The sequence below is a fragment of the Peromyscus maniculatus genome, chromosome 12 (assembly GCF_049852395.1).
Source record: "Peromyscus maniculatus bairdii isolate BWxNUB_F1_BW_parent chromosome 12, HU_Pman_BW_mat_3.1, whole genome shotgun sequence".
Lineage (NCBI taxonomy): Eukaryota > Metazoa > Chordata > Mammalia > Rodentia > Cricetidae > Peromyscus > Peromyscus maniculatus.
The window spans coordinates 47,454,974-48,031,689 of NC_134863.1; the positions used below are offsets into that span (position 1 = coordinate 47,454,974).

Below are 576,716 nucleotides of genomic sequence, written 5' to 3' on the forward strand. Positions count from 1 at the left end.
ACTGGCAGAGGCAATGTTGAAGTTGCACTCTATGTGGAAAACCGGAGAACACTTACACCTGGTTCCGCGGGACCCTTCCTTACAACCGGGCTCCAGATGGTGTCGACCTACATCTTCTAACAGAGGCCGAAGACGGAAAGCTCTAGAAAGTCTACCACTCAGGATGCCTCTGAGTAAGGCTGACGGCTTTGAATCAAAGCAGCTGGCTGTAGGACTAATTTGATTACATGTGCAGCTGGTTTCAGGACAGTTGTCATAAACAGGAGCAGACACAATGCCTATGGGGACCCAGACAGATTCCCTTCTCTGTCACTCACGTGACTCCAAGACTTTAAGAGCGTACAAATATTATTTCAGTATGTTAAGGGATGGGGGGGATCCTGAGGCTCTGGGAGATTTCGGCTTTCTTTTTCTGCACAGCCCAGCTGTTAGGAACCCTGATTCCCAAAGTCTTGAACGGTTTACCAGTTGAGGAGGCTCTGGATCAGGACAACTGATCCCTAGGTCTAGGTTTGTGGCAAACCAGAATCAACAGGCCTTATTTAAATCGCCTCGGCTCCCAAAGCTTCAGTTTCCCCTACAGTTCTAACAAGTGACGCTAGGTGGCACTCGTGTAACTTCAGTGGGGAGCAGTTGGGGCGGACTTGGCTGCCAGACCCCTTCAGTTCCTTAAAAGACCCAGGGACAATTGGGAAATAATACAGATTCAGGGGGACTGTTCTTATTAAGAATTTTTGGGTCTCTGATAGCCTGTAGTATTTTTACAAGATTCTTTTATTAGTTATGCCCAGCTTTCATAGTCTTCTTTTCCCATCTGAAGGTTTTAAATGTTGAATAGAAACTATTTCTATGGCTGAGCCACATTTATTTTCTTGTTCTTTGTTTTTGGTGTTTGGTCAAAGTCTTAACTATGTAGCTTAGGCGGGCCTCAAATTTGAAATCTCCTTGTCTTAGCCACCAAAATACCCAGATAGCCCAACCAGTTGATGTGGATTTTTTGTTGTTGTTGGGTTGTTTTGTTTTGTTTTGTTTTGTTTTTTTGTTTGTGGCAGGGTTTCTCCGTGTAGCTTTGCGCCTTTCCTGGAACTCTCTTTGGAGACCAGGCTGGCCTCGAACTCACAGAGATCCTCCTGCCTCTGCCTCCCGAGGGCTGGGATTAAAGGCGTGTGCCACCACCGCCCGGCTTGTTTTTGTTTTTGTTTTGTTTGTTTGTTTTGTATCCCCATTCGTAGGTTTCTCCGCTGATGCAATAAACCAAATTGAGCCGAATTAAAAAGTAAAGAACCAGGTTTAATCCGAGCAAAGCGCTGAAAGGGAGCTGGAGAGAAATCACATGGCTGGTCTAAAGATGCGTGGTTTAAATACCCTGTAGGGGCACAGGGTCAAGATGTGCCGCAAGGTTGGTTCGGGCTATGGTAAGCTTTTGGGCGGGGTCTTGGGCCCCTGGAGGGTTTCTCTGAGAGGGTGGGGTTTGGAGGGGGTGGAGTGGGCAAGATGTAGGCGCAGGGCTATGATGCGCATCGTCCACAAACTAGGTGGAACTCGACTTTCGGCATTTCTCTGGGAGGACAGAGATTGGGGAGGCAGGAATGGGGTCTTCTCAGCTGGGGTGAGCTGTTCCGGCCGAACACTAGTTTACATTTGTAACTGTGTGTGTGACATAAAAGCATATCACTTTGGCAATTACCAAGCTCTCCCAGTTGCATGCCACTCGCCATGAACTTTTGAGAGAGACCCCCTGAACCAACAATATGCTTTAGACTCTCCCTCCCCCCTCTTTTTTAATAGAGAAATGCTTTTACTCTTTCACGTGATGAGTTGCCTGCCACAATGCAGGGTCAGCTTGACATGGCTCTTGGTCCAAGCCTCGCTCCTCAGTGTTTGTCCAGACATCTGAAGTTCCCAGTGGAGCTCTTCGCAACTCTGGTTCACCTCAGGAATTCAGTCCTGCTCAACTGAATCAGAACATCCGTTGCCCCAAAGATGACACTTCCTTCATTGACCAAAGTCATCCAAGTCACCTGTAGCACTTTCCTTCTGTCCAGGACCACAGAGGTAGCAGCTAAGGACCTAGAAACAAGAACAAGTATACAAGCACTGACTTGGGGGTATAACTGTGAGATCTGAGAAGACATTTATGAATTCCCATATTGCTGATTCATTTTGAGAGTCGGAGGAAAATTCTGGCTTTCACACCTTTGAGTTGAATGAATTTTCTGGGTTGAGGTATCATCAGAACTCCCCAATCCAGAGGTGGGGTGTGATGTGTGTTAGGTTCTCTGTAGAAGGCTCAGTGCCCACATGCCTGTTCACGGGGGAGAGGTTAGAGCTATCTGAAGTGCACATATGAACCAGTGGGGTGATTTCCCATTGCCATCTGTTTACTTTTCTATGTTTTTCAAGTTTAAATAGCACAATTTAAAAAAAAAAAAAAGATACTTTGAAAACGGGTGGAGTTGGTGCACACATTTAATCCTAGCACCCAGGAGGCAGAGGCAGGTGGGTCTCTTAAGTTCGAGGCCAGCTTGGTCTACAGAGCAAGTTCCAGGACAGCCAGGACTACACAGAGAAGCCCTGTCTTGAAAAACAAAACAACAAAACAAACAAACAAAAATTATTTCAAAAGAAAAATAGAAGAAAAAGAAAGAAGGTTCTAATAAAGAGCTGTTATTCATAAGTTACCTTGTTTATGGTTAAACAGCTAGTGTGATTTCAAAGGGGAGTTTGTATTTACTTTGGACATTGGGACACTGAGAAAACTTTGATGAACATTGTTAATATTCCTCAACCCATTAAAATAAGAGTCTTGAAATGAAAGGAGGATATACAATTTTAAAATAACTTATAATTCTCTTTAATGATTATTATTTATTGATTATCCATGTGTATGTGTGTTTGTGTGTGTGTGTGTGTGTGTGTGTGTGTGTGTGTGTGTGTGTGTGTGCTACCAGTGTGCCAGTGCCCACAGAAGCCAGAAGAGGGTATCAGATCACCTGGAACTGGAATTGCAGACAGTTGTGAGCTGCCAGATATGGGTGCTGGGAGATGAACTCAGGTCCTCTAGAAAGAACAGTAAGTTCTCTGAACTGCTGAGCCATCTCTCCATCGCCCCTACTTTTATGTTTAAATATGTGTATAAGTGTATGGGTTTGTTCATGTGACTACAGTGCCTTTGAAGGCCAGAAGAGGGTGTCAGATTTCCCGGAGCTGGAGTTACAGGTAGACGTGAGTGTCTTCTGGAGAGCAGTACTTGCTTTTAACTGCTGAGCCAGCTCTCCAGCTGTGATAATTTGTACCTATTTTCTTCCATCAAAGTGGAATGCTCTCTGCATGGGATTACATTTCTCTATTCTTTCAATGACCTGTTTTTAGTTTTCATCTTCATGTCAGTTCTACAAAGTCTGGCAGGTCCTCAGTTGTGGTTTGTTTTAGCCCTTTTTATTGTCATTCACTGTTTTTTCCATCCCAAGAGAAACAAGACTGGACTCTTTGGAAGGAAGTTTAATCGAGTTTGGACACAAACTAGTTATATGAGTACAGTGATGCTCTGAGTTCTGGTTTTCCGTTGGTAACAAGAAGAATAGGGACCTGGGGTGATATCTTAGTCAGTCATGAGGACCTGAGTTCAAATCCCAAGCACCCATCAGCAGCAGGACATAGTGGTGTGTATCTGTAATTCCAGCTGTGGTGACGGAGATTGACAGAAATCTGGAGCTTATTGGCTAGCCATCCCAGACATATTAATGAAAAGTACCAGGTTCACTGGGAGAACCTGTCTCAAAAACCAAATGTAGCTGAAATTTTCCTGTGCTCACCCGGGACCAAGATCCCACAGCCACTTATAAAATTCCCATGTCTTGCCTGGTCCTGTAACTGCTCTGACCCAAGTAAACACACAGAGGCTTATGTTATTTTTAAACGAAAGCCATGGCAGGCTTTTTGCTAGCTAACTCTTATATCTTAATTTAACCCATTTTTATAAATCTATACTTTGTCACATGGCTCATAACCTACTGGTACCTTTATATCTTGCTTCTCATGGAGGTGGCTGGCAGCATCTCTTCTCCTCTCTCCCTACTTGGAATGTACCACCTAACCTTATTCTGTCTCACTATTGGCCAAACAGTTGTATTTATCAACCAGTCAGAGAAACACATATTCACAGCATACGGAATGACATCACCCATTATTTCCCCTTTTCTTTCTATTCAAAAGGAAGGTTTTTAACTTCAATATAGTAAAATTACATATAACAAAACAGTTTTCAAGCAAGAATTATAGTTACAATATCTAGTCTATCTAATTAGAGAAGATATCCTATCTATCCTATATTTGTGAGTCTAAAGTTTTATATCTAATTTCTTTCATCGTGACTAAGGAAAACCATGATTATAACTAATCTTCATCTACATCAAAGACCTCAAAAAGGTACAACATTATCTAAGTAAACAAGAAGAGCATTGTAAGCAACTTCCAAAAATTTAGAATGACAGAGACAGCTGTCTGCCTGGACAGTCAGCTAAAGTTCCTCTGCAATGTTGGGGTATCTATCTTCAGCCCACAGGCCTAGAGTCTCTCAGTTGCTTCTTCCCGTGTCCTTTAGAATATCTGGAAGTTTCTTCTGCAAAGTAGGAACCTGAAGGACCATTTCGCCTTGCAAAGTTCAGTGGTCACCTTGCTATGGGTCCTACGTGTTCAGTTTATACAACGTATTACCAAGCAGTCGATGCAAGGGCACTGTTTTGCCCAGTAGCTAACTTTTGCCACAATGAAAGTAAACTCCATAATGAGTTTCTTCAATGCCCATCATCTTCTCTGAAGTAGGTTCCTTTCTCTAACTATAAACCTCTGTCCTTTGCTATTGTTCTCTCTCTCTCTCTCTCTCTCTCTCTCTCTCTCTCTCTCTCTCTCTCTCTCTCTCTCTCTCTCTCTCTCTCTCAGAATCAGACATAGCCCTCCTTTTAATTCCCCCCCCCTTTACTGTGGGTTGAACCTAGGGGCCCATACTGGGAAAGTACTGTACCGCTGCATTCTCTGTCCTTCCCCTGTTTTGTTTCAGGGACGCCACTCTTCTCCACAATGGCTGGGCTAATTCACATTCTCACCAGCAGAGGGCAAGTTTCACATTTCCCTGATGGTTAGCGATAGTGAGCATCTTTTCACATATTATCTGCCCTTTGTTTTCTTTTTCTAAAATTATTTTATTTTATTTGTGTGTATTAGTATTTTGCCTACACGTATGTCTGTGCACCACATGCATCGGATCCTCCGGAACTGGAGTTACAAAAGGTTTGTGAGTGTTAGGAATTAAACCTGAGTCCTCTGGAAGAGCAGCCAATGTGCACAACTGCTGGCTCCTCTCTCCAGCCTGTTATTTGTTGTTGAGATGGGCTGGCCTCACTATTTATCTGAGGTTGGCCTTGAACTCCTGATCCTCTTGGGATTGCAGATGTGTGCATGCACTGTCATGATCTCTCTCTCTCTCTCTCTCTCTCTCTCTCTCTCTCTCTCTCTCTCTCTCTCACACACACACACACACACACACACACACACACACACGTTTCACTAACTTGGACTCAATTGTCTGGCATTTCAATATTGCCTTCTTCTGCCCGTTTGATCTTTGTTTCACATGCCCGGCAGACTGATTTCTTTCTTTTTGTTGGGTTGTGGTTTGGGTTGGTTGGTTACTAGTTGGTTTTGAAACAGGCTTCCACTATAACCCAGGCAAGGATGAAACTGGCCATGACACTCAGGCTGCCTGAACTCATAACAATCTTCTCCCCTCAGCCTCCGGAGTGCTGGGATCACAGGCATGCATTCATGCTCCACCTCCCTCTGAAACGTACGTGTGCCTTACTGAGAAGTCCGCGTAAGTCTTCTGAATAGTAAATGTTGCCTGACAGCCTGTTTCATTAAAGCCTTTATTTACAATCTGCATGCCAGTTCTTATCATCTGTTTACATTGCAAGAGTTTTTAGAAGATCATTGACATTCACCAAGACTCACTTGGGTGGCAGAAACAGGCAGATCTCTGAGTCTGGGGCCAGCCTGATCTACAGAGTGAGTTCCAGGACAGCCAAGGCTACACAGAGAAACCCTGTCTAAAAAAAAAAAAAAAAAAAAAAAGGCCTTCATTTTCATCCTGTTACACTGCCATGTGCTGTGATTTCTGTGTTCTTCAAGCATTCCCTCCATTCTCCTTCCTCTAGCTGCTATGTAGTGACTCTTAAGGGCTGGGCTGTTGTTTAAACAAGTCAAACTCTTCTTGTTCAATACCGGAATGTGCTGATAACTTACATAATACTGAAAATGCAAAAACCTAAATGATCAACTAATCCAATGAAGAAAAAAATAAATCTGACGCATGTCTATTCAATAACCCCATCTAAAATACCTTTATCTCTTGCATATTGCTCGCCACTAAATATAACTACCTTGCAGGAAATCTATCTGATGAATTTCTGAGCTTCCTGTCTCTGCTTCTTGGGCAGTGTCTAACACAGATAGCATTATGAAAAGTTAGATAAGAGATCACATAGGCAACAGGACCAACAGTGGAGGGGCAATATCAAGCATACAGCATACAAAGTCATGCCCTTGGCTCTGTCTAAATCAGGTATTGTCAACCACCAAGGTAACAACTTAATGACCAAATCTGAGAGCGAAGAAGATGATCTTCAGTGCCACATTTCATTCATAATGGTGACAGAAATAATGCCACTTGATCTGTTTACTTCTAAAGAATGTGCTTACCATCATAAGTCTAATCAAATCATATGCCAGGAACAAATCATCCTGTTTTGTTTACATTTTCTGGTATCAGCACTGTACCAATTTTTTATCATCTGTCATCTTACCATTGTTCATTTCTATGCTGGAATTTTAAAAATTACATTATTTATTTATTGTATGTATGCACAGGCATGTAGAGGAGGAGGACCAGAGGATGACAACCTCCCCTACTATCATATGGGACCTGGGAATTGCACTCAGGCTTGGCAGTAACAGTCTTGACTCACTGACTTTTCTGCTAGAATTTTAAAAGCAAACTCCAGACATCATGATTTCACCCATCAATACACTGGTCTCAAGTAAAAAACAAACACATAACCATAACTTTTATTGCCCTAAACTTGCATAATCAGTACTCTCATCGCCTTTAGTCTATAATCTATTTTTTAAATTTTTATTTATTTCTTTTATGTGTATGGGTATCTTGCCTGGATGTGTGTCTGTGCACCACGTGAGTGCCTGGTGTCTACAGATACCAGAAAAGGGCATTGGATCCCCCAGCACTAGAGTTAAGACGGTTGTGAGCCATGCTGTGGGTGTTGTAAACTGAACCCCGGTCCTCTGGAAGAACAACCAAGTGCACTTAGTTGTTGAGCCATTGCTCCAGTCCCTAGTCTACAGTGTCTTTAAACATCTCCATTTTATACCAAAGGTGCTATTGTCTTGAGGCTGTCCCAGGTCCACATCTTGTCCCTTACATCCTATTTGTTCTTATACTCCATTTGCACCAGGAGTCAGGGCAGGAATTCCCAGTGTTCCCTGGAGTCTTGAACTTGGGCTACTGACAGGGAATTCTTATTGAATCCTTGAAAATGACATGATTAATGAGTCACACAAGGGAGACGAGTGATGAGAAGAGGGAGTGCCACTTTGAAAGGGTGGCCTCAGAACATTGGGTTTATCACAAAGTCCTTTCCTTGAGTCTGTTAATTTTTCAGTTTTAGTTGAGGGACTGTATTTGACCCCAGTGGAATTAGGAGTCCTTTCCTATATTTGCCAAATTGCTGAAGCCAGTAGATGTTCAAGCAAAAGCATGTCCAAATTTGGGGCCACAGAGGAGCCTCTGTGTGAATTATTGCTCCTGAAACCTCTCCACACAGCTGTCTGTGGAGAGGGAGAGAAGGGGGTCAGGATTCTTGGATGAGCTGCCGTCCATTTTCTGAGGATGTGGTTGATCCCAGAAAATACACAGCTAATTTATAAGAGGCTCAGAAGAAGGCAGCTGCCTTGAAGAGAACACATTGAGAGTTCTAGGGGTCAAAAACTGACCTCAATTCTTATGGGAAATTTTCACTGGTGTGTACCAAGGAAGGCTGTAGGAAGTTGTTAGCCATCTGAAGGCTCCTGACAACGCTACTTTACCTTCTAGACAAAAGGAGTTGCGAGACAACAATCTTTAAATACAGACTCGGCTCAGTACTGGCTGCAAGGAAGGCCTTCCTCTAGCACTCGCCCAGATCCTAGGACTTAACTGTTATTTTCAATTTAACAGAGTCCAACAGGGTAGATACATACATCAATAAATTCTTAGATGCGAATTATTTTTTATAGTCTTTGAGTCTTTAGAAGCTAATAAATCACATTAAACAGAGCCCCAGATTATCTGTCTTCCTTTTTAATGCCTCTGCAAGACCATGCATTATCTCACCAGATCGGAATGTGACAGATTCTATTTTGGATCTCCCAACGACTCTTTTCATTTAGCCTTTCTGAGAACCAGAGTTGAAAAGAATTCGTGCAAGCACAAGTCACCCCCAGTTCACTGGACCTTTCAGTTCTGCTTTCAAAGAGGTCAGTGTCTTCTTAAGAGCCATATGGACACTTGAGAGTGTTCTCAGGAGAATGAAATCCCTGTGCTGAGAAGTTATCTGCAGGGAATCCTTCACAGAGCTCTGTCTGGTGATACAGTGATACATGTGTGGCCAAAACAAATGTTCTGAGCACTTAAAAGAACAGGACTGTTTCAGTGAACCCAATAAACCCCAATTAACGAGACTCTCCGTTGGCATGGAGACTGTTCATTCCCAATGAAACTAGCAAGACAGGAGTCTCACAAAAACAAAACAAAACAACACAACAACAACAAAACCCAAAAGAGTCAAGAGCATGCTGCCCACGCATGTTACAAGGTACAGCTGAGAGCTACACTCGTCATTCTCTCTCTCTCTCTCTCTCTCTCTCTCTCTCTCTCTCTCTCTCTCTCTCTCTCTCTCTCTCTCTCCCTCCCTCCCTCCCTCTCTCCCTCATGTAAGTGTAAGTGTGTGGTATACGCATGCATCCCCATGTGTATAGAGATGCATTGGCCCATGGTTGTGCTTGTTGAAGTGTCTGCCTCTATTACTCTCTCCCTTATTGTTTTGAAGCAGAGTCTCTGTCACTGAACTCGGAGTTCATCATTTTGGCTAAGCAGGCCATTGGGTCCTTGGGGTTCTGCCTGTCTTTACACTGGGGTTACAAGAATGGGCTGCTTTTATGTAGGCGCTGTGGATTCTGGGGTCCTCATGCACAGCAAGCGCTTTACCCACTGATCCATCTCCCCAGCCCTGCCGCTGGGTCTCTCACTGATATTTGGCTTGGAAATATGCTTAGCACATGCACAGTTATCTACTCAGAAACGGCTTCTGGTATCTGCTCTTCCAAATTTGCAAGAACAGCATGTCAATCCTGAGTGTGTGTGTGTGTGTGTGTGTGTGTGTGTGTGTGTGTGTTTGCATTTGTCTTAATGCATGACTAGAAATTCAATTTGGGGGGCTGGAGAGTGGCTCAGGAAATAATAGTGATTGCCACCAAGCCGTATGCCCCATTCCTTGAACCTACATGTTGCAAGGAGTGAATCACCTCCTGCAAGTTATCTCCCACAGTTCTTCTGACCTCCACAAGTGTGCAATAGCATATGTGTGTTCCCCTTGCCTATTAATAATAACTCCCCATTCTTCTCTCTGCCAAGCCCCTGATAGGCACCGTCCTGTCTCAGTGAATTGGACTGTCCTAGCTATCTTGTGTTAGTGAAATCATATAGTGTTTTTCTTGTTTTTTTGTAAGTCACTTATTAAGGTTGTTACAGTGTCCTCAATGCTTATCCCTGTTTTGGAATGTCCATCTCTCAAAGGCTGGGTAGCATTCCATTATCTGTAGCCCTCATTCAGTTACCCACCCTCTGTCCATGGACACTTGGCTGCTCCTACTTTTTGGCTACTGCTACCAGTATGCACACACAAATAACATCTTCGAGATCTTGCTTTCTAATAGTTTTTTTTTTTAACTTATGTGTATAGATGTTTTGCCATCTATTTTCAAAATATCACAGAGAATTACCCAGGTGATAACTGATAGTACATGTTTGGCCCATTTTAGATGACATTTATCCTGACATTAAATACTCACTTCCCAGCCACAATTTCCCCCTCTCTCTTCTCTTCCCAGTACCTTCCTCAACCCCCATTTCTGTTCCCACCCTCCAATCCACTCCTCCTCCCTTTCTGTTTAGGAAGGACAGGTCTCTCATGAGTATCAACTAAACATGGCATATCAAGTTGCAGTGAGACTAAGCACCTCCCTGTGTATTAAGGCTGAACAAAGTGACCCAGTATGAGGGGTAGGTTCCCAAAAGCCAGTAAAAGAGTTGGAGACAGACCCTGTTCCCACTGTTACCAGTTCCACAAGAGGACCAAGCTACACAACTGTCACATATATGCAGAGTGAGGTCAGTCCCATGCAGACTCCCTGGTTGTTGGTTTAGTCTCTGTGAACCCCCATGAACCCAGGATAGTTGATTCTGTGAGTTACCTTGTGGTGTCCTTGACCCCTCTGGCTCCTACAATCCTTTCTTCCTCTCTTCTGCAGGATTCCCTGAACTCCACCTAACGTCTGACTGTGAGTCTGCATCTGCATGTGCATTTCCACCAGTTACTGGATGAAGCCTCCCTGATGACAATTGGGCTAGGTACCAATTGGGTCACGGGAGATGGTCAGTTCAGACTATGTATCCGCTATTGCTAGGAGTCTGAGCTGGGGTCATCCTTGTAGATTCCTGGGAGATTCCCTTGTGCCAGTTTTTTACCTGACGCCGAAATACGCCCCCCTTCCAGTAGTCTCTTCCCCCACAACCTCATCACTCATGTTCTCATCCCCATGTGCCCACAATCTACTCACAAAATCTCTTCTATTTTCCCTTCCCAGGGAGATCCAGGCATCCCTACCTGGATCCCAAATATTATTTATAAATGTTTATTTTTGTTTAAAGGGGTTTGATTATAAATACAATCTCATTCTAAAAAAGAAAAGTGGATATAGATATGATAGAATAAAAGGGTAGATTTTTAATCTACCTTTAAAGAGCAACAACTTATTTGAAATATTTTGTATTGCTATGGATTTTAGTTTATTGATAAAAATTTAAAGTTAATTTTGTTACACTGTTTATACATTTCTACTCTGGTTTAAGATATTATGTTTATGTAACTCTTTTAAATTGTAATAAATAATTAAAAGTACAGATTAATAATTAATCTCTTACAATTGTCAAACTTATAGTCATGTTAGTTAAGTTTTCTAGGTATACATAGATATAATTCAATTAGGTAGGTGATCTTTAAACACTTCAAAGACATACAGAACATGGCATTTAAAATGTTTTTTTTTTTTTTTTTTTTTTTTGGTTTTTCGAGACAGGGTTTCTCTGTGTAGCTTTGCGCCTTTCCTGGAACTCACTTGGTAGCCCAGGCTGGCCTCGAACTCACAGAGATCCGCCTGGCTCTGCCTCCCGAGTGCTGGGATTAAAGGCGTGAGCCACCACCGCCCGGCTGCATTTAAAATGTTTTAAACTTAGACTTTCTGGACAGTGAGATGTCTGCTTTTGGTAGTACCAATCTACTTTAGAGAGGAGGATGGGCATTGAAGACACTCCATATGGAGTTTATCTTCTTCCTGGCAGAACTGGCCATTTGGGCAAGAAACTGTTCTTGCCTGGACTGCTTGACAAAATGTTGTATAAACTGGACATGCAGAACCCATAGGAAAATGACCACTGAATTTGCCAAAATGGGGTGAAATGGTTCTTCAGGTCCCTGCTTCGCAGAGGAGACTGCCAAATATTCTACAGGACACAGGGAGAAGTGACTAAAAAACTCTAGGCCTATAGGCTGAAGATGGATGCCCCAATGTTACAGAGGAACTTTGGATGACTGTCCAGGCAGGCAGCTGTCTCTGTCATTTCCAGAATTTTGGAAGTTGCTTACAATGTATTTCCTGTTTACTTAGGTAATATATCCTTCTGAGGTCTTTGATGTAGTTGAAGACTAGATAGTTATATTACAATTTTCCTTAGTTATGATAAAAGACAAATTGGATATGAAACTTTAGACTCACAAATACAGTATAGATAGGATATCGTCTTTAATTAGATAGACTAGATATTTTAACTATAATTATTGCTTGCTAACTGTTTTGCTATATGTAATTTTACTATATTGAAGTTAAAACCTTCATTTTGAATAGAAAGAAAAGGGGATGTGCTATGGGATGTCTTTCTGTATGCTGTGAATATGTGTTTCTCTGATTGGCTGATAAATGAAGTTGCATTGGCCTATGGCAGGGCAGGATGGAGCCAGGTGGGAAAATCCAAGAGAGATAGTGGGAGGAGAAAGGAGGGAAAGAACACACTGCTAGCCACCAGCAGGAGAAGCAAGATGTGAAAATACTGGTAAGCCATGGCCACATGGCAAGTTATAGATTAATAGAAATGGGTTACATTTAAAATGTAAGAGCTAGCTAGCAAGAAGTTTGAGCCATAGGCCATGGCCACAGTTTGTAATTAATATAAGCCTCTGTGTGTTTATTTGGGTCTGAGCAGCTGTGGGACTGGGCAGGACACAGGAAACCTTCCAGCTACATTACACCAAGATATTTTATATTATTTGAGGCTATTGTAAAGGGTGTTGATTCTCTGATTTCTTTTTCAGCCTGTTTATTGTTTGTATATAAGGAGGTTACTGGTTTTTTTTTTTTTTAATCTTGTATCCAGCCACTTGACTAAAGGTGTTTATCATCTGCAGAAGTTCCCTGAGTTTTTGGGGTCAATTATGTATACTATCATATAATCTTTGAATAATGATACTTCTTCTTTTCCTTTGGTATCCCCTCGATTTCCTTCAGTTGTTTTATTTCTCTAGCTAGAACTTCAAATTCTATATTGAATAGTTATGGAGAGAGTGGACAACCCTGTCTTATTTGTCATTTTAGTGGAATCGCTTTGAGTTTCTCTCCATTTAATTTGATGTTGGCAATTGCCTTGCTGTATATTGCTTTTATTATGTTTAGGTATGTCTCTCATATCCCCGATCTCTCCAAGACTTTTGTCATGAAGGGGTGTTAGATTTTGTCAAAGGCTTTTTCAGCATTTAATGAGATGATCATGTGATTTTTTTCTTTCAGTTTGTTTATATGGTGGATGACATTGATAGATTTTCATATGTTGAACTATCCCTGCATCTCTGGGATGAAACCTACTTGGTCACAGTGGATTATCTTTTTGATGTATTCTTGGATGTGGTTTGCCAGTATTTTATTGAGTACTTTTGCATCAATGTTCATGAGTGAAATTGGTCTGTAATTCTCTTTCTTTGTTGAGTCTTTGTGTTGGTTTGGGTATCAGGATGACTGTGGCCTCATAGAAAGAACTTGACAGGGTCTCTCATTGAACCTGGAGCTCATTTCTACACGTGGCCAGTGAGCTCCCAGGGTCCTTCTGTTTCCCTCTCCCCACAACCCTGTGGTTCAGGCACACACAGCCATGCTTTTCCATAGGTGCTGGGGATTCAAATCCAGGTCCTTTGCTTACACAGTAAGCGCTCTTTCCCACTGAGCCATCTCCCCAGCCTCTACACGAGAGTTCCTTTATGCCTTTATTTGCTTCCTCCTTCTCCTCCTCCTCCTCCTTCTTCTCCTTCTCTCTCTCTCTCTCTCTCTCTCTCTCTCTCTCTCTCTCTCTCTCTCTCTCTCTCTCCTTCCCCTCCATCTTCCGCCTTAGAGAAAGGTGGTTGCCTGAAATGACCCAATGGACTTCACCTAGAACTGCACCACGTGGTCAAGTGTGTCCCGAGCATTTCAGTGTCTATTGTACTTCAAGGTGAGCTCTGGCGGGAGGGGAGAGGGTGCGGAGACAGTCCCCGAGTCAGTGGCTCCAAGGCGCCTCTACCCACATTGCACATAGAACGAGCTTGCTCCTTCTCAGCTTTCTGTGTCGTTTCTCCCTTTATCCCCTTCAGTGTCCCCTCATTTTTTCTTAACCTTTAGAGAAATCATAGAAATCCAATTGCTCACCCTCCACAAACTAAAGCCCTGCTGGTCCCTCAACCCCGACCTTCCTTGTGGGTTTTGGTAGCACCCATTTTCAAAGACCGCTTGGAGATTCCATGACTTCTCAAGAGAATGGCCGGCCTTAGATTGGAAAATACATTTCTAATGCCTCGTCCGCAGATGCCGACTATGAACAAGGACTGAGAATGTTTACCAAAAAAAAAAAAAAAAAAAAAAAAATCAAGAGTGATTTTCCAATGTTACCCTGCAGCGAAAAGCTTGAGAATTGAGAGGCCTGCCCACACTGCCCACATCTGTTCCTGCTGCTGCTGCTGCTGCTGCTGCTGGCCTTGAGCCCCACAAGATACTTCTTGGTCATCAGAGCAATGACTTCAGTTTTTCCATCCCAACTGTGGTGAGAATGAGTAAGAAAGCAGAACCTACCTCTGGAAGCAGGACCCAAGCTCCGCACTCATGGAAGGGAGATCCGTTGCTAGGCAGTATTTCACTCTCTAGATTTCGAAGACTTCCCACATTTGTCAGAATAGCTCTGAATCATCCGGTGGAGACCACAGGACAGAATGCTGATACTGGACAACTTTCCTCTGCGCAGCCAAGTTCCCTGCTTCTAAATGAACTGTCCCCATTGCCGTCTGGGTCACTGTAATCCAAATGTCTCTATTTCACCACTTTCTTTCCTAATCATTTTACCACATCATCATTTTTTAGGGGAGAAAAGATGAGGGTTTTTTTTTAAAGCCTCACCGAAGTCTCACTGAAGCACTGACCTGTTACTAGGTTAAAAAACAAACAAACAAACAAACAAACAAACAACATAGTTTTTAGGAATCTGCTTAGTAGAGACTTCAGAGAAACTTAAAAACATTTTTTTTTTTGAGACAAGGTTTTGCTGCAAAGCCTAGGCTGGCCTAATATTGGCCATCCTCCTGCCTCAGCCTCCCTCATACTAGGATTACAGGTATGCTCAACCATACTTGGCCTTCCAAGGGTAACTCTATTTGGCAAACAAAAGCCGAGTTAGCAATGGAATTGTGAGCCAGTCCTGGTGAAAGAGACTCTGGGTTGAATCTTTTAGTGGCTCCCTTGGCTCTCAGGACAGGAAATGGACTTTCCTGTGGAGAAGCCAGCAAAGAGCTGCTTTGTGGTACAACCACTTAGGGATATTCAGAGACAAAAAATGTTGATAACCACAGGCCACGGTGCTGGGGAATTGCTGGACACATTGTAAAGTAAAACCACCAGCAGCTGTTTGAAGCTTGTTCCCTCTTATGAATATTGCATTAATAAAGCCAGTACTAAGTAACACAGCAGAGGAAAACCCCAGCCTTCTTAGGCTGGTTTCATTGGGATGGCTGCAGCACTGGCTGGGGAATGCTGCTTTGTCAAAGTCAGTGGGTATTCTGGCTTAGGTGTTCTGGGCTTATGTGGAAGGAGTTGGAAGTCTGGTGCTGCTGGGAACATTTCCTTAATCCATAACATAAAGGAACGGAGAAAACCCTAGAAGAGCGGGGGGATCATGATCAACCATGGGGTGAATGTGTGCATTTGTTGGGGGGGGGGCTACCAAAGTTGATGCAATACTAATGGGGAATGAAGAAAATCTCACAAGGCCCCACCCTAGATAAAAAACTGCAGACGTCTAATGGTTGCTGAGAGACAGTGAGTTAGCCTTTCCTAGGGATGAACCCTCTAATTGGTTACCCAAATACAAAGCAATCAGCCATGAAACCATGTGCACACAAAAAATGGACACAGCAGGTTGTATTTATGTATTCCTCTCTCTCTGTGTGTGTGTGTGTGTGTGTGTGTTTGTGTGTGTGTGTGTGTGTGTGTGTGTGTGTGTGTAATAATAATAATCAAAGCAAAAGATGCTCTCATTTTGAAAGTGCCGGGGGTACTTGGGTGGAGTTGGATGGAAAAACAAAGGTTGATGTAAGATAAAACCCCTTCACAGCTGGGGCGCTGGCTACTCTGGCCACACTCAGCATTGTGAGCTTGCCACACAAGGCCATAGTCTAATAAGCAAATTTTGGATAAACATCAACTCTATTGGATAAACATCATCACTATTGCCATCATCGTCATCATTATCACAGGGTATCGTGTATCCCATACTGGCCTCACAGTGTGGCTGTTTAGAAGCTTGAACTCGGGATCCTCTGCCTTTACTTCTTGAGGGATTGCAGGCATACAGACACCATCACACATGGGACTTATGCGGTGCTTGGGAGTGAACCCAAGGCCTTGTGCATGCTGATACAGTATCCTAGTATACGGACAAAGGAAGTTGAGATCTAATGGCTGCATTTATGTCTTTCCTAATCAGCACTGTAGTGGAGGAATGTGGACTAAAGATATAAGGGCTGGGGGTCTGAAGTCAGCGGGCTTGATTTTAATCAGATCTTCCTATAACTCTGCCCTGGACAGGTCCCCAAAGCACCAGCAGGAACTCAGCAACAGCCTCAGGCCAGCTCTACATCGTTGTTCTCTCGTAACTCCATCCTATGCAGTCCTATTCCCAATGCCCCCGTCCCTGCATCTAAAATACACATCAAAATAGACGTGCCTTAAAGGTCTAGGTTTCCCAACAGTCCCAAGCTCCTCTTCTCATGCTTGTATGCACTCAAACACACCCAGACTCACACTCAGACAGACTCTCACTGATTTTCCATTTTGTTCTTTTTCTCTTGATCTCGAGTACATTCTTCCTCCTCTCTTGGCATTGTTGTCAGGGTTGGAGACAGATTAGACTAGCACCGTTTCTCCAAGCTTGCACCAAATGCTTCACAGTGGTATAAGGACAAGCCACACACTGTGGTATACACCTGTTGTTCTAACACTCAGGAGGCTGAGGCAGGAGGATCATTTGGGCATAAGACATCCAAGACCATGCAATGAGATCCTGACACACATACCTGGAGAATTTAGAAACGTGCAGAAAGAAGGGAGTTATGTGATAGGAGTGGGGGTTAGGGACATGGAATGGGAGACAATGAAAATCAGAGAATTCTAGTTTCCCACGACTGGGAGGTTGATGGTGAACAAGGAAGACTTCCAGACTATACCAGGGTTAGAGTCCTGTGAGGACAAATGGCTTTGGGTGTACCGGCTTTGGAGAAGCAAGAAAAAGGCACGAATCGCCATTTCTTTTTCTCAAATTGGTTTCTCGTGAACACAGCTTGTGTTTTTGTACAGGCTCTCCCCATAAGCCAACACTAGCTCCAAGTGAAATCAAGAGTGCTTTCTTTGGGAAGGTGCTTACCCACTTGTTGAACACAGGTGCCTTCCTGGCTTCTATATGGTTAATTTTATGCCAACTTGGCCAAGCTATGGAGTTCCAAGATACCTGGGTGGATTATTCTGGATGTTTCTGATGAGAATTACAACAGTGGACTCTTCATAAGCAGATTGTCCTACATAGTGTGTGGAACCCTGACTAGAAAAGGGTAGACTTTCTGATCAAGAGGGAACGTTCAGCAACCTCGGAGTCCACCCACAGCATTACAGTTCCTGGCAGAATACTTTTGAACTTATTAACTATAAGTCTTTTCTTGAGCAGGACTCATCTAGTAGAATGTAGAGTTCCCAACAATCACACAAGTCTCTCTCTCTCTCTCTCTCTCTCTCTCTCTCTCTCTCTCTCTCTCTCTCTCTCTCTCTCTCTCTCACACACACACACACACACACACACACACACAGAGATTTCTCTGTCTTACCAATACATCCCTGATACAGTATCTTTATACCTTATATCCTTATGAGTTTGAGATACAGCCGTTGTATTTGCTTCCTCTAATTAGCACTATAAAGGAGGGCTGTGGGACAAAGGGCCAGGAGTCTAGGGTCAGAGGTTAGTTTTGCTCTGTTCTGGAACACCCAAACCCCAGAAACAATTGCTGAGATGATTGCAGCCTTGACAGACAGTGGTGTAGTGACTTTCTGCTGCCGCTATAGCAGGGTGCCGCTTACCCTGTGCTTGAAACAAGTTCTTTTCCATGTGTGGATAGCATTCAAGTAGTCAACATCCCTGTCGATTCTGGTGTGATGGTTAATACTGACAGTTAACTTCACAGGACTTAGAATCACGCGAGAGACAAGCCTCGGGGAATACCTGGGAGGGACTGTCTAAGCTGAGGTCGGAGACCCAAGATACATGCGGGCAGCACCACTCCATGGCCTGGAGTCCCAGGCTACATAAAAAGCAAAGGCTAGCTGAGGACCAGCGGTCATCTCGTGCTCTGATTTCTGACTCCTGGTCCAATGTGGCCAGCTGCCTCCTGCTCTGAACAGCCATGCCTTCGGAAGCCAACATGGACTGTAGCCTCTGGAACTATAAACCCAAACACACCCCTCCTCTCTTAAGTTGCTGCTGCTTCTTCATCTTTTTCTTTTTCTTTCTTTGTAGACCAGGCTGGCCCTAAACTCACAGAGATCCACCTAACTCTGCCTCCCAACTGCTGGGATTAACGATGTGTACCACCACCGACAGGCTCAGGCCTGGCTTCAAAACTGCTTCAGGTATTTTATCACAGCAAGGCAGATAACTAATATAACTAGTATAATGGTACATGGTTATGATGCTAGCACTAGGGAAACTGAGGCAGGAGGCCAGTCTGCACAGACAGTGAGTTTGAGGCCAGCCATGGTTCATATTCTAGATAGTGTCATTTTAATATTAGGCATAGAATTGCTTTGTGTCCTCAACAGGCTCAAAATAGTTTAAAGAATTAGCAACTCTTAGTGCTATTGTCTTATACCGTTAAAGAAACGTTCTTTTTGATATATTTTGGATACTCAGGGCATAGGTAACCATTGCTTGGTCTATTCTTGGCATAAAACTTGGTTGCAACTCAGTTCTATTGCTCAGCTCAACAATTGTGCTTTGAAAAAAAAATCTATAAATTCATCCAGCCAGAAAACCGAGTCTAATTGGACAGCTAGAAGGACTCAGTTCTGGCTTGCTTGCTCTTATTGTAATGGCAGACCCCTGGGGAACTCACCCACTCTCAAGTACAAGAACTTCAAATTCTTAACACTTGGTCTAGAGTTCAAAAATCATTTATTGTCTTCATTCCAAGAACATCTTACTGCACATATTTTTCCTCCCCCTCCTCTTCCTCCCCCTCCCTCCTTCTCTTCACCCCACTCTGGGAATCTCATTATTTATCCACAGAGTTGGGATTATATTTGATTCAGTCAATCCAGTAACCCCTTGTTGAGAAAGCTCAGAAATATTTCCAGCCTTGCCAGAGATCTTTGGTTCTTTTACTTTGTTGTCCATTTCTGCCTTCTGCTATTCTTCTTTTCAAGCCTAGACTTCAGTCTTACAGGAAACTTTTTTTATTCCTTTTCAGCATCAAGTAAATCGCCAGGATGGCGAAAGAGGCCAACAATGTCAGTGCCCCTGTCACTGTGTAAGTAAGCCCCAAGAAAAGGCCACCTCCTCCGATCCATGTCAGGGTGGAAAGAACCACAGATTTTTCTCCCTGGAACACAGTAACTGGAAAATCTAGAAGATCTGTTAAGGATTCAGTATTTTTCATCGGTACCATGGCATATACAAATACACTACATTAAATGATATAAATTTGACATGAAATAGTTATTCATATGTTTCAACACAGTCAACTAGTACTCTATTTTGCTAGAACAAAATTAGTCAATACAAGGGTCCCCTCCACATAGCTATAGTGTACAAAGGAGATGCTGAAGTATATTGGTCAGAATGATTTGCCAGCAGCTAGATAAGGAGCAGATCTCGAACTGCCTTTGATGAATCTAAAGTAGCACAAAGAATATAAATAGTGTTCACAGCAAGCCAAAAGTTTTCTTCGTGAATCAGAAGACTCCAGAGAGGCTAAGTTCCTTAACAGGCCAAAGCACGAATCCACCCCACAGATAAAATTCTTTTAAGAAGAATAAGAATAATAAATAAAGCAGAATGGACAGTGTAACGTTTTTGGTGAGACCGCTAAAGGTGGCGGATTTGTTAGGGTTCTGCAAAGGCGATGTCCCTGTTGCTGGTGAGAAAGTGTTTGAAGTGGGTTCGCTATGCAGCATTTGAATGATGTCATCTTCATGATGCATGCGGCCTGAGGGTTTTCAACATCTGGTGCCTTTTGTAAATGAAACTAATAAACAAACAAAGCCTTCTCATAGCAACACAGAGGACAGAGGCATTTCCCAGCAAAGCTCTTAAAAGGCTTCCAATCTCTTGGCAACATGCTATTTAAAGACACAAGCAAACATGTTAGAGACACGAGCTCTGTTTCTTTTTTTAATCCTGGAATTCTTCATTGTCACCTGGTCCTTGGGTGCTGCCTTACCTCATCTTCCTGCCTGTCCTCTCCTGGTCCATTTGAAAGGGATCGTCCTATCTTCACCTAGAGGGCATCATTTTCCCCTTTAGTGGTAGGCACTGCTACAGTTCAGCCTTTAGCTACAGTCTAGGCTTCAGCCAGGCCACACAGGGGTAGTGTGAGCAGAGGGCTCACACTCAGGGTTGAATTTGTGCACGCAGCATCGAGAGATCAGCATTCGAGGGTGGCTGTTAGCAGTCACAGAGGAGAGCATGTCTGGAGAGGAAAAACTGTCTCCCTTGTAGGACGTGGCTTCCTTTCCTCACTCCCAACCCAAATTGTAGCAAGGGGTGAAGGCAGCATTTTGATCTTGTTTTTTCCTCTGCACTTTCCTGTGTAGTTTACTGTTATGATAGTCAGGAAGTCTCAAGAGATTGAACTTGAGAGACAACACTCACCGGGCAACATCCAATCTCTGTTTTAAAGCAACTGCCGCAAAAGAAAACTAAAGGCTGACGAGGCAGAGATGTGAGTCACGTCAGCAGGGACCTCATAGAGGAGCACCCCTACTCTCCTGTGGGAGAGTTCCACACACCTGCTCTAGGAGAAAGAAAAATATCCTGGGGTAGGGCACAGGACCACATGTGGACATATGCGTTTCACATTGTGTCAAGGCTTTTCTATCCCAGGACTAGCCATATAGTTCAGTGGAGGGCCATTTGCTTAGTGTGCCTACGGTTCTGGGTCTGATCCCTGGCATTGAAAAAGAAAACAAGAATTTCTCATTGAACCTCTCTGGGAGTTAGATTGTGGAAGTGGACAAGTCAGTGGAGAAGCTCTGGCCTGCTGGGTATCCTCTAGAACAATCCCAGCCAGTAACCCTGGTGTGGATGCCTAATTGGATGCTTAGTTGGGTGAGAACCTAGCTAAGGAATCTACTTCCTTCAGGGAAATGAACTCTGAAGACCACAGTTAGTATCAATTATATGAAAATATATAACTGCTTAAAGATAAGACTTGATTACATTTTATAGTTAAAACTTTATTTTTTTTAAATCCAGACTCACATTTGTATCTTTAAATTAGGAGGAAAAATCATAATCCATTATTAGAACACATGTCTCCTAACTCGGCCCATATGCCTGTTACTAAGACATGGACTCCCACTGGCAGGCTCTGTACCTAAGGGAGGAAGAGCACACATCTGCAGTGCAGAGCTCACAGCATTCCTGGCCTGGATTGTAACAAGCTGTCTACATCCACAATGACGTCTTCATTGAGGGAGCCATTGTTTGCTGGAGGTCTCTATCTAGCCCATAGGTAGGTTTGGTCAAGTACAGAGCTCCCCATTTCCCGGGGTGATGAGTCGGGGAGATGGGGGCTCCCTTGCTCTAACACACTTTTGTCTAAAGGTTCTATGGTCTGTGTCAGCATCTGCTATTCCAGTCTGCCTTCCAGATGTACTTCTTATTACCCCCCCTTTATTTTTTTGATTCTCCATCTCACCCTACTCAATATGGCATGCTTCACCTCACTGCTTTAGATTTCTAGATCTACTGTTCATTGGTTTTTCTTTTTCTTTTTCTTTCTTTCTTTCTTTCTTTTTTTTTTTTTTTTGGTTTTTCGAGACAGGGTTTCTCTGTGTAGCTTTGCGCCTTTCCTGGAACTCGTTTTGGAGACCAGGCTGGCCTCGAACTCACAGAGATCCGCCTGCCTCTGCCTCCCAAGTGCTGGGAATTCATTGGTTTTTCTTGGGGACAAAAATACTCCTTTCCTATTTCCATACCTGATATTGCTACTGCCTGTTGTTCCTTTAAAAAAAAAAGACATTAAATACATAATTCGGACACATTTATATGATGATGTTATAGGTGATGATGATACCTGAAGAAGACATATCAATCCCAAATGTGCCACATCAGCATATTATTTGGGCTTAAGGTACTTGAAAATCAGCAAGTGTAAAAAGGGCATGCTGACTTTCCATCTTCTTGGAGAGGGACATGGAGAGGGATGAAACATGCCCTCTGACACTAGAATTACTTTTTGCAAGGTGTGGGGACAAATGTCTTTAATCTCAGTGCTTGGGAGGCAGAAGTAGGAAGATCTCTGTGCATTTGAGGTTAGCCTGGTCTACATAATGAGTTCCAGGATAGCCAGAGCTACATAGTGAGACTCTAACACAGAAAGGAAGGAAGGAAGGAAGGAAGAAAGAAAGAAAGAAAGAAAGAAAGAAAGAAAGAAAGAAAGAAAGAAAGAAAGAAAGAAAGAAGGAAGGAAGGAAGGAAGGAAGGAAAAAGAAAGAAAAGAAGGAAGGAAGGGAGGAAGGAAGGAAGGAAGGAAGGAAGGAAGGAAGGAAGGAAGGAAGGAAGGAAGGAAGGAAAAAAAATATCTTTACCATCAGAAGTCAACCTGTGAAGACAAATTTGGTTAAACTAACCCTCAGCAGTTCTTCCATAATTGATACTTCTTTAAAACTAGTGTGTAAATACATGCAGTCACTTCTTTGGGTCTCTCTATTTCTTGGGAGGGTCCCAAACTACAAAATAAACAAAATTTGCATATTTTTCTCTTGACACATCAGTCCTGAGATAGAACCTCCCCTCCCCACCCCCGAATCAAGGAGGTAGCATTTTCCTCCTCTGTGTGTATTACTATAAAGTGGCTGTTGTTTTTTAGTAGTACACATATTTGGCTGGAGGACAGAAACAGAATGTAAGAACTCAACAATGAGCAGCCAGATTTTGCCTTCACTCTGAGAAACAGAAGCGGCATAAAGGATACTATAGGATATGTTGAAACTGTAGTTACCAGCAGGTAAACCCTCAACAAAATTGTGCACACGGTTGAGTCGGCGGTACAGTTTTTTGAAAGTGGGAAAGGCAGCTGTCCGCATCCATACAATGAGGTCCTCGTTGATGAAGCCATTGTTTCCTGGGTCATCTATATCTAGTTCATAGATAGGTTTGGCCCAATGCGGAGGTTTTGCACTTCCTGTGGGAGTGGGGGATGAAGAATATGGTAGAGAAAAGTCAGCTCTCCCTTAGCTTTCTTTAGAGAAAGAACTGCATCCACAACAAAGGAGAAATTTGACTTTAAAAAAAGAATGAGTGTGTAAGTTTAATATGCGATTATTAATTATATTGGTTATATTGGTTTAAAACATTCTAAGAAAGAGTGTATGATAATTTTGCAGGGTTTATAAGAGATGTCAGAGATACTGCAGATAGCTCCTGTGGTAAGGGTGAGTGCTGTCAAGACTGAAGACCCGAGTTCAATCCCTGGAACCCACACAGTGGGAGATGAGAACCAGCTCTCAAAAGTTGTCTTCTGACTTCTGGCACATGCACCATAGCATACTCATTTCCTGCCCCCTATACCCACCCACTCTCACCTCATGATAGTAGAAATAAATTCCAAAAAACAAAACAGGAAGAGAAAGTGGGAAGAAGTAGCCAGCACCGGAATCACAGGCTTGTATGAAGTCAGGAGACCATGCACTGACTTTGCCCCAACTCTCACGCTTTGATTTTCTGCTGACAGCATTGCTATCCCCACTCTACAAAGCACCCTTGAAAACAGAATCGCGCTCATCTGTTCCCTATCATTTATTCCAGCACCTGGAATGCAACAGGTATTCAATTATCAATTAATGCTTGATGAAGGGATCAGTCTTATTCAACCTGCCAAAAGTTGATAGAATCCATGTTGAATTTCAGATAGCTAATTAACAATAGTAAATTGTGTGAGGGACTTACTACTGTATGGCTAGTCCTTTTACCTATGGGGACTCAAAAGATAAATAAGAAGCCTCTTGGATGGGTCTAGTGTCACATGCTTTTAATCCCAGCACTGAGAGGTAGAGACAGGTGACTGTGAGTTCTTAGTCAGTCAAGGGTATACAGTGAGACCTTGTCTCAAAGATGGCAACAACAACAAATCCCATAACCAGAACACCATTCTTCTCCAACTGGGACCATTTGCTTCTAGTGGACCCCTCCCCCCAGGCACAGGCTAAGATGCTTATCAAAGCTATACTAAGTCTGGTATGATTAGTCGACGGGAGTAGTTTATACTATACATGTTCCTCTGGAAATAATCCTGTGCTGGAGAATCCTCCTCTGCAAATATCATGGAACCTGTCTATTTTGGCCTTTCCCAAGACATCAGTCACTGATTCTAATAAAAAAAAAATGTGTTTGGGGCCTGCATTGTAGAGCCCAGCTACTTACTAGTTTGTCGTGTAACCATGACCCGAGGTGATGTGTGCCAGGGACAGCTGGGGCCAGAACACTGCTTGTAGAAATGACCTCCCTATCACCTTCCAATCCTACCACTCCCCATATATCTGGATAGTATCAGATGCATGGTCTGGTCTGAGACATCAGCTTTCTTCATTTTTCAAGTTAATTTGGGTCATTTGTTTTCATTCATTCATTCATTTAATAATACCATTTCTTGAATGTTTACTTTGTATCAAAGGTCAAGGATAAAAAAAACTGCGTAAGATCTTTGAAGGAACCCACAGACTACTACACAGACTATAATGTGATAACACTTTGAGGCAGGAACACAGGATGGTAAAGGATAAGAGAAACTCAAGGACTCTACAGTATAGGCCTACAGATACTGTGGTAAGGCAAAGCAATAAAAATGTTGTCAAGTTCCTTGAAAAACTAGTGACTGAATTGTAGATGCAGGGACTAGGCAGCCAGGGCAGCCCCAGTTGACGCCTGCTGCCCACGAGTCCATGTGATTTGGTATTTATTGCAAACAGTCTGTATACATATAACTTCACTCTTTCAGCCTCTAGACATGGTCTTGCCTAGTGTGTGAGAGGTACATGTGCAGTGAATGGGGCAACCACTTGAACTTGTGGTTGTGTCTGAAAGATGAGCGGAGTCTTTTTCAGTCCAACTACGACGGAAGGTAGCTCTAAGGCCTTGCCAGCTGCTCAGCATTCCAGCTAGCAGGCATGCAGTTTCTGACTTTGCCGGTGAGATGTGTGAAGCTGCCGGGCTGTAACTCAGGGGCAGGGGGCATTCGGGGTTGGAGTTTAGGCAACAACAGATCTAGTTGTGTGCTCCTGATGCCTCTGTAGGAAAGGGATGCTGAGCAGTCCAGCTGAGAAGCGTGTGCACTCTCGATGGCCACTTTATGATATGGCCTGAACAGATCACTAGCTATGACTAGGTATCAGATTTTTATTTTTATAATAAATCCTTTTAGCTGTGAAGAGCTAAAAACTGGAATGCATGTTTAATGTAACATTAAGTGTATTTTCTTAAAGTTGCTTAAAATGACTCAGTTTGGTTGACATCATCCCACCACAGCAACCACAATGATGTTAATGACCATGTGAAAATAAAAAAAAAGTAAATCAGAAGAACATCTAAACTTATTTCAAAAGTTTGTGACTAAAGACTGTATCCAGACAATGGTTTAACTCCTACAGAAAGTCCATTTATATATCTTTCTGGGAGCATGGCTTCTTTAAGATTAAATGGAGCTGGGTGTGGTGGCATAAACCTTCAGACCCAGTGCTCAGTAGGCAGGGTCAGGAGGGTCTCCGTGAGTCCAAGGCCTGCCAGAGTGAGACTATAAGACCCTGTTTCCAGAAAATAAGAAATAAATAGATTTATTTTTATTTTCATTTTGTTGTTGTGGTTGTTTATATAGTTTTTTGATACAAAGTCCTTTCCCACATTCCTGAGTGCTGGGATGGGCAGTGTACATAGCCTACCTAGTTTCAGTGTGTGTGTGTGTGTGTGTGTGTGTGTGTGTGTGTGTGTGTGTGTGTGTGTGTATGTGTGTGTGAAGGTGTACCTGTGTGCACGCTCATAATAAACACTGGGTGTCAGTCAACGTGCATAGCTTTTTGAGATAGGGTCTCACCTAAACCTAGGGTAAGCCAATTGGTTAAACTGGCTGGCTAGGGGCTTCAGGGATCTACCTGTTTCTCCAGTTCCCTGCCCCAGGACTAGGGTCACAAGTGTGCATTGCCACATCCAGCTTTTTATGCAGATACCAGGGATCTGAACTCAGACCTGCATGCTGCAGCAAGCACTTTAAACTACTGAGCTCTCTCTCTCTCTCTCTCTCTCTCTCTCTCTCTCTCTCTCTCTCTCTCTCTCTCTCTCGCCCTAGGTTTTTACTTAATTTTTTTTTCATAGCCAAAGAAGAGATCTTAATGTGTTAACTTCATCAGCACAAAAGAACTGTGAACAGTTAAATGAAGCTAGTTTTATGTGAATGTCTTCAGACAGGAAAATTCAGGCAATAATAAACCCTTGGGTTTAATTCCTCATAGAATCAAAGCAGAGCTTTTAGAAAGTCAATCATGAAGATAAAAATCTGGCATTTATTATAGATGTTACTATAAACTCAGTTAAGAACTCCAACAATCAAGTTTAAATTGTTTGCTTTTGCAGTAATAAAAGAAGTGCAAATTTGGTTAAGCAGCACCCCAGAGTGAAGCTAATTCCCTGAGCAAGTAGAGAAAGCAACAGAGAGGCAATGCCCTTAAACTGGTGTGGTACACGGCTAAATCACAGTAGTGCCCATTAATGCTACAACACATTACTTACCAAGAGTTTCAGCTGCACACAGAAGTATTTTTTCTATATTGACAAAAAAGTTGCAAAACACTCAGACACATGTGACAAGCAGATACATATGTCAGCAGGCATATCGCTGAAGAGAATTTTTAGAATGCCTCAAACTTTAAGGAAGGCTATTGCCTATCAAGAACTCATGTTGTGGTCTACAGTGATCCCCAACTTGTTTGTTTTTTAATGAGCCCTTTAATTTAGGGTTGCATTTTGTGCCAGACAATTGAAAACTTTTTTTAAAGTATGCAACATAGGTAATGTCCGAAATGTTAGGTTGTGGAGACTTTGTGAGCAATACTTATGGAAAACTAAGCTTCCAAACAAAGAAACATTAAAAGTTACTCAGGTGACAGCAAAGGAATAACTGAGCATATTACATAATGATTGTTCAAAATAAGATTCAATTTTTCAATTTTATAATTATGCCTCGGGTTATTTTGACTTTTATATAAAGACTATTGGTAGCACTCTTACTTTTGGTTAAAAAAATTTCTGTGCCAGAATAAAGTGATATTGAGAAAGTCCAGGATTTATACTGTAGCGTCTAAACTTCATGATACATTAAAAAAAACCCAAAATAGAAAAAAACATGGAGTAAAAAATGCCTATGAAAATATATGGATTAAAATACTAGCATATTTCTCTACAATGAAATAAAAATTCACATTCTCTACTGTATTGCCTGGTTTTGTGTGCTAACTCCACACAAACCAGTCATCAGAGAGGAAGGAGCCTCAGCTGAGAAATGCCTCCATGAGATCCAGCTGTAAGGCATTTTCTCCTGCAGTGACCAATGAGGGAGGGCACAGCCCATTGTAGGTGGTGCCATCCCTGGGCTGTTAGTTCTGGGTTCCATATGAAGGTGGGCTGAGCAAGCCATGGGAAGCAGGCCGGTAAGAGCACCCCTCCATGGCCTCTGCATCAGCTCCTACCTCCGGGATCCTGCCCTGTGTGAGTTCCTGTGATGAACAGCAATGCTGAAGTGTAAGCCAAATAATCCCTTTCCTCCCCAACCTGCTTTCTGGTCATGGTGTTTTGGCCCAGCAATAGAAACCCTAACAAAGACACTACCCCATTTAACAAAATTGACTATGACTATGGAGATGATATTTACTCAGAATCAAAAGAGAAGACTCATTTAAAGGTGCTGAAAATCTCAAACTGATTAGCTACAGAATTCATCTTTTAAAGTTGCAGACAATTTTTGAAATAATTAAAAATAATAAGGCCATAACACATACGGCCAAGAAACCAATTAAGCATGTGAATGGGTATCCGGGAAAATTATTCTGCTGTATTATCTTTACTGTTTTGATAATAACTAAAGCAAATATTTCAAAAGATATTTAAACTGCATTATATATTTTAATTTTTGAAAACCAGCATTGTTGAAAGTAAATTTTAAAAATTTAAAGTAGATTTGAGTAGAATTGTTTTATAGGTCCATCAATACTATGTCAATTTATTAATCAATAAATGAAAATTTCAAATAATTAGATAGTCATTTTTGTTTTAAAAAATTTATCCAATTGAAGCTGGGCATGGTAGTGCATACCTTCAATCCAAGCACTCTGGAGGCAGAAAGGGACAGATAGTTTGAGGCCAGCCTGGTCTACAGAGCTAGTTCCAGGGCAGTCAGGGCTACACTGAGAAATCTTGTCTCAAAACCACTCAAAATGTGTCCAGTTTCATGATAAATTGTAGCTTAAACATGAGTTTCCTAAAACATTTACTTTTCTTTCTTTCTTCCTTCCTTCCTTCCTTCCTCCCTCCCTCCCTCCCTCCCTCCCTCCCTCCCTCCCTCCCTCCCTCTCTCTCTCTCTCTCTCTCTCTCTCTCTCTCTCTCTCTCGTTCTCTCTCTCTCTTTTGGTTTTTCGAGACAGGGTTTCTCTGTGTAGCTTTGTGCCTTTCCTGGATCTCTCTCTGTAGACCAGGCTGGCCTCGAACTCACAAAGATCTACCTGGCTCTGCCTCCCGAGTGCTGGGATTAAAGGCATGCGCCACCACTACCCAGCAACTTTTTCTTAATGGTTAATTTGAACAAAACACAGAACCAATTATTTCATATAAACCATGGAGGTGCCCAGGATGGGGAATGTGAGGGCAACAGGAATCAAAGAAATAAAAAAAAGAAGCCCTGTGGGATGATCTTACACACACACACACACACACACACACACACACACAGAGAGAGAGAGAGAGAGAGAGAGAGAGAGAGAGAGAGAGAGAGAGAGAGAGAGAGAGAGAGAGTTATAAAAATAGGGAACCAGGCATGCACCTTTAATCTAAGCACTCTGGAGGCAGAGGCAGGCAGATTTCTGAGTTCTGCAGTAGTCTGGTATACACAGTGAGTTCAGAACAGTCAGGGCTATATAGAGAGACCCTGTCTCCAAAAATAGGGGTGGGAGGAGCTCTATTGAGTAACTGTCTGGATCTTACCTGCAAATGCACTAGCAAGATCACTGGATGTTGGATTCCGAAATTTGACATACTTATCTGTCCACCACGTAAGCCCACTCTTTAGCATTGGGACTTCTATATTTATAGACGAATTGAGGTTGTATGAAAGAGTTATGGTATCTGAAAGGAAATTTAAAATTATAGTAGAGATGTTAGGTAGCCATTTTGCCACCTTTCAAAATGCAGACCCAGACCCAGACAAAAAACAAATTAGGTTTTTTTTTTGTTTGTTTGCAGACACTCAACACGCCTACATGCCATAGATGCTTAATCATGAGATCATTTTTTTCTTTAACCAACACTGAGCCAATTATTGAAAAATATTCTTTGGCTCCATTTAATTGTGTTCTCTGACTGTTCCTTCAGATTGCTGGCAAGAGAGAAGTTATTTACAAATGAAACACCATATATCAGTGTTCTGGCTTATTCTGGATAAAATACTTGGTGTTAAACAAGCAAATAAAACCAGCCACTCAGCTGCCCGGGTAATATCCTGGATGTGGAGGTGGTTACACACTTATGAAAGAGATAGGGAAAAAGTCACCTACCGTTGAATATGCTGTTGGCAATCGCACCACAAGGAATGATGGGAGTGCCGTTTTGGGACAATTGGAATGGAGAACAGTTCTTCACGTCCTGTGTGCAAGATGATGCATCAATGAGAAGTGCTTTTGGCAAACTCTCAGACTATTGAAAAAGAGAACACTGGCAATGTGTATCAACCCTTATTAGTGTGTTGGCATGGGCAAGGATTTTGGACTGCTACCTGTTTTCCTCAGGTTTTCTGGCTCACTTAGACTATAGAATATGTTCAGTCTTTGGAGATATATGTGCATACGGATGTCTAGGAATTTTATTTCCTTTTTAATAACACAGAGCATGCCAAAACTATTTGCAGGAAAATTTTTTTACCTTGTTAGGCTTAGTATCACATTAAGTCTACATGGGAACACTTCTAAAAATCTTTTTGTGAAAGTGTACCATATTCAGAAGAGTATTCAGAAGAGCTAGTAATCCATAGCTAGATGACTTCATAGGGAACTGCTTGCTAAACATGTTTAGGTTATCACTTCCATAGACTGTCAGGATGAAATAACAATCCAGCTAGCTTCTCTCGTTAACATATAGGAACTACTGAGGATAATCATACAATCCTAGGTTATACCTAGGCTTTTATACCCCGTTAAACCAAAGGCTTTTATTAAAGCAAATTTCCTTTAAGTAGGATGGATCAAGGACCTCAGTTATAAAAAGGCGAACATGGTTAGCAAGTGAATCAAGCGGACACCAAGGTCTCTCAGAACACAGGATAGCTACTCCGATGGCTAGCACCCACACTAACTGCTTTAAAGGGGGCCAGTGCTCGCTCCTGATAATATTTATCTAAAATGCTCAGCTCCTTCACTTTAAGAATGAAGCAAACATTTCTATCTTCAAAAACCTAGATTCTGAGCCCTGGCCAACTCCGGTCTTTTGGAATGAAGAACCCCCCTGGCTTAAACAGAAGAGAACGTTACGCCGATGGGACTGAGCCTCACCCAAATATCCTTCCCCACCAGCTGACTGTTGCTTCTTGATAAAATATATCGATAGAGGTTCTGATAGAAACCATACAATTTGTAGTACATGTAAACGTCACCCTGCATAGAAGAGAAATAAGAAGCAAATAAGATGAATTGACTGGGATATTAATAAACATCAACACCTCCTAAAAAGACAAACAAACAGGAAACAGTATACAAAACGACGATGGGAACTGAAAGTTTCTTTTTAGAAACTAGAAACTCAAAAATAAAAAAAAAAATGTTTGGAGACAGGGTCTCACTGTATAGTCCTGGTTGACATAGGACCAGGCCAGCCTTGAACTTAGGAGATCTGCCTGCCTCTACTTCTGGAGTGCTGGGATTAAAGATGTGTGCCGTCTCCATTCCCAGCTTTGGGCTGTGTATTTTCAATGCATAAATGCAGAGTTATGGATTTTGTCTCTTTGTGGCAATACCAGGAAAATACTTGGTATACCATGTTCTAAACTTTTAAAATAACTATTTACAAGATTGCAATATCTAGGTATTTTTTCTTGACGGAACACGTTTTTCTTTTTGGGGGTTCCCAAAATCTGAAACAGCTGGAACATCAGCAGCACTGGAATAAGCTTTCCTGGCAGCCTCTCCGGTGTGGCAGCTTCTGGTACAACACCATCCCTTTTATCAGCTTTAGAGTGGAGAGACAGGGACTGAAGCAGCTGAAGCAGTTTAAGTAATTAACATCCAACAACATTCTAGTGATTTTCCCAGTAAGAGTGGGGTGCACGGCTTGATTAAGAGGAGACTGCTGTTCATCCAGTATTTGCCGGTTGCTCTTGAGTGGGACAGCAGTCAAAAGCTAATGACCTTGTATGAGAAGAACAGGCCATGTATTAAGATGTTGCTAGAGACTATGCAGTAAATTTATACTGTGGCATATTGAGACGGCAGAATAGCCACAGCAGCCGCTGTAGGTTAGGGACCTCTTGTCTGTGGTGCTGTCTCATTGTACCAACTGGCAGTCTAGGAGCAGTTGGGTGGATGGTAGTACTGGGCATGTTTTGGCATGGATGAGGGCCGGCATGCTGAGGGTCTCAGTGAGGACTTGGTTTTAGATGAACAACCTTGCTAGGATAGGATGATTGTATGGAGCTTGATTCTGAGTTTGTGGGGGTAGTTGCCATGGGATGACCCGAAGGAGGTGCTGACTGGCAAGGTTGACTGGGGGTTTGTGTGTGTTGCTCAGTGGGATGGACCCAGGGCTTGTCTTTGCACTGAGCTGAAGCTGCACACAGCCATTTGGTGGTCACCGTTCTCTCTCTCATCTCGGAAGCTGTTTTAATGCTTCATTGGGGGAGGACAAACATACCACACCAAACATTTTGCGTGTTGCATTGCTGTAAGCACCCAGAGCCATGAATACGGTTTCAAATCCAGGGGATGGGACTTAGAACTGGAGTCACCAAGCATCTGCACGTGAATATGCAGGCTGGGCACATGGGAGGCAGGAGACTAGAAACTCCCCGTGCTCGGGCTCTGGTGAAGAATGTCATTAACTTAGCGGCAAGTTCTGTGCTTTCCCTAAGAGCGCAGATAGGTGGGAACTGATACTAGGCTTTCTCTTTGGGATTTTTCTTCCTTCAAAAATTTAAATATTCGGAGCCTTCAAGAGGGAAAGGAGGAGAGGGGGAATTCAGGAAGTATGGATGGACTCGAGGGCTAGAAGAAGGTCAAGAACGAGAGCAAGGAAGGTCGCGGGCCGCAGTATTTCTTAAGACCGTTCAGCAAGCTGACAGGAAGGCTTATGCGATGATGCCTCCCAGGACGCTTCTCTTCTGGGGAGAGCCTACCTTAGTTACTGCTGTGATCAGCCAGTGGCTCATAAGACCCCCTGGAAGCCTGGCCCTTGGGCACAGAGCTGGGACACCCCTCAGCTACACTCCCTGCATGAAGCGCTGAGAAGAGATTTTTATGCCTCCATGGTTTTACCTAACAGTCAAGACTCAAATGAAAAATGTATTTTATTCTACTTCTCAAAGATATTTCAAATGTCCATTCTGTGCTCTACATTCTACACCCCTTCCTCTCAGTGTCCCCCACAAAGACCTGGTTCCCTGCTTTCCTTCAGAATGTCACTATACATAGGAATCCAGGTACAGGCTAGTTTTCTCTCTGTCTCTCCACTGAGCACCCACCTTAGGGCTTACAGGTCATTTAGCTGGTTTCAAACCCAAGTCATCATCATCTCCTGAAAAACCCATTCACTTCTCCCTTCCCTTCCTCTTCCCTAAAGGTCAGGGTGGACAGCTCTCTTTGCCTCCTCCTGATCTGGGAAGTTTCTTTACGGAATCTCCCTAGAATCTGTAGTCACAGGAGATAATTTAATCAACCCAACAGCAGGGGTTTCTCTTTGTATTTCTTGGCATTCCTGACACTGCCAGTGAGCCATGCTGAGAGCCTCCGGATCCAGCAACTGCACTGGTAAGATGACTTGGGGTAGGAGAATCCACGGAGAAGTCCACCAGGCAAAACTCTTGACACTAACTTAACGTGTGACCTTAGCCAAACTGTGTAACTTCTCAGTCCATTAATGATTTCACTTAACACGAGGTGCTAAATGTAGTAAATTCTATAGCCCTGTCCACACACATATTTATAATACAACCTGTGTGACTGGTCATACAAATCATGTTGGAAAGTTAAGAATCTTGAGGTTGCGGGGCGGGGGGGGGGGCTTTTCAGAGACAGGTAGAAACCTGATGCAAGGGAAACTCCCACAAACCTACAAGGGTGACCCCAGCTAAGACACCTAGCAATAGTGAACTGAACTGGCCATCTCCATCTCCTATGATGAGATCGGTGACTACCCCAGTTGTCATCAGAGAGCTTTCATCCAGTAACTGATGGAGACAGACACAGAGACCCACAGCCAAACATTAGGATAAACTTGGGAAATCCTGCTGGAGAGAGGGAGGAAGGGTTATAGGAGCCAGAGGGTTCAAGGACATCACAAGAAAACCCACAGAATCAACTAACCTTGCTCATAAGAATTCATAGTCTGAACCAATAATCAGGGAGCCTGCATGGGACTGACCTGTCTACAAATATGTGACAGTTGTATAGCTTGGTCTATTTGTGGAACTTGTAACAATGAGAGCAGGTTCTGTCCCTAATGCTTTGGCTAGCTCTTGAGAACCTATTCCTTACACTGCATTGTCTTGCCTAGTTTAAATACAAGGGGAAGTGCTTAGTCTTATGGCAACTTGATATGCCATGCTTTGTTGATATCTATGGCCCGCCCCTTTCTGAATAGAAACAGGAAGAGTGGATTGGGGAGCGGGTATGGAGAGGGAATGGGAAGAAAGGAGAGAGGGGAAACTGTGGTCAGGATGTAAAATAAATAAATTAAATTAAAAATAGAATCTTGAGGCTTAGAAACAAAAAAAAAGCAACAGTATAACAACACAAAAGACATTCTGAGGTTGTAGGGTCATGGACTCAAGACTTATCATTTCTACCTTGCTTTATTTCTTATACCTTTCAGTTTTTTGGAAAGCCTTTGATGGAAAGTGCAAAAACAACACGCAGGAACATGCAGAGGTCCATCAGTACGGAGTGAATTGAACTCACCTCCATTTTCTCCGGAAGGTAAAAAGGAACAGAGCAAGTGCATTCTTTGTCAAAATTTGAGCTATCTTCCCGTAGCTGAGCACAATTGGCACATATATTTGTGTAATTAATCTGTCAGGCAGGGAAACACAATAATTCATGTAGAGGTTAGATGAGCCCATATCTGAAAATTCCATGTCCCAGCCTCTCCAAAGTCTTCAATTTTTTTGGAGATGGAGCCCGTGGCATGGCTAGGGGACAGCCTGCAGTGTGGGTGTTCTTTTCTGGGTTGCTTGGGAGGAGGCCTTCTTACAAGTCTTCCACTGAGTCGCCAGGAGGCACCTTGCCACTGGCTGGGAAACTCCATATCTCTGTTGCACACTTCTGTGATTGGTTGGGAGGAAGCCACTTTCCCTCAGTCCTGAGTAGGGGCTGCTAGGAAGGCATTAGCCGGTGATTCACGAAAACCGTGCTTCCAGCCCGAGCCTAATCACCTTTACAGGAAACTCACTCTCTAGTTTCCATTTTTTTCTATGGAAAATATTCGGCTTAATTACCTCACACGTCATCGGGAGGAAGTTACTGAAAGTGACAAAGCAGGAAAACAGTATTTCCAAAGAAGATTATTGATGTATGTGCAATAATTCTCAGCTTGAGAAAGTGATGTGTTCTGCCTTTTGAAAGTTAAATTCTGTGGAAAAATTATATAATAAACTCTTAAAAAAAAAAAAGAGTCAAGTGTCCCAAGTGAGTGACGCCTGTGTGCTCTGGCAAGGCGCTCCACACTCAGTTCTGGGAGGATGAAACTTGAAGACGGTGGGAGGCAAGGTTCAGAGACAGGGTAGGGGCTGGGGGGACCAGGAACCGCGTGCTTCCCAATCCTGTGGGCGGCTTCTGCTTCCCTGTCTATGATGAAGAAAGAGCAATCAGAGGATTCTGGGCGAGTGGTAGCTCATAGAAGCAAAGAAGTGGCCTTTTCTCTGATAAGGTGCCAGTAGGATGTAGGATTTTTTTTTGGAGAGAAGACTGACAGGAAAAAGGGAATACTGAGTCTTTGTGAAGTCCCTTCGAGTTAAAACAGAAAAGCGAAGGGGAATATTAAAGAGCTCTAAGTCACCATTCTCCACACCCACGGCGTGTGGAGAATTACTCTGAGAAAACGATTCCATTTCTGGTTGTGGAACCATACTTCAGCTTATAAAGAGCGTTGAAGAACAGGACAGTATGCCAGACAAGAGCAAGCACAGACAGCACACTGAACCACACCACGGGAACTGGGGCTCCAGTGTGGCCAAGGTTCCCTTTTGACTGGAGGATTATATTTGACCTCTAGGACCCTAATTTTTGATCATCAGCATATTTGGTAGAACAGTTTATCTACCAGAGATGTCATACTGGAATGCACTTTATTTCATAGATTCCATTCCTCGGTGTAGAAACATAGAATTAGAAGAAATGTTTCATGACCACACAGTTTTTGATTAGATGGTATCTCTGATGCTCTCTACCTTTAAGAATTTTAGTGAGAAACACATATCCCCAATATACTAGGTACACAATGACAGTATTTTGCAATTCAGTGTTCAGCTGAACTTGTAAACCTTTAGATAAAAACAGAGCAAAGACTGTAGTCTGCTATTCATAGAATTTGAGAGGCAGGTGTCATTCATACTTAAAGTGACTTGTAGAGAGTGATTCCTCTCATTGGGTATATAGCTAAAGACAATGCAATTTAGCACATTAAAAAGATACCCTGCGGGGCGGTGGTGGCGCACGCCTTTAATCCCAGCACTCAGGAGGCAGAGGCAGGTGGATCTCTGTGAGTTTGAGGCCAGCCTGGGCTACCAAGTGAGTTCCAGGAAAGGCGCAAAGCTACACAGAGAAACCCTGTCTCGAAAAACCAAAAAAAAAAAAAAAAAAAAAGATACCCATATTCCCACAATTGTTTGCAGTTCTATTCATAATATTATGGGATTGATCTCAATCTAATTGTCCAATGACAGATGAATACAGACAACGTAGTGTATCATATCTATAATGGAACATTATTTGGTCATAAAGACAAAACCTTGTCATTTGCAGCAAAATGAACAGCTATGGAGGCCATTAGAACAACTGATATTGCACGCTGTCATTTGTGTATGGAAGCTTAAACAGTTCGTGTACAGGAGAAGAGTAGCCAGAGCTGAGGAAGGGGGGCAGTGGGAGGAGGGATGAGGCTGACTGAGGTGACCCAAACACAGACAGAATAATCCTTGTGCTCCACAGGACAGTAGTGTATCTACGGCTCGTAGTAACTTCCTGTATGTTTCATAGCTATCTAGAAGAGAGGAGCTAGAATCTAATCATAAAGAAAGCAAGGAGAGGGAAATGGCAATTCCCTTGGTTTGCTCAGCATGCATTTGTAAACATGTACTAAAACAACTCACTGTGCCCAGTAAACTATTACAACCATGACACCTTAACTACACAAGAATAACATTTAAAAGCTCATATGCTTAAAAAAAAAAAAAAAAACCACCCCAGATCTTTATTTTTGGCTCTGGGCTCATTAACATACGGATTACTGGGGTCTGGTGGGCTTTTGAACTTGACCCTCCCCTTCTGCCTCTGTTTGTTGCTTGCTCACTTCTCCAAGATCACCTGACTTGGGCAGGCTTTTGTACGTAAATACGGCTGTAGGTGATCAGTGTGACAGCAAGAATGAATGATGTCAACACAAAGGGCTCTTTTCCCATCTGCATCCCCGCCAGCCCAAAGTTGGGTGGATCCAGTCATACCTAGTTTCCCATTGAGGGGCTATGTTCTTAAAGTGACTGCTCCCATTTATGGTCCCAAACTGAGCAACTTTGGAAATTAAAAGCGTAAACCACGACAAACCTCGATTTCCTTGGTGCTCTTTGCAGACAGTAGAAGGATGATGCCCATACAGAGGCAGAATCCTCCTGTGGCAAAAAAGATAGAGAGGACCACCGAGGCAGATAAATCTAGCTGGTGGGCAGGCAACGTTTGCTGCTTCAGGGCTGTGTTTTCTGGCATTCTGGACAGGTCATACTGGGGCATCATCTCCATTTTGGTCCTGTGGGTGACTCACATACTTTAGGGACATTTAGAACATTCATACTTGTAGTCCTATCACATGATGCTAATGCTACATGAAGAATGACATGAAGTTGTAAAGTTCTGTCTTGTTCTCTAGGCAGACCTGCTACCTGCAGTAAGCACAGCTCTCTCCAGTCACGGCTGGGTGCACCTGATTTCAGTTCAGTAAACCTGCTGTGTTAAATGCCATGCCTAAGAGAGTTGGCCTCAGTGTCGGTAAAAACCAACTGCTCACGCTCAGAAGCAGTTGTTATGAGAAGTTTCTGAGGTTTGTTGGTTAAGTCGAGGCAAAAGCTTCCTAAGTGTATCTTTATGAACTTGTGTAAATCTTTGGTGATTAATACAATTGAAGTTAGGGCTATCAGCTTTTCCCCAAATATGGCTATTGCCTAACACGAATATGAACTAAGTTGGGAAAATACTCTGAGACCACATACATCTAGCTCTGCCATTTGTGAGGGAGAAAGGAGAAACACAGGAATTTTCAGAATGTAGGTGCATGTATTTAATATCACTAGCTTTCTTTCTCTCTCTCTCTCTCTCTCTCTCTCTCTCTCTCTCTCTCTCTCTCTCTCTCTCTCTCTCTCCCCCCCCCTCTCTTCCATACATTAGAAAGAACCAGACAGAAAATGTAGATGACAACATTTCCTCTTGGGGCTGGAGAGATGGCTCAATGGTTAAAAGCACTGGCTACTCTTCCTGAGGACCCAAGCTCGATTCCCAGTACCCATAGTGTCACAAGTGTCTTTAATTCCAGACCCAAGGGATCCAATACCCTCTTCTGGCCTCCTCAGGCATTGCATGCACATAGTGCACAGACAAAATACTCATAATTCAGCCTCAGACAAAATACTCCTGCACATGATTTCAGACAATATACTCATACATATAAAATAAAAATAAAAACCTTGAAAGAAAAAGGCTCCCCTTAGCCTCTCTCAAATCTATCCTTTAGAGGTTAGTGAAGCGTCATCGGACGTTCAGCCTTGCAATATGGTTATTAGCTCTGGTTTGAGGGTTTTCTCCCTTGGCCGTTAACAACTTATAAATATTCCTTTACGCAGACTTTGAATTTTATAAAGTCAGCAGAGAAGCCATGGTGTGTCAATGACAAATGGACCTGATTTAAGAGAATATCAAGTAAATGCAAATATATACAGTAGGAGGTTTCCAGTTTAGAATCAGTCTTTATACTTGCGAAACAGACAAACGAAAAGAAAATCACCCATGGGAGATTTCAGCATGCCATTTGAATCTGATCTGCAAGTGGTGACTAGACGGACTGTTGCTGTCACCTACCAGACGGCGTGAGTGAGGTGTCAGCGGACACCGTTAGCATCCACTGGTTGTTTTGCTAAATGAACATGGCTAAGGGCTTGGGTTTAAAGAGCAGCCACAGACTACAAGGTTAATCTGTATACAACCGTCCCACAAGACACCAGGCACGTTTGTGACTTAAGGTCCTGCTCCAATGCTGGAGCAGATAATGCCCAACGAAAGGGTTATTTCTGTAACAGAGCATTAAGAACAGTATTTTTTAGCCTTCTAATAAAACAAGATGGCAAACTTAAAAAAGCTTCACGGGTAGTTGTTAATCATGCCTCTCCTGAAAATCAAATCCACAGACACCTAAGTATATATTATAAAGAATTGTCTCACACAATTTCAGAGGCTAAGTCCAAAACCTGCAGAGTCCAATCAGTGTCCCAGTTGAGTTCTGAAGACCAACAGACTGGCATAACCTTAGCAAGAGTCAGTTTTTCAGTTAGAATTCTGTTAGTTGGGGGTGGGGGAACTCAGCCTTCAGTTCTGGGCAGGTCTTAAATGGGGGGGGGCGGTGAATCCCACTCACATAATGGAGGGCAATCTGATTCAATTAAGTCTGATGATTTACATGTTACTCTTACCATAGACAACCTCACAGAATAATGCCTCACTATCTGGCACCATGTGGTTCAGCCAAGTAGTACTTGGTACCAGGTACACATTATATATTCACCCTCTTTTCTAAACTTTTTCTCTTTTATTTTTCATTAATTTTTGTCTTACAAACATATTTTGATCATATTCTTTCCTTTCCAACTCCTCCCCACCCACCCTACCTATTCAACCTCATATCCCCTCTTAAAAAATGGAAAATAAAAATCTAATAAGGCAGAAAATACCCAAACAAAACAAAATGAAAAGAAAAACCCCACAAAAACAATAACCACAAAACAAAACAACAATCTCCCAAACTCCAGACTCTGTTTTCTATTGGCCAACTATTCCTGTCCTGGCCTTGGGTGTGGTTGGTATACTCCTGAATATTCTGTAGTGTATTTCCTTTCCCAGCAGGTATCAGTTACAGATAGCTTCTTGGTTAGGGGTGGGATTTTGTGTTCACTGCCCTTCTCAGTGCTGGGATCATGTCTGGTTTGAACTTTCTCAGGTCTTATGCATGCTGTCACAGGCTCTGTGAATTTGTGTGTTTCACTCCTGTTGTGTATAAAAGACAATGTTTCCTCAGAGTCATCTATCACCTTGGCTCTTACAATCTTTGCCTCCTCTTCCACATAGATCCCTGAGCCTTGCAGGGAGGGATTTGATGACATCTCACGTAGGACTGAGTGCTCTGAAGTCTCACGCTCTGCACATTGTCCAGCTGTGGGTCTTTGTGTTAATTGCCATCTACTGCAAGAATAATCTCTGCTGAGGATCCAGTGAGGTACTTATCTATGGGCATAGCATTGTGTTATTAGGAGTGATTTTATTGCCATGCTCCTTAGCAGAATAATAGTAGTAGGTTTTTCCTAGGGCTCATGACCTACCCCAGTCTCAGGTTGTTTTTCCTAGGGCCCATGACCTACCTTAGGTTCTTGGCCAGTTCAGGAGTTTTGAGTATGGTTTCCATCTCGTGAAGTGGGCCTAAATCCGGTTCTAGATAACACAACTAACACTTGCAAATACATTTCATTTGTTTTGCTTATTAATAATCAATGTTCCTCAACACTTTTGACAACTGGATATGTTGTGTGTCATAGAATATTTAGCTGCATCCCTGACTTCAACCAGCTAAGTGTCAGTCACACCTCCCACTGGATGCCAGTAGCAGCCTCCTGCTCCAGTATGCAGCTAAACATAATTTTAGGCATTGCAAATGTACCCTAAAGCTGGGCAGTGGTGGTGTGTTGTGGAATATCATTTTAAGGTGTGTTACTTTTGTTTATGTTGTATTTATTTAACTCTGTGAAGCTGTGTTACTGGGCCTGTCTAAAATACCCGATGGTCTAATAAAGAACTGAACGGCCAATAGCAAGGCAGGAGAAAGGATATGTGGAGCTGTCAGGTAGAGAGGATATATAGAAGGAGAAATCTGGGAGGAGGTAGTGAGGATCCAGAGGAGAAGAACTCCAGGGACCAGCCACCCAGCTACACAGCCAGCAACAGAGTAAAAGTAAGATTTACAGAGTAAGAGAACAGGAAAAGTCCAGAGCCAAAAGGTAGTCAGGATAATTTAAGGGAAGCTGGCTAGAAAGTAAGCTGCTGGGCATTCGTAAGTAAGAATAAGCCTCCATGTGTGAATTATTTGGGAGCTAAGTGGCGGGCCCCCCAAAGAGTAAAATACGAAGAACAATAGTGACACATTCCTTTTATTGCAGTATTTGAGAGGCAGAGGTAGGAGGATCGTTGAGTTAAAGGCCAGCCTGGTCAACAGAGGAGTTCCAAGCTAGTCATGCTAGTGAGATCCTGTCGAGGAGGGGGAAAAAAAAAAAAAAAAAAAAGCAAATGCACCCTAAGGGGGAAGTTGCCTAAGAACCACTGTTCTGGACTGACACCCACTGGCTAGTAGCTTGTCATGTGGTGGTAACATTAAACAATTTGGGGAGGGGTTTTCTTAAATTGTAGCCTTTATTTTTCCTTAATCACAGTGTAACCTGGTATATACACTCTTTATGCTCACAGGAGACAGGGAACCAATGACAGACCAAAGCAATGATTCCAATGCAGTGTACTTACTGAGCTTCCTTACAGGGGGTGGAGGGTACTGACCCCCAAACAGCCACATGGCTTTAATCTCATGCCCGCATGGGTAACTCTGTCATCACGGCATAGGTGGAGTCTATTCTTCAGGGAATGGTCTACCTATATACTAAAACATACACTGTATGTTTAGTAACTCCTAAAACCACATGCAGTTGGGGCAGAACTACATAGGGATGGGAGCAGGGTGCAGAAAGGAGTGGCTGGAATCTAACGACTCTCCCAAGTTTCTATTCTATGCAGGAATGTCAACAGCAGTTGACATTCAGTTGTTCTGGTTTAGACAGTGATGGCAGCTAATGTTTGGAGGACAGCACGTCACAATACCTTTTAGGCAGTATCACACGCTTTACAAATTTGGACCGCCTTACATCTAATAGCCTTTCCCTATTACCTGCAGGGATGCGGATATTGCAAACATGTGTAGAGTCAGGACATGGTTATGTGTGCAGGGTGGATACTCCCAATATTCCCAATGGTCTCAGGGTTATGGACAACTTGGTGGATTGTTCTGAATTTTGCCAGGCTTAGACTGCCATGTCTTCATAGGAGCTTATGCCTGGTGTATGTTTTTCTAGATTGTCTAAGATGACAAACAGTTACATGCCTGGATTAGGGAGCTATGATGTGATCCATTTTATTTATCATTGGATAGGGAAATCTCACTTGTTAGGGTCGAAAGGATGAAAATAACAGGGTTTGGTCTGGCCATAACATTTCACTCCCCTAGCGGCCCTTCTTTCTCTTCGTTGGGCTCCAATCAGGATCTCTGAAGGTGAAGTGAGCTCCTGTCTTCTTTGTTCACTTGTGTGGCAGCCCTGAGGCCTGAGGAGGTGCACAGGCAGCGCTCACTGGAATGTAGCAGTGTGGGTTTGCTGGGCTGTGATTTGTCACCCTGTGAGCTAGAATAACTTCAATGTGAAACTTCATCAGCGATGGCATCCATTTCCTTTATTATCTGATGGCTGTATGCTCGAGTTTCCAAAAAGACAGCTTGATTTCCCGAATGGAATCTGAGTCCTGGGCCTGACTTCCATTTCTATTATTAGTACTGCGCGTGCTCTTGGTGAGGCTCAGTTTATTGACTATAAAACATGAACAAGAACTGGACATAGTGTTGCATGGTTTAATTCCAGCACTTGGGAAGCAGAGGCTGGCAGATCCAAGTTTTTAGGCCAGCCTGGTCAACACAGTGAGTGCCAGGATAGCCAAGGGAAATATGAGAGCTTGTCTCAACATAACAAAAAATGAATTAAAAGTGTGACAATACTGTTAGGAATGTTTCAGTGGTGAAGCAGACTATATAAGGAATTGTACACATGGTGCTTGGAACAGAGCAGATAATTATATGAGTAACAAAATGGAGTTTGATCAGTAGCCAGGTGTGGTGGTACATGCCTTTAAACCCAGCACTAGGGAGGGAGAAGCAGGTGGATCTCTGAGTTTGGGGCTAGCCTGGTCTACAGAGTAGCCAGGACTATGTAGGGAAATCCTGTCTTGAAACAAAACAAATGAAAAAAGGAATTTGATCAATAAAATAAAAATAGTAATATATTATAACCCATAGAATAAAACATTCATGTGTCCTCATTGGTGTAAGAAATAACTGAATGAAGAAACCAAGAAAAAGGAAAGCTTTTCACAGGGATTCCAATTAAGATCAAAAGAATGAAAGGAACAGAAAAGATACTGCAGTAGTAATCTGTGGCTGCTAAAAATGACTGGGTGGCTTGAAGAAAAAGATATTTACATGTCTTTAAAGTATCTCCTCCAACACAGATATGGACTACAACCGGAAAAATGGTACAGCCTTCTGCTATGGAGGAAAGTGGCAGATGGCACCTTTACCGGATGTTCAAGGCCAGTATCATGGGAACTAAGACACAGTGACATTCTGTATCCCCTGATAGGACACAGTGAGACATGCTACCACTGTGGTTCTGACTGAAAGCCACAGAACTTCACGATATGATACAATCAGAGTTTGGGACAGTTTACAAAAGGAGTGATGAGCGCTCATCCCGAGGGGTCAGGAGGGAAGGAAGCACAAGGCACTGTCGCCATAAGGAAGACTACCCAGTGCAGCAGGATCCTCCATGGGGCCTCGGCTGGGACAAGGCCATCAGAGGAGAAACTGGTGCCAGCAGAATGACATGCACAGCTGTTTAACTGCACTGTCCTGGTGCTGGTTTACCGTCAGTTTGGGCACCCGTGCACTGGGTGTATTAGTTGTTTAACTGTACTGTCCTGGTGCTGGTTTACCGTCAGTTTGGGCACCCGTGCACTGGGTGTATTAGTTGTTTAACTGCACTGTGCTGGTTTACCGTCAGTTTGGGCACCCGTGCACTGGGTGTATTAGTTGTTTAACCGCACTGTGCTGGTTTACCGTCAGTTTGGGCACCGTGCACTGGGTGTATTAGATGGTAAAATGGGGAGAACCTGGGAAAGGGGACATGGGAATTATCTACACTATTTCTGCAAAAACTGGGCATGTTGGAAACTGTTTCAAATTAAAAAGTCGAATCAAGTAAGTGGACAAGGCCGCTGTATTTATTATCTGCCCGTACCAGGCACACTTGCTCTCTCTAGTTTTGTGGGCCACACTGTGTGCCGAGACCATGTTTCACCGAGGGAATAGAGGCGTCAGACGGCACCTGACAGGCACAGAGATATGAAGAGACATAAATAACACACACTGTGCTTCCAGCTTCCCTTCAAGCTATGACAAAGACCCAGCAGGCATCTGTCTCCCCATGGCGGGATCCCTTCCAGCTGACCTGCCTGACAAGGGCTGTGAGCTGATAGCTCACTTTTCGCTGTCTGAGCTGACCAATCAGAAATGAGGGAAGGGGGGATGGACTTTTGGTTTCCAGATCCCCTAACCACTTGCGGGAAGTCTACTTCTGAGCTACACCTCAGCCGTCACGCTTAGTTTACCAACTTGCTCCGCAGGCACCATCTCGTGGTCTCCTTGACAGTTGTGTGAGGTAGCATTCCCATTTTGGAGCCTCTAAGAAAGACTGAAGCTCAGAGGAAGAAGTGGCTCCGGTTTATTTCCTGTCTCCTGAGTAGTCAAAGCAGAGAAGAAGAAAAACTCAGTCTGCTCAACAAAGACAACACGCACAAGGCAGAGCTTCTTTATTGTGTGAGGGCGTGAGCCGGAGGACAGCTGTCAAAGAATGCCCAGGACGCATTCTCAGTGATCCACCGGGTGACGGATGCAGTTCACATCATTACATCACGGTAGGTAGTTACTGAGCACTTGCAGGATGTTGGCAGCTGGACACTTCACCAGGACCCAGGCTTAGAAAAGGCCCAGCTTCAAGGACTCCGACTTGCATAGGCTAAATACTCCCATATCTAGAAGCTCAAAAACTTCTTTTCTTATCTAAATGAGAGGAAAAAAAGAACAATAGAAAGGTTATGATCACTTGAAAGTAGTCCTAGTGAACAAAGTCTACATGTGGGGCTCCAGGTGTTCATACAGCTGCCATGGCCAGAATCAGAGAGGGTAAAGTCCACACCTGGGGCTCCAGGTGTTCATACAGCTGTTATGGCCAGAATCAGAGAGGGCTAGGTCCACATCTGGGGCCCCAGATGTTCATACAGCTGTTATGGCCAGAATGAGAGTGGGCAAAAGTCCTGTGCATGTTGATTCAGAGTTGAGAGTCACATAAGTAAAGGAAGAGTACTATGTAAAAACATCAGTGCCATTAAAGGGCCTTTACGTTTGCATCCATACAAAAGAAAATGCCATAGCAATGTTCAAAGACTCCAAAGTGTTTTTTGTAACCCAGATTTTCATGCAAGGATCCAATAAAGGATTGATTGCCTTGTGATCATTGTTAATGGCATAAACATAACAAAGATATCTATGATGCAGAAGACAAATGTGTAGCTTGGTCTGTTTGAGGGGCCCCTGGCAGCAGGATCAGGATCTATACCTGGTGCATGAGCTGGCTTTTGGAGGCCATTACCTTGCACAGCCTTGATGCAGGGGGTGGGGATTGGGCCTGCCTCAACTGAATGTACCAGGCTTTGCTGACTCCCCATGGGAGGCCTTACCCTTTTGGTGGAGGGGATTGGGAGGGGAGGCTGCGGGGGGTGGGGGGGGGAGTGGGAGGAGGGATGAGAGGGGGATCTGTGGTTGATATATGTAAAATGAATACAAATGTTTTTTAAAATAAAAAAATGTAAAAACTGATGATAAATTTCTGACACTGTTATAGTGGATTACTCACATTTAACATTATAATAGAAACTATAAAACCTGGCTTTGTGTCTGACATATAACTAGTTAAAAAAAGGCTATTCACAGAGGCACAGTGTACCCCATTGTGTGTGTGTGTGTGTGTGTGTGCGCACATGTGTGCATGTGCCAATGGTTCTTAAACTTGATGCTTAATACAACTTGCCAATCAATTATAATGAACTTTGTTCAGTCTGGGAAAGTAGTTTTATGTGGTAAATTAACTCACAGCACGTTTTAGAGACATAATCCCAAGCCTCTCTGATAGTGACTGGCATGATTTATCCTGAGAGGTGATTGACAGCCTTATTTATTATTACATAACTCCCTCCCCACACATATCAGATTAGACTGAAAAATTGTTCCATGATAACAGGGTGGGTGGCAAAACCAAATTTCTATATCATGAGGGCAATGAGCTATTTTTCATAAATACACAGTGAGCTGTGCGGTGCCCACAAAGGCATCCAGTCATTCAGTTTGAATCCACTGAGACACAGAAACCCTCCACACAAAATGAAAACATCTTTGTAAATCATGTAAGTAGGTTTTGTGGGGATCTGAAGAAGCCAACCAGGAGGCGGCCTCTCTTCCCCCGATTTGGCCGAAAATGTACATGTAAGAATAAAGGGCCGAGATGGCCGTCTGTGAGGAGGGAGAGGCAGGGGAAAAAGGCAAATCCTCCAGATCATCGAGCTGCTTTGAAGTACAGACGTCCTAGTGGGGCAGGGGCCGTGGCCGTTTAGAGGGCAACCAAACGGACTGTATACTACACATGGAAAGGATACAGTTATGTGTAAGCGGATGAGATGGTTCTATAATGGTTACCTCAGTGTCGAAGACAGAAATTATTTCCAAAGCTAGAATGTGCTGGCTCCCCATGCCAAAGACTTTATTACTGTGTTTGAACTTAAGTTCAAATTGGAAAAAAAAAAGATGAAAGACAACAGCTGATTACACAGTACCTCGGGAATGTCCATCATTCTCCTTAGCTTCTGATCTCTCCAGTTCCAGTCGAAAACCAGAAACTTTAAGGGGTTCAAATTAAGGCCATCTGAAAGACACAGCGAGAGTCGTGGCAGTCAAGACCTCACGACGTAAGCCTATTAAAATGGTTTTCATCCTCCTGGTTGCCCCGCTCTCCGGCCTCTCCCCCAGCAATGAACCTCCGCACACTGACGCTTGCTTGATGGGAACCAAATGCAGCCCTCTGACACATGCAGCCGTACGGCTGCTTCTGAGGACAGAGAGGCGACCCTGCTCAAGTCTGTCAACACTCAGGTGTGAAAGCCGGAGGCTGGGGTCTCCTTCCTGACAGGGATTTGAGAAGCCGTCTCCTGTAGCCAGGGCAAGTGGGCCTTCGGAGGAGTTGAGAGCACCAGAGTCTGCATGAGTCTGAGGAGGTGGGGGGAAGGATGCTGATGAGGCTGGCAAATCACGTTAGCATTACACACACTCTGCTGCTTGCTTTACCTCGAATTACTGCACGTGAAGGCTGGAGGAGACCCAGGACCATGGTCCTCAGGTCCTGAAAGGTGGCACAAATCTGGCTCCTGCAGTTGTTGCACGCCATGCTTGGGAACGGTGTCTGAAGCTCCCCCCATGCAGCTGTTCCCCACAGCCTCCCCCTCTCCAGCACTTCCCTCTCCTCCCCAGGTAATTATAACACCTTGTGTCTACACCCCTCACTGGCACTATGCTAGCAAACCAGGGAAAGGAAACAAGTTGACAGTCCCCCTGTAAAGGAGAGCTGTAGAGTGCAAGCAGAGAAGCCTCCTCTTGAGAGGAACCCCCTTTACCCAGAGCTGTCAAGCACGCCCTGACAAGACAGCTTTCTTTCTGTGATGTCCCAGTTAAGAAAACTACCAGGAGCTTAAAGGTACTCCAACGATGACCACTGTGTTATGCATAATTTTAAAAAACTGGATAAAATCCAAGTATTCCATACTAAAAGTATTGCAGACGGACAATGTAATACATAGATATTGCAAATGAGAAGTAAATCAATTTCCTGAGAAGGAAAATCCCCTTAAGGTATAAATATACATATTACAAATGAGGTGTATATATTATATTATATTTATAATATAAAGTCTCTCTATATGTATACATACAAAACAAATACACTGTAACCATGTGGAATGTTACATGATCTCTGCTTCATAAAAATACATACTTGCATATAAAAAAGACAGAAAGGCAGTATACCCATTATAATTAACTAGAAATTATCTCTAAAGTAACTTATTTTTTATCCTCATCTTAAGTTAAGACATTTATTGAGTGTGTGCATGTGTGTATGTGAGCATGCCTGCATGCCAAGGTGAGCGTATGGAGGCCAGAGGACAACTCTGAGGAGTCAGCCCTCCCTCCCACCCGCTGTGGTCCAGGAATCCAAGTCGAGACCTCAGGCTGGTGGCAAGCACCCTGACCCCCTTGGCCAGCTCACCTGCCCCTTCTCTATCTTCTTGCAGTTCTCACAGGCCCAGAGCCAGAACATTTCCTTAATTGCTAAATTAAAACACCACCATTCTGAAGATAGTTTTACAGATCCCAGTGTCATGGGATGTCTTTCATGTCTGGACACTCTCCGTACATATTGAAAATATAAGCACTGTGTTGAGAATATAAAATGTGCTCATATGTGTTAAGAACATAGAAGCAGTTATGTGACTGCTCTAGCTTTGACAGAACCTCAAAGTGCTGGGGCTATCTTTACAAACACCTTCCATGCATCCTAACACTGTGGCTAATATGTTTTAAACTATCCAATCAGATTCAGAAGTAAAAGCTTTCATTAATACCACATAAAAAAATCAACAGCCCAACATTATTTTTCCACATAAAACAGGCTGTCAAACAGAGTTTTCCCAACTGTAGAAATCTACTCAACAGCTTGGGCGGCTTCTTTCTGTCTCCCTCCCTTCCTTCCTCTCTGCTTCTATTTGAAACCTAAAAAGGGCCTATTTGTAGGTGGTGGGGGGAATTGGGTAACATAGAAAAAGTCCTGGGTCCCAGAAGGGGTGAGCTGAATCTTGAGCTGAGTGCTGTTGGGGAGTCACGGACCAACCCGAGAATCTCTCCCTGGCCTCTCCCAGTGCCCATACAATCTCCTCAAATCTGCATCACTTAGAAAGAACAGACTTGGTACCTAACACCTGCTTCCTAATTCCAATGCCTTCCTATCTCCATAAGACAAACACCCGGTATCAAGAAACCCCCGGGGTGGCGGGGGGGGGGGGGGGGGGGGGAGCTCTGGAATGAAGAAGCCCTGGCCTGAGACCATGGGTGGAGTCAATCTTTTGAGGCTCTGTTTTCTTTTATAAAAATTAAGAGTCCTACCCAGCCAAGGATGCTGTGGGTACCAGTTAGAAAGTACACAAAAGGATGTCCAGCATAACACCAATTACAAGTAGAAATTTAAAAAATGTTGGGGACCCATCAGGGACCTTCAGTGTCTTAATTCTTTGCCATTTACACAGAACTCTGCAGTCAGTGGGTTTAATTAGCTGTAGGTTATTGTCACCTGAAGAAGAATGCCAGGCATTTTAGATGTTGTTTCCTGAGTTACAATATTGCTGAAGATGTTACTTTGACATATACAAAATAATTCAGGATTGGAGCCAGACAGAAGACAAAGTCACATTACTGTATTAAGCAATTTGAAAATGAAGAACGAAATCAATAAATCTGAATCAGCCTTTGGGCTCAGGTCTGTGACTTCAGCTGCTCTGGGGGCTTAGGGAAGACCCCAAGATCAAGGCCAGCCTTGGCAGCTTAATGAGACTGCATCTCAAAGTACAAAGTAAAAAGAGTGCTGGTGATCCAGTGCTAGAGACTTGTCTAGCATGGGTATGGTCCTAGATTCAATCTCCAGCACCTCAAAAACACCTCAGAACCTCAAACCTAAAGGTCTGGCCAAGATCAGGTAATTACGATTACCAGCAGGCTTTTAGGCTTCTGGCTTGAGGAAGTTGGCAAACTATTAAAACCCCCCAGGAATTCTGGAATACTTACTGTGTAAAGCATTAAAAGGGAAATGTGCTTGGGAGGAATATTCAGGAATATCTCTGTATCATCTATAGAAATGGTGTTTTCATTTCAGTACACTTATTATCCCATCATAACTAGGATGGGAGTCTCTGAGAACCAAGCCTCAATTTCCTGAGAAGGAAATATTCATCATAGCAGACTCTACCAATTCCAAGGACTGCTAATGGGTGGTAAAGGCTGCATGGATTCACTCAGCTGCTCAGAGCCACTGGAATTTGAATGTGTTTAGTTGGGCAAATGCATTTCAGTGGGCCACGGTCCTTGTCGTTCCCCATAGCACTGTTCAAACTGGCTGGCTTCTGAGATCAAAGGCTGAGTTGAGTTTCTCACTGGGTGATTTACAGAGGTCTGTTTTTCTTCTTGTAAAAAAGCACTCTAAATGTGCTTCCTAAACTCACACGGGGGCAAAGTAAACGGCTAGCTATGACCAGAATTCTCACCCTCCTCATTTCATACCTTGTTTAACAAGTTCTTTGATTCTCCCTGGAGTTCCCACACCCAGGTGTATCACACGCTTCTCCAGCAACTTCACCTGCTCCTGGACCTGGAGGAGAAGAAAGAAAAGGCAGAATCATTAAGAAAATATAATCACAGGCCACTTTAGAGCATTTTATCTCTATGTACAAAAATCAAAAAGCAAACAGGGCCACTTGTGTTTGGGACTAAGGACTGGGGACAAAAGAAGAACTTTTGTTTTTTAGAACACTGGTCAATGGCCAAGGAATTGGGAATCAGACCTCAGCGTCTATTCAGGAATAGAGCGAGGCAGCGGCAGTGGCTGCAGTGGCCAGGGTGGCAATGGAGAGGCACAGGATGCAGAGAAAACTGGTGTAGTTGTTAAATCTGTCCCATCAGGAGTGGATAAGAGAAAGCGATTTCTAGGGAGATTAGAAGAGGCTGAATGGGAGTGCTGAGGCCTTCCGATGCCATTATGGACCACTTACCTCTCTTATCAGAACTACGGGCCCTTGCTCACCTTTATATGCTTTGCAAATAATTTCATAACTTTGGCATCTCCTTTAAATGCTGTCAGTGACCTAATGAAAAGGAGTATTAATTCGTTGAGTAGATTATGATAATTTACTCATTTAAGAATTCACTATTTACAAGTTATAGTTTATTGTTCAAAAGACTGTTGTAAATGTGTACAGTTATGCTTGTATCTACACACAAAAAGATCATTAGGCAAGTCTCTCTGCTGTGAAGCTGGAGTGGGCTTTCAGGCTGACGTGTGTGAAATCACTCAAGAGGCTGAGGCAGGAGGACTGTGGTGAGTTCGAGACCAGTCTACACGGCATAGCAAGACACTATCTCAAAACAGAAAAAAAAAAAATCAGAAATGGGGAAAGGCTTTTGCACAGGTATGTAGCTACGTGTCCTTCTAAGTCAAACGCAAGGCCAGACACTTCGGTTTCTATGAAAATTCAAACACATGCGTCTGCAGTTCTCTAAACAGAATTTCTGTGTTTCAGGTATCTGGCAGAGAATTTTCCATGCAGTTTTGCATAATCTCAAAAAAAAAAACAAAACAAAAAAACAAAAAACCAAAAAACCAAAAAGCCCAGAAAGAAAAAAACAGAAACAACAAAACTGGTTACAAGGGGAAGTCTCAGAGCAGTGGGGTCCGCCTGTGATCTGGGGGAGCCCAGTCATCTGAAAGACTGTTGGGGTGTCCAGACAGAGAACCACGGGATGAGCGCACCAGGGAGGAGGGCAGAACATCCCCTCCCCCCACTTTTCCATATTGTAGACTGAACTTCTCTGTAAAATTTCATACATGAAAATATTGCAGCCTAAAGGAAAGAAGGAAGGGAGGGAAGGAGGAAGGAATGAAAAAAGACATGGGACAGTAGATCTTGATCCCTGAGAGGAGGTGCAAATCATGCATGAGTGAAGTGATTCTTTAGGTGGCAGCTGTGAGGACTGAGGGGCACTACAGACCTGAGAAGGTCAGTTATTACGCCAATTGCTAAGATGTGAGATTACAAATCCAGTATTGAGACTTTATTTTTGGAGAAGTCAAGCGTCTAGGTTTTTAGATATGCAATGTATTAAAAATCCATCCATCCATCCACCCACCCATCCATCCATCCATCCATCCATCCATCCATCCATCCATCCATCCATCCATCCACCCACCCACCCATCCATCCTTCATTCTAAATGGAGTCTTGCTATATACCCGAGACGGTCCTTGAACTTGTTATGCATGCTGTCCTCAAATTTGCAATCCTCCCCTTGCTGCCACTCCCAAGTGCTGGGATTGCATGCATGCAGCAATATGCTCAGTTTCATTTCAACATGTTAGGGCCAAAATGCTATTGGGTAGACTCATCCTTGGGTGGTTGACTTATAACATCTGTATGTAGGTGAGGTAGTCCATTCAGTTCTAGGTATTCAACAATTTGGATCCATCTACATCAATTCAGATGATCAGTTCTGAGAGTCAAGGCTGCTCTGTTTGGTACCTTAGAGGAAAGGTTTTATAAGGACTGTTTGTAGACAGTAGGACCCCAGAGTCTACTGTCTACTCTATGAATAGCCAGGTTACACCATCTCCCCATGATTTTATTTGATAGATGACATTAATGACAGTGCCAATATGTCACCCTGGGGTCATTTTTGATTTTTGAATTTAAACTCACAGAATGCCAGGGATCTGTGAACTGACCTTTCCAAACACATTCTGTCCTCAGAAGTTGGGACCATCTCTACAACCTAACAAGGCTTTATGGAAGAGATCATGAACACCACTTCCAGTTGGCTTCATCTGATTTTTTTGATGTTTATTGTTTTCTTTTTAACCATCTGTTTTTCATTTTGGTGTATTTCTGTGTATCACCTAAAATTCTGTTTTGAGTTAAAGTGGGTATAATGAACAAGTAAGTTTTTAGTTAAGATTTAGAGTTATACTTAAGATGGGGTATTACTTTCCTTTATGTCATTATATTTTGAGAAATAATGTTGACCAGGAGGAAGCTATTGATACACAAAATAGCAAAACATGCGATCCAATTTCTATTGCAAATGAGTTCTTAATTACACATGAGCATTCTCCATGGCAGGGTTAACAAGGGAAATAACAGGACTTATGGCTGTCAAGAGAACGGATGTCCTTACAGTAGGATTATTAAACACTGGTCCTTGGGCTGGCTCAGACCACACTTTGCAATTCATTTAACCTTGAAATGGATCATAATGTATCTGGGCACAGCTGGTAAATGAAGTGTGACGACACAGTGCTTTTATACCCCTTAGGAAGGAATTTATAAAAGCTCGAATCAACATGACAACTTGTTTTTAAGAGGTCACATGTAGGCCAACTTCTCTGCCATTAGCATCTCAGCTTCCAGTGAGTGGGTCTGTAGTCGTCCTGTCTCAAACTCAGAGAAGTTGGTGTGAAATGCTCTGATTTCAGGGCCAACAAGTACCCAGGTAAACAGGAGTACTGAAGATCAGTTATGTTCGGAGCAGACGAACTTGAAAGGAACATTTTGCTTTACTGGAGGGTGTGGGGTATGAGTTCATGTGTGTGCTGAGGTGGAGAAAGCAGAATGTGAAGGGATAGTCAAGTTTAACAACTACTTTTCTAAAGTCATGATTAGATTAGTTCATCTAGAAAAACAGATGTTAAATCGCCACGGAGTCTATATCCTTGCACCTCAGGGTACTTGACAAAGCTCCTGTTTCAGGACAGACTTCCTTTGTTTTGTCTGCTGTCAAAGCCTGGTTCCCAGACAGGGCTTTCCCTGTAAATGCCACCCTCCTCTGTCTGTTCTCTCAGTGTTACACAGACCCAGTGGAAGGGTTTTTTGTTTATTCTACAAAAGCAGCAAGTGGGCATGCCTGTGAAAGTGCTTAATAATGTGTCAACTTATCTTTACTATAGCATTTTTTCCCTTTAAGTTTTTGGTCCATTTGGAATTTATCTTGGTAGAAGGAGTGAGATGGGAATCGAACTTTATTTTTCTGGATGGCTACTCAGTTGTTCAGCACGACGGCTGAAAATCCATCTTCCTCTGCTGATTTCTTCTTTGTCATCTTTCCCGTGTACTGCGTTTTCACAGGCATCTGGGTCTGCTTCCTCCCTTTCACTTCTGGCCTGCTCATCCCTTCTGCCTGTCCTGCACGTGACAGACCCAGAGGCTTTGAACAGCTGAGACTGTAACACATGTATTCCAGTCTGAAAGGGACAGTGAGCGCCTCTCCTCAGTGGCCTTTAAAACCCTTTGTCGGTTGTTTTTAGTTGTATGTTTTCGTAAAAGTTTAAAACTAGTTTATCTGGTTAAAAAAAAAAAAACAAATTTTCTTGGAGTTTTACTCGGAAACCTGTGAAATTTGTAGATGACCCTAAGCAAAGCAGGCATATTTACAACACTGAGTCTCAAGAGTATGGTACTCACGTTAATGAAAGAGCTTTTCCAGCCCATGATGTTTTCTTTACATAGGTTTAGACAGTTTATTCCCTGGTATTCTGCTTTCCCTTGTTCCTTTTTTGAGTCAGAGCATCCCTCCCACTTGCTTGCTGCTGTTGGCTAGTGTGGCCTTGTTGCTCTTACCCCTGCCCTGCACAATGGGTTTCCCCACACAGCAGTGTAGGTGTGCCTTCCAAATGGCTCACAGCGCTCCTCTGCCCCACATCCTTCCATGGCTCCTGCTTCAGGGCTCTCTGCTGCACACTTGGAAGTCTACCTCTGACTTCAGGTCAAGAAAGCTATGCGGCTCTGTCCTTTATTTCATCTGAGTCTCTGCTCTCAAGTCATCCCTTAAAAAAAGAATCCTTCTCCGCATCCATCTCGTTTGCATGCCTTATTTTCTTTAGATAACGCATCACTATTTAGGATAGTGTCATGCATACTTACTCGGTTACTCTCAGCTTCTCCAACAGAACGTGAATCTCATGGGGTGGGGACTCTGTTTTACTTATTGCACAGAGAATACACAGGTTGGGACTCTGTTTTACTTATTGCACACAGAATACACAGGTTGGCATGTATTAGAAAACACTCAGGAGACCTTACTGCTGACACGGACCTGATGAGGTCCAGGGCTCGCACAGCAGAGCTGCAGAGGATCAGCATCAGAACCGACTTCTTCTCACCGTGGGTCTTCCGAAGTTTGACCCACTTAGGACAGACTGAAAGATAGATCACAAAAACTGTAGGGGAGACGGTAAAACAGTGCTGCGGACATTGGATACTCTCCAATTATTTATCTGTAAGTGCTTAAGAAAACAAACAAGCACGGATTGTTACTACATTTTCTGCTATTTTGGATACCAGATTAAACTTACGTTTAATGCTCAAAGACACTGTTGAGTAATAGGGTAATTCTGATTCGATCATGTTAGATTTTAGTTCGGCTTAGCCTTTTGTTTGTTTAAAGACAGGATCTCAGTGCAGAGCCCTAGCCGGCCTGGAACTCATAGACATCCACTAGTCTGGGGTTAGAGACATGGGTCACCATACCCGGCCCATGTTAAATTTTAAAGAGACATCCAGCATGATCTAAAATGGAACTGATGATAAATAATACTTCAAATTCATTATTATGTTTATTCAGTAGGCTTAGAATTCTAATATTTTCAAGTTTTTATGCCATGATAGTATTTGTATTATAATCCAGGTTTATATTTATGAAGTTAAATTCTGAGAAGTGTTTAATAAGCACAAATTGGGTATCATAACACAGAGAGGCTGACAGAAGAATGTCGAATCGCTCTATGTAAGTTATGGTATTGCTGAAAACAAGTAAATGATATTTTATTATGAATAATCTAGTTTTTTTCTGGTTATACACAATACAAACTAAAATATCAAATCAGATTGGGCTTAATAGCTAGGTCTGAATCTGAACATGCCAACAGAAGTTCTCCCAGCTATTAAAAATCACATGGCTCAGTTTCTTGATCTTTCAGGTAAAAGGGTCAAGTTCAAGGAGGACTGGAGGCTCTGGGCTAGGACATCACTTTCCAGATTCCCAGACTAACGCATCCAAACATTATAAAACCCAAATTCCCAAAGCTAGAGCAAAACGGGAATACATTTAAACATTAAAATGACATAAAATAATGAGCATCACAATAATGAGCCTATAATCTCAGCATGTGAGAAGCTGAGGCAGGGGAATAGACCACCTTGGCCTACAATAGTACAACTGAGAAAAAAAAAGATGCAACACTAAATCCCTCTCCACTTAAGCTAGAAGCTCAATTTTACATGTAGTGCATGCTATCTATCTATCTATCTATCTATCTATCTATCTATCTATCTATCTATCTATCTATCTATCTATCTATCTATCTACCTATCTACCTACCTACCTCCACATTAAATAAAATTGCAATATAGATGTATTTAATTTAGAGAGATTAACCTTATGTATTTGGGTCTTTTAGTCCCCCTCTGTAGCTCAGGTTAGTCTTGAATAAGTGTTGATCTTCCTGCTTCAGTCTCCTGAGCATGCCGGGATTATGGGTGTACCGACATACCTGACTTAAAGCCTGTTCTTTTGTGGAATAATGACCTGGTGAATAATTTTTTAAATATCAGACTTCACTTACTTTCTTTTAGGTATGAAGAGAGACTGTGAGTCAAATCGTTGGCCTTGAGGAAACAGGAGTCTAGAAATACGAGAAACATGCTTTGCTAAAAACTTTGCAAGCACACAGTCAAAACAGATTAAATGTGAATGATGAATTCTTGAATGAGTTATAAAGCGTGAGTGGCTTGGAGGCTCATTATTTAAAGTGTTATTTAAAAATAATAGCAGTAGCAATAACAGACTTTTTATTTTTTCACTTAAAATATTTTATTTCTAGTTTTACATTTTTACCTAAAATGTAATTACATCACTTCTCCCTCCTCCTCCTCTCCTTCTAGCTAAGCCCCAAATTCTCTCCGCCAACCCCTTCCATGCCCCCCACTCTCAAATTGGTAGAATCTTTTTCTATTGTTATCGTGGCACACACATATCCACACAAGTATAGAAATATAACCTGTTGAGTACATTTTGTTGTTTGTGTATACGTGAGGATGACCAGTGTGTATTGGATAACCTGGGCTCATCCCTGGGATAGGAACTTTTAACTCCAGAGCAGGGAAGTAGAAGCTCTGCATATCGTTTACAGATAGGTGAAGCATCTTTACATTTGAAATCTATGACTGAGGCAGTGTGCAGAGGCCTGGTGTAAGCAGCTGAGAAATTCATGAGAGAACCTCAAATCCATTAGTTACCTAGAAGAGCAAACCAAAAGAGCAATGGGGGAGCAGTCAGCAGGACGGCAAATGTTAGAAGCTGTGCAATAGTAATAAGAGTTACTACTAATAATAACAGTAAGAGTTACGGAGGATGTGGGGTGATGGTAACATTTACCAACGGAAGGCAGAATTGTCAACCGCTAAACTTATTTTGGAAAGTAATAATATTAAGATTATATACTCTGTGATTCCCTGGTTTATTTTCTGGGTGAACAATGGAAAGGAATTGTTGTGTGTCCTGTAAATGGGCACACAAAAAAGATTAATTTTGGCAAAATCTATGATCTTGAGATGTGGGAAGCCATACACGTGTCCACATCTGGGAGAAGGGGTGAGCGCTTTGTGGCAGATGAAAGAAGTGGAACACTATGTAGCATCTCTAAGAAATGACTCAGATGTACACAAAGCCACCTGTGGCATATCTGGAAAAAGTGTGAAGAAACAGAGGGAGAGGCTCTGCAAATGTAATTTCTAAAAATAAAAATACATACCCAAATGGCATATGAGAATGCACACATAAAAATGTGTAGTAACTATTTAAATACTTACGAGAAACGGAAATATAATATAGATTTGGAAAGAATGGGGATAATGTATCAAGATATAACAATTCAGCCTAGCTGTAAAATACAACACATCAAAATAAAACAGGTCCTCTGCTGACCACCGATTACGCAACAATATTAACTCTGAGTCGAATCATTCACTCTGAGCCTGAGATATATAAAAAAGTAACATTATGGTTATCAACTCAATTCCTTCTATAGGAAAAAGTTTCTGTGTAAACATAGGGTGTTAGGGAGTGAACTATTACCGAATGCAGTATGATTTAATTTAGTGATACATATAACACATAGAACTCGTATTACGTAATACTTTCAGAGTTGTTGCTTCAGTAGAGGCAGGGAGCCTTTGATGGCCTTTACAGTTACAATTCTCCCAGCTGAGACAGGGTCAGGCTCATCTGGAGCACTTTATACAAAACAGTGACAACAAGAATGGACTCTACTCAGCTAAGTCCCTGAGGGTGGCTTGTGTTTCTTTGGAGGAGACTCCTGGGTGAGTTGGTTGCAGCTGGACTGCAGGCACTTAGGGTCACTGATCTAAACCAAACCAGCCCTCAGGAGACGGTGGAGGTTAATTAGCTCCAGGTGCCTTTGGTCTGGAACTCTCTAATTAAGTTCCCATGTGTAACATGCTAGCAGTATACAGCAAAATTAATGGTAATTAAGAGGACATGTTCCTGCCCTTCAGACACAAACAGCCTCAGATTAAAATCTAGTCAGACACTCAGCCAACTGATTAGGAACAATACTTTATAACTGACATCCCTTCTTTAACTTATTCCAGATAACAAATGGCATCATCTATTTCTTTATCCAGCATGGTTACTACTCCTGGAGGCTGGTCTTGGTCTTGGTGAGGTGACTAGGGTCTTTTCTATGAAATCTTCTAATGATGCCTTAATTGACTATGTCTCAGAGAAGTCATCTATTAGCTAATAATAAAGCCTGTTCTTTCTGGCTGTTTTCAACACACTTCCTCCCCACAAAAGAAAAAAAAAAAACATGAGCCCATGATCTTACTCAGTTATGTTATGGGGCTTAAATATAACAATAATATAATACAAACTTATTATGGAACTTGGATGAATCCCAAGGGCTTCTTATAACCGTTAGCTCTCAACAATTCTACATAGAGTTAAGGTTTATGATGTTCTCTGAGATCACAGAATAGCAGAATGTCCTTCACAAATCCTTCCAGGGCTCAAGTTACATGCTCATGAGAAACTAGAAGAGGAAACTGAGTCACAGTAAAAACTGGCCTTCAGCCTCAGCTTGAGCAGAGGATTTGTGACACCACTCAGCTCCTGCCACAGAGCAGCCAGGATACAGCTCTCACACTGGAGGAGCAGCCCTCTGGGCTCAGTAAACTTTAGATTCCAGATCCTGTTCACATCCAAGTGCATGCCTCCAGTTCCCTCAAGGGCAACTGTCTTGGAAAAGAACAGACAGGGGGCACTCCTGCTGCTAATCCCAAAGAGCACTTCAAAAAATAGCACAGAAGAATTATAACTATGCAGGGAACAGGCTGTTCTTCAGCTTCTCAAGCTTCTAGAAAGCATAGAGCTGTAATGGAAAGTCAGCTACTGTTGACTTCTTCCCAAAGCAGCACTGGCCGTCTCCAGTAGTCTCTAAATAGCTTATCTGGAGCAGTGGTGCCAAAGCTCTCAGGATAACATCTGTTTTCTCCTGTCCTTGCCCAGGAACCTCACAGATGCGTCAGAATCTAAAAGCTCGGAGTAGGGACTGTATTTTTTGCAGTATCTTCTAGATTCTAAATAAGGTACTGGACCTCAAACTATAGTGGTATCCATGAAATGCAGAATTCTATGACTACATTTGGCTAGTTGGCTTGAAAGAGACTTGGGTACAACCCGAATACAACTCTAAAACTGAAACCATGCCACCACAAAAATACAACTAAAATGCTTATAAAAAAAAAACCTTGTTAATTTTTTGGAGATAGGGTGTTTATTCTATAGTTTAGGCTGGACTCACACTTGCTGTGATCCTTCTGCCTCAGGCTCCTGAGTTCTGGGATTCAGGACCTAGCTTAACAGGCTTCCTAAGCTAAAATTCTTATTTATAAAAGAAGGGTCAACAAAGTTTCACACTAATACTTTTCAATAGGTGAAGTGTCCTTATGTGAGTTTAATATCTATCTTCATTAGAGACATTTACTCTGTGAAGGGTCTGCTAAAATTGTGTACTGAACAGTTAATCTTCCCAGGAAAAGATAACATACATGCACAAATCTAGTATTCAATTCAGCAAATACCTTTTTTAGTATCCCAAATAAATCACTAAGAGTTACAAAGTATTAGGTGGCGGGAAGAGGATTACGAGCAGGGAAAATGTGTAAATTCTGCGAGTAGAGATACCGATAAAACAGTAGACAAGAATGGATCTTGTCCGTTCCCGGTCCTCAGGACAACCAAAGCCCAGCCGTACCTGGTAGGTTCAGCTCTTCTAACTCAATCACAGACCGACGGCCACTGTAATGGTCCTTGACAAGCTGCTGAAGGTCTCCAGGGCTCCCCGGTTTGGGTTCTGATTTTGCAAGAATATCAGAAATTTTCTTCTAAAACAAGAGAAGGAAAAAAAAAAAGTAGAACACTAGATTTTAGAATGGCGTGTGGCATAGGTTCATTTCTCTGGCATTTAAACAGCAAGTAGCTTTTGGTGATAGCTGAGTGGGAAACCTTCTTGCATACTTCTTAGACATAGTGAGTGCTTGAAAAATGAAGACATAATCTAAAGGGCTCCTTGTAATGTCTGGTCTGCGTCTTTCAGAAGTGAAAATTTTGCATTCAGCTCAGTAGGGTATTTTTCTGTTAAAGGTCATGCTGCTATGGAAAGTTCTCTTTTACTCCTAAATGATCTGTACTCTTGAAAGAGCAGAATTTTGAGAACTTCTTGTATAACCTGCCTTTTAGGTGGCAAGCCTCAGACTAACTTCTGCAGACTAAGCTGAGCACAGGTGCTCACTGGAAAGTGGACCCGACGCTACTGAGTCTCCTGGTTTAGGAGGCGATCCCAAGGCCCCAAGGGAATACAATAGGAGAGATGTCCCAGGAGATACTTTCTCTCATCTCTTTTGATGTGGGCACATTTGTATAGAACTTTTATTTAATGTATACAATTCGTGGGAGCACAATTGTCCATTTTTGTCATAAACTCCCCTACTTCCTTCTAATGTTTCTCCAAAGACCCAGAAAGAGTGATTTCTACCGACTCCCTGACTCCCAATGTCAGAACTACTCAAGGTTCCATCAAAGATATCAATCTAACATTGTCACCATGGGGAAATGTTAGCATGACCTCAGCCAAGCTTGAACCTCTGGAACCTAAGGCTCCTCAAGGCCCCGTGTGACTGAATTATCAAAGTGAAGTTAAAAAGGCACTTCTTTAAGGGCTTGCCAAACCTCAGCCAATTTGGCATGTCCTACCTTTCTATTTGGCCATTTTTGAGGAAAGAAAACATACGTATGCGCACTCCTTTCTGAATGCTTGCTGTTAAATAGCTAACTGGTTGGACCCTCTTTTCTCTCACCCCAATCATTTCCTCAGCCGACTTCAGCAGCAGACCTGGCTTGACCTGGAAAAAAGTACACTGCTGTTCTCACAGCGGCTGTAGAGGGGAAAGCTGAGTCTGCATAGGAGCAGCAGCGTCTCCTCTGTGCAAAGAGCCATTGCTTAAGAGGAAGGGGAGCATTTGCCTTGGATTATGGCCTGAATTAGAGTTAGAAATGCTCGACAGTGCCTTCCTCTGCTTGTTTTCTTTTTGCCATTACTTTTGTGTGCAAGGCTTAAAGCTGGAATGGCTAGGGAGAGGGTAATGGGTTTTCTTGGATAGAGTGGAGGAGTGAGTGTCAGAGAAGCTTTGGGCTCTGTCTAGATTAGAATCTATGTGTGATGCCACAGTGAAAACCCAGTGGGCAAGAAAGCAAGCACTTGGTGTTTCACGAGAGTGACATGGGAGTCAGGAAAGCGTAGTTTTCGTTCCCTAAAGAAAACTTATTCCTAGAAACCTTAGGGAAGTTAACAGATCTCACTGAATCTTACAACTTCTGAATCTCTTAGTTGGGGACCAAAATAACTTCACGTAAGTATGGTATATAAAAATGTCATGGAAGCCACATGTGTCCATACCCCTGTAACAAACTGTTCCTGGTACCTTTTTCCACTTCCTGGTCTTCCGGGCTTCCTCTTTTGTTTTCTTTGGTTGTGTCAAGAAACACTCTGTAGGCTGTAATGAAATATAAATGAGAAAAGGTTCATCTTTGCAGGGTGAAGTGTCAATGGACGTTATGAATCCCAAAGCATTTTCTGCCGGGCACAAACTCCTCGGAGTACCTTGGTAACGTTCCACAGAGATGCTGGAAGGCCCACTGGAGATCTGTTATGCGGCAGCTGAGCTGACAGAATTTGAGAAAGTCAGAAAGTACAGATGACGTAAGACTGGAAAAATCTTTGAACAGAGATCAAAATGTGTGAGTGAGTGTATACATGTGCTTGATGTGTGCAGATTATTAGAGATGGAAGCCAGTGGCGGGTTTGTAAAACGCAGGCAGAAATAGACGCGCTTCAAATGATGATGTGGCAAGGCGGTCCATGACCGACTGAAGTTTTCCATGAGCTGCCTGGGCTCAAGCCTGCACTTCCGAGCAGCGCTGTTTGTAGTACCCGCTCCCTCGCTCTTTTCAACATCAGAGAAAATCCAAAGCAGGATGTGTTTACTTACGCTTTACAAAACCAGCTGTGCCAGCCAGCTGTACCCATGGAGTCACTGCAACCTGACCACAGAATAAACGTGCTTGCTAACGGTCTGAAAACAGGCCCCCCCACTCTAGCACCCAGAGTGATTGATTTGCCAGTGGCCCCGAGCCCCCCAAGGACCCTACATAGCTTCGTGCTATTTTTAAGCTGAGTTTTGTTCTTCAAGGTAGAAAAGCAGGAAATTTGGACTACAACTTTGATTTATAAAATGGAATGTGCAGGTTCCACATGTATTAATCATAAGCAGCAAAATAAAATGTTTCCTGCGCTGGATCTTTATGCAACATTTCATGCAGGTTGCCAAGAAAGATGTAAAATGGAAGTAGAAAGTTAGATTCATTCCAAGTAGAGGATATCTGTTTAGCCAGCCAGTCACCAGCAGCAGCCTTGTATCTACGGCTCTGCTCAAAATGACTGTAGATGAATCTTTTTAAGAAGGCGAGCAGATTAAAGCCAGGCATGGTGGCACACACCTTTAATCCCAGCAGGAGAAGCAGAGGCAGGTGGATCTCTGTGAGTTTGAGACCAGCCTAGTCTATATAGTGGGTTCCAGGACAGCAAGAGCTATGCAGTGAGACCCTGTCAACAACAACAACAACAACAACAACAACAACAACAACAACAACAACAACAACAACAACAAGAAAACCTGAAGATTAGGAATGCCTACAGCCTCAAATCAAAGAAGGATACAATGGTCCTTAACTTCTTTAAGACACTGGGCCAACAACAACATTGTTTAGACATTGTTTCAGGCAGTAGGGTAGATTAAAATAACATGGAAATCTTTCATTCTTAGCTTCTTTACAGTTTAAACAAAAAACCTGTGAAGACCATTTGCCTTGCAGCTTAAGAAAATAAAGATACTGTCTTTCTTACTTAGAAAGTTAAGCTGCCTTGTGGATTTAGATTCATGTCCATTTAATGTTGGTACATGCCAGTAAGAAACTGGGCCAAGGCCGCTAATATGTCACAGGAGATGCCAGATGGCCATAAGCCTCTAATTACAGAACAAGGAAGCATTGAGCTCTTCCTTCTGAGGCAAAGGTCTGGATGCAATTAGCAGGGTCCCTAAAGCACATGTTGGAGCCAGGCCTATAACCAACGCTTGGGAGGCCGAGGCAGGAAGACTGCCATGAGGTAGTGAATGAAAGAAAGGAAGGAAAAAGGAGGCCATGACTACTCCTAAAGGATGGCGAGTTCAACTGTAGCGAGAGGGGAGAAAGCAGGCCAAGGGAAGAGTCCAGGCTGATCATTGCCAGCAGATTAAACTGGACCCTGAGGGGTGGGGGGAGCAAGAGAGGCAGCCTGGGCCAGGAGACCAAGAGACCAGTGCAGCCAAGACCACTGAGTTTCATATCTAGGGATCAGGCTAGGGGAAGGGAAGTCAAGTCCAGCCCCTGGGAGGGAGAGGTTTAGGGTAGGGGATGGAGTGAGGAGTGGGGGGAAGAGCCATAGGAGAAGAAGGGAGGGAGAAGGGGGGGAGGCAGGCAGACAGACAGACAGAGACAGAAAGACCTTATCTCAAAACAACAACAAAGACAACCAAACCAACCCCGCCCCCGCCCCCTCCTCCCCCAATTCTGGTATTAGTTTTGTTAACTAATGAAGGTTCTGGGGAAGCTGATGTAGACACCTATTTTGTTTTCTTACTTAGCATATGGAGCTATTCTCTACAAGAAGGTTTTGTTGTACCCAGAGTCCCCCAAAGACCACCAAGAGACTGAGTCCAATGCAAAAGCAAAGAGTCTTTTTACTATGAGTTAACTCAGGACTCTCTGTCCGTCTGATGCAGCAGCAGAGCATCTGAGTAGCAATGGGGCAGGGTTTTTAAAACAAGGAGGCCTGGGGTCTACAGACTACACAGGAACAGACTCACAATTGGTTTATGCTGGTGGCAACCATGTTAATAACTTTTAATTGGCTAGGGTTAGTTGGGAGTTATAGTTATCCATTTTCGGACAGGCCTGGACAAATCCTAGGCTTTGTCCTTGAGCTGCCATGGAGGCTGGCTGGCCTCACACATTCACATTGACCCATGCACATAGCTCTAAGTTGGTGAGGGGTCCCAGATAGTAAACAACTGGTTGAACCTTGAGCAGTCAGAGTATGTGCAGAAAGGGAGCTACTGCAAGGACTATGTCTTTTGTTCACAGCCCTCCCAGAAACTGCTTGCTCAAGTGCTGTGGATATCACTCTATATAAATAAAACACTGATGGCCAGTGACCAGACAGGAAGTATAGGCGGGACAAGGAGAGAGGAGAATTGGGGAAACAGGAAGAAGGGGGAGAGACACTGCAGCCACCGCCAGGACAAGCAGCATGTAAAGACGCTGGTAAGCCACCAGCCACGTGGCAAGGTATAGATTTATAAAAATGGGTTAATTTAACATATAAGAACAGTTAGCAAGAAGCCTGCCACGGCCATACAGTTTATAAGTGATATAAGTGTCTGAGTGATTATTTTATACGTGAATTGTGGGACTGCAGGGTTTGGTGGAACCTGGAGAGAAGCCCTCCAGCAACACTCAAGTCTCAGGAAAGTGAAATTGAGGCCTGATCTTTGAGAGAAGACTGAGCCTGTCTGGTCCTTTCAGGTTTAATGTGCTGATTACAGATTTTTAGGTTTAAAAGATGATTGATTCAAACATGACATGAGTTAAACCTAAACATGAACTCACTTATTAAGGGTACGGGCTCTTCAATTCTGGAGTTAAATATAGAAATGCAATTCTGAATTGCTAACTTTAGTCCGCTGTCTTCTAACAGTCGCTGTCTACCCTTGTAGACAGCACAGACAATATGGCAGACATAGACTAGCCACTCACCACTTCTAGAAGTTAGTCCCATAGGACGAGACCTAAACAACCCATAAATGATGTCCTGTCTTTGTAGTAGTCTTAAATATGTAGTCTGAAGAATCATGTGGATTCGGTATACACAAGAACAGAAATCTTTTAAAGACAGGGTCTTGCTATCCAGCCTTGGTAGGCCTGGGACTCACTCTATAGTCCAGGCTGTCCTCAATCTCACAGAGATCCTCCTGCCTCTGCCTCCTAGGTACTGGGAGTAAAGGCGTGCACTACCATACCCGGCTAAACACAGCTTTTAAGCATTTATGACACAATTAATTCTCAATTTCTTAAGTATTAAATACTACATGCTTGAAGACTGCTTCTCACAGCAAATCAATCTCAAAATGAAGAAGGTTGGAAAAGTATACACCTATAAAGTCCAAGACACCAGAAAAGACAACTTTGGTGCAAAAATTTCAACCCTATTTTGGAAAATGGAGAAAATGGAAAGTGGTTCAGGCTGGGTGGAGGTGGAAACTAACATTGAATGAGACTGACCTGCTGGGCTGTGAAGAAGCCCAGTCCTTGAAGGGGTCCAAGGAAGTTTACAGCTAGAACAAATTGTCTCCTGACCCCATTCTCATTCTGTTCTAATCTCCTACCCTGGAAGCCAGGCAAACATCCCATTACTGCTTCCTTTCCCTGGTCCTTCCTGCCAAGGGGCTATTCTCTGGGCAGATGAGGGTGTCTAGCAAGGGAAAGCACAGAGCTTGGGGCTTTCCACCTTTCCCACCGCCATGGCTTACTTATGCACTATTCCCTTTTTTCCTCTACGTGAGATAGGGTCCAGTGGTGTAGCTCAGGCTGGCCCAGAACACAAGGTTTTCCCTTTTCCACCTCCCAAGCACTGAGATTAGAGGCAAATATCACCACACTTGGCTCTAGATAGACTACTGAATCTTTACTTGGAAGAACATGAATGGGCGAAGGGAAATGCTGCAAGAAAGTGACATTTGGGGGTTTTGAAAATAAAGTTTGTGACTATCATCTTCTCAATAGTTACACTAATTAAAAAAATGCTCTAAATTGAGTGTTTTTTTTTTTAAAGAGGATTGTTCTTCAATACAAACAAAGCTAAGGTTAACTAGACATTTAAATAAAGTCCCTGATATGGGAGCCAAAGACATTACTGAAAAAGAAGTAATATCAAATAGTAAGGAAAGAACGTGCAAAAGAACAATAATTGGAGAATGCCCTTCCAGGACTAAAGGAAACCTTTTAGAACAAAAGCTCCTCAGAAAGTATGGTACAATGAATAAGAGGAGAACTTCACACTGTGGAGCATCATTGCGGAATTTAGGAAAATTGTGGATAAGAGATTCTAAGAATTTACAAAAGGAAAATTAAATGCAAAACACAAAGGATCAGCTCTGAGCGTGTGGTTTCAGCAAGGTTTCCTGGATTGTCTTATCACCTGCAACTCTCAGGGTGATACACAGCATTCTCTCCACTGATGCTAGCCAGGAGAGCTGGTCCAGCTGTGAGGAGAGGGGGGGGGATCAAGGGGTTACAAACGATTATGCATGGGAGCTGTGGAAAGTTGGGATCAGGGTGGGGAAGGTGAACGTCCACTGTAGTACAGATCACGGTAACCTCACAGGGCCTCCTTCACCTTTAACCAGAGCCCTAGGACCATCCAGCAGAAAGCTCATCCAGTTCTGTCCCGAGGTGCATGACTATTCACAGTAATCAGCTGGCTCTATCCACAAACCACAGATGACCACCACAGGGAAAAAGGCGGAGGGCAAACAGCATGGACTTTTCTCCCGACAGGTGGTACACGGATGAGGTGACCACTGAGAGATGAGGCAGTTGGCACAGACTGAGAATGCTTCCCACATGACTGATCGCCACTGAGGACTGGAAACATTTACGCTCTTTCTTTATGACTTCTCTTTCCTACTGGTGCTGTATCTTTTCTGTAAAGTCACCTCCTGTAAGTGTGTGGGGGAGTAGGTATCAAGCAGTATAGCCTGCTTGAGAGCTATGGCAAAATTACAGAAACAGAGGAGTTAGGAAGAGGAGATTATTCACCCAGCCCACAGCCTTTTCAACAGTTTGGTGTAATACGTGAAGAAGCCAGATGGTTCCTGGAGAATGGCCATGGATGACAGAGAGATAAATAAGGTAGCTCTCACATCCTGACACTGCTCACCTTTAATCTTTCTACTGAACAATAGACAGAAGTGATAAGAGTCTTTTCATGCTGAATCAGACTTTGCTAAAATATTTTTTATTTATTAGCTACTGGATTCCAAGACCAATTTCTAGTCACTTTCAGTGGTCAACACTGGACCTTCAGAGTATTCTCAAGGTTGCCTTCCCAGTCCCATGTCATGGTAGCCCTGGACTTTGTTACTTTGCCCATATCCTATAAAAATGTTTCATTATTTAGATGACTATAGTGGTTTGAATAAAATGCCCCCTGCAGGTTTGCCATTTGAACAACTGGTACCCAGTTGGTGTCACTGTTGGGAGAAGTGTAGGAGGTGTGGCTTTGATGGAGAAAGTGTGTCACTGTGGCGAGCCTTGGGGTTTAAAAGCCTCCTGACATTCCCAGTGCTCTTTCTCTATACTTTGTGCTGTGGTTATAGATGGGAACTCTTAGTATCTGACTCTAGATGCCATGCCTGCCTGCTGCTCTGCCCTGACGTCTGGATTCTAGCCCTCTGGAACCTTAAGCCAAAATAAACACGTTTTCTTATAAGTTGCCTTGTTCATAGTGTTTTATCACAGCAACAGAAAAGTAACTAATACAGTGACATAATGTGAACCTTTGAGTATTTCACAGGTTTAGAATAGTATTTAAAAGACGTGTGTGTACCTAAAAGAATAGGAGATGAATCCACACCAGTGCAAAGGCCGGGCACAGCTGTGAGAGTCTGGGGATTACTATTGTCTGATAACATGTGTATGATACCCGACAAAATTACTAGAAAAAGAGAATCTTACCACAGCCTGTGTGTGCCTGTAGATGTAAAAGAGCTGCAGCTATTCTTGGGGCTTCTGCAATTTTTCATACCCTCCTTGCCCAAATTTCCCATCCTCTGAAAACTCAATAACGAGAGGTACCCCGTGGGGCTGTGATAAAAATGCTCAAGAAGCTTTTGAGCAGGTTAAGGTCCTTCTAGGACAGGCACACATCTGTATGTCCTACTGCCAATGTCCATTCATGTGAGAGGTTACCAGACCCTCAGAAAGCTACATACGGGGCCGTGGAAAACAACCAGAGCAAATGGTTCCAATAGGCTTCTAATCTCAGGCATGGGCAGGGGCAGGCACTCTGGAGACAATGCTAGGGAAGCAACTGCTGCCTCTCTACAGAGCTTTACAACAGGAAGACTCCACCACTGGCCCCACCTTAGTGACAATAAGACCAGCTGATCCAGTAAGGTTTGGATTGAAGGCCCGTGGCAAAGGCTTTTTCTGAGATGGCACAGAATCAAATCCTACGATGGTGGCATGCATATATATATATATATATATATATATATATATATATATATATATGTATGTATATATCAACATGGTGTAGTATCTACAAGCTCTGTCACCAATGTCATGCAGGTTGTATTGGGGCCAGTGTCCTTTCAAGCCACTGAGCTCCCTCTGAGCTAAGCTACATGCAGTATTAGAGAGGAGATCACTCATTTCTGCAGATGCCTGTTACATGGATTGTATGAGTAGGAGCATAAAACAGGAATGGGTGGCTATAGCAATGCAAGTGATCACAGACACCACATGGATAGAAAAAGGAGAAGGCAAAAGTAGCCAGTGTGCTGATTATAGAGCAATATGGGTAGTAGTAATTGCTGAGAGTTGGCCTGGGATAGCACACACTAACAGGTGGACTGCACTTCGAGACTTCAATTTATGACTTACCTAACGGGAAAAGGAGATCTGTCAGGTTCTGAGTTGGCCATCATGAGAACAACAGATGTAAAAGGAAATACATACCAGAGTTCAGCAGGAATCAGACCCTCTGGCAGTTTTCCACATGGAAGCCAACAGCCCATTGATTTCTCCTGGAAACCAGGAAGTAGATGCCCTTGCCGAAGTATGAGCCAGTTGCCCTCAGGTGCTACTAGAGGCTGCTCACTGGGCTCATGTAAAGTCTGGTCACAAGAGGGACAACATGGGATGGTGTCTTACTTAGTGTCCCATTGCTGTGAAGAGACACCATGACCAAGGCAACTCTTATGAAAGAAAGCACTTAATTGGGGGCTTGCTCACAGTTTCAGAGGTTTAGTCCATGATCATCATGGCTGAGGACATGGTGGCAGGCAGGTGCTGGTGCTTTAACTGAAAACTACATCCTGATCCATAAGCTGTAGGTTGGGGAGGGAGAGAGGGAAGGAAAGAGAGGGGCGGAAGGTGGACAGACAGAGAGACAAGACAGAGAGACAGAGACTGGGACTGGTTGGGGCTTTTGAAACCTCGATGACCACCCCCAGGACACACTTCCTATAACAAGGCCACGTGCCCCCCAATCTCTCTCAAATATTGCCATCTGAGAGAGTCACCATCACAGTGACTGGGCATTCAAATGTATGAGCCTATTAAACCACCACACATGGAAAACAGCTAAAGCTTCCGGCACGACGCCCTGGGTACTGTCGTGAAGCCCGTTTTCGACTGCGGCCTTGTGGATGGATGCCATGATAGGACCCACACACGAGTCAACTTTCCCCACGAAAGACTGGCATCTAGCTCATATAGTACCTATAGCTGTTGTCAGCAAAGGATAAAAGTGATCCCCTAGCTGTGTGGATACTGTCACAGGCCCTTCCATAGAAGTGACGGACAGGTGAAGCCACATCTTTCCAGCCCCTGCAATACGTTAGAAGAAATACCCAGGAAGCCAGGCCTCACTGGTTTACAGTTAGGAAAACATGGCCTTTCGAGAGGCAAAGAGAGGAAAAGCTTCCCCCAACCCCAGCAACAGTTGATGTTAGCGTCGAGAAAATTCTGTAGCATGGCTACACATGCTCACAGTGACTGTCACCTGTTTGGTTTTGTTTGCTGGCTCAGGAGCTGGAGCGGTGTCCTGCTGCGTCATTTCTGGGTCTCCTCCTTCCTCACCATCCGATGGCTCTGAAAGGAGATATGAAGTTCAGAAGTTAAAGAACGCCTCTCCCATTCAGTGCAACCTTGGTAGTCCTGGCTTTCGTTAGAAGGTGACTTGAATGGAAATTATCGAAGTTGGAGACTGATTTAAGCACTCAGATGCTAGTCTTGAAAAACTAAAGATCACTAGAGAACATTTAATTACGTGTTACGGTTTGAGTCTGAAATGTCCCCTATGGTGTGATTAAGAAATGGTCCAACAAGGGGTGGGGTGGGGTTAGGATGTGCATGTATTTAGTCCCAGCATTCAGGAGGCAGAGGAAGAAGGATGTTTATGAGTTCAAGGCCAGCCTGGTCTACACTGCATAGTGAGTTCCAGGATAGCCAGGACTACATAGAGAGACCCTGTTTCCAAAGAAGACCCAAACCAACCAAACCAAAGCAAACCAAAACCAAATCAAAACAAAAGGATGTGGTAGTGCAACTTCTAGAAATTGGGGCTCAATCTTTGAAATTACCACATGATTTCTAGACTTCAACTTGTAGATTAGCACAGAATTTTATTCTGCTCATGGCTTGTGAGATGGCATCAAATACATACTAGGTTTCCTATCTACCTGAGCCATACACTTTCTGGGAATATGCTTAAGTGTCCAAAGTATTCAGCTCAGGGTTAGTTTGGAATTAAAAACATTAAAAACCATCCCTTATTTACATTTTTGAAGATTTATTTTATGTATAGGAGTGTGGTTTTTTTTTTTTGTCTGCATGTATATATGTGCACCATGTGCATGTCTGGTGTCCCAGGAGGTTAGAAAAAGGGCAGATATCCTGTAACTGGAGTTATGGATGGTATGAGCTGTCACGTGGGTGCTGAGAACTGAACCCATGTCATCTGCAAGAGCAGTAAATGACAGCTGAGCCATCTCTCTAGCCCCTAGTCCTTATGAAAATGTTAAATTTCCTTCTTTTTTTTTTTTCTTTCCTCGAGACAGGGTTTCTCTGTGTAACAACCTTGGCTGTCCTGGAACCCGCTTTGTAGACCAGGCTGGCCTTGAACTCACAGAAACCTACCTGCATCTGCCTCCCAACTGCTGGTATTAAAGACATACACCAGCATGCCTGCCTCTAAAAAGGTTAAATATGCAATACAACTATTTTCATATACTACTGTTAGCTTTAACAGTAACTTTAAGATAAAAAGAATGACCTACATATAAATAGAGAGAAGAAAAGCTTTGGCCTCTAGTTTCTCCATTCCCTAGAATTTGCTAGCTGCAAAATATAGTCTATATTTGGCTAATCTAGTTGAAAATAGGTAACATACTTAAAAGACTCTATGCCCATGAGAAACATTTAAAATATCTTATTAATCCAATACTCTGAATCCCAGTTACTTCTTATTCCAAAAATTATTTCATCTTTTGAAACTTTTCACATAAAATGAGATCATCTTGTCACTGTGGCTTGAACACATTAGCTGTTTCCTTAGCCTGACATTTTTTTGGTTCCCAAAGAGGAAACTGCTCCCCTGAAGTAAGGATGGTGGCTCTGTGATTTCCATTAAGAGAACAGTGCAAGAAAAGTACAGCAGTCCAAGCTAGCCAGTTCTCCAGGGCTGCTGGGATGTGAGGTGACGCCAGGCCTGTCCCACTCAGTCCCAGTGGGTCATTCAGCCTGTGAAGCAGAGGCACCAAGACAGGATTGCATTTCTTCAACTCCCCGAGGACTGTTTAAAAACCACACGGCCAGATGGGATTGGCTGAATTTTTCCGAAAGAGGAGGCAAGGACAACGTCCTTTTCCGACCCATGGCAACAGTATCAATTACAAACAGAAGGTTGCTCAGTTTTCTTTCAGCGTTTGCCTTTATCTCTATACAAATATCTAAAGTCCAATTTCCCAGCATCGAGGCTTTGAGAGGGATGCTGACAATGAAATCATTCAGTCAACTGCTCTTTAGAAGTTTGTGAATGAATGATATTTAAATCACCACCTATTCTTACTGTGATGGCTATCCTTGGTTGTCAACCTGACTACAGCTGGAATTAACTAAATCCCAAGCAGCTGGGTACACAGTGAGGGATTTTTCTTAATTAAAGCACTTGCAGAGGAAGACCCACTTTTAATCCAGGTCTTTTGAGAAGGGAAGATCCACCTTTAATCTGGGCCACACCTTCTGGTGGCAGATTACATAGAGGACAAGGAAGAAGGAAGCTTTTGCTCTTTGCCTGCTGTCTCTTGCTGCCAAGCTCATTCCTTCACTGGCACTAGAGCCTGCTTCTTTGGTATTCTGGCATATACTGAAGATCAGCTGGGACATATAGGCTCATGGGCTGAACTGGATTCTTGAGCTTTCTGTTGGTACACAGCCATTGTTAAAATAGTTGGACCACAGCCTGTAGGTCACTCTAATACATTCCATACATATTTATTACAACTTACTTTCCATATTGTCTTGCACAAGAATCCGCACACTTTAGGTAAACGATCATGCAGAGAGTGGGTGATTGGTGCAGAGCAGTTGTGCTAGTTATGGTTTCTTATCACTGTGATAAAAACACTATGAACAAAAGCAACTTGGGGAGAAAGGGATTTATTTCAGCTTATAGTCGTAGTTCCTCAAGTCAGGAACAGGAAGCCAGGGCAGGAACTCGCGGCAGGAACCTATGGCAGGAACTAAAGGAGAGGCCATGGAGGGACACTGCTCACTGGCTTGCTCCTATGGCTTAACCAGCTTGTTTTCTTACACAACTCAGGACCATACACCCAGAGTGGCACCACCCACAGTGAGATGGGCCTTCCTACATCAACCATTAATGTAGAAAACGTCCCCCCCCACCCGATTTCCCCACAGTGCAACCTGATGGAGGCATTTTCTCAATTGACCTAGTTTTTTTTCAAGTTGATATAAAAACTAGTTAGCACATCACTTAGGGCCACTGTTGGTTTCGCTCAAATCTGCTACTGTGCATAAGAAGTCTAAAGCAGAGTGAAAGCAAGAAATTGTGTCCTGATAAAGTTTACAGTGACATTTTTACTGTACATGAGCCTTAGTTTGCAAAACATTGACTTACTACATGGAAGTTCCATCCATCCATCCATCCATCCATCCATCCATCCATCCATCCATCCATCCATTCATTTATTGTGCATGATTTTTGCCTGCATATGAATGGGCACGATGTGCATGCCTGGTGCCCTTGGAGGTCAGAGGAGGGCATCAGGTCCCCTGGAACTGCAGTTACAGATGGTTGTGAGCTGCCATGTGGGTGCTAGAAAGAGAAGGAGGTCCTCTGCAAGAGCAACAAGTGCTCTTAACTACTGAAAACCTTGAAAGGCCCCTGCCTTAAGTCTCCAGAGGGTGGCAAATTTGTGTTTTTTAGAACTTTTCTACTTATGAACACTTATCTCTTAATCATTTATATATATATGAACATCTCCTCACTCTATTTTGAACTTGTCAGTTTTTAATAGCAATTCTAACAACTTTTTAACTTGCACACAACCTAAGTATACTGGCACACAACAGTTCAGGGACGTTTAATGGCTTCCTGTTCAATTGCTCCCATATAACTATGTTCTGACTCTCTTTTCACCTGGGGAGTGGTAAGGGTTCTTCTGTATTTCTAAAAGTGTTTGGCTGTTCTCTGGGAAAGCTACATCATATAAACTGAAAAGTCATGCTGCATATAGAGCCTTAAACGCTCTACAGAGTTTCGCTACAATTACTCATCCCTTGGAGCCAGATTGTTTGACTTGGCCAGGAGAACCAGGGCTCAGAACTCTCTTCAAGAACCTTGTTCCCAGCTCATTAAGAGACTCCCACCAGCATCACTAAGCAAGCACACGTTCCCACACTCCAGCCATGCAGGACACAGTGAGGGGCGGGGAGGATGAGGCAGCGAGGAGGAGTCATGTTACAGAAGCGGCAGTGAGAGGTAGTGCCATAAAGGAGGTGCCATGTTTTAATTGCTTCTGTACATCCATAGGACAGTTAATACAGATACACTGTGACTAAGAGTAGGCTTTGTGGCACGTAGGCCACCTCAACAAAGAATCATTTTATCTGTAAGTGTCTTTGAACTTTACTATCTCTTACCACCTCCTAGCCTCTTACCTCTTCCCTTAAGTTAGAAAGACCTGAAAGCAGAATTAAGGCTGTCCTAGGGTTTAGGGTCTATGTGTCAGGATATCGGAGCCCCCAAAGTCTTCTAAAGGTTCACACTAATTTATCAGGCTTCATACTGGAATAGCTTTTGCCATTCTGTGCTCCACCCCAATGGCTCTTACATTTTCTCTATTGTCTTGATATTCTCTTATATACAGCAAGGAACTGGGCTAGATTCTTCTTTATCTCTTAAGTTCCGGAGGGTCCCTTCTTCTTCCAAAAGACCTGACCGAAGAAATGTTTTAGGACAAAGCTCTGAGCCAGTACGCTGGAATGCAGTATCTGTTGGTCTTTTGAACTTGGGGCGATCCAGAATGGGGAGTGGGGGCCATTCCTTCCCCCCATTTATTTTGCCATTTCTAATGGCAACAGCCACAATTTCCTCCACGTTCCAATAACGGTTCTATTTTCAGTCTGGGGTGTCCCTAGCAACAGATTCAGAGTTTTGCTTACAAAATATGCTGCACGTTCCCACAGGAAACTTTAAAGCCAAGAATGAGGAGCAGGATGGCAACACATGAGATGAAGTTGCTTTCTGGGCCCTGACATATTCTGAGAGAGGTAGAGTGTTCACAGCAACAAGAGCACCTTGGAGAGAACTTGGCTGAAGAAAGTCTGAGTTGGGGAAATGCTCATGTTTCTCCTGCCACTTTTAAGTCAGTCGAGTTAAATCTTACTATTTAAAAGGGCTGACGGCTCTAGTTTAGTGATACCTATGTATTTCTTTAAAAAACAAAATTGAAGATGAACTCTAGGGTGGTAGCACATGCCTTTGGTCCAAGTACTTGGGAGGCAGAGGCAGATAGTATTGCTGTGAGTTCTAGGCCAGCCTGGTCTACACAGAGTTCTAGGACAGCCCGGGCTGCATAGAGGAACCCTTCCACAAACAAACAAACATACATACATACATACATATGTTTATTTTCTACGTCTGTGTGTGCTCGCTTATCTGTACACGCACCCCATGTGTGCAGAGGCCTGTGGAGCCCAGAAGAGCCAGGAGATGTGCCGTCTGTGAGCCAACACTTGGTGTGGGTGCTGGAACGGGAGCTCGGGTCCCTGCAAGAGCAGCATGTGCTCTAAGCCACGGAGCCGTCTCTGCTGCTCGCCCAGTGTCCGTATTTAAAATGCCCACAGACAAAGCTCCTGTGAATCACGAGCCTATGCCAGGGCCACAGCATCCTCACTTCACCTGTGAACTCTCCTGCTTCCACCCGGCCTCAGTGGCAGCGGGAAGAGCCTTCAGTGCCCCAAACCAGGGGCTCAGGACTCGGCTACCTTTGTGACAAACACTGGGAGTAGGTCATACAGGAATCAGGCAACGGTTTTCCAGGGAAAACTTCTTTCTGTCCTAAAATAAAGCATCCCCCACCTACTTTCTTTTTCGCTTAAGGAAAAAAAGATGAGTTGGCTTGTGACATGGATCCAACTTCAGCACCGCATGTTCATGTTCCTTTCTAGTCTGCTTTATCCTGAGATAACTGCACATTTAGTTCCAATTGCTGAACTGTGATCTAGGAGAACAGGCTGTGAATGACAGTGGTAGCATTCTGTGCCTCAGTGTTTTCGCAGAGTTTGCCCGATTAGTATATCTGGTGCATCTGGAAGACTGTAGAAACTCTCCATTCCTAGACGAGAAAGCAAGTAACAATGGCAATTCTTATATAATCCTTACTTTTATACAGGACGCTTCCAAATGCTCTAAGCAAATTAATTCAACCCTCGTTTGAATCTTAAGAGTAGGGGCTACTGTGATTACTGCCCACTTTACAGAGTTGGAAACTGAGGCAAGGTTGATGACAAGAGTGCCAGGCTTTAGAACCAGGCAGTATGGATTCAAAGCTCTACCCACGATGCAAAATTGCCCCATTAAGTTGGAATGTCAATTAAGCTCCTTTCTGGTGGTATGGTTGTCTATGGGATTTGAGCACAGCTTAGTATAACCATGTATGTTATTTTTAACGAGAACTCATCTAACCGAGGGAGAAGGTGCTGCATGTAGCAACCAGTTCCTCTCTTCCCTAAAGCCCCAAACCAACAAGTCAGTACCTTTTCCCTTATTCCCTGTTTTATCTGTGCAGGAAAACAGCTGCTTCATGTCGTCACCATATAGTTTAGTGTCTGTGTCCCACAGGGACTCATTTGCATGTTACTATGGGTTACTACTGCATAGGGGAAGGAACAGTGATGAGAACATCCTTGGGGCTATTTGATCCCTAATAAATATCTCTGAAGAATGCCTCATAAATTAATTATTGTGTTCACAGTTTCGTGCATGTGTGTGAGTGTGTGAGTATGAGTGTGTGTGTGTGTGCACTCGAGTGCACCAGAGATTGTTGGTGCACCTTGACTGTTGTTATCTGTCTGTTCTTTGGAGACAGGGTCTTCTGTCAAACCTGAGATCACCAAGGAGGCTATGCTAGGAAGCCCGTGAACTCCTGTCTCGGTCCACACCTCCGTGCTCTGAGGTTACAGACAGACGCCACCATCCCTGCTACGTCACCACACCCGGCTTTTTACACAGGCATGGGGGATCTAACTCAGGCTCCCCTTCTTGCATTGTGTGCACTTTACTGACTGGGCCGGTCTCCCCGGCCTCTGCAGGACACCTTCTAATGGCTCCCAGAACAGTACTCTGGGTGGCTGTTTTAAGAGGTGTCAGGACAGAGGAGTGAGGGAAGGACACTAGGAAGTCTAAGGTTTTTAGTTCCAACTTTTATGATTTGGGGCAAATCACTTACTTTATGCTACAGCTTTCTCATTTGTCGACTGGTGAAGTCATACTGCTGTGAGTTATGATTCTCTTTTGGTTTATGGTAAGTTCTCTTGGAAAGGTATACACCATGGCCATGTCAAAATTTCCACAGTGTGGTAGAATGCTGAAGCACCGAAGGAAAGGGTAACGTCTTAAAAAATACAGGTGACTATGGCTCTTTATGTGGGTCTGCAAGTTATGCAATTTTTCCTAAGAGAAATTTCATAAGGAAGACATGGGAGTCTGGAGTCAGCCTTGCAGCCCAGTGTCACAATGTTTAATCTCAGGGAAGAGACAGAATACCGTGGAAGGCACAATTCTGTTAGGATTGCCTTTGGCTCTCCCCAGAGACTCCACCGCCTGCTGATTACTGACTGACTGCACACCCTCATGTGTCTTGCAAATCCATAAATACTCATGCTCCCCATAGGAAAGGCCCTTTCTTAGGGCTCAGGACAATGTGCTTTTCTGTTTTGCCCTTAGAGTTTCCTGCTGCTAAACTGGCTTAAGGACATCAGGCTACCAGCTCACTGTCAAGTCCAGGCTAAGAGGGTTTATATTTAGAATGTTCCAGAACCTCAGTTCCTTGGTCTGATGATGGCGTGGGATAAAGCAACATGGAACAGCCTAACGGAATAGATAAGATGGTCTAAAATCTAACTCCATTTGTAAATCGAGTTAGATGGAGGGGTTCTTTGTTCAAAAATTAATTAAAATTTATAAAGAACATGTAAATAAAAAACATCACTTAGTGAAATTTTAAATAACATTGTTTACCACTTTTCCTAATACAACGTGAGGACATAATGTGAGGCTGGAGAGGCGGCTCTGCAGTTAAGAGCACTGGCTGCTCTTGCAGAGGTCATGAGTTCAATTCCCAGCACCTACACGGCAGCTCACACCTGTCTGTAACTCCAGTTCCCAGGGTTTCTGCCACCCTCACACAGACATACATGCAGATAAAACCTCAATGAACATAAAAGAAAAATATTTTATATATTTAAAGAACACAATGTATTAATTACAGATATTACAGAAAATATAGAAAATTTAAAAGAAACAAAAATTTGGTCCCACTATATAAAGATGGTTTATTATAAAACAAAATTTTAATTTTGATGCATTTGCTTCCACATTTTGTTCTTGCTCTGTGTACGTAAGCATGTGTGTATTCACATATACATACTCAATTTTACATGCCTAGAATTATGTACTATATATAAACACTTGACCCGTTAATATTGTATGTGAACATTTTCCTATGCCACTAAATAGTTTTTTGTTGTTTTGTAGAAAGGATCCTCTTTTGTTGTCAGGATGGCTTTGAACTCATGATCCTCCTACTTCAGTGTCACACATTCTGGGACCGATGAGATCAGACTATGTCCAGCTCTAAGTCACTTCACATTGTGTCACATGGTGTCTCTTTTGAAAGCTGTACACTGCCCTGAGACACTCCATTTTACATGCCATGTTTAATTTATGGTGAGTGAAAAACAGGTAGGGGACAGACAGTTGAAAGCTCTAGATGGTCCAAGAGGCTTCAGGCTCATTTTAAAGTCCCACTGCTGGAATGGTCTACTCAAATTGCTTGTGTCTACTGATTTGACTATTTGGTAGTGGTTCTGCCCTTGCCTCTAGGCCTCCACAGTTTTGCACTTTGCCTGGGCAGCTGAACTTGACTTGGAAGTTCAGCTCAACTCTGACCATAAGGCTTGACTTTGCAGACTGATGAAGGTTTGTTATGTAAGTCCATGGAAATGGAAATCCTCTTTGCATCTCTATCAGCTTTCTGCTGCCTTCAAGAAGGCCTTTGGGAAACCCCTTGAACTCTGCTGTGGCTGTGGCCTATTGTAGCCATTCTGTAATACACACACACACACACACACACACACACACACACACACACACACACACACGAGGAAGGAAGACAGAGAGAGAGAGGGAGGGAGGAAGGGAGAGAGAGTTGTGATCTAAGAGTTAAATATTAGTAGTTATAATCAAAACAAGGAACCTGCATTTTCCAAAGGCCAACTACCGAGGGAAATCAGGACTACCTACCAAATCATGGCTGAGAACACCAATACAGCTTATAAATTTATAGTTAGCCAATAAATTCTGACATTGTAGAAAGTTACAATCATGTCTGTTTCTGCTCATGATAGTGTGCCACTACATTTAGTTCCTTGAATATTATCTGTATTCTCATAAAAGATTTTTAGAAGGAAAAATACATTGTACAAGACATGAATTTTAAAAAATAATACCTTAATTTCTATTTCCTAGAAGATTTGAGTCAACGATTAACATTGCAAAGTATTAACCATCTTATCATAACCCAGCAAAAAGTGGGCATTATATTCTTTATACTACTAACCAGTAAAAATGACATATTTTAATTTGATTAGAAGCAAGGCTCAGCATTTTTCTTGTTTTAATAGTCATGTGCATTTTTACATGAGTAGAAATTCTTAACCTTTGCTCATTTGTCAAGGAGATTTCAATGTTTTCAGTACCTATTTGTTGAAGTCTTTTAATGTCAGTTAAATTTTAAATGTTTCATTTTTATTTTTAAATTATTTTCGATGTATAGATATTTAAACTATATTAAGATCAAATAATCATGTATTTTCATTGCAATTCTACGTGGAAAATTCCCTCATTCCAAAGCAGGTAACTTTATCTATTAGGGTGTGTGTGTGTTCTAACCTGAGGCCTTGGGCTATCTTCAGTCAAGGACAGCTATAAATGGGCCCAAGAAAAAGTCATAAACTTTCTTAAAATGCTATCGATCTTTTCTCAATTTTCTTTTTTAACTTGAACACACTAGGCATCCTCTACTAATGAACTACATTCTCAGACTTGTTTTCACTTTTAATTGTGAGACATGGTCTCACTAAATGCCCAGGCTGTCTCTGAACTCATTGCATGGCCCAGAAAGGCCTTGACTCTGTTATGCCCTTGCCTCAGTCTCCTGAGTATCTGGACTAAGTCTAAGCCCCCAGGTTTAGCTTTGCTTGAGAAATTTTATGTGGCTGCAGGTATATTAGTATATACAGGCATACAAATGAAACATTTACTGATAATAAGTCATAAACATTTTTATTTTAAAACAATTCTTTGGTGTATATATATATATATATATATATAATTCTCACCACTTATTAAAAACAAATTTTCATACTAGTTAGATGATGTGCTGGTTTACTTGTATATTAAGAATTAAATTTTGGGACTAGAGAGATGGCTCCAAGGTTAAGAGCACTTGTTGCTCTTGCAGAGGACCTGGGTTCAGTTCCCAGCACCCCCTTGGTGGCTCATGACCATCTGTGACTCCAGTTTCAGAGAATCCGATACCCTCTTCTGACCTTTGCAGGCACTAGACATGAACAGGGTGCACATATATACACACAGACAGGCAAAACACTCATTTTTCACAAAACAAGACAAATAAGTATTTTTAAATGAAGAATGAAAATTGTCTGAATATTTGATACTGCAAGACACACATCTTCAACATTTTCCAGAGTTGGTTGCTATTTTAACTTTGTAGTTATCAGTGGCTGAGAATTCTGCTCCATATAAATACATAGTATAAAATTATAAAAGTACGATTAGGGCCATTTTAGGAAGCTGGAATCCTGTCCTAATCCTAAGTCAAAATTCACTTAACAATTTTGTAAGAGCACAAAGTTAGCAAGTCAAGAAGGAATGTTAAAAATTCAGTATTTCAAAATAATTTGGTGCAAAGATACATCAACCTGATACTTCTGTGCTGAGAGAGCTGGTGGGAAAATGGTAAGTCTTTGTTCACTATATTTCTTTGAGGACAGAAAACTTGGTATTACAGTAGGAACACTACTTTGGAACATACAGTAGTGTCAAATATGAGCAGGAGTGTTTCAGGCAGCATTTATTTTGCAGCATGAAGGCATGAGCAGGGCAAACCAAGGCTGCAGTTAATTGTGAGGTGCAGCATGGGTGTACACCACCAGATGCACCTCATATTTACCGAGGCAGGGATACCTCAAATTCATCATGTGTTTGGTTCTGCGTTAACTTTTGGTCACTGCACATTCAAAAGCCTAGTGCCACTGACAATTCTTTTGAAATCCCTGGGTGGAGTTATACGTCCCTAGAGTGGGCTGCAACCCTCAGTTTAAGAAGCTGTGAATTAGAATACTCACCACACTGTAGCTGTCTTCCCTGAACTGGGGGCGGGGCAGAGCATCCTATCATCCTTGCATATTATACAAGTAACAGTATAGAATCTGGCAGGTATTTTCCTTCAACATTTGCTAAAACCCATCAAGAACTGACCCCATAATGTGAGTCAGTGGTTAAAGTTTGTGTGCTACATGGGAGCAGGCATTATGTCCGGTTGAGCTCTTCAGTAGCCACCAAAACAGACTATAGAGGAGACCTTATGGCCTGTACAGTACACTGAAACAGCTTGTAGAATTAATCACTATTTCCCAACTGTGAGGGGAATTCAAGTCCAGGAAATCCACAATTTCGGGACCAAGTAATATTGAAGACTTCAAAATAGAGCTGTCCAGTGTGATCTATAAAACAGAACACACTTTATAGGAACCAAGAAACAGCTGTTTCCCCATTTCTGCTTTAAAAGGGGAAACAGGCTATAGGGCTCAAGGGTATATCCTCAGCACATGGAGGAAATTTATTTGCTTAGAGAAATGTGACATGGAGCTGGCAAAGGGCTTGGTTTGCAGGAGATAATGTCCTGGTGGGTGAAATTAAGAGGATAAGAAGGCTATACAGACTCACTTCAGCACTGTGATTAATGAGAAAGGAAACACCAATAAACACAGGAGGAAGAAAAAGAAAAGAAAGTTGAAACTAAAGAGAATGTATGTACTCAAGGGAAGGCCCGTGCTGTAAGAACCCAGTATTGCTTACAGTAATAATGACTTTAGTTAAACAGATTTTAGGTGAAGATGACACTGATCTAGACAAAAGTAAAGAACTGAAGCCCGTCAACAGTAGCAGCATGAATATTGAATTTCTCCCTACAGTGGACAGGATTTTTACAACATTAACAATATCTGGAAAACACATTAAGACTCTAGGGGAGAATTTTAGAATGCTAGAATAGACTTAGAATCAGGTAACAGACAGAGAAGCATGTTTCAAATTTTCATTTAAAATTTCATGTTTAAAATTAACTAGCAGCAATACTTTTGATATAACTAAGCATTTGTTGAGTTGAAAAGATTACACATTTTGTATGATTTACTGTATTCTCTCAAGTGGCAGTTGTCAGCCAGCATTCTTTTGTGTTTCTTAAAAGCACACAATCATTATTATTTGGGGAAAATGACCTAATTCTTTATTTAACATAATAAAGTTAATGTTGGTTTCCTTCAACTCTGTATTTCTCTTCTCTCCTTCCTATGACTTATGACAAAAGTATTCACAGTGGCCATATGGGCATGAATTCATTCATCCCTCAGATACTGAATGGGCACCTGTTCCATACCCAGTATTCTGCTGTGTCTCAAGGTAGCAAGATAAATAAGGTTCGGTTCTTACTCTGAGAAACTGACAGCAGACTGGAAAAGGCAGGTATGTGTGAACAATTCAAATGTGATGTGAGACCATAGTGATGGAGAACGGATGTAAGACTGGCAGGAGTCTGGGGTTGGGTTGACTAAAAGGAAGTACCGAGAGTCATCTAAGTTGGGGGACTGTATGCATCCTGTTCATTGAAATCCAGAAGTCTATATACAAAAGGAAAGGTAAGGTATTGTGTGACGATTTGAAAGTTAAAGCATACGGTGTAGGAGATGCTTAGGAGCAGAGGGTTGGATGTCAACCTGAAGGGCATCTTCACACGATGATGGTAATGGAAGAACTACTGTCAGATGAAGCAACATGCCTGAACCTGAGTACACTGTCCAGTGAAAGCAGAGAAAATGAAGTGTGTCCTGTATGACGGCATCTGTAGGCACGTCTAGAGTAGGCAACATTAACTTCTGATGACAGTTGACTTTGGGGTGGGAGGACAGGGTAGGATTGACTGGGAAGGATCATAAGGAATTTTCAAGAATGATAGGGTGTGAAGAAATGTAGGCTTTGTTCAAATCTGTCTGGCTAGCAAACTTGTTAAATGTAAATGATATCTCAATCAAAATATGACCTCAGCTATCTTGGCTTATTTCTTACAGTACAGATTTCCTAATGGTGTTTAAGTGAAAAAGAAAGAAAGAAAGAAAGGAAGAAAGAAAGGAAGGAAGAAAGAAAGAAAGAAAGAAAGAAAGAAAGAAAGAAAGCCTCTCTACTATGCTTTTATGATAAACTGGAGTTTCTTTTGTGTTCTTAAAGAAATAAACATAATAACCAGTAATGAATTTCCTCAATGATAAGTCTTATGGAAACACAGCGTGTGAGTTTGCAGCAGCAGAGCTCGGCATCAGGTGGCCTTGGGATCCAGAAAGGCCTCCTGAGAGCACTAAGTCTCCTTTGGAAGAACTCCTGAGAAGATGTGCAGGCATGGTAGTGAGGGCTGGAAGTGTGCTGCGCGCTATGTGTGATCGGGTGACCACCTCACTGTTTGGAACTTAGACTTGGGAAGGCTGGGGTGTGGCCCAGACACTGCAGGCAGAGCAAGCATCCACAAAGAAACCTTGGGCTCTCATTGTTTTCTGTCATGGGCAGCAGTTGCTCTCACTCTGGGGAGCTCCAAGAAAAGCGACTTGTGAAGCAAGTCCCTCTGCTGGACAGAAAGAATGAGGATCAGGTCCAAGCCTTGGCGACAGAGGTGTGCTACTGGTAAGAGCTTGAAAATAATTACGACAGAGACAAACATGGTTCTAAAATTGATACAGTCATGTTCCTGCTTAAAAATGATTTTGAGCCCCATGAAAAAATCCAAAGGCCAGCATTTCACAGTGAGATGCCAAGGCTGTTAGTGAGTTTTACAGGTTTGATCACTATTTTCTTTTCGTAGTTCACTCCTCTCACCCTCTGCCCAACTTTTCTTTTTTTCATTTTCTGCCAAAGAGTTCACAGCAATGGCAAGGAAACAGTAGTGTCCTTAGAAGTGTATTGGCTTACCTAAGGATCTCAACCACGTCAGCTCAGGTCTCAATGCACAGTCCCTTCCTCTGACTAGCCGCTCTGAGGTCGGTGTGCACATGAGTTTGGTTTTTAGATCATTGTTTTAGTATACAAGAGAATTCACATTGTCACGTTTTAAAGAACACGAACTAGTCCACCATCTCTTTAAAGTCAGGTGGCAACTGCCATCTATGAGAAGCAAAGCAGGTTGGGACCTCAACGATGAACTTGCTAGCTTCTGAAGCGGTTCCCAGACTTGAGGTGTGTGCAATGTCTCTTTCCACAGACGGCAGCCCAGGCACAAATAAATCTTCCCAGGAACATTTTACCTTACTTTTCAGTTTTTTAACTTGGTGATTAGAACTTGGTGGAAAAGGTTAACATGACCTTTTACATCATAGGCTCCACATGGCGATTGCTTTAAACATAGAGAAGCATTCCCTAGCACCATTTTCTGAGCTGTACACCAAGCCCTAGGGCCAGAGTTTATTTATATTGGCTACTTTATACCTTCTCACTCACCCCTCCAGTTTCCCTTACCTTCATGCCAAAAAGCAGACACAGAGTTTTTCCTTTTTATAATTTACTATGTTGAACATACATCCAAGTCAGGATGCCCCTTTCATCCACAGGAAGAGTCTGGGGCCACCTGACTCATTGACAGGACAAGCACAAAAATAGAAAAGGCAGCTTGGCTAAAAAGGAGAGACCAGTGGAAACTCTGAAGGCAGCACACATCTAAGGAGCTATGTCATATGAAATTAATTCTGAAGTCAGCGATTAGAGTCAGGTTACAATCCAACTATAATTCTGCTGCTAATTACTCAACCCATTACAACACTTATTTCATTGAGAGACACTTCTAAGGGTGGACTGGGGGCAGAAGGAAGGAAGGAGACAGCCAGATAAATGGCAACTCTTTCCTTTTACAAACAGACATGCCTAACAGGCTCCTAACTGAAATGATTCCTTCTTGCTCGAGTGAGAGATCATATGTGAGTCTCCCCTTTGCAGCAAAACAAGACACGTCAGGCCGCAGCTCTTTAGCAAATCACAAAAGATCACTGAAGAAATCATTTGGTTTATGTGGCAGCATAAGAAGCACTGAGGAGAGATGTCTACAAAAGCCTTCTCCACACAGGAAAGAGGGAGGGGATCAACGGGGTGCTTTGAACAGTCCAGCTCTATGTATTCTGGACTTCTAAAGACTTCAAGGTTCAGAGAAACACTAAGAAGGAATGGCAATGGCCAGAGGGGAGCTGTCGAAAGAATGCCAAGTACTACGAACAGGGGCAGCTATAAATATAGGGAATGAGTTAAGACAACACGGAGCGAGTACCTGCCAGCTTGAGACTCGCACACATTCAACCATTCTAAACCATCACATCAGTGCACAAAAGACTACGGAGGACCACCACTTGATGGCCCCTCCAGGCAGGCGCTGTGCCACAGGCTGCTTGTCTGCTACCTCAGGGGTGTCATCCTCTCCCTTCCTGCACAGGTCCTAAGTGGCCCCTTGCCACCTGGAGGGGTATCCCCGATACTATCGCTCGCTATTGGTACTTGCACAACACCACTGAGTGGTGGGATCCGTGGGAAGAGACCCATTCTATGAACAGTTTGTTGCAGAGTTACATCACATGAGGCTGCTGAGGTCAAGGTCAGCAGTTGTGACCTGGGGAACACTGGAAAGGTCTGAGCTTCTCAGGTCTCGCTTTTTCTTACCATTTCTGTTCCCCACTTACTCTCCTCAAAAGAAAAGGAGGGGAGTAGTGACGCCTGAAGCTGAAGTGTACAACTCAATGGCCAGAAACCAGACCTGTCCCATGGAGTCAAATCATCACAGTGTTGGTGACAGAGTTAGGACAGTTGAGAAACCAGCTCCTAGTCCAATGTCTAATTTCAAGTTATTGTTGGGGCTGTGATTTCTCTCACCTTGCAGCTTTTATTTTGGAAAATCTCCAAAGCACACTTTTAGTCATACTTGTGTAATTGAAACATGAAAAAAAATGCAATGTTTCAGCCACATTAAATTCTAACCAGATGCTCTTAAAGTTTTTGCATGTACGCATCACCTTTTGCTCTAGCAGAGAGGGGTGGAAATGTGTCCATCAGAAACTAAATAACGTGCTCTTAAGAGGCACCATAGCCTACTGACATACTGCATCTCCAAAGAGGAAGTCAAGAGGATCGCATTGGCCTCTCTAATTCTCCCTTTCTCCTCAGAACATGAGGAATCCAAGTACCATCAAGTTAACACTTACTGAATGCCTCCTAAATGCCAGGGGCAGTCCTGAAGGGCAGTGGGGAGTTGGCAAGGATTTAATCAACCTGCAAACGGAAAATAACATCTGTCTAGGATTCTGGAAAGGAATGTTGGGACTAGGTTCCCATCTGAATGGCTAAGCACTAGTGGCAGTGTTTGCCCTTTCCTTCCATGAACAGGAAGCAGAGAGAGAGAGAAGTGGTTGGGGTGTTTAAAAGAAGAGCAGTGTCCCTGGGAAGAAAGCACTCTTCGCAAGGGAGATGCATCCCAAGCACACACATCCTCTCAGCACTTGGGGGCAGGGGTAGAGGAAGAGGCAGGAGAGCGGAGAGCGCAGGACATGTGCCCTGCTTAACTTGAGGCCCGTCTGGGATACGTGAGACACGGCCTCAAACAAACCAACCTCACAAATAGTAACAGGTTGTCTTTAGGCTGTTAATTCCAATGTCACCATCCCTGCAACAAATCCAACCTGTTTGGCCTTCTGTAACCCCCTCCACTCTTAACATGAGTATGCAAAGCATGTGTGTGTGGTGGGGGAGGTGGTATAAGTATGGCTGGAAAACACGGAGCGGCACACTAGGCAAGCACTCTACCACTGGACTACAATCCCAGCCCTAAACTCTTTAAAAATGTCAATAGGATCACAAGACTGTTCTGATTAAAACTCCACAACATTGTGCTCCTGCAAGCAAAGTAATACCTATGTAAGAACTATCAGCGATTAGTCTTGGCTGTCAAACACCACGCAACTTTTATGACAAGAGATTCAACTCTTATCTCCCCTATCGTGATGGCTCTTCTTGGTTGTCAACTTGACTTCATCTAGAATTAATGAAAACCCAAGTGGCTAAGCACACTTGTAAGGGATTTTTTTTTCTTTAATTAAATCATTTGAAGTGGGAAGACCCACTTTTAATCCGGACCTTTTGAGGTAGGAAAACAGACCTTTAATCTGGGCCACATCTTCTGGTGGCAGCCTATATAAAGGATGTGGGAGAAAGAAGATTTTGTTCCTTGCCTGCTTGCTCTCACTCTCCCTGGCAAGTTCATACCTTCACTGACACCACAGAGCTTACATCTTCAGGATTCTGCCTATATTGAAGACCAGCTGAGACATTCAGCCTTGTGGACTGGACAACTATTGTTGGACCTTCTGTTAGTAGACAGCCATTATTGGACTGTTAGCCATTCTAATAAATCCCCTTTATATATGTATGTATATACATATATACATTCATATACTACATACACATACACCCATCCACACATATATGTATATATACATACACACACACACACACACACACACACACACACACACACACACACACACACACATTCATTCTATAAGTTCTGTTCCTCTAGAGATCCCTGACTAATACAGATTTTGGTACCAGAGTGGTTCTAGAGCAACAGAAGTATATGCGTTATTTTTATTTATTTAATAAATTTATTTTACATCCTAACCATAGTTTCTCCTCCCTCCTCTCCTCCCATTCCCTATCCCCGCTTCTACCCCAGATGCAATCCACTCCTCCTCCTGTTTCGTTCAGAAAGGGGCAGGCCTCCTATGGGTATCAGTAAAGTATGGCATATAAAGTTTCGATAAGACTAAGCACCTCCCCTTGTATTAAGGCTGGGCAAGGCAATCCAGTATGAGAAATAGGTTCCCAAAAGCCAGCCAAAGCATCAGGGACAGCCCCACTCCCATTGTTAGGAGTCCCTCAAATAGACCAAGACTGTCACATATATGTAGAGGACTTAGGTCAATCCTATGCAAGCTCCCTGGTTATTGGTTCAGACTCTGTGAACTCCTATGAGCTCAGGTTGATTCTGTGGGTTTTCTTGTGATGTCCTTGACCCCTCTGGCTCCTATGACCCTTCCTCTCTCTCTTCAGTAGGATTCCATGAATTCAGCCTAATTTTGGCCGTGGGTCTTTGTTACAAGGAGTCTTAGTTGGGGTCATTCTTGTAGGGTTGTGGGAGTTTCCCTTGTATCAGGTTTCTACCTGTCCCTGAAAAGCGCTCCCCTCCTCAACCTCAAAATTCTTAAATTTCCAACATGACTTGTATGCTCACACAGGTTCTATCATAAATGTCTCTGTGTGACATTTACACAATGGAGTATTACTCAGCTGTCAAAAACAATGGCATCAGGAAATTTGAAGGCAAATGGATAGAACTAGTATAACAATACTGGATAGGTAGCCTGAACTGGCCATCCCCTGTGACTACAGCAATTGTCATCAGAGAGCCTTCATCTAGTAACTGATGGAAACAGATACAGAGGCCCACAGCCAAACATTAGGATGAGCTCAGGGAATCCTGCTAAAGAGTGATACTTTTTTTAAAGTATCTAGAATAGGCTTTCCTATTTGCCAACATCTATACTTACCAGAGCCTCTTCTAGAATCTCATAGGTTACGCCCATGGCGTGAACTATTTTATAAACTTAAGGAGTCCAGCAGTGTGAGACATGCAGAGATATTGCCTCTAAGGTGAATGATAAGTTATTGTACCTGGCCCCTCCTACCACTAAGAAAGGAGCACCATGTTTAGTGGGCCTACTTGGATTATGGACACAGCACATTCCTCATTTGGGTGTGTTACTCTGGGCTATATACCAATTGAATTGGAAAGCTGCTAGTTTTGAGTGGGGCCTGGAACAGGGGAAGACTCTTTAACAGCTCCAGGCTGCTGGGTAGGCTGCTCTAGCACTTAGACCATACAATCCATCCGACCTGACGGTACTTGAGATATCAGTGGCAGGTAGGGATGCTGTTTGTAGCCTTTGGCAGGCCTTTATAGGTGAATCAAAGAAGAGACCTTGGGGATTTTGTAGCAAGGCTCTATCAACATCTCTACAGAGAACTCTTGTTGAGAACAAACTCTTGATCTGATATCAGGCCTTAGTGGAAACAGAACATCTGACAATGGGTCACTAAGTTACATGTGATCTGAGCTGCCTATCACGAGCTGGGTGTTATCTGACCCATCAAGCCATAAAGTAGGATGTAACAGCAACAATCTATTATTAAATGGAAGTGGTAGGAACATGAATGGGCAAGACCTGAAGGCACAGGCAAGTTACATAAGAAGTTGCCCAAATGCCTATGGTTTCGACTCTTTTTACAATGCCATCTGCTGCCAAGCATGCATCTATAGCCTCATGGGTTGTTCCCTATGATCAGTTGACTGAGGAAGAGAAGACTAGAGAAGTGGGCGGCAGCAGATTACAACCACTTTCTGGGGCAGCCCCGAAAGACACTGGTAAAGGGAAATCTTCATAGTGGCAGAACTTCTGGCACTTCATAGTCATAAGTTTTCCTTGGAAGGAGAAATGGCCAGATGTACAATTGTTCACTGATTCATGGCCTCTAGCCAATGGATTGGCTGGCTAGTCAGGGGCTTGGAAAGAGCATGATTGGAAAATTGGTGAGAAAGACATGGAGAAGTATGTGGAGAGATCTCTCCAAGTGGGTGAAAGATGTGAAGATGCCTGTATCCCGTGTAAATGCTCATCTAAAGGTGACTTCAGCTGAGGAGGAGTTCAATCATCAAGTAGATAGGATGACCCATTATGTGGACAGTCAGTCTCTTTTCCCAGCCATCCCTGTCTTTACCCAATGGGCCTATGAACCAAGTGACCATGCTGGTAGAGATGAAGGTTAACATGGGTTCAACAACATGGACTTCCAGTCTCTAGAGCTGATCTGGCTGCAGCTGCTGCTGAATGCCAGATCTGCTAACAGCAGAGACCAACACTGAGCCCCAGATACGGCTCCCCAGTCAGCAACCTGGTGGCAGGCTGACAACATTTAACCAGTTCCTCTTTGGAAAGAACAATGGTTTGTCCTTATTGGAGTGGATACTTATTCTGGTTATGATTTTCTTTTTCTGCACATAATGCTTCTGTCAAAACTACCATAATATTTATAGACTGCCTTATCTATCATGATGGTATTCCACACAGTATTGCTTCTGTACAAGGAACTCACTTCACAGCCAAATAAGCGTGACGGTGGGCCCACAATCATGGAATCCACGAGTCTTACCAGGTTCCCCACCACCCTGAAGCAGTCTGCACGCTATAAAGACGGAACAGCCTTTTGAAGACACACTACAGTGCCAATTAGGTGGCAGCAGCATGGAGAGCTGAGGCAGGATTCTCCAGAAGACTGTATATGCTTTGAATCAACATCCAGTATACGGTACTGTTTCTCCCATAGCCAGGGTCCATGGGACCAGGAATCAAGGGTGTGGAGAGGGAATAGTTTCATTCACTATCAACCCTAGTGACCCACTAGGAACATCTTTGCTTCCTGCTCCTGTAACTTTAAGTTACAGGAATTTCTGCTGGCCTAGAAATTTTGGTTCCAGAGAGGGGAACACTTCTGTCAGGAGCCACAACAAACATTTCATTGAACTAGAGGCTCAGCCTTGGCCCTTTGGGCTTCTGATGCCCTATGTCAACAGGCTATAAGGCAGGAATAACAGTGTTAGGAGGGGTGACTGATCTGGATTGTGAAGAGGAAACTGGATGGCTTCTCCACAGTGGAGGTAAGAAGGATTATGTCTGTTGTGCAGGAGATACTTTAGGGCATCTCTTGGTGCCACCATGTCCTGTGCCACTAGATAATCTAATCCAGGCAGGATGACAGAGCCTGGACCCTTCAGGAATAAAGGTATGGGTCACTCCTCCAGGAAAAGATCCAAGACCTGTTGAAGTGCTTGCTGAAAGTGGAGGAAATACACAGTGGGTAGTAGAGGAAGGTAGTTGTAAATACCAGCTATGGTCACATGACCAGTTGTAGAACTGAGGATTAGAATTGACATGAATGTTTCTGCTATATTTAGTTAAGAATGTATTTGTAAAGATATTTGTGTTTTCATTCCTCAATTTCTTTATTATATAATATAACATCAATTAAGAGAATACCAGTGGTTATCATATTTAAGTTTTAAGATATCAAAAAAATGTGCTTGAAGGGACATTGCCACCTATTCTAAAACTTACAATGCATTTGCAATTGTACACAGAATAGTTACACTATGTGTATTTATGACCCAGTTAACTAACTTTGCAATTGTATGTGGGATAGTATTATCATGTTAGGTGTAACTTTTACCTGGGTATTGTTTTCAACTGGAAATTAAGTATTACATAAGGAGATATGATTGTGTGTCAAGTTGTCAAGGCGTGGACTTGTGATGGCTATTCTTGGCTGTCAACTTGACTACATCTGGAATTAACTAAAACCCAAACAACTGGGTATACCTATGAGGGATTTTTCTTAATTAAATCATCTGAAGTGGGAAGACTCACTTTTAGTCTGGATCTTTTGAGGTGTGAAATCCACCTTTAATCTGCCTTCTGGTAGTCTAGGACATGGGAGAAGGAAGTCTTTGCTCTTTGCCTGATTGCCCTCTCTCTGGCAAGTTCATTCCTTCACTGGCACTACAGCATACCTGTTTGGGAATCCGGTGTATACTCCAGACCAGCTGAGACATCTAGGTTCATGGACTCAACTACTACTGAGTTTTCTGACTTTCTGTTGATAGACAACCATCATTGGTCTAGCTGGACCACAGCCCATAAACCACTCTGAAAATTCTCTCTCTCTCTTCATTCTGTAAGTTCAGTCCCTTTAGGGAACTCTGACGAATACGCTCACCTTGTAAGACTTTTATTTCTCCTACCTTATAAAACCTTATTCAAATGGTCTAATCCTCTCACCCTGTATTGCTTTCCTCCTTTTCCTTTGTGCTGATTCTTTGAAAAACTAGCCCATGGCAAAAGACTGTGAGATAGGACCCTAGCCAGTGTGGGAAAGACTCAGTCATCACTACCTTAGACTAATTAGCAAGAGCACTTGCAGTCCCAGGGCTTGCCAGCTGGGTTGGGTCTTGCTGCACACTCTTTGAAAAAATCATTGCTTTGCTGATCTGCTTCCACTTTGTGTACTCCTTTGTACAACAGTGGGATCGTCATTCCTAGGAGGAGCTACACGTTTCCCATGACTTGGCTTGTTGCTGGGTAGTCTTTGGACTTTTTTGGGGGCTCACCAACCAACTCCCATATAAATCACGCATGGATTCTTATTCTTAATTATGAATGCCTGGCCTTAGCTTGGCTTAGTTTCTAGCCAGTTTTTCTTATCTTATCCTGTCTACCATTTGCCTCTGGGCTTTTCCTATTCTCTTACTTCTGTAAATCTTTCTCTTCCTCTGTGGCTTGCTGTATAGATTGGTGGCTGACCCCTGAAGTCCTCTTCCTTCTCTGGCTACTTTTCTTTCCTTCTCATCACTCCATCTTTTTTCTTCTTTCTCCTCCTAGATTTCTCCTTCTGCATATTCTCTCTGCCTGCCAGCCCCACCGATCTCTTTCTCCTGCCTTGCTATTGGCCGTTCAGTTCTTTATTGGCTTAAAACACTTATCAGGTGTTTTAGACAGGCAAAGTAACACAGGTTCATAGTGTTAAACAAATGCAACATTAACAAAAGTAACACACCTTAAAATAATATTCTACAACATTGGCTTCCACTTATCCCTTCATTTTCTACTCTCTGATCTGTGCCCTAAAGTGTTCCAGTCACATTAACCTCCTCTGTTACCTTAGGATCTTACAGTTCTGTCTGGAAGGATCTCTCTTCTTAGCTTTTATATAACACTAGTCTTATAAATGTTCCTTCTTCAGAAAGGTCCCAGGCAACTGAAGCAGGCATGTCTTTTCCTTGACTTTCTCTTTTATCATAGCACTATTATTAATTGTAATGATCTAATTCTGGTTACTTTTTATTTTTTGATATAGAGTCTCTGGTAGCACAGTCTGGTCTTGAACTTGCTATGCTGCTGAGGATGACCTTGAACTCCTCCTCCTGAATGCTGGGATTAGAGCACTTAACCACACCCAGTGTATATATTATTCACAGTTTACCCCAAGGCCTCTTGCAATGTTAAATAAGCACTCTACCAACTGAACTATAGTTCACAGCCCAGTTACTTTATTACAATTCTCTTACAGATTTCAAATTCCAAAATGGCAAGGATGGATACTGTCTACTTAAAACATATTTTTACTGTTTAGGACAATGTCTAAACACAATGAATAACCATTGAATAGATGATGAATATAATTGCAAATAATAAATTTAGCAGACAAAAGAGCATCTTTTTATTGTGTTTTGACTACCATAAATACTATTATACTACTGTAAACCTTGCATTTCTATGAGAGTTTGTTCATGGATTCATTTTAACTAGGACCACCCTGACTGACTTGTGAGCCTGAGAGAATGGAGACCTAACGTATGGCTACAATTAGAGCATTTCAAAAGGACTGCTTTAAAAGACCAGGTTTGGCACACAATACGTTTTGAATGGGGATGGGGCAGTGCTTTCTTATTTAAAGGCATTTGTGGTTGAAGGCAAAGTTGCTATTATGTGTGTGGCTTGGTGTGCCTGAACTGGGGGAAAATTATAAAGAACCTTAAAGTCCAGAACACCAAGAACGGCAGCACAATGGGCTCCTGGGAGTCCTGTGAGGTCGCTCTAAGGGAACACCCTTGTTGTTCTGCCATGTGGCTCGGCCGGGGGCTGCCCTCTCGTGCATGCCTGTAAGCTCTGTGGCACCCTGATGCCAGGTCTGCCTCTCAATCCTGCCCAGTGGCTAAAACGGAAGATTTTGGTTTGGGCCCAGTGAAACCAAACCTGGCAGGTTACCAGGAATCCAGCCACCAGGTCTAGAATCATGTGGGTGTTCACTGGAGGACTCGTGTTGATGAAAAACAGCCTGTCTCCAGCCACCTCATGTGCTCAGTCCCCTTGATTGCCTCAGTTGATGTACATCATTTATTAAGTTCCCCATTTTTCAGCTGCTTCTTGGAATCAGGCCACAGTTCAAACTACCTGGAGTAAAGCTACTGTCATCCCCAGCCAGAGTGTCCTTGTGGTGTTGAAATACCACACTTGTAAGGAATGTCACTGGTCTTGGGACAGTCTCACCCACTCCTTTGTCCCCACAGGGGGTTGGCCTCTAAGGCTTCAGCATCCTTCAGTAACTACAGATGGCTAATCAGGGGTTGCTGTGAAGAGGCTCTTACATTAAGTGTCTGTTTAAGGCCTCAAACACAGGTCACCCAGTGGTATTAAAGATGGTTATACAAATTTCATGAGTAAATCAAAAGGCTAGAATTAGATGAAGTCCAAGTTCCTTTTCAGGGGAAACAATTCTTAGGGTTTCAATCTTATGTGTAGCCCCATCCCAGACCCCTAACTTCCCGTGAAAATGCCTGTAGTGACTTTCCATTGTGTACACAGTACAGGAGACTTCACGCATCTGAAAGAGCCATCCAAGCCCAGACAGAGATCGACTTTACCTGCTCTGTGACCCTGTCCTTGAGGCAAAGGAGCAATGTGTTATTGCTGAAGCCATCTACGATTCCCTGCCGGGTGTCTCTTCTCATACCATGTCCTCTGCCTACTTCCCAGGCAGAAACCTGTCCCTCTTCTCAGGGTGTCCAGTTTAAATATTTACACTCCATTTCATGAAGCTCCCCAGACCTCCACCTCTAAGAGGCTCAACCAGCATTATTCAGCTCCCACACTGAAATGCACAGCCCCATTGAAACCTGGAACTGGCATGATTGCCCCTCTCACTAGATGGAATTCACAATGGATGGGATAAATTTTTGACTCTGTAGTACCAATAACCGGCACAATTCCCGACAATGTGTTGTGGGAAGTCAGTCAGTTTCAGGTAAGTGAATTTAACAGATGCTTACTGACATGCATAACTGTCTTTTCTGTCATCAGAATCAATAGGGGCTAAGGCAAGTGTCTTAGTTAGGGCTTCTATTGCTGTGAAGAGACACTATGACCATAGCATGTCTTACCTTAAAAACATAAGAGTTGAAAGACATTTAACTGGGTGGCTTACATTTTCAGAGGTTTAGTCCATTATCATCATGGTGCGGCACTGTGTGTAGGCCGACATGGTGCTGGAGGAGCTGAGAGTCCTACCTCTTGACCCACAGGCAACAAGAAGTAGTCTGAGGGTCACACTACAGCTGAGCAAAGCTTGAGCATAGGGCCTCAAAGCCTGCACCCACAGTGACACACTTCCTCCAATAAGGCCACACCTACTCCAACAAGGCCACACCTCCTAATAGTGCCACTTCTCATGAGCTTCTGGGAGCCAATCACATTCAAACTACAGCAAGGTTTGATCTGAAAAAGTTTCAGCTGGCTCAATTCTTTATAATATGTGTAATTAAGAAGGAAAATAAGATTAGCAAGAGATAACATTTTAAAAGGATGAGCGGAGAGAAAGACAATTCCCGTACTTTTGTATTGACATGCTGGTTCACTTTGCACTGCGGCTGGAATCGTCTCTCCCCCGCCCCTCTAATCTTCAAAGGACCAAGGCCCATGGAAGGGCATGGTGCAGACGTGACAGAACAGTGTGGTGACACAAACGAACGAGGCTGTGGAGGGAGGGCGGCTCTGCCCGTGGAGGAGCATTGTGTAAGACGCTGAGATAGGTCACCAGAGGAACGTGTCTCAGCGCTGACGCGGCTGCCACCTGCTACCTCGGCATTCTAGAAGCACATGGAGAAATTGCCCCTAGGAACCTGAGAGTGCAGATGACTGGCAACAACAATTTTCAGAGGTCAAGTACACATCTTGCTCAACACACACACACACACACACACACACACACACACACACACACACACACACACACCAAAAACAAAACAAAACAAAAAAAAAACAAAAAAAAACCCATCCCCCCCAAAGAAACCCCGAAACCAACCAACCAACCAACCAACCAACCAACCAACCAACCAACCAACCAACCAAAAAACAAACAAAAAAAAAACCCAAGAACTTAGCCTGCTACTATCATTTTTCACTTCAGAAAAATGTGAAGCCTAAAATATTTATCATTCCATAACACTGCCTCAGGTACATTTTGAAGGACCAGAGTCTTGCTTATTCTAGCAGTTTTTTTTTTTTTTTTCTTGGTAATACTTTCCTACTGTGTGGATTGCCCATACATTTATTTTTACATTTGTCTTTGATCCTACCCTTATAGAACAATAAGAAAAGGGTCATAAATGAAATTTAAACCTGTAATTTTTGCTGGTAATAAACTGTCTGCTAGAAATGTTTAAAATAGTATAGTTTTCTTACTCCTCATTTTATAGGTCACTGCGATGCAGTTCAACAACCACCTCTGATCAGTGCCAGGGATTGAACCCAGACCCTCGAACGTAGGGAACAAGCGCTACAACCCTGTGTCACATGCTCTGTCCTGACAAGTGACTCAAAGCTCTCCAGCCCCGGAGTTGCTACCTCATCGTCTGTTTACCCATAGAAGCATTCTGTGATGCTCCATCATTCTTCATGTGCACTGACTGCTGGGGGCCAGGAGGGGGCAATCTGTACTCCAGGACCTCCCGTCTTGGTCTGGCAAAGATAAGCATGCTGGCAAGTGCACTACCTTGGGATTGAGGGAAACATGATTAGGCTTTGGGAGAACAGCAGAGGACGCATAATTACCCTGGCATGCAGAGGGGCCAATGGGAAAGATGAGATCTAGGATAAGAATTAAGAAAAATTAGGCATTAGTGGGGGGTGTGCAAGAACTGTCTTTAGTGTCCTGTGATCAGAACCCACTTTTCACAATTCACTGAAAGAAAAAAGATGGAGAAAATACTAGTTTAAAGCTCATTGTACCAGAACCAGCTCTAGACCTTTGTAGTAGTGACCACTTGTACAAGTCTAGCAAAAAAAGCAGAGGGAGGCTTTCATGAGTCACTTTAAATCATTGAGTCACAGACCTGAAAAGTATCGGTACTAAATGGAACTATGGTAGCATCAGTTTCAGTGCCAAACTACCGCAGAAGAGGAGACAAGCACAGAGAGTTAATGAAGAAATCACTCGGAGACTAGAAATACTTTGTCCTGGACTCTTGCTTCCTGGGGCTGACTGGTCACTGTGAGTAGAGACTCTGTTCTGCTGTGTACATGGGAGTGCCCAGTCCCTTCGCATATCCATGTGCAAATGTTCATTTTGTTTTCAGCAGCTACCGTGACAAGGAGGCTACAGGAAGGTCTTGGAGTCCCTGTCATTAGTTCAGGTTTTGAAACAGAATTAACGGACACATACAATTTCATGTTTACGCGTGAGACAGGGATTTAGGATATCACATTTTAGAAGGTATACAAGAAGTGACAACTATTGGTACTTGGACAGAGGCTCAGATGATACTGTATAGGTGGGATGAGGAGCAATAAAACCATGAATGGTGACTGACTCACAAGTGACTTATACAGCTCGAGCCTGGTTATAATTTTAAGTAAAAAAGTGTCTTTCTTCAGCTCTCTATGCAGGGAGAATCACTACTGAACCTGTTCTGCATGCACCAGTGAGTGGCAATATGTATAATTCTACCTGTGTGCAACCGTCATCACGATGAGTCTCCAGGACTGTGATCATTTGGAGTGAGATTCTGTTCTAATGGGACAACTCTCCACACTTCTTGCTCCACTCCAGAGTCCTTAGTCACCCCATTTTACTTTGTTTCTGTCAATCTGACAATTCTAGATAACTCACGAAAGTACCAACAGCATTTGTGGATTTGAACCTAGCTTATTTCACTGGAGATAAAGTCTCCATGGCTCATCTGGGTTGTAGCCTGGCTTGAACTCTCTTTCATTAAGCTGGAGTAATTCTGTACTTACCTAGTCACTTCAGGAACACTTGGATTGTATCTGCCTTTTGGATAAAAAAATGTACTCTATTTAATATGTCGAAGTTTTGTAACTTCAACATATAATTAGTATAAAAATCATTGAGATATTTTATGTTTGCTAATTTGTTGAAGTTCACTAGACATTTCACAATTATAGACATTTCACAATTATAGTACACCTCAATTTGAACTAGACATGATAATTAAATGCATCCCATAACCACAGACTAAAAGGTATTTTAAAGAATATCAATAAGACTTTTGAGACGACTTGAATGGGATTAATGGATCAGAAATAAATCAGTGTTACTTTACTGATTTTGATTGTTGTGCCGTGATTATACAAATCAATGCAGGAAACAACACACACATGCAAACCCCACAGAGGTGGGAGGAGATGCAACATAAACTGTTAAAAAGTAGAGAATTACTGTATCTTATGCACGCGGCACATACTTCCTGTGAGTCTGAACTTACTTCAGTGCTAGTAATCAAAAGTAAAGAGGACAGAACTGGTGAGAGGGCTCGGGGGTAAAGCCATTTAATTTGTTTCTTCAGACCTACACGGCAGAAGGAGAAATGGTTTCTCACAAGTTGTCCTCTGACCTACAACCCACCCCCCCCTCCACACCCCTAAAAACAAAACGAAAGCAAGAATATGGTTTCTTTGGAGGGACTCACATCCAACTCTGAATTCCCAGTGGAATGTCCATCATGTGTAAGACACAGGCAGTCACTTAATGATTGCTGTCTTTGACCTTCTCATCTGAGCATTAGAAACGAGGCTCAATTAAAAGGAGGCCACGAGGATTAAATAAGATCACACACAAGCTGAATCTGAGGCAGCTGGCAGGCACGTGCGGTAGCGGATCTGGTATCTGAATGGTGCTGCAAAGAGTGTTTGCCAAATCAATGAACAAACCCCTCCATCTCACTCCCCCACCCGTATAAGTGATACCAAGAGAAAACTAAATTGAGCCTTTTAATTTTAGAACTCTAAAATACAAAGTTCCAGTAACCCCTGAATAATATATGACAATAAAAATCTATTATACATTTGGGTGTTGGGTGTTGCTGCAGCGCTTTCTTAGCAATTTGCCCTCCAGTCCTCTGTAACACTAAATGGAATGGGCAGGCATTCAAATTAAAGAGCAACACAGCGTTAATAATGTGAGTGTCTGCGTACAGTGCCTTGGGTTATGGCTGTCAAATAAGGGGTCATGGCTTCGTTACTCAAATCTCAAACGAAGCCTACATCAGTTCACAGCTGCAGGACACAAAATGAGGGGCAACCTACTGTCTGTCTGGGTATCTGCTCCTAGTAGGCCAGCACTGCTGGCTAGGGCTCACAGTAGGTTTCAGGCAGCAACATGGCAGAGAAGAGGACCTAGGCTGTGCCCAGCAGTTTCACCCCGCATCCAGGATGTGCACATGAATCTGAAATGACCCAGGAGGAGGTTTCAGAGATGCTTGCCAACGAGTGGTGTCTTCTAATCTGGAGAGCAGCTGTTGGTTACAGGCATGCAAATACACAAACACCGGAACACGCAGACACTCTCAGAGTGCCTATACCTGCCTCTCCTCGTGTGCTGTGGGCAGAGGAGTTCTGGCCTTAGGGTCGCCTAATCTTGCAGCCCAGTTTGGGTAGACCCTTTCTTCAGTGGAGACGGGCAAAGCTGCGGGGTGAGCGTTTCGGCAAGGTCGCCTGTCTTCGGAGTATGAAGGACGTTGCCCAGCAAGGAAAGAAGGTTATATTTAGTGTTTGGGCCCAGTTGGTGCTGGGCTCTCTGCTGCATCCCCTCTGCAGAACTGTCACTGGTCCCTCTTTGCCAACTCTCAGTGACTTTGAAGCCCCTAAAACGAGGACTGAGAGGGTTCCCAAAAAGAAAAGAAAACGCTGTTGGGTGCTCAGGTTCCACTACTGGATTCTGACAGGGATCAGAAGAGAGATCTGCCAGGAGTGACCCAACAAAGGCACCTGCATGGTAAGCTAAGTGTCCTTGTCCTGACTGAGCAGGGCACTGGGATGTTTCTGTGTTATCCAGCAGCTGGGAATGGTCATGCTCTCCAGAAGCAAGATCCCTGGGAAATTACGCAAGGGGGAGGGAGGAAGTCTCAGGTATGATTCAGAGTTTATGTAGGATGTCTTCCAGTCTAAAATAGGTAAGAGCCCGTTGCAAAATTGAGGTCCTATTCTGACAGTGAGCTTTGTCACATTGTAGGCAATGAGAGAAAATTAAAAGGAAATGTTAAATTATTATCCTCTTAAGAGTAAGAAAAATGGTCAAAAGTAAAAAGAGAGGTTTGAGTATGTGACTCTTCTTGTTAGTGGTCGGATTTTGTAAATACAAATGATCAACATACAGTTTCAGATCATCGTGTGATGAAAATGGAGGAGCATACTGGAGTTGCTGGGTCAGAGAATTCCCCTTTCATGAGAGATGGTAGAAGAGATCGGCATCTCCAGATGATGACTAGAATGTATTCTTTTTACTGTATTTATATTTATTTCTGTGATGTTAGGATTTGAATGGGGGGCTAGAGAACAGAGCAGGTTTTGGAAGTTACATTTTCAAAAGTCTCAAGCAATGCTAATTATGGACTTGTACTGCAGCTCACTATTCTGAGGCTGATTGGATATCCACAGGTACATCACACATCAGTATAAAGGAGAAGTGACTCCAGGCTGCTGGAGAGAATACTGTGGCAGCTCAGCTCCGTGTGCTCAACGGGAGCATAATCTAAGGTGTTGGATGGCTAGGAAATTTCGGATATGGAACAGAAGCTCATTTAACAGAGGCATGTGCGTACTTAAGAGGCTTGAGTCTTATTTATGCATTCTCTTTTCATAGTGTGACCAGTGATCATCTTTTAAAAAAGGGTCAGGCACCTTGCTCACCCTTGGCAGAGGGGAGGGGCTGGGTCCTACCTCAGCTGACTGTACCAGGCTTTGCTGTCCCCCCAGGGAAGAACTTACCCTTTTGGAGGAGGGGAGGAGGGATGGGGGGGCAGTTAAGCAGGGGTGGGGGTAGCAGGAGTAGGGATGAGAGGGGGATCTGTGGTGGTATGTAAAAATGAATAAAATTTTTTTTTAATTAAAAACAAGTGTCAGGAAATATTAGAACAGGCACAATGCAGATATTGCCAAACTACACTCACATGTTCCATGGCATGAGGGTTGCATTAAGGAGGATATGCACAGGGTGTTAATCATGGCGATGCTCCAATTGTGCAGATAAAATGCCTTTCTTACGATGACACAGTCCTATTTGTCAACTCCTTAAAAACAAATAGTCCAAGTAACTAGTTCTTTTTGTAGTTACCAGTTGTCACTTTTGAAACGCTCCTCCTGCTTAACTTTAAAACTCAGCATCAGCAACATGAGAGTTTTTTGTTACTGACATTTTCCAGAAGCATCGATAATTTTAACGTGCTATTTCCATTTTCTAAAAAACAAATAATAAAACAAATATGTAGCATAATTAACACAGATCTCCTCTGAGTAGACTTTCCTGTGTAATTTCCCAAAATGATGTGGGGTTTGGGTTCTGATTATAGCCAATGCAAAACCACTCAAAAATGCTGGGGCAAAGAGAAGCACTGGTTAGGAAGAAAAGGACAGTGATTTATTCTCAGAATTTAGCATCTACCAAAGTTCATGTATAATTGTCTCTTTTTAAACTTTACTCAACTAGAATTTCAGTCAAGTACTAGCCTCAGGCAGAAGCACTGTAACTAGATATATTCTATCGTGGCTTCAAAATGATGATGTATTTGGAGAGACTGAGAATGTAACTTGCCAAGAGTTAGGCAGGTCCAAGGATGGGAAAATCCCCAAATAAATGAGCCTTTTATTCTTTCTTTCAGAACAGAGTTCATATTATTCTTTATTTTAGTCTAAAACAAAATTTCATTACCAAGGAAATATGCTTTATGTAGCATGATGCATTAAAATATTTTAAAATGTTTATTTTTCTTTAGTCTAGAATTATTGATGATAAGCATTTAGTAACACTGAACAAAGATAATGCTGTTTCATTAATGTTAGGGATAACACTTTCATAGTAAAGAGCTTGTAACATCAGTGGTTCGTTTGTTCATTTATTCATTCATTCATTCACTAACCATTTCGAATGCTTCTGCCCTAGGCCCCATGTGGATTATTAAGGGTGCAAGAGTCAAGGAAGCAAATGCTTTGAACATCTTTGTAGAAGGAATTTGTAGTGATTTCAATACTAGTATACTGTGCATATTGTTTACCAGGATTAAGTATTTTTGACTTAATTTCTGATTAAAAGGACTAGAAATGTTTACCTATTCTGAAAGGGTTATTCAATATCTCTAACATATGGAAACAAGAGACCATCTCAGCATTAAATAAGCTGGAATACACATTTTGCACAAACTTGAGGATCATGAAGAGATGTTCACGTTTGGACCCTGCAACAGATGCTGGACAAAAGGCTCACTTACTGATAATGTCTGCTGTTTTCAGAACTGGGTCAGACAGGAAGTCCTTAAGGAACATTTTAGAGGCAAATCTGTACTACAACTTCTTAGACATCAGGACTTCCTAGGGAACGGATGCTCGCGATGTGTATGCCTGTGTGACGGTCAATCCCTGTGCCCGCACTGCAAGAGTGGAGCTGCTGTGCTGCCCACGCTGGCTATGGAAACGTTATCGTGTCACACTTACGGAATGCTCTGTCTTGTTCACAGAGCTGACATCTGAACCATTTGATCCCATGCAACAGGGGAGGGAGATATTATCACTTCTTGCTCAGCAGATCGCAAACTTGGATTTTGGTATTTAGGGGGCTAGTCACATCATTCCATCAGCCTGATTGATGTAGGTCCTCATAGTAAAGATTAGAAAATTCTGAATTTCCCACATGAGCGCATATACCCTGTAGGTACCTACTGGTGGAAGATGGTATTGGTAAGCTGGAAACAGTGCCAAACAGGGAGAGATTCAACACCTATCACACCATCGTCCTTTCCTGTCTCCGTTTTCTTTAGACCAGAGTTTCCCCTGGCTTTTGAAAAGCCAGCTTCCTTTCTAAGGAGGCTACTACTTTTTCTGTGTAGACCTTGGGTAACTAGGATGGTTAACTCTCAGCTCACCTCTTGTACTACTGTTTGGAATAAAACGTACTCTGATAAGAGTAAGAAATGAGCCGGGCGGTGGTGGCACACGCCTTTAATCCCAGCACTCGGGAGGCAGAGGCAGGCAGATCTCTGTGAGTTTGAGGCCAGCCTGGGCTACCAAGTGAGTTCCAGGAAAAGCACAAAGCTACACAGAGAAACCCTGTCTCGAATAAACCAAAAAAGAGTAAGAAATGTTACCACATCTTTCAGAATTGAAACAAAAATCTGACACTGCCTGGGACAGTGACAGCAGAGCGTAGTAGTTCCAGCCATGTGTGAAAGCAAATGGACTTTAAACAGGTGGTTAGCACCCCTCACCCAGCAGTATAAAACACTGACACAGTAGACCAGACTCCCCTATTCTAGGTACTGCTTCTGGGGAAAGACAGACAGGTCCTTGTGGAGAAGCAATGTATCAGGGATAAGAAAAAACACCACAAGAAACCCAAACCCAAACCAAACCAAACCAAACCAAAATCTGTACATGAATGAGAAAGTGCTAAGTGTACCAGACTGCATTGTGTGTAGCTGAACAAAGCAGTCTGTATGTGGTTGTGGGTTTTTCTGATGATATTAGGGGTAAGCTCACTTGCTGCTGTACTAGTTACTTTTCTTGTCACAAAATACCCAGCAGAAGAAATCTAAGGGCAGTATTTATTTTGGCTCACAGTTTAAGAAGGGATCAGTCCATCATGGTGAGAAGGCATGGGAATGGGTCCTGAGGTCAGGCAGCAGAGAGATAAATGCTCCTGGTCACCTGGCTCCCTCCTCTATTTTATGTTCAGTCTTGGAATCAAGTCCAGGAGACGGTGTGCTATCTGCATTCAGGGCTGATTTCCCTTCATACTGAAACCTCTACATTGCAGAAGGACATACCTTCAGACACACCACCACAGCTGCTAACTAACACAGACGAGAACTGAGTGTATGGCACCTCATACAGCCAGGACCATCTATTTGCTGTGACCAAGTAAAATCACAAGACTTCATCTCCCGCGTTTCCTTTCTTCCATCTTTCTTTTCTGTACTCTTATTTAAAGTTTGCTGTATTTTGGGGGATGTCTGGATGAATTTCTCTCATTTGTGGGTTGGAATGGAGATCCTGCATCATCAAGATGCATCTAGGGGTGTCCTGGCCACAAAACTGGAATCGGGAGATCATAGCAAAGTGGGTAAAGTGAAGCTGCTTCTGGGCTTCTCCTTCAAGCTGTTGCAGCTGGCCCAGGAAGGGAAAGAAACAGGGCAGCTGCCTGGGCGGCAGCGTCGGACTGCCAGGTTGTGCCTGGGGACACCAGTGACACCAGCTGCTCCTCATGTCACTAGCCACATGAGGCTATTTTAAGAAACTTTGCATTTGATCAGGGAGCACGTGGGGTTAAGCCTTATGTTTTTCACTTTGGTTTTAGATCCTAAGCAGGTGCAGTTAATAGTTCAAAATTAAAAAAAAACAACACCTTATTATCCTATTTTCTTACAACTAAGACATAAATAACTACATGTTGTGGGAGAGGCATGCAATAAAGATGCGACTTGTGGAGGCTTGGAGGGTCACGAGCTCCAAGCCGTCACGAGCAATGCAGGCAGACAATCTCAAGTTAAACAAACAAATGACTGAAACTGTTCTTTCAATGTAATTAACATCATTTAGGACTTGCTTTAAAGTATCTGTCATTTCTATCATAATTTTTATTGGGATGGGTTTTAGTTATAATATTATAGAATAGATAAAGTTCTATAAACTTTCTATAAAATATATAAAATTATAGTGTATACAGAATTTATATATAAAATTTGACTTGAATTAGCATAGTGTATAAGTATTTGTGCTAAAGCCCAATGAGATAATCCTCCATTCTATTTCTCATGCTTGGCATATGACTGTTGAGGACACCATAAGGACAAATGAGGCTGTGTGATAATACTGAGCTGTGATTCATCATTTGAACTTTTACTGATGGAGACAGTTTATCCTCTGTGAATCTCACCGCTCCCTAAAGGTGCGGAGTGTAAAGAAAAAGAGCAAGGCAAAGCAAAGCAAAACCTTTCAAAAATGTTTTAAGCCCAGTATCTGCAAATTCTTCTAAAATTCAGGTTTCCCCCGTCTGCTGCAAGTGTCCCACACATGCATGCACCCAAGTCAGAGTTGTCTATTCCATCAGTTCAAAAAAATACATTTGTGTTATTTAGGAGATTCAACAAAAAGGTGTGCTAGAATCTGATGCCTGGGTCTAACTCCAGAAAAGAAAGGAGGTAGGGTAATCAATGGGGTAGGCACATCCAGGATTGGAGAATTTTCTGGGAGGCAGAACTCTCTCAGGAAATCCCAAAATGAGATAGATATTTTAACAGAAAGCAAAAATATGACATGATGGAACTGCAGAGGTTTATTTCTGTAAAGGACTTATTCATAAGAAACCAGGCACGCTGTAACACTGTATACAAGCAGCCTTCTAGTTCAGGGAGACAAGTGGGTTGGGATTTGGTCAACCATTGATTTACTGAGCTTCCCTGTTCTTTTTTTTTTTTTTTTTTTTTTTTGGTTTTTCGAGACAGGGTTTCTCTGTAGAGCTTTGCGCCTTTCCTGGGACTCACTTGGTAGTCCAGGCTGGCCTCGAACTCACAGAGATCGGCCTGGCTCTGCCTCCCGAGTGCTGGGATTAAAGGCGTGCGCCACCACCGCCCCCAGCTTCCCTGTGACAATAACCCAAACCAAGGGTCAATGTTTATAGAGATGTTCCCTTGCTGCCTTTCATGTTAATGTTTACTAAAGGCTGGTATATGCTTAAACCAACAAAAGGAAGGCAATGTTTATGTAAAGTGTACAAATCCTCTGATTTTCCACTGTTCATATTTCTTGGCAGAGGAGGCGTGTAGGTATCACTCAACAGTTTGAAATGCAGAATCTCGGGCTCCACCCTAGAATCGAGTCTACATTTTGATACAACTTCTTTGTAAGTTAGCATTTGAAAAGCACATTACATCTGTGCTTTCCACCGATCTGTGGCATAGAAATTTTGTTGTGGTCCATTCATCATTGACTGTAATAAAAAATTATTCAGAATCAAGATCACAAGCCAAGATCCTGTACTAAATAAAACTGCTGTAAACGCTCCTATATGCTTACATCAATTTCTGGTCTATGTCATAGCAGATGAGCAAGTTTCCATACCAGCATAGGTTGATATGCAACACTCTGAATATCACTAAATGACATTAATTTTACTAAGTGATGCTCTCAGCCTAACTGACATCAATTACATTACATGATATTAATGGCCTGGGTGATGATGATGACCGCACTAAGTGATATTAGGGGCCTGAGTGATACACTGTGATAGTATATTAAGCCATGTCAACAGCCTCACAACTGCTGAAGAAAAAACTCAAGAGACCAATGGTAGTCTGTGTACTTGGCCAAAACGATCTGTGTGCACAGCAGAGCCCGTCTCTGTAAGATGAGCGTGTGAGTCCAAAGAAAAGCCACACTTTGTAGGGAGCCCTTCTCCATGATTACACTTTTTATAGTAGCAAAATTTCACTATTGCTAAGAGGCATTTTCTTTGGTGAGAGGTAGGGACATAAGATCGTCTATGGGTTGCAACAGTGAGGGAGGGTAAATGCTGTGGGTACAGCCCACTTGGGGCTGTTTATTTCTCTGAAGGGGGATAGGTGTGAAAGAAAAACTGGGTGTGACGGTTGTGTTATTTCGGGAACTAGTCTCCCACCAAGAAAACACATGGGTTATTAAGGACTCCCGTCATGGTTGTGTATGTGGCTGTGGCAAGGGAGTCAGAGGAAAGGTTTTTGAGGCAGAGACTTCCAGGCTGGCCCAGAACATACGATCCTCCTGCCTCAGCCACCCGAGTGCTGGGACTACAGTCATGTACCACCCTGCCTGCTAGAAGGAAGTAAGTGTGTTTGTTGGGGCAGAATAAGAATAGGGTAGCCATTTCCTTGCTCAATGGTACTTGAAGCTGATGTTTTCTAATCTAACAGTCAACCAGCATGTGACTGAGTAGCAATATTTATAACAGTTTTCTTTGTAATTGCCTCAAACTGGAAACAAACAGCCTTCCACAGGTGAATGAATAATCAAACCATAGAACAACTTCACAACAGTACAGCAGCATGGATGAACCTCAACTGCATTAGGCCAAGGGAAATAATTCAGACTCAGGAAGTCACATACTGAGTCAGCACAATTATAAGGCACTGCAGCAAATGAAAAGCTATAGGGACGGAGAGCAGATCAGTGATCTGCAGAGGAGTTTATGTAAAGGGGTGAGAGGGTAGGTTTGGGAGAACTCCTGTAGTCTTGATGGTGGCATCTGTGACCATATATTTTGGTCACAATTTGTAGAATTGTACATTATCCAAAGGGCCAATCCTGCTGGCAAAGTGTATCTTAAACACCTGTATGACTGAATACTGAGAGCTTTCTGCCTCAAACTTCAAACATATATTCTGTTTTGGTCTTGCTACATTGGAGCTTTTGAACAGGTTTATTTTCATCTGAAGAGAAGTCAGGGGGCTGGCGGGATGGTTTGGTGGTTTAGAATGCTCACTGCTCTTGCAGAAGATCAGGGCTCAATTCTCAGAACATACACGGCAGCTCACAATCAGCAGGAACTCTAATTCCATGGATCCAATACCCTTTTCTGACCTCCACAGGCACTGCATGCATGTGATATACAGACATACATGAAGGCAAAACACCCATACATATAAAATAAAAATTAAAAAATCTTAACTTTAAGAAGCCAGGATGCTAAAACAAAGGAAAAAGAATGTTTGAAAAATGACTGATATAGTTTACTCACTTGGTTTCCAGATGAAGAACTTAGACCAGAGGAAATGGTTGGCACAGAAATTTGCCTCTGTTTTTAAGATAATAAAATTTATCAACCTTTAGAATCCCTGGAAATTCAACTCTAAATACCTTTTGTATAATACTGACTATTAAGACAGTACTGTCCAATGAAAAAGTGCGGGGCAAAAATATCTACATAAAGATTTTCTTCACGTAGCTGCTTTCCTGTAAAAGAAAAATTGGCCAAAGCTGCTGGCTTCTAAAAATCAGTTACAGAGGAATTTGATCTGATTTTCCTAGACTACTGTATGTCTAATCTTTAAAGATCAGAGGTCACCAATATTGCTGCCACTAATACCACACACTGTCCCCAGTGTAGGGATATCACAAAAGAAGGTCCATGCCAAGCCTGGAAGGGGCATATGCTCGTTCCTTTGCTTACTTATTTGTGTCACCAACAAATCATGTGCCAAACACTATTCTGGATCCTACAATCTGATGTTGATCTTGGACTTGTAACATATTAGCATCTAGATGTGGAGCAATGCCCAATCATTAGAACAGAGAAAGGACTGTTTTCGTTGAATACATGAAATCCACATAAAATCAAAGTCAGAATGAAACCAGGAAATGGATGAGTTCATCACCACAGAGCATAATGCCCGGGAGCATGGATTCTCCCAGACAGCACTCTGGCTTCCCAGTTCAGTTCCATCTGATCTTCAACCTACTTAACCTCCAAGTGTTCAGTTTTCTGAACTACAGATTGGAGACAGTAACTAAACCTGCCTTTGTTGAGAGCAATAAGGGGAAGTAGAAAGCAGTGAGCACATTTAATGGCATAAAAGTACCTATCAGGAGCCGTCATCACCACCGTGGCTAACACAGAAAACTGTCGTGATGCTACAGGCTGCTAAGCAATCCAGTCTTGAAAATGTGGTATACTGGGCCCTTCTGAGAAGCTGGTAAATGTTATAAACCACAAAACATACGCAAACACAAAATGCAGATTTTCTGAACCAACTGAAGAAGCCCTGGGCGGTAAGTGAAGTGCAAGAGAGCGCTGCTGTCTTTGGACCGTGAGTGATGAACCACGGCTCCAGACTCGACACATGCGCCATGAGGTATGAATGTAGAAAGCCAAACTTCTTCATGTTTTGGGCACTAGGAAAATCCCCAGGAAGTCAACTATTAAAAACAAACCAGAAATTTCCTTGATTGATGTTAAAGAGTAGAAATACCATTTTCTTTCCTTTGAGAATCTCTGGCCTTATACTAGTAATTTTTTTTCAATATCATTCACTTGCTCGCTTCTGTCATAAAATTTAAAATGTATCATGGAGGATGTTCCAATACTCAAAAAAAAAAAAAAAAAAAAAAAAAGACAATTTACAGCCTCACAGCCCAGAGGATTCTGAGTAGACAATAAAAATTTCAAACGTGTTCAATTCACTCCAGAATGTGAGAGGACTTTTCATCCAGCAGTGGTTATTTATGTAATGCTACCTCAAAAGAATGTTAGTAGTGGAGCATTAAATTACTCCTTTTAAAACAAGGCACCTCCACGGGGTGTTATTTAGTTCTTTTCTAATTTGGAAAGACAGCATTTGTACACACAAGGTAGCAAGCTTTACTACCCCATCACTTAATAAGTGGATCAGGTGTCTGAAAAGCTGTACAGATGCATTAAACACCTGCCAAACACGTGGATGGACAGTACCAGTTCAAATCACGGTGATCTGTTGCTCTCAAAGGAAGCCAAGTGACCAGGAAATTTCACTACCAACCAAGTGTCAAAAGAGGCCAGAGTGCCTACTGAAAGGAGGAGAACTTCAGTTCAAATCCACATGCACTTAGTCATTTCCATTTCCCCAGATGGAATCACAAAGCTGCAGTTGTGACCTAAATAATCTAGATATTTCAGCACATAATTTGGTTATGTCCCCAACTACATCTGGATAGTTCACTTGTACAAGGCAATTTGTACTAGGTCCACTCCAGCTAACTACATATAAAATAAGATGTTTAAAACTTTCTTTTTATTTATTCTTTGTGTCTTTCACACCATGCATCTCCATCCCATTCATTTCCCCATCCATTCATATCCACTTTCTACCCACAAATAAAATAAAACTGAAGAGAAAAAAAAAAGGAAGGAAAAAAAAAGAAAAGAAAAATCAATCTCGTCTGGAAGTTGTAGTGTAACACAGTAAATCTTTTATCCATATGTCTTTACTTTCAAGTATTCATTACAAAGAGTCATGGGTCTGGTTGGAGGCCTCTGGTCTCTGCTGCACTATCGATGCTGAGCCCTCACTGTGACTCCTTGTGGTATCCCATTGTTGCCCTGTGTTGTGGAGATGCTGCAGCTTTGGTTTACAGAACTGGTCCCTTCATGTGCTCCAGCAGATCACGGATGGGGTGGATGATGGGATGGTCCAACTTGTAACCCTGGTTCTGGGCCGGAGTAGTTGCAGGGTTGGACAGCTCTACCTTGTCCTCACCACCAGGGTGAGCACTCTTGCATTGCCCTGGCTAGTTCACCCTTTGAAGCAATGAGCAAGGGGTGGGGCCAGTTCTCCCACTATGGAGTCTTCAGGGTCAGTTCTCCCACACCTCTACCTTCAGGGCCAGCACATCCATCAGTGGGGTTGGCTCTATGGTGCTGCCCAGGTAAGGTGCAGGGCCTGCTCTCCTGCTCTTATGACCTCAGGGCCAGCTCTCCCATATACCTCAGGCACTGATAGGCAGGGGTGAGGTGGAGGAGGGCATCTCTCCCATGCTCACAACTTTGGGGCTGGTTCACCCACAGCTCCGACAATGGGGTTGGCTCTATGGTGCTGCCCAGGTGAGGTTCAGGGCCTGCTCTGTCAAGTATTGCAGCTGGTGGTGGGCAGGGGCAGCTCTCCCACCTGCCTCGGTTGTTAATGGGCAGGGATGGGGGAGGGGGGGAGGAGAAAATAAGATTTTTTTTATAGTATGGAAGCATATAAAGATCTTCACCTGCCCTCGCAGTGCTAACACAGTAGCACTACCCATTTGAACAGGTAGACACAAATTTCTACCTCTCAGCTGTCTCCAATTCTGTGAGGATGAAAGCTTTCAGAGTTAGATCAGGTATGTTAGTGGCAAGGTATCAGTCACCATATTGTGTGTGTGTGTGTGTGTGTGTGTGTGTGTGTGTGTGTGTGTGCTCATGGAGGTCAGAAGAGGGTGCCAGATCCCCTGGAACTGGAGGTATAGGTGGTTGCGAGCTGGCATGTGGGTGCTGGGTATTGAACCTGGATCCTCTGCAAGAGCGGTGAGCATGTTTAACCTCTGACCCATCTTTCCCACTCCCCTCCAGTCACTATTTTAATGGAACTTTTGTATTTGTACTCTTCACTTAACTGACCAGAAAATATCTTTTTGTAGTTTCCCTTAGCACAGACCTATTGTCTTATTGTCAGCAGAGTTATTATTTTTTAAGCAGCAAAATAACTTTTGGCATCTTAATTGTTCCAAATAGATGAAAGCATACTGCAAGGATCAGAGTCCTAGGTCAGAACTAGCAGGACAACTTAATGCCCTGGACAGGGTTGGAGGCATCTTCAGGCTTCCGCAGGGAAGCTGACATGCAAAGTGGGAAGGTGCGTAAGCTTCTGGGTCCTGAAACCCTCACTGAGGACAGTCAGGAGCCACTGTCATGAGCTACTGTGGGCCAGGATGCAAGTACAGCTTAGAGCAATTGATAATTCAGAAGTCAACCCACCAGAGGAATGGTTCTCACATGGGGTGCCCTGTCAGGCAAGGCTTGCGGACCACTGACTGTGAATACTGTTGCTTCCTTTGTAATTTCACTTGTGCAATACCAGCTGTGATATCTCCCCAGTACCATAATTTTCATGAAATGTGTATATGTAATCCCACAATTGCAATCTCAATCTTATGAGCACACATATATCTGTGGATGGTCAGGAAGATGACTCTTCATTAGCAGTACAATTTCGATACACAGAAAATATACTAGGAGATGCTTCACAGCCAGATCTATTGCCCCACGTGGACTGTAGACACTTAGAGCCTGCTTTGTTCCTTTTGCTCAGACTAACACAAGAAAATAACAATCTCTCCTCAGTCTAGCACAAACTGCACACATTAAGCTCATTTTTACCCTCAGAGCAAGTTCAAACTAGACTTAAGGCCTTTGTAAATAGATCATAAGTTTAAAACTTTACAATTATGTACAAGGAATCACAGGTGTCTTACCAAGGTTACTACACAAAGCACCCTAAAAAAAAAAAGCCTGCCAATTCTTCCTTGCCAAGTCTGCTGACAATAGCCCTGTGTCTCAGGTTTGTCACTGGGCACTGTCCCCGCTCCGTCCCCCGCCCCTTTCTGGTAAGTCTTCTGTAACCTTGGAACCTTGTGTTGCCACGGTAAATGGCTCTGCCCTTATTGCTCAACCTAGAAATGTACGTTTGACCAATGAGATGAAAGTCTTGTAATTTCTTCTATTGCTTCGAGCTTTCTAAAAAAGAAGAGTTTTAGCCTGGAGGAGAAATGAGGAAGGATTTAGAATTAAGACAGAGAATTAGAATAGCAGCAGAGAAGAACGGTGTGAGCTTACTCATTCTTTTGCCCTCAGAGCATTAGGTTTCCCTCGCTTGTTGCAGCATCTTCTTCTGAACCCTGAAGGGGACCTTGAGGCTGGACCTCAAAGGACCCTGTTAAAGGACACATGCTTACAGATGAGGAGCATGCATGAAGGCAGATGTTTTTTAACTAAGAGAAAAGCTGCAACTTTCAACTGTTCTAAAGACCCAAGGGAGTTTTGTGATGAAACATCTGACACACACACACACACACACACACACACACACACACACACACACACACACACACACATTTCCAGTTTCAATGTCTTTCTGTCATCTAGGAGACTTTCTTGTTGGGAGGTAATACTATACCTTGCCTAATCCTGAGATTAATAAACCTGGCTAGATTAGTACATTCGAAATTAGTCAGGCCTAGACTGGTCTGGAGAAAGACTGGAGATTCAGCCTGACATTCTTTGTCTTCAATTGTGTAATTCGCTGTTTGGAAGCTTGCACTTTTTGCTTATAATAGTTCCTGATAGGACTGAGTTGTCATTGTATCCTTTTGATGGGCAAACTCTTATGATTTATTGATGTGGTGTCTGGGTTTGACTGCTCCATCAACTCCATCCAGGCATTTACATTTCCCATTTTCCTGTGTATCTTACACAAAGCACATACAACTCTTTTTTTATAATTCTGTTTGCCTTGGCTTCTTGACTCCTAAGCATGGCTTTATCCGCCATGTTTGTGATGGGCAAAGCTATGTGTGAAGAATGACTTCTAAGAGGATGACATTGCTGAGTTCTCAGCAGGAAGAAGCAGTTTACTGATTACAAAAAACGTTCTGTCTGATGAAAAGAAAGATTACAAACTACTTACAAAACACGGCTTGCCAGGATGGCCAAGCCCTGAGGCTGAGGTATCTACCCCTGTAGAGAAGGGGTAGAGAATGTAGCAAGGATGGCTTCTGAAGTAACTAATCTTCTAAGACATCTCCTGGGATCCAGTGCCCTTGACCTAGCAGTTGTTTTTCATTTCTACTTTCAAAACTACCTTTGTGCAGGGGATTAATGGCCCTCCTTCAGTCCATTAACTCAGACTGTCATTAATCTCCAGGAAATACCATGTCAGTGCTGCTTAAAGGCTACATGAGAAACGCTCTGCTTTAGGTTAAATCTGGTTAATCTCACAGCCCCTAAACTCCCCTGCTACACAATTATTAAGCCCGAATGTCCCCTTGCCCTAGAATTAGTCAACATTTTAGCCATAATCTTCCTTCGAAACTATGAAACTGCTAGATATGAAATCTATTTAATCCGAAAGAATGGATTTCTGGGAACATAACTGACTTTTCCAAAAAGACGTGTCAAAAAGCTATTAGTCTAAATTCCTTCACTCGTATGTGTTTCGTATGGTTGGGAACTGGATGTGTCACTTTACAGATGATTTCAACCACACTCCCTGGTGAGAACCATATTATCTACCAAACGACCTTTGCCAATAGTCTAGAAAATCAACAAGGGCATAAATGTCTGAACGCTTTCATAGGAATGTTTATGAAACTTTTTCTAGGCCACTGATAAGAGAATGCCACAGCTAACTACTGCAAGGAAAACAACTTGCAAACAGAGAGCCCTATATACGTCAATGTTATGGGGAAAAAGCAAAAAGGAAGGCTGATATTTTAGCATTTCGGCCAGACGGAAGCATTGGTGAGGTTCTGGCTGTTACAGAGGGATGAAGCAACACAGGTAGAAACATTGGTGCAAATCATGACCGCAACAGTGCCAAATTCACCAGCACTCCTGCAAAATGGGAAGAGGCCTCTACACTGACACTGAATTCCGGGCCCTGCAGAGCAGGATTCTTCTCTGCCTTGGTCACTGTCCTCTGGGTCTTGAGAACACAGGTCTGCGCTCCAAGCCCTTGTTCTTTAAACAAAGTTGTGAGCTGCTAACGGTTTCATTTAAAAGTTTATAAAATGGCAACCACATGGCTACATGTCTCTGGAGTATCTCAAACAAAATATGGTTCGAATTTCTTGTTAAAAAAAGCAGCTCGGAGTTCTTGAATAAACAAATAAAGACAACTGATGCAGTTAACAGGCTGTATGTGGCCAGAGCTATGTCATCTCGGCTCTGTTCCTTGCTTCAGGCAGTGGTCAGTGACAGCCGTCCAGTAAAGGAGCCTCCAGCCAGGCATCCCAGTGCTTTGCCTGAGGAAATGTTCTGTGGCACTCAGCTGCACCACGACTGTGGCAGGAACCCCGGAGAAAGAGCTGCGCACCCCAGTTTGGTGATATGGCCTCTGGTCCCACAGGGAAATTAGGGATATGAATAGATGCTTCAACTAATTGAAAAGCTCTTCGGGCTGATTAAGAATGGGGGCAGCATGGCAGAGGCAGGCTTGTGATTCTCGTTAGGAATACGGACTGCCTCGCGAAGATCAGCTGCTTCACCGCTAATGCTGCCAACACAAAGGGCAGAGACTTTTCTGTGGGGTCATCTTAATGCAACAAGTATGCTTAGTTAAGCAGGAAGCTAGTTACGCTAAATCCAAGTGTGTTGTCTGGATTTCCCAAGGGGTGGTTTGTGAAAGGTCCTGAAGTCACCATTTGAGGATTTCTAACCTAGACATGCATAAGTACATTTACCCATTCCAACTTCGGGCCTATCCTGTCCATTCCTTCCTGCTCAAAGCTAAGAATGGTTGGTGTTATCTATAAAATTGGCATATCCAACTTCACACACACACACACCCTGCACGCATGCACGCGCTCATGTTCGAGGAATAAACCTCCCAAGAATGTAAATCTTTAGCCATACATTCAGGCTTACACTTAACACTGGAACAGCTGTCATCGGTTTGTGTACATCAATCTCCAGAGGAGCAACAACAGTCTTTCGAACGGAGCGGCTTTGGCCAGCTCACTGCTCTGCCTCACACTTAGGGATCTAACTCCTGGCCATTCTGACCGTTCCCTAGCCCTACTGCCATTCTGAGCTGCTGCCCTCTTCAAGGTCAAAGAACCCGCACACAAGGGTCGGATGACTCTGTTCATGGGGTGAAACTTCAGATCACTAGCTTCCCTTTAAAGACACCTGGGTGACAGAGTGCACAGGAATATATAAAGTCGAAGGGAGGTGTTGCATGAAGTCTGCACCCACATCAGTCGGTCCACTTCTTTTCTCTACAGTGGTCAGCACCGCAAGCCTCCACCACACAGGCTTTCTTGCCCACTAGCACCTGGAGGCCATGAACAGAGAGAGGTATGACATTGCTTTCTCCTGTGAACTGCTCTTGCCAATGGGCTCTGCCCTGGTAGAACTTGGTTGGAGACAGAAAGACCAGTTTTTATAAGAAGACTTAACAACATTCTTTAAACAGAAGAATCTCCCCACCCTCCTACACACTTGAAACATTACAAAAACACTTAAAGCAATATATACCCCAGGGGCCAGGCAAATGGCTGGGGTAAAGGCTTCTGTCTTCAAACCTGATGACTTGAGTTTGATCCCTGCGACCCACGTGGTGGGAGGAGAGGATCAACTCCCTAGAGTTGTCCTCTGACCTTCACACACTTATTGTGGTGTGCACTCTTGCCCCCTGCCCCACATAAATGTAATAAAATACAAATATACTGAAAAAGTAATAGTCTGTGCTAGTCACCAAAGGAGGAAACTGGATTTGCAAATTGTATCTTTAGTAGCTAGGAAGAAATCTGAAGAATTAGTGTCCAGGGGTACATATGTTCATGCAAGCATTGAGTAACTGAATGCAAACCAAGACGGGAAATTATTTCTCATTAAAATGATAAAATAATATGTAATATTTAATCAGGCCACAGGAGAGTTATAGAAAAAAATCTGGGTTGATTCAAGAGAAAGAGAAGCAGGGCCTGGAAGTACATCCCTGCACTACCAGCCACCTTGGGGAGGCAGAGGCAGAGGACGACAGTCTGAGTCCTGTCTGGGTAACAGGTGACAGGTAGTGAGACCTTGTCACTGGGGGTAGAGCTAAGTGGTAGAATGTCAGCATAACACGTGAAAGCCCTGGGGTTCAATACAGTACCATCACACACACACACACACACACACACACACACACACCCCTGTAATAGGAATCTTAAAAGATCTTACTAATAAAAACAAACCTGTAGCCAGGTATTGGGGTGAATGCTGAAAGATCAGAGAAACAGAACCAGCCACAGCTAACCTCACCTTGCCAATTCCTCAGCTGATCTCGTTTCCTCAAACTGGAAGTCTCTTGTGTCCTCATCCAAATGGATCTCAGCTGAACTGCTGCTCAAAAGCCTAAAAGCTTAACAGACCCTAGTTCCTGGTTTTCATGCCTTATATACACCTTTCTGCTTCCTGCCATCACTTCCTGGGATTAAAGGCATGTGAGTCACCATGCCTGGCTGTTTCCAGTGTGGCTTTGAACTCACCGAGATCTGGATGGATCACTGCCTCCGGAATGCTAGGATTAAAGGTGTGTGTGCCACCATTTTCTGGCCTCTATGTCCATCTAGCGGCTGTTCTGTTCTCTGACCCCAGATAAGTTAATTAAGGTGCACAATATATTGGGGGACACAATATCACCACACACACCACACATAGACACACACACACACATACATACACACACACCACACACACAAATCAAATTTCTTCAGTGAGCATGTTATGTAAATGAGAGATTTGCTCATTGCTTCCTTGCTTGCTTCCTCCCTCCCTCCCTCCCCCCAACCCCTCCCTTTATGGTAAGGTCTCAAAAATGTAGCTCAGGCTGACTTTGATTTCACCGGTGTCCTGGTCCAGTGTCATGAAGGTTGGATTACAGGCATGACACCACACCCGGCTGTAAATGAAGGCTTTGAAAGCTTCTTTCATTTTTCTCTGCTTATTATGCTGTTTCCCAGCGCGTTTGTTTATCCTCCCGCCACTGTGGGCCTGTGACAGAATGGGTCAGACAGCACACGTGGTATCCTGAAGGATGTGTTTACTTCCTCCGTAATCATGAATCCCAGTGGACATACTCAGCGAAATGGAGGCTATGAAAACGAACTTCTCTTTCAGCTGCTCACCCTTTGGCGCTTCTGACCTGCTTCTCTTGACCCAAGGGCACTTTTACCTTGCTGTATAGTGCAACATCTCCTCTTGCCAAATAACAATGCTTCTTCCAGAGCAATGGGGTCTGCTTCCCCAGATGGAACATGGTAATGTTTTTGTGAAGGAAAGCAGGGCACCGTGGTTGGCTGGTAAGGAGGTAGGAAACAGACTGGAACCCAGGACCAGGAAAGGCTGATCCAGGTGTGTGCTTTTCATCCACCTCGCAAGGTCTCCTAGGCACTGCCTAGTCTGATGTGCTCTCAACCCTCCATGTGGGTTGGATGCCAGCGTCATCCATACTTCCTTCTCTTCTCTGTATTGGAGCTAACAGGCACTGGCGTGAGTGAGCCTCAGCTAATCGCTGTGCCAGGAACAAAGAGCCAGGGAAAACTGATCTCTGCTAACTGGGAGAAGTCTTTCAGACTGGCATCAGAATGCCCTCTCCACAGAGGCTACACTTGAGCCTACAACAAAACAATTATTAACCTTGAGAGGCTTTGGCCTCCACCACAGATCAACAACCTTGGTTTTTATAGCCTGGCCATTCTCAACCACACTTATGCCAATAGTCCCCCATCTCCTGCACGCTCCCTCTACCTAAACGCACTTGTCCCGGTTCTTCCTGTTCTCTCTTGCTTCCCTTCGAGTGCTCTCCGGATCTCTCTGGAAGCATATAGTACACTGCAAAGGCACAGCTCTGCAGCTAGGCTGATCTGGGCTTTAATACAGACTTCCTATGTGACCCAAAATAATGAGCATGGTCTCTAAAGTCCGGATGACAGTACTAACTCCATGCAGTTCTTTTGATCAAGTATATAAAGTGACTTTTATTGTTATTATCAAACCTTCACATGTTTACCCTTCTTAGATGTCCCATTTCCTGTCCACCCATCCCCAAGGACATACAACCTTTCAGTCTCTTAAAGAGGCTGCCCCCAGGGTCATGGGGCCCATGTTCAATCCTGAGTTGACAGAATTCTTCCAGAACCTTCCTTTCCATGATCATGTCACTATCTGTCCTCTCTCAAGGGTTGGGCCATCTCTCCACGCCCTGCTGGACTCCTCCTCAATTCTGACACCTATCTACCCCTATTCCTTACTTCAGGAGGACTTTGGCAACTGGTCACATTGTTTCTCTTCCTAACTCCTTTCCTGTGGAAGGGGTCTCAACCTGAACATGGATGGTCTTTATAAAACCTAGGCTTCAAAATTTCTTGACTCCAACTCTTTTGCACATTCTACGTCAACAACCTAGTCCTACAGCTAGCCATACTGGTGGGAAGGTTCTACCTTTGTGCTCTTAATTAAACACATTTTACTGTGTTTAAGTAGTTCACATGTCTGTCTCCTCTTGGCAAACTACGCCTCCACAGCCAGGAACAATCCTGTTTGACTTTTTATCCTATTACCAAGGTGGAGTCTTGTAAAATGTGGAAGTTTATATAAGATCTACGGAATGAAAACCAGGGTAGGTGTTCTGAGCTTAAGTGTTCTTCCCTGATGGTTATTTTACTTGACTGCCACCTTAGGCGGGTAGAAACATCATACATGTTTTTTTCTGTGATACAGAAATGAGCCTTAGAAAAGCTGAGTGACTCCCTGAAGGTGGCATAGTTGGGTCACGTTAAGAGGTCTGTTCACTATGACTGAGAGGCTCATTGGAACTTTCCTGTCATTCTAGGGGAGAACTGACTCCTGTGAGCTGTCCTCGGATGTCCACACATGTGTAGCAGCCAGCATGCGAGTTCCCTCTCCCAAATAAACACCTGAAAAACTCAGAAACCAAATCTTATGTTCTGCAAATAATTCAGTCTTAGACTGATAAAGTGCAAGACAGAATGACACTTTGAAAACTTTTAAATTTGTAACAGTTCTTTAACTTGTGAAGGTAAACAGTGCTTCCTGAATGAGTGACTCTTGCATTCTCTTTAAGAATCCAGCACAGCCTTAAGTGGAATTTGATTTACGATCTAAAACTAACTAACTGAAAGCAGTTTACAGTCTTTCTTATCATCTGTAACCTTTATAATGTTTTCCTAGTTTAAGGAAGCCTTTTTTTTTTTCCAAGACAGGGTTTCTCTGTGTAGTTTTGGTGCCTGTCCTGGATCTCGTTCTGTAGACCAGACTGGCCCCTGAACTCACAGAGATACACCTGGCTCTGCTTTCCGAGTGCCACCGCCGCCACCCTGGCCAAGGAAGCCATTTCTGAAAGAGACTCTACCCAGTGGTTCTCAACCTTCTTAATGCTGTGACCCCTTAACACCTGCCACGTGCTGTGGTGACCCCCAACCATAAAAGTATTTTCACTGCTACTTCATATTTGTAAGTTTGCTACTGTTACGAATCATAATGCAAATATCTGTGTTTTTCAATAGTCTTAGGTGACCCCTGTGAAAGGGTCATTTGGACCAACAACTTGAGAATTGCTACTTTAGCCAAAGGTTTGTTTTCATGGTAAGATTCCAAAATTATATATGCTAATGACTTCTAGGAAATTCTGATTTTTTTCAATTACTTTGTTTAATGGTTTTGTATTTCAACAACAGAGTTGAACTCACTTCTCTACCGTGAGAAAAGAAAAAAACTATGGTGGAGTTGCAACTGGAAAAGAAACAAAAGCTGTGTACCATCTGCTATGACTGCTTTCATCTACATTTGTTATTCCCTATCGCCTAGCACCCTTTCTTGGCTCCTTTCCTTCCTAAATGCTACATAAACACACATGGACACCTATTCTCATGGACTCACTATAGGCTAGAGTCTGTATATGAAGGAGAACAAGGCATTTTTTCTTTCTGAGATTGGGTCACCTCATTTAACATTATACTTTCCAAATTCACCCACTTTCCCATGTTTCATTTTCTTTAAGGCTGAGTGATATTCTGCTTTGCATATGTACCCCATTTTCATTACTAATTCATCTGCTGATGGGCATCTTTGTTGGTTCTAGTACTTTGCTGTCATAAGTCCAAGAGCAATAAACATGAACGTGCAAAAAAGAGGAAAGTCTCAGCAGTTATATCTGGAGTTATTCAGTCCCACGATGAAGCCATGGTTCCTCCTACAGAGCTAACAATTTTTTCCAATCCTTCACTGATTCTAAATGCAGACAGCTAGTAAGGACAAGATAGGAACTTGAAACCATATGCATAACTATTTTTGAATTGCAAAGCCACATAATAACATGTTTTTTGCTCACTGCTTTCTGTGTCTTGGGCATTGTCCTAAAGGAGTAATATATCTTGACACGTAATTTCCTCCCTATGACCTTTAAATTAGGGTATGTATGTCAGCATGCCAATGCTTTGTAAGACGAGCACATAAAGGATGTTTGTGAAATCATTCTTCAGACCTCAAGTTCTACCTGCCTAAGAATCTACCTACATTCACATTGCTTTTCCACCCCATTAAAAGGCAAATCTTATCTACTAAAATATTAAATTATTTGATAAAAATAAACATTAAAATGCATACCTTAACATGCATTGTACATCACTGTCCTGGGGTATGCAGATTTTCTGGAATTTAAAACATGTCTGAGTAGAAGTACTACTGGTTTCAGGATATGTGGAGACGGATCCCAAGATTTTTAAGCAATCAAGGGCTATTATGTGAAGTGATTTTAAAGCAAGCTATCTTTCCTTCTTAAACGTCATCTTTCTCCCTTTCCATCTCATTTTTAATCAGGACATCTGCCAGAATAGGAGGTATTTCAGCCACAACCTATTTTTACATGGACATGATACAGAACACTTCCTGTGTTCTACTTGCTATTAATGAAAATACATTTTAAAACCTATGATGAAAAGCTTTCAATCCAAATTTAAAATGTTCAAGAAAGTAGTCAGTTTTTCATTGTGCCTTTGGGAGTTCTTTTTTTTTTAAAACTACTAATCATTATAACTACGACAAAGATGTTAATATCTTCTTATTCATTTTTTTTTTGATGTGGAAAAAAATGATAAGGTCCAGAAAAGTCACTCAATACGGTCTAGAAAAAGAGTTGGAAAAAGTCATGATTCTAGCCTGGGGAACCTGGCCCAGAACCTGAGCTCTTCATCTCCACGCAGTTTTGCCTTAGCTCAAGTCCAACATGGAATGAGAAGAGAAGAATCCATATCACCCAAATGAAGAAGTCTCTCTTAAGGAAAATGTCTAGAAAAACAAGTTACTTTTGCCTAAGTACTAGTGAAATAATTAGTTTCCCAGTATTGTTTTCATTCTTTTCTAGAGATGGCAGAAGGAGGAATTCAGACGCTCTCTTCAGTTCAAACACAAGTTCCTGGGAAACTGAGGAGCTCGGGTGTTTTCTATGCATTTCTGTTAGATCATGGTTGTATTCTTAGTGGCAGAGTAACTTCCAATGCTTACTGTTTGGGAGGTAAAAATTATCTTTAAAACCGGATGCTCTTTCTTTGCTACACTGCTCTCCACACTGCTTCTCCCTTTACAGAACGAGAGAACCTACAGTCTGTCCAAAAAGCTCTTCTTTTAAAGCACCTGGCTTTGGAGGATGTGATGGTTAATCTTCCTTGTCAACGTGATGGGATTTAGAGACATTATGGAGAGAAATCTTCCAGACTAGGTTAATTGAGACTCACCCTAAATGTGGCTGGTACCGTTGGGATTGGGGGAGGTTTCCAACTGTATAAAAAGGAAAAGGCTAGCTCAGCACAAAGGTTGACTACTCTCTGCTTCCCGACTGACGATACTGCCTGTTTCCTGGTTCCATAACTCCCCTAAGATTGGCTGTGTCTTCAATTGTGAACCAAAATTAACCTGCCCAAAAGTTACATTTGTCAGACATTTTGTCAAAGTAACAAGACAGGTGACTAATACATGGGAGGAAGTAGACACAGACACACACAGTCATGTGCTCCTTAAAGACACAGTTCCAATAAGAATATTTTCCAAATGATCTTGACTTAAAATTACTTGTAAGCCCAAGTCACTTCACAAATGTTTAACCTCTGCACTAAGTTCAAGTTTTCCTAAAATATACCATAGCTCATATGGAATGGAAGGAAGCAAGGGAACTAGCTCTGGTGAATTTGGAGACAGCATGTCTTTTTGGGGGGAGGTACCTGTCACCACCGGCATACTCATAAAGACCTCCCAGGAGAGTGGCAGAGTGTGAGAAGAGCTGGCTGGGGTGGGCAAAGAATAACTTCGACTCCCTTCAAAGTTTGTTCAGAGCCGGAAGACACTTTGAAGATCACTTGAATACAGTTCCACTGACTAGCTTCCTTTAATGTTTGAGTAGGCTCCCTACCCATAGTATGGCTTCCCCTTTTGACAGAGCTCGTGTTCAGACTTTCCCTCAGGCCAAAGGGAAATAACGGAGAGAACATTTAACAGGATGGTCTGTGTGGCCTTGGAGAGCCGGAGACTGGTGTAGCAAAGAGTGAGCTTGTATGTGTGTTAGGAGTGGAGGCTGGGGGTGGGGAAATCAACCTACCATCAGGAGGTCCTAGGCAAGCCACACTTGTCCAGGGCCCTGTCATGCTTCCAAACTCTATGCCTCCAGAACTGCTTTGTGCAAATTTATTGGAAAATGTTACAAGGTAGATGAATAACTTCTTTGCTAAGAAACCCTGATCAGCCTGACTGAATTCGATGCTCACATCCCCAGCTGCCCTCTTCCACAAGGTGTTTTCAATTATTTCCAGTGAGCTAATGTTCCCTGGACTATCTTAAAGACTTCGAAGAGTAGGACAATTAAATTTGGTTCTGGGGAGGGAGAACCAATAGCAAACAGCTGCTTGTGGGCCCATGTGGACAAGAGGCCCGGGGCCTTCCTGGAAGCGGCACTCCTGGAGTAACTCACAGTCCAGGGAGCAGCATTGCACAGAAAGATGAGGCTCAAACAGGCAGCCACGGAGAGTGAGCACTGAACACCGAGAAACTGTAAGGGTAACTGTGGCTGTAAGCAGCCAGACCAGGAGAAGAGCTGGCTGGAGTAGGCAGAGAATAACTCCTACTCCCCTCAAAGTTTGTTCAGAGCTGGAAGACACTTTGAAGGTCACTTAAATACAATTCTACACTCCACAGTCCAGGACGCACAGTGCAGGGTGAGATGACTTGCTCCTCCATAGTCTGCTAACCAGCACTAAGTGGGAAAGTGAAGACTAAAACCCAGTTGTTTCTGTTATAACACGGTACTTTAAAAGCTTGTCACGGGGCCTGAGGTTGTGCTCAGTGTAGTAGAGTGGTTGGATGACCAGAATGTGCAAGGCCTTACTTAGGTTCCATTCCCAGCACTGACAGTACCAGTGTGTCTAGATCTTCCTGAGTCACTGGATGTCTTCTCTTCTAGTCACTCTGGAACAGTGAATTCATACACTACGCATGGACTTAAGGGAATTCATGCCTCCTACTTCCCTAGGCAGGCACCTTCCCCTCAAGTGCACCATCCAGTGCATTATCCAGTCACCAAATACCAAAGAAAGAGCTACAGCCGGGAATGCCCAATTCCAGTGTCAAACCTAAGCGGGAGGGATTAATTAGAAATGCTTCTATCTATTCTGTTTGACTTCATATGACGTAACAAAGAAAGAGCGTCCTGTCTTCATCTCCATGGATTCTTTTAAGGTTTATAATTAAGTCAACCATCTCCTCTACAAAGTTAGGGAAACCAAATATCAGCAAGTATTATTAAGTGAAAAAGAATGGAGAACTCTTTTGTTTGATATCATAGCTAAGCAACTGAATCTCCGTGGGTTGTTTAGTTTGTGGACATGCCAGTTGTAGTATTGGGAAAATGCAACTGATCTCTACTTAATAAAATCAGTCCTGTAGGACAAACAAAGTCTGAAAGTCAGTAAGCAAATCAATAAGGCATTCTCTAAGACAAAGGAAACAAAGGCCATTAGGATGTACTGAAAAGTATCTATGTCTAGACACCTTATGTTAACTGTAATAGATAGTGCTTTAATCAGGGATGCTTTATTTCCATGGGCATAGATAACAGGTTCCTCAATGATGTTGCTGATTAGTGCTGTATGAAGAAGAAATAATGTCTTTATCTCAAGACTACTTTCTTGGAGGGTATACAAATCATGATTGATTAATGCATAATAACAGTGACTTGGTTGGTGTTTTTAACCAAATGTCTAAATCTAAAGGCCCCAAAAGTTAACATTTACATCAGCGAAGGAAGACAAAAGATCTCACTTATAAATACAGTGTAGAAGAATCCATTCCCATATTTCAGTGAGCTAATGTAAAAACAGAGAGGCAGGCAGATGTGCTGAGGGCTGTGGGAGTATACAGCAGGTGACAACTAGTGTTTGACAAGTCGACCCACCAGACATATAACTCCCTGATGGGGAGCCCCACCTGGCAAAGCTGTGGGGTCACTGGCTGTGGAAACCGGCTGTTTTCTGTCTGTAACTTTCCCGGGTGTCACTGCTATGCCTCCCTTATAAGAACAGCTGTGGGGTTCCTTCCACAGCCCTTTGGTAGTGCGTTTTACATCTCTGGACACACATTAGCTGTGGATGATCAGGTTATGATCTCTGTTTAAGCTGTATAATTCTGATGAACAGAAATATTACCAGAATATTCTTTACCGACACAGGAAAGCAACAGTATTCTCAGTCTCAAAGACAGCCTTTTACATATTTTGCAAAGACCTTAGAACTAGTCCAAAACAGACTAAGCTGCCCCTACAGAATATACACAAAGGCTAATTCCCAGGTATTGTTTATTGATAAATCAAGGTCAAGTTGTTTACATCAAGACGTAGTCCTTGCAGTAGCTCTCTTCTGCACACACCCTGACTACTCAAGGTTCAGTCAATTGTTTATTGTCTGGGATCTCCTCACCAACTTAGAGTTACGTGCATGGATCAATGTGACATTACTAGTCTAAGAGAAATTATGTGACTTATCTTGTGTTTTGAGAATAGGTTGGAACTTGAAAATGTAACTTATAATTGTCCAGAGTTCAGCTGTGAGGAGGCAGCAGCAGCAGCGGTGGTGTGGAGAGAGATGGCTGTGTGGAACTATGTGAGATCTGCTGCAGAACGTGAGTGGTGTGTGTGTGTGTGTGTGTGTGTGTGTGTGTGTGTGTGTGTGTGTGTGCGCGTGCGCGCGCGCTGAGCAAGAGATGAAGAAGCATGAGAGAAGTGTGAGGAAGTGAGTGGGAGAAAGAGTGAGTGAATAATGTAAAAGAAAGTGTGTGTGTGAGAGAGAGATGTGTGAAAGAGCCGCTGCTACATAGAGGAGCTGTGCCTGGGAACTGTGTAAAGTGCTGTAAGATGAGAGAGCTGTGTGAATGAGATGTTTAGCTGTGGCCGTGTGGAGATGTAACCGTGTGGAGACAAGGAAGATGAAGCTGTACAGAAAAGAGATGTAGAGGAGAAATGTATGTAAAAGAAAGATGTGTAGCCATGTGAAAAGATGTATGTATGTAGATATGTAGCTGTATGCAGCAGTGTGGAGATACGTAGTTATGTGGAAACAGAAAGAGTCAGAGACCATTGTTAAGATGAAGTAAAAGAGAAATTAACATCAGAAAGCTTGTGTGTTTTCTTATTTTACCAGTCAGATAGAAACTTATTTCTAAATACCCTCAGACAGAAAAAGTCTAGCACTTGCTGCCTTTGTAGATTTTCTGTTATTACCCTAGAAGTGGCCAGGGAGCAGGCTCTGCATAAGGCCCTGATACAGATGGAAGGAGAAAGGAATTCCAGGGTAAAAGTCCTGAAGACAACCAGTCAGGAGAAGGAAATGGTGACTACCCGGAGTGACAGACAGGAAAGTGAGGGGAGTTTGGGAGCACAGATGAGGGGTCCGAGTCTGTACAACACCAAGGGACTGGTTAGGGCCCACGTTTTGATATCACTGCACAGACTATTTATCGTCCACAAAATGTGGGTACCTTCAAGGGAATGATTTGTATTTAGAAATGTATTTTACAACCAGAAACGTGAAGCTTAAAAGATGTCTCAGCGGTTAGGAGCACTGGCTGCTCTTCCCGAGGACCTGGGTTCTATCCTTAGCACCAGCATGGTGGGTCACAACCATCTGCAACTCTAGTTTTAGAAGAATTGGTGTCCTCTCATCTGGACACTAGATGACAACTAGGTGGTGCACAGATGTACATGGAGACAAAACACCCATAAACATAAAATAAAATCTTAAAAAATTGTCTATATATTAATTATGCTTTATCACATGCACTTTTGGAAATAAGACATTATTACATTGAATGATTTTTAGTTTGGGGAGGATAAAGCTGTCTTTATTCAATAATGTCTGAAGGTTAACTACATTAATTTCAGTCATGAAACTACCTGTGCATATCAAATCAAGCTCTGAATGCGTATCAAATCCTGCCCTTAACTTAAGTGATGACCAGAATGACAACACAGAATGAGGATCTCTCCTTTCTGTTTCCTCTTCCACCAACAAGCTCCCAAATTTCACTTCAGAACCCTGCATGAATACTAAAGGGAAACATTTCTACTTGAAAACGCAGGAGAAAGGCACAGTGACCTTGGAGGGTAGGCAACAATTTCTTAGAATGATGCCAAAGTACAATCTGTACAATCTTAAAAAAAATAAACCGGACTTCACCCAAATAAACAATTCCTATGCAAGCCATGAGATATCAGTGCTAAAAAGGCTAAGAAACAAGTCACAACTCAGTCAACCAGCGGCACAAAACAAGACATCCTCCTCCTCAGTCGAACACCATGGACATGCTAACTGTTGGTGAGGGTAAGAGCAACTGGAATTCTCACACCCTGTTGATAGGAATGTAGTAGAAAACAGAATTCCTCACAAAATGCTAGACATCCATTTACAATAAATCTCAATAATTCTGTCACAGAGGAACACGCAGAAAGTTATATTCTCTAAAATCCCGTACTTGAACAGCCAAAGTGCCTTTATTGCTAATGTCCTAAAATAGGTAGCAACCTAAGTATCGATCAAGTGGTTGAGCAGGGAAGCAAAATACAGTATATGTATATGATGGAATACTATATGGTCCCCTTAAGGAACAAACTGTTGGCGAACATAACGATTTGGAAGTATCTCTAGTACACTCTGGCAAGACTGAAATATGATTTTCTTCATATTACAACCAGGAAAAGTGACACAAAAGGAAGAAGTAGCTTAGTGGTTGCCAAGGTTTGGAAATAGTAAGATATAAGTTGACTAAAACAGGCATTATGAAAAATTTTCTTGGGACCATGAAAGTATTCTGTATTTCGGGTATAGCAGTAGTTATATCAAAGTTCTACTGCATCTAACGTTTTAAACAGCAAGGAAATGGATCAGTTGTGGCTTCCGGCTCTCCAGAGATATTTGCTAACAATTTTAAGAGGCTCCCCACTAAATGGTTGCGCTGCTCCACAGAAGTAGGCTTCCTATTCTGGACATCAGCCCACTGAGTCATCAATGTCGCCTGACCATAAGAAGTCCTGATGGTCTGTCTCAACTAGGGGTTATGCACTGTTTACAGGGCAGGTGTGAGGGGGACCTGTTTCTTGCTGCAGGCGGAACAAGAACAGGTGTACAAAGAGAGAAGCTGAGTCAAAGGTATGTCTCAGTAGTAACACTTGAAACAATATAACCCAGATTGCTGACACCCAGACAAACAGGACTAAATTCAGGACTCTTGTGTCTCTTTCGTTTGTGGCACTGATGAGTGGGTTGTTCTGCTAATTAGGTTGAGTAATAGTTGATAATTATCCAAGAATGATTAAAGAAGATGCAGCCCGTGACAGGTCAAGAGTGCCCTACCATTGCCAGGAACCAAATGTAACTGTGTGCTGTCCTTCATGCATGTTTGCTGTGGAAAGGCACACGTTTATTTCATTAAAAGCCATTTTATTACCTGCGGGCCCCTGTCAAGTTTAGCTTCCTAACGCGAATCGTATTTTATTCAAATGCAGATGTACTTTTGAACTAGAGCAGCTATTTGATTAACTCTCCTAGAGACATACTGGTGACCTGCTATATTAAAAATGGTGACCTTTGTGCCAAGGAATCTAACCTGGAACTATGTTATCCATTAGAATCCAACTTGGGAATCCATTCCTCTTCAGGACAACATAAACACCTTCTTTCCTCTTGCGGAAGTCTCCAGAGAAATAGCAGTGGATAGAATACACCTGTAACTTCTTTACTTGGCCACTAGGAAGGGGTCATTAACATGCACAGCTGATTCCCAGGAGACAGACAAACATGGCAGAATACCAAGGTGCCTGGGGAAGATTTCAGAAACATGGCAGGAAGGCACTTAACTTCCCTCACGAGAGTCAGAAAGCCTGTGTTTGAGTACACTGTCCCTCATCTCAGGGCTGTGTTCAGAGGACACATGAAAGGGAGCCACTGCAGAGCCCTGGTGACAAGAGAAGCAATGAGAACAATTTTGTTTCTCTTTCTCAAAAGAGAAAACAAACAAACAAACAAACAACAACCCTGAAGGTTGACATCCAGTCTGGGGAGATTTGAAGTACATATAAAAAGCTTATTCCTCAAATAGGTAACATGAATTACAAGACCACTATCATAACGGACCATTCCTCCCTAAATGAGGAGACAGTAAGAAATGAATTCCTCCAGGAGGAGGTAAGATGCCCAGGATATCAGCCATCTTGGTGTGACATATTTCCATTACTCTGTAATCAAGCTATGTCTTACAATACGCTGTTCTAAACTAGTAATGCTTTTTCCAGGCAAACTTCAGGTAATTACCTCTGGCCATGTGGGGAATCAACTTAAATACTTCCAAGACAATTCCCTCCCAAGTGACCCTTTCAGCTAGCATGTGCTTCCTCTGTGTGAGGCTATGGCTTCATTTGAGAACTTCACATATTTGAAAGTGTGCCACAATTCTACAATCTAGACAGACAATCTGAAGAGAAAGAGGCTGAAAGGGAATGCAGAGGCATTATGAAACGATTCTTGGGTTTACTTTTTAAAAGTGGGCTTGTAGGGGCAGGAGAGAGGGTTTGGCAGTTAAGGGCATGTCCCACTCTTGAGAGGCACAAGGTTGGTTTCCAGCTCTTACACTGTGTGGCTCACACTGCCTGTAACTCCAGCTCTAGGGAGTCTGACTCCATCTTCTGGTCTCTGTGGTCACTGTACTCAAGTGCACAAAACCCACACACAGACACATGCACACTTACCTAATTAAAAATAAAAATATTTAAAAATAGGTGGTCTTCTAAATAGTGGTCATATTATATCTCCTATTGTGTGAGTCCGTTTTCTATCACTAAAAAATATCTGTGGTGAATCACCTGTCACAACTCATAACGAGGAAAGGTTATGTTGCTCACAGTTTCAGGTTTCAGTCTACAGTAAATTGGACCCACTGCCTTAAGGCCCATGACAAGGCAGAACATTTCAGTGTGGAGTGTGAAGAAGCTGCTTGTCCCATGATGTCTAGGAAGCAGGCAGAATGTGTGTGTGTGTGTGTGTGTGTGTGTGTGTGTGTGTGTGTGTGTGTGTGTGTCTGTCTGTCTGTCTGTCTGTCTCCTGATTCCTTTAAAGGCACAGCTCCCATGACAACTTCCACCCACTGTTCCCTACATCTTAAGTACTCTATCACTTCCCAATACCACCATTGGCTTGTGATCAAAATTTCAGCATATGGGCTTTTGGGGAATATTTTAGATCCAAACTTTACGCTAGGCTGGGGCAGATTGCTGGCATTCTCAGACAACACTACTATGAACCAGCTGAAAACCATGACTTATAAATATTATTTTCATCTGATATTTTGGGGAAAAAGCAAGGTCCACTTGGAACATCCATATATGCTTGTGTTATATATAAATGGTAATTCTTCTAAGTTTTGACTTTATGACCAAATACCACACTAACACACACACACACACACACACACACACACACTTCCTGTTTATAAAGGTCCCCTGAAGAAACAGGGCCACTAAACGGTTCTTAACATAATGTCTTTCAGTATTTAGTAATTGTTCCTTTCAAACAAGTCTTTGAAAGGTTTTATTCATTCACTGTAATTGAACAAGCAGTCCTGATCAGAATTCATATTTAGGCACAGATTAACTATGATGCCTGACCTCAGATTATGAACATATACGTTCTCTTAAAGGGTAGTATGAAAAAAAACAAAACCAAACCAAACCAACACTATATCCTATAGCTAAGTTCTGAAATGACTCGTTCAGAAGGCTGGGGTTGAAACTAATACATGCCCAGGAAGTAACAACATGGTATTTCTATTAACCAGGCTACAGTTAACCAGTCAACCAGGCTAGAAGCCTATCCATGTAGTAGATGAGGTGAATCTAATGGGGCAGCAGTTTCTTTTAGAACTGAGCTCTTTTTGTTGGCCTGAGAGAAGCAGACACCCTGCAGTTTTGGTACAAACATTGCATTGTTGTATGGCAGGAAGAAGTCACACAAAAGAGCTCAGCCTTAACCAAGTCTCTGTAATTCGGTTCCAACTCAGCTAAGCTTGACTACTCCAGCGTTTTGTTTTGTTTTTTTTTTTAATGTCAGAAAATGTAGACTTATTCTGTGTGCTTGTAGTATGTGTTCATATACGTCTGCATGCATGTGCATACTTCTAAACACATGCATGTGGCAGCTAGAGGTCCATATTTGATGTCTTCCTTGACGTCTGACTGTCAGATACAGGGCTCTCAATGAACTCAGGGATCATCAACTTGGTCAGGGTGGCTAGCCAATGAGGTGCAGGATCCTCCAGTCCCCACCACTCTCTCCAGTGCTGGAATCAGACATGTGTCACAGAGGCTGGGTTTTCTTTGGATGCTGGGGATCTGAACTCAGGTCCTCATGCTTGTGTGGCAGGCACTTTAGCTAAAGACTCATCTCCCCAAAAGAGATAGAGTATGCTTCTAACTAAACAATCTTTACTTCTCAGAAAAACCAGGTCCTTCGGACAGAATTAGGGCCAACAGGAAGTTATATCCCAATGACTATGACAATATACACAAATGTCTCTCAAATCTTAGTGTGCATAGGATTAACCTGGTGAGTTTATTCGAGCATAGATTTCTGTGTTTGTTTGCCTCTCCTTCATCCATGGTTGGAACTGAATCTGGGACCCTGCACAAGTATTTTAATACTGAGCCATACCCTATACCTATACCTATACCTATACCTATACCACAGCAACAATGATTCAGTAGACTTGGGGTTGAGGCCTGGAATTATTTTTAACAAGCTCCCAGGAGGTGCTGAAGCTCTTTTCCAGGCAATATACTTTAAAAAAATATAAAGTAAGAACTGCTTATTTAAACTAGTTGGTCAAGGTTTAAGGGAGAAAAAGGTAGCTACAGATTCAATCACTTAAGCATGGCTGAGATAAAGAAAAACTACTTGGTTAATTCTTATGTCAACTATTCTGGGGAGTCTTATGTTAAATATCCTGAGGGGTTGTATAAAAATTCTTTCTTTGACACTGTCAGGTACTGACTGCCAACATGCCTGACCCTGAACAATAAAACCCACACATAACTTTTTAGAGTTTGAAACTGCTGCTAAAGAATTATAATTTCATAAATATAGCCAGTCAGTCAAATGTATACATTCCAAATTACCAGATTAAACTTGAACTTTTCCAAACATTAAATAAAACCACAAAAGCAGGAGTTCTCAATTTATTCTTTCAAAACCACAGGCAAGCTAATTCTACAGATTGTGGAATGTACAATAGGTCATTCTCACAAAATAAAGCCTGAGGGGTGAATTATATCTCTTCAACCATGGCGGTTCCTTAAATCAACAAGGGTAACACTGACTACCATGCTGACAAGCAGATTTTGTGACATTTATGGACCTCACAGAAACAGAAACTTGTAACAATAAATTTAAGTCAGGGTATAAAAATGGGTGGGTTTGTGTGGTGTCTATAAAGGTTCCTGAAAGAAAATTGATTGGACCTTGAGTCTGAGCCAATTCTGGCTGCCCTGTGCATGTCTTTCTCAGAGTAGCATTCTTTTCACCAGAATCAGGAATGCCAGCCTGCTGTTTATGGCCTGAAAGCTGGCTCATTCAGATGCCATGGGCCATCTTCTCTATGAGAGTCCTGGAAGCGAATCACTTCTCACTGATGGATGGAAAAGCCATCTACTAATCACCATCCTTAAACTTCAGAGTAGAATGAGAAAAAAATTTCTCATCCATAATAATAAAACACATGTCGTATAAAGAAGTTTGTGTCAGTTTTTGCTATACCCTATTTGTAAATTCTTGCCTCTGAGTTATGAGTCTGTAGTATTTACTTTTTCACATGCATATTTTAGGTCCATATGTTAAGGAGCAGATTCCATCCTGTGACTCCTATACAGCACACTTTATATGACTCTCCAGTTGAACAGTATTCTCGGTCTGTTTTAAATAACAGAATGGAGAGCCAAGAGGGGCTCACACTTTGTAATTCCAGTGCAAAGATTCTATGCTCCCAACAGCGTCTATGAGCACTTTCAGAACCGTAGAGCACTGACTGGATGGTAGGGAAGACCTGTCCTAGGAAACTGGTCTAGTTAGCCAGGCAGCCTAATGTTTAGTATGCTATTCCTCACACTCCCAACCAAGTGCTTCTCAGCAAGGGGTGACTCTGTTTCAGGTGACTCTGCATTTAGCAGTGTCTGGAGACACTTAGAGCCAGCAAAATGACCTTTACCAGACTAGGCTGGTATCTTGCTGAACATGCTACAACACAGGATAGCCCCGTAACTAAGTGTGATCTAGCACAAAAATGTCAACAGTGCATGCACATGTAGAGAAACTCTGTCTTAAAACAACTAAGAAAAGATTTAATTATAAAAATAATAGACACAATGTAATATAGTAAGACACATTAACTTTCTCTGTGAGCATTCTATGATTTACTTATATTAATGTACATAAAAGACTCACTTCCTGGAAAACTTTCTGGGATTGTCACTCTAATAAAATCAAAGCCCACAGCATACAGGCTTTAAGGAGGCTAAGCCACAAGATCTCAGATACAAACAAAGGAGGCTGTAACCCCCATGCTACCCAGTTCTGCTAAGAGTCTATTGCTGAGAAAGTAACATTATTAAAACCTTCCCAAGACTGTGATAGCATGTTTTTAAAGAATGCGGCTAGGCTTTCAAGGATAGGAACTCAACACTAGGTGGTCTTCGGAATAGCAGTAAACACGACATAGAGAATTCATTCTATATGAAAGCTGTTAATTAAATAATTCAATTGTATGTGATTTCTTGGCCACTAAGAGGGCTATGGTGGGTTTTCGTTGTTTTGTGGTGCTGGACCTGGAATTCGGGACCCACTTGTTAGGCAAGCATGCTGTCTCGGAGTCACATTAACTGCTATTGTCCTTCTGCACTGCTGACAGCAACAGGAAAAGAACCTTTATCTCTTGAAGTCACTAAGACTAGTGATGTTCTCAGGTAGCTGGGATGACGCTCCATCTGCAGAGAGGCTTATGAACCACAGCGGAATCTTTTCTAAAACTAAAGAGCAACAGCTGAGGCGTTGGCCACCAAGACTAATGGAGAAATAGTGTCCTAGAACAAGCCTTCCTCATTCAAAATCTTCAATAAATGTTACTTGAATAAATTAAGGAAGGCTGGCAAATAACTGGTTGGTGAAACATTCCAGATTAGAACAAGCCTTCCAGCTCCAATGCAAGTAGGGAAGTCCTGGAGGCTGAGGGGTGACAGAACGGGGGCAGCATGCTTGTCTAACAAGTGAGGTCCCGGATTCTGGCTCCAGCACCACAAAACAACACAAACACCATAACCTCTTATTGGCCAAGGAATTACATAAATTTGAATTCTTTAATTAACTTACCTACTGTTTCCTGCCACCTCAACTTCCCTATGCTAATAGGAGGCCAGGACAAAACCCCAACTCTATAGTTCTCCTCATTGCCAGTCTTTCTGGACTGTTTGGAGATCGAGGCTGCATTGCTCAGAATTCGGATCATAAATCGACTACGTCTCCATCACCCATTAAATTCTGATCTTGGGCTTCATCTCTGTGATAGTCACTTTTGTTGCTGTGACAAGACACTTAAGGAAAAAACAAAAACAAACAAACAAAAAAAACCACTTACAGGCAAAAAGGTTTCTTTTGGTGCACTGTTCCAGAGGTTTCAATTCAAAATCACTTGGCCATATTTCTGTGGCCTGAGTGAGGCAGAGCATCATGTCTGAAGAGCACAGTGGAGCTGCTTATTGAGAGACCGCCAGGAAGGAGGGAGGGAGGTAGGGAGGTAGGGAGGGAGAGAGAGAGAGAGAGAAAAGAAGGAGGAGGAGGAGGAGAGAGGTATCAGGGGCAAAAATTCCCTCTTCCAAGGCATGCCCCACTAGGACTTACTTCCTCTAAGAGGCCCTGCCTACTCATTTCTACACCCCCGGTAAGGTCATCAACTTATGAATCCAACTATGGACTAATGCCCTGAGGTCAGCACTCACGATCTGATCATTTCTCAAAAGCTAAGAAGCTGGCAACCTAGTCTTCGACCCAGTCAAGGTCCATTTCAGATCCAAACCATAAAAATCCCCCACTATGAAACTGGCAATGCCCATGATGACTAAGGCATCAGCACACTGCCATTCCTTGGGTGATTTTCATGGTTAGTAAAGTTTGAGAAACCCTCTATAAAAGGACTCAGGGAAAGTCAGAGCAACACTTTCCCACCCGTCCCTGCTCCCTGAGCCAGCATGTGTGAGCTTAAGAAACAATAGCTAGCATACTTCAGCAGGGGTAAGAGTTAAAGGGGCCCGTAAAGACTCAGAGTTGGGACAGCTAGTTACTTTTGTGGTGAGCTTAATTTCTCACATTGTAAATTCTTGATCTATCTCCCCCAAGCCACTCTTTTCTGAGGGAACCTTTGATACAGATTGCTTTGTCCATATGCCACGGTTTTAGGGCATGCATTGGAACTCTCATTCCTCAGCGTCTGGATGGGAATGAGGGAAGGGTATTTGGATTATGGGGGGGGGGGAAGCCTTTATAAATGGATTAAGGTCTTTCCTCACATGGATGGATTACTAACTAATGCGAGAGTCTTGCACGGTTCTCATTGTCTCTCTCCTGCTTGCCTGCACGAGCTGACGCAGCATGAGGTCCTCATCTGACCTGGCTGCACAGCCTTGGAATCTGCAGTCTGTACAGTCGGGAGCCAAAATGAACACCTGTTCCTTTTAAGTCTCAGGTATTCTGGAGTAACAATAGAAAATGGGCAATAAATGCCCCTCCCCCTTTCAGACAGAGTTTCTCTCTGTAGTCTTGGCTGTCCCACAACTCAGTATGTAGAAGACAAGGCTGTCCTTGAACTCACAGAGATCCTCCCGCCTCTGCCTCCCAAATGCCGGGATTAAAGGCGTGCGCCACCACGCCTGGTATCCCCTTCCCTTTTTGTTGACTACTGTTCTTTCTTTATTCCTCCTTCCTTTCCTTCTTTTCTTTCTTTCCACAGTGTGAGCCTCCACACTCTGTGAGTTGATGGTACTTTAATAAAAAGAAAGAACCCTCCACATCATCTACACAGATGGTATGGGTGTGTACATCCATGGCATACATGCAGAGGTCAAAGGGCAACTCTGTGGAGTCAGTTTTCTTCTTCTATCTTGTGGGTCCCAGGGATTGAACTCAGGCCAGGCTTGGCAACAAGCACCATTTCCTGCTGAGCCATGGGTTATGAGAATAATAATGCATAGTAATGATAAATTGGCAGTAACCCCCTACCTGAAAATTTAGGGTTCTTCATGGTCTTATTTTCATTAAAAAGTATTTCTAATGTTTTGGGAATTCAGATAATCTCATGTAAAACCATGGAAACTCACAGTAAAGAAAAAAAAAAAACCAGAAGGATCTTATTTCATAAATTTAGATGGAGTTTTCATTAGTAAAAGTGATATAGATCTAGCAATAATCCAAAGATCAAACATCTACTATTCTGCTAAAGTGATAAAATGTCTCTTGCTTGTCCATAAGGTACAAAGTAAATTGTTCTACAAAATGATAATAAATATCATTTCAATTTAACAAAGGACACAAAAAATTTCAAAAGCAATCTTCATATGACCACCCAGTAAAAATTTACTAAGTAACTATGATAAATTAAGATCTTTGTAAGTCATCATGAAGGGTGAAGGGATGAGAGACTATTTCTTCATGAATGTAGGGTGGATTTGTGATGGTTTTGACCAATGGATAGCAAACAACAACAACAACAACAACCAAACAACCCCCCCCCTTTTTTTTATAGCTTCTGGGTTTAAGCCTTGAAGGTCTGGGAACTTCTGATTCTGGCCTCTCTGAAGTCATCACCATGCTGTAAAAAAATCTGCCCTAGTCTGTGGATGAATAAAGGGGTAAGGAAGAGAGACCATAGATGATAGGGGTCATTCTGCATGCCTCAATTGAAAATCTCATCCCAATGCCATAGCTTGGCACACCATGTGGTGAGGAGCCATTTAGTTGATTCTAATCAGTAAATGATAACCTGTTGTTGTCTTTAAGTCATTACACTTTAGAATGGTCTGTTGTGTAGCAACAGAAGTTAAAACATCCACTGTGTACTATGTAGCAGGCTTTCTTTTGGCCACCAACCAGCTCCCAAAACATGACACGGAGAATTAATATTAGTTATGAATGCTTGGCCTCAGCTTATGCTTGTCCCACCAGCTCTCATTAATTAATTTAACCTGTTTCTCTTCATCTCTGTTTTGCCTTAGGGCTTTTAACTTTTCTTTCTATATGTCTTACTCCATGTCTGTCTGTCTGGCAGCTGCCTCGCTGGCTGGCCCTGGGCATCTTCCTCTCTTTGTCCCTTGATCTCTCCTCCTTCTTCTTGAGCCCAGAGTTCTATTTACTCCCTCTGCCCACTAGCCCCCCACCCCCATCCCTCTCCTGGCTAGCTATTGGCGGTTCAGCTTTTTATTAGACCAATCAGGTGCCTTAGGCAGCCAAAGTGAAACAAACACAACACATTCTTACTTTATTAAACAAATGCAGCCTAAACAAATACAACACACCCTTACACAGTTAAAGTAATATTCTGCATCATAAACAAATGTAACATATCTTTGTCTAGTTAAAGCAAGATTTCACAAGTGTTCTTTGTCTTAGACCCAAGCCAGAGAAAAATTTAGACAAAGTTGCTATATTTGCTCTGGATTAATCAACAGTTGTTTACACACAGGTTGATATTAAATATTATATCAAGATTACAGTGGGAATCACATTTCAATTAGACCTATTATTTTCCAATATATTTGGAGACTGAGAAGTAATATCCTTTCTTCTTTTTTTAGTTGGGGAGTGAGACTAAGTATTTACACCCCCAATATTATGTTTGTATCCTAAAATGTTGAGGTAAGATGGTTATTAAATCAGTATATAAAAATAGCATCTTAAAAAACACTCAATTCTATATTAGACAGAATAACTTAATACTGTTGGTAAAAGCAATATCCTTTTAGTAGGCCATCATACTATTGACATTCTATTTTAGAGTCTAAATAAAAGAAACTGGGTGTTCCTATCCCCAGTAGTAATTTTTCATGAATTAATCTTACTGTGTTATGTGTTATTCATATTATAAGGTATTGTCTTGGAAATAAAGCCTACCTTGCAATTCTGCTACCTTTTTTTTTTTTTTTTTTTTTTTTGGTTTTTCGAGACAAGGTTTCTCTGTGTAGTTTTGGTGCCTGTCCTGGATCTTGATCTGTAGACCAGGCTGGCCTCGAACTCACAGAGATTGGCCTGGTTCTGCCTCCCGAGTGCTGGGATTAAAGGTAAGCACCACCAGCTTTAATGTCATTTTTTTCTTCATTTGTGTAAACTCCCCATATCTCAAAAGCGATTTCCTTGAACTAGCTCTACGCCAGAGGCTCCTGGGAGGCTGCGTCCCGCCATGTACCATTAAACCCCTTCTTGTTGACAGCTTCCATTTTTGCATCTGGTTGTTGACCTAAGAGATTCAAGTGAGGAGGAAGCATTTCTGTTTCACAGATTACAAAGAAAAAAAAATAAGATAAAGTCTTTTTTCTCTAAAAATACCATGCATCATTGCTTGGGAACTCACTTAGGGTGTGTGCTGTGTACTCAGAACGCACCAACACATGTGAATTTCTTATTTTCCTAAGGTCTTGCTGCCAAGAAAGAGCTATCCAAGCACCTATTCTTTCAAAGGATACAAATTCAAAACACAGCTGTCTGCGACCTTGGGAGACCTAATGAGAATCTGCAAACAAGCTTATGTAAGTGTACCCTGACCAGTCTTGGACTCAGAGGCCCAACTAAATGAGTTTTTATTTCTCAGGTGGAACATTAAAGTATCTTCTGGGAAGAGGCATTCCTATGTAAATTCTAATTTGAAATGTAACCTTGGTTAGTGCTGTATCCTTAACCATACTGGATATTGTGATGGGCAAGGATCTGTAATAAGGTGTGAAACACTGACTAGCCTAGCTGTGCCCAGCAAGAATGAATGGTCTTACTAAATCGCTTTATTAATGGCATGGAAATGTGAGGAAACATCATATTAATAAGTACCTCAGATGACGCTAAATGTGGAGCTGGTAGGAGAGACAGACATGAGGCCAAACAGTATTAGCGGGTCCATGGAGATTATAAAAATGCATAGTGAAGTACATGGAGTTCAGTCTGGCAAAAATAGGATGAAGTACAAGTATCTAGGAAAAAATAACTCAGAAGACTGACAGTCAGTGGGTGGAAGAAACCTCGAAAGCATGTCAAAAGCAAGTGGATGACTACTGTAGCCCCACAAATTAGATAATGTTCTATAATGGAAGAGAAATACAGCAAAGCACAAAATTGACATTAGACTGCTTATCCGATGTCCTCAGTAGATGCTAATGTTGGCATGCATGTATTAAAAAGGGACAGGGGCACATGAATTTCTGTTTCGGTATTACATCTTTTTAAAGAAAGATACAAAGCACCCGAGAAATCGGTACAGGTAGAGAAACACATAGTGAGAGTCAGAGCAAACAGAACTCTACTCAGCAGTGATACAAGCAGGCATTTAACTCTGATCAAAATGACTGGTTACAGTTTTAGTGTTTTCCAGGCAGGATGACTAACAGATATTCTCCCTAGTTATTCACAAGGCTGATGAAACAGTGCACTTCCAGGACGCATTGGCTCTGCACAAAGCCGTGTGGTGGAAAGAAGCCTAGGATCATAGAGTTTTATACAGGAGGGATCTAAGAGGCGACATAGCACTCTGCCGTCAAAATGAGGTCTGAAGGCCTCCAACTCGGAAGTGCCTGGAGAGCTGATTAGAAATGAAGATTTCTGAGGTCCAGTTCAGCCCTCCACAATCCTCAGTCAAGAGCATCAGCATAAGAAGCTTAAGTTCAGACACTCTCCTTTATGGTATGCAGAGCTGATTAGACCAAGGTCAGGCACTAACAAGTCCCTGTTTCCGTTCCTACTAGTTTGAAATTCTCTAAATCTATAAATTATCTTTATAGACCAGTTACTATCACATTATGTGATTGTTTCCTAATAACATTTCATATTCTAGACATTGCTTCACTCAATTCATGTGTAATAAGGAGGTAAGACTAAAGAAAACAGAGAAGTGCAGGAGTAGGAAGTCAAAGAAAAAACTCAGATAAGCCAGGAGCAGGAGCACAGAATGAGTAAGTAGCCCCTGGACAGGATGACGTAATATCCGTGCACACTGCAAGGCCATTCAGTCCTCTCCATTCTCCCTGCCAACTACATATACTGAGAAGAAGAAAAAACACTCTCAAAGTAACTGGCTCTGCAAGTAAGCGCAGGTTAATGAGCAAGTCTGGCTTCATCCTATGTGCCTTGCCCACAGGAAAGCTATGCTTCTCTTAGGAATAAGTCAGAGTCTGCCATGTCGGGGAGTGGGGGGATGGGGAGGTGGGGGGGTGGGAGGTGGACAGGACACAGGTAGATGGAAATCTCTGGGTTATCATACAAGGAGAGCAGGACATGGACCCCCTCTTCAAATATTAAATCACACACACACACACACACACACACACACACACACACACACACACACACACACGAAGGTGCATGCATGTCATAGCACATGTGTGGAGGTCAGAGGAGTGGGTTCTCTTGGCCAACTGGTGGGGCCTGGAAATAGAATTCTGGTTCTCAGGCCTACTCCCAGGTGCCTCTATCCCTAAGTGCCACTCCCCTCTGAGCCAGTCCTAAACTATAGCTACATAGTTTATTAAACACAAAATAACTAGCAGGAGACAGAAGAACCAGTGCTATTCAGTATTCAAATGTATCTCTTTAAGTTTTCTCTCCCAGACTTATGGTTTTAACAACTCAAGAATTGCTGGCCAGCACTCTTAAAGATGTTGTCAAATCTTTTATCTTCCTATCCCTACAGTTGCCAGACAACTTTAGAATTCTGTCACCTTTCAGGTTTCTCAATTTATAAGGGGCTCTAACTTATGTCCTCTTTAGCACTTAACTATCAGGAAGAAGTATAATAAGGCTTATAAAGAAAGAAAACCTTTAAAAGTACTAAATACAACCCCAGAACTAAAAAGAAAGCCTTCGGTCCATGGGGCTGGTTCAGTCAGTAAAGGTCCTGCTGTCCAAGCATGAGGACCTGAGATGGGGGAAGTGGAGAAGGCATGGTGGCATCCTCTGTAATCCTAGTGAAGGGGAAAGGCAGGTGCATCCTCAGAGCTCCCTGGGCAGCAAGTCTAGCCAATCACTGAGTGCCAGGTTCAGTGAGAGACCCTGTCTCAAAAGACAAAGTGTGTAGAGGTCAAGGAAGACACCCGGCATGGACCTCTAGTTTCCACACATATGTATGTATATATGGTCATGGGAGACACACACACACACACACACACACACACACACACACACACACACACACACACACACACCAGTTTACTGGGAGTCTGCTATGTGTTAAGTAACCATGTCGCATTAATGTTGCCTCTTCTAGCAAAAGCTGGCTAGGGAGTGCTTCAGGCTGTCCATTTCTGGTTTCAATGGTTTCTATCAACTAATATCCCTGTTAGGGGAATCTGGGCTTGTCCCCAAGGCAAACTAAACAAAGAGAAACCAATAAAAAAACCAATGAAATAAATCATGAAAGATACAGAGGTTATAAACAAAGCTTTATAAAAAAGTCATTTTATAAAAGAAAAATAAAATTATTTGGCATAGAAAGCAAGATTAAAAAAACTAGAAACTAAACTTCAAAAAAACTATATAAATATACTTTTCAAAGTACAGTTTACACTTGTTTTAAAGGGAGAAAGTTTTTTTTTCCTTTTTTAAACAACTTGCCAAACATATTGGCTATAGAAAGACTTTTTGTAAAAGGATTTCTGGACTGTGATAAGAGATTCATAGAACAAATAGTGGAAGGTATACATACGCATTTAGTTTACATTTTAGAGTGGAAAAGTTCCCTGGAAAAGAGATTTTAAAGAATATTTAATGCAAAAAGAAGATGGTCTCAATTTTTAATAAAGGCACAGCTCAGATCTTGTCATCCCTAGAGTGCACTGAGGAGGCTCGGAAGCAACCTTTGCCAGTCTGGAGCAGCCGTGGGAAAGCTGCACAGGCCTCGGGTCTGCCTGCAGGGCCCAGGGGGGCGTTCAGATTTAGAGCTCTGCACTCTGCTGCTGGGGAAACAGCTCCGATTCTCTAATGACAACAGCGTATCAGCTACTTTGGAGGTTACACATACGTAAACAGGATCTGCCTCATATTTTCCAGTTGTGGAGGAGGGAAAGGAAGGGGAAAAAAGCCTCTACAAACCTTTACTGCAGTTAACTGTGGAAGATGCTTTGCTTTTATGCATGCAAGACTGAAAAAGTGGACGGAGCACCAGTGTGCAAATGTCCCCCAGAACGGAAACAGGAAAACCATTACGTCCTCCGTGTGTGAGAACACTGGTGTGCAATCACAGTGGGGAAAGCTAGTTAATGAATGTTGGACTCCAGGGTTTTAGTAGGAAAAGGACACAGGCTTTAGAGAGGAGGAAGGTTCTTAATAAAGTCTTCTTGTGCCAAGACCCACAGAAAAACAAATGGGAAGTCTTGAGGACCGTCATGCATCCTGTTCTTTGCTGGAACGTGAGCCCTGGCTATCACAGGAGCAAGACCACCAGTTAGGTACTTAGCATTGGAATTTTCTGGCCTTTGAGAAAGGCTGATAAAATGCCCCAAATGACGGTACTTACACAATTCCCTCTCTATACACAGGCCAGAATTCCTTATTCAGTTTTCAGTTGAAAATCTGAAGGAAAAAGTGCTCCCATTTCCCTTTTCTTAAATTAAACCCATAAGTGCCCCTCTACCCTTGCTCTCCAAATCTCCTTGACCCCAATATCAGGGAGCTACAGACAGAAGTTACCACATTTATAATGAAATGTACACACTGGCTTCATGTTGTTGTCCCAATCCAGCAAATGTTAACTGTAAGATACTTGATGGTGAATGGTTCAACCGCTGCAGTTCAACTTTGTTCTCACTGCACCAAAGTAGTCACAGGTCACATAGTATTCTGCCAGTGACCTATATCCCAAGCTTCACCCCAAGCTTCTCTTATTTTCTATCTAAAATGATGTAAGTTACCTTTTTGTTTATTTATGTGTGTGTGTGTGTGTGTGTGTGTGTGTGTGTGTGTGTGTGTGTGTCCCTCTGCATGCCACAGAAGGTGTGGAGATCAGAGAAAAACTGTCCTCTCTGTCTACTATGTGGGTTCACGTATCAGACTCAGGTCGGCAGGCTTGGTGGCAGGTGCCTTTACCTGATGAGCCTCCTTTTGATGTTGAGGCAGTGTCTCTCCAGTTGGCCAGGAGGCCTCACTGTCTTCCTGCGGAGACTTCTGAACAGCTGGACTGCACACCTGCAGCTCTAGGCCCAGCAGTTCTCTCTTGTTCCATGAAGGTTCTTAATGAGTAGTAGGCAGATAAAAGAAACATGGTAATTTCCAGTTCTGAACATAAACATTACCTATATTTTGCCTCTATTGTGACTTAAGATATATAAATTTAATGGACCTAAAAACCCTTTTGGAAGTGCTATTCAAACATGTTCTAGCATCATTGTTTCCCCTTAATGTTCACACATTATGGTTCAGTTTTCAGTGACTAGTTAGAGTAAGCAGCCTAGGGAGTTTCTTACAGTTTGAATCTAAAAATGTACCTTGAAAGCTTATATGTTCAGGTTGTCATCTGAGGGGATTTTTGAGAGGTCACTGGGTTATTAAAGGTGTAACTCCATTCATCAATTCATGAATGAACTACTGGCAGATGGGCCTGCTGAGGAAGTTGGTCACTGGGGGGTGCCATTTCTGTGATTTCTGGCTGCCAGGACATGAGCAGCTCTGACGTACCACATGCCTTCCGCCATGATGCTTCTGCCTCACGAAAGGCATAAAAGCAATGGAGCCAGCTTCCCCTGGGCTGAGGCCTCTGAAACCCTGGGACCAAATAGACATTTCCTCCTTTAGTTTGTTTTTCTGAAGAGATAGAAACAGTTACTTAGCAAAATGATCTTTTCTGTAACTGAACTGTCACAGGTTCCTTGACATGGAAGATCTTGTATTCTTTGGCAAGGATGGAAAATAAGGATACATTATTACAGGAGAACAGTGATACAAGTTCTTCCCATCCTGGGAAACAAAGAGAAGAAGGGACTATAGAGGAGTTGACAAAGGAAAACCATTCGGAGAGACACGATAGCCCTGAGATAAAGCCTCCATTCATATGCAGGCACTGATGGTGCTGAAGAGGAATGCAATTCCTGAAGTTAATGTCTAAGTTTATTTTGTGGTGTACGGGCCACAAGCTCAGCCTGACCAGGGAAGGAAGGCAGTGATATTTAAACTCTAGTCAAGAAAGAGCAGAGTGTGCAAACCCAGCACTGGCATGACAAAGGGTACCTTCAGCGAGAAGAGATCACAGCCACCGCTGCGGTTTCTATCCGTTTTATTCTGAAGTCTTCACTTTTGTAGTCTTATGGTGGTAGAGGGTCCCCAAACTTTCAAGGGAGAAACAACTGACTCCCTTCCCAAATGGAATCCCAGTGATTAGTCTACAGGCAACGGCCAATGTTTCTCACATTAATGAGATTCAGGATCATGCTCTGCGATAACCAAGGTGAGCCCGGAGGATTTAGTACTAGCCATTTGGTAATAATTAACCAAATCATGGCCTCTCATCCACAGACCTATGGTCAAGTGTGTACCCATACTGAATGGATAACCAATGGTGTTAATTTTAATGCATGAGTGTTCTGTTTGAGGGTCAAGAGTTAAGAAGTGGGCTTTAGTCGTGACAGGGGAGAGGAGAGAGTGTGTGAGAGCGGGAGAGAGCATGCTCACCCTTCCAGTGTAGAGCAGACACAATCTGCCTTATCAGTTTGTCAAAGCGAGCCGGGTGGCATGCTGTGTGCTCTCCCGGGTCCGGCGCAGTTGTTCCTGGCTCTCTTAGAGTGAACCTGCTATTTCTGATCAGGCTCTTCGAAGTGGGCCAGCTCTCCATGCTATCCCCCACCCCACAATTGGAAATCTCTAGCAGAAACAAGATCTGTCCAAACAGGTTAGATGTATTTTTATTGGTTCCTCCAGACCATGACGACATTTCCTGAGAGGCAGTGCCAGGAAACTATTAATGTCTGTGAAACAGCGGTGAACGTTCGTAGGAGTAGAAACTCGTCTGGTTCCCCAGGAGACCGCAGCCTGACGGAGCCACTAGCCTCCTGACTGCATGCCACTGTTCCGAGCACGCATGTACACACACACACACACACACACACACACACACACACACACACACACACACGCATGCACACAGAATCTTTCTAAACGGAAAGATCTGGTACAAACAATGGGCGACCCCCTTTCCTTCCTTTATCCACCTGCTTGTCCAGACCGGAGGAGGCAGCAAATGGCTGGCTTGGGCAAGAGCGCTGCACAAACAAGGTGATGCATTCAAGAAGTTAACAGGTTCTTTCCCAAGCAGAAGGGGTAAAGAGGCCTACACCTGGATCAGGAGAACTGTGGCTTTCTCCTCAGGTGGAAGAAAGGCTCCATTCTCCCAGCCAGGGGAAGAAACCCAGCTGCACTATTCTAAAGGACATCACTGATTCCGTGAATGCTAAGAGCACTCTGCTAATGGCTGTGTGTGAGTGCCTGACACCGACGATCTGAAAGGAAGCAGCCGCCCTACAGAAGACGAGAAACTAAACTGAACAGAACTGTGCAGGCACTGGCCTTTTAAGGAGACTTTCAAGTGAGCAACTAGTATATGGTCAAAACCATGCAGATACTTGCTAATGTGAGGACTGGGTTTGTGGAGCACAAACTGGTCCCTGATCCACCATATCCCTCTATTTCATAGCGCCACCTGCTGGATGAGGGTGAGAAAAAGTTGAACTTTGCTAGGACTGATACCTCTGAATTCATAAAAAAGTGTCTCTGTATTTTTAATCCACGAAACTCGATAGTGTTCTCTGTGCTGGAGTGCTTGCAAAGAAGGGCACGGTCTTGTTTATCTTTGCTACTGTTCTAGCCACCCACAGCCTGCTGTGAGCATGTACGCCATCTGACGTTCCGAACAGGTAACGAGTGCCCTGCAGCCAAGCACATGATAGGTGTTCTCATGCGGAATAGTTAACTGCACGTCCTTTTCCATAGCTGGCTCCTCTGAATCATGGCCTTTAAAAGATAGTTTGTCTGTAAGAGATCCACAAGTGACCCTTTTAGAAGAAATTCACTCCGTTCCATTCTCACAACTAAGCCTTTTCAGAAAAACATTAATCACTCAGCCCCATCACAGTAAACATCCAGACTGCCACAAAACGCTATGCTCCTTCCTCAGAAAGTGAAGAAGAAAAGAAATTAATCTAGATTCAAACCAATGTTAACTTAACCTTTAACATAATACATTCGTTTTTTCTGCCTCAAGAGAAAAAGCTGTAAGTCTGTAATACCCACCCAGCCAGAGCCATGTGTGTACTTGCTAACATTAACTGGGGTGTAGAACAGAAAGGCAGCTCCCTGGGCGACCACATCTCTATCTGGCATCTTCTGGGTGTTAGCACGCGACTCTCCTAGTCAGTCCTTGGGCCCATGGATCCTCGGGGCTCAGGCTCCAGAGAGCTGGGGCAGCAGGCACACAGCAGCACGCACAGTGCCTACATGTTTTGGTTTTGTTGTTTTACTGACTACCCAGAAGTGAAGATAACACAGGACGACAACAGACGAAGATTCCAGGTCAGTGGAGGGGGTGTGTGGTTTGACTGACTCTGGGGCATCTGAAACCCTGGTCCCCAGCTGACGGTGTTTTTAGGAAGGGTCAGGAGGAGTGGCCTTGTGAGGACTAGAGGCTAGCACCATTTCCTATGTGCTTTCTCGGCTTCATGACTGTGCTTCGAAGACCTGAGCGCTCAGCTTCCTGCTCTGGCTACTACGCTGTACCTGTTGCTTGCTGCCATGCCTCCCCACCACGCTGGGCTCTTACCTCTCTGGAACTAGAAGCCCGAATAGAACCTCTCTTCCTAAAGCTGCCTTTGGGCACCAAGCTTTAGCACAGCAACAGAAAAGCAACAAGCCCGTGGTAACTTGGTCAAGTTACTGAGTAGAGTCTTTGCTGAGAAGGGCTGAGAAGCGAGAGCGATGGCCCAGCTCATTCTGTTTGAAGAAGGATTCCCTATTTTTTGGGTCAAATTGCGGAACATAGAAAAGTTTCCCTTTTCATAGATGCGATTTGGAAATGTGGGCAGAACTCTGGCTGCAAAGGTCTTGCATTCTTTGTGACTGCATCTCAGTGGTCTTGCGAGGGGTTAACCAGACACCACACGCTTGTTCTTCAGCACACAAAGTGCACCTGAACAAGAAATCCGTGTGGGGCACATATTTTCAGATGTTCCTCTGAAGAATATCCTTGGAGTAAATAAGATATGAAGGTCTATGAATACAGTCATATCAAAGTCATTGCACTGTACCCCAGGATTTCAGAATTTGATAGGGACCCTGGGTGGTTAAGAAACAGCCTTTACATTATTCTTCCTTTAATCACCACTACCCTCAACATCACCAAAACATTTATTTAGTCTGTTTTTAAGCTTACCACATGGCAAATGACTGCCTATATAAACACGACACTTTAGTTCTATAGGAATTCTTTACAACCGAGACCCCTGGAGGGAGAAAAAAAAAAAAACATGTAATTGCTACTTGAAACATATTAAGTTTTCTGTAAGTGATTTTATAAATTGAGTGACTGAGTCCAAAAAGCTGTAGAAGGCCATTTTGAGTTTTTTATATCTACCACAGAAAATCATGATAGCTCTGCCAGCCCCTAGCTATCAGAAGCCCTAGTTAGAATTCAGCTATGTTGAAATAGGCAAGGAAAAAGACAAGAATTTCTTTAATAGTTAAAGCCATGTATGTTCCTCATACTCTCGATGGTGGTTAAAGTATGCCTTACAATCATTTCTAGAAGAGTTCTGAGTATTCAAGGTATAGGGGCAAAACCCAGCAGTTTAATAGACTGACTCATGCTGATGGGTGAGGCATTCCCACCCAAGATTCAGATTCAGTAGGTAATGGATGGTCCTGAAAAATCTGCATCTTTGATGCTGACACGCACAGCATCAGGTCATAATCTGAACAGCAATAAGGCAGCATCCACAGGCAGTTGCCAGTAAAAATATCACACTAACTGTATCTCCATCACATTACTGTCCATATACCCCTATTGTGTATATCCCCCTAGAGCTCATTCTCCTCATTCTCAATGTCACTGGACCCACATTAAAGTTAAAAACATTTCCCATTGGGCTTTATAATGCATGATGTATAGCACTGGACTTTGCTATGCACATGGCTTGGGTGTGTGCACAACATATATTTGTATATATATTTTGCACAGGCAGTATCAGGATTATATCTGTTTGTTTATTTAGGTTCATTGTTTTTGATTCAAACCTTTTACTTCCAAACTATGTGAAAATTCAGCAGAATTTCTTCAAAAATGAGCTCTTTGGTCAAATGAGTCATAGGTGGTAGAAGGTAACATGGCACATACTAGAAGTATTCTTATGCAGGAGCATGACTTGCCAGCCTGCCTTCAATGACTGCGACGCTGAAGAGAAGCAGCAAATGGAAATCATAAGCACCATTTGCACTGGAAGCATTTTCCAAGCCTTTGATCAGTGTCTCCCTTGCTCATTCCAGGCCCTTCTAGCCCACGGAGAATTAAGAGGACCTTAAGGGAGTTCTCTGAATCGAATGCTGGGTTGTATTTATTAAAACTTAAAGAGTGAAAACTAGCTCTGCCATAAACGGAGTCAACAAGCCCCAGCACATTTAATCCAGCATGGTGCTGGCAAGCACGCATCAGTCCCATACCTGAGGAGTGTTTTCAAAGTTTTTAAAAAAAAGGAGCAAGAGCAGCAGCAGCATGTGCTGTGTGTGAGGTTGCCGGGAAGGGAAGCTGGAAAAAGCCAGTGGAAGCCGGGAGTTGGTGACAAATTGGTCCTTTAAGATACACAGGAAATACTCAGAGGTTTCTGTCTGTTTAGTCAGTTAAACTGCAAAGCAGAAACTCATGAAATGTTTACTTTGATACATCCTCCTCCTTCCCAATCCATTAAACCCCAAATGCATTCCCAGAAGACAGCTTAGCAGCCTTAAAAGGAAAGAGCCCTTGAAGGTTTGGAGAGCAGATCTCAGACTCACTTTCCAAATCTCCATTGTTCCTGGGATCTCAGGGAACAGACACAATGAAACGAAAACAAAACAAAACAATGCCGCTGCTTCTAGATGCTTAAGTAAGCTGAGGCTTGGGAGCATTTAGAAGCAATTTTTTCACCCTTACGTGTGAACACTCAGTACTGGCCGTACCTACTCCTAAGCTCTGTGGGGACTCGTGGCATGATTTCCACATTCAGTTAGACTTGCACCTATTCTCAAATAACAGAACACACCAGTCCATCTCTTTGAAATGGTCCATTTCAAATGTAGTGTTTTCAAAATTAGTTTTCTACTCTGCCTCACGGCCAGACTTTTGATGAACTTTTATGCTAGCAACTTCTTTTCTCCTAACATTGCAAACGGTATCAAATAAATAAAACAAAGAGATTATTGCTTTAAAAAAACAAAACAAAACAAAACAAAATGAGAAACCAAGTCACCCAATTAAAGTGATTCTTAAAAAACGATGACTCTGGAGAGGTAGGCACCCTGATCTGAATAACGGTTGCTAATTGTTCAGTGCGGGGCAGAAGCTTAAAAGGCTCTAATTTTGATTAGAGTTTCCTTTTAGAAAGAAAAGAGGAATTTACTCTGAGAAGGCAAGATCGTCACACTTTGAACCTGAGCAACACGCTATGCAGATGACACGTGGATGATGGATACGATTATAACGACTTTCCTACCATTAACAGTGCAATCATTCAAATACACAGTAATAATACATTCCAACTTTTCATGACTGGCCAAGGTTACTGTTCTTCTAAGAGCGGCGCCAACTTTATACTTTCTATAAAGGAAACACATTATATTGGGGGAGATAAGAGATAAAGAGGAAACAGCAGGGGTGAGGTGTACACAGGTGGCACAAGCGGAACTCTAGGGAAGCTGGCTTTAGAGTCAACAAGTAATGTGCAGGTAAGAAGCAAAGAACAGTGGGCGCCAACTAGAAACAGCTAGCACAGCTCAGTGTCCTTTGCGATGCCTTTCCAATTCCATCTGGAGGGATACACCATTACCAGGCTGGGCGCGGCTGAGGTCACATGTGGCTGGAGCACATGACCCTCTCCTTGGCCCTCCTTCTTTCTCTGAACTCCCCCACTGGAATCCTCCTATCCGCACATTGAGGCTCTTAGTCATGTGGGCTCCGTTTGAAATGAATGATTTCATACATGTGTGATTTACCTCACTAACCGAAACATACTTGGCAAGCTGGAGGCTCGTTGGTTGAATTCAGCCCATCTCCATGCTTTGCTGGGACCACACCATGTATTTGAAGAATTGGAATTAGCTGCTAGGACGCCCTCCCTCCAGAATCAGGAGGTGGAACATACACAGAAGCTGGGTTTCTGATTTGTTTTGACAACCCGGGAGCCCTGACACTGTTGGGACAGCACTGAGCTCTTCGGATGTGACTGAGCTTGCTGCTGTAACAAAGGCCCCAAGCCCTCCTCTGTGGGTCCCACTTCCGTCTTGCTCACTCCCAGAACTCTCAGCTCGCACAGCTGTTTGAATCTGTGACCTCTGAACTACATCCCCCATCTTCGGATGACAAAGCCTTTGTCTTCATCTTCCCAGAATCCAGCACAGTGTTACTCACATACCAGGTGTGAAAAAAGTCCTGCCCCAAAAGCCCGAAAGCAAAGAAGCAGATGTAAGGACTGATGGATCAGAGAGAAGAGGATAAAGGGAAGCCTGGGTACCAGAGAAGTACTTTTCACTGCCTCAAAAAATCATGTTAAGGGGAAGATCTTGTTCTGTTACAGCTTCATGGGGTGGTGATTTTGAAATCTCTTTAAGAGGAAATGAAAAGAGGCCTTGCATTTTAAAATGACAGCTTCCCTGAAGCTAGGTGACTGAACGAACCTGGATTGTCTAACGAGGCTGTTCACTCCCAGCGTGAGTTTCACGGTGTGAGCGGTGAAGCGGAGCTTCAGGACATACTGTGCAGAGCTGGCTAGGTGACAGAGAAATTCCCCTAAAGCAGCCTTCCCTTCCTATCTCTCTGCAGAATCTCAAAAGAAAATCACAGGAATGTTGCTAAGGGCCCTCCATGAATTTGTACCAAATGCCTTTCTGCGGTCACAGCTAAACATGGCACTCAAGTAAGAGCTGGGTCAGAAGGCAGGAAGAACAGGATTCCCTGAGTCATAAATACAGGACTTAACGACCACACTTCAACTTCAGAGAATCCTTGGAATGTTAGGGTGTGCCTGCAATTTCAGCACTCAGGAGGCTGAGGCAGGGAGATCACCAGTTCAAGGCCAGGCGGAGCCACATAGTCAAGCTCATTCTCCAAAACAGGGAAGGACTGGATGTACCTCAGTGGTACAGCTCCCCTAAGCTTGCACAGGATCCTGGGTTTCGTCCTCTCTGCTTCAGATGACACAGAGACTCAAGAGAAAGGCATGCTTTTAACTTCGTGCACTAAGGGAAGGCGTTTCACAGCCTTTGTAACTTGACTGCCAGGGCTTCTGAGTCTGCCGGGGACAACAACGAACGGGGATGGTGGCAAGGTGCTCGGGAACTCAGGAGAAAAGATACAGAGGGAGACCTCTCAACCTGTTTTGGGAATCTGTATTGAACTAAAGCCAGAGGAACCAATGCTGAGCAGTTTGGGATTTGGGGTATGCCTACCCCAAACCCCAAGTTGTCAGGACCGAGAGGAGGTTGCTAATGAGGAGTGTGCAGAAACATCTGAGAACAAACGTCTGTCTTACTTGACTATTTGGCAAATTGTCTCCGCCTACTTGCAGAGGTGACCTCATTTTTCCTTTCAAAGAATTACAACTTAAAGCAGTACCCATATAAGCATCTGGAACTGGGCAGCTTCACTCCCTAAGCAGGGTCTTATCAGAGTTTCTGAAATCTTGGGTTCTGCTCAGTGTCCTGCTCTGGGCCGTGGGAGAGGCAGCTGGGCGTACTGGGGAACCGCACAGACTCTTAGGTCTGACAACATATGGAAAGTAGTTCTACTTTGCCAATCAGACCCTAAAGGAAGTCAAGCAACTTCCTCAGCCAATTTCTTTGCAAAAGGGAAGTATAAATACATGTTATCTGAGCCGGGCGTTGGTGGCGCACGCCTTTAATCCCAGCACTCGGGAGGCAGAGGCAGGCGGATCTCTGTGAGTTCGAGGCCAGCCTGGGCTACCAAGTGAGCTCCAGGAAAGGCGCAAAGCTACACAGAGAAACCCTGTCTCGAAAAACCAAAAAAAAAAAAAAAAAAAAAAAAACATGTTATCTGTACTCTGAGACATGAGTGAGAGAATATACTCACTTAGCATTGCCCTTTGGAGCCAGCATGGAGAACTACGTTTTTTTTGAACCAGAGTTTTCACAATGTTCATAAAGACTCAGAAGATAGTCAGGTAGGTGAAAGGTCATCAGGATATTTGAGGAATGTGGAATAGTTGGCTCCGCACCATGCTTGCTGTTGGTAATTTTAAACAAGGATGAGGCCAGAGACCCCAGGAAAAGAATAATATCAGAGTGACTTGAATAGAAAGGATAAGCTAGGTTGAGCCATGCTCATACCTATGACTCCCCATAAGTGCACTCATTTATGAGACAGTGGGGCAGGCAGGGGCTGCTGTGTATGAAGCCAACTGTCTCTTGGGGGGCCTGATCCCAAAGCCTTGGATTTCAACCAGCTGAACTAACTGGTAACAGATAACCAATAACACGTTCCGTGCTTGCAGGCCAGCAGTCTTACAAGGACATACCATGAGAATTTTAACAAGATATAGAACACAGGACACACTTTAGTGTTAGCAAAGAGCATGTAATTTTTCAAAATTTGGAGAAATTGCAGCTACTCTGTCCATTCTAATTTCTTTTTTTTTTTTTTTTTTGGTTTTTCGAGACAGGGTTTCTCTGTGTAGCTTTGCGCCTTTCCTGGAACTCACTTGGTAGCCCAGGCTGGCCTCGAACTCACAGAGATCCACCTGGCTCTGCCTCCCGAGTGCTGGGATTAAAGGCGTGCGCCACCACCGCCCGGCTCCATTCTAATTTCTAAGCCAGTTCCACAGCCTGAAAGGTCTGAGCTTTTATTGGCCCCTTTCCTTCATGAGGTAATGAGTATCTGCAATGGATTGGACAAGACTGGAAGAGCCTGCATCTACAGATAAGTCATCTTTCCTTAAAGAAACATCTTACTCCTACCTGATGTGCTATCAGCAGATCACGCACATTGGAGGACCAGCGAAGGGTCTGTAGAGCTCTCCAGTCTGCGGCAGGGGCACATGTGAAGATGATACAGCCAAATGTTGGCTTTGCCTGCTCCCGAGCTTCTCTGACAAGCTCCACAGCCTTCACCAACAATCTACAGTCCCGAACCACCACTCAATGACTACTTCTTTTACCAATTAAATCACTTGTCCATGGTTTTGAGTATGTCCTATGCAGTCCCAAGCAGAGCATGTGGTCATGTAGGTGATACAGTGAACGTGATTGTCTATGGGCTGGCTGGACTGACTCTGCCAATGTTACAGAGGATAATGGAGAGCCAAAGAAGTGTTTGAGGATGCTAAGGATTCTGGGGAGAGCTAGAGAGGCATTATGTGGGATGCTGAGGTCAGTGCTTTTGAGATAAAGACCTCTACTGAAAACCTTTGGGTACTACAGGAATGAACCGAACAGGACAAGATTAAGGAGACTCTGACTCAGGGCTGGGCTGATCAGAGACATTCTTGAGTGGCAAGACCACAAGGATGTTGGTAAGAATCTGGGGCACGAAATTTCTACAAAGATAGCTCTAGCTTGAGGTCAAACTCCTATAGGCTAAGGGGTAAAGGATAGAGCATGGAAGCAAGAAAGGACACCAGAGGCAAGACTGGCTGAAACTGGCTAGAAAATAACACTGGTAATTTGTGGAATGGTTTGAGCTATAACAGTGAAACCAAGCTTCACAGAGCCTCATGAGGCGAAATTAGACACTGCCTCTCCTATTTGAACAATTCAGTTCTTGTAACAGCAGAGGTGTTCCAGAGAAAGGGAGCAAGGTTCTGGAATCCAGGCGTGTGACTGAAAGTGGGCATTTCATTGTGGGGATGGAAGGTGCTGGTGGAAATCACTGAAGGCAGTGTAAAGCAGAGAGTCTTCCCCTCGATTGCTCGAGCATGTTTAATGTGACCCCCACCACACCCCTAAGAACAGGCCACATCAGTAAGAACATTCAGCGCAACTCCAAGTCCTGGCCCAGGGGGGACATGTGAACAGGGGCCACACGCAGGCAAGGATATCTGGCTGGGTCTGACTAAATGGCTTTTCCGCAGTTCCAGCCAATGAAGAAAGATGGCCTCCACGTTGTTGACTTTCTAGTTTCAGGAAAAGCCAGATATTCGGATTTCTTTGTGAATTTGCTATTATTAGCAGAGAATTAATATTCCTCTAAAACAGTCATTGTGCAAGTCAAAGAAGTCATATCTGGGATGAATGTGGTACTTGAGTTAGTTGGTGACATTTGATTTGAAGCCCTCTTCGATCACAACTTTAGTTACGGAAGAGTTCAAAATATCACTAAGCATGACCTTGAAAGTATCCAGGTGTCTGATTCCTGGCCAGTCTTTACCATCCTTGGAGGCTAAGTGGTAGAGAGAATCTGAGATAATGTAGCTCTTGAGGACTATGGCTCTGGGGAGAATGTGGCACATACTGATGTAATCCTAACATCCAGATGTATAGAACAAAGTATAGGATCTGAGAAATTAAGTGTGGGCCAGAATCAACGCTTGGAAACACTTGGATGCAATTTACTTTGGTTCTAGTAGGAAGCTGCATATGAATGCCAGAGAACAAACATCTGGACCTGGGGGCAAGTTTATAAAATGTAACATGCTCAGCAAGTGCTACGGCAGTGATCACAAAATTGATTAGTTAGGGTTTCTGTGGCTTTGGAAAGCTTTTCAGGTAAGAAAGACATCAACAGCGGAAAGAAACCCTCAATACCCTAAATGGGTGGAAGTACAAATGCTTTGCTTGAGACTAGATAAATAGAATCTATCTAGAATGGTATCAGGTTGTCTGGGATCTGTGAATGTGACTTTATTTGGAAATAGGACCATGGTAGATGTGATTTAGTTAAAATAATACTGGGATTATGTGGGCCCCAATCCAGTGACTTGTCTCCTTATAAGATAAGGGAACTTGTCACACAGACACACAGTGAATGAACCGTCAATGCAAAGGCAGACTGAGTGCAGAGCTACATCGTCACAGCTAAGGAGCACAGGAAACTGCTGGCAGCCACTAGGAGCTATAAAATCCAAGGACGCATTCACCCTAGAGCCTCTGGTGGAGGGAGAGCCTGGCTGACACTCTGACCTCAAACTTCTGGCCTCTGGAACTGTGAGAGAAAAAAAAATGTACTGTGCTGTCAGCCAGAGTAACTTACTGGCAAAGCTCTCAGAAGCTGTCTTTTTGAGCCATTGTTGGGCTAGCAGGCTCGCTAGGGCGGATTATACAATGACTTACAAGCACAGACTAACTGATGCAATATGTAGGGCCCAAGACATATGTAAGGTCCAGGAAGCAGAGCATCATCAAAGCAGGAATACCCCGTTCCAGGAGAGAATGCAACTGAGGAATAGTATGGTCTGAATGTGTCCTTCAAAGCTTGTGCTTCTGGCAAACTCTGACCTGAGTTTGGATCCCCAAACCCACGTGGCCAGCTGGGTGTGGTCTTGGGCACACCTGTGAACCCTGTGCTGCATGGGGACGGAGACAGGGAAACTGCTGTGACTTGCTGGCTGCCAGCCTAGCCAAACCTTATTAGCTCTAGGTTCAGAAAGAACCTTTCTCTCCCTCAACTGAATAATGAAGAGTTACAAAGGAGGACACCCAACACCCCCTCCTCTGGTTTCCATGTACTGGGCTCTGCAAGTATGTTTAAAATATGCATGTGTGTGACCACAGACACACACACACACACACACACACACACACACACACACACACACACACACACACACACAGAGTCTGTAGTAGTCTGTTAGGAGCACGAAATGGACTAAAACAAGCAATGCTGATTAGTAACCACATGCAGGGTGGTATACTTTTAGCATTCATCTCAGAGTTGAACTAATTTTCAACTGAGAGATTATACATTTATATATATATATATATATATATATATATATATATATATATATATATATATTTTTTTTTTTTTTTTCCCAAATCTCAGCCTTCCTACCCCTGGCTAGTGCCTAACTTATTTTCTTTGTATTTGAGTAGAACCAGAAAAAGCAAAACAAGGTTTAGGATCTTCATATATCTAAAGACCAAGATCAGGTACGAATCTGTGGGACTAGGAGCCTGCCATTTTGCCTTTGTAAAATTTTAACAAAATATAAAATATTGGTTAGAGAAACATAGCATTAATTCAGTCAAGGATCTTCACTGTTAATAATTTGATGTAGGCTTTACACATTCAAGATTCAGACTCACTTTCCTCCAACAGCCCACAGTCCTGTTTGGAGCCCAAGAAGACAGACACGCCTTCAGTATACTCGCTTTAGTTAATGCAGCCTCAGAAACAGTGGACAGCACGTGAGACTCACCTCCAGTGGGGTGGAGTTCTGTAGGAATCACATCCAACACACAACTGCCATCACTACAAAGACCCTGGCACAAAAATCACCTCATAAACACACCACTTACTAGGAAGGGTGTTGCTCTAAATCTGTCTTTTAAAAAATTAAAATTTCACTTAGGTAGTGTGTACTGTATGTCCGTGCCATGACACACACGTGGTGGTTAGAGCGCAACTTTCACAGTTACTCCCTCCTCCTACCATTCGGGGTCTGGGAGGTCTTCTGACTTGGCAGCAAGTGCCTTACCTGCTGAGCCATCTTCTTGTCCCTACATCAGCCTTTTATTATTTTCTGGACTGTGCATGTCTTCTCATGCACAATCACAATAGGACACACCACTAGTACCATAACACAGTTGCATCTTGCATACAGGCCAAGAAAGTTCTGAACTCCACTACCAACACAAGAACATCTCATGATGCCTTGGTCAGGTCACAGTAATGCCCGTTAGTGTTCTAACCTGTAAGGCATGAAAGACGTTTCATGGTAATATTACCTATTATTTAAGGACAATGGTGCCTTGTATGTGCTTCTTGTTTGATATATTTTGTGTTTATTATTAGCAATATGTAAAATAATTATATAATGCATACATAATTTAACAAAAAATATACAAATAAGGCACATTACATTAAATTATATACTAGTAATGTCTAACAGATTATAAATATTTTGAGAAAATGGGCTGTTAGCTTTTATTATTAATTTTTGAAATCTGATTATTTCAGAATATAATGTAAACCATTTTCCCTTCAAACTGCTAAAACAGTTTAGTGTAGATGTATATTCAGGCACCAAAATGAATTTTTAAAAAATTACAACAAAGTGTGGGAAAATTAAGATGCTAGGGAAATTATCATTCATTCAAATTTCTAATTTATGGAAAGAGTTTCATTAACCTCCCTAAACCTATCTTCATAATAAATACATGAGTCATGTGATTTAAAAATAATTTTATATCACATGATTCTTGTCCTAAGACTTGGGAGGCTGAGGCAAAAGGACTGTTGTTAGTTTGAGGACATCCTGGGCTACATAGTAATATTCACGACACTCTGGGCCACACTGTGAGAGCATATCTCAAACCAACACACAAAAACCACATTAAGAAAAAACAAAAAAGAACATGAATCAATAGCACTTATCTGTATTTTCTCTATGGAGGGTGGGAAGATAACTGTTAAGAGCCTCTGCTATGAAAAACATGTGAAGACAGGTTTGGTAGACGGAATTACAAAGCTGTCTTTTGACCAAATTCTGACGGTAAAGACTCAATCTGAGGAACTAGTTCTGTGCTTCAAAAGCAACAGGTAAGATCTGAGGACATTTACAGACTTCTTTAAAGAGTCCACTCAGGGCTGGGGAGACGGCACAGTGGGTGAAGTGTGAGTGTGAGGACTGGAGTGTGAATAACAAGCACTGTGTAAACGCTGGGTGGGGGCGGTGGCCCACCTGTAACAGCAATGCTTGGGAGGCGGAGACTGGGGTCCCTGGAGCCAGCTAGTTACCTAAACTAGCCAAACTGGTAAGCTCTGGGTTCAGGTACGGAGAGGTTGTCTCAATATACAGTGTAAAGTGAGCAAAAGGTACCTGATGTCAACCTTGAATCTCCATACATAACGCAAATATACCTGCAAACACACCTATGCACACAAGTATGCGCGCGCGCGCACACACACACACACACACACACACTTACACACGCTAAAAAAAGGAAAACCACTAAAATGTTCCAGGATTTAATTTAGAGCTTATCATAATTAGGATACGTTCCCATTTTAGCACTGAACCATATTTAACATCAACTTTAAAATGTTATATATTTTCATACTGAGCATGTCACACGAATCTTAAAAAGTATTGGTAGATAAATGGACAAATGGTTTTAATAAATGTATTCTGCAAGATGAGTCTGGTGATTAGAAATTATTTTCTTTTTGGCTTAAGACACTAAAAAGCTCAGAGCTAAATTGCCATTATTCCTAGCATCATAAAGGGACAGACAGCATGTATTTCTAGTCTTTACTATCACTTCTGGCTCTGAACTTCAAATACCTGATTACCTCAAGTAATAATTCTGTCCTACTGCACTGCATACATTTTAGGAATGAGGGAAAAATAAATTGGTAAAAGAAAAGGTCCCTCCTAAAATATGACATTTTGAGACTTTATCAATCTTCCCTGTAACATTGAGTAATTAAAAAAAAAAATAAAAAAGCCACCCAACATTCTCTCCAAATTAGCACTTTTCCTTTCTGTGAATTCTGAGCTTCACGGTCAAGTCAGGTCTCTCTCAATCTCGGAAGAGGCAAGGAGTCAGTGAAGAGAAGAGCCCGGATGCTAGCGTGATCCAAATGCACTGCTCTTCCTTGATCTTGAGAAGCCCCATGCTCCCAGTCATAGGGAAGATGAGACAAAGCAGGACAGCCAGTGAGGCCAGAGGCAAAGCTCCCCAGCTCTAAATTCCAGCTGAATTTAGACATCAACTTTGGTTCTGGCATAAAGAATTAATGTCTGGGCCAAAGAGATGACTTGATCAGTAGAGTCCTTGCCATGCAAGCGTGAGGACTTGAGTTCTGGTCCCCAGAACCCACAAAAAACCCCAGGTGCTGTGATGCAGGTCTATAACCTCAGCTCCTGAGGCTCCGGGGGTCAGGGGGTAAATGACTCCCTGGAGCTCACTGGCGGCCAGTTTAGCTCAATCAGTGAACTCCAGGGTCAGGGACGGATCCTGTCTCATAAAATAAGGTGGAACTCAGCTAAGGAGACACAAGATGTTGACCTCTTGCCTCCACCCACATGCACACACATGTGCATGCATACCCTCCCTACACACATAAACACATATATACCACATAAACCCCTACAAAATTAATATTCTTTTTTGTGATGTTCTGTTAATCCCTTTTAGATGAAATCAATTTAGGTTTGAAAATAGACTATTGTGTATGTGGTAACTTTCATTCCATGATACAAACAAAAGTACTTTTCAACAATTGTCTAAGCCCATATTTAAACAATTAGCCGACTCTGGGCCATCATGTCAAGCTTTATACAATTCTGCACAACAGCTTTCCTTTAAAGAGTAAGATACAATTTAGGAAGCTTACAGTAAATTTAAGTAGGAGAAAAACCCAGAGCTAAACAATATTGGAATGCAGGCCTGTCCATGGGCAGGGCCACAGCACCTGCACCTGCTGTTTCCTGCAGCTGAGGTGGCCAGAGGAAGGATTCCTGATTTGTGTTTTGTTTTCCCTCTCTAAGTGACAGCCTCCAAAAGTGGTTTAAGAACCATCTGGCATCTCCAGCACCACGCACAGCTTCTCCCTCCCACCCCACGAGGAATGTGTCACAGTAACTTTGCACCCACACATACGGCTTCAGGGTGGCCACTGACTGAAACCGAGTGAGCCGTCTGTGTCTGCAGCTTGCTCTGGTTAGCTACAGCTGCAGGAAGAGCTGGCTCTGCTCTTCCTTCTTTCTCTTCCCCCACCCACCTTGAACAAATGCTGAAGGCAGCTGCCACAGGACTGCTCCTGAGCCCATGACTCGCCCAAGGGATGAAAGGAGGAGGGCTCTGGGACTAAAGAGGTGAACTAATTACCATCATAGCTCACTTTCAAGGTAAACAGACAATGGAAGGTGTGTAGTGTGGTCTAGACTGTCCTGTTCTACGAACTACGAACTGAGGTTACTGGGGCTGGGATCTTATATTTGTGAGACAGGCTAACAGAAAAGACAAGCAAACAAAAGTAGAGCTGGATGTGGCTAGTTGGTCCATCTATCCAACTCCACTTTGGCTCCAGACATTCTTTTACTATTAATATGACTCCTTCATTCTCTTAAACTATGACTCAGCATTCGTTAGTGGGGCATGGTGTAGTAGATCCACCTCTATGCACAAAATGGAACCCCAACCCTGCTCTGTCATCTTGTACCCATTCTATCATTTTACGTCTGTACAAATGCCTTCCGGGAAGAGCGGAGAAGACCCCAAAGCAAAGCCACCGAACACTCGGCCCCTAGAAAATAAGGATGCCTAAATCCTGGGAGGTGGGAGATTTGTAGGGTCGAAGCAGGACACGGTGGAGGCATGTCCTGTTCTTCCACTGGAGTGCACTGTCCCTTGGGACAGAACTGGTGGACACCTGCGTTGAATCACTGTTTAGAGAGGCACAAACTATGGGTCCAGCATTTACATGCAGATGATGAGTGTTTTGTTTGTGACCACTCGATCTTTCAGTCAGTCATTTTCTAAAACTTGCTGTTTTCAGGCGTTACTAATGATAAGATAGTTTTCAAGGCATGTCTGGTGACTTAGATATTTTAACATACAAAATTCGAATTCATATTATTAATGCTTTACACAGAGGGAGGGAGGAGTTTCCATTATGGTTTTCTTTTTTTGGGGGGGGGGGGTTGTTTTTGATTTGAAACAGGGTCTCACTGTGTAGACCAGGCTGGCCTTGAGTTTACCGAGATCTTCCTGGCTCTGCCTCCTAAGTGCTGGGATTAAAGGTGGATAAGGGGTAAAGATGGATTAGCAGCAGCACTAACAAATGCTGTCTAATTACCTTTGACAAATTCGGAACATTTTACTCCCAGTGACCCTTTACCACCTATAGGAGTTAATCCTAAACCTGATCCTAGGAGGTAGGCAGAGAAAAGATTATTCCCATTCAACCGACAAGAAAACAACACAACAACAAAAAACCCACAGCGAAGGCTAAAGACTTCAGTGCCTAAAAAATTTAGAGACAAGGTTTTGGACCTTTGCAGCTCGAGGACAGTATTATTTACAGTATGTACTGAAAAACCAAGCTGAGTGAGTACTGTGGAGGATTCCTTACCAACAGCCCCTTTCTCTAGCATTTAGGGGTGTGGTTCCCCCCTCCACCAAGTAATGATGCTCACTTGCTGCACCTATTAACAATGTGGAAAATAGGTAAACTGGCTCCCCACACATTCACTCCTCCCCGTGTGGGGAACCCGGATGAGGCAGACCTGCTTTCCATGGGAGGCACTCAGAAGGTTTCTGCAAAGCCTTAGTGTCGTCTTCCAGTTGGTCACGGTTGGCCCAGAACAGAGATGGGCAAGTGGCCGATTGTCTGATCCCGCACAGGCTGGAATGTTTCCCATTTTTTCCTAAGCCCACTCTCGCTGCACGTTTTCCAACAGCTACTTACTACGAAAATAGCGCCAAGCTGAGAACTTACAGGGCATCGCAGGTCAACAAGTACTAAGTATGCAAGCTCTAGAAAGGAGACGATGATGCGCCAGCTGGACGACTAGTGGACCATAGGAAGGGTGCTTATCGGTTTTCACTGACAACTTTGATACAGATGAAGCACGATCAGATACCTTTAACTTCACAGTCAAGGAAAGAGAATTCCGAACGTCCCAGGTTTAAGCACACCTGAAGCGGAACAAGGAGTAGACTGCTTAGAATCCCGATCTGCAATTTTACAGTAGTTACCGGCGTCTAAACAGCTGGCATTTCCTGCTCCGAGCAGTTTCAGATAGCTGGGAGATGGGACTTACAGGGTTGTCAGTGTCCTAGGAGACTCCTGGGTAGTTTCTGTGAATACTGACAGCCGTGCAGCCTTGGGAGAAAAAGTAAGCTGTCATCTACCTACAACCCCTCACTATCCCCGTTTTTTAATTCCTCTTCCTTAAAAAACTAACAAAGCAAGCATGTGGCAAACATGTTTCCATCTTCCCCCAAGAACGCAGACAGGGACAGCTTCCTCTTCTCTGCTCTCATCCTCTCCAGCTCCCCTCCTCCCCACCCCGCATGACCTCATCCCTACGCAGAGAGGACACCAGCTGCAGGGAGGGTCTGCCTGCACCAAGTGGGATCATTACCATCATTAGTAATGCCAAGAAGCCCAGACGGCCCTGCCGACATGTGCAGGGTGTTACAGCTCTGTGGTCTCCCCACATTCACAACAAAGCTGCTGTCTGGAGATGGAAAGGCTTTGCCTTCCTAAAATGAACGTTACAAAAGAACACCCAGATATTTCTTAACAAATCAATCAGCTGCTACAGCGGCAATGAGAAACCCACAAACCTGGTTACCCAGCCTCACAAGGCATACAGAGATCCAATGACTTCATCTACAGAAAATGAAAACACTAGATTTTTCCGGGGGAGAATAATAGGAGGTTGTTTGCAAGAGGAAAATTGCACGGAAAATAAAAATTAGGGAAAAACTGTATATATGGATATGCTGAAAGCCAATGCCTTTATCTAGGTTCTTACAGATGCAGGTTCGTTCTTTCACACATTAACAGAACTCCATTCCTGTTAACCAATGTCATCTTACTCCACAGAATGAGGCTCTGAGACTTTATTAAATGTTGTGATAATTACTATATACCAAACACTTATCACCAGCTGAATATTAGGCTGTATTCTGTAAAGACCCCGCACAACCTGTTTTGCACACAGATAACACTATTTCCATGTTTACACTGTGGCAACAGAGGCCTGATGGGGTTTTGAGCTCTCTCCTGGAGTCAGGATCTCTTCCTAAGCTCATCCATGTTCCTGTTTAAATCTCTATAAGCTGCTACCCAACTTAGGTCCCAACCTAGACAAATGTCTTGAGCTCTGGATTTCCCTTCACAATGACTGTGACATCTCCACTTGGATAAACCAAACAACTGAACGTGGAACCACCGCTTATCTGCTCAGAAGTGAATTCTCCCTTCATGAAATAGTACTCCATTCTAGAAGAGTGCAAGTCTTAAGTAACACTCTCCTACTTGCAATGTCACAAAGCCAGAGAGAAAGCACTTGCTCTCAACTCTGCTCTTGAACTTGTCTTGGATGCACCCATTGATGAGATGCAATGAGAGCAATTTAAACACTGCTGTGATCACACTGTGTCTCCCTACCCCCACCCCAAATATTTTTCAGTTTGTATGGTGGTTCACTCCATACAGAATGTAGCCTAGACTCCAGCTACTCTGAGCATGCGTGGGAGAATCACTTGAGTCTATAACTTGAGATCCCATCCTGGACAACACAGTGAAAACCTGAGACTTTCTTGTGTGTGTGCACGCACATGAGCATTTGTATGTAATTTAAATGGCTAGTCCTTGCTATTAGAAAAGACCCAAGATTCTTGCTGGTGCCTAAAGTGTCTCGCTAAATCTAATGCTATCTTTCCACCTTCCAGGGCTCCAGCGTGTGAGCTCCTCTTTTGTCCCAGGTCCTCTCCTGCATTAGTGTTTTAGAACAGGCTGTCCTACCATGGGGCTCTTACCCTCTTTGCTTGGCTACTACTTACCCACTGTTGGAAGCTTAGCTCGATTATTAGTCACAAAATAGCCTTCTCTGCCTCTTGACTCAAATTTCTCTCATTCCTTTGTTCTGACATCTACACATCTGAAATACTTGCATAAACCTTATTGAAGGTTGTGTCTCCATGCTTTACCACACTGAATACGAATTTGATGAGGACAAAGACCGAGTTTGTGGTGTATCCATTATGCTTAGCACAGTGCCTGGCAGATGTGAAGTGCTCAATCGGTACTTCTCACATTATTAAACAAAAGACATTTGTTTAAAGTCACAGGATTTGAACAACAGTCTTGGTTTTATTTCTTTTTTAGCTTTTTTGAGACAGGGTCTCTCTATGTAGTCCTGGTTCTCTAGGGGCTTGCTATGTAGACCAGGATGTACTTGAACTCATAGAGATTCTCCTGCCTCTGGAGTGCTAGGACTAAAGACATGTATCACCATGCCAAGACAGGTCTCCCAACCACACCCCAAGCACATTCCTTTCTTTTTTTAAAAAAAATTATTTACTTTCATTTTATGTGCATTGATGTTTTGCCTGCACATATGTCTGTGTGAGAGTGTCAGATCTTGGAGTTACAGACACTGGTTAGCTGCCATATGGGTGCTGGGATTTGAACCCAGGTCCTTTTCAAGAGCAGCCAATGCCGTTGAGCCATCTTTCCAGCACCAGCACATTCCTTTCTAATATATTTTAAAGCAAATGAGTTCTGTATAAGCTTTAGGGATGTAAAGTTTTGAAGTCTCAAAGTCCTTATTAACCTATGTGGTTGGAGAGTTGGATGGATAAGAGGAGTGGAGACTGGCGGGAATGGTAAGGAGGGCAAGGACTCGGTCTCCTCTGCCACGTGACATAACTAGCATCTTCTGGCCTGCACAGGTAGTCCAGTGGAGAAGAAGCGGTATGAATAAGAGACAGGAGATCTTAGCGTTTGCTGAGCAGCAGTAAGGCTGAACAAGATGAGATTCAGGAATTAAGCAAACAAATCTCAAAAAGGACTTGAAGGCTGCTTCTGCTAAGATACACCAACTCTTGACTTGGGTCTGCAGATGTCAATGAGAAACGAAGAGCATTTCCCTCAGTTTGGCGTCCATAACCCTTGATTTGCATCATTCTCTTGTGACCATTATAGATTCCAGGACCAACAGATCTGATTGGTGAATCAGTAACTTTTGACACTAACAGAGGCTAAGTAATTCATAGAAGCTAATTCAGCAACAGGGTATGTCTTACAGCTTCTGGTCAAGGTTCTCTGTGAATATCCTGAGCTAATGATCAATGGGACCTCAGTCTGACTTAGACCATTTCTCTGTGCATGCTTCTTACCCTCGACGTCAATCTTTTCCTCTGTAACCTAGGAGTCAATGCAGTGCCCTTGGAAGGCGTCCCTCCCTTCCCACTCGAACTACATTGGTTACATGTCCTCCCTTGCCTTCAACTTCCATCCCCTTAATTGGCATCTCGGGACTAGCTGGCAGTACCTGGTCCACTGGAATTCCTGGAGCTGGGGTTCTGCCATAAAACTCTCAAAATAAAAATCTTTATTTAATAATCTAACTGGAATTATAAGCAGAGAGATTTTGAAAAGACAAAACAATTTTTTCACGAGGGAAGAAAATAGTGCACAGTTTCCTCTGTACAATCTGTGTGTGTGTGTGTGTGTGTGTGTGTGTGTGTGTGTGTGTGCAATGTGCATGTATGTGTGTGTGGTGTGTGAGTTTGGTGGTGGTGGTGGTGGTGGTGGTGGTGTGTGTGTGTGTGTGTGTGTGTGTGTATGTGTGTGTGTGTATGTGGTGGGGTGAAGGGATGTACACAGGAAAGAACAGACTTTTGAAAATGCTTGAGAAAACATTTCTCTGGGCTGTGAGGCCTGACGAACAATAATTTTCGATTTGGGCCCCAGGAACTCCCATCATCACAGTTCAGCATCCCACAGTCTGCCATTGACCTACAGGCCAGGCCATGAGGACAGAGGTGTGACTAGCACAAGTTATGCTGCTCCCTGTCACTTCCTCTCTTCTCACACTCAGGTCTTTCACTCCTGAAGTTCAAGACTTCACAGTTTTCTGTGATGAGTGTAGGACTTGTTACACTTGTCTCAGTTCTCAAGTCCTGGGGACTCTGGCTCTGTTTCTCATCCTCAATCCATTTCTTTCCTTGAACTGTCCCAGCTTTTCATAAGAAACATTCAAGTATAAGTAACTTTAAAAGGTTATTTCCCATGTGGCAATCCTTTTGTGTTGATGAAATCGTAATAGGAACTGGGTTATCAACTATTTGGCAAAAGAGGGGAAAAAAACTAGTTTTGATATTTTCCTCATGTTCTCCATAAAAGGAAATAAAATTGTTTAGTAAATTTAGTATCATCCATGGTTAGGAATGCTTAATTATGTAATCCGGCTAACAGTGTCTAAACCACACACAAATCGCCAATTTCCAAAGATTTAAAATAAAACAAGTGCCTTAACATCTTCATTCTTTGGTGAGTCAGAGGTGCACACAGATCTGGGAGTATCTGGAGATATAGCCTAATGTTTTATTACAATTATGGTCTTACTGGCTGGCTAATGGAGTGCCAGACAATAGAGTCATCGTATCTATTATTGGCTATTGTTACTGGCTGGCTTTCTTATTAGAATTTTCTTTTTTTAAAGAAGATTCACCGTGAGTAGGCATAAGAAGACTGTGAGGAGTCTGTGGGGTTGTCCTAACTTCCATGCTAATTTTTCTCCCCTTTGGTGCCATAATTTTGGTCCTTGAGTACATAATAATAACAAGTTCCAGGATTTCTAGTAATCTTACAGTATTTTAAAGGACAGAGATTTTGACCTACTGTGAACCGGAAGGAGAAACTCGGCTCAGACAATGGAGGAAAGAGAGAAGGGAAGCCATAGCTCCTCTTACACAGGCTGGGCCTCTCTAGCATAAAATCAAATCACAGTTAGGGACAACATGTGGTGAACAGGGGGGAGAAAGATGCTGAGAGAAATCAAGGCACAGAGTGAGCTTTCTTCCCACCAATGTTATACTTTTAAAATATCATGGCGTTTAAAAACCATGCTATGCAGTCATAATATACTGTCCTCCCACTCCCTTCTCCCATCTGTCTGTGTGAACTGATCCCCTTCCCCAAATCCACTACATATAACTAATTCTACTTTCTTGGGAAGGCAATTGTTGACTAATGAATCATCTTTCCTGTAATTTTTATTTTTTTGTAGCCTTAGTTTGGCCAAGTTCCCTGGCATTCCTGCTGAGGTATGTAATGGAAAATTTGACCTCACGCTTTTTGCTTTTTTGGAACATCACAAAACATTGATATAACAGGGCTACAAAAAAGGTAGCCTCGAGATGAAGGGATGCCCAGAAAGAAAAGGCTTAGGGTGGAAAGGAACAAAGATACACTAAATCATGTGGAAGGGAAATATTTAGGTTCCCAGACACAAAGTTACATTTATCTTCAAGAACAGCTCGTTTGTTACGGCTTAGGATGTCACAGTGTTTCCATCATAACTCTGCTTTTCTAAGGATTGTAAACTAGCCATAAAAAGCCACTCTCGAAATTAACTTGGAACACAGGCAGAACATTTTGTAGATCCCAGAACTTGTTTCAAAATGGTGATTTTTAGGGTGGGGCAGTCACAAGGAAAAGGTGTCAGGAAGTGATTTCTTGCATTTAGCCACAACTGAGCTGAAATAAAACTTTGGCAATCAGTCTTGTGTGATCATATCCCACTGTCTAAGGAAAACATAACAGGTCACACAGAGTCTGCTCTGTAATTGGGACACTTGGGATTGGCAGTGGAGACATGCTTTCAGCAAAAGCCACAGCAGAATGAATGAAGTGGTTATAAACACTGTCTTTGTCTTTTTAAAACTCTTATGTCTTCCCTTTCCTAAGTAAAAAAAGACATTTCTTTAAGTGTAGAGCCTAGACTTGAGGGGACAACACTTTAGGCATTGATCCAAAATCTGTCTCTCTGTAGCCCAACAATCCTACAACTCAAGAAAGTATGAACCTGGTGTGATGGGCAGAGCCCACATGGCTGCCAGCACTGGCTTCTTACAGATGTCACAAGCCCCAGGTAGAAGGTATCCTATCCAGCCCAATCAGATACCCAAGTGGAGCGTTTCATACAAACAACGATGGCTTATGTGTGTACTGTTAATTCAGACAGTGCTGAGAAAAGAACAGGGAAAGAAAGAGTGGATGCAGAGAAGCCCCAAGTCATTACTTAGTTACTCAGGCTGCTAGTAAACCATGCAGATATTTCTCAATGCTACCTAAACTGTCCCCAAGAAGCTATGGTCACATCTGTGTACTCTACCCCATTAAAATGAAATACTGTTAACAGAAATGATACAATGATTCTGAGGAGAGAGCGCTTTCATTCACTGTGGATAGACTGAGTAAACAATGCTTATCTGAATAATTAATGATTCTTTTGAAAGGGAAACTTAAACAGGAGGACCATAAAATATGCAAATAAGCTAGAGATTTCTCTTGACTTAATTTTCCTGCAGATGACTACTCGAGCCAGAGACTGTCTTAGATTTGTACTTCTCACCGACTTTGGTGAGGGGCAGGAAGAAAAGGGAACATCCAGACAGTCTGGAGGGATTCTGTTTGTCTAACTGTAAAAAGCATGTGGATAGATAAAGTTGTTAACTACAAAGAAAACTATGAGGGGAAGAAAATTACCATGTCTTGTTTAATATCACATTTACAGGAAGGACTGAGGTCTTGGCTCAAGAATGACCTGGTGATGATACGTGAAGAATACCAACCTTAGGGAAGATACTCTTCTATATTCTGTTGGATACCCAAGGCTTTTCTGAGATACTTTTGATATTCCACATTAGAGCAAGATTGAATGTCACACTATTTAACTTGGAATATGTTTAATTTTTAATTTCCCATGACATCTTAATCCAAATTGCTCTTTCAGTAGAGCCGACTAAAGTCAGCCCTATACCTTTTAGTACTTTAATGTTCTGGTAGCAGGGAAGTCTTGTATTCATTAATTATTCCCCTCCCCCATGCCATCAAAAGCACTTGGAGAAGGAAGGTAGTCAATTTTTTTTTTGAGGCCAAGTTAATGAGTAAACAGTAGTAACTGAATTAGATGAAATATGTGATGTTTTTTGGCAGTATATCAAAAGCAGACGGGGCATCTCTGTGTTTGATACGGTATCATTTTAGGACAGTAATTTCTATAGATTTAAATCCCAGTGAAAGCCAAGCCTGGCACAGAACTGTATTCCCAGTCACTTAGAAGGCTGAAGCAAAGGACTGCAAGGTCAAGGCAAGCTTGTGTAACTTACTAAGTCCCTGCCACACAAATAAAGCAGTTTTTACTATAACCATTTTCAGTATATCTTGCTTGTTATGAGCACTAAATTTATGGGTATTTATAACATCTATTTATGATGAAAGTAATACATTTGTCTCCTGAACTGGAGAGGCATGAGGACTGACGTGATTTCTAGTCCCTCCTGAGTTACAGCATTAGACCCTGTCTTAAAAGGCAAAAGCAAAAGGGAAATGTCTCAACACTAAATACTAATTTCTAATTTCCACGGGCAGGCATTTTTGTATCTTTTCAGAGTTATTTGGTATATTTTTTACTTTAGGGTCATTATTACTGTGATGAAACATTATGACCAAAAGCAACATGGGGAAGAAAGGGTTTATTTCACTCACAGTTCTGTATCACAGTTCATCATTGAAGGACGTCAGCACAGGAACTCAAACAGGGCAGGAACCTGGAGGCAGGAGCTGATGCAGAGGCCATGGAGGGGTGCTGCTTACTGGCTTGCTCCTCATGTTTTACTCAGCTTGTTTTCTTATAGAATCTAGAACCACCAGCCAAGGGTGATCCCTCCTACATCAATCACTAATTTAGAAAATGCCCTACAAGTCTGCCTACAGTCCAATTTTATGGAGGCATTTTCTCAATTAAGGTTCTCTCCTCTCAGATGACTAGCTTGTGTCAAGTTGACATAAAACTAGTGAGCACAATACACATAAGGCAAATAAGCATTTTTCCCCCTTTATGATACCAAAAATTGCAGAATGCAGTGTAGACAGTATGTTCTACACTGTGCATTTAGAACTTAACAATAAGCCAGGCGTTGGTGGCACACACCTTTAATCCCAGCACTTGGGAGGCAGAGTCAGGTGGATCTCTGTGAGTTCAAGGCCAGCCTGGTCTCCAAAGCGAGTTCCAGGAAAGGCGCAAAGCTACACAGAGAAACCCTGTCTTGAAAAAAAAGAAAAAAAAATAGAACTTAACAATATACCTGAAAGATTTTTTTATGACAATACACAAAGAGCTTTCTAGTCTGATTACATTTGGATATATCTTATTTATTTAACCAGCCCTGATATTACATATAATGTCTATTAAAGCACGTAGTAAGAAGTCATACTTGGCAGATTACTTTTGCCTATTTCTACTTCCAACTCTAATTCTCTTTGCAGAGCAAAACTGTGGTGGGGGTGGGGGTGGGGCAAAACAGGGATTTTGCTAGTTAGCTTTTGTACAATTGCATGTTTTATTCTTCCCTGTCATTAGTAAAACAATATTCTTTTGGATAGTCTCAATATCAGGGATTCATCACTTCACTGTTCTTCATATTCCCACACAAGTTATATTTTCCCAGTGTGGAAAAGAAATAAAGGAAAACCCAATGATTGGGAGCCAGATGCACAGATCTAAAGCTGACTTCCTGTGGCTGAGAAGCTGCTCAGGTGACAGAGGCTCAGGATGTTGGGGCAAGCTGTCGTCAGCGTCAGCACAGAGCTCTGAAACACGCACGCATGCACGCATGCACGCACGCACACGCACACACATGCATGCATGTCTTTAGACAGATGGATTCTAGATGGACATAGAACTAACACACAGGTGTGCCTTGGCAATATAAGAGCAGCTGGGAAAATTTGTTTACAACATTGATACATTTGAACATGAAGACTGTCTAGGGTCTAGGGTCTCTTTGCTGAGGTCATATGACCTATTCTCTAATTTTGCCTAGGGACGCTTTTCAGATTTCTGCTGAGTTGGCTTTACAGTGAAGATCACTTTAAACGTGTTTGCTGTTTTAGTCTATTTTTAATAACTGAAAAAAAAAAACAACTTTAAGCTTCAAAGTTGCAGGGAAAGAACTAAGTTCACTGACTCTTAAATACACTTGTCAAACTGTTAAAAATTTACCACTCTCTCTATATATATACCATTTGCGTGAGTTCCCGAGATAATGTGCCTTTGTCCCCAGATAAGTCAAAAATTTGTTTCTGTTTCCTAAGAGCACAGAGAATCACTTCTTGGTTTGTTATTCCCAGGAAGTTGGTGTTCATGGGCAGGGCTGAGACATGCTGGGAAGTTGGTGCCCATGAGAGGGACTGAGACATGTTGGGGAGAGGGTTCACATGGGCAAGGCTGAGACATTTTGGGGAGAGGGTACCCATGGGCAAGGCTGAGGCATGTTGGGGAGAGGGTACCCATGGGCAGGGCTGAGACATGTTGGGAAGTGGTACCCATGGCCAAGGCTGAGATGCTATGGGACCACTCAGAAGCAGTCAGGTTCTGAAGAGGGATTAATGTCTTCCTTCTAGAGAAGGTTAGTACTCCAGGAATGTGATTAGTTACCATCAGAGTGGGATCAGCAGTAAGCAGGCCTGTCCACTTTTCTCTCTATTCCATAGTTTCCCTGTCTGTTTTCCACCATGTTATGACGTAGCATGAAGTCCTTGCTTGGCTGTGGACTTGTAGCTTCTAGAACTATGAGTTAAATAAACTTCTTCCCTCGACGAATTATTCAGTCTCACATATTTTCTTAGAGCAACAGAAACTGGGCAAGATTGCATTTTAAAGTCATGGTATTTCTGAAGTACCTTTGATTTATAATTGTCTGATACTATTTAATACTAAATTAATTACGTGAGACATCTCTCTCAGTTCAGAACATCAAGATGCACATGACTCAGTTTGTCCTGATGCCAGTGCCGAGGACAGGAATCACTTGGTGAAGGAGTCACTGGCAGGTCTGTTATTCCAAAGCTCTTTCCCAGGAAACTTCCTAACATCCTGGCATGAATAGATGTCCCAAGCTCATCTACTTTTTCCTTTGTTAGCCATTCATAGTCAGCTATTTCTTTAATAAGCCCTAGACCCTTGGATAGACTATGAGACTTAGAAGCTCAGTTAGTGATATATATATATAATGTTCATGGTTATATGGTACCAGGCCCTCTGAGCAGAAAGATCTAGGGAATATTTCATGTCTTAATAAGCTGTCATAAAATCAGATTCAAGGATCATTCTACAAAATAACTTATTTTAAGTTAGGTTTGTGCTGCGTAGAGAAATAAAAATCATAGAGGTTTTAGTTTTTGGTTCTGTGTTAAAATAGATGTTATATAATAGATATAATAGATGTTATATAATAGATATATTGACTGCAAAATGTAATTAATTACTACAGACAGCTCTGATAAGATAAAAAATTAGATCATACCTCCTTTTGTTTTTTTATTCATTCTCAAAGCCTAGCAAACTTCAAATTTCACAACAGACAATCCATAGAAATTTTATGCCTGAGTTTTGCTTCCAAAGAACCCAGTGTGAGAGAAAGAAGTTCAGATACAATCAAGGTGGCCGTGGCAAGGTGATCACTTTAGCTGGCTGTATTAGTCACTTTTTATTACTGGGACAACACAGAAACTGCTCAAATCAGGAAAAACAGAGACATACTCTAGTAGTAAGCTTCATTAACTTTAGGGTGACCGGGAAGCAGAGCTGACGGCCCATCAGCATCTCAAAGGGTTTTTGCAGAACAGCAGAGGATTCAGGAAGAATCTCCTGGGCTTCTCAGTATGCTATTTCAGAACCTCCCATAGCATCTGCAACCACCAGGTCAATCCTAAAATGGTCTTTAGCACCAGCACTCCAGCAAATACCAGAACAAAGTTTGCTCCATGTCAAGCCTCGGACTCTTGCTCATAAGAGGCCATTATAAGCCCTTTTGCAGCAGGATGCCATGTGCATCTAGTGCTTTTAAAATAGCTACTGCATCATCGGTCACGAACAACTTCTCCAGGTGATTGATGACCATTTTATGCATACCACTGGGTCCCTATACTGGATGAGTACTTTAGGCATGCTCTTTGAGAACATGGATATTTCTATATACAGCCTCTTCTAACCCTGAAAAATATTTTGCTCCCCAACTGAACATCAGGGAAGACCAAGGCCTTTGGGATGTGAAACTCCATGGGCAGCATGCAAGCCACTCACATGCCAATTTGGAAGGTTGGAAGGAAGCAAGGGGCACCCCATTGACTTTTGGGGTTCATTGATTTAATGCCTTTTGTAAATGGGACTTGAAAATGTCCACAGCTTTACCTATTGGAGAGACTGGTCTAATCACCTTGGAAAACATGAACTTGAACCAGCTGGACAGACAGTTGGCATGAGTATGGATCTATGATATATATATATATATATATATATATATATATATATATATATATATATATATATGATATATATATGCCCCCACTGTGAAAGCTAACACTGGCATTCCTTATCAGCGTTATTTTAAGAAAGTCTAATTTGAATTATGAGTGTTTCTGTACCACAAATCTGAGCTCGCTGTCATACCTAAATAGTAGACATTTTCTGTCACATTTTAAAAAATATGTGTCTGCTCAGTTTCACTGATAAAGAAACATGCGTAAGTGACCAAAAGAAGTCAATTCAGATGGGAGCTGAGGCCACAAATAATCCCTTTTCTTATTCAGGAAGCAGGAAGCACCTTTTGGGGTTATTCACATACATGGTGACCTCTAAGCCAAAGTTAACTCAAAAGGTGCATTCCTTGTTTAAGTGGGTGGGAAAATGTAGTGGAATCTCTCCATTCACATGCGGGCAGTGTTAGTAAGAATACTCACACCAAGCAGCCCACACACTGGAAATAAACATGGAGCCAATAACCTGTTATGTCTGCCCTGAGAACAGGTTTTCTCCAGACAGTAAGTGCTGCATCAGCACATACTGTCTCCTGCCTGTAGTTTTTCATTTTATTTTTCACTTCCTCTGAGTTTCTGGATATACTTTCGTGATTATGAGAAAAACCAGTGCTGTGATACTGATCAGGAAGTTATTTCCTCATGGGGTCCTGTGTCTATCAATTTCAGTGGATGGTGATGAAAAAAGTTACTTTTTTCTTAAATGTAATAATGTGTCATTAATGTAAGTAGGTAAATAATAGCAACCAGGCTTCTCCAGAAAATAACAGTACTGTGAGTCTGGTTGTATTGTGTTTTCAAAGAAACATGGAGTAAATAACATGCTTTACATATAAAAAGTCTGCCCCCCCAAAAGACCCTACCAGAAAAAAAAAAAAAAACCAAACAAACCAAAAATTAAAACAAACAAACAAAAAGATCCTGGATTTTGCTACTGCTCAGTCATACAGAAAACAGCCATTTTCAATCATACTTCCACATCTCATTTAAAGAAAATAAAATTATTTCTTGAGGGAGGCATATTGGATACTTGTCTTCTAAATCCTAAATGCTAAAAATAAATCATAAAAAGAATAACATCAGAGAAACAGGAACCGGGCTGAGTATATCTTAGTTATAAGACAGTTCTGTGTTTGGCTGAGTTCAAGTCTGGTCTCTCAGAGGCGTTTTATGGAATCTATGGGGAATCTATTCAGCTTCCTAATTTTCTGTGATCTAAGAAAGCGTCCATCTTCATACCTGCTTTCTGGGTTACTGGGGAAGAGTGGGAGGCAGAGAAGTTGCTGGGCAGTGTCTTGATACAGGCAAGTTACAGAGTCCAAGCTAAGGAATCCAAGACTCGCAGACAGTGTTTGCTGCGGGCTTTTACAATGTTGCAAACATTAGTCACCAGCTTCAAGAAGATAACAGCAAGCTCTCAGAGCTGTGCTTTTCAAAGGGGATCTGGGAGTGAGGGTTTCTGTGGAAGCCTTCCAGGGCAGCAGCTGCCAAGCTTGTGGGTTTTTCATTGGCTGCCTCTTGATAGGGAGAAGGCAGGAGGATGAATTCTTTGAGGGCAAGTTCAGACAGTGAATAGTTCAAGGTTGCAGGCTGCTGAGAAATTGGGAGCAGAGAATGGACACACAAACCACAAATGTTAAAAGGCACAATTGCTTTGATTTTCTCTGAAGTTTTAACAGCTAAAATCATTCTATTACCATAGAATCATTACACAGTAAAATCAGCATCGATGAAGCAATGTTGTCCAGCAAGATAACCGAGTCTAGCTTTTCCAATTAACCTTTTGTGGAAGAAGGAGTAGGGAATGGGACAAGCCATTCTTTCTCATCCATGGTAATGGTTCAGTGGAAGGGGTGAATTTTCATGTTAGGTGGGTACAGATTTGTATTTGGACCTGACCTTCTGTGCCTATGTGATGGAACTACTGTTTTATTTTCAACGGGAGAGTAAGACCCACCTAGCAAGATTACCGCAGGGGGGAAAATCAGATAATGTTATGTGGTAGCAGATGGTAGATACCTGCAAAAATGGGAAGCTGCCATTAGTGCCATATCTACTAAGGTTCCTCTGTTACAGGTAGCTGCTGTCTATCATCTATGTAATTATTACAGATAAAGTTAACCAACAAAGCCAGGAAATCTGCATTCAACTACCTGTAAATAATCTATTTTTAGTCATCTTTATGCTTTTAAGTTACAAATAACCCGTAAGCTCAAAGTTTATCGTTATAGCCTTTATACGATCTTTAGGGGTTCTCCCAGGAGACATTCTCTGTAGAAGCTTAACGATAAACTTGAAGTCCATTTTAGTAAAGGGGGATATGGCTAGCAGGCTCCTCCTCGGAGGGCCTGCAGCAGACTTCCTGATGATTCACTGATAATACATACCATCAGCTGCCATTCCTAATAAAACGTTCTCCTGGCTCTGCATACCTTACGGCAGGCTGTAAGTCATACATCCTCTCCTCATTTCTGCTTTTCTTCTTTAAGGCCAGCTAAAACCTGCTTTTCATAAATCTTTGGAGAGTAAATCAAAGTAACCAAGCTGGAATTTGACAGTGGACTAACCAAGATTACTTCAAATAGAATCAAGGCGTAGGGTACCGTCTTCTCTTGTATCTGCATACCCACCAGGACTTTCCCTTACCACATTCAAATCATCAATATTTCAGTTATTAACACCTATGGTTTTCCACACATTTCATTATTTAGCTCCCTGGGGCAAAGGTTAGCAAGTACTTTCCAGTAGCCCAAATGTGCCCTGAATCTGTACAGTCAACTCTAAGAATGACTTTTACATTTTGTAAAATGGTGAAAATACTGAGTGTTTATGTTAACTCTGGACTTTCTAGACTTAGAACAGGGCGGGTTCTCAGCTTCCCTCACCTTTGGAAAAAAGAGCCTTGCAGTCACTAACAGGATCCTTCTGATAAATATGTGAAATCTTATCACCATGTCCTCCCTTACCCTACCTCACAAGTCAACCCAAGATCTAGGGAAGGAGGGGCACAAGGATTTTTGAAAACCTTCCCAGGAGACCGATTTAAAAATTAAAACCCATTCTTCTAAACTTATGGAGTTAGCACTGTAAAGTGACCATATAATGATTACAAGGAATAATTAATTGATTCCGGTCTCCTGGAGAACGGGGTACTTATGGCAAAGGACACTGAATTACTTAGTTTCTGGAAATTCCCTGTCATGAATATGCCATTTCAGCACATAGTTTACCAATGTCGATGTCCAGGGAAATACCGTCTAAATTATAGCATGAAAACAATGACCTCAGACTGGAGGGCTGGACAGTGAGAGGTACTCTGGCTCTTTTTCTGTTGCTGTGATCAACTCCATGACCAACAACAACCTGGAGGAGGAGAGGTTTGTGTGCTTAGCAGTCACAGTCCATCATTACTGTGTCCATCACGAAGGGAAGCCGCCGCAGGAGCTCAGGGCCGGAAGCTGCAGGCAGCAGCTGGGGCAGAGACCACAGGAGTGCTGCTCATGGGCTTGCTCACCATGGCTTCCTCAGTTTGCCTTCTTAGACAGCCCAAGACCACCTGTCCAGGTGTGGTACCGTCCGCAGTGAGCTGAGCCCTCCCACACCAATCGCTGACTGAGAAGATGTCTGCAGACCTGTCCACAGGCCAACCTGAAGAAAGCAATTCCTCTACTGAGTTCCCTTCTTGGTTCAAGATGACATGAAATCACTAGCACAAGACAGAAACAGGAGGAGCACAATCATTTTGATTCAGAAAAGACAAACTTACTTCCATTCAGATAGACAATATCACTTGGCAAACGCATTTCTCAATTTCACAGATTTTACAAATGTAGTATCAATCGATACAGTTTCGTCCTAAGGCACTTGATTAGTCTTTTATTGTAAAAATGAAAAGAAAGTAATTTATTTGAGCCAAATAAAGTCCTGCATTTTCATAAACAAAAAGAAATGAGTCTAAGAGCTGAGAAATGACTGATCTGCTAACGAAACATCAAAAGGGATACATTTGTGATACACTTTGGTAAAAAAGGTATTTTGTGTGTGTGTGTGTGTGGGGGGGGGGAGACTGGAAGCCAGTGCACTATCCATTGTGTCGCAGTTACCTATAAAAAGGTATCTTAAAAACAAAAAGAACCCCTGTATTCAGAGTCCACATACAGAGGGAGTTCACAGCAATGAGGTCTGACCCCATCCATGGTATGATAGCTACATAACCCTGGCTGCTCTCGAGCTCATCATCATCCTTGTACAGCTTCCTGAATGTTGTTTCCACAAGTACCACCTGCCTCAGTTCTTATTAAGGGAACAATGAACTCCCAGGTAGCATTATGCTGTTTTCACTGTACAAGAACCAAGATTATTTCCTAAGCACATACATTACCATAAGCACTTCATCACTGTAAATAAACCCTACACCATCACTTTATCTTTATAATTTATAATGTAAAATTATCTATTAAGTACTTCTCGGGCAAATGAATAATATTTAAAAAATATTTAAACATTTACCAAAAACGTTCCTTAACTATATGATTACTTGGAGAAGACCTGCACAAGATCAATCCAACAAGACCAGTCAGCATTCCAACAGACAACACTAATTTTAGACTCTCTCTCTCTCTCATATATATATATATATACACACACACACACACACACAGAGAGAATTTGAAGGTGGGAGGGGATATGTCCTGCAGAGTGTCTGTGGAGAGTTGAGGATGGATATGATCATGATACACAGAATACATATATGAAATATATAAGAATAAATAAAAGACACTCTTTAAAAAATTCTGAAGTCAGTAGTAAGGTACTGGTACTTGCTAAGATCTATTCTCTGACAAGAGTTAAATCCTACTCTACCTCCTAGGATAAAAGTTATAACTATGAACAGAAAGCAAATATTAACCAAAAGCCTAAACAACTAATCTCCTCACCTGGAACATAAATGAAAGCTGGTAGGTGTTCAGAGGGAATGGCCTCACAAAGTGCTGGATGAAGATGAGAAGAAGTGACTGGCTAGGAGCAAGGCTGAAATGATGACTTGGGTTAACCCTACAGCTTTAGGCTGATCACTTAACTTCAGAGTATCAGTTTACCTGTCTGCCAAAGGAGAACAGGATCATGTAATGTGACTGAGTGAGGTGGAGACTGACTGGAATATCTGCACAGAGCACTTCCCAGGCAGCCTTCGTGAGCCAGGTGCTTTAGAACTCTCCCCGGCTTCCTGACCATGCCCTGGAGGGTGCACCCTGCCTGCCTTCGGTGTCTTTCCTAAGCGCTCACTCCTCCCTCCAGTTTCACTGTCTTCCAATCCATCAAGATTCTTCCACCTGAGGGTCTTCCTGGCCCTGTTCTTCCTCTTACCTGACTAACTGTGTGGTAGAAAGCAGGTCAAATTCTTCAATTACTTCCCACCTCTGGAGATTTAGAAGTTCATTCAGACGGCTGAAGTAATTCACATACATTTTCCATATTCCCTCTTAAAAGAATCTCTTTTTAACATTCATTTATATATATATACTGTATGTGGATGTACATGTGTGGATATGTATGGCATGGGTGTATGTGGAGGTCAGAGGACAACTTAATGGCTCTCTCTTCCCACCTCATGAGCTAAGAGGATTGGAATTAGATCATTAGGCGTGGCTGCAAGCGTCTTCACTCACTGAGCCATCCCATCAGCTCACATCTTCCATACTCTAAACATGAATCAATGAGGAAAAGCAATGTTGGGGAACTGAAAAAGAGGTAGAAATTGAAGTCTAGCAGAGGGGGAGTAGGACTCAACATGAAGTAATGGCTGAGAAGAGGTTTCTGTGGCTTCTAGGACAGGGCAGGAATACATGAGGCCAAACACAGTCTGTCCTCAAGCTACAAGACGCCACCAGGAAAGTACCTGCTCTACGTTTGATCCAGGAACAAAGGGGAGTAGGCTAGGTTTGGTCCACTGGAGAGTTTTGGTTTGGCCAATCACTGAAAAAGTAGTTTTTAAAGTTCATTGATTACCTAATATTTATGAAGTATGTTGGAACGAGGCATAGGTTTAGACACTTAGAATATAACAGTGAACAAACACAGACTATCCAGTCCTGGCCCTTGTGCAATCCACATGCTCTATGGAAGACAGAAAATAAAGAAGAAAATATGTAGCCTACTGGATCATGATAAATGCTAAAGGGAGAGGCAAAGAGGAGGAGAGAGGAGAGTTGTATAAATGGGTGCTTCCGATAGAAGCCTAGACTCTCCAAGGCAAGCCTTGCTGAGAAGATGACTGTTGAGTAGAGGGTGAAGAGTTCAAGGGGCCATGAAGATACCTGGAGAGGAAAGAAGAGCAAGGACAGAGGTCAAGAGGAGGGAATGACCTGGGGCAGCTGAGAAACAGGCAGGAGGCCACTGGAGCTGCCGTGATGAAGCCAGGGAGTTTCATGTTTCACTAGGAAGCCTTTGACTTTCAGACTACTGGAGACCGGGAGAGCCGGGAGAGTTGTGAGCACAGGGCAACATGATCTGACTTGGCTTCAGCAGATCCTCGGACTCTGAGGAAGTAGTCTTGTATGCACGGAGACAGTTCCAGCAGCACACCTGGAGAGAGGCAGTGCTGTTTGACTACAGAACCATGAAGACCCATAGCAAGTGGTCGGATTCTGAATATATTTTGAGGGTTGAACCAACAGGATTTCCTGATGGATTCAATGTGTGTTTTGAAAGGAGGAAAGAAGTCAAGGACAACTTCAAGGTTTCTGGCTTAAATCAAGTGGAAGAAATAGGTTGTCAACATGTGAAATCAGGAAGTTTAATGTAATAATCCAGACTTCCAATTTCTCTCAAAAGACTGTAAGATCTTGTCAATCACATAACTATTTTTTTTACAAGACAAAAATGAGCAGGAGCTAAGAAGCCACTGGCCCTTTAGGACAGGACACAGGTCCTTGGGTTTACAATTGTCCTTGTTCCTTCATACACCTGGCCTTCTAGGTGATAAACAGCCCTGTACCTGTTTGATTCCTGCACATAGTTGGAGATCAGGGTCCCTGCCCCAAACTCTCTCATGAATCCTCACTGTAGAAAACGTTTAACATCAACTTGGCCACAAGTCTGACTAAACAAAGAAAATTTTACCTATAGAAAAAGAACAGGAGGGAAGAAGCATTGGGAAGAAGAGAGTGTAAGGAAGTGATTAAAAAAATTAATCTTCCCATCGTGGTATTAGGAAAGTTAGCAGTCTTGATTTCTTAAAGTGACTAAATAAATAAAAATGTCATCACCCCTCTGCCTCAGAGGCCTATGCCTGTTAGAAACTGTTCCTAACATCAACAAAAGTAGCCTTGGGTAGTGTGAGGCTGTGGATGGGCAAGAAGAATGAACCCTCTGGAGACAAGGGCAGTTCCTCCACATGGTCTCCGTCTCTGTCTCTGTCTCTCTCTCTCTCCCCTTCTCTCTCTGTCTCTCAACTATGTGTGGCCATTGTTGACAAGAATAACAAATCTTGTTCCTAGTTAACTGTATATGGCAAGGATCAACTTTAACATCAGAAATAATTTAAGAAAAGTGTGTTATTTGGTATGGTAGCTCCTTGTTATCTATGGGGCATGTCCTAAGATATCCCCTGAATCTTGAGAACTGCAGATGGTAAGTAGCACATGTTCTTCTTATACATGCATACACCAGTTAGTTTTTGTCAACTTGAGAAAAGTTAAGAGTCACCTGGGAAGAGGAATCCTCAGTTGATGACTGCCTCCACCAGGCTGTCCTGTGGGGCATTTTCTTAATTAATCATTGATGTGAGAGGGCCCAGCCTGCTGGGGAGAGTGGGCATGTGGGCCTGAGTTGTATAAGAAAATAAGCTGAGCAAGCAATGGAGCGTTCCTCCATGGTCTCCACTTGAGTTCTTGACTCCAGGTTTCACTTAATGATGGACTGTAACCTTAAGTCAAACAAACCCCTTCCTCCTAACTTGGTTTTGGTCAGTGTTTTATAACTGCAAGAGTAGCAAACCAAAATATTAATACGTGAAAACTTAATTTGTAAACTAGTCACAGTAAGAAATTAATAACAGTAATGGAAAAAATAGGAGAGTATAATGTGAGAAAAGTATTTAAAATGTATATTTCTGGAATTTTCCACTTACTAACTTTATACCACATCTGTCCTCTACTGGAGCTCTGGCAAAATCCTAGCGTGGGAGTCAGCATATCCAGCCTGGCCGCTGACCAGCTTGGACCCTGAACGAGCCATGTAACCACCCCAAATGCTGTATGGATAATGAAGGCAGTGTGGACAGAATACATTCAGAAGCTTCCCAAATGGACCTCCATTTTATCCAGTCCAGTGCCGTAAACCTAGGAACCGGTCCAAACGAAGCTAGAGGGTCAACTCTCCAGTGTGCCCATGCACTTTCCCAACTGCCCAGAGCTGTGCTTGTTCCTGAACCTGCTTGTGCCTCCCGGACTTGTTAGTGTAATTAAGTATTTAATACTTCGGTGGAATATGACAGTACAAGGCAAAAGTTGTTCCCTATGAAAATGCACCACAGAGTGTGCAAAGAGAAGAAAAAGTGATCAGTGTAGATGTAGATTAGACGGCTGTGAAAGGCAGGAAAAGTGCTCCTAAATAAAAAGTCCAAGGGCATCCTTGCTATAATCTTACTCCACAAGAGCAAAAATTCAGCAAAGTTGAAATAAGAAACCACAGAAAACACAATCACTAAGATATAATTAATGTAAGAAAAATGTTAGGAAATTGCAATCAGCAGATCTATAATCAGAGAAAAGGCCTTGGTCCTAGTGCAGAGATTCTACCACACTACGAGGAGCGTGAGAAGCAGTCTAGTAGAACTTTACCGAGGCCCTGTTCTCATTTAAAACCAGACTAAACAGGCAACAAAGACATTGAAACTGCTTTCCAGGAAGTGTGTGTGTGTGTGTGTGTGTGTGTGTGTGTGTGTGTGTGTGTGGAGAGTGGAGGATGGGCTTAAGGCCACAGGAGGGACGGAGGGACAGAAAGACAGATACTTTTGATAGGCTGGCATATCCTTGCCAGTGTGTCAGCTAAGGGGAGGGAGCATGAGTTCACTTTTGTAGAGAGTCATGCTGGTCTTCATCTAATTCTCACCAAGTGGAGATTGCTTTAATTAGTCAGAGGTTTTTGCCTGGCCCTCTCTTGTCATTAAAAAAAAAAAAAGTGTGATAAAATCACTCAATAAGCAACAGTACACGGTGAATTTACCTGGGCAGGCTCCACTGTGAAGAGCAAAGAACACTGGTTTTCTGAGGGTAAGACACACAGAACAGGAATAGTTCTAGGTAAAAATAATAGTTTTCAATGGCGAGACCAGGCCTGTAATTTTCTGCAGCACACTATGACATCATGGTTTATATGAGGCCAACTCCATAAATCAAGCCTTACCTAATTAGAGATTCTTCTGCAGATCTACATTATTAGAGCAAATAATTAAAACAGCCTAGGCAATAACGTAAGCCAGATCTATTTACAAAAATGTTCTTTTTTGCCCCCAAACTTTTAGTCTTCCTACCACTTACAGATCTTTCACATTTACTAAATTATAGAGTCAGAGCGTTTCTTTAGTCTGACTTCATTTTCAAGGAATTCTTCAATTAACTTTACGTTGCTTTAAGCTGTTCATCCAACGAGAAAACAATCTGTGGTTTCTGACTCCTCTGTGTGCCAATGGCTGCCATCCATGTTTGACTTTCAGACACACTGTCTCTAGAGAGCCAGGCTCTGTTTGCATAAAACCAGCCAGTTGTCATAGCATTTTGACAAGCACTATAGGAAAACAAAGAACAATCCTCTGTCGTGGCTAAACTGCGGGAACTACCACTGCACTGGGGACACACAGGACAGCCACACCCAGTCACCTGGCCTGGACCACAAAGTAGCACATACTCCATTTTCACAGTGACCTGGCCACCCTCAGGGGAACCATCTCTTTACCAATTTCTTTCTTCCCACCATGCACTTCTCTTAGATGGTTAAAACACCTAAAACTCAAGGAAAAGGGGCAGCTACAAGGGATGCAAAATCGCCCATGACAAATCTACCCAGCAACACTATGTGGTCTCTGCAAGGACTATGGTGCACCTACCGTCAGATCTTCAGCCAGATACACAGTAAAAAAAAAAAAAAAAAAAAAAAAAAAAGTCTGATCTCGGAGTTACAAAGTCAGTCCAAAAAGCGTCTTGTAGTCTCCGCCTCTGATCTAATACCTCAAGTCTTTTTTTCCTTTTTCATTCACTTCTGTTTCTGAGTAAGCGCACATGACAACCTGGCTGCAGAAACAACCGAGGGAACAAATGGGGGAAGCAGATGATGACCGCTGAAGAAAAAGATCTTCACATTTTGTACCTACCCCAGCCGAGGCGGGCAGAACCGACTCTCCTTTCCTGGGTACCTGGGTTGTTTCCGAGTGTCTCTGACCCTCTGGGAGCACTTGAGAAGCCAAGGCTCACACAACCAGTGAGAGCTGAAGGCCTCTGGGATACTCAGAATGACATGTATGTGCTACTCTTCCCAAATCTCGCTCCACGCTGTGTCTGTAGTGGGACGTGGAACTGCTGCAGCGGCAGGCCCTTTGAAAGCAGTGGGACAAATCCTGTGGCAGTGCCATGCCGCGTCACATGTGCAGGCAAAGGAGCGGCACTGGCCCTGCTGAGGCTGCTGTGGAAGGGCACCATGGGGAGCTGCTGATTCTCTTCCAGCAGCTTCTTGTGCTGCTGCACCGAGTCAAAGGCCTGGTTCCTACGTAAATCAGCTATTCTCACATCCTTTCCCCCTGGTCTTCCCCCTGATTGTTTAAAAGTCCTTATGATAAGCTTTGGTTTCAAGCAGCTGTAATGTTTCATGGAAAAATAAGAAGAACATACTGGTGTCGATGTCAGTTTTTGTATCCTTCCCAATCCACTCCTCTCTTCTCATTCCTCTGACCTTTCCCTCAGCTCTCGAGCTCAAACCAAAAACAACAGGACCAAGGGTCTGCGCTATTAATTTTCCCATCTCCATTAGGAAGGACAAAGTTGGGAAGCTCAATGGGTGACAGTGCTTGCTACGCAAGCCTGGTGATGTGAGTTCGGATCCTCAGAGCCCATGTGAATCTGGATATGGCGGCATGTGTCTGTAATGGCACAGCTAGACAGAAGGGCACAGGACAGCGGCACACAAGAAAGATCCCGCCTCAAACAAGGTAGAGAAACCAGAGGAGGTTGTCCTCTGACAATAGGTAGATAGATGGATGGATGGATGGACAGATGGATGAATAGAAAGACAGTAGATAGATAGAGGATAGATGATGGATGGATAGATAGACAGACGGACAGACAGATGGACAGACAGACAGGCCTGGCATGATGGCACACACCTTTAATCTTGGTGCTTGGGGAGCAGATGCAGGTCTCTGTGAATTCAAGGCCAGCTCGGTCTACACAAACCAGCCAGGGATAAACAGAGATCCTGTTTCAAAAAAACCAAAACCAAAATATTAAACAAACAAACAAACAAATAAATAAATAAAATAAATACACAGAAGGACAAAGTTCCATAGAGTATTAGATTTCTTCTTTAACATGCAAATCATTGGTTTTTTTTTAATTATTTATAATTTTTTCTTTAATCACACAGGATTCCCAGAAGTTCCCAGATATTCAATTTATATCTTTAAGTCTATTCTGAGACCTTAAAAACACAAGCAACCGAAAATGTTCAATATAAAATTCACTGACTTGTTCGAGGTCCTGTTTTATGGAGCAAGAACAGTCTTCTAAACTGAGGTAACAATGTAGATCTTGCCTCAGATTCCTTGTCAAGTAGCTACTCTCCTGTCTGTTCTTTCAGACACGACTATGTAAAACAAAATGGTATAGAGGCTTTTGCTCCCACAAGACAATTCTGAAATTCAGGGCAGGACTCCTCTCTAGATTTCTTAGTACTGTGCACCCTAAGCCTGGTTTTTGGAGTAAAAATGCTAAGATGCCAACCTGGAAAATAACAATGAGCAAGGGGAACAGACAGAATCAAAATCACCGGAATTTGAGTCTCTCGATTTCCAACTATGAAATAAACTTTAATGCATAAGGAGCAGCGTATTACCAGGACCTTTCAACTCAGTACTTCCAACAGTTTTGTTGGATGTTCTGCGAAGCAGTGATGTCAGGAAAAAGGCATCCTCCAGTGTCGTGTGAAATAGCTGGGGAGTTCTGCACTGTGGCTAGAGTCTAGGCTTGAAATAGTGAGCACACTGGCTGTAAGAAAAACCTAAACCCGTTATCCCCTAACAAAGCAGTCTTTTGTAATGAGCCAATATAAAAAGGCCACATATATGGATGGGCCTTTGCAAATTTTAAATTAGATCAATAAAAATGAACATACAGAATTCTAAGACCACGCTTTGGGTATTCTGGTAATTCTCACCTTGTCTGGCACGGTAGATATGAGAAAGGGCTACGGAGGACAGAGAAAGTTTGGAGGGATGTGCTGTGTAATTTCAACCTATGTAAGATTAGCATGACTGCTGAGGGGAGCTAAACCTTCCATCTAGCTTCTGTGCTGATCAAAACATTTCAAACAATTCCTTCTGCTCTGTACAATGGGTTTGCTAGGTTGGACTTCAATCTAAAGTTCAATCCATTTCCAGCTCAAGAGATAATCAGAGCCATATAAGATAACAAATATTTGGAAGCATTGATTTTTAATGAGAGAAATGGTTTGGTCATATCATTTTGGCAGGGGAAAACAGAAGGTGAACAGGATAGAGGGCTTAGGAATTCTCAATTACATAAAGAATCTAGGAAGAGGAAATGGGAAAAAAAGAATAAAAAAACAACAGACTGCGTGAACTATAAGCCTCTAAGGCAGTGGTTCTCAACCTTCCTAATGCTGCGACCCTTTGCTCATGTTGTGGTGACTCCCCAGCCATAAAGTTATTTTGTTGCTACTTCATAACTAAGTTTGTTATGGTTATAACTCATAATGTAAATATCTGTGTTTTCTGATGGTCTTAGGTGACCCTGGTGAAAGGGTTGTTTAAACCCCCAAAGGGGTCACGACCCACAGGCTGAGAACCACTGCTCTAAAGGCATCTTTATGGCTCTAGTTTTCTCCAAAATGTGTTCCCAAACAGACTGGCTCAGCGAAGACTCACCTGTGTCTGTGTAGGGCACTTGAGAGCGCTAGCCCGGCTATCCAATTTACACTATGAACCTGCAAGAGCACTGACTGCCAGTTTTCCTAAATTTTCCTGATTTCTCGAGTGCATCTCACAAGAATGGTATTTCACAGAACACATGATGGAAACACTGACTGGCAACATTATCATAGGCTTGTTTTCCCTCCCTCCCTCCCTCCCTCCCTCCCTTCCTTTTCCCTTCAATTTTCAGTTTTTGAAACAGGATCTGATGGCATCCAGGCTTAGCAGCCAAGGACAATCTTGCACTCTTGCGTTTTCTGCCTCGACCCCCAAGTGCACGCCCTCCACACCCAGCTCATCCAAAGGCTGAATTTCCCACTCTTACCTGTCTCACTTCAGATACTCAGATATAACATGTAGAGAAAAACCCATTATTTCTGTTTTCTTTTACTGAATCACGGCCCAGAACACATTGACACCAGGCATTCAGACACAGGTGTTGAAATGGAGAGTACTTGAGACAGCTCCAACTGACCTTCCGGACAGTGATTGCTGATCACTTACTGGGGCCTGGTTTCTAGGATACAAGACACATGGTAGGAAGTAGGAAAGATATCAAGATGAAGGTAATTAGAAGAAGAAAAGGCTACAGATAAAACTTGGTGTTAGATGATAATATTAAAAAGGTAAGGAGGCTCCCATCTGTAAACTCAATACCTAGGAGGCAGGAGTGCGAGGATCACTGAAAGTCTGGGGCCAGTCTGGTCAAGAATATAGTAATATCCTGTCTTAGAAAACAAAAGAGATAGATGTAAGTTCCTTTTCCAAATATCTTGAAAATAATTTTAAAAAATGTATTGGGAGGGCTGTCATAGAGTAATAGAGAGTGAAGTGTTTTATAAAAACCTGTCAGTGTGTAAGCACTATTCAAGGATAACATGGTCTGTTTCAAATAAAAGCCTTGAATGAAGAAGGAAGCTTGATTGGCCTGTTATAGTTTATTTCTGTTATTCTCTTGTCATCGATTTATTTCTAACATGTACCTGGTTGTCCTGCCTCGATGTAGTTATTAGCAGGGAAGGAAAAGTGAGTGCAAGGAATTCTAAGTCTGGAATCAGGTACAAAAAGTCATCTGTTGCAAATTACAGAGACCATAGTGTGTGTGTGTGTGTATGAAAGAGAGAGAGAGAGAGAGAGAGAGAGAGAGAGAGAGAGAGAGAGAGAGAGAGAGAGAGTGAGTCAGAAAGAGATTTTGGCTAGCAGGAACCCTTTTCTTTTAAAAGTATGTTTGAATCCTCTAAATGTGTGCATCACCTCGTCATTTCAAACAATCATCGTATATGATTTAGATTATAGTGTTTACCAATTCCATTTGTCATATATTCACTGAGTGCTTTTTTTTTGTACCAGGCAGTGTAAAAGGTGCTGTATGTATAAATATGAGCACCAGACGACATAGTCCCTAGCATCATAGGGCTTTCAATCCAACAAAAGCAAACAGCAGATGACCCCAAGGCGTAAAGAGTTTAAGACAAGTTTCTCTTTTGTAATTATATATTAGCCAAAGCAACTTTTGCTTCAATAATCTTAGCATATACTTTTAAGGATTGCCAGAATTACTGACAAAATGAACTTGATTTAAAACTTGTGCGTTTTTAGATGCTGAGGATCAAACTCAGGGTTTCACACATGGTATATTCTACCACTAAGCTATACCCTCAGTTTCAAAATGGTTAAAAACTATTCTGCTATAAGGCTGCAGACGTAGCTCAGTTGGTAGGGTGCCCTACGGGAAGCCCTGCATTTGAGCTCCAGCACTGCAAATCCTGAGCATGGTGGTACATTCCTGCGTCCCAGCACTCAGGTTAGTGAAGCAGGAGGATCTGGTGTTTAAGGCCAATCACTCTCAGCTACATGGAAAGTGGGAGGCCAGCCTTATCTGGCCTACATGAGACCTTATCTCAAAGGAAATTCTACCAATAAAATAGAAAGAAAATGAACATATTTTGTGGGTGTAAAGAGTTATTATTGTTAAAATATCATTCTACACAAAGTTATTTATAGATTTAATTTAATACCCATCAAAACTTTAACAACACCTTTACACAAAAGAATAATTCTAAAATTTCCATGGAACCACAGAAGACTACAAATAACAGCCTTGAACAAAAAGAACAAAACTGGATGCATCTTTCTACAGACTTTAAGATCCACAATACAGCAATCAAAAATGCATGGTACTAGGATAAAAAAAAAAAAACAGACATACAGACGAATGGAACATAATAGAGAGCCCCCAAGTTAATCCATACATGTATGGTTAACCAATCCTTGATTAATGGGCCAGGAGCAAAAGGGGAAAGGCCAGTCTCTTCAAAGACGGACCCTGGGAAAACTGGCTGTCTACTAACAGAAGAAACCGAACCCTCACCACAAAATGCACCAAAGACAAGAAACTATAAACGCATTAGAGGGGTACATGGGAGAAATTTCTTGACATTGACTTCAGCAGTCATTTTCCTGACATAATTCTAAGCAGAAGAGATCTCATGGATGACAATTTATCCACATAGAAAAGAAGCAATAAAATGGAGAGATGGCGTACAGGAGGAAAGAAAATACTTATGAGTCAAACAGATGCCTAATAAAGGGTCATTAGTATCTAAGATAGAGACTTCAAACAACTCGGTAACAAGAAAACAAACAATGTAATTAAAAATGGGCAAAGAGCCCCGTCTTAGTGTTACTATTGCTGTGATGAAACACCATGACTGTGGCAGCCTGAATGTAATTGGCCCCCATAATCCCAAAGGGAGTGGCACTATTAGGAGGTGTGGCTTTGTTGGAGTAGGTGCGGTCTTGTTGGAGAAAGCACGTCACTGTGGGGGTGGGCTTTTAGGTCTCAAGCTAGTTCACGGGGGACAGGTGCAATGGAATTCCTGCTGAAGCATTATCCTTTTCCCAGGCTTCCCAATATTGAGTGAGATTTTTACTCCTTTCCCAAGAAACCCATATTTCTTAAAGGGCTCCTGATTCTGCCCATCATTATATTGGAAAGATGAGGGGATCTTTGGATGGCCATTTCTTAGAAAATACAAAAAAAATGTTTTGTTTGGTATGGGTTTCTAGTGATATGAATGAGAAATTACATTCTCAGGGAGGAAAATGGGGGAAAACATTGAAAAATTTGTATAGGTCATATCTAGAAGGCGTTTTGGTAGGCTAAAAGGACATCAATTCTGCCAGTTTCTTTCTTGTCTTAAAGCTAGAAAAGGAGTTTTTAGGTATTTCTGCCTTTTAGCAGATAAAAGGCAGGTGAAGATACTAACATTTCTATTCAAGTACCTAATCAAGGAAGATGCTATTTGAATTGCTTTTTTGAATACTTTGAGTTAAAGGAAACTATTCATCCCTGGGTTCCCATACACTATGCCCTCACAGAGGTTCTTAAAAGCAATCTCCTTTAGGGACTTGCTGGTCGACATAGACATGGACAGCATCCTGATATGAGAAAGGCATTACTCCACATCACAGGTTGTCAAACAGAACTAGGGATAAATGTTGAGCTCTCTTTTCTGAGCTACATTTGTATCTGTTATCCACTCCCTCCTCCATGTATTCAAGCATTTCTCCAAACACACACAGGACTCTTTGTTTCTTTTTAGACTGCATCTCATTCTAGCATACACTGATTTGTAACTCCTTATGTAGCCCAGGCTGTCCTCAAACCCACTGACAATCTTCTTGCCTCAGACTGGAGGCAAGATTAGAGATTAGAGGTGTTAACCATCACACACAATGACAATAGTGCTTTGAGAAAAAATGGTTCCCATCCTATGTGCTCCTGGACTTTTGGGGCAGAGTCTGTGTTTGAGTAGAGATAGCTTCCTGTGCAAGGAGAGACTCGGCCTTCAACCACTAAGTCAGTGGTTCTCAACCTGTGGGTTGTGACCCCTTTGGGGGCATGTAGAATGACCCATTCACAGGGGTCGCCCAAGACTACCTGCATATCAGATATTTACATTACAAGTCATAACAGTAGCAAAATTATAGTTACAAAGTAGCAATGAAAAAATTGATGGTTTGTGGGGTCACCACATGAGGAACTGTATTAAAGGGTCACAGCATCAGGAAGGCTAAGAACCACTGGACTAAGTGTTTCAAGGTGAACATGGAAGTCAATCTAACATTGTTGCATCGTATGCTTAAGGACATCATTATCTACTCAGTCAGAGTCAGCAACAATATACAGCAATATTCAACAGTCTTGAATGACTTACAATCACAAACCACCAGGTATTGTAAACTTACAAATTCAGAACACGCGGTGCGGTGGTGGTGCACACCTTTAATCCCAGCACTCGGGAGGCAGAGGAAGGTGGATCACTCAGTTTGAGGCCAGCCTGGTCTACAGAGTGAGTTCCAGGACAGCCAGGACTACACAGAGAAACCGTGTCTTGAAAAAAAAAAAAAAAAAACCAAAACAACAACAGCAACAACAAAACAACAAAGAAAAAATTTCAGAAGACAGTAATGGAGAAGAGTGGAAGGAATGAGGCACAAGGGTCCTCTGGGTATTTTGAGTCATAAAACTTTATCAAATTCATGTCTAAAAGAAAACATGTGATGCAAAATCATGCCAAGAGATACTCTGGGAAGGTGTGGTACTGGGAGGAAGGACCTCAGGCTTTGCTTGTTTAGTTCTAGAAAAAGTACAAAGTCAGAAGAAAAACCATTGCTAATATTCAGGACCTACCGATTTTTTTCAGAAATTGTACCAACCACAGACATCCTTCTTGTCACTGAAAAGATCCAGAAGGAGCTGGGTAAGGCAATTGCTGTTCTCATGCATCCTACCATGGGGCTCATGCTCACAGGCTTCACCTCTAGCATGGAGCACAGCCCCAACTCCACCTCCAAGACTCAGAGACTCAGAAAACTCATGTCCTCTCTGTCTAGGAAAGACTGTGCTTTAAGTGAATAGATGTTTTAAGATAAATCATGATTCAAATTATATCCCATGGGACACAGAATGTTTCATGTAACACGGAGAGCAATATTTTGAGGAATCTGAGGAATGTCAGATTTTTATCAAACACAAGCAGAAATCACAACTCTTAATTTGGTGTGAGTCTCGGAAGGAAATTCAATCATTCCTAAATATAAGAAACCCTTCCTGAAGTTCTAAAACACAAAGCTGATGAAAATAGCTATAAATAGTTTCTTTCAAAGGTGGGTTTTCATAGGCAAATACATATAGTGCTACATCTTTCCTGGTTCCCCATGGCCTCCCCACTCTTCTTGTTATTGCCTTCCAAGGCAGTTTATTCATATGTAACGTGAGAAAAAAAAAAACAAACAGGTTGAGAAACCACAAAAGTGACAGTGGACATCATGTGATAAAAATAATAGTACTTTACCAAGCGGCCGATTCCATCAAATGAAATATCACTCCAATCAGACGACTTACCTAAAAACAAGAGACAGAAAAACCAAATAAGGATTATGCTTTAACACTCAGCACACTATGACATAGCAGATATGCTAACAACTGATGGGCACGCAAAAGGAACACACTATACCAGGAGAGGAAACACCGGGTTCTTTAGGACAGAGAGGGTAAACACAGGGCAAAATCAGAGCATCGAGGGAAGAGCCTTTTACTTTCCTATTATTGCCTGGCTCTCCGGTGGTGGGTTTGGAGTCTAGTTTGACAATGTGGATACACATGCAGTTAAAGGCCACGGCTGAACTCTGTGAGTGTATATTTATGGGACCTTCTTTCCTGAGACCTCTGGTTACTGCTAAACAGAGACTGCCAAAGCAGCAGATTTCGAGCTATCTTTCCCTTCTCAGACTTGGGGGAAAGGTGCCAGTACCCCACATGCTATGGTAATTTCCTCTGTTGGTTTTTTCCCCTTAACACTTACATGTTTTGGCTATTTGCTTTTTTATATCCCAGAGTGAACAGTGATGTTCATGAAAGGTGCCAGATTAACAACCTGGGGAAATTAAGCGCCTGCTCTACGGATAGAAAACGTTCAATGTCACGGAGGTGATGAAAGGTTCCCCTGTACTGTGCTCGCCTGTTCTTTGGGCTGTGACCCACGTCACCCAGCCCTCCAGTCTTCATGGTCCATTAAGGTTTTCACTGCTCGGGCTGCTAACCAGGGCAGACAAGCTAATGTTTGCTTCACTGTTATCATTCATTAGTGCCGCCACTACTGAGTCCTAATCCCTCAGGAATGATTTTTATCTGCTGTCAATTTGTTTCAGAACAACAGAAAAATACATTGAACTCAAGATTGATTTTATATCCTTGGTAATAATTCATTAATTTGGCTTAAAACAAGAGCCACAATTATCTTTATTTTGGTTTTCCGGGACAGGGTTTCTCTATATAACAATCCCGGCTGTCCTTGAACTCACTCTGTAGACCAGGCTAGCCTCAAACTAATAGAGATCCGTCTGCCTCTGTCTCCCAAGTGATGGAATTAAAGGTGTGGTCCACCACTGCCAGGTTAGAGCCAAAGCTTTGAGTAGTCAAGTTGAAACCAGCTTCACCCAGTTCATTCACCTAAACTGAATTTGAGTTCTCAAAAGATAGCCCAATCTTTAAAAGCCAGAGATCTCTTATTTCCCTTTTCTCTGTACTAAGTTTATTCATGAATTTTGTTGATAGTAATTACAGTAAAGGCTTGGTAGATGTTGAGGCTAATGGTATATTCCATATGGAAACTGAAAATCTGTGAAATAGAGAAAAATCTCTTTCCTACACTTGTAAGTGCTCCAGGGTGGGGAACTGCCTGAGCATGTGGTTATTATCACACCGGCTCCTCTTGCCAAGGGGTATGCGATGGTTTGGCTTTAACTGCTCAGATACCCAACAACTACTTATTGGCCTCACCATGCTTGTTCTCCACGTGAAACACAGGCCAGAGAAAGACAACAATTCTTGTAGTTGAGAGTTTCTAACAGGAGGGAAAGCGAGTCTGGAGAACACATGCACAACATTAGTGGAACAATGGAGTATAACACTGAGTGCTGCTGGGTAGCAGACCGTAACAACTCAGTATTATTTGGGAACATCACAGCATTAATCTCCGTCGTTCCCCGTCTTTGCCACTGTCCTTTCTGTCAAACCCCCCAAACTCTGTGCAGCAAGAGTAGATTTACATCTTAACTTGCCCAGCACTTCCTGTCAATTCGAATCTCTAGAAGCGCTGTCGAATGAGAATCACAGGCTACCGGCGACTACACCAAACACATGGTAATACTTAGATGGAGGGTGCTCTGCCTAAATCACAGAGAGAAAGCTTGGAAAATTTTACTTTGGGAAACTTTGCCCCCCACCCCCACCCCTTTGCCATGCACAGACTTTATCAAGCAAGGCCATACAGTATTAAAACATTTGGCATTGGCTCAAGCCTATGCTATTGCTGGCAGGGGATCTAACTGGGAAAGGCGGAGCCATCACCTTTATCAGGAATGACCTTAATATTATGGAAAGGCTCCTTCCTCCCCTCTGCTTCAGCAGCCTTACTCAAAACCTGAAGCCCAGATGTGAGAACAGAGATTATCTCCAAAAACAGCAGCAATTTATCGTAATTATGTTAGTACAAACACCAGGAAGGTGGAAAATGTTATGCCAACTTAGTAGAGGTCCACACCCTGTATATAGGTCCCAGGCAAGGTTGTGCTAGGGAAATGAACCTAATCTAACATAATCTCCAGGGACATTTCAGTTTCCCATATCCCAAGACAATTAGAAACTAGCTAGAAAACTAATTACCAGATGCTATGCGAAACAGGCACTAACAGACACCTACATGCTTCGTACTCCCTCAATGGTCAGCTCTCTCTTTTCCAACGACATCCATCAGTCCTATACCTTAATAACAGCACTCAAGGCAGCAACACCCCATCTCCCTAGACAACACTGTAGTTTCCATCCATGAAGTACTTTTTTACTTAAAGTACTTAGATGGCTAGCTCCATAGTACTGACAGCTATGTGGGCTAGGACTGGGGGATGACGGGATCATCTAGTCTTACTCAGCTCTGAACACCGTGAGCCACAGTAACGGCAAGATACACCCACAGCAACAGTGGCATGAACGTTACAGGCTTCACCTGCAGCATTCTGATAGATTGAAGCCCCGCTCCACAGGAGAAAACAGATGTATGGTACTGAAAATATGGTCATGAACTCATGGTTGAGGGGGTCACAGGCCTCTATTACCATCACGCTGCTAAATGAACAGAGTATGACACGGCCCTCCAAATTCTTATGTCTGTACTCACAGCTCTCAGATATCATCAGAGAAGGTTTGTGTGTGTGTGCAGTGGGTGGTGGTTAATGCAGAAACTTAACTTTAACTTAAAGTGGAATAGTCAGTTATAATAAATGGACCACTTATATTTATGCCTTTTCCATACCCACAAGGCTCAGAGTCCATTGTGAAAGGGAGGGCAAAAAGATTGTTAAGAGCCAGGGCTGAAACTAGTAGAAACGCATGAACTGTGGACCAATAGCTGTGCCCCCCCCCCAACCCCATGGTACTGGACTAGGTCCTTTGGATGGGCGAGACAGTTGTTTAGATTGAACTGTTTAGGGGGTCCCCAGGCAGTGGGATCAGGATCCATCCCTGGTGCATGAGCCGGCTTTTTGGAGCCCAGTGTCTATGGTGGGACACCTTGCACAGCCTTGGTGCAGGGAGGAGGGGCTTAGACCTGCCTCAACTGAATGTACCAGGCTCTGCTGACTCCCCATGGGAGACCTTGTCTTGGAGGTGGGAATGGGAGGTGGATTGGGGGGAAAGACTGGGGGGGGGGCAGGAGGAGGAAGGAGAGGGAGATCTGTGGTTGGTATGTAAAATGAATAGAAAAAAAAAAGAGCCAGGGCTGAAAAGAACTGGAGTTAACCAGTGTCTTCTGGACATGACAGGACTTATGAACTCAACAGTAACTGTGGTTATCTGCATAAAACCTACACAAGAGCAAGCCAGACAACATTCTAGCATGGAGTGGTGATAGGAATCATGAGATACTCCCCTAGAGGAGGAACTATGGACAGCTGATGGCTTCTAGGGGATAAAGAGTCAAATTTCTTTAAGGGTGCAGTGGCTGGTAGATAGACCATACCCAAAAGTACATGGTGAATACAAAAGTGGACACAAAAGGTTGTTATCATTACTTCTTTTTCAGTTGTTGGCCACTGGGGTCATGTAGATCCCCAAACATTACAGGTTATTGCCACTCTCCTCTTGGACATCTTCTAGAACTTGAAGTTAATATGATCCTATTGCTGAAGACACCCCATATTTGAGTCATAAATATGAAGAAATCAGTGAATAATTCATCTCTACCAATTAGCTTTGACCTTGCTGGACCTATCTAGGCACATTACTGGGGCAGAAAAGTAGTCATTAATCTTACCTAGCCATGAATTCTTCAATATACAATAACGATATGCTTGGCAAGATATGCCCACTGGTGTATAGTGGCACAGATGTTATGGGAGCAATCCACCACTTTCTGACTTCAGGCTGGCTCCATGAGATGGAACTCATATATGGATGGCACTGTTACATAGGTTATGGCCGTGTGGCAAGATCATTTGTAGGCTGTAGGGAAGAACTTAATATTATTCTTCTACTAAATGGACACAGTCTGAAAATAATACCTAATGGGTTTATTGCTATACCCATATATTAGTACTTCTCTCAGTCTTCACCAGACAAGCTCCTTCATATAGTAGATGGTGATGACAGAGACCCACAACTGGCCAACATGCAGAGAAAAAGAGACTTTGGAAGGCTTGGCCTTCAAGGTTCCGGGATCTTCTCAGAAGAAGGGAGGGAGAGATTCTAAGAGTCAGAGCTGGTGGATTACTCTAAGTTAATAGTGTTTTCTGAACATATTGGGGCAGAAACACATATGAACTCACAAAAAATTATGACCGCATGCACAAGTCCTGTGCAATCTCAAACCAGACAAAATCCCAAGGGTGAGGAAGGTGGGCATATGGTCACCTTAGCTGAGGAACATTTTATGGCTACAGGAAAAGGCATAGTCAGTTTTCTTTAATGGTGTGATCTCTGGTATATACTACACTCTATGGTAGGCCATACGCCCCAGAGGAGCTGGCCAACACAAACTGGAACTGATGGAAGAGGGAGAGGGATTCGAGAAGAGAGAGAAGGATCGGGGAAGGTGGGGGGTGAGGAGAGGGAGATGGAGAGATTGGGTGGGTAGGGAAGTGGGCATGGATCTGGTGGGAGTTAGTGAGGAGTTGGGGGTGAATATGATAAAAATATATTGTATGAAACTTTCAAAGAATTAAGTAAATGCTGTATTAAAAAGTACATAAGAAACAAAATCATTTTGAGTATGGCCTGAATTGTGATTATAGCAAAAATCTGCTCTAGGCTGCTCTGTGCCAGCCACAGAGAATGATTTTTCGTCCCTGATGCTCTTCTTTACTACATAATAGATTAAAAATTACTTAATTGTATGTATATTGTATGTGTATGCATATTGTGCTTGCAGGAGCCTTCAGAGGTCAGAGGAGCAGTCGGATTCCCTAGAATTGGAGTTACTGATGGTTGTGAACCACTAAGTGAGTGCTGGGAATCCAACCTAGGTCCTCTGCAAGAGCAGTAAACACTCTTAATCACTGAGTTATCTCTCCAACCCTCAACAGATTTTTTGTTGTTGTTGTTTTGTTAATGATCTGGTTCCTTCCTTCCTCCCTTTACCTTATGGTAGAGGATGTTCAAGCACAGGTTACTAAAAGTCCATACTTGACACAAACTGATCTGTTGCAAATCTGCTTTGAGTATATGTCACTAAGGGCTTGCTCTACGCAGTCCCCTAGTTAAATGGAAAGTTCAAGCAGTAATGTATTTTCATCACAATGAGGAAAAGGTGGAAAAGATAGATAGGAGAGGCTCAAATCACTGACTCTCACTGTCACACAAAGAAAATAGGAAAGTAAGAACAGCCGTCAGAGCCAAGAACAATCAGGTGACTTCTCTTCCAATTACCAACAACTACGGAAGGCTAATGAAGTGCAAGGATAGGAAAACAGCCTGGCAGAGAAAGTCACGGCACAAACTGCTGCCAGCAAAGCGTGAAACAAGCAGGTAAAGGCTCAAGGAATTACGAAGATGAACATAATCACGGTCATGAAGTGGACACAAGACAAACACGTTTACTTTAGGACAAGGTGTTTTATGTCCTCTTCAATACGCAATAAATGGAGTTCAATGAACAGGGCTCTGGCTGGTGAAGCAAGCGAAGAGCTCCACACAATGCAGGCTCCTGCCCATCAAGAAGCTTGTTTTCCTTGGCTGACATGCCGCGACTATTCATTTGCTTATCTGATTCCAAACATCATCAGGAACATTTGCTCTGAGCTTTAATTTCTTAAACTTCCATAGAAAATTCTAGGCGTCTAAGGACCGAGTGTAACCCAAGTTGAAATTTTCTTACGGGAAGAACAGATGTAAAACAAACAAGCTAGATTCTCATCATTCCAGAGCTGAGTTTTAATAATACACAATAAAAGAGGCAAAACAAAAACTTCTGGGATTTTAATGATGACCTTCATGGCTATTGAGAAGAGATACTTTTTTTGTATATTTCTTTTAAAGGAGCCTTGGAGCAGACAATCACAGATGATCACCTCATAGAAAAGGCAGAAAGATAAGATTCAAAACTTAGCCATCTGTGGGTAGCAGTTATGGTAATTATGGGGTACCAGACACAAGGAAAAGTGGGTGTTGGCAAAGATACTCAAAAGGAGCATGTAGCTCTTCCAGTCATGAAGAAATTGGGGAATTATTTAGGGAAATGATTTACCCAAAGAAAACAACCCAAAGACAAACATAAAAGAGGAGCCGATCATCAGGTGAGGGAGGGCTGGTGGGAACATGAAGTTTCTGTGGTTGCCTTTGAAGGGGAAGTAAACTGCAGCCATGCTCCAGACTGCCCTGTGCATCTGCAGCCTGCACAGCTGCCTAGCTGCAGCGAATGTTAGCTGGGGAACTATGGCTACAGGCATTCCGGCCCACTGCTTCTCTTTTTCTCATACAAATGTCTACTTCCTGCTGGCTCCTTTGTCTCTTTCCTACCATTCCCCACTCGGGTTCAGGACATACAGGCTGCATTATGGGTCCTGGAGATGGGCGTGAACTGGACACCGCTGGGCTGGGGCAAAGGGACTGTGGGAGGAATCAGTTGCAGGCTACAGGCAAGTGGGACAAAGGCATGGCCTGACGTCATGGTAACCTCTGTGTGTTCTCTGTCCTTACAGCTCTTCCTCTTAGGACAGGAGAATAACCCGAAGAAACAAAACCTTTCTGAATATGTAACAACTTCCTTTCCCCATACTCAAGTGCTTATTACTGTTAGCATTTGCATGTGTTCGGTATTCAAATGAAAATTTAAGTATTTCAAAAAACTGTAAATATTCCTAGATATATGTTGGAAATAACATAATTTTAGAAGGATACAATTTCATTTTTCAAAAGGCCATGCATAGAAATTTGTTAAAATCTTTAATATTTTGTGTGTGTGTGTGTGTGTGTGTGTGCGCGCGCGCGTGCGCGAATGCTCACACCACACACATGTGGAGGCCAGAAGACAACTTGCAGGCATTTGCCCTATCCTTCCTCGTGGTCCTGGCATGGACTTCATGTCATTAGTCTTGGTGGCAAAAGCTTCTACTCACTGAGCCATCTCTCTGGCCCCGAAGTAGCTTCCTTAGTCGTCTCTCTGCACCTCTCTGACGGACTTGTCCACTGAAGTTTTCACTCCTCCCCCCACTGGCATTTCTCCATTGCTTTCAGCATTAACACAGTTTTCACTGCTGTTGAAGACGGGTCTTACCTGGCTCAAGCTGACCTCAAACTAACAGGTAGCCAAGGCTGGCCTTGAACTGATCTCCTTGCCGCCACCTCCCAAATGCTGGGATTATAGGCATATGCTACCATAGTTGGTCTAACAGTTCTCTTATGGGGACACTGATATTTGGTTTGCTCAATATTAATTTCCATACAACATGGCATAATACAGAGAAAACAGAAGATCCATTTAAGAACACCCTAATTATAATTTCTTGTTTGATTATAAGCAATCTTAACTTCTAAAGGGGGGGGGGTTATTTGGAGACTAAGATTTTTAGAGAGTACATAAAGGAAACAAATCCTTCAACTTGTGTCAGGAAGGCCTTCTGCGGGAAGAAGATATACTGTTTCTTAGTAGGCCACACCCAGATGGATTTCCCCTAAAGCTTTGGCATAGACCTATCTTTGGTTGCATAAAAAATTAAGATACACGTTGTACAAAAAGGCACCACATTAGACAAAGCAAGATGTTTATTTCAAGAGAGGCACATGTGAACAGACACGGACTGAGGAAAATCAATATATATATTTATTTATTTATCTTGGGTTAGGCCCCCAGTATAGGCCCACTGAGCATAAGCTAAGGAGACCTGTCTGTCCATGTACATTTTCATTCTATTTCTTTTTATATTCATTTGCTAAGCAGGTACAATTAAATTCAAGTGAATTAGTGCTTTATGATAAATCTCCACTGTAGAACTCAATGATTATTGTTCAATAAATAAATTTATTTCTGTTCTCTTGATTTCTAGAACACCAAGGATAGACAGAGATAGACAGTATATCAAATATGAAGATCATAAATCAAGTATGAATTTAACCTCAAGAAAATGACATATTTTTTTGAAAAGCTCCTGGAGTACATATATTAGAAACATTTGTGATGCAGTGGAAAAAGTACTGTACTTGATTCCAAGAAAGCAGGATAGCAGGATTTCAATCTCAATTCATATACACACTATCCAAGTGAGCTGGGTGAGTGTTCTCAACCCTAAAATGGTACAGGTAGTAATTGCTCCACATTGTTGGTTTGTGGCTAAAAGCAAAAAAGCATCTGCCATAATTATGGCTCACAGTGGGTATTTGTTTCAGGTTTATTTTGGAATGGGTTTGTTGAACTGATGCTTAAAGACAGAAAAAAATGCTGTGAGAGAATACTGACAATGTGGGACCCTGAGTAGGCGCTGATCTGAGTGGATGTAAACATCAAGCTGCTTTGACTGAATCAGCGTGGCCACTGGTGCAAAGTGCACTTCTGCTTCATAAACACGAGCTTAAAACAAAAGTGCCTCTAATCAGATCTGGCAAGGAAAGCAGAGAAACATAGGGTGAGGTAAGTGTGAGCCTATCGTGCTGACTAACACGGATGGCAGCACCTCAGTGTGTGAGTCACACAGACCCGAGCAATACACTGCCAGAGATAACTCTCAGGTAAAGGCCACCCGAGCCATTACATCATCCCTCCTCTGCCCTTTATTCATCAATCATGTCCCCTGGACTCTGATGCAATCCAGGAAGCATGTCTGATTTGCAGAAAGCAGCAGAGTCTCAGAGTATCCCCAGGCTCATCAAAGAAAGCAATGTGAACCCAAACTGAAGTTTCCGGTGTTTCCCTTTGTATAAACAATGCTTTAGAGGGGCAGTCTTATAAGTAGGATGCCTAACTATGGATTACGCTATTTGGTCTGAAGGCCTAAAGGAATAGACTTCATCACTGTGGATAAGTAACTCCGGGTCTAAAGACGCCATTTCCACATCAGTACAATTAGATGTTTTTCAAAGTCCCTCTCGGCTTTCCAATTTTGTTATTAAAATTTGGGCTAATTACACCCATAGAGTGGGCAGATGAACAGTCAGTTGAACAAGCCAGACACAGAATCAACTTGTTTCCTCTCAATTATGTAGATCACTTGATGTTTGGCCTACTTTTATCCCAGTCTGAGTTTAGTAGAGTGTGTAGCAATGTTCAAATCAAAGGAGATATTCAAATCCCAATTCCAAACCAACTTCAGAGTCAGCCTTTATATGACACACCCACAGTCTGGCCGAATGCGATCACACAGACCAAGCTCTCGAGAAGGAAAAACTTTACACAGGTTCACACAGCAAAGAGAAGGGGGCAGCTCTAGCAAGCTGTCATAATGTTTTCCACCTGTAGTGACATGACAGCTTTCCACTTTTCCAAGAGTGGCCACTGCAAACGTCCAGACTTCTATCACTGCAAGAGCTGCAGTGGAATCTCCAGAGGGGCGTTCCCTACATAATGTGGGACTGGGGGCAGACACAAGCCTAGTGGAGATGAAAACCAAATGCCTCCTGATGCTTCCTTCACAGCTGGCATGGTGTGGGGTCCCTTACCTTCCATGGTAAGCAGCTGGGAGGATGGGGGTTAACCTACTGCACCTGGGCCAGCATTCAACAGGTGCCCAGCCTTTAATTGTTCAGATGAATGATTTATGGAGTTTGGCAGCAAAGACAGGGCAGACTGGTTTAAATTTAAAGGCTCCAACGTACAGGTATTCTGAAAATCTTGGCCTTCTTTACAGCAAGCACTGTTCCTCTTGGGAGGGGACAGAATAGAAAGGGAGAAGATGTGACTTGTCTGACAGGAAGACAGGACCCAACTAGATAGAACATGCCTGCATACCCTCTTCCTGCCCCATCCTCTACCATGTTCTTGCTGATTCTCTTTCTGCTGAAAGCAATCAGACATGTGTAGTGTTAGAGACAAAACTCCAGAGCTCTCATTCCCACAGAGCTCAGTTGCTTTGTTTTGATTATTGATAGTGTGATTCTTTTGATCAACTAAACGGAAGGTCAGCCGATTTTTGTGTCAAGGACCCAGAGAGTAGGGATTTTTGATTTTGTGGCTACATGGTTTCTGTTGCAGTGCCTGACCCGTCATTGTAGCACACGAATAGTTACAGACAATACATAAAGGAACAGGCACAGCTATACTGTCCATTAATACTGGTTCAGAAAAACCAGGTGGAGTACTGGCTTCGGCCTGCTAGCCATTAGTTATGCCTCAGGCTGAACTCTGGTAAGTGAGAGGCTATCACAGCTACCGCCAAATTTATTCACCCTAAACATAGCTTAATTATAAGCCCCAATGTAGAGAACGGACATCTGTTATAAGTAACATCATTAAAAACAGACACAATCAGACCTCACTGTGGATAAAAGAGAATGAATATGAAATATGGGATAATTCAATGAGTAAGGGCCATAAAACAGCTAACGCACAGAAATCAGGTTGTCTAGGGAAATATGGTTCCCACTAAATCCCTTCACTACTCTGACCCATGTCTTGATATAGAACAAACTACAGGCTTATTTATAGAGAACACAATTATGGAATACTATATTTGAAATGGCTCAATTCTTTAAAAATCAACCTATATATTAATTCTGTACACTGTATAAAATACTTCAAATAACTAGCACCAAAGGAATTTCACTTTTAACACTGAATTTTTTTTTACAAGCGTATGTCCTTTTGTGATTTTTTTTTTTTTTTTGGTTTTTCGAGACAGGGTTTCTCTGTGTAGCTTTGCGCCTTTCCTGGAACTCGCTTTGGAGACCAGAGGCTGGCCTCGAACTCACAGAGATCCGCCTGGCTCTGCCTCCCGAATACTGGGATTAAAGGCGTGCGCCACCACTTTTGAAAAGAAGTAGTAATAGTAGGCAGTCTTTGACATGCTGATTTGTAAGTACTTTTTAGCTTGAATCCCTCGTAGAAGGCATTCTGTGACTTGTTTGTCGTCAGTATGACTTTTCCTTCAAACTTCTAACTGCTCCTTCCAGCTCCTTTGACTCCGCCTGACTCAGCCTAGCAGTCACATCTTCCTGGATGTTCAGTTGACACTGATTCAACAGTAGTGCCAATCAACAGTGGATCATGGTCCTATTCTAGCAAGGGGGATAGATAATAAAGAAGAAAATAGAGACACAAGTTGTTTTCTGAGTGTGGGAAGTGCTCAGTGGTGTCTCTGGCCAACTGTACTCCTTCTAAAAGCAAGGGCACTGGGAAGCACCAGTGCCACCAGAGCTGGGAAGGCTAAGGAGCGAATGTGAAGCAATTCAGGGCAGAGTGCAATACTGTTGACTCTAGGCCAGTGTCTTCACTCCTGATTACACATTAGAATCACTGGGAAAACTTGCAAACAATACACATGCTTGGACTTCTTGCCGGCCAATATCCCCCCTCTTCCTCCCAACACCTTGTGCTGAACCACCAGAGTTGAGAGACTGACAGACATCTTTAAATCCTCCTGAATAGAGGGCCTCAGAGAGCAGAGGGAACTAGACTATGTGTGAAACTCAACTATAAATTTTTAGCGTGGTGTGCATGTTTTGTTTTAATCTAGAAGATTAACTGGATTCACTGTGTGGGGATGGGATGAAGCCCTGGGGATTCTCTACTTACTATTGAGCAAGAGAGCATAGAAACAACACAGATCTTTTAATTAGGACCTTTTGCTTGAGCCTCTGGCAAGCTGTAAAGCAAATGAACCATCAAGTGGCAGGCTTCTTTTATGTGTTTAGCAAAGGGCTGATTGAATGGGCTAGGCCCAGAGCTCTTCCTTGAAGGCCAACAGATTCATTCTCTGAACCACAAGAAGCAATTCTTAGGGCAGGGATTTGGCCTATACTAACTAAAGATATATGTTCTCATGGTCCTATCTCCCCACTCACCCAAATCTAAACAACAGAAGGAACTTCTATATAGTTTTGGGCAGTTGTAAGAACTTTCTTCCATCCATCCTACAGATACTATTGCAAACCTACACTATACCTCTCACTGTGGTCCAGAGAATACACATGTCTCCTATTGCAGTGGGAGAGAAATGCTAGGAGATACTGTAAGACAAAGTAATCTGTGCTATACATGAGACAGGGTCCCTTTCTTCCCGTCTGCTGCTTTGTGCTTAGTACTTTCTTCCCGTGTGGAAATCAGTATGCTTTCCCTCCCTCCCTCCCTCCCTCCCTCCCTCCCTCCCTCCCTCCCTCCCTCCCTCCCTCCCTCCCTCCCTCCCTTCCTCCCTCCCTCCCTCTCTCCCAGGCATTGGGACTGACTCTTTGGTATCATATAGAGTAGGCAGAAGAGCTATATTCAGCCTTATTTATTTATTTATTTATTTATTTATTTATTTATTTATTTGCACAAGACAGAGTCTTGGCTCAGGCTAGCCTGAAACTTGGGATCTTCCTGCCTCACCCTCAAGTAGCTGGGATTGCCATATTTTTGTGTAATTTCTTAAGTATGTTTTCTCCAACAGAAATGCTTTAAAAATGATTACCTTTTCAAAGGTAATCTTTGGTACAAACAGAATTAATGCTATTGGCATTCAATAATTATATACGGAATCATACTATGGGAACAGAGCAGAAATACATATTAGAGCCAAGGACGGCTTCAAGGAATCGTGACACTAATGCTAAATCTTGAGGAATAGGCCAAAAAAAATCTCAAGTAGGAGGTTGCCTCTGGGTGTTTGCTCCAACTTTCTTTTGAGGGCATTGGAGAGCTACAGGAAATGTCAACGATGGGGAAAGGATGCTGTGATAAGATTCTGTGAGCATCACGTCTTTAAAAGCACAGCGGGAAGAGTGTGACAAAAAGATGTATTTGGAGGGTAGAAAGGCTGTGATACTGCATTTCTGGCAAAGATAGATTCAAAGTATTTCCGGATGTTGAATTAACTGGCAACATGTGGCTGGCTGGTGGTTCTCCGTGACATGTTTGTATGCCCATGCCACTTCTGGATTCATTCTGGTGCTCATTCCCTTGTTACCATTTTACTATCATTGTGATAGAATGTACTCTGTGGTGCTCTATCATGCATCCTCCTGAACTAACATAAATCTAAATGAAATGCGGGGAAGACACACACCTGTGAGTTAGTTAGGTACAGTGGGGAGGTGGAAGAGAGGAGGGCTATTAACAGGAGAGGAATGGGACCACTAGCCAAATGATGGGCTAGTACAGGACAGGACTGCTTCAGGAGAAGATAATGAATTCCATTCAGCATTTGGGTGTTCAAGATGAGCTGGCTAGAAATCAGCTGGAAATAATGTCTGGCACTCAGAAAGTGTGAGACAGTTTCAGAAACTAGTGGCCACCCCCTGCTCAGGCCAGTGTTCTGTTGCTTACCTGGATATATGACTAAAGCCCTGACCTGTGGCTTTCGCTGATGTGGAGGCTATTGATATTCTTACCTTGGCTGATTTTAAGATATCTATGACAGTCACTGCACAGAGCAGAAAAGAGTTGTGCAATACTGGTTGCTATGAGTTGGCTCCAACCCACTGTAGTTGAGGCCAAGGATGAACAAAATTATCAGAGGACAAATGAAGAGCAAAGAGAGCTGGGAATTAAAGGCCTAGGAAGTCCTTGTGTGCCATTAAGGAATGGACCAAGATGAGGCAGTGATGGGAACTAGTGAGAGTAAAACCCCACTCAATGAAGGCAAAAGCAGAGGAAATGGGATCAGTGAGGTCCATGGGAGAAATGATTTCAAGACCGGTCAAGTGGCTTCTGGTGTAAATGCTATTGAAAAGCTAAGGAAGGTGAATGAGTCTCGCTGAGAAGTGTCTGTGGGTGTGATTATGAAGATTCCCTCTGTGCTGACACATGAGGACTGGGAGCTGAAAACAGACACACGATGAATGGGAGGTGGACAGGGAGCAGATCCTCTCAAAAGGAAAGTCAGGTAGATACAGGGGAGGCGCAACAGGAGGAACCAGTTGAAGGAGGTGGGGAGGAGCTAAGGAACATCTCACCCCTACAATTGTTAAGACAGAAACGTCTTAGCAGATCTTTAGGTTGAAGGGAAGGAAATGAAGGCCAGAAAGGGATGGCTGGAAACACGTGGTAAGAGGGACTGTAAGGCGTCTGCTCCAGGGGAGATCAAGAGGGCACAGAATTCAGTTAGATTACAACCGAAGTGAATTTACCCCGGGTAGAAGGAGCTCGTATCTCTTTAGAGATAGAGTATCTATCATGTGGCTGTAAGGAACACTAACAGTTTTACATTTCATCGTTCTTTAAATAGATCACAGAAATACAGTGAGCTCAGCACTCAAAAGGTAGCCAGGAGATTAGAAAGAGGAAGGAGGATGAGCAGAGCCTAAGAAAGCTATAGAACAACTAAGTTCCCGAGACAGTGAGCAGGCTGCATGCTTCTCCTGGGACAGCTTCTCCCGGGACAGCGGGACAGCTAACAGACCCCACTGCTCTTGCCAGCTGGGTTTGGTAAATGCTTAATTCCAAAAGCACATGCTCTTGGGTATGTATACAAATACTGAACTTCCTCCATTCATAGAAGGTGTGGGCTGCTTCTAACATGAGGACATGTACAAGGACAGACATTAAAACACCCATTCAGAATGGACTGTAGACCATCTAATAGTTAGAAAATATTATTTTCGGATCTGAAATAGGGATACTTTTTCTTGTATAAATAGGTATTGTTTTGGGGACCAAAGTGATTTTTTTTTTCCAAGACAGGGTTTCTGTGTGTAGCCTTGCCTGTCCTAGAACTCGCTCTGTAGATCAGCTTGGACTCAAACTCTCAGAGATCCGCCTGCCTCTGCCTTCCCAGTGCTGAGATTAAAGGCATGTGCCACCACTGCCCAGTATAAAATGATTTTTTTTTAATATTGAAAGTTAGCTAGCTTACATTAAATCCTCTTTCAATACTCTGAACTTTCAGCTAAGACTAATTGGTTTTAACTCTATTGTATAGCAAACACCAAGAATAACTCCTCTGAACAATTTTACTCAACTTCATCACGGCTACAGATGTGGAACCACTGAGTTTGTATTTTAAAAATGGATACTTTAGACAACATATGGTATTTTGCCTTACACTTCAACAAAGGTTTGCATGTTAAGAGGGTGACAGACAAGTTTTATTGCCAAGTGTTGGGTGTTGAGGGGAAATCAGGACCATCACCACATTATTCCTTACTTTACTTTTTCACAGACAAGCTCTAATTTCATAGCTCTGTGTAAAGTTTTAAACTATTAACGAGTCTCCGCTGTTCACTCTTGAGGAGGCGACAGTAGAGACAACTGAACTATTCTCCCTACTGGGAGCAGCAATCTTATCCTGCTGCCCTCTTCATCTACCCCCAGAACTACTGATGATCTGGGATGGACAACTATGAAGTCATTCTGAAGTATTTCAGTGCGTAGCCAGGATTAGAACCATCAGAGTATCAGAGTAACAGTTCAGAACCTGGTTTTGTCACTTAAATAGTGACATGGACTCATTTTCTCCAGTAATATGCTTTTGATTACAAAAGATAGCAAATGAAATTACTTCATATATCTTCAAACAATGAGACTATTTCTTCAAATGATGTTATCATGGCTAAAACTTCATGGGGCACTCACTGAATATTCTACAGCCTTTGCTGGTTTAGGACAGCTCAGTTGGGAGAATGCTTCCCTTGAATGCATAAGGACCTGAGTTTGATACCCAGAGTCCATATAAAAACTGTTTATGTGGCATATACTTACAATCCGAGCCCTGGGGAGGGAAACAGGGGATCTTTGGGACTTACTGGCCAGCCAGTCTAGCCTACTTACTTGAGTTCTAGGCTAGTCAGGGATCCTGCTTCTAAAAATAGTGGACAGCTCCTGGAGAATGACACTTAAGGTTGTCCTGTGACCTACACACACAAACATATGTGCACTTGCACACATATCCACCCATAATGAACGTGCATGTGTGCGCGCGCGCACACACACACACACACACACACACACACACACACACACACACACACGCCTTCTGGCTGGTCATTGGTGGTACTTGCCTTTAATCCCAGCACTTAGGAGGCAAGTAGATCTCTGAGTTTGAGGCCAGCCAAGGCTATGGCTAATGTTGCTCTGTCCACCTCACCCCTCCATAACATAATAACATAATAACACTCCATTTAGTTGTTGCTAGGTCCAAAGAAGATAGATACCATATATGAGAGTGCTCTACAAACTAATTACTAACTGTTGGTTTTACTCTTCACTATTAGACTGAAAAATCTGTTGAAGAAAAAAAAATCACTAAGTTTTCCTTTTTAGTCCATGAACAAAAACCATACCCTCCTTAAAGGTCCAAACACAATTGCTGCACATTTCTAATAATTATATAAAGGATCAGGAAACACAGGGAGTTCCCAGTTGTTTAGAATTCTAGAACAAATTTGAATAGAAACAGAGGTAGAAGCAGCCAGGAGAAGGAAGGCAGACTGAGGACCAAAATGACAATATGGAAAAAGTGATCCCTAGACCAGAGGCCCTGCTGGCCTTTCTACAACTCAAACAGCCCTTCCAGAAACTCTGCCTCTCGGTGCCTGGGAGGAAGCGGGTAGAAAGAGTTTCTTTTGCTGTTGTTTGTAAGCTAGCCTGCCCATCCAAATGCAAATACACCTGTGGAATAGGACTTCAGAAGTAGGGCTAACATACCTCTCAGGTCAGAGCAGCTCTTACAGACAAAATGAAGATAAATTCCAGATTGTTTTTAAAGGCTGTTTTAGATTGTCATGATAATTCTTGTAGTTTTTAGTGATTTTTTTTTTTTATAAAACAAAACAGTTGTTGACATAGGATGATAACAAGATTTTTCTGAAATAAGATTCTCCTGAAACATGTATTGACAAGCAATAAAAACACAGCTCATCCTTGCATTTTCATGGCCCACAGTTCCTTTTAAACTTCTATTTGATTAAGAAAATAGAGCTGTTAGTCAGGAACAGAAATAATGGCCGGAAGAACACTGTCCTCGCCATCTCTTGAGAGCCCAATAGGCAGACAGACTGGAAAATCTGTTTTAAACTCTGTTTACTATGTTTTTTCCAGATCAAGTTAATGAAATGTTTACCACTACAGTGTTATTTTTAAGTTAACAAAAGCATTTTGTGAGCCTTGCTTGCTAGACATATGCATGTAATTTCAATGGAATTTCAAAATACTTTTATTACATTCATTCACGGAGAAAATAACTCAGACCTCAGGACTGTGTTAAAGTAATTTTTAATTTTGGTTCACTCTGGCAACAGAGTTAGTCTTGGAAGACATGTGTCTATTTCTATTTTAGTCAGATCCAGGTCAGATCACCTCTTACACCTAAATATTTATTTATATACACCCAATATTATTTTCTCCTATTTTTGAATTCTTGAGATAGTCTAGCTATATAAGATCTGCCTGCTCAACTTCCTGAATGTTAGGATTACAGGTGTGTGTCTCTATACGTGGTTATTCTCCTAATACTCCTTGACATTCTAACTAGGTCAAGGTTTGATTTGAACTATTTGATATTTATTGTAGAGGGATATCCTGTGCAGATTAGGGTGTTTTTTCCTATCTTTGGCTTCTACAAACTGGATACTTTGAATCGTCCAAATGGAAGTGGAACAACCCAAAACATCTCCAGACGATGCTGAATGTCTCAGGAGGAGCAATTGCATCCTCTACAAGAATTTTCAACATAAGGTCAACAAGAGAAAGACTCATTCTCCCACCACTTGAGTTGGGGGCCATGCCTCCTCCATCCTCCCACCATTTGAGTTGAAGGCCATGCCTCCTCCATCCTCCCACCTCCACCATCCTCCCACCACTTGAGTTAGGGCCATGCCTCCTCCATCCTCCCACTACTTGAGTTGGGGGCCATGCCTCCTCCATCCTCCCACCACTTGAGTTGGGGGCATGCCTCCTCCATCCTCCCACCACTTGAGTTAGGGCCATGCCTCCTCCATCCTCCCACCACTTGAGTTGGGGGCCATGCCTCCTCCATCTTCCCACCTCCACCATCCTCCCACCACTTGAGTTGGGGGCCATGCCTCCTCCATCCTCCCACCACTTGAGTTGGGGGCATGCCTCCTCCATCCTCCCACCACTTAAGTTGGGGCCATGCCTCCTCACTTAGTCATCATTTCTCTGTGTCTCTTTCAACTAGCAAAGGGACACTGTAATTCTTCTCAGTAAAAAGACACCAATGTAGCTATTATCCTGTTCTTTTTCTTTTCCTATATACTTTTAGGAAAAAAAAACAAAACAAAACTGATAACCTTCACAAAACCATTTGTTAAAGGAATATGCCTTTAATTTTAAAACTATACAAAGACCAATAAGCATGCATAAAATCAGTTTTTTAATTGTACAATGATATTCTTTTATGGCCATGGAACGTAGGGCCATATAGCTAATGTAGCAACTTTCATTAAAAAACGAATCAAATAATAGCTGGGCGGTGGTGGCCCATGCTTTTCATCTAAGCACTCAGGAGGCAGAGGCAGGTACATCTCTGAGTTCAAGGCAGCCCGATCTACAGAGTGAGTTCCAGGACAGCCAGGACTATATACAGGGAAACCTGTCTCCAAAAACCAAACCAAGTCAAACCCAAAACAAACAAAACAAAACAAGTAACTTGCCCCATCAGAAAAATAAAAGCAAATACCTGATCCTGGGACACAGTATATTCAATCACACTGTGATGCAACATTTACTAACCTGCTGATGATTAGATAATAATGTCAACATCTGGGGTATAGAATTCTTATTAAAAAAAAATCCTATAAGCTTTCTATTTGTCCTCCTGCATAATTAAAAAAAGGTGAAATAAAATTTTAACATCTCACAACAATTAATTCACCTATAAACACACTTCCAGTTATTGCTTAAATTCATGTACAGTTAGCATCTCACGAATTCATACTAGTGATAGGCAAGTGTGTGATTGGAGTCACACTGGCTTGAAAATCCATGTTTAGGACACAGTTCATTTTGTGAAAATGAAAAGAAAACTCAGAAGACTGAAAAGAAATTTCAGACTTTAATTGTTTGGTGGTTTTTTTGTTTTTGTTTTTGTTTTGTTGTTGTTGTTGTTGTTTTTTTGTTTTTTGAGACAGGGTCTTACTGTGTAGCCCTGGCTGTCCTGGAACACACTATATAGACCAGGCTGCCTTGAACTCACAGAACTCTACCTACCGCTACCTTCCAAGCACTGAGATTAAAGGATGCATCATCATGCCCAGCTCAGACTTTAATTTTATGAATTGGTTTGGATAGCTTACCTTCTTCAGATATTATCTTACTAGGCACCAAATGCCTTAAAAAAAAAAAAACTATTAGCACTTAGGACAATTTGTTACTCAATTTTCTCTCTTTCAATTAACCTGTGACCTTGATTTTTGATAATCTGTGTCTTACAAAGAAAAGGAATGATTAATACATATCCAATTCCACGAGCCCCATTCCTTATGCCCTTTCGTGCAACCCTTTAAATACGTAGGTTCAACAAGAGTTATTCTGTTCCCACCAAGTCTTTTCTTTAAAAAAATAAAAAATACCATCAGTTTATTTGGTCACTGTGGTCATTTGTTTGTTAAAAATAACCCTCTTAAGAAAATGGTGTCTGAATCTGAATGCATCATTCCATATGCTCTTTGAATTATAGGGCTGCTCTGAACCATCATCTATATTTTGTATATTGGGACTGGCATTTTGCAACAAAATATTCAATATTAACTGAATGTGGACCATGATTTTATCACATACTTAACTACCCAATCAGAAAGAATTAGGAGTAAACTAAAACAACAGATTTTTCTTTATTCCTCTTATGTAAATCCTTTTTTACCTCCTAGTATCCCCCTCCCCTTGTGGCTTAAGTGGAAGGCCAGAGATAAGGTACCCATTTTCACAAACATTCTTCCTCCTAAGAAGTACATGAAGAAGAAAGTTTTTGGCAAAGATCCTTTAAATGCAGAAGCCCCTAGACAGTGTGCAGAGTGGCTTTCAGTTACCACATCAGAAACTTACTAGAGATTTAAGGCAAGGGACAGAATCACAAAGGTCTGTAGGGATCATAAGAAAGTGATTCAGGGTTCATGAGCTAATGCAGACTGACCGGTGCCTCCTGTTCCTAGCCTGTCATTATCTATCAGTAATAAATGGTTGAATTCTAAAACATATCATGTGGTTTTCATTCCTGGCTCCAGATCACATGTGAAGAAGACAAAATATAACCTTTCATTTGCTATGACATGACATTTTTCATAATAAATAAATTAATTGCTACTAAGAAAGAATACATCTTTGGCTTTCAAACAATCAAATTCCAAGTTCATTAAAATAAATGAAGAAGCAAAACTAAAATTTGCATAAGTCAATTTACAGAAATATGGGTGAATTTTTTGTATTTGAACACTTGATATTCTTTTATCCTGAACTTTCTATACATACTACAAACACACACACACACACACACACACACACACAATACAAACACTGCACACACTATACAAACACACACACAGACACACACTACATACAGGTCCCCCACTTTTTTTTCATGCTAATCCATATCACAAAGGTTATTAACCAACACGACAAAAATATTTCAGATAGACATCACATAGTATAGGATATTTTCTCCTGGCCTCCTTCCAGCTTATTTTCTGATCAAATCTACACTCTTGCTTGCTTCGGCAAGTTATTCTGTATTTTGAAACTGTCCCATTTCTTAGCTTTTGTCTTCTGATTTTACTTTCTTGGGAATGACAGCTGAGTCACAGGGAATACTGATGAGAACAGTGGGGAATGGGGATTTCAGCAACATAGAGTTTCAACTTCTCCACCTCAGTGCTAGGGATCTCTTTAGGGAGCACTATCCCCAGAAAGTTCTCAAACTGCGGGAGAGGCAAGGGAGAGAGTGGCTGTAAAAGCCACTTACAGGAGGCGTTTTGATAGGTTCATTGCTGTCTTTACTATTCCCGATGGGTAGACAATTAGCTCCCCCACGTTCACAGAGTACGGACTAAAGCACAGTGAGTATGTGGGTACTTCAAGGACACCAGCCCTGCAAATTCTTGCAAAGCCCTGTAATACTTTGATGGAACAGACTAAAAAACATGCTTACCACAGCTGTCTTCAGTGGCAAGCCTACAATACATGGATTTATTTATTTTTTTTATTGCTGCATAAATAACTATTTCATGGGGTTGTTCAATTGTCATCAAATTTTATAAGCACAGTTTTGAAAAATGAGTAAGGATCATTCTATGAAATATTGCATATGGTATTAACAGAGTTTGAAAATGAATGGTGGTCAGGGCACTTCCATGATTAAACATTTCAGTGACTCAAATAGCTTTGAAAATTAGCTGAATGAAATGTGTACTTCATCTTTAATTACATAGCTACTTATTAAAATGTTTGAGGAACAATGGTTAAGTATGGCAGGCCTAAGGAAAGCTATGATATAAAGATATGGAAACATACACATTATTACAAAATACACAAGCTGGGCAGTGATGATGTATGCCTTTAATCCCAGCACTCAAGAGGCAGAGGCAGGTGGACCTCTGAGTTCATGGCCAGCCTAGTCTATAGAGTTAGTTCCAGGATAGCCAGAGAAACCCTGCCTGGGGGGGACGGACGGACAAAAAAACGACAAAACAAAAATCCACATATACATGTACACATATCAAACTTTGACTATATTACTTTAGTTCCTTAAACTTCCAATCACAGGAGATTTAAAGAAACCACAAATCTACTTAACAACCATGGAAAGGCATAAAATTGCTTTTCTAAAATGTTCTCTCATGTATCTTTACTGTATTTACACATCTGCTTGCACGAATAAACACTGACATTTCTTCTCTTTCGGTTGCAGAAAAGAAAATAGGCATGTGCTGGGGAATAGCTGGGGAGAAAACATCCAGACAAGGTACTTCAGCAGTGCAAAGGGTTCTGGCAGTTAAGAGTAGCAGAGAGACCTGAGGGCGGTTCCTAATCTTCCTCAACAGTTGATGTGACCTGTGAGCTAAGATTATGCACCACTTTGCTAGAAGACCAAGGCAACATTCAAGCAGCATGGTTAAAAGTACAGAGGAGGTGTAAAAAAAAGTGTGTGGCCAAAGTGCCACGGGTACCACCCTCCAGCACAGTGTGGGCAGTGTTCTGACCGTGCTGGAGATATGGAACTCCACATAGATGAGAGAGGTCATTTACTCCTAAAACCTTAGGGTTACTCCCTATCTTACCGGTGAGCCCAATATCTTTTCATTCTCATGATTCTACCAATTTTCACATCTTCTTTATGCCTCCCTTGGGTGAATGGCTCCCAAATGTCCTGGAAGCAGGGCACTAAGGCAGCAGTGAACCTAGCTTGATGTAAGTGAAGGAGACCCAGCTGGGTGGCTCCTAGGCTGTTCTGCTCCTTGGAACTGTCACTCAACTGTATTGGCTCTTCTTAAGCAAGTCACATTTGAAACTAATAAGAATGCAGAAAGAGGAAAAGAAGGACTTACGAAGAGCCAGTCAGTATAAAATGCAGCACACAGACCATCCCAGTTGATTCTCTGGATGATGTCACATGAATGGTGTGATCCTAATGGACCTAACGGGCATCCCTGATCACAAGTCAGAAATGTAAAATGTACTTGTAATTAGTAATTTTTCAGGAGTATGTTACAAACTTATTTGTACGAAATTCAGGCTGAAAGCATATAGGAGTCTATGTTATTTTTTTTTTAATTCCACTTCTCATGCACTCATACATATACATATGGTTTGCTATATAAATGTAAAATGCATGTTTGGTTTTTTTTTTTTTTTTTGGTTTTTTGAGACAGGGTTTCTCCGTGTAGTTTTGGTCCCTGTCCTGGAGCTCACTCTGTAGACCAGGCTGGCCTCGAACTCAGAGATCCGCCTGGCTTTGCCTCCCGAGTGCTGGGATGAAAGTCGTGCACCACCACCGCCCAGCTAAATGTAAATGTATTTTTATAAGGCACACTTTCAGATCTTATTGAGTTTATATAACATAGCAAAAGTACTACATGCTATTATGTTTCTAAAAACTGAAAAATTCTGAATTTTAAAATATCTGATGTAAGACTTCAGAGATTACAGACGAGCAAATCAAAAGAAAGAGTTTAGGTGACTTTTCCTAAGTCATATAGTTAAGATTAACAGACACAGACAACCTGACCCTAGTTCCCAGACTGTCAAATTTAGTTAGGACTTGCTGAGTGCCCAATAAAGCCCAACAGCCTCCCAAGGGAATACTAAGGTACTATGAGTCTCACTTATGACTCTTCCTGCTCTAAACCATTCAGCTGAATTAGGCTTCTCTTTGTCTAAGCAATCCTTGTTGCTTTAAGAACTTCTCCTCAACCTTTAAGGCTCAACTCAATATCCTCTCCTTCAAACTAACATTCCTGGTTTCCTCAGCCACAAACGGAGTTTCTACCTCACTCTTCACAATCCTTGGCATCTCACTCGATAGGGCACAAGACAAATTCGACCTTAGAGCTTGTGAACTTATAGCTTGTGAACTCGTTGCCCAACTAAACTGTGCTTTCATGCTGGGCAAGGAGAGCCTACATCTCGTTCCTCATTATGTTCCCGCAACATCACAGCAGTACTGTGAATAACATCATTGTTCCATGAATGTTGGCTGCAAGTGGAAAAGGCAAAAATATTTCAATTAATGCTTTTTGTATTGGCATACAGAGGTAATGTTTAACACGCCTGTAATGACAGGTTTAATACTTTTCTCTTACAAACATAACAATTTCAAGTGGACTTCTCTTTAAAAAGGTTTTATATCTCATGAGCCTGAGCTTTAAGGGGAGAAGGGGGGGCACACTATTTCCACATATGAATCACGAGGTTCCAATACTGGTCCATTCTTTCAAAAGTTAGTTACCATAGAAAACTTACCCCATTAGGAAAGTGAACATACACTTGCATCATTAAATTCTTTTCCCTCTGATAAAATTGGTTAGTATCTTTTAACTTTGGGTCATATATCAAGCTTTGTGTCTTTTTTATGTTTCCTTAAAGATGCTCATAATCAGGGAATATAATGGAATTTTAAGAGGTCTTTATCATTTATTTTTATTTATTTATACTTTATTTTAATTAGTGTGTGTGTGTGTGTGTGTGTGTGTGTGTGTGTGTGTGTGTGTAGTGGTGTGGTGTGTACATGCAGAAGCCAGAGGAGGACATTAGGCACTTTCTGTCATGGTTCTCTACCTCACTGCCTTGAAACTGCGTCTCTCACTGCACCCAGAACTCACTGGTTTGCCTGGGCTGGATGGCCAGTGAGCTCCTGGGGTCCCCAGTCTTCACCCTCGATGCTAAGGTTACAGTCACACACGGCCACGCCTGGCTTTCACATGGCTACAGAGGCTTCTGACTCGGGTGCTCACGCTCGCACACTAAGTGTTCGGACCCCTGAGCCACCTCCTCCGCTCCCATCTTCTAAAATTCTAAGGGGTTTGTTTCTTAGAGATGATCGGAGTGGAGATTTTAATTCTGTTTCCGTGGGGGAATTATTGAAGATGATATTTTATTTTTATAGACTGTTTTCAGTCTATAAATTCTAAATTCTTTACTATTATTAAGAATTTATAATATTTTCCAGAGGTAAGTCATAAAATGTTTTCTTTTGAAATGTCTATTTCTTGTTTTATGTAAAAAGACTTTAGGTGGAATTATAAGGAAATTCAACATAGCTTTATTAATCTTAAGGAGGACCAGCTGGCATAATAATTTATACATGGAAATTTTGGCCTCTTTCTATTTTTATTGTATTTTTTTCTTTGGGGATTATGATGTCTATATGCATCTTATATGTTTGGAAGTGACTCTTGAGTAATAGTAATGGATTTCGTTTCTTCCCCATCTATGTCTTTAAGAGAATGGCTGGCATTAGGCCATAACACTAAGTCATCTAGTCTATGAAGGATCTGTCCAACAGTGCTGACCTCTGCAGTGTTACATTATTGCCAAAGAAATCCACTGCCTTTCACTTTTCCCAATAAAACCCCCAGGTTTTTAATAACCTTCATAAATTTGATTAAGATATTTGTGCTACTCAGTTTAGAGTCTCTGTGCTGAAAATCAATCACTTTCTTGTTTAAATTAATTTCATGGGTTAATCAAAGAATTTTATTCCTCCAAGAAACAAAACTCCCATGAAACAATGTAAACACATTCACTATCTTCCTTAGTGTCCCTTATGCCTAATCTATCCAACCCTGTGACTCCACTGTGACCATTCCCAGGCCCTCATCTTCCTTGCTCAACCACGACAGCGCCATTTTTCCTGGCCTTGGATCTCTCTATCCTCCCAATTCCCCCCACTCAGCTGCTCTGTGCTTTCTGAAATATAAAGCCATTGATGATATTTTGTGTCTAACTACCCTTGCTGGTTCCTTCCTGCCCCATGATGAGGTTCCAGTTCCACTAGACTGCAGGCCTTCATTTCACACCTTGCTGTCTGCCTGTTTCTTAGACTTTACCTCTTGCTCTGGAGCCATGAACCACAGGGGCCAGGCTGCTTCATCCCTCAATGTCACTGCCCATGGTGTTCTGGCCAGGGGACAAGAAACAGCAGCAACTGGCAACCTTTGATGATCTAGGATGTAGAAGTGACAGTAGACATTTGACTTTAACTGTGTAGGTCTAGGTACTGGCTTCCCTGATCAGGCTATTATGACAACTTCCTACTGGTTTCTGTCACCCACATTAAGTCATTAATGGTCTCAAAGCCAGACATGTAATGAGAAGACGACTATGAGGAAAAGCCCACTGGAAGGCGGAGGTCCCCTTAACTGCTCTGAGTGAAACCAACTCAGGCTAAGTATTCAGTACTATTAGTCCTGACCTGCTTCACACACTATACTATATAGAGAGTAACAAACTACACTGTCATAGAAAGATTTCATTTTTTTCATCTATAAACAGAGCTACACAATGTAAATAGGTTTCCCTATCATTATTTGAAAGGAGTAGCTATAGCAAGAATATTCCCATGGAAAATACCAAAAAAAAAAAAAAAAAAAAATCATACTTCATGGAAGGAAAAAAAAGTGTCACATTAGGAATGGAAAGTTTTTAGTGTAGAAAATGTGAATTTATACTGCAGATACTACATAGCGAGGGCCAATCCTTGAAAGACTTGACTCTGTATGTGTTTATTAATTTTTATGACATCTGTGCTGGTTTAAATTAGAATTGTCCTCCATTCTTGGGCATGTGAACATGTGCTCCCCAGTTTGGGCAAGTTTAAGAGGCAGAAGGAGTAGGCTTGCTGGAGGAGGAAGTACGTCACTAGCAGCAGGCTTGGGGAGCAAAGGCCTTCCACCGCTTCCATTTTCCCTTTCTGCTTCCTGCTCATGGTGGGGATGTGAGCTCTCTGCTTCCTGCTCATGGTGGGGATGTGAGCTCTCTGCTTCCTGCTCATGGTGGGGATGTGAGCTCTCTGCTTCCTGTTCATGGTGGGGATGTGAGCTCTCTGCTTCCTGCTCCTGGTGGGGATGTGAGTTCTCTGCTTCCTGCTCATGGTGGGGATGTGAGGTCTCTGCTTCCTTCCTGCTCATGGTGGGGATGTGAGCTCTCTGCTCCCTGCTCCTGCTGCTGTGCTTGCCGCTTGTACCGCACTTCCTCAGTACAGTGGGCTCTCGTTTCTACGGAACCAAAAGCTAAAATAATGCCTTTCTTAGATCATATGTCTTGGTCATGGTATTTTATTACATCAATAGACAAATAATGCCAGCTAATCCCATGGTGCCTCAAGATTATAAACCTAGTGCAGTAAATGGGAAAATGTTTCATTTTAGCTTTCTAGAAACTGTTCATTTAAAAAAAAAACTATTCTGTGATGTTTTTGTCTACAATAAACTTCCAGCTGTCTGAATGAAGAACGAATATGTATGTATGTATGTATGTGTGTATATATACATATATATATACACACACACACACATACACACACACATAATTATGGCTTTCTCACCTTTCTGTTCTACATGTTCAACAAAATAAAATCCAACTATGCTACGGTTTGGATATGATTTTTCCACACCCCAATTCATGATGAAATGTGATTCTCAATGTAGCAGTATTAGGGATGGGGTCTTTAAGAGGCATTTGGATCATGACAGATCCAACCACTTAAAGGATTCATGCAGCTTCTTTCAGCCTGGGTTTTAATGAGATTGGGTTGTTAGCAATGTGAACCCAGCACATTCTTTTGGTTCTCTTGCACATGTGATTCTTCTTATAATTACTTCCATTTCATGCTTGCCACAAAGATAAGGGGCAGCCTGAAGCCATCACAAGAAGCCAATTCTGGCACAATGTTCTTTGGCTTCCACAATAGTTAGCCAAAATAAACCTTATTTCTTTGTAAACTACCCAGTCTTTGGTATCTGAATAAAAGTAGGACAGCAAAAATTTAAAAAGCATAATTTTAAAGTCCTTTCAAATTTTAGTTATCTTGGATTTGATTTTATATAATTCACTGACAGGATTTTTGAGAAATTCTGCTTTACTTTAAAAAACAATAAAAACACATTACTTAATATCTCCACTCTAAAAAATTTTATTTAAGAACACCACCCTAAACTATAAACATCAAAGTGAAAATATTATAAAAAGTTACAACTTAGGGACATCGCTACACAGCAAGGCAGACCTAACACCTTGACTGTGAGCTCTACCATCTGTGAACTGGACCAAGAACACCTGTGGGAAAAGGCTCACATTCTCCCTCCCTGATGTCCCAGGCTTGCAACTCCAGGGCCTCTGGCACACTGAGTATTCAGAAGAATAAACAGAACTGCTCATGGTAGTAACTGGAGGGAGTGGAATACAGTTGGATATATACAGTATCTTCCATGTACTCAAAGAAAACAGGGGCAGAACCAAGGCTAGCTGCGTGTGGTCTTTTTGGTGCTAAAAAGACTACTGAACCATTTAGCTTACTAGGTCTCATTGTGTCTTTAAGGGTAATCAGCAAATTCCCCACCTAATCTTCACGTGAACAAATGGAAGAACAGCAAGAGAGAATTACTGAGTATGTGTGAGACAGAAAGAGAGGTGGGGGAAGAAGAGGAAAGAAAAAGAGAAGGAGAGGGATGGAGGAAGGGAGACACAAGGAGAAATAAATATACCGGAAAAAGGAGTCAAATTTCACAGTGAAACAGACTTCCATTACAACATTCTTGTGCAGTTAGTGGGTAATAATCCATACTCTGAAACCAGTGTGAATCCTGGTTAAGTTACTGAATGACTGCATTTACACCATTTGTCTATTCCCTTTATCTCATTAATAGAGCTGAAAATAATTGCTACTTCATAAGGTTGACAAAAGGATTACATTTAAACATGTATATGTAAAATGTATTGAAAGAGTATGATCCATTGAAAGCTCTGTCTATCCATGCATGTACCATTATTACTTACTTCCACCAACCTTGTAAAAATTAAATTGCTTATTAGGTTTGGTTTGGGAGCATATTTTGGAAACAGTTGGTTCTTGAAAATCACACATTAGGTAGAATCCCAATAAATACATGATTGAAGATAATTCTGACTTTGAAAAATGTATCACAATCATTTAAATTTATGTATAATATAATTTCAAGGGAATCAATATTAGCAAGAAATCTGTTTTCACAAAAAATAATAATAAATACACTTGGTATATAAACAGGATATCGTGACTTAAATTTTACTACAATCTTTAAACAGTTGATAGTTGTAAAATAATTTGACTCCCAGGTTTGCAGAGCTCCTAAAACTTGTCTGCAGAAAGACTCAAAAGAAGCACTGGAGTGGAATTTGGATTCTACTTAGTGTACACAAAGCGAGAGAGTCATATTCACTCTGAAACAGAGAAAAGGCTCAACCCAATGTAAATGTGTAAGTTTTCTTACGCCTACAGAGCCGAGGCACAAAAGTAAACAGCCTGAAATCCAAGGACACACCAAGGAAATCCGTGACCTGAAGGCACCACACAAAGACAAGACTCAGCAGTTAAAAAGGACTCTGCTGTTTCACTAAGGGCTTAGTGAGATGGTGACAGGATAGAAAAGGAGTACAGGACTCTTGAGAGCTGCTATCACTCGGGGTGTTCAAGCCAACTTAGACCCTTCCCCACCGACTTCATGAGGAGCTTATGGGAAAAAAGGGGAAGAGTGGAGAACTAGAAAAGAACTGCGGAATAGGAGAGCAAACAGGACAGAGGAAACAAGACTAGTGGTCAAACATTTTCTAAAAAGTAGAGCTAGTTTACCACGAGCAGAACTGGTAACAACAAATTCACATCATCTCCAAACTAATGAAATAAAACTGAAGAGAAAATCCTGAAAGTAGCCAAGAGAAAAGGAGGGGAACATATCCAGAAACAAAATAAAAAATGATAGCAAACATTTTAATACAAATTATGTAAGCCAGAGATAATAACATGCAATTGTCAAAGTTCCTACAGAAAAGCCACGGACTTGAATAGTGATTACTGGAATTCAGGGAGAGCATAAGCCTTGTTTGTAGTCTGGCTCAGTTACCTCATACTGTTACTGTTTCTATGTTCATGAGGTCTATTTGATTTGGACATGGTTTAATAATTTAAAATAAACCTTGCAAAAAATAAAAAATTACATACCAAAACAGGACAGAGCCAAATTCTATGTAACCAAAAAAAAAAAAATCTTAAAGTTATGAAAAATAATAGTTCATTGACTATCTAATGGAACCCAATTCTACTGTGCACACTTTCTTTATGCTTATTTATTGACACGCAGGAACAAGTTTACCAAGATAACTGTTTCCTGTTGCTCTCTTTAAGTAGACTAGTAACAGCACAGACAGTTGTAGTACTTTGGACATATTACGTCAGCTACTGAATTACTGTTAGCTTGCTATCCTAAAGACAATAAAGAATATGGGTGTTGATTCATCTCAACTTCTGAAGCTCATTACTTTATATGAGTGAGAATATATTTTGGTATGATCTGGGAATAAGTACACAGTGAGTATGTGTGTGTATGTGCGTGTGCGTGTGTGTGTGTATGTATATAGACACATACTAATACAAATATATATATCCATTTCAGATTCTATTAATTCAGCTCTTTGCTAGCCATTCTCTCTAATTCGAAATCTTTCTTTATCTGTGTATCTCAAGACTTGATCTTGTCATTTCCTTTTTTTCCTCATAGCATTTACTATCAGATGAAGTATCACATAATTACCGTACCAAAATATATGGCACTTTGGAGTTTCTCTCTCTTGGTCAGTGCTGCATTTATAAATTTAGAATAGTTTAAGAACTAAGAGCTGATTGCAGATTTGTTGAAGAGAGAAATTCCCTTCACTTGGAATCTGGTTGTCAGGGCAGAGAAGAGTAGAAAGTAGACTTAATGCCTGCTGTGAGTAAGGTTCTTCACTGGGCTTCTCCAACATCAGCTAAGGTTTCAGCTCAGTGGCTGCAACACTGGTGGACACAGTACTACAGATTGTAATTATTTATTGCTTTTCTTATCTCATGGACTCGTCTGAGCAAGCCTATTAGTACAGTATTATTTTCTGGTTCTACAATTCCAAAAGACCAACAACACACCCATGTTTACTGAGTTAAGAAGTGGTAGAGATGAATCCACCTGGGTGTAGCCAGCACCCAGGTTCATGCCAAGGGGTGGGAAAGAGAATGCTGAAATGTTCACTGTCAATCTCCTTAAGGTTTACCTCACCCACACATGTTATTTCATCTCACAAGAGCTAAAGCACTACCTTCACTTGAATAAAACTGAATGAGTTTTAATTACACCATGAAATGATAAGCCTTTTTCCCTCCAAATCTGGATTTTGACTTTCTTTCCAACCTGTTTGACATGGTAAGGAGAGCTTCAAAGTCAACAAGGCAAAAATCGGCTTTACTAAAATTTCAAAGAAATACCCTCTGTATGAGTCCTAAAAAACTGCAGGATCAAACCACAATAAATCAGCGTGTATGTGAAAGCACAAACTGTATATATTGGCACCCAACTCAGCTAAGATAAAAGTGACAAGACCTTCTGTGATAAATTGTCTCTTCTATTGTATCCAATGGAAATAATCACACTGTCCAATACTTACAAGAAAGTAGGAGTGAGCTTAATTTCCAAATTGAAGGCCATTAAAATGAAGTTCAGTTACCTGGCCTGTATCATTTCTCTGCTGCTCTTAAACTTGGAAAGAGCAGGTACACAGTCTTGGGTTTCCTTCTTATCACAGCAATCCAGCCAACTACTTATGAACTGTACACTAAGACATCACTGGGGGGAAAATGAAATAGAAAACTGTGTATGACTTTTAAAAAGTGTCAATTATACATTACCAATCAAGATATACCAATTGAGATGAGCCTTCCCATTCCCACCTCAACACCGGGTCAAGGAAAACAGAACACATGACATGATGCTTCTACTTCAATTTTTGTCCTCATTGCTGCTGCTCAGACTAGGAAACACTGAATGTTAGGCAGGGATTTAAGTGTGAATCCAGCTCCTCATTCAGGATGAAGGATGTCTACTATTTCTAAGGGGTTCCCCTCTCTCTGCCTCAAGGCTATTCATTATTGGACACAGCCATGAACTGTGTAAGTTCTGAAGGGGGAGGCTGACAAGTTTTAAATAATAAAGCAGGCATTAGTTATTTACCCACAAAACCTAGCAGTACACCTTAGACTTCCAAAATAAGCAAGAAAAAAAAAATACTCCAGAATTTTCAAACGTATTTTAATTGTATATTTTATATGAATATGGAATTGTGACTTAACTAACAATGTTCCACATAGGATTCAGGGAAATTGAGGTTTTTAAAGTAAGACCGCTCCCCCTGGGTATTCACCTGCTCACCTGAATACATGTAAAAGTGTGCTTCCATACCAGCATTACAAGAATTTCAAACATGACTGGTTCCTTAAGGAATCAGGAGAAGGGAGAGAACAAAGCCCTCACTAGTCAAGTGGTCACTTTGTTCTTCAGCTCTCTTAATAACTGTCAGTCCACTCTTTACTCCTGGAGCTGTGCACCTGACCTCATGAAGAGACAAAAGGGGGCTCTGAGTAGCTTCCATCCCAAATTCTTCAGCCAGTTCCTGGCTTCAGCATTGGTTGTCAAGGGCATGAAGATCAAAAGATGCTCTTTGCTCAAGTACTCAGTGTCTTGTAACACATCTCACAACAAAGAAAGTCATTATTTACATCAAACATGAAAGGAGAGCCCCAAAGTACAAGGCCTGCAACACGGATAGAAGACAGAATTTTCTTGCCCACACCCATGGTAGTTCACATCATTAACACCCAGTCAATCAAAATGACCTTAGGAGCAGAAAACATATCTTAAGGTGGGTGAAGTCTGGCTTTCTCATGCAGTTCCTTGGCTTCTCTCATACCTTCAATCTTTCCCAACAGGGTGGTGACATGGGTTCATTTTACAAGTACAGAAAGATCTCGCGACAGCCCATGGAAACACGAACCATTATTTACACTGGAAAGAATGACTGAGAACAGCTGTGTTCAGCAGCAGACAGGACTAGAGGTAGAAACATGCTGCACTGCCAATCCGTTATTATTTTAATAACTAATGGAAAGGAATAAAATGGATTACCAGTGCTTACTCAGACTGGGAAATTTCTGATGCTGCTGCAGGTCATGTACTTCTTATGGCTATGGCATCCTCAGGCTTCCTGATGAATTTGCAGCCTAGTAATCCTACCATGGCATTAATTTTCCACATGCAAATCCCTGAGACCTAAGTCAACTTTGCAAATGAACGAAATTAGAGTACCCATAGGGTCAGGATCAGCAACAATGAGTCACCTTCCCATTTCATTATCAAACACATGAAAAGACTTGTTTCAACTGTACCTTCTCCTGTACATTGCATAAGAGACTACACTTTTCTGTCTCTGTATTACTGTTTCTGTCACAACCAGAGTCTTCTCAATAGTATTCCCACTAGTTCACTTACTGCTTAGACAGATTATATTATGGATATTTAACTATTTTACCCATTTACTGAATATACTCCTTATGAGTATAGTAATTATATTATTAACTCACTTTTGCCATTAGGACTATATATATCAAGGTCAGGAACATGTACTAGGCCCACAAAAAAGAGTAATATAGGTAGCTTTTAGGTGACCTAAATTCTGAGGCCCCAGTATAATCATTCATTCATTCAAAGAAACTACTGTGTTCTCTTTTCTTGAAATACTCTACTTCTGCCCCATCCTGATTCACAGTCCAAATACAGAACATCTTGTCATTTACTGAGTGAATGAACAGCATTTGTTGCTCTTTAAATCTCTGTGGCATTGTAGGTGTGATTATCCAGATAATCAAGTATTATCTACCATACCTATCTTCTAGCAAACTCCTGCAGGGAAACCAGGGACATGTTGGTGTCAGCAGAGTAAGCAAGGAAAAAGATACTCTTCAATCAAGTGGAAGAAATTTGAGAGTGAGGAACAACACTAGACAGGGATATGGAAGACAGAGCATGTGGAATGAGACTTCAGGACTGACTAGGGGGCAGTGGGTTGGCTTAGTGGGTAAAAGTGCTTGGTGAACAAGCCTGATGACACAAGTTCGATCCCTGGAACCTGTATGAAGGTGGAAGGAGAGACGTAACTCTACAAAGTCGTTCTCTGATCTTCACATGTGTGCTGTGATGTGTGAGCTCCCACATACATCACACACACACACGCACACACGCACGCGCGCGCACACACACACACACACACAATAATAATAATAATAATAATAATAATAGTAATAATAATAATAATAATTTTTAAAAGCTGTTTGAAAAAAGACTGACTTGGAAACCATGCTTACTTCCCTTGCAGTAGTTAGTTCAGTTAATTACACATGCAAAAGGAGTTCAGCCTCACCTACCTCATACCCCAAGGTCTGAAATGCAGTGATGGGTGGAGGGGCATCCCTCACCGAGTCAGCAACTGTAACTTCTAAACCACAATGGAGAAGACTGATACTGGGCTCAAGATGACCTTGAGGAAATTATTGTTGGTGTTGGTGCTTTTACCTCCTCAGCTGCAAAGTGGCAGCCCACTTCTGAGGGTAACTGTAAGAGTGAGTTAATGCCTGCAGAGTGTGACAGTGAGCCACGTGAAATTACCATCTTTATAGGTCAGATACCAACAAACTCATGATTCAATCCAATATTTAAAACAATATATTTTACACAATAACAGCTGGCATGCTCTCAGAACCGTCAATCATTCCCTCTCAGAGAAAGTCTAAGCCTTTAGTCTCTAACATCTTTATTAGGGTGCAACAGCTTGATTTTGAGTTCTGAATGGCTGGTGTATCTTTTCTCACGGACGTCCTCTCACTAACCTGGTTTCTCTACATTTCTTCATGACTAGGGGAACATGTCCTTTGTCCTCTTATTATCTGAGGTAACTTTAATATTATTTAGGTGACCCACACGATAGTCTATGAGTCCTCAGTTTTCAACTTCTTGATTACCCATCTCCAAGATCATGCCCTGGACTGGTCATCGAGTGGGGTTGCTTCCTATCCCCATCCAAGGTTGACCATTACCAGATCCTTCTAGTCTTCTCATGCCTTTGCTCTCAATACTTGTGCTCTTTAATGGCAGAAAAAATGACAGTTCCTTGGCCCCTTTCCTGGCCTCATTGCTACTGCCCAAATCATTCCACACTGTACTCTAGTCCTTTTTTCTTAGTAATTTAATAAAAATCCAAGATACATTTGAAAATACATATTCTATGTTTTAGTAGATGTGCTGTTGAGAATGAGTGTTTTTTAAAAAAAGTCATCTTTCAAACTGGGGTCACTAGACATCTGCAGCCCTCAGCCTGGCACCAGCCACTCTGCCCAACCTCCTGTTGTGGCTTCACTTGCTCTTGCTTCTCTCCACAGCGTTCCAAACTGCCATCAGGAACTCAGGCCACACCCTTCTCCAACAATGGTGTGATTTCTTCAGTTGAATGAGACACAAAGATTATCTTAACATTCTTTGGCTCTTTGATGCACACTTCTGAACCAACCTTCCTTCCAGTTTGGAAAAGAATGTATCCTTCAAGTGAAAGGCCCAACCTGAAATGGCCTCAGTCAGTCCTCCTTCATTTCTCCCAGGGCTGTGTTCCAATTATCCCATATAATTACTAAATCTTCAACTTCTCATGGCCTACTTACCTTTTTCTAAGTTCAGAAACCTATTTAATAATTCATTAAATGATTATTTATTTGCTTCTTGAGCCTAGGTTGCCCCATGGAAACTATCACTATTCTCTTTTAAATTAACTGACAGGAAAGAGCGATCTTACCAAGTCTCCTTCCTACTTATTCTGTAAGAAGTCACAACCCTACACCTTTCCAATCACTGCACTGTGTCTTCCTGCACGAGAACACCAATGAATTCCTGATTTCTCTGCTGGACTCCCCCATCCTCTCCTAAGCTCTCTGTTACCCCCTTGTATATGCTCCTGAGGGTTTCAGCTTTGGCGTATAGCTTATTCTACAATCCCTCTTGCCCAGTTTCACTGCTACTGACTTTAAACACTAACGATAGGGAACAAAATCCAAATTCATATTCCTAGCCCAGATTTTCTCCTAATCCCTACCTCATATCCATGAGACCTGACATGAACTTAACCCAAACATATCATTCATTCAGTTAATTTAACCCTGCAAATTCCAGATCTACTTCACAGGACTTAGCAGGAAATAATAGCAAGACAGGCCCTTTAAATTGTTTTCCACTGCTTCCCCCAGCTATAGTTTAGACTACAATAAAGCCAAACTTTCTGTAGTTTGTCAAAGCAGTCAAAACACTGAAGCTTATGATATACTTATCTGTTGGCTTGAAATTCCTTTTCCACATTTACTTCAATTTTTAGACTTTAGGAGAAGTTTCGTCCTACAGAAAACCTTCCCTGTATTTCCAAGCAAGGCTCTACACCATTCATCACTGCTTCTGAAACCATCAGTTTGGATGTATTTCTGTCCAGATACGCAGGGTAGAGATGATGTCTCTCCAGTGATGAACAAACTGCTTGGTAGATGGATAATACTGGGTTGGCTAAGCAGACATACTATTTTTCCTGTAGAACACCTACAATTCTGTAATGTTTTTGGGATCACCTGAGAATGGCCACACTTATCTACTTGTAAACCCTGCTCCATCTCCTTGCTGATACCAGGTTAACTTCGTTGGACAAACTATATCTCTTATTTTCCATTTCCCTTAAAATCATGTACATTAAAAGAACTGGATATTGGGTAGAGTGAAGTACAATGCACACAGAAAACATCCTCATGTTATGTCTTCTATGATTGGAATCTTTATCTAGTGTTGTTCTATTGTTCAGAACCAAGATTATCCAGATGTCTTTCAGCTACTACCAGGTAATAAGGAGTATAGTCAAAAGATGTCCTGACTGTTCTCCAAGTTTTGGATGTATCACAGGGGACCAATCTGATTGCATAGATGGGATCTCCCATCCAGGTGTAAGGACTTGCCATATTCCCTTAATTCAAAAATAAGGAAAAAGGATGGGACTTACAGTGAAGATTCACTTAACCCACTAGATCGCTATGTATAACGTTTCCTCCTGCCACACACTCGAGTCAGGCTTTCATGGCTTAAGTTCAGTTCTCAAGAGTCAATTCTCATGTTTACTCCTGAGAAGAAACCTCACTCTCAGTGCATGAAAAGTGCATTGAGCTCTCTGTGAACAAAATGACGTAAACACAGCACTATCCTGTAGATAACCTCGTGAGGTAAGTATTAATGTCAGAGGGAGTATTATTTTACAGGCAGAGAAGTCAGCTGATTTGCTCTAAGTCAGAGATGATAGAAAGAGCCAAGAACATAGTCCAAGATTTCAGTGCTTACATCCCTTGCCAAACCTAGTCCAAGCTTTTCAAAAAGTCATTCTCAGAGTATGAAAAGTTTAAGAACTTTATTCATTATTTTCTGGACTATTCTTACACAACCCTCTTCCCTACTCTCGTGATTTTCTTCCCAATGGGGAACTGTAAAGAATGAAGTGGTCACCCCACTTGTGTAGCATGTGGGGAAGGATCAAGGCTCAGCCAGGAACACTCCACCCACTTCCTTTCCAGACCTCAGTCAAAGTAGCTCAGAGTCCCAGCAGCTTGAATTAATTCAGGTAGAGTAAATCATAGTGTCCTCCACGTACAGCAGGGTCTCCTCAAGTCATTCCCTGCACACATGTCTTACACAGGTGGCCCTTAGAACTCCAGAGATACAGCTCTCCAAATAGCTTTGCACGTCTGAAACATTACGTTTACAAGGACAATTCTAAGTTTCCAAACTAGTTGGATGGGGCTCTATGTAACAACAACCATTGAGGAAATGCAGAGATCTGCTGGACTGGATTAAATAAGACACACACACACACACACACACACACACACACACACATACGTCACAATCACTTAGAGTAGTTCACACTTTCGTTTAAGAACAACAGAGGGGAAGAGAATGAGAAATGAAGAGAAGGTAAGAGAAAGAGGAGAAAGAAAAGGAAGGGGGAGCAAAATGTTTCTGTGTGGGAAAACAAACAAAACAAAACACGTTTTTGTTTTCTGCATTTATGGAGAGGTGTAAAAACGTGTTTAGTTACTATTCCTGAGCACAAACACGTTTAGATTCTACGGGAGGAAAAACCACATCATTTATGCAACAGCTGGGTAAAAACAAGTTGGACACTGGAATAAAAAAGCTGAACAGAAGGACAAGTGATCTTAATTCATTGAGATAACTTTAATTGATGGTAGATATTCATGAAGTAGAAGCCGAGGGGAAGATACCTGGGAAGTTATTAGCCCATGCTTTGTCTTTATAAACTCCAGTCCAGGTAGGCAGCATGTCTAGAAGAACTATTTGGACATTGACTTACTTCATTGCACTGTCACAGACCACACCCTTCCTTCTCACTGGCTGCCATACAATCACCATGTCCAGCCACTTGCTGGGGAATATAACAGTTGGCTCTCTGAGAAAAACTTACACCCTGACTAGAAGCTTGTCTATTTGCATGGTGCAAATATTTCTAAAATGGTTGATTTGAAGCTATGAGCATAATATTAATAAACATGGAGCTGGGAAGAGCAGAGATGTAAATAACCTCAAGAGCATGGGTAAACACAAAATGTAGTAAAAGAGTTAGGAAATGAGGCGTTGAGGACTTGGTAGCTTTGATTTAAAAACAATGTATTTGGTTACAAGTTAAAGTAATTTAATGTTGATGATAACTGTGTGATATTAGCCGATGACGTTCCTTCAAAATGAACGTGAGCTAGTCAGGGTCAACTGCAATACTGCACTGGATTCCCACCCTAGGCATGCCAGGGGCCAGGTAGTCATCCTGACCCCTGGTTATAAAATAAATAAGTAAATAATTGCTCTTTTCAGTGCTCTGTCCTTGTCCCACCTGTTCCGAACTAAGGTCAGAAATAACTACGTCCAAGTTGGCTGTGCCCATTTCTTTGTCTCCAGAACTTGTACTGTCCCTCCACCAGAAAGATGTCTCGGTAGCAAAGTATGACAGACTGGGTTTATGGATCCCAAACTCTCGGTTAGAATCAACCAATGGGGCTGCAGTACCAGTTACAATTGGACTCAAGATGCTAGCACAGCTAAATGACATCTTCATGCTTCACCCTCTAAGATCAATGAGTTGAACAGGTGGAGGGGAGGTTCGGACAGGAGAGGCCACTGGTCGAGGAGGTTGCTTTACTTTGGGCAATCTGCCTAGAGTTGACCTTTTCAACTCCCAGCATTTCAGGCTTTCAAACCTAGCCTACAGTCTACACAGAAGCCTGCAACCTACTCCAGGATCCAGAAACAACTCCTCTGAGGATTTATTCACCTACAAATTATGTATATTCCCTATACTTGTTTAAAGAGATATTATGAAAGAGATCTCTGTAAATACCATCTCCTCTGTTAAAGGACAAACAAATGCAGAAATATATCCAGAATAATTCAGAGCTTAAATGTTGCTGTTGCTTCTCAATACCTGGAAAATCAGCTCCGACTGGAGAAACAATGGTGCCTCCACAGAAGGAACTACACAGATGTGTGTGCCACATCATCTCCCTGGGAGGGAGATACATGCAGGGACCACTCTTGACAAAGCACAGTCCAACCTTTCACACTGGATTGGAAAACGGAGCTGGGAAACTCCTTCATAAACAAGAGAAGAAGAGGAAGGAGGTCATGAACTGCTTAGTCACTGAGGAACAAGACCTGCCTCTCAGGTTTGCTGTTTCACTCAAGGGAAACCTTTCATCTCCTCGTGGGGCCTACGTGGCATGCTGGGACACTGGGGTTAAAATATATTCTTCTGGAGTAATACAATCTTTCCTGGTGATTATTCAAAATACATTCATTTAAGAACATATTTTATGTGCTTGTAATTTATCATGATTTACAGACACAGGAGAATTTTCTAAATACACTTGATACCTCAGTAAGTACACCGAAAACACACTAAAGAATAGCGGTTTTTAGACACCTTCTCTGAAGGCCTGGGGAGTTACTGTGTCTGTGCATTATATGAGCTGATATCCAACTGACGTGAAATAACTTAGGAAAGCGTTTTCCCGTAGATACATGTGTGAAGATAAGATCCTGGGCAACCTGGCTGGGCCTGTGCCCACCACTATCTCTCGGAGTCTTGCTTTGAAAGGAGCTGGCCTTTCAGAGTCTCTCTTTATGCTATTGTTCTAACAAGCACCACCACTCTGTGAACCACGCTGGGAAGCACAGGTTGTGAAACACTAGCTCAAAAACACCTGACACACACAGCAGATCGGCACGAGAAACTGACTCAATAAGCTGTGTCAGCATGTTACTGTGCAAGAGAAGGACTAGGAAGAGCTGGGCGGTGGCTCAGCTTTCTCGTTGCCGATCCCTGAGCCCCTATGCTCCACTGGGACAGAAGCATATTGTTGGTATGACCTTCTCAAAGGGCCCATTTGTCTTGAATTCCTGTATCTCTGAGTACCAAAGAATACCACTGGGCTTGCAGTGTGGAAAGAACAGGAGTAGACACAGACACTGTCTAAATTCCAAAGGTTCCTGGAGGCCAGTTAGGTATAAGATCATGAAAAGAGATAAATATTGTTATATTATCATCATCATTATTGACAGGGTCTTACTTCAAAGCTCTGGCTGGCCTTTAAATTTACTATATAGACCAGGCTGGTTTTGAATGCACAGAGATCCTCCTGCCTCTGCTTCCTAAGTGCTGAAATTAAAGGGCGCATTACCACTCTAGGCAAAGAAGATAAACGTTAATAAATAAAAATAATACAACTAAATTGCAATAGGTTTGGAAGAATTGAGAATGATTGCATATAATATCTTTGAAACATATGCATGTGAAGTGTAAAGGTGTATTATAGAAATAGTCTGTAACTTGCTTTTATCTAATCACAATATATGGAATATATACCTTGTTCAAATATTTAAATATGAGCCTGAAAATTATTAGTTACGTGATTTTATGAATCAGCTTCACATTGAATATTACTTAGGACTGACCACAGGTGGAGCCTACTGAATATCTGCTTTGTGATCTATTGTAATCGTGCCATTAACTGATGCATATCCAGAAGCCATTGACAAAGGCAGAGCGAATGCTTCAAGTTTCCTATGGAATGGAATTTCAATGCCCCACTCACTTCCCAGTCTCTGTTCCTGCTCACACTTGAACAGGTGTTTGCATGATGAACCCTCTCTGACATGGCAGGGACCAGGAAAAGCAAGGAGACAGCAGGCAGCCCTAAGTGCTATGAAAACCCAGGTCAGATCCTGAAAGCTGACGAGGGGCTGATGGCCTCTATGTAGCTACACTGGTGCGTACATGGATATTTGCTGTGTCTATGCTGGACAGGCCTCCACCTGTATGTAACTGGGAACATGAGCAGCAAGGAAGAGTCACGTCTCTAGAAGCCATTAATTAGGAATACTGTATCCTCTTTGTTTGAATCTCAATCTTTCCATATTTGTTTTTAGGGCCCGTATTCCAATTCTATTTCTGCACTTACCTTTCTAATCTCTGGTAAGTTATTTAAAATCTCTATATTTTAGAATAATAGTTAATTCAGAGTTAATTTGAGCCTCATATTTCTTCATATGATATGGCCAGGCCTTCCACGTTATAGATATTTGCCTCCTTCTTCCCCATCACCGTCTTGGGTGAAGAAGGCACTCAAAACCTTGCCATGGTCATAAGAATGTTTAGCCGCATCCTCTTCTCTTCCTTCTCTGAAATCTCCAAGCTAATGAATGACCCTATAGACCTAACTCCCGTGACTGAACACATTTATGCTCTAATAACAAAACACAGTATTCAAAATATTTCCAAACCTACATGAGCTCATATAAGAGCCTTTTATGTTGCCCAAAGTTATTGTGTAATGAAGGGAACAATGAATATCCAACTGGTCAGGACATCCCATTCTTCTCTACTCTTCCTCCTGTCTGACCTCATCCCCACACCCATCAGCTCGACTTTCGGTCCTAGCACTTCTGAATCTTCCCCTCCCCTCCCGAACTCCCATTCAGTGTCATTACCAGACTGCACCACCTCGCTCCTCTAAACTCACCGTGCATCTTTCATCTCCAGCCTTGCTAACACAGTATCTGCTGCTCTCATTCATCTAGATCCTTTGGGCCATTCACAATACCTTTCACAGTCTGCCTTCTGGTATGTCCCCTAGGAACAGTTCCTTTATACTCTCAACCCCAGTGCTAATTCTAATGACCCGACTACGGCCCTCAGCATTCTACTATTATGAAACAGAAAGCTCCCCAGAGCAAGGACCGTGGCTCTCTTTGTCCTCAGTCCTTCCTGTCTAGCTTCATCGAACACACACAAGCCAGGAATGTAAATCAACTGTCATAAGAAAATAGATTTTCCCCAGTAAAGAGGCAAGGTAAGATAACGTCATTATCTTTAAATACCAACAAATACCGTGCAAGAGAAAGAGTATTTTATTCTTTGTAGCTTCAAAAAGAGCCACTACAGCCAAGTGTATAGATTCGGGGAGTTTTTTTCAAAGTAATATGACAAACAACTTCCTAAAATATAGAGCACGAGATTTTTTTGGCTGATATTCAGCTCCAAGTCACTGAAGGGATTTACAGAGTGGCTGACAAAAATGAACTGTGTGATATCTAGGCTCTTTGCATTGTTTAGATTATATGACAAATTAAATCTAAATTATTTTCATGCAATTGCTTATTCATGTAGGAAAATAGTAATTCTGGATACATTAAGAAGAATATCAAGGGTTACAGTTTAATACACGTATAGGCCTGCCACCTCACTGAGTATTAGCAAGGAACACAGAGAGAATATTGAATAAAACACAGCAAAAAGAATAGTAATCTCACATATAACCCAACTTTTCAATGCAGCAGACAGCATCGCCCCGCATCGCCCCGCAAAGCATATTAAGGTCAGCTGGGGCTTTGGTCAAACCACCTCTTCTCATCCTGGAGGAGGCAATTTAACTTTACAACTATAAAGAAACTTCCCATTAGAAGTAGTTTCAACTTTAGATTTATTGAATTTTCCACAGTTATGTCATGGAGGCTGTGCACAATCCAGAGGGGCTCAAGGGGCTGCACTCTAAACTGTTACAGTAAATATTAATGAATATCATGCCGGATAAAACCTGCAGTCTGTACACATGCATCCATGCACCCACACAAAAAGGGACTTTTCACCTTATATGGTGACTTTTCCAAACCGACTCTTTCTTTACTCCACTTTGTTGGCCTGCCAAACACAGAGTACATTTACTTTAAAAACACCAATTAAAAATATTAACAACATGAAAATATATAAACTGTGGTTTAGAGCCAAGGGCACATGAACTGGCGTAGATTCAGGCAGAAAGTAAACATAAGAGGAATAACAGAAACTCCTACATCATCCAAAAGGAAGCATGAACAATAGCCCTGTAGGGAAAGTGACCCTCCTCCTGTCCCAGACCTCTGCTGACTCCTTATGGAGAGGGCAAGCTGACCATTAAGGAAGCAAGCCAGATGGATGGGGCAGGGAGGGGAGCAGAAGTGGGCAGACAGTGCTTTGAGGATTTGCAAGGTCTGGGAGCAGGGAGGGAGGAGCTGCTTCCACTTCACACTGCAACCTGGGGCAGCCCCAGGGGCTCTCATAATCCTGTTCAGGAATATTGCTTCCTCAAGCGTTAAAATCTGGGACTTCTTTGGCCTCTCAAACTGAGGAGCAGCTATTAAAAAACCGTTGGGTTGGGAGTTGTAGTATTTAGATAACATTCAATTCACGCCACTTGATTTCTTGGGACCTTAGTTTGCCCTTCTGTAAAATGGAAATCCTTAGATATCTACCTTATACCAGTTGTCAAGAGGAGAATAATTAAAGCCAGGTGTGTAAAGCAGATTAGCTGGAAAGAAAGAAATCTTTATTGATTTTGCTTGTAGACTGGAGGAAACAAAACAAAACAAAACAAAACAAAACAAAACAAAACAAAACAAAAAACCCCATACTACTTTTTGGCATCCTGCAAGTTGAGCTACTTTTTTTCAATGTTGAAAATGAACTTAACCTGGGTAAGGATGGAGTCTAGTAACTACTGCATCATACAGTATATATTCTACTATACTACACACACTGTAGACAGTTACGAAGGAAGGAGGAAGTGAGGAACGGAGGAGAGAGCAAAGAAATAACTAGGCATACATCTGTTTCTTCCTGTGTGACAGAGGTAGATGCTGTATTTTTAAAACGGCAGGAAGGAGTCACACCATACAACAGGGCCCACATGGAGGTCTATTGAGGGGAGGGGCGTGAAGGGGCAGAGACAGGGGCAGAGGCAACTCCTGGGGACAAGAGCGAAGGAAGAGAAAGAGAAAGAGACGGGAGGTGTACAAAGCCCGCCTTTTATGAGGGAAGGGAGTGAATGTGCACAGGGGTGCTCTTAGTGGCTGCAGCTGAGGTCTATCCTCTGACAGGACCCTAAGGACAGGCCAGTCCAGATGGCTAAATGCTGACTGTAGCCCACAGTTATTTCCTCTATCCTTAGGAGTGGTTCTACTCTTAATTTTGCCATACTGAATGTGCTTGGGGGCTAAGCCAGAAGACCACAATCACAGACTCCTTGTCGTCGGTAGTTTTTTTTCTTTTTCTTTTTTTTTTTTGATTTGATTTTTTTTTTTCAGAATTACATGGGTAATTTCCTTTAATTGTTCTCTACACAATCCTTCCAGAAACCTCAGGTGCTAATGTGATAAGGAGGTGGTTCTTGCTTTATGTGTTAGAGTATGTCTTTGTTGTAGCTAATATTTCTCCTTCTGTCTCTAAGTGGTTACAACATTTTGATTTAGAGATTACTAAATTCATGATAAAACCAATAAAATGAATTGAACCTACATAAAAATGAAATGACTCAATTCCTCTTCACAGTGTATTTAAAATTTTAAAGGGGGAATAGAAACTATTTGAACAATTATACAACAATATTCCTTAAAAGTTGCAAATATCCTACTCACTTCTGTTAGATTTTTAACCTATTTCAGTAAATTACCTGATTAAAACATAGAGAACAATCTGGGTGTGGTGGTAGCACATGCCGTTAGTCCCAGCATTTAGGAGGCAGAAGCAGGTGGATCTCTGAATTCAAGGCCACCTTGTCTACAGAGTGAGTTTCAGGATTGGCAGGGATACACAGAGAAACACTGTTTTGAAAAAAAAAAAAAAAACAAAAAAACAAAAACACATATTTATCATGGCATGACAATCAGCTAGTCTATTTTGTGCATATGTGTGTCTGTGTGTGAAATATGTGTGTTCTGTGTGAGTATGCATGTACCTGTCTGTGTACTCACATGCAGAAACCAGACATCGTGTTTCCTGGATTCTCCATTCTCTATTTTAGGCCCTTAAAACAGGATCTAGCACTGAACCTGGAACTAGGCTGGTGGCTAGGAAGCTTGTCTCTGCCCCTTACAGTGCTAGAGTTACAGGCACCATGAAACCAAGTACCCTCCTTTTAGTGTGTGTGTGTGTGTGTGTGTGTGTGTGTGTGTGTGTGTGTGTGTGAGAGAGAGAGAGAGAGAGAGAGAGAGAGAGAGAGAGAGAGAGAGAGAGAGAGAGAGAGAGAGAGAGAGAGAGAGAGAGAGAGAAGAGAGAGAGAGAGAGAGTGTTTGAGTCCAGAAAAAGGCACTAGATCCCCTAGAGCTGGAGTTCCAGGCAACTGTGAGCCACTTAACATGGGTGCCGGGAACTCAACCCTAGTCCTCAAAAGGGCAGCAAGTGATCCCAGTCACTGAGCCACCTCTCCAGAGGTGGGTCTTAACCCACTCTTTTATGCGGGTGCTGGGATCCACACCCGGGCCCTCGTGCAGCGCTTCTGCTTTACCTGACGAGTTCTCTCTCCAGCCCCCACTGGCTGGTTTCACTCACAGAAAGCAGTAAGGAGAACGTACGCTTTCTTGTTATACAGATAACTTACATACAAATACACTAGCTCCCATTGCCTAAGCTTAGCATCAAAGCTCCACCCCAAGTCTCAGCCTGGCTTGGTCTCCAGGTTTTCTGTTGTCTGTCACGGCCCCTCCTCCACCTTTCTCCTCCACACTGCACACCTTTCCACAGCCACTTGACCTAGCTAGCTCCGTGGTCCACTCTAATTTTTTCAGTAGGCCAGCTGGCTCGTGCCTCTATGCCTCACACTCCACACAGTAGCCCCAACTCTTCCTCCCCTGCATGAATGCCAGCATTCACACCCGACTTCATAGAAATCTGTTTAAAAATACTATGAATTGTAGGCCATTCCCCCTGGAACCTTCCTACCCTTCTGTGGCACATATAACATGGTATAGTTCTTACTGGCTAGCCATCCTGCAAGTTCCCAAAAGGGAGGACTGAGTGTGTGTAAGGATAGTGCCTGCCGGGCTTCAGTAGCACACCGCCTATTGAGTGGATTCTTCAGGGCTTAAGACTTAGTTCTCTATCTTCATGCATCAGCCCAGAACAGAGCAGTAGAAATTGACACCAGAGGGCTGGATATTCCCCTCTTCTCTTATTATTTATTTTCCTGAATTCAAACTGAACTTCTACTCTACTTTTTAACAAAAAGTAACAGAGAAAAGAAGAATCCATACACATAGAGTACAAACAAGATTAAGATGGTGCTTAGCTTCTAGTCTGAGGGCTGACTTTGCGCAGGTTCATAGGAGGCCCAGGAGGCAGGAGGCCCAACTACATATGGCATTGAGGAAGTGATTAAAAGCATGTTTTGTTCCTTAAACATGTTCTGATGGTAAAACCATAAAGAAATAACAAAGATCATATATATGATATATACCTATCGTGTGTGTGTGTGTGTGTGTGTGTGTGTGTGTGTGTGTGTGTGTGTGTGTTGGTTTGGTTGCCTGTTCTTCCACTCGCTGCCGTCTGCTAGTGTTTGGGTGTGGAATGTAACCCTCAGCAGAGGCTGCCTTGCACGTAACTCATGTGCTTCATTTACTACTTTTACTAGTTTTTTAACCTGTTCACCAGTTGACCCCTTGCTTGTATAAAAACTTCTCCACTGAATCAGAAGGCCTGATCCACATATCCAAGTTATTCCTCTGCTGTATAGTTTTGCTGCGAACTAAGTAAAAAGGAAGTTTACAATCAGAAAGACTAATATTTTTATTCTCCCAGAAGGAAATGTGTTAAAGGGAAGAAGAAGCGGTACAAAAGGTCACTGGGCTTCGTAGCCTGGTCAGGTAGGGACAAAATACCATTACTGAACTCCACCTCAGCCTGCACAGAATAGGCTAACTATGAAGAAGTCCCTAGATTTAGAAATGATGAAACCACACAGTAAGGACGAAGCTGGACTATAAGTAAGGACCCACAACTCAGGAGATGAGCATGATCAATTAGGACTATGTGAATGCAGATTTCTGTACATGTTAGAAGCAAGTGAGCACATTATGATGCTAAAACCATCAGCAGCAGGAAAAAGTACAGCCACGAGGATGCGCCTCCTGAGGTGAGATCCAGAGGACATGTCCATGCTCCCCACAGTTAAACAGAGGGGCAGACCAGAAAACCAACAGGAGCCCTTTTCTATGACTGGGGAGGAAAAGCAGGGACGGAGTGGGAGAGCAATGAAAAAGATACCCTGATAAAGGGAGACATCATGGGGAGAGGGACATGCATGTGTGAGTACACAGGTACATGCATGCTCAGACACATGCATACTCACACAGAACACACATAATTCACACACAGACACACATATAGCACCTGGTGTAGGGAAGTTCTCAGGATTCCACAAGGATGACCCCAGCTTAGACTACTAGCAATAGTGGAGAGGGTGCCTGAACTGGCCTATCCCGATAATCAGATCCGTGAATACCCTAACTGTCATCTAAGAGCCTTTCTCCAGTAACGGATGGAAGCAAATGCAGAGATCCACAGCCAAGCACCAGGCCAAGCGCTGGGAGTCCAATCTAAGAGAGGGAGGAGGGATTATATGACAAGGGACATCAAGATCATGATGCAGAATCCTACAGAGACAACCAAACCAAGCTAGTGGGATCTCATGAACTTTAGACCAACAGCTGTGGAGCCTCCATGAGACGGGACTAGGCCTTCTGCATAAGTGAGACATTTGTGTAGTTTGATCTGCTTAAGGGCCCCCAGGCAGTGGGATCAGGATCCACCCCAGGTGCATGAGCGGGCTTTTTGGAGCCCATTACCTATGGTGAGACACCTTGCACTGCTGTAATACAGGGGGAAGGGTCGGACCTGCCTCAACTGAATGTACCAGGCTCTACTGACTCCCCATGGGAGGCCTTACCTTTGCGGAGGAGGAGGGGGTGGATTGGGGGAAACTCTGGGGGGGAGTGGGTGGAGGGAAGAGAGGGGATCTGCGGTAGGTATGGAAAACGAATAAAAAATTTCTTAATAAAGAAAAAAAAGGGAAGAGAAGTTGAAGCGGGACAGGGTTGGGTGGTAACAAAGATGAGTGGCTGATTTTCAAGGAGCTGAGCGGACACAGGGAAAATGGAAGGGAGGGTATGAGAAGCAAGTCAAAGAGATAATGAGGAACAAATAAAACTTACTGTAATAGGGGTTCATTCAAAGCTGGATGCTTAAAAACATGTTCTTTAAAATTAATTCATCTTTTATGTTGGTATATATTTATTATACAAAATAATGGGATTTATAATGACATTTTCATATATACATATGTGTCATGTACTTTGGTCATATTCACCCCATTATGTTGTCCTCTACTCTTCTCTCCTGACCAGAGTTCCTCTTCTGTGTGCAGGGGCATGCACATGTACACACACACACACACACACACACACACACACACACACACACCATATTCCACACTGTCTTTCTGCATCTGGCTTATTTCACTTAATATGATAATCCTTAGTTTTGCTCATTTTTCTGCAAATAACTTAATTCATTTTTCTTTATGGTAGTGTAAAAGTCCATTGTGCTTATATTCACATTATCTATTCATCTGCTAACAGACATCAAAGGCTGATTCTGTAACTAGTCTATTAAGAACAGTGCCTTAGTAAATATGGATATATAAGTATTCATATTGTTTGTTGACACTTTTGGGTATACACTAACAGGTGGTATATCTGGACCATATGGTACTCATCTTTTTTTTTTTTTTTTTTTTGTTGTTGTTTTTTAGACAGGGGGTGTAGCTTTGCGCCTTTCCTGGAACTCACTCTGTAGCCTAGGCTGGCCTCGGACTCACAGAGATCTGCCTGGCTCTGCCTCCCGAGTGCTGGGATTAAAGGCGTGCGCCACCACTGCCCGGCAGCAGTCATGTTTTTTAAGTCAGTCAAACCACTAAGCAGCAAGGAAGCTAGTCATTCAGTCAACAAACATCTGCTGAACAATGCTGATGTGCCTGGTACCTCTTAGCACTAGTTAAGGATTCCAGGATTCACTTAGGAACATAACACAAGGTAGTGAGTGCTATGCTGGAGATCTATATAAGATGTATGGAAGAAGAGGGGCGTGTATTTAATCAGGGAAGAGTAGGATGTTTTCTGGAGGGGGAGCTGCGGGAGGGTATTTACCTATAATCTCTGAGAACAGAGACAGCCCATTGGAGATGCTACTACTACTCTCTGGCACAAAATGATGGGAAAGTGTACACTGTGTCCTATGTGAAACTTAGCAGTTCCACACAGGGGACCACAGGATCCTGACCACCAATGCTTTGGCATGTAATCTCACGATCACCAGTGCACAAGACACACAGGGCTAAAAGCTCTGTGTGGCGACCAATCGAAGTAAAACCTTCCTGTCTTTTGTGAGCAGTAAAGCTGGCGGTGGCGGTTACCTTCTCACTCAAGCATGGTTGGGATTCATTCTGTGCAGCTGCCTTCTTGAGTCAACTCATGCCATTACACTCCCATTTAATAATTATTTGCAGTCTTTGGTCCCTTGGCAGGAAGCAAAAATCAATTATCTTGCTTTGCTTCTATTATTTAGAGCCTTTGTGGGTGTCTTATCTATTCACAAGACACAAACACTCCAAAGGCTTCACTGTTTGTATCCTTGTCATTGACAACTCTGAAGATCAGTTTTCACTGAGCTTTGCAAGTGGGCTTTGCTCCATCCTGCGTGAGCACACCACTTCATTACTGTAGAGAGGACCAAACTCTGCCTTAAGGTTTCTGAACAGGAAAAACAAAACTCCACAGCAAGAATAACACAGTCACAGAGTTGAAGGGGACTCAAAACCACTTATGTAATCACCTGGGTGATGAAGGACAAATCACCCAGCACTTGATCTAGTTGTTTCAAGTGAGAGAAGATATCCTTTTGTTTAGCATTCATATAGCAAAATCTTTTTAAGAGTCAAATGGATGGTAGGGTACCAACCGGATACTTCTACTTAGAGCAACTTTATTGTTCGAGGTGGAGGAAACCACAGCTAGCATTTACTGGGGGTTCATTATACGCTGAGCATAGTGCTATATTACAATGATTATTTCTTTTTGTCTTTTATACTAATCCTAAAAGATTGGTGCTACTACTGTCTTTATCTTATGATGAAGAAATGGAGGCTTAGAAAAGCTAAGAGCCAGCCAATTCTTTCTGGTTTTACCATTAACAGACGTGTGATCCTTCTTATGTGACCTGGTATCATTTGCCTGTGTGTAAAATCAGAACAATTATGATAGCTATCTCACAGAGAGACGGGATTATTATATGAGCTTTGGACCTAAGTGTGTCTAACGTAAATCTGCTTTCCCATCAGGCTGGCAGCATGGGGTGACAGGAGACCTGTCTGGGCTGTGTAGTTAGGTTGCTTGAGCTCCAAATCTAGCTCTGTGATTGAGGCATGTACTTTGCTCTCTGACCTTAGGTTTCTCTATCTGTAAAATATGAAAACTGACACTCGCACCTCAGAGGTTCAGTAAGATAAGCCCTCCCAATGGCAGAAGAGGCTCAACCTCTACGAAGATACTAATTAAGTGCTATTAGAAAAAGATGGTTAGAGTTCATTTTGTTCTTTGAGAACTCCAATCAAATGCAAAATGGTTCACGTGTCAGGAAGTAGATCAACAGCCACCTTTCTGAGACACAGTTTTCATACAAGTTCAATGGAGACAAAAGGAGGCAAAGCCTACTGTCCATCAAACAGCTCCTTCAAATACTTGCACTCAGAACACGAATCTATGCCTAGAACCCAGTGCTCATCTGATCTCTCTGTTTCCAGCACATGGTAGCTTAGTAGTTAAAACTTGAAACTGGGTAAGAGAGAGGAATAGATGAAGGGCTGATAGAGGAAGGAAAAAACAAAATAGAAAAGTACATTTATGAAAAAAATACAAAAATCATTTAATGATTCAAACAAATGGAATAACAACTGACCATTAATTATACAGGGAAGTATAGATTAACTTAAAAACAGTTTCACCAGAGTGGTTATTAATACAAACAAAAATAACTTTTGGCACTTCAAAAGGAAAAGCAGTAGTCCTTGGAAAATTCACTTCTGCAGGCCACCCAGTTTGTGACAAAAAGCAAATCAATCATATATTATTCTGGGTTTCTTTCAAAGCTACATTCTGTTGCTCACTTTTAGCGACATACTTTAATAGTATTCTCTTTTTTATAATGTACCAGAAAAACAATCCAAAATATAAGCACAAGAACTGCCCTCAACCAATTCAAATCAAACCTAAAATGGGCATTTTTCTTGTGTTTCCTTGTAGGAGTGTTGACAAGTAATTTAATAGTGAGCTTAGGTATTTCTGCTCTTTTTTTTCTCTTATTAACTCAAAGCTAGTAAACCACAGATCATGGAAATCCGTGGCAGGAAGAGAAAACCCAGTTCTCTCTCCCTTGGGTTTCAGTCATGTTTCCATGTCTGTAAGAACTAGGAGAGTGTTTCTTGACAGCAGAAGCTTAATCAACTGATGTAAATGATCTGTTCCAAAGGCTTCCATTCCACCATGGCTGAGCTAACCATGAACGGACTCCCACGATACTGAATTCTTTACGCTCTTTTTAAGACTTGGACATTTGTGGACTGGGGGCAGAATCAGCCAGAAAATTCTTTTGTTTCTTAGATTTGAGTAGACAAAAGGGCTGGTGAAGAACAGTTGAGGAAAATGTTTGAATTCTACAGCACAACACTATAATTTTCTCATTACAGAAATACTTCAGACATCTAGTTAAAAGTCAAATAACCGCACTAAAACTGCCCTCATTTGATTTAGGACTCATGTTTTATCATCAGAAACTATGGGATCTCAACTAGAAATTGACCTTATTCCTCTCATAATATCTACAGGAGACTGTGGCCCCTGGGTTTTTATAGCCCCTGTCAAATGTATAAATTCTTACTATCTGCTTCCAAGTTGGTCCTAGGTCATACATGCAAGTAACTCCTATCCAACTAGAATAAACAATGATTTTGTGAACAAATATCAGCTAAGGGGCAGAGGAACCATTCTTTCACATTGACTTATTTATAGGTTCCCTGACTATTATTTCATAACATCGTCTAAAGCAAAGACAGGCAAAACATGGCATGGTTGAGTATAAGCATGAGTATAAGTGTGTGTGTGTGTGTGTGTGTGTGTGTGTGTGTGTGTGTGTGTGTGTGTGTACATGGTCACGTATGTGTGCATGTGCCTGTGTGTATATGCACCAGAGGCTGACATTGTGTATCTTTCTCAGTTACTTCAGTATTTTTTGAGGCAGAATCTCTTACTGAACCTATAACTCATCGATTCTGCTAGACTGGCTGACTAATGAGCTCCAGGGAGCCATCTGTCTCTGTCTTGCCAGTTCTAGGGTTAAAGATGTGTGCTGCTATGTCTGACTTTTATGTGGATGCTAACCATCCAAACTCAGGTCCTCATGTTTATGTGGTAAGGACTTTACCAACTGAGTTCCTCCCAACTAGACCCCCTTCTAAAACATAAAGTTCTTCTGGGACATAGCCACTGCCATTCATGTGTGTACAGATGGCTGCTTGCTGGAGACAGAGACGGGGGTGGGGGGGGAGGGAGGGTGGCAGAAGCTGTGTGGGCTGCAAAATCTAAGGTATTTAATATGTAGTCATTAACAGAAAAAGCTGGCTAAACTCTGATCTAAGGAGTCCAATTTATCAATGAATACATCAGAAAGGGATGTCAGATGGCCAAACTCAAGGTGGTGGTATCGAGACGATGAAGCAATAATGGTGTTGTCATACATGTGCTTGGTTCATTGTTATTTTCCATTCCTCAAATTAATATCCAGCAGCTGAGTGAATATATGAGCTTCGCTTGGTCAAACCTGTAAGACTTAAATCAGGGAGATTATACTAAAAGCAAATCTGGTCATTTGATGATATTCAGGATAAACTTATCCATTCATGTGATAGAGTATATACCATGTACAAGGCACTGGAGCCATGTCTTAAGCAAAGAGACTATGTCATTCACTCATGAAGATGACAGTTTAGATGTTATGTATAAGGGTGTTTTCCACAGAGTAGATGGCAGGGTTCTGGAGCCAGTGAATGATTCTCAAACAGGAGCTGCTGAAGGTAAGGGTTGTGGGCTGGAGGGAGGATGGCAGCCAGAAGGAGCCCAAGCAGAGCACAGCCCCAGAGAATGCCTAGAGTCAGGAGGGAGAGTGATGAGTGGGAAGCAAGGAGCAGGAGACACATACCTGAAGAGGGAGGGGTGGAGGTGAAGCTGCAGGTCGAGTCGAGCAGAGCCCTGGATCCCTATTAACAAGCTTAGAGCTAGTCTAAGAGCAGAGTTAATCCCAGTAATCCCTGGGTGACAATCCTCCTGCCTGGGGCTATCCTGTCCTTATGATCAATTTTTCCTTCTTTTAATGATTGAGTTAATGTTCTGAATATTCTTTTATATCTTTATCAATATAATAAATCAGCAAAAGCAAAACCACAACAACAGAAAATTTATAGTACAGCTTTTTGTGAATGTACTGAACATCTATAAAGAGCATCATGCAAGCTTGCCTCCATTCCTTTTCTGTTAGGCATGGTCAGCTATGGCTACCTTCCTGCTGGGAACAGCATTCTTAGATTTCAATGATACTACTGCATAAAGAGCATTGAGTAGCTAAAAGGCCAAGAGAGTTACCAAGGGAGGCACCTGAAAATGAAAAGTCATATAATAAGCTGGGGGGAAAAATCCCACGAATAGGAATGAAACATGTGAGTTATGGCTCAGATACCTGGGCCATATGAATGAAGTTTATGAACCTAAGCAAGTTAACTTTTCAGTTTTGGCTTTCCTACCTATAGAGTCGGATAGCTGAGCATCCTTAGGATTCTAACAAGGGTTAAATGAGAGTCTGTAAAGCTCCTGATTGATAACAAATGTTCTGGTACAGTTTTCTTCCTCCTCTATTTCCGATGCATGCCACTGGACATGGGGAGGCTGCCTCAGTGGCAAGAGATGTAGATGTAAATGTCAGTCAAGTCTTATCTGGTCAGGGCTCTCTTACCATTAGACGGTTCCTTGGGCTTGGTAAACCCACCAACTTTTGCTTTTCTAACCTAACTGGATCAAAGAATGAACTAACACCTTCAAATGACCTTATCTTCAGTCTTCCTGTGTGGGTCAGAGAAGGCATAAAAGCAAAAAATACATATAATGTAATTATGGAATTAAGGGTTATTATGGAAAATGATGATATACATAAAGATACTTATAAATTGAAAAAAAAAATCAACAAAACTCAGCCTGAACTCCTTCCTTCTCTCTCTCTCTCTCTCTCTCTCTCTCTCTCTCTCTCTCTCTCTCTCACACACACACACACACACACACACACACACACACACACACACGGTGCTCTTTGATTAAGAAGGTCTTTGTTAGTCATTGTATCTCATTTTAAGGGGAAGGTAAGCAATATCACAAGAAAAAAAAAATCCTGCATAAGAAATAATTCCCATTCTGGTTCTCAGACTTAGAGGTAATTACAAAATGAAAAATACACTTAGACCTGGAAGGCTAAAGACCCACTGCAAATGCTGCATGTACACCTCTAACTACCTTTTAGCTATTGTTCTTTTTTGCTTAGGAAGTTGTAAAGTAAGTACAATGTACTTCTTTGTACCTCTTGGGAAAAGTATTAAGTACTTTGAAATACAGCCCTGTTAGCCCTCTGAGAAGGAAGGAGCCCAAGGTCACCGTAGGGGTTGTTTGTTTTACTATCAACTGATAAAGGCACTGAGAATGAAGTTGCTAACTCAAGGTGACACTATGTAGTGGCACAGACCATCACGGATTCCTAGTTTCCCCAGGAGAACGAAGCCATGCTGTACAACTGACCTTTCAGCTAGAACCGAATAACAGAAATCAAAAGGATAGTTATGTTTTTAAGCAAGAAGAGAGTTGCCACTTCTGTGGGGGAGGTCGTTTCTTCATAGGCTTAGCCTCAGCACCCTTTGTTTTCTCATGTACTTTTGGTGTAAGGACAGAGCGCCTGCTGGAAACTCTGCAGGATTGCCCGGATCTGGGAACAGAGGCTGGGAACCATTACCATAAAGTTTATGGTACACAGTGGACCCAGACCATAATCGAGGATTCTGCCTTTTCATTGGTTACCACTGGAAACATACTCACCAACTTTCTGTATCCATAGATCCACAAAAGAAATAATATAATTGCAGGAGAACTACTAGACAGGAAGATATGAACAGTCACAAGTAAGTGACACACTGTGAACATCAAATGAGTGTGGCACTTCTGGGCCTGAAGCCTTCTCCTGTTGGTTCTGTGATGAGGGCTTGAGTGTGACAGGAAGGGACATTGGAAGAGGCCGCTTGTAAGAGGAAGCCTGGGTGAAGTTGGCTTGTCTTTCCTTATAAAGCTTTCCTCTATCAACCCGCCACCCACCCCCTCCCCCAGTAAAAACAGGGGCGGCCTCTAAATGCCAAGAAAATAATTGTCTGTGTTTTTGCATGCTGAAATTGGCTTGGCAAGCTCTCCACCTTGCAAAGAATACAAAGAGCTTAGTTTAGTCTGTGTGTAAAGGCTTCACAATCATTACCCAAATCATCCAAGGCAACATGCTCAGGGGAGGGGAATGATTCTTTGTTTCCCCCCTAATTGTAAACGTCTGACATCCATTTATTTACTTACAGCTCCTAGCAGCAGCCACCTCCCTGGTCAACACATACTCTTGGCCTCTTGGCGGCCCTGAATGCTTTCTAACAAAGGGCTACATGGAACCACACACAGTGGACAGGGAGACTCCTCAAAGCTGATCTGTCTCAGCCTCCGAGGACCTGCTACACTCCACAGACTTCTGGTTATCTGAGACCCAGTTCTGTTCAACAGGCTGGAAAGGGCACTCCCTTCAATGACCAACACAAGGAAGGTTCTCTTCTGGTAGAGCTGATATTAGCAAAGGCCAGTTTCCGTCTCTGCATACTTTCTCAACGAGAACATAAAGAAAACACATTACTTTGAAGACCCAAACTCTTGGGATCTAGCGGGAACCACACCTCCTTACAGTGTGTTTTCCTTGGCGGACCTGTGTGACTGTTTACTTACACAGACTTCCTGATTTTGAAACAACTCTCTTCCACTGCCTAGGATAGCTGAACAAAGGGGTGTGAATGTAAATCACACTGTGTTTTAATCTCTCACCACTTCAACATGCAAGTGTTTCACAAAACAGGACTAGCCACCTCAGTTTTGCTGACACAGAGCTGTAACATTCTGGTTGAGAAGGTATCTGTCCTAACTTGACACAGGCCATTAATTCTAATGAGAAAGAATCCATGCAACATAAAAGGTCTGTAGAGACTGGATGAGGTCTGAAGCCAGCAAGAGTTCCTGCTTTGCCACTTACCATCTCTATGTCTTGGGGCAGACTGACCTAAGCTCATAAGGTTTAGGTTCTTAGAATCCATATTAAAGATTAAGCATAATATAAAACCATAGGGTTTTCATTCCAATGAAAACCATGCATGTAAAGTGCTCTCAAATGGTACCTGAAGACAGTAAGTTTTGTGTTGCTTGTATGTCAACGATGGGTTTTTAAAGTTTTCACTGATCAACAAGAGCATGGGTGAGCATACTGTTTTAAATCAGGAGCCTCTGCAGCCTGTTTAGAACAGTTCTAGAGTTTTGGCCAGTGTGGACCAAAGAGTCGCTTCATGCCAATACCTCTGTATTGGAAGGAACATGGTCCACTATCTGGCCAAACCCCAATTCCTTCAGTTTGCCAATCTCCATTTCAAATGACACACAATAACACACACTCTTAAAATACTTGTTTAGCTCTGACTAAAAGAACTCGCTTCACATGGTGAAGCAGGACTAGAAAACATTTCGCCTCATGATGCTAAAGTTATTTTCTTATTAAGTTGAAGACGTGTATGGTGAAGAGGGGATGAAGTTGTTTTCTTGAGTCCTCTCCACCAGGAGGCCATGAGTTCCTGCCATGGACTGAGTCCTGGGGCACAGTACCTACCGCATACCCAAGTTCTCTATGCTCTCTAACTTTTCTACTACTGCAGTTAAGAAACTGGGCCCTGACACATGACTCATGGCAGTAATTGCACCAGCAGGTATCAAGTTCATGACTGTAACTCAGCTAAGCTGGCGCCGCCACAACTTACACTCTCTCCTCTGCTGTGTACCATGTGGTTACTTACTGCCTTCCTTACACTTGGCAGTCTCGAAAAGCAATGAGAAATACAGGGCCTTATTTACACACACACACACACACACACACACACACACACACACACACACACACACACACACACACAACTAGTAACTCAAATTTACATTGTTAATATTATCTAACATAGCCCCTACATTTAAATTTCCTTGGTCTTCTTTTCTCACACACCGTGGACAATAATAGCAGCTGATATCAAGACAACCTTTCATGGCCATTTTGATTATTAAGGTTATCTACTTTTCTTTTCAGAAAAAGTTCCCTAAAATGTGAAGACAAAGTAATAGATAAGATCCGTATTTTTTTTTTTTAAATCACTATTTTCCTACATTAATCTGGGGCTGGGAAGATGGCTAAGTAGCTTTAAAAAAAAAATGATTGCTATGTAAGCCTGGTGATAGGAGTTCAAACTTCCAGAACCTATCTACAAGTCAGACACAGTGGGTGGTGCATGTCTGTTACTCCACATTTTTACAGTGAGATAGGAGGCAAACACAGGTGGGTGAGCTAGCCTGGGGTATGCAGAGCAACAGCAGACAATAAGGAAGTCCCTGTCTCAAAGAAGATAGAAGGTGAAAACTGACAATGATTGTCCCTTGACCTCCATATGCGCATCATGCTACTTGTACCCTCACGCATGAGCATGTGTACACACACACACACACACACACACACACACACACACACACACACACACACACACACATTTTTCAAATGGAACACTCACAAAATAGAAACAAGACTTTTACAGGCTGTCTACAGAACATATGGAAAGATATTTAACCCATTTCATTTTCCTAGTGTTTACTGGGCACTGATTGCTGCCTCTTGTCTAAGCTGCCTTGTGATGAGCAACCTTATCTGTGCCACATGTTACCTTTCTACCCTTATCTTTCTTTAGTCCTTGGGAAGACTGGATATTTCCCATATACTGTTTTCCAAGCCACCTTCTGCCTGTACATTTGACCTGGGAACTCTTCTTAATCTTTCAAGAACCACTACGTTCCCTGGCAGAGTTAGTTCTTCCTTTTCAAAAACTCCCAAAAGTACTTATTTTGTATATTGCGGATTATTTATTGTGTTTCTAAGTATTTTGTATTCAATCATGAACCAACATTTCTACCATAATAAGTTGTGAGCTTCTCAACACCTTAGTTTTTTTACTCTTTGCATTTGCCAAAGGAGAATAATAAATCTATGTGTATAAATGTTTTAAAAGGCACAAAGAACAGAAACCACCAATTACACTATCTGATACAAAAGAGAATTTTGGCAACGCTACTTTCCTACTCATCCACTAAGAAGAAAAAATACATGCCTGAGAAGTAAGGAGTCATTCAGTTTTCTTCCCAGTTATGGGGTAATAATGCTGCACACCAGAGATGCTGGGCAAGAGGCAGGCAGTGGCTCAAAGGTCTCATTGGCCTTGTGGGTTGTGATATTTTCTCTGTAATATGTACTTTTCTTGTGTACTCACATTGTCTTAGATAAAAGAGGAGAAAGGAAAGACATTATGCTGCCCTGTAAAATCTCTAGATGGGAATTACTGACATCTCCTAAATCTGTTCACCCTAGATGTATCTTACATTGGACTGATTGACCTGAATGAAAAGACACCTGAGGGGTGACCAGACCTATTATCCAAAGGATAAGGAACACGGTTGAGAAAGTCAACAACTTTTTTGTGGGAGACTCTGAGTACTCTGAAAGGCATATTCCTATTTTTTTAGGATCTGTATCTCTCTAGAGCTGGAAATAGAGATTAGGTATGAACAAGGAACATTTGAACAGAAACAGCAGCAGAGCTATGAGCAGGATTCCTGTGTGCTGGGGTTGGCTTTGGTGTTACCACAGGCACATCCATTCACTTCACTGGGCCTGAGCTACAGAAGTAAGGAGACTGACGAATTAGACGTGACTAGACAAACATTCAAAGAGGACAGAGAGTCAAGTGACCGGCTTGATCCCACCTCACTTCTAAGAAAAAATCAGAGCTGGAATAAATATGCAAATGATGCAGTCTGAAACTTAAAAGAATCCTGTGATTTTCAAGAGCCCTGATTTAGGCTAGGGAGTATGGCACTAAGTTGAGTTACATGAAAATAATTTTCTTTTTCTGCTCATTCCACCAGGATCTGGAAACCATTCTTAGGCTGTTTCAACCTTAAATGAGAAAAGACTCTTTAAAGAGCCACTGATTTGTAATGGAAAACTTGGATAAATCAACTATTTATACTCAAGAGACTTTTATATTTCTTTTTGTCCTTTCTCCATAACACAGAGCTAAGAAAAGCCATGATGTAAGTGTGCCCCATTAGACCTCATCAGCAGGCTATTTATTCTGTATTACAGCCTAGTTGCTTCTGGGATTACAGCAGTTAGTAGATAAGAACCAAAGAATACTTCAAATTAAATAGAGAATGTGAATGCCAAGGGGTCTAGCCTGAGCAAGGAGGGAAAAAAAGGGGAAAGGGTTTGTGTGTGTGTGTGTGTGTGTGTGTGTGTGTGTGTGTGTGTGTGTGTGTGTGTGTGTTTGTGTGTGTGTGTTTGGGGAATGAGAGAACCAAGGCTTTCATAACTGGTTAAGTATTTGTTGACTAAAGTTGTTTACACTTCCTAAATCTTTAATTCCTCATTTACAAAATAGGATGAATAGTTGTCTTCTTATTCTGTCAAACAATGAAAGATATTTATAAGTAACCACTTGATAGGCTAACCTGGAATAAGTCTTCATTAATGCCTCAAGAAATATTGGGGTCTATATGTAAAATTCCAACTGTAAGCTGATATCTAAAATCTTCCTATAAACATACCATCAACATTCTATTGCTTTATTGGTGCTTAAGATCTGGGAAATTGTGTTCAACTCCATACATTTCCTTAGAAATAGAGCAGGTGGGTATGAACGAAGAGTGAGTGGGTCTAAGGGGCATAATCATAATGTGTTTATATGCTGGGTGACAGGGCCTGAAATTTAATGGTGCAAGGAATAAGTTGAAAAACTGTGTCTTCTAGAATAGAGAAGAATCTTTCCCATTAAAGGACTACACCACGACAACAGAAGTAGCTTTGCTTGCTTTAGTTCTGAGAAAGAACTATGGCCTGGAGTTACTGGGAGCTAGGCTACATCTGCTAACGGGAAGCCCTTCTCTGACTCAGCAAAGGAAGAGCTGACTGTCTGGTACTGTGGGGCACACAGGAGGAGATACTGTGCTGCCTCACAGTAGAGTCTGTAATGTTTGCTCTTAGAATCCGGCAGCCTAGGAAATGGATGTGAACATGCTCCATTTTCCACTCCCTTCTCTGAAAGTATGTCCATGCCCTACAAGGAAAAAAAAAATACCAATAGGGGGATGTGTTGGTGATTTTCTCTTAATTGAAAAATGGGAGAAAAAGATAAGAGAGCCAAATGCTAAATTAGGTTATCTGATTTTCAATTTGTCTTTGTGACCATCAGACAGGTTTAGTAGAGCTGACTGAGTTTAGTGTCTTGAAATGCTGGTGACTAGGGCAATAAAAGGAAACATTTTAAAAAATACATTTTTTGAAAGACCAAATAAAATCCCAGTAGATTTTTTTCCCTTAATCTGGCCATGCAAGCATGACCTTGCTGTTCCATGACTTAGCACTATTCACATCTATTTATAGAAAGCATTTCCATAATGCTTACATGAATCACATTTACCATAAGACAGATGATATTAGAAGCCTAAACAGCTTTATTGAGAACCCTGTAATCTTACTATAGCTCTGTCCATTTTCCTTTGAGGAAACTAAGTTTTAGTTTATGATCCAATGATGAGAAAGGTGGAAAATGAAAAGCTGTCAGACATGTCAATAATAAAAATCATCAAAAGATGAGTTTTTAAACACATTCCAACTTAAACCTTTGGGTCATTCCCAATAATGAGTATCCTCAAGGTAGCATAGAATTGCTCTTTATTATGCAGTTGTCTAGTCGTCAAAATAAACAATTCACACCTACAATTTCCCACGTTTAAATCACGTTTAAAGAACATGATATTAATAAAATATGACATGCTCCCAAACAAAGTTAATGTTGACCAAATAAAAAGTGATGGATATTCGGCTAATTTTATGTATGTAGGGAGGGGAGTTAGTTTGTGATTAGGGGAAGTGATATCAAATGTTTTCTAAATTCAGTGAAATTAAAAGGAGATTGCTAGTTTGCCTTTAGGGTCTAATGCCACATCCCCACCTAGTACATTACCATGTGTGTACATAAATGCACACTCAACTTTTGGTAGGCATTTTTTTTCTGATGACTTATGAGTTTACAACACTTTGTCTTTATCAACCTACACTATTTTCCATTTTATTTTTGCTAATATTCTTTTAAGCATATATAAGATAATGACCATGGCACACTTAAATCAGTGTGTGGCACATGGAAGGATGGGTACACTTTGGTAGTTCTCAGTGTCTCTTTCTATACTTCTAGCTAGTGGTTTACAGATGAATCATCTTTACCATGAAGCGGCTCTCACCCAACCAGCTTTGCTGAGAAAGAACTGCATGATTCAGTCATCCAGTAAATCCTGCTGAGGTCCATTTCCTCTAAATACAGGGACATAGGCATGAACAATAGGAGCATTGTGCTCACAGAGTGCACCATAAATCCACTAGCAGGTACTATTCATTATCTTCATTTCACATGTACAGACAGAATAAGACCCAAGGTCATAGAGCAGTGGTTTTCAACCTTTGGCTGGAAACCCCTTTGGGGTCCTATATCAGATATTTACATTACGATTCATTACAGTCGTAATATTACAGTTACGAAGTAGCAACAAAATGACTTGATGGTGGGGGGGGGGGGTGGTCACCACAACGTGAGGTACTGTATTAGAGGGTCACAGCTTTGGGAAGTTTGAGAACCACTGGCGGAGTCATCTTGCCCAGAGCTACCAAATTCTACGAAGCCTCATATTATGTATTGAGGCATGTTTCCTCCCATTCGGAAATGTTAGCAAGGAGGCCAAGAAAGAAAACTGACATTTAAGACTAACTGCATTCAAATATGTTTCTGCACAAGCAGAAGATACGGAAAGAAAATAATCTTACTGGGTAGACCAGTTGCTCCAAAGCCAAAGGCTTGTGGATTTCTGTTACTTGAACTTTTGTATAACGCAAGGTGCTGGAGATTTAACAGATGGGGTGGCACCATGGACACTTACCAATGCCGAACCAGGACTTTCCTTCACTACTTTCTTTTACCCTTTGGTAACTGAGTAGATACAGTGTGGTGATCTGGGGGGGGGGGGGGGGCTGTACACAGATGACCAAATTAGAACCCAACTTTGCTACTTTTAGAAGTATCTTTGGCAAATTTCAGTTTTCTCCCCTGCAAAACGGAGAGAGGAGAAATAAAGTTTTGTAAAGATTAAGTAAGTTAATTAAAGAAAACCATTTAGAATAGGATTGTACATGGTAAGTATTGAATAAATGTTAGTTATCACCTCTACTACTATTTTCTTTAAGTCAAAGTACTTTTGGTTCGTTACCTCAATATTATATTACATGAAAAAAAAAAACCAAACTGATTTCTTTTGAGCCATTTCCAAGTTACTTTACACAAATAAAATATTCTCATATTTCTTTCATAATTCACATACAAAATTAATGATATGCTAATACTAAACATATTTCTAAATAACTACTCAGTTAGGTAGAATAAACAATTTTGATATAAAAGATTAATAAAAAATACTTTAAAAAGTTACCTTTATGGATAGAACTTGATTAAAGTGTACGAATTAGGAAAGAGAGTTAATAGAATGAGTTACTATTTATATTTGTCTGTTTCCTATAACTAAGAAGAAGAAAAAAAAAACTCAAAAAGCAAAAAAAAAACCCTGCAAATTCTCTGTAGTCCTTCACTTGGTTTGACACATTCTTACCAAAACCCACCATGATTTCAACTAGCTTAAACCAAAGAAAAACAGACCCAGGTCACTACATAGGAAAACAAAATACAATCTACTTTTCGCTGCCAACTACATGGTATTTGTATCCATAGATACAAGACAACAGAGAATCACAAAACTTGAGTGCGGGAAGCCCCGAGACTTCAGAGCTCATCAAGTCTCAGGCCCCAGCCTTGCTGTCAGGGGACCCATTACTGAGTAAGAGACAGAGTAGAGGTCAAAGGGAAGAACCCCTGGTCCTTGTTTCACCCTGAATGATCTTGTAGGGCCAACACAGGCCCAAATTCTCACGAAAGCAGTAAGTCAGGCCTGCCTAATTAAAGGCAGAACTGGAACAGGAAGTCAGGTTTCCCGAGTCTCAGTCTATGCACTCAAAAAGCACAATCGTATGATGGTCAGTTGTGGACCACTACTGCTTTATCAAAGCAGCAAAAGACACCATTATTTGGCATTTATTATTAAAAAAGAAAAAAAGCAGTTATCCATTCCCTCCCTCCCTCCCTCTCTCCATCTCCCCTCCCCACTTGCTAAGTGGTACTAAAAAATCTAAACCACCATTGCAAATAAATTTTTCTTTACCTCACATTGTATCCCTGGGCCATGCACAGCTGTATTAAAAAATTGCCAAGAGAAACAATGAAGTCACTGATAATACAAGGCATGAGTATCATGAAATTCATGCCTTTGTTTTCTACCTCTTGATAATTACTTCTCATTACTAATCATGTTGTGGTTGTTGGCAGATGGGGGAAGGAAACTCCACCACCGTAAACATGTAGAGACATACACTCAGTAGACCAGGCACCTACCTATACATGTCGGATCTGTTCTCAGTGTGAGTACTGCTTCATTAATGAGCACTAATACGGCTACTCACACTAGTTCCCAAACAGAACTGGTCGTCTCAAAAGAAAAACAAAAACAAAAAAATGATAATCATGTTTAAAAGAACAACAAACACGCTACTAAAATTTTGGAGGTGTTTGTGTGTGTGTTTTTCTACTTACAAATTGTCAGCTGGCTTTCCCTTAGCAAATATGGGCTCCGCCACTTAAGAGTGAGGGGAGAGAAACAAACACAGAGGATACACAGAGCCAGCCCCCTTTCGTCCTCTGCTTCAGCCTGGGCAGCCTACGCACAAAGGGTGCAGCTAATGAGCAGTGCCTAGGAAGTCCCCTGATAGAAAGGAGCTCATGTTACCTTGCTATGGCGGAAGGCATACCTTAGGAAATATGATGAGGGAAGAGGAATATTTATCAATTAATAAGAGAACACAGGTGATTCTTGTTTATAAGCAATTGTTCCTGATAGAAGTATGTAATCAAAGGGCATAAGAATACATCACAGACATTCGTTAAAAAAATAGAGCTAAAGAAGTAAATATATTTTATCACTTTTAAATTAGATTTTTTTTTTAATTGTGTAGGTGTGGTGGACTTTTCCCAATGGCTCCAATCCTTTCTGGAGTCTGCATCTCTCTCCATCTACAGGTGTAGTCTGTTCTCCCACTCCCGCATCTGGGGCTGGCCTTGTGATGAGTCAAGAGCTTGAGTGAGTTTCAGTTCTCACACTTTTGCAGTGCTGCCCTGACACTACCAGCAGTGAATTTGGGTCCAGCCTACTAGAGGATGGGGCCAGAGATGAGGCAATCTGGCTGACACCCCAGGATACCAACTAGCCTATAGCTAACTGCATGTGAGAGGTTGCATCTTAGACCAATCATACCCCAAGGAGATGCAAGATGGATGGAGCTATGGAATGAAACACAGAATTTTGAGTCACTGTGGCTACTATCTTAACTTTAGAATAGTTTAGAACAATAATATACACCTGAGACAGAAGGCCACAAAGTACAAGAAGCAAATCAATCACCCTGCTGAAGACTCATCCAACAGATTGGAGCATCAGGCAAGGTATATCCCAGGAGCCATGAACTGCAATTAACTATATCAGGGCTTTGGGTATAGCTCAGTGGTAGAGCAAATTAATTGGTACCATCCTCAGCAACTCCCCCCAATATATACATTATAAAATAAGATAAAATAAAAACATTATGCAAAAGGCACAAGATGACCTTGTCCTTCATGTGCAAATATAAGTCTGAGAACAGTATTTACTTGGTTTGACTATATCTAATCTATGTAATAACTTTCCACTATTGTTATAGTACAGAGCAAGGGCATCCTTGAGGTGTTCAAGAAAATACAATGACTGGAGAAAAATAATTAGAAATAATTTATATTTATCTTTTCCCTTTTTAAATACATTTTCATAAGGCACATGATATGATAATATACTAGTGCATGAACACATTTACAATTAAATTAGTATATCTGTAGTGAATTTTTCCAGTCATGTCTATCACTCATCGTAATTTCTACCTGGTATGCTTTAATCCCAGTATCTTCTGAGGCTGAGACAGAGGATTGCTGGAGTAGGTATTTGGAGCCAGCTCAAGTAACAAAGTAACAAAATTATATTAGCTATTCATAAGTTATTACCCACACACACGCGAGCACACACACACACACACACACACACACACACACACACACACACACACACACCTTTTTCTGTACTTTTGCTTTTCTCAAAAAAAAAAAATGACCCTGTCCCTGACTACTTGGGGAAGAGCCAGTGACAACAATTGCTACAGATCACTCTTCGTGGATACTGCACTTAGAATTTGGGTGTTCCCTATAGCCAGGCAACAAGCATGTTCTTAAAGACAGGTTGTCAGTATTTGTCTCAAGCAGTATAGCACATTGGCATTTTGGCATCATTTGTATGAATGTAGGCTCAGTGACCACATGAGCTTTCATTTCTTCTACTTAGAAGGCACTCTGTGCTTCCACTTCTTCAGTGCACAGTGAAGACACCATTCTCCACCTCACAGTGTTGTCATGAGTCTTGAGGTAGCTTCAAAAGGTGTTTCACAATGCTCCATTCAGAGGAGCAACCATCTCTAGTGATACTTCAGACACACATACTTCATATATTCCACTCTTGTGCCTTAAAAAATACTTCTTAAAAATGCACATAATTAGGAAAAATACTAACAAGAAAATTCAGAGTGGCATGTTCCTAATAGTGTGTGTTTGTTTTGCGGGGGTGGAGAGGAGTAAAATATTTTAAAAGTCTATCAAGGGAAAAATGGGTGAGTAAATAGTATACTATTCACACAGTGAAACACTATATGACAAGCAAAATATATAAACTACAGAAAAAAGGAACAAAGATGAATTTAAAAAAATATAGTATAAAAAAGCAAGTTTCAGAAACCCATCAACATGCTACTTGCATCAGCTTAAAAACATGCAAAGCAATACTATCTGTTGTTCGGTAACATGCACACATTTTTTAAGCATAAATATATACATATAGGAATGTTACAAACCAAGTTCAAGATAATGGCCAGTTCTGGAGTGGTAGGGAAGTGGATAAACACTGAAGGAGATACACAGGGGGTTTACCTGTATCGATCATACACTACTTGTAAAATTTTCTCTCTCATATTCACAGTAATTTACTTAAGTTTGACAAGTATGCATGGTAGTACATGGCAGGAGTTAATCTGTATACTTGCAGGTCTCCTGCCTTGGATTTTAAAGGGTATTGTGTACAGAAAGTAAGTACCAGTGATTTAATGATGAGTAGCATAGAGAGAAAAACTTAGCTAGATGTGGTAGTATATGCCTGTATTCATCAGGAGGCAGAGGCAGGAGGGTTACCACAAGTGAGGACAGCCTGGTCTACATAACGAGTTCTATATATATACAGTGAAGCCATTGCCTTAACAAAACGAAACGAAAAATGTATCTGCCTGTAAGTTACTGGAGTCTACTATAAGCTCGAGACTGGTCAGAATCCTTAAAAGTGAAACAGCTTTTCTTGCTGTCAACTAATTTGTACAGCTGTATCCTCAGAGATGGAGTTCATGTGGTCCATTTCCAGTCAGCTGCTCTGCACCAGTGCCTCTGCTTTACCGATGAGTGCACAAAGAGAAGCATCTGGAATTTTGGTAGACTGTCAGGAACAGTCAAGGAATGGCCTGAATGTTTTTAATACTAAACTCTGCCTTAATAACAAAGTCACCTAAAGGATTCTCTAGCAGACATTTGACCTTCCCATCTTAAAAGCTGCCAAAGCTAAAAAGTTAACAAGATAAAAACATACATATAAAAACAACCAACAACTTCAAGAGGGAATAATATGAAACTAAAGAAAAATCATTAGCAAGTTCCTCCTTTCACAATTATGTTAAGTATGCCTCTGTGTAAGTAAGCACTCGGCCACAGTTGGAGGTACGACCTAGGTTCTTGTGGTGGAATGTGTGGTGGATGAAGTTCAAACATGGGCTGTTTACCCATGGACATAAGTGGTTTTAATCAGGACAGAACAAGCTTTTAAAATGTTGATTTTCCAAGGAGAAGTGTAAATAAGATGGTGATTTATGGATCTGGTAATACCCTTCTCTGTTGTACATATTAGCAAGATCAAGTTAAATATAACAAGAGTGTAGAGTTGTTAGAGCAGTAATAGGTACTTATAAAACTCTACTTCTAGCAAGAGTTACAAATTGTCTTCTCTTCTTCCAGTCCTTGAAGAATGCGTTCCAGAAGCAGCAACACTGAGGGCTCAGCCCCAAAGCAATTCCCAAGACGCAGCAAATTCCCCAGTCTCCAGGAAGTGAGGCACAAAGGGCGGGACAAAGACCCTTCGAGAGAGACAGATGGGGCCCTTCCACATCCCACATCAGAGAAGTCACACACTGGCAAAGGCCACCAAGCAGAAGACCTCTCAAGAGATGACTTACTATTTCTCCTCAGCATTCTGGAGGGAGAATTGCAGGTCAGCTGGGTTGGGGCCATCCCTGCTACGATCTAAGGGGAAGCCTGCTTATGAATTTGGTGTACTTGCTGCTAAAGAAATCAATGGCTGTGGTTCATACTTGTGTATATCCAAAAGCAAAACATTAACTACACAAACAGACTTCTCTTCTACCAATTAAAAAAAAACATTACAATTAATCACATGTAAAAGGGCTGTCATTATGACATATAGTTGGCATGAATGCTGTGAAAGGTCATATCCTCTGCTCATGTGGCTTGGGGGCCTTATCTCACAGGGATAGCTCAATAATCATGCCAGAAGACTTCTGGATTGGTTTAAATAACAATTATAAGCATTTTGCATCCCATGTAAACTGGCTCTTCATCATTATTAATCATTTTATTTATATAAAAACCTAAAAACAGCTGCTACACATAAGAAGAATCTTATTTCCTAACCTTTAAAAGGCCAAAAGACAGTCCTCTGAGGGCTATCTTATCTTCTGTTGGAAACCAATGAAACATTCCCCCAATGTAGTACAGTGATCATTTTGTAAAATACTGTTAATGTATAAGTGGTGTGTAAGAAGGATGAAGGAATACAGTTCTGTTACCTTCTCCAAAGGTTGCTATAACCAAATATGGTTCACTTATATTTTAAAGAGAATAAGAAATACCACCAACTATCACAAGAGACTATGTGCTGAGTCCTGGGGTAGATAAGCAATGTTTCTGAAATGCTGTTTGTTCTTCCAGGCTCGAGATGAAGTCATAGGCATTTTGAGGGCTGAAAAAATGGACTTGGCTTTGCTGGAAGCTCAGTATGGGTTTGTCACTCCAAAAAAGGTGCTGGAGGCTCTCCAGAGAGATGCCTTCCAAGCAACGTCTGCCCCCTGGCAGGAGGACATCTATGAGAAACCAATGAACGAGGTAGGTACCACAGGGGCGTGGACACGTAGAAGGCACAAGCACAGCAGCTAGCCAGGAGACTGGGCCTAGGCAGTGGTTGTGATATGCACTCCCTGTCAGTTCAGGATTGCATTTCCTCACGCTCTTCTAGCCTACCCAAACAGTTCTGTGGGGGAGAAAGATGAATGATTGCCAAGATGCTTCCACTTGGTTTCTTCCTTGTTTCTTACTATTGGACTGAACTGTAAAGTGGAAGAGCACACATACGCATGAATCCTGCAAGCATATGTATTTCTTTTGGGGCTTGAAGTCTATCCAGACTATAATAAAAAGCAGAGCGAGTTCAATCATCAAGGTTAAAACACTGAGGTATTATGTCATAGAAAGTTTGATCATTAAAAAGAAACAATCTAAACTGTCCAAGAAACCGAGTTTTCGATGATGGCATACCCTCTGTTCTTCAAACATCTACTGACAGCGAAGACCTTTCTACTACCCACAGCATCCTGCAGTGGCAAAGGTGAGCAGCCTAAACATGGCCACCACCGCCCAGAGATGAAGTACTTCTTGCTCCTTTTTCTGTGCTGAAATTTCTAAAACCCTGGCATCCTTTCTTCTCTTCTATTTCCCTCAGAGACCTAAGTGGAAACTTTCATAATTTTCATTTTTATAAAAGGAAACAACTGAGAATCTGAGTTAAGGCTGAGAGAATGAAATCAAGTTTTAGACAAAGCGCCCTGCCCTCCCCCGTACCCACCCCCGTCCCCCGCCATGGCTCTAGCAATCTAGTCCAGGATTGACCTCTAATGTTCTTGCTATTCTTGTCTTGGGAATCTCATGAGAGAAGACTACCGCCTTGCCAAATTCTGAAACAGTTTGGTCATGTGAATGTACTTCTCTAAGTGATGAGGATGAGACCACCCAAAGTCTGTTGATTTATGCCTTAATCCAAATTTTAAACAAAAGGAACTGAGGCCGCATGCAAGTCAACAGCGTTAAAACTATCCTGGCTTCCAAAATGCTTCCGCTGGGTCTGACAAATATGCCAGCTACATGAGGTGCAATGCAAATTGATGGTTGGGGAAAATACTCGGAACAAAACTCATCAAATGGCAATGTCTCTGTAAGGTGGCCCTGAATGCTATTCCTACTCTCTTCTTGCTTTCTAAATGCAACATTCTTTGATTACCATTTCTACAAATATCCCTCTACCTACCCCAAAACACACACACACACACACACACACACACAATCTCTCACACATTGCCACCTCCATGTTCTGTCAATTTTTCTCTTTTATTTCTTCTACTTCCTCCTTCTAGATTTCTTTGTCTTTGGCTATCAGCTTCCTGAAGCCCAAACAATTACGTATAAAGCTCATTTGTCTACTCTTCTCCTCTACTAAATAAGTAAGAGGGGAGACGGGACACCCAGAAACTAAAGGGAGCAAGGAGGATGGACCTATTAGGACTATAGATGTCTATACCCTAGTCACACAGTAAGAAATCTGCATGGGAAAGAAAATCTACTTTTCCCCCCTGACTCTTCATTTTGTACTGTTAACATTCTCCCTTTGCTTTTATTTTTCTTCTGAAAAATCTAAAAAAGAAAAAAAAAATCTCAAGCATGTGTCAGATAATACAGAAGGGGCTTCTCTAACTCAGAAGAAGAACTTCTCGTAGCTATAGGACATGGAAAAACGCTGATGGAGAATGGCAGAGACATGTGGGCTGGAAGAAAAGCTAGGACTGGTTTAGGGGTAGATGTGCGAACAGGAGGGAGGGAAGGACCAGAGCACTTTCCAAAAGCTTTGAAACTTCATGTGTCTTCTGAATTTGGAGTTCTACATTAGAAGTCAATTTGCAAAGATGCTCGAGTTAAAGCCTAATGCATTATTAGTTCTTTTAAAAGTCACCACAGAAAATTTAACATTTAGAGCTTCAAAGATCCTTCAGTACCAGATTTAAGACAATTTTTAAAGTACTTTACAGAATTTAACTTCTACATTTCATTTTATTCATTTGCTTAATTAATAGTTACTGGAAAGCTAATGTATAAAGATAGTCATGGTTCCTTCCTCCAGGACGTGGAATATCTAAGAGAGGCCAGATGACATAAGATCTCACATGCAAGCATAACACAGAGTACTATGAGATGGTATAATGGAGGAAGAATGCAAAAAGAACCAAGAAGCCAAGATCCAAAGGATGAGTAGGGATTAGTAGGATAGAACATACTCAAATTCCATCTCCAGCAATAATGAAGACTATATTATGAAATTACATCATTAAATAATCTATTAAATGCTAGATGAAATGTAAACCATTCTTAAATACATGGATGATCTACACCAAAGGAAGATAAATAAACATGAAAGTAGGAAAGGAACTAAGAGATAAATACCCGCAGACTGGCTTTTTATTTAATACATTTTATTTTTTTCTTTTCTATAACCCTTAAATTTCCAATATTGGGCATTAAAGGACAAAAGCAGTTTGAAATACAACCTGTGATCTTTTGACTTTATTTGACAACAGCTGGAGGGAGATGGAAAATGGGTGTTACCTGATTACAATTAAAACATTTTACTTTTGAAATCTTAACAAAAGTGTTGAGTAAGTGGACACACTGCCAGGGTTCTTACAGGCCTTAGGAGATGCTCAGGCAGGAGAGGAATGCTGATGCTCAGTAAAGCAAATTTTCCTATTCTTCTTTCTTTATATGAGCATGTGTATGCATGTGATTATATACACAGTCACGGTCCGAAGGGACAAAGGTGACATGAAAGGCAGAAGAAGGAGAATATCATAGGTGGAACAAGAGCTGGATAGAAAGAAAGAGGAATCAATTTATTTTAAAGTAGGTGAAAAAGTTACAAGTGTAAAATATAGGAAAGCCGGAGCAGCAACAGAAGAAGAAACAGTATCTGTGCTTACTGGACTCATCTTAGTCAACTAGCAGACAAGAACAAGGGACAGATGTATCTGCGATTAAAGCAGATGGGTGTCAAGCAGGTAACTTACAGGAAGTTTTATTGTTCATGCATAAGAAAATGAGCCAGGTGAAGGTCTCGATTGTAGCTGGAGTTTTCTCCAGTCCCGCCCGGGCCTGCAGCCACTCAGACCCAAATAAACACACAGATGCTCATACTAATTAAAAATGTTTGACTTAATGGCTCAGGCTTCTTGCTAGCAAGATTTTACACTTAAATTAACTCATAACTCTTATTTATGTTTAGCCATGTGGTTTGGTACCTTTTCCCAGTTCTGCCTTCACATCTTGCTTCCTCTGTGTCTGGCTGGTGACTCCTGACTCACTCTTCCTGTTCCCAGAATTCTCCTCTCTCTTTGTCCCACCTATACTTCCTGCCTGGCTACTGGCCAATCAGCACTTTATTTATTAACCAATCAGAGCAACACATTCACAGCATATAGAGCAATATCCACAGCACTCGATAAATTGGAAACATCACCCAGGATGCTACTAACACCGAGTGTAGAAAGGCAAACCATTGCAGGATTGAACTGAAGCTGAAAATATAAGAACAGGAGAGTCATCACCATTCAGCGTGAGGTTGAAGCAGGGTAGGGTAGATCTGATTTAAAATCCTTGTATTTGGGAGATGAACCAAGATGATTATGAGATCCTATCTCAAAACAAACAAGATAAAGACAGAGTGAGGGTGAAACAAAGAAGAGCTTTCACAAGAGTCAGGCAGTAGCAGGGTAGAGCCATGAGAGTCATGCCCTAGTTCCAGGGTCTGCGGTGCAGAGACAATGAGAAAATGGTCTTTTGTAGAATCCCAGCATTATCAAGAAAAGTCAGGTGTCAGTCCAGACAAGGAAGAAGTGTACTTTTTTATGAATAGTATATTTGGTTACCTTCAATTTACTAAATTGGTCGAACATTTTCCCTGCTGTTTAGATTAGCTTTATCCACAACTGGTACATTCAGAGTAAACAAAAGAAAAACAATCAAAGAAAAGACAATGTGCCAAGAGCCAACTGAAAAGAATAAGGAGAATCAAACATCCATTGATTAGAAAAAAGACCAAATCCATATTAGGGTGGTCTGTTACCTGGTATATATCAAAACAAAGACCATTATTATTTCCTTTTAAAAAAGTCAGTCTGGCCGGGCGGTGGTGGCGCACGCCTTTAATCCCAGCACTCGGGAGGCAGAGCCAGGCGGATCTCTGTGAGTTCGAGGCCAGCCTGGGCTACCAAGTGAGTTCCAGGAAAGGCGCAAAGCTACACAGAGAAACCCTGTCTCGAAAAACACACAAAAAAAAAAAAAAAAAAAAAGTCAGTCTGTCTGTCTGTCTGTCTGTCTGTCTGTCTGTCTGTCTGTCTGTCTATCTATCTATCTATCTATCTATCTATCTATCTATCTAACCTCTCTGTGCTTTATTTTTCTAACATGGAAAGAAAGTTTGGTAACAAAACTCCAACCTAATCAGAAGGAATTTGATTGTATAGGGGCAGGAGTCAGACTGATTAACTGCAAGTTATCACTGTACAGTAAACATTAGGAAGCTCTTCCTTAAATTTTCTGCCCTAGTGTCCCCAGATATGGCTATCAAGTATTGTTGTTTTCTTTCCCAGCTTCAATCTATGAGGAAGGATAGAAAAAAGAAAGGGGTAGTTTCTGATCATCCTCAGCAATTAAACAGTGTCTTACATTGGTTTCAGATGATTCATGAGTTTAATTTCTCTTCCTAGTGAAAGCATAAGGACTTGGCATTCAAATGACAGAAGAGGCACTTAAATACTTGTCCCCTTGTAAAAATTAAGGTGCCAGATTTGCTCTTAGAAATCATTAAGCCCATCCATTTACTTTATAAATGAAGAATCTGAAGTATAAAATAGAAAGTGATTTTGCCAAACTCCCATGCACTCAGAAAGTATCAGATCCATTGTGTGATCCATCATAAGTGAGAAAAGACTGAAGCAAAAACCAATGGCATGTCTTGTAAGAGGCATACCATTAAATTAAATCATGGAATAAAATTTTCAGATACAAGCTAAAGCATCTCCAGAATCAACATGTCTCTTGCAAGGAGCATCTTCTCTATGAGGTCGTTATACAACAGCTTGTCCATTGTGCTGTTACAAATGTAAGCTGTCTGGGGACTGTATTGAATAACATATAGGAAATTCAATTCATCCTTCTAGAGTGATGGAATGTGAAAAAGGAAATCTCAGGAAATTAGGTTTTGATATGAAGAAGCGAACAGCTCTGTGAAGGAATGAACAGGGAACAGGAAAAGTTTTGGGGGAAGGAGAAAGGCTTCTAGGTCTCAACATTAAAATAAAGCAATCTAGTATCATTGTGTATTCTAAGAACTGCTTGAAACCAATGTGGCTCAAAGTTGGGTGGGAGAAATGGAGAATGGAATGAAAATAGGGTTGATATGACAGAAGGTACAGTTGACTCTGGCTAAAGCAGTGGTTCTCAACCTTCCGAATGCTGTGACCCTTTAATACAGTTCCTCACGTTGTGGCAACCCCCAACCATAAAATTATTTTTGTTGCTACTTCATAACTACAATTTTGCTACTGTCATGAATTGTAATGTAAATATCTGCTGTTTGACTCCCAAAGGGGTTGCAACCCACAGATTGAGAACCACTGGAATAGAGACTGAGTATTCCCACTGGTGAAAGATAGCACTATCAGTCATAAGGAAAGAATGGGAAGAACTGGAGGAGAGACCACTTAAGTATCAGAAGACCATGTAACAAATGCATGGCAGGAACTCTTTCAAGCCTTCCTCTCAAGTCTGTGATAATGAAACCAATAATCACTACACAAAATGGAACAAACACTAGAAAGCAAGATTTCATGCATCTATATCCTCTCTTTTAAATGAATAAAGTTTTTCTTTTAATTCATTACAAACTAGATGATTTATAATTATTTTTCTTTTAAAAGAAAATTTTCATAGTATATATTCATTGTACATGGTATTGTGCAATCTAAGGACATTTTCATAATGTATGCTGGCTAACTAAAGTTAAAACACACATCTGGGCAATTACAAGCATCTACCTAAAGATAGATTAAATTTTATTTTATTATTTTGCATTTAGCAAACTTTTTAAAGATACTTATTTCTAACTTATTAAATATTTATAATTATTCACTTTCTAATTCCAGGGTATGTTTAATTGAATGTTTTTCCTACATCACCTGACTCTTAATAGGTTAACCTTATCATTATTTGACTCTTAAATTTTGAAAGCAGCTTACTTAAATCTTCTCTACAATAAAAAAATAATGCTTTGATGGTACTACTTCTGCTGGCCCCTGAAATGGCCCACAAGTATTGCTATTTTCATTCTCAGCTTCTATATACAAAGCCAGTTAAGAGAGGGCAGTCACTCTGATTACCCTTTAGTATTTACGGATACAGACACTTACATTGTTCCCCATTGTCCTATGCGTTTATCTTATTTTCCTACTGAAAGTATAAACACAGTTCAAACCTCAAATCTCTCTTGCTTTCTCCATGGCACTAAGATGAAACTTTCAGATGTCTGTAAGTGGCTTAACACCCTCTTTAGAAAAAAGAAAATGAACACCACCTTCTCAGAAACTAAGTATTAGCTAGCAATGCCTCTGCAGGCAAGCAACTCAACAGTTTCAGTGTCCACAAAGTGACTGACCAAGTCTATTCAAAACCATCAATGATCTAATCAAGTCTTTTAAAAAGGTGACAAAACGTTATCATAAACCACAGAAGAAACCTGACAGCCAATGTGAAAATTTAGATGTCAGAGGGAGTTCATCGGGTTCCAAACAACTTCTTCGTTCTGCCTCCCCCCACCCCCCCACCCCCCCAATGATTTGGTTAGTTTGTGGCTTGGATTTTTAGTTAATTGTATGCCTTTTAAGATGTGCTTAAAATATCATAAAACGGTACTTGGCATTAAATTCACAATGAGTCACAATTTTTTCAATCTTACATGATAAAACAAAGCAAGAATCAGCATTTTATCAGTTATACCTTGCATTTAATGGAAGTATTGTGAGTAATTTGTAATTAACAGGCAATAAATGTATTTTTTTTTTGTAGTTGGATAAAGTCATAGAAAAACATAAAGAATCGCACAGACGAATTTTGGAACAACTTTTAATGGTAGAAAAATCCCACAGGCAAACCATAATGGAGATGGAGGAAGAAAAGAGAAAACATAAAGAATATATGGAAAAGAGCGATGAATTCATAAACTTATTGGAACAGGAATGTGAAAGGTAAGAGCTACACTGGACAAAATAATGACCCCTTCTGCAAAGTATTATAAATGTTCCTGTGGACTGGAAGTACTACAATGGTTAATACAAAACATATTCTGTTCTCAAACATCTGATGGCCAGGGTGAGTTAAACATATATCTAAAGGCATTGTCAATGCAGTATAATAATTACGGAGATATAAATACTGGGTTCCAATCCTCTAAGGGAGTGCCACTGAGAAGGCTGCACAGACACTAAGAGAAATTGTTCATAAGCGAACACTCAAAATGATTTTCAATGTAAGAGGAGAAATATGTATAGTAAGAACAAGTGGTGTGGCAAGAAATGAGTGAGTCCTGAGGGAAGTCAACCGCAGTTACAGACGAGGGTGTGAGTGCAGCATGAGAAAGGGAAAGACAGGCACCCAGCCATAAACACTCCAACAATAAACTGTAACTGTAAGAAGGAAAGTGAGGTCATCAGGTACACTTTCTCAAAGAACAATGGATGCAACACGGAGGAAAGACGAGAAGAGCTGGAGATTGGAGGCAGGAAGCCTGCTTTGGAGGCAGCTACTCAGATAAGGGAAATGAGGGTATAAACAGGAAATATTTATGATGGGGTGTCCACATCGTGACTGGCTGAGACTGAAGAGATGTGCACTGGCCATGGGAATTATTTAGCTGGCAATCTGGTTATGCACCAAGCTGTGAAATATGAAAATGGGGGCACAGCTTTGGTTGCGGGATTTCAACTGAAGAGAAAGGTTAAGTACGTGGCGATCAATCCTGATTTAGACATGTTGAATATGAAATATCCTGGTATCTTCCAAAATCTAGTAGAAAAATATGTATAAATTTCACCTACGGTCAGAAATATAGGTCTACAAAAATACGGGCTCACGTGTGAATCTGCAATGGGTACTAGTTGAAGCTGTGTGCTTAGGTGCCATCAGGAGACAAAATGTTGACAAGGGAACCCTAGAATCCATGCTTAGCTGTTTTCTGGGTTGTCAGTAAAAAAATACTGAGAAAAGAAGAAAAGATAAAACAAAACATCTTCAACAACAACAAAAACAGCAGAAGGATGGAAGAAGAAGAGAAAGTTCATGAAACTAAGGAAAAACTTAAACAAAACAATCAAAAATGAGTAGACAGTCAAGTAGCAAAACAAACAAACAAACAAACCCATGCAGGAAAACAGGAAATGCCCTAGATTTTGTGACACGGAAAACACTCCAGGAACTTAAGTGGCTGTTTCACTAAGACATGGGCAGAATCCAGTACAATACGTTGAACACTGAGATGAGAACAGTTGTTCCAGGGGTGAATCAGTATTTGTGAAGTATGACTCTTGCAAAGCAGTGTGGTTGGCAAATCTTTTATTACCATACCCGGGGCAGGTTATTTGTTCGACTTTGACCTGCTCTGAATCAGCATCAACACTTTGAACATCCACACTACAAAAGAGGAAAACCAGACCACTCCACTGACCCTGCAAAGAGAAAACAAGAATATCTGCGATGTCACTTTCTACATGTGCCTGCTTTACTTCTCTCTGTGTGTACTTGCAAGAGTCACACTGTCAACACTAAAGACTAGCCATCACAGAATAGGGCAGAAAAATGAGCTGTGAGCTCCCATTTTCTAAGCACAAGCAATCCCACCTGCTTTATTCAAATATTTGTTTTGTTGTATTGCTTTTGAGACACTGTCTTGCTGTATTGTGCAGACTGACTTTGAGCTTCAGACAATCCTCCTGCCTCAGCCTCCTGAGTGCTATGATTAAAGGCTTACACTACCACACTGACTAATAAATTTCCAGTTAGTATTTTAGCTAGGAAACTAAAGTTCCACCAATGTCCCCACTAATGGTGAGGTCTCATTTCTGTTCAGATAATTTCATGGTCAACACTTACTTGAGAATTCCTGTCCCATATATCTATTCTACACTGCTCCCAGCCCCCAGGACATTTGTTTTATACATGGGAGGTGGGGGCAAAGGAGAGAGACATCCTAGCAAATTTGAACCTCATGAACTCTGAGATATCTACAAGAACAGATTTTAAAAGCTCAAGAAATCTGGCACCAAGAGAAGATTCAACTCAAACATTACAAATATACGATTTCTTATTCAATGAGACAATGTTATATTAAATATTATTTTGAACCCCTGTGGTTTGGCACTAGTGGCCTCATTTGGCCCCCATACTGTCTTGGCATTAGCCTACTAACAGACACTTTCTTTCATCTCTCCTTAGTGTGAACACTCACTGACCATGGTCAGAGTGTTGCCTGGCAGAGAACAAAGAGGTGCAGACTGTCCCTTTCCAGGGGCTGACCACATAAGACAGCAAGATGACAGAGATCCAGGCTGAGAATGGGAGGGGCTAGTGGGGTATGGTTCTCATGTTCATAGTTGTTCTCATCTTCTGGAGCAAGGCTGTAGAGGCCATCCAGAGTAACACGGTAACACTGGGAGGCAGATGGATACGGCTGTTTAATTTCAGAAAGCAAAGAGGACTAACACAGAACTGTGAACAGAAGAACAGTGAACCCTAGTTCACACAGCTAGAGGCAGAGAAAAAGAGCCAAGTGTGCACCCTGGAATCAGTCTGCTAAGGGTGGCACTTCTACAGGAACAGATGAGCTCAAGAGGAAGACTTCAGGGGATTGGTGTTTGTCTTACAGGATCCAAAGTCTTAAAGGATAGTCAAACCGAACAGGCATTGCAAAGAAATAGGAACAAGTGACTGATTAGATTGTTGCTCATTCCCTGCTGAGCCAGTCAAACAGATAAGTGGGCATTCACTTGTTTCCATTTGTCAAGGAAAAGCTTCCAGATGGAACAGCTTGAGTGTGAGCACATCAAACTCACGCTCAACTCACATCACACACAGAAACTTCTTCCTCTGCCTTGTCTGTACATACAATTCCTGTCTCTTGGAACTGCTGGTACACTCCACTCAACACTTGCTCCAGCCTCCTGCAAGGGAGGCTGCAGGCCTGTTGTGGCATGACTGACAGCTACCTACTTTAAGGCCATGAACACGAAATGTCTGAGTGAACACCACCTAACGAAATAGTGGGAGGAACTCCGGGGGGAAACTCGAGTGATTTCAGGTAAGCGCACACAGTACTTGATGACATAAAGGAAAGTGAAACATCGGTGTCTCGTTTTCCAGCGGCATGGAAAGCAAATGCCATCACTGAGTCCTTATGGGACTGTGGTGGCAGAGTCACCCCTTCACAAAACCAGACTAGCTGTTTATTTCCTCAAAGTGATGTAAGTCACTCCAAAACTTGGGGACTCTCATACGACAGTAAAACAAAAGATATAAGCCCCACTTAAAGGGGGGTTGGGGTGAGTCTAGCTACAAAAGATCATTTGACTAAAAAGTCTGAAAAGAAAAACCACTGTGAGGGTTTAAGCATTTAAGTATTAGTTAATATCTACACAGAAAAAAGAAATTAAGTAAGATATTACTGAGGTAATTAATGAGACCTTAGAGGATACAATAATGGATTTCAAATGAAGGCTCAATTTTTGTGTTTTCTTTGGAGAATTCATTTTATGTGAAAAAGCCTAAAGGAGCCTGATGTCACACATTGAGTTCAGGCCAAAATGTTTGCCAAGTGATGTCGCTGTCGTAATCAGTAAGCAATTGGCTTTCCCACTTGAGGGTGGGTGGGGGCAGGGATCAGTCCTGAAAATCATGTTCCCAAGCTTGTGAATGCAAAGTCTCCCTAGCTGTAATCTGTGTGGTTTGGTGTGTCCACATTACCTTATCATACCATGGTTCATGACAGCTTTTGCTCGGTGACCAGTTCTGCTGAGTGAGTATGTGTGTCACTGATGACCTGAGTTATATATACTTGGCTGAATTACAAGTGGAGTCTATGTGAAAAGTTTTACACAAAAGCAATGCCAGTAATTTTTGGCCTTTCTGGATGGCTTCACAGGAAAGCCAAACAAAAATCACTTTCAGTCAGTGTAATTTTGCAAAAATTTCCCATAAGTGAATACTTAAAAAAAAAAAAACTCTACAGAATTTTTCTTTAGTGTGAGGGGAAAGGGATGTAAAGGAGTAAAAAAAATCTTTAAAAAACATTCGCTCTCTGACTAAAGCAAACCACATCTATTACTGTATTGATGCCTCCGAAAGAACTTCTAAGGCAGGAAGCAAATATTGTTATGGCAATTGCATAAAAGTGTGGTTTCAACCCTACTTGTCTCTAAAGCCCTAAATTACTTTTCAAAGTGTCTTGGCCAAGTCGCTTAGCACTGATAATCCAACTTTACAGACCAGAAGCTCGCATTAGCTTCTTAGGAGTGACACTGAGGAAGGCATTATAAGAACTGACTTCTAATTCCTGTCCTAGCAGGTTATTGACTTTGGCATGTGGACACTACTGGAGGAAGGTCAACAGGGGTCCCCATTCGAAGGTTGATGCTTTAATCACACTCTAAACAAGTCCTCAGCTGTTAGGTTTCAGTGAGGAACAATCTACTTTCACTCTCTCCTTTGACAAGAAGCAACTTTCTGAAGATTCCCGTTAGGTCCCCTCGCTAGCGTGACAAGTCTATTTTGGAGACTTGCTTCAGGCAACATGACTGAAATAGTGAGTCCTATTTGATCCTACCGTTAACTGACTCATTAGACAACTTAGACTACTTTCAACTCTTCTTCAAAAACACCCACACTCTCTGGAGGCTTTGGATATAATCCCTTGAAACGCAGCAATGAATGAGTCTATCAGTTCTCTGAATTTTGACTTAAATGAGTTAAGTACCTAGGTTCTTAGCTTACTACTGTGGCTTACCAGTCATTCATTGGTTCATTAAAAACAGTAACTGTATACTGGCTACAAGAAATCCTGTACAAGACACTGATGCTTTTAAGGGACAGCTTCATCTAATAAAACCCTAGACTTGTTGACTGTAAAAAGCAGACACTACAGTAGATCTGAAATTGTGTTGCACATAAGGCATTTTAATATATAGGAAAATGTCACCATATAGTTAAATAACATGTAATGCTCACAAGGGCAAACTATTCAGGGGAAATCAACAAGCTCATTAAATTAGAGAATTTTATTAGAGAATTTTATATCTTAAAACTATGACCATAAGGATTTTTAGCATCTTTGGTCTTAAATGTCAGCTTTTCCAGTATCTCACAAAACTAAACAATGCTTTAAAATTCCACTTTTAAAAAGTAATATTTGGAAAGCCAGCAGTTTTAAATTTCATGCACACTAAACTATTGTTGTATAATACATTGCATGCAAATGCAATCATTTCCTTTCAGTTTTCTGGAAAGGAGTTATTTGTATTACATATTCCCTAGACTATGTCCAGCAAGTAGTAAAATGGATGACAGATCTTCACTTGACCTTTGTCATGGGTATCCAGTTTTTTGTCCATTTTGAACAAAATGGAGACCCATCATAAATACATATTTTGATATTGGATTCTATACAGAATTATGTGATCAGTCTTCTGTTTATACACCTCACTTGATACCTAGCATTGGAGCTAGGCAGGGATGTAGAGAGAGTAGTTACCTTATGAATACCAAACACCCATTTAAGACTATACATCACAACTTAACTTTTAACAGATGCCACAAAACCATATCCATGTAACTGCACAATTCAGCGGTTTTTATACATGCCTCATAATTAAAGAGGTCAGAGTTATGTATGCAGTGTTGATGGTATTTGACTGTTTTTCCTTCCTAGGAAGCTAAGCTAAACTTCATAAATAATCTTGAATGTAAATTTGGATGCCTAATGATTAGTAAATTTAACCCATTCCAAAGAGTAGGGATGTTAAAAGGCAGTCCTAAAAGGAAACCTAACCAGCACAGTGTGGTCTGATGATGAACTAGGAGCTTGACGATGTGGGAACTCAGGTCTGTAGATCAGATCAGTCACTGATGCTGGGGAGAGTAACAGTGCCTCTACTGAACTTCCAGTTACAAATCAGTATTTCCATTCGTAAAGGCCATTTAGTTTTCAGTATACTCCCAAGTTCCTCAAATACCACGTGTTCTAAACTAAACCTAGTGTCACCTGCAAATCTAGGTCATCCATAACCTTTCTACTCTTGACTACAATTAAGCATTGGTAGGTAAATATCAAAAGCTACAGAAATCTCAGAATCTTACATTTTGAGCTAGAACAGACCTATGGTATAGATAGATTAACCTTCTGATTTTTGAACGAAAAAAGGGAGACCTACTTAGTTCCAACTAAGAAGTCAAAAACTCTTGTTGCTTAATAAATACAAAGCCAGAGCTGGAGCCAGGTCTCCTAACAATATATACTCAATGCTATTCTCCCGAGACTCATCATCACTGTGCACCCAAACCTTGGACTTGGTGTTACAGGAGATCAAGAAAACACTGAGTACCTAATCACAATACAGTTGAAAAGGCAAGATAGCCATAAAATAATTTGTGGATAATTCAAGAAGAACTTACCTGTTAATTCTATGGTATAGAAACCAAAGTTGTAGAATTATGAAGGGCCAGGCAAAGGGGAAATTAAGAACTGTTGACTATTCAACAGCCAGCATAGCCCTGAATTCAGGACATATAACAAGTACTGGTAAAGATATCTGCTAACTGGCTCATAGTTTCCAGCTTAACAGCCCTGTAAAAGAGGAAGCCAAAGACTGAATGTACAAAGTCAACCCCAAACTTCCCTTCCATCCAGGCCATAAAATACAAAGAGGAAGAAGAGTATTAAAGCAGACCACAATGAAAGTTATGGACTCATACATAGAAAGCAAGGTAGTATGCTGGAACTGACCTGTGTCCTGAATCTGTAACTTGCAAGTAAACTGTCCCAGGAGTATGTTAACCCCTGAGATGTGAATCTGAACGTATCAAGCCATCAGGATGGGAAGGACAGACAGTGATCAGTATCAATGCACAGATAGGCCTTACAGAAGGCCCAAGGTTAGCTGAGTTAACAGCAGGAACTCGGATTAGGGTTTGGAGGATGGTATTGTCTTTCCTTCCAGTCTAACTTGCTATCTGATCATGAACAAGGTACTTGATCTCTTTAAGACTGTTTACCCATTAAAACAAACAAACAAAAAAGAGGATATGGCTCCCCAGCTGCTGCTTATGGAGCCTCTGTCAGGCAGCTGTTTTCTAATAAAACTGTAAAGAACATATTTGATAAAAGCTGTTTACTCATATTAGCATAACTTTTACCTTTTTCCTTCTTTCTATCCTCTTTTTTTCTTTCATCTGCTGGCTAAAGCATGCTTTCCAGGACACCCTGAAGCTCCCCATCCCCTTCTGCCACACCTGCTTTTTACCCTCCACTACAGAACCTGCCTGCTTTCTGGGACCCTAACTTAAAGACATGGCTAGCTCATTCTTTTCCATCTCATTCTTCTTGTCAGTTGCCAAAATTTTCAGCTTGCTTACCTTATTGTTTTTCTCTAAAACGCCAATAAAATTGTCCTTGATTTCCTTCATGGGAAAAAATATATATGGATTTCATATGTAATAACTAAGTTATAACCTACACAAAGAGTACAATAATAGTGACTACCACTGGGTTGGGTAGCATTTTGCAGACAAATGAGACATTACATAGATATATACATAGGTATATATTATGCACCCAGAGAGACATTTATTGCGATATGTTGGCCTACACAATTATAAACACTAACTAGACAGTTCCATGGTATCTTATCTGCAAACTGTTGGACCAGACAAAGCAGCAATGTAATTTGAAAAACCAAGGACAAATGGTCCAAATTCCAGTCCATGTCTGAAGTACTAAAAACCAAGAGTGACACAGGTCAGAAAGGCTGATGATTCAGTAACTCTCAATTCAGTAATTTATGTACAGGCCATTCAACCACCTCCCAACTTTCTGTTCTATTCAGACCCTCAGAAGGTTGATGATGCCCGCCAACACTGGCGAGGGCCAGATGCTCTACTCAGTCTCCTGCTTCAAACAGAACCTCTTCGGTAAATACAGACACACTCCAAAATATTGTTTAACCAGTTATCTGCATCCTATGGCCCATTCAAGTGGACACATACAATTAAGCATCAGAATTACATTTTTTTTTTTTTACAGTTGTCTTCCTTTAGCGTATTTTGTTTAGATTTTTGGGCCATGCCACTGTGAATTCTGAAGATTGTCAAGAAAGGATTTAATTAGATCTTGGGGTTGGCTCTGAGGATATGAAAAAGAATGAGAACTATCAAGGAAAAGGCTGTTCAAGATAGACACACGTGTAAGCAAGAGCAATGAGGAGTTACGGATGGATGAAATGGGATACAGAGGAGGCAGAAAGGAGAAGTCAGTCTCAATTCACAGGTGCGCCTATTTCCCCAGAGGAGAGGGACTTTGAAATAGTCCAATAACCTAAAATGATGAAACAATGAACTGAGGTAAAACAGTGCTCCATGAACTCTTCTTTAAAGATGACACCAGTGAGACATCTTTGGGGGAAGTCACTCTACATGAATAAGCAGAAATGTCGACTGCAGTGGTATTGAGAAGAGCACAGCCTGTCATGTGCACAAAAGCCACTCACCTAAGGAGATGGCTTTCAGTGTATCCGAAGACTCCAGCTCTCCACCCTGGCCCATCACCACTCACCTAAGGTGATGGCTTTCAGTGTATCTGAAGACTCCAGCTCTCCACCCTGGCCTATCACCAGTCCTAAGATGCTCCCCACACTATTGCATCCTCTCCCCTAAACTGAACTGCGAGACATCACACAACCCCGCTCGAAGAAAAGCGGGCTTACTTTTGATTTACTTTCTTCATAGCTCTTTTCATGTACATTTTTAAATCATTAAAACATTAATTGCCATACACAATAGCAGGTTTCATGTGGCATTCTCAGCAAACTTTATGCTGGCCCTCCTTCCACCTCCTCTCTATGCCCACCCTGTATCATTTCACTCACCCAGAGCCTTCCTCCCACATTCATGTCACCCGTGTCTCCTGTATCCTCCTCCCAGCACCTGTTAGTCCCTGTCACAGTCTTTCTAATTTTACAGCTATACCCATGCTGACTCCCTACTTACTGAGAAACACTAAGATCCCCACGAGAAAGAACAGGCAATCTTTGTGTTGCTGGCTCTTTAAAAATTGTTTTTATGATTTTCAACTCATCTTGTTTCATATGTTAGCCCCTTCAATTAGCATGGTTGTGGGGGAACAGAATATGAGATGATCAGTTGTGAAGAAAGTGTGAGCGGGAAAGGGCAGAGGGGCACTTTATGAAAGAACTAGCAGGATAGGATGACCCCAAAAGGAGACTCTGAAGTCATATATACCAAAACAGCAACCACCAAAAATAAAAAAAAAAAAAAGCCACAGAAACAACCCACTCCACATATATACTTTTTGTGTCCTATAATTTTTCACTAACAAAAATATCAAGAACATAGTCCTAAGTCCCTAACTATAGCATGTAGATACACTACAATTTAACAGAGACCCCTTTGTGAGCATTTAGATTCCTTCCACTTTCCTTTATTATAAAGAACATTACGATAGCTTCACATTCCAATTAATTTAGGCTAACTCTTAATTGTTGCTTTAGGATAAATTCTTATATGTAGATTACTGGGTCAAAGTTATGAAACTCTTTTATTTAAGGAGTCTGAAACTTGCAGCTAAATGGCCATCTGCAGATATTTATACCACCACCAACAATAATGGAGAGTCTCTCAGTGTATACTTTATACATTTATCTGGGAATAATCTTGACGATGACCTCATTTAAACATATGATGTGAAAGCACACTTAAAGTAAATGTCAATAAGATGAATCAGACTTTCCCACTGACTTGGGCTTTGATTTTTGAAGAATTATTTATTGAGGAAAAAACCTAGTACATCATCAAAAACACACTTAAAGATTATACCATTTTTCTCTAAGGAGTATTTTGATCTTGTTAATACAATTTCAATGTATTCCCACCTGCATTTTCCATCAAATCCAGGTTTTCAGACCTACCATCAGTACTCTTCCTGAATACCACCTCTGCTGGTCCTTCTCTGAAAGGTTGAAAATCTCCTCAATTTACAGATTCCACATCAAGCCGTTAAGGCCAAATCTAGGATCCTCGCTCACTTTTCAAAGAATGTGACTTATTTGCAACATCGAACAACACTCACTACTGGCCTTACATGGTTCTAACAAGTCTGCTTTTGTTTCACAATGTGGGATGTAAGGACCACTTCGCTGAATTCTTCCTCTCATAATTCAGTTGGCATGGGTGACACATGTGGCAAACGTGATGAGGAAAGTAGGTCAAAGATGTGGTGGGCACAGGCTAAGCTCCCAGCCAACATGCACACAGTGCCCATCCTGTTCTGGCTCCTGTTTCGACTCCTGAAATCAAGGAGAGGAAGCCAAGCTTATATGACCTCTTCATGGGAATGCGGGATCGGGAGCTCTGGTTAGGAAAGGGACCAATCAGATGGGGCCATGCGAGAATCCTTGGTGAACCCACTGAACTACACTTCTACTGCCAGCTCTCTTTTGTGCTTTCCCTCATTATTTGTCATGTGCATACACTTGTTTACTTCCCCGAATTTCCCAAATACCCTGCACAGAACTGAGATGCCTGACAATCAGGTAACAGTTTCAGAGGTAACATGATCCAGATTTATGAGGGTGAGATGTGCTTTCTGTGTTCTTTATTAAAAATAAGGAATGTCTAACTCCATTTTGTATTTTATACCATAAATTTTGGGTTCTAGGCAAATATGATAGTCAAGGCACTCTGTATCCTAATAAACACAATAATATATTCAAGCAAAGGAAAAACACAGAAAACAGACTTTTCTACCCTGATGAATGTGTACAGAAACATCAATTTTATTCCAATTTGAGCATATATAAATATAAAATACCTAAAATCTCACTGGCTGAAGAGTTTGACATCATAATGACAAAATGGGATCACAGGGGCACAATCAACGTTGTGAGAATTCTGCACATTTGTCTCATTAACAAAGACAAGGAACAAATAGAGAGGGGACAGTAAACATGAAATAGATTTAGAGAGTCCAACATGTTTAGTGCATAAACTATTTATTGTTTATATATTTTATATTTTTCGGACAAGGTCGTACTATGCATTGGCCTTGACTTGAGATGTTGCTTGAGTGCTAAGATTATAGGCATGCACACACTACATCTGCTTATTTGAATCATGATTTGAGGACACTTGGGTAGGGAGAGAGAAAGGGGAAAGGGAAATTTGAATATTATGCAGAATACATGATACTATAGAATTATTCCTAATATTTTATAGGTTAATAGAACCCTTATTGGGCTGGGAGTGTAGCTGAGTTGGCAGAATGTTTGTCCAACATGCATGAGGCCCTAGGGTCAATCCTCTGGTCCCACATAAACAGGGCGCTATGACACAAAACTGAAATCTTAGCACTTGGGAGTTGGTGCATGCAGGAGAATCAGAAGTGTAAGGTCATCCTTGGTTATACAGTGAGTTCAGGATCAGCCTAGTGTCCAAGTGACCCTGTTGGAAGGAAAGAAGGGAGGGAGGGAGGAGGGGAGAGAGAGGAAGGGGGAGGGCAGGAGAGAGAAGACAAGAAAGAGAAGAGGAGAGGTGGGAAGAGGAATGAAGGGGAGGAAAGGGAAGAAAAGGAGACCCCCACTGTAAAATTATTTGCTGCAACTTCATAACTGTAATTTTGCTACTGTCATGAATCATAATGAAAGTAACTGATATGCAGATGGTCTTAGGAACCCCTGCAAAAGGGTCGGTCAAATCCCATAGCAAAGGGGTCATGACCCACAGGTTGAGAAGGGCCCACTTAGAGAGAATGATTAGTTCTATAGGAGTAGGTGTAAATGCTTCCTGACAGGCAGCAACTAGCTTGACGGCATGTAGCTGGCAGAGATTATACCCCCAGATACAAAGGAAGTAAGAAAGACAGTCTGTGAATGGCCACACATTAGGCTGTGTGCCACAAACCTGATTTTCCTCTTTATTCTAAACTCAAACCATGCGGAAAAGTCTCAACCTGACACCCCAATTTGTCAGAGAATCCACTGTATAACAAAGAATTGCATTTTAAGTGTCTAAAGCCAAAGCAGGAGAGAATCTAAGAATAGTAACAATAATAACAAGATTAACAACCAGAACACCATTATAAGCAGAGCTCTTTGAAAGTGGATTCCAAGTATGCCATCCCACTACTGTACAACCTCCTGATAACAACTTTATAGCAAAATGAGACTGGGGAAATGCATTTCCATTTGGCTGCAGCAAATGGAAAATTAAATCTCATTTTATCCAAAAATCATAAAAAGGGAGCCGTTGTAATATGCTACCTAATCCTTTTTGCCTGGCCTAAAATTAGCTAATTACAGCAACATGTGAGCAAATGGCAATGAAACACAACTTAATGAAAAAGCAAAAGCGGACAGGGGCATCTATTTATTTTAAATGTGTCCAAGCTCTGCTAAAGAGGCATTGCAGTCTGCACCCCATCCACAAAAGGAGCAGCTTGGCTAGCCTCACTTAGACAGCAGCCTGTCTTTGGCCATCCTTTTGAGTTTGACTCCAAGTTTGTTGGACAGTTTGAGGGAAGACTGACATGAGTTCCACCTGCAAAAAGGACAAGGTCTTGAGCTCTACTTTCCGGCCTAAAGCGTCTTTGGAACTGTTAAAAGTACCTATTTGGGCACTCACCTCTAACAGCTCACAAGACTCTCCTCCTGCATTAGGTTCGCTGAGAGAATTCTGAATGTGTTTGCATTCTATCAGTCCTCAATGTGAGTCAGGCTATTCCAAACCAGTTTTCTAACCAGAAAACTGAGAAGTTTGATGACACATTTAGGTAAACATGCTCACTGGATGAAGTTATTTGAATTTTTATAGCCTTTAATCCTCTGTGAGCTTTGAAATCCATATAGGCTTTTAGACTAGATTTAGGTTCATCTGAGTTAAATAACAGAAATTATATATAAACAAACTCTACTAAAAACTCCATGGATTCTGGAGAGTTAAGACTATTTAATACTATAAAGAGCAATTAAGGTAAACTGATCTGAAATTGAAGCCTTTAACTATGAACTAATCAGCCTTATTCTTAATTAAAATCTCAGCTCTCAACAGACTTCTTGCCCAAAGACCTAGAATTTCTCATTCCCTCTGGTTGGATGACGACAGCTCTTGTTGACAATGATAAATGAACTCTGGGTCTGAAGGGTTCACTCCAGTGAAAGAACAGGAAAGGGGCTGCAGACCAAGACTCTCATCACCTACTTTGCAGGCAACCTGAGAATTCAATAGGCAGTTGAATGCAAATGCAATAAAAATGTGGTTTTAAAAAAAACAACACCACACACGCCAAAGTTATCTAAATAATTGACCTGAGAGCAACTGTAAGTTATAAAAGCTAACTAAAACTTGCAGTGTGGGGGACTTTTTAATCTATCTGATGAATGGCAAGATGGATCAAATGTTAAAAATTCCTCTAATAGGCCACCGTTAGCTATTTTATTACTTCTTGGTACAAAGAAGACTCTTCCAATATATCTACCCTGTTCTCTTTTCTCTTGCCCTTGACAATGTCTGCTTCACCGAAAAGAAATCTTGCCCCAGTCATGAGTTCACATTTCTACTCTAATCTTAGATATTTCATTATTTACTGTTACCCTTGGGAACAAATGCTTACTAAATAATTAGGGTACAACTGACTGGTCCTAAAACTTTCTGATACTGGTAACTTCCCCTGCCTCCATCCCACTTCTTCCCAGCAAAGGTTCCAAATCAGGCCTTCATGCTGTACACAATCCCATGCATGTGCACATACACATGCACACACACAAATATAAAACTTCAGTTTACTTTATAGGTTTTACCACCCCATTCCCCCAACCCCAGTTCAAAGCACCTTCTCCCTTCATTCTGTGTTTGCCATTGAATGAGGTAAGGAAGTAATTTCACAAGAAGATGCTTAACTGTCCAAGAGGTGGCTCAGGGTCCTTTTCATCCACTGTTTTAAATCCCTGCTCCCAGACTATGCCACTTTTACAACTCTCTGGCTTTGGAAATGCTGCCTTAGCTCTGGGGCTTCCTGAAGGCTGCAGGTAAACCGTTCTCCACAGTAGTGTTCACACACACACACACACACACACACACACACACACACACACACACACACACACACACCAGTCTGTAGAGGAAAGTGGTTCAGAGCACCTCACAAAGCACTTCGAGGGCTAGGACAGGCTCAGGTGGTAGAGTGCTTGCTTTGGCCCTGGGCTCCATGCCCAGCACTGCAGAGTAACTTAGGCTTCTCATCTGAGCACTTAGGAAGAGGAGGCAGGAAGACCACAGGTTCCCATGCATGGGATAGCTCTTGCCTGTACTCCTAGCACTCATGAAGCCGAGGCAGGAGGCTTACTCATATAACGACACAGTAAAATCTCATCTTGAGGAAAAATGGGGAGAAATAATGAGATTTATTTTGGTTGTTGTAGGGGCAGTAGATTCTATTTTGTGCATTCTATATAAAAACTACACAAAGATTCCTTCCAAAGAACTGGATAACTAGTTCTAACAGTTGACATGGCAACAGTTAGAGTCAGCTTCAAACACACCTAGGGTCTGAGCAGAGTTACCTCATTTGGTCTTCACCATAACCCTCTGAATGGGTGCTATTATTGTACACAGAATACTCACTCAGACATTCTGAAGACTGTAAGTAACTTGCCCAAGGTCACACTGGTAGCCACTATAAAGGAAAATAGGCCTAAGGTCCAATTCCCAAATCTCAGTGTGCTTAACCCTTTTCTGCCGTGGTGCCCCAACCTAGGTGATCATCATTGTTTGCCAGGAGAGATATTTAGAAATGCAGATTTCTGGGCCAATTCCCAAACACGATAAAATGGATTCCCGATTGTGGAGGTCAGAGGTGTCAGCACAGTGGCATTTCAAGTATGATCCACATGTTCTTTCAAGATGCCAAGAGAACACGCGGGAAGGCAGTTGTCAAATAGTTGTCTAAGTCAAATCATCCGCCTGGAATAGAAGGAGAGTCTCTTGTTCCACACAAACCTCCTCCTCACTATAGAACAGTCAAGAAGGTCTTGTTTCTGCAGGGTTAGAGGAGGACACGGTCATACTATGTCAGCAGCTAGTATCAAGACACACCACTGCAGGAGCCATGTTATGGAAAAGGAGCGTGATACAAAAGAGAAAAATCGTCTGAGGGAGAAGTGTTGAGTCAGAACTTTACCCAGACAGAAGGCATGGGAACCAATGGAGACAGAGCTTATACATCCCTGGCCACATTCATTGCAGGACCAAACCCAAAATATTAGTATTCAATATAAAAACTGAAAATTCAATTAGAAAAATCAATTTTTCAGCTTCTGAAAAATTCAAGTATGTAGTTCATTTATCCATTTATTTCAAAATATTTACTGAGTGCCTTCCACATGCAATGTACTAGAGCTACACACATGACTTCTGCCCTGAAAGGCAGGAAAGCATTTGGGTCATAGAAAATGGTGTCATTGATTACAGGATCAGGAAGGGCTCTGTGGAAAGGTGGCATTTCAGCTGCATCTTGAAAGACAAGCGCAGCTCAAATAGACAGAAAACAAGAGAACGGGAAACAGAAAGCATCACAGGTGAGCTCAACGGCACTAAGGAAGGAGATTGGGGCAAAAAGTGCAATCAAATTCAGGAACCAGCAGGGAGTATGCTTCGCTTAGGGACAGGCAGTGGAAAAAGAGTGGACTCGATGGTCTCAATGTCACAGGGGTCAAAGACCAGAAAGCTGTGACTGTGAGATTGCGGATGCAGGAGGCAGCTGAGATGCATTTCAGTAGCACAAAGTAATACAATGTAATAAGATCAAAAACAACAGATCTGAGTTAAAGGAATGCTTGCACTATAAACTAACGGGTGCATGTGAACTAATTTTTGTTGTTAGGGTTAAGAGAAATGATGTTTATATGTCACAGTGTTGGCTTGGTGCTTTTGTGGGACTCCTAACCGTGGGAGTATGGTGTCCCTGATTCTTTTACCTACTCGTGGGACCCTTTTCCTCCTACTGGGTTGCCTCATCCAGCCTTGACAGGAGGGTTTGTGCCTAGTTTTACTGCATCTTGTTATGCTGTGTTCACTTCATATCCCTGGGAGGCCTGCTCTTTTCTGAAGGCAAACAGAGGAGGAAGGAGTGGATCTAGGGCAGAGGGAAGGTGGGGGAGGGGTGGAGGAAGTGGAGGGAGGGGAAACAGCAGTCAGGATGTATTATATTTGAAAAGAATAAATAAAAAGAGAAATGATTTTAAGGTAGAGATATGGAAAGTGAGGGAAAAGGGCAAAGTACACAAAGGTACCTTGCCTTTAAGTTACAGGCTATCATCTCTCTCGACATTCCACTGCTCTAATCCAAATTCACGTAACCCTTCACAACGTAGGAAAAGCTCCAAGTGTCTGGCTGAGCGGAGGAGGAAGCAGACAGTGATGTCTATGTGTCACTAAGTCTGCTGTATTCTCCGTGCATCTTAAACTTTCTGTATCTCCACTTTCATTACAATGTGCTTATTTATTTGGTGGGGGTGGGATTTGGGGGATGCATGCCACAATGTAGTGTCGAATAGATCCAGGACAACTCACTCCCTCTTTCCACCATGTGGGGCCAGGGACTGAACTCACGTTACCGAGCTCGACATCAAATCTTGACCTACTGAACCATATTTCTAGCCCTGTATTTCAATTTTATATTCATAAACTTGAAGGTCAATTTTTCTTGAAAAGGACACAAAACCATCAATTGTAAGAGATAAAAAATGGACTTCATCAAAATTAGTAAATTCTGTTTAATAAAACACAAAAATAACAGGATGAAAAGACAAACCATAGATTGGCAGAAGATATCTATTTGAAAATATACAACCAACAAAGACTCAGAATATGTAAACAACACCCACAAAACAATAACAATAAGACTGATAACCCAAAATAAAAAAACGCAAAGATTTGGAGAGATGCCTTGTGAAAGAGGAAATTCAATTAAGGATGTGAAAAATGAGCTCAACATTGTTAATTCTCAAGGAAATATGCATTAACACTAAAATAAGGGCTCATGGTAGTAAGAAAGAGTATTTGCTTTGCATGAACAAAACCCTAGGTCCCACATGTGCACTGTAAATAGAGAAACTGAATCCAACCCAAATCACCATTAAACAAAACAAAACCACAAACCCTAGTCAGCCCTACCAGAAAGACTAAATCAAAAGGACACTACTATCCAGGTGTTATGGCTCATACCTATAATCCAAGCACTCAGGAGGCTCAGTTGCCAAGAATATTAGGTTAGCCTGGGCTATTGAATTCCAGGCCAGCCTGAACTAATGAATGAGACCCTGTCTCAAAACAGATATTAGTAAATGTTAAGAGGAAGTGGAACAAGTAGAACTTGCATACATTTCTAGAGACTGTAAATCCTATTTATAGACATATCATTCCATTACTATGAGTCCACGGATGCTCTATCCAAAACAGACAGAAATAATCTAAGGTAACAGAGGTCAAAATGGTGGTTACTTCCAATAAAGGAAGTGGATAGAAACTGGAAGGTGCAGAAAGAATGAGACTGTGCTACAAATTCTAAAATTGGGGCATAAGGAATAGACTGAACTCCACAGTCTTGAGTACGGCTGACATGGCCAGTTCTACAGGCAACTGGAAGATATGGAGAGGTTGCTGAGTTTAGCTCTGGAGTGTTGTGGTCGAGGAACCAGTCAGGCATCCAGAACTGTGTACACACATGGACGAGACAGAACACAGGCGAGCAAAGGCTAACAATAAATATTTGCGAGCTTGAGCACAAAGGGGAAAGCTTACAAAGTATGGAGGAAGTCATGAAGTGGATGGTGGGATAGAGAACAGATGAATGGGTTGTGCGAGTGACAGGAGCCTACATTCAGAGTAGAAGAAACAGAAAAGAATCTCTGAGACAGAGAATTTTGAGAGGCCAGTGTCTATGAAGTTAGGAAGATTTGAGACAGAGAGTCTGGAGAGACCAGTATGTTTAGGTGTTAGGAAAGAATTGCTTTATGAGATAGGATTAAGAGAGGCCAGTGTCGTGGAAGTGAAAGGAAAAAACTCCTAAGAATTGGACAGGCAGTCAACTGTATAAAAGGTACAGAAAGGGCAAAGGATGTCAAAGAGAACCTGTTAGATTTGATGATGAAGTCACCTACCACACTGCAATGAATAATTTCATCAAGATGGCAAGTGGTAAGTCCAGACTTCATCCAGAGGCTGGTGAGGATGTGGCCATGATGAATGGATAGAAATACTGTTCTTTCAAGGGTCTTGCCAAGGATTTAGAAAGGAAGACAGGGGACAGTCACTCGTGGAAGGAGTGAAATTGAAGGGATAGTGACAAGCGAGACTGAAGATGCTCAGACTGAGATGCTGGAACTAGACATGACAAAGAGAGCCAAGTCCTGGAGAAGACCAGTAGGTGTGGGAGGCAAGGGGGAGGTGGATACTACAGTGAAGGGAAGTTGAGATAGGCATGAACCTTGGGTTGACTAAAATCAGTAAATGATCACAAGGAAACATTTAAAATATGAAAGAAACTTGAGGCCTGAGCTTAGGTTTGGAAGAGGAAGAAGATAGCCAGCTAACGAAATTAATATTTAGAAGGTTCTTCTATGTATATTAATGGAGTACCATGCTTTATAGTAGCATTTTAAATACATTTTAAAGTCCTTATTTAAATTTTGTCATTCAAAAACACCAGTGCCTAAAATACTGCCTTGTAGAAACAAACATACAAACAAACCTCCCCCCCCCCAGAAAAAAAAAACCCTTACCATGCAGGTAAAACTAACAAAAATAATTACAAATACTAGATTGGAAAACAATGTTTTTCTCTCCCCACTGAAAGATCTAATCTAAGATTAGGGAACCAAAATACAAGTGGTGAAAATAACAAAATAAGCACATTCTAATGATGAAACAGCATGGTCTACTGCCCCCGCAGACCTTTGTTTACACTGAGAATACAAACCACGTACTTATCATTAAGAGCAATAATAGCAAAAACATTCTCCATTCTCACTGCTGCCAGGAATACAAGTGCTGGTCTGAAAGCTGGGCAGCTCAAAGCAGGTAAGCAAATTAAGGCCCAGATAGATTTTGAAATAAGAGCATTTGCTTAGGAAAACAAGATGCATATCTCGAGTTACTTTTCCTGGCCAAGGATCTTGCTTAACTCAATTAGCTTGGGCTTGTTTTCTATTACTTGAGGCCATATTTTTCTATTACCAAATGAAGGTTTGTTCATTTGTGACAAATTAGTACAAGTGAATGAAGCACCAGGGACCTTAACTTCAACATTCTTTCAACCCGGGACAAGAGGGTTTGTGCAGTATTTTTGTGTGAAGCATTCTATTTTTTTTTTTTTTTTTTTTTTTTTTTTTTTAAGCAAGAACACCCTTTTTTAGGGGTCAGGCCACTGCTCCAATCAACCCAGGGTCTCTTTTCTCATGGATCTACAAAGGATGCTATACATAGGAACCTATGAAGATGTATGAAAATTTTACATTCATTTATCAACCAATTATAATTCTTCTAAGCTTTATTTTTAGATAACCAAACCAATATGACTAATACTTTAAAACTGCACAGACATGTTCAGATATACATTTGTATGTGCGCAGAGAGAGAGAGAGAGAGAGAGAGAGAGAGAGAGAGAGAGAGGGAGGGAGGGAGGGAGGGAGGGATGGATGGAGGGAGGGAGGGAGGGAGGGAGGGAGGGGTGGGAGGGAGAAGGAAGCTTACTATTTAATTTTTTTTCACAATAACCCTATGTAATAGGTATGTTTATTAGCAAAGTTTTATGGATTGAGAAACTAATGCCTGACAAGAATTTTGTTGACTTATTAACCCTTTCTGTTGTCCAATCTCTTGCTGACAATGGAATGGAGTCCAACATTTCTTCCTTGACTCAAAATGTTAGTTGTCAGGGATATTTTGTGTAACCACCTTCCACACTATTCTCCATCTGAGAACAGCAGACCAGTACATACCCTTATCCATCAGGACAGCTTCACAAGGAATAAGACTCTAACAACATTCCATAGAATTACCTAACGCTTATCTCAGTTTCACTACTGTTCCCATGTCCTCTCATTGAACTGATTTAAAAAAAAAATTAAAATTAAATAAATAAATAATGAGCAAGTGAGTATGTGCATCTGTTCAACTCAACAACTATCGATGGAGTTCCTATTTTTTTTCCATGATAAGTACCGTATAAACTGTGGTGAGGAACCTTATATTCCCCATGTTTAGGAGACCAAGCTGTGAAGTCCTATTCAAAGAAACCACTGCAGCACAATACTAAAAATGTCTTGGGAATTGATATTAAGAATCATTGAAACCGATAAATATATTTTTTAAACATCTAACCTATGCAGGAAGGATTAAACACTCGTTTAATCCCAGCACTAGGGAGGCAGAGACATGCGGATCTCAGAGTTCAAGTTCTAGGCCAGCCTGGTCTACGGAGTAAGTTCCAGGACAGCCAGAGCTACACAGAGAAACCCTGTCTGGAAAAACCAAAAAGAAAAAAAATTGTCTAACATCATAAGTATTCCCTGATTGCTTAGGTCAGTGAAAGTAGGGCAACTGTTTAAGTATTTTGTTACTAAACAATTAATTGTAGTTAGCTGAAGGTCTCTTTTAAGACCTAATGTAGGGCTGGCAGACGTGCATAGGAAATTAGTGAAAAAGCCACTGTGGTATCATTACTGGCAATACATGTTTTGTATGCCTGTGCAACATTATGCTGAGCTCTACTGTGAACAACGAATGCGCTGCTCCTGCACGGAAACAAATACATGTCTTGTGGGTATGTGTGTTCAAGTGTGCGCTTGAGCTTGTTCTCATCCGTGCTGGAATCTGTGCTATTTATCAACAAGATAATGCAGAGAAAATTCAATAGGTACATCCTGTGCCGAGGTTAACAAAGGAAAACTCAAAGAAGCAGTTACATGAATTGTTTATATAAAGACAATGGGATTTCTGTGACTGTTAGCTTCAGAACGCGCAGTGCTGCTGTTGACGCTTCGTGAACTGTCATATTATTGTCAGCTCAAATCATGGGTTTTGATGTACAGTGAGATTTCCCTATGAACATCTGGCTAATAGCCAAGCAAAAATACGTAATTTAAAACACTCAATCAGTTTCAGTCTGAGGCATTTTGTTCAGTGTTTAATAGCTTCTCCAGGGACAGGAAAATTACAAAAGCACATTGTTTTGACATGAGCTAAAATGAGTCACTGCTTGTCACTACATTCTTGAGGATTTGGCATTAATCTTCTGAGAAAGAGAACCTAAACATTTGAAATAAATACCGATGTTCCTAAACAGTTTAGTAAAATCGGGCTACTCTTTTCACGAAGCAGCAAAATGTAGCCCCAAAGGAAACATTATCTTTCTCTAACTAGCAGCCATTTTGTTTTTCTCAACACCACCTTTTGGGAAATTTTTAATAATCATTTGAGTCCCTAAAGCAATGCTAAAGTTTATCAGAGTGTTTATGTTTTATAACACATTACTAGACAGTATATAGAGTAAAATCTTTGGTAAGTCTCAAATCCAGTATCACCCACCATTTTTACCCATTATTCATTGCACACTTTCATAATCCTTCCCAGAAAAACAAACAAAATAACAACAACAACAAACAAAAAAAACAGACTGACAAGAATTTTAACTCCTAGATACTGCACAGTCTAGATTCTCCTATCTGCATACTTCATGCCTTCAAGAATGTTTCAGGATCCAATCAAGGGCAATTTCGTTTTCCTCCGGACCAGTTTTAAAACTGGTCTGTACACCAGAATCCCCAGAGGGGTCCAGTGTACAGCAGCCAAGCCAGGATCTTGAGACTTAATCATTAGTACTAATGCCAGTTCTCTAGGTAATTCCAACGTAGAGCAAAGTCTGTATCGGTGTTTTAGACTTGGACAGAAGCACAAATATGGGTGAGTTGGGCACTGATGGTGCTTTATGGAAGTCTGACATGAGCTAAAGGATGGAAAAGATTTGACTAAACTCTTTGAAAATGATAGTTTCCTACAGAGGGGTAAAATTAAACAGAGTTAGAAGTCAAACTTCCAGGGTATGAGCCTGGTTACTGGTTGTTTATGAGTGCTCAGAGACTTGGTCTCTTGAAGTCTCTTAAGTGATTAAATGAGGGTAATAAAAGTACCTTTTAGGGTTGCTATAAAGACTCAATGAATTAATCAACATCAATATAAAGTGTTACGAATAGTGTTTTAGATACAATAAGATCAGATATGTTACTTGCTAATATCATCATCATCATAATCTTATTCACACCTCACTAAAATGAGTTAAATATACTGTCCTAAACTAAAGACACTTGAAAGGTCTTGATTTTTAGATTTTAAGATATTGCATTATACTCACAAAAATATTTAACCTATTCATTCTACAAATATTTACTGAGCATTTATAATGTGTGAAACATTATCGTATACATGTTGCCTTTTTTAAAAAGCGTTCCTGTCCTTACCTATTTATTTCACTCTAAAATTCCGACAAGTTGCTTCTGACTTTGCAATACAGAGTTTCACAGCTCCAGCACAACTGGAACACCACAGATGACAGCTGATGAAGAAACTCAAGATAACTAGCTAGTTGAATATTTCCCCTTATCATGAGTTTGTGCAAGCAGCTATATGCTACATACCTCACTTAATTGATTCAGTGATCTATAAGGAAAAGTACTCCCCAGTATCCTTAGTTTATGAATGGCAAAGTGGAAATACAAAGAGATTATACAACTGGAATGCAGAGAACTCAAGATGTCTCTGCCCACTACCTGCGTAGTTAACTTGGTTTGTGGAAGGTGGACTCTAGTGGAACCATGATCAAGAAGCGGGTGGGCATCTAAATGTCTGTCCTCAAGTTTCACAAACAGTGTATTTCATGTATGAGTCCTTGTACTTTGTCTTAGAAAGAATCTGTTGAAGAATACTATAGGAGTGTGGAAAATTCTAGGGAAAAAATAATAATAATCACAGCTATCAGATTTCACAAACACAAAATCTGTACATGTAATAGTTTTTGATCATTTTAATTGTGTAATCAGTTTAATTCATGGAAAACTTTGTAAAAGTTTTAGGAGAACTATTTCCAATGGTTTTAAAAGGTGTAATTTTTACTTTTAAGTTTAGTGCATTAATAATGCTTATTAAGATTAAAAGTATGTGTTACAAAATGACCAAAACACCCTTACAGTATAATCATGTGATGCAGGAAATAAAACATGAACTTTTAAAACTATAACTAAATGTTCTGTTTAAAATAAAATTGATGTTAATAAATATTAACAAACATCAGACATTATTTTCTCTTAAGAGATATTTTTAGATGAAAAGACAAGAATTCTCAGTTTTGGCTTCTAAAGAAATGAACATATAAAAATCCCCATCAAATATAATCAAAAGCATATTCACTATAGCTGTTGTGAAAAAAAGGAGTGTACACTTTTTTTAGTGTGTATGCTCAGGCCTTCTAAGTTGGCATGAAATTGCAATAGAAATCTGATTTGCATTAGTATTAATAATTATTAAGTTTCTATGCTATCTTTAGACTCAGTGTTCATGGAACAGTGTCTTTTAACTTCATTTTCTGTGGATATTCCCCTTAGTGTGTGCTTGCATGTCGAGGCCAGAAGTTAAGTGTCTTCTTCAATTGCTGTCTATCTTCTTCTGTGAGACAGGGTCCCTCATTGAACCCAAAGCTCACTGAGCTCCAGGGATCTGCCTGTCTCCCTCCCCACCGCTGGGTTTGACACATACCACCTTGCTCAGCCTTTACATGGTGCTAGACATTCCAACTTCCGTCCTCATGCTTGTGTTTGGCAAGCACTGTACTTACCGGGCCATCTCCCCAGTTCCTTCTGGACAGTCTATGACCATCCAAGTCACTTTAAAACAAACCAGTATGGTATGATTCTAATTAGTCATGGTGATTAGAAGCAAAAACAACTGTATTAAATTAAGCATGAGTAGTAGACATTCGTGTGAGTATTTGCTCAACTTTTACCCATGATAGACGGTCCTCTGTAGTGAGGTCACTCAACAGAGATCATTAAAATCCTAATAACCCATTTTGGAGGGTGAAGTAAATGGTATGACAAAGAAATTAGAAACTAAAGAACCCAGTTCAGAATCTGATTTACTTCCTGGAGGTTTTGAACAGTTAGTTGATTTCCTGCTTCTACTATGCAAGATTTTCCCTAAACTACACTAAGTTACTTCAGTATGCCACAAGAAATTATTCCATTTTTGGGGGGCAACAGTATCAACCTTCAGAAAATACAGGGTACTCAAATTCTAAAAAAAAAAAGAAATAGAACAGAAAATTCAAATTTTGATGTCAGGTAAATGAACAAAAATTTAAACTTTAAGTTGTTTGTTGTTTTGTTTTGAATTATATTTATTTATGGCCATGTACTATAGGTATTGTCATGACTGAATGTGTTCAATATCTGAACCAAAGAACAGTCCGGCAGACTTCAGTAAAGAGCCAGGTAGGACACAGTTTAGGCTTTGTGAGCCAGCTGGTTTTCAGTGCTGCTGTCGACTCTGCTGTGATAGCAGGGAAACAGCCAGGTGACACATCAACAAAGGGTGTGGCTCTGTTCTTTGTTCTTGGACCTTGAAATGTGTATTTTATGAAATGGTCACATATAATGAAAAGACCATTTTTCTAGCTATCTGCCAATTTTAAAACTAGTCTTAGTATGTGGGCCCTCGGAATTTGGCAGTGGGCTAGCTACAGAAATTAGTGAGGCTTTGTAAACTTGAGACTACAAATATTTATTTTTAAGGCATGCTATTGAAAACTTAAAACCCACCATTGACACTAATAATCATAACATGGCAAGGAAGAGAAAGCAGCAGGCACTATTTTGGGGTTCTTCAGCACTGACATATATTTAAACCATATTTTAGGTGTATACATATTAAACACACAGTATTAGTATGAACAAGTCCTTCAATCATGATAATATTATCTTTGATAAGACCCTAATCAACAATAATACATAGTGAACTTTTCCCTACAACTGGCAAGTGTTTAAATAAGCAGTTAAGTTTTACTAAAACTAACGTTAATTAAATCTTAGAAACAGGACGTTCATTAATGTTCTTTACCATAGTCACTTCTGCTCAAAAAAAGCAAAAACTAAACTTATCTTCAGAAGCAAATCCTACTTCTCTCAAGATTTTTCTCTAATGTTGACAATAGACTACAATCAAATTTAGAAACATTTTCTCTTTGTTATGTCTGACAGATGGTTGGAAATGGGCCTCTGCCTCCTTTTGTATGTGCTGGTGTGTGTGTGTGTGTGTGTGTGTGTGTGTGTGTGTGTGTGTGTGTGTGTGTGTGTGTAATTTCAATGTGGAACTTCTGTTCTGAGGTACTCTATAGAGATGTAGATGCTACATCAGTCATAAAACAAAAGCATAAATATTGTCTTTTCAGAAATACCATTTAAATAGAGCCTTCCTGAACATAGCAATTTGTGGACCAGTTCTCTCTTGTACAATCATCAAAATGACTGTTTTTCAATGTTTTCAGTACTTTAATAAAGTACTGTTATCAGGATCTTGATCTGATTTCCCAGTCCCCTGCTCTTGTGGTACCCACAGGAAGAATTCAAATGCAACAGAGAGAATGTAGTTAAGAAGACAGATGGAGTTATCAGAGAGGAACATGAAACACTCGCAGGGTGAGAGTGGACAACGACCCAAGGGAGGGATCACTGTGCTGATTAACATATCTAAGGAGGGACAGCACTGTTTTTCTAAAGTCTCTAGAAGACAGCTTTCCTGAGAGATGTTGTCTGGTCATGTGATTAAAGGCCCATTTGGATTAACGCATAAAACAGTGAACAATGGTATCTCCTTGTTCTTTACTGAAAGCCTCAAGCTAGCCAGTATATTGTGTCCTTTTAGATAATTTAGAAATGTCCTGTCTCCACCCAGGGCCAGGACCTAGATCCCATTTTCTGACCTGTAACCAATTTTTTCAGTTTCAGTTCCTGATTTACAGGCTGCTGATTAGGAGGGGAAGGGTCCATCAGCAATGAACTTCAAATCCACTAATACTGGAAGGACTAGTTACCCACCAGTATCATGGATAATCTTTCCACTTTTATTCTATCTCAGTCTGTGTGTATGTGTGTGCGCATACACTTCGTTTGTGGGACCACACAAAGTCGTCAGCAGGCTGGCTACAGAACTTAGTCCTGATTTCTGGAATTTGTGGCTACAAATAAAGCAACCCTGACTGAGTTCTATCTTTTAGGAACCTTTTACTCAAGGACTCTTTATGATGTCTAAGTTGAAGGTGACTGCCATTCATGGAGAGACAAGCAAGCAACCTCCACCCCAACTAGAAAATACACATTTCATACACAGACGTGCTCTCCTAATGGGGCATGCAGTCTTTTCAAAGTAAAACAGAACCTCTGCGAAAAGCATAGCAATTAGGTGGCTAACATCGGGGCAGCAAATTTCCCCTGGCCTTCCTGCTGCCATATGCCTGCCATCTTTCCTCTCTAGTTTCCATTTGCTGTTTCAAACATATGTTGCCACTTATTTGCCAGGAAAGGCATCTCTGACCTACTCCTTATGTATGATGAAACGGCAGACGGGACGGAGCCAGAGACAGCACCATTACCAGCTATTCACACTTCTGTTTTCTCTTAACTTCCTTTGCTCTAAAGTTTATTCCTCATATGCTAGGAGGGATGTGTAATCATAAAAACATCCGTGACTCATGCTTTAGAATATGGAGCCACAGTAATTCCATGAAAAGGCAAATGGCTCCTCCTGCCAGGAGGCAGCAAGCCTCTTCTACAAAAGGTCCACATCTACAACTCAGAGCTTGATTAAACATAGGTGAAGGGACTCCTTGGTCCAACCTTCATCAGCCTCAACCTAGTTTTCTTTTCTAGTGATCGCTGCTAGAGTCTCCCTAACTTTAAGTCATAGTCTTAAGGAGGCACCTGTTCCATGGGCTCAGGCTGCAGGGAGAGAAAACAGGACAGAGGTTAAGTAAGAGGAAGGGGTTTCCAGCAGAGAAGAATGGATTTCAAGAGATAAAATATGCAAGTCTAGTATTGTATCTACAGTAGTAAGAAATAAATGTTGATTTCAGCCTGCATTAATTGTCCTATTTTGACTTACTAAAAGCAGTATGTGACAAGAAACACTGGCATTGCTATGTTGTTATAACAACAAGCCTTAAAAGATAAGCTGCAGAAACTACCAGGAATTTGCCCTGATAGGAAATATTGTCAGCCAAAGCATTAGGCCTTGTTCATGAGCAAAAATCAAACACAGTGCCTGGTACAGTCCATAGATACTACCACTTAAATCATGTAAGAGGATATTGTACCAAACAAACCAACAAAATAGTCCTGCTGAGTGATAACCCACGAAGCCTGTATCAAATCCCTTCCAGGAGGGCGACTGCAGCTTTCAAAGTATGAGCCCCGGAGACTGCTGGTTGTTGAAAAGAATATGGTTTGATTTGATGCTTTTGCCTGGGATGGCAAATATGAAGACACAGTTAAATCTCATCATGCTGGCCATATAAAATATTTACACACACATTCTCTGGGTTATGAACACCTGACTTGTGAATGTTCCTTCTAAATAAAAAGCCCACTCAAACTCCACTCAAAAGGATGACACCTGGAGAGCAAGATTATTTCCAGAGCTATTTAATTTTCTGCAGGCCTAGCTGGCCTGAGGCTGCCATGGAAATGACAGGGAGGTATTCACCTGGAATGGAAAGTGGGGCCGTGGAACACATTTGCTAATAAATATCATATTTTATGTAGCATGTGGGCTCTCAGCTGATCCACAAAGAGTTACCTGACCCAACATATAGCTGAAAACATACACATTTTTAAGCATATTGTCCTCGAGTGCATGTTGTAATAGTCACAGTATGTATAAATCTCTTGAATTATGCTATTACTGTGCTGCAAACCACCATACCTAAACATAAGGTCTCAGTTTCAGTGTGGGATTAGTATTCGTCCTTCTGCCAGGGTGAGGACCAACTCCATTCTTTTAAGAATGCTACCTTCATGGGGGTAATATCTTTAAAGTGAATCTTTCAAATTGTCCTTTTCCACAACAGGGAACTTCCTAAGTCTGGAAGATCATTTACTTCCCTGCTTGTTATGAAACAGCCATCTGCCCTAAAATCTAAAGTGAGACTAAGTTCAGTATTACTGTATGTTTCTTCCATGAGCAAAAGAGAGGGAGGGGAGCCCTGACCTTTAAGGACATTAAATAAGAAGAAGAAGCCGGGCGCTGGTGGCGCACGCCTTTAATCCCAGCACTCGGGAGGCAGAGCCAGGCGGATCTCTGTGAGTTCGAGGCCAGCCTGGGCTACCAAGTGAGCTCCAGGAAAGGCGCAAAGCTACACAGAGAAACCCTGTCTCAAAAAAAAAAAACCACAAAAAAAAAAAAAAAAAAAAAGAAGAAGAAGAAGAAACAGGAATAAAAGGGAGTAGCAATCCTAACTGGAAAGGAGGGAACAGCACACCAACCAGGTCACACAACCAATGGGGTCAGTGACTTCTGTCCAGATCTGACACCAGAATGAGTCCATGTCCACAACAGATAACATACCCCGTGGAATACCGTGCCACTCCCTTTTGTACCTTTTCAGATGTAGAGATTCTTCCTCTGCATGAAAAATACATCAAATGATTTACATGCAGTGAGTAAATTGAATTAGTTTGGACCCAATCTATTTTCTTTATATTCATACCTTTTCCAGCCAACTTCTGGTTGTAAAATTCTTTAAGTTTTTTTTTTTTCCATTTTACATACCAACCACAGTTCCCCCTCCCTCCCCTACCCCCGCTCACTCCCTACCTTTCTCCCACCCCACTCCCCATCCACTCCTCAGAAAGGGTAAGGCCTGCCACGGGTCCTCAATGAACTCTGGCATAGCAAGCTGAGGCAGGATCAAGCCTCTCCCCCATGTATTGAGGCTGAGCAAGGTGTCCCTCCACAGGGAATGGGCTCCAAAAGGCCAGTTCATGCACTGGGTATAAACCGTGGTCCCACTGCCAGTGGCCCCACATAATGCCCAACCCACACAACTGTCACCCACATTCAGAGGGCCTAGTTCTGTCCCATACAGGTTCCCTGCTCTTCCTGAGGTCCTGAGTTCAATTCCCAGCAACCACATGGTGGCTCACAACCATCTATAATGAGATCTGGTGCCCTCTTCTAGTATGCAGGCGTACATGCAGGCAGAATACTGTGCACTAAGTAAAATTCCTAAATTAGGGAGGGATCTGTCTGAATTTCTACCAGATAGTAAAAGAGAACAGGTTATACTAGAATAGCAGGTGAATAGTGTAGTAGGGGTGATGGAACCCAGTCTGCTAATGCCTGCTACATGCTGGCACTAGGTTAACTGGCTTTTCTTCACCCAGAATTGGTCTCCACAGAATGTGTTTAAAAAGAATGCCTAGTGCCTGACCAGACAGCTTCAATGAGGAAAACTGCTGAGGAGTTAAGAGAAACAGCTGTGAACTCAGCAAAGAAGGAATTAGGCTTGCTTCTACCTTCAAATTGTCTTGGTGAGCAGTAAAACTTTAGTTTATTTTTAAATGTATATATATTTTTAAAGAGGATTCTACCAAATAGAAATCATCCTCAATCACCATAGAACTCTACTTCTATATGAAAAAAGTCAATTATAGACAAAAAGTGGTTGTGTAGATTAAAGCAAATGGAGAGTCTTTTATGAAGGCAGTGAATTCTGCAGAAACACAAAGAACTAACTATCTGCTTTCATCAAACAAACAACCTTTTTGTTTGTTTTTTTCAAGACAGGGTTTCTCTGTGTAGCCTTGGCTGTACTGGAACTCACTGTAGATCAAACTCGGAGATCCACCTGCCTCTGCCTCCAGAGTACTGGGATTAAGCCACCACAGAGTTAAACAACCTAATTCTTAGGGATCTACTACAATAGGAAAAAAATCCATAAAAATCTTCAAACTTTAAAGAGGTAAAATCTAGTTAGTTTTAGATCTGAGAAAAAGACTTGCAATTCTCTATAAAGTGAATAATGCTTTTTAGTTTCCGATTAAAAACTGTCCAGATGTTAAATTTGCCACTAGAGATGCTATGCACATGTGCTGACTTCAAGGGGAGTGTCCAAACAGTCTCCATGTCCAGGACACCTCAAAGGAACTGACACAGAGCATCCTGGGCTCTTCCCCCAAGGACGGCATTGCCGCCTGTCTGTCAGTATCAGTCCTATTTCTCATTATCTCTAACTTAGTCCTCTGTGGTCAGCATCAAGAGACTCTCCACGCTCTCCACAAGGAAAGTGGCAGAAAGACAGAACACTAACAACTCATGCAAAAGAGAATTTAGAATGGCTCCAGGCCTACAGAACTCACACAAACATGGCCATATATGCAGTCAGGTTGAGGATAAAATGTGACTGACCTATAGGTCCTATCTTCTGGTAGTTCTAGGTAATATGAGATGAAGGTAGCTTCCTGACACTTAGGGAGATAACAAGAAATGGATACTATTTTTTTTTTTTTTTTTATCATCAGATGAGATGCTTGGAAATGCAGAGGAAATTTTACCACCAGTGAGACAATAAGACCATCTAGAGGGCAGGCCAGAGCCATAAGAAGGGAACCAGAGGCAGCATGCCAGGCCTGAAGTCCGGGCTCATTTCCTTACTCCTAGATTTCTTTTCTTTTCTTTTTTTAGTGTATGTGGGGGGGGGGGGGGAGGTGGGGATGGGGTTGACAGACTGTGATACATTTCACCATTGTTTGAGTTACTAGGAGTCCATTTAATCTGTTAACTGTGACTTGAGGCATACCTGCCTCTGTCATTTGTTAGGAAACTTAACTCTGGACCACTTACGGATCTGGTAAACTTTTCAGGATAGTATGCAGTAGAGGGAAATAGTTTCAAGCTGTCAAAACCTAGAACTCGATAGAGAGAGAAAGCCATCTTGAATTAGATGATACTTTACACAAAAACAGACCCTTGTCTAGTAATCTAGGGCTCTGTGAAAAACTGCCCAATTCGAATTGGCTTCCTCCAGGAAGCATCAATCACATGAGAAGTTTCCTCCTGGAGTGCACAGAATGAGACTTCTATCACCCACTACTCAGTGATGGCTCACTACAAAGCCCAGAAGTTTTCCAGCCTCTCATAATTCATCTGTCTTTGTTAAAGACCAAAACACAGACGTTATTCTAGTCAATGGGTGTATATCTGAGACAAAGCTATGTGATTGGCAACTGGGTGGTGAAATGCTGAGATGCAAACTCTTGAGAAGTTAACCTAAAGTCTACTTCATTATGCCCATAGAAACGGTCTTAGCATACTAATCATGTGGCTGTTTCTTATACAGTTTTCGGGTTGATTTTTCAATATTAGATTATATGAGTCTAATACTCATTGCTGACAGTGAAATAGACTGGGTATCCTCAGGCACACACACACATCGCCCCACACACACACCTTAAAATGCAAAACAAGCATTTAAAATACATCAATGTGATGGCAAATTACTAAGGGTGGCCAAAGAGAGACATGACAATCAAAACAAGGCAAGGCAAACCAAACACCAAATGGGGCTTTTTCTCTGACAGCAGTTTTTAAACTGAATGAACTTAAATTTTGACTTGATGGTGTCACAGGTAAGAAGGGCAAAGTTTGATAAATCCCACAAGAGACTGGGATTGCAAAGAGCTCAACTGTCCAAGTCAGGCTAACTTGGAAACGGGACCAACTGCAGGGTTTGAAACTGCTTTCCTTACAACCTGACACTGGGAGCAGGAAAGTACTAACCCAATGAGGTAGATGTGAACAGTGTAGCCCACATGAGAAGCTGCAGCCAGATTCATACTCATCTGGGTGGTCCAAAACTAAAGCCAGAAAGTAGACAAAACAAAACAACAATAGCATGCGCTGAAGTTTTTACAGAGCTTTGGGCCTGAAAATATCCCCTGGAACAAATAAGTAGAAACCCTCTCTGCTGGATGCTACTTTCAAGACAACATTCAAAGAACCCCTAAATATAAAGTTCTCACTATATAAAGCTCATATAAAAATCAGAAACACACTAGAAATTAACACACAATGATTGAAACCCAAAGAAATAGAATTAGATCTGCAAAGTCCTCAGACACAAACGATCAGGCAGCACGTGAACCTTGTTTCATCTGTTTAAAGAAAAGCAAGGGGGTAGATAGCACCTGCCTAGACATGAGACTTCTAAAGGCTGTCATACTAGGGGTGAAAGAGAGAAAACTTCAGAAACTTATATAATAACTGTCAGTCAAGCAGTGGTACTAGTGAGTAGGACCAATCTTAAGGATTTGCCGTCTACAGTCAGCCTATCATACACCCAATCTCCTCCGCAGGAGCTACACAGAGTATAATCTGAAAAGCCAAACAGACAGGACAGCTGGAAGAGTGGTAAAGGCATGTGAAGACAGAAAAAGAAAGCTTAATGTGTGTCTAATCCAAGTAGGTTTCCAAGCAGAAATGAGTAAGCATTGCTCAGAAGCCATGTTTGAAAAGTTAATATTGGCTGAGAATTGTCTAGAACTGAAGACATCATCTAACAGAATCAGTGAAATCTCAATGGAAACCAGGAAGGACAAGATAAATCTGTGCTTAAGCACACTACACTAAAACTATATTACCAAAGATAAAAATTAATTCATAAAGGCAACCAAGGAAACGAATGGCAATTAGAGTGATGGTCCACTATTGAGTAGACAATACCTTAAGCCAGAGTGGAATAATATTGTCTATGAGCTAACAGAAAACCAGTGTCAGCCAAGAAGCCTATACACAGAAAAATCTTAAGAGCAGAGGTGAAAGAAGTTCAAATAAATAAAAAGAGAATGTACAAAGAACAGACTTGAAGTTTAAAAGCTTCAAAAGAATGATGGAAATTGATCCCAGATGAAAAACTGAAATATAGGGATGATATAAGCAAGCAATTATAAATATACTGGAGCATCTAAGCCACCATCCACTAAAAATGTAATAGACAATGGTTCCCTGTGGAACTAAGAACAACTAGAGTATATGACAACAAATTTGGAGTGTGTCATCAAAGCTTAAAAACAGACAAACAAAATTTTGGAAGAGGATTAAAACACTGGGGATCCTGAGATATTAGGATTTAAGATGAGAAGAAGAATTTACAGGGTAAATAATCCTGGGTTAAATTCCCAGCACCCATGTGGTATTTCATAATCATTTGTAACTCTAGCTCCAAGGGGATGATGCCCTCTTCTGACCTTCACAGGCACCAAGCTGGGTAGGGACAGACTTGATTGGCTCAGAGAGGCAAAGCTCTGTAGCCCTCTGTGGTGGTTTGAAAGAAAATGGCCCCCAAAGGGAGTGGCACAATTAGGAGGTGTGGCCTTGTTGGAGTAGATGTGGTCTTGTTAGAGGCAAACTCTTAACACATGAAATAAAATGAGTAAATAAGTAAATATGTTGACTTCCCAATGCTTATTCTGCTCAGGAGAAAATAGCTGTGATGCTATTCCTTAGATTGTGATGCTATTACTTATATAACTATATATGCAATCATGCATCCTACTTTCAAATATTTAGAATGAAATTAAAATGCATCCTTCAGAGTCAGAGATCTCCCCGTCTCTGCCTCTTGAGTGCTGAGATTAAAGGTGTGTGCCACCATTGACCAGCAACATAATATATTTTTAAATACTTCCTTCATTGTATAGAGTAGGTCCAGCAGATAGCAGAAAATCTAATAAGGTCAAAGTGATACTGGTATTTTCTGACTCTTACATAGTTACCTATTTTAGGAGTTTATTATTAAGTACAAACTGGGTACAAGAAAAGAGCTGTTCTTTCTCCACAAATATTTTTCCTTGATAACAAGTTCTACATCTACATGGAAAGCTCTGTCAAATTAGTTTCTTTAAAAACATATTCCTTAATTCATGGGATATAATCTATTTGACAAGGTTCCTTTAAAAAAAAGACTAGATAAAACACTGAGGACAGTCTGTACTGGCAAGAGACAAGAAGACTAATAGGGCTTTTCCGTCTATAATTTCTGTGATTCCAGGGTTTTTTACTCCTACAGTAATACTTGTGAGTCCAACAATTTCTCAAAACTATTATTAGTTGCCAAGGAAACACAAAATGTTTGTCAGAATAAATAAGCAAATGGATTGGACCTAAATAGCAGGCTTTTCCTGCTTCCCATGCAATGGTGACATCATGTTTATACCGCTTCATTTTCTCCAAGCCACTCTGCTCACCTACCTGGCATGCTTACTCGTGAGAAGACCACATCTATCTCATAGAATTACATGGGAAAACAGAACAAGAGATCTCTGTGCCACACAGATCTTTCCTTCATTCGGTAATGTGAAGAACGAAGCCACACAATGGTGGGGATGGCAGGAAGCAGCTGGTTTTGTGACCATTCTATTAAGAATATGTAAATATATGCTTTAAAGTGACCCACCGTCTACAGAAAAGCAACCAACATGATTAAAATGTACAAGCTTAGAAAGACACATCACACTCAGACAGACAGACAGACAGACAGACAGACACACACACACACACACACACACACACACCACAGTATGAAAAGATTGAATTATTAAACAATTGGCAATATTCACTAGTAGAATTATGTGTAAAATTTCTTCACTTTTTATCTTTTCAAATTATGAAGATACCATTAATCTTAAAATGAAAATAAAAATGAACTACTTAAAATTAGTTTTACCTCTCCACCCCACACAAACAAAACACCATTCGCTAATAAAGTACTTCTCATCCCACACTCAGCCTCATCAGCTCTAGACAAAGTCAGCTGAAGTATGATGAGAAATAATCAAAGGGCTTCTAGAAAATTCAAAGACTATGGATACCCCCCAAATACAGGCTACACAGAGAGGGCCTAGATGTTTATCTAGGGTCACTAGTCTATATGTATATCCAGGTTCAATCTGTTGACTTCTGCCATTAGGCTCTTGGAGCACAGTAACAGCTGCCTAGAACAAGAAATTGTGGGGTATCCACATCACCAAACCAGGCAGATGTCACCCAGAGAACAGGAAGAAATGAAAGGAAGTCTACATTGCCTGTCTAGTGCTCAGTTCCTCAGCTTTCTTGTGTAAGATCAAGGGGGACTAACAGCACTAATGGCAGTTTCTTGGTACTCAGGGGCAAAGCTGCTCTGCACAAAGGCTGCATAACAACACCAATCTAGCACACTGGTATTGATGCCAATCCAACTCTAACCAAAAACAACAGAGGACATCTTAGGGTTTCTATTGCTGTGAAGAAACAATAGGACCACGGCAACTCTTAGAAAGGAAAACCTTTAACTGTGGTGGCTCGCTTACATTTCGGAGGTTTAGTCTATTATCACGGTGGGAAGCAAGGCAGCACGCAAACAGACATGGTCCTAGAGAAGACGCTGAGAGTTCTTACATCTTGACTCACAGGCAACAGGAAGTGGTCTGTCTCACTGCATGGTATCTTAGGCATATATGAGATCTCAAAGCCCACTCCACAGTGACACAGTTCCTCTAACAAGACCATGCCTATTCTAACAAAGCTACACCTCCTAATAGTGTCACTCCCTTGGGGAGCCATTTTCTTTCAAACCACCACAGAGGGCTCCCGAGCTTTGCCTCCCGGAGCCCCCCAAGTCTGCCCCTCCTCTGTTCAGGTTACCAATCTGGACCAAATACATCGTGAAACTTACTGCTCTCCTTTGTTCCTAACAACCATCCTCCCTGATCTTTGAAATGAAGTTCCAAGATGTTCTGCATATGCCCGAAGCTAAGGATAGCGGGGTAATACTGAACTTTGCAAAAGTGTTTTTCTTAGGCACATACATCTCTGATAAATTTTAATTCATAAGTTAGGTATAACAAGACATTAACAACAATAAATAATGATAAAATAGCAGAAGTACACCAATATACTCTAGTAAGACCTTTTAACACTTCATGTTTGTTTCCACTTAATGTTACCAAAATCATGGTTAAGAGAGGGTAGTGTTTCCCATGTATTATGTCAGGGGCCAAAAAGGAAACACATCATATCCAGAGATATGACTGCTACCTAATAGGTTGAGACAGAGCCCATAGATATACTAACCCATTTAGGATAAAGAATCACCACTGTAAGCTGTGGGCATCTGAAAAAAGTTCAGTTTATCACTGTTTCTCTAGCACATATTCTCTAGCACTTGATGACAAAGAAAAAACAGAGGGCAGGAGAAATATTATCTAAGAAATAAGACCTGTCACCTCACAAAGAGGAATTGACTTGACATGCTTAACAGCACAATAATTGTATTAAATAGAATGAGACTGTGCTTTTGGCTAGTAATGACTGACTTTATTAATGACATGGGTTGTTATAATCCTTGCAATAACCTTCACTAGCTTGAACCACATGAATTTAAGCCGTGGACAACTACTGTTGACTATATAAGAAGTACATTTTAGACTGGTAGTGCAGCTCAGGTGGTTAAGTGCTTGCCTCGCACGCAGGAGGTATAAGCCCGGCAAAGCAGTGCATGTGTATAATTCTAGGCAGGGAGAGGCACGAGATCAGCCAGTTCAATCATTCTCAGCTACACAGCAACTTTGAGACAGGGCTACATAAGACTGTCTCAAAAAAAAAAAAAAAAAAAGGTAATCTTCATGATTAAATGCAGTTAATCCTTTCTGGTCTTCGGCCTTTTTATCTAGAAACATCTTTTTCCACATTAGAAAGTAATTAACTCTGCAGGAAAGCTCTTCATTCCTTTGCTAAATAACATCTCAAACCAACTGCTTATTTAGTTCACAAATGCAGATTACTAATTGTAGAAAGGGGCCTTACTTTAACTTGTTGTTTTGATTATTTATAGGAAACTCATGATGGTAGAATGAAGAGAAGCATCTGATAACTAACCGGAACTAGACCAGTGAAATTTTTCTCAGCCAATTTTAAAGTGCAGTAGTCCTATCTCAATTATTTTTGTAATATATGTAAGAAGGGAACAAAAACTACAGTTCAAGATGAAATCTCCTAGGAAGAGGGAAAGAAATGAATGTCTACTCATCAGCTCATGAGAGCCAATGAGGCACCACAAATGCCTGGCTGGAGTTTGCAGATACAAGTCAGGTGGTTGCTGTGTCTGAGCAAGACTATTTCTCACAATGTTGGACTCTGACCTGTAAGACTATCACTCTGGTGCTCTAATTTTATTAGAGTGTGTCATGTTGCCGCCACCTCCTATAAAACTGTCCTGGCACATACACAAAGCCATGATGTCTCCAAAGTGAACACGCCCACAGGATTATTTAATGCACAGTTAGGGTAGCACTGATGCGAAATGTACAAAGACTGTGTGAGTCTTTGCTCCCTACCTAGTTCATCACTGTGTCTGTAAAAAACAGTTGTAAACATCTCAAGGAAATCACAGTAGTCCTTTGTCAATGACAGACGCCACTGAGCAAACCTCTAAAAAATTAAGTCTGAGATTATGTAAAAAATTGCTGAAGTCCTTACATCCTAACTTTCATTACTATGCAGCCTTGGTCAAGAGACTATGGTCTGAATGTTTCTTCATCTGAAAAGTATGGATAATTCTATCTCAAAGTGTGTTGTAAAGATTAAATGATGTTATGCATGGAAAACTCAAAGGATGGCCTCTGGCATGATGTAAAAGCTCAACAAACAAGGGTTATTACTGGTTACTGAAGAAAGTGCTTACATACCATGACCTTAGTTGGAAATTAGCTGAATCACAGGGGCCAGAGACCAGTGCCTCAAAGAGCAATAGGGCACCAAGTAAGGCATAAAGCCTTACTTCTCTTTTGTCTTGCTTCAGCAACTGTAGACCAGTCCTGTATCTGTTCAGTTCCTCCATGTTCAGAGCAGAACTACAGAGAAAGAGGAATAATTTCGCAGGGGACACAGGAAGTCGAAAGAATGAAAATAAGTGGGAAGCATGAGCGCTAAGCTGTGAGGAGGAGACAGGTGGCAGTGGCAAATCCTAGGAAATTTTTCATTCAAAGGAAAAAAGCCCAGCAAGCTATGAACGGCTCACTTCTGGATAAGTGTTTTATGCTGTGAGTTCATGTGTCCTGCAGCTTTCACCAGTCACTTCATCTCATTTAAAATAGAAAAAGCATAACTGTCTCAATGGGTATATTTAGTAAGTAGAGGCACATACAGAAACTAAAAAGATCATAATGTGCTTCTCAAATACAGAAAAATAGCAAAGCTAACAAACCAACAGCTAATGTATCAAGACAATACTACCAAGCAAATACTAAATTCAAATATGAATTTTAAATTCAGATGGTGTGTTCATTCACTTGTCTTTAAATTGCTGTATGAAAGGCAGCTCTCATTAAGAGACTCAGCTTTCCAGGGAGACCCATGCTTACTTGGGGGCCACACCCCCAACATCACTAACTGGATACTCGGCACCTAAGCTCTCTCACCCCCCTCAAAGAAACAAGCACCCCATATTCATTATTCCCGCTTGACAAACATATGGGAACAATAACTCTACAGACATGTACATCATACTAGGAAGCAACCCTGTTTTAGTGTAATTTAAGAAGGGGTTTAAATAGACACAAGCTACCAAAACTACTCATCTGAAGCCTGCAAATAAGGCTGTCACATCTCTAATTTGTTTTGCAGATTCATAGATTTGGGACAGGACTTCTCTTACTGATGTTCAAGGCACGTAGGAGGTCAGCGCTCACAAGAAGGAAGATTTCTATACAAGGAAATCTGTCCCACATTAGAGGGTAACAGATTTAATCCAGTCAGATTTGGCCAATGTTTTCCTTCTTGTGTCTTTAAGTTTTTGTCTTATTTGGTCGGTAGGAGAGCAGACAGATTAAAATGGTTCTAAAGTTCTATTTTTATACATTGTACTGAAAGTACTGCACAAAACATTCAACTTCTTTAAAAATATTTTCCCTGCCAAACTATCTGATTAGTTTTAACTGCTTTCGTTAAAACACAGGCATGCAGAAAAGAGAAGAGGTTCTTTCAGTAAACACACAGAAAAAATAAGATTTCATCTGGCCTTCCCATCACTTGAAGAATTGTTTTGTAGTTACATCATCAGGAAATAAAATACTATCCTCTGAGGACCCCTACTCTCTACAAAGAGAAAAGAGGCTTTAAGTCTACAAGTTCCCAAACCCCGACTTCTCCTTTTCCTCTCCTGCCCACCCCCCAGGACCCCCAAAACAAATGTAACACAATTTAAAAAGTTTACACAAGAATCAGGATGTGTATTTAAGAATTTAAAGCGGCAACTTTAGTTGTGAGACCCAGTAGGAGGAGGGTCGACCTTGACCCCCAAGGCCTTGGGCAGCCTGGCAGGAGAGCGCGCGGGGGTCAGCTCAGCGCCTGTGCCCGCACGGGGAGCCAGGGACGGACCTTGCACACGCCGCCGGGGTCTGCGAGGCTCCGGGCTGTCACGGCCCCGCCGCCCGGCCGGCCGCACATGCCGCGCGCCTTATAAGGCTGAGCGGTGACGTAACGCCCCTAGGCCGGGCGCGCTCGGCGTCCCGCTCGCATTGTTCGGGAGGCTCCCGGAGCGCGCACAGCCGCTCGCAGCGCAACCGCGGCCCGGTTCGCCGCCCCGCCCGGCCCGGCCCGGCGCCCGCAGCTCAGGTAAGCCCGAGAGAGCCGCAGCTTCGGCTCCCGCACGGCCACCGCCCCCGAGCCAGGGGCAAGTGTGTGCGTCGCGCTCAGCACCGGCTCAGCTTCAGAGCGGCGGGCAGGTTTCGCAGAGCGCACTCAATGACTGCCAGCTTCAAGCCCTTTTCCAATTCAAGAACTTCAAAGTTCTTGCCGGCCGGGAGAAGACTTGCGACTGAAGTTTAGATGGGAGGTAGAGGGGTAGGGATCCCATGGGCGTCCCAAGTAGCTACCGGTCCTGAGAAATCTAGGGCTGGGGACTTCCATTGTAACAGCTCTACTCCAGTATCTTATCTCCTCACGACTTAAACTTTTTCAGCTCTTGGAAGAGCGGAGTGCGAAATCATGCCACATGGGATTGGATTTGTTAGCGCCAGCCTTTTCTTTTTCCTTAGAAATCTTAATATAACAAATATTTTTTAAAACGGAAATACAATTGGAATTAGGATGTAGCTAACTAACTTTAAAATAACTTTTTGATGATACAAAAAACTTTTACTATTCTGGCTCAAATGCATGTCCATTTGTACCAGGAAGTTGTTCCTTTTCTAGTTCTTTCTACTTCAACTCTACTTTGTGGAGGACGATCTGCATTTAAAAGACTAAGCTATCCTCTGTTCATATTCCAGATAATATGTATTTTAAAGCCTAATTTTGAAGGTAGCATCTAAAAAATAATCTTAATCACTGACACTTTTAACCATGATTACACCTAAACCTGAAAAGGCTATTGCTATTAATAAAGGCTTACAGTAGAAATGAACACTTGGCAGATACTGAAAAGCTACATATTTTATTTTACCTTTCAAAATAAAGATCAGCAGTGGGATTTTTAAAATGTCAAGTTTAGCACACTAGAAGAGGAGGTAGGAAATGACTTCTCCACCTTTATCTGATCTGAACACACAGCGTGAAAAAAAAAAAACTAGGAACCGAAAGAATCATTTCCCCTTTTAAATAGCCTCTGTTTTCCAAGTTTGCACAATTTCGAGCTCACTTGGGCTACCATTTCTGTTAACTTACTCTGAAAGAATGAAAGTGCTTTAATATTGTTGGCATTGGAAAGACATATTAGCTACTGTTTGAATGTTTAACAGAAATGAACAACCATTCTGAGGTACAAATGTATATTTTATTTGTATTTGTCAGTGAGAGGAAAGTTAGATATGAGATTTAAAATTGAAACAGTATTTTTAATATAAACAAAATTGAGAACTGTTTTTAGCAATTCTTGTAGTTCAGTTTTAAAAGTATATCACAAACTATTTTTGCTGCCTATGAGGGTTTGTTGTGTGTGTGTGTGTGTGTGTGTGTGTGTGTGTGTGTGTGTGTGTGTGTGTTAGTTTTATTTAGGGAAGTAAACGGCTAGTTTTTCTAAAGAAAAATTACATGTTATTGGGTCTGAAGATAGGCTATAGAATAAACTGCAAGTTAGTACTAAAAAGTAAGATTCCTCCAGACTATTATTTCAGTCTCCGGGGAGTCTCTCATCATGAAGAGAGGGGCCGGCCATCAGCCAGGTCACTGTGAAGATGTTCAGAATGTAACAGAAGACAGGAGGTTTTGTTTGTTTTTATAGACAGTGATTGTAAGCTGAAAAAGTCCTGTCTTGGGGAAAAGGTATTTTGCATTTTCTAAAGTAGTAGAGGAAGGAAACAGATACCATCAATGACTGTTTCAGCTATACCCAAGTACTGTCTGTAACATAATCTATAGCTCAATTGCTGAAAATCATAACCTCTGTCAAAGCCCTTAGAGCTGTGTTTCCCAGAGTCTGCCTTTAAGTACAGAAACATCAATTTTTTAAAACATTTCCATAACATACTTTTTAATAGTACATTTCTTTCCGGGCATACTAACTTTTAAGCATGCTTTAAAGTACTTATTAAGCCCTCCTTAAAACTGAAAGTTAAACCAAATTTATCATGGCTATGCTATCTCAGAGTGGACTGTCTAGGTGAGCATTTCCAGTTCTTAGGACAATCTTCAAATAAAGCACACTGCAGTCTTAGGCTTACTAAGTTAATTTCCCCTATTATGGCAATTAACCTTAACTGTTAACCACAGGGTTTCTGTTGTATTTTCCTAATGCTGTTGTTGATAGACTGTAATAATGGCCAATATGAAAACATAATCAAGTATTTGCCTTCATTTTCCAGTTTTCTTGTAATAGTTGATGGGAAAGTCAACACACACACACACACACACACACACACACACACACACACACACACTATGGATTTCATTTGAAGATTCTCTGTTCTGTTCCCTCTGCGGGGGTGGGGGGTTGGGAGGAGGAGTATCTCTGGTAATAAACAGATTTTGAAGTCTAAAAAGTGAGAATTGGGGAAGAATAAATTTTCACTAATTCTTTGTAGATTTTTATAAGGTAAATAGGAAAAAAATATATAGGTCTTCTTAAAAGGAGGATGGAAAAGGAAGGGACTGCACATTGTGGAGTACTAATCAGAACAGAAAGCAATATTAGTCTCAGCCTCCATTGGGGCCTAAAAGGTACCATCTGTTGTTCACACAGCCAATAATTATCTTTGAAAAATCTAGCATACCCTACACCTTATCCTCTCGGGCATATGATTAGTTTCAAGTTATCTTAGATTTGCATAATTTGTGGTAGGCTATGAATTTCACTTCACTTTCAACTGATTGCTTAGTTTTTGTGAATTTTGTTTAGATAATCTTTAAAGAAGATTGCATCTGTAGCCAGCACCACAAATGTTCAAAGCATCATTCCTATGGCTGCTTCTGCCATCACTATGATGTTTCTGAGCCACCAACCTAATCATTTAAGTTTGATGTATACAGCAGAGACTATTAGTGAGATGCGTGTGACCTTTGTCTTGAATCCTTCTGTGAGGTTAAGTGATTGCTGTAAACACTTCCGCACCCATCTCTGTCATTAAGAAACAAGCTGAGATTCTCTTCCCCTTATTAATCTGCACTAACAGTGCCTCTGACTGGGAGAGCTGGGCAAACAAAGCCGAGGGGGCTTGCCAAGCAAACTCTTTCAGGCCACGAGACGAACCCCTCCTTTTCACGACTGTGTGTTTCAGCACATTAAGATAGGATCGCAGCAGTTGTAATTCTGAGTTCAAGAACAGGAAAGAACACATTAGCAGTATTCTCTCTCACTAACCATCCTCACATTCCTATGCTCAACTGGTTCCCAAATAAGTCTTCGTCTTAAGGACACAATTATTATTTTAGGATGACAAAGTTAAGGAATGTTTGCACAAGAGAGGAGTAGGGAGGTATGTAGAAGAGACAGGTAAGTGATCACTGGGACAGACAGGTGCAAACACACACATCCAATTTCTTGTTTCTATTTGTAATTTCTTATTCTAGTCCAAAGGCCAGTTATCAGCAAGGGACAGAACATATTACAGCAGAATAGCAAACACTCAGCTCCACAGGTATGCATTTAAGACAGGCCTTATTAAGTTCTAAACGGACAAAGGGATACCTCAGCGTGCATGTGCACACTGCCAGCTAACACAGCAAAGAATGCCAGTGGAACTTCACAGCTGCAAGTGGCAGTGGCCATCTGATGCAGGTGCCTGACGTTATAAAGACACTGATATCCAGTGTGACCTACACCAGCAATGCTGAGCAACTCAGGCAGAGCCAAGACTCCTCCACGCTTGGACTATAGCCCACTATTGATTTCTCCTTCAATTGGTGCTCCAAAGACAAACAAACAGACCTCAGAAGTAGCCTTGGTACTGTATGTGGTAATTCAGACATAAAATTCATTAACAGAATAGGTGGGTATGTTTTCAGTAATAAGTAAGAAGAGAACAAAGGAAAGGAGGGAGATGAAGTCAGTACAACTTAATCAGGCCATCTGGATGGCAATGCCCACTCTTTATTTGAACATGAGAGGTGTTGTGGAAAGAATGTGTGCTTACATCATTTTGATCACTACAGATGACTTCGTTAGTTCAAACACTTTCTACTACACCAACCTCCTTAGCTATCAAGAAGCCCTCTTTCAAAAATCAGAGACTTCATTCTTTCACAACATTCCGTCCATAAAATGCAGGAAAGTCACCTTTGAAGGCTGTTTGCAGCTAGTGATACCTCACTTCCTTTACCCTCACACCATGCATTGTGACATTATATCACACATTAATTAGTTTATTGTCTGTATCTGGGATTATAAACTACTTCCGGATCGCTTTCAGAACCAGCTTTCTCCCTAGCATCTAGGACAGTATCTAGCTGCTGTTACTATGTGTCATTAGGACAAGGATATTACATAAATGTACGGATAAATGATCTACAACCCAGAAGCTTCTGATCTGAGAAGGAAGTATACTCTGCCAGTGATGGGCTGAGGAAGGGCCCTTCTACATTTTCATCACAAGTCCCAAACAAATCTTTGCCACTACTTGAATTAACCACAGAACTGACTTACAAATAAAAGAGCCAGAAAACAAATCAGAGTCAGATCAAGCCAAGGCAGTGAATCTGCTTTGAACTTACTGTCCCAGGCAGCTTGTGTACAGAGACCAAGTCAAATGCCTCTTAGCTCTCAGCCCATCTCTCCATGTCTCCCTTACTCCCTCCCCCAAAATAATGAGATTGAAAGTGGTGAAAGAGCACCAGGTGAACTGCCGTAGGGCATGAAAGAGCCAGCACAGTACAGTGGTTTTGTCCTTAATGAAGGATAGATTCCTCTGAATGTCTACTCTCATGCCTCAGCTGAGGGCCTACAAAATGCAGGCATGAGCTCAAATAACTCACTCTCCAAGGAACTGGAAAGGAGCATACCATCTTTCCTTTAGACTTTGACTCCAAATTTTCTATGTGTACTTTCTATATCTAAATTTCCATGAGAGGTATCTTCTAATTCCAAAGTTAGGCAACTTCTTTGCCAACTCTGAATCCAGTGTAGGTCTTAAATCTTGTTTCAGCAATAGCCAGCAAACTATGCTAAGAGTAAGACAGACTGACAGGTACAGCAAGTAAGTTCACCACACACCATACCATGTCACTAGCCTCTGAGCCCTGACTAGCTCTGAACTGATGACAATAGGATCATCAGTGCCTCTTACACATAAGGTTCAGTGGTCCTTGGTTCCAGCTCTGCTTTCCAGTGTACTAAATGAAACACTGTAGGTCACAGAGATTAGCTGTTTAAAAAATTAAGCAATATTGGATTTAAAAAAAAAAATAGAGCCTGGTGTGGTAGGTGCATACTTTTGATCCCAATACTTGGAAGATAGTAAGGACAGTCAGGTCATCCTTGGTTAAAGAACTGGTTCAAGGCCAGTGTGGACAGAGACTCTACCTCAGCAGCCTCCTACCCACCAAAAAATTAAACAGAATACAGTTCATTGCTAAGCTTGCTTCCTGGTGACACTACTGGCCCAGACAAACTGTACTGTCTCAATGGTGAAGCTAGAGTAAGAATAATGGGCTCTGCCATTCATTCACTGGGTCAGTCTCTTGTTCCCTTGTTTTCTCCAAACCTCATAAAAGGGAGGATGTCATCTACCCGAGTATCTCAGTATTTGGGAAAAGCCTGAATAGTGGGAAACAGTCTTTATAGGAATTCTGATCAAGTAGAGAGTCTATATAAAAATTCATGGTATTGATCGTCATTACAAACAGATCAGTTGAAGAAACTGTGGGTCAGCCTAACATAAGGGCACTGGTCCTACAAGAGCTCCAAATCTTTTAGAGCAGCCTCAGAGATGAGGGCAGTCCTTCAAGTTAGGCTGCTTTGACAGAAGCAAAACTGCCTGATTTATTGTGTCCCATGGCTCATTAGTCTGGGAACAAAAGTTTAAAGTTGAACTACATTTTTTCCCTTCTTTAAAATTTTTTTAATGCAAATAAAAACAAAAATATGAGGAATGTACAATATTCATTGCAGTTGGAACGACTGTCTGTAACTGTTAAACTTGAAGAACTGCTAAACCCAGGAGCACATGGGAAATGTCCTGGTTTTTTGCCGAACCCAAAGGAATGCAGAGATGCTGTCTAAGTCGCTTGGCCTTAGCTTGTTACTCTGCTAATTGGGAAGAGCAAAGGAGAGTGAAACATCCTGGAATTTGTGGGAAATGAATCCATTTTAGTTAAAGGGAAGATTATCTTTGAAAAATAGTATTGTTTCATTCAGCATCAGTATAAACACTCAACATATCATGTTTGAAGTAGCATATCATGCTCAGGGGAGATGGGAGGCATTATAAAAATATAAAAACATTCTAATATATAATAATAAATTATAAGCACATGTTTATATATTATATGTTTATATGTTATATGTTTATAAGTATATAAACATTTGTATATGTTTATACATATATAAACATTAGGCATACATGTTTATGCAGTACTATGGGGACCTATCAAATAGAGTATGTCACAGTATGTCACCTACCAAATAGAGGTGACAGCTTTGTCAAGGAAATTTGTGGTTCCATTCATCTCTCCCCACATTAGACCCTGAAAGATTCTTCTTACAGTCTCATTAACACACTAGGTAGAAGATACATACAAAGAACCAAAGGTAACAATAAGGCTTTCTGACCAATTTATCCTATCTGGACTTAGCTAACTTTGCCTCCAAGTCTTCCTCACCTCACAGTAAAGGGAGAAGTGATAGGGACAAGAGCAATGAAACTGTTTCTTTGCTCTAATGAGACCTTTCGTCCACTCATCCCAAGAGGGGTATATATAGTCCGAAAAAATGTTTCTTCTTGAGTATACAGAGTTCAAACATAAGTGAAGGGTAGAGAAGCATCAATCCTTTAAGAGCAAACACTATATTAAAACAAATTAGAAAGCAGTACAAGGCATGAATAGATGTCATAAAACTAAGGGCTGTGAAGACTGTAGAACAGAAGTAAGCCAGGGTAAGACAAATGAAAGAACTGTTCACAAAAAGGCAAATATCAATGGACTTCTGAGTAGAACACTGCAAAGATGTTGGGTTTATTCCCTGTAAGACTACTATTAAAAAGAGCCTAAAGTAAAATTTAAAAACAAAAGTCTAAAACCAGTAACACACACACACACACACACACACACACACACACACACACACCAATTAACTAACCCAATAGTTGGCCCTCACAACAACCTGGACTCCATGGACAGGAAGACGACATAAAGGATTTTAGTGTTTAAGGTGAAGGGATTCTGTGTGAGGAGGAGGCAACTGGCATAACCCCTAGAGCAGAGGTTCAGCAGATGCTGTCTATCACTGAGTTATGCCCAGTGTCCTACAAGGGTCATGTTCCCTACTTGGCTAGGCTTACTATTAGCTTCCACCAGGCTGAGATACAGGCCTTGCCTCAGGTCCCAGGAAAGGCATCGTAAGATGCAGCCCAGAGGAGCTCAGGTTCTCTGGCACCCAGCAATAAAGTCAAGGACTCAGCTTACTAGAGAAATCTATTTCTGACCTAACCTCAGCCACTCTGAAGGACTCCCTGATTAATGAATTCTGATTCCCCTGCTGGAAGGCACTCTCTCCCCATGAAACAAACCACAGCTTTCCTAAGGTGTCTTGTCACTTGAAGTAAGACTGGATTACTGAGCTCTTAAAGTATGGAGGAGAGTGGGCAACACAAAAGGCTGGAAAGCTAGCCTGGACCCTGCTTAATCTTAAAGCTCCACCACCACACTTTAGAGGCACGCAAATGAGAACTTGGCTAAAGCTTCTGGTCAGATCCTGGGCACAGACAATCATGTTTTCTCTTAGGATACTAAGAGTCTAGGTGTCTCTCCTTGGGGGTTCATTTCTCAGTCTCACGTATTTGCAATTTAGCGTGACATTTTAAATATCAGAACATGAAGATTTGCTTCTTTGCCTTTTAGCTACACCTGTAACTTTGACTACAACAAATACTTTGTATGGAAAGAAACAAAAATCTGAATGTCATGAAATTCCATGTAAGGTTATATAGTTACAAGCCACTAAGGCTTGATGAGCCATACACCCTCTTGACACATTAACTTGTGTACAACATTAAACAGGAAAGGAAGGAAAAAAATTCTAAAGGCTGCAGAGGCTTTCCTTCTGTGGAACTGAGGTCTGAGGAGTCCAAGACTTTCCAGATCTTAGTCATGAACCGCTTTCTTCCTGCTTCTGGGGCGGTGGGAGGCAGGTGAGAGAAGGCCCAGCAGTAAGTCAGGGGAGGATTCTGGTCCAGCACTTCCTGCCTATTGGAAATATGGCTTATTAAAATTGGTTTTTCCACTGCCTGCAAACTCAGATTTTGCTTTTTTTCCCTTCAATAGCTTTTTAACTAATGAAAACATGAAATAGTTTGCCTGCTCTTAAAATTAAAAATTGATGTAGACTATAATTTTAGGGATGGGTATTCATACAGCAAAGAGATGAAATACACTTAGAAACTTCTCTTTAACTTGGGCGTAAATAGACCAGTTCCTTACAGAGATAACCATAACTAAAATGGCTACCATTTTGCTGAGGGAAGAACACAAGGGAGAATCAGCCAAGAGAAGTGGGGCATTGGGGTGCTGTCATGTGTGCTGGAGAATGATTGCTCATCATGACATCTTGACGGAAGTCCCTACGGTACAGCACACATTCATGCCATGAGCCTGAATTCAGACTGCAGCCCGATACATACACATCCGGGGGTTCTAAAGGCTCAGAAAAGGCAGAAGATGAAAATATAACCCAAACTGCTGTGGACTATTGGTCAGGGAGGAGCTAAGTCTCTGATGCCTAAAGTTTTAATTTTTAAAATGAATGCAAAATGATATACAAAATAAGACCACAAGACATTAGTCAGCTTGCTCCAATATATTTTAGAAAAGAAAAAACAAACAAACAAACAAACAAACAAAACACCACAAACTTTTCCTGCCTGTCTGTAATTAGATTTTACATATGGCTCAAACTCCAGCTTTCCAAAGTCATAAACCAATCCTTAGGTCCTCAAAAACTAAGAAAAGTTGGTAAGGGCAGATGGAGGATGCCTGCTGTGGTCTGTAATGAGTTTGCTTAAAAAAATTAGGCTACATTCTTCAACTACTCTACCCTCAAAATACTATTAAATGTATTAAATGATCCCGTTTCCCTAAATTACGACAGTTAAAATGAAGAATGAAACCAAACCAACCAACCAAACAAACAAACCCAAGTCCTCTCTAAGAATTAAAATGTTTCCCATTTTACACACTTGGTATTCTTATCTACCCAGTTTCTATGCCAAACTGTGTGATTTCAGTAGTCACAGTAAATCATAAGCCTCTGTTGTTGTGGTTTTAAAATTTCTGAAGTTTGAATTTCCCTCAAACAAGTTTGGAAATGTTTGGTTTCCCAAGCATACCATGTTAGCCACTGCCTCTGTAGGGAAAGCCCGGCTACTAGGAGGTAAAAACCAGTGAACTCATCCCTCTCAAACAACTGGTTCTCGCTTGGGTGTTTTAACACCAATAAATCCATGTAAGAAAGCCAACAGCCTTTAGAAAGAGAAATGAAGAATGAGAGAATAAGGAGAGAAGGAGGAGGGACCAAAAAGGAAGTGAGTAAAAGAAGGAAGGAGGAAGGAAGAAAGGATAGATGGAAGGAAGGAAGGGAGGGAGGGAGGGAGGGAGGGAGGAAGGAAGGAAGGAAGGAAGGAAGGAAGGAAGGAAGGAAGGAAGGAAGGAAGGAAGGAAGGAAGGAAAAGAGGCTTAATAATATTAGGGTTATGGTTTTGGAGGTGTGTACAAAAACATCTAGAAAAGAATATATTCCTTACAATTATTTTTTTTAAAAAAAAATAGAACAAAGGAAACAAAGCCAACTGCATAGATGAGTGCTAAGAGAAAATAATTATACTAATCTTCCAAAATACATATTTGTAATATCTGAATGAAAATAACAAGGCCTAGAAAGGTTAAAGGGGGAGGGGGGGAAATCAATGAGCTTTTTAAAAATTTTAATACCTACTCCAGAATGCTTTTCTAGAAATCCATTTCTACTTCCTCAATCTAAGATACAAAAGCATCTAAATAGATTTTTTTTAAATAAGAAAAGTACGCTGGGCGGTGGTGGCGCACGCCTTTAATCCCAGCACTCAGGAGGCAGAGGCAGGCAGATCTCTGTGAGTTCGAGGCCAGCCTGGGCTACCAAGTGAGTTCCAGGAAAGGCGCAAAGCTACACAGAGAAACCCTGTCTCGAAAAACCAAAAAAAAAAGTACATATAAATATTGTGAGCAAGCTAAAATACAAACATTTCTAAGGATATACAGTTATTATGCCCTTCAAGTCTGTCTGAGAAAATGCTGTCTGTTAAAAATATTTTCCGAGAACTTTAAGTTCCTTGAAATGTTCTATGGAAATGGTATTAATGACATATTCACCTCCTCTAGGGATTGTGGGATGTTATTACTGGCAAAGTGACAATTTTTAAAACCATCCAAAAATAATTACAAATTTATGCTGAATGACTAAACTTGCTATATTATTACAAAGATGAAGAGAATATTTGTTAATGTCTCATGACCAAGGTTGAAAGTAGCCATCAACTTATAGAAAATGGAAAATGGATGGCTAGTAGTAGTGACTTTCTGTCTTTAACAGACAGACTATTCTAGCACGCAGATTCACAGTGAGGATCACGAACAAGATACATGTGGTAGATATGTAAACATTTATCTTAGTGAGGAGAATAGCAATTAAAGAACATCAATTATATTAGCATTCTGGGTCTATGAATTATAAGCTGGACCTCTAACAAATTACTTGACTTTTCTGAGCCTGAGTGAGCTCTGATTTATAAAATAAAGACAATGACTCTGCATCTGTGTTTCCAGGAATAGCATGGTATATGGTATAAAACAATTGTTCAACCATTTCTATTATTTCCACACTATAGAGAGGGACTACTATGTGTCTGCTATTTATACTTGTCCCCTAACTCCCTAATATTGTACTCGATATAAAAGTAGAATAGGTATTTGATCAAATATTTACTGAATACCAAGTAAGTACTATGCACTGTTTTCAAGGTGGAAATAAAACAATGAATGTAACCGACACCAGTGATTGGCCAATTACTAAATAAATGGGCATGCATGGGAAGATACATATACACACCTCCACCTATAAAGGTTATATTCTATTTTTAGTTTTATTTTTTGTGTATGAGTGTTTTGCCTGCATGTATATCTGTGCACCACATGCATGGCGTATGAGCACAGAGGCTAGAAGAGGTGTCAGATCCCCTGAAACTGGAGGCACAGATAACTCTAGGTAAACCATCATGTGGGTGCTGGGAATTCAACCTGGATCCTCAGAAAGAGCAGCCAGAGTATTAAGCATTAACCCATCTCTCTAGTCCATGAAGTTTATATTCTAAGGAATAAGCAAATAAATAAGCAGTAGATGGTATAGTAGATGGGACTAGTTAAGGTGAGAGTCCAGGACCTCACAAGGAGAAACCCCAAACAGAGGCAGCAAAGAGCAAAGGAACAGAGATCCTAGTGTGAGGGAAGCAGAAGGAGTGAAGGGGGAGCGGCAGGCCAGCTGGAAGAAACAGCAAGCTCTTCTAAGGTCAACCCACATTGCTTGGTTGGTGGGTGGGTTCTCGCACATGTGACATGGTCAAGTAGGGATGGCCATGGGGCTGTGTGAAGCACAGTTTTGTTGACAATATATTCTTATACTGATCTGGTTATCTATCTGTGCTATTCAATAAGTGTTCTAAATTGTAGATGTTTGGTCCCTCCCCATCCGACAAAAATAAGCACACCAGTGCTTATCTATACAGTTGTTATAAGAATTAAGTAAAATCAGGTGGCCCATGAAAGACCTTCCATCTATATGTATCCTTCTGCATAGGTGCCACACAATGCCCTGGGAATTGGAGCCACGTTCCAAGGCTACAAAAGCTGTGCATTGCAATGGTATGACTCTACAACAAAGTGCTGTTTTAATCAAATAATGTCACTATTAAGGTTTATCTTCCTAGTGAACACCTTTGAAAGTGAAAAAGTCTGTAATTCCCATAATGTTACCCATTGTTTTGTCTTTAGAAGTCTTACAAATTTTGCCATGAAAGTTGTGAAGACTTATTTCATAACTTATTTATTAATTTCTACTGATTTTCTGCTCCTGCTTAAGGACAGTGATCTAATGGAAAGCTCCAAGAAATGCTGTATGACAAAAAAAAAAAAAAAAAAACAACAACAACAAAACAGGATTGTTTTTTGTAAGTAGTGTGTGTGTGTGTGTGTGTGTGTGTGTGTGTGTGTGTGTGTGTAAGAGGAAAGAATGAGAAACTTTAATTTATATTTGCTTGTTTATTTGTAGACACTAGTCTTGAAGGTACAAGAAATTAGCATCAGTAGTTTCAGTTTGGAAGGTAAAGGATAAAGTGGGATCCCAACTTTTAATGTGCACATTTTGAGATATTTATCCATGAATAATCTGTAAATGAAGACTGAAATCCATATTGCTCAAGGAATTAGAAGTATATAAAATCAACTACAAATTCACTTATGGAATAATATGAGCCACCAATGGTGATACAGATACTTGGAGGCTGAGACAGGAAGAGAATGCAAGTTCAAGGACAGTTTGAGCTATTTGGGGAAAACCCTGTCAAAAATCTCCCAATATAAAAATCTTAAGTTACTCTTTCTGGAAAAATCAACATATTTTTCAAACTGTTAGGTCTGCAGCAGGAAGGCAGGCCGCATACAAAGCAAGCTTCATCCTCCAAACCTTGTTTCTTTGTTTTGTTTTTCTGAACAGATCACAAAACATAAATATCCTTAGTGGTCCTAACAATTTTTTTTCACTCAAGAAACAAAGCCTACAAATATTTATGGGGGGAGGGCTGTTCTCTTCAGGTCTGTCCTAAGTCAGCTGGCCCACCCTGCCACCTTTCATGCCCATACAGATGAGGTCCGAGTTGTGAACGCAGCAGAAAGTACACAGTCACATTCAAGGAAGGAGAGGAAGTGTGAGGCAAGCAGCAGACAGGCTTTGGGAAGGGCAGCTAGTGACATCCAGGTGTACGCTGGCACTGCACTGGAAATTGCTGCTCATTCCTTTTCTTCTGGGAAGGGAGAGGAGCTGGGGAGAAGATCTGTAGAACAAAAAAAAAGAAATGAAAACTAATGGCTGACCTCAAATACAAGTGAGCAGTGAATAAAGAAGAGTTAGGAATGTCAGAGGTAACTACTACATGAACACTTGACAAAAGGTTTCCCACAAATTAACCCACACCAAATGGCAATTCTTAACCAGACAACAATTCTCTATCTCTACCCCCAATGCTAGAACATCTTTAATGTCTGCACACATTTCTCATTAGTTGATACAGACCATGGATACTGCTAACATACGAGGAGAGCCCCATAGCACTTATTCAGCCCAAAGTGGTAGTAGAGCAAAGGTTGAAGTTAAACTAACCTTAACCTAAAATGGCAACCAGGATGGTAACGATGAGCACAGAGCAGCCTGCAGGTAGGGCAACGTAAACTGATTATGTACTCTTCTGTTCCAGTATGAATTTTGCAGCTCCTCCCTAGGTGCTTTCTACCTACCAGCCCATTATGACTGAGGAGCTCTACTACTACTACTACTACTACTACTACTACTACTACTACTACTCCACACACACACACACACACACACACACACACACACACACACACACACACTAGTTTTTTCTCTAATGTAAAAGTACACATTCACTTAAGACCTTTTTTCAATTGAAAAGAAAAAACATGTTTATTCTCGATAAACTTGGTATTTTTATCTGTACACTGTAGATAACCAGCCATTAGCTCATGTACTAAATTTTTGTGATGAGAACATTTAAATTCTAATCTCTTAATACTCCTATCTGACTTCTAATGATAAGACATAGATTGTGCCAGGCAGTAAGGTCTTTTGTGTGAACTATATTTTTACTTAATCTTCAGGACATCCGTCCATACTCTATACATGAAGACAGCAAGATGAGTAAATTACATTGCTTGCTTAAGTTATGTTAGAAGTACAAAGCCAGGATTTAATTCTGAAAGCCCAACTCTAGGATCTGAATTTCTCAGGCTGCTCTCCACCTCTTCCCCAGTATGCTTCAGGGCTATCCAGAGCACAAACTACCTGTCACTAGCTACCTGCATAATTATTGTTAGCTACTACTGAGACAGTGGGGAATATGTTGAAGAAAGGACACTCGCCCTAAGTAAAAGAAGGCAAGTGTGAAGGGACACAATACAGGTCACAGGGGTAAAAAGTGATGCTCACAAAGAGGGCAGGAAGCAGTACGGGGGATGAGCAGCAGTCAGTCCTAGGAACCTGCACTTCATTCTCAACACTAGAGCTCTGCTGGCTGCACAGCACTATCAGGAACACACGTACTAGATAGATGACAGTCCAAAGTGTCACATGCCAAGTAACTTTATGAATGCTTCTCCCTAAAGGCACAGAGTAGTCCTGTTATGGCTGTGGTGGACCCAAGCAGACTTAGAAAGTTCAACAAGACATCTATCTGAAACTTAGTCTGACAAGGACTGAAAACCCTACTCACTTGGACAAGCATGGTTTCCATCAATATGTGAAGTCTGGAAAAGGAAAAACTTTGACCCAAGGAATCTTTTCCAAATAGCTAAGAGCCACAATTCAGAGGGGAGGGGAACAGAGGTGAGCCTGGCCCCTTCCCCCCCAAAAAGGTGAGTAGGTTCTCCATACAAGTCAGTAGTATACACTTTTTTTTCTTAAATTCCCTCTTGCTACTGCCACTACCCTAATTGGACACATAAACAGCAAAAAGGAAATCTGGGAATGTCTTAGTATGAAACTGTGAACTGAAAGATGGTGGGGCACCAGACTTGTGGCACTTTAAAATCTTCTGTTTTATATGTATGTTCTTGTTGCAGTGCTAGGATTCCCAGTACCTCTGGCATGCTAGACAAATGCTCTACTACAGAGCTACATACAGGCTCACATCACTGTTATTAAGTGAACACTCATTACCCTAATATTCTAACTAGAAAGCTTCCCATACTACAGCACAGAAACAAATAGCACACAATTCAGGCTCCTGCTGATAAAGTCTACAAGGATCTCGTCTGTCCTTGTTCCCATTTCCTCTCCCAGGCTCAGCCCAGGGTTTCTAAATGGCCACCTGGTATGGGGCTGGGGCAGGTACCTCCTTTGGTTTCCAGATGAAACATTCTCTTTGTAGTGTCTGCCTTCTCCTCACCAGCTCTGTGATCTTGGTCTTTGATTGATTCTGTACTCTGACCTTCCAGCAGTTTTTCTTTAAGGGACCTTCAGTCTTGTTCTTCGTTCTTGTCTCAATTTTAAGACAGCAGGATTTGACCCATACCAGTTCTCGCTCATAGGTCTTCCCAGAATCCTCTTTATCTGATGAAATTTCCCAAGCTCTTTGTTACTTCACTTTCCCTGACTATTGGGGGACTAAATAAGATTGTCCATATTATAAGTCCTAACCCACTTTTGTAATATATACCTCCTGAACAGCCTCCTCTTTCCCTTCATGTTCTAATTCTTAGTTCACAGTGAAGAGAAATAGTAACCCAGCTTGCTGAATCTGGACCCATTTATGGTATCTCTAAATGATCTCAACAACGATGACAGGATCTTTGGTAACAAAGACATAAAGCAGACACAGATGTACACTCATACTTGGCTAGCAGATGCAAAAAAAAAAAAAAAAAAAAGTCTGACTGTTCTTCTAGATCTTGCTGACCAAGTCAAATGAATTGAGCATTACACTATGGCTATGGTATGCTGTAACTGTAATTAAAAGAGAAAAAGAAAAAGAAAAACCCTTTGACTTGTAAGATAAATAAAAGGAAGCAGCAGACATAGAATGAGGCTAGTCATAAGTGTTTTTATGAATGCTCCTGAAAATCGGACAGAACAGTGAAAAGTCCCATTGAAAAGGCAAGGAGTACAGCAGGAAACATAAATTATAGTAATTGTCTTAAAAAGAGGAAGCTTTCCAACAGATTCCATGTATCACACTTCAAATGCTAGAACCTGTTATCAGTAATAATTAAAACGACATATTAAACAAGAATCACTAAAAGATGAAATACGATGTAACACAACCAAAGTATCAAAATCTATAGCAGGAAAGCACATATAAAAGCACGGTAGTGGTGGTAAACATCTTTAATCCCAGCACTCGGGAGGCAGAGACAGGTGGATCTTTGTGAGTTTGAGGCCAACCTGGTCTACAGAGTGAGTTCCAGGACAGCCAAGGTTACACAGAGAAACCTTGTCTCCAAAAAAAAAAACAAAAACAAAAACAAAAAACAAAAACAAAAAAAAAAAACAACAAGGGCTAGAGGGTGTGGGCTAGGCTCACAACCAAAAATATAAGAGTTCAGCTCTCAGCACCCAGGGCTGTCCCTCCAGCTACCAGAAAAAAAAAAGGCATTATGATATATGCAGTATTCTGCTTATCATGCCAAATCAGTTAAAGTATTAAACTAGCCTCTAGAGTAATAAGAACACACACACGTTACATTATTTTCCTAAGACTAAATAGATCTGTTATGATCAACCTGTTTGGTCACTGATAAGGAACTACACAAATTATAACCAGATCAGGTGGGGCAAGTATGCTGGTTTTTAAGAAAAAAAAAAAACAAAAACAAAAACAAAAAACAAAAACCGTAAACTGGCAAATGTCAAGTACAGTGTCTTGCACACAGTAGAGGCTCCCTGTACTTATAAAGATCTGAAACGAATTGTCAGCTGAACTGCACTGTTGATGAACCCATTTTAAACAACATGGAACCTGGGCTCATTTAGTGGCACACATTTGTACTCCCAGCACTCAGGAGGCAGACTTCAAAGCCAGCCTGGACTATAGAGCAAGAACCTGTCGCAAAAAACAAAACTACCAAGCCAACTGCAAATTCAGTAGTTTGGATGCTCTCATTTCAAATAGTAGTTTCAAACAAAACATTAACAGTGTGTAGATAGTTCAAAGAACTGGGAAGAACAAATTTGAAGGCAGAGAACCTATTTCTTGTGATGGGCAGCAAACAAATGGGCACATTAATGATGACATCGTCAAAGCAGACTAGCGACTCTATCATGATGAGGCAAGGGCTGATACGTAACAGCAGGAAGAACAGGGTGACAGCACAAACCTTAGGCTTTTCTGGAGAAAGACATTTATTTGCTATTACATTTCTCCTGCATGTCCTCTACAGCAAAGATTTCAAAGAACAGCCCCTTCAAGAGATCAGCAAGGTCACCCCGACCTTCATAAACACCCTTTTTACCCATTCCAGATGCTACATGATCTGTGATGATGCCATGGCTACCATAGCTAATAGAATGTGTAAAATAGATCCAAGGATCCAGTGTCCTCATTACAGTCTGTACAGTACAATGCAACTCTTATTACCTTTTTTTTTTCTAGGTTATTTTTTCACCAAAAATGTTCTTTATGCTAGGTAGCCAAGGAAAACCTTAAACTACTGATGCCCCTGCCTCCACTTTCCAAGTACTAGGGATTACAGGTCTGTCCTACCACACAGAGGCCCTAATTTAATATTACAGTGAATTTAGATAAAAACCACACAATCAAAAGTTTGGGGTTTTCAATAAGCTTTAAGAGTGAAGAGATGATAAGATCTAAAAAACTGAAACTGTTGCTCTAGGGTCTTTGTTAAACAGTGTTAGTTAGACCTATGTGTTCAGTCTCAAAACTTGTTTTGCTTTATTCCATTAATTTATCTAGATGGGGAGGATGTTTGGAGGTCAGAGGACAACTCTGGGGGATTGGTTCCCTCCTTCCACTTTGTGGGACCCAGGGATCAAACTCAAGTACTGGAGCTTAGCACTAAGTGCCTTTACAGGCTACGCCGTCTCACTAGCCTCTCTATAAACTCTTGGAGAACAAATTCCTTTCCCCTTGTTCGCCTCCTTATTATAGCCCTAGTCTAGAAGGCTTTCTTGTAAACTGAGTATTGCCATGTTTACACATCAACGGTTAAATTCAAGATCCACACCATAAAGGCAGTGGGCTGTCTCTTTCAAAGGACAGGAGAGAGAACAGAGGTAACTGAAGTTGTTCACTACTTAAGTTTGGTTCCTTGGGACTAGATGTAACCTAGCCATTAGTGAGTATGGACTTTCTACGACTGCAAAACAGTCACTCTAACTAAGCTCAATGCATGGGCCAGGTGGCTGAGAGCAGGAAAAGAATATGCAAGTAAAATGCATCAGAGTTCTTAGCTACAAGGGAAAGTAAAAGAACTGCTTTGTTGCAGAGATGAAATAATCAAAGCAGAGTGGTGAGCTAGCATGTGACCATTTCAACCTCTCATAACCAAGTAACCAAATAGAGTTGTGGTGAAAGAATCTGAAGAAGAAAGGAATGGTTCTAGCAGTCTTGTTTTTTAAGAGGCTCCATAATTATGAAATAGACAATAATGTATTTAGAAAACACTGAGGGCAAGACTCACTTACATCACATTTTCTTAACTACCTAAAGCCACAAACATGTTAAATGCTAGAAAATCATCTTTACAAATTAACAAAACTGCTTAGGACAATGCTGAGGTATTCTCCATAGGATGGCATATTTGTTCACTATTTTATTCATTCATTCATTCATTAAAAAAAAACCCCACTCATTTGGTTCTTTCCACAACGCTTTTCAGTAACCACTGTAGAAAACACAAATCCCTTACACTCATGTTCTGTTCTTAAGAAGTTAATATTTTAGTGGGGTTGATTATGATGTCCATAAATAATACAAAACCAAACATGGTGAAAACTACAATATAAATTCTATGGGTGTGATTGGCTACACAGCTTTTAGATGAGCACCATCTGTTTTGTATGTGCATTATATGCTGCATGTTATTAGCCATGTCACACTGAGGAGATAAAATATAGGTTGATTCATATTGACATATATGTATATAAATAAATACTGAAAGGACCCTCTAAATGTGTAATTTATATTGAAAAGCCAGCATTATGGTTGGTACCAAAAAACACTCAAGATGACAGATGTGATATTTTTGAAAAAGCAAGTAACTGGCATTGCATATAATAATAGTGATAAACCACAGTAAGTTAAAACAATCTTGAGCCATAAAAGAAACTCTAAAGAAAAGCTGTAATAAGACATTGCTTTAAGCCAGTTTGGGCTTAATTACCTCACATTTGTGTCCATAAAAATCAGCTTCCACTTGTTTTTATTGGACAGGATTCAGTGAATGTTCCTGTAATCTTGTAATGTCAGTATTTGAGCATGAACATGAGTGCTCCAAGACAGTAGTCTTCAAACGGAGGTATATATACTCCCAAGGGTACACAAGCTTTGCAGAGCTGCATGGGGCACTTGAAGGAAATCGGTGCCCACATTCACATTTCCTACACACATTCTCCAAATCTCATTCCCTGATAAGTGCTTGTGTCCAGTGTGCCCTCTCTTTCCAATAGTCCTTTCAAAATAACCTTCTAACTCTTACCAAGGGAATTTTCCTAGGCTCAAAACTCCTCTAGAACTTTCTACAGAAAGTTCTAAGAGAGCAAGGAGCAGTAACAGCTAAAGAAACAGCCAGTGGATAGAGAACAGTGCTTATCCTCATCTGGGGACACTGGGAACACCTTAGGACAAATTCCTACACAGTCAGATCATAGAAATCAGACTTTCCCCAAAGGATGATTTGACCGTTTGTAAATGGGGACTTTTAGACTGAATGGCAGAGATACTTCTGTTAACTGTCTAAAACTTGAATTTTTAAAGAAATGTAGGTGCTAAATGAACAAATAGGATAAAATCACTGTGTATGTATGTATGTATCCATAACATATGTATATGTTTCCAAACAATGACAAGGGAAATCTTTTCCTTTAGCTCCACAGTTTCCATTTCAGAGGGTTTCTCTGATAGACACATTAGCCCTAGGTTGTGGTCTGCAGGCTGGCTTGAACAGGCAGGTTGACTGCAGAGACAGCACAGATTCTGCATCTCCTAGACCTTCCTAACTCAAGTCACCCACCACTGGGAGAAATCTGACATTACATAATGAAGTCCAAGGCCAGGAACCAGGGTCAACTGGGAGCTTGTTATAATGAAAACTGTGAGACTCACCCTAGACCCACAGAATTAATTAGAACCTGCCCTTTAACAAGATTCCTAGGTGAGTCAAATGCACATTAACATGTGAAAAGCAACGGTTTGAAAACTAGGCCTGAGTCAGCAGGGAGGATACTGTCACTAGGTGTGTATGTACTTCAGGTTGGAGCAAATGTACTGCAATCATCAGTTTTATGTCTACCTTGGAGGTGGAGCTTAGGGAGATGGAGATGTCAGCCAATTTATAAAAACCAGGAAAAAGGTGCACGGCACTTGTATCATGCTGAAAAGATGCATCATGCTTGCTGCCAAAAACACTGAGCACAATAAAGACAACTGAAAGTTTTTCAATATTGTTTTGCTTGTTGCTATATTGATAGGATTCAGTTATTCCATTTTAAGGCTCTCCTATTACACTTAAAAACAACAACAACAACAAAACCTTCCCTTTCTTATATTCTAAGAAAACCTATCCCCTTCTCAGGAAAGGGGTCAGCATGTGCTCTTATTTAAAAAGCTGCGATTCTAGAAAGCCTTGGGAGTTTTTGTGAAGCTGCTCTCCAATAAAGGAAACCTTTGAGTTTTGCACTGCCTTGTTCCCACTAGCAAGTGTGACCTGAGAAAGCTGAGGTATGAGGAAGAAGCTCTTCTGTAGCTTTCTCCACCACAGCAATTTATCCCGGATTCCTCCACTGAGCTGCAGAACTCGACAACCACCAGGCCGAAGCTGCCATGTTTCTCCTCTCAGGCTCCCAGGTGTCTCAGGCAGGGAGTGAGGAAAGGCAAGAGTCATGAAGCCTCTTGCCAAGACCACAGATGAGGTCACCAGCGGCCCCGCCCAGCTCAGCACCCTACCCAGTAGCTTCTGAACTTGACATGTCAGCCTCTGTGAAGTCCTCAAAGCAGGACAAACTAAAGGAGATCCTGTCATCCAAAAGTTTAAGAATTCTTACATTGTGCTTTTTTTTTCTTCCTGTATAGTGCAATTACAGAAAGAACAGGTTAGAATCTCATAAAGAAGTCTTTATTCCCCAGGCTGCCCCAAATTTGTTTCCTTTAAAACAAATGTTCTCTTAGATTCTTAATTTTAAAAGTGTTCTGGGGGCAAGAATAAAGACAATGGATTGGTTAATTAACAAACAGAAAAGCTTTATTAAGCTAGGTATGGTGGAGTACTATAATCCTAACTGGGGCGAAAAGGGTCCCATGTTCAAGGCCAGCCTCAATAGGACAAGTTAGAAAACAGACTAGGCTGCACAGGGAAGCCCCATCTCAACGATAGATAGATAGACAGACAGACAGACAGACAGACAGACACACACACACACACACACACACACACACACACACACACACACACACACACGCGGTAGATAGGTGGTAGACAGATGATAGATAAATAGGTGGGTAACAGGTTTATTAACATTATGAACTCTACAGGTTTGATTAGAAAGCACATATTTACATTTTCAACCAAGTTAAGTTCTTTCAGGGATTCCATTCTATTTTAATTTCTGAACAACAATGCTGCAGAGCTGCAATTACATCCTCTATAATTAGCCATTTCCAGTATAATTAAGAGACTCACAAGTTTAAAACTGTACCTTCTTTACAGAGGTAACCAAGTGCATAGAAAAGACCCATTTATTCTGCTCATGTAAAATGTCCTCCTGTTATGAAGGGTAATTTTAAATAATGATAAACTAGAGTCATTTAAGAGGGATTCACTATGTTCCTGCTAACAGTTTCTCCATTCCTAGCCCTGGATTTTTATCAGCAACCTCTTTGCTGTCAAACGTCCTGCTCTTCCATATCTTATGATCACACCAAAGCCTAACTCATAACTCAGTTGCCTCTTAGTTCCCCCTCTTAAATGGCAATGAGTAGGCAAATAAAGACCCAGGTGAAGTGGTTCCCAGGATGCTATCTTATTAGTGGAAACCAAAGTTCTAACACACAACGAGATCCATCTGTGCTGTGCATAACTTCTAGACAAACTGAATCAAAACGCTATCTTAACTAATAACCAAGGAGTTAAACAGTAACTAGTAATATATCACATACACAATGGCTCAGGCAAGCCACTTAATACAGGACAAGAATCAGTAATTTAAAAAGCACCATGGCAACATTTATCAAATGTTTACCAAATGCCAGGGCTGAGATAATGTTAGATGAATTGCCTCACTTTCACAAAAAGCCCCTAAGATACTATGAGGAAATTGGAGAACTATTCAGGTTAATTAGCTGGTATGGGCAGGTGTAGTTTTAAAGCCAAGTCTAACCGAAATCTCAAGTCTGTACCTATCTCTATAGCCTTCAGGTTGGACTATCCACTGCTTATGTTACACAAACAATTTAAAACAAATATTCTTATCTGACCTCTTCTAAGGGTCCTGGTGAACTTCAACTGCTAGTCAAATTTTAAAGGCAGGGAGGGACAAGGTATCAATATTTTTAATGCTTCTCCTTCCTCATCAAATTCAGAAACTTCCCTGGATGTTATTGATGAACTGATACAATGATTTTAAATGAATAACAGCTGATGAATTACTAAATCCCTAATTGCAATGTGCTCTTCAATTTTTCAGATTAAAGAAGCTAATTGATCAGGAAACTGAGTCCCAGGAGAGGAAGGCACAAGAGAAGGAGAAGAGGATCAAGGCCCTGAAGGAGGAGCTGACCAAGCTGAAGTCTTTTGCTTTGATGGTGGTGGATGAACAACAAAGGCTTACAGCCCAGCTTGCCCTTCAAAGACAGAAAATCCAAGACCTGACCACAAGTGCCAAGGAAACACATGGTAAACTAGCCCTTGCTGAAGCCAGAGCTCAGGAAGAAGAGCAGAAGGCAACCAGACTAGAAAAAGAACTACAAACACAGACCACAGCGCTTCACCAGAACCAAGAGAAAATTATGGCGAAGCTCACCAATGAGGACAGTCAAAATCGCCAACTCCGCCAAAAGCTGGCAGCACTCAGTCGGCAAATTGATGAGTTAGAAGAGACCAACAGGTCTTTAAGAAAAGCCGAGGAGGAGCTGCAAGAAATAAAGGAAAAAATCAACAAGGGAGAATATGGAAACACTGGCATCATGGATGAAGTGGATGAGCTCAGGAAGCGTGTGCTGGATATGGAGGGGAAAGATGAGGAGCTCATAAAAATGGAGGAGCAGTGCAGAGATCTCAATAAGAGGCTTGAGAAAGAGACAGTACAGAGTAAAGACTTCAAACTAGAGGTCGAAAAACTCAGTAAAAGGATTACGGCTCTGGAAAAAATAGAAGATGCTTTAGACAAAAGCAAACAAGAATGCTACTCTCTGAAATGCAATTTAGAAAAAGAAAAGATGACCACAAAGCAGTTGGCTGAAGAACTGGAGAGTTTAAACACTAGGATCAAAGAGCTAGAAGCCATTGAAAGTCGGCTAGAAAAGACAGAATTCACTCTAAAGGATGATTTAACTAAACTAAAAACATTAACTGTAATGCTTGTAGATGAACGCAAAACAATGAGTGAAAAATTAAAGCAAACTGAAGAAAAGTTACAAACCACTGCCTCCCAGCTCCAGGCAGAGCAAAATAAAGTGACGACAGTGACTGAGAAGTTAATTGAGGAAACTAAAAGGGCACTCAAGTCCAAAAGTGATGCCGAAGAGAAGATGTACAGTGTAACTAAGGAGCGAGATGACCTCAGAAATAAACTGAAAGCAGAAGAAGAGAAAGGACGTGATCTGCTGTCCAAAGTTAATATACTGAAAAACAGGCTTCAGTCACTGGAAGCAATTGAGAAAGATTTTGTTAAAAACAAATTAAATCAAGACTCCAGTAAGTCCACAACAGCATTACACCAAGAAAACAATAAGATTAAAGAGCTCTCTCAAGAAGTGGAAGAGCTGAGGCTGAAGCTAAAAGACATGAAAGCCATTGAAGATGACCTCATGAAAACAGAGGATGAGTACGAGACCTTAGAACGGAGGTATGCTACTGAGAGAGACAAGGCTCAATTTCTTTCTGAAGAGCTGGAGCATGTTCAGATGGAACTTGCCAAGTACAAGTTAGCAGAAAAGACAGAGTCCAGCCATGAGCAATGGCTCTTCAAGAGGCTCCAAGAAGAAGAAGCGAAGTCAGGCCATCTGTCAAGAGAAGTGGATGCATTAAAAGAGAAAATTCATGAGTACATGGCAACAGAGGACCTCATATGTCACCTCCAGGGAGACCACTCCATTCTGCAAAAGAAACTAAACCAACAAGAAAACAGGAACAGAGACTTGGGAAGAGAGATTGAAAACCTTACTAAAGAGTTAGAAAGGTACCGGCATTTTAGTAAGAGCCTCCGACCTAGTCTCAATGGAAGAAGGATCTCTGACCCTCAAGTGTTTTCTAAAGAAGTTCAAACAGAAGTAGTAGACAATGAGCCACCAGACTACAAGAGCCTCATTCCTCTAGAACGAGCAGTCATCAATGGTCAGTTATATGAGGAGAGTGGGGACCAAGATGAGGACCCTAGTGAGGAATCTGTGCTGTCCTTCAAATGCAATCCATCTACGTCCCTTCCTGTGAACAGGAAACTGTGGATTCCTTGGATGAAATCCAAGGAGGGCCACCCTCAGAATGGAAAAATACAAACTAAGTCCAATGGCAACTTGGTACAACCTGGAGATCTAGTCCTAAGTCATACACCTGGGCAGCCACTTCACATAAAGGTTACTCCAGATCATGTCCAAAATACAGCCACTCTTGAAATCACAAGTCCAACTACAGAGAGTCCTCACTCTTACACCAGCACAGCGGTGATACCAAACTGTGGCACCCCAAAGCAAAGGATTACCATTCTCCAAAATGCCTCCATAACACCAGTGAAGTCCAAAACCTCTACAGAAAGCCTTGTGAACTTAGAGCAAAGCATGACCCCAGTTACCATGGCAACCTTTGCCAGAGCACAGACCCCAGAGTCCTGTGGTTCTGTAACTCCAGAACGGACAATGTCACCTATTCAGGTTTTGGCTATGGCCGGTTCAGCTAGTTCTCCTGAGCAGGGTCGCTCCCCAGAGCCGATAGAAATCAGTGCCAAGCATGCAATTTTCAGAGTCTCCCCGGACCGGCAGTCATCATGGCAGTTTCAGCGTTCAAACAGTAACAGTTCAAGTGTGATAACTACTGAGGATAATAAAATCCACATTCACTTAGGAAGTCCTTACATGCAAGCTGTCGCCAGCCCTGTGAGACCTGCCAGTCCTTCAGCACCACTGCAGGATAACAGAACTCAAGGCTTACCTAATGGGGCACTAAACAAAACAGCCAATAAAGTCACCAGCAGTATTACTATTACACCAACAGCCACACCTCTTCCTCGACAATCACAAATTACAGTAAGTAATATATATAACTGACCACCCTCACCCTCATCTAGTTCATACTGATATTCTTGCAAGGAACTCAGTCCTTTTTTAATCACCCTCCAAACCCCTAAAAGAATGACTAAAGGTGTACTTTGGGAAGATTTGTGCATGGACTCTACAGGAGTATCTGGAACTAACTATGTGTGGCATCATAGTCATCAAGTGTGCACTTACTGTGTATCTTTTCATTTACATGCCTGTATGGAAAATATTTAGTCTGCACTTGTATAGATACATCTTTATGTATTTCATTTTCCATAACTCACTTTAATTTGACTGCAACTTGTCTTGGTGAATTACTTAACATGATAAAACAGTAAATAGTTTGTTACTTTTGCCATTGCTTGCTGAATTTTCATTTGATCATTTTGTGTTATATATCTGCATGAACAATATCATTTTATTTCCTATTTATAAAGCCCATTAATTCTTCCTAAAGACAAGCAGTACCTATTTGTCATTTATAGTTCTGGACACATATTAGAGGAGGTGAGTGTGGTTCAAATATCTAAAAATTTCATCTCCACAACTTCAAAATGAACCAAAATAATTATGGCAAGCTTAATGCCATTCTTGATATGTATCTTATTATTCCTGGTGCTCAACAGAGGGCTATTTGGAAGTCAGTACATGTTTACAGATAACAGGATAAAGTAATATTAAATAATTTGCTATTAGTGAGTATATAAGCTGATGGTAAAAGTTAAAAGCTTGGGAATGTGACAGGAAGCCAGAAGGCACATTTAGAAATACAAGGTTACCTTGACTATCAAGGATTGACTACATTTCTCCAACAGGCTGAAATTCCCATAAAGCATACATTACATCTAAACCTGGAATCAGCCACTATGACATAAACTTCTGAACACTCTGCTTCAAAACAAAAGTGTCATTCTTGTTCTGTGTTATTTGGTTCCCAAAACAGTCTGGATTACTTAATGTGGGTGCTGCCCTGCCCTGCTTGTGAGTAAGGCTACAATCAGAAGCACACAACTTATATTTCTGAAAGTCCTCTCAAGAAGCAAATAAAAGCTGCAGATAGTTAAGAGCACAAGTTTTAAGACCTTTTTAAAAATAATCCTGCTGCATGGCAGCAGAGGCCAAGTAATAATGTGATTTCTTCTGTAGGTGTTATGCCATTCACAGTGGACATGAAAAAAACTCACCCAAAGCTTCCTAGACTATTGCTGCTGTGAGGACCAGCCTTCAGCAGCTTGGGGATTGAGGAAGATCCACAGACTTAGTGAACTAATCATTCAACTTGACTTTTTTATCTGAGCGAGTAAAACTTACTTCTCTGGAGCTGGTGAATGTGGCAAACTTAACTCTCTGGGGCCAGCAAAACACACACACACACACACACACACACACACACACACACACACACACACACACACACACACAGTGATCTCCAACATGTCAGGATCTCCTCTAGGGTGCTGATGAATGGCAAGCCTTCAGCAGGTCAGAGAAACTGAGATGCAAAGCAGGTGAACTACTGGACAGACAAACAGACACACAAGGACTTTTCTGAGGGCCAAAGCTTAGTTCTTCATTTTATTATTGCTTCTATTGTCCTACTCTATTCATTTTTCTATTGTTCTTCTACTCTGTTTCCCTTCTGTCTCTCTTGATATCTTCCTTCTAACTATCTTTACTTTTTTCTTTATAGCTTATATACCCCAGCAAAATCTTTCAAGCAGTATAAAAATTACAATGTGGTTACATTCTATTTTTAAGCCAACGATTACAATGAATACAAGTAAAAAACAGAATGATTTCCATCTCTTACATGACTAAACATTTTTACATACTACAGGTGAAAAATGAGTTGTCCCCAATACCCATATACATTCATACCCAAGCAATTTGTTATAGATTAACAGAGTGTAAGCAAGGAAGGTATTTTTCTCAGCCAATTCTTTTGCTAGCAGGCTACCTTTTGCAGTAACAAAGAAAGGTGCAATCACTTTATTATTTATCTCAAAAGGTAATCTTATAAAAAAATCTTAAAAGAATCACAAATCTAGACTTTTATATATGAAAAACAACCAGTCAGCTCTACTTTAAATACTCAAGGTGCATACCCACTCATCAACAGTTTTTTTTCTATCAGGAAGCTGAAGGAAGAAATGGGTAGAAGGAATTAATATCACCCCGATCAACAACACTTTCTAGTAAGTCAGCTAGGAATAGCCAGGTTGTCATTGTTCTTGTTTCTTACCTCAACAAGTCCCTCACTCAACTATGTGCCTTTCTAAATTTTAAATTGTTCCCCAAGATTTTCTACCTCAAAGCCATTAACAAAAACACCTTAATACTAACAATTCTACATGTCTAAATTCTTTCTAAGGGTGGTGGTTAAATCATTAAACTGTTACAGTAGCAATGCTTGGAAAAAATCAATCACTATTACTGTAAGTACCAGTAACACTGCCCAGTGAGGGCTAGAACCCCCCTGATAGTTTCATACAGTCCATAGATTATGAGGGATGTGGTGACCATGAAGGCAACAATCAGAGTTATGCTCAGTAACAGTATGAGGTGCTCAGGACTCATAGTCCTCGGGGCTTTGCCACTCAAAGCTCACTCAGGTGTGCCTTTGCTAACCACCAAGCTGTGTTTCAGGAGCTCTAACGCTGCCTGTTGGTCCCCTAGCATGGCCCCTGACACTAGACATTGTGACACCTAACTCCTAGTAGCCCGTGAGCATGCTCCACACCTCTGAGAGGAGAATACAGCTTTAATGGAACATTTTAAATTACAAATCTAATTCCCAAGTCACATTCTAAAAGGATGACTTCACAGCAGCTAATCAGCATTTCCCTTTTCCATTCCCTTTCCATACTCTTAACTGTTAATTTAGTATGCCCAATTTTATTGCCAGTTACAGATTTTAAATACAATTCATCTAGACATCCAGGCACACTGTGAAGATCTTTCAGAAGTAAAAGGTATCTTCCTTTCCCCTGTAAAATCAATTTTATTTTGCAAAGCAAGGATTTGTTGACAGAAACACTTCCATGGTGATGGACTGCAACACCAAGGCTGTGGGCTTGCATCATCATTAAATAAATGTGGATGAAAGCTGAGGCTGATGATGAATGCGAAAGCTTCTGTTTAAACACATTTATCTTGGGAATCGGCAGAGACCCAACTGTATTACAAAATACACGATGGTCTAACTGTTTTCAAAGTTATTTTTAAGTCAAGTTGGGCTAGAACTCCAAAAGAAACTACACAGTTCACTGCAGTCCTTTGAAAGAAGACAATGAGAAAGAGCTGCAAGGGCTCCTTTTATAGTCACTAACCCAGAGAGGGCACAGTGCTATTTGAAGGGTATCAATCAACTAATCACATATGAACAGAAACTAGGAAGAACTCAAGAACAGTTTTCCTGACTTTGTTACAAAAAGGCACAGATAGAAAACATATTTTCATAGCCTGGGGGAATAGGCAGAGAGAAGCAGCCAAATGATTCTTCTCATGATCCTGGGTTCCATGTGAATGCCCTAAGCACTCTGGGGACGGAGTAACCACTCTTGACATACTGTAACTAGTAAGAGTTTGGAAGCTCTAGTTGTCTGTCAGTCCAACTAGTTTTACTCGACTCATAACCAATTCTCTGTGATAAAGTTAACAAAAGCCCCATGTGCTGTTCAATTACAATGCACAATCGTTTTACCATGCGTTGCAGATCTCAACTATAAATAGGCTTCCTAGGTGGTTAATCTCTATTGACCGCAAATTTGCAGAACCTCTAAGGATTCTCTCTTTTAGAAGAGTGAAATAATTAACACATGAACATCAAAATGAACGTTAGTAGTTTCCTATTACTAAATCATGTGCAATTTATTAGACATGCCACTACCTGCTATCTAAAGTCAAAGGATTCTTTTTCTATAAAATTATATATAGAATAAAAATGAATTCTTGGCTTTAATTTTTAAGTTTCTTATACAATGTATGTATCTGTGATAGACATACATTTGTGTGGAGAGGGAGAGAGGAAGAGAGAGAGTTTGTGTGTGAGATTGCATAATTTCCTTTCATTGACTTATTTAGACATGCCCTAAACCCAGGAAGATAAAGGAAGTGATGCCAGAAAAATCTTCATATGAAATATGTGAAGGCAGAGGGATGTACTATCCATGAGTAGATAACTAAAGATTGATTTTTTATTTTGATGATCATTTTCTTAAAATTATGTGTATATGTGTCTCTGTGTGGATATGTGCACGCAATGCTTATAACTACTGAGACATCTCCTCAGCCCCAAGATTTATAAATATATATGAAAAACTCCTACTTTCATTGGTCAGCGTGCCTGCTTCAAAATCAAATTTCATTTTATTCACAGTCCCATTATTTCATTAGCTTTTTAAACTGTAGAATTCTGCCACATATTTCAACATTCCAGCAAGTTCTTTTTTTCCATTTAAAAGCCACGGCAGAGTCTTAGCTAGGAGTTTCTGTTATAGGGGCAAGGGCAAGCAGAGGCAAGCTAAATACACTGAGTGGACTGGTACACACCTGCCACCCCAGCACTCAGGGGACTGAGGCAAAAGGAGTTCCAGGCCAGCCAGGGCAACATAGTAAGGCCTTGGCTCAATCAAACAAACAAAAATTCCAATGAAAGAAAAACATGCAAAGGCCGAACCTTTCCCAGGATGATGCCACTGTTCTTTATGGGTAAAAATAGCATCACCATCTTTACTAGGACACCACGTTATAAGGAATGCATCTTTACATAAATAAAAGGATTCCTAGACAGGGTGGAAAACTACCAGAAATGTTCAGGACCAGAAGTGTTTCAGATTTTTGATTTGATTTTTCCCCCTAAGGATATTCAAACACACAAACAGTCTCCTGATCAGTGTGTAACTAAGCTGAACCCAGATATCCATATGTGATTCTCCTGATTTCAACACTAGGTTTCCCCCAGTGCTATCAAACCAGGATCTCTAGAAGGAAGTATGCTCTCAGTTACATTCTAACAAATCCTCTGCTTGGATTGCAGTCTGAAGTTGGAATTTCACTGCTACAGAAATTTCTGTATTGCTATTGGCAAGTGTTCCCCCTACTCTTAAGACTGTTTTACACCTGTCCTAGGAAGTGGGACTATTTTGCCCTCTAGAGGCTATAATGAAAAGCAGGTTTTATTCTCCAGGTTCTTTTTACTCAAAAGGAACGTTCAATAAAAGCAACTATATTGGGTAGGAATGCTCCTAGTTTCGTGACTAGCACAGTATCAATTCTTGAATCTTTAAGTGAACTAGAAGGGTCTGACACCAACAAGCTGTGTTTCTTTCCCAAATCCCAGGTCCCGAATTTATCCCTACAACACTTCTCGGGTCCAGAACACACACTTGAGAGTGCACTTTGAAGAAACAGAACAGAGCACTCCATTTACCTTAGGACCCGGTGAAGCAAATACAAGAAAGCCTAGTGCACTGCTAATAAAGTTCCCCAAACTGAAGTTTTGTTAGATTGATTTTATTTAAACACCAAGCCCTTTCCTTTCTAACCCTCTGAACTGAAGTTCTTTTGTGTGATCCAATACATTAGAAGCAAGCATCCCGGAAAGGCAACCTAAACAATCTTAAAAGTCCATCGAGACAAGTGGCTAACACCTCTGAATATTTTCAAGTCTGATAATGAATTAACACTGTTGATAGGGCAGCATTAACAAGTCTGTCGGCATTTCCTTAGAACAGGCCTTCCCCTTAAGAAACTGTCATAAGAATGCACTCTTGGCTAATTCTGAGCATCGCTTCTGAGGAGTCATCTGAGAAAAGCTGGGCACGGTGGCGCAGGCTGTTTGTTTTTGTTGTTTGTTTTTTAAGAAAGGGTTTCATGTCCAGCCTAAAAATCACACTCCATATTAACAGCTGAAGATGATCTTCTTGCTTCCACTCTTAAGTACTGTGGTTACAGGTATATGCCACCACACTTAACTTGCTTTATTTTTTATAAAGGCCAGTCATGTTTAAGTAAAAGCACAATGTATGAACATAGGCTCTAAAGACCCACATCCTTCTACATTCTCTGGATAGGTGCAGGTGGGTTTACTAATAGAAAAGTTACTTATGTGACTCAGCAAATTCAATGTCTTAGCATGTGGTATCTTTTCTTCAAAGCATCACATGATACAAGTGGTCAACCCACTGATTATGACAAATGAACATACTGTGTGTCTCCCAGTCAACACTGGGTATTGTAAGGACTTTAAGACTCATCCCTTGTCAACTTAGTGTGGGAATCAAGGAGTGAGTGTCAGGAAACATTTGCAAGTAGAAAACTATATACTCCTACCAATAAACTGCAGATGAAGGACTGCACTGCACTAACAGGCTCATAAAGCATTAGATAAGTGGAACAACTAGGAAGAGGTTACCCTAGAGGCAGTCAAATGGAAGACAGAATTCCAGCTCATGCCTTTTTCAATTAGTTGTAAGGGCCTTGGACAGGTCATTTAACTTTTGTGAAAAAAAGACATTTAAACTCTAAAATCATGTGTGGCTCTACCTGACAACTTTATTTTCCGTCAGGAAACAGACTTCTTTCATTGGCACATGCTAAAACTAGTAGATGACTTCTTTTGTGTTCCTTCTCTAAGAGTCTATACATTTCTTTTAACTTTCATCATATAAGACCTAACCCCACCAAATGAAGGAGTAGACAACCTCAGTATTAATGGGTCCAGTAATTCTCTGTCGAGAACAATGGCAGAGGTGTTCTTTGCCCTCACAGGATGTTTAGAACCCTCTGGCTTTTAGTCATTAGATGCCACATAGCATCTCTCCAAATGAAACAAGAAGTGTTTGCAGATAGAACTACATGTTCTGTGGGGGGCCAAAACTGCCCCCCTCACTGGAAGCCATTCCATTAGAGAGATGAAACAGCTCTCTCTATAGGCCAGGTGTGCTGTAGCAACAGCTTCAGAGAAGGAACTGTATAAACATTGAGCACTGCAGGTTTCGGAGGGTTTGAGGAACAGGTGAGATAAGAAGAGGGACTAGAAGGTGAGATGGCCTAGGTTGCAGAAGACAAAAAATGTTTCTGGGAGCTGCCCACATGGCAGAGAGAAACGGAGCATGCAGAGAGGAGACATCCACCTCTCAAGAACAAGAAGTGCAAGCTGAGATGGCTGGGGCTGCAATAAGGTCAGACTGTAAAGGACTTTGAATACAGTGACAGGAAGTGCTGGGTTCCTATAGAAGGCTTCTGGTTAATAAAGTCATGTAATGGGGGGTGAGAGGAAATGAGTCCTTTATACGGCATTTCATTTTATGATAACCCTTAAAATGGGGGTATTCTGTCAATTTTAGAGATAAAGTAACATAGACTTTCTAGGTTTTTCTATTAGTATATGACAAAACTGACCTGTTGAAGACAGGCCTCTCTCACTGTCCCATTCTCTTTTCATGGCAACACATGAGAAGCTACGTCAATGAAGCAATATAAACTGCATTCTGCTACCTACAGTGATAGGACAACTTGTCTAACATTACCTCTGTGTTCCATCTCAGATATATGCCATTTCATCCACACTCAGAATGCCCTTAAACACAGGAAGGACTCACCTATATAGATAAGATTCTCGTTTCTCATCAACTGAAACAGGACCTACCCTGAGAGTCTAGCCCAAAGCTCACTTCTTATAAAACATTCCAAGATCACTACAGCCAATAGTGATTTAACTTTCTCTCCAACATTTCCTGAATCCTAAAGCTACTGTTAGGCCAACAGATACTAAGAGTGAAAGGCCAAGACCCACACAAATGGCAGGTGTGGGAAGGGCTGCATTTCCTATGATTCAAAGAAAGACTCAAATAACCTCTCATGTTCTCATCATCCAAAGATGGTTGTCAGAGAACACCAAGGCTGTAGTCAGTGTCCACTCTACCCTAAAGCATGATTCTGCAAGCAAAATACACAAATGTCAAGCACGAAGAAGGAGCTTTGGGTGGGCAATCAATATGTGTAGAGCATTAATATAATCATCAATTATTATAGGATAGAACTACATAACTATTATATAACTAAATTATAGAAGCTTCAAAGATGGCAAGCAAAACAGCATCAGAAGTGCACATGATCCATGGGAGAAGCATTACAACCATGAACATTGGCATGGAGAAGACGATGGCTGTCTCCATAGTCCAGATAATGACTTCCTTTGTAAATGGCCATCAAGGTTCAAGGTCTAGTCCATAAAGACAAGCATCATTAACACAGTCCACACTAAATGAGCATCCTGCCTTTGCAAAACCCTAGAAGTTTTTCCTAGTTTGCATGCCCTAAATTAGGAAATTACTTTTCAAGTAATATCACATCTTACTAAGGAAAAACTGATACTCCCATTTAAAAAAAATACTATCCACTTTCCCAGCTCAGGGGAAATATTAGGGTTCAATTCTACCAGTGTTAAATTCTGTTTCTAATTCAGGGTTATAATAAATATAAGCCAAGGAGCTACCCCATATCAAAACTACCACTTCAAATCAAAGTCTTCAAATTGACCTCCCATGATTCCCCTCATAAAGCATATAAAGCCCATTTTCAATACAACCACCCTCCAAACGACTCAAAATAATTCCTCAAGAATTCCTTCCTATTGATGGGTTTATTTTCTCCCTTTTTAAAAAGGGGGAAGGAGAGAAAAGAACACTTTTCTGTTTTGTCTTTTGATGAAGTTTTGCCCAAATATACTGTATCAGATGCTTCTGCAATCTAAAACAAACAAACTAGTGAGTTTTAATTCAAAGGAAAGTTAAGTAAAAACAGGATTCTCCTTTAGGGAGGAAAGGAGGGAAGCCATGTGCAATCATGTTGAGGACATCTCTCAGAGTAACATTCATAATCAGTCCTTTTATTTCATAGAAGACTCTTCTCTGGCTATAATAATAATAATAAAATTTACTGCAGAAAATTGGAAAATTCTGAATGCTTCTGTGATTGCTTATTTTAACTTTAAAGAAAGCAATGAGAACAGTAAGGGAAACAATAGACAATTACTAATGGGTTTTTGTTTTGTTTTCTTTCTTTCTTTTTGTGAAACCTATCATGGCCACATTCCAAACTTTTCTCAGACTGCCAATGAGGAAGGAAATCTGCATGGAGGGGGACATCCTGTCCTTACTGCATACTTTAGTGCCAAGAAGTAGCAAATCTCCCCAGAGTGCAAGTTTATGTAATCTGTCTGCTTGGTCCAGACACAATGGCTAAGGTGGCCAGAAAGGTCACTGGCAGAGAGGGCAGGATTTCCTTTCCTACAGGCCAATCAGTGCATGGATAATAGTTCAATCATAGCACATTATTCATGTAATGGGAAGAAATGCTTTTTTTTTTTAAGGAGGTCTTTTCAGTACTAGTTAATTATCCATCAAGTTTTGTAGCCTTGTAGCAAAGATTCAGACACAGGAGAGCCTCTCAAAAAATCATCTCTAATTCTAAGAAAGAGATGAAGAAGTAGTTGGCAAGAAATTACATATTCTTCCTAGACATTTGAATGATGATTGTTTCTCTACCAGGGTTCTCTATTAACATCTCCAAAATTTCAATGCTACCAAACAATTAAATACACACACACACACACACACACACACACACACACACGGCCCATTTACACTGCTCCCCTTAAGGGTTTTTGTTCTGCTTCTTCCTCATCACTCAGGTTCAATACCTAGAAACTTCTGTTCCCCAAAGCTCACCATCCAGCTAGCTATTTTTCCATGATTGCTTTCTGTACCCACCATACTTCCAATCTGTGCTACTAGTCCCTTAATCCAGACCTCAGCACACACAGTACTTTACCACAGTTATACTCTATATAACCCTCATCCTTCTACTCAAAGTTCACCCCAAATATCATTCAGATCATTGCAATTCCCTAGCCTTTCATCAAGTAACAGCACTTACATCAGTGCCCGGATAATGGGTGCTCCAACCTCCTACCCACTTGCCTCCTTGGGCACTGCATCTTCCTCTGATACTGACCACACCCTTCACGCCAGCATAATGGTGCTAACTCCCCTCCTCCACACAGTTTGGCCTTCTTAGCCTGCACCTCTGTTCTGAAGACTAGATTGTTGTTCTCCCTTTGCTCCTCATATTCTCTTTCTACTCTTTCCGCAAGTACGATTATTTGATAAATCTCCCACTAGTTTTCAATCTGCCTGTGGATTTCCAGAAACTCCTCTAAAAAACACTGTGGCTTTAGCCCAGCATTCCTTTCTGCCCTGTCATAGGTTACCTCTCCTATACCATAATCTCAAATGCAAGGATCAGCTGTCATCCACGTTCCTCACAACACAGTTACTGCTCACTTTGTTCAGAATCACCTAGCACTCCTCAGGTTTCTTGTCCCAGTAAACCCATCAAAAAAGAAGTTGATGATGGAACACCCCTTTAATCCAGCACCTGGGAGGCAGAGGCAGGAGGATCTCGGGGAGTTTGCAAACATCCCCATCTACATATTAAGTTCCAGGCCAACCAGGGCTCCACAGTGAGATTCCATCTCAAACAAAATCAAAATTAAAAATTAAAATAAAAGGAAGGAAGAAAGAAAGAAGCAGAGACAAAAGAAGAAAGCAAATGAATAACAGGATAAACAATGAAGACAGTATTCAGGTTAGTATATTTTATTTTGCCACCATATTTCTAAATGTAATGCTGTGTTTGGCACAAATGTGAGGAACTGGGTTAGGAAAGGTTTAAAAACTATATTTCAATGTTTATTCTTGGAATACCCCTTGTGCCCACATGTAATTACACAAAAAGAGACTGCGAGGACTAGGTACAACCACAACCCACATTACATTAGAGAACAAAGGTACCAATTGACCCCTCACCTCAGAAACTGGACAGCTCTTCAATATAAATCACAGTGCTGGGCCAGATGCTAAATTGCAAATAAATGTTCTTTCACAGGAGGCTAATGGGATTGAGATAATGATGCTATAAGGTCTCCCTATGAAGGGCCCCGTGCCATATAAAACTAAAACTTAAGGGGTAATGTTTCATTAAATAATGGAAAGTTCTAAGAAAATCAAGAGATAAAAAACCCAAAGCAGCATATGAAACTTTGGGCTATCTGCCAGATTTATTATCTGTTATTTCCACCTTCCCCGCACCCCCAAATAGTGGGTATTTGCCAAACAATGTAAAAGACAAAACAAATGAAAGTAGTCATATTTCAAGGGCACTTTTTCCTGGTTCAGCATTTCCTCTTTTTCATCACTACATCTATCACACTCATTTATGCACGCTCCTAATAAACACTAATATTAAAAGAAACTTAAAACAAAACAACAACAAAAACCTGTCATCTTGAAAACACACAGCCTTGGCCAAGCATACCACAGCTGGATTCCCAGGGGAGTCAGGAAGCTCTGAATTCATCTCCCACTTCTCAAGGACAAGTCAGAGCTGAAGTCTTTAGAAGTGTCCTCAGTATCTATCACTAAGGGCATGATTAAGTGCCGTTTGCAGTTCTGGAACCAAGCCCAACACTGAAGGAACACTGCCTTCTCACACAGTATGTTGCCAATACATCACCAAAAAGTTCAAAGCACTTAAGCACTAATTTCCTTGTGAAAAAAAGAAACATCCCGACTCCAGCTGTCTACGCAGGATGTGCTAGCTCCCTCATCGTCTGATAATCCGACATGTCTTCTGAGGCTTGTTTTCTGTGATGACAGAAAATAACACACCATTCATAAGGAAACTGGCTAGAGATGTAGACTGAACAAAACTGCAAACATCACATGCACCTGCACTTCTTTTGGTCACGAAGATTCATCAGCATCTAAGTGACTTGTGGCAAACACGGAGTCCTAGAGATTGCTGGGTTTCTTTTTAAGACGCTGCAGACAAAATAAGCTAATACTCTGAGAATGTAATGAATTTACCTCACAAATATACTTCCTTTCTTTCTATTGCTTCCTAGACAGAGTTTTTGTTCAGTGAACCCACACACCCTTCAGACTTTGTTATCTGTTCCAAATAGCACCTTTCATGCTGAGTTAAATATCAAATAAATTAAAAAAAATCCTTTTCTCTTATGAATGAACTTTCCAACTTGCTTAACCCCCTCCCCGGACATCTGCTTTCTGATGAAACCCAGGAGCTTTTGAGTAGAACAGTCACTGTGTGGTCTTAAAAGAACCACAGTGCACAAATCTCTCTTGAAATATGCACTCGAAATTTGGAAAGAAACTTTCTTGGAGCTATTTGACATAACATTCTATAAAAATGATCCAAGGGATGACACATTTTACAGCTCCATATTTCGTTTACAGAAACAAGTCCAAGTATGAAATTCATACCAGAAAAAAAAAAAAAATCCAAAACAGCATCATTCCATTATGCTCTCCCCAACACACAATTCAGGGATTGTCCTAGTAAGATAACTAGTCTTTGCTGCCATCTAGAGGTAAAAACTGTGTGGTGAAATCAGCAAATAAAGTCTAACTTGTGAACTTCTTCTAACCTGTAAGTTATCACCACCCCAAGCCAATCTTCTTCACCAACACATGTCAGTATTGCCTATAAGCTCCACCACTACAGTGTTTGATGTTAGGTAGGTATTCAGACAGAGACCTGTGGTGCTCATGAAAAACATACCTGCCCTGACCTGACTCCCAGACAATCATCTTTAGCTCTGCCATAACATCTGGGTGTGCCATTTAGTTGAATCACAGACATCCTGACAGGTGACCACTGGGCCAAGATGCGCTAGACTCTCATAGTGCTAAAATTTCCCTACCTTGGCAGGTCAGAGTTCATAATGAAAGAAAATATTAAGAGCTTCAGGCCCTGCAGTGGTTCTCTATGTGTGGCAGGCTAACCACTTGCATCAGAACAAATCACCCTTGAGAATTTACTAAAGGTGTGGATTCCTACACATCCACAGAACAATTTAAACAGGTCCTCACCATGGACTTCTGACACTAAACTGGAAAACTGGAATTCTGGAAAGGTTGAAACATTTCAACTGCAGCTTTTGTTGTTCATGGTTAGATGAAGTAGGTGATAATCACAGAAATGTCCTCATCACTGAGAATTTTCCTTTTTCATCTCTTAATAGTTTACTGTAGCATCTTTAATTGTATGATTTTAGAAAGTGTTGGGACTAACAAAGAGCACTTATATCACTAACCTGAGCAGACCACTAATATGGATGCATTTTCATCTACAGGTTTAATCTGAAATTGAACATGCTATAAACCTAACTTTTTTAGTGCCACTACAATGTCTTAAGTTCCACACCGGACCTCACATGACATGTAGTGGTTAATACACAGTTACACTAAAAATAGTGTACAAAATTATATTCATTCTATTCGTGTAATGTACATCGGAAACACAAATGGTTTCTGTGTTTAGATGTGGATCTTACTGTGGATACACAAATAAGTTCCCAAAATTAAGACATTCAAACTACTCGTGACCCCCAGTGTTTCATAAGGGACAGTCAATCTGTAGTTCTTTCTCTTCACATGTAAGTATTTAAAGTGTGCATGGTCTAAATCCAGTTTCTTAACATTTATGTGGAAGCAGTTCCCTGTAACTTCAATGACTTGTAATGACAGCATAGTGTTTTTACGTAATCATACACTAATTCATTTACCACACCCCCATTATTAAGAATTGTTTTCTATGTCCACTTTTTTCATTCTAATTAATGCTAAAATAGCTACCTTTACTTTTCTTTATTTCCTAGAAAAGATCTCTAATGAAAAAAGTGACTAAGTCATAGGGGATGGATTTTATGGTACTTGATACACAGTGCCAAGTTGCTCCCTACTTCATGTGGACATTGATTATTATTATTAGTAGTAGTAGTATTCTTAAAAATAACAAACACATGAAGAATGTAGATGCAGCATGTTAGTGTTACATGAGACCGTAAAGCCAAAATGACATGTAGGACACACGAGAATGGAATGGGACTATCACCTCACCTGGTATGTTTAGGATTAACAACAAAAAGATACTAAGAATATTAACCTACATACAGAAAACTTGACTACACATACCAAAAACCAAGTGTATTTCCAATATTGTTTATCCTTACTGAAGGAAGCCAAATCTATGCAGCATTTCTATTTGAAAACTACTTATGGCACTATGTGTTTAAGTGACTGTGACTACTAAATTCAATTCTAACTCATTCTGATATACTTTTTAAATCAAATATTCAATGATTTAGGAGTTAAAAAGCTCAATAATATCAGACTATATTTGGGATAATGAAATAAATGAAAACCATATATACTATATTTTAAGGTAAATATAAATGTAAATACACAAAGGAACTTCAATGTTCTGAATCAGTATAATAAAAATGTTAAAGGATGAAGATTAGAAGATGGTCTCATAAAAACAGTGTTAAAAATCGACAACAGTGTTAAAAATTAAGATATTTGACAATATTTACATTTATGCACTCAAAACAAGAAAAGAATGGTGTAACCTGGGGTGGGGGGAAAGAATAATCAACTCTGGCAGAAAGACTGTCACGAGTTCAAATCATGCCTGGGGCACATGGTGAGTTCCATACCAGCCTAGAATACAGTAAGATCTAGTCTCACACCCACTCATACACCACTACCACCACATCACCACCACCAAACAACAAAAACTAAACAAACAACAACAACAAAGGAAGAATAATCAAATGGACTATAAAAATGTATGGTTAGTTGAAAACTTCCCATCTATATGCCAGCAACTATTCTTTTTTTATTGTTTTTAATTTATTTTAATTTTTTGCTTTTTGAGACAGGGTTTCTCTGTGTAGCCCGGGTTGTCCTGGATCTTGCTTTGGAGACCAGGCTGGCCTCTAACTCACAGAGATCCACTTGCCTTTGCTGGGATTAAAGGCATGAGCCAGCACTGCCTGGACTGCCAACAAATACTCTTAAATATTCTCAACTATTCTCATTTTTTTTTTTTACTATTCTCATTCTTTAAGGAAACATTTTCTCCCTTAAAAATTAAAATATAATAAATAGTTCTTAGCAATCTATTTAACTCTCTGATAACCTACTCCTTCACCTAGATCACTCACTCAGGCTGTGTGACTCCTCTCACATTGCCCCTCATAGGTAACCAATAAGCAGAGAGCAGACAACTCTGCCTCTGCAATATCCCATCTCCCACCTCAAGCCACTCTCTTCTCACACGGGTCCCTCTGATGAATAGGCAGTCTCCCCTATGTGACAGCCTCTCATACGCAATCTAATTTGAAGCACTCCATTTCTCAACTGTGTTTGATGTTTTCCTGAACAAGCACATTAACAACAGCATTCTCTCATAACCAACAGCAGTTTCCTTGAGGTCCAGTCAAATGCTACTTTCCCCATGAAGCTCTTAGATGCAGCAAAAATTAAATCTTTCTCTGGAAATCTCATAGCTCTGACAATAGTTGGGGGCACTGCTCTTGTTTATTTCCACAACACTGATTAGCAAGAAGAACTGGGTTTCCTCTGTGGTTACTACTATCTATCATTAAAGCACATATACAAAAAGAGTTTGCAGAAATATTTTCCTGAAATATTTTCCCCTCAAACTAACTTCAATCTTATAGATTCCCAGAACCTACTGCTTTCAAAGTCAAACCCTCTGAACTAACTACATGCCTTTAAAAATGACCATTTTTTTCCATTGTACATTAACTACCTTTTGTCTTTGTTGTTGTTGCTGTTGTTTGATTCAAGATCAAAGGAGTATGCAAGCAGAAAATTCCAACAAGGATCCCTAAACCCAAATCTACAGGCATCAGTAGACTTTCCAGCAAAACAGCCCTGGGACCTGTGGATAAGCCTAGTCATCAAAATGGCTGTGAAAAATTACACATCATAAGAACTGTTACCTCTAACACATTCCTCCACATAGAAGGGAAAAGGTAAGTCATAACCATGTACTGTCTAGGAAGATTCATCTCCAGAAACATCCGGGAAGCTACAGTCACGGAAGGCCAGAGAAGAATGGAAACGGAAAACGGTGAAGCAGCACGCTGTCCTACAGCTCACAGGCTGATGGACCTGGTGAAGGGCATGCCCAAAGAAGCAGTGCATGTGTACTTTCCAACTCTCTCTAGAGCATACATACACACTCTCTAGTTCACAACTGTACACCACTCAATTCCTCATGGCACTTGTAACCTGACTCAAACCTGGACTGCAGCATCAGCTCAGGACAAAACTGGATCCACTACTATAGCTCAAGAGCCTTTTGTAAACAAAGAAGCAATCTTTCACTCTACAGATCTTTATCACATAATCACATGGGACAAGAAAATGGACTTGCAAGAATTCCTGACTTATTCGTGAAAGCAGGATGATTTCCACCAAAATGACATAACAATTAAAATCAAACTTTAAGGTCTAAAAACCATCATCTTTATGACTATGAGAAAGAAAAGTAGTAATTCTTAGCTATAAGGAGAGAGAAACAACAAAATTAGTAATAGCTAATTACATCCTTGGCGTGGCCAACCAATAATCACTGATGTGTACATACTTGACTGCTAGCACTCAGCCACTCAGCCTCCTCTACCATTTTTATAGCAGATTTCCCCTCCTAAAGATAAAGTTATAGAATCATATTGCTTTGCATGTAAGATTAAAAAGTCTTCAGATTAGCATTGTGGCTTTCTATATTAATCAGAGCATATGAGAATCAATGGTCACTACTACTGAAACCTTAGAGGGAAATATAAATCACTGTTCTGGTTCTTCAAAAAAAAAAAAAAAGAGCAATAACTTATCATTTCATAGGGCATCTTTATTCACATCCCTTCCCTCAATGTTATACAAAAAGATCAGCAGATTCAACAAACACTTTGGCCCAGGAGACCCAGGATGACATTTACAGAATACTGCATTCAGTCATCTACAGGCTGCACACATTACCCGGGCAGTAGTAACATGCAGTCACTGTTCTATCTCATTCAAGCTTGTGTCACTGATCAAGAGAAAGGAGTGATTATAATTCAGTGTGGACACTGGTGCAATGACATTTTTAAGATGAGGCATTTTAGACTAAAGAGATTTCACAACTTCACAAAGCCCCAGGGACTGGGGTGTCAATGATTTCTATGACCCATCACCGAACACTGGAGGCCTGGGCCTGGAAGAAATCTTCCTGGCTGAGGACTACACTTCAGCCAGCTTTCTACAATGAGCCCCAAAGCAGAAGAAAGAACTGCCATTCCCCACACTCACATGGCTAATCTATTTCAATGCATACATTGATGCCACAATATAACACCCCGGGGGCCATTTAATGAAGAGAGGAATGGGGGAAAGAGAGGGAGGGACAGGAGGAGGAAGCAGAGGAGGAAGAGGAGGAAGGTGGGCAGCACTGAGTTATGCTAGTTAAAGAGGAATGGTGCAGAGCACCAGGCAAGTGGCAGCGGAAGACTGTGGGGAGGACAAGTTATGAGACTGGAACAAAAGCCAAAGTTAAAGGGAAGCCGTAAGTGAACAGAAAAGAGACTGAATGAAGGGGAGGGAGCCAAAAGCAAGACACATCCACAGGGTGCACAGCAGCATGCCTGAGATAAAGCAGGTATTTAATACATCTGAAGCAAATTCAGGATAAGGAATGAGCTAGAGAGGCCATTCAATCAAGACACGGGTAAGAAACTAGGCTTAGAGACAGCAGTGAAGTATGGTAGGATGGGGAAGTCAGTTATGCCTGGGTACCATTTATTATGCTAATGGGGAGATAAACTACTGGAATCCCTAGAGTGAAAACCAAATAGATCAAAAGGAAGCATAAAACAAGCTGGGCACATGCCTATAATCTTACCAAGCTGGAGCAGAAACAGGAGGCAAAAGAAAAAGGGTCATGAGTGTGAGGCTAGTCTGAGCTGTTATACTGTCTCAAAAAAAAAAGTGCTGAGGCTACAGCTCTGGTAGAGAGAACACTCGACTAGCATTCACAAAACCACAGGTTCAATTCTTAGCAGCCGCGCGCGCGCGCACACACACACACACACACACACACACACACACACACACACACACACACACAAATAGGGAGCAACCAGTTAAGAGAGCACTGGTTGCTCTTTGGGAGGATTCTCAGCACCCACAAGGCAGCTCACAACCACCTGTAATTCCAGTCACAGGTCATTAGACACCCTCTTCTGGCCTCCATGGGCACTGCACACATGGAGAACAAACATACTTGCAGGTAAAACACCCACACACATAAGAATAAAATAAAATTGAATTATTGATAGGAAAAGTAACATATACTATCAATGGTTTCAGAAAAACAAAGTGCCTAGGAAAGTTTGATCTTGAAAAGGAACACAAAATATGTTGTATATTAAAGGTTTTAACCTTGTTTTCTCCCACACTGGTACTCTCTCAAGTATGTTTTATATCAAGATGGCATAAATTCATGAGCAAGGAAAAAAAGGAGAAGATATTGTTCAAAGTACTAAAAAGAAAAGATACAAAATAATTGTGGACATTTCTATGATCACCAGCAGTAATTTATCTTCAAATGGTAACCAAGTTCTCTCATTAAGATAAAAGTATCACAAAATGTTCTATTTTAACCAAAGAATTACCAACTACAACACAGGCTTACTCAAAGCCATATCTGAGGCATAACATGCAATGCAACTAAGAACTAAGTATGACTTGGATTTCAACAGCATAGTGTTTGACATATAAAGTAAGTGAAGGAAAGAATCCTGCCACCCCAGCATAACCCTGCTAAAGAAACTGGCCATTATGAAGGGGGGAAATGAAAAGTAAATAAAAGAAGCTATCCTACATGAAGAGGGAGGGGGGTCTCTGGAAAGAATGTGTTTAACAGGAGTAGAAGGGAGTGAGAGAGGTAAGGAGGGTGAAAATGGACAAAACACACCATATACATATGTGAAATTGTCAGAATGTTTTTAAATTCCAAAAGGAAAATGTCCTACAATTCTAGAGTAACTGTGATTAAATTTTAAGAAATAGAGAAAAGTCCAAGTGAAGGAAAATAATGAAACTCCTAAGAACTGATAGTTTTATGTTAAGAGTTCTACTTGTGCTTTGTTTATTCAGCTTCGGTGATCTCTGGATTACTATTTGAACTTTTTGAAATCATGTTATCTAATTTTAATCAGAATGTAATTGTCTCGTATCTAACAGAACTGTGGACTGAATACTAGGGTAACTAATAAAAACCAGTTTTCTCTAGGATATATTTCAAATTTCTTCCAGAGAAATATATAATCCCCTGAGTTTGGGATGTAAGCAGCATCTTCAAGCTGGGTAGGCCAAAATTCTATTATCTCACCTCATTTGACAGGAAGGCTAAGAATAATTTTGATAATGATAAATGTTGAAAGAAATCAAAACAAAACTATTTTATGATAAGAAAATTACATAAAACTCAAATTTCATTGTTTATAAAGTTTTATTAGAACAAGTTACACTCATTTGTTTACATATTTGTCCACTTTTACACTAAAATACCAAAGCTGAGTAGTTTAAAAATGACTGGATCTGCCGGGCGGTGGTGGCGCACGCCTTTAATCCCAGCACTCGGGAGGCAGAGGCAGGCGGATCTCTGTGAGTTCGAGGCCAGCCTGGGCTACCAAGTGAGTTCCAGGAAAGGCGCAAAACTACACAGAGAAACCCTGTCTCGAAAAACCAAAAAAAAAAAAAAAAAAAAAAAAAAAAAAATGACTGGATCTGCAAAACCTTGGTAGACTCCTGCTAAATAAATAAATACATACATACAAAAAAAGAAGTTTGCTAACCACTAGCCCAATATGAACGAGACTAGCAAGGAACCCAGGAACAGAACATTTAACAACACTACCATCATCTAATTTCTAAAAGCAACACTTGCAATTCAAGAATTCAATCTAGCATTCTATGAAAGCTGATGAAATGAGAAAACTACATTGAAAGATGTTCGTGAAATGTTTAGAAAAATGTATAACATTGAAGTATTCAATGACAAGTCATTAGATCCAGAACAGGTCAAAAGCAGGGCAGAGTGGCACAAGCCTATAATATCAGCAATGGGCAAGCTGAAGCAAAAACCTCTAGTTCAAGGCAGTAGGATTTCTAATTCAAGGCCAACCTGGGCTAGATAGTGAAAAGCTTTCTCAAAACAAAGTCAAAACCAATACAAAAACCTCTAAGAATTTGTAGTACAGAATAATGCTATGCATTATTATTAAACAAGAGAGGAAATGAAAGGTCTTCCGCATTTATGAGGGCTATTTTTCATGAAAAGCATGGATACTTAGCAAAATTATATCAGGGAATTATGATTTTGAGAAAGATACGTACATCTGTACTTTCAAACTTTCCTAAGCTGTTGTCAAGAACCATTCGTTTTAACATTTGTAAGAATTGTGGGAATTCTAAATGTCTCCTAGGTTGTTTGCAGATCCATCTAGAAGTTTTCAAGTACCAAACATGACTGACAATGTAGCCTCTTTTTCTTTCCTCCCCCTTGTGTTTAAAAATCCATCCTGAATTTTGCCCTTAAATATCCTGTCATGTTATATGTATCTTTATTAAGCACACCAATACATACATATATCCAATAATGTAAACTGATGGTGTCCCCCCAATTCTGTGTCAAAAATAGGGCTGACCTCAATAAATAATCATGAAAACACTGTGCTCTGAAGTTGGTTCTCTGTGGGTACTGCCAACATCTACAGGAAACATTCCAAGCCTGAATTGTATAGCACAGACAATGGTTCACAATATGCACAATGCCTATACATTAAATTATACCATAGCAGTCTAACTTTGGTGAGAAAAAGGGTAAATAACAAAACAAACAACAACCTTAGCTATTTATTTAGAGATCCTATGTTCGCCCACCAAGTCATTCCAGAAGAAATTTGCATCAATAAAGCAACATGATTTGAAGAATACTCACGATGCTCACCTCAGCAGTCACTAACAGAAAGAATCACTGCATTCACTCTAGGTCACAAAGCTGTCACCTGTACGAGTTACAGTCTCATTTTCAAAGCAGGAGTCTATTTATTGTCCCCTTTACAACACAATTGATAACACTAAATACAGGTGAGCATGATAGTGAGTATTTATAATCCTAGCAGTCAGGAGGTCAAGGCAGGGAGATTTCAGATTTCAGGCCAGCAGGCTGGGCTACATATTAAAATCCTGGCTTAAAAAGTAATAAAATACATTTAATAAAGGATAGTTAGACACTACCATAAGGCACAAGATTTTGGCAAGTCTTCCATGCAATAGAGCATCTCCAGAGGCATAAGTCTCCAGGCAGGATATGGCTATAATATTAATTAGTTTACTACTAAAGACTAAATGAATGCCTTCTAGGAACAAAATCACTACTCCAACCTCAAGGAGAAAGCAAAGGATGAGGAAAAGCTACCATGGAGCTAACATCCAGTGCCAGCAGACAGTGATTTACCAAGACAAGCGACAGACATTGGTAAAGGACCTGCCCATCAGAAGAGCACCCACAGCACATTTCAGGCTAACCAGGAGCTGCTTCTCAGGGAGGTCCAAACCGAGTTCCTATGTTAAGAGCTTGTTACTAAAATCAGAAGGACAGCATGGAACAACTATTACAAGATCCTGAGATGAAAGGAATGGAGCTTATGGAGCAGTAAAGGGAAGGCCAGTGTTGTTGAGTCACTGTCCACAGTGGGGACTGGCAGGTCTGGAAAATAACCAACCATGGTAATGAGATTTACTGTGTGCAGAGAGAGCTTGTGGAGATTTAACCCAGTTTCTGATCTGGCTTCTCTGGTAGCTGAGGGACAAAATACTGATGCTAGGACCTCTATTTTGAACTTACTACAGTGGTTAATACAAATTAGAACAACAGTATATATGTCAATGGGGGGAAATGCAGAGAAAGACCCCGGGTAACTTCTGGCAGGAGACACAACAGGACCAGAGACGTGAGAAGTTAAGGGAACAAACACATCAATACCCTACCAGGCTTCCGTGAAATTGACGACTTGTGGGAACTGAAATATGGAAGTGTGGAGACAAGGCAGATTTACACCACTTACACTTGATATTCATATTAAATAACAAATTCTTCAGAAGCCATCCAGCTGTTTGAGCTTTGAGCACAAATCACATATAAGAACTACATCTCAATTACTGAGGTGTTTCTCAAAGCATAAGGGCAAAACTGCTTATTTTTATCTCTGAATAAAATCAGACGGAGTCAACATACACAGTTTGATAATGATGTGTATAATGCATATAAATCATATACTTTTTAAAATCAATAATTTGTTTGCTTAGAGATGAGATTCTTACCTTTGATCATAAGAATAACCATCACAAGAAACGTAAGTGCACAGACTGACTTCAGCTCATCTGAATATGAATGGAAGCTATACCTCACTCAATAAGAGAAGCCCAAGCTAAGCAAGCATCTCAGTGCTCCTGCTTCCTCGTGTATAAAAATAAGAAAACAGTAACTACTTCTTGGTAGACTTGAAAATATGCTAGCATTCATAAAGTGACCATAAGAATCACATGACATTAAAGGTAGGTTAAGGCAAGAGAATTAAGAGTTTAAGGTTAGCTGGGCAGTGGTGGCGCACGCCTTTAATCCCAGCACTCAGGAGGCAGAGCCAGGCAGATCTCTGTAAGTTCAAGGCCAGCCTGGGCTACAGAGTGAGTTTCAGGAAAGGCGCAAAGCTACACAGAGAAACCCTCCCTGTCTTAAGAGTTTAAGGTTAGCCTGGGCTACAGAAGGAAAGCTCCATCTCAAAAAAGAAAGGAAGGAAGGAAGGAAGGAAGGAAGGAAGGAAGGAAGGAAGGAAGGAAGGAAGGAAGGAAGGAAGGAAGGAAGGAAGGAAGGAAGGAAAGAAAGGAAAAGGATTTAGCACACAGTAAGAGCTCAACAAATAAAAAGTGGCATGACTACCCCGACTCCTGATATTTCTGAACACCTCCATTTTCTTGTTACATGTATGGTTAGACTCAAAATGAGCTACTGAATCACAGGAAGAACACTCCTCAAAAGGTGTGGAGAGCTGGAGATTACTGAGAACAATTACGTATTCATCTTTACGTTTAGTTTCTCGGTACTGTAGTTTGGTGCCAGATCTCCTCTATCTCTAGTGCAATCTCACACCTGGGATCCATACTCCCATATGCCACCGGACTGACACTCTACTTGACTTCTTCCCTCAAAACACAAAATCCATGCTGTGATGTTTCAGTTTCACACCGAGACATCTCCTAAACTTGTCAACTCCATCAGTGTCTATCATGTGATGGTTCTGAGGTCAAAATAAACAGAAATCTAACTTTGAGCTTACCCTCAAAACTACAGAGAGGCAGACCTCAGAGCTTTGGAGGGTGACTTGAGACATAACAAAAACAGCAGTCACTGCATGTTCAGTCTTATGGGACTTGAAATGTTCAAGGCCATTCCGGGGGAACTACTTATTAAATGCTTTGGGAAACAGTTTTGTTTCTGACACCAACCAGGTAACTGAACTTGCCAATGAACATCTGTAGGTCACATTCCTTATCTGTAAAACAGCAGAGTTAAAAAAAGATGACCTTTATTTAAAGACCCGTTGCCTCAAACTACATGTTATAAAGAACACATTATATTAGCACTTTGGGCATATACTGCGTGCCAAGCATTGTACCAGGCTGTACAACTTTAAACCACCTCCATAACAATCTCTGAATAGATATTAGCATTACTCTTTTTTACAGATGATGAAAAGGAGAATGTGTCAGCGACAGCAGTGCCTGTGATTTGAATTCCACCAGTCTGAACCTAGTTCTGGAATCACGGGTGACCATATGCCAAACCGCTTCTTTGGTACAAAAAATAAAAATAAAAATAAAAAAACAAAAACAAAAAACGGTCTACGTCGTTTCCAGGACAAAGTAAAGTAAAAGAGAATGAGAGCTTGGGAAGGGACCCCCCACCCCGACCCCGGCTCCCTCCACACCGGCAGACCACGAGGGTGTGTGTCCCTCTCGCTTCACCTGGGACGACGGGCTCTCCCACCCGTGTCGCCGCGGCGCCTGGCGCCCCCTCCCTCAGCTGGGCGCCCCTCGTCCGGGCGGACCCCACCCCGCGGCGAGGGCCACAGGCGGTGGGCAGGGGAGCTGCGGCGCGGGGGGCGGGCCGAGCGGGTACCTGGGCTGCTGCTGGCGGCGGCGGCCGGCTGGTTCTCCCACCACTCGTCTCCCAGATCGTCCGCCATCTCCGTGGGGCCCGGCGCGAGCTGCTGACACCCGGGGAGGAGGGGAAACAGGCCGGCGGCTGTGCGCTCTCCGCCCGTGCCTCGACCCCAGCACGCGGAGACAAACCTCGGGACGCCGCCGGCGCTCGCGCCCGGTGAGATGACGTCACGTAGCCACGCCCCCCCGCGGCGGCCGCCGCCGGAGCCAGGGGTGTCGCCGTTTCCACACGGGGTCCGGGTGCTCGGCGTCGAACCAGAAACACAAGGTCAAGGCCCCCAAGCGATAGAAACGAGCCACGACCCAGAGCCAAAAGCGTATCACCTGTCGGGGTCGTTTTTTAAAATGTCTTTAAGGGCTTTGGTTTGGATTGTGGTCGAGAAGTCTGTGTCGAAAGTGCAAGGACTGATGCTAAGGCGGTTTCTCTCTGCTCAGTTTCAAAGGACTTACGCCGCGGGAGAAGACCTGAGCACGTGGGTGTGTTGTCATTAGGTTGTCAGTGTTCTGTCGATCCTGCGCTTGTACTGTTTGCCCTGAGAGAGAAACCTGAGAGTTTGTGGCGATGGAAGTCAGGGATTCGTTGTACACGGGGATGCTACACTTTTGGTACAACTTAAATAAAGAGAAGGTAATTGGTCAGGAGGGGTGCGAATGCCCCAGCGCCTTGAAATATTATACTACTTCTCTCTCTCTCTCTACATATATATATATATATATATATATATATATATATATATATATATATATATATATATATATATATATATATGTGTGTGTGTGTGTGTGTGTGTGTGTGTGTGTGTGTGTGTGTATACATATATATGTGTGTGTATATACATATATATGTGTGTGTATATACATATATATGTATAAACACACACACACACACATATATATATATATAAAATCGGGTTTTGATATACTCTTTCAAGGACTGGGAGTGTTTGTGTCTGAATACTATGGCTCTTGGAACAAGAACAGAACTTGGAGCTGGGGGTGGTAATTCCAGCACTCTGAAGGCAGAGGCGGGCGGATCTCTTGAGTTCAAGGCCAGCCTGGTCTACATAGTAAATTCCTGGACTGCCGGGGTTATGTAGAGAAACCTATCTCTGAGAGAGGAAGGAAGGGAGTTAGAGAGAGAAAGAGAGACAGAGACAGAGAATGGAAAGAGGGAGGAAGGGAGAGAGAGGAGAGAGAGAGAACTCGGCATAGAGTAGACTCTCAGACTGTTGACAATCGGACTATATGCAATATTCCTTTACTTTCTGCCTAACAGGTATCAGAGATCAGGAAAGCCACAGGCCAAATGCAGCCATGGGGTTGTTTGTACCGGTGGTCATAAATGACTTTTTTATAGTAGAAAGCATTGGAAGAAATAAACTAACCAGAAAGTGTGGCTTTGGTATGGTAAATCTACACATCCATACATCATGTATTTACTGTCTCTCCCTTTACAGAAAAAAAAAAATTACAGACTAATTTGAGTAATCAGGCCAAATTGTATCTTCCTTCAACTGTTTTGTTATCAGTAAACTGATAACCGGGTTTATAAATTAGCCTGCCCTAAAACCTGAAATCCAGTACCTGATCACCTCATCAACGCAGGGAAGCTAAGGTGGAAACAACTACCAGGGCTTTACCTGATCCCTCTTTCTGTATAGCATTTGAGTAAGTATCCTTCGAGTTTGGGTATGAAACATTCACTTCCCAGTGGTTTGAATTGGCAGCCTTCACAGAAGAAAAGACAATTAAACTTTTGTTGGCATTCAGGCATTTACACCGGCCTGCCCTGGGGGACCTAGCAGAACACTTATTCAGCAGCTGCCAAGATGTGACACTGTGACTATGGTAGCCACTGAGTAGAGCATTCTCCCTATGCACATTCGCTATATCCCATTATAAAAAGCAAGCTCTTCTTGTTCCTCTCTCTCTTCCTTCTGCTTTAGCTTAGAGGTCACCTCTGCACCCCTCCCCCAATAAACCTCTGAGCTCTGTTGCATGGAGTGGCTTTGTGATGCCCCTTGCTCCAACCCGCCAAGGTTGCCTTCAGCAGTTAAACTATTACAACTTGAGCTTGTCAGTGTATATTAGTAGGCCAATGTGGGTATGATTAAAGAAAAAAAATCAGTTTCCTTGGTGGAAAAATTGGGGTGTTTTTTGGATAAGCTGCTGTCTAACCTTAACTGGACAAAGAAAATAAATTCGATGACCCCTGAGAACTCTCCCAGTTATGTGCCTACATTTTCAGTGTCATACAAAGAAGTCTGAACATTACTATTTCAGTTGAAGGACGTGATAGAATTATTGTTTGGGGGAAGCTGTGTTGACAACAGATTTGAGCAGAGCTTCCTGTGTGGTGTGGGTACGTCAGTGATTCCCTTAGTCTTTGGAACCAGCAGAGCCTCTTGGCCAGTTGCCACAGGTTGAAATAGCCTTTCCTCGGTCTTCGTTTTATTGTTGTACGAATGTCAGGATTTCCTATAGATGCCATGATGTGAAGAGATTGGTGCCTATGATGGTGAGAGAGAAAACTGAGAGACTGTTGGGAAATGGCAGACTGTGCTGTCTTGTTTTATGTCAGCTTGACACAAGCTATAGTCATCGGATAGGAAAGAACCTTGATTGAGAAAAATGCCTCTGTAAGACTGGGCTGTAGACAAGCCTTTAGAGCATTTTCTTAGTTGGTGATTGATGGAGGAGGGCCCAGCCACTGTGGGTGGTGCCATCCCTGACGTGGTGGTCCTGGGTTCTGTAAGCAGGCTGAGCAAGCCATGAGGAGTAAGCCAGTAAGCAGCACCTCTCCATGGCTTCTGCATCAACTCCTGCCTCCGGGTTTCTGTCCTGTTTGAGTTCTGTCCTGACTTCCTTCAATGATGAACAATCCCATGGAAGCATAATCCAAATAAGCCCTTTCCTCCTCAAGTTGCTTTGTCATGGTATTTCATCCCAGAAATTGGGGGACCCTGTAGGTGTTCAGGCAGGGAAACAAATCTGGGAAGAGATGAGAATGAAAACCCAGTTCTGATTGACTTTGTTAACCTGGATCAGATGTCAGGGAGTCTAATGCTAGGCAGTTCATTGTTGGCATGTTTAAAACACAGTACAATTTGAGGAAAAGTTTCCAGGCAGCAATCATTCCAATTCCACAATAAAGTTTAAAGTGTGAATACTAGAAACTCCTTTATGGGGGACCTGTAGGGCCCTGGCCCTGTTTTGGGTAGCTGTTGCCTTGCTTGCTGACCTTGACCTTGATGTCCTCCCTATGCTAATTGCCTGCCAGGTTCCACCCTCCTGAATACTTAAGGGAAGTTCCTTGTCTGTGTATCCTGCATATTGGGCATTAACAGCTTAGATGCAAGATTGTAAAACATCGTAGGGAACTTCTGCCCTCCGGGGTTCTCCCATTGTACTATAAGCTTGTATTAAAGACCTCCTCCCTCCTTCAATAAATGGCATTCGGCATTAAAAACAAACAAACAAAAAAAAAAACAACAAAAAAAAAACAACAAACTGTGGTCAGTTGGGATGTAATATATGAGAGAATAAATAAAAAGGAGCTCTCCTACTCAAAAAAAAAAGTAACACATTAAAATATTCTACTACATAGCACTTAAGAGGTAAATATGGAGGATAAAGAGTTCAAGGTCATCCCTTGCTACATGATAAGTTCAAGGCCAACTGGGTTCCAATAAACCTTTTCTCGAAAAAAGAAAAAATGCTGGGCGGTGGTGGTAGCTCCTTTAATACCAGCACTTGGGAGGCAGCGGCAACCAGATATCTAAGTTGAAGGCCAGCCTGGTCTACAGAGGGAGATCCAGGACAGGCACCAAAGCTACACAGAGAAATCTTTTCTTGAAACAAAACAGAAAAAGCACTGGCTGCTCTCCCAGTGGACCTGCGTAGAATTCCCAGCACTATCTATAACTTCATTTCAGAGAATCCACACCTTCTTCTGGCCTTGAAGGGCACCAGGCACACAAGTGGTATACAGACATATATGCAGGCAAAACACTCACACTTACAAAATAATATATAAAGGTAAAAATTAATAAATACATGAAAAAAAAGAAAGAACCTCCTTTACAAAGTATATGTGACCATGAGGACGGGTTCTATAGCTGAAAGGTCTAAAATTTAATGTGATCTCTGACGAAGAGAGCATGGAAGTCAGCAATAGGTAAAATGCACGTGACATCTCTAATGATGGTCCCAGGTTCTGTTAACTCTGGGAGCTATGAAGATACTGTCCAGGGAGGGAGAGTCTAGGATAATCATCCTGGGGAATTTGGGTGAGGTGTGTCTCTATAACAGAAGGTGGATGAGGTCTGCCTCCACAGAGCAAAAAGGTCACCAACCAGGTTGTTAAGAGTACTCACTCTCAGCTTTCTGTGTGAAATGCAGGTAGTTTATCTCCCCCATTGAGGAGACACCCCTGCATGATTAACATTCTTGTTTTCCCTTGATATCTGGGGGTGCAAGGACCTTGTGTTCCCAACACGCAATATTAACCCTATATTATATATTTATACACACTATAAATACAATGGCAGGGACTTATTTAGAGCATGGGTTCATGAACTGTGTGAACACAATCTATTAATAAACTTCAGCAAAGCTCTGGACCTTGGTAGTGTATTTTTTAAATGTTTGCACCATGTAGACAGTAAAAGTAGTAAGACACCAATAGCATGTCCTATGTACCCTTCTAAGCACTGTATGTTTTAAACAGTCTGAACAGAACACATTGCTGGATTTGATGTTTCAGTTTGTCATTCTCTACCTTTATGCTCTAAAAGAATGACATAAATATCCTCTGAGATCTAGCCTCAGATTTGGGTTTTGCAAATCGGATTCAACGGTAAGAGAAGCGAGAGTAAGATGACCACTGACTGTGCCTTTCCTCAGCCTTTGGCTGATTTCAAGTGTAGTATCTGTGTAAGTTTAATATCAGCAGGAGGACTAAGCTGAGGCTTTCACTCTCAGCTTGGCACTGGCATGAAACAGAGGGAGAAGCGTCTTGAGTGTTGTATCCCTCATGCCTGCTTGCCTCACCCAGTTGCTGACCCTAGTCCCCTTTCTGAAAGATGTGGCTCCAGTTCAGTACCTCTCTCTTTGTAATTTTGGAGCACTGGTAAATAGTTACTGCCTCAGTCCTTTCATAATTAAGGGTGGTAATGACCGTCTACCATTACTATCTCTGGAATTATGTACCATTTCGGTGATATTTTATTTGTGCTGAAATGTGGTGATATTTTGTTTGTACTCTAATAAATAAAGCTTGCCTGGAGATCAGAGGAAAAACCAAGCCATTGTAAGTAAACCCAAAAGTAAGCACACACCTTTAATCCTATCACTTGGCAGGCAAGGATCTCTCTAGATCTCTGTGAGTTCAAGGCTACACTAGGAACAGAGCCAGGCGTGGTGGCACATGCCTTAAACTCCAACACTAGTTAATCATGGAGGTCTGGAGGTCTGTACAGACAGACAGGAAGTGACAGCTGGGCAGGAAGAGAAAGTGATGTAGCTGGACAGAGAGAGCAAATCAGATGGCAGAACAGCAAGGCATATAGACGTGGGTAGACAGGAAGTATCTCTCATTGGAAGCTGCAGAGTTGGTGAGTTAAGGTTAGCTGTGGTTTTTCCCTGATCTCTCAGGTTTTCGCCCCTATATCTGGCTCTGTGTTTTTTTTTTATTTAATAAGACCATTTAGCAATTCATCTACATACCATCACTCTTTTCTCTAGCCCTATCTTATGTCCATTAAACACTGTAAATCTGTGTGTGTTGTGTTGTATTGTATTGTAGGTGGTGTGTGTACATGTGTGTATATGTGTGTATGTGTAAATATGTGTGTGTTGTGTTGTAGGTGGTGTGTTGCGTGTGTGTGTGGGGGGGGGTGATAAGTTTTAAGCCTCCTGAAGGCCTCTCCACCATGGCAGCAAACCAAATCAGACCAAATTGGAAAGCCCAGGTTTAATGAGTAAAGCGCTCCTGGGCGATTCCCCGGCCCTTCAGAGAGGAGAATGAGACGAGACAGGAAGAACCATGAGTCTGTTTTCTGGGATGCCGCTTATATATCCCCTGTGGGAGTGGTCTTGAGCCTCTCTGGGGGAGGAGCTGTGTTTGGTGGGCTTTGAAGGGGTGGGTTTAGGGAGGAGCTGGGGAGGGGAGCCAAGGTGGATCTTCCACCAGACTCCTTCCAAACATTCCAAACTCTTTGGGTATAGGAATGCCAGGGTGCCAGGGGTTGAGGTGGAGCTCCCACCCAAACAGGGGGTGCATGCATATAAACATGCAGGTGTGCACCCATGTATGCACATGTGGATGCCAGAGCAGAACATCTGATATCATCCTCTTTGCTTTCCATTCAATTACTCTAGACAGAATCTCTCTCTGAAACCAGAAGCTCCCATCTATGTACTCTCCTTACCATGTGGCATGCCTTCCATCAACTAGTGCTGTCTATGCTCCCTTTCTTTGAACCAGGATTGGAATGTTGTCACTTCAACCAATGGAACACATTGGAAGTGATCTGTGAACTCCGAGGCTAGAACTCTAAAGCTCTAAGCATTTCTATCGTGTTCCCTTGGAATGTGTCTTGGTTAGGGTTTCGTTGCTGTGAAGAGACACCATGACCACTGCAGCTCTTATAAAGGAAAGCATTTAATTGGGGCCTGCTTACGGTTGAGAGTTTTAGTCTCTCCTCATTATGGCAGGGAGATGGCGGCACACAGGCAGACATGATGCTGGAGAAGCAGCTTAGAGCTCTACATCTGAATCCTCAGGCAGCAGGAAGAGAGAGTGAGACACTGGGCCCGAGCTTCCTCCAACAAGGCCACACACACCTACTCCAACAAAATCACACTTCTAAAAATGCCGTTCTCTGTGAGTCTATGGGGGCTGTTTTCATTCAAATCACCACCGGATGGATATTCACTTGGATCCAAGGTTTCATCCTGTGACAAAACCTACAGAAGCCCCCAGAGAGCCACGTGGAAAGAACATGCAAGTATTTTGTCCCACTGTTCAGCTTAGGTACTTACTAACAGGCAACATCTACAAGACCTATAAAATAAAGGTAACTCCAGAAGATTCTGTGTCCTAGGTATTGATTGACTTCAGTCTGTAACTTCAGACATAGAGCAGAGACAAGCAGTCTATGTCCTCTGAAATCTTGACTCTCAAAAATTTATGTAAGAGTTGGAGTGTGGAGGAAAAACAAAACAAAATAAACCCAACCTTGCCCAAAATCTGTTTGTTGAACTGCTATGTTTTTTTCTGGCCACCAGAGGGCGATGTTTGGCCATGCACAAGGTGCCCCTGGAAGCTTATAGCTCCACTGCTTGACATTAAATCTTGCTGTCTGCTGTGGCCTTCATTGGTGAATTGAATCTTCATTCATATACAAAGGCTTGCAGACCTGGCAAATTAGAAGTTCCCTCAGTGTGATGTGGTGAAGGAGAAGAGTCAGAATAAAATGGAATGGATTCTGTTTACTTCACAGAAAGACATCCAGAATGCCAGAAACACAGAGTACAGTGGAGCTGTTACTAGGGAATGTAGGTTCCCATTTGTGATTTCTTAGTTTGGTTGATGAAAGAATTTCAAACAAACAAACAAACAAACAAACAAAAAACAGACTCAGAAGGAATGAATCTCAAGGATCATTTCATTAGACTTTTCGAGAAAAACAACAGGACAGGCAATCTGTTAATCTCAGCAGCTTCATGGAAGAGGGAGCTGGAGAACAGGAAGGGAGTAAAGGTAACGACCTGAGTTGGACAAGCATCTTTAGAAAAAAGGAATGGTCTTCAGACAAAACAGAAAGCCCAGCTGTCTAAGCGAGCACGCTTAGAATTGTGCTTTGTATCAAAAAATGATGTAGAAGGGGAGAAAAGGAAAGTTAACAGTTTTTGAATTAAGAATAAGAAAAGCCTTCCATGGCTTCAGTTGCCTCTGAAGTCTGTGCAGATGCCTGGGGTCAGGTCAGCCACCTGAGTCCATGTTGGTGTCCAAAGCCCCTGCTACCACTGGGGCAATGCTGCTCTGGGTGGCCTGTGTTGCCACCCGAGGCCATGGTGACATCCAGACTGGAGCTGCAGCTGAGGGCCACATCTAGATCCATGGCCCTGATGCAGCCAGCGTCTGAGTTGATGTTACTGAGGGCCATGCCGATGCCTGGGGTCTGAGCCATCACCTAGGGCCATGTTGGTGTCCCAGAGCCCACTCTGCTGCTGGGGCCATGCCAATCTGAGTGGCCTGTGCTACCACTTGGGGCCATGATGACATACAGGCCCAGCTGCTGCCAATGACCATGTCTGGGTCTGTGGTCCTACCGCAGCCAAGGTCTGTGTTGAAGTCTGTGGCCCATGTTACTATGAGAGGCCACACGGATGCCCGAGGTCTGGGCCAACCAGTGGCATTATTAGTGTCCAAGGGTCGTGGTGCTGCCAGAGCCAAGCTGTGAGTGGCCTGTGCTGCCACCAGGGGCCATAGGGTCTTCCAGGCCTGAGCTGCTGCTGAGGGCTGTGTCTGGGTCCATGTCCTCACAGCAGCCAGGAGCTGAGTTGATGTCTGTGACTCCTGTTACCTCCAAGGGCTATGTAGATGCCTGGGGTCTGGTCAGCCACCTGAGACTGATCTGGTGACCTGAGCTACCATAGGGGCCATGGTGACATCCTGGCCTACGCTTCTGCCAAGGGCCATATCTGGGTCTGTGGTCCTACCTCAGCTGGGGTCTGTGTTGATGTCTGTGGCCTGTGTTACCACTGGGGGCCATAAGAACCATGCATGATGAAATCTGAGGGCCAGGAAGAGCCTGCCCTGCCCTTCTCTGGCTTTGGGAAAGATGGCCTTGCCCCTTGCTGGACACTGCAGTCAGAGAGCTGGTCCTGATCTTCACAGAAGAGCTGATCTCAATGACCCAGGCACAGAAGATCTGGCCCCCTGCACTCGGGAGACATCGATGTACCCCTCATCATGGGTGTGGGAAAGCTGGCTCCACCGAGCACCTGAGGGGAGTGGCCCCAGTGGCCAGGTCTAACTAGCCCAGCTACCACACAAACCCAGATCCAGGGCCTTAGGTTGGTCCACCCTAACATCTACCCCATCTATGACCTACTGGAGCTCAAGAAACAACTGGTCCTGTGGAACAATACCTGCAAGATTTTCATGACTCCAGGTGGCCATGGGATATCCAAGAGGAGTTTCAGTGAGGATCCAGTGATGATAGTACCAGAAACCAGAGATCTTGAACCAGACTAATGACTCATTGCAATGAACACTGGCAAGTAAAGTTGATAGGACAAAAGGGTCTACTATACTGCGTGACACACCACAGCTCCCAATGCCACTAAGACAAATGAAGAAAAGTGTTGGAGAGGCAGGGAAGATGGAGGAACAAACTGTTTCTTGGTTTGGTTGGTTGGTCGCTTGGTTGGTTTGGTTTAATTTTAATTTTTTAAACTTTTCTTTTGGGGGCGATGCTGCAAGGGTGTTGTGGTAAGTTTGAATGTCACTGGCCCCCATACTGTCATGAGGAGTGGCACTATTAGGGGTGTGGCTTTGTTGGAGTGGGTGTGGCCATGCTGGAGGAAGTGCGTCACTGTGGAGTCCAGCCTTGAGGTCTCTTTTGCTCAAGTCTCACTCAGTGGGGCACTCAGTCTGCTTCCTCTTGCCTGCATATCAACATGTAGCAGTTCCTTCTCCAGCACCATGCCTGCCTGCACATTGCCATGATGATAATGGACTTAACTTCTGAAATGTAAAGCCAACACCCCAATTAAATGCTGTCCTTTATAAGAGTTGCTGTGGTCATGGTGTCCCTTTACAGCAATAGAAACCCTTACTAAGGCAGTTGCCAACATGATGAGCCCTAGAATCATCTAGGAGATGGGCCTTTGGACATATTATCCCCCGCCCCAAGATAATCAAGCTTGATTAGGTTAAATGATATTTTTATTTGTTTGTTTTCTGAGACAGGGTCTTTCTCTCTACATAGCTCTGACTATTCTGAAACTCAATAGGTAGTCTAGGTGGACCTCGAACTCACCAAGGCCCACCTGTCTCTGTCTCCCAAGTGCTGAGATTAAAGGCATGCATACCATCATGGCAGGCCATGTTGATGTCTGAGGTACATGCTGCCTCCAGAGGCCATACTAATGTCCTGATCCATGCTGGTTACTGGCTGCTATGAGCGAGGAAGCGTCTTTGGCAGTGGTATTAAAGATTGCAGGCTCATAAGTGAGAATGAGAGTCACAGGCTTCTGTGACTGTTGTTTGTTTTTTCTCTCTTGGAAGGCCCGCCACCCAGATCCCAAATAAATAACATGGACACTTACTATAAATGCCCAGCCTTAGCTTGGCTTAGTTTCTAGCCAGCTTTTCTTAAATTATCCTGTCTATGTTTTTCCTCCGGGCTTTTACCTTTGGGTATTTCTGTACACCTTTCTTTGTTTTTTTCTACATGGCTTGCTGTGTAGCTGGGTGGCTGGCCCCTTCCCTCACTACTCTTCTTTTTTTCTCCCAGATTTCTCCTATACATCCTCTCTGCCTGCCAGCCCCATCTATCCTTTCTCCTGCCTTGCTATTGGCCATTCAAGTCTTTATTAGACCATCATGTGTTTTGGACAGGCGCAGTAACACAGCTTCACGGAGTTAAACAACTGCAACATAAGCAAAAGTATTGAAATACTACTCCTTAACATTTCCCCCTTTTGTCAAAATAAAAATGAAGGGTTTTAACTTTAACATAGTAAAACTACATACAGCAAAACAATTATCAAGTAAGAATTACATTTACAATATTCAGTCCATTTGTATTTAGCAAATTCAGAGAAAATAATGCATTATCTATCCTATCTTAGTGAATCCAAAGTTTTATACCTAACTTAACTACTGTCATAGCTAAGGAAAACTGCAACTATAACTATCTAGTCTTCAACTCCATCAATGACTCCAGAAAGATAATATTTGAGTAAACAAAAAGTACATTGCAAACAACTTCCAAAACTCTAGAAATGACAGAGCCATCTGACAGCCTGGACAGTCACCCAAAGTTCCTCTGCAGTATCAGGGCATCCATCTTCAGCTTACAGGCCCATAGTATCTGGCAGACTTTTAAATGAAGCAGTAAATTTGAAAGACTGTCCAGCCAATATTAGCAAAGTTTGTCAGTCACTTTCCTATATATCCTTCAGAGTATCTGGCAGACTCTTCTGTGAAGCAGGAATTTTGAATGATTGTCCTGACTTGTTTTGGCAAAATTCAACAGTTCTTTTTCCTGTGTGTCCTACATGTCCAGTCTGCACAGCACATTGTCTGCAGTCAAAGGCAAGAACAATTTCTTTGCCCTGTGGCTAACCTTGCCACAAAGAAAACAAACTTCATAAGGAGTTTCTTCAGTGCCCATCATCTTCTCTGAGGTAAATTGGTACTTCCAGGAGCAGGTGTGTCTCATTGTCATGAAAACTTTAAGTTAACAAAATATTTTAAATTCCATATTCTAAATGTTTTTGAAGTGTTTGAAAATCATCTAACTAAAATATACTTATTTAATCTAGAAAACATAACTAATGTGACTACAAGTTTGGTTATTATGGATTAACTACTAGCCTCATTTCTTATTTATACATCACATTTTTTAAATGAGCTGCATAATCACAATAACCCAAACAAGAGCAGAAACTGTAGTCAAATTTCTAAGCAGTCATATAAAATAAAAAACACAGAGCCAAAGAGGGGTGGAAAGCCTTAGAGATCAGGGAAATGGTGAGAGCCACCAACTAACCTTACCTCACCAGCTCTTCAGCTTCCAAAATGCCATGACTTCCTCTCTACCCAGGCTTTTATTGCCTTGCTGTTCTGCCCTCTCATTGGCTCTTAGTTCAGCTACTTTACTTCCTTGTCTCTGCCTGTCTGTACAGACCTCCAGGTCTCTATGGCTGGTACTGGGATTAAAGGCATGTGTCACCATGCTTGCCTCTGTTCCCTAGTATGACCTTGAATACACATACATACACACACACACACACACACACACACACACACACACACACACACACAAACGAGACCTGCCTGCCAAGTGATCAGATTAAGGGCATGTGCTACCACTGCCTGACTTTTGTAATTACTTAAAATGGCTGGCTATTTCCTCTGATCTCCAGGCAAACTTTATTTATTAACATATAAATAAAATATCACCACATTTCAGCACAAATAAAATATCACTACAAGAAACACACACACACACATATATGTGTGTGTGTGTGTGTGTGTGTGTGTGTGTGTGTGTAACAAAATTAACTTTAAATTTGTATCACTATACCAAAATCCATGCCAATGCAAAATATCTGAGATTAGTAATTGTTTTTTTTAGCTTAAAGTAGATTCAATAATCTGCCCTTTTATTTTATCATTCCTATATTTTCCTAAATGATGATAAACATCCATCATAACCAACCAAATAACCAAAAGCCTCCCACACCCCTCTTGGGAATGTAGATGTCATTTTCTCTAGACTGCTTCCTGTTGCCTGTGGATGAACATCTTTAGGGTCCCAGAGAGAAAACTGAGATAATGGCCAAGATCTGGGAAGATCAACTATAATCTTTGTTGATAGATAACCATCTGTCAAGATTCAGGAGGTCTCCCTTGATCAAACCTGATCCATATTATTCCTGAAGGAATCCATAACTTCTCATCTCCCATGGGAACAAAACTTGAAAGTATTTTTTTTTTTTTGGTTTTTCGAGACAGGGTTTCTCTGTGTAGCTTTGTGCCTTTCCTGGATCTCGCTCTGTAGCCCAGGCTGGCCTTGAACTCACAGAGATCCGCCTGCCTCTGCCTCCCGAGTGCTGGGATTAAAGGCATGCGCCACCACCGCCCGGCCTCAAAAGCATTTTTGATTTCTACTTGACAAATATAATTTTTTACTTCTTTTTTTTAAAGTTAAGGCATTTCTAAAGTATCTAGGTTGGTTCAATTTAGCAGTCCAGTTCACAAATCTCATGTCTCCCAGCAGTTGTCTCTTGCTCGTGGGCAAGTAAAAAATTCAAAATCAACACAATACTATACAGAATACAGACTTCTGTGTATTTCCCATCTTGTGTGACTTTTTTCTTTTACTCTATCTTTAAAGACTTTATTTTACTTTTAAACTATTCATTTTTTTCTATGACTATACCCTTTTACTTTCTTTCTTAAGCCTATGCACACTGTTCAATACACTGTAACCTGTTTAGAGGTTTTTTTTTGTTTTTGTTTTTTTTGTTTTTTTGTTTTTTTGTTTTTTGTTTTTTTTTTTTTGTCTTGACCTCTTTTCCTGCATATCTTTTAACCCTTTTTGACTGTGTGAGCAAATCTTTAAACTGCTCAGCAGCACAATCGAGGACCTCTGGCCTCAGCTTTGGTGGCTGGCTCCACCCACCTCTGGGATCATGAAAGCCAAGCCTAAAATTCACAAGCATGTCAGAGGTGTGTGACTGCATTCATTTTTTACTTAGTTTTTTGTTCCTACTTAACGTACTAGCTGCTCAAGGGCTCACTGGCAAGCAGAAACGCTTAAAGGAGCCGTATACTTTTTTTTCTCAGCTTTCTCAGGCCATACATGGAAATACAGGCCTCATGTTGGGTGCAAAAATGTTGTTTGCTTTTTCTCTTTTTGGGGGCCTACCACCCAGCTCCCAAATAAATAACATGGAGATTTACTATTACTTATAAATGCCCAGTCTTAGCTTGGCTCTGTTTCTACCTAGTGTTTCTTAACTTAAATTATCCCATCTATCTTTTCCTCTGGGATTTTACCTTTTTCTATTCCTGTACAGCTTTCTTTGTTTCTGACTCTATGGCTTACTGTGTAGCTAAGTGGCTGGCCCCTTGCATCCTCCTCTTTCTCTTGCTACTTCTTTTTTCTCCCAGATTTCTCTTTCTACACATCCTCTCTGCCTGCTAGCCCCACCTATCCTTTCTCCTGCATTGCTGTTGACCATTCAGTTCTTTATTAGGCCATCGGGTGTTTTAGACAGACACAGTAACACAGCTTCACAGAGTTAAACAAATGCAACATAAACAAAAGTAACAGACCTTAAAATAACATTCCCCAACATGTGACATGGTCTCAATGTGTGTGCCCCCCTCACTGAAAGAAAGAAAGAGAGAGAGAGAGAGAGAGAGAGAGAGAGAGAGAGAGAGAAAGAAAGAGAAAAAAAGAAAGGAAGAAAGAAAAAGAAAGAAAGAAAAGAAAGAAAGAATCCAAACAGGAAGCTATTGAAGACAGTCCTTAAAAACTGTGATACAGATAAAAGTTGTGAGGAAGTGTAGCTCTTCACAGTTTATGGCTTCTGGCAGGGGGATTGGGAAGGACTCAGTTTTTTTAAGGGGCTGGCCATTGGGAGTTTGACAATGCTCAAATGAGTGTGTGTGCAACACAAATTAGACTTGGTGTGTGTGTGTGTGTGTGTGTGTGTGTGTGTGTGTGTGTGTGTGTTGAGGGTGGTGGTGCAAGGGTGGGAGGGTGGACCTGGGAGGAACTGGGGAAGCAAGTGTGATCTGGGTGCATTATACAAAATTCCCAAATAATTAACCACCCCACTGTAGCAGGAATCTTAAAAGTTCTTATTAATAAAATCAAACCCGAGACAAGTTATTGGGGTCCATGCTGGTAGATCAGAGAGACAGAACAAGGCACAGCTATCTTACCTCGCCGGATCCTCAGCTGGTCTTGTCTCCTCAGACTGGAGGCCTCTGAGTCCTCATCCGGAATGGGTCTCAGCTGAATTACTGCTCAAAAGCCTGAATGCTTAACCAGCCAAAATCTTCTTGTTTCTGGTCCTCATGCCTTATATATCTTTCTGCTTTCTACCACCACTCCCTGGGATTAAAGGCTGGCTTTCTGGGATTAAAGGTGTGTGTCACCATGCTTGGCTATTTCCAGTGTGGCCTTGAACTCACAGAGATCCAGAGGGATTTCTATCTCTGGAATGCTAGGATTAAAGGTGTGAGTGCCACCCTTTTCTAGCCTTTGTATTTAGTGGCTGTCTGTTCTCTGACCCCAGATAAATTTATTAGAGTACACAATATTTTGGGGAACACAATACCACCACACCCCACCCCAAACCTCTGGGAATTAGGTTAAATGAGATGGGGAGGTTTCCCCACAATAAATGATCCCATTTCTGGGATGAGATCCTGAACTGCATAAAAAGAAGAAGTGAAATAAGCCAAGGCATTTATCATTCCCTACTTCATAACTGGATGCAATATCACTAGCAGCCTGAAGCCACTGCTGCCTTGATTTTCTCAAAATGATTAAAGTTGTACTTCATATTGTGAGCCCCAAATAGCATATCCTTCCTTGAATAGCTTTCACCAGCACATTTCCTCACAATAGTAGAAATGTAACTAAGAAAAATGGTGGCACAAATGGGGTCATTGCTATGATAACCCTGATCGTTTTGGTTCTTAAGTCTTTGGGAACAGTTTGCAGGAGGAATGTGAAATAGTTTGGAACTTTGGGCTGGAAAAGCCTTTGAATGTAAGTGCAGCTTAATGGACCATTCTGGTGAGAGCTTGAAAGACTAGGATGCTCAGAAATATAGACGGTGGGAATATAGAATAGTGGAGAATTCAAGACAGGCAAACATTCAGGTTGGTGCTGAGAAAGCAACTGTAGTTGTTGAAGAGATCAACTCGACTGAAGACAAGCCTTCTACACTAGGACAATAGGAAGAGAGTCCTGATGGCACCCATAGGAGACTCCATTTTGTGAAGGGGTTCCCTGGATCCTCTAAGACAACTACCCATGGGAGTGTTTCCCTGGGTTCAGCACACAGAAGCTGATACAGCTGTGGTCCAAGGGGGCCAGACTCACAAGTGATACTGATTTTGTAAGCATGCAAGGTACAAGATTTAGGGGGTTGTGGAGCCCGGTATCATGATATCAGAAAGCAGCTGAAGCCAGGCCATGTGCGGCAGGGTCAGAGTCTCAGCAAAGAGGCTCTGAGAGGCCAGTGGGTGAAGCTGTAAAGGTAAAGCCTAAGTTGCAATGAAGTCTTCAGTATATTAGAGATGAAAAGTCTGTGAGCTGTCCACTAATGAAAGGTGCAGACATGGAGTGGAACTGCCTAAGAGAGAGGCTGTGTGTACTCTGGGTGGCAGAACTGGTAGGGTGGAACCACCTGAACCATTTTGGAGCACAGCCATTTCATCGTGAGTCCCAGACACTGGACATGGAAGCAATTTGTTTGTCCTGATGGATTTTGATCTTGTTATATACCAAGTCTCCCATTTTGGAATGGGAATGGTTATTCTCTGCCGTGCTAAGTTGGAAGTATGTGACTAGTTTTTGTTTTGTTTTGTTTTATAGGAGCTCACCGTTAGGTTGCCTTGAGTCTCAGATGACCTGTGAAATGGACTTTTATATTTATTTTTTTGACTTTGGACTTTTAAACTGTTATAATTGTTAACAGCTATGGAGACTTCAAAGTTGGATTTTATTCTTCATCATGAAATGCACACAAGACTTTGGGGACAAAAGATGGAAGGTTATTATTTAAAGTGATATGTTTGTATGTTAAGTTCTGAGAAGACTGACCTACCTTCAGCACACCTGATGTGTTACAGAGAAAATTCCTCCTAGGGTAAACTGAGGGGTGGAATTGTGATAGTCTCATTTGTCAACTTGATGAGATCTGGAATAACCGGGAAGATGGGCTTCTGGTCATGCCTGTGTGGGTTATGTTGATTAGGTTAATTGAGATGGCAATTCAGTTCCACCGTGGGCAGCACTGATACATTCTAGGGGTCTTGTCGGTTTGCTTCCTCTGCCAGGAAAAGGCAGGAAAAGTCTTTAGTGCAACAGGCAGCAGTGGGGACATCAAAATGTTCCGTTGGAAGTTCTGGCTCAGCCCACCTCCTCCCTCTCCAAACTCTGCCCCTCTCGAAAGCTCACCAAGCAATAGCTCTAAAACGGAGCTGCTCAAGACTGAGCCTACAGGGTATTTGAGCTCAGGTCCTTAGACCTGCCATGCGATTTCTCCTCCTCCCTTCTCCCCCTGCCTCACTGGGGGACTTGAGAGTCCCCCAGGGGTGCTTTGTTCATTAAACCTGGACTTTTAATTCATCTTGATCTGACTCATTGTGTCAGTGAGAAACCTACTATCGGGGATCCAAAAATACTTACCTTCTGATGCCAAACCCAGGTAGAGTTGAGTCTTTCCCATGACCATGTGGTCATGGGAAGCTACTTTCTCTCTTACCGCTGCCACACTGGACCAACTTCTGGCTCAGTAAGTTACTCGTTTCCAAACCAAAAGCCTATAAGGGGTCCAGGATCTCTTCCAAGTCTTTTGACCCCTTCTGGGTCAAAGGCTTCCGGGTCACCTGCCAAGGCCACGGCAGCGCTGGGTAACTCCGGCCCTTCCCAGAGCAAGAACAGTCCCTGCACGTTGGGGTTCCTTTGTGTAGGAGATGTTCTGCACAGAGGCAATCCCTATACTGCTCCCAGCTGTAGGCTTATAGAACAAGACACTGTTTTGTACCCTTTGGTCTCTGGCAGAAGACTTGTAATGGGTGGAGGGCCCAAGCCCCATACTCAGACACCCTTGAGTGCCTTCAAAATTTATCCAAACTGGGGCTGTCTCACGCCGTACTATGGTTTGAGCTCCCTCATCCAGGGTTATGAGCTTTGCTTTCCCACCTCTTCCCTTTTGCTGTTTGTCTGCATCTCCACCCCTCACCCACTCGCTGCGTCTGCTTGCTCTCCCGTCCTCCACCATACTATTGAAAGACCCCCGAAGGCAGTCTTCCCTCTGGAGAGACCCTCGCCCAGAGATCACACGAGACCACAAGTCAGATGCAAACAGCAAGAGGCTTTATTCAGGAACACGGGTACCCGGGGCAACACAGTCCCTCAAGAAGCTCAAGAGACTGGCGCGCCCCCGGGCTGGAGCGGAGGGTTTTTATAGGGTCGGGCAGCAGGAGCACGAGGAGGGCGGGTTCAAACTCAGGGCAGCCCATGGTTTACAGGGTTCTGATTGGATGATTCAAATGAGGCCGGGTTCAAACTCAGGGCAGCTCGTGGTTTTTCCCCGAGCTTGACACGCCTGCTGTCTGGCTCCAAGCTGTTTTTCTGACCTTTAGTACCCTTTTCTGGGGCCAGGAGGCCGGCTGTAGACACCCTGCGCTTTTCAGACCTTACTTGAAATGGCGTTAGGCTAAGCTAGTATGCTGGGGTCTTTCATTCCCCCATTTTCTTATCTCAGGGAATGGAATCCTCCATTCATGGGGAAGAGTAAGGATGTGGCTCCATTTCCACCTGGTTGAGTCATTGGTATTGTTGGGTCAATACCAAGGTACAAGTCTGTTTAGGATGCAGGGCCCGAGAGTCAGAAGGAGGAATAAAATCAGAAGGGGCCCTATAAGGGTGGAGATGAGGGTGGTGAGCCAGGGGGACCTTCCGAACCATCCTTCAAACCACCCCTGCTGTTCTTTAAAGAGTTTTTGTCTCTGTTCTAGTCTCTTTCTTAACTTAGCCATGCTATCTCTCACCACCCCAGTATGATCCGCATAGAAGCAACATTCTTCTCTAAGGGCAGCACATAACCCCCCTTCCTGCAGGAAGAGGAGGTCTAATCCCCTCCAGTTCTGCAGAACTACCTCCGACAGGGAGGTGAGTGACTTTTCCAAGGCACTCACGGATTCCTCCAGTGCCTGGATATCGGTATGCATGGCAACCTGGAGTTGTCGGAACTGGTTGGTTTCCATGAGGGCAGTGGTACCTGTGCCTATTCCGGTGGCCATCCCTCCCATTGTTAATCCACCTAGTATCAGGGCCAGGGTTAGTGAGACTGGCTCTCTTTTTCCAATAGGTATTGCCAGTTGTTTCACATCCCCATGCTTTACAGAAGTAACTTTCATAACCCCCACATTGGCTAATCAGCTTTCTGTCCCTACCATCCCGGGGGCAGACGTAGAAGGATAGTTGTGACAGGGCTACCCTGGCTTCAGGGTGGCCACATCCGTATCTCCCGTCCTGACAGACGTCTGGTGCTCTGGGGTTCATGGGGTCAGTGGTAGGGATGTCCCAGTCCTCTGACCCTGCTGCTAACTGGCAGAGATCTGGATGTAAGTTAGGCCACCATGTAAAGGGGGTGTGAAAGGCGGTCGTTTGCCAGACCGTCTCCCCAGTTTGTGAAATGACCTGCCAAGTGAGTCTCTTAGCTAGGTGCGGGCTCTCTGCCGTCCTAGTCCCCTGGGGATAGGTAGAGATTAAGAGGAGGGGGAGGAAGAGGAGCCGCGGGTCAACCTTATTTTTAAGGGGTTTCGTGTATGGCGCACTGTCCATGTTGACTTTCTGGATCCTGCTGGGTCGGGTTCCCTGTCAGCCTTCACATGAGAGGCGTGGATCCATGCAGCAATCCCGTCGACCTTGAGTGCAGTGGGGGTGGTCAGCAAGACAGTATAGGGCCCCTTCCACCGTGATTCCAGGCTCTTGGTCTGGTGTCGTCGGACCCAAACGGAGTCCCCGATCTGGAAGGGGTGGGGCACCACCGGCTTGTCTAGCTGCTCCTGATAAGCCTTGGCCAGGGGCTTCCAGACCTCCCTCTGCACCAACTGGAGGGCTTGAAGATGTGCTTCTAAAGTAGGGGTGGTGGCAAGAGAGGAAATATCAGGATGGAGAAAGTTTACAACAGGAGGTGGGGCCCCATATATGATCTCAAAAGGGGTTAGGCCGTGTGGGCCGGGGGTATTTCGGGCTCGATAGAGAGCCAAGGGAAGTAGGAGCACCCAATCTCTAGTGCCAGTTGCAAGCGTTAATTTGGTTAGAGTCTCCTTAATTGTTCTTTTTTTTTTTTTTTTTTTTATTATTTTTTTTTTTTGGTTTTTCGAGACAGGGTTTCTCTGTGTAGCTTTGCGCCTTTCCTGGAACTCACTTGGTAGCCCAGGCTGGCCTCGAACTCACAAAGATCCGCCTGCCTCTGCCTCCCGAGTGCTGGGATTAAAGGCGTGCGCCACCAACGCCCGGCATTCCTTAATTGTTCTATTAGCTCGTTCTACCTGTCCTGAGCTCTGGGGGCGGTATGCACAATGGAGTTTCCAATCAACCCCCAATAGTTTGGCCACCTTCTGACTTACCTGGGAGACGAAGGCAGGCCCGTTATCCGACCCCAATATTTGAGGCATCCCATACCTGGGGAAGATTTCTTCCAACAGTTTCTTTGTTACCACGTTAGCCGTCTCATTCTTGGTTGGAAATGCCTCGATCCATCCAGAAAAGGTGTCCACGAAGACCAGGAGATAGAGTCCAGGTTTTACTTCTGTAAAGTCTATTTCCCTCCCAATGAACACCAGGACGATGGCCTCTTTGGCGGGCCCCCTTGTTTAGATGAACCTTTCCTGCATTGACTTGAGCACAGGCTGGGCAGGTGGAAGTTACCTGCTGGAGTACCTGATCCTGGTTCAGCAGCACTGCCCAGGTGTTTTCTCTGTCTAATAAGGTCTTTATCTTGTTTTTGCTCAAATGGGTCAATGCCTGTCTTCTTTGTTCCCAGTCCGCCCCCATTTTCTTTGCTATCTCATGGTCTTCTGGGCTATAGGGCACGGGGTCTCTCTCAGGCTGTGGTCCCGAAATTTACCCGGTCTGAGTCCAGCAGTAAGGCCTGATAGTTAGTCATTCTGGCGTTAGAAAGCCATCTGTCCGGTGGTTGTCGGACCAAGGCCTCCACTGCATGGGAGGCCAGCACAGTCAATGGTTGTTTCCGGCATCTTTGAGTAATACGACAATGGCTGCCACCATGCGGAGGCATGGAGGCCATCCTGTAGCCACCGGGTCCAATCTCTTGGACAAGCACGCTACAGGTCTCCTCCAAGGTCCCAGTCTTTGCATCAGTACCCCCTTGGCAACACCTGAGTTCTCATTCACAAACAGCTCAAAGGGCTTGGTTAGATCTGGCAGACCCAGAGCCGGGGCCTCGAGTAAGGCCTTTTTGATCTGTTGAAACGCTTTCCGATGTTTCTCTTCCCATTGGAACATGGTCCCTGGTTTAGTGAGGGGGTATAATGGGGCTGCCAGTTCGGCAAAGCCAGGAATCCAAAGGCGGCAGTACCCAGCCGTATCCAGGAATTCTCGAACTCAGTGGGGGTTCCGAGGAGGGGGGGATGGAGATTATCGTCTCCTGTCCCCGGTTTCTTAACAGGCAAGAGAGGGGCGTTCCAAGGTGATTGGCGGGCCCAGTGTCCCTTCTTCTTACAGTAAGCACATTGATCTTTATCAAGGGGTGGCCTCCTTCGCTCTCCCGACCTATCTCCCTCTCTCCGCTGTCCCTGAGACACAACGGCGGCCAAAACCTTTTTCATCTCCCTATGTTGTTTCTTGTCCCTTTCCTCACGTTTCTGCCATCTCCTTTCCTCACGCTCCTCAGGAGTTTCTCTCTTATTGAACACTTTCTCTGCTTCCTTCAATAAATCTGGCAAACCTAGCGCTTGCAAACTTTCCAACCGCTGCAATTTGGTTCGGATATCTGAGCTAGACTGGTATCTGGATCATACGGAAGCCTCCTTCAGCTTCTCTAAAAATGCAGCGGGTGATTCTTCCTTTCCTTTTTCCCTTTTCCCTTTTCCCTTTTCCCTTTTCCCTTTTCCCTTTTCCCTTTTCCCTTTTCCCTTTTCCCTTTCCCTTCCCTTCCCTTCCCTTTCCTTTTTCCTTTCCTTTTCCTTTCCTTTCCTTTTTCCTTTCCTTTTCCTTTCCTTTCCTTTCCTTTCCTTTCCTTTCCTTTCCTTTCCTTTCCTTTCCTTTCCTTTCCTTTTTCCTTTCCTTTCCTTTCCTTTCCTTTCCTTTCCTTTCCTTTCCTTTCCTTTCCTTTCCTTTCCTTTCCTTTCCTTTCCTTTCCTTTCCTTTTTCCTTTCCTTTCCTTTCCTTTCCTTTCCTTTTTCCTTTCCTTTCCTTTCCTTTCCTTTCCTTTCCTTTCCTTTCCTTTCTTTTTCCTTTCCTGAGCCAAATTGGTAGGCCTTCTGGCGGCCGCTCAGAGACCCGCTAAGAGCAACTGGCGATAGAGACGTAGATGCTCCCTACCTTCAGGTGTATTGAAGTTCCAGTCTGGGCGGGTCAAGGGAAAGGCGGCATCGATGATATTTGGGAGTTGGGTTGGCCTCCCGTCATCACCCGGAACCTGCTTCCAGGCCTCCGGGAAAACTCTCTGCTTTTCTTCTTCCTCCGAGTCCCCAGCGAGCTGGGTCATCATGGGGGGGGGGGGGCGGCCGCCGGGGAGGTCACGGCCGGCGCCGTGACAGGAGGCGCCGCGAGCGCAGCCGCCGGGGTCGCGGCCGGCGCCGTGACAGGAGGCGCCGCGAGCGCAGCCGCTGGGATGGTTGCGGCCGGCGCCGTGACAGGAGGCGCCCCGCCTGGATGGAGAAGGATTAGACAAAGAACGCAAAACAAACCGACACCACAAACAAGAAACAGTTTCGCTGCGCGGCTCCGGTGTAAAACCGAAAGCAAAAACTCAGATGGGGACACGGAGTGTTTGAATTCTCCGTCCCCTGCCAGCACCACGTATCCTTCTGATACGGGGGTGGCCCCGAAAAACCGTGCCCCAGAGGGGACTTCCCGTGCCCCAGAAGGGGACTTCCCGTGCCCCAGAAGGGGACTTCCCGTGCCCCAGAAGGGGACTTCAGAGACCCGTGGAACGTCTTCCAGGGTCGCAGTGGCGAAGTCCGAGCTCGTCAGCTCCTTCAGCCCCACTGACTCCAGACCGATTCAGGCGCGCAAACAGACAACACTCTGACAGGACAGAAACAACATACACCAAGGCCGGCTTACCTCCTGACAGTGGGTCGGTGGTCCCGAGGCGGGGGGTCTCTAATCCCGGACGAGCCCCCAAATGAAAGACCCCCGAAGGCAGTCTTCCCTCTGGAGAGACCCTCGCCCAGAGATCACACGAGACCACAAGTCAGATGCAAACAGCAAGAGGCTTTATTCAGGAACACGGGTACCCGGGGCAACACAGTCCCTCAAGAAGCTCAAGAGACTGGCGCGCCCCCGGGCTGGAGCGGAGGGTTTTTATAGGGTCGGGCAGCAGGAGCACGAGGAGGGCGGGTTCAAACTCAGGGCAGCCCATGGTTTACAGGGTTCTGATTGGACGATTCAAATGAGGCCGGGTTCAAACTCAGGGCAGCTCGTGGTTTTTCCCCCGAGCTTGACACGCCTGCTGTCTGGCTCCAAGCTGTTTTTCTGACCTTTAGTACCCTTTTCTGGGGCCAGGAGGCCGGCCGTAGACACCCTGCGCTTTTCAGACCTTACTTGAAATGGCGTTAGGCTAAGCTAGTATGCTGGGATCTTTCACTATGCTAGAATTCTGTCCACCCATTCTGCCTGTAACGAATCTGTTCTCCGTGAATAAACTCTGCTACACCTTCCTCTCTTCTAAAAAAAAAAAAAATCTCTTTTCCAATCCCCTACACTTGCTGTTCCGGCTTGCTCATCGGGCTTTCTTTCAGTCTTGGGCAGTCTGCACCACTACTCTGTTTCTCGGTTCCCTCTGAAGCGCCTTCTCCTTCCACATCAGGGGCCCGAGGCATTGTTGCTTGTGAGCCTGTGGTGCCCCGTCCACCTCGGACCCTGCTCTCTGAGAGCCTGGTACCATGAGTGGCAGCTCCTGGCCTCCCATGGTGGGCTGGCCCAATAGGAGCTGTGTCACGGCCAGGAAAAGTCTTTTATTCCTGTGGTTTCTTACATACTGCTCTACACTGTAAACTCACATTTCAGGATTTGTAAGTTGTTCATCTGACATGAATTCCCATGGATTTTTTTCCCTTCTATTAAGTCCCATCTATTTTGTATGTGTGGGTGGAAATGTATGTGGCCACTACATGCTTGTTTCTAACTGGTCTTGGATGCCCGAGTTTATATGTTCCATGTGTCTTGGTAATAGTTCAGCTGTTATTGCAACTAGCTGCCTGGGCTCAGAATTTACCTCTGGACCTTTTCTGGCCCTCAATCTGATGTAATGATAGAGAAAGTTATTTTATGCTGTTCTACCTTATTAAAGAAAAAACATCTAAGAAATTGGGTATGGTTGAAAACCTATAACCAAATGTTAACTTAAAACCGGTAACTCCAAATTAGAACTGCCCTGGAAAACAGTACACAGTCTGCCACCATCTTGATAAGTACAGCCACATGGGCAACCACCATTTGACTAAGGATGGAGAACAGGAAGGAAGATCATATGACTTCACTGCCATCTTGAATAAATATGGAGTGGGTCCACCAAGAGACAACAGGTCTCCAAGATATCTTGGATTAGGATAGATTTCTATATGATATTTTTCCCTGTCCTGAAAACTAGGTTTATGAAAGATAGGGTTTAAAACAATGCTGGTTTACTGAGGTATTAAAGCTGCACCTCCATACATTCATGTACAGGGATTATATCTTGCTGGCAGCCAAATTTTGTAACATAAGAGTAATCTCCCTGATACTGATTTTAGAAACACTAAATTGTTTACACTGTAAAAAACCGGGTTTTGCCTTCTAGAGATACTAAACTGATTATACCTAACAGATAATGATCCCCTGATGCTTAAACACTCCAGAGACTATGACATTTAATTAAAAAAAAAAAAAAAGCTCATGATAGAGACATGCCAGCTCCTAGCAGCATCCAGTATCTCCTCCAAGGAAAATGGATGGCCACAGAAGAACTTCCACCTGGAACTTGCTTCAAATGTAGCAAAGCCAGTCACAGAGGGTAAAACTGCTTTGCACCTTAGCTGCTGCAAAGACCCTGTCCACACTATGGACAAGCATTGATTTGTTCTGCTTTACCAAGACAAGCTAGGCAAGGCTCCCCAAATTCCTACTCCACAGGAAAGTCTGTCAGACCTTCTGGATCTGGCAGCTAAAGACTTATACTGCCCTGGGACTTCTGTCCCCAATGACCAGGCAGAAACCTGGGGTAGCTGCCTTGGTAGCCGGAAAGTTATCTCACTTCTGTTTATGTAGGTGAAATTTATCCTTCTCAGATCTGATGTGTTTGATGACTAGGGTACTGATAGATTTACCAGTTTAACAACTTTCCCTGATCCCCCCTCCCCCAAGGCTTCACGTTGGTAGCTCATTAATTCATTAGTTAAGTTTTATGTTAAAAACACAGACAGGGTGGGCAGCGCCATTCCTGGGAAGGTGGTCCTTGGATGAGCAAGGAGCCAGTTGGCCTTGGAAGATCGTGTGTGGGAACTCTTACAGGAAGCAGACAGGACAGCGGAAGCTAACAAGGCTCAAGGTCAGGTGTATGATGCCATGGCCCAGACTCTGGGTGAAGCATGGACAACCCTGGTCTGCATGCTTGAAAGAAGAAGGGAGCTCCTAGAGCTGACTTCTGAGTTTTTTGAAAGTGCTTTGGAGTTTGCTATAAAAATAGACCAAGCTGAAGCTTTCCTGCAGAATCCTCATGAGTTTGGGAGCGTGGAGACCTTACAGTCACTTCTTCAGCTTCATGACCGCCATGCCAAAGAACTCCTAGAAAGATCCCTAGTCCTTTTAAACAAAAGTCAACAACTCACTGACTTCATAGAAAAATTCAAGTGTGATGGATCTAATATGAATTCTGAGCTGATTCAGGGAGCTCAGAGTAGCTGTCTGAAGATCGACAGCCTCCTTGAACTTCTACAAGACAGGAGAAGACAGTTGGTCAAGAACTTGCAGCAACAGCGGCAGGAACTGGCTCAGGTTCTACAGTTGTGTCTGTGGGACCAACAAGAAAACCAGGTTACTTGTTGGTTTCAGAAAATGATCAGAGATCTGCGGGAACAGAGTCTGGGTTCGTCACTTTCCGACAACAAGGAGCTAATCCGTAAGCACGAGGACCTGGAAGCCAGAGCTAAGGAATGGAATTCAGCCATAGAGAAGCTGAAGAGCCAGGCCCTGGAGATCCTACTGTCCAAGGACTTCACAGAAAAAGAACACCTACAGCTCTCGAACCAGAAACTGAGTCGACTGCAGGAAGAGTTTGGTCGACTCATGGTGGAAAGAAAAGCCTGGTTGACAATGGCACATGACTTTTTTAACAGGGCTAATAAGGCATTTGATGTACTTGGAAAAGTCGAAGCTTACCTTAAGCTCCTTAAATCAGAGGGTTTAAGCCTGCCTGTCTTGGCAGTGAGGCATGAGGAATTACACAGAGAAATTAAAGACTCCGCAGCCGATGCTCTGCAAAAGGGACAGGCCTTAATCAGCCAAGTAGACTCCTGCGGCTCTAAGGTGACAGGTATCCATGAGATGATGGAATGTATTCAGAAACGAGTGGATCATCTCAGCGAACAGTGCACAGCGCACAAGGAATTGGCTCTTAAGAAACAGCAATTAGCAGCATCCGTGGAAGACTACCTAAGGAAGGTGGAAATGTCAATTCAGGAAATCAGGCCAGTTCTTTCTAACACATTGGACATCGGTTCCAGCCCTTCTGAGTCAGAGAAGATTTTGAATAAATATCTGGAATTAGATGTTCGAGCCAAGGAGGTAGCACACACATTAGAAGCAGCTGCAAAAATCATGACAGAGAAAAATGAATTTGGACTCAGCGAAGTGGCATTGCTTTCTTTTAAAATGAAATGGCTAGAAGAAGAATTAAACACACTTGGTCGAAGGATCAGCTACAGGTCACAAGTCCTGCAAGCTTATGTGGCATTTCGAAAGTCATCAGAAGAGGTGAAGGAGCAGCTTCGGAGACTAAAGGAATTTTATCAGATGGAAATCCCTCAGAGAGAACAAGAGGATGCTGAAGTCAAGCACTGCTCTGACTCTGCTGAGAGGCGGTGGCAGCTGTTTTTAAAGAAGAGCTTTTTGACCCAAGACTTAGGGCTTGAGTTCCTTAACTTAATAAGTATGGCAAAAGAGAATGAGATATTAAATGTTAAAAATGAAATGCACATTATGAAGGACATCATGGAAAAGCAAACGACCGCAAGGGAAGAACTCGGCCATCTTCGGATGACATGGTACCTCAAAGCCACAGAAGGCAAGCCTGTGAGACAGAAGTGGGAAACATTCAAAGAGAAACTTAAAAAGACTACTCACAATGTAAAACTTCTTCATGAAGTTCTTCTGCCTGTCTCTGCACTTGACCTTGGAGGGAGCCTTCAGACTATGTCAGATCTGCAAAGAAGATGGAGTGCCATGAAACCTCAGCTTCAGCAACTGCATGACGAGGTTCAGCATATCATGAAAGAATGGGAAGTGTTAACTGGTCAGGGAGCCCCTTCGAAGGAGAAGTCTGAACAACTGAAGGACCTTGTTCATCTCCATGAGAGGCAGAGAGAGCGAATCCAGGATTATGAGGAAATCCTATACAAGACAATTCAGTTCCACCAAGTCAAGGAGGAACTGATGCATTTCATCAAATCGAGAGAACCGGAGCTTCTAGCGCAGCCCATGGAACTGGGAGGATCTAAGGAGATCCAGATGCAACTGGGCCGTTCTCAAGAAAGGCGGGCACAAGTAGAGCATCTCCACCAGCTGGCCCTCTCCATAGGAGTGGACATCATTTCATCCTTACAACAGGCTAATTACTCCCATCTTTCTGCAAAGAACCTACAGCGGCAGCTGGAGGTCCTTGAATTGGATAGCAGGATCTGGAGTGCCAATGCCAAAGAATACGAACAGGTCCTGTCCTGCAGCTTGGAGTACTGCACCACAAGAGATGAGATCGATGAGCTCAAAGAGTCATTCAAAGATATAAAAAAGAAATTCAACAATCTGAAGTTTAATTACTCCAAGAAAAATGAAAAATCTCGAAACCTAAAGACTCTTCAATATCAAATCCAACAAGTTGATATGTATGCTGAAAAAATTCAGGCTTTAAGGAAGAAAATGGAAAAAGTTAATAATAAAACTTCTGATTCATTCTCAAGTTATCCAAGTAATAAAATTAACAACCTTTTGGAACGCATGGAGGATTTGCAAAAGCATGTGAATGACTTTGACAAAGTTGTGACAGATTACAAGATGAATTTGGACCTGACTGAACATCTCCAAGAAGTAATAGAAGAGTGTAACTTCTGGTACGAGGATGCAAGTGCCACAGTGGTAAGAGTTGGAAAGTATTCCATGGAGTGCCAGACAAAAGAAGCTGTGGAAATCCTCCACAGGCAGTTCAATAAGTTTGCTGCTCCTTCAGTGCCTCAGCAAGAAGAAAGGATTCGGGAGGTCATGGACCTTGCTCAGCGCCTATACGGTTTGGAAGAAGGACAGAAATATGCTGAGAAGATTGTCACAAGACACAAGGAGATTCTTGAATCTATTACTGAATTATGTGGGTCTCTCGTAGAGCTTAAAGAAAAACTGAAGCAGGGAGATGTTCCAAAGATGAATCCAAAGTTGGAAGCTTTCCACGACATTTGCATTGACCTCCTAAAGGAGCCGGTGAGGAATGAGCAGACACCATTCAGTGAAGAAAGGAATGAGGGGCAGATGCGAGGAGAAGATACCTTGGCCATCCATGGAGCCCGGGAAGATGGGCTTCCTGTGGACTTGAGGCAGTCCTCACCTGACAAAGAGGCCAGTGCCCCGGGTCTGATCCTGCCAGAAGACATGTTGTCTGGGGAGGAGTCTGAGTGTATCTCATCTGACGACATCTCCTTGCCTCCACTCCCAGCCAGCCCCGAGTCCCCTCTGGCACCATCCGACATGGAGGTGGAGGAACCTGCCAGCTCTTCCACCCTCATGCTCCACGTCAGCGGCGGCGGCAGGACACACGCAGGGACTGGTGTTCTAGGGGAGGCCCAGGAATCGGTTCTCCCACCACCCGTTGCCTTTGCTGACGGGTGCCGTAATGAGAAAGACACATTTACAAGTCACTTTGAGAGGCCCTACCCCCAACTCAAAGCTGAATCCTCGCTAACCTCCAAAGGATCAGTGGAGATGAGTACCAAATTACACATCCATGTGAAAGGTCCAACAAGCATGCCCCTTGAAGTGCACGACAGAGCTTTGCAGCAAGACGCCCAGGCTCAGGAGAGCTCGCTAGAAACCCAGGAGAAAGTGCATGCCGATTCTAATGTCACTAAAACCCAGGACAGGCTGCATGATGCCCCTGATGTATCCCCCGGCCTCAGCTCTCAGTCAGGCACCAGCAGGAGGCCAGCAGGTCCCCAAGGAGACAGGAAAAACTCCTCTGCAGAGAGCAGCGTGGTCAGCCTAGCTGGCCAGGCGCCTCATTTCTCCAGGCTGCTGTCCAATGTAACTGTCATGGAAGGTTCCCCGGTGACTTTGGAAGTCGAAGTAACAGGATTCCCAGAGCCTACACTGACATGGTTCAAGAAGGGCCAGAAATTGTGCACAGATGGACACTTACAGGTTTTGCACAAGGACACAAAGCATTCGGTGTTCATTCCAAAGGTATGTGAGGCAGACGCTGGCCTCTATGTGGCTCAAGCCCAAAACTCTAGTGGCACCCTGTCTTCCAGTGCCATCCTCCATGTGACAGGTAACCACGAGCCACCAATCACAAGAATAAACTGGATTGTGCTGTGTGTCATGTACGTCAGTGTATCACTAATATACTGGCTACTTGCACAGTAGTGAGGTATTGTCATCAATGGACATTGTCACAAAGCTAAAGGACATTGTGGTTGTTTATTTTCTCACATATCACACAAAGCACCCCCCACCAATTTATCTCTACTCTGATCACATTGTTTGTTTGACTAATACCACTGCTAGGTGAAATAATTGCTTTTTCTCTACTGTTTAATGTATTTGGGGAACATGGGAAATTATGTACAGTGTATAATAACATATTTTGTACTCTGGGAAGAGAAATATCTTCTATAATATGCTGATTCCTTGTTTAAAGGCATGTGAATGCTCACATCAGCATAGAGGTGTAATCTAATTTTCAAATCCAAATGTTTGATAATTTCTTTTTAACTGTGTTCATAAATATCTCTTTGGAGGGCATTACATCAAACTGAAGTTATGATTTTCAATATTGTATTCTCTCTCCTGTAACTGTGCTTTTCATGTCTTGATTTTGTTTACTGAAACATTCTCTACATTCAACATGCTCTCCATTCCTGAGTCTGAGAAAGTCTGTCAATAGCCATCCGTTGTGTTGATCTCTTGGGCTTGACACTGGAGGACAGACATGCCATCGACTTTAAAATGGAATTTCAACCTTTCTATTAGCTCTGTATGCCATACGTCAAGATGGAAGACAGGCTACTGGAGGGGACCAATGTTCTTGTCCTTCTTCTGCTGTGTGTCGGCCATTGAGTGCATAACTGTAGACGGGTCCTCCTGCCTCTGATGTTGCTGCTGCTGCTGAACACTTGGGGAGCCAATTACAAGGCATCTCAGTGCCTCACTTTCCCATCTGGAAAGGGGGGGCTCATCTACCTCTTGACAACTGTGTTTTTAGTTCATGTCCTGTGGTGATCTGGCCAATGGAAAAGTGCTCAATGAAAACTCATTTTAATGCTTGGGGTGACTTGCCATCCTGCAGCTCCTTGCCCATTAATTCCCTTTCAGATGCTGATCTTTTGGAATATTAAATGAAAAGAGCGCTGTTAATATGTAATTCCCTACTACTCCCTTGGGGGAGGGTGAGACTGATGTTCTATGAATTAGAGTTTAAATTCCTTTCTAACTTCTTACATCTACATCCTTTTCAAAGACTTGATGTTAACCTCAGGAGGAGATCATTAGGATGTTTTAGGGGACTCTGGGTAAGACAGAAGAAGATTAATCCAGGCTTCTTGTGCAATTATCACTGTAATGGTGAAGAATGGTATACGGTCTTCAGAAATGCATTATTCAGAATGGACGATCATCTTTTTTGCTTCCTTTGAAAAATAAGAGAGGAATTTGTTTTTTATATTTTAAACTTTGTCTGTCTTGTTAAGGTAAAATCTTAGGGTGAAAGAGTAATTTATTTCAGATTTTTGATGAAGGGGAAAAGTTAATTATGTTGCTAGAAGACTGTCTACAAATAATCAAAATATTTAAATCTAATATATTCTATGTGGTATTAAAAAGCTACTGAACGTCGTGGAAGATGAGAAATGTAGAGTTAAGTAAAAAGTTGGCTTATTTGTGTGTCACATATTCAGTTTAATTAAAAAAATTAAAACTCTGTGTTTTTTTTCAAGTTTTGACAGAAAGCTATTAAAATCTTATATAAAAAAAAAAAAAAAAAAAAAAAAAAAAAAAAAAAAACACAGACAGGTTTGCCTTGTGCATGGGCTTCATCGTAAAGGATAAATAGTTTTCAGATGTAATTTCCCACTTAAGGGAATGTTAAAGATGTTTCAGATTTCTGTCCCCTTTCTATGCTATTATTACACTGAAATTTCTGAGGTTCAGAGCTTTAGCATTGATAGATGCAGTTTTGATAATTCTGTAGATTTTACTGGTCCCAGCTGTTAGGACTGCATAGAGGCTTTTTCAGCATTACTGCATTGTCTCAGCCACATATGGCAAACAAAACTCTGCTGAAATGCCAACTCCTCCCCCTCTGAAACAGGTTAGCATTAAAGAGGTTAGCATTATGGAAGCCTGCAGGTGTGTTCAACTCTGTTCCTCCTCCCCTGCTCCTCAGTCTCCTCTCCTTCCCTCCTTTGCTCACTCAACCTTTCATTCAGTAAATTTCCTCTGGTTATCTTCTAAGTATAGACATAAAGGTATGTTTCACTGGGCTAAAACCAGGAAAACTAAAAACTAGGCTAAAAACTAGGCAAAATGTTCTAATCCAAAGACATGGCCTTTGTTATGACACCAAGGTATGAATCTGTTCCAACTGTTTTACAGATACCTGCAGGTTCCTGGGGAAAGAGTTCTACTGTACTCAGAAATCTGGCCTCGTGGGAACTAATATCAATCTCTAGGGCTCCTCTTTGACCCCGCCCATCTTCAAGCCTGTATTTTACAGGTCCACTCCTCTTACCAGATGTGTGCCAAGGCCAACCCACAGGGGTTCTCCAGATATGCCAGCCCCTGCCCCAGCTCTGAGGATACCAACTAGGTGAGTACTGGCAGGTTGATTGTACCCACATGCCACATAAAAAGCTCCATTATCTCTTAACTCTTGTTGACACCTTTAGAGGATGGATAGAGGCATCCCCCACCTCCAGGGAAACAGCAGATGTGATGGCTCAGATACTCCTGGAACACTTCATCCCTCAATTTGGTGTGCCACACCCCTAAGCTCCTGGGACATCAATGCTGGCACCACCTCTCCAGGCTCAAGTGGGCACCTATCCAGGATAAATGGAAACAGATTCCTGAGGTCTCCAGGATGGCCGTTAATGGAATACTTCTTCACCCACACCTCCCACTGAACATGAGCTCACGGACTCCTGAATCCCCTTCCCCACATTGTCCCATGCCCACAGGAAGTAACTAGACTTGAAACAGCGTCCGTATATCCAAGAAGGTTGGGATGTTCAGTTGGAAGCACCACCTCAAACCCCCTTCCTCCTTCTCCAAACCCTCTCCCTCTCAGAAAGCCCACCAAGCAGTGGTCCTTCCCCCAGAGCTGCTCAAGACCATCCATCCCTACAGGGTATTTAAGCTCAGTCCCTAGACCTGCCATGTTATTTCTACTCATCCCTTCCCTACCTCATTCCTGGGGGGCTTGAGAGTCACCCGGGTGTGCTTTGCTCATTAAACCTGGACTTTTAATTTGGCTTGATCTGGCTTATTGCATTGGTGGAGAACTATACTACTGGGGAATCCAAAAATACTTATCACAAACATCACAGACAGCATCAGCAGTTGGAGAAAGGTGTTTACTGGGGGTGAGGAAGCACACACATGCAGAAGACACAGAGAAAAGACCCTCTGCAAAGCAGAGAGGGAATTCACAAAGCTGAGGAATCCTATTTGTTCTTGAGGGCTGGGGTTTTTTTTTTTTTTTTAAGTCTCTGAAGAATTTTCCTCCCATCATGTAGGGTTGGTCAGTTTGAAGAAAGATGGGGTTTTTGATTGGCCCACACTGTGGTGCAGCATGTCCTGATCTGGCCTTAAACTCCTTGAGCCAGTCCATTAGCAGGGGTCCAGCTGGAGGGAGAAAAAAAAACTAACAAAAACAAGTACAAGGATTTTGTTTTAAGTTACCAGGCTTTTGTCTCAAGTCATGAGGATAGGGAAGAAGCTGGCAATCCCGGCCCTGTCTGTCTGTCTACTTACCAGCAAATCTGACTTCTCACCTCTCAGCACTAATCCTTGGAGTGGGATTCTGAGCTGTATAAAAAGAAGAAAGTGAGCTGAACCTGTGAGAGATTTTTTTTTTTTTGAAGTGGATGAATCTACTTCTAATCTGGACTTTTGAGGTGGGAAGACACACACCTTTAATCTGGATCTTGAGATAGGAAGACACGCCTTTAATCTGGGCCACGCCTTCTGCTGGAAGCCCATATAAGGACATGAAAGAATTCCTTTTCTCTTTGCCTGCTTGCCCTTGGGTTGCTAGCACACCCGTTCTTTTACTAATGTTGGAGCCGACTTCTTTAGGACTCCAGCATATACTGAAGACCAGCTGAGACATCCAGCCTCAGGGACTGAACAGTTATTGGATTTTTGGACTTTCTGCTCACAGCCAGCCATTGTTGGATTGGCTGGACTGCAGCCTGTAACTCATTTCAATAAACATATATTATATGTATATGAACACACATACACATACTCATTTTGTAAGTTCTGTTGCTCTAGAGAACACTGACTAATGCAGTCCGCATTCCTGGTACCTGGAAGAGTTCCATGGTCATGAAAATAACCCCTGACCCCTACCCTCCCTCTTCATAACTGAGGCGCATTCAGAGCTGTTCAGCATTACATGTCATTTTTTTTTTTTTTTGGATGACTGCTGTTCTCCTTTTTAAATTGGTTTTACTACTTGTTTCTTCCCTTCTCCAGTGTTGTTTTCAAAACTGTCAACATAATTTTTCTGAAATACTCATTTTTATACTGCTTTCTCACTTAATAGTATACAATATCTTATTTCACATCAGATGAAATAGAAATATTTGTACCCTATATTCAAGACTTGTACTACTTAATTTTTCTTCAGTTATTTTTTAAATATGTATGATATATATTTTTATTTTTAGATTTATTTATTTTAGTTTATGTATATGAGTGATATGCCTACATGTATGTATATACACTGTATGCCTGCCTGGTGCCTATGGAAACCAGAAGAGGGTATCAGATCCTGTAGAATTGGAGTTACAGAAGGTTGTGAGCTGCTATGTGGGTGCTGGGAATCTAACACAGTTCTATGTAAGAGTAGATCTAAACCACTGAACCATCTCTCCAGCCCCTTTCTGTTGTTATCAGATCCATTTCTTTCACTTATCCTTGGATACATGCTTGATCTTGTCAAGTATTTCCCTGATCTCAGTTTCCTTCTTTTTCTAAGCTTGGGGCAGACAGATCAACAGATACACACAGCCACATACCCTTCCCAGCCCCACACCATTTTCCTCCTTTCAGAAGAGGTGAGGTGTTGCTTGGATCCTAATGGCTCCCTGGGGGGCGGGGGGACGTAAGAAGGCGCGATGTCAACAACACAGACACCTGGCGTCTGTTGACGCCTTTATTCAATAACAGGAAAGGTCTTGTATACCCTCCTCCCAGCACCCAGTCTGTGTGGTCGTCCCTCATTGGCTGGGCATGATCAGGAACTGACAGTGACCAGGAACTCTGACAGCTCCTGTTGCTAGGCCCTCAGGCAGACTCCAGGTTGGCTCTTAAGGAGTATGTTATGTGCATTACTTGGCAACTGGTCTGAGCCAATTTCCTTGACCCTATGGACCTGTCCTACTATAGTGAGGGTATTCCTTTTGCCATACCTTTGAGCTTCCTCAGTCCAAATTTCACATTTTTTTTTAAGTCACCCGCATGATCCCACAGTGATCTGTATAATCTTGACATGCTAGAGCAGTGGTTCTCAACCTGGGGGTCAGACAACCCTTTTACAGGGGTCAGCTAAGACCAGCCTGCATATCAGATATTTACATCATGGTTCATAACAGTAGCAAAATTGCAGATATGAAGTAGCAACAAAAATAATTTTATGATCAGAGGTCACCACAACATGAGGAACTGTATTAAAGGGTCTCAGCATTAGGAAGGTTGAGAACCACTGCCCTAGAGCTAGAAGGAAGGCTATTTGTTCTGGCCTCACATCCATTTGAGAACTATCTCCCAGCCCCCAGAATCTTTGGGAGATTCATTCTTCCCTCAACTCAGCATGAAGCAGTTCAAAAACACTGAACCTTTACCTTCAGCTCCTCTAATAAGTTAAGGAGAAAACTTTCCCTTGAGGAAGTTGAGACAGCAATCATATAGGATAGTTTAGCAACCTGAGACTCTGCTTGATTTGGGCTATGCACACCTTCCCTTCTAATAATGCACTTGGTAGCCTAGCTCCTTTACTTGCATGTACTCTATACATACCTCTCTCTGGAAAATGCACCTATCAACCTTGGACTTTCACCTGCATCTAGCTACACATATACCCTTCTATGAACAATGAGATAAATTCCTGTCCTGCTAAAAACAATCACACTTAATTCCTATACAAATATAATCCCAATGCACCAAGGTACAAAAAATGGAATGTCAGATCTAGCCTGAACTGGTTTTGTATGCATGCACACCAAGACAAAACTGTGTTCTCAAGTAAAGCTTTACGGAGAATCCCCTATTTACCACCATATGCCTATGCATACTTGGGCATACATATGATTGAAATCAGAAGCATTATGTGTGCTGGTTAGTTTTATGTCAACTTGACACAAGCTAAAGTCATCTGAGAGGAGGGAATCTCAATTAAGAAAATGCCTCCACGGCCTAGTGGTGGTGCATGCCTTTAATCGCAGCACTCAGGGGGCAGAGTCAGGCAGATCTCTGAGTTCAAGACCAGCCTGGTCTATAGAGTGAGTTCTGGGATAGCCAGGGCTACATTGAAAAACCTTGTCTCAAAAAACAAAACAAAACAAAAAACAAACAAAAGAAGCCTCCATAAGATTGGGCTGCCAGCAAGTCTGTAGGGCATTTTCTTAATTAGTGGTTGATGGCAGAGGACTCAGCCCACTGTAGGTGGTGCCATCCCTTGGCTGGTGGTCCTGGATTCCATAAGAAAGCAGGCTGAGCAAGCCATGAGGAGCAAGCCATTAAGCAGCACTCCTCTATGGCCTCTGCATCAGCTCCTGCCTCCAGGTTCCAAGTTCCTATCCTGACTCCCTTTGATGATGATCTAGAAGTGTAAGCCACATAAACTGTGTCCTCACCAACTTGTTTTTGGTCTTGGTGTTTTGTCACAGCAATAGAAACCCTAACTAAGACATTATAGGAAGGTACATTGACATCAAAAAATGATTTTGTGACTAATCTATCAATCAGAACAGAGAACTGCTCATGCTACACCCCTTTAGTAAATAATCCCCTCCTCTTGAATTCTATCAAAGGATGCCCCAAACAATAACCGAGATCCTTGAGTGCTTTCTCATGCTTGTGGCCCACTGTCAATATTGATGGTATATTTCTTTCTGATATGTACTATTGATTTGCTTTTGGATAAAGTTTCTTTTCAGTATGAGCCCTTATCTCAGTCCTTTGAATAGGCCCTGACCACAGGTAATATAATGATAACGCCTTTGATTGTAGAATGAGATAGAACTCATTGAGCTTTGTGAGGATAGAAGTGATCTTGATCTTCTGGTAAGACAGTTCAAACAAGTTAACCTCTCAGACTGGTGGTACATACTTGTTCCTTGAATGATCTGAGCAACGCCTTTATCATAGTCTAGATATGATGCTTTGATCATTCAGAACTTGATAAGTCATCACAAAAGCATGCTTTTCTCTCTAGTGCTGCTTATGAGGCCTTTAAGTTATTGAAATACACATGTATCTGCCTAGAAAATCCACTCACCACTACTTTCCTTTAAGGTACTGGTAGTATGGCAAATTGAATGGAGTGTGTGAAGATTGTTGTCTCTCCGGGGAACAGAGATCGAAGGCCTTTTCTTCAGTGATGGTGGGTGTTACTGTCTGTTTTTCCTTCTCCCTTAAGAACAGGACTCCTGATTTTTAGTCCAGCAGGAGCTTGCTGAGAGCTGATCATGTCTTACACTGTCTCTCAACTAGTTATGACATGACTAAATTCATGGCAATGGGTATGGAAGGAGGGATCTAAACTGCTAGGTTGTATTTTTTTTTTAAAGATAAACTAGTATCCTCTTCTTCCTGATTTTTCCACCCTTCCACCAGCTGGCATGTGATTGCTAAGGTCGACTGTCTTCCACCAAAGGAGAAGGCCAACACTCTTGGGTGGAGAAGCAAGAATGTAGAAGGAATGTGGGATAGTGACCAGGCTACAGAGGAGCTCTGGTCTGCTTATCTACAGAGTTGTTACACTGAAGAGGAGTGAACTGTCCTGTTTAAACTATGGTCATTTTTAGCCCCAGGTTCAGTGGCTGATTACTACAATGGGTGATTAAAAACCACTTTAGGTTCCTACAGTGTCAGTTGGGTGATGCACACAAGACAAGAAACATACTTTTAAAGATATTTAATGATCTGTTTTTCAAATCAGTACAAAAATTTAAATACAAAATTGATTTGCCATTAAGTCTCAAATCTATTCATGGAAACTCAAACAAGTTACCAGTCTTTTCATCATTCTTTGTTTCTGTAAAATATTTGAGGACAATTATCCTCTACAGACATTCTTTTCCCCCGTGGGATGTCATGCTACTTTAAAACTCTGTGTTTAAATAAGAACAACGCCAGTTTGGTCCATTTCACATGGAAAAGCTCTTGTTAATTTTGAATTAAACAGGGAACATAGTACTGTCCCTAGACTGTAGAACATACAGTTGTTTCATCTGTTTTCACACTAATGTGTTAACACGATGCACAACACTCAAAAGGGTACGACGGGTACATAGATAATTATTTAAAACTCTTCTTTAAATTAAATGGAGTATCATTTAGCTCTGATATTAGCACCATGGTAGAATATACAGTATCCGGCATAGATTTTGCTCCTCCTCCATTTAAAAGTTTAGAAGCATATGCCTGATATATGGTAACACACACACACACACACACACACACACACACACACACACACACATACACAGAGGCAATTGAGTAACAACCAATAAATAAGTTGGAAGATACCTCAAAAAGCAAAATTTGGTTCAACTTAAGAGATAATTTCTGTCTTTCTTTATGGAAACTAAAATACCATACATGTACAGATAAAAGCAACTTTACAACGCATCTGGCCTGACTGTCCTCCAAACCATTTCAATATAGCCATTTAGTAGAAAGATCTCAGAGACCCATATGACTTCCACAGTCACTAGCTACAAGCCAGTGTCCTCAGGAGCAACCCAAAGGATAACTATTCATAGGTGTTGTTTACTCTGCAAGTGAGGGCTAGGTAGGACATCTTTTGGATGCGAAAGTGCTTTGTACAATTAACAGTGAATGAGAAACCTTGTGCTAATGAACTAATTTGTCTTAAAATTTGAGAAGAAATGGAGCCTGTATATCATAAAGGGAAAAGACAAATATTAAGCCAGGAGAAGAGAATTTGTGGTGGTAAATAATTCAGATTTGGAATATACCATGTTTTATACTGTATTTATTTGTGTATTTCCCAGTCTATGTCTATCTCTTCACTTCCTGACTCTGAAGGTTTGAGGAACGTAGATTAGATCTATCACTGTAGTCCCACATCACTTCCCCAAACAACTAAGAGCAAATGAATAGTCAACTTTCAAATGTTTGTGTTTTGAGCAATGCCCAAAGAACCTAGTATGTGCCTTAGTGAGAGCCTGAAGAGCTATTTCTCCTTTCAGACCTGTTTTGGCTGTGGTGCTGAGTGTGTGGTGACATAAGAGGCATGGGCTGCCACTGCTTTATGACATTCCAGCTATCTCTTCCACAGGCTGATGTTAAAGAAACAGTCATTTCCCTACAATATTAGTACCGATATCTGGAAGCAACAACCTGCTTTTACATATCAAACATTATAATTACTCCTTTAAAATGTAATTATTTTTGTATTAATTCTGATTGTCTTTTTCCCAAATTAAAAAAAAAAGGCTTGGATTTTGTTAATTGACTTTGGAACCTCAGATGACATAAATCATATACTGAAGAAAATCACAGCTACTAAAACACATACAGACAAGTTGAAACCTGACTACCATTGGTTGTATGGGCAAATTAGGGGGATGTTTTTAATGCATGTAAACATAACTGATAATTACTATTAATAATAAAGGTTCATAAAATGATAAAGCTATGTGAGGGAAGGTTCTTTAAAAAATTTGTTTATATTGTTTAGGCTATATTATAAATTACAGGAGGGAAGAAGAAAATTAGGTTCCAGAGAAATGCCAAACTGAAACTCTTTAGAGGAGTTAATACATTAATCTCTCTGAGCTGAGTTCTGAACTCCTGTGGACTCTGCCCTGTATCACACACTAGCATCTCACAATGTACTTGGCAAAGAGAGTTCTGAGCAAATACACACGGGGCCGTTGGCACATCTGCTCTTCTGGGGACGACCACAGCACAATTTCGACTAGGGAGACCTGCGGCTAAAGCACAGCCTCTGAAATGGAGAAATAGCCTTCGGACTAGAGATTACCATGGTCTTTGCACTACAGAACAACTCTCCAACATCCCACAGCAAAACATCTGCACAAAGAGAGAGGAAATTATGCAAATAAATACAGTATGTAACTGTCACCACTAACCTCTCAAGGCACATTAAAAAAAAACCATTTTTTTTTAAAGGGAGCACAAGGAATGTGTGACTTTCATTAGCTATGACCTTCCAGACTGACATATTTTGACTGATTTGAATAAGCAGGTTATGAAATCATATAACATGCAACAGCTAATATGAGTCCAGTGGGTACAACACAGGCGTCTGTATTTCATCCATAAATCTGTCCCATCATCCTGGTACAATCTGCTGTGTACAGTATTAAACATGCATCTTAGATTTTATTTGTACATGATGGTCCAAACTTTCACTTAAATATAACTTTCCAACTACATAAGTGTTTTTGAAGCATTTGTTTTCAATTTTTTTAAAATGTCATTTTCTTTTCTTCTATTAAATCTCTCTTTTTCTTCTTTTCTTTTCTTTGTTTTACACGGGATACAATAAATATCCTGAAAAGGAGGAGTGGACATATTGCCCGGCGTAGAGTCCGGCAGCCTGTTCTGAGGGCATTTGGAGGAACACCTGGTCTCCGGGCCGGAGCAGCAGGACTGCACTCCCAGATGCCTGGTCCAGAAAGCCCTTCTTGTACTCGTCATATGTGTACATCATGGGCTCGTTGTTCTTGAAGAGAGCAACCCACACGTTGCCTCCCTTGCAGTGAACGTGGTAAGCAAAGTAGTAGACACCCGGGACTTCACAGGTGAAGATGCCCGTCTGCGGGTTGTAGTTCTGTCTGCCATTGTACAGAAGCTTGTCAAACTTCACTGGGGCCCCCACTGGTGGGAAAGGTGCAGTCAGCTCTGCAGTAAACGCAGGCATCTCATAAGCTGGGCCCCCGTTCTTGCCCTTCTTGCCCGCATAGGCATGTGGAGGTTTCACTCCATCAATTCCTAGTCCCATATCTGGCAGATATTCTCCCTGGGGTGGTGGGGTAGGGGGCATCACAGCTGGGGGCCCTGGGGGCCCTGGAGGGCCTGGGGGCCCAGGAAGGCCAGGTTGGCCTTGAGGCCCAAGGGCACCAGGTTTCCCCGGGGGACCATGAAGTCCTGCTACTCCTGGTTTCCCTACACCGGGAAATCCAGGAGGCCCTGGGAGGCCTGGTTCTCCTTTGGGGCCCGGAATCCCAGGTGGTCCAATAGGGCCACTTGGTCCTACAATCCCTGGGATCCCTGGGGGCCCCTGTAGACCCTGATCTCCAGGTATGCCTGGTTCTCCCTTGGGTCCAAGCAGCCCTGGAACTCCAGGAAGCCCTGGCAACCCTTTGTGACCAGCTTCCCCCTTGGGTCCTATAGGACCAGGCAAACCCCTCATGCCAGGGGGACCTACTTCACCAAGAAAACCCGGCTTCCCAGGGAAGCCTTGGAGGCCTGGCTCACCCTTGGGACCTGGTGGACCCTGTGGTCCTACAACCCCACCTTCTCCTTTGGGTCCAGGGAAACCAATAGCACCCGGAGGACCCATGGGACCTGGGATTCCAGGTAGGCCAGGCTCTCCAGGGGGACCCCCCATTCCAGGAGCACCTACTGGTCCTTTTTCCCCTCTTGGCCCAAGAGCTCCAGGAACACCCCCAATGCCCCGGTCCCCTTTGGGTCCTGGGAATCCTGGCTTTCCGACCCCTGGGAGGCCTGGGGGTCCAGGCAACCCTGGCAGTCCTTGTTCCCCTTTACCACCTGGAAATCCTGGCTGGCCAGGGATCCCATCCTGACCGGGCTTTCCAACTCCAGGCATCCCAGGAGGTCCTTGAACTCCCGGTACACCAATAAGACCTTGTGGTCCAGGTTCCCCTGGAGGGCCTGGCTTCCCCAGGGGACCCTGGGGTCCAGGGAAGCCTGTCACTCCTGGTTTTCCTACTCCTGGCAGCCCAACTGGGCCAGGAGGGCCATGCATACCTGGAGGACCCTTCAGACCTGGCAAGCCTGGCATCCCGAAGCCCTTCTCTCCTTTGGGACCCTGAAGACCAGGAGGTCCTGGTGGTCCTTTGGGCCCTCTCTCACCTTTTGCTCCTGGTTGCCCTGGTAACCCTGGCCCACCCGGTTTCCCGATGCCAGGAAGTCCATGAGGTCCTGGAGGTCCTTGTGGTCCTGGGATTCCCATAGGACCGATTTCACCTTTGGGTCCAATTTCGCCTTTTGCTCCAGGCATTCCCATGGCTCCTGGCTTCCCGGGCATTCCAGGCATACCCGGCTTCCCAATCCCTGGATATCCCTGCGGCCCTGGTTTTCCTTTGATTCCAGGCATTCCATGACCTGGCAAGCCTGGTGGCCCAGGTGGTCCTCTTGGTCCGGGTTCTCCACGGGGACCTTGTTCTCCTCGCAAACTGGCTAAAGGTATTTCTCCTGGAAAAGTAGAGAAAGGAGGAGGTTGGTTATCTCTTATTTGTAGGAAGTAATACCAGTCATCTAATTTTGACACATTTGCCTATTATGTTATCAAAAGGGAAGCCGAGAGAATATGGTCATCTTCCCAAACCTTCCCCTAAATGGTGCCAGTATTTAAAGGAAAATCAAGCTGGCAGTTTCTGCGATGTGTCTGAGTTGTTCTGAAAACTCTTATATGCAGATGCTTATGTCAGCACTGGCTAAATTTTAAAAGCCGAAAAATATCCAAACAAAAATTTTCCAAGCGTGAAAGTTGAAGGTACTGTTGTGTGTTCATTATACAGAATTTGGGAAGGTCGAAGTTGTATACTGAAAGGAAAAACAACAACAACAACAACAACAACAACACGTCACCATTGAGCCCACAAAGCAGAGATATGTACTCGACATGATTTTCATCTTATTTGTTTAAGGTACACATTTCTGTGCATGTTAGAGAACGCTGGAGTCACACTCTTTATTTTTCAAACTTTTCTACTTGAAGTTATATTGTGTTTTTCCATGACCATCTTATCAACTGAAAGATTTCATTATAAATTGTCAAATTATAGGTTTATGGGTTTCAAAGTGATGGTACAACTTATGAATAAAATGTGGAATAATTAAACCAAGCTAATCAACATTTCTGTCACCTTCCATAGTTATTTTTGTGGGGACAGCATTTGAAGTTATTCTTAGTTTGAAATACATAATATATTGCTAACTATATTTACCACACTTGGTAATAGACCTAAGAATGAATAAAAACAAAATCAAAACCATGTTCTTCCTGCCTGCCTGAGGCTTTGCACCTCTTGACTCTTGTCTTCACCATCTAAGCCTCTCCTCAACGCCTTATACCCCTGACTGTCTGCCCTAAGAATGACCAGCGTTCCATTCTCTGCCTCTGTACATTGTTATAATGCTGCATGTTAGTGAGACCCATGATGTACGTCTATTTGTGCCTGACTGGCTTGTATTACATTTAATTTAATAATGTAGGACTAAATAATGTTTCTTCAGGTGCTGAAATACGGGTGATGAAAATCATTTTTCCCATGGACCCAGGAAAAAGGAAAGCTCTTTGTTTTGTATGTGACTCGATAACATCTCTCTACTTCTGTCTCAACCCGATGGGTTTGCTTAATGTCTCTGACACGTTATAAGATTTCTCAAGCCTCAAATATACATTTTTGAAGAAATTACTTTTCTTAGAAATTTAGGTTTAGTCAAGAGAAGTGAATAGATATTTTAGGGTGGCTTACAGTTTAGACTAGGAGAGACGCTTGGTTTAGAAACAGAAAACCTTGTTTATCTTTCTGGCTGTGGCATGAGATTTTGACTAAGTCACTTAAGCGGCCGGTATATCTGCTTTCCTATGACTATAGCCAGAATAATACAGCCACGTAAAGAGAGAAGAGCTAGGAAAGCTCTGATACCTTGTTACTGAAATACAGAGCACATATGAGTGTATGCTGTGCTTTGCAGGCAAGCAACTCTATATGATCCATGCTATTGGGAGCAGTGGGGAATGAAGACATGAAACATGTGGTCCAAAGTCTTCTTTCAACTGTAAGTAGTGTTTGAGTCTGATCATTGTGCTATTTGCAGAACTACTGCCAGGAAACAAAAGAGAACCTTGGCAGTCATATTCTTTCCAGATACAAGTAATCATCTGAGGAGATACAAGATGCACCAGACGCCAGGCAGGCCATGCAAGAAAGGAGGGGGAAAAAGACCTGGAGTGGGTCTCTCTCAACGTTCCCAATGCTGTGACCCTTTCATACAAAATGCTACTTCATTACTGTAATTTTGCTACTGTTATGAATTGTAATTGCAAGTATCTGTGTTTTCCAATGATCTTAGGTGACCTCTGTGAAAGGATCATTCTATACCCGGAAGGGTTGTGACTCACAGATTGAGAACCACTGACCTAGATAATTCCCTAAAAGGTATACCAGCTCCTGGAGAGTGAAAAATATAAGGAATACTTACATTAACACACACTAGTAAGCAAATTGTAATCAAGGGAAAGTCTGAGAAAGAGTCCTAATACACACACACACACACACACACACACACACACACACACACACACACACACACTTTTTTGACACTACATGTTACCATGGAACCCAGGGTGGCCTTGCATTTTGTGATCCTCTTGCCGCAACCTCCTGACTACAGACATCTACCACCACCCTGAAGTCTCACCTCTTATTGGTCTGGGATCCCTGGTGTTTAGCACAGTGTCTGGAACACATTCCATGCCACCTGAGCATCTACAATGACTGACAGCTACGGCCATACAAAACCCCTCAGGGCTTTAGTTCTTACTCGGCACCACTTACCTTATGCCACCGAGTCTCTCAACAATCTTATTTTAAAGACCAAGGGAGTGAATTAATAGGTGTCTGGGCTCTCGGCACCTAGGCTTCTTAGTGTCAAATCCAGTACTTCTCCAGAACAGAGGTTTCTGCATTGTCACGGGGTCAGTGGGGATGACCTCCACGTCCCTCATGGCGATTGCTACTCTGCTGCTCCTGTTTGCCCCACACATGCTAGGTTTCTGAGAACTCCAGATAAGCAAGCAAAATTTACAGGAAAGTATCTCACAGGCATGGGTACTTTGTAGGTGTAATAGACCTAGAACATAGTTCTAGGAAGTGATGGGAACTTTTTCTGTGCCTTTTAGCTTCCTGATTGACTGACTTGTGTACCTTAGAGCAGAACTGAAAACTCTTACATGTAGCACCTAGTTTGTGAAATGTTTTCATTTGATCCTTCTTTTATATAAGTTCCTCAAGACATTGTTTCCTTAGCTCCGAAGACTGACTTGTGACTTTTCTTTAACCCTATCCTTTCATCCTGCTGCTCCCTGAACTCCCTGCAATGTGCTCAGAGCCTAAGCCCCAGCCAGGTGTTCACTAGATAGCCAGTGAATGCTTAAATAAATGAATCGTATTTTTAAGGATAGACTGTGGTTAAATATGCTTTGTTCAGTCTGATGATAGCTGAAATATTAAAACCAAATACAAATTATAATTTTAACTTTTTATTGATACCGAGGATCAAACTTCTATATTAATTTTTATTCTCAAATTAAAATATAATTACATCATTTTCCCTTTCCTTTCTTCCCTCTCTGTCTTCCCTCTAGCTCCTTTCATATGCTCCCCATCCCTCTCAAACTCATGGCTTCTTTTTTCTTTAATTATGGTTGCATATATATACATATATATGTGTATATATATATATGGTGCATAACTATATAAGTAAAACCTGCTGAGTCTATTTAGTGTTGCTTGTATCTATATGATTTCAGAGTTGACCACTTGGAATTGGATAACCTGACCTGAAGGCCTTTTCCCGGTATCTTCCTTTAAATTTGAACTTTGCAAGAATCGTTTGTGATTCACAGCAATGACAAATTTAAAAATAAAAGTCTCTGAATTGCAGTTTCCCCCTCAATTTCTATACTTTAGGAGTTTGTAGAGCTGCTATTTTGAAACTGTGCACTATGATGTTACCTTTGCCTTTCTTGGGTACCACCTCCTTGCCCATTCTTGGCACAGGTTGGATCTCCTTCATATACTGGGGTAGGTGTGGGTACTCCTTGCCATACTGCATGTGAGGCATCTCCTTGCCCATGGAAAGGCCATCTTTGCCCAAAGGCATGTGAGGTACTTGCTGGCCTAGGGGCTGGTATTGTGGAATCTGCGGTGGTATCTGAGGAGGAATTTGAGGTGGCAGCGGCTTGATTCCATAATAGGCACCAGCCTGAGTGAGCCTGAAGGAGCTCAGAGAAATGGCGAGCAGCACTCCCAGCAGCTGTAGAGGCCTGGGCGGCACAGCCATCACCTGTGGAGAAAGGAACACATCGACACTGTGAGGACCTACAAGCCAAGGGACGGCTGTCTGCTGAGCGACAGAAGGTTAGGTGAAGTGGGCACATGCACAGTCTTCACGGTCAGAACTGTAGAAGAGGAAGGACAACGGAATCGAGATGTCAGCTTTTAATAAAAATTAGAACAAACGCCAGAGGAATTGGCTAGGCCAAATGAAGGGAACTGGTGCCATACAGTCCAGAGATTGCTAATGTCTCAAATACCAATCTGAAAGATTTTCTTATAGTGTCAGAAAACCCGACTTTTAGCTTGGGATAGAGCAACCTAGGATGAAGACATTCAGGGAGATGACTGGATTTTGCCAATTGAATATTGTACTAGTTGCTACTTCTTAGAAGGCTCCTTGGAGGCAGGAAGCATGCTCTTCTGTCTCTTTCTCCTTGCTGGCTGGATTGCCAGTATGTTGCCTGGAAATGGACCAGACCCCTTGGGACCATGTCATCAAAGCTGTGCACTGGGGACTGTAGAACAACAAACTTGAACCCTGGTTGATCATGGAGGAGCTACAGCAATCCTTAAATTGAGAAGAGAGAGAAATTGGGTTTTATCACTTTAATTCACTTTTACTCAGACAGTTGTAACTTTGCTCAATAGGACAGTTTTCCAACTGGGTGGCGTGTAGGCCTTGTTAATAGATGCTGGACTTCTAACTGGAAACAGTTAAACATGTCTGGTCTATGGCAGGAGCAGAGATTGCTCATCTGCTAAGCGCTTTTCTGGAAGCTTTGTTGGGTCATAAATACACGTAAGTATGCATGTACAATAAGTGTGAAAGCAACACCAGGAACTACAGGGAGAGGGCATTCAGTTTGATAGTGCCAGGAGGTCATTTTAAAAACCACTGTCACAGTTATGTTCTTCTTTCTTCTATTTAAACACTATGAAGTGATTAGCTCAGAATTTGGCTAACTGGAGCCAGAGTCCATTAAAGTTTATCTTTGAAGTTTTATGAAAGGAAGGGAATTTACAAAGCAAATTAGTTGTATAAATAAGATAGAAGGAGATGTCTGACTATTCACAAGAACAGACTGTTTCTAAGCTATTTAATGGTGCTCTTTGCAAGTCAACCACTAACAGAATAAATTTAAATGGCGGGGGGGGGGGGGTATCTGTTTATAAAGACCAGCTTGAGGAGACCTCTGCTTGGTAACACCCTACGCTGGAGACCAAATAGCCCAGGAAGATGCAATGTGAGCAAATGGACACAAGGGGGCAGGCATAGCACACTGGGAAGTCTGCTCAGTGCTCCTCACCCCCACCACTGCCGAACCTGTACTGGCCCTGAGTTCCTTCTGTGCTCACATACCTGATTAAAGGACTAACTGAAAAGTAGAGTGTGTCATAATGCTGGAGAATGAGAAGCAGCAAGAGTGCCCCAATCTTTAATGTAACTATGCCCTGGGACACCTCAAAATTTAATTTCTGTGCCCATGGGAGTTTTTCTTTACAATTCTGTCTAACTTAATTCTAGATTACAGTGTTCAGCCTTGGTGTTGAATTTGCAACATCCAGGCCAAAGGCAATGCCAGGAGTCTGAACAGAATACAGAAGGATTGGTTAATTAAAAAACAAAACAAAACAACAAACAAACAAACAAAAAACAAAACTAAGAAAATATTTAGTGTGACTCCCTACTAAAAAAATTCATTGCACTCTCATTTTTATAAATATACAAATTAATCATTTTTCCCTCCAAGGAATAAATGAAGTACACTAACCATTAAAATGATTTATAATGCATTCTCCGTGATACAAATCAGCATAGTTGCAAGGAAGAACTGTTTATTTCAAGTGTCTGAGTAAGACATGGGCTGGTAAGAGGAGTCAGCTATTATTGTTATGTTCTGCCCCTCTAAATGATTAAGTAGTTACTAGAAGCCATTTGGAAAGAACCATAAAATGAGTACTGACTTATTTTTATTAATATTAACTTATTTTAGGTGTAAAAGGACATCGACTGTAAAAAATTCAGCCATAATTCATTAGATTCCTATCAGAAAAAGTGCTAGACCCACCCGAGAAATACAAGGTTGAGTATAATATGGTCAATGAATCCTGGCCTCAGGAAGCTGCACTGGAAATGGCAGAGGTACACACACCTTTAAGGAGTAGCAATGTGCACTGAAAAAAGAATAAACTTCCCATCAACTCTTATTTTCCATTGCTCCTCCATGTTTTTTTTTTCCAGAGATGGTTTACAAATATGCAATGCAACATAAACTTCTTTAAAACACAAATACAGCATACTATCCACACCGCTGTTTTCCCTCTCTGAGACTGGTGCTTGGACCTGTGTTTTTGTCTAGATATGAATAGTTAAACAAATCCCTCCCAGGTCTTCATCTGTTAAAAACAGGTTTTAGTTGTACTTGAAATCCTGCCTGATTTTATTATTCAGTATCTTTAGGTGCTCTCCAGAAAGCTGAACATGTTAATTCACACCAGAAATATGTGATAATATCTGATAACGAAGAAGCCAGGACTTCATTAGGATGTAATTCTACCCTTCAGGGTGAATAAATTCCATTATCGAACCTTAAACGTGTGGTGTTATCTTTAGTAGTGGACTTGCATGCTTGGTCTTTGTCCTTTCAGCAACGCAGCTGATGGGTCATTTTGTACTTAAATCATCTTTAAACTGGGACACACTTGTGAAATGCTGGGGAACCAGAAGGCAACAAAATGCCTAAAAGACCAGGCGAATCCCCAGGGCTCGGCGGGAGCCAGTTTCCCTTCAGAGGCTTGGCCTTTCTCACAAACCACCTCACCCAGTCGGCCCTCTGCCGTTTCTCTGGCTCTTTGTTTAAGTAAACTTTGCTCAGTTTTAACTTCAATATTTATGAAGGGGCCCTGGTTAGAATTTACCGCCTGACTTATCCCTACTAATTTCCTTCTGGTCCCCGAGGATGGGTTTGGTGGTCAAAGTGGTGTGGTGGTTCTCTCATATAACTCAAAGAAGACCAGATGTGTTACAATATACAAACACCTGCAGGGAAGAAGCCCTGCTGGGAAGGGATGGTAGTGGGTTTTCTGGCCTCTCTTTCCTTTCTGAGGATAGGAGCACAATAATATGCTGTGAGTTTTCTCTGTTATTTATTTTCCTTGCTATTTTTTCATGATTTATGTGTGTGTGTGTGTGTGTGTGTGTGTGTGTGTGCGCGCGCACGCATAAATATGCATACTTGAAGATAATATCTAATGAGAATATTACCACTATCTTTACCAGCTGGATGGACTAAGGAATGGCTCTCATTCCATATGAAACATATACTCTTGAACTCAAGGCACTTAGTTTTGACTTTTAGCTCTGCAATTCTCCATACTTAATACTTGGAAAGTCTCTTATCTTCACCGAGTCTCAGTTTTCTCACCCATGACAGAGAAATTACAATCTCTGCCTACCCCTCAGAGCTGTTACAAATAGTAATACGAATTTTTTGTAAGCTGAAAGGCACTGTTTAAATGTAAGTTATTACTAATGGAACACAACCAAAAAGACAAACCAAAACCAACTGAAATGCAAAAGACTTTCAAAGGTGGATACTAGCCAAAGCAAATGAGAGGTTAGGTTAACTGCAATAATGACAAACCAAACACGAATAAAGCAATGATGGCCATTAAAATACACCCATTAAATATGACAAAAAAAAAAAAGAACAGTTGAACCAAAGCTGTCATTTATTGTGATGTCAGATTTGCCAATCCTCATCACTTTGAATAGCTTCCTGAATGTTCCCTGGTTGGAATGAGTTTGAGTTTCCTTATGTGACCTGTAATGTACACACAAGACTACCATGATATGTATTATTTTAGATACTCTAAGCATACCCATTGTACATTTAGCCTCATGAGATTTGGGGTTGCTATATAAAAAAATATTTAAGTATTTAACCTTCAGTCTTTGTATCAAACTTAGTCTTGTGCATATATACATGTTTATGGTGTAGTGTGGAAAAAGCCCCTCTTATCTGCCAGTCTGACACAGGGTTTCTCAAGAGCCTTAGATTTGCCATCCTTGAAGGAAGGGAAAATGAGGCAGAATCTTCTCCCAGTATTTCCCAGAGTTGCTTTTCTGAGTATCTTAAAGAAATTTATCTCTTTGCTGACTGTATACTGTCCAAACTGGACCAGCAGGATGCAAAAAAGGTGACTGCTAAACTTTGCCAAGATAAGGTAGAACAGTCCTCCCTGCGTATTAAAAATGTCTGTCAGATTACTAGGCCAATAGGCCAAAGTTGGTTTCCCCAACATTACAGAAGGGCTTAGAGTGACTGTCCAGGCAGTCAATTGTTTCTGTCACCTCTTAATTTTGGAAGTGGCTTGCTCTGAGCTTCCTGTTTACTCAGGTAATAACATTCTCAGATCTTTTATGGGGTTGAAGACTAGATAGTTACAGTTACAGTTCTCCCTAATCATGGTAGAAAGTAAATTAGGTATAAAATTCTGGACTTTCCAGGAGAGGGTAGCTGATGAAGTATTTTCTCTATTTTGCCAAATACAAATGGACTGGATATTGTAATTGTAATTCTTTATTTTATTTTTTTAATGCTGAATGCCATTTATTGAAGGAGGGAGGAGGTCTTAAACACAGGCCTACAGCACAATGGGAGAACCCCGGAGGGCTGAAGTTCGCTCCCAATGTTTTACAATCTTGCATCTAAGCTGTTAACGCCCATTATGCAGGATACACAGACAAGGAACTTCCCTTAAGCATTCAGGCAGGTAAAACCCAGGAGGGAATTTGCATAGGGAGGATATTAAGGTCAAGGTCAGCAAGCAAGGCAACAGTTACCCAAAACCGGGGCCAGGACCCTACAGGTCCCCCCTTTTACTAATAAATTAGCTTCTGACTTAGGTTGTGTGATAAAATGATGCTTAGTGATATTCTCCTATACTAACTCATAGATCTAACTCATAGTTCAGTTTGTTATTTAGCCATCATAAGAGAAACTTTCTCCTGCAGCAGATGGAAATAGATACAGAGACCCATAGCCAGATATTACACAGAGAATGAGAGATCTTGGACCACACAGCTCTAAATGGGATGTCTCTGCCAAATCCCTACCCTCAGAGCACAAGGAACCCTAAAGAAGAGGAGGTAGAAAGAATGTAAGAGCCAAAGGTCATGGAGGACACTAGGAGAACAAGTCTCTCAACTGAACAAAGCTCATATGAACTCACAGAGACTGAAGCAGTAAGCACAGGACAGGTCCTTTGCATATACATTATAGCTTTCAATTTAGTATTTTTATGGGACCCCTGAATGGGTCTCTGTCTTAGTTAGGGTCTCTATTGCTGTGAAGAGACACCATGACCATGCAACTCCTATAAAGGAGAACATTTAATTGGGGTGGCAGTTTACAATTTCAGAGGTTTAGTCCATGATGATCATGGCAGGGAACATGGTGGCTGGGAGAATGGCAGTGTGCAGGCAGACATGGTGCTAGAGAATTTTACATCTTGATCCAAAGGCAACAGGAAGTGACCTGTCTTCTTGGGAGTGGCTTGAGCCTATATGAGACCTCAAAGCCTACCTCCACAGTGATGCATTTACGCCCACAAGGCCATACCTACTCCAACAAAGCTAAACCTCCTGATAGTGCCATTCCCTATGAGCTTATGGGGGCCAATTACACTCAAACTACCACAGTCTCTGATTCTTGTGACCTTTTAACTAAGAACATTTTCACATGTCTTACAGCCTTGTAATCAGTTTCAGGATTTCTTAAAACCCCACCCACCCCCACCCCTACATTAAAAATCCACCTTACTACAGGAGCACTGCCATATATATATATATATATATATATATATATATATATATATATATATATATATATATTTGTTTGTTTTTTTAAGACAGGGTTTCTCTGTATAGCCCTGGCTGCCCTGGAACTTACTCTGAAGACCTGGCTGGCCTCAAACTTAGAGATCTACCTTCCTCTGCCTCACTGAATGCTGGGATGAAAGGCGTGTGCCTTAAGTCTTTCCTACAAATTATTCATATAATTTTTGAAAATAACAAAGTTATGTGTTGCTGGAGGGCTTCTCTCCAGGTTCCACCAAGCCCCGCAGTCCCATAACCCACATATAAAATAATCACTCAGACGCTTATATCACTTATAAACTGTATGGCCATGGCAGGCTTCTTGCTAACTGTTTTTATATCTTAAATTAACCCATTTCTATAAATCTATACCTTGCCATGTGGTTGGTGGCTTACCAGCGTCTTTACATGCTGCTTGTCCTGGCGGTGGCTGCAGTGTCTCCCCTCCCTTCTTCCTGTTTCTGCCTATACTTCCTGTCTGGTCACTGGCCATCAGTGTTTTATTTATATAGAACAATATCCACAGCACTTCCCCTTTTCTTCAAAAGGAAGGTTTTAACTTTAACATGGTAAAATTACATATAACAAAACAATTATCGAGCAAGAATTACAGTTATAATATTAAAGAAGATGTCCTATCTATCTTATATTTGTGAGTTTAAGGTTTTATATCTAACTTATCTTTTATCATAACTGAGGAAATTACAACTATCTAGTCTTAACCACATCAAAGACCTGAGAAGGAACATAATGGTGCCTGAGAAATGGTAGATGGATGCAAGCAACTTTCGGGCATCTTGCAAGAGTAGACCAAGACAGCTGGCAGCCTGGACAGTCACCTAATGTTTCTCAGTATTGTTGGTGCATTCAAAGTGGCTACAGGCCTAGAGTATATGACAGCCATTTTTAGAAGCAGGAATTCTGAAAGATCATCTTACCCTGTCTTGGCAGAGTACAGTGGTTGCTTTCCTTGTGTCCCGCTTGTCCAGAAAGGACAGCATTGCATTTGTACTATCAGCCGTCAAGGCAAGGGCAGTTCTTTGCCCAGTAGGCCATTTTGTGCCAAAAAGACAAACTTCCAAATGGAAATGTCTTAGAAGCCCAACATTCTCTCGGGAACAAATTGGTGCAGCCAGGAGCAATTGTGTCTCACGTCAACAGAATTCTAAGTTATTTAAATGCCATATTCTCTAGGTCTATGAAGTGTTTGAAGATTACCTATCTATCTGAAATATATCTATGTATACCTAGAAGACTAAACTAACATGGCTACAAATATGATTATCATAGATGACTAATTATTAATCTATTTTTAATTATCCATTACAATTTTAAATGAGTTACATAAACATAATACCTCAAACAAGAATAGAAATATATATATATATATACAGTATAACAAAATTAACTTCAAGTTTGTATCAATAAACTAAAATTTATACCAATGTAAAACATTTTAAACGTAAACTAAAATCTATATCAATGTAAAACATTTTAAACAAGTTGTTCTTTAAAAGTAGGTTCATTAATCTACCCTTTTATCTTATCATCTCTATATCCTCCTATATATATCTATATCATATCCCCTTTTCTTTTTTAGAAAGAGATCACATTTATAATCAACCTGTTTTAAATAAAAATATTGGTTTTTCTCTGTCCCACACCAGAGGGCTCTTCTGTTTTGGGACACAAGAATCTCTTAACCATTTTTTTTTACAGCAATATGTCTGGGTTTAGAGGGGGAGTGAGCCAATTCCACCTCTAAAGCCAGCTTGGTATATTTGGGAATTTGGACGTAGCTTACCAACATGGTGTTTTTTTGCCAGTTCTGTGAGTCATCAAGTCTCAGAAATAGTGGGTCTAAGCTTTTATCAAAGCAGCATGTAGCCCAGAAATCTTTTTCTTTTAATTTTTTTTTTTTAAATAATAGTAAAGACTTAATCTACCACACAGCTTAATGTGCCGCTGGCAGATGTCTCATTCCCACCATACTGTTGGTCAAACGAGCATGCCAGGAACCCGCCAGTGTTCAAACCTGAGTTTTGCGGTGTCTAGCTGCCCGTATGAGACAAGAAGCAGGAACCTGGTTTTGGCTCTGTTTAGAATTGGTTATTAAATATTTTTAGGTTTAAGGTGGAAACTCGAGCCGTTGGGCGCCATTTGTTGCTGGAGGGCTTCTCTCCAGGTTCCACCAAGCCCCGCAGTCCCATAACCCACACATAAAATAATCACTCAGATGCTTATATCACTTATAAACTGTATGGCCATGGCAGGCTTCTTGCTAACTGTTTTTATATCTTAAATTAACCCATTTCTATAAATCTATACCTTGCCATGTGGCTGGTGGCTTACCAGCGTCTTTACATGCTGCTTGTCCTGGCAGTGGCTGCAGTGTCTCCCCTCCCTTCTTCCTGTTTCCCCAATTCTCCTCTCTCCTTGTCCTGCCTATACTTCCTGTCTGGTCACTGGCCATCAGTGTTTTATTTATATAGAATGATATCCACAGAAGTTATGTGACAAGACAATAGGTTGCTTTATTAGTGTTCCCACCATTGTTAATATTCAAATGAAAAATATTAATGCTTTATTTCAACAACCATTGTAGTGAAGATTTTAAGCAGGTGATGAGGTTTAATAAAATATTTTAAAAGTCTATGTCAGTCTAAAGAGCTTTGATTATGAGGATCTGTCAATAAGTTCCAAGAAACCAAAAACAAAATCACATTTTGATTTTTTTCTCTAGAAGCTTAGTTATATTGGCTAATGGAGGAAAAAATATAAAATTGGTTACAATTATGTTTGAGTTTAGGTTAAATTTGTAGTAGGATGAGGCAAATAATGGTGACTGGGAAGGCAGAGAAGACGTAAAACATGAGTTAGAAATTGAATTTGTCTAGAGGACTGCTGGTGTTATGAGCTGATTCACTCATCTCAAAATCTGTGTGTAGAAATCTTAATTTCTGTCACCCTAGAATATGACTATGTTTAGAGATAAGACCTTTAAAGGGTAAATTAAATTAAAAAGGGGTCATTGTGGTGACTGCAAAATAAAACACACATGAAAAAGACCACGCAAAGGCGTGCAATGAAGACTACCATATACATGCATATACTACCATATACATGGTCTGGTAGACACAGGTGCGGACGTTACCATAATTGCACCAGAATTTTGGCATCCAACTTGGCCTCTTCAGGAGGTAAACGTTCAACTGTTAGGAATTGGGACATTATCTCAGGTGAAACAGAGTGCAAGATGGCTCGAATGTATAGGTCCAGAAGGACAGAGAGGAAAATTAAAACCATATGTGGCTAACATAACTATGAACCTGTGGGGTCGAGACTTGTTACAACAATGGGATACTCAGATTAACATCCCTCCAATCTCAGAAACAAATCATAACCTAACACATGTTACTGAGAGAAATATTAGAAGATATTGTTCTAATGAGTGGTCACCAGCTATCCATATTATACAAGAACAGGGCACAGTAACTGATGATCTTCCAAAGACACCAATAGCTCTACCTTTAAAATGGTTAACAGACAAGCCTGTATGGGTCCAACAATGGCCTTTAACAACAGAGAAACTCCAGGCTTTAGAAGAGCTAGTAGAAGAACAGTTAAATGCTCAGCATATTGAAAAATCAAGTAGCCCCTGGAATTCTCCTGTCTTTGTTGTTAAAAAGAAATCTGGCAAATGGAGAATGGTAACAGACCTTAGAGCGGTTAACAAAGTAATTCAGCCAATGGGCTCTCTACAATCAGGGATGCCGTTGCCTACTCTGTTACCAAAAGGATGGCCTCTCATAGTTATTGATTTAAAAGACTGTTTCTTTTCAATACCCTTACAAGAAAAAGACAGAGAAAGATTTGCTTTTACAGTGCCTACTTATAATAATTCTCAACCGGTTAAAAGATTTCAATGGAGGGTCCTCCCACAGGGAATGTTGAATAGCCCAACTCTGTGCCAATACTTTGTACAACAGCCATTGGAAGTGATACGTAAAAAATTTCCTAAATCTATAATTTATCATTATATGGACGATATTTTACTAGCTAACTCAAATACAGATACTTTAGAAATAATATTTGAAGAAGTAAAGAAAATTTTGCCTTGCTGGGGATTACAAATTGCTCCTGAAAAGATACAAAGAGGAGATTCTATTAATTATTTAGGATATAAAATAGAGCTACAAAAAATTAGACCCCAAAAGGTGCAAATTCGGAGAGATAGACTACAGACTCTTAATGACTTTCAAAGATTATTTGGAGATATTTCTCATTTACGAACTATTGTTGGGGTAAAAATGATGAACTGACTAATTTGTTTTCAGGAGCAATTTGTAATCCCCAGCAAGGCAAAATTTTCTTTACTTCTTCAAATATTATTTCTAAAGTATCTGTATTTGAGTTAGCTAGTAAAATATCGTCCATATAATGATAAATTATAGATTTAGGAAATTTTTTACGTATCACTTCCAATGGCTGTTGTACAAAGTATTGGCACAGAGTTGGGCTATTCAACATTCCCTGTGGGAGGACCCTCCATTGAAATCTTTTAACCGGTTGAGAATTATTATAAGTAGGCACTGTAAAAGCAAATCTTTCTCTGTCTTTTTCTTGTAAGGGTATTGAAAAGAAACAGTCTTTTAAATCAATAACTATGAGAGGCCATCCTTTTGGTAACAGAGTAGGCAACGGCATCCCTGATTGTAGAGAGCCCATTGGCTGAATTACTTTGTTAACCGCTCTAAGGTCTGTTACCATTCTCCATTTGCCAGATTTCTTTTTAACAACAAAGACAGGAGAATTCCAGGGGCTACTTGATTTTTCAATATGCTGAGCATTTAACTGTTCTTCTACTAGCTCTTCTAAAGCCTGGAGTTTCTCTGTTGTTAAAGGCCATTGTTGGACCCATACAGGCTTGTCTGTTAACCATTTTAAAGGTAGAGCTATTGGTGTCTTTGGAAGATCATCAGTTACTGTGCCCTGTTCTTGTATAATATGGATAGCTGGTGACCACTCATTAGAACAATATCTTCTAATATTTCTCTCAGTAACATGTGTTAGGTTATGATTTGTTTCTGAGATTGGAGGGATGTTAATCTGAGTATCCCATTGTTGTAACAAGTCTCGACCCCACAGGTTCATAGTTATGTTAGCCACATATGGTTTTAATTTTCCTCTCTGTCCTTCTGGACCTATACATTCGAGCCATCTTGCACTCTGTTTCACCTGAGATAATGTCCCAATTCCTAACAGTTGAACGTTTACCTCCTGAAGAGGCCAAGTTGGATGCCAAAATTCTGGTGCAATTATGGTAACGTCCGCACCTGTGTCTACCAGACCAGACAACAAAACACCATTTATTTTTATCATTAATTTTGGTCTTTGTTCATTAATAGAAGTTTGCCAAAAAATTTTCTTTATGTTTTCTCCTGAATTTTCTATTCTCTCTGTTTCAACCTGACCAGCATGATTTATTCCAATAGGCATTTGATTATTTAATCGCTCTCCAGAGCAGGCATTTCCTCTATAGCTGCAGGAAAGGTTTGAACTGGATTTGCACTGGGGGCCTGCGCGAGGCCCCTCTGGGAGTTTCCCGAAGACTGAGGCAAAGGATTACCCTGTCTGTCCTTTGTTGATCTACATTCGTTGGTCCAGTGTTTTCCCTTACCACACCTTCTGCATACTCCAGAAGGAAGGGGCATTCTGTTGCCCTTGTTCCTTGAATAAACATTGCTTCTAGAAATGACCTGTTTACAGTCCCTTTTCAAATGTCCTTGCTTTCCACACCCAAAACATCTAACATTCCTCAAACCTTTTGAAATTACTTCTCCTACCCACGTATCATCATGCTCATCAACCTCAACATTAATTGTTTCTCTAATCCAATCTTCCATAGGTGCAGATCTTGCCCTTAATGGCCTGATTATTCTTTTGCATGCTGCATTCGCATTCTCAAAGGCCAAAGATTCAATTATTGCCTTACCAGCTTCTGAATCCGAGACCGTTCTCTTTACCGCTGAAGCCAGTCTTTGTAAAAAATCTGTAAAAGACTCTTTTGGGCCTTGCCTCACCTTTGTAAATGACTCAGATTTTTTTCCTGGTTCCTCAACTCTGTCCCATGCATTCAAAGCTGCCGTTCGACATAAAATTAGGGTTTGGACATCATATAAACATTGTGTTTGTACTGAAGCATATTGACCTTCTCCCATAAGCTGATCCTGGCAAACTTGTATTCCTTTATCCCTCCATTGTTTTTCTATATTTTTAGCCTCCTCCTTAAACCAAGTCAGAAATTGAAGTCTCTGGCTGGGTTCCAGAACACCTTGTGCAAGGTCCCGCCAGTCCTGTGGTATTATCCTATTATATGTTGACCAAGTGTTTAACATTTGCTTTACATATGGGGAATGCATGCCATAAGATACTATTGCCTCCTTAAACCTTTTTAAATCCAACATTTCAATTGGAGCCCAATTATTTTGTGTAGCCATCATTTGATCAGGCACCTGCTGTACAGTTACAGGATAAATTAAGGGTGACTGTGTGAAAACAGGCTTTCTTTCTACAACGTTATGATCCCAATTTGAAACAACTTCACTGTTAATTGGATAAATTAAGGGTGTCTGTGTGAAAACAGGCTTTCTTTCTACATCCTTATGATCCCAATTTGAAACAACTTCACTGTTAATTGGAGAAATTAAGGGTGTCTGTGTGAAAACAGGCTTTCTTTCTACATCCTTATGATCCCAATTTGAAACAACTTCACTGTTAATTGGAGAAATTAAGGGTGTCTGTGTGAAAACAGGCTTTCTTTCTACAACCTTATGATCGCGACTTGAAACAACATCTTCTAAAGCTGTTATCCTGGCACTTAAATTGACTATCTTTTTAAATATTAAAATGTGGATTAGCATAGTGATAAGGTGCATAATTCCACCAATACTAATATTATATAGTTGTTCCATTGTCAGACTGCCTAATATTTCGAACAAAAACCAATTTTCTTCCAATGTACACATAAAGCCCATTTTTTTTTTTAAATGTGGAAAAAAATTGTCTTTTAAATAGTTTCCTTTATGACTTACCAAATCTGCGTAGAACAGTAGAAATCCCAGTGAATTAAATCTGCGTAGAACAGTAGAAATCCGAGGGGATATTCAAAACAACCACCTAGTGTCCCAGGTGTAAATCCAAAGAGAAAGAGAGAGAGAGAGAGAGAGAGAGAGAGAGAGAGAGAGAGAGAGAGAGAGAGAGAGAGAGAACAAGAAGGCGTAGCTGGCTAAAGTTTAAATGCAGCCACGTTTTCCCTCTTGTGCCGAGTCAAGGCTTGGGTCTGGCTTTCTTAAACTTTGACCACTTGCGTTAACTTTACAGGCAGGGCCCTGTTCGGCAGGGCAGGTCTGAGTTGTTTGTAGCACCGGCTTTAAGCAAGTTGCTCACAGACCTAGGCCCGGGCCAGAAGCTGCCGCTCGAACGAGGAAGCCGGCAGCTCGGACTAGGTAACCGGCCACCCGGTCTGCCGCCCTTGCGGGAAAGCGGACCCGCCGCCAAGCCAAGTGGTTTTCAATGGATTCTTGTCACGTTGGGCGCCAGATATGGATGTAACCAACTGTTTTATTAAATAAGAAACACAGAAATAATGCAAAAGAGAAAGCCGAGAGGTCAGAGCTCAGAGCCAAAATCTCACCCTTCCGCCTGCGGTGTCCCAGCTTCCCGAATGAGGGCTTCTTTTCCTGTCTGTTAGTCTATTTAAAGAGACAGAACAAGCCACAGCTATCTCACCTCACCAGTTCCTCAGCTGGTCTTGTTTCCTCAGACTGGAAGCTTCTGTGTCCTCATCCCAATAGCTCTCAGCTGAACTGTGTTGCTCCAAAGCCTGAAAGCTTAACCAGCCAAATGCCTCTAGTTTCTGGTCCTCACGCCTTATATATCTTTTTGCTTTCTACCACCACTCCCTGGGATTAAAGGCTGGCCACCACCGCCACACTCTTGCTATGGCTCTAATAGCTCTGACCCCCGGACAACTTTATTTATTAACATACAATCAAAATCATATTTCAGTATAATTAGATTACCACCACAGAGAAGCCCTTGACAAAGCCTCACCCCAACAGTGCACTTGGAAGTCTATGCCTAATTGTGGGAAAATACATTCTTGTTAGTTACCCAGTCTTCAGTGCTTCCTTATGGTATCTGCAGCACAATGATACAGTAGGTTTGAAATCTGAGAGATTAAAAAACAATAAATAGTAATAATACCTAAGAAAGAAAGAACACGATAAAGATGTTAATATGTGGAGGATAGATAATGATGAGGGGTGTACTTTTGAATACCCACAACTGTATTATAATAAATAGATGTGTCTCTCTCTTCCCACTTGGCATCTCCCAAGGGATTGTTTTAAAATAAACAAAGGACTGGAGAGATGTCTCAGTGGTTAAGAGTATTTGTTCTTACAGAGGACCTAGGTTCAGTTCCCAGCATCCACGTGGCAGCTCACAACTGCCTATAACTCCAGTTCCAGGAGTTTTGAAAACCCAGCCCCTGTGGACACCAGGCATGTGTGTAGTGCACATACACACATGCAGGTCAAATAGTCACACATTAATATAAGAATAAATAAATCTCTTTTTAAAATCTCAGGATTGAAATCATCACTCATATTTTACTTCCCATTGATGTCTTTAACTATCATCCAGTTTGCCCACTTCAAATGATTCTTGAGTGCTTTACTCCAGTGCTATGCACTATGTGTTGTGTCCAAATGCCCATGTTGTTATCCTAACCTCCAGTATGATGTTGGAAGATGTATGGGAAATGACAGGGTCACAAGAGCAAAGACCTTTGGAACGCGATTGGTGCCCTTAGGAAAGAACCAAAACAGCTCTTCACCCTCCCCCCACATGATGGTAAAGTAAGAAGATTGACAGGTGTGAACCAGGAAGCAGTCCTCCCCAGACACCTGTCATCTGGCATCTTGATCTTGGACTTTGCAGCCTCCAGACCTCTGAGCTCTGTTGTGTACAACACCCAGTCTGAGGCACTGCATCATGGCAGCTCTGGTGAATAAATGATAACGTACCTACTGTGTATTTGCTAGACAGGCCTGAGTAGATTGAGACACCTGCTTGGCTTTCTCTACAGCACTTATATTCAATATTCAAACTTATTTTAACTTTTTATCACCTGTCAATACAGAAATAGAGTTCAATAAGGTTTCCTCACCTCCAAAAATTAATCCCCAAATAACCACACAGAGACTTAATATTAATTACAAATGCTCGCCTGATAGCTTATTTTTCATTAGCTCTTATAACTTAAATTAACACATTTCTATTAATCTATGTGCTTCCCTGAGGTTCGTTTGCCTCGTGAACATACTTCCCATTCTGCTCACTCTGTAACAAAGACTGTAGGGGTCCAGACCCGTAATAGCCTTTTCCCAGGGTCCATGGAAAAATCTAACAACCAGCTGAGGAATCTAACCTCAAGGATATCAAATGAATCTATGTACATGAAACTCTTTAGTCCATTCACTTCATTCTTCTGAGTCAGTTCTTTCTCTACACAGCTTCTTTTCTGCTCTCATATTTAGCTCCTTTTGTTTTTTGCCTGATTCTGTATTTTTCTGCTGTTCTCTCTAAGTTCTATCTTAATTCTCCCATCTTAGTTCTTCCCATCTAGTTCTTCCTATCTTAGTTCTTTCTTATTTAGTTCTTTCCATTTTCATTTTTTCCTATCTGGTCTTTTCCCATCTAGTTCTTTCCATCTTAATATCTTAATTCTTCCCCATCTTAATTCTCCCCCGAGTCTCTGAGGTTTTCAGTTATGTACCCATGCAATCAACAATACTCTGGCCAAGACAAGGTCACCAGGCTTGAATTCTCTCAGGGTCAAACAGAGAGGTGATAAGATCCACACAAAGAGCAGTAATTGTCAACTGTCATTAGCAACCCAAAAGGGAAGTGACTAATGGGGAATGAATCAACTAGGAGCTAAATTCAGTTAATAGATCTAAAAAGGGAATTTATGTGCTCAAACTATATTCTTAGAAGTGGTTAGGTAAAATGTTAGGCTTCTATAAGTCACTAAGTCACAAGTGAAAATAAAACTGCCATTTTTTCCTTTGGCGCCATATCTGTCCAAGCTTAATCTTTGAGAAAACTGAAACTTTGGAATGGTTGGGGAGTAGAGGGGCAGTGGACAGCTAAGTTATAATCATTTTGATTATTAATTGTTAATCAGTTCATAATTAATTCATTTGTTAGGTCTATTTTATTTTATCTTTTTTTTTTTTGAGACAGAGTATCATGTAGTCTAGACTGGCTGCTAATTTGCTGAGGATGAGTTTGAACTCCTGATCTTACTGCCTTCACCTCCTGCCTCCCAAGTGGTAGTATTACAGGCATTCGCCACTATGCCAGGATCTGTAGAACTATTAAGGCTATTAGATTCTTTCAATTGCTATCTCCCCATCCTGTACTTACGTGATGGATCATTTTTCTGAAATTCGGAGCTATATATTTATCCTTGTTATAGTTAAAGGTAGAAATTTAAAACTCCTGCTGGTTACTTCTAGGAGCACCATATCTCCACTTCATTTTTGAGGCACAGATCCATCTAACTGCACACTCACTTTTCTCAGTTTTGTCCTCCAAACAAGCAAGCCTTCTTGTTGGTTGAAACAAATGAAGCTGTGCATTATAAAGTAAAATCTTGAACTGGACTTGACACTCTTTGTTCTTAGGACCAGTTATTCATGATGTCACGAAGCCACTTGTGAGGTGAATGTGCTGAACCATTGCTGAACCATATAACAGAACCCAAATAAATAAGCCCATCAGATACTGGCCAATCAATCCGATGGATATACTGGGCAAGATCACTCAATACACATTTAATGATTTCAATTCATCTGCCCATCTACAAATGTCAGAACTGATGAAATCTAAGCTTGAGTTGTATGTTCCCCTTACAACCCCAAATTCCGTTATAATTAAGAGCATCCAACAACCCCACCTACTAGTTACAGGCAGAACATGCAGGACTTGAGAAGTCCATTAGGTTTTGCCACCAAAATGGGCCACACACATAACCCCCCTGAAATGAGTGGATAAGCACCACATTCCAACAGCTCTCTAGAGGAGATTGCACAATTTCTGAGTAACCAATTACAGTACTTCACAGATTTCCTAATATCTAATCGGAATCTCTTCTGCTGGACCTTAAGCTCATTTCCTCTTTTTCCATTCTCAAAGGAGGTGGAAACATCTGGAGAATATTTTTTCTTAAAATAATAGCACACATATTTGAATCCTGTAATTAGCTCCCTTTGTTTCCCTAACTGGAATATTGTCAGCTGCTTAACAGCTCACAAAACACTGGAGAGAACCCTTGAAAGAGAACATTTTAAAGTGGGATTTTTCCCTTCCTGTGAATGAAAGCATCATTGTTTTCAGCCTAAGCTCTGACTAAGTCACCCATCCCGCCTGAGCATCATTTCCTTTACTTGCAGAATGAGGATGTTGCTTAGTAGAATTCAAAGTCTTTTCCAATTCTGATGTTTTCTAGTAACTGGGAATGTGAAGAACATTTACACTTTCATAGGTAAATGGATTTATGAGTTGAGATGATCAAGTTTTTTTGATGTTGGAAAGTTAGATGTATCTCATACTTCCAATAACTTTTCAATCTCCTATCTTACAGTTGGGGATAGAATTTATAAAATTTCTGTATAATTTTTTTTTCTTGAAAGATAAGCAGAATCAGATGAGAAGGAAGACCCCAAATAAGAAACAGAGTTTGGGAATAAAAGCATAATGTATGCCGTAAAGAGAATTCAAAGGTTGGGCACAAATGTGAAGGTTGTTGAGAATTCTTTAAAAAGTGGCTGTGACGGTGGATATGGTATTTAATCTCAGCACTCAGGAGGCAGGTGCAGGCTGATCTCGGTGAGTATACAGTCAGTTTGGTCTGACTAGCAAGTTCTAGACTAGCCAGGGCTACATAGTGAGACCTTGTGCCTCCCAAAATGTCTGGGAATGATGTCTTCCTACAACATGTGGCCTTAAAATTCTTGCAGAGTCATTCAATAAATACTAAGTATGCCTTCTGAAGAGTGACAAGTGAATGGACCGGAGACATGGCTTAGCCACAAAGAGTTCTTGCTGGTCTTTCAGGAAACCCAGGTTTGAACCGCTGTACCCATATGAATACAAGCACTGGCAAAGGCTTCCCATGAAAAAATGATTGCAAGTCTATGGGTGCAAGGTAGTTGTAGTCGAAGTGGTCCTTTGTAGATAACATGAATGAAGTAAAATGATAACAATTAGGTACCTCCCAAAGCATCTTAGGCCATAAAACCCACCAAGTTAAAATCCTATTCAGCAGAAAGACAAAAGCAGACTTGCTTTCTGAATGACTTTCACCAGGGAGCCCTAGGGTGGCATTGAGGTGTGGGAGATGGGGGTAAAGAGGACCATATTGGACCTCAGCTTCTCTTTTGTCATCCAACTGGCCTTCTGGATGTTTCATCAGGGCTTGGTGTTTTCCTGAAAAGGTTGAAAGGTTAGAAGAAACTCAGGTGACTTAATGATATTTCTTACTATAAAACAATTTTATGAGACTTCTGAAAACGGAGAAATCTGAATTATTAAGTACAATGGGCTCAGTTCCCAGTTGACTTGGGAACTTCCTGGAAAGAGGAGGTTGATCCTTCACAGGCTTGTGTGTGTGTGACTTCTGAGGACAGTGACCACATGGAAGGCCTTTCTCTTTGCCCCATTCTGTTTGCCCCATTGTATTACTCTGTCAGCGGATGTTGAGAAGATCAAGTCATGTCCTGTGCTGGCATTCTCTTTTAATGAACAAGCTATTATGTCAGTAGATTATTCACTTTGATATTTTAATGAGAAATTGTGAAACAAACAAATCTTCCAAATCAAGGAACAAATTTGAGCTTAATCCATTTTTCTGTATACTAAAATGTTTATTAATTAAATCTCTGCATGTGGTATAAGTGTCTTGTGGATTTAGAGAAGAACTTAGGGTTCATACCCAATGTTGGTGTTCCCTCCAGCTCTTGAGACAGTTCCTTCAATTGTTGACATTTCATTTGTTTGAGTCATACAACGGCGAATAACTTGATAATAAAACAAAATCCCTAGAATTGTTATCATAAATGGACAAAACATTAAATCAAATTGTCAGCACTTAGAAAATAAAAGTAATTTTCTTCCAAAACTGAATCCTTCTATCCCTTATCCACCTCCACACACAGAACTAATTCCTGGTCCGAATACCAGTATTTCTAAAGTTACAATAGTTAGTTCTGAAAATTTCTGAATTATCAAAGAATTAAAAAAAAAATCAAGTTTCTTGGTCAGTGAAAATATGTTTGTTTTTTCTCTGTTGCATGGTTCAGAAGCAGCAGAAATCATTCCACATGACTGTTTCCAACAAAGAGTTTAAATTTTAAATAATTTAGTCCTCAATCTGGGACTAAGCCTAAAATATCAAATTGTGATAAATTGTCAGCCACAGAAAGGGCAGTCTCTAAAATCCTCCACTTTGTAACCACAGCTCCATCTAGATAATTAGCCTGCGTGGTAACATCCTGCCCTTTGAACGCAGGCAAAGCACATAGTGCAACCAAACCACAGCTATCTTGGTATTGCAAGTTCCATTTATTTAAAGGGTGGGATTTATTTTGAGGGAGAGAGAGAGATGGATGTGCTGTCTGGGAGGAAAATCATAAGGTTTTTAGTTAATCCAGCTAGCATTCTTTAGAGAAAATGGAAGTGGAGAAAGCATAGAGAATTATGTAAAGGATGCTGCCAGATTTGGAGGATACATGAGTTATGCAGGCTGGAAGTGTGCAAAGAAGTTCTTACGAGCACAACTCATTACATGGCATAAGTAAGTTTACAAAGTGTGTCCAATGCCATCGTAAAAGTGCTTTGTAAGTGTGATTTCTTAGGACATGATTGTCAATAGGATGCTGAAGTAGATGAAAGACTCAGTGGGTAGCTTTCTCTGTGACCTCTGTGATGATGACCTTATGGGCATTTGAAGACCTCTTTTACTAAACTATAAAACAAAGGAACTGAATTAGATCAAATGGAAGCCCAGTGTCTGGAGGGAGTAGTGAAGGTGCTGGTTTGTAGTGAATGTGGTACAACTGGCCCATTCTGGGCTGCCCACTACCTCCCTTTCGTGAGGATGTTTCCTTTATTTGGGTAGCTCTTCCAGTTTGTGGAAGGAAGCCAGAAATCAGTTCATGCTGTGAAACTTCTGAATTTAAAAATCTGGTAGGAGCGAGGTCTCCTCCCACCAACCAAAAAAAAAAAATATCTAAAAATGGAGCCCCCCACAAGCCACCAGATCCTTTTTTTAACCTACTAGACATCTCTGTACCAGGTCATTTCTAACATACCCCATTCTAAAATGCTGTTTCTGGTATTTTCTATGCTATGCCTTTGTTTTCTAAAAATTTAAACTTCTGGCTTTGTTTCTTGCCACTGTCAGTGGGTTAATTTAATTACCAATTTCAGAATATTCTAACAAAGCTTAACATACAATATTAATAAACACACATGTATGAAAATTAAACAATGACATGCACTCAAAAAGTTTATGATCGACAGCTAAAAACAAGATCTTCATCTTGTATAGGTATTTAGACAAGTAGGATGAAGTTGGCTTGGACTGGTCAGGCAGAAAGTACTTGAAGGAGAGGCATCAGAACTAAGAGGTAAAGGATAAATGGGGATTGTCAACCTAAAGAGAGGAGTGGAACTCATCTCTTGTCCATCATCCAAACCAAGCAAAAGCCTACATGTAACACTCTGAACTGCTAAAGAGCTAAAGTATCGGTTGATGGGTAGAAAGACACTTTGAGGTGAACTATGTAAATGACGTCCTTACTTTACCATTTTTTTTGCTAACTGTGTGACCTTTGAACTCTTCATCATGATTTGGGGATGATGACAGATGGACCTATCTTAAGAGTTATTGAGTAGATTCAGGGAAGTAGCTTCAGGAACGTGTGTAGATCAAGTAAAGTTCTAAGCACTAAACTGTTAATGGAAATGAAAAGGTTTACAAGGAAAAAAGAGGACTGAGAAAGAGGAAGAAAAGGAAGAGGAGGAAAGGAGAATCTCAAACACATATTCTATCACATTTTGTTGCAGTCTTATTTGAAGACTATGAATGATAATTTTTTTATTCATTCTGCTCATGACCTGTTATAAAACTCAGGCAGGCGTTCCTACGGTGATAGCAGTGAACATGACCACATGATCTAGAGCTGTATTTTTATTGCTGAGGAAAGTCAACTTCACAAATAATAATGGCTACAAGCTTCTAACCCTCAACAGCAATCAGCTCTTTGCTCTTTCTAGCCTGATCTTTCTGTGCTTTGGGACTTCAGTAATAGAAATATTGCTATAGTGTTTTTCATATTTTGAGTTGTGCCTGAGAACTATACCCCCCCCCCCTTTTAGATGGCTGATGATTTAAAAAAACATTATGAGTTTTGAAGTTGACAAACAAATTCAGTCTGACATAATCTTCTTTTATGTGCTTTCTTTTATAGTGCAACAAATTGATAACTTCAGATCCGAAGTACCAGATAAGTGTGAAGCCATATCTAGTCATGAATATTTGTCTAAGTGCAAAGCATTAATTTCCTCCAAATTGATATAACCTATAATTTATTTTGAAAAGTGAATTCTTATTCAAGAGTTCTAAAAGCTCATGACTAAGGGGAGGTACACTCAGTATAAGTCATTCAGTTGACCATAGGCATAAGGCAGAACCTTCTCTTCGTGCAGTATCTTTGCGTTGAGTTCATAGTTGTGCATGAAGTAGATTTAACACACCCTTTCAAATGAATGTATGAGTGGTCTCATTTTCATCTTGTCCCTTGCCTAAACTAAATGCAAAGTTAGATCTCAGGTGCTGTGGTGGCCGAGAGAGCAGCACAGCCACCAACCCTGTATTGGTAGCACTGTTTTCTGTGCATAGTATTTATCCTCATGCCCCTAGTCTTGTGTCCTGATCATAAGAATGGAAAATCTACACAATAGCCCTTTTTCCTTGGACATTAATGAAAAAAGTGCTACTTTTGATTTTGTAAACTTTATAACGAACAGATAAGCACGGACTGGTTTTAGAATAAATGAGATTTGAGGCAATACATTAATTTATGAGTTCTCTGTAAGATTCTCTTTATGATCAAGGTCATAGATTTGCCTTGAGCTAGATTATAGTATCAAGGAGGCAGATTTCTGAATTCCTGATCTGATTTTAAGTTAAGGCCTTCAGATCTCAAGTAACAATCTCTGAAGTTCTCTTCTTTCACAAAAGTAATTCCTGACATGCCATTTCTTTGTTTATAAAACCACAAGTGGTGGACTAAGTGATCCCTAATGTACTTGCAGGTCCAAAGACTCACAGCCCTTTTCCTACCCGTTCCAGTACTCATTGATCCCTGTTAGTTATGCTCAGTACTGAAAAGGGTCAGGCAGTGGGTGGGAAGTTGAGAATGAGCATGAAATCCCATGTGCAGAGGAGGAGGAGGAGAGCTGAATACTGTGTTGTTTCATATTTCTGTCCAGTGTTTAACAGCATTTTGCAAAGCTCTATGCTTTTCCCTGTGGTTGTTTGTGGTCCGCATCTTTGCCATGAATTTCTGTCTCTTTGTGTGGAACCCCGCCAAGGATACATTACTGGCCACCTACCCACCTTCTCAGGACGACTCCTCAAACTTATTTTCTTTGCTTTCTCCTCCTGCTGGTTTATGGCTTTCCCTTATGTAGCAATAAAACTCTTGGAGAGCCCTCTTAGGGATGAATTAATGCCACTTAAGTATGTTTCCGTTAGCTGCCCTTTGATGGTTCTGTTTAAAAATAAGAGAGAGTTGGGGCAGCTTGGTTCTTATTGAAATTTTCCTTCCCTCTGCTTTAAAATTACCATTCCACAGAAACACTTAGTTACACTCCAAGAGAGCTTCGTTAACACTGAAAAAATGTCTGGGAAATGTTGTCAGAAGGCAAACTCACCATCTTTCAGTCATTTTTTTTTCTCCATTGGAAAAGTATTTACATTACAAGGAGACCCAGCTTAGCCTGTGTGAGCTCTCCTTGTAGTCCTTTAAATACCAGAAAGTCTGCCTAAATTCCAGAAGAGAAGAATGCCATCTTGTTCTTCACCCTAATAGCAAACAGGTTAAGGCTCTGTTGTCATGACCCCATTTCAGCCCTGTGTAGTCTGACTACATATTATATTTTAATAATTTGTCTGAGTCTTATATTTAATCCATGCCTTCTTTGGGACAGAATGTCCTCTAGGGTTTAGTACCTTTCTCTCATCCTCCAAGTTATGAGAATTGGAAGATGAATGCATTGCCACATACCATTTTAGTTTCTTTTAATAATTGTTTTGAGTCACTATGAAAGGAACCGAAGAGGATTCAAGATCAGCTGGAATACTGCTTCTCCCTCAGTAGACATTCAGGCAAAGGCAGACATGCTCAAAAAAAAAAAAAAATGCACATAAGCCAGTGCCACGTCTGTTCCTTTTCAGGCATGGTGTTCCCTCTTTCTCTCTCGTTTTCTCTTTAATTTGTCTTTCCAATCTCTGATTTCCTGCTCTTTACCAGATATCTGATGCCCATTTGGTGTTCATAAGCTCATTAGAACACTCTGAATCTTGACTAGAATGAAGACTAATAGGGCATAGTGGGACCCTTGAGTTAGAGCTATCTTCTCTCCTTGCGGGATCAAGGGCAGACTTCTTGTAAGCAAGGAGACAAGTCAAGGAGTGAAGGTCAAGGTGGCTCTATAAAGCAGTCACCTTTCCTCAAGTCAAAATCCTTCTCCATAGATCTACTTTGTACTTGAAATTTCAACTAAATGTCCAGAACCTAGGAAAATTAACAGAGCCTTAGATCTGTGCTGATTAACTGACCCATGATTGAGAAAAGGGATGTAGGAGTATTGAGAAATCTGAATGGGCTGTCTTGACTGGGATTGGGTAGAGAGTAACATGGAGGTTCAAGGTAACAGGTACTTTGGGGAGATCAGAGGCATGAGATGGGGCATGAAGCCAAGTCTTGGCACAAAACTCCTCTATCAGATCATGGGGTGAATGACTGATCATGATGGTAAGATTAATGTGTAGCTATTACATTACCACTACCAGGTAAGTGTGAATATATTTAAGAGAGATTTCCTACAGACTACCTCCACAGGAGTAGAGTCAGCTTCCAGAAAAGCTCTGTGGAGACTGGTTGTCCCTTAAGTTTGTGCTTAAGATGAGAAGATTTGGCTGTTGGCACAGCTTGGATTTCAGCCTTTTTCCCATCTTCCCATAGCAGGGGCCACTGCTTCCCAAACATGTATATGTATGGATTAAATACTGACACCTTGTCATATCTCATAGCTAGAATGGCAAAGCTGTCTTCTAGGCAGGAAAGAATCTGATTCTCTTCTCAGCTACACTTGACAAGTGGCCAGAAGGACGAAACCAAGGTTCTTCCACGTCATGTTGCTATTTTATTTTAGTCTCTGATCACACCAGGGGGAGCACTGATGCTTCTCTAATCAGAAGTTTAAATGCCTCACAGTCCAAGGGGCAAGCACCCTCTTCTGGAGTTTGACTTCCAGGTCGCCAGACCATTGTGCATATTCTTGGTGTGGAATGTGCCAAGGACAACCAGGAACGTCACATTCACTGCTGCTTCCCTCTCTATAAATTCCTCCTAATAAACACTGCTTGGCCCTTTGCCTTTGTTTGCATAACAACCTCCAGTACTGTCCAGCATTCTACTTAAGAGATTGGAGTTCTCAACAGCGGATGAGAGAAATGCGCTCCTCCAGCAATGAATCAATTGATCCATCCATTCAATACAGTTCAGTACCCAGCAAGTGCCAAGCAGGTGCTGGAGGCATAACAATGAACAGAGAGTGAGGTCCCTGTCCTGGAACAACTCACAGTTTGGGGCTGCCTGGCTGAAGACCTGACCACTCAGACTCCTCCCCTAAGTCAGTTCTATCTCTATGAGTTACTAACAGGGAAACATTCAACTCTTGGTCCTGTGTATCAGGCTGGCCGACTCAGTAGGATAATAACTGCCAGCAGTTTTACAATCTCATGTTGGCTCCCCTCCACCTCCCAGCATGTGATTGGGCTTCTTCTACTGTCCAGTCCTTGATGTGTATCCATAGAAAACAAACTTATTTCAAGATCTGTCTGACAAGACTTGCAAGGAATGTAAATAGAAGACGCTGCATAGCAAACATCAATAGCATTTGAATAATCCGTATGAATATCTGGCCTTATACAAGAGTACATGGAAACAAAATAATGTTATTCATAAGAACTGAAAGAAGTTGAGGAGTGACTAAACTTACATATTTTTGGCATATGGTGATATTCTGAATTTTAAAAGAATCATAGTATATCATAATAAATTCTACTATTACTTGTTCTAACTTCTAAAATGTCTAATGGTTCATAACTGTGATGGCTATTCTTGGTTGTCAACTACATCTGAAATGAACTAAAACCCAAATGGCTGTGTGCACCTGTGAGGGAATTTTTTTTCTTAATTAGATTATTTGAAGTGGGAAGACCCACTTCTAATACTGATCCTTTGAGGTGGAAAGATCCACCTTTAATTTGGGCTATACATTCTGGTGGTAGCCTATATAAAAGATATGGAAGAAGGAAGCTTGCTTTTTTGCCTGCTGTCTCTTACCTCTTTCTGGAAAGTCCATTCCTTCACTGGCATTGGAACCTACTTCTTCAGAATACCAGCATATACTGAAGACCAGCTGAGACATCCAGCCTTGTAAACTGGACAACTACTGGGTTCTTGGACCTTCTGTTGGTAAGCAGCCATTGTTAGACTACCTGGACCATAGCCTATAAGCCAATCTAATAAATACCCCTTTTATATTTATATAGATTCATTCTATCAGTTCTGTTCCTCCAGAGAACCCTGACTAATACAATAGACATGATGAAAACTTCTGTTTAAAAATTTAAAAAGTGTGCACCTCTCTCTATCTTAAGATATCTTGTTAAGCCTATCAATTTTCTCCTTCTACTTATAGTTATAAATGCAGGCATTTGGCACAGAGACAAACAGGTAAAATTGTTGCTTGTTTTTGAGTTCTGATTGAGCATAGAAGTAAGTATTTTTTCAGCACATGTTAAAGGTGCTTTTGGATTGAGCAGGTAAAATATATACTATATGAAAAAAATTTTCAAAGAGCTCATATTACTATATAGTTTCTATTGACATTTATTTACTTTTAAGTAAATATGCCTCTGTATGTGCCACATGTGTGCAGCTGTCCAATGCCCAGGGGCTAGAGTTATAGTGGCTGTGAGCTGCTCAGTGTGGGTGTAAGCAACTGAGCTTGGGTCCTCGGGAAGAGCAGCAAGGGTTTTTAATGGCTGAGTCATCTTTCTAGTTTCTTTCCTTTCTAAAATCCTCAAAATAAGAATCTATATGAATAGAAATGATGATAGAATTTAAATTTATTTTGTGTCTTATTCATGAAATATAACCAGTGCTTTCCAAGGCTGCTCACCGAGTCCCTTCACATGTGTTAAAAAAATCTTAGATCAGCCGGGCGGTGGTGGCGCACGCCTTTAATCCCAGCACTCGGGAGGCAGAGCCAGGCGGATCTCCGTGAGTTCGAGGCCAGCCTGGGCTACCAAGTGAGCTCCAGGAAAGGCGCAAAGCTACACAGAGAAACCCTGTCTCGAAAAACCAAAAAAAAAAAAAAAAAAAAAAAAAATCTTAGATCAACACCTACTGTGAAGTTGGGGTACCCATATGACATCATCAGGGATGTAAAGGAGCCACCTGCCTCTTTCTTTAAATTTAATTTAATTTTTTTGTATTCGTTAACTTTTAAAAATAGACATAGTTCATTTTAAAATTCACAGCAAAATTGATGGGAAAGAGTAGAGTTCCTCCACATCTCCCCATTCCCCAAACCTGCACAACCTGTCCATCATCAACATCCTGTACCAGAGTGGTACCCTTGTTAAACATGATGAACCTACACAGGCACATCACCCAAAGTCCATTGTAACGATAGGAACCTCTCTTGGCATTGTACCTTCTTCAGTTTGGGCAAAGGATAACGATGCATGTCTGCCCTTCCAGTATCACACAGCATAGTTTCACTGCCTTAAGAACTCCTTATGCTACCCCTGTTCATTTATCTCCACCCAGCTAGCCCCTGTAACCACCAAATCATGTTTTAAGTATTTACATAAGCTAATAGTAGGGAGGCTTTTCATACCAGCTTCATTACTAAGCAGCATGCATTATGTAAGTTTCCTCCATGTCTTTTCATGGCTTGGTAGCTTGTTTGCTTTTGGCACTGAATCACATTCCATTGGTTGGACATTTTCCAGCTTATTTATGGACATAGTATTTTAAACTCATTTTGATTTCTCAAATCTCTCTCTTGTTTAAGAAAACCTGGAAGGTACTTATGACTGACAATGATATTATTAGATAAAACACTTGTCTTTTAGTAGTACTCCATTCATGCAAGGAGGACTGTGTGATGGGAGGCTGAGGAGGGAGGATCAATTGGAAAACTCAGAGGGAAGTGGTTTTTTTAAGGTTCTGGGATGATACCATGCGATTCCCTCAAACCAGAAGAGAGAGTGAGCTAAGGTTCTCTGAACACTTGTCAAGTACTATATTTTTGATTCCTGGGCATCTTCACAGTTTATCTGATAGATTTTCATGAGTGGAATTGAAAGATGCCAACTTATTCTCAGCTATGTGGAATTAAATGAACACAGATCCAGCTTGATATTCTAGAGAAGTTCCTACTCAAACACACCTGTTGGTACAAAGCACACCAGACTTGAGGAGTACCAACTTGAAATGTGCTTTCAAGTTCACTTTGTTTGGCATCTTCTTGGTCAGAATTTACTAAAGTTGTCTTTCATGTCACTTGAGCAAGGATGGGTCACCAAATCACTGAAGCATCTTACAATGACTTCTGAGTCATTACATGTAACCTAGTGTTGAAATAATACTTCTGGGGGCTGGAGAGATGGCTCAGTGGTTAAGAGCACTGGCTGCTCTTTCAGAGGTCCTGAGTTCAATTCCCAGCAACCACATGGTGGCTCACAACCATCTGTAATGAGATCTGATGCCCTCTTCTGGCCTGCAGGTGTACATGCAGGCAGAACACTGTATACATAATAAATAAGTATTAAAAAAAAAAAAGAAATAATACTTCTAGATAAAAATGGTGTCTTTTACATAATTATTTGAAAATTGGTACATGATGATGTGTCAGTGATTTAGGACAGTGGCTGCTCTTCCTGAGTTCAATATCCAGCACTCACATGGTAGCTTACAACTGTTTATGATGGGACCAGATATCTTCTTCTGGTGTACATGCATACAAATCACCCATATACATAAAATACATAAATAAATCTTTAAAAAAATAATTGTCCTTTATGGACTCATTAATTTTGTGGAAGTGTGATTATGAAAGTATTTTTATCATCTAAACAGTCAAACTACATCATAATGTTCTTCTGCTGAAAACTTCTTTCTGATACCTTATTAGTTTTTTTTTTTGTTGTTCTTGTTTGTTTTGTTTTTATAAAACCAAACTCTGCTCCATGTTTACTTATCTGAATCTTAGTTGGTCTCTGTCTCATGATGCTTCTATCTTCCTGGGTACAAGACCCATTGACTTCTATGTTCACTGAATTCATCATTTGGTTATGTTGTTCTTTCTGTGAGAATGGGTCTAGCAAGTGACTAATGCCTTTCCATGTTAGGATTCCAGCCAAAAGCCATCCCCAATGATCCAGTCGGTATCATGTTTCTTCATTCATAACATTTTGTGATAGTTATTATCCTGTTTATTATCTTCCTCATTGTCCTCTTCCCTACTGTATCTACAAGCCCATAGAGAGATGAGGTTGGTTTTGTCTTATTTACTGTTTTATTTCCCAAGCACTGTGTTTGGCAAAAATGTGAGGCATGACTGACTGAATGGATTACATCATAGATGTTACTCAATGTTTCTTGGGTATGATTGTGTACATTGTGAGTGTTTATGCATGCATATGTCTATTTCTAAGTAGAAATACATCTCTGGTCTCTTTGGTTGGTTTGTTTGTTTTTTTAACCTCTGCTATTAAGTAGGTAACATACATCAGGTTCCATGACTATCTTTGGTTTCTGTATTCCTCAGAGCTTAGCACTCTTAGGAGATAGCAGTTTGTGAGTTCATATTGTTAAGTGATGGATGGGTTTGCAGCCAAGATTAATAAATCTCTTTATAAACAGGCTTCATGGGCCTGTGAGATGGCTCAGAAGGTAAAGGCACCTACCACAAAGTCTAATGATCTGAGTGTAATCTCCAAAACCCATGTAGTGGATGGGGAGAACTGGTTCCTGCTTCTGACTTCCACATTTGGGAGATGGCAACATGCTCCCCACACCCATGAAATAAATAAATAAATACAATTTTAAAACGTTAAGGGCTCTGCCATTTTGACATTGAACAGAGGCCTTGTTCACTACTCTGAATTATCACACCATGGTATAATGTGTATTTTTAACTGAAGGAATCTAAGGAAATTTTAGAAACATGAAGATCACTTTTGGGCCATCTGTTGCCCTTCTTCACTGAAATAGGCACCTACCTATTCTCAATGGAAATCATAAAGTCCCTTATTTCAAAAGTGTTATGTACTATACCCAAAGGTCAAGAAGAATCTAGACAATTATATCTTGTCAACCTCCTCCTTGTTCATTATCGTTAGATTATACCTTCTTCAATCATACTTACATATGACTGTCCACAAAAACGCAATCTTTGTCACATATAGTTTGTAAGAAATAAATTTGTATCCTCTTCTGTTTTTAATCTGTCTCTCATTGGGGGAGTCTCAGCCATGCCTTTTCTCCCTGATAGCACAGCACAGTGTCATGTTAACATCATGGTCACAGATCTGGCATATCTGCAGTGACATGACACTGGTTGTACCAGCTTTCCAGAGACCCCACTGACTCATTCCCACTTGTCAAGGAGCATATACATTTATTACAGGTTGCCAAGGAGATGGACAACGGAATGTCTGCCCTAATTAGCAACCAGAAGCTCTGTCATTCTGGTTCCCTTGGTCAAATGTTGTCTGTGTATGACAGGTGTTTAGAGAAAGGCTTAGAGAATGGGACATTTATTGAATGCCCAACAGGTGTCCAACATCTTGGATGCTAAATATATATCATTGGATCTGACTGTAACAACACACATGGAGAAGAATTGTCATCGTCTTCAAAAATAGTTGAGGAAAAGGCTTGGGTGATGTCTCAGTAGGTAAAGGCTCCTCGGGTAAGCTTGAGAATTAGAACTTGGATCCCCAGTACCCACGTAAACACCAGATGAACATGACTACCCACTTGTACTCTCTACATTCAGGAGGTGGATACAGGGGATCTATGGAGAAGGCTGGCTAGATAGACGAAGCCGAATTGGTTATTTTTGGGTTAAGCGAGAGACCGTGCCTCAATATAGGTAGAGAGAGTTCGAGGAAGACACCCAATATCATCCTCTTGTCTTACACACATGTGTACAAACATGTGTCCACACACATAAACATGCTTACACACATGCATATACACACAAATATATGCACACTTGCACATATGAAGAAAAACAAACAAACAAACAAAAAAGAAATAGTCAAGAATACTGCTTGCACAATCGTAGCTGGTTTTGATAACTCGGATTTCAACTTCTGTGTGACTCCAAATGCTATGTTCTTCATATACAGCAACAACATAGAGACAACCAAGTAACAACGTCCTCTCCTTCATGATTTGCTCGAGCTAACAAAATACTCCTCTGAAATGGTAGCACTCTCAAATAGGGTTCTACAAAGAAGTCATTCTCACACTCATTAATAACTTTGGCGAGACTGAATTTTTCCCATTCTCAAATGGAGATGATGTTGCAAGTGAGAGGCTACAAGTTGGAAGACAGCACTGGACAGAGCGTCTGAAGGTGAAGCTGCTTGGGGGTGATGATGGTGACGGTGAGAAGGTAGGTTGTGGTGACTGAGGACAGCACCGTGATGGACATCAGCAGACCCTTTAACTGGGAACTCTGATTGGTAGGAATTTTAGTGTAAAGAGAAGTGCAGGAGGCTGAGATCCAAAACCAGACACAAGTGTAAATGCTTCTGTGACTCAGGTGATCTGTCTGCACTCCCAGTCTTCACCTATAATACGGTATTAACTAGTAAACTATTAGTAAACATTATACCCGAGTGTTGCGAGGAGTAAATGAGATTTTTTTCCAATGTTCTGAGTAGTGCCAGGAGGACAGCAGTTCACAAATGTCATGTGCCACCTGTGGTTCCTCTTCTGCTATCAGCATATTGTAAGCTGTGAGTTTCATGTGGTTATTGTAGTACCTAGAACATGTGGCTTGCTGTTGGATTGTGGGAACCATTCTACACAGTGGAATGAAGTCTTTGATGTTTCTTACCTTGCAAGAATTTGAATTTATGGGACCCTACATCTAGGAATCTAGCAACATGGGACCTTTAGACTAAAAGGAATATTTATTTGGCTTTTACATCTTTGCTATTAAGTGAATAGCCAATTTAGTAGCCAATTCTAGTTTTATTCTACATTTGAAATGGGATTAATTGTGTTCTAATCAATCTAACTTTAGTTATGTGTAGATGGGCCTTCATTGTAATTTATAATCTCTGACAAATTCCTTATTTTTCTATCAAAAGGGGCAAGGCAATAACATCTTTTTCCAGGTCTAGAAATTTGAAATAATTTTTCTACTGCTGTTTTCTCTTCCCTTCTTTAGATAAATATGATTTATTATTACCAGTAGCTTTATGTGACTCCCATCTCTTGTATGTTGGAGAATCTGCTTGGCCTTTTACCATATTAATAATGCATACTTTGCTATTGCGATTCAGAAGCTCAGTAGCAGGATGAGTCACATGTTGACTGATGTTTTGATAATCCAATGAAACAGTGATGATGGGCTGAAATATGTTTGGGTCGGAGCAAAAGGTTCATCGTAATGAAATGTGACTTTATGAAAGGAACTGTCCCAGTCCTCTCCAGGACTGAGCCAGGTCATCCTGGGTAGATAGGAGGTATTTGAGGTTTCTTTCTTTCTTTCCTAATCCAAAAACATGTTGGGCCTACCAGCTGTTACTCAGAACATTAATAAAAATTTTGTCAGCTTGGAGTTATTGCTGTTCCTGTAGAAAAGATAGATGTATGTATTTTTAAATCTGGACATATGAAGGTTTAAAAAATATTGTTGTAGAGTTCTCCTGGCTACATTTCCTGTGTTCTTTTCCAAGCTTTTGACTGGAGAAACTGAAAAATGTTTCTGTGCCAAAGTGAAACAGTAAATGAAAACCTCATGTCTGAGGAACTCTAGGATTAATAAGTGGTGGTGGTGAAATAGGTGAGGTCTTCAATAGCCAGAGGTAGAAATCGCTGAAGGAAAAGGAGGTGTGTTGGGAGCGGTTACTTCCTGAGGTATAGGCTTAAACCATTCAGGGGAAAGGCGGACAGGGGTAAGATTCAGCCTTCAGGAGGCAGCTAAATTTTAAAGAAATCATGGCACTCTTCACTGCTTACATTGTATACTTTAATTTTTTTCAAGACAGGGTTCCCCTGTGCAGCCCTGGCTCTCCTGGAACCCGCTCTGTAGACCAGGTACATGCACTCTTTACATGGTACACTCCTTGCTGGTAAGGTAGAACACAAACATGCAAGGACTCCCGAGGTGTTAAGGCGTCACACGGGTATGCAGCACAATATCATCACGGAAGCTTCTTCCCCTGGGGGATATCATCTAACTCTTCCATTTTTTTAATGGAAGCTTGGTGAGTAGACCAAATGTTAACTGTAAGAGTAACACATTTCACTCTGAGGAGGCTGATCAGCTTCCCTTTTCAAAGAAAACACCGAGGGCAAGTGAGATATGGTTGAACAATTCTACAATGAGTCAGAATTACAAACCTTTACATCCCTTTCCCCAGTGATTACATCGACAACTTGCTTCCCAGTCCTAAGGGCATGAATTGGGTGAGCTGGTGCAGTTCCAGCTCTTCCTTCCTAAGTGCCTTAACAATGACCCAGGACCAAGTGCTGACCTACAGTGTGAGGGGAGCTGAACCCAAAGCCTCCTGGGCTTGGATCCTGACCGCCTCCTCCTGCCTGTGCAGTCCTAAAACATGGGAATAATAATCCTCACCGAGATAATATTTGGTAACAAATGTTGGATAGTTTCTTACCAGCTGGTAGAAACTCAACGAAGGATGGCTGTTACAACACACATTATCTATTTTTGTATTCTTGCCATTATGGCTTCAGACTCTAAAGGAATGTTATATACTTTTTTTATCAACAAATTTTGATATCTTGTGCACATCTATAACAAAATCACCCAGAAAAAAAGCAGTGTTTCCTGCTGATATCTGATATAAAATGCATACTAGCTTTTTTTTTAAAGAAAGCTCATGCTTTTTACTTTTTTAAAGTATTGAGCTATAACATATCTATGCATCCACTCATTTATCATTTTATTTTCCATAAATGACATTTGAGTCTATCCTTTCTGTATATTTATAGTAAATTTTTTTTTGAATTTACAAGCTGTCTAGGTCCTAATGATTAGACGTTCTTTTTCTTTTTTCTCCTTTTTTAAAAATTAATTTTATATACCAACCACAGATTCCCTCTCTCATCCCTTTCCCCCCATTTCCCCCCACCCCCATCATCCCATCCTCCAACAAGTAAGTTCTCCCATGGGGGGACAGCTAAGCCTGGTATATTCAGTTAAGGCAGGACCAAGCCCCTCCCCCCTACCTCAAGGATGAGCAAGGTGTCTGACCATAGGTAATGGGATCCAGAAAGCCAGCTCATGCACCAGGGACAGATCTTAATCACACTGCCAGGGACCCCTCAAACAGACACAGCTACACAACTATCTCTGTGCCTCCTGTGTGTGCACGAGTCTAGGCCCATCTATTAGAGCATGGGTAGCTTTTCTGCATCCACGTCTCTAAAGTGGCCTTCCTCTCTTCCCCTCAGCAGCCATCAATAGAGCATGTGAGGCTGGGAGGGGACAGGAGTGGAAATGGGGAGAAGAGAGGATCTAAAGGGAATGGGAGGAGACAGATGACATCAAACACAATATGTGCATGTGTGAAATTCTCAATAAAAACATGAAAAAGATGAATGCAAAAATATATACTCGCTTCAGAAAGAAATTTCCTGTGGTAACAGGCATTATACCTTGGATTTGATGTTCATGAAACACTTTTTTGAAATAAAAATGGTAATGTTTCGGGCTGGAGAGATGGCTCAGGGATTTAGAGCCGTGCCTGTTTTTCCAGAGGTCCTGAGTTCAATTCCCAGCAACCACATGGTGACTTACAACCATCTATAATGAGATCTGGCTCCCTTTTTCTGGCCTGCAGGCATTACATGCATGCAGAGCACTGTCTATGTGATAAATAAATAAATAAATTTAAAAAATGGTAATGTTTCAATACTTTTGTGTAGATATCAGAAGAGAAATTTGCTACATTAGAGAAGAGGCTTAAGATATGAGATGGAAAACACAGAGAAGAAACAGGAAGGAACTATGAAATGTTAACATTCCTAGGCGCTTACTAGGTCAAAAGCATAGCTATGATCAGAAGTTAAAGAAACAATTGAACAGAACTTTGGCCCTCTCACTTCTGTCTTAGGCTAACTACATCGAGAAAATGCCTTGTGCCAATGAAGTCAACGGTGAATCTTGTGCAATATAATAGGTGCATCGGGCTTTACCTTGAAGCCAAGGTTAAGAGTGTGAAGGAAGGAATTTGGTCTTCAAAAGAAATTAAACAGGTGTGTATGCTTTGAAATATCTTGGATGCAATGGTCCTGCTGTAATTTCGACTAGCTTCTCCATGGAGAGTTGAAATAGAAAAATACATGTTTGTGACTTTTCATTGTAGTAATTATTCTGCTAGATACCCTTGGCTGAGTAGATGGGATGCTGGCTGGAGATTATGAGAGTTTTTCTCTTCCTGCTGGTTGGTGTTAATTTCAGCAAATTGTTGCTGACGAGTGCTGAGATTGATGTCTCTGTTTTCCATTTTTCTCACAGATAAGCTGCTAGAGGGAGAGAGGAATGAATACATTAATAGCTAAGAGCATGTTTCTGAGCCTTGTTTTCAAGCTGTAGGTTCTTGCCCTGCCCACTTGGTGTTAATGTATATATACTGGATTCTGTTGGTACTGGCTGTATGTGGTTAACTATTTAGTCCTTATTCTCTTAATAATCATAGAGAGAGCCAGGCATGGTGACACATGCCTGCACTCAGGAGGCTGAGGTAGAAGGATCTATGAGTTTAAGATCAGGCTGGTCTACAGAGCTACACCACAGAGAAGCCCTTGTCTTGAAGCCTCTTCTCCCCGCCAAAATCACAAAGAGATAATAATGTTACTTTATCTTCTAGGAAACACAACCATTTCTACACTGAAAAATACATTTGTGCTTAAATTGTGGGACAGTTTTGCATACAGCAAGCATTTATGGAGGATTTACTGTTTGCCAAACATCTTTGAAAGCTTTTCAGGTTGATTCATTCATGTAATCACTTATGCTGATGAACTAATTTAACCCTCAGAAAAGTCCTTCTGGGATAGAAACTACACTGTATATTATTCCCACTTCCTACTTTCCTGTGAAGAGATGGGCATAGAGGGTTTAAATAACACATTAAACATCCTAGAGGAGCAAATATAGTATATTTAAATACATATACATCTTTTGTTTTGTTTTGTTTTGTTTGTTTTTTGGCTTTTTTGAGACAGTGTTTCTCGTGTAGTTTTAGAGCCTGTCCTGGATCTCGCTCTATAGACCAGGCTGGCCTCGAACTCACAGAGATCTCCCTGGCTCTGCCTCCCGAGAGCTGGGATTAAAGGCGTGTGCAACTGCCACCCGGTGATGTACAACATCTTAGAGTCAGTAAATAATAGGACTAGAATTTGAACTCATGAAATCTGTTTACAGGTTCTAGATACAATGTCTAGAATCTATCACTTCAATAAATAAGGTCTTTTACTGCGTGTGTGTATGTGTGTGTATAGTGTTTTCCATATTTGTATCACATTTAATACTTGAATTTGTAACTTTTCTACACACCATTCTGTCCTTTATATTCAAATTAAGCTGCCAGATTAAAACTCAGAGTTATTGAAGAATATGGCATAACTTGATTCATTTAAAAGTTTAAAAATGTCTTTTATATGCAAAGAATCTTTCTGAGGAATTGGAGAAAAAGGACAAATAAGGCCCAATATGTAGTGTTTTACGAACCATAAATTCAAAAATTCTCATGTACAAAGATCCCTTTAAGAAAGTCCAACTAGGTGTTGAGAGAACTTAAGGCTGCTGTGGTTTCTTAGGCCTCTAGCAGGTGATTGCCATTGGTACTAAGAAGGAGGAAGCTGCTATTATCTCAAAGAAAGCAGAACATATTAGTCAAAGAGATGTCTTGTCTAGGTCAAACCTCCATTGCCATGACCAAATTCATGTCCACTTATGGAGCATAGCAGAGTGCAGGGGGTGAGCAATTAGCTGAGTGAGTTCTTGGGTGGCATATCATTTCAAGAAGCAGAGAAACAGATTGCTGGATACATAGACCCCAGAGCCATAACACCTAGGTTTACTTCTCAATTTAGAATTTGGATCCTTATTACTCAATGTGATTTAAGGCAAGATGGCTGTTTGTTTGTTTTGAAAAGAATAATATATTTGTCTCACATTCCTTCTCTGTAAAAATAATAAATAATATTTAGATCCTAGGACATAGGAAAAATTGTTTGTGAAATGCTTACCATGGAATTTCACAGGGAGTAAAAGAAATGCAATAGCTATTATTATTGCTATAATTGCCTCTAGAAGCAGGTAGATGACATTTAGACAGGCAGAAGAAACCTCACTTTGAACAAATAAAAACCCAAGGCACCCACGCTTGCTTCCCATTTCCAAGAGACCATATCACTTTTTTCCACTTGGTTTATATTTTACAGAAATTTATGACAATGAAGTGTGTGTGTGTGTGTGTGTGTGTGTGTGTGTGTGTGTGTGTGTATTCCCTCTTCTTAAAGTTATTTCTATGTTAGAGAGTGATTCACTGTGATTGCTGTTTCTTTGGGAATATATCAAGGGCTATGTTTATTAGCTTTAGAACTCGGGAGCAGGAAATTAGGTGGCTGAACTTGTCATTCAAATTGCATAATTCTTAGTGTTATTGAGGTACAGATACCTTGCCTTACATGAAGCCATGGCTCTTGGGCCACTAGTTTTAGATATTTTGAGATACATTTCATAGCTATGTAGAAGGATGAGTGGTGTGTAGTGAATAGGCTAATTCTCACTAAGCCCTTAAAGTTGGGAAATCATCTCCAGGTACCACACAGATAGGGTGAATGCACTGACCCTTCTTCCAGCCTCGCTTTCCCCAACTTTGCTTGCATAAGAAGTCAAGGGATTAAATTATGCAGAGCTTATATCTTTCTTGACCATGCTGGGGATACCTAGAACTCTAAATTCTGTCTTGACAATTTCAAGACCTTTCTAACACAAATGGGACTTCTGTCAGTGTCCAATTTCCTGAGATTGACTGTACAACTGGGACGTGCATCCTTGGGAAAAATATGGTGCCCAGGAGCAGCTGTTTTCTGGGTGTTGTGAATGGAGCTTAGCTGGGAAATCAGTTGGTGTCCCCGGTAGAACTGGAGGTGGGAGAAAGAGAACCCAGGGGCAAGTTGTTCTCTCTGAATCTCCATACTTGGATGCAAACTTGTAAGGGATCCAAGAATTTTAAATTTGAATTTGGCCTTCCAGGTTGTTATGAAGGCATATTTATTTTCCAAGGCAGAAGTATAGAACGTGGTATTTAATGGTTTGTTGGCTCAATAAGTTTTAAATATCAAGATGTATGGCATGTGGACTTTCCTTTGAACTCTCTCCCAGTGCATCACAAATATTACCATAACAAGGATGTAAGTAGTGAAGAACACACACACACACACACACACACACATACACACACACACACACCATCAGAAGTGCCAAAGAAGCAGAGCATCAGTCCAAATTCTAAAGCAGAGAAGTAGCATAATATGAGAATGACTACCTGTTACCATTTTTATTTTTTCCCTTATCTTGAAAATTAGATTTCTGGGAAAAGAAATATGATCATACGAATAAATCAAAACCAATAATAGGATAGTTTCATGAGAAGAAAAACCTAGAAAAAAGCAGAGGGAAAATCCCTAGAGGTCAATTGTTCCGAACATGGTATGTGTCTATTCTCTGTCAGCCAAAGCTGTGGTGTCTGAAAATGATTGCTGGAATATCTGAAATTCTTAATAAAAATTCCAGGAAACCTGGGGGATTCTGGGAAGTATCTGTGAAACCAAGGACATTTAATTTTCTGTAAAAGTCACATGGACCAAAACAAAGTGTTAAGACATCAGTTAGGTGTGACAAGTTGCCTGTTTTCCTATGTTGTGTTTGAACGCCTCAGAGCAGAGAGTAATGGAGATGGGGGAGAACCTTCATTCTCCCCTTATTGTTCTTGGGGGGAATGTTGTGTGGATGCTGTTCCTGCTTCATGAGGTGGCACTCTGAGATCTTGTTTGGAGGCTCTAGCAAGGAAGTCCCTTTCTCCCACATGGCTCCATGTAGAAGCCACAGTAGAGCCCACCTTCCCTAAAGAAGACCAGTGTTTGGCCAAAGATATGGGAGTAGCTACTCTCCCACTGTATCGTACAGCCCTAGATGAATTCCTCCAATCTGACTACACTTTGGTGTTCGACTGAGATCTCCTTTGATGAGTGAACCTGTCTCTCTGATTACAGTCATGTGGCCTCAGATAAATCAGAGATTCTCATGGAGCCTCAGTTTCTCTAGGTGTATAATGAGAGCTGAAACAGCCTGTCTCTGAGGGTTTATGAAATTGCAAACACAGTTCCAGATTTGCTGCTGCTGTTTCTCCCTCAGTGTGAGCTCTTTTCAAGTCAGTTGTAATATTTAAAAAGTCTTCATATACCAGAAAGCTATTACTGATCTTTTATTTGAACAAGAAAGCCTCTTCCTATTCAATCCCTGTCTCTACATTCACAACATGCAGGTATAGTTCTGGAGTGCAAGGGAGGCCAACATGAATTGAGGTGCTGTTGTGTGACTATTTTATACTTCTCCTCCAAGGAACTCCTGAGTGAAAAATGCATCTGGCTCCCATTTCCTGCAGAATTTTGCTTATTTGAAATGTTTAAGAAATCAATTGATCTGACTTCAAACAGACGAGGTTTTGCTGGCTGTGGAAAAGCCTAAACCTTTTGTGTCACTCCCAAGTCTGGACCTTCACAGACATCCAGTTCTCTTCCTACTTTAGCAGAGGACTTCGTCCTGGCCATTGATCCTCCGTGCTGAGCCAAGTGTCAGCCTGGGGAGGGAGGCAATAAATCTCTGTGGTTCTTCATATCTGGAATTTTTCCTGTTGCTTCTGATAAGGAAATGACCGAGGACTTCAGCTCTATGCATAGATCTCAGAGAAATGGAGAAATCGAATCATGTTTTGTTCACGAAAGGGAAAACAAAAACCTGCTAAATTTGGCTCGGAGTTTTATCCAGATGGTTTTCAGAGGACTTGGGTAGTGGATGTAGAAATTATCTTTGTGCTAGACTAGATTGTACTTGGAAATTTTAAAAATGAAAACAAATTCCTATCTTTTAAATATTTTGACTAAATATTTCTTAATGGGAGGAAAGTAGCAAAATTTTGTTCTAAGTCAAGGTCTTTGCAAAGAAACGATTTTTTTTTTTGCCTCCTTGTAGTAAGGGATTACTCACTACTGTTTGTACCTCTCGTCTCTCTCTCCCTTCATTTGTCTTGCTACTTCCAAGTTTCAGACTAGGTTTTAATGACTGAAATGAATGTGATTGAAGACTAGCAATCCTTCCAAAATGGAAAGATTTTTCCATGACCTCTGCACATGATGTGGGAAAACTAATGAAGCCAACTCGGGTCTAGCCAACTCTATGCATGGCCACTGCAAAAAGACACTCTCAAAACAAGGAAGACGGTTAGTTGATTTTTGAATATTTTCTATCTAGTAACATCACTGACAACATTCACTTTCTGGCACTTTAGTGAAAGCGGTAAAAGTTGCTTGGAACAAAAAGTTTCATTCAGCTGCTCTCATTTGCTCGAGACTCAGTACCATAAATGTAGCAAAGAAAGAGAACAATATTTACCCACAGGGGATTGGTGAGCATTGACATGACCTCAACAAGCAAGTGGGGACTTTCAAAGGAGCCAAGATTTTGAGTCATACTACATGAGACGCTCATTAAAAACCCATTTATAATTAAACATTCTGTCTCTAGAGGCTGCAGCCAGTTTGGGTCCTGATGATGATTTTGTTGGCACACAGCAATACAGTCAATGATCCTGACACACTCGCCATTTTGAGCAAATTGGCTTATAATTCCTTCTACTTTTAAAACAATTGGCCCGAGCTTCATTGACTTAATTTGTTCTTTCAGAACCACAAAGATGCAACCTTTGAAATAGTGAAGTAGAGTCACTATTTAGCTAATAAAAACATTGGTTAATCTAAAAATGATGTACCTTTGATCTCAGAATGTGTCTTTTACATATGTCTGAACATGGGTCTGTCTGATATCCTCAGAGTTCATTTCAAAGTACTGAAGCCACAGAGTAAGGAAACCTATGCAGACTTTACATTTTAATTATTACCCTCTGCCCCTTGTTTCTCATGCTTATGTTGTAAATGGGACAGGGCAGATGAGAGTATTTTGGGATTAGAATTTGTTCTTGAACATTTTAACTTGTATAATAGAATTTGAAAGTTTTGGAAAATTATTTGTTAAACACAACTTCTTTCCTTTGCATTTTTTTTTTTTTTGGTTTTTTTCGAGACAGGGTTTCTCTGTGTAGCTTTGTGCCTTTCCTGGAACTCACTTGGTAGCCCAGGCTGGCCTCGAACTCACAGAGATCCACCTGCCTCTGCCTCCCAAGTGCTGGGATTAAAGGCGTGTGCCACCACCGCCTGGCTTTTTTTTTTTTAAAGATTTATTTATTATTATGTATACAGTGTTGTGTTTACATGTGTGTCTGCACACCAGAAGATGACACCAGATCTCATTATGGATGGTTGTGAGCCACCATGTGGTTTCTGGGAATTGAACTCAGGACCTCTGGAAGAGCAGCCAGTGCTCTTAACCTCTGAGCCATCTCTCCAGCTCCTCCTTTGGATTTTTATGTGCGTTTATTTAACAAATATTTCCTCAATGTTTACTATGAGTCAGGCACTGTGCTTCCATACAGTGACAAATCAGATTCCTGATTTCACAGAGCTCTGTTTCAGTGGAGGGATCATGCAATGGACCAAATAAGGTCATTTTAGACAGAGGCAAATGATGTAAGGGAAAGGAACAGGAATGTGGGATGGGATAGGAGTGAGATGAGGACAAAGTCCAATAGGTAGGAAACAAGGGGTCTTTCTGAGGAGGTGGTGAATTAAAGAAGCTAGCCACAGGACATTGCTTAGACAGTGTGCAGGTGGGGTGTCCACCCTTGGGAGTACTGACTGGATTAATCTGTGGAGAATATGTAGATCACTGCCTGGAATCTATAAAATGTGAACTACTTTCCCTTCACTAAGTAGTTATAGCATCTTCCAAATTCAAGTCTACTGGCAGGTACAGGAATTAGAGAGACTGACTTCCAGAAGCTCAAGTGACATCCTCCCAAGCAGTGCTTTCCCATGTGTGGTTTACAGACCATTGGTTTCTTACTCACTGGCCTTCCTTGGTGCCAATATTGTCCTCATGGAACCTACTTAGGCAAGAATTGAGGAGAGGTCAGAAATCTACATTTTGTACATACTTGCTGTGGTTGATTCCTGAAACCTTTACTGTCAGGGGATAGTCTAGTCTGAATTGTAACTTTTTGATTCAGTACTTTCATGACATCAAGAATAAGTAATTGTCTCAAGTGCAAGGAGCACCTCATAACACTTCTGATGAGCTGAGTTTAGTTTATGAAGCCATTGTGTATTATGGAGTTACCTTTCACAATTACCACTCCCAAATCCTCAGGCATAACTTCCTTGGTTTTTGATCTGACCAGGGAAGCTGTGGTTTTGGATCACCCAGCTTTTGGCTACCTATAATTTGGAAGGTCTGTCTGATGCCCTTTGTTGCCCTTTTAAAACCTGCCAAAGAATGAAAAAGGTTTTTACCTTTTTAGGTGAAGTGCCAATCAAAGTTTGCCAAAGGCTCTTGTATCCTGGAAGACATTCTACTTGTAAGTTCATCAGGCTAAGTAAAAATTCTCTTTAAAGCACGATATCCTCAAAAAGGGAGATGGGTAAGATTTATTTTATTATCTCTCCTTGGCTTTCCCATTTAATGTATCTATTCATTTTCTCAATTTAGAATGACTCTTAAAGTCTTACATCCAAGGATCTTAAAAAAAACCCTCAAAAACAAAAACAAAAGAAAACAAAAACAACATTAGATGTAAGGAGAGATTCATGCTGGTTCTTGAGGTTGAATGAAAACAGACTTTAAAATCCAGATTGGTTTCTATGCTTCAGAAGTGTGAGACTTCTGTTTTTCTATCAAATACTTTCTTAAAAGGGGCTTGGTCTGGGAACACATGTATCTCATTCAGTTTCTTTTTCATGTCTCAATTTTCTCTCTTTATTAGTTTTTATCCATAACTATGTGATAGATCTGGGCAAGCGCAATGATAGCAATGGGAAAAGGCCAGCACTGACCATGAGGCTGATAGCATGAAAGGCCTCATGTGAGTTTAAGGCAATTTAGAATCATAGACACAGATCTTATCAGCAAAGGCAAACTGAGAAAGTGGTTAAAAGAAGCCAGCTTTTAGGGCTGTCAGTCTGCCAGTTATACTTTCTTTTCTTTTCTTTTTTTTTTTAAAATAATTTATTTATTTACTTTTTAGTTATGTGTATACATGTGTTGGGGGATATGCACATGAGTGCAGGTGTTTAAGCCAGAGGCGTTAGATCCCTGAAGCTCGAGTTACAGGTGGTTGTGAGCCATCTGACATGGGTGCTGGGAATCGAACTCAGGTCTTTTGGAAGAGTAGTGCATGCTCTTCACCACTGAGCCATCTCTCCAGCCCCTTTCTTTTCTTTTCTTTTCTTTTCTTTTTTTTAAGAGAAAACAAAACTCTTTAGGTTGACAGAGTCACCTCTAAGTACAGAAATGAGTGATGAATGTAGATCACATACGAACCTGTGGAGCCCAAGGTAATCTGTGACACTCACTCTCACTGAATTACAGCCTGTAATAAGCTTAAAGGTTACACCAGAGAGGAAGGATGTAATACACAAGCGCTCTCTTACCTAGAGAGAAAAGCTTCTCCTGTCACCCAACCCCATCCCACTTATCAGAACTTCAAGCTTTCTTTATTCATTCAACAAAGCTTTGCTGAGTGCTATATGAATACCAGGTACAGTTAATTGGTATACCTGGTCTACAAAGTGAGAGCCTAGAGAGCCTGGGCTGTTACACAGAGAAACCCTGTCTCTAAAAAGTGAGTGGAGAGAGAGAGAGAGAGAGAGAGAGAGAGAGAGAGAGAGAGAGAGAGAGAGAGAGAGAGATTGAGAGAGAGAGATTGAGAGAGAGAGAGAGATTGAGAGAGAGAGATTGAGAGAGAGAGAGAGAGAGAGAGAGAGAGAGAGAGAGAGAGAGAGAGAGAGAGGAAGAAAGTAATGGTTGTTTGTGTTTGAGCAAAAATCAATGCAGTTACTGTGTTTCATGTCAACTTGATACGAACAATCTGAAAGGAGGGGATCTCAATTGAGAAAATGCCTCCAGAGGATCAGACTTTAAACTGACAAGCCTGTAGGTCATTTTCTTAATTAGTTATTGATGGGACATGGCCTCACCCATTATGAGTGGTGCCACCCCTGGGCTGGTGGTCCTGGGTGCTTTTCTATAAGAAAGCAGGTTGAGCAACCCATGGGGAGCAAGCTAGTAAGTGGCACTCCTCTATGGCCTGTGCATCATCTCCTGCCTCTAGATTCCTGTTCTTCTTGAGTTCCTGTTCTGACATCCTTCAGTGATGAACAGTAATGTAGAAGCATAAGCCAGATAATCCTTTTCCTCCTCAAGTTGCTTTTGGTCATGGTGTTTCATCACAGCATAACCCTAACTAAGACAGTCTCCATGGCAGTACTATTTGTTCCTGTGGCCACATTCCTTGGATAACATGAATACAGAAAGCTGAACTTGATTCCAAGTCTGATTCCATCTCAGTGCTCCTTTTTAATTCAGCTTGGCTGCCTGTGAGTAGGAATATTTCCTTAATTACTTCACATGAGATGATTTCATTGGGAAAATCCAGAAAGCATCACCTTTGCTCACCTACATTTGGGAGCTGTTCATAGATACCATTTGTTTCATCAAGCATGTTTTATTTTTTTCAAATTAATAAATGAACTAATTTAAAATGCTACACAAAATTATGTGTACTTAGCTTCTACAATATGATGTTTTGAATTGTAAAATAGTTGAATCTAGATAATTAATATATCCATTACTTCACACAGTTTGTGTGTATGAGAACACAACTTTTATTTTCTTAATTTTTTTTTTCAAAAATGCATCATCAACACGAATCACCCTGATCTCCTACAGTGGATATTTAGACTGGTTCTATATGTTGCTGATATAAGAGACTGCCTAGTGTATTTCTCAGTAACTGCCTTGGTTCAAGGCCCATCTCTTCCATGCTAGATAGGCATGCTTAGACAAATCTCTTAAGAGTTTTGTACATTTGTAGCTGTCTCCTGTCTCTACAATGGAGAAAAGAACTGTATCTCCCTGAGTTGCTATGAATAATTAAGTATATATAAAGCGTAGAGGACTTTTTAACACAGTAAATACTAGACATGTATTCATTTTTTAGTACTGTGGTATAAATGCAGATATGATCAGAGCATATTAAAATTTATTTTTATATTCATCTTGAACATACTTTTGTCAAAAGAATTAAGAAAGGAAGGAAGGAAGGAAGGAAGGAAGGAAGGAAGGAAGGAAGGAAGGAAGAAAGAAAGAGAGGGAGGGAGAAAGAAAGGCAGGAAGAAGCAGCAATTTTGAAATCATTTTATCCTGTCATCTACCAATGTAGTAATTCAAAGGCATCACTAGATGGCAACTGTGATTCACAGAACTAGCTGCAGATGGTTGCCCTCAATGGGTCTGTCCTTGGCAACAGTGTTTCCTGTAGCCTTAGACTCAGGCTGTTCCTTCTTACTCCATGAGCCTTAAACAAAACTGCAGTCAGCAAAGCTTGCCTTCTGTAGGTCTTCTTGGGGCTCCTTTATGGGTGCTAGTCTTTCTAAGTGCAGCTACACTGAGCCTGAGTTCCCCTGACAGGATCATATCGTGAATATGCTTATCAAGAGTGTTTTAGGCCAGGTGACAACACAGTCAAAATTCTGTGCTAAGGATGTCATCAGTGATTCTTAAAGTGTGTTCCTCTGCTTGCAGCCTCAGTATATCACCTGGTTACTTATTCAAAATGCAAGTTCCTGGCCGCCTTAGGTCTGGCAATCATGAAGTCAGAGTTTTAACAAGCATCTCGGGTGATTCCTGTGCCTGCTCAAGTTTGTGAACCATTGAGGTAACAATGTTTCAAATAATATAAATGTTGGCACTGGAAGGTTCATCAGAGCACACTTGTGCCCCACTTAAATTTCACCAAAATGGAGGGAATGGGGGTGGGTGGGTTGAGGGGGAGGCTGGAGGGATGGGAGGAGGGAAATCTGTGATTGGTATGCAAAATGAATAAAAAATTCCTTAGTAAAAAAAATTTCACCTAAAATGAAACTGTTGCCAAGTTAAATGATTCATTGTAAAAGGTAAAAGGACATACTGAAAATGACGGAACTCACCTGCATTGGATGTGGTCGAGTCAGACGTGGAGAGATTCTATTTGTGTAAGACAATTTTAAGGCTAAAGCATGCATTTTACTTTGATAAAAGTAAAAGTGGGGGAGGGAGATTATATTAAGAATATATTCATCTTTCTCTATAAATGTATATTTGCTTCACATTATGGAGAATGTTCTAGAAGAAGTAAGCTGAATATCCCAGTTTTTACAACAATGCATTTAACAACCCTCCTCCATACTGAGGCTATACATTTACACATTATGTCCTAATTGGAAAAAAGTCATGTATACATTTATTTATACAAGAGTTTGCTGATTTCAATATACATTTCTATGGAGGGGGTGCAGCAGCTTTTCCTGAAGTGTGGATGCATGTATGTAGTGGAGTAAGGGAGAATCAAACAAAAAAAGACATGTATATGTAAAAAAATTACATGCACATAGTCTTGGAAAACAGACAAATGCCACTAGAGATTAGGAAAGAAAGGCAAAAGGAGGAGACTTCATGGCTAAACTCTGGATGTGGCTAGATGCTCACCAGATGAAGAAGTAGAGGAAAGGCTTTTAGAATAAGACATCAGCATATATACGGCCACAGAGTCATTCAACTGGGAAATAGTAAGGTTTGTTCCAAGGGAGGGATGTAGTCAATAAGTTATAAACAGCAGTATCATGTTTATTAACCATTGCTGACACTCATTGATTGTTAATGTTAACACAGCACTGAGCATTTTATAACTATTATCAATCGCCTTAATCCTTGTGCAACTTTGCACACATCTACTCTCAGCCTTGCATTACAGATGACGATGGACCTGCATATATCGCAATATTTTCCTTGAAAGTCAGTGTTTCTATTTCCATTTCTGAGAGAGAGATTACACTTAAAAAAGAGATTTAGTATTTACTTCTTCTAGAACATTCTCTGTAATGTGAAGTAAATATACATTTCTAGAGGAAGATGCATCTATTCTTAATATAATCTCCCTCCACCTGTTTTGATTTTTTTTCTGTTTTGATTTTTATCAAAGTAAAATACATGCTTTAGCCCCAATTTTATCTTAGGCAAATAGGATCTCTCCAAGAAAGCACAGTTAGTTCCCTCTCACTCAGCTCAGTGCCTATTTAAAATTACTATCTGTTATGGGTCAGCAACTCCTACTAGTGAGATATTAGACACGAATAAACAACGTTTCTACAGTACTTTCCACTAAATTAAAATTGAATGAAAAAGAACACCTTCATTAGTAACGTCTCTGTAAAAAACTATCCCTGGGCCATTCGATCAGTAAGCAACCTCAGGCCAGTGATAAGAGTAGGACTAGAAGTTGGTGGTGAGTCTGGGTTTTAGTAAAAATGTCGAAGTGCATCTGAGAAAGTTGGAATCTTCTGCTTGGAGCAAGTCTATTAACACAATGAGAAGATAGCCATTGACTTTCTTTTTTCAAATTCAGCGTCATATATATGTATATACATACATGTACATAGATATCTATATAAGTGTTATGCAATAACAGTGATTTTTTTCACATGTATGTGAAAATATTTTCACAACAACATATTTTCACACACACACAACCACATACACACATATACACATACATGCTGAATACATACCTATGACCTGTATGTTTAGTGTTATTTGTTTTCAGGGATGTTATACGTTTAGTGTTATACGTTTTCAGGGATGACCATTATGCAATCTTATCACAAGTGTATTTTTCATAGGTGTATAAAATCAGAAGGCTTTTGTTTTTCTTTCTTATTTTCAACTCAAGTGCCATGTGTCCGGCTATTCTTCATTTATTTGGAATGTTGGAAGTAGCCGGGTTCTCATGATAATAGAAGAATTGTGAAGGGAAAGTGGCAAAGAAAGTCCCTTTCAGCGGTCTGAGTCACTGCAGAGAGGAAGCTGAGTCATGAGTGAGTAGCTGGTCTGAAATCAGAGGTTCATTACACTTTTGTTTCTATTTTATAAGCACTTAATGTGAATGTGATTTTTTTCACAGTCAACATTTACATCTTATCTTCCCTGGTTAGAAGTGCCAAATATTGAACTGGAAATTCAAATTGTATTGAAAATTCTGACAGGACTCAAAATACTGTGCACAGTCCTTCCTAGTAAGTGCAGATGGTCAAGGATTATTTAGGATATCTTCTTTTAGCTATTTAACTTTTTCATGAGGAAATTATTTTTCTATAATGTAGATTTTGATCTGTAAAATATTTGCATTGGATAGAATAATCTAGAACCCCTTTCAGCTCCAAGGATCTGTGTATTTATGAGGTAACAAATAAATGACACAGAACACTGATTTCTGAATGTTCATTCTAGAAAAATTTTAGTTTTGAATTAATAAAAGAATTTATTAGACCAGGTAGGCCACTATGAGTTTATGTAGGATCCCTATAATAGTTCTGTATTTCAACTTTTAGTTTCAGTAAGACCCTATTTTAGCTCAAAGCTGCTTTTACATGGTTTATTTCCAATGACCTTTTACATATCTTCCTGGGTCATACAAAGGCAAATTCTAACAGACTGTATGAGTGATTCATGGCCCACTTGTTGGAAAGCGGGAGACCTGCGGCTCTCATGGGACTATCTGTGTCTTTGAGAATGAGCATGGCCATTGCTTCCTTACACACAGGTTACAACTTTGATCTTTAAACTTGTGCTTGTGTCTGAAGTAAGAAGCAATATTAATGAAAAGCTATGTTTTCTGTTTCCTCTTGCTGATTTTCAAACCCCTATGGAGATTAAAGGAGACAATCTTAGTTTAACTTTCAGCGTAGGACCTGAGCCCATATAGTAAATGACAGATAGATGTTAGCTGTTGGTGTTTGGAATTGTATTTTTCCTTGAAGATTTTCAGTTAGATTTTTTTTTTGTTTTTTCGAGACAAGGTTTCTCTGTGTTGCTTTGCACCTTTCCTGGAACCCACTTTGGAGACCAGGCTGGCCTCGAACTCACAGAGGTCCGCCTGCCTCTGCCTCCCGTGTGCTGAGATTAAAGGCGTGCGCCACCACCGCCCAGCAGATTTTTTTTTTTTTTTTGAAAGAGCTGTTACTTTCGGGGTCATAGTGAACAGGCCAAAATTTACTAGTTAACAAATTTACATATAATTATTCTTTAGCATCACCTATATTAGCGTAACGGATACCTTTTTTTTTTTACTCATGATATTTATGGAAGAACATATTTTAAAATAAGCAGTGACACAGAGCTATGAATATAATTTATGATTTTCCCATAAATTTTAGCTTCTAAGCCTTTTGTGCATTAAGTATAAAATGAACCCTCATAATGGATGAACATTTTGAAGCATCAAAGAGTGAAGCCTGATCTTCTCCCTGGGTATAGAAGTTATACAAATAAGGCTGAATCTTTGACATTAATATACACTATGCTCTGATAGAATCTCGGGAAATTTGTTTAAGTCACATCAAGGCAAGTGCATACACAAGCCCGGTACTATGAAATCATTCTGCAGGCACTGAGCACTGGATTCGCTGGTGTAGCACTACCTCACAGAAGCATGTGAGTCATATATCCAACTACATTTCCTAGTAGCTGTGCTAAAAACTGCAAAACTAAAAGAGACAGGTGAACTCACTCATACTTAGTTATACATATTAACACAGATACTATCTACAACCATGCTATTTCATTCAAGTTAGGACATTGCAAATATAATTTCAATATGCATTCTTTTTTTTTAATCTTGCCTTAAGAATGATGGCATATAGTTCCTATTAGAAGCATGACTTGATGAGGATTAACCACATTTTAAGTCCTCAATAACCCTATGTGGTTTGTGACCACCACATTAGACAGTGCTGCTCACCTAAGTTTATAACACGGGAAGACACCAGAGAGTAGCAGTGTGGTATAGAGGGATGACAAAGACCAGCCCCACATCTCAAATCGTCTGCTTTCTGGCTCTGACATTTGCTATTGATATGACTATGAACAAGTGATTTAGTTCTCCTGGCTCTCAAATCCCTATTCTTTAAAATGGAAAATTTTTATAATACTACCATATTCCTCTCAGGAGACTGGGGGTAAGATTAAATAAGATATTGTATGTGAAAGTGTGCTGTTAAACCATAAAATGCCATGCACATGTAAGGCATTATTACTTCTTTTATTGTAGATTTTGCTCTCATGACTTGCCCAAGGCCACATTCCAAATTGGTAGAGAATGAAGGATAGTATCTGAGGCCTCTGATTTCCAGGCATCTGCTTCAGCTAAAAGCTGTTCATACTAAACTAGTTTAAAAATGGTGCTTTTTTAAAAAATCTTTTTATTTAAAAGATTGAAGAAAGAGGAGAATGGCATTAAGAAGTAAATTCCATATTGAATAGTTACTTGCATAATGTTTTACAGTAAAAGTATATATAAGGATATTTATATCCTTATATATTTAGAATTATAGCCATCAAGGACTGAACTTTACTGATGTCATATAACATAAAACCCCATGTTCTTCAAAGTTTCAAACAACTTTTGAATTAAACTGTAGTTTCTCAACTCTATCTCTAAAACAGCACAACCACAAGAAAGTCTTTCTGTACTGGACTTGATTAATAAAACAGATATAGATCAATTCAGCAAGTTTTCCATGGATATTTTTGGTTACAGATGTACTTCATTAATTCTTATGTGTGAGACACTACCACTTACAGTGTGACTCCAAGAGACACATTAATGATAAACAGAAAGTGAGAATTTGTGGGCCTAACCCATATTATCTGGTGCTTACTGTGCATAAGGCATGCTAGATATTAAGTAGTCGGAAGAAGTTTGTTTCTATATTTTTTAATCACTTGCAGATAGGCTATTTCATTTGAAGAAAGTATGGAATATGTGCACCCAGATGTCTGCGGTATATGCATAGGCAATCTGTGCTTTAGAAGGTAAAAATTGATCAGGAAAGGAGCTCTACCTAATTAAAAATAATTTAGAAAGCTCCCTTGTATGATTTTGGAAACCACGGAGGTATACAATGATCTGTTTCTTTTTCTCTAATTGTATGCTTGTCATAGTATTTATATTTATGTATCTGGGTCATTTTCTATATTGTGTCAAATGAACATCTTTGCAAAACTTAAAGGGACATTGAAAAGACACAGACTTTTAGTTCTATGTGAAAGTAAGCATAAACCCAATTCATTTTGACAGGGAAAAAGACACATACTCAACAGCTCTTTATTCTTCTTTCAATCAAAATTCTTTAAAATGACTTTCAGATGGTTATTTTCATTAGAAAACTCGTGATTAAAGCTTCAGACTTGCCTGAATTCTCCATATTGAATAACGGTGATTTTTACTTTGACTTGCCGAATCACTACTCTTGACTATTGAATGAAATAGTTTATTGAGTCACCTTTACATTTTACTACTTTTGCACCTTAGTCTGAAAACAAAGAACTTAATTTTTAGAAAGTCCAATAAAATGTATTTTTGATCTTTCTACCACAACTTTTACAAGCAATTCCCCTTCTTTGCCCTGTAATAATCACCTTCTGTGTTTTTTATGATTTAGTTGAACATTATTATTGTAATTTTTTACTGGGTGAGTCCATCAATGTCCTTGGCAGCAAGATTTTGTTACAAGAAATCCAGAAGCTGAGTCTGTAGTTGGTTGTAACAGCTACAGAGTTTCTCTGGGATTTAGTTCACAGCCTTCCTCAAGAGTGGACACAACCCATGCCATGCCTCCTCTCACTTGCTTCTCCAACAACCTCCATCAACCTGAATCCTATAATCTACTGCTTAAGCAAACATGTATATTTTATTCAATGGCTTTGCATTGTGAATATTTTATTTGGAGGACATCTGGCTTTGATGTTTTGGACTGGAACCCAGTCCAAATAATTGGCAGTATCTGTATTAAAAATGTAATATCTTAGTAAAATCATTAAATTATTTACATTCCTCCAGGTACTCTGAATGGATTCAAGACAGGATATGATCATGTGGCAGGATGCTGCGCTGGATTTGTCTTTTTGTTCAAGTGGTTCTCTAGCACAAGAACATTAAAAAAAACCCTGAAATCTTAACAAATCAATCTTTTAATTATAAACTAAAACTACACTGTAAAAAGTCATTGTGCTATTATGTATTAGGAATTCTCAAACCATGAATCCAAAAGTCACACTTAAAACCAGGCAACAGTAATAAGCAAAGGATGGTGTAGGTACTATGAGATAATGTCTACTTGTCAGAAACGGATGGTATGATGTGGACTTTTTTCCATCAAAGTTCAAAAGTTAATGATGTACTTTACATTTTTATTATGTCTATTGAGACATCAATTAAAGAACAAAAGATTCTGCTATGCTGTAATTACTTTTCATTGTGGATGTATTGAATACCACATGTGAACAAAACCATATTTGTTATATCATGCTGTATTTCAAACATCCTAGACTGTCCTTGGGAAAATTCAGTACATATCACTTCAGTCATCTGAAATGAATAATTTCTTCATTTTAGCTCATAACTTCAAACTATAAAATATCAGCTGGAAAAAAATGGTCCCAATTAAGAGAAATATGATAATGGTAGAAAAACACATATAGACATGTCTGAGAGATGATAAGATTATTTTAATTTTCCCATTTGCACTGGAATTATTTATTTTACAAATCTCCAGATCTTTTATTACTTAAAGTCCTTTGCTGAATCATGAAAAGAACCTTAAGTTAGCAATTTTTCTCTGTACAATCTAGCTGTTAGCATCTGGTGAACACTTGGATACCTACTCAGGTCCTATGGAAACGATTATTCTAAGACTCTATTTCAACATGCCTGGACTTAAAATCATCCAGGCTTGCACTCTGTATTTTACTGTGAGTTTATTTTTTAAACTCGATATTAATGATAGTCTTAAGTCTTTTTCAGCAGTGTAGATAGTATGGGAGACAGGACAATAGTATTTGCAGAAAGGCTGGGTACCTCTATGCCTAGTTGTTTATGCACTCCATGGCAACAAGTGTCTGCTTCACATGTGAACCACCCCATGGCTGGTGCCTCCCTCCCTCCCTCTTCAAACTTACATTTAGGCTTGGCTGGCCAGTAGAATTGAGGACAAATGTCCTTGTTTGACTTTTCTTGTAGTACCACTGGGGCTGGGGCTTGTCTCCTCACAGGATTTGCTTTATTTCCAGAACAGCTTCTGAAGTGGAAAAATGAGGATGCTTTTATTCAATTGTATATAAAGTAATAATAATAATTATTATTGACTGTATTTTTATCATATGAGAATTTCCTAGTAGATACAATTTCTCATATGATAAATTGTATAGTAGAAATGTATAAACACATAAAAAATTTCAGTGCACATTTAAGATATAATACAAATCCCTACGTATTGATAAGAAGAGAGAGGGCACTTTTTTTTACATTTATTTAGACAAGTATGTGTTTATTTTTATGAACATATTGCTGTAGTTTAGATTTGGAATCTCTCCAGAGGTCCATATGTTAAATGCCTGGTTAGTTGGTGGAGTCATTGGGAGGTGGTGGATATTTAAGAGGCGTGACCTAGTAGGATGAAGTTGGGTTACTGGGGGAGTGCCTTGAGGAAATATTGGTACCCTGATGTTTCTCCTTTTTTTTTTTTGCTATTACAAAATGAGCAAGCTTCCTCTTCCACTCACTGCCACTATAATGTACCACTAAAGGCTCAAAACAGCAGAGTCAGGAGCTCATGAAATGACACTTCCAAAACCATACCCCAGAGACACTTCTCTTTTTTAACATATTGGTTACAGTCACACAAAGCTAACACATACATACATGTTTGTACAAACAGATCAGGCACCTTTTGTCTTTACTAGTTCCCATCATCATGTACTAAATTTTCAGTAGTTCTATTCCCGCAGACAGAGATTAGAGACCCTTTAGGAATGAACTGGGCATTTATTATTTAGCAAGCTAATTTGTGAGGAAGTAATTAATGCCTGAGGAAGAAAATTAAGAAAAGTCAAACGTATCTTTCAAAAGATACATTTTCTACCTCCTTTGAATACACGTTGAATTAGAGGTTGTTCTTAATGACTTATCAAAAAGGATGTGGTGGGCTTTGGCTTGTGTAAATTTCCTTTCCATGTTGACACAAGTCAAGCAGATACACCCTCTTCATACATTGCCCTCACTGAGACACTTCCCACGTCATGTGAGATTTTTCCCCACTGAAGCCAGCCTGCAGAACTTCACTGCTTTTCCTAACAGATACTCTCATGTGTTTCGTTGTGTAGCACAGAGATGTGTCTAGGAGATATCTGTATTTGTTGTTCAGAAAAGATTTAAACAGAAACATCAGAATTTAGGTCAACAAGATTTGAAAGTCACCTTTTGTTGATTAGGAAGCAAATGTAGAATTGGGTATCCAATCTGAAGTTTTTTGCAATAAGTGGTATATTCTAGAATAGTACTCTCTAATGTTCTCTGTAATAAAAAAGATGTTCCATATTTTCTACTTTCTAATATGGTATCCACCTGTTACATGTGGCTGTTCAGCTCTTAAAAATGTGGCTAGTGTGACTAAGGAACCACATATTCTACTCCTTTTGCTTTTAATTGATTTGAAGTAATTGATCTGTCTGCAACTAGTGGCTGTGGTCAGAGAGTATGGTTCTAGGATTTTTGCTGTAATTGGCATTAAACACAAAATGGATCTATAGAATTGTAATGCCCAGCCTCTGGCATACCACTTCCCCATGAAGCCTGCACAATTTTTCCTCAGAACTGAGGGTGGCTCCATTATCAGTGTGAATTTCACCTCTTATGGGTATTGAGACATAAATACTCAGCCCTGAGTGATTTGGACATCTTCTTTACTCAGAAAGCCATGGGACCTCAAACTACCTGGTAATAAAGTTCATTGGCCGTAAATGGACATAAATGCTGGACTTTTCCAGCCCTCTGCAAGTGTCATATGACTCTTTACATAAGACTGGCTAGAAGCAGGCAGCTAAGGAGGTAAGACCCTGCAAGCAGAGTTGCTTCCATGAGTAAGAACTCTCCAAATTGTGAGCTGATTTCTGACACAGGACGATAGATACTATGTATGTCTCTTGATAATTTCTTCAATACTATAAGCACTGGTTAGGTACAAATCACAATCCTGATAGTGGAGATAGAATGTTGAAAGGGAATTATAGTCCCTCCCCTCTTTTCTATTTAACTATAATTGAAAAGAAAGCTATCGTCCCTCCCCTCACTAATTGACTAATTGCATTAGACCAGTGGTTCTCAATCTTCTTAACACTGCGACCCTTTAACACAGTTCATCATGTTCTGCTGACCCCTCAACCATAAAATTATTTCCATTGTTACTTCATAACTATAATTTTGCTACTGTTATGAATCATAGTGTAAATATCTGATATGTAGGATATCAGATATTCAACCAAAGGGGTTGTGACCCACAGGTTGAGAACCCCTTCAATAGACTGTAGTAGTTTTCATAATGACTTCTGCTAAATTTATATTTTCTTTCTGATTGTGGTGAAAATGGAAGAGGAGAAAGAGATGCAACATGAATAGAAGTCCTAAAGAATCATTACTAGGTATATGTTGCACATTCAATTCAATTTAGTTCTCTCTGAATAGCTTTCACGGATCCAGACTCAAAACACACATCTACAAAGCAAAGGCAAATTCCCCCCTTTTAAAGTGCAATACTGCAGTACAGAAAATAACCTGAGAGATTTGAGTTGTCATTTTTAGATCATGAGATTAGCATTTGATTTAACGTGTATTGATAATTTACTACATATATTTAAAAGTTTCCCTCCTCTCTTAACTAGAAGAACTTTCTTTAAAATAATTACTAGTTAAAAGGCTCTTTGTTACTAGTAATGTAAGGAGACTTTAATTTTTACTTTGCTACTCATAACCCTATTGGAAAGAGTGTTATAGTCACTGTGTATGAAATAAATCAAAGTATTCAGGATTGAAATACTGCAAGATAGGAGTGGTAATATTACTTACACAGGCAATTTAAAACTCACCGCATATCAGTTTATTTTGGAAGAATGAGCTAGAAATATGGCAGAGTACTATAAGCAAGAAATATTCAAACTTCATTTTCTTCACATAATTGTATGATTAAGTATATGGTTCAACATGCACTTATTAGATGAATTAACATTGACAAGGTTTTTAGGATAAAAGAGGTAAGAATTAAATGGCTGTACCAACAATGTCTAGAATTTAAAGGAGCTGAAGACAATAACATAAGGTTTTTTCAAATATAATAATTGATGATACCATTGACTTAAAAATGTATTATTTAATGTGTATGTGCCTAAGTGTATGTATGTTATCATATGTGTTCATATCCCCATGGGAGCCAGAAGAGAACACTGGATTCTCCAGAACTGGAGTTACAGTGACTTATAAAGCCCCTCAATATGAGGGCTGAGAACTGAATCCTGGTCCTCTGTAAGAGCAGCAGGTACTTCTAACTCCTAACTCCATTTCTCCAGCCTCATTTTTAATTTTTATAAACAGATATTTTTAAAATTATTTTTTACAAATGAATTGCAAAGCATTAGAAGCAACCATATGGAAAATGATACAAAATATTGTAAATAAAAATCATTGGCCAGGCAATGGTGGCACATGCCTTTAACCCCAGGCAGAAGCAGGTGGATTCCTGTGAGCTTGAGACCAGCCTAATCTAGTTAGTTCTAGGACATCTAAGGCTACACAAAGAAACCCTGCCTCAAAAAAAAAAAAAAAAAGAAAGAAAGAAAGAAAGAAAGAAAGAAAGAAAGAAAGAAAGAAAAACCAAACCAACAACAGACCCCCCATCCCCAAAAACCAAAAACTGAAAAACCAAACAAAAGAAAAAAAATCATCATGAACAAATTAAAAGGTGGAGGCTACCTTAGTCCTTGAAAAACTTATACTTTGGAAATTTTTAACATGGTCCCAATTCCTCACCTCTCCTTTGTGTTCCTTCCTATCAATTTGGAAACCTTATGGTGGCTTTGATCAATCTAGTACCCAGCACAATAGAAGAGACATAGCAGAGCTTTCTCCTCCGTATCCCCTCTCTCTTCCTCTCCTCCTCCTTCTCTTTATCATTATTTTGAGACAGTGTCTCATTACAGCAGTGTGTTACCACACCTGGTGTTACTTCTGACGTTTGTTCATAGAAGAACAAGTGGTTGTCTTGTGTACTGGGCTGTGGTCTTTGGGAACCCTGAGCTGGGTGTCTGAGGAGGATGACTGACCACCTTCAGACCATACACAGAAGCCTTATGCTAGTCTTCGTCAGTTAAGTTCAGCCATCCTTCCACCCTTGCCAGGCATCATCCTTTCCCCAAGACCACCGTATGGATGAGCTTTCAATCATTTAAACCTCAGTTCGAACACCACTCTCTCACAAAGGACTTTCTTACTCTGCTCTAAAATAAACTTCTCATTCACACGTGTCCCTAATCTCTCTTGAATTCTACACTTGCCGTTAGAACTTCCTTCCTTAATCGTGCATCATAATCACTCAAAGTCTGCCTTCACATGAACTGCTCTCCCAGGAACTTTGCTTTTCTTACACCTCTCCATCTCCTTCTCTTTCTCTTTTCCTAGAAGGAGTTTCAGATAGCCTAGGCTAGCTTCAACCTCATTATGTAGCTGAGGAGGATGATGAACCTCTGCATCTCCTTCCTCTACCTTTTAAGTGCTGGAGCTACTGGCATGTATCAGCATACCCTCCTCTAGTTCCCTACCTGGAGGCTGGAAACGTGTTTTTTTTTAGACTAGAACATATCTTGTGACTAGAACTGGGCCCAGCACATGGCTAAGTCTTTATAAATACTTGTTAGATCCCTTATAAATAAACACATCTTGCAATTCTGAAATCCAGAACTCAACAGGGAAAGAAAACCAGCACTTGAGATTTTAAACACTTTATTTTCTTTTTAAAGCCAGACATTTTAAATTCTATGGGCATTTTAAAAAGCTTTGATGGTTCTGATTAGAGTTAAGTACATTCCTTCAATTTGGAAGAAAAGAAAAACCCACAAACAAAATCACAGCAGCGTAAAATTTTTTCAGGAGTATGATGAGAGCTCCCTTGTCAAATAACATACTTTTGAAACTGTATCACTGTTCAGCAGGCTCCTTGCTTTGAAATGAAGAATGTTTATTTTTCACCAATATTTTATTGCTGTTGAACATGTGGTTATTTACTGGATAAGAAGAAGTCTTAATAAAAAGACTTTCTTTTATCACTGGAAGCGTTGAAAAGTCTTTTTTTTTTTAAAAATAGTTTTATTATTTTATTTTTAAGACTAGCTTAATTCAAGAATAAGGTGGCATATTTACTACATTTGGTAAGTGGAATTAGAACAGTTGCCTGTGGTACCATTCATTCTGGGATACAAGAGCCTTGTGGGTTGGGTTCCAGCAACCAGGTATGATCTATGATCATACAATTCTATAGTACTGAGATTTAATTCTATAAAACCATTGAATATAATGTGTATTGCTATTCCAAATTGCTATTTATAGATGTGCCATAACATTTCAGAAAGCACATAGCATTTTCTCAGACATCCAGACACAGGGTTCAGTACATATATTAGCATAGCCTCTCCTAACCAGTCTTGAATTTCCAACATAAAGCAGGCTGATTATCTTCTTATGGTTTATGAAGAAAGAGGGAATACATAAACATGCCCTTTGGACCACTTCCTTGCTAATTGTGTTGTCTGCCTACTCTCAATTAATCCCACAACTGTGCAGCAAATGAATAAAGGCAGGGAGATGAAAGATTCTATTTTTTCACACAGCGCTGAAGGAAAAAAATTGGTGAACTAGAAATCAGTAAAACAAAACTACCAAGTCTTATCCCAACAGCATCATCCAGGGACTACATTTTAAGTTTTGCAAGGTATACTAAATATTACCATACTGATGCATAGTGATATCAAGAGCATAACACATGTTCATTGATCAATACTGCTACTAAACTCAATACAGTATTACATTTGAGTTGTTCAGAAATGGATGAACTTAGAAAAAATTAATGAGTTAGACACCTTGAGGTTCCTGGAAGCCAGTCTTTCTTTCCTATAGAGAAGCGTATTGATTTAGTCCATGGCTGATATAATGTTTAGAAGCAGAGAGAGCCCATTTTCATTTTAATTAACAGAAACTCAAGGTTATATATTGTGAAATTCCTTTCTACTGGAATAGGATCAAATCTTAATTGACAGCTAAATCTTGGTAACTAGAAGAAAGAAAAGATTCTAGGGTCATATTAAGCCACCACTAAGAATCTAGATTGCTAAATCACTGGCTTTCTTTTAAGTTTGATTAGTGAGACTTTCATTTCTTCTTGTTTATAAAACCCATCAATGGTCTCATGACTTCAGTTATAAGGTCAAAGGGGACAACACTAATTGATCTGGTAAAAGTTGAAAATACTTACATCTCTAAGTTATATATGACATGGTTGGATTCTATTAGTTTGGAATGGGGGCAATGGAGTGTGGAATCAACTACTCAAAATGCAAATGTATTTGAGAAATGGTGACTTTAGTTTGGAAGGCTAGAGGAGAGGAGCTTCAATGGTTGGGATCTAAAATTGCCCCTTATGACAGTTTAAGTGGTGATATTTGGGAGAAAGTCTCTGTGAAATTTTTTTATTGTAGGTTCATATTTTTTTTGCAACATGTTATTTCCCAGGGACAGCTCATCTTTACTGAGGAAATAAGGAAGGCAGATACTTTTTCAGCAAAGCAAGCAATGAAATGAGTCTTCAGAGAGACTACAGTGTTAAGAACATAATGGTGGTTCAGGCTGGCCAGAAGCCATCCAAATAACAGATGGAAAAACAAATGAATGCTATGTCTTTTTAATTGTAAATATTCAAAGAGAATAAGATATAAAGTCTTCTTTCATGGATCTAAATATTTGAAAATATAGAACAAATCTTAAGCTGAACCGAAATATAAAAAGCATGTAAATTTTTAGGCTTAAGCTAACTGTATAATAAAATCTTTGCATTAAGTCATCTCATCATTTGCATTATGATCAGTTAACATAGTCATCTAGGCAATACTTTATTTGGTAGTCAATTAATTAAATACAATATTTTACCTACAATAATCTATCACCCAATTTGTTTTCAAAAGTTAAGGGTTGGCATATTCCTGTTAAGTTGATTCTTGTGTCTCCAAAACACATGTGAAAAACTTCAAGTTTATCTTGCTACTTGTTAAATGACCATGAATAAGAACAGGGTTGGAAGAAGCATGGAGAGAAAAAAAATGTTTTCTGTGATCTTGGGAAGTGATCAAGACTTTGAAACATCCCAGGAAGAACAGGATGAGAACCAGACTCCAGACATCAAAGCATGGTTGAGGTCCAATTTTGGTGTGGTCATACTGACTTCAGTGTTCTAGATGATAATTTTATTATTATTATTATTTGAATGTGATAATTCTTTCCTCCCCTCAACAATTAAACCAAATTTACAAAAGTCTTTCCTACAAAATTGTTATAAATGATGTTGTACTAAGCAATACTAGTAAGAGCTATCAATTATTAGGATGTCTAGGCTCTGTCTACTGAATATACTTTAAATATATATGATTCTGTCTTCACACTCTTACAATATGGCAACACTTTTATTTTTAAGATCACTTAATATGGTCTTGAATGAATGTATACACAAATATTTTAAACATTAACCTTTTGAGTATTTTAATTATGATTATATATGTGTATATATCTGTGTATGTGCAAATACACATGTACGTGCATATGTAATTATGAATATGTGTGTCTCTCTCTCTGTGTGCATGCATGAATGGTGTGTGTGTGTGTGTGTGTGTGTGTGTGTGTGTATGTGCGTGCCTGTGTGTGTGAATGTGTCTATGTATGGACTGTGCATATGAGTACAGGTCCTCATGGAGGTACAAGGAGTCAGTTTCCCCTACACCGGAAGTTATAGGTGGATATGAGTTCCCCAAAGTGGGTGCTGGAAGCAGAACTCTGGTCCTCTGGAAGAGCAGGACATACTTTTAATCAAAGAAACATCTCTCTAGCCTTTGCTCGTCTACATTTTAAAGACAGAAGCTATGATTCGTTTCATTCTCCCCGGAACACTGTGAGTGCCTCATAGCTGATGCCTAGAAAATATTTCTTAGATTAAGTGAAATGTCATTTCTTGTGCTTACCCCGAGGGGTAGACTTCTATTAGTCATTTTGTCCTTTGAAAAACACAACTTTGAAGATCCCTAAGGAAAAATGGAATTTTTTAACCCAACAAGCAATGTGGATTGACTCATCTCTGTCTTTTTGGGTCAATGAGGACAACTGAGAGATAAAAGGGAAGATTGGAGGGTATTTTTACAGGAATTGGTGGGAAGGCAGAAATACTAATTCTGGTTAAAAAAAAAAAAAAAAAGACTTGTGCTTTCCAAGGGTTAAAATCAAAGACATCAGACAACCAGGATGCTGTGAACTTATAGTCTTCTGTGGAGTGCATGAGATGCAACAGCCCATGTGACCACCAGTGCTCTGAACTGAGAATCCCAGCAAGATGGGGCTTTCACACAAAAGATGGGAAGGTCATGCTTGGGGTCAAACTCCTAAATAAATGCTTTCTTGTTTGTTTGGTTATTTTCAATATTCAATCCCGATTTATCAGCCTTTCCAGTGGCTGGCTGGACCCTATTCACACTGTTCAACGTCCTGATCAACCCTGACAATAATTATGACTCTGTTGTGCTGCATGCAAGAGAATCAGGAGATCACAAAGACCCTTCTCTCCAAGCCCATTCTTTACCGCTTTGATCAATGCACAGTAATTTTTTTTTAAGCATTCAGTCATACCAGGAACCATTATTGCCAAACACAGTTGCACCTGCACATGTGTACACAGTGCTGTATAAAGTAAATGGAACAGGCTCCACACCTTGCCTCTAGGAGCTCACAATAAAAAACCAGACAATTGATGCAGTGAAAACAATGGGCGAACAGATGCACAGCTGTGTAAACAGAGAAATAGAATCAATTAGAGGATTTGGTACAAAGTGCTAGTATGGGTGCTGTTTTTATGTTGGAACTGAAGCAAGTGACATTCTCAGTGTGCAGAAAACTTGATGTAGGCTTTTCAAAGATAAGGAAGAAGAGGTTGATGAGGAGGGAAAGAAGTTTCCCTCCGGAGCAAGAGGAAAGGGTATTTCCCACTCCCCACTCGAAGGTTCATGTCTGTTACTTTGGTCTCCACTATTTTCTAAGAGATTTGGTCGTAACCAGCGTGCAGAAGGAAAATGAAAATGTATTAAGCAGTGTACAGCCTGCCAGAGAGATTTCATAAGCCTTCTTTCTTTCCACTGGAAACCAGGCTAAAAAGAAAATAAAAACCAGAATGTATTATAATTGTACATTCCACTTATAACCAACGAGCAGATGCCAATTGATTTTCCAAGGAAGTGATTGCTTTGGGTTGTTCTTGGGAGCAATGTCACCGGCCATTCTGGGGCCTGCACTGGGCTGGACAGAAACGGACCTGCACTCACAGAACTCAGCTGAAAGCAAATTCCTGCAGGTCTCTGATTCAGTCACCCAGGGCTGATGGGTATCTTTCTTCTTGTAAATACATCCAGATAGGGAATTAGAAAGCCTCCTGAGGAATCCTTTCCAGGGTTTACAAAGCCTTTGGTGCCAGTAAAAAAATCTTTCCATCTAACTTAAATTCCTTTATTCGTAATTTAAATTCATTTCCTCTCCTTTTCTCATCAGAGAGGACACTACACACTGCCCCCACCCCCTATCCAGTCATTTCTCTAAAGACAGCTGTGAAACATACACCTCAGGCCTCTCCCTCAGACATACATGACTTCTGTTTCACATGGCATCTACTCATAATCTTTCTTTGCTCTTCCCAACTTTGGCCTCTGGATTTATTATTATTTTTTCTGTTAGAAACTTGCTGAAGAGTCCTTAAAATTGTCATTTCATTCTTGATTTAATGAGGTTTATTCTACAAATATTGACATGTTAGTATGTTCTATTTCTCTAATCCCTGACAGGTTTTAATTGATTAGGTCATACTAGAATTTATGCTTCCTTAGAATTGGTGAGATGACCTCAAGATCTGGATGGTCACTTACTAACTCTTAACAATTTGGGTAATTTATTTCTAAACATTGTGGTGGAAGCTTGAGATATTTTTCGTGCCTATAAAATGAAATGATAGATCAAATAATTTTACAGTTGTAACTACCTTTAATACTCAATCACTCTATGGATATAGTTTGAATATTCTTTTGGTCAAAAACAAAGTTGCCGTTCCCTAACAAACATTATTTTTGTCCAAGGTGTCATCTTATTGTTGATTTCTCTAGCAACAACCTTCAAATTACAACTTGAGTTTCTCCACTGAGGAATATTAAAATAATTTTAATATAACTTCTTTCAGGTATGTACTTTGGGTCATAAGATACACATATTTACAGCTTGTTTTTTGCACATCCTATATTATTTTTTCAGTAAATTATTGCCTGAATGTTTTTGCAAGGTCACTGGTACCAAATGAGATGGTTCTTTGATTTTGATTTTGTCTTTTAAAATCAAGTAGCTTTTAGGCAAGAAGGAAAGAAGACAACAAAATTGCAATTACAAATCTCCTCTCTCCACATGGATATACTTCTTGCATGCCCTGGGACCTTTCAAGCACATACTAACAAAATGAATCTTTTGAGAATATGATAGCACACAGATTTCCCTTTAGTCCCCAAACTTAAATACTGTAGAATTAAAACAAATATTGAAAAAATTGTCAAAAGCAGGGCTTTGAAAGCAGTCAGTGGATGTGATTTTTTTGGGAGGGTTAATCTTTTCTTCTGCAGTGATCCAGTCAGTGTCAATTTTCTCCTCCTTTAAAGCTTGGATGAACTTTGAAACAAACACTAACAGGCAGAGTAGGCATCATTCCCTCCTAGAAAACTCTCTGCTCTAACGTTCTCGGAGGTTTCGTGTGATAATAGCTGGGTGTTCTTACTTGGGCACCTTTCCCCTATCAGCTTGGCCTCATCTTTCCCTTTTCTCGGAGACACATCTTTCACTAAAGCTATCTTCTGTTTAACTTGAAAAAAACAATGTTCCTGACAAAATCGATAGCTAATTATGTAATGGAAATCTGAATCAATCATATTCCAGATAATAAAGCAGAATGAATGCTGGTTAAAACGTTATGCCTCCTTTCGCCTGTGCTAAGGCTATCCACAGTTTCTTTCTTATTTATTTATTTTGCCTTAACAACCATATGGCCTCAGTTTTAAGCCATTTCTGCTGGTTTTCTGTGAGGATCACCACATCTCTCTCCTTTCCTTTAGCCTTGCCCTTCCAGACGTGCTGGTGGCTTTGAGCCACCCGAGCACAAAGCAAGTGTTCTGGACTCACTGTTTGACCCTTGCCTGGCCTGTTGAGTAGCCAGCTTCTTTGATAGCTTGTTCTGTCTTATGCCATGTATCTAATATTCCATGTCTCTAAGCAGCTCTCAGATCTCTTGACCAATCAATAATCATGCCATCTGGCAGTAAGCCAGCTGTACTGGAGTTGGTGGTGAGCAAGGGAAATGGCATGCTTGTGTTTCGTTATCTTTATGCAACTCTCTATGTTCTGGATGGCTTGGGAGTGCTCTTTGCCATTCTTTTCATCCTTTAAGCCCTTTCTTTTCTTTAAGTCACTCCTTTCTTCAAGAGTCATCTTCTATTCAGTCTCTTTTTTCTCTCCTCTCATTCTTTTTAAAAGCTATGTTTTTAAACTTTATTTAATTAAAATGTAATTGTATCATTTCTCCCTCTTCACTCCAACCCTTCTCATATTACCCCTTCTCTTTCAAGTCAATGGCCTCTTTTTCTTTAATTGTTGTTACACACACACACACACACACACACACACACACACACACCCTCCCACACAAACACTTAATACAACTTGTTGAGTTCATTTAGTGTTGCCTCTGTATGTTTATCCAGTACCATTTGGTATTAGACAGTCAGAGGTGGCTCTTCCCTAGGAAGACTGACCCTCTCTATGCATTCTGAAATCACCAAGAAAGCAGGAAATTCCAAGAAAGGGGGTGGGGAGGCTAAGGAATTCTTAAGGAAGATCTTCCTGTCACTGCTTGTTTCTCAGAAACTGTAATCCCTTACCGTTCTTGATCTAAAGGATCCTCCTTCTCTTTTGTTTTGATTCCAAACACAGTGATTAACTCTTCTTAGTGACAGTTTAGTGCTAGATCCCAGGTTTTGGACACAGGGCTTGTTCTTTCATTTTCTCTACTCACTCACTCACTCACTCACTCACTCACTCACTCACTCACTCACTCACTCACTCCTCACTCACTCATCATGGAAGCAGCTCATTCTGCTATGAAAAACAATTCACACATGGTTCAGGAAGGTAGAAAAGCCCCTTTTAACTTAGATTGCCTCATTAATTTGGGTTTTAATTGATGTCAGCTTGTATGATACATGCATATGAATATAATTCCCTTGAAACTCCTTATTGAAGACCTATGTGTCATTACACTCTTTACTTAACTTTATCACCTTAAAGAAAATTTAAGTTAGCAGGGAGCCCATATAAGGAAACTATTCACGATAATATAATGTATGGGCTAATACAACCAACATGTGTAACACAAAATGTAAGAGTCTATACCTTTCCTGTATCTTCCTCTTCCTGAAATTTTTCTACGTGTCATTGAGTATTAGAAGTCAACAAAACTATACTCAATTCACTTGCTTCCTTTTCTGTGATTATAGCAGAGAAGTGTCTGCTAGTTAAGTAACAATATGGAAAATGGCGAGGAGCCAGTGACATGGCTTAGTGATGGCTTTCCTCTAAATCTGAAGACCTTAATCCGATCCCTAGGATCCACAATGTAGGAAGTGAGAACTGGCTCCCACTTGTTGCCCCTTGACTTCCACACATGCATCAAGGCATCAGCACTGTGACATACGTGTCCCCTACACTACACAAAATAAATATATAAATAAATGTAAGAAAAAACTTAAAGAAACCCTACGATGCAACAGATTTAACTGGGGGTCCTCTCAGTGATTTCTGCATACCTATAAGATGTTTGTGTCACCAAGATTGTCAAAGATAGGCCCCTGCTCTGAGAACAATAGGTGATTATGATTATCATTCTAACAATGAAGACTAGCAATGTAGATGTACGCAAATAAATACCAGCATTAATCTAGCTTAAAGCAGTGTCAACCTGGAGGACCCAGTGAGCACAGGCAGAAATGGCAAGTGAGGTCAGTTAGCTCCTCCCTTTACATAAATGAATGATGTCAATGTGGATAATACTTGCTAAGTGCTGAATGTTGTTTGTGAGGTGTATCATTTATACAAGGCTTCAGACAAATATTTCTTTTTTTAATTAAGAATTTTTTTTTTGAATTAGCTTACAAAATAATGGAATTTCACATAGGATCATCATGAATATTCCACACTGGTTGATTCTCTCCCTCTCCCCTTTATCCCCTGCCTTCTGCCTTCTACCTTTCCCAACTCCACCTTTCACCCACTACCCATTCTCTCTCCTTCCACTTCATTGTTTTTCTCTCCACTCTTCCCATTTTGTCACTTTGGGTCCCTTTCTAATTGCTTGGACTTTACTTAATAAACAACATTTTCTATTTATTCCACAAAACATAGATGTGATGGCTTTCCTAAGCTCACTTAGCCTACCACGACAAACTGTGATTCCGTTCCAAGGTAGACAATACACACACTTAAGCACTTTCCTCTGGGAAATATGCTCCTTGCTTGTGAAGGATTTTATACCACAGCCTCATGAACATTTACCATAGCTTCTGGTTACACACGGAGGTGGGAAAATTCAAAGCAAATGCTAAAGAATTAGACCTCTTGGAAATAATTAGGATTTTGAATTTCCTGTTAGGCTTAGGTCAGAGCGCCAAGTAGCATGACTGGAATTTAAAAGGGCCTGAATAGTCTTATGACTAATAATAGCATTTTGTAGTCATGAGGACTGAGACAAAAAAGGAGCAAACAGCAGGCTCTCAGGTCAAACATTCAGCTGGAGGAGGTTAGGAAAACACTTCTTTTCCTAGGTTCAAATGTCATGCAAAGAAATGCCAATGATTGGCTACAGTCTCACCTTATGCCATTTACTAATAGACCTTCTGGGACTACTGCAAACCATCTGGTCTACAGCAGGCCACCTGCTGCATTTTCTGTCCGGATTCTACTTGACTCAGCATTGTTAACACAGAGTATTGGTTGAAATGCTAATAGTTTATAACGTCTTTTTGTAGAGGAGTTTAGAGCATGCGTGTAAAATTTCTGGTCAAGATGACCAGATGAGACCATGTATTATCTTTAGACAGTCAGTTAATTTGTCAGTTGCTTCTAATCATTCAGACAGACTCTGTGTTTTAGAAGTAATGTTTTCCAGTATCACTTTCTGGGTTCTTATTCAAGATGATCCTCATAAAAGAACTTTCACAAGCTATAGAAATTCAGAACAGGATTCTTCACCAGTGTGAAAATTTTAATGCTCAAGAAGTCTCTATGTTCATGTACCAATCACTTGTAGTTAGTAAAGTCTATTAAAAGATCTATTTCATATTATGTTTTTTTTTACCTATATTTACTAACCTGTGTGTGACAAAGTGTGGTAAACTGAGATGTGGCAGGACATGCTTTAATTAGGATTCTAATAGATGTTACATAGCAAGCAGTCTACTGACTGCAAATTCTTATACCTTAAGCTGCAAAGAATCATATCAATATAATATGTAAGATACTAATGGCAGGGGTCTGAGAGTTAATGCATAAGATCCAAGCCTATAATAGACTCCAAAAATATGGAACTATAATAGACTTTTCAATGACAAAATATCCAAGAGTCCACTAGTCTTGAAGTTGATTTTGAGACTAAACATTTCAGGTCACCACTCTAACCCCACTTTCTGTGTTCTCATGAACTAGTGACTCAGTTAAATTGCTCATTGCATTGAGAGGATTGGAAAATAAAAAGGCATGATTTTGCTTATTGTCTCATTTTCCTACATCCCAGGGAGAGCTATTTCTCATTGCTATGAGTTTATGTAACTCTGACTCCAACAAATGTTTTACTTGTTCTGAGATACATGCATAAAAAATTATAATTGTCATCATAGAACCTACATCCAGTAAGTGATGGAAGCAGAAGCAATAATTCACAACCAAGCACTGGGCTGAGAGCTCTTAGACTTCATTTGAAGAGAAGGAGGAGGGATTACAGGAGCAAGTGAGGTCAAGATCATGATGGAGAAAACCACAAAGACAGCTGACCCAAGCTGGTAGGAGCTCATGGACTCTGGCCGGTCAGCTGGGGAACATGCATGGGACCAAACTAAGCCCTCTGAATGTGGGTGACAGTTATGTGGCAAATCTGTTTGGGGAGCCCCTGGCAGTGGAACCAGGACTTATCTTGGGTGTATGAAATGGCTTTTTGGAACATTTCCCTAGGGTGGGATACCATGCTCACCCTTGACACAGGGTGGAGGGGCTTGGTCCTGCCTCAACTTAGTATGCCAGACTTTGTTGATTCCCCGAGGGAGGCCTTACCCCCTCTGAGGAGAGGATAGGGTAAGACTGGGGAGTGTGGGGGGCAGGAGAAGGGGAGGGCGGGGAACTGGGATTGGTATGTAAAATGAAAAAAAAAACTTTTTAAAAATGTGAATAAATTTTTAAAAAGGTACATTGAGAAGCTGAACTTTGAAGACAACTAGAAATTCTGGAAGCATAAATACTCTCATATCTCAAGAAAATATGGAATAAGAGGAGGCACACGTAACTTACTCTACTTACCTAGTTTAGTCTCATTCACAAACAGCCATTCTCAATAAATGGCACTGCTACCTACTCAAGCCACTCTAGGTGTCCCCTCCCCCCATTCCTCATAACTTAATCAACCACAAGATCTGCCAACTCTGTCTTTCAATTGTTTCACTAATACATTCACCTCTGATGGAGTTCACGGTCAGTGTAAGTCACCGCATCTCTCATTTATTCATCACAACCATCTCTTAAATTTTTTTTTCTGTTTCCATTCTTCTTCCCTCCCCAGAAGCCACATGGATTCATTGCAATTATGAGTCAGATCATGTCACTCCTCCCCCCTCAGATCTTTCCATGGTTTTCTAATGTGTTTAGAGTAAAACAAATTCCCTTGGTTTCGAAAGTTCTCCGTGAACCTCCAAATCCAACTGACACCTGACTGCGCTGAGCTTGCTCTAGAAAAACAGTGCCTTCTTGCTGTCCTGGAAACACACCATGTTTGCTGAGGCCTCTAAAGTCTTTCCATTTACAATTTCTTAGACTTGGAATAGTATTCTTTTAACTTTAACCTTTTCGGATATTAGCTAAGCTATTGTTTCCTCGGAAAGCACCCCTGCCTCCCCATGCAGAGTGGCTGCTACTTCCTCTCCAAGCTGTATTCTTCTACTTATTCTTTATGTCACTAGCTATATGAATATACTTTATTCAGTTGTTTTCTTACTTATTATGTGGTTTTCCAGTAGACTCAGAGTCCTGTAAGAGAAGGAGCTTTGCCTGCTCTTTTCTTTGCTGAACTTTAAAGTCCATGTGGGAAGGAATGAAGAATGGGTGGAAAGATGAGTGATGGATAGGTGGGTAGAAATATATTTCTAGGATTATTGCCAAGGAATGTAAAAGGGGTTGTTCACAGGTGGCTAGTAGGACGAAGGATGTGTTTAAGCTTACTGTAAGACCCCAAAGCAAAGGTCCATTCCTCAGATTCTATTTCTTCATTACGTCTGTGGAAATTTTAGGAAACACTAAACACCTAAATCAAGAGCACCATGAATCATTTGTTTCCTCAAGGGATGGACTTTAGAAATCTCTTCCTCCTAGCCACCTGGTTCAAATGTTTATGCCTTACTTTCACAGCAAAGGGCACCCTTGGGGGAAATAGAATACTGTGGTATTGACATTGAGGTAGCTTAAGGTTTAGGAAGTCAAAAAGAATATGGAGTCAAAAACAGATGACGTAGACAAAAAAAAAGAAGAAGAAAGAAAGGAAAGAAAGAAGGAAGAAAAGGACAGAGAGCTTAATCACAATTGTGTGGTAGTAGTCTCTGATACATGGATCATAAATACATATGTTTTAGGCATGCCTAGGAAAAGACATGTCAGAGGCCCTTATTTATAATGGGAAAGACTGGATTTGTTGTCTCAGTACATCTATGGTTAGACTCCCAGTTGGATGCATTTTTCATTTGCCTTGATTTTAAGTTTTAACCTGGACTTATGTCCAGGCTGCCTTTTTCTCCTCTCCTCTCCTCAAAGTCACAAGTTTCCAGGATTCTGTTTGTATATAGAAAACCGGGTTACATAGATCAACTTTTTTAAATAAGATTAATTCTCGTGGCCAGTCTGGGGCATGTTGTGCGACACTATTCAATAGGCCACTGTTAACTTTTTAAAAATGAATTTTTCTCCTCAGAGTTTGTAATACTCTTAAATGGTAAGCCAAGTAACAGTAACAGAGGCAACTTTATTCAAACAATGCCATTGCTCCTTGAGAGGGGATTTAACAGAGCTCAGAGCAGCCATCTGGCAGGGTGCTTAGCTCACAAAAGGCTGCCCAGTGCCCAAGGATCAATGGCTGAAGGAATTCTTCCCAGGGAAAGTACTGCAGGGCTTCCTGATGCAGGTTTCATGTAACCTTGCTCTAAGACTTTATAACTTTATTCCGTAGAAGCTCATGGATTCTGTTTTAGGAGGTGCTAAACCAATTGGCATTTAACAAGCATTCGCTTTACTGGTTTCTCTCTTCCTTGATCTGTTTCTTGAGGGAGCATCTGGCATCTTGCAAGGTCCTGGAGTCGCAGAAAGAGAAGAAATAGGCCCTGGTCTAATTGCATCTTAAAAGTTGAAGAAGCTATGGGGAATGAGCAGTCATTTGGTGGAAGGAGGGACTGTTCTCCTGTAAGTCAATCAATTCCATGATAGTTATTCTGGCTCAGTTATAACCACCTGTGCGTACTTAGGCATATCGTTCAACTTCTCAGTTATTTACTCTCCTCATCTCTAAAATGGGGACAATAATAAGGGACTCTCAGGGCTGTTATCAGAATTAAATGACATTTGTTTGTTTTTATGACATGAATATGATATGCCACCCACAAGCTCATGCTTTGAAAATGCTTGTTTTCTATGTGGTGGCACTATTTCAGGAGACTGGAGCCTTAAAGAGGGTGATACCTAAATGACAGAGGTGGGCTTTTGAAGGTTATAAACTGGCCTCCGGTTTTGGTACCTCTGTTTCCTGGCTCACAGTCGGTGAAGAACCTCTACCATACACTGCTGCTAGGATGAATGGGCTACCCTGCCATGCCTTCCTGCCATGATGGATGTAAGCCCTCTGAGACCGTGAGCTAAAGGAAGTACTTCCTCTCTTCTCCTGTTACCGTCAGCTATCTCAGTTTCCAGTGTGTGTAGGTAGTGCATATGTGAAGCACTGGCAGAGCTGTGCATCAAAACAAGAATTCCACAAGTGCTACCTCCTAGTATCAGAGTTTTTGTCCACTCTCTTGTGCCTCAGGTTGGGCACGTTTTCCCCAGTTTCTGTTTTCTCGATGTTTGAGCCACAGTGACACCTACACCACATCCTGTCTGAGTGATCACTGTCATTGTTTGTGCTAAGCTGAGGACTTTTGGGGACTTGGGATCTTTGGCAGTTAAAACCAAGAGTAACCTGGCCAAGCAGAGGAACGAGTCACTGTACTTTTGGAAGGGCTCTACGTCTAGATTCCCTTCTGTGAACTCTTATTAAGGCTATGGGATCCTTCAACCAACTACTGCTAGTGCTCTTAGAAATCTGTCTGGTTTCTGGAAAATTGTTAGGTGTTTCTCCTTAGATCTTCTCTGCGGATAGGAGACAAAAAGTGTTGGGGGGCTTGCCCCCACTTCTTCCCCCAGGGTACTCTTGAGCAAGGAGAAAAGAGGAATATGTAGATAGAAATACAGAGGAGAGAGACAGTTAGAAACATAGGATAGCCTTGGGAAGGCCTCTGTCAAAACCCACCAGCCCCTTCTGTCTCTACTAAAGGGCTTTTAAAAGAAAGCCAAGGGGTGGAGCAAGAGACCTCCCCCCAGCACAGCCAAATGCAGACCATCCCAGGCACCTGGTGACCATGCACATGGTCAAGCCATCCCCTAATGCAGCCCTGCTGTGTAAAGCAAGCTCAGATCTCACTAGGAAGCTTTTGTGGGCGCCCACAAAAAAAGCCAGTGCTGGGGGTCACATGCTAAAAGAACCCCCAACTTGTTCGTTTTCAATTCAGGACTCATAATCTTGGCCCGGATGTCTGGTCAACTGAGAGGTGAACCATGGAAAGGAATCAGGATAGATTGCAAGGACTTCTGCCATTGCCTTGGCCAGTGTATTGTGCCAGGCAGTTTTCCCCTCAATTTTAAACAAATCAATGTTAAACAGGGAAATGTACTCCATATGTAGCCAATGCCTTTATCCTCAATTCACAAAAATGCCATCTTCTTAGAGAGGTAGGGTTTCCAGGAACTGTTTGGACTTTTTTTTTTTTTTCACCTCAAAGAAAATACCATTTTAACCGTCACAAACAATTCTTCATAGCCTTGGTGGGGACAGTAAGATCTGATTGTGGTTTCTTCCACAAAAGTGGCCCCAAATGCATTTTCTCCTAACCTTTAAAAACCTCATTCCAAAGTATGACTTTATCCATTTCCAACAAGAACAGGTTTTCTGTTTCGTTCACTTCCAAGTTTACCTGAATTTAATAGAGGTCAACAAAACCCTGAAAGGCTCAAGTATTTTTATTAGTGGAAAGAAAGTCACAAGCCAGAAGCATTACTTCCATTTATTGATAGCATCAAAATGCTATTTTTCTCCACTAATCTCAGTTGGGGGACATAAATCATAATTAAGGAGATGGACAGCTAGAAAATATTATTCCAACTTTGATAATTATTTTCCTGAAAAAAAAAACCTACCAAAATAAGAATCATATTACTTAGTTTTATCCTATGATTCTCTCTATCCCATATTCTCTCCAGGTACTCTGAATGTTCAATTCACCTGACTTTTTTTTTTTTCATAATCCCATCAGTTTATCTCTGAGCTCTTATATGGTTGCATTTGTCAGTGGTCTGAGGACCAGACAGGCTGGAAATCCTTTTCTTTGCTATTTCTCAGAGTCCCAGGTCTTAGGTCAGCTCCATTTGTTTGTCTGGTGAGGACTGGCTCTCTCTTCTAAGGCTGGATGTTGCATTGGTTCAACACAGGAATAAGGAACCTGGAACTGACATTGATTTTGCAGATGTGCAAAAAATCCCAGGAGTTTTTTTTTTTATTTCATTTCATTTTTTTTTTAAGAAAGGGAGTCAGGGTGAAGGGAGAAGACCCTGAGAACAGAAGAGAGTGTTTTCATAAGGCTAAAAACAAAACAATTAATCATATGGTGACCCTGACAGTTGTTTCTACCAAAGTGACCCACTTCCCCTGGAATTTTAGACTGCAGAACAGTTTCTCTCTCTCTTTCTGTCTGTCTGTCTCTCTCTCTCTCTCTTTTTCCTTCCCTCCCTCCCTCCCTGCCTCCCTCCCTCCTTCATTTTTTTTAAAAAATTTAACTGTGGGATCACTATCATACTATTTTCCCCCTCTTGTCTGTTGCTGCTTTTCCAGGCTTTCAAACTGTCTCCTACTTAATTAGAAAAGGAAGCAACTTCATTTGAAAGATAATGAGGAAAGCAAACAAACAAACAAACAAACAAACAACCCTGTAGCTCTACTGGCAATTGGAAAATGAATATACTAGAAAGCCTTGGAATCATCTCGCTCTTAGACTCAGGGTGGTCAAACCTTTTCAGACTCTCCCTACTGTTTGAGGACAGACTTGCCTGTTGATATTTACAGAAAGTTAAAATGGTAACTTTCTCCTTGTAGGTAATGACCTGAAGTGGAGCCAGGAATTACATCATGAAAATAAGATTTTTTTTCTTCTATTTCACATTTGCCTAATTCATCAAGAAATTATGAGTCAACACTAAGAGTTACCAGATTCCCGTTAGTGCAGAAGTAGAAGACCTGGACTCATACAGTCTGGTTGTCAATGTTTTAAGCTTATCTCAATGTTAGGACGGATGTTGACAGTTATTTCTTGTCTCACTCGTAAGATAGGAGTAAATGTGCTACTGATGATAAGAAAAGCAACCAGTTCTGATGTTCCCAGCCAATGTTAACATTACTATACACAGTATTACCAGACTGACCGTTTCTCCTGACTGCCCAAGTGGATTACATTTGCAAAGGTCTGCTTGAATTTTTTCGTTTTCAGCACATTCGGCGTTATTTGGAATTTTGTTTATGGGACACCAGAAACTTAGTTCAAAAATGTCCCTTTTTATTCAGTTCTAACAAGCAATCCTTAAGTTGAATATATTTTTATTATTTTCTGCATTTTAAATACTTCTATTGGGGGTTGGTGGGGCAGAACTGCCACAGTAGGTTCCTTTCACTTATTCTGGGGCTTTCACTCAGTCACAGCTGGCCCCCTGCTTCTCTCCATGTGCCACAGAAGGTTCCTTTCACTTATTCTGAGGCTTTCACTCAGTCACAGCCGGCTCCCTGCTTCTCTCCATGTGCCACTTGTCATGTGGGTGGAGTGAGGAAAGAATATTTGGTGAGAAGCCCAGCCTGGAATCTGGGAAATCTCCCACTTCTACTGACGACAACCTAGTGTTACGGCTAGTTCAGGGATTCCCAAGTCATCTTCTGTCTAGCAGAGAAACCAGAGCTTGGTTTTTGTGTCAAAACTTTCTTTTTAGTGAGTTAAATATGTGTACATGCACAAACATACATGCATGTCCTTTACACAATATGAAGCTAAGTGACATGTTAAAAAGTAGATGCTCTTCTTTTCAAATAGACATATTATCCTGAAATATGACCCCTTCACCTCCTCAGGTGAGTAAGCTGCCTGTAGGATTAAAAGGAATTTCCTTATGTAGTTGGATTTCTTCAAATTTTGTATGAAAATTCTTTTGTGTTTTAAACCTTCTTGGAAATCTTTAAGAAACAAGAATAAAACTTATCTCTCGGCATTGGCAATGCTTCTGCTGCTGCTCAGAACATTGCTGGTGACAGTACAGGTCAGATGGAGTGGTCAGAGTATCTACATGATCGGACACATGAGCACTTTTTAGATATTGCTTTTAAAAAAATCAAACTCTGTATTTATTTCTTTTTCTTTTTCCATTCTGATATGTATGGTGGCATGCCCCTGTACAGATGTTTTTCATGTGTGTTGGCACACATGTGTGGGTAGCATGTGTATAGGTCAATGGTTCCCAACCTTGGGTCACAACCCCTTTGGGGTGTTAACCTTTTCACGAGGGTTACCTAAGACCATTGGAAAACACAGATATTTACACTATGATTTGAAACAGTGCCAAAATTACAATTATGAAGAAGCAATGGAAATATTTTTATAATTGGGGGTCATCACAACATGAGGAACTGTATTAAAGGGTCTCAGTATTAAGAAGGTCGAGAACCACTGGTCTAGGTACACATATGTGTGTGTGCAAATGTAATTGGAAGCCCAAGACTGATGCTAGGAATCATTCTCCAGTGCCCTTATACCTTGTTCATCGAGGTACAGTCTCCCAGTCGAACCCAGAGCTCACCAGTGTGGTTAGCCTTGTTAGCTAGTTTGCTTTGGAGAGCCTTTTCTCCACCTTCTGAGGCTGAAATTGCAGGCCAGTTGCCACTCAAGGATTTATGTGGATTCTGGGGATTTAAACTCTGGTTCTGATGCTTGTGGGGTCAGCCCTTTAACTACTGAGGCATCTCCCCAGCCCAAGTTACGGCTATAATTTTAAAAGCTAAATTCCTCATATAAATATCTTTTAATTGCTTTATTGGGTGTTTTCTCTTAAATGTGAAATTAGACTAATTCCTGAAATTGAATATTCCTTAAGAGAAAAAGTAGCTCTTAAATATTTATTTCCTTCTGTTTGGGTCAATACATATTTATTAGCACCTTTTTAAGCCAGAAAGTGATGTCCTTGTGCTGACTGAAGTTGTGTCTTATGTAGAGGGTAGACATTCAACAGGTGAATTACCAGTACCATGAGAGGATGGGAAGGGCTATAGGAGGATGGAACACGACACTGAACTCTATATAGAGCAGAGGTGCTTCAACTTCCTGTACTCAGAAAGCTTCTAGATGTTTCTTCAAACTTTTGTCTCTGGTTCCTGGATTTAGAGAATCCACAGACCACAGCTGAGTAACACTGGTATATTGAATCAGAGAAGGGACATACACATACTATAATACATTATATATGCACACACCACATATGTAATATATATATAATATAATAATATATATAACATGGTTTTTAATTGACACTAATTGTTCATATTTATGGGGTACAGCGTGATGTTTCAATCTATGTATACAATAGACAGTGATTAGATCAGCATGATTGATAGAGCTATCACCTCAGAAATATATAATTTCTTTTTGTTAGGAATACTCAAGACCACCTCTACCAGCTGTTTTGAAGTTTCTGTGAGTTCACTCTAATCCAGCTGCACTCATCCTTTCTCCACACCCTGCCACATTTCCCTGACTCTAATAAGCACTATTTGATTCCCTATTTGTTTGAGAGTATTTTAAGGGGGAGCTAATCTGAAAGTACATATCAACCAAAGTCTGAAGGCTGAAGGGCGGGAAGAGTAGAAAGGGCCAAGGGGGTGAAATAGACAGGTTATGTTCCTTTGGGGTCCTAATCCAACAGGTCCAGAAGATTGGTTTGGACCATTGTTTCCAAGGATGAATGTGAGAAAAATGACCTTTCTTTAGGGATGTACTCTCTGTGAGCATTTGTAAAGCAAAGCTTATTTTTCTAGACGACATTTCTTATACCCCCCCCCAAAAAAAAGAGAGAAAAGAGTGAATTAGACAGGGAGAAAGGAAAAGAAAGTCTGTGCCCTGGGTCTAATTTCACCCTCAGACTATTCCACCACTGGAGATGGAGCGGTTGGAAAATGCCTTCATAAGCAGAATTTGGTGTTATAATTAGAAAATTATCTTTTCCTAGAACATTTTGTGAAATTGTGCCGTGAGGTGTCAGCAGGTCCTTGTGGGGTTCTATCCAGGCAAGATCGACTGACATGTAAAATCCAACCGAGTTCCAAAAAAGCCACTGTAAAATCCCAAGTATGCAGAAGGAGTTTGGTGTGCCTGCCAGTATGGTTTTTCCAAAAAAGAAAAACTCTAAAGAGATCAAAGAAGGCCCGAGGAAGTGGGCTCTAGGCTCAGGCGGAAGGTTTTATCATCAGGATAATTCAGGCTGGTGTTTTCTGGCAGGGCAAATCAATGAGCCAAGTGGGGAAGTGAGTATCTTGGCTTTTGATGTGGGCAAAGGGAATTGAGACTCGGTAATGAAGGAGAAACAGGGAACTGGGGAGAGACACTCTTTCTGAGTTATGTCTTTGACCACAGACTGTCTCGAGGCATCTGGCATCTTCTTCAGTTTCCAGTTCTAGGGCAGGGCTTGCCCAGTGTATCCTCAGATGTCTGTTTACCACATTAGGTGGCATGTCTTTGAGAAGAGAGTCGAGGGTGATGTAGGGGGCCACACAAATAACCCTCAGATTTTCTTTTCAACTCCCCCCCTTTTTTTTATTGGAAAAGAAGTCAGGCCAAACCAAAGAGAAAGGAAGTCACAAATGGCAGTACTCAAAAGGTGTGTGAAAGGGTAAGGGTTGAAGCAAGTGGGTGTTGGCATTCACAATAGAGAAAGGGACTCTGGGGCAAGAATTTTAGGGTTTAAATCCTGACTTTGCTGCTTATTAGCTTTATGATTTGGACAGAAGTAATTGAGCTTTTCTGTTACTACACGCATAAAACAGAAATATCTATCTGAGAGTTGTTGGAAAGATTTAAAAATATGGAATGTCAATTCTTTGGCATAGTGTCCACGCATAGTGAGTGCACAATTAATGTTAACTATTATTTTATTGATGTTCGATATGTAAAGACTTTTAACTACATCACTTCTCTGGAAATGCCCAAAGTCAGGTAATGCCTGGGCTTGATCATGTAGATTCCTTGACAAGTCTAACCCCCTCTCCAACAGATTAGAACTCCAATTTAAAGCAAGGGACAGCCCTATGACCTCTTCCTGAGCACACCTGCCATGCATCAGTTCGTCATCTGTTCTCTTTGATGAATGATGGAGACTTACAGGCAAAAGCAAAGATGACCATGTTCAGCTTATGTAGGACTGAAGCTCTCCAGTTTCCATGCTGATATAAAATAGGCAGTTTCTTCAGATGGGTGTAAAATTAAACCCACCATCTATGGAGTCAAGGCTTGGTGATCCTCTCCAGTAAGTGCTGTGTTACAACCCTTCTCTTTAGAGTAGAGAAACTACCTTTTGTGTCAATAATGAGCTTGAGGTAGGGTAGAGGGTGAGAGAAAGAGAAGAGTGAGAGAGTGAGGGGGAGGGAGGAAGTGTTAGAGGGAGGGAGAGATATAGAGATAGAGATAGATACATAGGTAGATAGATACATAGATAGATAGTTACATACATAGATAGATACATAGATAGATAAGATAGATAGATAGATAGATAGATAGATAGATAGATAGATAGATGATAGATAGATAGATAGATAGATAGATAGATAGATAGATAGATAGATAGAGTAATTGATCATGTTTGCCATTTTCTTTGATCCACTGAAAAGGAAAGGCCCTGTCTGTGGCCTGCCTCCTGCAACTGTGCATTCTGTCAGGATGCATGCTCAATCTCATCCCTTTCTTCAACGCTCCACTTTACTTTTCTACTCCATTAATTCTTTTCCTTCACTTATTGTTTAAAATCTATTTTACCTTACTACATTGTCTGCCCCACTGTATGCTGTCCCAGATGCTTTGGGAACAAGGTAAATATTTAAGGAACACACACAGAAGCTAATTCAAGGTGTCCTGCATCAAGACTGGGGCAGCACCTTGCGTACAGTGGACTTGCTTCCTTGACACTTTATACAAGAATCCTTTTGTTCAGTAATTCCAATAAAATGGTAAGGCCTGTGAGGCTTAGTAATTTAGGTAAGGCATGAAACTTCATGTGAAGGTGACTGAGTAGAGGAATCTATGTTCTTAAAGACGGCAACTACAAAACATATGATAGACGTTCTAACCAGCCCAGGAATCAGAATTGTTCACCATGCTCGTCAGCCTATGAAAACATATTTTATAGTTTAAAATTCTAATGCTTGAATTCTACTCAGGATTGGGCCGTTTCCCTCTCATTTTCCTCAGATGTGGATGAGCATGTCCTGTTTCAGAAAATAACTCTCAACTTACAAACAAAGAGGAAAAAGAATCTACCCTCCAAACAAGGCTAATCAATTCTCACTGAGAAACACCCCCTACTTTTTTGAGTAAGATTATATTAGGAAAATCAAAGACTTGATCTGGAGATAAACAGCCTTTCCAGCTGTCAAGAGTTCACACTCAGTATTTTTGTGGCACTGAGGAGGGCAGGTACAGACACAAACATGCAGATTTTTGGAGGTGAGTGAGGTGAGGTTACGGGGAGGTCAAGCCTCTTTTGCTCTTTCCTTTTCCAAAGTGTATAGATAGGCTACATGTTTTTCCAGGCCAACAGTAATTTATTTACATAGTCCTTAGATCAGTGTATTTATGGTTAGAGACAATTTGGTTATTTTCTGAAAATGCCCAAGATATTTATGAAAGTAGACTAGAAGATGGTACAAAGTTATAATAAGCAAGCTGAGCAAAATGATTTTGACATTTCAAAACAAGCATTATTTATCATTTTCTTTCTTCTAAACTGGCAAAATGACAAAATGAACAAATTGAATAAATAAAGTCATTGTTCAACTTTCACTATGCTCATGATGTCCCCCCCTCTCCAAAGGGTCATAACTGGTGCAGGGTTTATAATTTCCCAAGTAGAAATGAAATTTCCTTACTTATAATGAATAAATGAACTTTGGACATATTTTCATTTTAGGACCATGAATCACATCCTTCTTGTGCATGCTTATGTGTATTGAGTGATCTTTCTTGTATTTCCCTCAACTAGTACTGTAATAGATTTGTCTCTTGAGGCCCTAATAAAAACGCTGTAGCATGAGCTTTCCCCTCACATCTTACCATTACCCCCGTGGAATGATAGATTTATTTGCTAACTACTTAAGGAAAAGGTATAAACTTTTCTATTTGTAATTTGTTTTATTGGGATTACTGAAAAAAGATTCTCATATAAATGTGTGCAAATAATTCAACTACAATGGAAGACAGGATAAATAAAATCAAGTGGTCTGCAGGCCCTTCATGTAGTCTTTCAGTTCAAGGGAAAGCAGCATGAAAATCCTAAGAAAGAAATAATACAAAGGACTCTTTATTTGCTACGGTGAAGGGTTCCCCGTGACATAAATTAGCAATTGCAAATAAAAAATACAGATTGCCTATAGAAATGATGACAGTTGGCCCCTCTAAGGCCTCTTTAACCCATAACAGGGAAGCTATAAATTTGCTAAATGAACAAATAAACTTGCAATTCTAAAACCTGGCTGTGTGTTAGAATTACCTGGGGATTCTATTTGAAACTGAATTTTGTGGGTCAAAGAACTCTATTGTTACTTTGTTTTGTAAGAGCTGGGAGCACAATAGCACTGGACCAGTAGAAAAGGGGTACAGAAAGTTGTATCTGTTTCTGAGATACGAGATCCTGCTAATCAGAATTGAAATATAAGCACATTTTGTTGCCTTTCTGTGGGTTTCTACCAACTTTTAACATCTAGACAACTTCTAGATGTCTCAGACCTTCTGCCTATCCTGGGCTGCCCTTGTGCATTACTGTGTGCCTTGGTTCCCAGAATAGTGGCTTTTTTCATCGGTCAGGTGGGAGCTTATTGGAAATGTTGACTCCCAGGACCCCTACCCTCTCTAGACTAACCATAGCCCATTCATACTCCTGCATCTCAAATGAACCAGGCACATTATAGTATTTGAGGCCCTGCCCTAAAATTCTTTTTTTCATTCATCTAGTTGATTATAATCAGTAATTTCAATTATACATTTTAAGTGTGATTCTGCTAAAGATTACTGGATTGTTTAAAAGATACTTCAGAGGTATGAAAGTGTGTGTTAAACTTCCCATATCCCATTATCCCATATCCCATAGCCCCTTCATACTCCTGCATCTCAAATGAACCAGGCACATTATAGTATTTGAGGCCCATATCTTAAACTTCCCATATCTGGGAATCCTGATATTTGCAAGATTCAGAAGATTCTCTCTAGTATTATTGAAACTGGAAAGATGCAGGGGCAATAGAGTCTGATCAGTTTATTTTCAGAAATGTGGAGCCTTCTGCAAATCATGCAATGAGCTAAAGGTTGTGGTTTTCTGAGTCTTCACATGTACTTGAATGGATTTTTATTATTAAAGCTGATTTTGAGTAATCAAAAAAAGAGAAAGTTTCTTAATAACTCAAAGTTTAAAAAACTTACTTGAATATTTATATGTATATGTATACTGGTGTGTGTGTGTGTGTGTGTGTGTGTGTGTGTGTGTGTGTGTGTGTGTGTGTGTGTGTGTATTGGGCTAAGGACAGCCTTAGGTGCTACCCATCTAGATTTTTGAGACAGAATCTCTCACTGCAACCTGGGGCTCACCAATTAAGTGAGGCTGGCTGAGGAGTGGGCTTATGAGTCCTCTTTTCTCTACTGCCTCAACTCGGAGATTAAAAGCATTCACTACCACACCCAGATTGTTTAATTGTGGATTCTGGGGATGGGACTAGGGGCCTGTGTTTGTATAGCAAGCACTTTCTCACTGAGCTATCCCTCCAGTCCTACAAGTTACTATAGCCAAAGCTTTACTCAGAATGGAAAAATTAACAAATTAACAAATGGGTTTGAGAAAGTTAAATAAAGCCAAAGAAGAAATGACTATCATCTTTGGATTGAAACCCTCAGATAAATTTCCACAGTTGTCTGCGTAATTACATTAGAAGAAAATGGCTTTTGATCATCCTGCTGGAGTACAGTGCTGGGTTCTGTGTGTGACAGAGACATCCTAAGATTCTGGAATGAGGCGGTGGAAAAGGACACCGAGATGGTTCAATCCATCGCAGATCCTCACTGTATAGATAAGGAGACTGAGACAGTGGTGTATCTATCCATAGGCAGAACTGGGATCAGAACTCACAACTTGGGGAACAGATTGGCTGCATTGAAGATAAGCACGTAGACTACTGCCATAGTTCAGATAAAGTTAATGGCAGCTTGTTCTGGGTGTTGGCAGTATGAGTAGAAGGGAGGGTGTAGATGAGAGGGAGATGGCTAAAGCAGTACTTAGAACTTGGACACTAATTGGCCGTAGGGCTGTAGTGAGCAGGGACAGGAGCCTTCTGTGGCTGTACAGTTTGAACATATGTTATAGACAGGGAGCATCTTAATCAGGAGAGTTTTTGAAGGGAGCTTTGAAATATCTACCGGTTGGAGAAATCTAGAAGCTACCCCAGAACTATTCTCGCAGTGGACTACTTGGTTTGGCTTTTTAACATTCTACCTCTCCTTTTCCTCAAATTTGGCTTATCTTCAATTGCTTCTCTCCTGCATGGAGCCTTGGTTGGCTCTGGAATCTCATTCTGTCCTCCACTCCAAACTTCTACAGTCTCTTATCTACATCACTCATTGTGTACTTAATGACATACTCCGGAAGTCATCTGTGTTAGTCATTATTAATACCAGCATTTGTCATTCAACTAATGCTGTGTTCCAGGCACTGGATATATAGTCCAGATGCCTCTTACATAGAACGTGCACTAGTAGTAGAGGAACATCATCATGATCAATGAACATGCATTCAATAAATAAACACACAAAGTGATTTTCCAAGGGCAGGTGCCACAAAGAAAATAAGATGGACTGACATAGATTAGGGACACTTACTTTCTTCAGTGGTATGGGTCTAATTTGGGGACTCATGTATAGTAGGCAAATACTGTACTACTGAGCTACATGCCAGTCTTTTATTCTATCTTTTGTTAAAAAAATGAAATTATATATGTTTTCTCTCTCCAACTAGACTGTAAGCTCTACCAGAGTAGAATGCTAGCTTTCTGTCTATCTTTCTTCATAATCAAGAGGCCTAGTGACAATCTAACTAAATTTATTTTTGAACCTTGACTTGATTACTTATTCTAGATATTTCTCTGATATCAGTTTTGCTATTTCTTCTACGGGAATATTAGTAATTGTAGTTTATAAAGCAAGTAGTTGCTACCAGCAAAGAGAGAAACCAGTTTAGTGTGAAGAGGCATATCAATTAGGGGTGAAGAAGTGCTCACACATGTATCTACCAACCCTCTCGGGGAGAATTACCTTTCAGATATAAACAACTGCAACAAATCTTACAAATCTTCATCAGGAGAATTTACAGTCCTCATTATTGGAATTCTGTGCTTTTCAAGCTAGAGATTCCCGTAGGTGCTGGAAGATTCTCAAAGCCTCTCTCCACTGCTAAATCACATTCAGTTAATCACATAAACATGTTTTTATCTCAGCTTCCTGCTTCTCCTTTGGGGAATACCAGTCTTTGAAATAAATTTGGTAATTTATCTTTTAACTTTCTAATAGGACTAATTTAACTCTGAATCACAACTCCACAGTTTATTAGCAGTAATCATGCCAAACATTTCTTCAAAGAGGCTACCCCTTTAATTTCTTGCACAGCCAGTAGGAAATATTTCATAGCTCAAATAGACACTTGGACATGAATTTTTTTGTGGACTTTAGGTAGGCTCTTGGATTTAATAATTATATTAATTACTGCATGTTATACTTTCTTTCTACTGTAAAATCTCAAGAAAAAATGGGTTTGGAAGAGAGAGCTAGTGAAGTGTTACAAAACAGATCTCATCTGTTATGCCCAATGTATCATATGAATTTCATATAATACTTCTAGTTTTAACACTTTGGTCATGACTGAGGTCTAGAAGTCAGAATCTTGAATGGTTGTGTCTGTTTGTAGTCTCTGTTATGATGGTACGTTCACTCTGCAGCCTGAGAGCTGATGATGGGCTAGTCAGTCTCTTTGTGGAGGAGGCAGTGGGTCTCCCACCAGCTGCTGGCTACAGGCAAACAGGCCTGTAGTAGCAATGGGCCCTCCATCTGTCCACTTAGAGGGATACTTCAGATGGAGGCATCTTCCCTCCACTCCTAACCTTACACCCAGTTCTCCTTAAGATTTAGTGCTATTGGATGCTTGGAGTGAAAATATTCTGAGTCAGACCAGCTCTTACTAGCCCAGGCTTCCAGTAGTAGAGTCCCCTAGAGATTTTTTTCTAATCCTGATGTTGGATGTTGTACAAGCTTTAAATCTTGCTCAAATGGAGAAATGGAAGTCCAGGAATGGGAAGTGCTATAGAAGTGGAAGATTCTCTTGTTTATTCTCTTCTCAGTCTGTCTGATGTCAGCATTACTAATGTGCTGTGGGATGATGCCCTGGTACACAGGTTTAATGAAACGCTGATTGGCCAGTAGCCAGGCAGGAAATACAAGCAGGGCCAGCAGAAGAGGAGAATTCTGGGAAGAGGGAGGCTGCGCCAAGAGTCGCCAGCCAGACACAGAGGAAGCAGATGTAAAGGCAGAACTGAAAAGAGGTACCAAGCCATGTGGCTAAGCATAAATAAGAATTATGGGTTAGTTTAAGTGTAAGAGCTAGTCAGTAATAAGTCTGAGCTAATGGCCCAGCAGTTATAATTAATGTAAGCCTCTGTGTGTTTACTTGGGGAACACAAGTGGTAGAGATTTGTCCCGACCACAGCCGGCCAGGACACAGGAAAACATCTGACTACACTAATGAAAATCTTTTTACACTTATCTGATCTACTAGATTGCTTACCTTGTGTGATATTTTTTTCTCTCACAAATATTTAGTGATTTTTATGTGTTGGGTAAGGATGTAGGAATTTTGGATATAGTGGAAAGAACTTTTGATTCTGGTGCTATAGAATTTATGTTCTGTAGAATACACAGGAAAAGAAACCAACAAACACATCCACAGTTATGAATTATGGTGCTCCCATCACATAAACCAATTCTAGTGTGGGACAGTGAGGAAAGAGACAGAGAGTAAGAACATCTTGTGGGTCTTTTTACTTTTAATTCTCTTAATATTTTATGGAGATAATTGACCTCTACCACTGACTGCAAATCTTATTCATAGGATGAGTAATTGCTGATGAGAAAATTATTTTGGTTTTCTATTGAGGTTTATTCCTACAAAACAAGAGACTGTTACAATTCAATTATCTTAGGGCTTATGTAAGTTTTGTTACAGACAATAGTTTTTATAACAGTATAAAAAATGTATAGTATTTTCTCTAAATCTTAACCATCTTTCTTGCTAACATCTTAAGATTAAAATGTTTTGTGAAGATTATTATAATTAATAGAAAACATCTCAGAAAAATTTCTTTTGGATGCATATTGAGTAATATTTCCAACATATTAGGTTAAATAAAACATATTACTAAAATTAGTTTTATATGTTACTTTTGACCTACTCTGACAAGGCCACACCTCCAGTAATGCCACTCCCTATGAGTCCATGGGGGCCATTTTCCCTCAAACCACCACAGAGTGTATGGTTGGGGATCCTGTTGAGAGACAGTGGAGGGGGTAGCAAGCCTCTGCCTTGTGTGCAGAAACTTTGCCTACAAGAGGAATGAGACACTGGGTGAATCAATTCTTCTCCAAACACATCCAGGAAGAACACAATTTCATTATTATGTTATATTAGGCATTTTATATAGTATTGTATTAGGCATTTTGAAGCTTAACTAATAATGACTTCTATGTCCTGTTTCTACTTAGCTGTGAGGCTTTAGGGAATTCACCTCCTTTTTCTGGGCCCCTGATTCCTTACCAAAAAAATTAATTTTTTGAATTAAAATTTCTTAATGTTCTTTGTACCCTTATAATAAGGTACCATAGAGTGGCTGGTGGTAAGAGATGTAGGTCAGTGGCCTGAGGTGCTGAGAACATGGTTAGAAATGATGTCCCAGCTCAGTGGAATTGCGTAAAGGCCGATGAACTTATGAGGTCTTAGTTGAGCACTGAGTTTCCACATTTGTAATAAGATCCTAGGCAAGACTGATGATGTTGGTCAATGGACCACTTGCCTAGCAAGGTGCTAGATGATATTTTTACCTTTGACCTTTCCATGGCAAATGTGACTGCAGCCGAGAAGAATAAATTCATTTTCCCAAGCTCACACTGAATAATGTACTCTCTAGAGACATTCTTCTCATTATGACTAACTCTGTGGTAGTAAGGTCACACACAACAACTTTACTGTCTTTTGAATGTGAAACTCTCTTCCATAATGTTTTTTTTGGGCTTCATCTGTTTTAGAAGGCATACTGGGCCCAGTATTTTGATCATACAAGTTCATTTGCACAATTTCATCTCTAGCCATAAGTAGTAGTTTCTTTTAAATGAAATTTGACAAATTAGCTAATTTTCAACTGATGGTCTTACTCTCTATGTAGAATTCCCATGAAGAACTATTATGTATTAGCTAGAAAGGAAGCATTCTCTAGGAGAAATATCCAGCTTCCTGACACCATGGATTTTAACAGCTGTCCATTTGTGTTCTTCAAATACTAGCAACTCTGGAAAAGACTGTTTTTATATTATCCAGGTTTACATTCTGTGGAGTGTTATTAGTTAAAGTGAAAAGTTAGTGACTTCCCAATGCAAACCATGATGCAGTCAGCTGAAAGAACTTCTACCTTGTCTTTTATGTTCATTTTCATCCATATCTTATATTATTTTAGTCCCTAGGAGTCCAAGGCAGTGATTAGCAAATGAATCCAGAAAATAATTCCAGTTCCAAGTATGTAAAAAAGGTAGTAGTAAACATTTGAAAAGTGTCTATTAATTAAAATTTCCTGTAATAGAGACAGACCAGTCTTTCCCAGCACATGTATCTTAAGGGACTAATTCCACAAAATGCTCTCAGGAAAAAAAAATCTCCAACTACAAATACATTTTTGTTCAAGACTGATGTGTGTGTGTGCTGAGGAGGGTGGGTGAGGGGTAGGTGGGTGTGTACTGTGAATGGGTGTTTTGCCTGCTTGTCTGTGCATGTGTGTGCCTTGCATTTGTAGAGGCCAGAAGAGGACATCAGATTTTTTGGTACTGGAGTTACAGACAGCTGTGAATCAAACCCGGTTCCTCTGGAGAGCAGCTAGTGTTCTTCACTCCTGAGCCATCTCCCCTATCTGATAATATTTTAAATTAAAACAAAATAAATGTAGTTAAGGCTGACTCGTATGTATTTCCCGTTTAAGCTTCATAAGGGATATGAGAACATTGAAATTTTTCTTAAAGTTAGGAACTATTTTTAACCTTAACAACGTCTCCTCAAATTTAGTTGGTTACAAGTTTCATCGAATTATGTTCTATGAAATATTCCTTGGGATGCATTATTTATTTAGTGAGCCACTGAAGTGGTATATTAAGAATATTAGAAAAAATGTAAGTTTTGCAAAATCCCGGGAATGGTTTTCTTCCTGAGTGGTATAATTCATTTTAAGCATTACTGGAGGGAGTGCGCAGCAAAGTAAATGCCCTTTATTCTGTCCTTTCAGCTGCAATTTCACCAACAAATAGTGTGACAATACAGTCATACTAATCCAGTCCAGAAATCTTTCCATTTCTCCAAAGAGTAAGACTCTGAGGTCTCCTTGAGTTCTCGCACCACCCCCACTTCCCAGTGCCTTCTTACAATTTGGCAACTTTTTGCAATTAGGTAATGGAAGCACAATTCTGTTCAGAAAATGACTCTACAAGGTGCCAAATTCAGGCAGTAAGAAGAAAACACACAATTCTACCTCAAGAGATGATTCTATCATTCAAATAAAGACTGACAGTTTCCAAAAGATGCTGAAGAAGTAGGCTACTGTTCCATTTCAGTAGGACAATGAGGTACAGCTAGCCTGGAGTGAGTGATACGCAGAGGTCGGAGAAGAGCGACTGCTCATTCAGAAATGACTTATGCCTCTGGTCGGTCCATCCACAGCTTTCAGGCTTAGATATATTTAAACAATTCAATAGCATCCTAACACTCAACTTTAGAGAGACCAACAGAATGGTACATTTCAATGTGAATACTGTCTATTTTGGTAGCTAGACAGCCCTGGGGATTTATCCCATCCCTTTGTATTTAAACTGGGAATTATAACCCCTGTCTTCCTCGGATTATATTTTAGTGTTATAGAGAGTATATAAAATATCCAGTACTGTCCCAGCCCTCCAGAATACACTTGATTTATAGTGATTAAATATGAGGGGGAACCCTTATAAATTAATTATCATGCTTGAAGGCATACAGAGCACAATGAAATTTCAGTCTTAACATGTGAAATAAGTTCCAATTTATATTTTATATCCCGTGATATTATTCTCTTTTTTCCAATAAAGAATTTCCACCCATTCATTCAGTCATCAAATATTTTATCAATGGCTACTGCATGACAGGCCTTGGCTTGGGACAACTTTGGTAAGTACAGAAAAGAGCAAAGGATAGTTACTGTCTTCCAAATATTTCAAGTCTGGTGGGGAAGAAAGTCATGAAAAAGATAATTAAAGTATAATAAGCACATACTAGAGGTTTGGAAAATTTTTGAGTGAAAAAAAGAAAACCAATGATGACCCTTGTGGCAATTTGTTTCTCTGGGATTTTAGAAAAAGCACAGAAGATAACAATTCTCTATTCTTCCTAGGATCACAAACCTTAAGGCAGAACCTTTCTTCTGCACCCTAAAACCCTTGTACACACAGGAAAGTGGGGAGAAAGCTCATAGTCAATGAATACTAAGCACTGAAATTCTGGGAGAAAACTATTAATTTTTATACTTTCTGGGTTTTATTTACCATTCAAACTCTGGTTCTATGTAAATATTCAAAGCTGCCGAACAGGTAATATCAGAGAGGTTGAGTGGACAGCCCACAGTCACTAAGCACGCTCTTCCACAATCTGCTCTCTACTTCCAACGCAAAATCACTGAAGCCACTGTCAACTACTCCAGAGTTGGTGAAGATGAACAACCTTAGACTGTATGTCTTTGTATAAAAATCTTACACTGGAAGGTCAAGTCCAAAAACTTCCCTTCCACATCACCAACTAGAACTAACTATACAGGAACCAATCCAAAGCAGAAAGTAGTGGAGAAGGGGGCTGGTTGTGGAACAGTTCTCCTGGCTTTTGTCACCCCTGCCCAGCTTGTTAGTGTCATCTCTAAAATGAGAATGGTGGTAACACGTTTCTCACAGAGTTGTTGCCAGATAAGAGGAGATTATGCATGTAATATGCAGAACAGAAGCCTGAATGTAAGCTTTTCATAAACATGAGCTAATGTGGGTCTCCTAGCTGCTCCAAGCCTTCTGTACCCTTGGGTGGTGGTGAGCATCTTCCATGGAGCCTTCTTTCAAAGACCCAACCAGGAAATTTTTTCTTGGGTTGAAACCAAATTGCCACCTGCTGTTTTAATTGAAGACAGTTTTCTCTGGGTTTTCATCTTTGGGGGAAATAAAGAGCAGCTGGTGTTTCATATTCCTGAGGACTCTTATTAAGCCACACTTCAAAGTTTGGGTTTCTAGACTAAATACACTGTCCTGTCAGCAAACCTTCTTACCTCCTCTAAACTTTGTTTTCTTTTTGCACATTTTTTTTTATTTTTAATTTTTCCCTTGGCTATTTCCATCCCATTTGGATTCTAGAGAACAAGGCTACTGGTGTGAAATTTCACAGAGGGAAAATACAAGAGATTATTTTTTTCATGGGTGAAAAAAATAGGGCCTACAATTCTAGAGGTACTGGAATATTTCACCAAGGGATGAGTGAGGTAAGAATTGCTAATGAAGTAATCCAGGAATGGAAAATTTTGTTGACATTCAAAATACATCCCAAACCATATTCATGTATCATTTAGCCACAACAATAAATCTTGTAGAAGTTTTGCCATCTTGCTTATCCTAAATTGAGACTCTGACTTTACCAATGCCCTGTGAGAGACAGATCAGACATTTTTCTCCCAATACAAACTCATTTGCAAACAGAGAAGAATATTCTGGAAAGAGCAGTGGAAATACCTTCTTTCTTCCACTTGATAGAAGAGGTTGGGGGTGGCTTACTTAAGGTCCTACACAAAGCTAGAGGAAGAGTGAGTGCTCTGACTCCCATTTCAAAGTGTATTATTTACTGGGGAGAGTTATCCTTCATGATCACAGCAGGCTGGAGTCTGATGTGTGTGTACTCAGCAGTGACAGACTGTCCCAGGAGACTTTCCACACTTATTGAACAGATAGAAGTCTTCCATTTCCTGGGGATTATAGAGAGCAAATAGTAACAAGATAGTAGTGGAGAGTTGCTATTCCCTGCTTGTCCTTTTCTTGACTTTTATATAAATGCCATTTCTCATGTGTGCAACTACCACCTGGATTAAACACAGTAAAGGGCAGTCAGGGGAAAATATTGTTTCATATTCATAAACTAGCCTTCCAGGGTTCTGACAATTATCAAATGACTCTCTTCAAGCACATCTTGGATTTAGAAAATTGCAAGCTTGGCTCAAAATGAAATAATCCTACTTTTTGGACTGTTTTTTTCAGGCTCTGAAAACCTTAGCCAAATAATGCATTATTATGGCCCACATGGTGGTGATCTCAGATGACTGCCAGAAGCTACTGGGGTCTTTATCCACAGTGGGTAGCCGCATGGGAGTGTGTGTGTGTGTGTGTGTGTGTGTGTGTGTGTGTGTGTGTGCGTGTGTGTGTGTGTGTGTGTGTGTGTGTGTGTGTCAACATTTATATGGACAACAATATTGTTTGTCCCTTCTTATCTGATGCACTTTTATTTCTAACAGGAGACAGAAAAATCTAAATATATTTCTAAGTATAAGGTAATCAAGTAAGTCCTAAAGAGATGGTCTTTTAATGAATTGTCTTATGATTCCTAATGCAAAGGACCTGTCTAATTAATTAATATAATTAATATATAATATAAATAAATAATAGAATTAATTCTGATTATACTGCTCTCCTTTCTCATAACCTTTCCTCAACAGTCTAGTTACTGTTTTGATAGAGAATTTGAATAGTTCTGCCACAGATTTATTTATTATTTATTTTATTTTACTATTTTGAGACAAGGTCCTATGTTGCCCAGGCTAGCCTCAGACTAACTGTAGCTGAAGATGACCTTGAACTTCCAGTCCTCTTGTTTTCACCTCCAACATCCTGTGATTCCAGGTATATAGCCCTAGACTTTAGCTCAGATTTCTTCTTAAAATTGTATACATTAAGCTGGGCAGTGGTGGTGCATGCCTGTAATCCCAGCACTCAGGAGGCAGAGGCAGGAGGATCTCTGTGAGTTTGAGGCTAGTCCGGTCTACAAAGTGAGTTCCAGGATATACAGAAAAAAACTCTTGTCTTGAAAAACCAAGAGAGGAGAGAGAGAGAGAGAGAGAGAGAGAGAGAGAGAGAGAGAGAGAGAGAGAGAGAGGTTAGAAAGAAAGAAATGAAACATGCCTTAGTAGGCAATGCTGCTTTACAAAACAAAATAAAACCAGACAAGTTGAGATCTATTTTTACCCTCTGGTAGAACCTCTGCATGGCCAATGAGCTACTTTACTGGGCTTGGACTTTCTCCTCAGCCAAAGGCAAAGGTGCAGATGCCTCCACTTCCATATTCATAACTGCCTTTCCTTTCTACGTCTCCCCTACACCAGTGAGGAATATATCATTCCAGGCATTTCATGACATGCTGTAATGTATCCAAGTCAACATGGCCAGGCCATGGCTGAGAAACAAACCAGCCGTTGTTTGAGAATTATCACTGGCCAGTGATTCAGTCCCCAACATTTCAGACAACTTGTTTGGGGGATTGTGTGACCTCAAACAGGGAAAAGCAAACTTGCTCACCCACATACTCAGGGGTCAGAAGCAAGGGAGACGGTAATTTGTTCCCCTGCTTAAATGTGTTCCACCCACGCATAGCCCCATGTGGGAGTGAAGGATGGGGCTTTGTCCTGAAGGGTGGAGTAATACTTGTCCCCCTCATTTCCTTGTAGGGATGTTGGGGAGACCAATGAGATCATGTCTATGAAGTGGATTGACTGGAATGTGCACATGTTGTCTCTGTGAATTATGCTACTAAGATTTTTTTTTTTTAAACTTCTCTTTTCTCACAATTTTCACAAACCGTTGGCAACCTGTGGAGATTTTCCCATGTCCTTGTGCTCAAGTCCTTCTGCCAACATACTCTGGGTAATTCATTTGTGGTCTGTGTGTACATGGCCAAATCCTAGCCCTTTTGTCTTGTGGAGCCTTCCCATAGAAATCTGGAACTGTTCTGAGTGAGGAGCTGTATGGAAAGTCTGGAGGAATAAAGAGAGGATTTGCAGTTGGCCTTGGGGTCTAGCAAATTCATCATAATATAAGGCAGTCTTTGCGTACTCTAACCCTTGCTTCAGATGGTATTCAGAAGTTTACTATTTCTCTGAAATTGCTTTCTTAAGCACCTTGTAAATTTTCATTTGACATACTACAAGATACTCTGCGTAAAGAAGCTATCTTGGTTTCATGTGAGATTATGTAAGAGACTTTTAAATTATCATATATCCATTTATTCTCATTTTATCCTTGCTGTCTAAGACATAAACTCAAAGGTTTCCAAGAAAAGTTTCCTGAAGGCCTTTCCTAGTCCATTGTATCAGAGTATTGCTGTGGACTTTTCAAATAGCTGTAATATTGGCCTTTACTAATATGAAGAAGAAGTGCTTGGATAAATTGTAAAGAACACAATTATTAAAAGTGAGTATAGGCTGTGAATGAGCCTTTAATCCTAGCACTCAGGAGGTAAAGGCAGGCAGATTCCTATGACTTTCAAGCTCTGCTTGATTACATAGTGAGTCCTAGGCTATCCAAAACTAATAGCAAGCTGCTACCTTTAAGAAAAAGTGAATTATATTTGCTTAGATTTGTATATATTTTTATCATTAGACTCATTTAATTTTCATAATTGTTGTAAGATTCCTTCTTTCCTTCCTTTTTACTTATTTATTTTTTGACAGGGTCTTTTCACATAGCCCTGACTGGTCTGAAAGTTCTGGTGATCCTCCTGCCTCAGAGTTCCACATGCTGGGATTACAGGATATGAACAAAATAAAGATTCCGTTTATTTTTATTTATGTGTATATGTGTCTCTATGTGTGGGTAGTGCATGTACATGCATGTAGCTATGGAGGCTGGAAGAGGGAGTTGGGTCCCTTAGATCTGGAGTGGTTGTGAGCCAACTCACATGGATGCTGGGAACTGAACTCTGGTCCTCTGCAAGAGCAGCAGTGCTCTTATATGCTTATCTCTATCTCTAGCCCCTCATTTGTGATTATTATAACTTTTATTTTCATTTCTTTCCTTGTTTAACTAGAACCTTTGGTGTAACTTCTGTAATAAGTAGGCTTGCTAAATTTTGGCCTCAAGCTTAGACCAATTTGATAAACTCCAGGGAAGTGATCCTGGTCTCTTTTTTCTATCCTCTGGAAAGTTTGTATAACATTGGTGTTTTTAAATTCTTCAGTAATTTATTAATAAGGCTATCTGGATATAGAATTTTCTTTGTGGGAAAGTTTAGAACAATAGATTTAATTTCTTTGCTAATATAAAGTACTCATATTTTTCTGTTTCTGCCTGTCACTTTGATAGTAATGTCAAATAAATTATCATATTTCTTGGCATACACTATTTTATACTATAATGATTTTTTTAATGCTAGCTGACATTTTATAATGTCATGAGTTCCACAAGGAATAATAATGATTATTACTGTCAGTTCTTTGAATTTTTCTAAGACATTAAATGGTCTGCTACACTCATTCATGCTACTGATAGTATAAAATACTATCGTGTGAATCATGCCTTTTTATGTACCTCTGACTGCAAATGCTTTCAGTAACATGAAAGTATATATATTCAGTCACAGATGAGGTCAAAACACTGTTGATATTTGTATTTCTAGTCTTGTAGCTAGGTAAATTGAAACCCACAATGATTACTTTAATGTTTGAAATGTCACCTTTGAGCTACTTTAAGTCCAGAATGTTTTCCTGGGTGATTTGGTGGGTATATGCACTCCTGAGATGAGGAATGTGTGGTTCAGTAAAGCTGATAGGAATAGCATCAACTCAGACTTCCCTGGAGTCGGGCTCCTCAACTTCAAGCAGCATGGCCTGGTAATTCTACCATAAAATTGAGCAACCTTGGCCTCCTTTAAAATCTTCTGGGTGACACTGGCAGGAAACCAAGCTAACCTGAAGTGTTTTTTCAAGTCACTTATGTTATATTTTAATTAATTAATCAATTAACTTTGAGACAGGATCTTGGGTATCCTGAGCTTGCCTTGTACTCACTATGTAGTCAAGAATGATCTTGAACTTCTGGTCTTTCTGCCTCTAGTTCCTGACTGCTAGGATTATCGACTTGCTCCATCATACCTGGTTAAGATGAGCTAGAGATAGAATCCATGCACATTAGAGACTGCTTTAGTGCCTGAGCTACATCTCCAGTTTTGTATATCTGTCTATAGAATATGAGGTGTAGTTCATACTATTCTCTTGCTATGGCCTCAGTGATGCTCACCGCCGAGAACAAACATCATATTCAATGCCTTATATTCCAGGAAACATCTAGGAAGTTGGTCTGAATCTGTGCATTTATCAGAAGCATCCCTGACCAATTTAAATGATTTTTCACATGGTCAAGAGCAAAGTAAGAAAAAATTTGCCATAGAAAAAAATATCTCTGAGGAAATTTCAAAATATTATTTTACTATGACTGTGGCTCTTTATGTCATGTCTACCATGGAAGTCAGGCCAACTTCATCATGGTGCATCAACTGAAGCCACATGAGAAGCTAAGAACAGAAGCACCTACTCACAGGATATGGATTGAGTGAGAAATCAAGAGGCAGCTAAACTAGATGGCATGCCTATGCTTAGGCCTTTTTTTTTTTTTTTTTTTTTTTTGGACAAACACAGTGAATTTGGAACTAGAAGGAACTATAGAAATCACCATAGAGCTTTAATATTCTCTGAAAGAAAACTGTGCAATGAAATATTAGATAACATAGAGGAGTTTTCCTTAAGGAAAACCAGGTCCCAAAATTCTAAACTGAAAAACCGATAAGCTAAAGGATCTTGGTTACTTTGTAAATGACTTTAGTTGTTCATAAATAATTCTTGGCAACATTCATTAAGCAGCAAATTTCCAGTGCACTTATGAAGTGAATTAACTTGCAAGTGTTGCTTTTGATGGCAAATTTCAGCAACATGTTTGTTAGTTAGAGCAAGATATTCTGATATTTTTCTGTGGCTGGCCATTGTGAACTCATTCACATACCTGGGTGTCTGCCAGGGACACTTTCTGGCATTTTCCCAGGTGGTGGGGTTTGTGAATGTTGTTGCTCTTTCTGAAAAAAAAAAAATGTAGAGCCCGAGCTAAAGGGCTAGGTCAGAGAGCGTGGGTCATGGACTGGGGCTGGAGGGCCTCTCATGCTTCAGCCACTCCAGGATGTTGCTTTCTTCTTGTCGGCCACACCTTCAAGAGATTTTTTTCCCCTAAAATGGATACAATGCACTTTATCACAAAGGTATATTAAAAATGGAACAGAAGTTGGGTGGAGTAGCAATTCCAGAGTCTAAACCCTTTACCTCCTGGTTGACAGGGTGGGGTAAGCAAGGCATTCCATGCCCAGCATGTTGATCTTGGCCCACAAGGCTGGTAGGGAGGTGAGAGTCTTCTCTGGCCACAAAGTTGAAAGGTTCTTAATTTGCCTCAATTCCCTCCATTCCTGAGATCTATGAACAGTCTCAAAAGATATTTGATTAAAAATAATAATAAAAGGCCATTTGTACTCACTGTCTTTAAGTCATACATTCAGCCAAGATTCAAGCAATCCTGAGAATGATGTCATATATGCTCTTTTTTTCCCTATGTACCTTGAAATATTGGGTCTTCAGAGTTTTCCACAAACCATGAAACATTAGGCTAAGTTCTAGAGAAATCTGTACACAGCAGAATAGAAATTTGAACTGTGGCTACTAACATGCATTGAGGGCTATCCTAGGTATTTTCTGTATTATGCATTTTAACTTAGTTTGTATCATAGACTTCGGTGGAAGGAGATATGACTAACAGTATAGTACTTACTGGACAGAAACAGAAACTGAGGCACATGAAAGTTAAAACCTTCTCTATGGTCACACATTCAGTAATAGAGGCTGGAATTCAACCCAGACAGCCCAATCCCAGAGCCTGAAACCTTAATAAAATTCTCGGCTACTTCTTTCAAAAAATGCACATCGACTGATGTTTTAAAAGAAATATCCCCAAACCAACAACTGGCTCAAAGTCAGAGTAAATGGAAGCCAGGAGAGTAAAGTAATAGTAAAAACCAAGAATTTCCTCTTAAAAAACCATTTTCTTCAAACTTGACTTTCATATTAATGGTAAGGACTAAGACTGTTTACCACAGTAAACACTAATTTCATTTTATTGACACTAAAGGCAAGAAGTTCCTTTAATATATAAAGGCTTTTATAGTGATTTAGACAAATTTATGGATGATAGTCTTACAATATATTTTGAGCACAATGTCCCTAATATCTTATTCTGAAATGTAACACTATTTGGCTGGATAATTCAAGGACTTCTAATAGAAGAGAACAGTCAAGACTTTCTCATTTTGATACTAAGATGGGTAATACTGAACCAATTGCATGTTTACTAGCCAGGTGTCATAATTTTTATGGATTCATGATTTTGACTTTTCAATGTTTTGAGGCAGAATTTTGTTCTACCTCTCTCTCTGAAGTACCACCATGCCTGTATCTATAAACTTTTGTTCATTATGAAATGTTTAAGTGTTAGTCCACAAAAAAACGAAAGATGAATTGCTAAATGGTCTTATTAGTAAAAAACTTGGAGCCGGAAATTGGGGTTAAAGCCTGAGAGAGATCAGAGGAATAGGAAAAGCCACAGCTAACTTCCCCTCACCAACTCTGAAGTTTCCAAAGTGAGCTACTTCCTGTCTACCCATGCCTATATGCCTTTCTATTCTGTTCTCTCATTTGATCTCTCAGTCCAGCTAAATCATTTCCTTTTCATGCCCAGCACTGTCACTTCCTGTCTGTCTGTACAGACTTCCAGACCTCTATGGTTAGTGCTGGGATTAAAGGCATATGCCACCATACCTGGCTCTGTTCCCAATGTGGCCTTGAACTCAGAGATCCAGACAGATCCCTGCCTCCCAAGTGGTAGGATTAAAGGCATGTGCTACCATTGCCTGACTTCTATGTTAATATAGTGGCTGGATTTTTCCTCTGATCCTCAGATAAATTTTATTAGGAGACACAGTATATTAGGGGATACAATAATCACCACACATCAACAGAATGAAAGACTACCAATTCAAAAACTGAATCTACTATCTCCTGCCCCCACCCTTGTGTGTGTGTGTGTGTGTGTGTGTGTGTGTGTGTGTGTGTGTGTGTAGGCCAGAGGGCCAAGTGTCAACTCTGAGTTCCATTCTGGGTCCTCAGGTGCTATACACACACACACACACACACATACACACACACACACACACACACACACACACACACGATCTCTCACTGGCCTAGTAGGTGAGGTTGTCTGGCCAGCAAGCCCCAGGGATCTACCTGTTACTACCTCTCAAGAACTTTATGTTTTCTGCCCTTGAACAGGATTTTGTTGAGTTCATGTTCAGAACTCATATTTTCCCTTAGAATGGAGTGAAAGAATTAAGTTAAATACTGGTGATTATCCTGTATGTCTGTCAACCCCTGCTCCCATGGTCCCCTCAAAGAAGGAGACACACCAAAAAATTAGATAGTATTGTTGGAATCTAAACACCCTATTTCTTTTCCACCAAGTCTGTCTTGAAAATTCCTACTACAATGCATCTCTGTGTATGCATTTTTTCATACCTGCAGTTCCCTCTCTCTCTTCATTAAAAAGACAGTGATTAACTTGTGTTTCTAATGTGAAATGAGGATGTGGAATTTCATTTTTATTACTTTGTAGTCCTTTTGTTTATCACTTACTGAATATCTATCACGTGCTTATATCTTTATATATATGTTTTTGAGTCCTAATTTTTTCCATTTAGAATTTTCAACAGTAAAATTTGTTGAAAACAACCAGTATTGTGTTTCCTTCATTTTGCACGTGTGTACATACATATATGCAAAATCTGTGTATCTTTTACCTATTTTCTGATGTTGTATCATTCTACCTTAACTCTAAAGATGGACAATGATGTGCTTTTTAATGTGCCTATGAACTTATGCATCCTGCTCTTATCTGGGATGAACTTCTGTCACCATCACCGACCTGATAAATTGGCATCCTTTAAAGTAAGCTGAAATGGTACCCCAGTCTTCTCATTTTGTTTAGTCTATGCCCTAAACTCTCCCCTGCCTATACCTGTCTGTTTTTTATAGCATTTATCATGTCTTATTATGAAATTTTGTGCTAGAAAAACTCTAAAAGAACCCTAAATTATCCCTGCCTCCACTGTGTTAGCACACTCACTTGGTTGCCTTATTAGCTCACATGACTGGATAAGAGAGGCAGCTTTGTTGAGGTGGTCCAGGTGGTAAGGAAATGAGGTGGCCTTTGGTTAACTCCCAGCAGAACCCGATGACCTCATTCTTACAGCTCATAGGGAACTAAATCCTGAAAACAAATGTGTGTTGTTTTAAGTCATTGGCTATGCAGAAATTTGTTTGTTAGCATTTCTGTTTTTTTCACTCTACTTTACATGATAACTGCCCTGGACTTGACTCCCTACTCTTCTCATTGTGTATGCCCAGAAGCTAATGCTGTCTGGCACACAATAGCTCCTTCACTGACGTTTGTGAATGAGGTGGTAGCAAAGCAAGACCACTGGGTGCACGGATGGAGATCAGCTGCAACTAATTCTATGTTCATCATTTCCTTCAAGTTCCGAGTCTCAGGAGATTTTGTTTATGGGAAAAATTAAAGGGTTAGACATAATATAGTTTAACTTGGCTTCAGAGGTTTCTCTATCTAGTTTTTCTCCTTTAGAGTAGGTATTAATGACATGTATGAGATTGTACTGTGTTTCAGCAGATGGCTTGATCTGCAATAGATTACTTCCATGTTGTGCTATCTTTTAATTCTGATGGGCAAAAGAAGTTATGAATTTTAGAAATGATGAGTGTACTTAAAAGAAATCCCTAAAGGATTAAACAGCAAGAACACAAAATCTGGAATGAACTTATAAAAAATTAAAATCAGTTTTAAAAAGGGCATTTGATGACATGTAGCATGACATTTTACAGCTTTTTAATTAAGTAGACTAAGAACCAGATAACACAGTTCTAGGCAGGAAGTTCTTTTTCCATGCTGACAGGAAACATTTGTTTTGGTTTAGCCAGACAGTTTTGAAAAATGCTGTTTATAATAGCTTTGCCAAAGTAGGGGGGAAAGTCTACAAATTCTCATTCATTTCTTTCTTTTTTTTAATTTGCTGTGTTATCTTTTCTAATGGTTCTAGCTGATAGGAAAATCATGATTCACAGTCTCAAAAACCAGTGGTCAAGACGCCTCACTTTCTGGGCCAGCACATGTGGAGAGGATAACTCTCGTTAAGCACATTAGATAATTCTTGATGAAATCATTGTATCCCTTAGTTGGAGCTACCTTTCCTTCCTCCCCACCCTCTTGCTCATGTGTTATTTCTCCAAGAGGGGAAAAAACGCAGATGATACTGAATGTATGCTATTTAAAAGAAGAGGAGATGATCATTATCTTTATGCAAGCCTTGAGCCCCTCATCTGCCCATTTCTGGACTCTCTCTTTTTCCTTTTTTCTTCCTTCCTTCCTTTCTTTTTCTTTCTTCCTTCCTTTCTTTCTTTTTTTCTTTCTTACTTTCTATTTTAATCTATGTAAACAGACAATCCCTAAAACAGCAGTTGAAAAGGGAATTAACAATTCCTTGTGGTATTTCAATAAATATTTATGTATTTCTTCTTAAGCACATTTTGTCTTATTATTTCTCATTATAAGGATGGAATAGGAAACAATGATCAAATTCATTACATAGTATTAACTAAATATAAGACAAAATATTAGAATAGAAGAGAGAAATTCTTCCTTTTAATATTAAGCAATGAATAGTCTTCTAAAGAAAGTTATAGAATATTTACATGAAGGAATAGTCAAGCTAGGAAGAAATCATTAGTTTAAGTGGAGTATTTTTTCTCTTTGAGGAAAAGTCAAGGTAGATAAACCCTCCTGATACTTATTTTACTTATTAGAAACACATAAGTAACTGCAAAAAGGTATAAGTTTTAAGTATATACAGAAACAGCAATAATAACAATTCTCAACAATACCTCTTATAATGAAATAAAATATTTACAAGTCTCCAAATATAGAACCCAAAGAAATTATTTAAGAAGTTCAGAGCTTATTTATTGAATTTGCAAATTCTAGCTCTTATGAACCAGGGTCTTGATACTAACTGAGTGTTTGGATACCTGTTCCATCGTTGACCAGTCAAGCCAATGCTGTGCAAAGAACTTTCCGATATCTGTTTCTGCATCTACAAAATGCAGATTATGATTACATATGTATGTATATATGTATGCATACATAGTAAAACATGCATAATAAATTTATTTCATAGAAATTGTTACAGAAATTGAAAATAGATGATTTATTTGCTTGCCTAAGTTACAGATAGGGAAAATGAGGGTTAGAGTTTATGAATTGCCAAAGGGTATGTGTTTAATTATAGAACTTGTAATAGAACAATGGGAATTTCTTCCATAAATCCAAAATTTTGTTGTACAATATTCTACTTAACTGCTGTAGTACTGTAGTTATTTGTTGGAGTAACATGGCTGTTACTGTTATTATTGAGGGGGTAATAAAAAGACACAGAGAGAAACTGATTTATATAAGAGCATGAGACAAATTTCAATGGAAAAATCAAAACCAGTCAAATGAATGAGTTCCTGTCCAATACTTTCCATGCTGGTCTGAATTTTTGTTCTCTGGATAGATATCTATCTCTAGATATATGTCTGTAGTGATTGGCTGTTCCAGTTTTGTCCTGGAAGTACCATCCCCATTGAGGCTTCCAGTAACTGTCACGCCTATGAGGCAGGGCGAGACAGGAGCGCTTAAGACCTGAGATCTGGATGTGCCAGCTCTCTTGGTTCCCTGAAAAATGAAAAGGGGGAAGTTCTGGGGATGCTGTGAATGTGTTGTTCTGATTGACTGACAAATAAGATGCTAATTGGCCAGTAGTCAGGCAGGATGTATAGTTTAGGTGGATAAGCAGAGAAGAAAATTCTGGGAACAGGAAGGCTGAGTCAGGAGTCACCAGCCAGAGACAGAGGAAGCATGATATGAAAGTACCGGTAAGCCACAAGCCACGTGGCAACTTATAGGTGAATAGAAATGGATTAATTTAAGATATAAGAACTAGATAGCAAGAAGCCTGCCACGACCATATAGTTTATAAGTATTATAAGTCTCTGTGTGTTTAATTGGGTCTGAGTGGCTGTGGGCCCTGGTGGGACTGGAGAAACCTCCAGCTACATATGTCCATACATCTAAGGTGTTCAATGAAGATCCAAAACTGTTGGTGCAAATCTGACTGTTAAGCAAAGCAACAAAACCAAGCACTTTAGTTTGTCCCATTTGGCCAAAAGGCAACCTACTGGGAATGAAGCCCAAGAAGGGAGAGTATAAATGGGAATTGTAGTTCAAGAGTTCCATCTTAAGAATGAGTTGTCAGATGATGGTAGCTAAGACAATGGTAGCTAAGATGCTGCCAACCTAGGGATCTGGCAGCAAGCAGGGATGGGGGCCTGTCTCACTGTCAAATGTTTTGTTTTTAAATGCACCTTAAAGCATGAATTTAATTAAAATTATCCATTATTCTTTTTTAAAATATTTATTTATTTTATGTTATAGGTAGTTTAAGTTGCATGCATGTTTAAGAACTATGTGCATGCTGGTACTGCAGGGGCCAGAAGAAGACATCACATCCCTTGGAACTAGAGTTATAGATGGTTGCTAGTGCTGTGTGGGTGCTGGAGACCAAATCTAGCATGAACTCTCTGCAAGAGCAATAGTACACTTAGGTACTGAGCTTTCTCTCCAGCTCCTTTGACATTTCTTTGTATAGGAGATTTTCTGATGGAGCATCTGGGGAATCATCCAACAACAAACTCCATGAAGATTCAGAAGGAGTTTAAATCTATAGGGATCTGAATTCTCGGATTCAGAATATGATACCACAAGCTTCTTCTAGCTTTCAGATTGAAGTCTGAATTTCTGATCAATGTCCGTAGTAACTAATTCTGTGTCAAGAGTTTGACTCAATAGTACTCAGCATCCCCATCACTGCCTGCAGAACAAGGTTCTTTTTTAGCTCTTGAGAGAGTGTACATAACAGGATAGTGATGAGATGTTTTCTGTCACAACAAGCTTGGATATAGCAGAATAAGCTTGAGAACATAAAGGTGGTAAGTCTGAAAAGGCTTACTGATTGCTTTCCCACCCTAATGTAGACTTACTGGAAGGGCTTAAAAGAATAGGCTATTTAGGAACTAAGTCCTAAATATGTTTTTTCCTCTCTACACATGTCCAGATGTCTGTAAAAGGGCAACAAAATGAGGGAGATTTGGGGACTGATAGCATTTGCCTGTGGAGTCAGACATCACAGTGAGATGCTCTCCCTTCAGGAGTGAGATTGTGGGTATATTCTCTGCCAATGTCAAGTGAGAGCCTGGGAGCTAGAGGTCAGAGTTCCAAGAATTCTTCTGGTAAATGTTGAGACTGCCTGCAAGAAAGAGGAGCCTCTGCCTGCTCCTTGGCCTGAAAATCTGAGGAATGGCAATACCTAGAAGACAAAAGAGTGTGGAGGAGATCACATTCCTATTTTTTCTGGAGGTAGTGGGGCTGAATGAATTGTCTTGAGAATCAGGTGGGCCTGAAAGAAGGTAGCTGTGCTGGACTTATGAGGAGGGGCCAAGATTTGCAGTGAACATGGCATCTGAGAGAAGGTGAATGCTACTTCTGTTTTAAGGAAGTGTGTGCCAGACAAGTGGACTGACCCCTTTCAATCTCCCCCTCCCAACATAGTTCAAAAAAGTTGTTTAGGTGTTCCATTAGAGAGGCAAGATTGAACGTTGATTGTCATATACAGAATTTTGATGTCCAGATGGTATGGCCTAAACAAGATGCATCAATCAGTTAATGTGAAAGTACCTCAAGAACAGCAGATTAGGTAAGGGAAAACTTCCTCTTGTCCCCTAATAAAACTTAAGGTGTTTGGTGAGCACAGAGAAGAAGTTAGAAACAGAGCTGGGTGATGTACAGCATCCACGATAGATGAGAGCAGGGGCGAAAGAACAGAGGACAAACCCGACTTTGGGTTGAGAAGAGAGAGATTTGGTTTTCATCTGAGGTCCAGGTTTAAACTGCACTGAGTCCTTTAACTGTTGCCAGTGACCAGGAAGATATAGAATCTACTCAAGATGTCATCAAAGGACATCCAAAGATGGTTCCATACAGCCATTATAGCAGCCATAATTGAAGAAAAATATCTTGTTACATTCACTTGTCCAACACATCATAGTTGAAGGCCTCCACTCTTCCTAGCATCGTCCAAGGTCTCAGGAATACAGCAAGCAGGGAACTAAAACAAAATCTGCTCCTAAGAGCTTACATCCGAAAGGGGGAAAGGCCAACGATGAACACCAAAATACAGGACAGTTGCCTGCAGGATTCCATCCGACCACATTGCTTTTTTTTTTTTATGGTGGGAGAATCCATGTGTAAACTGTATTCAGTGGGTTTAAATTCTACTCTGGTCCCAGTAGAATTCTTCTCCGACCCTGTCCTAAGGTTACTGGTATGTGTAGTGAGTATTTGCATAGCAACGTAGTTTTGATATCCTGTGATTTTTCAAATCAATGAACTATAGTAGAGTGTCCATTATTTGCTGAAAATTGTGAGAGAGGAACTGATACAGCTGTAGCAGGGGAAAACTTAAGGGAAGTCATAGTCTCGAAAATGGCATGAAATAGCAAGTAAACTCATCTTTTCAGATGCATGAGGAGAATTTACAAAACAGTCTACATTTAAAAAAAAATATTCTAAACCCTACTCAAAACCAAAACCCGGTTTCAATAAAGGGATCTTGGTCTATACTTCCTGTGGGAAATTTATATTTAGCATCTTCAATACTTTCTTACCAATTCAAGATTTGAATTTCTGAAGTCAGCTAGAGGGGAAAAAATGATAATGGATATTGTGTGGAAAAAAGACTTAAAAGTCAAGAAGAGTGACATTAGCTTGTTTTTGGTTAGGGATGTGGTAAATTTATAGTTTATTGCAGTGAATGACGAAGCCAAAACATTGCCACCACCACAATGAGCAACGTTCCTTAAAAAAGAAAGAATGAAAAAAAGCCCACCAAGAAACCCAAACAGTGCTCTACTTGCTTGAGCTTTGCAGCCCAGTGTTAAGGAAGACAGGACAGGAAGCACTAATTATGAGGAGACTAAGGGTGAACATCAAAGAACCGAGAGCAACATGGGCTGTGGCTGAAGAAAACAAGCACACGCTTCCAGGGCTTCCAGGGCTTCCAGGGCTTCCAGGGCAAGGCTTTGTGATGGGCTGGCAAATGGTAGATGTTAACTAGGACAGGGTGTGAATCTTGTTCCTTATTATTTTTTTTTTTAATCTGGTATTCTTTCACACTTGATGGATGGGTGGGTTCGCTTCCCCAGAGTAAGAATACGTCCAAGTCTGAGATGGCATTATTTCTTCTGTGTTGGTGAACTTTGGGAGCTTGGTTATTCCTCACCTCAGTCATATCCTTCTTCAACAGCTATAGACACAACTGAAAACTGCCACTTTGGAAAACCAGAGGGCAGATTTACCTAAATTATAAATATTGAAGCTGAATCGACACAATTCTGCCAAAGAAACCTCTCGAAAACTTTAAAGTCTGAGTTACAACTTCTAACACAGAGAGCTAAGTTCAAAACACAGCATATTTTCTTTTAAATTCTTTTTTTTAAAAATCCATCTTACACAAAAACTAAACCTCATTCATTGAATAGGGGTGAATCCACATGGCTGAGAAGCAATCTTAGCTCATAGTGGGTATTAATAATTTTTTTTTTATGATTGAATAAGGAAATGACCAAAGATTCAGAAGAGCAACTTAGCTCTCTGGGGTTCAAAGTAGTCTTTGGCTATCTGTTTGCAGTGGGGCATTGTCCTTTGCACAGATTCTGTGGAGGGTGCCATGAACACCTTGTAGAGACTGAGTTGAGTAGGAGAGGCTGGTTACATAATCAGATAATATTGATATGCTGGCTTTCAAGTACAAAGATCAGCCCAATGATCTGAGTTTGCATTTATTTTTAGCTCCCAAGATTGTTGTGATATACAACATTCATATAAGAGCCAGATGTGAATAAACATAGACCAAGAGATTACATACCTAAGATTTGAAGAAATATTTAGAGATAAAAATGCAGATGCTAGTGTGGTTAACTCCAGTAATAGAATCACATCTGGCTTTCAGGACTTAAATTAAGTACCAATTACTCTCTTAAACTAAGTTGCAATCTCGAATTTAGGGGAAATATAAAATATTATTGCTTTGAAAATTATTGAAAAAAGCTGACACTCTGTTGTGGTCCCCATTGTTTTCAAGATGGTCCTACCCTGAATCATATCAATTAGGTACATTAAAAGATTTTGAATTGATTAGTTAAAATCTCAATAGTTATATGTGCTTCCTGAACATTTTTCAATAAATTCCTAAGTGTAGATCAAAATAATTAAGTATCAATTATGTACCCTCTGTATACTCCATAATTTCATAAGAGGAAGCCCAAGTAAGTCAGTCCTTATAAATTCACAACTTATATATGCACACATCTGCTCACATGCAATTAATGTCCATACATATGTACATGCATTTAACTTTTTGAATTATTAAAAATATGAGATTATTGTTATGAGTTGAATTGTGTCCTCCCAAATTTTGAAGGCCTAATGACCAGTAACTTAGCATGTGACCTTATTTGGTAATTAAGGAGGATGAAATTATTCTGGAGTAGTATGTCTCTAACACAATGTGTCCTTATTAAAAGCAGAAATTTGGGGAGAGAGATAAACACACAAGGAGAATGCCATGTGAAGATGAAGGCAGATTTTGGGGTGATGCATTATATACACACTTAGGAATACTGAAGATTGCCACTGAGCCACCAGACATTGGTAGAGTGACAAATGTTTTGTTGTGGCCTTCCAAAGAAACTCACCATTTGTATGACTAGATCTTGGATTTCCAGAGCTCAGAATTTTTTTCTATATTACCCAGTTTCTAGATTTTATGGTTGTGTCAGCCTTATAAAATTAATATAAGTGTGTTACTTGGAAAATTATTTTCCAACTTAAAACATAGATCCAGGACATCCTTCAAAATTAGTACATGCATATATAAAACATCTTTTTAGTCATTGCATATATTCTGTGCAATGGCTAATTCCCATGTGTAACGCTTGCTTGTATGTTCACTACTAATGCAATTAACATCTTTCTTCTTCATAAAAATAGGAGAAAAATATATGAAGGTTACAAAGAATAAAACTTAATGTGGGATGTTGTTCTGTATCCTGTAAATATTGTTGCTCTGCTTGGTTGATAAATAAAATGCTGATTGGCTAATAACCAGGTACAAAGTATAGGCGGGGTGAGCAGATGAGAATTCTGGGAAGAGGAAGGGCTGAATCAGGAGCTGCCAGTCAGATGCAGAGGAAGCAAGATAACAAGGCAGAACTGAGAAAAGATACCAAGCCACATGACTAAATATAGATAAGAATTATGGGTTAATTTAAGTATAAGAGTTAGTCAGTAATAAGCCTGAGCAAATGGCCAAGCAGTTATAATTAATATAAGCTTCTGAGTGATTATTTTATAAGTGAACCACAGGACTGTGGGGGTTTGGCAGTGCTGGAGAAACTTTTTGACTACATCAATGTAGTTTTATCAATTGTAGAAAAATATACAACTCTAGTGATCACTGGTAGTAAGTACCTTTTCATGTGTATTTTAACCATTTGTATATCTCTTTTGAGAAACATCTGCTTAATTATTTATTTTTCAGTAAGTTTTTTATAGTTGTTTATTTGATGCATTCTTATAATTAGGATATTATTTCCTTTTTAGAGCTATGACTTTTAAGTATTTTCTCCCATTCTGTAGGCTGCTTTTTCATTTATAACATGCACATCTGCATCATTGTACATGTATCCTATATATAAGTAGGCTAGATTTTTGGAGTGAAGTCACTGATTCAATCTATGAAAGTTATGCCAATTTAGACTTTTATTAACAGTCTAGATTTGTTTTCCCTTCTCTGTATCTACTTTAAAAATTAACAAGGAAATTGAAAGAAGAGATCTACTTTAAAAATTAACAAGGAAATTAAAAAATGATATTTATATACATCACCATTGTGTCCATATAGCCTGAGCTTGTTTAATTATGGCTACCTATTAAATAAATTTCACTCAGTTCCCATTTCTTAGAATTTAAAAAGGTACATAATAAAAACATATAACTCATAAGTTGATACTGCTCTTATCCCCAGGGTTAAAATTCATTATTTAATTTTTATTAATGGATTTATAACTAGCATTTTATATAAAGTGATTTATTTTAATAAATTGTGTAATTTTATAAATGAAATAAGTAAGACAGCTCCAGTTTGTACCTACTGTGGTTACACAAAAAGTCAGTATGTTGTAGAGATTTACTATATGTCAAGGATTCGGTCTCAGCCTTTAGAATTCTTCTCATCTTGAACATCACTGTAACACCATACACTTCCAAGTTCAGTGACTAGAAAGGCTGTGTGACTATAGGAATGAGACAGGAATTCTGAGAAATGATAGTGCTGCAATTGAGAACAGGATTCTGCTAAGAAGGATATTTCCTTTGTGGTTATATTTTAAAATAATAAATAAAGAATGGCAATCATGCTTTTAGATGTAAAGACCAGAATGTGAAAGGGTAATTGTATTCCCTTTTCAACCATACCACCTGTGTACTGGCATCTGAGATTCTCACACCAATACTAGCAAAGAAATACAAAGCCATGCTGCATGTATGTATTTCTTCTCCTTCCCCTTGCTGGAACTCTCTGTACAGAGCACTTATAAGGCATCACACTGACTTGCCCTGAGTCTGGGTTGGAACGTAATGCCTTACTGTTCCTACAGTCCTCTGTTGCAGTTTATTAAAAACCAGAGAAGTTGGACTTGCTGCTTCCATATGGCTTTCCTAGTTTATTGGCTCTATTTGCTTGTAAAAATATGTTTCCAATTACACATAAAAAATTTGATGCAGACTACTTTGGGAATGTCAAGATGTATTGTTTTTCTTGCCCACATCACATACGTTCTGTTTTATCAGGAACTTAAGGTGCAGTGTACTGACGTCAAATGGTCAGTGATGGGATAGGGTCTTGGGAAGAAGGTGAAGGATAATCTTAAGCTATAAATAATAGAAGAGCCACAGAAATTGAGTGTTTGTTCTGGATTCACTATAAGCATGACAGATTGTGGGCATGACCATAAAATGACAAAAATATATGTAAAACCCAAAGGAAAAAATGAGACTATTTGGAACACATGATCAAAACAGGAAACATTGGTTTGAAGTGAACCTCTCTTCCTCATATAGAACTTTCTAGATTTTTTTTTTGGTCAGTCAGCCATATCTAATTACTTTTCTCTGACAACAATGCAAAATTGGAAAGGGCTTTAAAACCACATTCTCAGTGGGACTAAATGGAACATGTTTGTCTTCCTCAGAGGACTAATCATTTATGGTGAATTAATAGTTATTATTATTAGCACTTTGTCCAGGTCCTGGGCAAGGGATTGTTTTATTGAGTGTTCATCTGTCCAGATAAAACATACAGATGAATTGTACTGGGCCGTGCCTCAAACAGGAAAAGGAAGGCAACAATGGGAGACTAAGTGGGAGACTGAAGTTCCATGAGCCCCCTGCCCTGGCTCCTGCATGTACAACTCTTGTTGGAACACCTAGGGGTCAACTGTGAGTCAGCTAGTCATTGGCTCAGCGCAGATGAAACAGGGAGAAGTAGCCTGAATGAGTATTGGCATACACACATGAGTGACTAGGATCTCACTGGGTTTAGCTAGCTACCACCAGTTACTCCTCATCCTTGCTTCCTTAGTCAGCCAGTGAGTATTCTGACACACTCCTGGCTTAGAACTTAAAAGCATCTAGAACTACAGAGAATGTGTGTTAAAAATGCAGATTTCTGGCCACCAACCCACCATGAGATTGATGCAGGAGCACTCATCAGAGACTTGGAATCATGGTGTAGTCTGTCCTTGGAGCAAACTTTACCACTTTGGAGGACTCTCCAGGATGAGAGAGACTGGCTAAGTGTTGTGATGACCAGGTTTGTTTTCATGATGTGTTGGGATGGGGTTGGGGATTACATAAAAGAAGAGAAAAATGAGAAGGCAAATCAGAACTTATTTCTTCCTGATTCCTGATCAGCCAAGATGTGAGTTAGCAGCCTCATGTTCCCACTGCCATCCTTCCTTGGTGTGATTATGTACCTGCCACCCCCACCCCAAAGCAGGAGCCCAAATAAACCCTTCTATCCTTAAGTCACTTCCTGTCTGTCAGGTGAGAGCAATGAGAAAGTCACTTCCTATCAGGTCAGAGCAATGAGAAAGTCACTTCCTGTCAGGTCAGAGCAATGGGAAAGTCACTTCCTGTCAGGTCAGAGCAATGGGAAAGTCACTTCCTGTCAGGTCAGAGCAATGGGAAAGGCAGCTAATACACGAGCACTTCAGCAATACACTGTTGCTGACTTTTTCTTAAGTTAGATTTTATGTTTCTCTCTCTCTCTCTCTCTCTCTCTCTCTCTCTCTCTCTCTCTCTCCCCCAGCCCCCCCTCTGGTCTCAGTTGTTATCTTCCTTATTGGTTGCGGCAAGGTCTCTCACTGAAACCGAAGCTCACCAAGCCGATGGCATAGGCTGGGCCAGCAGGCTCCAGGGGTCTTCCTGTCTCTGCCTCGTCGGTGCTGGAGTATGGTACTGAGCCCCCCTTTTTAAAAGAGGGTCCCAGCTTACATACATGGGTACAGCTCATCACACTTTAAAGTACTCACTTTTTCTACATGCCTAGTTGATCGCTGAATCTATTTTATTTCTGCTGTTTGTGTTTTTCTCTGATTTTATTGTATATCCTCCTTTAAGTCTTTTATTCAGCCCTATAGACAGGCAGTTGGGCAGAAACACGGACAGCGTCAGATGCCACAAAGACTGTGGACAATGTAAGAGGACCCAGCAGAGCCACCCAGTTCTGTGTAAAGGGCCAAGGCGGGCTGCTAATACTTGTGGAGCTGGGAGCAAGGAGAAAGTAGGATGATCTAAGCAGAAATAACAACAGTGTGAATAAATGTCTTAAATGGCATGAGTTATGACACTTTCTGAATGAACTGTAACTATGGGGGCTGGAGAGATAATTAAGTGATTAAGAGCACTGCCTGCTCATTAAGAGGAACTGGGTTCAAGTCCCACCATCCACATGGCTGCTCATAACTGTAACTCCAGTCCTAGGACATCCAAGGGCACCACACATGCACATGTTGTTCAAACACACATGCAGATAAAACACCCATACACATAAATAAGCAAGCCTAAATAAAAAGTACTGTGGCTGTTATTTGGTGTAAGGTTGGAGACAGTAGGTGATGTGGGAAAGAATGGGGCTGAAAAGACAGCCAGGTGCCGTCAGTAGAAAGTGTTGTAAATCCTGAGATGGAGTTTAGATTCTTAGCATTATGAGATATCACTGAAAGTGCTGGAACAAGAGTGAGTCAGTCTGGTCTATACCAGGAAAGCACACTGCATGCGGCCAATGGTACAATGAATTAGTAAGTATCAAAAGGTGATCGTGGTGAGGGGTCAGAGAATGAGCAAGAGAAAAATCTTAGAAAGAGAATTCTGTGCCAGTGTAGCATGAGGGAGAGAGCCAAGGGTAGAATGGCTTGCAGATTGGATGTGTATCTGGTAACAACGCACTGAGTGTGCTTGAAGACACTTTGAGATCTCTTTCAGACATTTTAGTAAGGAGATTTTAGTAGGAACACAAATTCCTCACCGGAGTGATACCTAGGGCGAGCCAATTACATAGTCTAATCAGGAATGACACTGAACATTTGGCAATGCACCAACACTATCCTTTCTCAGAAGGACAGTAGCTTTCAGCACTAAAGCGAAACCCAAGAAACCACAATAAAGCGTTGAGAAGCCTAGTGTCTATTAGATACATCATATGCACTATGCTAAGCTGTGACAGACTTCGTAGAAGAGACATTCTGGAAAAGCCAAAACACATCTTATTAACCTTGGGCCTGTTGATTTATTTTAGGATTTGAAATCTCCTAGTGAGAACTCTCAGCTCCTATTCAGCTTTATGAATGAAGCTCATGTATCTTTAACTCTAAAAGAAGGAGTCAGTTATTTATGACTGACTCTGGAGGCACAGAGCCTATCCTGTTTTCCTATTTGTCCTAAAAGCAAGTTCAAGCTGAGAGACCATCTTATGGCTTTAAATGAATAAAGCCTTTAAGAAAAAATACAGAATAACCAACTTAAGATTTCATTCAAAAGTGAAGTTCAAACTCCCCCTCCCCCAGGAAGTTCAAACAACAGAAAAAGACTTCAGTAGGGACAGGATCCCAAGTGGACTTTGCTCCCAAATGCAAATTGGACTGACTTTGCTAAGAGACATTTTTCCACTCATGGCCTTCCAAAACTCAGAGTTCAAAGCTTCACTACTACTTTTTTTATGCAGCAGCAAATTGACCACAACACTATTAGAAAAAGACATGAGTCAATGTATTTGGCTCTTTGTTTCTTTGTTGTGTTCTTTGGAAAAGAAAGATTGTAAGGAAGGAAAGAAAGAAAGACTCCCTTTACATCTTTTTCTTGAGGGCTGTTTGCTTAGAAAATAATAACCCCAAACGAGGCCATTATTGGGGTTTATGCTAAGCATTTCCAAATTCTGAAATAGGAACCACGTCCATGGGATCCCTGTGAGGCCAGCTTTGGTTTTTCTCATTATACAAACAGATAAATTGAGACACTGAACAGTGAGGTAATTTCCATGGTCTTGGCTGCATTTGATGAAAAGAAGCATGAACTCAAGGTTTTGGATTCCAGGTAAGGCCTTTGATCATGCTTTTACTGGAAGCAGACAACCAAGAAGTTAATAATCTCTTACACCACAATCCAGGGAGGTGAGATTAGGCAGTTTAGGACAAGTTTTATTCTATGTCATTTATAGGCATGTGTGTTTATGTGCGGTCAGTGAGTTGCTTCAAATTTCTAGACTCTTTAGGAAATGGGACATTTTGCCCAATTAAAATTTTCTTAATAGCTAACATGTTTAAGAACCCAAGTACTTGTTTTCATGCATTCAAAATACATAGTTTCCTCATTTTACAATGGTGAGACTGCATATGTTAACGAATTCATACCAGCTGTGTTCGGTGACGTCTTCCTACAGTCAGATGACCAATTGTCCCCACAGTGAATCCTGCTGTGTTCTTGAACTTCTTACCCCAGCACTCCTTTCCCCTCTTGCTTTGGGACTAGGCCTCCACAGTTCTGTCTTCTATGTCAGCTCACTCTGTTATTGCAGCCTCCTTCCTTCTTCCAACGTGCTTCAGATCTACTGTGGTCTTTGAACTCAGAAAGCCATGCTTGTTAGAATTATTTGTCAAGGAAAGGTGAATAGGATTAGTGAGGACTTCCAGGGATTGATTGTGAATATAAATACAAATGATCACTGTCTTGTGTTTCCTGGGCACTTTTGATACTTTTTTTTTATTATGAAACATATACTATAGAATTGTAATTTTCAGAAAGGAGGGCTCTAGATAAATGGGGTGCAACCTTAAAATACAATTTAGTTCTGAAACTCAACTTTCAATAATTCAGATTTTCCCCAGTGACTTATATTCTTCTAATAACCATGTATTTACTGAATTCTAACTGTCTTACCTCAGGACCCCAGGTCTCTCAGGTTTCAGAGTCATTTCAGGGACAGCAGCACTCACTGAAGCTTCTTGGCAACAGATTCAAGAGGACCTTAAAGTTTCCACTGGAAGAATAGGCGGTGCAAAAATAGTTTAGTGTTTTGTGTATTTTCATATGTGCATGCTGGGTGTCTGAAAAGACAAGTACCACACTCCTGACTTGTTACCTTCGGGCATCTATGGAATGGGTGGAGCTGGAATTTATTATCCCTGTCAGTCACTGAGTGCAAACCTCCTGCAGGATGGGAACAGGTGTGTTTTAAGAGACACTGGCCCCAGGCAAGGATCAGAACAGTGTCTAAGATTTTTTAAAAAGCACAAAATGTGACCTTCCTTTTAGAAAAAAAAAAAAGTGCAGTTCTCACATTCCTCGTGCACTTATTTGCCAAGTGACATTTTATTGATTCCTGTGCCTTTCAGCTATAAGCAGGGGTTGCAGGTAAGTCAACCTTTGATGGTGTCTGCATGGCTTCAGCATGTGATAGGTGCCCAATAGCTATTTGTTGAAGGAATAAATGAGGTTGAGAAGAGTCCTAGCCAATGGAAGGATCGAGGGGCAGTTTTTGAAATTCTCAAAGCTCTGCTTCCACTTTCTTTAGGAATTAAAACATATTTCACTTTAGCTTTCAATTTTTCTATTGAGGCAATGGCTTCTTAGAGTGGTTCTCTTGTGGGGGACTGAATTAAATGATTTCTTGATAATCAAGATATGGGGCTGAAGAGTTTAGGAACTTTTAAGCAGAAAAATGAAATTCAATCAAGGTAATATTCTTACATTTCATTCTGTAGTGACTATGCACATGGTTTGGCAAAGTATATTACCATATAAATGTATAAATGCGGGGACCAGGATACATATGGCATGCTGGCAGCCTCCGTGAGAGTGCTGGAGAGCATTGAAGCATGGATTCTAAAACACTACAGAGTTAGATAAGGTCTTAGATGAGGTGCCTGTGTTAGCTATCTTCTTGACAATGCTATAGCCACACATAGACACCCAGACAGATGCCAGAAATACACACACACACACACACACACACACACACACACACACACACTTCATACATGTGCGTGCATATACATATATACACACTGTGTATATGTTTATATGCACATAAAGAAGGCTCACTGGTGAAGGAGGTACCCTTGAACTGGACAGGGTCTGTAAAACCAATAAAGTTTTCCTTGGGGGAACTGGAAGACTGTTTGTTGTGATGTAACACAAGCAAAGAAAGAAAAACAAAACAAATAAGAAACAAGCATCTCTAAGCCAAAGGAAGAATCAGAAGACCTCCCAAAGACAAGAAACACATATCAGAGCTCATTAACAGCTAACACTACGTCCATGATCATAGCAGGATCCTGGAATAGGAATCCAGAATTCACTAAATGAGCTGCAAAGAAAAGCTATGCTTAATGCTCTTATTTACAATGTGTAGAAAGCAAAACCTGATGTTCTTACTCATCCAAGTGTCCACTGTGCTACTATTTAAGTGAGTATTCAAGGACTGATCAGCATAATTATTAAATCATTTTACAGAACATATTCTGAATACCAGACACATTCTTATATATTGCTTTATTTAACACCCATGACAATCCAAAGGGAAGACTTACTTTAGAGCAGAGGACAAAAAGACTTGGTGACATTCTTTGTCTTGCCTGGAGTGGCTGCATTTTTAAGTGGTCAAAGTAGCATTTGTTCTCAGGACTTCTTATGCTGCATTGAGAGCTTTTTATTCATGATGTTATAGTAGCATTTCACATAGAATTCAAACTATTTTATTTTTACCTCACAAATGGCATTCTTTCTGTGTATTAAATAAAAGGAGGATTTAAGCATATCAATAAATAGAACTGAACTGACAGACAGTCTTAAAACAAGTTTCATGCCCTTTAAAAATTATGACTTGCGCAGAAGTCAGAGTACAAAATATCAGTGATAAACAAACCTTCATTGTGTGCTAATTCATTTATTGCCGTGTGTGTGTGTGTGTGTGTGTGTGTGTGTGTGTGTGTGTATGTGTTACATTTGCTAATGGGATTCAGTACACTGTTTCCATATACACACACAGCATACCCTGATCACATCCAATCACTCCTTCTCCACTCTCATTTCTCCTATCCCTGGCACCTTTCTCAGACCTAGTTAATCAGTATCTGACTCTTAGGTTAACTCTTTTTGTTCGTTTTCACATATGAGAGAGCATGTTGTTTATCTGTGTATATATGGCTTGCTTTGCTTAACAATCTACAAATGACAGGATATTATTCCTAATGGTTAGATAATATTCTAATGGTGTGCTGTGGTGTGGTGGTGGTGGTGGTGGTGGTGGTGGTGGTGGTGGTGGTGTGTGTGTGTGTATCTATACTGTATTTTCTTTATCCATTCCTATATTGGTAGGCTCCATACTCATCTTGTTATTGTGAGTAGTGCTGTGGTAATGGGATGTGTGTGCAGATATCTCTTTTGTGCACTGACTTCACCAAGGGACTATTGTAACTGACAAACAAATTCACTAAAACAATAGATTAAAAACTCAACATACCAGAACAATAAAGTCTATATATTTTCTGTATACTAATTGTAGCATCCCATTCAGCATGGGTTCTGGAAACCTTAGTAGGGCAGGGAAGGAATGAAAGGAATGAAGACACACAGACATGCATACAGAAGAGCTGGGGTCAGGTGGGCTGTGCATTTTCTGATGGAGTGGCACCTACTAAGCAACAATCTGGAAACCCCGGCTAATTTATTACAGACAGGATGGGAGGAAGAGTTAGCAAGACTTGTTAGGAAGTCTGTGTAGGGGAGCAGTTGTGATTGTGTAAAACATTATAAATGCTGGGGAGGAAAAAGCTGCAGTTTCTGGTTCTTGCACATACTGCCAATATCTGCCCATCACCAGAGGGAGGGCTTGCTAATTCTGAACCTGACCTGTATGGAGAAGGCTTTGCTGTTCCCATGGGTCTGAGGCATTGGGTCCTTGAGGTATCTGTGCCCATGTCAACAATACACATTCACTCAGGACTTCCTCAACTTCCCACACCCAACAATACATTTCTTTAGAACATTAACAGATATGGTGAGAAAAAAAAAAAAAAAAAAGGAAAGACAATCCCATTCACAAAAGCATCTATTTCCCCAAATACTTAGAATAAACCTAACTAAGGAAGTGAGTCTCCTGGAATGAAAATGGCACAGTATTTTCTGATAGAAATTGATGAAGAAGATAAAAACGAAAAGGCGGCCCGTGTTCATGCACTGGAAGCATTAATATTGTAAAGATGTTCATGTCTCCCAAACCGATGTATTAGCTGTTTTTCTCTTCTGTCCTCACATGTTCATTATGTAGCCGAGGATGACCTCTAACTGGAGATCCTCCAACCATAGGCCCTTTAGTGCTAGGATTGGAGGTCCGCACCTCCATACCCAGAAATCTATGCTTTCTGAAAGGTCTTGGCTACTGTGAAATCTTGACCATTAAAGATCCCCTGCAGAACATTCTGTTTCCCTGCCCTGCAGCTGATCTTCCCTGAACTGCTGCAGGGCTCCTGGGCTTCTAGGGTGCTCTGAAGCATAGATGTACCAGCCAAGGCTCAGCCCGGGTCAGTAGAAAGAAGACTTTAGAGATGAGGTGAGTGAATCTACTACTTGAGCTCCAATACTCTCCTAATGATGGGGCACAATTTATCTCTCTAAGAGTCTTCTGTCTCGGGTGTACAATAGGCAAATGCTTCTCCACCCAAATTTAACAAAGAACCAGACACGTAACACATGACATAGGTTGTTTCCCTACAAAGACCAACTACTTATCGATTTCCTTCACATCTCAAAGTTCCTAGGTTAAGGTCCTTAACAACACTCTTGCTGATGTTGTGGCAATAAATTTAATTTCATTAATACAAAATACCAAATATCTCCGACACATTTGCTCTGAGGAAAAGGAATCAAAGATTCTTTTCTTTACCCACTGGCCCCTGTTTGCTGATGAGAATTTTATTTATATGTATTCAAATGTGGCTTAAGCACATGGTGAGTCTTTTATAGCTGGATATTAAAAGTTTACAAGTTAGATGTTATTGCTATCTTTACCATTGCTCTAAAATTTGCTTATGCTACAATTGGTAAATATTTTACAAGACAAGGGGAAAGTATACACCCATAATTACTTCTTGATGTCAGCTGGTTCACAATAACAGGATAAATTCTTTTCTTTTATTATTTTAGAAAAATTTTCATTGAAGGTTTTCCCAATCATTCCAAATAAACTAAGCTCTGAATGGAAAAGATACAGCTGATTGCCTGGCTTCTCCAGTGGCTCTTTTGTCCCTGCCCGATCTTTGCTGAGTCACATATAGTGTGGCTGGCATCTGATATCATTAAACATTAAACACCTCTATAAACTGTTGCTATTAGAGATTCATGTAGATGTATTTTCTGAAAGGCTCATTAATAAGTCAGAATCTATTCTGCAGCCAGACAGTTTGATCAGTTGGCTCTTGGCTTTGTCCAACACAGAGTTTGTATTGCATGGTTGGTGTGCTGGCATGATGGATTCCTGAAGGGCCCTCAGCAAGCCAGCAAGTGCCAGAGCCACATTATTGCCAAATTCCAAAGACACATTACCTCCTCTGCCCTGCTGGCTCTGGGAAAATCCATGAAAAGGAACTACTTTCCTTCAGAAAGTGGTGAGGTCTCAGAGAGTGAAGAAATGCAAGACTCTGTTAGCTATCCTTATTTCAGACACTCATGGTCAGTCATTCTCTGCAGAAAGGGTCATGTTGAAGGCTGAAGTAGCTGAATGTATCAGTAGGTATTAAAACTACCCCTTTCCCACAAAAGCAAAAGAGATGTAGTTAGGAGGCGGCACTGGAGTATTCTAATTCAGTTTAAATTACTTCACATCTCATTTTGTTTGTGCAGGACATAACATTGTTCAATTACATAAGTGCAGATTTTGATGAGAGTTATCAAGGAATCAAGTAATTTTTAATAAAGATAACTGCAGTCACAATTATTCACTGGAAATGAAAAAAAGCACGTCTTATTTAGTTTTTGTCTCCATAGTGTTCATATTTATGAAGATTGCATGCCTTAAGAAGATAAGAAAAGTGAAATATTCTGTGCTGTTTGACACAGTAGTCAATAATCATAAGTGACTACTAAATTTACAGTTAGAGAGATTGTTCTAATTTGCTCTTTATTGCTGTGGTAAAGGCCCTGACCAAAAGCAACGTGGGGGGAAAAGTTTATTTGGCTTACCTATTCCCTGTCATCATTCATTGAGGGAAGTCAAGATAGGAACTCAAGCAGGACAGGAAATTGGGGCAGGAACTGAAGCAGAGACCCTGGAGAAATGCTGCTTACTGGCTTGCTCCCTCTGGTTTTCTCAGTTTGCTATTTGACACACTCCAGGACCACCTGCCCAAAGATGACACCACCCATCATGGACTGGTCCCCCCCACTTCAATCATTAATCAAGGAAATTCCACACAGACATTCCTGCAGGCTAATATCATGGAAGTGCTTTCTTACCTGAGATTCCCTCTTCTCAGATGACTCCACCTTGTGTCAAGTTGATAAGAAAGTAGAGAATAAAAGGAGATAATTCAATACCTCTAGGTTAGGTGCATTCAAGTACATAGGAGCCGTATCTGAGTGGTGTCTACTACACTGGATGGCTCAGATATAGATGATATCTATCACTGCAGAACTTCTGTCAAACACCCTTGACAAAACTGTGTGAGGAAACATATTATTGACATGTGTAGTAAATGTCAGTTGAGAACCAAAGAAGATGAATGTAAGCCAAAGTATATAGAAAGCCTTTAATTAATAAGATGAAGACATAAGACTGTGTTGACAGATAAAAAAAAAGAGAGAGCTTTACATTGTTTTAGTAAAGAAAACAAAAAGAAATGTTTTTTAAAAAAACTCAGACCATCTGGTTCAGTTCAAATTTTTGCTAGAAACTTGTGGAGGATGGGATGGAAGGACAGGGTAAGTAAGATGAAAGACTTGACTGTCAAGGACTTTGTGGGTTGGGAAGCAGTTTCCATCTTGCCTAGGAATATTCTGATTATATCCAAGTTTTAAAGACTCAAACTAATTACATCTTTCTAGGACAATCTATAAGGATAGAAAAGTGTGCATTTAGAGCCTTGTCATTCACCTTGCAGCTCACTTTATTAACCCTCCCTGGTTCTTTATTTCCCCTTACATTTATTAAGTTCTCTCATATGGTATGCTCTGAGGGTGCAGAGATTTAATTAGACAAGAGTCCTTTTCAAGGAAGTAGATGCATAAATGGGGATCAGCATTACCGAGTTGTGATGATCATGATACCAAGCCATGCACATGGTACTAAAGAGCATAGAGAGATGCACAGGGAAACCTGAGTAGACTGGCTGCAGACATGTCTGGTTTGCCCAGAGAAGACATGTGACTTGAATCTTGGAAGGGCAGTATAAATCAATCTAATCAATGAAGTTAAAGAATACTTCATCACAGAGTGGGGATGAAAAACAAAAGCAAATTCAGTATAGCAGAGTGTGACCATAGGGAAAGATCTAAGATGTTGTCTCCTCTTTTTTTTTTTTCTTTTTGTGTGGATCACAAAAGAAGGGCTTGGTATACCCTGTTGTCTATATCACTCTAACTATAGGCTGAACAGCAGGGGAAATTACCATGAATATTAGTCTAGATGACTCAAATGGCACTAAGAATCATCTATGTGGTCTTGACTTGCACTGTTAGGTTATGGATTATGGTAAAAATAACTCCAGGGAAAACGATCTGGGGACACCTCAAGTTGATTGATCGTGTGAAAGTTCTTTTGTTGTAGTCTGTTTCTCATATAATCTTATGAATTTCTGCTGTTTTGGAAATGACATTAGAGTCTCCTTACCAGATTGATTGCTATAGATGACCTGTAGTCAATCACATAGAGGGAATTGGTGGAGAAAATTTAGCTCTCCAAAATTACCCCAGGGAGAAAAAATAGTTTTTCCCCCTTCTCTTTTTCCTTTCTAATTACAAAACCCTTAGTTTTTTGGCTTTGGAACTGCAGCATGTTTTTAGAGAAAAAGTACAAAAAAGAAAAATAAATTAAAATCACAGTCTTATACAAGAAACAGAGCCAGTCAGCAGTGTCTAGGAACAGAGCCACTGAAATCCTTTCACTTTATGAGTCAGAGGTACTGTCCCAGGGTGCAGGAGATTGTCTCTCCCCTTGAGGACAGGGCATCTTCAGAGGCAACAAGGAGAAGCAGGCTTTGCAGTGGGACCTACAGGGTCATACTGACTCTGATGTTTCCAAGCTGTGTGGCACTGGGCAAAGTGCTTTGCTTAACTGAGCAGAAGTTCTGTTTTCTTCTTGGTTGAACTGAGGAACAGAGAAGTAGCAGGACCAGTGCCTCCTTTGCTAGATAACTTAGAGTGTGAGCATCACTTTTTTTTTTTTTTTTTTTTTTTTTGAGACAAGATTTCTCTGTGCAGCCCTGGCTATCTAGAACTCAGTTTGTAGACCAGACTGGCCTTGAACTTAGACATCTACCATCCTTTGCCTCCTGAGTGCTGGAATTAAAGGCATGTGCCACCATGTCTGGCCATGAAGCATCTACTCTTATAACTGTGAACAATGGATTTGCTCTTTCTTTTTTCTGGATGACTATTAGTTACTTATTTGCTTTGATGGAAGGGTGCTTAATTGCCATGTTTGGGGATACTGGCTTCTATATGCTAACTTTGTGAGGAGTAAGAGAATTCCTAAAGCTCTAAGAGAAAATAGAGAAGTTTATGAGGTGGCAAGTCTGAGTGTCTTACATAAATTCAATAGTCCCAGATATACTAAGTTGTACTTGAACATTAACATGTATGTCTGAATTATTGAAATGAGTCCCCTATTGATTGTATGAAGGCAAATGAGAGTAAATCTGACTAATCTCAGATGATTAATGATGATAAAGACAGACAGATTGTCAGCTCAGAAACTGAGGAACTATTTTACAGAATTATGTAAAGTATCTCAGTTATGAAGCTCATCACTCACCATTGGCCATGTCTCTGTAACGAAATACTGAGAAATGAAAACAAAGGGAGAAGGAAGAGACAATTTCAATATACACCGGACTTCAGATTTGGTAGGAATAAAAGCAAGAAAGGGAATTAGAGAAGGAGTGAGGGATGGAAGAAGAAAAAGAGGGAAAGAGGGAGGGAGAAAGTGCACAAGAGAGGGAGAGCACGAATCACTATAGCATTTCTGCTGCTGTGATTACTCTATTATGAAGAACTGATGCCCAGGACAAGTCATATGCATCTCATCATTTTGTTCTCCTAGAAATTTACCATCCTGGCATGGTTCCTTACTCACTGCTTGTTAAAGCAATATCCACTAAGTGTGTATCACACAATAACAGCAATACTACAAATGCCATGTTGCAGCAGATCTTAAAATAATGATGTAGGAAGTGATTGCCAAACTATCACCAAACTCTTCTATGGAATACTAAAACCCGAGATATTCTAAAGTAGAAGAGACTCAAGGTCAAATATTAATTAAATGCCTACTTATATCCCCTGTAGCAATTATCTAAAAATCACTTTAGGAAGTGTGGAGGAAAAGAGATATTAATTTTATATAACATATTAGTCATTTTTTTGTATTTTATTACAATTCATTGTGTGTGTGTGTGTGTGTGTGTGGGTGTGTGTGTGTGTGTGTATGTATGTAAAGGTCAGAGGACAACTTGTGGTAGTTCTTTTCCTCCCTCTACCACGTGGTTCTTGGGGATGGACTCAGGTACTCCAGCTTGGTGTCAGGGGCTTTTACTCTCTGAGCTGTCTCTCTGTCTCAACAGTTATTAAGCCCCACCCATCTTTTTCTAGTTAAAATATATTTTTATGACATTCTTGTGAGAGTCTCCTTTGGCAGGTGATTAAACATCACTTGATAAATATGTAGGCTTTTGGAAACTCTTTAAACTATAACTTAATTATTCATCATTTTTCTCTTTCCACTTACCCTTGACCTTGTCTGACTTCTTGGTAGCGGTGGCATTTTCCTCTGTATTCTAAGAAATAAGAACACTCTTGCTCTATCTTGGAAGAGGACACACCTATTTGAAAGTCTATCTCATGTTGAGTGGCTCTCTATAAATGTAACAAGCCATTCCCAGGTGCTATATGTCCCATCCAGTTAGCATTCTAAATAAATAGCTCTTGCATTCCATGGTTTGGTAGCATCACTTCTTACATTACATTGGAAGACCCCATGCACGTCTAAATAACAGTGGGATTGTTTGATAAGTATTTTTCTTTTGAAGATAAATAAACCAAAGCACATAGATGGTTAGTGGTTTGCACTGGGCCCTAGAGAGTCAAGGTGGTTCAGGAATTAAAATACCGAAGAGCGTCTGGAGAGGTGAATTCTCAAGTCACACACACACACCAGTTTCATAGCTTCATCTCTGGTGACATCACACATAGACTTAGTGAGAGGATTATTCTGCGTTCCTGCAAATGTCATAATTTTTACAAAGCAAGCAGCCTTTCTCTGGTGCCAAGGATTTTTTCTCCCCTGGTTCTAATTGATCTCTATCCCCCAAAGGGTTCTGAATTATGCAAGCGTCTCAAGTCTTAACAAGCCATCGCCCCACAGCTGTGCAATGGAAATGTTCAACAAGGCATTCACTTCAGTCTAGGCAAGACCTTGGCTGCTCCCTGGGCAGATGCAGATGCAGGGGAGTGGTTCTGGGGTATCTTGGTTGGAGACACTTGGCTGGCCTATTTTTGTCTTTTCCCTTCCAACTCCCTTGCTGCAGGGGTGGGTCTAGTCATGGCACCTCTTCCACCCTCTCTGCCTGTCTCTCATTGATCATCAGCTGCTGGCGTTTGTTTATTACTGAATTGAGCATTTAGATTTAGACTTGGCTGGTGGTGGCCTTGGAAAGAACATTTTCTAAGACTGTGTTGGTTTTCTTTCAAATAAACTTCTGCAAGCCTGGACATTTCTGGCATTGCTGAGAAGTGAGTGATTTATTCTTAGAGGCTTAAATTAGGTTTAAAAAAAAAAAAAGAAAAGAAAACTAACAATGCAAAGGACACTCTAGCCACTGGTTACAACAGATTCTTAGCTCTGCTTTATATCAGAAAAATCTTAACTCTAAAGGTCCCCTCTAGCCACAAATACCTTTTCTAGACAATTAGCATACTGGCTCCCCCTACTGGTAACCAACTCCCCCACCTACTCATTGGGCAGTGAAGGGTTGCAATAAATGGAACTGAGAGACTGATGTGTGTCATTTTTAAAGTAGGAGTTGAGGATCCAAAATAGCATATTTTGCTGAAGACCCTTTTTTTTCTCTCGTTCGTCCAATCTCAACAATTTTGGCTACCTAAATTACAAATTCTTAACTCCTTACTTCCTTCTTGGCCTTATTTTATGTCAGCCCAAACAAACAAACAAACAAACAAAAAACAAAAGCATTTGGGTTGATATCATTAACAACCTTGATTCTAGACTTTAAGACTGGGTAAACACAAAATAGATAACTATATAAAATATAATAATGTACAGCTATCACTTTGAATTTATGGACCAAAGTTAGATTTATTATTAGAGGATATAAGCTAATGGGAAGCATGGAAAACTAAAGGAATATTGGCTTGCAAATGTGTTCCAGCCACCCCATCCACAAGTTCTTTGCCTACCTCTCAAGATTTGAGGTCATCTCAGAGAACCGAAGGCAGCTGAGACTTAACCCCCTCTGTGGTCAGGGAGAAAAAGTTCTGGAAAACCAGTACTAGTTAGCTCAAGTATTCACTGACACACATTGCCAGAAAAACAGCTGTTTTATCTAGTTAACAGAAGGGACTGGAGAAGATCCTCAACAAATTGGATACATGCTATTGCCTGGAGAAGCCAAAAGCTGACACCCCCACCCAAGCCTATTCATTTAGAGCCCATGAAATAATTAATTGTAGTCTCAGCACTTCAATGACCTGATGCCTAAATATCCTGGGACATAAACACATCCATAGAGTGCGCAAGAGAGGCACTCTGCAAAAAAGACTTAAAAGAATGTTTGTACAATGTTTAAACTTTGACTATGTAGATTTTTAACACACAATACATCAGTTTCAAAAACGAATTACTGTTTCAAAGACAGGCAAACAGTTGCCAGGCATGCTCACAGTTAACTGAAGAGGGATCTGGAGTAACATCTGTCTACTGATTTAATGTGAAATGTTTCTAGGAAGTGACACAAGAATGTTCTTTTCTATCTTCATAGTGTTGTTTGGTGGGGTAACTTTATGTGTTACTAATAATTGGATTATCTCAGCAGAGAAAATTTTGATGTCTTGACACGCATTAAGTTACTACCCTGGGTCAGAGTTAAGTCTAAAGTGAGGTCAAATCAGGCTCCTTTCCCAATAGAAGACAAAGGTAAGCCAGAGTTTAAATGCCCATAAGGCTTATAAGTCTCACCAGTGTGACCAGCACTCAAATGGTGCTATACCTAAAGAATACTGGTATAGACATTTCATCTCCTGGAGGGACTGGACAGACAGTCACAGAAGTCTGTACTCCAGTTCTCCAGACTGCTCTGGAGTTCCCCCCTCTTTCATACCAGAAGTGTGAACTCTTGGGGCGGTGCCATTCTCTCGCTATGCTCCTGGCTCCTGGACTTCTCCTTCTGTCTCCACACACTTCAGGCCTGTGCCCTTCCATCAGTGTGGATCCATGGTTTCTCTGATTGTCTGGTGTGTGTATTTGCTCCTCCTCTCCTCAAAGAATGGGGCAAGTACAGAATTAACTGACAGCACATTGTTTTTAGTGAGGGAACAATATGAGGAATACACTGCAAATAATTACTTAATACTCTTAATATATATGTACTAAATCTTAAACATGCTACAGAAATATAATTCTAGAGCTCAGATAAGGTAGGAAAAATTACCCAGTCCTGAAGGCAAGGTGATTTTTTCCAGCCATCCATGAGGTTAAGTGAGCTCTTCTACATTTCATATTGTAAGAAGGTATCTTAAGCTTGATGCATTGGGGATTTGAATACTTGTAACTTGAAGTATTCAAGACATCAAAATTTTCTCTGCTGAGACAATCCAATTATTAGTAACACATAAAATTACCCCACCAAACAACACTACTTGAAACTACTTACAGGTCTTTTATAGGAGTTGAAAATAATGGGTATTTTCTGCTTAACTTTTTTTCTCTCTTCATTTACTCACCAACTCAACACAGATGTACCAACCAGCCACTACATTACAGATTCTGCCATGGAGAGTGACAGTGGGGGACCCTGGGATGTTAACGATCAGTAATCTCAAAGATCTTCACAGGGTTTATTTCACATCTCTTAGACACAGTCTTCAGTAAAGCTATAACTGTATCCCAGACTTCCCCCATCTGACAGTCCCATGGTAAGTTCTTACAGGCTGCTCAACACAGTTAGGGACACCTAAGCTTCCCACTGGGTGGGCAAAAGCCTCAGTTCTTCGAGACGTGGAACTGGCTAGGGAGTTTGGCCACTTGCCTTCCGGCTGTGCTACACTTACCTGGGTGATCTTGTGAATGACACCAACCTTTCTGAACTTTTCCATCTCTAAAATGAACTTTCAGTCAAAATTAGCCCCAAAGTCCATTCTAGGAATTATATTTTGCACTGTCTGGGTCCTTTACTAACCTTCTAGAAATGTGAACTTACTGGACAAATACAAGTCTCCAGAAAACTCACCTTAGGCAATTTACTAGAGGTTAGGAGAAATTCTTGATGACTTTTCATCCTTGCATATGAATTAAGGCTTTAAAAACTATAAAGTTTTCTGATTTGATGGAGTTAACATTTATAGTCTGTTTAAAAGAAGTATGGGGAGATTCTCAGTAATGGGAAAAAAGCACAAGAATGAGTGTTACTCCACAATCTCCGTCTATAAAGATGGAGGAGACCTCTTCCACTGAAGACACAATGCCAGTAGCACCCAGGGAAGACTGCAGCTGCAGACACCCCCACCCTTACCACCCCAGGAGGCTGCATGAAGGAGAGATGCCATATTTTTTTTTTGTTGTTGTTGTTTTCCAGGCAGAACAATGGCAGTGAGCCCTGAGTAAGCAGGGGACCTTGAAAGTCATCATCAGGTGCGTTCTAACACTTTGTAGACGCTCCATCAGTGGGTTCATTGGCGCTCATGCCAACTGAGACATCAGTACTTGTTAATATTTTAGGTGATAGTACTGTGATTAGTTTTTGTTTTATTTACTTCAGTTTGATCTGATGCAGGGTCAGTGACTTCCTGGATTGGGGTACACAGGGCTTCCAGATTGGAGACATTCCAGACTCCAGGGACTCCTCTCAGCTCCTATCCAGAGCCTCATCCCTTAGACAGCATGGGTCCTGAAGTCATGCAGTAGCCTCAGACCAGAAGCTTCTCTCTTGGTACTGAAATGTGCCTAACTCTCCTTCTTACCCTCAGTTTGTCTCATATCTCCAAAAAGGGAAGGGGGACCAACCAGCAAAGCTCTGCTTTAGGACTATGGCTGTAAACTGCAGTGAATTAGAAATCTTTTTTTAAAAAGTTATTATTATTATTATTATTATTATTATTATTATTATTATTATTATTATTTCCTTAGTATTTGGTAACAACTTGTGAGCAGCTGCCCCCAGTCTCCCACTAGACGCCTTAAGTAATGAAAGATCCGTTAGCACAACGCTAAGAGGAAGATTCTCGAAATTCCAAAGGCATTCACTGTCCCCTTAACTCTTCCGAGCCTCTCCTTTTATTCAACAGTTAGAACAGTTCATTTTGCAAACCTCAAGATCAGTCTGTGCTTTCTTTAAATTATGTACATGTGCGGATGTGGAAGCACACAGTAAGATACCTTCCTCCGGGGTTACTTGGAGAAGCAGAGATGAGAAGTCTTAGTCATTCTTTAAGTTGCCATACCAAGGAAGAGGAGCGATTGCTACCCTCTAACTTGAAAAGACTCACACAACACTGTCCCCTTCAGGAGAGCTGGGCTTCATTTTGTAGATGTTCCTAACATAGGACAAAATCACGGGGTTTGATCTGCACAGTGCAGGTCTAAACACTAGAACTGGCAAGATTCCTGTGAGTCTGAAGTGGGCACACCTGAAATCATTTTGGGTTTTTAGAGCCACGCAGCTGTCTCCTGGAGGAGAAGGAAGGCTCACGAGACACACAGTAGAGATGGTTCTTAAGTTATTAGCGGCAGTGCTCTTACTGGCTAGAAAAGAAAATTCAAACAGAAGCCCAATGCAGACCCGTCTGCTCTTCTTTTGCCTCCAAAACTGCATGAATAAGAGGTCATGTTTGATAGCAGGTCGAGACCATTCTGTTCTCTTAGTGGATGTCTATGATACTCTCAGCTTCTCTCTCAGTTCTGGTTGATGTGATTTTCCTGTCCTCTATTCTTTTCTTTTGAAATAAAATAAAGTGACGTATACTTTCTGATAATGCAGGTATTTTATTTATTCACGGATAGAAATCTAAAATGTGTGTTTCCTCAAGTGGGGCAGGCCCTCAAAATCTGAAGGGCACCCTTTGGGTGCCTGTGGTCAAGGAGACACCCGCTCTCCCTTACTTTTAGGGAGTTATCTGTAGCCTGCTGCAGTGGTGTGGGCTGGGTATGGCCACACTCAGAAAGAAGAGCTTGGGTTGTCCTTTGCCATTCTGTGCAGAAGGGGTGATATTAGGATAACTAAATGATCTCTCATCACAGATTTTTCTAAATTCATAAGAAGGAAAGTGCCGTTATATTTGGTACGTACCCTATGGAAAGAATCTCTTTGACTGGTGATGCCTTCTGGGAAAGTTAGGTCATGAACAGTCTAAGATGATCTCACCTATTTAGTTAAGGGGGTTGAACCTCATGGCACACAGGAAGGCAGTTATAGTTAAACTGTTCATAACTAGCCTGCCCAGACTGTGAGAGAGAGCAGAATCAAACCTTCATAGAATAATTATAACCCTCAAATTATAGCTTTAACAAACACTTTAATACAAGCTTTTGCCCCTTAGAGCAGATAACTTCAGTGGTGGAGATTAGTGGAGGAGAACAGTATCTTTTCAAGCTGATGGTGCTGGACAGGAGTCAAGCACCACCTTTAAGGAGAGTTTTCCTGAATGTACCAAATACTTGGCTTGGCCTTGTCTCATACCTTTGTCTTGTCACGGCTGATTACACATGTTAAATATGAAGCAAGCAGACTGCACTATGGCTGGAGATAAAGGTATTTTAATCTACACAGGTCACATTATCTTGGCCAATAGTAATTTCACATCATTTTCTTAAAGGAAACCACACTCTTTGCAATATTTTTCCACTGGAAAAAAAAGTGTAACACGACAGAATGCTCCACATGTAAACTCTTTCACTTGAATAATTGTATTGAATCCCTTTCATCCTAAGCAGTTTTTTTTTAAATACTTTTTGTTATTTCTTTTGATATCTGAAAGATAAAGAGGATGTTTAGAAAGACCTAAGTCATGTGTCTAATTTATTTCAGTTTCTTTAATAGGGAGACCTTTTATATCTGTAGTGAAATTTTCCTTCCTATGTGAAACAACATACAACTAACAGACATGAAAGCGTAAACAGTTCTCTCCCTTTAAGAACCTCAAGGGCTAAAATAGTGGGTTGGTTTCCTGACTGGCAGCCCAGGCTTGCCTCCTCTAAGCACAGCCTTCTGCAGTTCCCCAGATGGAACACTTGAAGAGGGCTTTTCTCCACATGACAGCGCTTCATCCCACAAAACCCACAGAATACGGTGGCAAACTTCATCCCCCAAGAGCCTGCTTCTTACAGAAGTAGCTGTCTGGTTTGTTTCTTCCTCTCACAGGTGCACACCACTCTGGAAGAAGAATAGATCAATTCTCAAACCCACCCACCCACCCACCACCTCCACCACTGTCCTACCCACCCACCCAAGGTCTTTTCTTCCCTGGAGAGCTCTGGGAGAGTCAATCACTCATCAGGCAGATTTTCATTTTCTAGAGGAGGACAGAAGGGATGGTAAGGATGAAAACCTTCATCTGAAGTCTTTCTGGCTGATCCCGCCATACACCAGTCTATTATACATGGAAGAACTGTGTAATCTGGCTTGCATGCTTCTCTGAGAAACATATTGAAACACTTTACGTTTTAGGTGTGCACAGCCGTCACAGAGTTCTCTTACATACTTTCTTAGTCTCAGCACATGTCTCATTTGGAGATGTAGTATCTTGTCCCGGCTTGTAAACTGGGATTAGTTCTTCTTTCCTATCTACCAGCCACCTGATTACTGTCCCCAGGCAAAGGGCACCGGTTCACATCATTTTTTCCAAGCAGTTAAACCTGAAGAGATACTTCTTAAAGGAACCACAGAAGCTGTCTTGGGGGTTTGGAAAAACATCACAAAATCGTCAGCAGACCTTTTGGCTGTGCTATTTTTAGAGAACTAATTGTGCTCCTTTAAAGTGGATTTTTTGACAAGGGGACAGTTTTCCCTACTAGATAATGTGAAATAGTTACTATTGAAAACACAAACACAACACCGCAAACAGATACATTTAACCTCAGCAACAGTCAGACAGACCCGGGAGGCAGGGGATTGGCGGGGGAGGTGACTTAAAAAGAAAATATTTTTTGTAATAGAAATGCTGTTGTTTCTGCCAAAAAGGAATTTTCATTTTACTGTTCAAACAGAAGTTTGTTGTCAAACCAGTTGCTAGTTAGGAAACTCACTGTTCATCCCAGCATCCTTATGAATCAGCTTTAAGTAAGCGTGTTGACCAGAAGCGACTCACTCCGGCTAGCAACCTTCCCTGTAGGTCAGCTGCTCCAAGTAGGCTTATCTTACCTTGAGCACGTAAGATCTGGGAGACAGGGACTCGGGCTCCCACGGAGAGGACCAAGGAAGGGCTCTGATCCTCTGAGCTCTGCGGGTAACTTGCACTTGGCTTTTATGGACAGGTGGGCGGAGCTGCTCCTCACAGTAGGTGGGCAGGGATTGAGCCTGGCGGCGGGCGGCGGGCCCGCTGCCCCCGTGGAGCCGGACACTTGTCTGGGGAGGGGCACAGAGGGTAGAGCCCAGAGCTTGCAGGGGGTTGGCGGGGGGGGGGATGAGGGGGATGCGGGGGGAGCCAGGGACGTGGGAGGGCGGGGACAGGAGTGGAAACAGAGGTTGGAGAGAAGTGAGAAAGGCAGAGACCACAGAAAGGAAAGGTTGGGGAGGCTATGAATGGGGTTGGGGAACTGGGAGCCAAAGTAGCGGTAGAGGAGGAGAGAGACGAGGATCTGATCCTGGAAGATGGGATGGGTACTGGATTGTTTTCCTTGGTATTTTTGGCCGGGAGAGGAACCGTGGGCGACTGTCACCAATTAAGGTGTTCTCCCTGTGATCGGAATGCCAAGTAACGGCCCAAGAGAATTGAAAGGTTCCGAAGAGAGGGAGAGGCGAGGAAGATGGGCGGGGGTCGGGGGCGGTGGGGGAGGGAGTGAGGGGGAGGACTCGGCGTGCCGGATGAGCCCAGACAGAGGTGGGAGGGGATCGGGCCCCGGAGCCCCAGGCGCCCTGCTCCCGGGAGCTGGCTGCTGCAGCCTGGCCCACCCCTCCTCACTACTGCCAGGCTCCTTCCACAGAAAGTTCTAAGTGTGCAGCATCCAGGCCGCTCCCGAGACTGGCGCAGCTGTGAGGTCCATCGGCGGAGACAGCTCCGCACCAGCTCGTCCCTTCAACATCTGCTTATGTAACATAGGATGCCAGGGTTCGCTGTCCTCTGGTTATTTTCAGGATTTTTTTTTTTTTAAACTTTCTTAGCTAGCCATTGGAAAAAAAAAAAAGTCCGGGTGTCATAGCTCTTTCTCTGCTTGTCGTAGGCATTGAGAGGATTTAACCACCAAGTGCGAAGGGTCATGCTGAAGTTATTAAGAAATGTATTCAGAGAAAGAAAAACAAGGTCCTTTCGCTGCTGAGCGGTGACTCACTTCCCAGCCCAAGCTTGATTTTTTTTTTTTTTTTTTTTTTTGCCACCAAAGGAATCAGAGCATTTTAAAAGAGACCTTGAAACTTTAGAGATGCGGATATGAGGGAGCAGGGAGAAGAGCGGTCCCATAGAGATAGCCCGGGAGAACCTGCACACACATTCGCGACCGGTGTTCACCCAGATCTCAAGAGGAAGGATCTGTTCCATGCTGCGCTGTTTTCTGTCTGGTTTTCCAGTGAGCTCAAACCAGCAATCGGCTGAGCCCTAGCTAGGGAGTTTAGGAAACCCTTCACTCTTCAATGCCCTGGGAGCTTGTTCGTGGTTCTGAGGACATCTCCAGCGAATTGTAGTGTCCAGTAGTACCCTCCCTCAGCCTCTCCTCACAGGATGCCCCTGGACCACTGACCCTGCCATCTCCTTCCCCAGGTGTGAAAACAAACGGCCTTGGATATAACCAATAAGATTCTGAGGGGCAAAAATTCTCCTCTCCATTAAGAGCCATTGGCCTAGTAAAGGTCCACAGTGTAAGAAAGAATTTTAAAAGAATCTATTAAGAAAATACCGGTGCGTGCCACTGGGATAATAATAATACCTGCTGCCACATGTGCTAAGTTTACACTGGACTTAGGTTTTAACAGACATATCCTCATCTGTCTGCCTGGAGAGCTCAAAGCCTCAACTGGTGATTCCTTTGTAAGAATTCCAAGCTCAGCTCCACTGGACGCGCTCGGAAGTTAACAAGCAGAATCTGATGTGGTTCAGAGAAAGAGCATGGTCAAAGAAGGGTACATGGAATGAAAACAATTTTCATTCTCATCAAGATACAAACTTGACATCCCATCAAATATTTAAGCTCACTCACCAAGTTTGTCACATTGTTTACTTTCCTTACTTAATATTTAGATTTTTTTAGTCCCTGGACCTTCTACAGCTTTATTTTGGAAACTCCTTTGCTGCAACAAGCTATACCTACTGGTTTACTAGCCCGCAAAACATAAATGCTCAATAACCATCACCTGGATTAACTGAATAAATTATGCTAATGAGCACGGTTGTAAGGACAGTGAGCAGTAGCTGTCCATTTAATGAATGAATGAAGAATGAGAAAGCTAAAACTTTCACCAGAACTCCTTTGTCCATTGGGTGCTTAGTTGTTACCTGGCTTTTCTTTCATGATTCAGCTTTTCTCCCTAAACACTGTATCTTTTAAGGATGTGTCCAAGTCCATTAAGTGAAGTCTATGAAATGAATAACCGTTGTTACCAGAACTGGAATTAAGACTACATTAAGTGTTCTGGGGCTGAACCATGAAACCAAATATGATTTTACAGGCATAGCGTCGCCTCTTAAGAGCCTTTAATTTAGTAAGGAAATGTATTCCAAGCAAACAAAAGAGGGACTAGAGGAGGGTCTAGGTGGTAAAAAATGTGCTAGCAAATATTCTCACAGGATTATAGAAAATAATCCTTTAATGCCCCTCACACATTCCAGTTCCATCGAACAGTTGTGAAAATAGGGTGGAGGGGGGACGACGACGACAAGAAAAGCGCATTGGAAGAGAAGGCAATCTACAGCTGCAGACTGGAGTTTTCCTTTTCTGTTTTTCATCCTTTACCCCATTATTTGGAACCTGAACATCCAGCCAACAGAGCAAAGGCACTCCTTTCATTTTGTTTGGATGGTGCCAACGATTAGTTCATTTCTCCAGTTCACACTTGCCCGAATCTGATTCAGTAGCAAATCTGGACAACAAGTTGTGAATCCAGGAATGGATCTCGGTGCAGACTCTCAGAGCTCTTTTCCTAGAATCTCTCCAAATGGACTGAGGCTTGAGATGGGATCCTTGGTGAAAGAAAAGGATCTAAATGCCCTGAAATTGCCATCCAGTGGACATATTAACAGCTACACATGACTACCTCATTTCCAAGTCCTTGGTGAATATAAACCTTTTCTGATGTGTTGTGTGAGGTTTACTTATGATCAATCAAATATATGTATATTTGTATTGTATAGTATATATATGTCATTGATCATAAATATCTTAATAATGGACACCTGGCAGTGTGGGTTATTTAAAGCAAAGGAAAATGGGAGTGTAGGTGTGTTTTAACAGAGGGGAAACGCATGCAGTCCTGGCAGTTGAGTAACAGAGACTTCATGGACAAGACAGCATTTGGGCTGAGCCTTAGCAAGTAGCATATGGATGGGTGGGGTTGAATGGTAGTGCTTTCTAGACAATAGAGGGGTCTTACAATCTGAAAAAGGCATAGAAATATTCAGAACATGCGGAACTAGCTATCAGGATTTTAGAGCAGGGCAGTGTAGTAGAACAATGAGGTTAAACAGTGTAAAGCAGGTGATGAGATCAGTGGGTGAAAGGCCTTAAATGTTACATCATTTGTTTGAACTGCTTTGTAGACCATAAAGAGTCACCGAAGACTTTTGAAGAGTTACCAGGGTTTTATTCTTCTTTGAATACAGGTTCTTTATTGTAACTTTATAGATGAATTCTTACCTATGCATCCTGAGAGAGAGAGAAAACCAAGTATCCGTGTTTACTTATAGCTCTATTTACTTATAGAGCCCTGTGTAGTTGCAAGAAGAGGATAGGTAGGTGAGACTTTTCCAGGGCATAACCAGGACATCGTGCTTATGTAAGGTTAATGTAAGGGTGGTGTCTGTCCCATGTGTCAGAGGAGTCTAACTTCTTTGTCTGTTGTAGCTTGAAGTGACCCTCCAACATGTATGAGGTCCTTTAGTTCTCAAGGATTTCTGCTCGGAAAACAGTGGAATCTAGCCATAAAGCCACATATTCACATCTGCGTTCTCACATAGCTGACTTTCAGTGATGTGTATATATTTCCCTTGGTGAATTTTAAGCTCCGACAACTCCTCCTGTCACTCCGAAGTACTTGAAAATGCAGATGAGGTTGGGTTTTGGTATAAGCTAGAATCCCAGACAGGTGTTTTTACTTGAAGCAAATCTGACAATTTCAAGTACAGTGTGCAGAAATTTACTTTCTGTCTATCATGTGACCTATCGGTCATAAGTCTGTGCTAAGCATCAACAAATGTGAATCTTGTCAGTAAGGCCCTTAAACTTTCAGCTTTCCTAGGTATTTAAGATAGGGTTTTATTTACAAAGATTGAAATGGGTTTACCGCACAGAAGAAAAGCACACTTCTCATTAATTCCTAAAGGCTGCTGGATTTTGTGAGTCACTATTTTCTTGTGGGCTCAGAGAGAAGAGCTGACTGACATGAGAGATCTCACAGATGACCTCTTCAAGTTCCCACTGACTTTGTAAACAGTACCTGATAACAAGATAGAAAATTTGAGGTTCAGGTCCTGCCTTAATACTAACCACCCATGAGAACGTGGTGACAGAGGTTTTATGATGTTTGAAATTATTTTCCATTAGCATGAAACAAAGACGTTTAGCCAGATACCCTCTAAGGTTTCTTTCATCATGTACAAGCATCCTCTGTGCATCTGGTCTGTGGATACCCTACAAACAGAGTGCCCATAATAAGGTCAAGTAACATTCAATGATCCACAGGCTTGATTTTAGGTATTAGAATAGGATTTATAATCCACCATCCCAAGGTTTGCTACAAGGGGATATATCCACGTGATAAACCTCATCTGTGTTGTAAGTTCAGATTCCTAAAAGGTGAAGTTATACCATTTTCATGTAACCAGGAACATTGCCTTTCTGATTGTCACAGCTTGGCAGAAGTCTCCCAGATATAGCCATTAGCCTTTTAACTCTTTTCCTTGGAATCACATGGTACTTCTCCTTCAGTGGAGAGAAATATTACTGCATTCTATATAGACGCCCGTGCTCTGAAAAGTCCCTCCACTGTGCCAGAAGTACTTGATAGCCAAATAAATCTGCTCTATGACTTAAGAAACTATTCTAGTCTCACTGTAAACTCTTCCCTCTTCCCAGTGCTGTATTTTTTTTTATTAATTTGAGTAAGAAAATCATATTGCTCCCCCTTTGTGACAATTAGAGTTAAAACCAAGGTCCTGCACATGTTATGCAAGCTTTCTGCCACTGATTTACATCCTTACCCCCTGATTATCGTTTTCACTTTGGACTAAATTATAGCATAATAAACTACTAGTTTTTTTTTTTTTTTTTTTTTCGAGACAGGGTTTCTCTGTGTAGCTTTGCGCCTTTCCTGGGACTCACTTGGTAGTCCAGGCTGGCCTCGAACTCACAGAGATCCACCTGGCTCTGCCTCCCGAGTGCTGGGATTAAAGGCGTGCGCCACCACCGCCCGGCAAACTACTAGTTTTATAAAGGATTTTGAACCTTTCTCTAGACCTTCCGTTCCCTGTAACAAGGGTAATCAGAAGTACTTACAACCTTTTCTGATTCTTTAATAATTTTTTGCATGGGAATTCTCTTATGGGGCAATGAAATGGGGTGGGGTACAGCAACATAGTTCAGGAATGTTATTGCTGCTGTTTATCAAAAGTTGAATGGTCAAAAATCTTACAGGCAGAAAAAAAATGGAGTTCTGTTTTGCTAAGTGCTGTCTTGGAACCTACTTAAAATATGAGAATTATTTTAATTCTAAGCCTTCTAGTCTTTCCTTAATGAATAATTATATATTTTTGTGTGTGCGTGTGTCTTGGGTGTGTGCTATATTAATTAATTAAATCAATGGTTGTGGAAAAAAAAGGTAGATACAACGAAACCCTGATTTTGAACCTATTAGATTTTACAAAAGGAATTGGTGTCACTTTCTCTTGGTTTAACCTTTTTCTTTTCTCATTCGTTTACTCTCTGCATTATAATTTTCTTAGTTTATTGAGTTTTCAATTTAATTGGCCTTTTATTTTTACACCCTTTCAGAATTTCATTTTTACTTGACTGCATGTACTGGACATGTTATAGAGTTTCAGGTGGATACTGGGATTGCATCTAGTCAGTAAGAACCCTGATCAGGGGGAGATGCACCCTTCTACCCCCCACTTTTTCTGTGACTGGACTACTAAGATTGTTCTTATTGTGGGGACACTTCTGATGGTATCTTTGCATAATTGAATACTGATTTTGTCTTAATTTGTATGTTTTCCCTTTCTTCTATTTTGAAGATAATAAAATTCCTAACTTGAGAGGTAGCAGAGACCACAAACTCCTTGAAATCGAGAATCTGTGTAAGTCAAAACATTATTAGCACAATGTCAACCATTCTAATACATATTTGGTGATTTCTTTCCATTTGAGCCTCTGCACGCTATACATTTTAAAAATCCCTGAATATAGCATTCTTTATTCTTTTTCATGGAAAACAAAATATAGGCATATATCTAAAAAATAGTAAATAGTGAGTATTTGAGACATCCTTTTCAGTTCACAAATACGGATATCTTAGGGGGTTCTGGAAATTGAAATGAGGGGTCATAATTTTAAAAGGTAAAACCATGTGAATAGGTTTACTCATAAATCAAAACTTTCTCCTCTGATACTGTTAGTAATAAGCTAGAATTTAGGGACTGAAGAAGAGATGGACTTATCCTACTATGACAAGTGCTTCATTGAAATGAGCATCAAATTTCCTCTTCCCTCTGGATAATGATGATATTCTTTGAGATTCCATTCCTGGGATATCAAGAGATGTTATGCAGAAAAGTATTTTATATCTGTTTGTGTTCCAGAACTTCTGCATCATTAAAATTAAGCTGATTTATTTTAAAACATCTATTTTACCTTTTGGAAACTTCATACATGAGTACTGTATTTACATCATTTCCCCTCCCCTTCTCCTCCCTTGTCCCAACTCCCCCTCGAATGTATGAATGCTTCTTAATTATTATATATGTATATATACATAATATTGCCCGTGTGTGTGTGTGTGTGTGTGTGTGTGTGTGTGTGTGTGTGTGTGTGTGTTGTGTTTGTTTAGGACTGACAACTTGGGATTAGAAAGCCTATCATGGGACTTGTCCCTGGAGAAGAGTGATTCTTCCTTTCTAAGCAGCCATTATTTAATCTGTGGCTCTTCATTTAGAGGTTGAGGCCTTGTGAGATTTCCCCCATCCTCTTAGTATTGTCAACTGGTGCCATTGTGTGTTGGTCTCATTTAGATGACCATATTGTTTGGATTTTAGGTCACTTATAGAAGACACTATCTTGAAGCAGACATATTGGTCCTCTGGCTCTTACCATCTTTCAGTTCTTCTTCCATAATGTTCCCTGAGCCTCAGGCATAGAACTGATGCTGTTCATCTATTAGTTGTGGCTCTGTACCAGTACAGCCATGCCACACTTTTACTGGATGATATGCCTTTTCAGGTTCTGAAGGGTGGATCCTATATGTTTCCTCCTCCTAAGGTTATTGACCAAATATAATCCATACTCTGCCAGTGTGCCAGGGGACTTCTCACAGAGCAGGTTCACTGAAACCCTTAAGCTGGGAAATCCTATGAGGGTGACCACAAATATGAACACCACTCTTCCATAAATGCAGCTACTGCTTGAGGCTCTTCAAAACATTTCCTTGTGTTTTACCTCATTTCATCCTCATTAGCTGTTCTTAGTGTAGTTTAAGTATTATTTTCCAACTTGGGAGACGAAGAAAGGGACTCATTATGCACCAATCGCTGTTTTAATGATAGAGAAAACTTAGTTCTGCAAGAGAGAACACATGGAGCTGTGGTTGGAGAACACTTGTAATCATGGAGTCGAGTTTTTCCCCCTTTCTTATTTTGCAAACATTTCCTCCTCTGTAGAACTGCTCCTAGAGGAAACATTTCTAATGTGTGAGGTGATGGCTTAATGATTCTAGATACCTTAGTCCCACGTGGATGGACATATGTCTCAGTTGGTTTGACTCAGTGTCAATATGCCAATACTTTTGTCTGAACAAAATGAATCAACTCAATGTTGGTTTATAATGGAATCTGGTGACAAGGAATCCTCACTGAAATCCAACCAAAGCATCTCATCCAAAAATCAATATTATGTACATACTTGTTATAGAAACTCATTGGGGAAATTTCTTTCTACCTCCATATCTTATATGGAAAGGGAGTGACTGGTACTAAAGAGATTCAATTCCTGATGTCACTGAATGGTAGAGACTGATACCATTAAGTATCAGATTGAGTCATTATGCTCAACATAAGAATGGGGTAGAGAAATAAAATTATAGAATTAGTTTAAAATAATAATCTCTCAGCAACTGTAAACATTAAGCAATACAAACACATTGCAGCAGCTGCTCTGGCACCAAAAAGAGAGAGTCACTGAGGTGGGACGCTGAAGTGCCTAAATCAGACGGAGGCCCTGATGTATCCAGATCTTTTCTGAACTCCGACTAGAGAATTAGCGTCAGCTAGACTGGAACACTTACTTAATGAGCAATATTACACACTGGACAAAGTATTCTTGGGATATTGAATTATTCATGACTCAAGGAGCATAACTAGAGGAACCAGGCAAAAACTGGATTTGTTAGGGTAAGTTAAGAGTCAACATATGTATCTTTTCCTTCCACCACACACATTAGCCACTCTTTTGATCTTGGCAAGGAAGTGGGGAACCCATGAGAATTTCAAGTTTAGTTTCATCTTGCATTTGGACCTTTGTATAGTAAAGAAGTTTATCTGGGTGGTAGGGGAAGCCAGCATAAGTTTTAAATTTAGCCAGAGAGAGTGTCTATTAGTTGAAGTTTCAACTCAACATCAAGGTCCAGGAGAAACTATAATTCTAGTGGGAGGCTAAATTGATTCTTCTTGGTTTCTGGTTTATCATACTTTGTCAAGTCCCTAGAGCACGATTTATGAGGCAAGAGGTTTAAGACTTGTGTCATTCCCTGCAGCTCTCACATTGAATTAGTAGGGCTGGCTACTTTGGTTTCTATTTATACCATAAGTCTATTTTTAGCAAATCCAACTTGTGGCCGTTCGCCCATTATTGTATGTTGGTTTATTGTATATTGGTAATAGGGAATGAATGGCTTGATTTCCTGGGGATGAGTATATAAATGTCTGGGTTATCATGAAACTGGCTATGTACACATGTCGCTTGTCACCATCCCATTAAAGTCAATTTCCAAAGAGGAATTGCCAGACTTCTTGGCATGCACATCTATCATCCATATATGGGAATCATTAGACTATGTAAATGCGGCCTTTTTGTACTCCTCTGTGCTTTGTGTTCACGGGTAGAGTTACTCAGTAGTATAAATAAACCAGGAAGTCTTAGACTGAAAAGTTCCTTGGACTGGGAAATAATATAAGTTTTATTTTAAGTGTGTTTGTTGCTTCCATATGAGTTTTTGTTTATGTTTTGGATTACAGCCATTGCCACCATTGTGCGGGAGCCAGAAAGAAATTTCGCTGGGTGTTTCTTGTAGAGGCTGTGAATTACTGCATTTCTTCAGTTTTTGCTGGAGCACACTGAGTAAGTGGACTAAGAGGCTGCACACCCACACAGCACAAATCTAAAGTTTTCCCTCTTTTAATAGTTGTTTAACAGGCAGAGCATGGCCTTACCTATTTAGATTTAGATAAACCTCAGGCACAAATGGTCACACTCTTCTATGACAATGTATAACAATCCTTTTTTTATTTTTTGTTTTTCAGAAAAACACCTAGCCAATAGTTCTTCTTCAAGGAGATGACTAAAACAATTTCTTACATCTTACATATGATCCTTACATTTTCTAGCACATATCTATCTGCTGCTACACTCACTTGTTTATCTCGTAAAAGGAATTCTGAAAAACAATGACATTTTCAGATTATCAGGATAAAAGCAATTATACATGGGGATAGCCTTCAGGATATAACAGAATGAAGACATTTTCCTGTTTGCTGCCACATTTATTTATTTATAACTTGACCATTTTTTTTTTTTTTCATTTCCAATCCTTGGCTGAGGTGGTAGGAAGAGCAATGGTCCTTAGCATTGAAGACACGTTACTTTATGTAGTAAAAAAGGATTGAGATATGAACTGTAAGATGGGAATTTTTATCCTAGGTTAACTCCATGGGCATGATGTAAAAGTGGAGCAGGCTTCCTAGCTGTAGTTAGAGGAAGAGACTTCAGAAGTGAGCAAGGAATGGAGAGATGCTTCTTAACTTGCTTCATGAAAGGTCTTCATGATCTGAGTAACACAGTCAGGCTATAGAAACTGGAAAAGACAGGGAAGTAGATTATTTCTTAGAAACTCTGCATCTGTTAGCTAATGATACCTTAATTTTAGACACCGAGAAGCATTTCCAATACAGATTTACAGATCTATAAGATAATAAATTTACATTGGTTATTTGATGTATTAGCAACATAAAACTAATAATTTTCTACCCAGCCATGGTTTTTGGTTCTTTTTCAATTGGTCTTGACATTTTGGACCTTGTATGTCCTCCATTTTTACCTTGGTCATTAGTCTTATCTCTTAGATCTTAGATCTCAGATGAAGATGACTTCCATGCCTTGATATTGGATGTTAGCTAAAACATCCCTTGGTTTTAGTTTCTTTTTTTTTTTTGCCACAGTTTCTTTTACAATACCAACCCATTTTTTCCATTTGTGGTTTTCCTTTTCTATTACATATCATCAGGACTAGTCTGGATTTCAGGAATTATTAACTATCATCTGACCTTATTATTCAGTTCTCTGTGGCTAAGCATGTTCTAGTTAAAGAACAATAACCATTTTCACTTGCAACTTGCACATTAGACAACTGAGTCATTCAGGGAAGGCTGGATCATTCTGTAGAGACACAAGCAGCTCCAAAATGTTAGAAACTTATGAAATACCCTGGCCAATCAGTGGAGGACTCTGACCATAGCTCCTCACATGAGTTATGGAACCATTACCAACTTTACAGCCATTATTCACAATACACTGTAAAAGAGCCATGCACATGCAACCAACAATTATTTTGTTTAGAAGTAAACATGTTCTCTGGGTTCTCAACACATTGTCAAAACTTGTCCTAAAGTCCCATTTAAGGACTGTGCTGGTTAATGTTTTTTAAAATCAATTTGGCATAAGTTAGAGTTGTCTGCATAAAGAAAATGATAAATTAATTGACTCTATCAGATTGGTCTGTAAGAAAATCCGTGGGAGTATTTTCTTGATTAATGATCGGTGTGGGAGGGCCCAGCTCACTGTGGGCAGTGCCACCCCTGGGCAGATGTTCTGAGTTGTATAAGAAAGCAGGCTGAGCAATCAATGAGGAGCAAGCTATTAGGAAGTACTCTTTCATAGCCTTTGCTTTAGTGTCTGCATCTAAGTTTCTACCTTGAGTTTCTTCCCTGAGTTACCTTTATGATGGTCTGTAAGGTCTAAGATGAGTTAAACCTTTTCCTTCTCTGAATTGCTTTGGTCATGCTGTTTATCTCAGTAATGGAAAATCAAATTAGACTAACAGAGCTGTGTGGTATAGGTAGGTGATTATGTGCATGGAGGGTAGCCATTGTTATGTGTTCATGACTCCCTAAAACAAGCATTGGGGAACAGCTTCATATGTACTAAATATATCTAGAAGTGTACTTTCCTATAATAAGGGTTTCTTGAAACATACTTGATCATAAAATGGCAAAATGACAAACTCTAGTGTTTTCCCATTTTATTTCTCTAATGATTGATGAACATAGAAATCAGAAAAGATATTTAAAAAGTCCCCAGAATCAAGTAAAAATCAAAGTACAATTTACCAGAATCTTTGGAGAATAGCTAATTCTAAGAGGAAAGTTCACAGCTGTGAGTATTTACATTTAAACAACCCAGAGAAATGTAGAAATGTAGAATAACTCAATTATAGACCTTAAGATTGTAGAAAAACAAAATCTAGGCAAACCAAAAGCACTAGACCACACATATACACACAACACAGACAGACAGACAGACAGACAGACAGACAGACAGACACACACACACACACACACACACACACACAGAGAGAGAGAGAGAGAGAGAGAGAGAGAGAGAGAGAGAGAGAGAGAGAGAGAGAGAGAGAGAGAGAGATCAGGTCTTAGATTAATTAAATGGAATACAAAAAGAGAGTATATAGAATTAATTGAAGTGTCAATTGTTTAAAAATATAAAAAAGATTGACAAACCCTTAGCCAGTCTAACCAAATGAGAGAGAAGATCAAAATTAATATCCCTAGAGATGAAAAAATGGATGTGATAAAGATTCCAAAGAAATACAGAAAACCATTGGTAAAAACTTCTATTCTTACAAATTTGGAAATCTAGCAGTGGGCTAATTCTTAGACACACATGACCAGAACTAATTCAGGAAGATATAAACAGTTTAAGCCAATTCTTAACAGTCTCCCAACAAAGAAAGTCCTAATAATTAGTGAAATCACTGCTGAGTTCTACCAAATCATTGAAGAAGAACTAACATCAATGCTTCTCAAATCGTTCTGTTAAGCACAAAGGGAAGGAAAGCTAATAAACTCATTCTAAGAAGCCAGCATTACCTTGATACCCAAATCAGATAAGGACACAACAAAAAAGAAAACCATAAGCCAAATTCCTCAGTGAACATAGACACAAAAATGCTTGTGGCCGCATTCCTGCTGAGCTCTTCCTGGCCTGGCTCCAGAGAGTAGCACCTAGCCCCAATCCATCCTTTGTTTAACTACACCTTTTGCTTCTCTTATCCCTTTTGTTTCTCCTATCACCCTATGTGAATCTTGTCTGAGAGTCTCCCAAGGATCAAAGGCCTATGCAAAACTTGGTTCAGGAAACTCGGAAACCTTGATACCTAAGAAATCAAGGAATTTGCACTTGGCATTTTATCTTTGGGAGCTCCTTTCAGGTTGCTTTGAAGATATGGAAATTAACTGGCTAAACTGTAAATAGAGAGAAAATAAAAATGCCCTGAACAAAGGGAAAGCGCTTCAGTCTTTAGAGGCTGGATCCTCCTGCAGCCACCAAATTCATTCTTAAGGTGCCTCTGAGTCTTCTTTCCACAGCACCATGTGTACCCACACACCTATGCCATGACAAACCACAACAAATGCTCAATAAAATTCTTACAAATAGAATTCAATTTAGAGGCCGGGTGGTGGTGGCACACGCCTTTAATCCCAGCACTTGGGAGGCAGAAGCAGGAGGATCTCTGTGAGTTCGAGGCCAGCCTGGGCTACAGAATGAGTTCCAGGACAGGCCCCAAAGCTACACAGAGAAACCCTGTTTCAAAAAATTGAAAAAAAAAAAAAAAAAAGAATTCAATTTAGTTTCACTGTAAGAATGGCTCAACATATGTTAATTAATAGGTGTAGTGCAGCAGAGAGAGTTAAGGGCAGAAATCGCATGATCATCTAAACAGATACATAAAAGGCTTTTGACATAGCTCAACATCCTTTGATGATCAAAATACTGAAGAAACTAGGAATAAATGGAACCTACCTTGGCATAATAAAGGCTACATACAATAAACCTATGACTAACCTTATAACTAATAAGGAAAAGTTGAAAGCATTTCCTCTAAAATTAGGACCAAGACAAATTTTCTCATTCTCTGCTCTTACTCAACATAATGCTTGGAGTCTAAGCTACAGAAAGAGAAAGAAAGAAAAGGGACACAAATAGGAAAGGAAGTCAATTTATCTCTCTTGTGGGATGATATAAATCTGCTTAAAAGACTGGAGACATCACCAAAAAAGTCTTATATCTAACGAACACTTTCAGCAAAGTACCAGGTGCAAAATCAAAACAAAAAATGAAAAAAAACAGTAGTTTTTATGTGCTAATAATTAACTTGCTTAATATTCACAGTAGCTTAAATATAGATCTTGGAATAAACCTAACCTAGGAGCTGAAAGTCTTCTATAGTAAAATGTTATGGCTAAAGAAAGACATTATAGAAGACACTAGAAGGAGAAGCCTTCTTTATTCATGGATTGGCGCAATTAATATTACGAAAATGGCTATGTCACCAGTATGTCTACAGCTTTAACACATTTCCTAGCAAAATTTCAATGGCATTCTTCATAGAAATAGAAAAGGAATATAAAAATATATAGGGAAGTACAAAAGATGCCAAATAGTCAAAGCAGTCTTGAGCAGAAAGCAGTGCTGGGTGTTCATAATACCCAAACTCAAATAATACTATAGAGCCACAGTGACAAAGTCAGTATGATAATGACATCTAGGCCCCAAAAACAAGGGCACCCACATTTGTAAAAGAAACATTACAAAAGCTAGAATCACACATAGAACCCCACACAATGGTAGTGGGAGACTTCAACACCCCACTCTCACCAATCGACAGGTCATACAGACAGAAACTAAACAGAGAAATAATGGAACTTACAGACATTATGCCTCAAATGGACCTAACAGATAGCTACATAACATTTCACCCAAATACAAAAGAACACACTTTCTCTGTACTGCGTGGAACCTTCTCCAAAATTGACCATATACTCAGGCACAAAGCAGGTCTCAACAGATACAAAAATATGTGAAATAACCCCCTGTATTTTATCAGAGCACCATGGATTAAAGGTGGATTTTAACAACAACAGAAATAACAGGAAGCCCTCAAACTCATGGAAATGGAGCAACTCTCTACTGAGTTATCACTGGGTCAAGGAAGAAATAAAGAAAGAAGTTAAAGACTTCCTAGAATTCAAAGAAAATAAATGCACAATATACCCAAACTTATGGAACACAATGAAAGGGGTGGTAACAAGAAAGTTCATAGCACTAAGTACCTTCATGAATAATTTGGAGAGATCTTATATTAGTGACTTAATAGCACACCTGAAAACTCTAAAAAAAAAAAAAGACATATTTAAGAGGAATAGATGACAAGAAATAATCAAAATGAGGGCTGAAATTAATAAAATAGAAACAAAGAGAACAATACAAAGAATCAATGAAACCAAGAGTTGGTTCTTTGAGAAAATCAACAAAAAATAGATAAACCTTTATCCAAACTAAGTAAAAGGCAGAGAGAGACTATGCAAATCAACAAAATCAGAAACAAAAATGGAGACATTATAACAGACTCTGAGGAAATCCAGAGAATCATTAGGTCATACATCAAAAACCTGTGCTCCACAAAATTGAAAAAATCTAAAAGAAATAGACAAATTTCTTGATAGGTACCACTTACTAAAGTTAGATGAAGATTAGATAATCAATTTAAATAGATCAATAGCCACTAATGAGATAGAAGCAGTAATTAAGTCTCCTGACCAAAAAAACCCAGGCCAGACAGTTTTAACACAGAATTCTACCAGACTTTCAAAGAAGAGCTAATACCAATACTCCCCAAATTATTTCACAAAATAGAAACGGAAGGAACATTTTCAAATTCTAAGAGGCCACAGTCACCCTGATACCCAAACCATGCAAAGACTCAACAAAGAAAGAAAATTACAGACTAGTTTCACTCATGAACATTGTTACAACAATACCCAATAAAATACTGACAAACTGAATCCAAGAACACATCAAAAAGATCATCCAGGACCAAGTAAGCTTCATCCCAGAGATACAAGGATGGTTCAACATATGAAATTCTGTTAACGCCATCTACCATATACACAAACTGAAAGAAAAAAAATTACATGATCATGTTCTTATATACTGAAAAAGCCTTTGACAAAATGTAATACCCCTTCGTGATAAAAGTCTTGGAGAGATCATGGATGCAAGGGGCATACCTAAACATAATAAAAGCATTATACAGCAAGGCAATTGCCAACATAAAATTAAATGGAGAGAATCTCAAAGCAGTTCCATTAAAATTAGGAACAAGACAAGGTTGTCCATACTCTCCATACCTATTCAATGTAGTACTTGAAGTTCTAGCTAGAGCAATAAGACAACTAAAGGAAATCAAGGGGATACAAAAGGAAAGGAAGAAGTCCAAGTATCAGTTTGTATATGATATGGTAATATACATAAGTGACCCCCAAAACTCTGCCAGAGAATTCCTACAGTTGATAAACACTTTTAGTCAAGTGGCTGGATACAAGATTAACTAAAAAAATTATCAGTAACTCTCCTACATATAAATGATAAACAGGCTGAAAAACAAATAAGAGAATCAACACTTTGTATAGTAGCCTCAAATAATACAAAATACTTTGTACCTCTAACCAAGCAAGTGAAAGACCTGTGTGACAAGAACTTCAAGCCTTTGAAGAAAGAAATTGAAGAAGATATCAGAAGATGGAAAGATCACTTATGCTCATGTATCAGTAGGATTAATGTAGTAAAAATGGCCACCTTACCAAAAACATTCTACAGATTCAATGTAATCCCCATTAAAATCTGAACACAATTCTTTATAGACCTTGATAGAATAATACTCAACTTCATATGGAAAAACAAAAAACCCAGGAGAGTTAAAACAATCATGTACAATAAAAGAACTTCTGCAGGTATCACCATCTCTGATTTCAAGCACTACTATAAAGCTATAGTAATAAAAACCACATGGCATTTGCATAAAAACAGTTAGGTGGATCAATGGAATCAAATCAAAGTCCCAGACATAAATCCACACATCTATGGACACCTGATTTTTGACAAAAGAAGCCAAAATTATACAATGAAGAAAAGAAAGGATCTTCAACAAATGGTGCCAGTCTAACTGGATGTTGGCATGTAGAAGAATGCCAAATAGATCCATATCTATCACCCTGCACAAAACTGAAATCCAGTGAATCCAAGACCTCAAAATAAATCCTGATACACTGAACCTGAGAGAAGAAAAAGTGGTAAGTAATCTTAAGTACAGTGGCACAAGAGACAATTTCCTGGACACAACACCAATAGCACCGATACTAAGACTGACAATTAATAAATGGGACCTCATGAAATTAAAAACTTTCTGTAAGGTAAAGGAGAGTGTCAATATGATAAAATGTCAGCCTACAGAATGGGAAAAGATCTTCACCAACTCCACATCTGACAGAGGGCCGATTTCCAAAATTTATAAAGAACTCAAGAAACCAGATATCAACAAACCAAAAAATCCAATTGAAAATGAGCTACTAAACTAAACAGAGAATCCTCAACAGAATAATCTCAAATGGCTGAGAAATACTTTAGGAGATGTTCAACATCCTTAGCCATCAGGGAAATGTAAATAAAAATGACTCTGAGGTTCCATCTTACACTTATCAGAATGGCTAAGTTCAAAAACACAAGTGACAGCTCATGCTGGAGAGGATGTGGAATAAGGGGAACACTCCTCCGTTGCTGGTAGGAGTGCAAACATGTACAGTCACTTGGAAGTCAGTGTGGCAGTTTCTCAGAAAACTGGGAATCAATCTACCAGAAGATCCAGCTATATCAGTCTTGGGCATATACCTGAAGAATGCTCAATCATACCACAAGGACACTTGCTCAACCATGTTCATAACTGTTTTATTTGTAATAGCTAGAAACTGGAAACAACATAGGTGCCCCTCGACCAAAGAACAGACAAAGAAAAGGTGTTAAATTTACACAGTGGAATATTACTCAGCTGTTAAAAAGACAAGGACACTAGGAAATTTGAAGGCAAATGTATAGAATTAGAAAAATCATCCTGAGTGAGGTAACCCAGACTAAGAAAGATAATATGATATATTTGTCACTCATAAGTGGATATTGGCTGTAAGATGAAGACAATTATGTTACAATCCACAGCCAAAGGAAGACCATGTAACAAGGAAGGTTCATGGGGGAACACTTGGATCTTCCTGGGAAGAGGAAATATAAGAGATTTCATGAGTGTATTGAAGGCAGGTGCGGATGGGAATAGGTTGTGGGGGCAGAGAGGGAGAATACTGAAAGAGACTATTGGGAAGGGGGAGCATTTTGGGGTCAGGTAAAAACCTGGCACAAAAGAATCTACAAGGATGATCCCAGCTAAGACTCCTAGCAATAGCAAACACATAGCCTGAACTGACCATCTCCTGTGGCCAAATGGGTGCCTAGTTCAGTTCTTATCAGAGACTTCAACCAGCAACTGATAGAAACAGATGCAGACTCACAGCCAAACACTAGGTGGAGTTTGGGGAAATCCTTCAGAAGAGGGTGAGAAAGGATTGTAAGAGACAGAGAGGTCAAAGACACCACAAGAAAACTCACAGAATCAACTAACCTGGCCTCATAGGGGCTCACAGAGACTGGACCGACAACCAGAAAGCCTGCATGGGACTGACCTAGGCCCTCTGCATATGTGTTACAGTTGTGTAGCTTTGTCTTTGTGACTCCTAACAGTGTGAGTAGTGGTTGTCTCCGACTCTTTTACTGGCATTTGGGACCTTACCCCTCATACAGGTTTATCTTGCCCAGCCTTAATAAAAGGGGAGGTGCTCAGTCTCAGTGCAACTTGATATGACACATTTTGTTCATACTCATGTGAGACCAGCCTTTTCCTAAACAGAAAGAAAGGAGAAGTGGATTGGGGTTGGGAATAGGGGTGGGGGTTGGGTGGGAAACTAGGAGGAGAGGAGGGAGGGGAAACTGCAGCCAGGATGTAAAACAAACAAACAAACAAATTTATATAAAAAGACTTGGCTCCTAGGTCTGGTGCTTCCTGATATGTAGTCATGCATATTTAATTTGACATTATAGTGTAATAAAATGCTGTTGCAAGAAAGAAAACAAATGCTGTGTAAGATCCAAAAAGGTGGTAGCTCACTGCTTGAAGAGGCTTTAGGGAGGATAATCTCTGAAGTGCCTTTACATTTTAATTACCCAAAGGTGTGATCTTGTGCATATTTTGTTGTTAAATGGGGTGATTATATTGTTGGTCAAGATATGGGATTCTATAGTTTTTTAAGTTTCTTTAGCTTATTATAATATTTTTGATAAACAGAGTGCTTCCAGCTCTTTAAGTGGCACAGACAGGCTTTATTTGTCCTTTTCATCTCAAATCCCAATATATGTTGGATGGACGAGTGATTTTAGAAAGAAGAAATTTCAGAAAGTGTCTTTGAGACCTTATCTATAATTTTCTTCATTCATATTTGAGCCTCAGTAGTATTTATGTGGAGGATATGTTCATCCTTAACCAGAACAATTCAGCTTCCTTACGTGGAGTTCTAATGATTAGATGAGAAGAGTTCCCTTGATGAGAAGGGTTCCTGTTGTATATTTTGCTTGTGTTCCAACAAATAAAGCCTTCCTGGAGATTAGAGGGCAAGGCTAGCCACTAGTTAGCCATAGAGGTCAGGCAGTCGTGGAACATACCTTCAATGTGGTGGAGCACTTGGGAGGAGGAAGCAGGAAGAACAGGGGTCCAAGGTCACCCTGGGCTACACTAGGTTGAACCAGTCTAAAAGAGTAACAGAGCTGGGGAGTGGGGTGCACACCTTTGGTTCCAGTACTTGGGAGCCTCAAGCCTTTAAATCCAGCACATGAGAGGCTCAAGACTTTGATCCCAGCACATGGAAAGTTCATGTTTTTAATCCCAGCACTAGGGAGGTAGAGACAGGAATACAAGGCAGGTGGAGACAGGATCTCGGCCCCCATTCAGTCTGAGGATTTGTAGAGACAAGGTCTCTAGTGGCCGCTGCTCTGCTTCTCTGATCTTTCAGCTTTCACACTCATATGTGACTCCTGGTTTTTTATTGATAAGACTAATTAGGATCTCAATTCAAGCTCCCTTGATGGGAAGAGTTCCCTTGATGAGAAGGGAGCTATCATTGCCTTTTACCAGTCCTCAGTTTCTTCACACATTCAAATAAACTGATTACAAATCTGTATCTTTCCTCACAGTGTTGCATTCCTTTTTTAGATTTAGGATTTGGAAGATTGTGTAGATGGAGGGGAGATCTGGAGCACTTACTGTTCTACTGTTTGTATTTTGTAGAAGAGGAGCTGAGCGGCAAGGGTGTCAAAAGATCATGGAAAGTCCAAATCAAGGATTCAAGCATTTGGTCTTCCTCTTAGCAGGCTTTCATCTCCTTCCACATCCAGTTTGAGGTCTTAAAAATCTACAAGTTAAAACAAAGTAAGTGGATTAAACAAAAATGAACTTACAACATCTTTCAAATCATGATCATTAACTTGTGGTAAGTGAGAAGATATTTTGAGCTCTGATGAATTCCTTGGTAGACTTCAAACATCAATAAATGTAAAGGTATAATTAGGTAGGATTAAGAAGCTGTGGTGTTCTAATGCACAATTGAGTAACGACAGAAACAAATAGTGGACTGTGTGTTCAAAGGCCTAGAAGAAAATATTTCAAAGATTTCCCTGCACAAAACTATGATACATTTGGGAAGATAGATATGGCCAACAAGATTTAAACTTTACACAGTGCATACATGCATTAAAACGTCACATGATTCCCCATACATGTGATTTTTAAAAATTTAATTAATAAATTTATTTTACACCCTGACAGTTTCCCTTCCCTCATCTCCTCCTATTCCCTCCGCCCACCTCCCCTCCACCCCTCCTCTATTCACAAATGGGCAGGCTGTCCATGGATATCAGCAAAGCATGGCATATCAAGTTGCCATAAGATGAAGCACCTTCCCCTGTATTTAGGCTGGGCAAGGCAATCCAGTATGAGGAATAGATTCCCAAGAGCCAGCCAAAGCATTAGAGACAGCCTCTACTCCCGTTATTAGGAGTCCCACAAACAGACCAAGCTACACAACTGTCACTTCTATGTAGAGGGCTTAGGTCTATCCCATGCAGGCTGGGGCCCTGGTTGTAGCTAGAGTTTTCCTGCCTTGCCCACAGTCAGGACAAATCTTTGTCACCCGCCAGTCCCACAGCCGCTCAGACCCAACCAAGTAAACACAGAGACTTATATTGCATACAAACTGTATGGCCATGGCAGGCTTCTTGCTAACTGTCCTTATAGCTTAAATTAATCTATTTCCATAAATCTATACCTTGCCACGTGGCTGGTGGCTTACCAGCGTCTTCACATGTGGCTTGTCATGGTGGCTGCTAGCAGTTTCTCTCTGCCTCAGCCTTCCGCTTCCCAGAATTCTCCTCTCTCCTTGTCCCACCTACTTCCTGCCTGGCCACTGGCCAATCAGTGTTTTATTTATTGACCAATCAGAGCAATTTGGCATACAGACCATCCCACAGCACCTGGTTGTTGGTTCAGACTCTGTGAGTTGTTATGAGCCAGGTTCGTTGTTTCTGTGTCCTCACTCGTAAGTGGATATTAACTGTAAAGTGAAGGATAACCATACTACAACCCACAGCCCCAGACAGGCTAGGTAAATTAGGCCCCCAGAGGGCCCAAGGGGGGGGCATGCATTTGAGTAATTTTTAATTGTATGTCAGTTAAAATTAACTTAGTTAAACATGTTTATCCAAGACTAATTGTAAAAATCAACTTGGATTCCCTGACAGAATATTACAGACTGGGTGGCTCAAGTGACAGATTTTTTTATTTTATGTCTTGATATTATAATATAATTTCCTCATTTACTCCTTTCATTTTCTCTCCCCAAACCATCCCTTATGTCCTTCCTTCATTTCTTTCCTTCAAATTCATGGCCTCCATTTCTTCATTAATTTTTTTTTGTGTGTAGAAAGCAAAACACATATTACATACTAATATTTTATAACCAAACATGAATTTTGTCTCATACCATTTGTCAGACTCTCTATTTGAGCTGCTAATATGGAAAGAGCACATAATTTAATAGGAGTAACCATCATTAGAGTACCAATCTGGGATCAAGCTTTGAAACAGGACCTTTGGGGCACATTCTAAATCCAATCTATAACATATGCAAATTTCTTTATTTTTAAACCTAATAATGATCTGGATTGTTTTCCTAGTTTGACTGTTATGAATAAAGATTCTATGAAAATTAAAGTATAAATCTCTTTTTATATATACTTTCTTTCCATTGAATAAATGCCTAGAGGTAAACTGGCTAGATCCTATCCTTTAATATTTAAATACGGCATTTTTTAACTTTATTCTGCCAAAATATTTTCAGAAGTGATTGAATTGTTTTTAATTTTTGTAGGGAATCACTGAATAATCCATTTCTTTAACAGCGTCACTGATACTAAGTGTTAACCACCTGAAGTTTAGCTATTGTGATAATCATGAATGCATCTTATCATGGTTTTAAACATCACTTCTATAATGGCTAATTATGGTAAGTATATCATCATAAATTTATTGCTATCTATAGCTCTTCTTTGGTGAGGTCAGTGCTCAAATCCTGCCTATTTTAAATATTGGGCTGTTTATTTTCTTTTGCTATATTTTCAGAGTTCTTTATGTATTCTGTTACAAGCTTCTTGTCAGACATATGCTTATAAATACTTGTTATTGTACTTCAATTTGTAAAGTTATGGATACAATCCTGTGTAATCTGTGTTTACAAATACCATTTCATTAATAGTTCAAGCTTATAAAAATAATGTTGAAGAAAGTTTAGGAGCAGCAGCACCCTAAGGACAGGAATCAAGAGGAGATGTAAGAAGATCTAGGGCCCTCCTTTTATTTTATTTATTTTGGTTTTCTGCTTCCTAAACATTTAGCTCATGTGTTTTTTTGTAGTATATCAAGAATTAGTTGTTCTACTCAGGGCATTTGGAAATATGAAATATCATATACAATGCTTCCTTAATTTAATGTTTACAGTTTTATCAAGATGATGTACACATACAAGGTTATATAAGGAAATGCTTGTGGGCAAAGCTGAGAAAAATCAGTAATTCTCTGGCCAATCCCTTATTACCTTTCTGTCATTCTGTTAGTTTCTGCTTCTAGTAATTTCCTCTATATTTCTAAATTGCTAATCTTCTATAGAGTTATCTGTTTTAGGCTTTATTCTTAATTTGCTCTTGTGGTATAGGATGATTTAAACAATTATATGCTCCCAACCATATACCCTCCCAATTTATTCAAACAGGTAGATGATAATATTAATTTGAATATAATACTATACAAATATGTTCACTTTTCAGCTACAATGTATTATGTTTCCATTTTCCCTCTTATATGTATTTTCTTTTTTTTCTGGAAACATTTCTTTATTTCCACTTTTATTCTATGCAGTTTGGCTACTTTTGCAATTTCCCAGCTTCTCTGTCACACTGGTCATATATACATCAATATTCTTTCCCCAGATGTAAATGTATCCTACCGTCTTATTAAATAAGAAACACAGAAACAATGTAAAAGAGAAAGCAGAGAGGTCAGAGCTCAGAGCTGAAATCTCACCCTTCCTGCTGCGGTGTCCCAGCTTCCCGAAAAAGAGCTATTTCCTTGTGTGTCAATCAGTTAAAAGTCATTCTGCCTTCTCATTGGTTGTAAACCCAAACACGTGACTGCCTCGTCACTGTCTGAATGTACAGCCCCCTAGGTCTTAAAGGTGTATGTCTCCAATGCTGGCTGTATCCCTGAACACACAGAGATCTATGGGGTTAAAGGTGTGTGCCACCACCGCCACACTCTGTCTATGGCTCTAATAGCTCTGACCCCCGGGGAACTTTATTTATTAACATACAATCAAAATCACATTTCAGTACAATTAGAATACCACCACACCCAGATGTTCGGGCCCTTGGCTAGTATATTCATTTTCCCCCTGGGATTTTGCCCTTTGAGACTCTATCCTGCTCCGTTCTAGAGTTCTGGTTTACTTTCAGTATTTTGCATAGCTGTTGTGCTGGGCTTCACCTTCACATTCCTTGTCTGAGAGTCTCTCCTTTTAAAGTTAATCAGCTTTGTTCTTTGACAAGTTGGTACAGGTATACAATACATTTTGATTGTTCTCAGTTCCCCACTGTCTCTTACATCCCCCTTGTGCTCCCCACCCTTTCCCTACCTGTCTTCGCGCGTTAATGGTCCTGTGTTCTAGCTATTTTCTTTTCCTCTTTCCTTGGAGAACATCCTCTTAGCTTTCCAATGAATGAATGAGGCAAATTTTATTTTTCCCTCCTCCTCAATTGACAGTTAACCTAGATATGGAATTCTAAGTTGAAAGCAATCTCTCAAAACTGAAAAGACACGTCCCTTTGTCTTTTAGCTTCTGGTGTAATGCTGGAGAATCTAAACATAATTCTCATTCTTTTGTATGGAACCTTTTGCTCACTGGAATATTTTTGTCCTGGGCACTTATAGATAGTTGTTATGATGTGTGCTCAAAGGACACATAGTGTACACATATACTGGATTCTCTCATCTGTGGAGGCAATATCGTAATTAAAGAAACCTTGAATTTTTTCTTTTCATATTTATTTTGTTATGTAATTTTTGAAAATCTGTCAAGTGCTGAAATATTCTGAATTTTCATAGTCCATCTTTCCTATTTATTTTTATTTTTTTTATTTTTTAATTTTTTAAAAAAATTTTATTATAGTTTTGAGAAATGTTCTTGGTTCGTCTTCTAAGTGGCTCCATTGAATTTTGTATAATAACTACTACATACATTTCTATTTTCTAAGACTGATTTATTATTTTTAGAAGACTTAGTTTTTAAAGCACTCTATTTAATCTTATTTCTTTTTTACATTTTTGAAAACCTAAGCATTTGATGATTATTTTTTGTTCTGAGTGTTTCCTCAATTCCTAGAAATCCTCAGCCTTTTGGGTGGTCTGAAATATGAATCAGCTCAGTTTTCAATTTTTCTTGATCTTCTTGTAGCCAGCTCTGTTGGTACACTGCCAAGTTCTCCTTTGTAGGTTAGTGCCCACAGCTCTTTGCTCAAGGGTAGGCTGCTTGCTAGTGGCTTTCACTTGCAGTCTTCTCTGGAAGCTGCTGATAAATCAATGGAATCACTTTTTGAGTATGCAATTTTGGGGACTCAATGACATTTGTAAATATTAGAGACTTATTTTAAGGATATATAGTCTCTGTACCAATCAATGGCCATTACGTGTTGTATGAGCCCTAGTAGGTAGACTAAATGAATCTTGGGACTAAGGAGTATAAATAAGGGTGATCCAGTCCACCATTACTGTACAGTTAAAGGATCTATGTGTCTGTAGATCCTGGCTTCAGAAGGGAATGTGAATGCAATAAGAATTCAATTTCACTTCAAAATGTAGGTGATCTCTCCTACCTGGACTCATTACCATAGCTGCAGGCAAAGAAAGGGAGGCCCTAATTGGTCAGGATAATTGTGACCCTGTTTATCAATGAGGTGCTAAAATTGCTGTTATATAATGGGGAGGGAGAATATTTTTGGCACTCAGATGATCCACTAGGACATCTCTTGATATTGCCATGCCAAGTTTTAGGTGTATATATCTACCAGTGAAGTAATAAAGGCTTACTAATCAGGGACTTTGACTACTTGAGGATCCAGGCCAGTATCATTTCATTAGATGAATTGTTTAGGTAATAAAAATGCTAACAGGGCACCAGTGAGTCATTATTCCTCTCTCTAGAATTCCTCCATTACTTCTGTCTCTTCTTGTTTTCCTTGTTTCTGCAACCATTCCAGGTTATATACTCACATAAAAATATTCAGAGCTAGGAACCACAAGTGAAGAAGAACATGCAATGTTTGTCTATCTGAGTCTGGGATAATTCGCTATGTTTTCTAGTCCCATCCATTTATTTAAAAATTTATTATTTTGTTTTTTAATCTATGAATAGTAATTCCATCATGTATATATACCACATTTTCATTATCAATTTATAAACTGAGGGACATTTATCCCTAGAAAGTGGGATAGTAGTGCACAGGTATTATGAAGGGGGAACTGGGAAAACTCAGAGGGGAGGTATAACCAGAGAGGGAAAAGAGAGGGTGATACAGAGGGAGAGAGAAGGAGGGGGTATGATTGATCCCAAATATGTCTGAAAAAGCCACAAAGAATCAATATATACAATACATATATTGCCTATTACATATATTAAATAAAGTTAAACCACTAGGGATGATAATCCCCCAAAGAGCCATAGTCTATCGAACAAAAGTCTCAGTAGCCTCCTTTAAAGATTTTGGTTCCTGAAGTCCAAGAGAAGCCCCAAACAATATAGGCTATTGCCATTGTCCGTAGTCTTCCCAGAATGTACAAGTAAGTCCCCATTGATGAAAATACCACATACTTTGCACACGGGACTCAGAGAAATAGAGCTGGAACTGACTTGGAAGCCTCATCTCTAAGAATGAGTTGTCATACTATGCAAGGTTCTATGCAAGCTGCCAAGGGAGAAAAGCAATCAATAGTCCTAACAAGCTGTGAAGCTTGTGAACCACAATGACCAGCCTAGCAAGAGATCTACAAAGGTGCAAGACCATGTGGCACTTATATCTTGGGGGTAATCAATAGCCATCTAATTAGATTTAAAGACTGTTCAATAGGAGGGAATTCATGCCTAGTACTGTAAACCCAGCCAACTCCCCATGACTGATTAGACCATGGAACCCATAAGAGAGCCTACTACGGCCACTTCTCTAAAAGGTACTATTTCTACCTGCATTCTGAATACTTCTACCTATGTCCACAGATAAGTGTAGCTCTTCCTTTTACATCAGATAAAGACCATCACAGAAAGCCATAACCATTCAAAACAAAGAGAAAAACTGCATTTGGGTATCCAGCTTTAACTGCTATATCTATATGATAATCCCTACACTTAAGGCTGGAAAGAATTTAAGGGCCATAAGACCAGGGTGTCTGTGTTGAGATAGCATTTTCTATGTAGAAGAGGGAAGCTGAACCCATGAAATCTTAACAATATGGTTGCCTAAACAAGACCTGCATAGTGAAATTACCAGTTGACATGCCAATGTGGATGGGGGAAATTTTATAATGCCACACCCATAGATGAAGAGCAATAAACGATTAATGAATGTCAGGAGAGGGATAATTAGTCTTCCCCAGTAATGAATCCCACAATTAGTTGTCTAATACAGGGAATCAGTCCTGGAAAAGATGTCATAACATGAAAGGTAGTGAGGAGGAACATGGGCTGGAGAGATAAAAAGAAACAGGAAAGTGATATAATTGTATTTTTATTAAAATCTATTTAAAAATAAAAACATGCACATATAAAAACTTTCAGTGGACTCAGCAGGTTGAAGTTATATATGTATATATACATATACATATAACAACAATAGTTAATGAAAAAGAAAACAATATAACAATGATAGAAGGAGGGCTTGGAGCTACAGGAAAGGGAACATTGTGGGGGTCATGACATGGTAATAAGGGGAGGAAGATGATCAAGTATATTTATATGTGTATGAAATTATGTGTGTATGACAAATGTCATAATGATACCCATTAGTTTGTACACTAGTAAACGTGGAAACATATATTAAAAAATGCTAACAGCAGAGCAGAACCCTAGAGAAAGGTGTAGAAAGATGGTATATACCTCAAGACTACACTTAACATCCAGACAGCAGCTCATTCCTCTAATTTTCTTGGAAATCTTCCTGGAAAACCTGACCAAGTGTAGCATTAGAGAAGCCTCCATGTGGTAAGTCTGTGAGAAAGGCAAGTGAACTGAACTGAACAAGAGGGGACTTAGATGCTGTTGCTACAAGTTGGGATCTCATTTACTGGGGTGTCCACCTGGCCTAGAGCTGCTGAAGATGCTCGCTGCCAATGGATCACCGCTGCTCACTTGTTTGAAAGATTATACTAGGCTAAGGGGATCCTCATGGTTCAGAGATACATAAGAAATCTCAGTTCTTTCTGCAAGTCTGGAGCAGTCCTGTGACCACTGGGTGGTTGATACAAGAATACAACATTTCAATCTCTTTCCATCAAGAAGGAACCCTCTTTGGATACAGTTTATCCTCCAGAGTTTTCTGTACCATCAGCTCTAGGAAAGGCTAAGAGGCCTCAACTTCCTCAAAGAACTACAGGCAACTAAGGGATGCTGAGAATGGAAGAAATGGTCTTCCACAGGGAAGAGCACACCAATTGGTTATCCAATACCAAATGCTCAGCCCTGAAAAACACGTACACACAAGTTCCATTATATATAGACTGAGCAGGTTATATTTAGGAATATATGCATATGCGTATATTTTATGAATGTAGCTTCTGAAACTACCAAGAGACACAGTCTCACAGCAAATTCCCAGATAATCTGTCTCTTAGAATCTTTTCTGCCTCCTCTTCTGCATTGTTCCTCAGAGTTTCAATCTTAAACTTCTGATGAAAACTCTCCTATTAAAGTCTTAATCCCTAATACAAGGAGCTCAGAGGTATGACTATCTGCAGGTGATTGGATTGTGAGGGTTCAGAGCCCACAAACTGATTAATCCATGTATGGTTTAATACCTTAGGGGGCAATTGTGTGATGGAGGAACTTTGGAAGGTGGAGTCTAGTATGAAGTAGGTTACAGAGGCATAGCTTTGAAGCCTGATTTTGTGCTTGCCCTGCCCCAGAACGTGCTGTCCCCCCACCCTCATCTTCCTCTGCTTTTCTGACCCTGTCAGGTATGTGGTTTTGCTTCACTGTGTATTCTCCTTCCTGTCTAAGAGTAATGGAGCCATACAGCCATGGACTGACACCTCTGGAATTATAAGCCCAAGGAGATCTTTTATCCTTTACTTTATTAGGTATATTCTTACAACAATGGCAAGCTGACCAATACGCCTAGTCAATATTTCTGCTTTGAGTAATTTCCTATAGCCAAAGGCTTGCAAGTTATATATGACATCTCTTTTTTTAACCCTGTGTAGGCAAATAAATATTCTCCCTCTAGTTTCCAAACACATTATTGTCACCAATAAATTTGGATCAGGAATTGTTGTGGCAGAGTTAGTTTGAGTACCAGGTATTGACATGAAATTTAAGTGAAGTCACTCTTGGTGCATATGGCTGATTCCCAGCCATTCAGTTTCATTACATAGAGGCACACATTATTTATGTTCTTTCTCCCACATCTGCAGAACTCCTTTTAGAATCAATGAGAATTACAGGCTGTTAGCACAGTGGAGAAGTCATGTAAGACTTTATTGTGTTCGTTGATTTTTCTGCCAGAGGACAGGATTAATATTTAGGTGATAGACAAATAGTGTTGTAAAGCTGACACAATAACTTTTCACAGTTGTACAGGACTTTCATCACCTAGTTGAACACATCTCACTCCCAATTTACTTATTTATTTAGAAATAATGTATTTATAAAGTAACTCAGGCTTCAAGACAGTAAACTAGTAGATTAAGAAAATTTTGTGGTAGAGTGGTTGGGAAGACAGTTTAGATGACAAAGGACAAGCAATAGGGCCTGAGTTCAATCTCCAGAACTTGTGACAAAAGCTGAATAGGATGGTGAATGCTTGAAATTCCAGCTCTGGGGAGGCCAAGATGGTTGGCTCCATGGAGCTTGCTGGCCATACAGTTTAGCATTGAGTCCCCAAAGAGTGAGATACCTCCTTTCAAACCAAACAAAGAAGCAAACAAGCAAAACCCAGGAGGATTGTATCTGAAGAGAATTCTTGAGGTGATGTTCTGTCTTCCACGTGTGTGCGCACACACACATGCATTTGTACCCACTGGTATACACATAAAGAATAATAAGTGGTAGGTGTAGGATTAATGAGTTCATCTCAGTGCACATGCATTTTAAGAAACATATCTTCAGTATCTGGACATTAAAGAAGTCATTCAGCCAATCAGATAAGAATGATCTATAATGACTTCAGTGTTTTCAAAATTCTGTCAACTGGTAACATAACTTGGTGTCCTCATCAATTCTTGTTGAAGAAAATTAAGTGATCAAACTTTTAGTCTAGATAAGTCTTCTTCAATACATCAAAACCTGTATGAGGACATGAAGACATTTTAATCTTTAATTAATGAATAAATACTATTACTGGTCTAGTACCACGAGTGAGATTCTGGAGTTGAATGCACACAATGCAAGAAATAGTTTTGCATGTTCACTGACCCAAAGCTAAACATGCAGAAGGATATTCTTAGATCAAATTCCTTAGGTCAGTTAGTTTTAATGACATTTACTTTTTTTCTGACAGAAATTCAACATACTATAAAATATAGTAATTTGAAAGGCAGATGAATTACTTTCAATCCCGGTGGTGGTCTTAGAGCATTTACCCACAGCCTGCTATTCTTCTTAAAATTATTACTTTTAATTTGTATTTTCCAGTGGCATACAAAGAACAGTTTTCTTCACTGCATTTGTCTCCATACTTAGTTGTAGGCAATCCTCATTGCTACACAGTCCTCTCCTACTCCATTTCTCACCCTCTTGCTCATACTCTTTCGGACCCAATTTTCCCCTTTCTATTTATCAGCATGCCTTCTATTTTCTTATGTCTTTTTAAATAACTGTTGGAGACATCTTTTACGTTATTCTCAGCTTTTTAAACTTTTATTTGGTTTTTATTTTATTTTTTAATTCTAAACATAATTCTTTATTGATTCTTTGGAAATTTCACATCATGCACCCCAATCCCACTCACCTCCCAGTCCCTCCATATCCACCCCTCACCCAAAAACAAAACAACCAAAAAAAAAAAAAAAAGAAAAAAGAAAACCCACCTCACTTCTCCATCTTTTCAACACCTCTTCCTCCATCCTAGTGGCATCGAGAGCTGTGGTGTGTCCAGTAGGTAGCATACCTCTTTATTTTTATTTTTATTTTTTTATTATATATATATATAGTATTTTACAACCATTCAGTTCTACATATCAGCCATGGGTTCCCCTATTCTCCCCCTTCCCACCCCCTCCCCTTACCCCCAGCCTACCCTCCATTCCCACCTCCTCCAGGACAAGTCCTCCCCCGAGGACTGTGATCAACCTGGTAGACTCAGTCCAGGGAGGTCTAGTCCCTTCCTCCCAGACTGAGCCAAGTGTCCCTGCATAAGCTCCAGGTTTCAAACAGCCATCTTATGCAATAAGCACAGGACTTGGTCCCACTGCCTAGTTGCCTCCCAAACTGATCAAGCCAATCAACTGTTTCACCTATTCAGAGGGCCTGATCCAGCTGGGGGCCCCTCAGCCTTTGGTTCATAGTTCATGTGTTTCCATTCATTTGGCTATTTTTTTTCAATAATTGAGTAAAACTGAAATTTATTATAAGCCACCGTCGTCCTAGGGACCTCCATGCTATATATATATAGCCTCTATGGTTCTATGGGTTGTGGTCTGATCGTTTTTTATTTTATATCTAGAATCCACCTATGAGTGAGTACATTTGTTCAATCACCTCCACCCACAAAATGTTCATTACAATGAGTCATGGGTCTGGTTCAAGGCCTCTAGTTTCTAGTACACTATAATCACTAAGCTGGGCTCTTATCAAAACTCCTCTGGGACATCCTATTATTGCCCTGAGTCATGGAGATTCTGCAGTTATTGTTCTGCAGGACCAGTCAGTGCCTCTGTGCACTCCAGCAGACCATAGATGGAGCAGCTGTTAGGGTGGGTCAACCCAAGGCCCAGGATGTGGGTCGCAGTGGTAGTTGAACTGGTTGGTCCATGCTATTGGGACCTTTCCTTCAGGTGAGGGTCAGAGCCAGCTCTCCTAGGCCAATGCCATGAATGCCGAGGGCTGGGGTCAGCTCTCCCATGGGTAAGGGGTCTGGGAGTGAGAAGGTGCCAGCTTTCCTGCTCTAGTGTCCAGCGAGGGCCAGGACCAGCTATCCCTGGGACCAGTGGGAGACAGGGCTGGCTCCGCATGGCCCTTGGATTTCAACACAATAGGCATGGTTCCTATGACCCCTGTGGCAACATGAGCCATGGACATCAGGCCAGACCCTGGCTCCTGTTGGGCCATGGATCCAGACAAGGCCCATGGCAGCAGCCTGAACCACGCCCCATGTGGCTGTGTGAGCCACTCAGATTGACCCCCATGGTTGTGAGGCCCTCGGACACCAACATGGCTACAGGTGGTGGCCCAGACCCTTGGCATCAGCATTGCCTTCCATGGTATCATTTACCAGAGACATCAACACGGACCGTGACTGCACTAGGTCCATGAACCCAGACATGGCCCTCAGCAGCAGACCCGGCCCAGACAGCATCATGGTCCCAGTGGCTACACAGCCCTTGAACACCAACATGGTCACAGGATACAGCCTAGACCCTGGTCATCCATGTGGCTTTTGGTGGCATCATGAACCACGGACATCATAGACCTCGACTGTGATAGGACCATGAACCCATACACCATCCCAGGCAACAGCTCAGGCTCTGATGTCATCACTGCCCCGGGGAGCACTGTAGGTCACTCAGATCAGCATGGTCCTTGAGGCAGTGTGGCCCTCAGACACCAGCATGGCCCCAGGTGACAGCCTCGACCTCTTGTATCAGCATTGCCTTTGGCGTTATCATGAGTCACGGACATCAACTCAGCTCGTTTTTTTAAACATTGAAAACAGATTCTTCTTTCATGCAATACACCCCGACTACAGTTTCCCCTCCCTTCACTCCTCCCACCTCTCACCTCCCCTTTCCCCCAGACTCCTCCCTTGCTTCCCTTCAAAAAAGAACAGGCCTCCAAGAGACAGCAACCAAATGTAACAAAACAAGATACAACAAGACAGTGGTTCTCAACCTTTGCAGCACTGTGGTCCCTTAATACAGGTCCTCAGGTTGTGGTGACCCCCACCCATAAAATCATTTTTGTTGCTACTTCATAACTGTAAATTTGGTACTGTTATGAATCATAATGTAAATATCTGATATGTAGATGGTTTTAGGTGACCCTGTGAAAGGGTTGTTGGACCCAAAGGGGTCATGAGCCACAGGTTGAGAGCCTCTGCAATAAGACAAGGTTAAAAATCCTCATATCAAGGCTGGACAGGCAATCCAATGGAAGAAAAAGAGTTTCCTCACCAGCCAGAATGGCTATTGTTGAGAAATAAAGGACGCCTGGCGGTGGTGGCGCATGCCTTTAATCCTAGCACTCGGGAGGCAGAGGCACGAGGATTTCTGTGAGTTTGAGGCCAGCCTGGGCTACAGAGTGAGTTCCAGGAAAGGTGCAAAGCTACAGAGAAAAACCTGTCTGGAAAAAACAAAACAAAACAAAAATAAAAACAAAAAACAAGAGAGAGAGAGAGAAATGAGCAGTCAGCTATTCATTAAGACTCCACTCACACATATGTCCTCTGTCAAAATGAATCGCTTTTGAAATATCAAGAGTAGATTTGATGGGAAAATCATAAAGGCACAAGCATTACTCTATTGAGAAGCATAGGTCAAGTTGGTGAAGGATAACTGGGTATCTGGGTTAAAATTAGCAAGGAATTGGAGCTATATGCATTTTGGTTGAGAACTAGGAAACCTTGCAGCTCCCAAGGGACTACATAGTATTTTATTTCACAAAACATCACTAGTCAGTGAAGCCAAGATTCTGCGCAGCAAGAGATGAAGGAACTGAAAAAGTGGCACTAAATAGCAGAAGCAAGAATAAACTACACCACAAACTTAAGTACTGACAGAACCATTTGAAGAAGGGATACTTTTCATATTTCCTTCCCCAAACTTGGGATCTAGTCCCACTGAAAGATGGAACCCTGAGATAAAGGTAAGTGTAAGAGCTCAGCAAGAAGAGTGAGCAGAGGTTCTAAACCTCTCACACCTCTTTCTTCTGGACATTGGAGTTAGTCTTGTGATTCTCACTAAGCTGGATGGATGAAATGATTCACACACATGTACAATATGCACATAAACATACAAACACAAATTGGAGGGACTCTGGGCTATATCTGAGTCACATATGTTTAGTAATGACTGGATAAGCCCAGGAAAGAGATTTGAACAAAGCAACATGCTTTCCCAAGCCTAACTTACCAAAATTGTTACTAGTCAGAAAAGGCTGCCCATATTCCATTCCTCACATAAGGTTCCCCAGGCTTCTTTCCCCTTACAGCTTCTTGAAACCTGTAGTTCTGTGTTCTCTGGGATCATCCCTGACTTTTCTGTTACCTTATAACTCCTGCAGGGTCGATGATAGAGAGATGTTCTATCACCTGTGAGGTCAGTGAGTGTTTAAGCAATGGAAAGAATTAAATAATGCATTAGCTTTCCCTTTAGAGGTGTGTGTGTGTGTGTGTGTGTGTGTGTGTGTGTGTGTGTGTGTGTGTGTGTTGCATAAAATCTTATTAAGGCAATGCATCAGTAGATGTTTTCAAACAGTAATTTTAAATTCAGGGGACAGTATAAGTTCCTACAAAATGCTTTTGAAATGTGGTATTATATAATCTAAGTTGTCATGCAGCTAAACTGGAAACCTCATGAACACGCAGAAGCCCAGTAATCCCCGATAAGAACTGTTTTCTTCTACCCTTACCACAACATTGTAGACGACTTGAGAAATCATTTCTCTGGTTCTCAATTTTGTTGACCGAGACACCGAAGTTTTTAGGCTAAAGTTGCACGTTCCTTTCCAGTTCTGCTCATGATTTATATTTTGTTTCTCACGTACAGTTTTGGCACATAATTGGTACTCATCCAATGAATACTGAGTGATCCTGGCCTTCACAGAGCCATGTGGTTTTAAGGGAGAGAAGTGGTCCCACGGGCTGGCAAGCAAGCAGAGAAGGATGTGGATGAATAAATCTACAAATTGAGCATCTCTCTGATGTGCATTGTAAAGATGATCTGCTGGGCGTTGGGCATTTGATAGCACACATAACTGCTTTTGACAAGCGTAACTGCTAGTGATAAAAGTTATGTCAACATCTGAGTGAGGTGTAGAACAGCAGTACCTAACTTCTTCAGGGAGGACTCAGAACTGACACACACAGAGAATAGGGCCACTAGAAAGGGCATCCAAGAAAACCGGAACAGAATCCAGTCTCCAGAACGTTCTTAACCGAGGTGTAAGAGATTCCATTGTCATTGGCAGAGAAAGTATTTGCTCTCTACACGAGAAGAGCCAGCAAGAACGATGGAAGGGACTTCACTAAAGAAGCAGGGCACCCTGGAACAGAGCAGAGGGTGGATGTGGCTGTTCCCTGGAACGTCTGCCTCCTCTTCGTATGGCTTTGCCATTTCTTGTCTCAAAAGAGGCTGCTGAGCTTTCTCTCCTTTGTAACTTCATGTCACCCAGGAGAGATTTGTGATTTAGATCCCAGCGCCTGGATACCACTGTGAACCCGTGTTTGCACCCTTACATTCAAAGATTCCCACACAGAGGCCCCTGAGGGATTCTGAGGACAGAACCGCTTTGGGGGACTTGGGAAAGGACCAGTCTCTTTGATTTCCCGGGAAAGGCTACCACAACAAAGCTCTGAAGGTCAAAGGTCAGTTTTACACTGAACAAGACATTGCAAATTTTGACTTTTTGGTGAGTTCACAGAGAGGTCACCAGGACTAGTTCCTACACACACTGCCAGTAACAACAGATTTGTTCACAATGAAGAAAAAAAAAAAAGGAAAAGAAAGAAAAGAAAAAAAATCTGGAATATTGTTTCAAAGTCTCTATGGATGAATTTTAAAACTTGATGAAATGATTGATCAACTGGCTATAAAATTTGAACAGATGAGTCAAAGAACAGAGCAAGGTTTAGATTGTAACCATAAACACGTAGCCTCAGGAACAACAAGGTAAGACCAATGCTTGCAGTGTTGAGCTTGCAGGGTCTGGTTTTCAGAGGAGAGTCACAACGGTCCCAGGCTTTTTCCTGTGTCTGTTCTGTCTCTAGATGATGTCTTTCTGAACTCTTGACTCTCTGTTCGCTCTTCTCGGCTACTTTCGGCAGTAGTCTGAGGAACCTTGGAAACCAGGTCCCAGCCTGCATAGACAGACTGGCTACAAAGCCCACAGCCCTGCTGAAAGCCCAGGTCATCACTATTAAACACCAGATCCTCTCTTGGCCTGGCAGAAGATCACAGATAGCTGTGTTTGGAGAACCCAGGTAGTCTGAAAGGCAGCATTGTTCATGTACAGCACTTCGTCCAGAGCATCCTGCTCTAAAAGCTTGTACCAGGCTCTCCAGGCCTTTCTCAACAACAATCCTGGTAGGAGAGGGTGGAAGCTTTGTCAGAGAGCTATTTCATCCAAGGAGGGTTATTTTATACTTAAAGAAACTGGGGACAGAGGCACAATGAAAACAAAGGGACTTTTAATCCAGGGGCAGTTGGAAAAGATAGTTTTATGGCAGTGGGAGAATGCGTTAAGATAAAACTCAGTTGAAAGACCAGATTAGAGTAGGAAAAGAAGACAATGCAGGAAAAAAAGAGAGAAAACCCCTTTATACCACCCAGTTACTATAATTTGAGGTGTGAGGAGGGAAAGCCTAGTTTTGATGCTAGTTTTCAGGATCAGAGGTTTCATTGTTTTTGATGGAAACATCTCCATAATATTGAAACCATGAGTCTCTGGAGCACAGATCTCCTTTTGTACTAATTAGGGACCATAGACAGCCAGTTCTTGGTTTTGCTTTTACACGTGGTAGAAGTGTAATGCACTGTTCTCCATAGTTGGACTTCAAGAGGGGGCCTGCTGCGCTCAGTGGCTGTTCTCCAGCTTTCTCAGCAAGCATGTTAGATAGCCCTGCCTTGGAATGTTGCCAAGAGCTCCAGAGCAGCCTGCTGAGAAAGCCCTTCTGAGGGTCAGTTTGGAAGGAGCCATAAGAAAAAAAAAAAAAGGTGAGGGTTAATGGCTCCCTTCGAGAGGCTTGCTGGCAGGGGTATTCACCTCAAATGGAAATTTCAGAAGTTTCTGTACCGCTCACAAGAGCATTCCTGGAGTTGAGTAGTGGAAAGCTAGGCCAAGCATAATGTAGTGACTCTGCTGAACACAGCTCCGTCTCCAGGAACTCATCATCATCATCAAATAGCATTTATTAAAAGCCCACACGCATATGGTGCAGAACAAACCACATTAAACAAGCACAGTTGAGTTGCTGGTCCTCTGGAGGGCCACAATTCAAAACACTGAGAAAACAACCAACCCTTGCTTCTGTTAGGCAACATCTTCACAGTCCCAGAACACTGGGAAAGAGATTAATGTGAGTATTAATGCAAATATGACACTTAAAATGTCAATTAGTACAGACATTGATTATTTGGACTTTCTCAGTGGACGATATAGCATTATTTGCTGATGCTAGCACAAAAGCAAATCTTATTTCAATGCTATTATGATGGATGATGTTGCTCTGTATGTTGTGAATGTGTTGCTCTGATTGGTTGATAAATAAAATGCTGATTGGCCAGTAGCCAGGCAGGATGTATAGGTGGGATAAACAGAGAGGAGAATTCTGGGAAGAGGAAGGCTGAGTAAGGAGATGCCAGCCCACCATCCAGGGAGCAGCATGTAATGGCACACAGGAGAAGCCATGGAAAATGTGGCAACATATAGATTAACAAAAATAGGCTGAGTTTAAATGTAAGAGCTAGTCATTGGTTAGCCTGAGCTAATGGCCTAGCAGTTTTAATTAATATAAACCTCTGTGTGTTTACTTGGGTCTGAGTGGTTGCTGACCAGGTGGAACACAGGAAAAATTCAGCTACAAAATGAAGTAGCCTCTGTGTGTGTGTGTGTGTGTGTGTGTGTGTGTGTGTGCATACACATGGGTGCACATGTACACATACATGTCTATATGTAGACACAATGATGGAAAAAACAACTTGATGTTTAGATAAGTTAAATATTTTCCCATGAAAACAAGGCTACTAGCTCTTGGAGCCAGAATTTGAACCTAGGCTTGCTGAAATCTAAAGATCATATTGGACCATATTACCATTTCCCTTACAAATGACAGTTGGAGGTATGGTAGCATTTGCTTTTAACCCCAGCACTCAGGAGGCAGAGGCAGACAGATCTCTAAATTCGAGACCAGTTTGGTTTACAGAGCAAATTCCAGGACAGCCAGGACCACACAGAGAAACCCTGTCTTAAAAAACCAAAACCAAAACTAAAATAACAACAAATAGTAACAGTTTGCTCTGGATGGTTAGTAAAATATTTATATTTATATTTATGAATTTACATACTTCTATAGCATGACTTTATGACTATATTAAAGTTTATAAACTTCCTAATTTGGCTCTTTATTTGAAAAGGCACCATTTTTTTTCCATTATTGCATGAAGTATTTCCTTTGGTATGGTAGAAAGGGTAGTGGGGATGGCAATTCTCAGCAGTCTTGGACTAGAATAGATTATATGGAAAACTGAATGAAGAAGAAAAAAAAACTAGGTCACAGGGCAGGATTACCTCAACCATAGACATTCATGCTTCCTATAACAAGTTGTGTTGGTTACTAATCAGTTTGAAGGAACAGAACAGGATTTGAAGATGTTTTAGTAATTCTCTTTACTAACTTTTCCCAGTTAAAACAGATAACCAAAGGGAGTTTGGGGGACTGAATAAAATGGTATCAGTTTGAAGACAGTGACCTTCCACCTTCAGAAGGGTTCACTGACTATGAGGGCTGAGCATGAAGAGCTATCTTGGAAGATAGGTAGGTGAAGATTCACACAGGTAAATTCTGTAGATAGTTCTGTTGGCTAGTTTTTGGTCAACTTGATACAATCTAGGGTCATCTGACAAGAGGGAACCTCAAATGAGAAAAATGCTTCCATAGATTGTCCGGTAGTAAGCCTGTGGTGCATTTTTCTTGATTAATGATTGGTGTAGAAGGGTACATCTTAACTGTGGGTGTTAGAACCCTTGGTTAAGTTGTTCTTGATTAAAACAAAAAACCACAAAAAATACAGTATAGAGAACCCTAAAGAATAAGCCACCAAGTAGTGTTCCTCCACGGTCTCTGCTTTGGTTCCTGACACCAGATTCTTGCTTCAAGTTCCAGCCCTGACTTCCATCAAAGATGGACTGTTACCTGGAAGTGTGAGGTGAAATAAACACTTTCATTCTTCTAGTTGTTTTTGGTCAGCATTTCTTATAGTAACAGAAGGTAGCTCATACAACAGCAAATCAACTGAAAGGTGGAGAGAGATTCGGTGTGGAGTCTATGCAGTTGATAAGACACATCTTGTGTATGAGTAAGCTTAGCTCTTAGGTCCTTAGCCAAAGACTTTGTGTAGTCACTCCATATTTTTTTATTTATTAATGACTATGTGATATTATTTCCTCCAAGAGTACTACAACTAAATATATTGTCCCATCTGTTTATTACTCGGCCTTTTATGAACATCTTTCTTGATAACTTCAATCTTTAAATGGCTTGTTTGAGGATAGTGATCATATCCTTTCTCTATTTATTATGTCATTTACTGTCTTACATTGACTTTAATAATCATATTCCCCAAACATTTTAGGAAATAATATTCAAACTACTTATTGTCGAAGTGTGTAATAGATGCTGCGATCTCCTCCAGATGGTCCCTTCAGGTCTGAGGCACCTGTTTCTTCATTCGTGATAAGCATTGCTGAAGATAATCTCAACATGGCAGCTCTCTGCAGATTACTTGGACAAAGGGTGCTACTTTGTTCAAGAGTGGGCCTTCTCCTTTGAGCCAGCTTACATCACATAATTGATATATAAAAGTGTTCAAAGATCTTGCCTCCCTGAAACTTCTGAAGGACCATGTTAGCTTCATAGCTTCTTGCAGGACCAAAAACTCTGTTTAAATACCAGTTAGAGTTGTCTAAGAAATGACACTTTAAAATGGAATTGTGGAGCTAGATAACCTACTGGCTAGAGAGAGACCTCCATCATTGGTGGCAGGTGGGGTTCTGGTTGCTCCTTTCCAAAGTAGTAAAGTTGGAGGGGACACCAGTGCATCATCAAGCAGTATCTGATGTATAGAGAGCTTCGACAGAAGTAGCAATTCTTTTTTGTTGTTGAAATAGATTCTTCTCTCATACAACACATCCTGAGCACAGTTTGCCCCCCTCCACTCCCCCCAGCTCCTCCCTTCTCCAGATACATTCCCTTTCCATTTTCCTTCAGAAAGGAGTAGGCCTCCAAGAGACAATAAGTGAACATAACCAAACAAGATACAATAAATAGGGCAAAAGCCATCATATCGAGGCTGGACAAGGCAACCCAATAGGAAGAAAAGAGTCCCAAGAACAGGCAAAAGAATCAGAGAAATGCCAGCTCTCGTTGTCAGGAGTCCTACAAAAGCACCAAGCTCACAGCCATAACATATATGCAGAGGATATGGCAGGGCTATGCAGACCTCATGCTTGGTGCTTTAGTCTCTGTGAGCCCATATGAACCTTGCTTAGCTGAAGCAGGAATAATTGTGTGTGGAAAAGTTCTACAGAAGCAGGAATCATCCCACTAGTAGAGTTATACTGTTTTTGCTAGCTGCCAGAATGTACTGGAGAAATACAAAGAATGGCTAAAAGGTGTTTAACCACTATTTAATGAGAAGTGTGGAAGTCAAAGTGCTCACTTGACAACATACAAAGAAAGTTATATCTCCTATAAACAGAAGGAAAAGCGAGCTGTGAATCAATGTCAGGACTTTATACTGGAGTAGTATAAATGCAGAATGGGTCCTAAGTAGAAAACAAGCTAGGTGGATCCTGATACTAGTGGTGGTTAATTTCTAGGTTAATGTCCTGACAAATCCTTGAATTCTCTGGGCCCAAAGATGTGGTTCACTCCACACATCAAATGCTAGTCCTGTTGCTGTTTGAGGACAGCATACAGGTTTTTGAAGATAGCATTTTTTCAGTAACTGTCCTTACTTCTGCCACAGGACATGATCCAAGTAATCAGAATCAGTTCACAACCCAGTCCAGCAAGAGATGTAGCATTTCACATACCAAGTAATCAGAAACTTCCAGAAGGCAATGTTGAAGTACAGTAGAGGTTGGATTTTTTAAAACTATAAGTTAGTATAATTTTTTTTTGGTAGTGCAGGGAATCAAATCTAGGATTTGTACATACACAATATCATTGAGCAATAACCCTAGCCTACTGTAATTTTTCAAACAATACTCGGGAAAATGTACCAATGGCTTTAAATATATTTTTATGTTGATCCAGAAATTCTTCTTTTGATTTTGCTTACACATAATTTCTTTGGTAAAAGTTAATAGAAGGTGGCAGGTAAACGCTGCCTGGAAAAACAGAACAGATACCCCAGGCATCTGCATCTGCCTCAGTAGATTCTCAGGCACCAGTGCAATGCATTTGCTTTTCACCTCACCTGGAATATGAGAATTTAAGATCCAGATTTATTTGTCATAATGGAACAGTTACCAAATGGAATCTTCTTTGGGTAAAGAAAGATCCATGAGCTGGCATATTCTCATAGACTGGCTTATTCTCTCACATTCTGTACACTCTGCAAGAAGAAAGCATAGATGACTGGCATGGTTTGAGTCACATTCACTATAACCACTGAAAATTGGTAGAGTTTTTCCTATTGAAATGCCACAATAATTTCAACAGTGAGGATTTCATTGCAGGCAGTTGTGTATACTAATTCATGTCCTCTTAAAATGCCAGAACAAAAGCATCTATTCAT

The 576,716-nt window shown here is 41.1% G+C and overlaps 4 protein-coding genes, 1 long non-coding RNA gene and 1 pseudogene across 21 annotated transcripts; 3 read left to right on the forward strand and 3 right to left on the reverse strand.

Annotated features, from left to right (window-relative positions):
• Positions 1-19,152: 19,152 nt before the first annotated feature.
• Positions 19,153-39,517, reverse strand: LOC102925551 (cell cycle control protein 50C). Of its 2 annotated transcripts, none has more exons than XM_006995766.4 (8): positions 39,376-39,517; positions 37,495-37,693; positions 34,636-34,746; positions 31,021-31,122; positions 30,031-30,118; positions 29,462-29,602; positions 23,196-23,405; positions 19,153-19,621 (listed from the first exon to the last, which is right to left on the reverse strand). In XM_006995766.4, the coding sequence occupies exons 1-8, from the start codon at positions 39,453-39,455 to the stop codon at positions 19,437-19,439; spliced, it is 1,116 nt and encodes a 371-aa protein (XP_006995828.1). In that variant the 5' UTR covers positions 39,456-39,517; the 3' UTR covers positions 19,153-19,436. The 2 variants fall into 2 exon arrangements, with proteins under 2 accessions (XP_006995828.1, XP_076405172.1); XM_076549057.1 differs by having other exon boundaries at positions 30,031-30,169.
• Positions 39,518-44,862: 5,345 nt separating this feature from the next.
• Positions 44,863-359,559, reverse strand: Cmss1 (cms1 ribosomal small subunit homolog). 7 transcript variants are annotated; one of them, XM_015989183.3, is made up of 10 exons: positions 358,989-359,559; positions 70,503-70,591; positions 62,041-62,112; positions 60,315-60,444; positions 56,604-56,663; positions 55,076-55,178; positions 51,018-51,078; positions 50,498-50,585; positions 46,954-47,042; positions 44,863-45,127 (listed from the first exon to the last, which is right to left on the reverse strand). In XM_015989183.3, exons 1-10 carry the CDS (start codon positions 359,053-359,055, stop codon positions 45,044-45,046), a joined length of 843 nt encoding a protein of 280 aa, XP_015844669.1. In that variant the 5' UTR covers positions 359,056-359,559; the 3' UTR covers positions 44,863-45,043. The 7 variants fall into 7 exon arrangements, with proteins under 7 accessions (XP_015844669.1, XP_076405183.1, XP_076405179.1 ...); XM_076549068.1 differs by lacking the exon at positions 358,989-359,559 and adding an exon at positions 196,977-197,096; XM_076549064.1 differs by lacking the exon at positions 358,989-359,559 and adding an exon at positions 145,592-145,865.
• On the forward strand, positions 100,448-354,362 carry Filip1l (filamin A interacting protein 1 like). 9 transcript variants are annotated; one of them, XM_006995767.4, is made up of 7 exons: positions 100,448-100,583; positions 139,363-139,476; positions 261,085-261,337; positions 262,075-262,248; positions 269,305-269,483; positions 332,018-334,790; positions 350,549-350,755. In XM_006995767.4, exons 3-7 carry the CDS (start codon positions 261,095-261,097, stop codon positions 350,738-350,740), a joined length of 3,561 nt encoding a protein of 1,186 aa, XP_006995829.1. In that variant the 5' UTR covers positions 100,448-100,583; positions 139,363-139,476; positions 261,085-261,094; the 3' UTR covers positions 350,741-350,755. The 9 variants fall into 9 exon arrangements, with proteins under 9 accessions (XP_006995829.1, XP_042115379.1, XP_042115382.1 ...); XM_042259445.2 differs by lacking the exon at positions 350,549-350,755 and adding an exon at positions 340,144-340,299; XM_076549062.1 differs by lacking the exons at positions 100,448-100,583; positions 139,363-139,476; positions 261,085-261,337; ... (1 more) ...; positions 269,305-269,483; positions 350,549-350,755 and adding exons at positions 309,218-309,312; positions 321,170-321,234; positions 323,767-324,015; positions 340,144-340,299.
• Positions 359,560-384,253: 24,694 nt separating the features above from the next.
• Positions 384,254-390,171, forward strand: LOC121821815 (coiled-coil domain-containing protein 141 pseudogene; annotated as a pseudogene).
• A 6,418-nt stretch (positions 390,172-396,589) lies between these two features.
• Positions 396,590-535,509, reverse strand: Col8a1 (collagen type VIII alpha 1 chain). Its single transcript, XM_006996467.3, has 4 exons — positions 535,305-535,509; positions 458,041-458,159; positions 404,673-405,003; positions 396,590-401,121 (listed from the first exon to the last, which is right to left on the reverse strand). The coding sequence occupies exons 3-4, from the start codon at positions 404,998-405,000 to the stop codon at positions 399,212-399,214; spliced, it is 2,238 nt and encodes a 745-aa protein (XP_006996529.1). The 5' UTR covers positions 405,001-405,003; positions 458,041-458,159; positions 535,305-535,509; the 3' UTR covers positions 396,590-399,211.
• LOC121821744 (uncharacterized) lies at positions 400,126-404,736 on the forward strand. 2 transcript variants are annotated; one of them, XR_006062584.2, is made up of 5 exons: positions 400,126-400,263; positions 401,448-401,576; positions 402,166-402,233; positions 402,631-402,714; positions 404,468-404,736. It is a non-coding gene; the product is annotated as an uncharacterized LOC121821744 (long non-coding RNA). The 2 variants fall into 2 exon arrangements; XR_013043784.1 differs by lacking the exon at positions 402,166-402,233.
• Positions 535,510-576,716: the final 41,207 nt, after the last annotated feature.

What these genes read in the sequence shown, in the direction of transcription:
- LOC102925551 (XM_076549057.1), bottom strand. Translation starts at nt 39,455, where the DNA reads ATGCCAGTCTGTTGGTCTTCAGAACTCAACTGGGACACTGATTGGACT. An exon ending in ACCTTCCGGAGAAAATGGAG is followed by an intron (nt 31,123 to 34,635) that starts GTGAGTTCAATT and finishes TCTTCTATGCAG; the next exon opens with GGTGACGTTTACATGTACTA. An exon ending in CAGTTTCAACATATCCTATA is followed by an intron (nt 19,622 to 23,195) that starts GTATCCTTTATG and finishes CAGATCTTCTAG; the next exon opens with ATTTTCCAGTTACTGTGTTC.
- Cmss1 (XM_076549064.1), bottom strand. Translation starts at nt 145,850, where the DNA reads ATGTCGTCATGGTCTGGAGGAACCAATAAAAATACATCTAACCTGTTT. An exon ending in CGAGCCCTGGACCTCATCAG is followed by an intron (nt 51,079 to 55,075) that starts GTCCGTGTCAGC and finishes CCTTTTCATTAG; the next exon opens with GTCACTGACAGCATTTAAAG. An exon ending in GAATGATGGACATTCCCGAG is followed by an intron (nt 45,128 to 46,953) that starts GTACTGTGTAAT and finishes CCTCTCATTTAG; the next exon opens with ATAAGAAAAGAAGTTTTTGA.
- Filip1l (XM_006995767.4), top strand. Translation starts at nt 261,095, where the DNA reads ATGCGTTCCAGAAGCAGCAACACTGAGGGCTCAGCCCCAAAGCAATTC. An exon ending in ATGAGAAACCAATGAACGAG is followed by an intron (nt 262,249 to 269,304) that starts GTAGGTACCACA and finishes TTTTTTTTGTAG; the next exon opens with TTGGATAAAGTCATAGAAAA. An exon ending in CTCGACAATCACAAATTACA is followed by an intron (nt 334,791 to 350,548) that starts GTAAGTAATATA and finishes GTTTGATTCAAG; the next exon opens with ATCAAAGGAGTATGCAAGCA.
- Col8a1 (XM_006996467.3), bottom strand. Translation starts at nt 405,000, where the DNA reads ATGGCTGTGCCGCCCAGGCCTCTACAGCTGCTGGGAGTGCTGCTCGCC. An exon ending in GGTACCCAAGAAAGGCAAAG is followed by an intron (nt 401,122 to 404,672) that starts GTAACATCATAG and finishes CTACTTTTCCAG; the next exon opens with GAGAAATACCTTTAGCCAGT.